The sequence below is a fragment of the Pieris napi genome, chromosome Z, assembly GCF_905475465.1.
Source record: "Pieris napi chromosome Z, ilPieNapi1.2, whole genome shotgun sequence".
Lineage (NCBI taxonomy): Eukaryota > Metazoa > Arthropoda > Insecta > Lepidoptera > Pieridae > Pieris > Pieris napi.
The window spans coordinates 2,961,848-3,474,808 of NC_062259.1; the positions used below are offsets into that span (position 1 = coordinate 2,961,848).

The window sequence follows — 512,961 nt, forward strand, 5'->3', positions numbered from 1 at the left end:
AGGTAACTTCAGGATGTTGGTTTTTTGTAACGGTGTGCGCGCGAATCGTAAAAATTTACTCTAATCATTTTTCCCTAACGCGCCAAAAGAAGTATAACTTGTACACATGTGTGCAAAACATTTAGAGAGAAACATTACAATGATAAAAGAGAAAAGAAATTATACAATTAAAAATGGATTAAGAAATATAAATGTGCAATTTAATTTAATTTATAAATTTACTATATTACAACTTTGCAATTTTTGTTATCGGTGTCGGATCAACAGTGGCTTTTTATATTAGGAAGATCAGTTTAAAATAAGTTTGATTAAAATATACGACACTTTACAAAGTGAAGCAAAGAGCTCGTATTACATGAGCCCACCTAGAGCGTATTACCCGCGACGATGATTGAAGACGTTGATTGCTAGCAGAGGCGTCCGTATATTACGTAATATATATGATCCGTTTGTTCTACGCCCCATTACACTTATTATAACTATACAATGTACTCGTACATAAATAATCTGGCCATAAATACTGTTACAATTTAAAATAAACAAAATATTCCATTTGAATTTGGAATCTGTCATTTTCATATGACTGTTCATTGTGCTAATTTTGGCGCCAATATATTATTTACAATATTTTGCTATATTTAAATGGAGTGGGGTGATAAAGAGAACCGAATCGCTGTGATTGCATTACACAAAGTAGGTATGGAGCCAAATGCAATTTTTAAAACTCTCCATACGCTTGGTATTAGTAAAATATTAGTGTTCCGGGCTATTAATAGGTATAATGATATCTCCTCTGTTTGTGACAGAAAATGATCTGGCCGTCCACGTAGTATTCGTACGAAAAAGGTGGTCAAAGCAGTAAGGGAAAGAATACGAAGAAATCCTGTCCGAAAGCAAAATATTTTATCTCGGGAGATAAAGATAGCACCGAGAACCATATCGCGTATTTTAAAAGATCACTTAAGACTTGTAGCCTATAAGAGACTTACTGGCCATTTCTTAACTGGTAATTTAAAAAAGAATAGGCTGGTAAAATCGGAACAACTACAGAAGCGGTACGCAAACGGAGGTCACAGAAAATTTTTCTTTATGGATGAGATTTTTTTTACAATTGAGCAACATTTTAACAAACAAAATGATATTTATGCTCAAAGCTTTAAAGAAAGCTTCCCAATTAGTTGAGAGAGTGCAATATGGTTTGGTGAGGTAGTAGCTATGAAGGAGTGACTGAGCCATACTTTTGTGAAAAAGGTATCAAAACATCGGAACAAGTGTATCAAGATACCATTCTTGAAAAAGTATTGAAGCCCCTTAACAACATCATGTTCATTAACCAATTATGGTCCTTAGAGCATATTCGACGCCGGGTCATAATGCTCGGTCTACGCAGTCTTGGTTGGAAAGGAACTCTTCGGACTTCATCAGATCTAAAGACTGGCAGTCGTCTAGTCACGATCTTAATCCGCTGGATTATGATTTATGGTCACTTTTAGAGAGTACGGCTTGCTCTAAACGCCATGATAATTTGGAGTCCCTAAAACAATCCGTACCATTGGCAGTGAAGAATTTACCCATGGAAAGGGTGCGTGCATAACTGGCCATATTTTCATAACTGGCCTGAACGTTTAAAGGACTGTATTGCAGTCAATGGAGACTACTTGGAATAAGCTTTTTACATTTTAAATTGTTATTAACTAACACACTGTAAAAGTAATAAATGTTATTTACAATAGATTTTTTTTTTCTTTTTTTCAGTATTTATCGTAAGACTAGGAACATATACTAATACACCGATGTTTGCCTAGGACAGGCCAAGCAGCCAACGGCTCCAGCTTTGAATTGGTGCTGCAGGTGTCAACTGGCAGCCGCAAACACTGGTAAGTCAGAGGTGTCAGGATTTAAGTTTTTATACCCGATATAACGTTTGTGTTTAATACTTATAATAAAATTTAATGTAATACGAGCATATTTTATTACGTCTGTTACGGATAAACTATTGTGTATAAATAAAAAACACTTAATAAAAACCATATAATAAAAACAAGTACCTCTTTACATACAATTATTGGAAGGACTGTATGATGCCTAATAAAGCAGAGTAAGTGCCAGAGACTAGGCCTATGATGCCGACCACAAACAGAAAAGTGTCCTTCAGGAACATAAGAATGCGGGCAGTTCCAGGTGGTCGCGGGTACCAGAGACATGACTCCATCAGGGCGGGAAAACAGAAGCCCAAAGCGGACAGGCAGAGCGCACCAAACAGGGAGATGAAGAGGCCAAGACGTGGAACCATGACTGCTACCACAACTAAAAATATACAGAAACGTGGTTCTTTTATTCAGTATTTATCTGATATGAATAAATGAAATCTCTTGCCGGTGATCTAGATCGAAAAAAAAGCGTGCGTTCAAAGTACATAAGTCAGAAGTGAAACTTCTTTGTAAATTAATTATTACTAAGGTAAAAGCCCCAATAGATGATCATGTACCAGTATATGATCACTCCACGTATTTGTATATCTACACTGTTTAGACACTGTACTAATGATAATATATACAGGTGGTTAAAAAGTCATGGATCAAACGCAAATAGGGGATAGATGAGGTCATCAGCTGCAAAAAATTGTTCTACGGGAGGTCTCTTTCAATTAATATAATTCTTATTAAAATTCATAAATCAGAGCGACTCATAGCCATGTGAAATACCTTTTCAGAATCCCTATTAAATGCGCCAAAACTTGTAATACAGGGTCACTTTTTGGTAAAGTAATTTTTTTTCATAGTGGGGTCCGAAGTAAACAAAAAGTTATAATTTGAAAAAAAAAAATATATATATCGTATAACTTAATATTATCTTCAATACAATAAACAAACAACTATAAATAGTATCTCTAACGCAAGAACTCATCAGTACCAATCTAGTGGATATTATGTATGAAAAAGATACAGGCTGTAGATTTTTTCGAATTTTAATAAGAATTAGTAAAAAAAGTCAATTTTATTATAAAAACGCAAAATAAATTATAACTCTGCAGGGGTTGAGCATAGAGACCTCCCGTAGAACATTTTTTTGCAGCTGATGACCTCATCTATCCCCTATGCGTTTGATCCATGTCTTTTTGGCCACCCTGTATAAATAAAAAAATCTGCATTTACTGCACAAGACGTTATACGACAGAATTGCCATGTAAAGTTCTAATATGTAACTACTAAACGAATACATCAACTAATAGCGTGTATTTTTTCTCGATCTCTCTTTCTCTCTCAATCTTTCTCACTATAGCTCTCACCCACCTCTCGTCACATGGCCCTGTGCGTGATGCCACGTTCGCTATATCTCACTCTCTCTCTCGATCTTTCTTAGTTGCTTGCTCCCTACTCTCGCTCCATAGCTATTTGCTTCATGCTACGTTCGCCCGTTCTCACTCTCTCTCAATCGGTCCCAATCACTCTCTCTTTTTTTCGACAAAAATGCTGCACATCATCGTGACGCTAATATTATCATTGTGTTTCATTCGTAAATTTGTTTATCCACATGCGCCTAAAGAAGTTTCACTTCAAAAAATTCAAATCGATCCTTTTTTTTTTTGTTACTTTTGTGTCCCCAGGAATCGAGATCCACGACTAGTTAGGGAAATCCATATAAATAACTATTTAATGGCTCTAACAGGTAAGTACGCCAAGTCCAACGCGTAGCGAAATTTCGCAGCATTTCAAACGCGCTTGGCTCGCTCCCTGCATTCGGGGCAATATGTAATCATTCCACAAAACGTCCACCGGCACGTAGCAGTGTAATCCGTAGCTAATGAATATCGCGAATACGTAAAGGATAATGGCGACGGTTGTAGCTCTGCAACAGACATTATTAACATAGATCTTAAGAAACTATTGTTACTAACTTACTAACCAATCAATGGACTGTATTTGTCTGATTAATAAAAAAAAATATTATTATTATTATTATTATTAGCATACAATTTACACCTACACGTAAAGATACTCTTGATACTGTTTAAAATATTTTACAAATATAATTCAGGTACCTACTTCTCAAACAAGAAATTTTAACTTTGTGATATAACTATATTCTAAAAACTGACATTGATTGCTTGTCACTATAAAGCATGATGAAGCATATAATGAAAATAACTGCAAACTCTAAGGCTGAATTTAGTCTCACGCTCACCGTCAGCGCTCATAGATCAGCGCGTAGTTCGTCAGCGCTGACGCTCAGCGTGGTTCGTTTTAGTATCGTAGTGACCGCCTTACTCGACCTGTATCCACTTCGCGATTTGCCATGACTGTACACGCTGACGACGTCCGTTCGACCCTACAACGCTCACTGAAAGCAGAGGCGCTCTAGCGATCGTCAGCGCTGTCAATACGCGGCGCCGACGCGCGACGCGTACGGCCGCGCAGCCATTGGCGCTGACCACCGTGCGCGCTGATAGCTACGCGTCATTCAAAAACGCTTCATAGAAGTTCATATATCTCGACCATCAGCGCTGACGGCGCGCGTGCGGTCAGCGTGACACTAACTTCAGCCTAAAACATACGTACGCCCCAGGCGGAAGATCTAAAGTGACTACGTCACGGCACTCAGAAACACAGAATATGTAGCCAATATAGCCAATCGCGATGAAAAGCGTGGTGACGACCGCCATGCCGACATGCAACACGCCGCACGGCCGACCAAACGATTTTGGCGTTTTCATATTATTTTCCACCGCCACCACCTACGGTATTATATTAAAACTATATTTATTTATAAGTTCTAAAACAATGTGTATGCATAAAATTATACAATATTAGAACATAAGCAAGATATCAAGGGAAAAAATTAAACAAGCAACCACAAAATAAAAAATAATAACTAAAAATAAACGAAAACTTAAACCTTATTCTTAATGATAGATATATGCATGAAAAACAAAGTTACGGTTAGTTGGAAGATTGTTATAAAATATATCAATATTTTCATCAAAATTAGTAATCAAGTTGTTAGAGCGAGATAGCCTATTCACTCGACCATTAAAAGCAGCAGATAAGCGAGCCTTTTATTTCTAGTAACTGTAGAATTACAAAGAAAAGAAAATTTTGTAAGAAGGTTATATGAGGAAATACATCCATTCGTTAATATTAATATTCAAAGATAAACAAGTTTACGACTAACTTTTCTACCTTATTAAGTATAATCTAATAATGCAGTAATATAACTGTGGTCATAGATCAGACAATGATAAGTACATTCATTCATATATCGAGTGGTTTATATTTTAATAGTGCCTTCAAGATTTCTTGATAATTTAATTGCTTGTCCTGTAAAGTAATGAAATTGCATTTATCATATTCTGACCAATGGCCACAGAACCATTATATTTAGTGTAGTCAATATTTGAGATGATTTGAATAGAGTAACAATATTAAAAATATTAAAAAAAATGTGGATAGAAGAAATAAAAGCGGTAGCAGGAAACGAATGGAGAAAGAGAGCCATAGACAGAGTCAGTTGGTAAAAGCTGGAGGTGGCCTTTAGCCGTGAAGGGGTTCCGATTGACGGTACTGAAGGAAGCTAGGATATAGGATAGCAAGCAAAAGAAAACAAAAATTAAAATAATCTAAGCTGTGTATTATAATTTGTTTTTGTCATGATTGGAAATAAAACGGGCTTTATTATTATTAACAACTAGCTAACTCGGCGAACTCCGTTTCGCCACCAGATGGCTTCGTTTTATGTAACATTTCGTTTGGTGATCCCGCTTTTCTGTTGAAATTTTTCCTGAATTTTCTTTGTTATAAACTTCACGGAGACCTTTCCAACGAATGCAAAACCGTGGAAATCGGTTCGTGCATTCTGGAGTTATAGCGTCAGGAAGGAAAACCCGACTTATTTTTATATAGTAGATAGATATTAAAGGTTTTACTTACAACACCGACAGCCGTGAGCGCAAACACGATGGTGCCAAAGAACAGTGGAAACGTTGATAGTGAGCCCCAAAGATCAAGGGGCTCGGTTGAACGCTCCATAGTCAGGAGAAAGTAGATCACAATAATAAGGCTGGTGAGTGTAGCGAGATTAGCAGCGCCAGAAAACGGCGCTAACACCTTCAGATTTGGGATCATGTTTAGCGCGATGAGCACCGGCAATTGAAACAGCATGTGCATCTCCACAGAGGCCACGTAATGCGGATCTAACAACTGCATATCATACATTTTATTAATATTATTTATTTATTATGAACTACCTGACCCGGCCAACTTCGTACCGTCTAAGAGTCGGTCCTTAATTTTTTTTTTTAATACTTATACTGCTATTCGGGACACCGGGTCAGCTAAAGTCAACAATTACACTATGTCAAAAAATAAAAATTATAAAACACTTCAAATTCTTGTTTAACCTTCCTGGTACTAACACTTTAATTTTATGGTGTGGTATTAAAGTTCAAATTGACTTAAATATTACGAATCTTTTGTATGGGAATATAGAAAAGTGTTGTTTTTAAACTGTTTCAGTCAATTTTTTAAAATTTTCTATCCGTAAAAACCACCCTCGTACTTCGAGGAATATTATAAAAAAATAATTAGCGAAATCGGTTCAGCTGCTATCGAGATTTGCGCTTACATTGAGCGATTCATTTTTATATTAAAGTAGAAATCAGTTTTGAACACCAAAAATATTTTTATATACCAAGAATATGTTCTCACCTTCTTAACGTTATCAGCAACGAAGACGATATAGACGCAACACACACCTAGTTGGTATGTTATTAGAAAGAAATCTATGGCGACTGCGGAGGGTGCTCCAAGTGGACGCAAGGCTTTCGGTCCAAGATTAAAAGTAACGCGCGCCGCTTCAGGATACGACATTAAAGGTACGCGCTTTGCCTTGCATGCACCATACTGCGCTCCGATTAGCACCTGAAGACAGTGGGTCACCAAAATCGCCACACATATTGTTGAGATAACGCCGGTGATCAGGCCAGCCTTGGCAAACGCTTGCGGCATCGCCAGGATACCTGTACCCAGACCCAGCCGCAGTAAATGAAACAGCGTCTCAAGGTCACTGTGGAAATAATAAAATATTATCGTCACTGTAGAATGATAACCTTGTATGTCAAAAAAAAATATTATTCTTAGACTTTTGTGATTTAACTAGTATAATCATGAAGTAGGAACTTATTTATGTTATTAAGAAATAAGTCGTTTTTACAATCCAAAACTATGGCTAAAAACGCATATTTCAAACACACAAACTCAAACATTGACGAAATGAAACATTTTTTTTCTTTTCCAGCCTTGCGATTCTGTAACTCACTTTTCGAACTCGCACAGCGGTTTTCGCAGCGGCGGTCGCGCTCAAATCAATCGTGAAGCAGTCATTTTATGATTTGGCATTCTGATAAACAATAAACTACAATCTCCCTTCTTATGAAAACCGCTGTGTGAGTTCGAAAAGTGAGTTATAGAATCGCAAGGCTGTAATGTTTGGTCTCTGGACATACGAGGTTATCATTCTACAGCGACGTTATGTTAGATAAATATGTGTTCAGCGAACGTAATTCATGTTTTTAATTTTACTTACGTGGTGGGGTTTGCTACTTGACGAAATTGATGAGGGTCGTAGTCATCTCCCAGGTCCACTCTAAAACATGTAGAAAAAATTAGCAGATCTTCGTGAAACCAGAGTTCCCCAAACTTTTTTGTGTCGTAGACCCCTTGCCATGTTTTTCCGTGTTCGGTAGACCCCCTACCTACCTGATATTGATTTCCTCTAAATTTCTAACTGTAGTGAAGTTTAGTGTTAAAAACTTAAAGTAAAAACACATGTTAATTTATACATTTATTAATTGAATTTAAATTAGAACTACTCAAAATAAAATTTTGTATCTGTTTGTTTGTAATGTATATCTTTTGATATTATAATATAGTATGATGTAAGTAAATAGGTGCTATCAGTGTATGTGTTGAGATCCACTATCGTGGACCCCCATTTTCATTTCGTGGACCCCCAAATTTTTTTTCGCTGACGTAGACCCCTTGCAGGTTGTCATACTTTGGGAATCACTGGTGTAAACGATTCCAATATTCGTTATCTAGGACAATCTAAGAACTAGTTTGATGACCTGCGCGATGAAGGAGATCCAGCTTCAGAACGATGAGGACGTCCACTGTCTGTCTCCCGTCGAAAACTTTTTAGGTCCTCGCCACTTTCCCTTTGCATTTTCAAAGTTTTTCCTGTCAAAGTATAAGTTATAATACTAGCTGACCCGGCAAACGTTTGTTTTGCCATGTATATTATTTATCGGAAACATTTTTTTAGTTCAATAAAAATAACGATCTACTATAAAGGGGTTGATCGTAGAGGGGTGACAATTAAGGGTTGAATGTATTTTTTTATTCTGTATCATAAAAAAGAAAAACAAAAAGTTTTATGTAAAAAATAAAAATTTTGGGGTGGGACCATCCTTAACATTTAGGGGGATGAAAAATAGATGTTGTCCGATTCTCAGACTTAATGAATATGCATAAAAAATTTCATAAGAATCGGTCAAGCCGCTTCAGAGGAGTATGGGAACGAACACTGTGAACTTGAGAATTTTATATATTAGATAATATATGTTAGGGAGTGTAAAGATAACAAATATTTTAATCCGCTCAGCTCTTATCAACTCACCAGTGTTATGAAATTATGCGTTATTTGCAGTTTTTCTCCTAACCAATCGCTGTTTACTGTAGTAAATGTTTCAAATTAAGTTAATAAACTATTCGATGTTTGAGCAATAAGACATTTAATTAAGAATTGAATTTAAAATGCCATTATAATAACCTTTTCTTCATAGGTTCATAACTAGATGATATTACTTAGCTTATTAAAAATTAATGTTGACACTCCAAAAATTAAAATTATTATTAAATTAATGTTAAATTTCTGATATTATATTATTTAATAAAAAAATGTTTAAATTTTGAAGTGATTATTATTTTCAATAAAGTGATGACAGATAATTTTCTGACAGAAAAATAATAAAGTAAATTAAGAAGAAAGCTTTCGCAATCTGTTGAAGTTGCTTTATTCTTTATTCTTCGTTTTTGATATTCAATTCTGCGAAGAAGTTACTGTGACAAAACTATGACAGCAGTTATTCCAGTGTAGTGGATCCTGTCAGTTCAGAATGCATTATTTAAAGATTATTCAACTCTTATGTGTTGGGATTTGATAATATCAAATAAATGTTATGATTAAACGGCTATTGTTCATTCAGAGCGTGAAAAAAGGCCCTCAAAATGTTCGTGTACGAATTTATGGCTGGAATAGTGGACACAATCACGGGAGGTGAGTAAGCAAAATAATTGCTTCTGATATCCTGAGTGGCTCTAATATGTGCGCGTTTTTAGCTGAGGAAGATGAAGAAACCTACGACCCGCACCAGCACCGGAAAGTGGAAAAACCAACATCGTGAGTAATGCCATTATTAAAACTACCAAATACATAACCAACGTTATATACGTTTTAAGATAGCAGTGTTAGCCTTGTCGCTTTAGCGTGCGACTCTCATACCTTCCCCGGCTGTGCACCTATGTTGTGCACCTATGTATAAGTGTTGTTTGATGATTTGCGATTTTAAAAGAGTACCGAGAGTTTTTTACGCCGGCTTTTTCTCTCGGCCTACACCCTCTGTCTTCTTTGCCGATGAGTAGGGATGCCTACAAATTCAAATTTAATGACGTGGAATAAGTGATACATGTATGTTATATTCCTTAATAAACATATTTTATTTTATTTTATTTTATTTTATTTTATTTTATTTTATTTTATTTTATTTTATTTTATTTTATTTTATTTTATTTTATTTTATTTTATTTTATTTTATTTTATTTTATTTTATTTTATTTTATTTTATTTTATTTTATTTTATTTTATTTTATTTTATGGACTTATTCGATGTGCGCATTTAACATTTCCTCAAACGGTGAAGGAACACATCGTGAGGAAACCGACATGTCTTAGACCTAAAAACTCGACGGCGTGCGAAGGCTGATCACCTACTTGCCTATTAGATTTAAAAATGATCATGAAACAGATTCAGAAATCTACGGCCAAGACCTAAAGAGGTTGTAGCGCCACTGATTTATTTTTTTATTATACGTTGTAAGAGTGGCGGAGAGTTTATTGCCAGTTCTTGTTCATCTACGCCCTTGATTTGAGAACTGGCAGTAAATGTAAAATTAGAAGCATTTTATTATTGACGTTCAGAAGTGTATATTGTGCTACCTATATGAATGATTTGTACTTTTGAAAAGAGAACATCTCTTGATGACTGAGTTTAACAGCCTATATCATACATGCAGGTACTCGGACACCATGATACATCTATTGAAGGGTAGCATAGGAGCTGGAGTGCTATGTATGCCAAGTGCCGTGGCGCGTATGGGTGTACCTGGCAGCATCATCTGTCTCACACTGATTGGCACCTTTGCGGCTTATTGTATGCATATGCTGATTGGTGCTCAGTATAAGATATGTAAACGCGCTCGCCGTGGCTATGTGGCATATCCGCGCTGCATGTTTTTAGCCGTTCAGGACGGTCCACCGGCCCTTCGTTGGGCTGCTTCACCTTTATACTACTTCGTTGATGGCGTACTCGTACTATGGCAACTCGGCATCTGTTGCATTTACTGTGTTTTCGTCTCAGAGAATGTTAAACAGGTGTGCTTTTCAATTTTTCACTCGTTATTATATAAATACCAATTTTCAATAATACCCATTAAGGCCTGTATTCACTTTGATTAGTGATTAGTTGTCTGCGTAGTAACGTGATTAGAAGCGTGTTCTATTTTTTTGCGAGTGAACTGCGAGTAACCACTTCACTCCCTTCCCCATCACTCGCAGCGTGCCTGCCAAATCACGTCTGGACATGCAGCAGTACTCTTCGGTCAACCTGGGAGCAAAGTAATATTCCGTCGTATCTTCAGCAGCTAATTCCTTAAAGAGTTCGTAGCTTGCGCCATGAATGGGTCTTCTATTAATCCATTTTCGAACCCATACTTATTTTGGTCTTGCAAGTTCAGTTTCTAAAACTTATTCGGTTTCAGATAGTACCGCGTTTAATACTTCTTTCAGTAATATTTCCAATTGCAAGCGCGCTTCTCGATGTTTCTCCATCCTTGCTGATCGACAACTGAATTTTCTTAACAGAGCCACTAAACAAGAATTGGTCACTACTTGCACTACACGCCTCCACTAATCATCCTCAATTACTAATCACTTGAACTCGCACTAATCAAAGTGAATACTGCCCTGCGATTCTGTAACTCACTTTTCGAACTCATACAGCGGTTTTCGCATCGGCGGTCGCTCTGAAATCAGTCGTGAAGCAGTCATTTTATGATTTGGCATTCTAATAAACAATAAACTACAAGCTCTCACCTTTTCAGAATGCCAAATCATAAAATGACTGCTTCACGACTGATTTCAGAGCGACCGCCGATGCGAAAACCGCTGAGTGAGTTCGAAAAGTGAGTTACAGAATCGCAGGGCAGTCCTTAAGAATATACTGAATACACGTTATTTTATAAACATTTTACATTCCTTTACTTATCAACGTGTTCAATTTTGCAGGTATTTGACTTCTACGGTGCTGAAATATCGTTACGAGCACACCTTTGCGTACTCCTGATTCCGCTTACACTATTAGGATTAATAAAGGATCTAAAGCTGATGACTCCATTGTCCACGGTTTCCAACGTTGTAACAATGCTCGGCTTTATTTTGGTCTTCTTTTACCTTATCGAAGATGACGTGGATTTAGATGATGATAAGCTTCGATTAAAAACTCTTTTAGACATACCTGTGTTCATTGGAACTGCTTTGTTTGCATTAGAAGCCGTCGGAGTGGTGAGTGCATTTCATTGTTAAAATGTTTTTGATCAAAATACGTAAAATAACGTTTAGTAATGGCAGGTCCTAGCATTGGAGTACAATATGGAGGAACCACGACAGTTTGTGGGATTATGTGGATTATTTAATATTGGCATGATAATAATCATTACGTTATATCTCACGATGGGAGTGTTCGGTTATCTTAAATATGGAGATGATATCAAGCCTTCCATTACTCTCAATCTGCCTCAAGAAGAGAAGTGAGTTTACCCTTTTATTTCGAGGTTACGACAGTTATACTATCTTGACTCTGACATACGTTGCAGAAAAGCGCAGGCTGCCAAATTAACCTTTGCGTTGGCAATATTCTTGTCCTTTCCTCTGCAAAATTTTGTTGCTTACTCCATCCTGTGGCGGAAGATTAAAAAGAAAGCAACGACATCAGCAAAGAGTACATTTGTCTTGGATTACACATTGCGATTGATATTAGTACTTGTTCCATGTAAGTATGATTAGATACTAAAGATATGAATATATAATATGCGGTAATCAGAAAATTAATTATTTCCTCAAAATAAGGCAGTAACATGCATTTTACTTTTGTCCGCTAAAGCGATTGACCGATCGATAGATACATTTTACCATCGGTTTGACAAAAATATTTCTAAATAATTTCTGGTATTTGATTCAGGGGCCATTGCGGTGGCAGTGCCTCGACTGGGACCGTTCATTTCGCTGTTTGGTGCATTCTGTCTTTCTCTACTGGCAGTGGTATTCCCTGGTCTCTTAGACGCCTGTCTGCGCTATCCGAGCGAGTATGGCCCGGCACACTTCCGTCTCGCAAAGGACATACTTATCGTTTTATTTGGCACCGCTTGTCTTGTCTCAGGGTGCTATACCAGCGTACTGGAGATCTTTGATGACCATCACTGATCTCAACATATCTTTCTCGAAGCCTATATGACCATTAAATTGTGGAATTAGTTGTTACCCTTATTTTCTTTGTATTTTGTTTAAGAGATTTGAAGCAAAATAAAATCACATTATATTTTAAAAGACGTATAATTTTAACAATATAGTTTTTTAAGAACTTATCGTCAAAGATGTTGAGCGCCGCCTTGGGCTGATAAATATTTTGCGACACAGTTAAGCGGTATTACCCAGCGCTTAAGATCTTTGTCGACAACTACAGCGAGGCGGTATGATTAAGTTTATCGTGCTGCCCGACGTAGAGCTCTGTGCAGCCGGTCGATATGTGCTAGCTGGCGGAGGTGCCGCAGCAACAGCCGCAATTGTGTGGCATTCAGCTCACCTGCACACCTACTGCATCGCGCGCAGACGTTCTCTGTAATTACAAATTATCCGTTAATTAGTTACATTATCATGCTACCAAGTGATGTGTAATTAGTAAATCTGTGTAAATTTAGCATGAAACAGTTCTTTATTCCGTGATTGGCTTTATCGTGCAACTGTCATAACTGAGGTCGTAGGTTCAATCCCCGGCTGTGCACCAATGGGTTTTCTATGTGCGCATTAAACATTTGCTCGAACGGTGAAGGAAAACATCGTGAGGAAACCGACATGTCTTAGACCCAAAAAGTCGACGGCCGGCATGTGTCAGGCACTGGAGGCTGATCACCTACTTGCCTATTAGATTTAAAAATGTTCATGAAACAGATTCAGAAATCTGAGGCCAAGACAGTAGCGCCACAAATATACTTTTACAAGATTTTCGTAAGTAATACAAATATATTAGAATTAAAAAAAAACTCACTTTCTTCTTTATCTGCCGACTGTTTTTTATTATCTACATCAGACCTGAAACCATACAGTTTATAAGCAAAGTAACGATTTAATTCATTAAAAATGTTCAATGATGAACTAACAATGCTTCTTCATCTTCAAGTTTTTGGCTCACTTCATTGTTTTGGCCTAGTGCGCTTTCTACACCAACATCAGCATCCGGAACGTCGTCTTTAAGTCTAAATCGTTAAATAAATAACATTAATTTATAAATAATAAACATCTGTTTATTCATTTTAAGTACATATGCATTACAATGTGTAAGATTTGGAAACCCTTTTAAGTAAGAAATACCTGTGTCAGGGTTCCCAGCTCTTGAAGCCAGGAGTGGTGGTTTTGACCCACCTCTGGAGGTAGTCAAGGTCTGGAAGGAGGAGTATCGCCGCCTAATTTTGCTAGAATGGAGGGATGAGTTAAGTGAATGTCGGTTTGGTTTACAAACCGTTGATCTTATTCGTCCCTTCTTGAAACACTGGGTGGACCGACGGTGGGGATCGCTTTCCTATCGGCTCGTTCAGGTTCTCTCTGGGCATGGATGCTTTGGGAGCTACCTGCATCGAATCGTTGGGAGAGAGGCGACACCTGCTTGTCATCATTGTGACTGTAGAGAGGATACGGTGAGGCACACTGTTGAGGAGTGTCCGGCTTGGGACGGCTTTCGCTCGGTCCTTGCTGATAGCATTGTTGGCAATCTGTCGCTTCCACTAATTATCCAAAGAATGGTGGAAGCTGACAATGACGGCCCATGGAATGCCTTCAAGGCTTTTTGTGAGGCCGTCATGACTGAGAAAGAGAATGCGGAGCGTCAGCGCGAAAACAATTCTGATGCTCCGCCGGTAAGAAAACGACGACTGGGGCAGCGACGCCGTGCTTTCGCACGTCTGCCCTAAGTTAAGATGCTGATGATTTGTTCGTGGGAGGAGTCACGTTGATATTGTGGCATTCGCGTTTGGCGGGGGTAAGGATAGGGCACAGCTGTTACCTGCCTCCGCCCTTTGGCGAGCCGAAGGTATCCGTCAGGTTTTAGTGGGTAGGTGTGTAAATATTATGTCTGAGTCCCACATAATCCCTGCTGGAGTAAAATTCAGCAGGGATATGCGTAAAAGCATTTCCTGACGTTAAAAAAAAAAAAAAAAAAAAAAGGGTTCCCAGCTCTTCCATAACAAACTTAAGTATAAATTCCTTAAAATATATTTATACGTAATTTAATTACATCTTTTATATTATTTAATTTTCAACTGTTATCAACACGCCTGAGTTTATGAGTGAGTGTGTGGGTGCAAATGTGTAAGTGAGTGAGTGAGTCAGTGAGAGAATGAAAAAAGTGTGTAAAAGCATCTCTAACACTGCTTATATATTTTTTATATTGAGATATTTATTTTGTTTTTAATGGGACAGGGAACAAATGAGCAGGCTGGTCATTTAGAAGATCTCAATCTGATTCGAATCAGCGCTAAGTACGAATCCCGCTAAAAACGGTTTGAGTTTGGCAAATGTAAGTTGTACTTAACTTACAGTAGTGGTAACGGCCATGGACCATTTCACGAGAGCAATGCTTATAATTCTTAATTAATTGGTATATTATTATTATGTCAAAAATATTTATTTATCTATGTCTTATAGTAGTTTTAGTAACAATTCTTACTCTTTTTTTTGTATATACTTTTACACACAAATCTTTCAAGACTTCTTTACTTACCTGTTAGCTATGTTATGTTGTTTTATGTTTTGTTTTTATGTATCAAAAAAATCCTCGATAATTAAATAAGAACCTGATATAAACGCATTGCGTCAATTATGAGTGAGACAATGTTAAAAATTTGTTTCGTTACTTGTCATGCGAAAGTGAGACGTGCGCTGAATGTAATGCTAGTGATTTCATTAACGTTCGCAACACGTATCTAGCTGCACGACGAGCAGAGCGCGAGCGCTTTTTCGTAGGGCGGGCGGAATGTTCCTTAGAGCGCGAGCGGCAGGCAACTTGACGAGTGGGTGGTAATGCAACCAGCGACACGGGCTGAGTCGGTGGGGCGGACGAGAAATAGGAAAGCGTAGTGCTGTAATGTAAGAGACCTCTACAGTTTTATTATCAGAGAAGTGAGGTTATCTGTTAACATAAAGATAAACAGAATACCTAAAACGATCAACCTATTTAAATATAATAAATGCCAGTTATTTTAGAATAAACCTTAATATATTATAACAACTTTACGATAAAGACGAAAATCTCTAAAAATTGATATGTCCACGAGAACAAACAGCTTATGTTTAGTAGATTTTTATGAAATATTTTAGCAAAAACCTTGAGAAATGACTTACGTGAATGCAAGACTGGGAGGTGGCATTACCAGTGGTGGTGGGGATGATAACGGACTCCAAAAGTCTTGCAGCGTAGCTTCCGCCCCCTGGTGAGTGGAAGGTGAGGCTGAGGGACTGCGCCTGCGTAACGGACTCTCGTCGCCAATTTTTTCTGCGTCCTTGTATGTTTTGCATCTGTAAAAATGCAAATACATATCAACCATTGTAGTCCTATTTTTTTATAACTGAATCGCTCACACAAGAATAATGTTATCTACTCTTATGTGGAAAGGTAGCGTTCAAGTAGGTATTACGTCACGCAATTTTTGGAGATTATTGACCCCCCCTCCCATGCAACGCGCCGTAACGTTTTTCGGTACCCAAGTATAGTAAAGGTTTTGTGACCACCTAGTGACTCATTATGCTTAAAAGTTACCATACCATTATGTGGTGTAAAGTACCTACTGGAAAGTCGAAAATAATATTAACAGTAACACGTAATGCAATCCCCGTCCCGCATCGTAATGTTTTACAAAAGGAAATAAATACGCAATAAATTACATTTGAATATTATTGTCATTCATTTCTCGCACCTTCTCAATGTGATAAAGACTCATTCAATCCCTTAATAAGTAAATTCGGACGTCACGTATTTATTTATAATCACTTCCTATGTGTCAGCTTGGGTACAACTTAAGAGCTTAGGGATCCATCGTGTTGTTAGATTCTAACCCTCTCATATATTTAGTAATTTAATGCACATGCTAAATTTACTAACTTCTGACACATCACAAATAGATTTAAATGCAGTTTTTACAGTCCACCGCAAGCTGAAGCAATTCAGCGCACTTCAAATATATGTGGATGATATTTTATTTTATTCGTATATCAAATAATGTAATGCTATCTTAGTCTTTATACTCACCGCAGCCGCACGGGAGATGAACGAGAGCGTCGACGAGAGCGCCGAACGCCTAACGAATCTGTGGTGCAAATTAAAAAAATACAAATTGTGGCTAAATCAATCGTGACCAAGATTTCTTCTGCTATTCTCCTTAGTAAAAAGTCAGTTTAATTAATTTTTTTTTTTAAGACAATTCACACCAGTTGACCTAGTCCCATGCTAAGCTGGCGAAGCTTGTGTTATGGGTACTAGGCAACGGATATACATACATATTATAGATAGATAGACATATAAATACATATTTAAACACCCAAGACCTAAGCACAACACCAAATGCTCGACCCATGGATTCGCAGTCAGGGGTACTAACCACTAGACCAATGAGTCGTCACAATTTAACATAAAAACTAATCCATTTCTAAAATTAACTTATAGAGGAGATGAGCCACCGTGTTTTCTAGAATTAAAGACACAGGAATTGACCTTGATTAAATATTTATATTAGATATTACCTTAGTACATTTTAGTATTTCATTCATAAATTAATGGTTTTGTAAAGATTACGAATGAAGCAGACGTACCAATATAAGAGCAATTGCGCTAGTAGCTGCAATTGTCATTATAATTGAATAACATCAAAGTCAAATTAGTTCAAAACCGTTATATAGTTTATTTTTTTTGCCAATATTAATTAGAGCCTACTTGGTAGTGTTTAGTAATAACATTATTAAAGTTGAAGCAATAGCAGCCATTACTACAGACTATCAAACTAGTCGTTAATTTGTAGACAAATAAGAACCATATACCTACCGGTTTATCCATATATCTTTGATGTTATTAAAGATAATGAAAATGGCAGCTGATACCAGCGCCATTGCTCCGATATATATATGTCAACGTAAAATTGTAAAAACCGTTAGATTGTAATCTATCTCGCGAGATTGTAAACTGTCGAAAAATTGTGAACTCAACGTACTGCTTACTATTTAACGTATTATTATTCGGTAGATTATAATCTATCGAAGTGAAATCGTCAAATTGTGAAACGGTACGCACCTCGCGCGCTGATTTATAATAATACATAACTTCAATCCGGTTAAACAGTTTTTTCTTTAATACGTTAAATTGTAAGCAGTACCTTGAGTTCACAATCTTTCGACAGTTTATAATCTCGCGAGATAGATTACAATCTAACGGTATTTACAATTTTACGTTAACATATACATATTATGACTGCTTCTCTATTTGAAGTGTCTTCGTGTCTCTATTTATCTTATTAGTCAACTTACGATGGTAACGTTTTAGTGGTTCTAAGGCAGTAGGCACGTTCTGTATACCTCCATATTGAACTTTGCCTTCCCCAGCTCCACCTCGTACAGCTCCACCAAGTTCCGAATCATGGCTAAAAATCCATATAAGCTAATGATTATGTACAGAATATCGCTCAAAATATAGATACATTATTAATTTAGCTTAGCCTATAAAGATAGTATGTATTTAAATATTATAAAACTGAAAACTGGTTGATACAGAACATTTATCGAGGAAGGCTATAGGCGACATTACAAACAAAGTAACAAAAGTGAAGTCACAGGGCACAACGAGTAACTCATAAATAACCATAAAAATAGGTTTGCATCAATAAATAAAAACATTTCACTTCTTAAAAACCTTGGTACTGGATGCTTCATCACATAAACCATTTTACCTACGTTAATGAAATAGGATACATTTATTCCACGATAATAATTTTAGTAGTCAAAAATATAGATGGTCCCAAATTTCAAGAAATAGTTGTGTCGCTTTGACATACCTTCTAGAGTTACAATAGACCCCTACTGGCTGGAAAACTTCTCAATCGTAAAAAGGTTTTACAAGATGGTTAAAAGTTTATTGTTTTAATACATATAAATGAAATGAATTATGAATAAGTGTGTTTTCCCTTGTTATGAGAGCTTCTCGTGATGGAGTTCTGAATGCGGATGAAAAGTAAATATTAGTAATCCAATATTCAAACGCAAAGGTAGAAAGAAGGAGAAGAGAAAGGGAGTGAGTCGGTAGATTCCAAGCAAATACGCGTGGTATTCTTGCTATGCAGCGAAGTTTATTTGTTTATTCATTTAAGTACATATGCATTACAATGTGTAAGATTTGGGAACCCTTTTATGTAAGAAATACCTGTGGCTCTCTTAAGTATAAATTCATTAAAATATATTTATATATAATTTAATTACATCTTTTATTTTATTTACTTTTCAACTGTTATCAACACGCCTGAGTTTATGAATGAGTGTGTGGGTGCAATCGCATGTGTAAGTGAGTGAGTGAGTCAGTGAGTGAATGAAAAAAGTGTGTAACTACATACTAGGCCTCAAAAGCTCTAACACTGCGTAAGGTATGCTCATAAGCCAGTCCTTTAGTTCGAATGTTAGCAGAAGATGTTAAGCAGCCTATTTATATATATAGTCTGCTTGCATATTGCGTCTGGCGAAGTCAGTCCTTACGGTCTGACCGACGACAACATCCCTATTTCATTTTAGGTACAGCCTATTATCAAACGGGAGCGCTCTGTGTGTTTTTAAAATTAGACTCTGGAACAAAACAGTATGAGCGTCCTGAAATTAGCTGAAATACTTACTTGTTATTCTATTTTAATTTATAATATTCATTATTTCATTTACTTGTCTTTATAAGTTTGATTTGATAAACATATAATTTAATCCAAACTTTGTGGATAACAATTGTACTAAAAATCAATTTTTACCCCTTCCTATCTTCATTTCCACATTATGAAGTTTCACTTCTTCCACGCGGTGGGATTCCACGCAATATTATTATGTAAAGGCACTAATAACTTTTTGCAAACTAGAGTATTGTGTGATTTGCTCCCAATCGACGTCTCCTCAATGTACTTTTTAACTGCCATAAACAAAAGAATCACGTCACAGACAGTTTCAGTATGTTGTTTATTATACAAGACTGGAACAAACCGACAAAGTCTGACAGACTAAATCGTGACCACTAAGATCTAAGACTAAGATCAATGAAACATTTCGTAAACCAAAATGGGAAAAAGTAAACAACAAAATGTATGCAATAATTTTAATAAAAACTAAACTTTATTGCTACCCGTTATTGTCTTTAAAAATTCCTTAATTTAAATAAAATCACAAGAGACTAACCGAGTATCTTACCGATAAATGTATACCGATATAGGTCTAATGTACATTGTACTGGAGTACTGAGATAATGACTAACTCTCAACAAATTTAAAAAAAACATGAATACTTTGTTGAATTGTTGGTACAATAGCTTGTATCTCTTATCTGAAATATCTATTCTTATTGAAATGAGAATAATAAAACTGTGAAGTAAATCCTGCTTTATACAGTACAGCCTTGCGATTCTGTAACTCACTTTTGTGATAAGCTTGTAGTTTATTGTTTATCAGAATGCCAAATCGTAAAATGACTGCTTTACGACTGATTTGAGCGCGACCGCCGCTGTGAAAACCGCTGTGAGTATTCGAAAAGTCAGTTACAGAATCGCAATGCAGTTGTTCAAATGTCTTTGCAGTAATACAGTGTACATATAAACAAGCAAACAAACAAAACATACCAGATGATGTCTTTTGGACTGTTACCAACAAAAACAAAAATTCATTAGACCAAATTACCTTAAGTCTTTATAATAACTAAAAATACTAGTTTTGGATAATTTTTATAAAATTATTATACCTAACTTTAAAATCGTTTATAAAATCGCAAGGGTATCCTATTATTAATACTGCTAATAAGTTTTAGCATCTTATTAACCTTTTCATTTAAATAAAGTAAATACTTATTTACTACGAAATACTTTAATCATACAAATATATTATTCATTAACATATTACTGCCATTGTACTATTCTTAAACACCTAAACAGCCTAGAGTCGACGCATTAACGAGTAAAGATTGTTGTATTTCTATAAATATAAAATGTGTTGTACACTCATTACATTACTTACGTTTCGTTAGCAATATGAACAGTATATACAGTTTATCTATGATTACGCCGAAACATTTTATCTTACAAATTAAAAACTTTTCTTCAAATAGCGAAACAATTATTCCTCTCCTTAAGCAGTGAGTGCGAGCGAGACAGACACATAAATATTATTTATGACCTTCGGGTCATAAATAATATTTATGTGTCTGTCATATTGAGCTCATATTGAGTCGACTTTAGTGCATCTTATGTACCATGATTCGTGTAATGCAACTATCTTATATGACTATATCCCGTAGAAAATTATCTTTAGATATATATAGATAGTACCACAAAAGTCACATTAATTATCTTAATAATAATTATCCCTTTCTAAAGAAGCTGATGATCGCCGTCAAACTCTCGTATGTGCCCGTGGTAAAGATGAAGATGCCCAAGAGGATGATGATACAGTTTTTGGTGATGAGAAAAGCGGAGAGCCGGTTCCTGTGTGCCTCGTGGACGAGTTGAATGAGAGGTGGAAACATCAACGCTAATGCTGTGCTGCTGATCGCTCCGACCAGAGAAATGAACAGACCCAACTCTGGTATCGATTCAGCGACGATAACTGAAAAAATTGTTGTATCAATAAATTAGTTCTATAAAGATTTCAATATTGACAGCTCAACTTAGTACAAAAATACATTACTCACAAGTGAGGACGACTATCAATGCTCTGTAGGCCAGTTCCTTAGCAACTAGACCGTTTGGACCCAAGCGCTTGCGCAGGCCTGGCCAGCTGATACAAATTGGTACATAGAATTGAAGAGGATAGGTGAGAAGCATTGCCAGCGCTATTAATCCTTGCACCACGGAACTAATTCTGTGAGATAAAACAGATACATATACTCGAAGTCATGAGGTAACGGCAAAACATTCCTTCGTACGTGATTGAACCCAGGAATGTTTGGTTAAAGAGCCAAAAGCGTTAACTACTAAAATAGAGGAGGTTCCAAGTGAACTATTGTAGTTTATTTATTTATTAATACTTCGATGCAATATCATAATTTTGTACGAGCAACGACTTATTTTATTACGAATAATCTTAATTTTATTACAAATAAAAATGTCATCAAACAATCGGTCTCATCTGGGACCTTTTGGTATTCGATAATAAATTAATTCAAAGCGGGAGAAATCCAGATAAGGGAGTGTTCAAGTATTACGTCACGCAATGTTTGAAGATTATTAACCCCCCCCCCCCATGTAATGTGCCGCAACGTTTTTCTGTACCCAATAGTAAAACGTTTCGTGACCACCAAAGTGATTCTTTATACCTAAAAGTTACCATTATATGGTATAAAGTACTGGAAAGTCGAAAAGAATATTAACAATAACCCGTAATTCAATCCCCGCCCCGCATCGTAACGTTTTACAAAATGCCCCCCCCCCCCTCTAGCCCCCAAAACTCGTTGCGTAATACTTGAACGCTCCCTAATTTAAATTAAAGGATAAGCGACTTACACTTTTCCCTGTGGTAAGTTGAGTGTAAGGCTACCGGCTACATCATCTCCCCATTTTAAGTATCCCAAGAATCCCATCGAGATGAACACGCATCCGACCACAGCCATACCCACGTTAAGAACCCCTAAGGGCTTCTGGAACTGCTCCGGTTTTCGCATTTCATTTTTCAAAGGTAAAACCTGAAATTGATAATTGATTATATATGACAAGTACCATTAGTCTGGTGTGACTCATTTCTCTGTACGTATTTGTAATCCTACTAATATTATAAACGCGAAACTTTGTAAGTATCGATGGATGTTTTTTAATATTTCACGTAAAAACCATTGTATGGGTTTTAGTGAAACTTTACAATAATTGCTTATACATCAGAATAACACATACCTAGGCTACAATTTATAAAGATATTGTGTGAATTGTCCAAAATATATAAGTAGGAAACAATCTACCATCTGTGAGCTATTCTGGCGTAGGTACGCTGCCAAAACCGCTAGAGTTGCACATATGTAATGTGATGGAAATGTTTATCTTAAATAGTCCTATAAAAAGCCGGCCATAGTATATATCTATATCTTATGTGTAAGCGATTATAGCCAAAATTAACCATAACTACTATAAAATTTGATAATTTATTTCAAATGCGCATTTAGTAGTAATAAATTGATTCCTAAATGATAATAGATACTTTTATCGCTTCTTGTATTTAAAGTAGATAAATATGTCTTTCTCGCTACATCATTTAGACAAATATTTTTTAATTCGCGCATCTAGTATCAAATAAAATCTTAGCAATTTACGTGTAACGACAACTTTGCTCTCGAGATTAAATGGATCTACTTTTACAATACTTAAAATGGCAAAAAAACGCTTCTTTCAGCGCGTAACAATTAATGTTCTTAAATTTTTGTGTTATAACCCCCTCTGATCGGTTCGTTTAATACTATAAATAAACTATTGCGACTTACCAAGCCTATACCCTCGAAGGCATAGATTGCAGTACCAAAATATAAGGGTAATTGTTGCCACTCCGCCAGGTAAGTCCTGGACTCCACAGATGGAAGGTCCTGTGCCGCTTCATACAACACAACTCCCACCCCCACTGCCATCAACACATTAGCAATCGTCGAGAACGGCGTCAGGTATTTAAGATTTCTCACCATACACGCAAGTAGTATAGGAAATATGACAAATATCATGTGAATCGATAGACTTATTTCCACTCCGTACTGGTCGCAAATCTGGAACCGATAATATCATTTCTTTTACTACGTTCACATCGTATCCCTAACTTTCCCACTACTAACTAACTACTAACTGACGTGAGACTGATCTTAAATTTAATTATTATGATTCATATGCGCTTTTTACTTTTCATTTTTCATGTATCCTTTATTAGTTTAGTTTGTTTTTTGTTCCTGTTTAGTTTTTTTTTCATCTTAAAAACGTTAGTAACGTATGTAAAATGTATTTTTGTACTTCTTGTCTACCTCATTTAATTTAATACATTTTTTCTTTTCTCACAGTGATTGCGAAGACATCGCTCGAAAGCGATAAGGCCGCCAGTTTAACATCTAATTATGTTAAATTTTAATATTGTAATGCAACGTAGTGTAAATAAATAAAATATTTGAAACATCCTAACACAATTCAGAAATAATATGTTTACTTACCATTTTAACGTTATTCCCTATGAAGACTATGTAGATGCAGCAGAAACCGAGTTGAGTGATGCATAGGAATGTATTGACCATGACGCGCATTGTAGACGCGAGTGGTCGTAGTCTGACGGGGCCATATTTAAATACCAACGACACTGTATCAGCGAAACCCGGTGGCTTCGGTCGTTTTGTTTCCCGATACATTTCTTCTGAACAATTCAGCTGAAATACATTTATCGTTTTATATCTTACTTAAGATTCAAAGTTTGAACTAATTCTGTCGTCTGGCCAGTGGCGTAACTATACCATTTGGGGCCCGTGGCAAATTCTTTTACCCTATCAGTAAAAATCATCACTTTGTACTCAGTTTTCGAGATTTACCACCCGACCCACTAATGGCCATAGGCCTCCTCTCTTAGGCGAGAGGGAATGGCCTGTAGTCCCCACGCTAGCCCAATACCTATTGGAGACTTCACATTCATCCATAGAACATAATATCTCTTGGGCAGGGGCCCTCATGGGTCGGGGGCCCGTGGAATTTTGCCAGCCCTGCCACCGTATTGTTACGGCACTGCGTCTGTCCATTGTCATACGTTTCCTATAAAGTTATACTTGGTTAACCTGTTTACCTACCTAGATCTTATACGAATTAATACAGGTATTTGTAACTTGCATATGTATGCATGAGAGTACGCAGTTTAATCTTACATGTAATTAAAAAATAATCTTCTTACACCGAGAGCAACACCTGATTACAAGGCCGAGTACGTGTATATCATGTTGAAATATGTTGAGATACTATTTTTTTCTGAAGTTAAAAGCCGTAAAGTACCAACCAATAAATGCTGTGCGTGCACGCAAATAATTCCAATGATAGCCGTCATGATAGGTGAAAAGATGATGCCGCCGTTTTTGAAGGCGTCACCCATGGCCAGCAGACCAGATCCGATGTTACCGCGGAAAAGATGCAGCATTGTATCCAAATAACTGAAATATTTTTTTTTACGATTACGTTTCTGTAGGTGCGACAAAAACCCTAACTTATTATGCATGGAAACATAATAATTTAAGTTTGTCCCGTCTCAACTTCTGCAAAAAAGCTGGGTCGGCCGTAGAGCAGGCAGAAAATAATAAACGGCACAAATATAAGAGTATTTCCTCCAACTTCGATTTTGTTCCCGTAGGTGGCCGTGGGGTTCAAGTGCACAGGCGCTTATTAAAGATTTAAGTTGGCCTAGTAGATAGTACCGGTGACCCCAGAGCTGGCACTTTCCTGGCTCAACGAATAAGTATCGAATAATAGCGAGGAAATGCTGCCAGCGTTAAAGGTACACTGCCACAGGGACCATACTTTTTAAATTTGTTTTGATTTTCTTTTTAATAATTTTTATTATTACTTTTTAGCTTAAGAAAATTTGTAAATACTGTATACTTGATTTTAAATAAAATAAAATATATATGCAATATAAATCGAGCCCACTGGCTATATACAAAAAAAAAATTAAGTTTAGAAAATTAAATAAATTTCGATAAATAATAATCGGTCTACTTTTTAGACCTTATGGGAAGTCAACACCTATCAATTTGCATATTTGATAAGAATTTTGTAAGAATTTCATTTATTTATGTACCTACTGTTGATACGAAGGGGTTTTATTATTGATTGACTTACGACGTCGGGTGCGATGCCTGATAGTGGCCATCGGTTTCGTCTTTATCCTTCCCACTTTCGAAATCTGACTGACTTTGTTCCTTCATATAAATAACTTCCCGGGATCGGAAGGCTCCAACACCATTACTGTAACAATACAAACAGGATTGTGTAACCTATCACACTACTTACATATTTCTACTATAATGCTCTACTCTACAAAGTACCTTAGGAAACAGACAAATAATTTAGATTTTTAAATACTAATAATGATTTCCATAAATACAGACGCAGTATTAGTGTAGTTATAGTCGTTGTCCTCACCAATGCCTTCGCATAGAAACGTAAAACGTATGTTACAATTGGCTGAATCACTCAGGATTAATATATCTTTATAATTTATTTATAAGTTCTAAAATAACGTGTATGTATAAAATTATTTAAGCTATGACATCACAAAATTTAGGCTCATATACATATCAATTATATTATAACATAAGCAAGCTATCAAGGGAAAAGAACTAAACAAGCAACCACAAAATAAAAACAATAATAAATAAAAGAAAATAATAATAACTAAAACTAAATGGAATCTTTACCCTCATTAAGAGCATAATAAACAGTGTTGTAAAATATATCAGAATTTTCATCAATGTTAGTAATGAAGTTGTTAGAGCGAGATAGCCTATTCACTGGACCATTAATTATCAATTTACCATTAAACCATTAACCACCAGATAAGCGAGCCGTAGGTACATATAGAAGACTTTTAGTTCTAATAACTCTAGGATTACAAAGAAAGGAAAATTTTGCAAGAAGGTAAGTATGAGTATTAAAGTTAAATAATTACTACAAATAAACTAAATCAATGAAGTCACGTCGGAGTTTTAGAGTATCTAACTTGAAATGGATTCATTCTTAAAAGGCCGGCAACGCACTCGAGAGTGTCTGTGGGCGGCGGTATAAATTAACATCAGATGAACCTCCTGCCCAATTGCCCCCTGTTCTATAAAAAAACGTGTCTGTGTATGTACACGCGTTAGAAGTTATACATCTTTGGCGTAACAAGATAAAAATCTTTTCAATATTTTTATTCTACGTTTGTAGAAAAAACAATAGAAAAAGGTATTTAATACATTGAAAGTTTTATTATAACGCATTATCTAGTTAAATAAAGTTTATTTAAATATCACAAAACAAATATTTCTGCATACCTAATTAAAGAAATGATTTTTTTTTACTTTAGCATGCAACTTATGCATATTGATGTTTACTATTTAAATCACGTCCATTGGTTGGAGTTCAGTAGTCTCGTGAGTTACAAGAGGCTTATGATAGCTAAAGTATTTTACAAATATACTTTTAGAAACATTGTCTAAATATCGTACAGCATCAATCCATATATATAAATGAAAGTCGTGTTTGTTACAACACTTATAACTCGAGAACGGCTGGACCGATTGCCATGGTTTTTGATTTGTTGGATTTGTTTCCGTCCCGAATAGCAGAATAAGCAATAAAATATCGGATAAGTTATCGAATAACAATAAATTAATTAATTAATTTTACGAATGCAAAAACCATATGGTGCCATCTGTTGACAAAACTACGCATCATTTTACGTCGAATTCGTGTCAGTTCAAGAAATTCCGATCTTGAGGTGAATGAGGAGATGCATAACCATGCTTTGATCCTGATCAAAAGATGTTGGATATCAGAAAGTGCTTAACATGCAGTATCGCCATATTGACGCTAGAGAGAAGATGCCTAATGTGTAAAACTGCCATTCTTCTTTCGCAATGGCAAGCAATAAAACATTTCTGTATTTGCAAAAAAGTTGTATTAATGTAATACTTAACATTAATGAAATCCTAAAATAAGTTAAATTAAAGTAACAACGATATTATAAGGTTGTAGGGCGGAACGAAGTTAGCCAGGTCAGCTAGTAGTTGTATAAAAAAAACTAAAATGTTGACTTTAGCTAACTTCATGGTGTCGTTTTTTTGTGACGGTGTTCACGCGCATCGTAAAAATTTACACTCATTTCCAAAGAAGTATAGCTTAAAAAAATCGTTCCATAGAATATTCTTTAAACTTCACCTCTTTTAAAATAAGATTTCATTAAAATTTGTAAAATCTCACACTAATCCAAACATTAAAAGCGATTTTATATTATTATGTTAATGTTATTTCACTTTGAATAACAACTAGAATCGTTGGAAAAAATTTAAAGGCCATGAAATGTGATTAAAAAACGAATATAAAATTACAATATCTTTTCCTCTTTTTCAAAGAAGTATTGTTCTATCAAAAAAATTATTTGATAAGGTTCGTGAGTAATTGTAATCCATTAAGGTCTACTGACCTTAATGGATGACTATTGCAGTAATAATTACGTAACATTTAAAATATAGAATGTTGTTATGGTCGACTCGTTGTTAAAGTATTTCAATATAAATAAAATGAATGCGGTTTCTATGTAACATAATTTTAATTCACTAGAACCAAAACAGATCTAACTTTTCTATCAAAAAGACTTAATACTAGAACCAATTTAGTAATACATAAATTTCGCAGATGACTGCGTCGACAATTTAAAGACTTTGCATAATCTGAGTTATGCAACAGTATTATCTAACATATTTGCATTTCATCACTTTATAATTAAAATTATTATAATTAAGACTAATACCTAATAATACTAAAAATGCAATGAAAATAACGAAATATTTAAATTTAGATGTCCAGCGATCAACATACGTTTATTATAAAAATTTTAATTAACCAAAGCACGAGAATGTAAGTGCGTGCTCCTATTTCACCATGCTTCCTGCTGATAGAGAACAAATCTTTGTTTTTTAATTTATTTTATTATTATTCATTACTACAGATGTCACGTGGAACATGGTGTAATGGTTGCAGCTCCTTACAAACGTTGTGTAAAACAAAAAACTTGGCGATTAAAAAGAGTGACGGAGAGTTTATTGCCAGTTCTTGTTTTCCATTCTACGCCCTTGATTTGAGAACTGGCGGTAAATTTAAAATTATAATTTAATGTATATTCCTTTTTTGACGTGTATTTGTACATTGTGTTACCTACATGAATAAACGTTTTTTGACTTTGACTTTGACTTTTGCATGCCAACAATTACTTCGCAAATTAAGCAACACGTGTATAAAACAATGCCGAGCGATTGTTACAATATATTTTCCTTAAAAATTGTAACATTACCTAAAGACAAAAGACTGGCAATTTATAACTACTAATTAATATTCAACTGCTTATACAAAAAAATCTGTAGCAAGCCTATAAGAATAAAAAAGGCATCTTTCTATATAATTAGCAATTTACATGCTATTACCACAAATCGCAAAAACGCTTAAACACCATCAATATAAATATAATAACTGTTTAAATAATTAGCACTTTACACAAATGACTGTCTTGTTGCACTAAAACAAATGATTTATGAATCTATTGATTTGTTTGTATGTCTTCCTGGGTCTTGAAAAGTAGCTGGAGACAACGTTTCCCAGTCCAGCAGCAGCTGATGAGACTACATTTTGAAACGGTCTATTTTGAACTTGAAAACCTGGATTGAACTGCTGATATTGTTGCTGATTACCATAATTCTGGGGAATGTATCCTGGTGCGTATCCCCCTTGAAAGTTTCCACCGTGACCCCCATGACTTTGACCTCCGTGGCCATGACCCCCGTGACTTTGACCTCCCTGACCATGGCCTCCGTGGCCATGACCCCCATGACTTTGACCTCCGTGGCCATGACCCCCGTGACTTTGACCTCCGTGACCATGGCCTCCGTGTCCTTGGTTTCCATACTGGGGATAGACAGGCGCAACAGGTGCGGGAAATCCTCCGCAACCAAAGAAATAATTCGTGACCGGAGCTGATATGTACGTGCTAGTGTAATCTTGGGAGCCAAACTTTTCACCCAGAGTCCGTCCAAAACATGGGTTATTCTGTTGCTTTTTTTTCTTTCTATGTTTTCTGCCAATATCGTCATAGTCATCGAGTCCTATATCTTTAGAAGCCGGACTGTCGTCCGAGAAAACCACGACACAGCATTGCAGCAGAAGAAATATAATCGTCGATTTCTAAAAACATAAAAATAAGTTAAATCCCAAACGTATCACTTAAACATACATTCAAATGTTTATTTTAAATGGTGAAGCACGAAAATAACACATTTAAATGAGACATGCAAATATTTGTGAGAATTCCGACGAAAAGACGTGTCCTATTGTCGTTTCAACGATTATCTGTTGACGAACATTTGTCATATTTTGAATCACGTCTTAATTGCCGGATTCTCAAGTGTCCTATGTAAAAATTTATTACGTCGTAATGAAACGTAAAAAGATAGACTCACCATTTTGCCGGCTGCCGCTAGTTGTGGTCACAAAGACACTAGTGTATCATATTGGGGGGTTTGGACCAAAAGTGAAAGTGTTGATCCTACGCAGAAGTAACGCAACACAATATTACAATATGGGGAATTTTATTAAGCAACGTAACCTCAAGGCCGAGACGTAGGTTCGTTGAAATAATAAACTTACGTTTTATTTAACAGCCTTAACTCTGATTCTATTTACTCGATGGAATATTCCCTTTGTGTATCGAAGCGTAAATACATAAATAGAACCTTCTATCAAATAATAAGTGAAATACAATTAATTCATTCAATTATTTATACCTACATTTGTTTTATATAAACTGCTGCTAAAATTAAACGTTGATCTATTGTAGTTAAGCTCGTGTAAGTACGATATAATAGCAAATTATTTCTTCCCGTGCTTTCTTAATGATCAGTTTAATCCCAAGTAGAATAAAATCCCAAGTAGAAGACGTAATAAATTTAAACGGACTTAACATGACTTTATGAATTATATAAAAAATCAATAATTAAAAAGTCCATTAATCTATTGTTGCGGAGCAGTAGCGTCGAATATAATTAATTAAATATGTTTCGCGCCATTCAATTTATTTGTCTTTGAGGAAATCCCCCAATTTCACGTGTCGTAAAACGGAAATTTGCTAGTGAAATACATGTTGCAATTAAAAACCTTGCACCGATAGGAATATGTTAGTCTAACCCGTGTTTAGTAGTGTGTTTGTGTGTGTCAATGAACTCTTCCAATGTTGGGTCTGTTTCCACAAAATGTTTTAGTTCGCTTAGATTGTGGTACGAGATATCCAAAGTATTTATTTATTCCGAAACAATTCGACTTAAGGTCCTTCAAAAAATGAGCGTACTTCTTAAAAGGCCGGCAATGCACACGCGAGCCCTGTGGCATGGAGAGTATCCATGGGCAGTGGTATCACTTAACAAAGGATGAGCCTCTTGCCCGCTTGCCCCCTGTTCTATTAAAAAATAATGCATTAGTAGGTAGCCCTATCGCGACAACTATTTCTATGAAATATATTCCACTGTCAACTGTCAAAAGTTCTACTATTTGTTAGTGCCAATAGTAGTTAGTAGTACCTGTATTTTTTATTATGTAATTTTGTTTTTCCTAATTAATTTCGTATGTTTTCTTTTATTTACTTATTGTGCACTCTTTTCAATTTAGGGTCGCCTGTTAGGGCAGGAGTGTTTTTATAAATAAAAAAAATAAAAATGTGCCCATGACCGCAGTGTCAAACGTAAAGACCCGTACGGTTTCATTACTATGATAGTTTTCATGATACTCACTTCAACCTCGTGAATGCTATGAATAACATCGCGCAGTTTTTTATATAAACATATTTTTATATATAGAATAATAATAATAAATATAAACAGATGACAATTTATACTTCTAGTATTACATCATAAGTAAAGTAGACGTATTACAGAAATGTCTTGATAAATATCAAACCACCAGAATTTCTTTACCTACATAAATACAATTATATATTATTTATAAATATTTCGGTTTTTGGTGCGAAATTATATACAGGAAATGTGATACATAAAAATCTTTTACTCATAGGAACCTTTTTAAATCAACAAATTTTTGTTAAATGACTTTGGTCCAATCAAAAAGATTTTTTATAAGTAACATTATATTAATGTACAGCTATGTTAGACACTATAATCTATTCTGTATTACTAATTAAAATTCTTCTAATTCATATAAGTAACTTGATAGAAAATGAGAGAACGGGTGATCCCCTATATTTTTATTAAGAACGTAAGCAAATATATTTCGTTATGTATAGGTAAAAAACATTTACGAATGGTATATGAACCTTAACTCGGAATATGTAGTGAACAGAATGTGTAATTGCTGAACACTCGTTATTCAAGAAGAATTGTATTTGAAATTGTAAAATGGCCAGCCACCACTATGTAGAAAAGCAGCAGAGCGCTCTTAATATATAACTGACTTAGCATACAATACGTACCATCCGCCGAGCGATGTTGTACTGCCACTGATGTGGCTTACTCCCACTTGCTCCTTTTTCATCTGTTAACGAAAGTTCAAAAATTAGCACTTTTTACTTCTGCGCCACCTGTCAGGTTCAAGTGTGTTTACTATCTCAATTTCAATTCATTTATTCATCTAGGTAACACATATTAACGTCAATAAAGAAATACATATTAAATTCTTCTAATTTTACATTTACTGCCAGTTCTCAAATCAAGGGCGTAGAACGGACGAGAAGAAATGACAATAAACTCTCCGCCACTCTTTTTAATCGCCAAGTTTTTTGTTTTACACAATGTTTGTAAGGAGCAAACATGGATATCACTTTTTTATTAATTTACAGTAAAGTACATTTCACGCAAATAAGCCACCAGTAGTTTTAGAATATTTCGTAAAAAAACTGAAGTTTTTCTTACAACAAAAGAAGATCTCGGATGATAAGTAAAGCTTTTAAATTAAATAAATATCCCCCAAATTCATATAAAAACTAATCATAAAACTACTAATGAAGGTTTTATTTGAATCAAAGAACGTCGCTTCAACTCACTGTTGACCAATAGATTGGACGAAGGAAATTACATAAATATTAATAACTAGTCTGGCCATTAGTTCTGTTAGAAATGAAAATGCATTTTTTTCAATGTCTTATCAAGGTGTCACAAAACTTCATTTTTGTGATAAAGGAGTGAAAACTTCAGCCAATGTGTGTCAAGATATAGTCTTGGATTGTGTTGTTAATAATCTCATCACTTTTTAAAAATATACCGTAGACATGGACATGGCCTGCTCTAAAAGACACGGCGACATTAAGTCTCTCAAAAAATCTATAGAGCAAGCAGTGGCGAAATTTCCCTTGGAAACAGTACGTAAATCCATAGATTCGTGGCCAAACAGATTAAAGGCCAAAGGTGGCCTATAATAAACATTTTAATAATATATCATTACTTCATTAAAACTTAAATGCATTTTCGTTTGTATCAGAACTTATGGCTGGACCAGGTACAAACACCCACTATTGTTATTTCTAAAGAAATTTTCAGAACAGAAAATACAATGTGAAGGTAGCAACCTGCTTGTTTAGAAATATAGGATTTAAGTATATCTGTGTTTTTTGTGCAGAAAATGTTTTTTTTTTAATTGCAGATAACGATTTAATTCGAAGCTCGGTGACGTAATGTAATGTTCGTAGACGCAAAATTGACTACATTAACTTAATCTTCTCGGGTGTATGGCATTGTTGAGTGGACATTTCCTTTATTTAAGCGAATTATTGCGTACTCGACGTAACTGGAATAGGGGGCGACACGCGAATATACAGCGTACACGTGGGAAAATATCACGTGTTTATTTCGCTTCGTTTGAAATAATTATTGGCTAAAGCGGTGATAGCTGACAATTATTTGTCAGTTAGTCAGTGAATTACATTAAAACACGAATCGGTTAAAAAATATAATATGCACCGGTAAAAATGTTACTTTATTGATTATATAATATTGGAACGAAGTTCCTTATCGCGCGTTGTGAAAGGGGGCTAGACGGAAAAAATTCTTACGAAAAGTTGTCACGACACTTTTGTGCTATTTGCTATTGGTTCTCGTCTGATCACCGAAGTTAAGCAACGTCGGGCGAGGTCAGTACTTGGATGGGTGACCGCCTGGGAACACCTCGTGATGTTGGCTTTTTTTTTCGTCGTACGATTGGTGTCGAGAAAATCTATCATACTGTTATGATTACAATTAACATATAAATTAATCGAAAGGAATTCCGTTCCATCCGGGTGTCCCTTGACACCCCTAAAGTTTTTTTTTTATTTTATTTATATTTGTTACATACAAATATTGAACTGGATACAATTACTGGACTTAAATAAAATGCTAAACAACTAAATATAAAAGTTTTAACTTCTGCTCAAAATATAAGTCTCATTTAAAAATTCCTAAGAAATCAGAAAACTATTTTACGATTCAGTGCCTTCGCTCGCAGTTTAATCAATTTTATCCGTGTACGCTGTAATAGCTTCGGCAACTATTCTAGTAAATATTATATTATATTCTAAATATCTTTGAATGAATTGAAATTGAATTTACATAAACAAATTAAACATCTATTTTGTTTGTCAAATTAACTACGTAGATATTATTTGTGTGTAATTTACACTTCAATGTTTTTCAAAGAAAAATAAAAATAGAACGTTTTAAAACATTGACCATTTAGCGCGATTTTGTCTCTATCTTGCAATTTTTCATTAGAAAGCGTTGGAATGAATAAGTATTTTACAAATTGTATAATCTCTATGTTACTAGCATTATCAAGACACCTGTTTTCCACAAAACCTTTATTGTGTTTAGTTAATAAGTATCATCCAGTAAGCAATGCCGTAAGTGATTTTTTATAATTACAGATCACGGCTTTGATATTTATGATCCATTGTTAGTGATGCATCACTGTTAATATGTGCACAATAACTTTAAATTGGTTTGTAAAGAATTTTAGGAAGCTGCTATCCAAAACTTGATATTTAATAAGCTATTATAAACACATCCAACAATGTCAAACAAATCGTCATGATCGTAGAACAATGTCGGATTTGAAAAAAATCCAAAATCCACTTTTTATCAAATTTGAATACTACATTGACAAAATATTACGGCTACATTAAAAAAAAGATTCCATGTGTTTTAAATTTCAAATTAATCAGACGGTACAGTGACGGATTTAAAAGAAACATGTGGTTTTTTTTTTAAACTGTGTAATTTAATGTTATTCTTTTTATTTTGTTTCAAAACAAACCCTTTTGTTTGCTTGTATGCCAACTTTCATAATAACAGAATATGAATTAAAATAGTTATCACAAAAACTAACATGATTATATTATTTTGAAATAGCTCCCCTGTAAAGTTGACTATTTGTCAGATCCGTCACTATTCTACCACTATGATGAAACAGACGTGGAGATTAAACCAGCCCTGCGATTCTGTAACTCACTTCACGAACCCACACAGCGGTTTTCGCATCGGCGGTCTCTCTCAACTGACTGCTTCACGACTGATTTGAGAGAGACCGCCGATGCGAAAACCGCTGTGTGAGTTGTGAAGTGAGTTACAGAATCGCAGGGCAGGGATCGTTACTCTTCATGTCGCTCTTACATGCTGTTTTAAAGTGACAAGCCTATATATTTTAAACCTAATTAAAAAAACATGCAATATATAATTCCTTTGTTCGGTGCGGTCACCACGCCTACTGCTGATAGAGGGAAAATTTTGTTTTAAATTTATTTTTATTATTAATTAACTATATATATATATTTCTTCTGTGAGTGTGTGACTGAACTTCTCTCAAACGACTGGACCGATTTTGATGAAATTTTTTGTGTGTGTTCAAGGGGATCTGGGAATGGTTTAGATTCACAAATCAGCCCGCCAGATGGCACTGCAGTCGGTACTTTCATACTTTGCTTTACTAATTGCTTGAAATTTCATGCAGGACAACGTCCGTCGGGTCCAGTATTGTGTAAAACAACAAACTTGGCCATTCAAAGGAGTGAAGGAGAGTTTATTGCCAGCTTTTCTCTATCGTTCTACGCCCTTGATTTGATAACTGGCAGTAAATGTAAAATTAGAAGCATTTAATATGTGTTTTTGACGTTCATAAATGTACATGGTGTTACCTAAATGAATAAATGATTTTGATTTATAACACAATTACTGTATTCATTAATACATTTAACTAATTCATTTCTAAAGGCAAGTGTTTGTAGTAATTTGTTTCAAATGAGGTTTTATTTGATTAATAAATTGAATCATGATAGCGTGTGTTTTGGCTGGTTTAATCGAATAATTAAAACTAAGTGGGAAAAAAATAAAAAATAAAATAATGTTTCCTTTTGCATCACTATTTTCATGTATTTGTAAGATTAGCTTTTAAGTTTTTAGTCAGTTATTAATAAATTTTTTGTATAACTTTAGATTAAGGTTCTTTATATATATATAAGAATTCATTTCTTTCTAAGTTTCTACATACCTGCATACAAGTTTGTTTGAGATCCCTTATATTAAAAATTATTAATATTTCATGAATTACTTATCGCGAATCTCGCTTATTAATTTGACGTATAATATTTGTATATACAAGATAAGTAAAGAGAACATTTTCTAGAGATCATTAAGATAAGATAAATCATTTGGTCAATTGTGTACGATAATGTGAAATGCATAATCGCAATTCTCAGAATTTTTTTTATCAGTGTTTCGCGCACTTCAATGCTGTCACGTCTTTCACGAATCATATTGGCAGAGGACACGCATGCACTCTCTGTGTTTGTCATTTGAGCTATTTACAAGATAAAGCATGACCTTCGTCGGTATCCTCTTCGTGAAATGAAACGTCTAGCTCTTGAAACCGTTCCAAATAGTGTTGCCAGATCAGAGGATTTCTCCTAGATTTAGGTTTAACCGAATTAGGGCCGAATAGGGGGTAAAATTTTTGATTTAGGGGTTTAACCGAGTTAGGGCCGAATAGGGTTTTTTTAGAGGAAATTTCAAAACATGCCAAATAGTTTTTTTGCTATTTTATATAACGTTCCTGATTTTAAAACTAAATTTAATTACGAACACATCGTGAGAATAGGATCCGTGTGGTTAACCTTACTAATTGTATATTCGTTTGAGCTGTCTTAGAACGATGTGATTTTAATTAAATACAATTCTAAAATTACATGACAATTCAGTAATAACACCACACAAGAATATTTTTTTTTATTTGAAGGCATCCTAGGGGACTTCTGGGGGGGAAATCGCCGAGACCATCTGGCAACACTGGTTCCAAACATGCATTGGATGCAGACTCGCTGTTTAAGTAAGATTATCGTCGTCGACAAGAAAAATTACAACAAAAAAATCAGTTCCTCGTCACCATTTTCTCGTAAATCTATTTTTATATAAATGGCCTCGTTCATTAATTTAATTTCAGAATTTTTGTATAATTTTTAAGTAGATTAATATATACATTTTTATATTTATCAGTCGCAGAACCTTAAATAGCCCTTTAGGATTTTTTGTTAATCGTATCTAAATTTTGTAATATGTTTCATAAGTAACTTAATCAGTAACAAAATTTATTTAATGAACATATTTTCTGTCAATTACAAGTTTTATTTTATCGGTCTGAAGTGGACTGTGGAATTCTACTTTGAAATACTCATCTTGAGATATTTATCTAAAGATTAACCTATTTTTAACAATTTATTATCATTGCCTTGATAACATAAGCTTTGTACGAAATACGTAACAAGTTTTTCTAATTAAAGACAAATACTGATTTAATAACCAGATCCTTAGACCCATTTCAAGCGGTAAAATTCAACACAGGAGCTTTTTTCTCGAGATCCTCGAAACAGAAGAGAGTGGAAGCCAAGAATTTGTCTCAATTTGAAAACGTAGAATGCAACTAGATTAGTTTAGTGACGGCACCTGGCACAAACGTGACTCTGGCGCGCTCTGACCTTGGTGCCTCAATAAACACACGTGCCACTCAATAGTTATAATGTGCAGGTAAATCCTTAATTGAGATTCTGACAGCACGGTCAATGATTCAAAATATGAACTTCCTGCCGTCTATGAATAGGAAATCCAAAAGAAGAGGGTAGGAAAATTATAAGGAAAAAGACACGACACGATCAGAGATTCTCAGTTTATCGAAACGATATCGAAGGTTGCTTTTCATACGATTGAGGCGTATGTCACCGACCTTAGAGAAATCTAGATACACTGAGTCGGCGATAGGCTTGTATCGGCTTATATAATGATAATAATTGCTATTGTGTCCTTTAGAAAAGACAATAGCTGCGTTAGAAGTTTAATCGCCTCTTTAATGGCTAACAAATTTGAATGTTTATAATACAAAAACAGTTTTACGAATAAAAATTCTACGTAGAAGGTATTGGGCGACAATAAAAAAAATCTCCCTTTTAATAATGCAATAATATAACATGTTTGAATCGAAACAGTCCTTAGGAATACATTGCAAAAATTTTGTAAATAATGTTAAAAAGTGGGATCTGTAGCTATCATTCTTCAAAAACCTATGAAGACTTTCGACTTTCATTGTGTGCGTTTTAAAGCAGAATGTAAAAAGACAGGTATTAATCCAATATATTTATAAATTTTCATTGAAAGTTTAACAAAATTATTTCAGTTCTGTTACTATCACTAATTTTACACTAACTTTTCTAGTTAATTTAAAGAATTTTATTGGAAACCCGTTTTATTTACTTCAAAGTTTAGTGAAACCAAATGAATGGAAATTTTATAGCTTTATTTTGCTATTTACTTCATATATTTACCTGTTTATGATAGGTACACAGAACAGATACCGCCAATGCGATTTCAATTATAAACTACAAAAGGGCTAATCTTACAATTTACATTTGTTCTGTTATACAAAGATTACTACTAAGTAGGTGAGTTTTCTGATTATTTTAAGGAGACAAAATTAAATTAAAAAAATCAGTCGCGCTACAACCTCTTTAGGTCTGGGCCTCAGATTTTTTAATCTATTTCATGATCGTTCTTCAATTTAATAAGCAAGTAGGTGACCAGCCTCCAGTGCCTGACACGTGCCGTCGACTTTTTGAGTGTAAGACATGTCGGTTTCCTCACGATGTTTTCCTTCACCGTTCGAGCGAATTTTAAGTGCGCACATAGAAAGTCCATTGGTGCACAGCCGAGGCTCGAACCTACGACCTCAGGGATGAGAGTCGCATGCTGAAGCCACTGGGCCAACACTGCTCTAAGCAGATATTGAGCTAGGACAAAACCTAGGCTACCATTATACATATATACGTATATATATTTTTACCTTTTTAGTTTGATTTGATAGCTATTATATATAGGAAAATAGAAACCTTCCTGTATAAAACAACAGGTTTTATGGTATAACATAATATATATAATGTACATTCCTTATGTATCGCATACGTTAAGTACTTATAATAACCTATAATAGAGGATTGCCTTCAAACAACATGCCTTTACTTTGACGCAGTCAAATACAAGTAACAATCGTTAACTCTTATAGTTTTGTAAATACAGACTCACAAATACAAACCGTATGCATAAACTTATATTAAAAGTGTATTTAGGAATCAGGAAGTATTTGATTTTTTTGTAATATAAATAAAAATATAAAAAATATCATTAAATCATGGCGATATGTGATTGGTGGTGAGGTTAGGTGAGGTGGGTCTGTCGTACAAAACTGGACCAAATTCTAGGACCTAATAGAGAAGGTACAGAGTATGCATAGCCGATTAGCAGGCTTGGTGAATGCCATGAAAGGGAATGCAACGCCTCTGCCTTCGGTAAAAAGGCGTGAATGTACATAAATTAATTAATTAAATCACGCTTTTTTTGTTGTTAATGGGATTTTTATGCAATAAATTAGCAACACTTATACTCTTTAATCTATGGTCAGATAAGTGCTGCTATGTGGGTGTGAAACATAAACGCATCGAGTCTTTGCTAAATTCTGGGTATCTAACAGTGTCGGATCTACATATTTTCAAGGTAGAAAAAGTGAAGTTTTAGCCGCCTTTTCCTTCACAACCTTTGTTTTACAATCCAACAATTCCGTTGGAATTGCACGAAAAATAATTTTTGGATTTGATTTTCGAGCTCAAAATTTTAACAACCATCCAGTTCGCAGCGTCCAACCAGTAGTATGAATTATATGTATCGGTTGATGGAGGAAGAGGGAAATACACCTTCTGCAATTTCGTTCTTTTCACTCGCACAAAGTGAGTGCGTAGAGGTCGATTACTGGTAATATTAAAGTCTGCTACACCGAATGTACAATCACAAGTTAGAGGGGAAAGTAATCGGCAAAATTTGTTGCAGACATATGTAATCAGAAAACCGTTATGCAGAAATCTTTTTGATTTCTATGAGGCAGCAAAAAAGTTCGGTTCCAAATTTACCGCTCCAAAAATCCTGCTGGTAAATCCGCCACTAGTCTACTGGGCAGACATTATCTCTAACGAGCGACTAAGCAACTTCGTTCGCTGCTACAAACCCCGAATCACGTCAAGTGAGCCAGTAGAGCTGCATAGGCTATACACTGCGAAGAGTTCCAATCATAAGTCCAAGCAGTCACGTACGAAAAAGAAAACCGAAATGTAGCTGGACCCTAAAAAATCTCTTCATCATAAGAAAATCGTTCAGGCAGCTGAGGCAAAGACTTGGGGGCAATAAGACACGACGAGAGCGCGATGATGGATCAGCGTCTGAACATCTAGGGGCACAGAGATACATAGGAATGAAGGCTATATATTTTTCCTTTAGTCTGTCTTTTTTATCTTTACGGAAAACTATTTGAAAAACTTATTTACAAAGGCATATAATATATGGTACATAAAGGAAGGTTGTAAAATGAATTTACATAAAAAATAATAAAGTTATTAAGGTAACTCTTGTTTTTTCCTAACATTTTCCCGTCCCTTGTTTCCGATTAGGAGCGGAAGGCTTAAATGCAAATTGACCAAACCGGAAACTGACTTGGCGAAACTATTTAAACACGAGCTTTGAGGATTTTAAAATAAATCAAATATTAGTTTTCCTTAATTCATAATCATTAATAAAAAATATACAGGGTGTCCCAAAAGTCGACGTCAAGTCGAAATTTTCTCATAGGTGCCACACCAGTTATCAGAAAAATTAAAAAAAAAATTAAGTCATGTATTTTTGAAGTTATGGAAATTTTCCTCTTATTCCAGAAAATGTACACCATGTGACAGTTTTTTCATTCCTGTTGTTACAAATATTTACTTTTTGCCAATTTTTTTTCTCTTACGTCATCCCGAATAGTGCTTTATGTAACCTATGATCCTAAACCCTGTGCCGATCACTCCAACTTGTAGGAAAATGTCATTTTATACCGTACCAAGTTTTCAAAATTAATTTTTTGCACTAGTTCAACTGATCGTCCTGAAAAAAAAATGTACTACTCCAGTTTGGCAAGCAGCTTTAAAAGTTTGCGCATTTAATAAGGATTCTAACGTGGTATAACACTTACTTCATTATTTATTAGATCGGCCATAAAAAAATATGTATATTCTTATTCTTGTACATTCCTTTTATTCGTATGTGGTGAAGCTTAATCAAAAACTATTGATGAGAAAAATATAGTATCTATAAAATCTAACTACTAAAAGGAGTAGTGGAATATTGCATCATGGTATTTTTTTACAGCGCAGATATAGTTTTCATAAGTAAAATCGCGATTGAGTAATAAAATTGATATTGATATTTACGTTTTAGTAAATTTCAATTGCATCGCACTTACAACAGTACCAAAAGAAACATCGTACGTTAATACTGATGATTAGTCACAATGATTCCTTTTTTCACACATTTCATACAAACAGACTAAACAATTGCCAACATTTGATTTTGAATTGACGCTCAGACACTTTGATTATTCAATTAACCTTTTTAATTCCTTTAATTAAAATAAAAAAATTGATTGCTTACACGTTTTCTTTCATAATAATTAGTTTAATCGGAAGTCGCATTGTAAAAAATTAATTAATTCACAAAATACATTAAAAAACTTTTAACAGTACTGATAAAAGGTATTAACCTATGTAAGGTGTACGGAGATAGCTTCTTAATGGTCCAATGTCCAAATCGCATTGACAAAAGAGAGTATGACAGGTTCAAACTAAGTTTACTGTCTGTTTTTGGCTATTAAACTATGGTTCAGAATGTGTCTTTGACTCTCATTTCTGGGTTCATAGACCCGAACCCCGGCTGCACAAATACTTTCTGTCTATGTGTGCCTTTAACACTCACTCGTGAGATGAAGGAAAACATCATCAACGAAATCAAAAACAATTGTCAACAGCGTGTGGGCACTGATGGTTGATCACCTCAAACTCAAACTCACACCAACACCAACTTTTTTACATTTTAGGTAACAATCATTTTTGCACCATCATTTACTCACCGTAAAATAGATTTAAGTCTATTTCTTATTTAGCAGAAACATCAATATTTCCAACTTTCACATAATATATGTAATAATAATAATATCTAAATCAAATCAAAATCAATTTATTCATATAGGTGACACAATGTACTCTTATGAACGTCAAAAAAAGAAATAAACATATTAAATGCTTCTAATTTTATATTTACTGCCAGTTCTCAAGGGCGTAGAACGGAAGAGAAGAACTGGCAATTAACTCTCCGCCGCTCTTTTTAAAAGCCAAGTTTTGTTGTTTTACACAATGCTTGTAAGGAGCCGCAAGGAGATAAATAAATGTGAAGTGCGTATTTAGACATATTTTTTAATAAAACATTTAAACCTGTATGAAGAAAAATAAGACGCGGAAGGTCGTTTTGAAGTAATAATATAATCATATGTTGTTTAAACCCAACACGACAATGTTAACTGTTTGGAGAGATACATTAAGATTATTTTTCCAGCAATTACTAGAGCCAGTTGCGTGGAAATTTTATATATTTTTCCTATACCTTTGACAATGTTTTTTATAGTTAGGACCAAATAGACCGGTGAGTAATAATTATATACACGTGTGACGTACAAAACACGCACAAGTGTTCGACACTTGGTATTATACGTTTTTCATATTAATATTTTTAAGAACAATACATTCCTTTTGTTTAACTAGCCGAGTTTCGAGATTCCGGTAAATAATAATGTGATCTCAAGTTACGTCATACTGTTTGAACTCGGTAACTTATTTCGATAAACGAAGATCTATTTTTTTCACCTATATGTTAGCTGGCAAATCACAAATTAAAAACGGATTTAATCTTTACCGAAATCAAATTATTTTATGTCTGAAGCCATCCATTTTAATAAACTGTACCCAGTAGATCTAGCCCTTTAGAAGTTACTGCATAACTGAACTAATCATAAATTAATTAGAACGTTGTGTGTACGGATAGGATTGGTTTCAGATTTTCAGACAAAGCGTCGACAAATGATATACCTAACATAATTTAATCATTGTTAAATAAACTGACAGACTTACTAATTGTTATTATTTGAACCGATATGTACTTTAAATATATAATATCCATGAATTATTACTCTCAATAGAATGACTAATGCAAAATTGTTGTAATGACATTTTCAATTTTTCCTTTTAGATGTGGCAGTTTTGAATGTGTTAACATTACTAACTAATCTAAAATACATATTTGAACATCGTTTCCACTTAGGTATTAAGAAAAATGTCAGTTTAATATAAATATTTACCAGCATTAATGATAATATATCAAGATACCCCAAGGCGAAAACTCGGCTCACTAAGAAGGTATTCTTTCAAAACGTTCAGGTAGTGTTGATAGAAATGATATACATAATGTGATGTATAAAATACAGTTTCAATTGATATTTAGTTACGAAGCAATAAAATAATAAAATCATTAGCCACAGTTATAATATTGCTGAAGCGAGAAAAATATTGTTTTGTTTTAAAAATTAATTCGGCATGCATTGGAAAATTAAACAGTTTTAAAAAAAGTTTAATTATTTGAAGCGGTGTGAAATAATAAACAATACAAGCCATTACTTTGATTAATTTAATTTAAAATAAATACAATCAAAAATTCTAATACAGAAATAAATTCGCATAGCTAATGAAACAAAATTAATACTTACATTGTACTTCGAGCGAGAGAGCCTCTGACAATACAACTGCGTTAACTGGCGCAACGTCTGCCGTGGACCGATTGATACTGAACTAACTTGTTACTATACCAATAAGCAGTTGATATATTTCCGCGCTGCATACGAAACATCAGGCTCAGGCTCCGGTATAATTGTGTCCTTGATATTGATCTCTACATGGTGTAGTGCAGTTCGGGACCGTAACAACTCACAGTGCTATTAATTGTGTGATTTTATTAATATAAAATATATAGAAAATGTGAAAAATATTTTTTATCATCAAACATTTTTCTTTCTTTTTTTTGTGTAAATATGTAACTGGAGGTATACTGGCTGGAGGCTCGATTGATTAAGTGATACCGCCGCCCATGGACACTCACATTGCCAGAAGGCTCGCAAGTCCGTTGCCGGTCTTTTAGACATAGACATAACATTTATTACTAAAAAAACACACACAAAATAACAATAATCAAAGAAAAATTTAAAAATAAAAAAGCATGAGAGATAACAATTTTTTTTTGAAGAAGAAGAAAGTACGTTTTAATTGTGTAATGCGAGTGTGCTGTGGTTGTAATTGGCCCTGACTCAGCATTATGCTGAGGAGCAGACTGTTCCACAGCGCTGGTCATTCTGCCAGAGACCACAGCAGCTAGTTTGCGCCTCAGTCGCAAAACAAGAACAATAATGTAAAAATACTAATACTCTAAGTAGTAAAAAAAATATAATATTAGTAAAAATTAGTAGTGTAAGTAATGAAGTCTTGTGTAAAAGTATGTAGTAAATAAAATTCAAAATAAGAATAATTGTTAATACATAGATAAATAAAGATTTAATTTATCGGCGGATTAAAAACTAGATTTCGTGAGATTATTGTTGAGTAACTACTTACTACATCTACATGTTTCTTATAACTGCAAAGAAAATTTGATATAATAGATAATTTTTAAGAATTGGTACACTTTTTTTAGGGTATAATAAACTTCGTCTTCAACATAATTAATAACGACACGGTAAGCGCAAACTTTCTGGGAGCGATTATGTTCCGGACAATTATCACCGCTACTGGAAACCTTTTTGCTGTGTATTCGACTCGCGTTGTCCAGCGTTAACAAGCTCTCATTCCCAGGTTACTCTACCAGCTTAATATTTTTCTCGGACCTATTTGTAAAGCTATATTATGATTTTAGGGTATACTTAGAGAGGATTAATGGATAGCAAAAGGTTTTCTATGGATTTTGTTAAGGTTCAATTATATAACATTTTCATAATATGTTTGTTGAAATTTGGCCATGGCTGTAAATAAATAAATCAATCAATCTCAACAGCAGTGAAATAGTCTCCACGTAGGTAGGGTATCATCAGAGATGAAATAGTTAAATAAACTCTAAAAGTGTAAAGCCAACTACAAAAAACGGGAGCATAATAGCAATTCAAAGAGGGGTTACACAAGGTGACCCACTTTCTCCTACCATGTATAACAGTACTTCTAAGCATAATGGAAAACTGAAATGGCCTAAATGTATAAAAATTGTAATTACTTAACAAACTTAAGATTTGCTGATAACATCGTTTTATTCTCAGACTCAGTTCTGTTAGCCAAGAAATATGATTGGAATTGAACACAAAAAAAAATCACGACGAACCACCTACAAAATTCTGTCCTATTATTAATGGGTACCACATAATATATGTGAAACGATACATCTACATCTACTGAAGGCTGAATTACCAATATACTTAAAGAAGAAAGTCCTAGACACGTGTGTTAGCTTTTAATATTTATTTAATTAAATCCTTGATAGGAGACTCGTATGGATAAAACATACAGAAGAAGAGAGAAGAAATCAACCTGAAATACAGGACTCTACTGGCTGCTTGGCAGAAATTCCAAGCTGTCAGTAGATAATAAGCTACTCATCTACGAAATGTAAAGTGCTGCTTGTGGTGACTGGTCGTACTTGAATTCGTGTATGCGATGATGTTGCTTATTTCGACTATGTGTTTGCGTGTTGTTCCCACGAGAATGAGTGCGTGCTCCTATTTCACCGTGCCTCCTGCTGATAGAGGACAAGTCTTTGTTTTTAATTTATTTTATTATTATTTATTACTTGATATGTCATGTGGAACATGGTGTAATAGTTGCAGCTCCTTTCAAACGTTGTGTAAAAAAAATGGCGATTAAAAAGAGTGGCGGAGAGTTTATTGCCAGTTCTTCTCTTCCGTTCTATGCCCTTGATTTGAGAACTGGCAATAAATGTAAAATTAGAAGCATTAATATGTATTTCTTTACTGACAAGTCGTAAGTGTACATTATGTTACCTACATGATTAAATGATTTTTTATTTTACTTTACTTTACTTTAAATGCTCTTGAAACCAATTTGGACATACGGGATTCAACTATGAAGTTCTGGAGTATAAAATACAGAAAATGATAGAAATGCATCCTAATTGCTAAAGCTTGCCCGCAACCATACCAGACCTAATAAATAGGCTTAAAAGGCGACAAATCCTAAATCTTGATAGACACGGTTGACAAAGTGAAGCAGTCTCGATGGAGATTTTGCTCTGAACGCCTAACAGCTCTCAACACATCTGGTCATATTCTAGCTGACTGATTGCAAGATAAAGACTTATAAAAAAAAATTAACTAAATCCTAAACATTTTTTTATGAAACACTAGCTGGCCTGGCGAACATCGTACCGCCTAACAGTCGATTCTTTACTTTTTTTAATACTTATTCTGCTATTCGGGACACCGGTCTAGCTAGTAAGATAAAAAAAAAGTTGATAATACAACAAATACATTACGTCCAAAAATAAAAATTTACCTTCCCGGAACCCCTCCACTAACACTTGAACTTTATGATATGGTATTAAAGTTCAAATTGCCTTTAAATATTATTACGAATATTTTGTATGGGAATATAGAAAAATGTTGTTTTTAGACTTTTTAACTCAATTTTTTTAATTTTTCTCTCCGTAAGAACCATCCTACTACTTCAAGGAATATTATAAAAAAGAATCAGACAAATCGGTCAAGCCGTTTTCATGTTATGTCGTGACAACGGAAAACGGGTTTCATTTTTATATATATATAGATATTCTTAAGAATCTTGCTACAAGTGCGCATGTGCAATAGTCACTCATTTGACTCGTTGGGTTGTTTACGAATTCTCGAACAACTGCCCGAAGTGGGATGGTCGGGTCGGAGTAGGGAATAGATTATAAAAGAGGTTGTAACAGAGAGTTGGAGTTGGAGTGCGCATGGCACTGGCAATTCCTTTGTTCAAGTTTGAAGTTATAGAGTTTACCTAAAATCAGTGAAGTTAACTATAGTGAATCAAGTCATCTTTGGAGTGTTTAATTTCCTACCCTAAGAAATAGATCAACTAGCCCTTACACGTGTATATTGCCATATCCATGCCATGTCATGTAATAACATGTCTATGGAAAGTAGTGTACTTAATTTTTAATTTACAATTTAATGTAATAAGATTTTTTTTTCTTTTTTCTATTTTTTTTCTTTTCTTCTCTTTATAGCTCTGGCACGGTTTGTGCATTAGCCAGCTTAAAGTATAGAGGAAAGTGACCAAATATGGGATAGTATCCCTAATATGGAATACCCCTATTTCTCTTAAATGCAAACTCACATACGCAATAAACAATTATTTTCTGTCTGTTGCTGCTCCCGTTTACGCGTACAAGTTGTAGCATGTCAGTCAAGCAAGTGCTTTCGTCTTTGTGACAGTTTTTTGTTTTGTCGCTACAGCATAACTTTCTAAGGTATGTAAAAAATACGTATTTTTCGTAAATAAAGTGCAAGCAGTATTGATTTTACAGCTTTTAGAGACCGTTTAGACGTTCATTAGTATGTTTTAGCGATATTAGATGGTATTGCTTTCTTAAATATAAAAATCTGAATGTCAGTTTGAAATCGTTGAAAAATCCAAATATGGACAGATCACAGTACCCAATTATGGACTATTCCATAATTGGTTCTCTAAAGTATCAGCTGACATGATGATTTTGTTAATTATATATTTTTTTTCATGTTTTACCAGAATGGCGGGCGTCAACTCGAAAACAAAACGAAAAGATTGGATTCAGACCATATGGAGTTAACAATAAAATTAGTAAGAGAGAAAAAAATTGGTTATTTAAGAGCTGTAAAATACTTTGATGTGCCCAGATCTACTTTGTTTCGATTATGTCAGAAAAACGATTTATGAAGAAGCCGCAGCCGAAAGAAAACTGTCGTGCTGGCAAAAAACAAGAATTAAAACAGAATTAGAAAATATCAAAAGGAAAAAAACCAAAAGAGAAGACTAAGGCTAATTCAGATGATGAGGAGGTGATGCTATTTGATACAGACAGTAAACCCGATGCCTTGATAGGATATACAGCTCCAGACTCTGAAGATTCGGAGTGTATATTCTGTGGTGGGCTGTTTTCGAATGATACTCATGGTGAAACATGGATCAATCTTATGTGTGGACTCTGGGCATGTAATGATTGCGCTGGGTCAGAGTTTGATACCTGGATTTGTGATTTTTGTCAATAATTTGTGTACATTTCTATATTATACCAAGTTTCCAAAGAGTCTCTTGTAAGTTAAGGTTAATTTTTGATAGTGTTTATAGTATTCCATATTTGGGGTACCTATTCCATATATAGGTACCTAAATCGTTATTTAGTTTCTTAATTTTTTTCTTACCTTAAACTAATCAATAAAACCTAAACTTATTACAAACTTAAGTGTAAATATATGATTGTTAATAATTACCACAAAAAGTTTTTTATTTATAATACATGTGGAAATTATGCCTAAAAATCAAAATGGTATTCCATATTTGGTCACTTTCCTCTAAGATTTTTATAATTCGCTGTTTTAATTATTTACAGTTTATGAATAATAAAAACGAAGGAAACTAATCGCGACATAACATAAATGATTGAAAACGCATAAAATTTACAAAAAAATCAGAATAATTACATAAGGGAAAAATAAATCGAAATTATCGTTTAATGTTATTTTTTACAATAAAAATACTTATAATACTATATACAAGGGGATTTAAATCTCGAAGAAGTAAAGAAATATAGGTAGGAAGGGGAACAGAGAGAGATAGTAAAGAAGTGTATAAGGAAGAATGGTCATATTTAGGACAAGAAAAACTCAAAAATTATTGATGCTATATTATCTATTTGCAAAAAACTTAGGTGGAAATGGGCGGGCCACAACGATCGCGTGAAGTATGAAAGGTAGACAAGTGGTAAAAAGTGAGTAAAGAAGTTCGTGGAACACAGACAAAAAGCAAAAGCTATTATCATTATCAAGCGATATTGATGAATTCTAAATAGTTTAATTTATAAAAACTTGTAGATTTTTAATAAGAATGTTGTTAGCTTAAAATATTAATTTACTTATTTTAATTTTGCTACTGAATTTAAACATCTTAAAGCGTGATAACTTTGAAATGAAAACCTATTTCTTAATCATTATATGTTAAATTAAATAAAAACTGTAATTAACATTCATAACGCTTAATTGATGTAGTTAGTGGTTAGTTATATTTGAGGGCAAGACTTTTATTAAAATAAAAAAATAAATCAGAGGCGCTACAACCTCTTTATGTCTGGGCCTTAGATTTCTGAATCTGTTTCATGATCGTTTGTCAATCTAATAGGGAAGTAGGTGATCAGCCTCCTGTGCCTGACACACCGTCTACTTTTTGGGTTTAGGACATGTCGGTTTCCTCAAGATGTTTTCCTTCACCGTTCGAGCGAATGTTAAATGCGCACATAGAAAGAAAGTCCATTGGTGCACAGCCGGGGATCGAACCTACGAACTCAGGGATGTGAGTCGTACGTTGAAGGCACTGGGCCAACACTGCTCAAGACAACAGTTTGCCTAATACTTTTCATTTACTAATTTACTATGATAAATTTTAAGAGTAGCCCATGGCGTGTTTATGCCTTCCTTTACCTCGGATGAGCACATAAGCCGTCTGTAGGGGACTCGCTTTCTTGATGTTTCAGACATTCGTTCCATGAGTCATATGGAATAGAGTGCGGATATGCGTATAGGATTGGATACAACCCTACAGTCTAAATTAAACCAAACTTACAAATGCGTCTACCTGCTATATTATGTTATATATATCAGCAGGCAAGGCACTATATTTTTCTGCATAATGTTGATGGGGCTTCTCAGGGCTATAGGGTCGGGGTTCGATGACTAATGAATGAAATTAATAATTTACGATTATTGTACGAAACAGACTATCCTACTAATATTATAAACGCTAAAGTTTGTAAGTACACATAGGTGTTTGTTACTCTTAAAAACTACTAAATGGATTTTAATGAAACTTTACAATAATATAGCTTATACATCAGAATAACATATAGGCTATAATTTGTAATGATATTGTGTGAATTGTCCAAAATATGCGAGCTATTCTAGCGTGCGCTGGCAAAACTGCTAGAGTCACACATGTATGATGGCAATTATAATCTTAAATAGTCCTACATAAAGGAAATTTAATTTGAATTATGATGATTAAATGTAATTTGAAGATGCGTAAGTATAGACTGATCAGATCCCTACTTAGCACGCATTTCTCACTTAAAGGTAGTTGTATAATAACCCAATATAAAGTATTTAGTCAAATAAAACACAGATTTTATATAACACGTTTCTCTTAATTTATTCGACATAATGATTTTAAATACAGATTAATCTAAAGTTATGAATAATAATAAAGTATGAAATAGACTTTTATTAATTTAAGCGACGCTCTGGAATGAAAATTCACATTCGGAATGAGTTACTTTTATTGCTTCAACATTTAGACATGGATTTATCACTTTTGTAATTCAATATCTATCAACAACATGTATAAAGTACAAAATAGATAAACGACCAACGACTGCGCACAATATGTCCAATGTATAATTTGAGCTATTAAATTTTTTTGGATATACGTATTTAAAATATTATCGTTAATACTATGATATCTTATATAATAATAATCAGCACTTTAGGAAATGCACATGCGCAAAAGTATGGTATAAAACTATTCCCTTATACTATTCTATTCCGTCAAACAGGTCGTCCGCGTCATCCAGAAGGTCCTGAAACGGCAAAGTCAGTTAAGTTCAGTTCGGCAAATAACACTATCTGCATATTTAAACGAAAAACTTGGCGATAAAAAGAGTGGCAGGGAGTTTATTGCCAGTTGTTCTGTTCCGTTCTACGCCCATGATTTGAGAACTGGCAGTAAATGTAAAATTAGAAGCATTTCGTATATTTCAGTTTTGACGTTCATAAGTGTACATTATATCGACACCTCCTACGCATAAAGTCGGAACACATTTTTTGAGTAAAATTGGTTTTTTGGGCCATTAGAATACTATTGAACAGCAATACACAATCCTGAAACCCAAATTTTAATATTTTCTATAAATAATGAGTTTTTGAATTGATAATAGTCGTAACATTTGAACGCTCCAGCGCAAATCGTCGCGCTTATAGTTCCGACGATGCGCTCCGATCTATTGGACCTCAGCCGGCCTTTCAGAGCGCAGTACCGACGTCGTATGACACGAATTAGCATGCACAAAGTCTCTCTAATTTAAATGTTGAAAATAATATTGATGTTGTGTTGTTTTTGTTTACTTTTGTTCGTTAGGACGTGTGCAATTATAAATTAGTGAAATGAGCAACCTACGTTCGTCTAAGATTTTGAAATTAGTGTTAGATAAACCCAATCCAAACAGCGAAGTAATGACGGCCGACGAAAATTTTGGAAATGGTAAGTTTTACTCTATTTTCTTACATTATTATATAATTCACTTGTTTATATGTGAGATACCATCACACGAATAAATTATATTAATAAGTGTCAGTGTTTAATAGACCTCGACAAAAAAAATGTAGTCCCGGTGCATAACGACGTAAAGTCTATGTTACGACTATATGCGTCGGATTCAATCGCTAGCAGTGGTCAGTTAAGACTTTATACTACGCAAAAATATTATTACCTATATGAATAAATGATTTTTGACTTTTCGCAATTTCACAGAGCAATCTACTGCTGGTTTTTATTTTGTATTCCTTTGAATTTCGCAGTTACACACAATTAATTTCAATACTGACGGACTCTTTTTACCATGCCATAATATGTAATTTAATTATCAAGTGATTCCTTGAACTTTTCATTGAAAAATACTCAAGTAAATCAAATCATCCTCTGAACATTCTTGAAATTTATCGAAATGCTTGAAGAGAAACATTAAGATAAGATTAAAAACACTTGTACACAATCTTAATTTGATTTTAAATGGAAAAATTATAGATCTTGTGACAGGCACCTCTAGTGAGACTAACTATCAACAGAATTCAGATTCTCACTCTGGGATTCGATTCAAAAACCTTAATACTACAAAAAATATTTTTTAAACAAACTTATGTGCTTTTTACTTCAACACACATAAATCTGTATTTTCGTGTGTGTATGCTAATCTTCGTGTTTATATTATGACCAGTTTTGATAACTGTTATTATCGATCACGATGCTCGGCGTGATTTATAAAACAAATAAAATAACGTCGTTGAGGTACATCATACAATAGTCTAAGAGAGCGTTCAAGTATTACGTCACGCAATTATTGACCCCCCCCCCCATGTATCGCGCCGTAATGTTTTTCTTTACCCATTACTAATACCTAAAAGATACCGTAACGTTTACAAAAGGATAACCCCCGCCCTCCCGAAATTCGTTACGTAATACTTGAACGTTCCATTAAACCTTCTTTAATTCTTCCCACTATCAAAGCCCTGATTAGAGAATGATACCAAAGAGAAGAAATTTGACAACTATCGTCAATGTAACTGTGTCAAGGTGAAATACAAAATCTTACCGGGCTTAAACGTGTGTCTTCCAACAAAACATCGACCTCTCTCACAATATCTTCGATGTCGAGAGAATCTTTGCGTTTCGCGATCTTATCCATTTGGTCCGGCGATCCTTCGGCCGATTCAGCGTCAAAGTACAATGGTGAACTATTAAAAAACATTACTCTTTCATTATCCATCCAAAACCGTAAAGTTTGTGTTACGTATTGAATGATGCCATAGTCGTAATTTGTTTCCTATATATATACAGTTGAAAAAATGAGAAACCAACTTTTATATACTCTGATTTTTAGTTCCGTAGAATTCTGACAGCTATCATTTTTTGACATGTCAGAGATGGTAAACCTTTTTGGCCGGGCACATTTTCCAATTTCAATACGGGTCTGAACATCTGAGTCTATACATACATTTTATTAAGTGCAGTGCTCCACATTAGTAGTGGTTTAACGGCGAGTGATAATTACGTCCCTTTTCATCACAAACATTAAAAAACGCACAAGTAAAGATAACATTTTATTTTTTTTAAAAGGTTTACTAAACTGGAATTAGTAGGCAGTGATGCCAGCTAAAGAGTAAAATAAAGTAACTAAAGTTATTTCGATATATTGTTCGTGATATTGAAATATTTGTTATTTTTGTATTACGTCACTTGACTAAGTAAATATTTCACCTTTTTGTAGGTAAAACATAAAAAATACGAAGGATTTTTTTATTTCCCTCAAATAAATCAAATTTGCCTTTTTTTGGTGGAAAACTTTTTTAGTATCAACACTTATGAAATGTCAGAATTCTACGGAATAAAATTACCGTATAGTTATACAGTTAGGAATGTTTACGCACGCTTTTGTGTAACATTGCCAGCAATTAAAAGGTCATTTCCAAGTAGTATTTACTACATTAATTACTATCGTAATTATTTAAAAAGTATTAATGTTTAATGCCCATTTTTATAAACATATGTGGAGTTGTACCTTCCTTTATTTACCTATTCCGTAGTGAGACCGTGTAAGAAAATATTTCATACAAAATAGACTCGAGTGATTTTTTATTACTGTCATTAAATTGTAAATGTATAAATAATCGTACTATTAATTACTATAACTGTAGTTTCCGATATTTAATTAATCGAGATATAATTCATCATTTTCTACAATCTTTGAATTATTTATTATTATTTTGTAAGATTTTTCTATTGTATTTCTTTATAAGTTATTAAGTATTAAATCGTTAAAATTGTTGAATAACTCCTAAGGAAGCGTCATTAAAAATTAACTATCGAATTAGTAATTACTGTAAAGATAGAATAATGATATGGAATAAATAAATAAATCAATAAACTTTGTTGTAATAGTCAACAATTCTGGTAATTTATTTATTTATTGGAAACTATATAGACATTATATAGAAAAAATATACACTATATAGAAAACATAAAAATAAATGTAAACATAAAATAAATAGACACATTCGACATATCCTCAAAAAAAGTTTCACTAATAAAAAATACAATACAAAGTAAGACAAAACTATATAAGGGGTTTCAATTCTGGTAAGATATAACTATATAAGATACACTAGATAAGGTGATATAACTAAAAAATAATTTAAATAATCAAAACTTACTTAATTACAGAGTCAGGGGCAGGCCCCAGTCGTTTCGTAATCTCTGCCATTTCAGCTGAAATTTCTCGATCTACGTTGCTTGCTGCCTGTCGACTCGTTGAATTAATCGTATTTGACAGATCATTGTACTGAGAATAGCCCTTTTCCCGTTGAAATGTTTCCAGGACCAAGGACTCCTGAAAGAGCAATGCTAATTAGGGAGCTTTCAAGTATTACGTAACGAATTTTGGGGGGGGGGGTTCTTTTCTAAAACGTTACGACGCGGGGCGGGGATTGAATTACGCGTTATTGTTAATATTATTTTCGAGTTTCCAGTACTGTACACCACATAATGGTAACTTTTAGCTATAAAGAGTCACTGGATGGTCACGAAATGTTTCACTATTGGGTACAGAACAACGTTACGGCGCATTACATGGGAGGGGGGTCAATAATCTCCAAAAATTGCGTGACGTAATAAAAAAATAAATAATTAATAAAACTTCCTTCATTTTTAGACAGTTCGAGCGTATCAACTGTATCGTATGGATATATCGCTAATGATTTTACGTAAGTTGGTTAAGGCAAAAGTGATTTCAACAAAACAAGGTACATACGACATAACCTACATAATATTATTATTTTAACCCTTTTTATTAATAGGCGCCGAGTTAAGCATAAATCTAATCTAATGTGGGTAGAATTTGATAAGACATTTCTTGTTAGAAATTGTATTTCAAAGTTTTTGATATCAAATTATGTCACAAATAATTGTTTTACAATGTATAGTAATAAAAAATGAATAATTAAAATATTATAATTATACAATAAAAGGGACGCGAGTATTTTCTACAATAGGATAGTTTTACATGTGTAGAGCAACTTTAATTTTGAAATTAATCGAATAAATTTTATTTGACTAAACAAGATTTTTAGAAGTTCTCTAGATAAATGTTTACTATGATGAAAACATAAAATAATCTAATATATAAAATTCTCGTGTCACTGTATTTGTAATTAAACTCCGAAATGGCTTGACAGATTGTCGTGAACTTTTGTATGCATATCAGTTAGGTCTGGGAATCGGACAACATCTATTTTTCATCCCCCTAAATATTGGGTGGCCCTAAATTATTTTTTTAGACAAATTTCTTTGTTTTTATTGTTTTATGATACAGCATACAAAAATACATAAAACCCTTAATTTCAATCTCTCTACAATCTACCCCTATTTTTTATAATAGATAGTTATTTTGATTATACTAAGGGTCTGTTTCACAATGTATGGATAAAGTACCAAATATCTATGCAACACATAAACTATTTGGAAGATAAATTGTGCTATTTGACATTCATCGGACTCAACTTATGATGGACTTTATGTGACCAACAGCGCTATCTGACAATAGTGTTTATCCTACCAATAAGTAATAAATAGCTAATTTGGAACTTATGTAGAACGTTTCCTAGAAATAATATACTAATAATATAATCAGCTAGTATTTTTATATTGGCAACACGTTCGATACCTATACCATAATTGAATATCTTAAATGACTTACTTCGTACTCGGGGAAAAGATTTTCATATTTTAAAGGATCGGCGAGGGATTGTCCGGACTTTTTGTTCGTGGAGCCGACCACGTCTCGCCACAATGACACAACTTCGTTGACTTGTGAAGGGATATATGATCTGAAAAATTCAAAACACTCAATACATTTTCAATTTATTGAGTGAGTTTTTTGACGACTCATTGGTCTAGTGGTTAGTACCCCTGGCTGCGAATCCATGGGTCCCGGGTTCCATCCCCGGCTGAGACGACCATCGATGTGATGAGCATTTGGTGTTGTGCTTAGGTCTTGGGTGTTTAAATATGTATTTATATGTCTATCTATAATATATATCCGTTGCCTAGTACCCATAACACAAGCTTCACCAGCTTAGCATGGGACTAGGTCAATTGGTGTGAATTGTCTTTAAAAAAAAATTCTTTTGAAGTTTCTCTTGTGACGTAAATTGGCCTATAACTGAAATATTGCACTTTAAAAAATAAATTCTAAATATACAGTGTAAACTCCATGTAACTTCGCTCGATTTAAGGACAAATCTCTTAAAGCGTCCAAATCACTCGGTTTTGATTGGTTTAGCTTGTCTCCCATACAATGATACACTTTACATAGCATCACCCTCAATAACGACAACAATTAAACACTAAAAAGTACTTTTTAAGTTGCCAAAATTTGTTAAAACCGCGGAGCTGTGTACGTGGTTTTGTCGCTTTTGTCGAGAAATAATCTCGACTGTCAGTACTCGTCATATGTAGTGAACTTTTCTAGAAATCCGTTGCGCATGCTTGCATGTATCATTTATCACGAAGATGCCTCAATATCGCAAGATAAATAAATAAGTAAAAATATACAACCTAACCACTGGTACACTACCAAAATAACAGACAACGCAATAGCGTTCAAATACGAATTGTTTTTATGTAATTACTAACACTAGTCTGAAATAAACTTTCTTTTTCTAATACAGATTTTCCTTTCCATTTAACGGCAACTCTTTGTAACGTCAAAACAGGCACAGTTCCTGACTGTCGTTATATAGAGTTTACACTGCATATAAATTAATATACCTGGCAAAAAATGCGGCTTCGGGCAGTTTGTTCGCTTTAATTAGTAGTTCAAGGCACTTGTCAAGGTTATTCAACATAAAATGAGTTACGAAGGCAATGTTGTCGTCGCCTTCTTCAGCAGAGCGGTTTGCTACTTCCTCCAATAGTTCTCCATCACCTGCCCGACAAATCAGATTTATCACCGATAATAAATACGTAACAATTAAAATTAAAACTTTACACATAGCACTTGACACACATACACATACACGTGCAACATACCTGTACTGCTGGCAAAGAGAAGTAAGGCACTAAAATCTTTAGCATTCTGATAGCAATCCTTCGTTAGTTCAGTATCAGCTGCCGCAGCCGCCGCCGCACCGAGCCTCGACCATCTGTATTAAATAAAGTTTACTTATATTTATTTATATTGCATTCAGACGCTGTCTTTTCCTTATTGGGTGTATGTTTTTGGGTTTTCCAAAGTTACTTTTTATTAATCTATCTCCCAAAAGATTTGTACAACAAATAGCTGCTAGTAAGAATATAGTCCCAGGAAATTAAAGTACATACATGTCTAACAAATTCTCTTCCGTTAGGGAATAATTGAATTAAAAAAATTAATAGCTGCTGTTAAAACTGAAAATTAAATTTAAGTCCGTAGGTTTATAGTTTCCGTTTTTAACGTTTCTTTAGAGAGAATAATATCTCATGTTAAATCATATCACATTTTTTAAATAACTGGTTCTCAGATTTGAGTAATGGAACCATTGTTGTATGCGCAGAGGCAAAGAGTACTCGGAGACCAGATCGACCGATCAAGTGAAAGACTCATCGTCCTCAAAACTGTACTGTCATAAGAGAGGCGCTGACCAGAAACCGGTGGAAACAGATAGTCAGCTCCAGACGCTTTCTTGGTGACCACGACACTCACACATGAGCCGATTAAAATTGTAAACACACAGATTCATTTTACTTCCCAACAATTTCATATAACTAATTCTAAAGCTGTGAGTTACTTTCAACACGACATCAATTTACATTCATCAAAACAATCAATTTACATTCGACAACAAACGAATTAACAAACAAATATGGTGGCGCGGGGCATATTCCGTTCAACCAATCAGCGCGCGAGGTGCGATCCGATTCACAATTTGACGGTTTCACTTCGATAGATTACAATCTACCGAATAATAATACGTTAAATTGTAAGCAGTACGTTGAGGTTCACAATCTTTCGAAAGTTCATAATCTCGCGAGATAGATTACAATCTAACGGTGTTTACAACTTTACAGTGACTCTTTTGTATATATTTATTGTTAATGACAAAAGCATATAATACCTGGCAGCAGACGTTTCGGAAGGCAGACCCTCAGCAATGGTGGCTTCCTCGGCCAACTGTTTGGCCTTTTCCAGTTCACCTAACGATAAGGCCAGCTCAAACTTGTGTTCTGGCTCTGTCGACACCGCTAATGCTTGCTGTTTGAAGCCCTAAAAATAAAATATAATTTTAGTATTGTTTTAATTCCAGTAATTTACAGGCACTTTCGTATAATATTTACCTGCTTCTCAAGGAAATGTGCGACTCTAGTGCGATGCTCATGAGGAATGGTGGGTAGGATCTGATCAGCAGTTTCAAAGTCACGTCGCATTACTGCTGTCTGGTAATTAAGAACTGGGAGAAGAACTGAATACGACACTACGTTCAACTCCTTATCATTTAAGTACAACCTGAAAATATATACACATTTTAACTAAACGTTCTCGTACGATAACATGTCGAATATTCAGAGGAATTATCCAGTTCTCGTTAGAACAATAGGGCTGGGTTAGTAGGTAAAGTACACCTACTTCAAGAAGGTCGCTGCTAAGGTCACAAGTCATAACATAATGGCAACCTAATGTCTGTTTCTACAAGTGATCGAACAATCGTCATGGGTGATCCAGGTTGAATTTATATCACCGGACTTTTTTTTTTGTAAACAACAATTTTATAGAAGATAGTTCATTCTTTATATTTATGTTACAAAGTACAATGTCATAATGGCCATCATATTAAATGCATCAAAATTTTACACACTAACTTTGAAGCTATTCAGACGACATAGTATATGTCGTCTAAAACGGCAAGACCATCAACTAATGAAGCAAAAGCCATATGCCACTGTAGAAAACGTTTAACAAGTTGGATTATGGAATAGATTAAGAAAGTTGATAAACTATAGAAAATGGAAAAAAATGTAAATTCCTTAAAGAACTGTCTTTTGGACAAGAACGCAGTAACCGAAACCTACTTTTACCGGTTCTGTCGATTATGGATGCTACTGTATGAACTTCACCATCAACAATGGCTGTACAGCTTCTTATAGGCCTAGCCAAATAAAAAGCAATAACTAAAGCAGAGTTACAGATGACAGTATACAACTGCAGCAAGATTTTGATCCAATAGTTAGTTAGACCATATGAAATAGATTGGAGTTAATTTGTAAAAATACAAAGTAATATCTTTTATTCTTTATATAGTAATTAATAAGAGTTTCAGAGTTTCAGAGGGTCTTACTTCTAAGAATATGTATAATAAATAATACAAGATGCTTACAAAAATCTATATTATATATTACGGATATCTGAAACGAAGCAATGGTGTGGGCCACATATGAAGCTTAACAGTCTCACATTATAGGGTACAAAATAAATTCACCCATACACAACACTGTATAGAGTGTACCATTTGTATCCGCTTTTTAACCAACCCTATTTTTTTTGTTTTATATCAATATACCTATTTAGGATACTTAGGCGATGGCTGCGAAATGTATGTAGAGAGACTGGATGGGTAGGTGTTAACCGAAAATCTGTTGGATGTACGCGCTTACACCAACTTAGCGAGGTTTATATCGAGGTAGACCTATTTGTTTGTATTCTATTATAATTTTATTATTATGTATAAGATGTAGGTATTATTGTGTAGCATAGCATTAGTAAATAATAAAAAGATATAATAATTATGAGGAAACAAATAAACAAAAAGTGGTCTGAGTAAATGTGTAACGAACAACTATTGAGACACTGCCACGAAACCTCAATTGACCAGCAAATCAAGCCTTGAAAGTGGACAGAAACAGAATAGGCCTCACATTTCAATGAAATTCCAATGTCAAACCTGGTGACATACACATCCAGATGAGGCAAGGAAAGACTTGAAGCGTGATAAAGGGCGAGGCTCAAGACAGAGCGCGAAGGATGACAGTAGTCGCTCTCTGTCCAACGTTTAAAAAATCGTCCAAGACATCTAAGAGCCAATATCCAATAACGGAAACTAAAATTAAATATAACTTACCGATTCTCCTTCGCAACGTATCCCAAAATGTACATAGTGTGATCGAGGTGTGATATTGTAACTATCTCTCCACCAACATAATAGTTAATTCTGTTCAATGAATTTGTGTAGATGAAGCAGTCGCCGACCCACAGACCAGTTTTCACAACTTCATTCACTTCTCCAACAAGCTGAAATCATAATATTATCTAATATATAAAATTTCGTGTCACAATCTTCGTTGCCATACTCCTCCGAAACGGCACGACCGATTCTTATGAAATATTTTAAGCATATTCAGAATAGCCTGCTATCTTTCAAACCCCAAAGTGATAAGGGGTGTCCAACCCAATTTTTTTTTTTTTATGATACATCATACATACAACCTTTAATTTTAAACCCTTATTTGTTAATCAAATACTTATGACTTAACTCTGAGGTTTATATAGAGAAAAATTCACAGAAAAACCTAAAAAGTTTTCATTCCAGAAAACCAAACAGTCGCTGGGGTAGCATAGCGAAATGTTCCATGATGGTATGTACTAAAAAGGTAGGCTAAGTTAAATCACATTAAGGAGAAATGAAGTTCGCACTCAGCTAGTGGTATATAAACGCCTCCAGCACTACCCGTCTCTATTAGATCTTCCCATCACTATGTTTTATCTCTCTCGTGTAAATTGGGTCACAGAGCCAGCAGAGATACGAAAATTTATTTCCGAGATCAATAACACTTGTTTAGATATATAACTTGTAACGCACTTTTAGACATTTCTTCTATTTTTTGACCAGCCTATTCACTATAGGTGCAATCAAATATATATTATAGGGTACTTAGCGCCTTGTATACAACATTTTTATACTTACATCGAAGGAATCTTCTATACCGTCTTCAGTAATATTGGTGTTTGTCTCCCGTGACAGGTTAACAACACTGGCATTATAACTCAAGAGGAAATAAGACTCATCTGTGGCGAGACACACCAAATTTCCAGGCTCCGACCAGTAGACATAGCGAGGTTGAATTTCTATCCTGTTGACAAATACATTGTTTTTCTCTTATTAAGGAATCAAAGGATCTTTAATATCTGTTATTGGAATTGAAACTATATATTCACAAACGGTATAAATCATGAAATGATATATAAATAATGTATGTTTAAAAAGCACTGCACACATTTTTATATAAATTTTTTGCAAGTTGCACACAGAATTTACAAATAAAATTATTATTACTATTGTGCGGAGCATGTTATTAAAGTTATTAAATTCATAAAATTCGCTAAAGCATAAATGTCTAATTTTTTGTTTCAGTCAGGGTGACTATCCACATTACATAACAAACTCAAGAACCAACTAGGTACTATAATTTATTTCTTGACATTTAACCAAAAACACATCTTTAAGTATTCATACAATACTAGTTTTAATTACCATAATTCTTTAGAAATATCTATTACATATATTTTTTATCTGTGGCATTATAGATTTTCAGTTTGATTGCCTATTATATTTCAACAGTTTATAAATAACTAGAAGCATACACAATTGCAAATTCGCAACAGCCATTCATGTTTTTTTACTATAGAGTATTAGAAAACATCAAACATTGCATTAAATTACCACGTCGCAAACTACAAATAAAATAATAATCCATACTTATTACTCATTTTGAATTTTTTATCTATCTTTATGACATTTGCTTAACCCATTTGGACAAATTTTAGTACGAGCTTATGGTGAATACTATTTTTCATAACATCAAAAATATAAAATATTGATGTCTTTACATTGGTACACAAAATTAAATTAATTTTTTTAGCATGTCAATTCTGTTAATATTTTAAACAATGACCTTATATTTTTTATTCGATAACTAAATTAGGTAGATTTTCTCTTGCCTTCAAATACTAAAAAAATAAGCTTGGAATTCAGTGTTTTTTTTTCTTCGCACAGCACAACATAACATATAATATGTATTTAATTTTTTCAAAGTGTATTATATATTATTTTTACAGTAATTAGTTAATAAATTTTAGAAACAATGTTGTTTATAGCTTACCTTCTTATCAGTTCTAGTCGTTCCCAGTCATAAAACGAGAAGGCCATACCGCTTATCGACTTCACACCTAACATGCAGCCACCAAAGATCCCTTAAAAATAAATGATAATTTTAGCAAATGGAACACTACTGAGGAAAAGCAAAACTTTCACATTAACAAAGAAAGTACCTTGAGCTCCATATTCTGGCTTGAAACTCTTTATTTCTTTAAAATTTTTAAAGACACGGATAGTGCTTGAATTTTCTAATGTAGCGTATTTCGAGCTGTCCTGTGCCCAGACAAATTCTTGGGCGGACCCAAAAGCTTTGTTGCGTAAGGCCATGGCAGTGTAAATTATATATTCTCCATCACCACATACCACCACAAAACGTCCATTGGGATTGTGCTGAATTGTCTGTGGATATATCTCACATGCGCCCATATCCTTTGCAACAACAGGCACACGTTCTCCATCCTTAATATCAATATCTGCATTAAAAAATTTTGTTTAATAAGTATGTACATCAAAGGACTATATTTGTACATTATAATAATTTACTTTGAATACCTTCAGGAAGTGCTTTTAAGTTAACCTGCTGCATTTCAGAATGTTTGGCCCATATGATTTTGCCTCCACTCACATCCATTGATATAGCTGGTTCTTCCCTTCCAATTTTTATCATTATAGTGCCCTCGTCATACCTGAAATTGAATAAATGATAAAATAAATAAAAAACAAAAAAAAACATGAATATCTAAAAAAGATAGAGAGTACACTAACCCAATTGCTACATTGTTAGAGCCATGTAGAGATGAAATTGTCCACACACGCTCAAACCCATAGTTAAGAGAAAACTCCAGGCGATATGTTCCTGCATGCCAGAGCCTAACAGTGCCATCTTCTGATCCAGTCAAAAGGATTGGCAGCTCTGGGTGGAATGAAACTGCTGATACATTCTGTGTATGACCTGAAAACAATTTCTTGTAAAATTTATAAAATACTTTTCAAATAGAAACAAAATTTTGCATCTTTCTATGTAACTTACTAACTTCTATGTAATTTTCATTTTTTTTATTACCTTCTAATGTTTGAACACAAGTTTTATTTTGATAGTCCCATATCTTTACAAGGCGGTCATCAGCACCACTAATAAGGTAAGGCTTATCTCCACCATGATAATAGTCCACACAATTAACTCCTTTTTCATGTCCCTCCAATGTAAAGTTTGATATAGACGCACCCAGTTGCCAAACCTTAATGAGGTAATATAAAACAATAAGGTTATCACAAAAAAAAAAAAAATTTATAGTAGTACAAATGTATATATTATACCTTTACTGTTGTATCTAAACTGGCACTAGCAAACATGTTGTTGTCTTTGGGATTAATAACAATTTGCATTACATAATGAGTGTGTCCTTCAAAAACTTGCTGACATGCCCAGTTGCGTTCCCAATTCCATAATTTTATCAACAAATCATCTATATAAAGAAAGGATCATTAATTACAAAGATAAAAATTAACTGTATAAATTTCAATGAGTGCATAATATCAATGGAGTTTAAATTAATAACTTACCACTGCTAGTAAGAATAAAGGGTTGTGTGGGATGTACAACAATACATCTGACATAATCAGAATGTGCCTCAAACGAATGTACACACTCAAGAGTATTATAATTAAAAACTCTTATCTGCATATCATCAGAGCCTGTGACCACCCAATTCTTTCTAGGCACAAACTTTGCAGACCTAACAGGTAGTTGATCACAAACCTAATAAAAAAATAGTATCATTATTTACTTGTTAAGTTGCTTTCATTCAGTATTTAATTTTTAGTTTTAACATAACGATCAGACACATATATACTGTTTGGAGCTATGCTTACCTCAAATCTTTTGATCTGCGTGTGTGTTTCATAATTCCAAATGTTGACGTCGCCATCATAAAGCGCACATAGAAGCCAGGGTTCTGTAGGATGCTGATCTACACATTTGACGCGATCAGACCTCGCAGTCAACTTCCTCTTTATATCAAGTCTTAGCGGCTGTACGAGCATAATAATGTCAGATTATAATATCGCTTATTGTACCCTTAATAACCAATTTTAAAATCTTAATACCAATAAAAAAATTTAGCTACAATCGGAAGCCGACATGTAAGTGATGACATACTCCAACTAAGTAGTAAATACGTGGCTGACATATCATCAGAACGTAGGGCATAAATATAAGTATGTATTTGGAACTTTCCCTTAAGGTAAAAGGCTAACTTACCATTATCAGAACTTAATACATGAAATTTTCTTAAATTCGTTACAAATTAATATAAGAGTTACAACCATGAACGTTTGACAGGGTGGGTGGACGTGTCACTTTTTTTTTCTTAATACAAATAAAATCTGATACACACACTAAAGTTGCCACTTTTCTCCCACGATATAATAATTATTATATTACATTGTAGCGATTTGTTCGACCAATAGGTATCTATTATCGGGGCTAATTATTAATAATAATTATGATTTATTATTCCTTTTTTTCATTAAAAGTGGCCGCGTTGGCACCGTTTTTAATAAATAAAATATAATATAAAAAAAATACCGGAAATCTATCCATAGATTAGGTAGATAAAATCATCTCATCAAATTAAAAATAAAATTTGTAATGTTAATTATATAAGAATAGCAAAAAAAACTGCGCATCTCAACTCGAATTAAGTGTTCCCCTGCTACCAAAACTAAAACTTAACTTTTAATATACGACACTCACAACTACTTTATTAATATTTACTAAACGAAAAAATTTATATCTTGTGAGGCTTCATTCATTTTCTCCTTATCTTATAAGAAAGGTGAAATACTTAAATAATTTAACTATATACAAGTATTTAAAACATATTAAGCCTTCAAGTGTATAGTTTGCTAACCAGTTATACGCTACGCTAAAATGAATTTGATATTATTGTCTCGTATGTCAATATCAAATTAATTTTTACTCTTAATGTATAGGTGCATTTAAATTTTGGCAGATAATCTTTGCATGGTCGTTGCGAGCTTGTAGAACGATTGGCCTACGCGGTCAATGCTGGACGAAAGCCCTTTATACACCGAGAGGGAACTCAGTGGGTCTCGTAATGTCTCAGCGAGTATATTTACACAGCACATAATCAAAACCTATGTTACAATCATTGGACTACCACGCAGTGCGGCTAATTAAAGTATAATTGGCTCACTTCACATGAACCACAACAAGAAAGTAAATATTTATTTCAATGATGGGTCTATGATCAATTCTAATGCCGTTGCAGTCTGTAGTCTGTACTCGAAATATATATATCTAAAATGACAGTTTGTGTCGACAACTTTTCATCCAATGTTACAAATTTAGTTTTCGTCTTTCTATAATATGTACAGTGTACTACAGTTATTAAGGCATCTTGACTAAGCCCCCTGTCCAAGTTATAAAATATAAATGTCAAATGTCAATTGTCTTGGCTGTTGGCAACACCAGTTTCATTTTCATAACAAGTTTTATTTTAGGAACAGTACCTAGTACCTACTAAAATTTCACGTTTAAAACTACGTGTTACTTTAATAAGTTGTTTTTTTAGTGTTATCCTATTAGGTAGTTAGACTATAAAATGTACACCTTTATTTAGGTAAGTAAATTATTACTTATAAGTTTGATGCTTCGTTAGTTTGTTTAAGAAACGTACAATTACTTTCCATACTAGGGTTAATAATGATTCTGTAACATTGAAAGCGTTTAACTTAGTTACTATCAAAATTTATTGTTATAAGTAGGCGCTTGGAGTAATATTTTATATTAAGGCAATCAATATTGTGAAATATTACGATCACGGTAGTTCATTGGGGGCGTAGTGAGACGTTAAAGTTGGCACAAATCTCGACAAAGCTAAAATTATGGACATTAACTATATTTGGGTTTTAATAAGTTCTCCTTTCAATATTGTTTTGGAAAATATTATAATTCATTACAATTATAGCATTTTAATTATTAACAAGTCATTAAGACTAAACCAAGATAATATAACAAACTCTTAGATTTTCTTGGTATATTACAGTATATTATGAAATATCAATATGTTTCTAAGAGTACTTGCCATAGTTTTACATTAATGTTTTGGTTATTGGTCCTATGTAATAAATATATACAACTCAATCATTTGTTATGTCAATATCAGCCCTAAGAAGCAGCCTATCTTATATTATTGTTATAAAGTTTAAATACAAAATTAAACCTTTATTGTGATACAATAAAATATGAATATATTATACACTTATACACTAACATACTTTACTGTTACTAACATTGCTTTTATATATTTTTTAAGATTCTGGCAATGGAGCGTTTCCCTCTAAAAGCAACTAAAATGGCAGCTACATATCAATCTGTCTATAAAAAGGTAAGATCAGGATTACTGCACTTATTTTAATTCATATATGTACTTACATACTTTGTTTTAAATTATTCTTCCTTCTTTACTACTTTAACTGTGTTTAGAAAAGATCAAATTATATAAATAATGTGTGTAGTGTATGGGGAAACCCATTTCAATCATTTATATTCAAAGGAGATTTAATAAATCATGGAACATGCACATACAATAATTCAATAATACATAGTTTCTGACCTCACTACTATATGCCTGGAACACATCGTCACATATTTCGGTCATATGATTTGAGAAACTGTTTGTGTTTGATTACACTTGACAGCAAAATATCGCACGGCTGTTCACAAACCAGGTACACCAATCAAAACTATGCTCCAATAAGATAGGTGCTGGACAGTAACTGATAGACAGATAATCCTTTCAAGCTGCTAACCTTGATGTTTAGACATGAGCTACCGACCTGACACAGAGAGAAACTCCATATAATGCCACTCAATTTAACATTCAACTCAATGTTGACCAATATTAGTTTGCCCTAACCACCCAGTGTAATGTATTTTTCCTTATAATGACAACTCTTTATAAATGCAACATTCCTTTAGTAATGATATAGAGTGTAGTCTTCTTTATTTTACTGATCATGTTGATCATCAAGTTGCAACAAATTTTTTTATATGCATAACCAAAGTAGGGATGTGACATTCTGCATAAAAAAAACGATTTTTTATTAATCGATTGGTTATTTTACCATAAAAAATCGATTAATAAATAATCGATTTTTTTATTAATCGATTATTTCCTAATTTTTGAACTAATTTCAAAATAGACACCTTAAATATTTTATTTATCATGGTTTTATTACTTAAAAATAAGCAATAGAAATTATAAAGAAATTAAAGTTTTAGAATAATCAAAATCGCAATTAACATAATCTCGTATTGATAGATTTTAGGTGAAATTAAATAGATGCTGAGCCTTTTCTGAAGCAGATTGCAGTATTTTTGCTGTCTTTCTTACTGTATGTAACCTTGTACTGCTGAATAAATTTATTTTACTTTTAAATTATAGTGGTAAATTTAAACTTGAGTTTTTGTGGAATTAACTGGTTTTATTATACTTTCGATGTTTTGTAAAAAACATCAATGCATCGAGTATTTCAATGTATCTACAAAGCATCGGATCTATTCAATGTATCGAATTGTAAACGTGTGTACCAAATGTCCCTAATAGTTCGAGTCGATTGATTTCCAATTATAAAAAGAATCGATTATTTTTAATATTAAAATCGCGTACAAAAATCGATTTTCATCGATTATTTTCCATAATGAGATTATTTTTCACATCCCTAAGATGAAAATAAATTGAATTGGCTAAGGTTTTAGAAAAATGCGTGATTTACTAAGATTCAAATTCAGATCAATTAGAGAAAAACAGAAATCACACTCGGACGCATCTTTTGACCTTCGTGTTAAATCAATTACGACATAACCGCGATACAATAACTCTTATCGTATCTACGATGATTCTGGTTCTTTTTACGGTGAGCAACGAAGTATGTTTATGCCCTTATTACCTTTTTTCTTATTTTCTCTTATCTTAAAGTACTGTAGTCTTATAAGCTCGAATCCCTTTATTGAGATTGGTTTCAGAGAAGCTTTATTCCCATACTAGGTATAGCGCGTCAGTTACAAATATGAGTTCGTGCCTTCGAACTCCGACAATAGAATGATTACTTTATCATTGTGCGAAATTCGTTCTTCATTATATTATACTGCAACTTACCTCGCCTTGAGGTAATCGCCATGTGTGTCAGAAAATATGATCTTGATCACACTATTAAGATACATAGATCTGTGGCTAAGGTTGTAGCGCCACTAGTTTTTTGACGGCGAAATAAGTTGAAAAGGTTTTTTTTTTAAATAGACGTAGAAAATAAAGTACATATATTTGTTCTGCGTCTATTTTCAATTGAAAAATAAACAAATAATTACTGATGACTGAAGTTGTCTACTGTTATTTTATTAATCACAGCATTTATGCAAGATAGTCTAGAACGCTACTGCGCACGGGCCGTAAAATTTCAAATGCGACTGAGTAAAAAACGCTATATTCTCTCAAGTTTGTGTAACAATATTTCAAAACAAGCCCCTTTACTACGATGTTACGAATGATAAACTTTTAAATCAGTTTTAATAAACATGAATGCGTCACTGTGGATTGTTCGTTGTCGTTCCTCATGATTTGGCGCTGCGCCGTAGGCTGTTGTGCTCTGTGGCAAGAATATCGATTTTGTAAACTCGGCAATACGTAGTCACCGCTTCGCTCGCCCTGAGGGCTCAAAATCGGGCTTCGATACTAATACGCTTGTATTCGGAGTTAATCAACTTTTCTCTTCCTCTATACTGCTTATTGGTTCTTTACTGTGAGATGAGTGAGTATTTGTATAGTTTCAGTATAGTCGCAGTTGTTTTTTGCTATGAATTTTGATATTATGAAACTGTAACTAATATGTATATATTTACTGACGATCTTAATCAAATGTAATATTATACACCCTGTAAGTTAAATTTCTGGCTAAGTAAATACCGCTATATTTTCGTTGTATATTCATATTTCTAGAAGGAAGGATTTTGTTGTATAGCAATGATGTAAATTTTATTCTTGTTGCATATCAGACTAATTTTATTGCGAATTACGGCGCTGAAACAACATGGCGCAATATTGAAAAAACATCTGTTAATATTTGTAATAACATTTATTTTATTAATTAACACGTAAATAGTTGAGAATTTGCAAATTTAGCGTCAATATATACATAGTAAAGTCGAACGGATTGCCTTACGGTAACGTAACACATTGCAATTTGCATTCATATAAGCCGCGCGGTAATTAAAAACCTATAATTGTATTTAATGGACAACACAGGTCAACGATAACAGGTACCTGGGTACAATACGTTACATCTAAATGCATTCACGTAAATCGTTGAAAGTTTATTTTCACAGTAATTTAAAATGTTATTGTTCTGTATAATCAGGTCTTTCCACAACAGTTTTTTCTGTAAGTTTGATGTTTTTGTAGGTAATTCATAGCCATTCGAATCACATTGAGAGCCTCTTAAGTATCAGGAAGTCTTGCTTATCGTTATTATATTTTACACCTCACACTCAAAGATCAATTGCACCGCTAAAATCTCACGCTTATCAATCTATGTCGCGACCATACGTTGTTAATGCATCCTCTATGTTATTAAAATCGTATTATCAGTAGATAGATGCACTTAATATTAATTAGTTCGTTGCCCATACTAATTCAATTTACAGTAATTAGTTTACGTGGAGTGACGATGTGTCGTATATCTAAATATATATAAATGTTATGTTGGTTTGTGTACGCTTCAATAACTCAAAAAGGTCTGCACCGATCGAGCTGAAATTTTAGCATGATATATAATCCGCATCAAGGATTGTTTTTATCTTTTTTGTTTTTTTGTTTCATTTTTTTCCACAAGTATTGCTAAATTAAACTTATATGAAATGTTTTGTTTCTCATTTCTCACTCGTGACACTAAAATGAATGTTACCGTCAATATCGTTCACTCAGAAAGGAACTATATATGATTGAAGCTTCACTTATGAGACTATCATAGTTATACCTTTTACCAATTATTATGGTTTATTATTCAGGGTACTAGTCAGGGAAACGGCCACGGGGATCCAAGCGGAGAAGATGACATGGTGAACATTAATACAGGGTCGCAGCGCGCGGCCGATACTCCCACTACGCCCACTAGCCACGGTACCTTCCAGTTATATGAACATGGCACGAGGTACAGCGACGCGAGTGCTACATGTGAGTTAAAAAACTTTAGATTCTGGTTTTTCCCTAACCCGTCAAAAGAAGTATAACTTCAAAAAAATAAATTGTTGACTATAGCAAACTTCAGGGTGTCGATTTTTTGTGACGGTGTGCGCGCGCATCGTAAAAATTTACTCTTATAATGTTTCCCTAACGGGCCAAAAGAAGTATAACTTATAACTTTGTTTACCATTACCGATTTAGATTTTATAAATATATAGATAGAATAAATAGGTAGATAGGTATCAATTTAGAGAGATTGCACTTAGTTGAATGCACCTCGATATCGAGAAAGCACTTAAGGAAATCCATGGTGGCTTCCATTTAGTTTAATGGCCTAATCGACGACAAATTGATTCTGTTATAAATGGAAGTAAAAAAAAATGAATTTTATCAAATCGCCTCAACTATTTATTAATTGAATAGAGTTATTTTTTATTGATACTCAATATTGTCAGTATTCGTAGAATATTGTTTATATATGTCGCAGCCAACTGGCTTAATTAGCCGTTTAATTAACAGCCTAGCCGTTTAACTAGCGGCCTGAAAGATGTTCAGCCAGTTGATCAAACAGCTAGGCAAATGGCTTGGATAGATGGCCTTTGTATTTGCCTAGCCTGTTGACTGTTAATTTAAATTTCACTTTCTGCCACTTTCAAACTCGAAACGAAACTCTTCAATCTGCCGATATGGCATCGTAAAACCACAACTTTGATGGTGTTTTTCAAAGTTTCATGAAAAACAACAAGTACAATGGAAGATTGTAGGGACAATAATATTGTAAATTTGACTCAAGCAATTTAATTTTAAAAGAAATATTTTTTATGCAGATGATTCATCTTTTCTGGCAAATAATGACTATCGTACGAATGGCATAAGCATTAGCCAGCCAGATTAAATGTTGTAACAAACGCTACGGCTGAATATCTTTCAGGCCGTTAGTTAAAAGGCTAGGCTGTTAACTGAACGGCTAATTAATCTAGTTGGCTGCGACATATACATGGTGTAAATAGATAGTATATTTAAAAAAATATGTGCCGTATTGTATAGTTATTTGGTTGGTTGGGTTAAATTATGTACTATAAGTTTTATATGCTGAATAATTTTTCTTTCAAGCATACATCGCTCAATACTTCAGTTCGTCGTCCGGTAAGATTAAACAAATGGCGCAGTAATGTTGTTGTATACGTTGTTATGCTATTTGCATTTTTGTGGTTTTAGCTCTCATTAATTAAACAATCATAACTAGCGCACATATTTTATATAAACATTCACCTCGTACGTTGATAGCGTTTATCATTTCACAATTTTCTACAAAATGCATCAACTACCCTTAGAAACCTTCTTTCTCACTCTCGTTTCAATTATTTATTTGCCAAAATGCCAATATTGCAATAAAAATAATCAGGTTCGAAAGAGATAAGATTTGGTTGTTCATCCGCGAAGTTTATCAGTATTAAAAGTACATTCAGTAAGAGAAGTCATCTATTTGTTTTATTAATAAATAATAATAATGATGGAAGAGTCAATCCTTGATCCCGGAGAGTCGGCGCCCCTAGTTGGTGATGATGTAGGTAAACTAAATGTGTAATTTTTCTATTAATTATTATTATTACGGTATATTGATCACCAGTAACATACCAATGTATGTAGTTAAAATTATTTGTACTTAAGCCATTTCTCTTCATTTCACAAAGAGTTTTAGATTACTTTAAATATTTTTGTATGCTGATAGCACGTGACTTATACTATGATTAACTATTCATTAAATACCTACTAACGAATCTTTGCGTAATTTTATTTAAAAGGCAAAATATTGCGTGTGCGTGATCGTGCATAATAAATACATATACAATTATTATTATTTTAAAGATTAATACAGTGTAAAAAACCAGTCTAGCGCGATAACAAAACGGAAAAAACAATGACTGATATTTTAAAGTTTACGGAAAAAGTATACGTAGCGAGTAGTCTCCTGACTAAAGGTAATTTGTCAATGTCAATGTCAAATTTGAGATTTGGAGACATTGACAGTGAATAATCAGCTGTTACCAGAACGACGAAAGTTAATGTTTAGTTCATAGTTGCACTTTACACTTGTTCTTCGAGAATTTCTTTTGTTTTTGTAATCAAACTTTTTCCGGTCATCTAACTGTACCTTATTTAGCACTGCTGTAGCTTGTTGAATTCAGCACGCGTATTCGTAGCAATAATGGCGTAAAAGTGTCTAGATTTAGGCGTTAAATTAGCAAAAAACCTTTTCAGGGGACGCCGTGATGTTCTCTGGGCTGCCAGGTGAGACACTTTGCCTCCTTTTGCTTAGTAATTGTATGCTAATAGCTTAAATTGTTGATAGACATAATAGTTGTTGGCTTGCATGAGTAACTAATTTGTAATGTAAAGATATGTTATTTGGTTTATACAATGAACTGATGTTAGATATAATAATAAAGCCTAATGTTTGTTATTGGCCTTGAAAGAAAGAGCCGTCATATCACATGTAGTTGTGTAGCAATAATGTCTTCAACATCACGTGATTGTGAGTCTGAACGGGCGGGCGCGTCTGTGTGCGTACAAATTGCAATAGTTGTATTAAAATTGAATAATAGTCTTGGTAGCAGCTTTATTGTTACAATTTTGCTGTGGATTAAGGTTTAACCTGTGTTATAAAGGGTTTAAATAATGACTACAGCACGAAGAGGTATTTAATAATTAGCTAAGGTAAGCTGTGAATGCTAAAGAAACGTGTTGTTATGTTTATTCAGGTGAAGCCGATGATATTCCTGGTATCGGTCAGTATGAAGATTTTCATACGATTGACTGGCAAAGAGACATTGCCAGGGATCGTATGCGTCATAGGTACATAGTCAAAAAGAGGCAGGACTCTATATGGGATCTTATAAAAGTGAGTAGAGTCAGTTTTCATTATATGGAACAATTATTCTATTCAGTCATAGCTTTAAATAATTAATCAGATAAGCCTAAAAAGGATTTTACTTTATTTGTTTTGTGTTTAACATGGTATTTTTTTTTGCTTTTTGTTTCTTCAAAAGGTTTTCAATTTATATTCTATTTTGCTTTTATTTTTTTACATTAATTTTAAATATAAAATTTAGTTTAATAAGTATATCTGAAATTTTATTGTTTATATTCTACTAATCATGTGTAAATGTGTTTTTGTTATAAATTTCTTGTTAAATGCTATGAGTAAGATACTTGCATTGAATAAAAATAGTAATGATAGCCAAGAAAAGTTTGTGCAATAGGAATTATATAAATATGGTGTATATTGATTTGATTTTTTGTTATTTAGGGAGCTCACGATGCTTGGTCAGGATGGGTGTGCGTTCTTCTAGTGGGTATTTGCACTGGCGTGGTAGCCGGTGTGATAGACATTGGCGCATCATGGATGACAGACCTCAAGTTTGGCATCTGTCCACAAGCCTTCTGGTTCAACAGGGAACAATGCTGTTGGTCCAATGATGAAATCACTTTTGATCGTGAGAATTGTTCAGAGGTACGATGTTATTTGGTTTATTACAAATCCATAGACAACTCTATCTTTTATCTAGAGTTACTCGTCATGTATATAATATTAACATTTTCATTTCCTATATAAATAAAACTATATGACGATTTAAGCATTTATTAGCGATATAGCTATAACATGTCACCCACTTCACAAAATGTTGGCTCGTCTTGATATACTAAATTAACTCTAAACAATGATTTATGTTTATTTTGGATAAGTAAATACTACTACCTATCAAATGTCTAAATAGACTATTAAAATTCCATGACGGTTTCAAAATACTTTTTCTTTTTGTTTGTTCACATACAGTGGTTGACGTGGCCGCAAGTATTTGGTGAATCAAGGGATGGTCCCGGCGCTTATATTATCAGCTATTTATTCTACATTGTGTGGGCGTTGACTTTTGCGGCTTTGTCGGCTTCACTTGTGCGAATGTTTGCGCCCTACGCTTGTGGATCTGGTGAGTTATACATGGTCTATTCCAGCCTTTTTTTATGATGGTGGTGGGGATGCTCGCCCCAACCAATTTCTGAATTAGGGAATAAAGTTCCCCGTGTGTAGACGCTTTTAAGTGTAGATTAGATTGATACTACTCAAAGTAGATGAGTATGAGTATTTAAAACTCTAGAACTTACAGTGAAGTTTTTCTCGAGCTGATCGTCTATACACCTATGCGTAGAAACGGCAAACCAGAAATATTAACCACAATTTTATATTCAAGAAGCCTACGTTCTTCTTTTGCTGGTGAAAGAACCTATTCCTAATATTGTTTTGATTCATATACAATAACTACTGTGGCGTGGGGCAATATTAAATAAAGAGTTGATGAAGTCAAGTCACAATCATTTATTCATTTAGGTAACACAATGACATTTATGAACGTCAGAAGAAAATACATATTGAATGCTAAATGCTTCTAATTTTTCATTTACTGCCAGTTCTCAAATCAAGGTCGTAGAACGGAAGAGAGGAACTGGCAATAAACCTTAACTCTTTTTAATTTAAGTTTTTTGTTTTACACAATGTAAGGAGCTGCAACCATTACACCATGTTTCACATGACATCTTAAGTAATAAATAATAATAAAATAAATTAAAAACAAATATTTGTCCTCTATCAGCAGGAGGCATGGTGAAATAGGAGCACGCACTTACATTCTCGTGGGAGTATCACGTTATCAACACCAGTTCAACTCGACAATAATTTCTATATTTCTTAAACAGGTATACCTGAGATCAAAACAATCTTGAGCGGTTTCATCATTCGTGGATACTTGGGAAAGTGGACATTGATCATAAAGTCAGTTGGTTTGATCCTCTCCGTGTCTGCGGGCTTATCTCTTGGCAAAGAAGGACCAATGGTTCATATTGCTTGTTGTTTGGGTGAGTTTATCACCTTATTCATTGAATAATTGGTTTGACAATTTTTTTTATTTTTTTTTTTATGGCTCTGGCACGATTTGTGCATTAGCCAGCGTCAAGTATAGGATTTTTATAATTCGTGCTTGTCTTTAGAAATTCGACCGTGTCCTCCATGTACGGTTTACGGCACTCGTCCGGTAACGCACAACCCTCCCAAAGGCCGAGAACAAATTTAAATTAAATTAAAACTTGCCCTCGAACCGGGAATCGAACCCGGTACCCCTCACCTAGCTGCCACTTGTTAAGACCGCTAGGCTATGAGGCCCCCTTGACAAATATATATTCATGAATATTTCAGGTAATATATTGTCGTACTTGTTCCCAAAGTACGGACGCAATGAAGCCAAGAAGCGTGAGATTTTATCAGCGGCTGCGGCGGCTGGAGTCTCTGTCGCTTTTGGAGCTCCCATTGGTGGTGTGCTTTTCAGTCTTGAAGAGGTGAATAGTTAATACGACAATACATAGACATAACATTTTTTAAACACACACACAGAAACACTCAAAATAATAATGTTTTATAATTATACTGGCTTTATGTTTAAATGTTCTGTTGAATTCTAGGTGTCGTACTACTTCCCATTGAAGACCCTTTGGCGGTCCTTCTTCTGTGCGTTGATAGCGGCATTTATTCTTCGTTCTATAAATCCATTTGGCAATGAGCACTTGGTACTTTTCTACGTGGAGTACAATAAACCTTGGAAATTCTTTGAGCTGATTCCTTTTGTCGGTCTTGGTATAATTGGGGTAAGTATTAACTAATCGTTGCCATTCACGATGAATTATGAATGGGGTTCTTTTGAAGTGAAACTTCTTTAGGCGCATGAGGGTAAAATTTAAACGCAATTATAATATTATCGTCACGAAGATGTGCAACGTTTTTGTCGAAGAGTAAGCTATTAAAACCGATTGAGAGAGAGAGAAAGGGAGATCGTGAAAAAATACACGCTAGTGTTTGATGTATTCGTTTAGTTACATATTAGAACTTTAGATGGCAATTCAGTCGCATAAAGTCTTGTGCAATAAACGCAGATTTTTATTTATTTATATTATCATTGTTAAGATTAAGTAATCTGCAATGTATCTACATTTATAACGTTAGTTCTAAGTTTGATTTGTTATGTTGGCAACACCGCTTTTGTCATTGACTATTGAGTATTGAGTAATGAGTCCGGTAAAATAAACATCTTGTTTAAGAAATATATCTTTTATTATTAAATCACTTCAGGTTATGGGCCCAGGTGCGCCTAGACACGAAACCGTAACTGTGATTTAATAATATGCGCCAAATGTTAATATCGGCGTTAAAATATCGGCGTGAAGAAAAGTAAGGTTAAGTGTACCTAACAACGCGACACGCGTGCCCGTCGAGAAGGAAGAATACTTGCCCTAGCAGGTCAAGGCAGGAAGGCAAGATGGAGGGAAGCAACAACAGCAGTGTTATTAAGCTGGAAGGCTCCAGAAACTGGAATATCTGGAAATTTCAAACAACCGTACTCTTGCGAGGTTATGGTTGGCTAGACATAGTCGAAGGAACAACTTTAAAACCAGAGGAAGCTGGTCAAAAAGCTGCCTGGGAAGCAAAGGATGCTAAAGCTCAAACATTGTTGGTGACAAGGATGAGCGAAGATGTTATGTTACACATCATTTCTTGTACAACCTCGGCTGACATGTGGACAAAACTACAAAGTGTATTCGAGCAAAAGTCAGAGACCAGTATTCATATTGTACAGCAAAGATTTTTTCAATATAAATATGAAGCGGGGACTGAGATGTCAGTATTTTTGTCAAGGATTCAAGAAATGCAAAACAAGTTAAAGCAATTGGGTGAAGAGATCTCCGACAAGCTTGTTATAACAAAAATATTAATGTCTCTGCCGGACCAATACAAACATTTTGTCTCAGCGTGGGAGTCTGCACCTGACCATAAGCAAACATTTGACAATTTAGTGGCCAGGTTGTTAGTTGAAGAAGAAAGGGTGAAGGAGAAGAATTATGATCCAGAGCAGGCATCATCATCTGCATTTGTTGCCCGGAACAGGAGTGGTGTAAAATGTTTCAACTGTGGGAGACTTGGACATGTTCAAAGTGAGTGTAGAAGTAAGAACAATAAAAATAACAGTGAAGAAAAAATGAACAATAATAACTGTTTTTATTGTGGCAAAGCTGGACATAGTAAGGCGCAGTGCTGGTTCAGGAAGAATAAAATGATGACAAAAGACAATAAGAAGAGTAAAAAGAGTAAAGAAAGTAATGCATTTGTTGTGTCGAGTGGACAAAATCTAGAATCCAAGTGGCTGGTGGACTCTGGGGCAAGTGAACATATGTGTTACGACCGTGCTTTATTTATGTCTTATTCAAGTTTTTCAAGTGATTCTCAAAGATCCGTTATCGTGGGTAATGGAGCGGCGATAAGTGTGTTGGGCTGCGGACAGATGGCGGTGCAAGTGCATAATGGCACTGAATGGATTGACACTACGTTAGATGGCGTTTTGTTCGTTCCGGAATTGAAAACCAATTTGTTCTCTGTGAATCGTGCCATAGACAAAGGATACGTTATGATGACAGATGACGGTTCGTGCAAGTTCTACAAAAACGATAGTGTTTGTGCGATTGCAAAACGTGTTGGGAACTCTTATTACATGGTTTTACGCTATAAATTCGAGGTGGCGAGCGTCGCTAAAACAGTAAACAATGATTTAAATGAGTGGCATGAAAAATTATCACATCAGAACTTCGATCATGTGAGAAAAGTATTGCAGCAAAAGAACATAAACACAGAACTAACCTCTTCTGTATGTGAGAGCTGCTTGAAGGGTAAAATACACCGGTTGCCGTTTGGTAAAAGCGATCATGTCAGCACAAAAACCTGCGAGCTCATTCATGCTGACACCTGCGGTCCAATGGAGGAGGTGTCTGTTGGTGGCTCCAGATATTTCGTTATACTGAAGGATGACTACTCAAACTACCGTTGTGTCTATTTCGTCAAGACAAAAGACCAGATAAAGAATTGTGTTGAAGATTTCATTAATAAGGCAGAAAATGTAACTGGGAATAAGATAAAAATGTTTAGAACTGACAACGGTCTCGAGTTCGTCAACAAGCAGTTAAAAGAAGTGTTTTCAAAACGTGGAATTATACACCAAACAACAGTACCATATACACCTGAACAAAATGGGAAGGCTGAGAGAGAAAATAGAACCTTGGTGGAAGCAGCAAGAACAATGTTGTATGCAAAGAACTTACCAAAGAAATTATGGGCAGAAGCAGTAAATACAGCAGCATTTGTGCTAAATAGGACGGGGAAGAGTAAACAAAATGAGAAGACACCATTTGAAGTATGGACTAATCAAAGTTTCGACATTAATGAATTGAAAATATTTGGTACACCAGTGTATGCACATATACCAAAAGAAAGAAGAAAGAAATGGGATAAGAAAGCAGAAAAAGGATTGATGGTTGGATACGGGGAAGACATCAAGGGTTATAGAATATATTTCTCGGAGAAGAATACTGTTGATACAAAGAGAGATGTGGTTTTCTTGGAACAAGAAAAGAATAAAAAGGGAGAACCAATAATAATGTTTGACTCCAAGGAAGAAAATAATGGAAGTGAAGAATCTCAAACAACCTCAGAAGTTACCCCTACAAACTTTGATGAAGATAGCTGTGAAATCACTATGTGTGATAGTGTGTCTGTAAGTGAATATCAACCTTGTAGTGATGAAGAAACTTCATCAGAAGAGACAACAGCAGTCCTAAATGAAAGAAGCAAACGTGTGAGAAAACAAACCTCATTCTACAAGTGTAATAATGTATACAGTGAAGAAAGTGAGCCAGTGACATACAAGGATGCTATGAGTAGAAAAGACGCTAGCAAATGGAGTGAAGCTATAGACAAAGAGTTGCAAACCTTAAAAGCGAACAATACTTGGGACTATTGTGATGCACCAGTGAACACGAAGGTGGTGAGTAGCAAATGGGTTTTTAAACTGAAAGGTGTAAATAGTGTTAAACAATATAAGGCTAGATTAGTGGCTAGAGGGTTTGAACAAGAAGATGTGTTTGATTATTATGATATTTATGCACCAGTAGCAAGATTATCAACCTTTAGAGTGTTTGTTGTAATAGCAACTAAATTAAACAAGCCTATATACCAAATGGATGTAATTGGGGCATTTTTGTATGGGGAAATAACTGAAGATGTTTACATTAGGTTACCAGAAGGAGCCTATTCTGGTGACAATAATATAGTTAAGCTAAACAAATCCTTATATGGGCTTAAAAATTCGCCAAAATGTTGGAATGTTAAATTTAATTTTGTAGTAACAAGGGAAGGTTTTGTAAAGTCTAACTGTGATTCATGTTTATATAAAAGGTGTAACGGGGATGATAAAACTTTTATATTATTGTATGTTGATGATTTATTAATTTTTGGAACAAATGTAAAGGAAATTATACAGCTCAAAAGTGTACTAAATAAGGAATTTGACATGAAAGATTTGGGTTTGGTTTCTGATTTTCTCGGAATAAATGTAAATCAAAATTTGGAAACTGGTATTACCGAACTAACTCAAAGAGATTATTTGAAAAATGTTCTTAAAAGATTTAACATGTTGAATTGTAAACCCATGATGACCCCTATGGACCCCAATTTTAATGCAAAAATATTACATAGTAGCAGTGATATTATAGATAAAAATACTGAGAAGTTATGTAGACAGATGATAGGTTGCTTGATGTATGCTGTGTCGGGCACTAGGCCTGATTTGTGTTTTCCAGTGTCTATGTTGAGTAGATTCCAGAAATGTGCAAATGATGCATTACTAGCTGCATTAAAGAGAGTGTTTCGTTATGTCAAATGTACTCTAGACTATAAATTAACTTATAACTGTAAAGATATAGTTCTGGAGGGCTATTGCGATGCTGATTGGGGCGGTGACCTCCAGGACAGAAAGTCCACCTCGGGCTATATGTTTATGCTCTCAAACTGTATGGTAGTGTGGTCCTCAAAGAAACAAGCATCTGTTAGTTTGTCTTCAACAGAGTCGGAATACATTGCATTGAGTATGGCTGCTAGTGAAGCTTGTTGGCTAATAAATTTATTAAATGATTTTAATTTCCAAAATATTTGCCCAGTAAATATTTCCTGTGACAATCAGTCAGCCATAATAAATGCAAGAACCGAGTCTGTTAAGCGTTTAAAACATATAGATATTCGTTATCATTTTGTTAGAGAAATGATAAAAGATAATAAAATATGTGTTAAGTATGTTCAAACTAGCGAACAACCTGCAGACATGTTCACAAAAGCCTTGGGTAGAGAGATTATCTTAAGGCATCTTTTTAAATGTCATGTTGGATAATGGTATCATAAACTGAATTTCTTGTCTTGATACAAATAGAGAGGCTATTAAGTTGTATTAAGTTTTTTATTTTTTGTAGAGATAAATGTAGACATTGAGAGGGGGTGTTAAGATTAAGTAATCTGCAATGTATCTACATTTATAACGTTAGTTCTAAGTTTGATTTGTTATGTTGGCAACACCGCTTTTGTCATTGACTATTGAGTATTGAGTAATGAGTCCGGTAAAATAAACATCTTGTTTAAGAAATATATCTTTTATTATTAAATCACTTCAATCATTAGCACGTATACAGTGTGTAAACTGTGAATATAGATATACAAATACAATACAAACAATCTATTGGACTTATACCTTAGTAATAATTGTACTTTGTATGTACGCACTTTTTTTATATATAATGTGGTATGTTTTGTAGTTTCATAGGCTTGTTTCGACATTTCAGGGTTGCATAGCAACGATATTTATCAAAGCGAATATCTATTGGTGTCGTTACCGTAAATACTCGAAGTTGGGCCAGTACCCGGTCATGGAGGTTTTGGTTGTCACCTTAGTCACAGCTATAATAGCCTACCCCAACCCTTACACTCGTATGAACACCAGCCAATTGATTTACCTGCTCTTCAACCAATGCGGTATCTCCAATTCTCCACTATGGTAAGAGAGATTGAGTCTAAATTGAGAGAAGCGTTGAACTGAAAAAATCTGATCTCAAATTGTTTTTATAGCGACTACAAGCGCAACTTTACCGACCTGAACACAATAGAGAATGCGGTGGCAGGTGACGGGGTATATCGGGCCATGTGGCTCCTCACTCTGGCGCTGATCCTCAAACTGGTGATGACAGTCTTCACCTTCGGCATCAAGGTGCCTTGCGGACTCTTCATTCCGAGTCTCGCACTCGGTGCTATTCCCGGAAGGATCGTTGGAATCGGTGTGTATTCGTGTAGTACACGCAGTGAGGTCGTGGCATGATTACTAATGTTATGTTATCCAGGTGTGGAACAGCTCGCAAATAAGTACCCGAAGAGTTGGTTGTTTTCTGGGGAGTGTTCGAGTGACGACGACTGCATCACGCCGGGGCTTTACGCCATGGTGGGGGCTGCGGCTGTACTCGGCGGTGTGACGAGGATGACAGGTAGCAATCGTTCTTATTGTGTGGAATCAAAAGTCAAAAATCATTTATTCATATAGGTAAGGGAGCGTTCAAGTACGTAACGCAATTTTTGGACATTATTGCCCCCCCCCCCCCATCTAACGTAACGTAACTCGCCGTAACATTTTTCAGTACAGTACTGTACCCAAGTATAGTAAAACGTTTCGTGACCACCTAGTGACCTCGTTACTATTATATTACTGTGGTATAAGTCGAAAATAATATTAAAAATAACGCGTAATTTAATCCCCGCAACGCCTCGTAACGTTTTACAAAAGGCCCCCCCCCCCCCCAAAATTTGTTACGGAATACTTGAACGCTCCCTAACATAATGTACACTTATGAACGTCAATAAAGAAATTTACATTAAATGTTTCTAATTTTACATTTACCGCTAGTTCTCAAATCATGGGCGTAGAACGGAAGACAAAATAAACTCTCAATAAACTCTCCGCCACTCTTATGAATGATAGCCGGGTAGGGTAAATTTTTTGTCTAAATTAAATATATCTTTGTAAAATAATTGTGTGTTTTAGTTTCGTTGGTGGTGATAATGTTCGAACTGACGGGTGGCGTTCGGTATATCGTGCCCCTGATGGCTGCCGCTATGGCCTCGAAGTGGGTAGGAGATGCCCTGGGCAAACAAGGGATATACGACGCCCACATAGCCCTTAATGGGTATCCCTTCCTCGATAGCAAAGATGAGTTCCAGCATACCTCGCTCGCCGCTGATGTCATGCAACCAAAGTACGTATATGTATAAGGGATTGTAAAATATTAATTTGAAATGATATCAAACAGAAGTTTTAACATATTTACGATGAACTGAACTGATTAACTTTGTCTAATTTCTGGCGACTATTTTTTTTTGAAGTTATACTTCTTTGGGCGCGCTATGAAAAATTGATGAGAGTGAAATTTTACGATGACACAAAATTAACAGAAAGAAGTTAGTGGCGCATGTTGGCACGCACGCCGCCTCTCATTTAAAACACGTGTTTCCATTTTGTTTTCATTATACAAGTGCGAATTTTATATGTGCGTCTGAATTTAATCAGAAGTGATTTAAATTGAATATTTAAATCAATACTAATTAATATTAGAAAATAATAATATTAATAAATATTTATTTATTTAATTTTTCAAATGTAAACTGAACTTTATTGACTATAATGACTCCTTTTCCAGTCTTTGATTATTTAATTGTTATTAATTATTTGCATGCAATCAAAAACTATTTTTAATAATGCCAAAGAAGTATAACTTAACGCGCGTACATAAGGTACAGGCAACCTTTTTTTTTTGCGAAATATTATTGTTGAATGTGAAGAGTGCCTGTGTACTTTGCTAATGTTTTTATTCAACATTTATTTATTCAGATGTAGCGATATACTGTTGATATGTAAATTATAAAAAAAAATCTGGCTTAGCACTTTGCGATTTTTGTATATGTGGTACATAATCGACGACGTCTAGTGGTCAGTACCCCTGACTGCGAAACCATGAGTCCCGGGTTCGATCCCCGGCTGAGACGAGGTTGTGCGTGGTTGACGACGTGATGAGCATTTGGTGTTGTGCTTAGGTCTTGGGTGTTTAAATATGTATTTATATGTCTATCTATCTATAATATGTATGTATATCCGTTGCCTAGTACCCATAACACAAGCTTCACCAACTTAGCATGAGACTAGGTCAATTAGTGTGAATTGTCTTTAAAAAAAAATGCATTTTCTAGTAAATATGTAAATGTAAATTTGTTTTGCAGACGAAACGAAACGCTGTCCGTAATCACGCAGGATTCGATGACAGTGGATGATGTGGAAACTCTCTTAAAAGAAACAGAGCATAACGGATATCCGGTTGTGGTGTCTAAGGAATCTCAATATCTTGTCGGATTCGTTCTTAGGAGAGATCTTAATCTAGCCATTGGTGAGTGCTATCAGCTTATTAACTGGTGTTAACTTAACTGAAAAGTTTTACTGTGAACTGTCGCCACGGTTAATTCAGCAAGTAAAGTTACTAATACTATATTCTTTGCCATCAGTTATTATTTTTGGTGATGAATCTTCCAAGACTTCTTTACTTACACTATAAATTTATGCTACTATTTTTTTCCATTCTTTTTCTTTTTTTGCGTCTGAGGCGCAAACTAACTTTTGTGGTTTTTTTTTTTTTGAGCAGTCTGCTCCTCAGCATAATGCTGAGCCAGGGCCAGTTACTACCACAGCACACACACATTACACACTTAAAACGTACCTTATTCCTTTTTTTCTTACATATAATTTTTATTTTTTTAATTATTAATAGTATTATTTTGTGTCTTTCTGTGTGTGTGTTTCGTTAGTAGTAAATTGTTGAGAGGCAACCTTTTACATAGATTAAATGAAATTTGTTCGCTAAAAGTGCCATCGAATATTACATAATTTAATTCACTTAATGTATTATTATATTCAGCGAACGCACGTCGCACCATAGAAGGTATAACGGGTCAATCCGTGGTGATATTTGCTGTGGGGGGCGGCCCCACGCTTGCGAACCCCATCGGGCCGCCGCCTTTGCCCCTTGCCCGTATTCTCGATCTGGCCCCGATCACGGTCACTGATCAAACACCAATGGAGACCGTGGTGGATATGTTCCGTAAACTCGGCCTCAGGCAGACGCTTGTCACGCACAACGGGTGAGGATAGCATTTATATTTATATATAGCATAGCGTCGTTACCAAAATAATTACGATTTCATACTGTATACATTGATATACAAAAAACCCAAGATGCACAGTCTCGAATAAAAGTAACTCTCGAAAGTGTCCCGAAACACTATTTCTGTCCCTTTCTATAACAGTATATGTTACAAGCATATATTATTGCAAAATCAACCTTACGCGAATTGCTTAAAGTTGTTATTACAACGCAATGTATACGTACATAAAGCAATAAATTTTTACGACCGACCGTGGTCGGTAGGACAAGGTATTGAGTGGAGTCGAACATTACTTTTTTATTTACAACTATTTAACATAATTTTAAATTTATCCGACTTTTCGGGTACTTTACAGCGTGCGTGGTCACGGTGACTGAAGACAAAAGGTGTTGGATGTTAAATAGTTGTAAATTTATAATAATACATAACTTTAATCCGGTTAAAAAAAAAATGTTAAATTGGCTACCTCCTGACCTACACTTTATATAGCGTAAATATATTTGTCAAAAACTACACCCAAAAAATTAAAAAGTACATAAATTTATTTATAAAAAAAACACAAATAAATAACATCGACTCCACTTATTAGACGCGAGACTATTTGAAATGAGCGCACAATTTAGAATGTTGCGCTCATTTTTTGAGGACGTTTTTTAGACGTTGATTGTGCATCTTGGGTTTTTTGTATATCAATGACTGTATAGCTAAACTTCCAAAATTTTCGACTTTTTTGTCATAAAAAATGTTTTTTTTAGGCGTTTACTCGGTGTCATCACGAAAAAGGACGTTTTAAGGCACGTGAAGCAAATGGACAATGAAGATCCCAACTCTGTTCTTTTCAATTAGAAGAGTTCTCTTCGAGGCACGCGTGCTTTCTCTGTCTGTCTTCTGAATAGAAACTAAAGTCCGTAAAATTATAATCAAATTAGTAGATGTATATATTACCAACATCAATTAGGTAGCGATATATGCTGATATATGTTTTATCATTAGTATATAAGGATAAAATTGATATTAAAATTTGAATTTAATCATCCGTGTTTTGAGAAAGTACGGAGGTGTCGTGCGTAGAGCAATTACTTTGTGTCTGTGTTAAAGGAGAATGACACAGATTTAGTGAGTTTTTAATTTATACGTTAATTGTGTCGTTGTCCTTTCGTACGAACGCCTATAAGATCTATTTAAACTGTATAAGTTTGTATGTGTATAATGATTTTCATAATTTTTATATCTAATGTTGAAGGATGTGTGCATGAGTCTTGTGCTATTAGTTTTCTTTGAAGCGTTGACGTGTAATGAAAGCAGGGTTTGAAGAATTTGATCGGAATGTGTATATTGTGGTTTTTAAACATATTTGAATATACTAAGGCACTGGCAGCTGGCTGGGGCGTAGGAAAATTATATATTATTATTTAATACTAAAACTTAAATTACTAATATGTTGGCCCCTATATATACTATATATTATATATACTATATACTATATAATATACTAAATATTTAATTTCTGCTTAGCTTCATTCATTTCACAAACTACAATTCAAGAGATCAGTTTCAGTGTTAATATTATTTATTTTTTGACACCGGCTTTAAATCGTAAGGAATATTGAAATCAATCACTATGTATGTTCCAGTATTTATTTTTTTGTATAAATTGGACCTATTGTATTATGAATAAATAATTATGAAATAAAAACCTATTTGTTATTAGTGTTGTTATTGGCTAATAAAATAAAAATTTGTACATAAAATAAACTCAGTTTGATCTTTTATCATTTTGATATCCCTTTAGATATATTTATGGAAATTAAACGTTAAGGGAACATTTGTTCAAGACTAAATACATGTAATGATTTAAGCATTGTATAAGAATTAATAGAATAGTCAAGGTTTTTATGTATTTTATAATTGACCTATTATTTTATTGATAATTATATTTTAATTATATATAATTATAATTGACCTATTCTTTTATTGATATTTGTATTTTAATTTATTATAACTGACAGCGAAAATAAAATGGCAGAGTGACAGCACACTTGTTCTTTATTTTACGTCTTCCAAAAAGTAAGTTTTAATATGGCTGGCTTTGGCTTATATAGACTCATCCCCTCCAAGTGGCTGGCATTTGCGGTTGGCAGGCATGGCGGTTGGCTGGAGGGTTGGTCAACATGGCATGGCTTGGCTTTGGCATTGGCTATGGCATTGGCTTTGGCTTGGCTTGGCAGGATGTGACTGGCGACGTCACGTCCGTTACACTCGGCCATCCTGAAACAGTTGTTCCCGTGGGAACAACAACTACAATTAGCTCTCTAATAAATCAATCAGATCTTCGGTTTCAAGTTGCTCATCTGAACTGCTGGCACTATCAGATACAGTATTAATGCTTTTATAGGGTCTTAACGAATCGGCAGATAGTAATCCAGTAAAACTCTTATATCCACGTAAACCCTTGTACTTCTCATTTGGCTTTGGCTTGGCTTTAGCTTGGCTTTGGCTTGGCTTTGGCTTGGCTTTGGCTTGGCTTTAGCTTGGCTTTAGCTTGGCTTTGGCTTGGCTTTGGCTTGGCTTTGGCTTGGCTTTAGCTTGGCTTTAGCTTGGCTTTGGCTTGGCTTTAGCTTGGCTTTAGCTTGGCTTTAGCTTGGCTTTGGCTTGGCTTTGGCTTGGCTTTGGCTTGGCTTTAGCTTGGCTTTAGCTTGGCTTTGGCTTGGCTTTGGCTTGGCTTTGGCTTGGCTTTGGCTTGGCTTTAGCTTGGCTTTAGCTTGGCTTTGGCTTGGCTTTAGCTTGGCTTTGGCTTGGCTTTGGCTTGGCTTTGGCTTGGCTTTGGCTTGGCTTTGGCTTGGCTTTAGCTTGGCTTTAGCTTGGCTTTAGCTTGGCTTTGGCTTGGCTTTGGCTTGGCTTTAGCTTGGCTTTAGCTTGGCTTTGGCTTGGCTTTAGCTTGGCTTTGGCTTGGCTTTAGCTTGGCTTTGGCTTGGCTTTGGCTTGGCTTTAGCTTGGCTTTAGCTTGGCTTTGGCTTGGCTTTGGCTTGGCTTTAGCTTGGCTTTGGCTTGGCTTTAGCTTGGCTTTAGCTTGGCTTTGGCTTGGCTTGGCAGGATGTGACTGGCGACGTCACGTCCGTTACACTCGGCCATCCGTAAGTTGGTATCTATCATTGCCCACTACCTTAGTTACGACATAAGGACCGGAATACATGTCGTCAAGTTTAGTGTTAACTTTGGATGCGCTACAAGTCGGTGTTTGTCGCCATAGGACCCTATCCTAGAAATCACCCTGCTTATAGATGTGAGCAGATTCTCGTTTTTTTGTCAAGTAACGTTTCATTGTAGTACTCGCTTTTAGTATCCTATCAGATGCTTTCTTTCGACGCGACTCTACTGGTTCAGAAACACGACCGGGAACCGCAACATCACATACTGATCTACCGGCCCGAGCAAACATCAAATCGTAAGGTTTGTAAATGGTGGTGTTATCAATTGTGTTTTTAATTCCCCAAATTATGTCGGGGAAAGAGTTAGCCCAATTGCTAGAGGCTTCACTAGGGTCTGTGGCTCGTAATGCATCCAATATTGTCTTATTTGTACGTTCCACTTGACCGATAGAACGCGGACAAGCGAGAGTATGTCTTAATTGTTTATCGTTCGAAAACTTCTTAAAGTTACTCGTGAACGCCTTTCCGTGATCGGTGACTATGTGATCAGAGAAGGAAAATAAACGAAATATCCTTTGTAGTACTCGAATAGTTTAACCTATTGTCGTTCAAGGTTTTACGATAGAGCCTATCATCAATAATTTCGAAATTATTTTATATCCGCCGGTATTATCTTTTAATTGACTAACGATTGCGATCAACTATCGTCCTGACATTGCACCGTATAAAATTAATCCGCCACTTCTAGACGATTCATGTTCATAGCATCAACCGGATGTCTACTAAGCGCATCTACATGTTTCATATGTTCTCCCGGCCTATACTCGACACTTATATCGTAATCTTGTTTAGAAAGCCACCACCTTCGCGATATGTGGTATAATGTCGCGTTTAGTAAGCGTAGCGCGGACTGCTGCACAATCTTAACCTTTTTCCCGACAATGTATACGCGAAAACGACGCAAAGATTCCACCGACTGCCAGAGTCTCAAACTCATAACTATGATACATGCTCTAGTAAAATATATAACGGGGCGCAACGTACCGTCAGTCTGCTTTTATAGAAGTATACCGGCTATTCCCAATTTACACGCGTCAGTCATAAATCAGTAGTTACGGGTTCACCTATATTATTGGCATTATAATTGGCAAAAGTATGGCAAGCAGCAAAGGAAATTACCTGACTAGTGACTATACGGCTGTAACGGAGATTCCTGGCAGCTTTCAGCCCATGTTAGGACCTCTTCCGGCGACCACACGATAACCTCGCACCCGGTGTTGACGACTTTGATGTAACCATCTTCGCCACGGAGCAGGGTAGAGGGATAAGAGTAGACCACCAAACTCGTAGTGTCGAGGTGGCGTTACCACATCGTTGCCGACCTTATTCTCCAGAACGCGCACTTGATGGAAAGAAGAGCCAGATGGAAGTTTGTCTTTGTTGACTTCGCTGTTGATAGGTTATCTATCTATCTCTTCGCTATGGATAGGACATCGGTCAGATGAAAAGATTAACGTCGGCCATCTTGATGCTAGAGATGCTTTTTCCATTGCTCCCACGTATAATCGTAGTCCTACAGGCGCTTGTACCTCTTCTTCGCTTGACCTCGTAGTTTATCGTAAATTCCTCAATGTCAAGGTCGAATTCCGGAGTCAAAAATGCAGCACGATGTACTTGTGACTTATTTGGAGCTTCATCAACACAGTCATATTGAAGATCGCGTGGAGCCTTTATTACTTCTTTTTATTAGCAGATTCTTGAGCAGCTTCAGTGCCGGCGGTGAAGGAGTATCCTCATCTTCCTCCGACATTGATTCGTCAGAAGGTCGAAAAACTTGTGGCGAGGTCGTTTTATCCCACTTCTGAGTATAATTGACCTATTCTTTTATTGATATTTGTATTTTAATTTATTATAACTGACAGCGAAAATAAAATGGCAGAGTGACAGCACACTTGTTCTTTATTTTACGTCTTCCAAAAAGTAAGTTTTAATATGGCTGGCTTTGGCTTATATAGACTCATCCCCTCCAAGTGGCTGGCATTTGCGGTTGGCAGGCATGGCGGTTGGCTGGAGGGTTGGTCAACATGGCATGGCTTGGCTTTGGCATTGGCTATGGCATTGGCTTTGGCTTGGCTTGGCAGGATGTGACTGGCGACGTCACGTCCGTTACATAATTGACAGTGAAAATAAAATGGCAGAGTGACAGCACACTTGTCCTTTATTTGTTACGTCTTCCAAAAAGTAAGTTTCAATATGGCTGGCTTTGGCTTATATAGACTCATGCCCTCCAAGTGGCTGGCATTTGCGGTTGGCAGACATGGCGGTTGGTTGGAGGGTTGGTCAACATGGCATGGCTTGGCTTTGGCTTGGCAGGATGTGACGTCACGTCCGTTACAATTTAAATGAAAGCTGCTCTGTAGAGATTTACATCAAAATTTTTAGGTACATAGAAGGTTATTGAAATGAAACGAAATGTAATATTGTATTTATTTATTGAATTAAATTAGTATTTTTACTCACAGCTTCACTACTTACAAATTATTCTAAACAAATACGCTTGTGAAATTGTGTATAGATAAAAAGCGAGGTCATAATGACCAAATACATTTATGAGAGGAAAATATTTGGTTAAAGACACGCGGTTATATTTCACAACATTTATCTTTCTGTTTCAGTAACTTATATTAAATCTCATTTTGAATTATTAATAATATTAGAACCAAAGTCGATAAAAGCTTACATGCTGCCTTCTAGTAATAAACTTGCTTTGTCGAACCGCGTGCAAACATTATTCTAACTGAGATCTCACTTGTCTAACATAGTCCACTGTTAAAATTACCAATTAAATAATACATATAGTTTGTCAGACGCATTCATAGATGGCGCTATTATTGTTCGTACTAATGCACACAACTAATTTTGGCATTAAAACATAGAGATCTTAGCTCTAAATAGACAAGACTATACGTATTTTGGTAATGGCTGAGTATTAAAAGGACAAATTTCATTTCTAAATTGAAAACAGATACTAGAGATATCTGAATAATGAGAATTTCATTAAATACATTTGATAAAGCTTAATAATTTAAAAGCCAAGTACACATGTACAGTATAAAGCTATATACAGGTTGATGCAAAGCGAGTATTGAAATAGAGACCCTAAACCTCGTACATTACATTGAGGTGTGTTTATAAGCGATTCAAAGCACTTAGGAGTAATCAAGCGTGCGATTTAATCCTGATGTCGTGCATTCGAATCGTTGAATATACTTCCTATGTGCGTAATTAGCACTTGTTTATATGGATAAAACCCAATGACATGTATAGGCGCAGAAGGCACCACCAACTTGCAAGATCAATAAGATAGACCAGCGGTAAAATTCCGTATCTATCGTAATTTAGAAAATATATTCAATACATTTGTAAAGAAAGAAAATAGTTTTCGTAAATTTGGCAATACTTGGGCCATCGCAAGATGCTATTGGTGCCCTCTAAGCTCTACGTAAACCTAACAAGATCATTATACATCGAATGGTTAATGGCTAATAAATTGTCTAATGGGCGTGGTAATCTCACACGAACTCTTGCCTTTGGAGAGCTACAGACACCTTGTAGAGGCTCTCCATCATGAAGGATAGGTTTTGAGATAGTTCTTTGACGGGGCGTGTGATCGCCACCATGTCTGTTGAAAAGTCAGTAATTTGTTAATAGGAGTGGCCCCTTTACAGATTTGCTAGAAGCATTAACTTGTATAGTTATCTCACCTGGGTGCGCCTGCCAAAGCCCCTTGCAGTAGACATGCAAAAGGCTAGTTACTTCATCTTCAGGCAATTCACCAAGCTCTAAGATCCGCTCCGCGTTACGTTCACGCACCAAGGATAGTGCCGCACCCCATCTAAAAACGAATTAAGGAAACCATTATTCTCTTTTGACATTTATACAAATATGTAAAACATATCTTTAGGCATCAGATAAAGATGGCGTTTACATATGCTACAAAATCTCAACATAATTTAAGCTTCGCACTCATGGTACACATTTGTATAGCAGCAATGTTGAATCAACGTATTGAAGAGTTGCTGGCAACACCGAGTGTTGCAGATTTGACAACGACATGTTCTAGTTCTCGCCCGAAGAGCAGAAACATCTGTTTATCAACAATTATTGACGTGGCATTAATGCAATTAAAATAACTAATAGTTTCAAATCAAAAGCACCCTATATATCAGATACGGAGAACACAACAACACTACTTCCTCGGGCAATTAAACGCAGACTGGCGTTTGGACAAACCTATACTGATTTAAATTTATTCCAGCAACATTTGTCGCTCATCAACAATATTTATCAACTGTTGCTAAACAAATATTTAAAATGAATACGAGGCATACTTAAGTAAAAAAGCGCGCAGAAATAATTTAAAAATCTAAATGCTATCAAAAATAATATCTAATATATCTGAATATTTTTGAAGTTATACTTCTTTAGGCGCGTTAAGAAAAATTGATGAGAGTGAAATTTTACGATGCGCGCGCACCGTGACACAAAAATAACAGAATGAAGTTGCCCACGGAATATGCTACGGCATTGGACATAATTTAAAAACAACATTCGAATAATAATAGAATTTATGTTTTTCAAATGTAAACTGAACTTTAATGACTCCTTTTCCAGTCTTTGATTATTTAATTGTAATTAATTATTTGCATGCAATCAAAAACTATTTTTAATAATGCCAAAGAAGTATAACTTCTTACCCGCGTACATAAGTACACGCACCCTTTTTTTTAAATTAATAACATTTTAATAACCTTTGCCGCTGTATGAGTTGCAAAAGTCGGGCATCATCATGGGGCGAAGGAGAAGGAGAGCTCTCCCAGGAGTCAGCGACGTGCGACACCAGAGCTGCCCGAACGCTGCTCACTGCCGCACTCATCTCTACGCCCTGTTAATCATACAATTAACGCCTGAACCCAATAATCAATCCACAATCCCAGATTGTTTTCAATCTGAGATCAGACCGTGGCAGTCGGTCGATCAACTGTCTCCATCCCAATAACTACGAAGACAATCCAATTTTGGCGACGGATAAAATGCTCTTTGTCGTTCTATTTTACCGAGTTTTCACTCATATTTGATAGTCAATTCCGTACAAATAACATTAAAATATACATGTGTATGTTTAAAACATATAACATAACAAAGAGTTTTAGTTTTTAAGTTAAAATCTGTTACAATAATTAACTGTTGAAATCGAGCTTTCGTCAACTATCATTTTCATACAAAGGTCTGTCTATCCACAGACACCGATACGACCTCCCATGGATAGCTTGTATCGGCAGATGCCTATTACAATCCGTCGATTGGTTATTGGCACACTTATTACAACATTAAGATTACTATCACAGATGGTGGATTACGGATTGAGTTCGGGCGTAAAACCAAAACTATCTCCAAGGTTTTTCTCAACTCATAAATAATTATGAAACATAGTGAAATAGATCCATACCCGGTTATCAAGGGCCGCGTGGTACACCGCTACGACCATTTTGTTGTTGGTCTCGAGTAGTAGCAAAAGCTGGAATATCAGCTTGTAAAGACAGCGACCAGTTTCCTCTGCGCTTCGTGACACTTCCAAAGTCTGCAATCAAAGTACACATGTCAGAAGTGAATTTTCTTTGGCAAATTAATTTCTAAGTCTGTTAATCTATATATATATATAATGAAAATGGTCTTCGTTTGAGGCTCAATCACGCCTAAACCACTGATCGTATCGACATGAAACTACCACCATTCGATGCGAAATTTTTCCTAGATGGTATGGCTATTTATTTATTAAATTCCAACGTTCCTTCATTTTTTTATTGCTGTTTTACTTTTATGAAAATTTATCCATACGGACTTCACCGCGGAAACATTCGGGGAGGCTTCCTAGAACCTCTAAACGTCAACATCTGTTAAAAACTCGATTTTCGAAATATTTCAATTTTCTTAGCGGGAAGTTAAAAAGAAGAATAATAAAAATATGAAAAAAAATAAAATAATGAAACATAAAATTTATTTTAATTCGTCCCGCAAAGCGGGCGCGAAACGGCTAGTATTAATATAAATCTAAAAATTTCCGAGACTTATAAAGGGAGGGAATTTTTTTTTATTTCAAAATAATTTATAAATTTAATTCTTCGATTATAAAAACACGTGGCATTTTAATTTACAATTCGTCATTTGAGATTTCAATAAACGATTTTGCATAAAATATAAAATATTAACATTTCATAAATTCTCCCTTTTCTTTGACAAAAACGCTGCACATCTCCGTGACGTATCCGTAAAAATTTTACCCTCAAAAGAAGTTTCACTACAAAAAAATTTATTACAATACGAAAAATCTCACCTCAAGTCTATCGAAGTAGGTCTCCAAATGCTCATTAATCTCCAAGGCCGCGTACCGCACCGCGTCCCTGACTCTTGCGCATTCGGCAACGGGCGGTGCGCACCAGACCAAGGGCGGTTCCTCAGTCCCCAAGCGCTCTAAAACAGCACTCAACTCCCCACCCCCCAACCCTACTCCTCCTGTCAATCCCACACAACCGGCCAGCGCCCCTTCGCCGCACACCGATATAGTTTTTGCTGTCACTTCCTGCAAAAAAATAAATAATAATAATATACTAGCTGCCCTGGCGAACATCGTACCGCCTAACAGTCGATACTTTATTTTTTTTTTAATACTTATTCTGCTATTCGGGACACCGGTCTAGCTAGTAAGATAAAGAAAGAAAGTTCATAATACAACAAATACATTATGTCAAAAAATAAAAATTTACCTTCCCGGAACCCCTCCACTAACACTTGAACTTTATGATATAGTATTAAAGTTCAAATTGCCTTTTAATATTATTACGAATATTTTGTATGGGAATATAGACATTTTCACTCAATTTTTCTAATTTTTCTCTCCGTAAGAACCATCCTCGTACTTCAAGGAATATTATAAAAAAAGAATCAGACAAATCGGTCAAGCCGTTTTCATGTTATGTCGTGACAACGGAAAACGGGTTTCATTTTTATATATATAGATTATATGGCCGTGGTAAAGAGGACATTCCAATTTATAAACAAGATAAAAACGTGTTACTACCAGTTAATTGGCTATATCGGGAAGAGAAATAAAGTGGCGCCATTTTAACATATTTCAAGCGAATAATACCTTGAGTACTGTATGAAGCCTGTGAACCAGAGTCATGGGTGGCAGTTGACTCGCGTGTCGCAGCAGGACAGCTATGGAACAACGCCACGCGTCACGCATAGCTCCAGCAACTGGGGTGAGGTCGCCGCGCTCACCTTGAATAACATGACATGAGTTATATATAAGGAAAACATAATATTTAATATTTTCCTATACAAACTCTTTTTATATTTCATTTTTCTTCTTTGCCGTCTAATCGACGATGTTTTATTTGTCACTTGACATAATAGATGTAAGATGTTTTAATTTACTCTTTATATTATTTTATTTTATAAAACCTAGAATATAGGCTTTAAATGTTGTTTCTTTTGTATTCACAGGTGAGTGTATAATTTGTAAATATATATTTTTTATTAAATGTAAATTTATAGATATTTCTTTTGTAAATAAATCTTTTGTATTCACAGAGAAACGCAGTTGCGCCTTATTTATCCCCAGTACTCATATAAGCGATTGATACCATTATATATATTTTAAAGGAACGTTGATGAAGAGAAGCGTTTCTCACCATCCTGAAGAGCCTCGCCGCTTGAAGCGCTGGAAAGCGACAACGCCCTCGGGCGAAGCATTAAGTCATGAGCCCCGTCGCCCTCTCCACGGCCGCCGCTCTCCTCCCAAGCGCCTTCTTCATCAGACGAATCTTCGTGTCCAACCTAATATTGTGTAAATCCATTAATATTTTTATTCAAATATTTGGATCGACGTAATACGTCGTCTATAATCTGATTTTTAATTCCTTAGAATTCTGACAGCTATCATTTTTTGACATGTCAGAGATGGCAAACCTTTTTGGTCGGGCACATTTTTCAATTTCAATACGAGTCTGAACATCTGAGTCTATACATACATTTTATTTGTTAGTGAATAACTCTATTTTATTAAGTGCGAATGATTATTACGTCCCTTTTTTCACAAACAGTATACAAACGCAAAAGTAAAGACAACATTTTTATTTAAAGTTTACTAAACCTGGAATTAGTAGGCAGTTATGCCAGCTAAAGAATAAAATAAAGTAATTAAAGTTAATTCGATATATTGTTCATGATATTGAAATACTTGTTATTTTTGCATTAGGTCACCTGAGTAGGTAAATATATTGATTTACCTATTTGTAGGTAAAACATAAAAATACGTAGCATTTTTTTATTGCCCTCAGATAAGTCAAATTTGTCTCTTTTTCGGTGGAGAACTTATGAAACACTTATGAAATGTCAGAATTCTACGGAATTAAAAATCAGAGTATAAGCTGGAAGACAGTCTTAGCAAGTAAACAAAAAGATACCGCGGTGTGGTGATGCCTATCAGGGAAGTCCGGAGCGAGCATGGGTCGTTCCCGCATCATCCCATCATCTCGTTCTTCGCGCTCCTCACTCGGGAGGCGTCGACGCACGCCCCAGTTAAAATTGTCGGAGCTTTCACCCTGTTCAACATAAATGGGTTAATAAAATGAATTGTTAAATAAAGTACGAGACTTATAAATAATAAAATAAAATATGTTTATTATGGAACATAAGATACAGGTATCACTTATTCCACGTAATTAAATTATTAATCCCTACTCATCGGCAAAGATAGAGGGTGTAGGCCGAGAGAAAAAGCCGGAGTAAAAAACTCTCGGTATTCTTTTAAAGTAGCAAATCATCAAACAACATTTATTTTAAAACAAATATCGCATATTTCCTCTCACCTCGATACTCTCGCTCTCATACTCCAAGAAGTCAAAGTCCTTAAATACTCCGAAATGGTCTGGTGGTGCTCCACCAGAGGGGTCGTTTCCAGGCGTTCCAGACACTTCCTCCAAAGAAGACGCCATTGATGACTCTCGCTCCAGAAGCTCAGAGCTTTGACTAAAGATCACCTGTACACAATATTTTTATATACACCTTTGATAACTTTACTTCTCTTAAGTTCTTGACTCCTGTCATTTAAATACAGCTTTCATCGTATAGACATTTAGCCTAAACTTAATAAAAAAATATTTAAATTACATTAATATCAAGATTTTTATAAAAAAAAATATTTTTTATTTTTATCATCAACAAAAACTGTATTTATTCTCAAATAGCTTTAAGTGTTCAGTGTTTGTTTTCAAAGCATATAAACTCTAGTGATATTTGTTTCGTGCAATAAACACACCTTTTAATTGGTACTTTGTGAAACGTGTGCACAGCTTATAAAGTGCACATGGGCATCAGACCTCGTGTAATAAATCGTATGTTTTCCTCTCGTATTAAAAAAATCAAAGCTAAGTGAATCAATATATCAATAGTAAATTATTATTAATTCGCGGCAATATTTCAGTCATGAATGAAGATAGCTACAATAATGTTAGATCATAGCGGTTAAATGAGTTGAAATCAGTCTCCTAGCGTCAGCGAAGCAGTGCAAGCGCATTGGCCACGCGACAGCTGTGACCGAGCAACATACAACACTGTTACCTTAGAGCAGAGAGTTGTTAACAAATCGTCCTAAACGCAGCGATGGATAGAAATACACACGTTATTCAACTAATCGCAGGAGTCGCTGACGTCACGCATCCATGTCACTTAGGTTAAAGGTCTCTACCCATTACACCGAATCGTAACATGACGTGAACATACGGAACGGAAAATCATACGACACGGTCTACCTTGCCCACTGAATGGATCGACGGCGTCCTGTACCCGTATATAACGTAGTTGAGTCGGAATCCGTCATTCTCACGTGAATATCAGACTCGTGCGGACGTCTTTCATGTAACAAAATAAGTACCTATGGCAATAGAAAAACCGCTAGTGAACTGGCAATGATCGCCATAATATTGGATGAAGAAGAAGAACGACCGAACCGACTCGCTGCCAGCGCACAGCGGTTTGGCAATGTTACGTATCACGCTCGCACCTGCAAAATATTCCCGACTAATGTCGACGCTCCGTGACTGACACACGTGTTGATCGGTGACGAAACGGTCTAGTGGACATGGTCTCATACAAATACTAATAATATTAGTTAATCCGGCACGTTCCTAGCACGGTCATGGTACGATACGGTGTAATAGGTAGACTTTAAATCGTGTCGTCAGCGGGACCTGTAGAGGCTATATTCAATAACTTACGGATGGACTCTTCGGCAAGCCAACACGCTGACCGCACGTCGTCAGCAAGTTCACCAGACATTCACGGACACGGCTCTGAAAGGTTATAAATGGTTATATAAAATACTAGCTGACTACTCTGTAAACGTCGCTTTACCATGTATATTATTTCTAGGAAACATTGTTTTAGTTGAATAAAAATATCTAACATAATAAAAAATAGGGGTTGTTCGAATAGATGACAATTAAGGATTATATGTATTTTTGTATGCTGTATCATAAAAAAATTAAAAAAAAGTTTTGTCTAAAAAATAAAAATTTAGGGGACCCTTAACATTTAGGAAGATGTTGTCCGATTCTCAGACTTACTGAATATACATAAAAAATTTCATAAGAATCGCTCGAGCCGTTTCCGAAGAGTATGTGAACATTGTGACACGAGAATTTTATATATTAGAAGATTAGATGTTAGCTCTGGCGAAGGAAATTTGTGCCTTCTCAAAATCATTATCAGTTTTTCAGGAATTGAATCATCAAAAGAAGGTTAAACGTAAGATCTCTTATAACCTGGGACATCCAAGGTCTTCGCCAGCCACTCGCCATTGCGTCTGCGGGCGACAAAGAGAGCGACCGTCGCGGTGACGCGGCGTAGTGTGGCGGGGCACTGGCTGCGTTACTCCCTTCTACCCCCACCACAGTGGAAGCTGAACCCGTTGACGATCCCGACCCTGCATTCAGACTCAAACAAATTTAGTCCTGTTACAATTTTTTTGTAGAATTCTGACGTTTCATAAGTGTTGCTACGTTCTCCGCCGAAAAAGGAACCAATTTGACTTATTAGAGGGCAATAAAAAAATATGCTACATATTTTTTATGGTTTACCTACAAAAAGGTAAAATATTTACTTACTCAAGTGACCTATTACAAAAATAACAAATACTTTCAATATCACGAACAATATATCGAAGTAACTTTATTTTATTTAGCTGGCATCACTGCCTACTAATTCCAGGTTTAGTAAACCTTTAAAAAAAATGTTATCTTTACTTGTGCGTTTTTTACTGTTTGTGATGAAAAGGAACGTAATTACCATTCGCCGTTAAATAACTTTTAATGTTGAGCACCGCACTTAATAAAATTGATGCATTAACTAATAATAAAATGTATAGACTCAGATGTTCAGACTCGTATTGAAATTGAAAAATGTGCCTGGCCAAAAAGGTATTCTACGGAATTAAAAATCAGAGTATAATATTTTTTTTTTCTACTAAGTTATTTTTGTTATTTTGTGTGTTTCTGTGTGTGTTTAGTTAGTATTAAATGCTATGTCTATGTCAATGAAAATAATTTCCCACCAACTCAAGAAACACTCTTGGACTCATATATGTATATGGCATAGTACGTAAAAAATTTAACCTTTATCAGGTGTGATCGATGAGGCATTTGAGAGCGAATTAGGCCCCGTGGGGGGCTGACTGCCCCCTTTGGGGAGATATTTGCGACCGATCACTGGTGTTTGGGACAAATCGAACGTGAAATCCATCGTACGACCGGGTAGTTCCTGAAACAATTGCAACCGTATTATACGTTTGATAGACTCTGGTATTTTTTTTTCTGGTGGTAAATAAATTAAAGAATACCTTTTTATGAATGAGTGGGTCAAGGGCGTGTTCCCAATGGGGCGGGACGACGAGAGTTGAGCATCGTGTCACCACCAGTTTGAGAATCTTCATCGCCTCCTTGTAGTTGTTTCCTTCTTGCTGAAATCGAAAACATTAATTCAAACAAGTTTTTGTTTGAATTTTTAGGTCTGGGCCTCAGATTTCTGAATCTGTGTGATGATCATTTTTAAATCTAATAGACAAGTAGGTGATCAGCCTTATATGACTGACACACGCCGTCGACTTTTTGAGTCTAAGACATGTCGGTTTCCTCACGATGTATTCCTTCACCGTTCGAGTGAATGTTAAATGCGCAAATAGAAAGTCCATTCATGCACAGCCGGGGATCGAACCTAGGACCTCAAGGATGAGAGTCGCACGCTAAAGCCACTATTCCCCATAATAAATAGAACATGGCAGGTTCGAAAACATTGTTTTTTTTTAAATACCATAATAGACGCCAATAAAAGTTCAGTATTCTGACAAAATTAACGATGTTTTTAAGCAATTTAAAATAAGATATGATTATTGCAATATAGTAAATATACAAACATCTATAAACTTGGCGACGGCTCGGAGAAGATCAGCATTAACAGGCTGCGCAGCCGCAGTGTTTAGCTCAACGTAGTAAAGCATACAGTGCAGGATGGACAGCACTGGCAGTTGGAGGTTTATGGCACCCTGAAAATGGAGACATGTATAGGAGGCTTTTTAATCACGAGATTGACCTTTTTATCCAATAGGTTTAATATTTATGGTTACTGAGGGCAGATATACTTAATAAAAAGGGTGCGTGTACTTATGTACGCGCGTAAGAAGTTATACTTCTCTGGCATTATTAAAAATAGTTTTTGATTGCATGCAAATAATTAATTACAATTAAATAATCAAAGACCGGAAAAGGAGTCATTATAGTCAACAAAGTTCAGGTTACATTTGAAAAATTAAATAAATAAATATGTATTTATTATTATTTTCTAAATATTCAATTTAAATCACTTCTGATTATAATTCAGACGCACATATAAAATTCGCTCTATACATAATGAAAAAAAAAATGAAAACAGGTGTTTTAAATGTAGAAACTTTAAGCATGTGAACAAATATTATAAATATAAATACACAGTGAACAGAGGCGGCGTGCGTGCCAACATGCAGAACTAACTTCATTCTGTTAATTTTGTGTCACGGTGCGCGCGCATCGTAAAATTTCACTCTCATCAATTTTTATAACGCGCCTAAAGAAGTATAACTTCAAAAAGAGTATTAGTCTGTACATTGCCATGTCTTTCTTACGGATGTCAATCATGTATATATGACTCGAACACAAACAACAAACACAGAATAAGATACACAGATAAGAAATACAGAAACAGGAAAGAAAACAAAATTTAGTGATGCACTATGCCGATGAAATGGGGGGGGGGGCACACCGTTCTCGTGAACACCATGGCAAGTGGACGAACAGGGTAGCAAGGTGGAAAGGCCCACCACGGAAAAAAAGAGAGGTCACCCTCTTGCATGGTGGGCTGACGAGCTTTAAGAAGTTTATGAAGAAGATTGGGAGAAGAATGCTCAAGATAGATAGAGATGAAGCTACTGTCTTTAGTAAAGATGGATGAATGTTTCAAGGAATAAATGATAAACACTTAATATTTTAATTAATAATAATATAAACGTAGAGACATCATTATCTTGTTTAGATTACCTTCTCAAGAACCTCGACGAGAAAGGCAAGCATTTGCAGCGACATGTGCGAATACGTATCCCACAGATACTTCACGACGCACTTGGTCCATTGGAAGCTTTCCTTGCTGAAGGTCCGACGCGAATACAACGTCATCACAGTTCCGAGATTCTCTAGTTTCTTGCTTTTCTCTGCCGTAAACTGGTTACCAAATATTAATTTATTTAAAAAAAAATAAGCTACCATTAGAGTATTACAATTATTTAAATATATTTCAAATACAAAACATTTACATTTATTTACACAGAAAAATAGATTAATATATCTACAAAAATACTATTTCTTTGTTTAGGAATTGACATAAGAAAACCTTTTGTCAGTTCACTCAACGCACGGTTAAGAACGTATGCAGTTTATTATTTTCAAACATTTTGTCAGGTGTGCCCTATTCGAGAGGTTATATTTTACTATTCCTAACCTCTACGATTGGTTAATAGTAGAATTAAACAAATTGAAATCCACCCGTCCAATAAAATGTCCAGTTAAGATGTACCATGTCGTTGATTCATGAACGATCGAAATAACTTTAATTACTTTATTTTATTCTTTAGCTGGCATCACTGCCTACTTATTCCAGGTTTAGTAAACCTTTTTAAAAAATAAAATGTTATCTTTACTTGTGCGTTATTTACGGTTTGTGATGAAAAGGTACGTAATTTATAACTCGCCATAAAACCACTTTTAATGTGGAGCACCGCACTTAATAAAATGGATACAATCACTAACAAATAAAATGTATGTATTGATTCAAATGTTCAGACTCGTATTGAAATTGAAAAATGTGCCCAGCTTAAAAGGTTTGTAATCTCTGACATGTCTAAAAATGATAGCTGTCAGAATTCTATGGAATTAAAAATCAGAGTATAGTTTATGTGGGAGGAGTTTAACTTGTACGTACCTGTGCGATGTGGCACGCGGCTCGTACGCAGAGTTCGTTGGCGTCCTCGTAATGCAACAGCATGTAAGGCAGCAACGCCACCACCGTCATAGGGAATGCCAGGGACTGGGTGGGATCAATGACCGGTAACTCCAATAGTGGGATCATGTCCACTAGTACGCCGACTACGGGCTCGTACGTGTTCGGATGCGTGCACCCCTATGGAATTATAATAATCATTTTCAATCTATTGCTATTTAAAAATTGCAAACGAGGCACGGACTATCTATGCCCGGGGAATCCCTGCGTATTGTTTGTTGTCTCTCTCAACCGCTTTGTCCCCGCGTATTCCATTTCACTAGACACTTAAGTTGGCTTTTAACGGCTCATGCTAGGTTTTTTTTAACACCAAATTAAATTAAATAAAGAATTACAAAAATCTTATCAATGTTAATTTATTAACAGTTATTTATTTTAATATAATCATTACTCTTAGTTCTTAATTTTAATAGATGAACCTTTAATCTTATTCAAAGTTTGTGACAGTTTATATTTTTTAATAAATATTAAATTTTTAACCAATAAGAGTTGGTATCGGTATTGGTTTCGACGATTTTTCTATAATAGTATCGGCATCGGTATCGTATCGGCAAAAAGGCGTATCGATGCATCCCTACTATCAATCAAACTTTGTCCTAGTTCTAGATATCTTGACAAAGATAAAAATAAATTGTTGTACCTTCAGCAGCAACGAATGAAGTGAAGTAGTCGAATGTGGAGCATGGACTTGTGTCCTGTCGAGGCGATCTCTGGCGTCAGGCCGGTCGAGGGGCAACCTCGCCATGACACGAGCGAGAAGTCGCACGCCGAGTAAAAACTCGTGTTCGTAATCTGACTCGAGAACTGACGCTCCCACCCAGAATACCGTTGCGAGGATCGTCAGCTTGTCATCCTTACATTAAAAAAAAAAGATTAAGTCGGATAGCTAGAAAGCGTTCAAATATTACGTAACACAATTTTTGGAGATTCATGACCCCCTCCCCCCATGTACGCCGTAACTTTTTTCTGTACCTAAAAGTTACCATTTTGTGCTGTTAAGTCGAAAATAATATTAACCCCCAAACCCCCGTAATTCAATCCCCATAATAATAATGTTTTATAAGAGAAACCCCCTTCCCAACTTCGTTACATAATACTTGAACGCAGGGACGTACTCGTATTAATTTTTAAACATACTTTTCCTTGTTTCTATAATACAAACTATTAGACAACACATTCACAGTACATAGCCTACTACGTTATATAAAATATGCTAATCAACTACACATATATATTTCTATATATTTGTAATAAAGTTGAGCGGAGTTAAAAAAATAATGAAATACTTCAATATTTACCGGCAGACGTTTGAAGGAATGTGCATTAAAAAGCGGCTAAAAATAATAAATTTCTTACTTTATACACATAAATAGAGAATTTCTTTAAAAAAATAAGTTTTAAGTCTTAAAGTGAAAAATAGGAATTTTCAAGTACAAACCTGTGTAGCAGAGTCACCGAGAAGTTTAAGCGATTGTGCCGACCGTGAACGACAAAGATTCGAACATGCACCCTTTACGGCCTCACTACACGGACGCGTTCGACTCTCTGTACAAAATACATATATAAAATTGGTAAAACATATATATATATATATATAAATACTAGCTGACCCGGCAAACGTTGTTTTGCGATGTATGTATATTATTTCTAGGAAACATTTTTTAGTTCAATAAAAGTAACTATCTACTATAATAAAAAATAGGGGTTAAGCGTAGAGGGGTGAAAATTAAGGGTTGTATGTATTTTTAATGCCACATAATAATAATAAAAAATATCCAAAAAATAAAAATATTTTTTTTGGGTGGACACCCCTTATCACTTAGGGGTTTGATAGATAGATAGCAGCCGATTCTCAGACTTACTGAATATGTATAAAAAATTTCATAAGAATCGTTCGAGCCGTTTCGGAGGAGTATGGGAACGAACATTGTGACACGAAAATTATATAAATGTATATATAGATTTAAAAAATCTTAATTAAAATCGAGGCGAATTAAAGTATAGTATTGTCTTTTATTGACATAACTTTTACACATAAAAAACACTTTTTTACCGGATTGAAGTTATGTATTTTTTTTTATAAATTTACAATTATTTATTTTGTCTTCAGTCACCGTGACCACGCACGCTGTAAAGCACGCGAAACGTCGGTTAAATTTAAAATTATGTAAAATAATTGTGAATTAAAAAAAAATACAAATAAACTTCAATCCGGTAAAAAAGTGTTTTTTTCACATTAAAGTAATTATCGTGACATAATTTTCTTATTAATAAGTTAAACTAGGAAATTATAACATTTATAAACAATGGAAGTTAGTGAGTCTATATAGAAAAGTATTTTTAGTGATTTGGGCCCACATACCATGCGACTGTTTGTCGGAATGCGGCGAGTTTGGTGAGTGAGTGGAGTGTGTCGAGTGTGGCGAGTGGGTCGTAGCCGCGTTCGCTTTACGCACGCAGTACGACACAGAGTAACTCGTGCTGCGTGTGTGATTATTCACACAGCCCACGCAGACGCCCGGAGATCGTTTGCCTTTGAATATTTAAGGTACGTTAGAACATATATTTTGATGTCTATAAAAAAACATAATTGCACGTTTTTACATCAATAAGAAATAATCTGTCCCCAGATTTGTATAGGATGTTATTTGGTCGGTATGAACTTTCCTCATACAAACCAATGCACGTGGTTTGATCAGCAAATCATCTTAATATAACTTTTGGTTTCTGATAAATTATTAGACAGAGATATGTAGGAAATTTAGAACACGCGCTTGGAAGCCTTAATATATAAATAAAAAATAAATCAGTGGCACTGCAACCTCTTTAGGTCTTGGCCTCAGATTTCTGAATCTGTTTCATGGTCATTTTTTAAATGTAATAGGCAAGTAGGTCAGCCTCCAGTGCCTGACACACGCCGTCGACTTTTTGGGTCTAAGACATGTCGGTTTCCTCAGGATGTATTCCTTCACCGTTCGAGCAAATGTTAAATGCGCGCATAGAAAGTCCATTGGTGCACAGCCGGGGATCGAACCTACGACCTCAGGTATGAGAGTCGCACGCTGAAGCCACTAGACCAACACTGCTCCTAGCCTAAATATATCAATATACTAAACAATATGGATTTCCAACAATATCACATTTGGAAAAAACACAATTAAAATTCGTAGTTGGAATTCTTACCAGCATTATACATATTTCCGTTTGGTTGCGGCACCTCCTTGTTGTTTAAATTTGGGGTGCTCTTAAAAATGTCTCGCATGTAATCCAGGGGCCGGAAGTTCGATTCCAGGGAGTCAACAGCCGCCTCGAGGGTGAGCAGAAGTTCTGTTACATAGCCCTGCATGTCTTCTCCCTGTTCAGCCACTGTCTCCACTAATCGGGATAAAATGTCTGAGACCATACGACCCGTCATTGCTACACCAATGAATCGGAACACCTAAAATAAATAGCCAATTCAGATATTTATTAATAGAAATGTCTTAAAATTCACATTATATCGTCACTGTAGAATGATAACCTCGTGTGTCAAAAAACCATTTAATTCTTTTTCTTAGACTCTTATGTCATTTAACTGGTATAATCATGAAGTAAGGACATATTTATGTTATTAATAAACTCAAACTTATCTTTATTCATATAGGTACACTTATGAATTGTCAGAAAGAAGTTAAATTAATTGTAAATTTACATTAAAAGTCCCTTTTACACCATCTAAAACTATGAAAACACATAATAATATTTCAACGAACATTTGACGAAATGAAACATTTTTAATTTCCTGTAATGTTTGGTTCTCTGGACATACGAGGTTATCATTCTACAGACACGATATGTTATATGGTTTTGAGTTAGTTATCCTTTAAAACTAACCTGTAGCGACCTCCCAGCGTAATGTCGGGAGGGACACGAGAGACCCAGCTGCAAAGCTGTTTGCGCCCAACGCTCGGAGATCAGGGCGTGTGGTAGCGATTCCCGGAATATTCGTAACACATGATTCAGTAAAGTCGCCATCTGTTGGCAGCTGCGGAGAGACCAAACTGAAACCAAACACATTTTATAACCAATTAAGAAGACTGCGTACCTATTTATAAAAAAACGAATGAGGTCGGCAAAAAATTATAGATGCGTTTAAAGCGTTCTTTTGTTTGTATGGAGAAATTTATAATATACAATCTAAACTCCATGTAACGTCTCTCGATTTAACGACAAGCCTCGTAAAGCCTCGATATCATTCCGCTTTGAGTGGTTTAGCTTGTCTCTCACACAATGATACACTCTACATATCATTACTTCACTCTCTATAACGACAATTAAATACTAAAAAGTATTTAAGTTGCCGAAATTAGTTAAAACTGTGTACGTTGTTTTGTCGCTTTGATGTCCTAACCTGTAAACTATTGTGTACAAATTGTGTAAAAATACAACATAATTGTTGCAAAAGACAACTGCAGAAACACAAGCCTGAAATAAACTTTTTCTAATACAGATTTATATTCTTTCCATTTAACTAAAAGTCTTTGTTACCTCAAAACAAGCACAGTCCCTTGAGAGTCGATATATAGAGTTTATACTGTATCGATTTATTTAGGTAACTTTTGTCCACTTAAACTTACACTGACTGTTTTGCAATTACGTCTAAATATACATTTACTGCCTATTCTCAAATCGATAGCACAGAACGGATGACAAGAACTGGAAAGAAACCACACGTCGGTTTTTCATATCACTGCAAGCACTTTATTTAAAAGAAATGGATATTGCGAAATAGGTGTACGCACTTAAGTAATAGAACAAAACGCAAACACATAGGGAGCGTTCATGTATTACGTAACGCAATTTTTGGAGATTATTGATTTTCCCCCCCCCCCCCCTCATGTAACGCGCCGTAACGTTATTCTGTACCCAAGTATAGGAAAACGTTTCGTGACCACCCAGTGACTCTCTGCACCTAAAAGTTACTATTATGTGGCGTAAAGTACTGTCCGCCCGTCATCGTAACGTTTGACAAATTCGTTACGTAATACCTAAACGCTTCCATACAGGGAAATCTTCAAAAGTAAAAATTCTTTTCACGGATTTTACAAATAGATAGAGTATGAAAAAAAGGATTTTCGTTTTCCAAAGATGCTAAAAGTTATCGGCATGTAACAATAACTTAATACGTATAAACTTAATCAGCTAAACGAATTACACGTTAAAAAAGAGAGCCTATGGCTCATATGTACGCTTTTTCTCTCAGTCATAAGTATAAAACTCATTAGTTCTCAGGCTTAAAACTATCAAAAATATTCTCATAAATGGAATAAATTAAAATGTCTTCCTAGAATAAACAGTAATTGAAATTGACATTTCTGTCATTAGTATGACCTAAATCGAATGCAAATATACAACGCCGCTAATGCATTTGCTTAATTTAATTCTATTTTATAACCTATATATAAATTGGGTCATTCAAACAAAGACCAGCTAAATTTAATCCTAATAAGATTAACCTTTCGCTGTGATATCTTCATACTGCCACAGTGGCATATGTGTTGGTCTGCTCGCTAGGAAATGCACTAAGCTCTTGATGACGTCAGCGACAGGCAATTCTGTAATCTCCTGCCCCTCCCCCTCACCCTCACCACCTCCACCTGGAGGAGGAGCCTCGGTTTCGTTCGTCACTATCACAGGGAGGGACGGGTAGTTTTCGCCTTCAGCTAAGAGTCAAAAATACATTTTAATCAATATCATAGCAGAGTATATATATCTGTTTTAATTGCAATATGCGCCATGTTACTTTTATACATTATTATTATTCTTTTTTTATGTAATAGGAAGCAAACGGGAGGAGGCCTGATGGTAAGTGATACCGCCCATGGGCACTCACATTGCCTGAAGGCTCGCAAGTGCGTTGCCGGTTCATGAATTCGTACGCTTTTTTTGTGACGTCGAATTGGTTCGGAAATACTTCAGTGGGCAGCTGGTTCCACATAGCGGTGGTGCGCGGCAAACTGCCTTAGATAACGCTCAAAGAATAGTAATTAATTATAGGCATAATAGTAATTACCTATTTTTCTATCACTGATATTATCCTTTATATTATTGGTATAGAAGATCATTAAAAAACCATGAACTAGCTCTTACATACCTTCGGGTGTGACCTGTGGGTCTGACGGGGGGCAGCGTGCGTGCGCTCGCGGTGAATGTGTGCATTGGGCGTGTCCATCGAACATCGCGTCAGGCTCTACAACACACATAGCAATACGGAGCTAGGAATCAGTGTGTACATATACAAGCATGCTTTTGATTCAGCTAGATTAATCAAATTAGCAAACTTTACTTACACTAACTTAATTTTGCATAAACATATAGAACTTTGCGTACTTCAAACTATTTTATTATTTTATTTTTATTTTTAAATACATTCTAGCTATTGGCCAACAGAATCTTTCATACACGATAAAGGTATAGCGATACAATAGTGTTAATAGAAATAGTACTTTTCGGATTAAGTATTGAATAAAAAATTACGGCGAAACATTTTAATTTAAAAATTATAGTCAAACCAATGCGACCACTGGCCAACGGGTCTCACCAGTAAAGTTGTGTGTGGTAAGTGGCAATGCCGGCGGCGGTAGAGGAAGTCCAAGGTGTGCCGATCTTGCTGCTAGCAACACCCGAGCAACCGTTAAGTGGTCGTGGTGGGCAGCAACAGCTACCAAAAGATTCAACAGCAACTGACGGCAATGTTGGTGCACCAGCCATCTAACGAAATGCACAACCCTTTAAATATATTTAACGGCACGACATCATTCGCATACAACTTAAATAAATATGCCCTATATTCACTTCACTCATAAGAAATATGAAAAAATATAAGAACATACTTTTTGTTGCACCGATTTTTATGGGTTGTATAACTGACGTGAGAAAGGCCGGCTATCTTGTTGACTGTTATATTAAATCATAATTTTAATAAATGTCTTTAAATCGCTGGTAAAAGAAATAGTGCGGAGTCCCTCCGCGCGTAAGTGAAAATTCGTAATGTGGATATGAAAATGGGAAGGGTTAGACATTGATTTATAGTGACATCATATTGTTTCTTTAAGACAAACTTTATTAACATTGCTTACAATTCACAATTGATCGCATTTTATAATTATCATTTACGAGTCGAGAAATATCCAAATCAATAACATTTACCATTGGATTATGACAAAAGTAAGATACGAAATGTTTGAGTTCTATTTCGTTAGTATTTCTCGCAAAACCTGCATCAAAGGTATCCCCCTAATGATAATCCCCCTTTGGTTGAATTTGTCTTTAAGGAAGGTGAATAATGTTTCAGCTTCAGGTAACGAGAAATTCACATTAAAATCTCCAGTACTTTCATACCGTTAAACGTTAAGTCGCATTAGAAATATATAATATAGACTATAAACAGCTGTTTATGAATAGTTCCCGATAAGGTAGTGTATTAGGGATGATGTAATGGATTGGGTTCGCTCATTCGTGGGGTCTATTGTCTTTGGAGCGTGTCCATTAGAGCGTGGAATGCAAATTTCTGTACGGCTCGATGAGGCACGGTCCTAAAACAGCCCTAGCATATACAAAGAACATATACACAAAAATAGGCAAGGACCATTATTCGATGACTATAGCTTATATCAATATGGCAATTATAAGGCATGAACATCGATTGCATTATTGTATACTTTCCGTTCTATAATTGGTTTAAATACATTTCATAGAAATAACTGATAAACAATAGTTCACATAGCCATACTTAGCCGTATCCATCAAATGCACTATCTTTAGAAGCATAAATAACGAAATAGGCTGCTACGTCTACAAATTAGCTGTCAGACATGAATTTAAGCTTATTTCGAATCGCCGTTATAAATAATCTATTCTCGCGAAGTGCTTTCGAGAAACTTTAGAAAATCACATTGGACACAGAAATAGTCTACACTTATTTTAAAACTCAGAAAGGAATATCACATGTCCATTTAAGTGGAACATTTAATTAGAAGCGACGTAAGAAGGCTTCTTATTCTCTTCGGATATTCTCTGTAATGTAGAGTTCACGTTTATTTAAAAATGGTTATTTCTCAAGTATGGAATTATTATCACAGAATGGTACCCTTTAGACGGAAAGAGACAAAGAGGAAGACAGGCTAAAAGATGGGAGGATGACGTTAAGAAAATAGCGGGTTCAACATGGACTCGCACTGCAAAAATGAGAAAAGACTGGAGAGCTTTAGAGGAGGCCTTTGTCAGAAGAGATAAGATATTAAAATTGTTAGTATATTAGTTAAACTCTAGTTAATAGTCAAAATGTGTTTTTTTGTCATAAGTAAATTAATTTTAGGCACACGAAACTACTCTGTGTAAAACTTGTTAACAAAAATAAAGGCTTTTTATTTATTTTTATTATTTCTCAAGTTAGGCACAGTAGGTATGACTTGGTGTATAAAATATCAGTTAATTACAAATTAGTTCTCCATTGATATAATTAAAGCTGAAATATGATATTGGTATATTTTTTTGTGCGTCTTTTATATAGAGGACCCTTTGCGGAAACATAACCCAAAAGGCTCCGACACACCTGTAGTAAGAATACCGACGGGAGTAAAACGGGACGCTCTTTTAACTCTTTGTCTCTCTATGTTTTAATTCGCAGACAAATATTCTACCAGCACCTCGATTTCTTACCCGAGTACGACATATTTCCAATTTTCCTATACACAACTTCCTAAATACACAGAACAAACAACCAATGTGTACCTTCCTGACATAATCGACGCCATCAAGATTTTACAAGACAAAGCTTACAGGACCGTTAACACAATTCTGAACAGCGCATAGCCCTTTGGATTAATACACACATTGCGGATTCGATAAGGGGCGGAATCTGCACTACACCTAGTAATTAATTGTCCGAGAAAACATGGTTATAGCTGAGAAAAATCTCAGCTCACTCTTAGCAAAGGGTCCCGATCGCATCTGCTGGAGTTTAGTTGTACGCAACATTCAAAAGAAGCCGAAATGGTGTAAAATTAATCAATGTTTTCTTAAATAAAGTCATAATATATATATATATAGTCAGTGTAGCAGAAGTGATTATTTATGTATTTATTATTTATTATCACTTCGTTGCATTACAATATAAAAAATTACCATAATTAAATGAAATGGAAGGCAACTGGCGGCCTTATCAAGCGATCTCTTCCAAGCATCAAAAGAGAAAAGAAAAAATGTATTAAACTAGATAAGGTAGGCAAGAAGTGCAAAAATACATATCACATATAGTTATTATGAAAAAGAAACTAAACAGGAACAACTAAGAAACTAAACTAAGAAAGTATACATGAAAAATAAAAAGTAAAAAGTGCACATGAATCATGATAATTTAATTTAAGATCAGTCTCACGTCAGTTAGTAGTTAGTACGAAAGTTAATTAGTGATCAAAAGCTACGAACCTCGAACCTTGTAAAAAGATGGACTTCCTAGGAAAAAACGTAATCGCTTTCTATTTTAAAGAACATAATATTTGCTATTCACAATGTATAAATAAAATACAGACCTGGTATGATCCATGCCCAAGAAGACGATATGCAGCATAAGAGGTACGTGAATTGACCAATCCAGTTCGACGCCGTCCAGTACCACATCACAGAGCAACATAACGGCTACGTTGCACCTGCAAATCAAATTATCTTCTAAACATTTGTGTGTGAATAAAATAAAGGAGTTTTTAGTTTTTGTTTTTTTTTACTTTTTTTTTATTTGTAGAATGTGTTCAAATCAAAATTGAAACTAATTAAAACATTTTATCAAAAATCCTATACATTATACCCTGATACACGATAAATTTAGCGGATTAGAGGATTACCTAAACTCTTGTAAAACGTAATGATATGCATAAGAAATCTTTTGTACGTTCCATTCATTCGAGCTATGCCAATCAATATCGAAGTTTCAAAGTGGATAGCTATCACGATAATTGTGAGTTTGTATCAAGGGGGTTGTGATGCGTCGACTGATATAATAGACAGCTTGATATGTATTTCGCCAATTAGAATATGCTCTATACTCTCTAAATGGATTTCCAAGAGTTGGCTGTAAGTTCCTAACACCGAGTTATTGATTTGCCACTTTGCGTTTCTATTTCTATCAACTGAATTGTTGAATTTATTATACGTAATATATTGTGGTTTTCAATTACATAGAAAGTAGTTGTTACTGAAGTAAGCTCGACACTTTTCAATTAAAATCACCAGGGACGTGCTTTGATTAGGTGCAGCGGACATTTGCTATAAACGTTAAAAGAACTTTAATCTCAGTAACAAAACGAAGGTTCTATTTTCAGGAGCATTTAATTATTATGCCCATTGCACGGCGCCGTCGGACAGTAGGTTTAATTTTGTAATTAAGTATTCTGGAACCTTAATGTGTTATTTAAGACTTTTTATATTGATTAAATTACTGTATTTAATCAATATAAAAAGTCTTAGTTACGATTTTTTAAAAAATGTTATAACTTTATATTATTCGGAGAAAATCAATAATATTGGCGTTAATAGTCGTTTCAAAAGACTCTTCTGTAGAGGCGTGATGTAAAAGATTCGAACTCGTAAATCGCTTGTCAAGATTCAATGAAATGGAAATTACACGTGGGAGGTGGCGAGAAAAAATATCTATACGATTTACTCGTGTGGCAGACTATTTAAATAGCGAAATAATTATACAATACGGAATATTAAGGACACCGTCTGCCACCATGGTAACGCTGCTTTGTCATTTGACACCCCCTTACCATACCATTTGCTAGTGTCTGCTTTTCAGACGGATTTTTTGATACATTGTCAAAATGATAAAAGAAAAAAGGCTCTTATACGCTAATCTTCATCTAGGACTTTAAATTAACAAAATATGCAAGCTTGGCAGACCTGCAGTGTTCGTTTAAAAAGTCTGCGAACAACCGCAAATAGTCTGCATCCATTTTAGCATTAAGAACGCTTCAAAAGTGTCAACAGAAAAAGTGTGCTATATTTTCTCGTGTCTGCCTCTTGGACTGTTGTTTATATTGCTTATAAAAAACATAATTGAGACATACACCCAGGCTGATATTCCGAAAGCAGACAATTTTAATTTCTGGAATGTCATTTTATAATTGCTTTACTTTTTGTGTTTTTTTCGATAGGCATATTATGTTCGCAGGTCAATAAAAATTTCAAAACAAAAAAAATTGTCATACTTAGAATAATTGCATTAATTTTTACAGCTACCTCCTGTGATAATGCAAATCTGGTCTGTCTTATAGTATTCACACAGTGGACAGACACAAAGTCAATGTCCAAAGGTAAATTTGAAATACCCATGGTGCATAATTATTATGGAGATAGAACGTTGAAGTAACGGGTTCCATACTTGCTTAATAGTTTACCCGAAGACAAGACGTGAGCCTTCTCTTGATTAATTTAAAGGTTTATAAAAAAACCATTTGTTAAATATGTTGTAGCCATACGTAAATTAATTGTATTAGTGTGACCTAATTAAGTGATTTAGAAGTTATGTTTATATAAGGCGACTTACCAGAAGTCAAATTGCGTAAGCAGTTTTGCGGGGCATGGTTTGAATGAAGGTGTAACTTTTTTGTGAATAAATATATTACATACATACATGTAACTAGCATTACAAGGGTTCTTAATATTATATTTCATAAAATATTGTGTAAAGTAAACGTTCGAGTAATAAAGATATATTCTCGCTTGTCAGTTGCAGAGGAGCGAATCATCATAGTAATCACAATATTTTTACACACAAATCAATCACTATTGTTAGCAACACTAACAATCATATTATGGGTCCATTTTGATTCAGTTTTTGCCTAACAATCACGGTTATTGGTATAGCTCATAATGTAAGTATTACGTTCAAGTATTACGTAAGCAATATAGAAGTCAACAGTAATTATTTACTTCTTTACACATATTACCCACACATTGTCTATGCTTGAAAACGAAATGCATTTTCGAGGATTCCTACAAAAAATTAATTCGTATGTACTCTTATTTTTGAGAAACTCTTTTGCTGACAAGAGGAAGGGGGAGGGGGTTATAAATTGCAGTAAATCTGCTTACGTAACACTTGAACGGCTTCATATGAGTAACAAGAATTCAGATACAATATTAATTCCTTATTCCTTTACATTTTACAATAACTTACCTATGAGGGGCCTCATAGCCTAGCGGTCTTATTAAGTGGCAGCTAGGTGAGGGGTACTGGGTTCGATTCCCGGTTGAGGGAAAATTTTAATTTAATTTAAAAATTTGTTCTCGGCCTTTGGGAGGGTTGTGCGGTACCGGGCGAGTGCCTAAACCGTACATGGAGGACACGGTCGAATTTCTAAAGACAAGCACGAATTATAAAAAAATCCTATACATGACGCTGGCTAATGCACAAATCGTGCCAGAGCCATAAAAAAAAAGTGTGTGTGTACAAAGTACACATGTCAGAAGTGAAACTTCAGTGGCAAACTAATCTTGAAGTGTTGTTCATATTTATACAAATCTAAAAGTTTAGATTTCCGATACTTAGAGGGACGGAAATAGGAAGATATGTTAGGAATTTAATGAATTTAATTGTCATTAAAATATTAAGTGTCGAATAATAAATAATAAATAATGTGACGGTAAATTTTTTCCAACGCCGATAAAGAAGTTTGACTTCAAAAAGGAACATGGCGCGTAACCGAAAAACGTGACGCGTAACGAAAAAATGTTACACTAAATTTTTTTCCAACCCCGATAAAGAAGTTTCACTTTAAAAAAAGAAAAGAAAAAAACTTACCTATGAAAGCCTGACACCGGTTGATTAGTATCTGGAAGATACTCGGTGAGTAGAGCGAAGAAGCCTCCATATTCAGGCATCGGTAACGGACGCGGTTGCGATACGTCCATGCGCGCATCCTGTGGGGTCGATGGCAAACTGGCGCATATACCCTCGGGGCAAATGCCCGTCTACGAATTATATTTGAAAATTTATATGTGTTGTGTGAATTAAATTACAATCGATTCTACATTATTTTTTATGTATGAGGATGGACATATACTATTAACGACTCATTGGTCTAGTGGTTAGCGACTGACTGCGAATCCATGGGTTCCGGGTTCGATCCCCGGCTGAGACGAACATCGATGTGATGAGCATTTGGTGTTGTGCTTAGGTGCTATCTATAATATGTATGTATATCCGTTGCCTAGTACCCATAACACAAGCTTCACCAGCTTAGCATGGGACTAGGTCAATTGGTGAGAATTGTCTTAAAAAAAAAACTACTAGTTTGCATAGATTAAAACTGTGTCAGCAAAGATAGGATATAAAAAATATAACAGGTCATCAAAATGTCTTTACCGGAGTGGCATCTCCTTCAGAAGGTGGACACGGATCTTCATCAGCCGGTGGAGTGATACAAGGCGGTGCAGAAGCACGTTTGTCCTGACTACGACCAGGTGTCTCCGACTTGACGCTTCTGCAGTTAAATATTTAAGTTATCTTCTAGTAATACACACTCGACGTGTTATGGGCATAATTTTTGTTGCAGCTACAAATTAATATATTATAATACAAATAAAATGTCTATGTAATTAACGTATTAACGGCGAGTAAGCCGCAGCTACAGTTCGTAAAAAAACCATTGAGTATAGACTGGGTGGCTTTCTAGAAAAAACGAATAAAAAAAATCCTTGGTGATTGACACTTTTATAGACATTGTTTCGAATGATCAATGATGTTATTAAGATCTGTATTTACAGTATGTTATTAAAGAATCACTTAAACGTTCATAATTGGTTATTACTTTACAAGAGTCGATAAGCTACTAATAGTCAACCCAATTCTACCGCCGTGACATTTTATATTATGAATGATAAAAGTTGTTTTGTTGTAACCCTAGTGTTAGCTTTTTTCTAAGCACGGTGGAAATACGTTTACTGATCTCCCGCACCTAAAGGGACAGGGGAATTTATTTGACTAAGAGAACCGGGTGGAATATACCCACTAAAACCACCTCGGGTAGGCCCAAAACCACCGCATCAAAGCGGCCGTCGGTTGCTTTCACATTCTCTCAGGATCTCACCGGTAAAGCCATATAGTGTCGACAAATTGTGGATAGTAGGTGGCAGGAAACGGGCGAACCTTCTCCTTCTCTTCTCATCCTTCTTATAGTGCCATCTCCTTGCGAAGGTTGACGATCATCATGGCTAGTTTAATTTTGGATGCCGCGCTTCTAAACAATGACTTGGTCCTTTGACCAAACCATTGTCTTAAGTTTTTCAACCAAGGCGTGCGTCTGCGGTCTCCTTCTACCTGCCACTTTGCCTTGTATGATTAGTTGAAAGAGCTCGTATTTTTTGGAGTTGCGTAAGACGTGTTCAAAAACTCAAGTTTCCTATTCTTAACCGTCATAAGCACTTCTTTGTTCTCCTGCATTCTGTCCAGGACTGTTGTATTTCGTATGCGGTCTATTCAAGATATTTTAAACATACGTCGATAACCAGATCTCAAACGTTTCCAGTTTTTTGGTCATAAACTCTGTCAGCGTCCAAGGTTCTACACCGTAGAGCAACACACAGAAGACGTAACATCGCGCAAACGAGTGCCTAATCCCATCTATTATTCAAAAAGGTTCTTATACTGCGCTGTATCTCTTTCTGAAGACATCTTTAGTATTATCTGATCGCATAAGGAAGCCTTCGCATTCCACGCCTCGCTACTAGCAGTAATTAAATACTCGCTCACAAATTATACGACCATCTCAGCAATACATCAAGCTCAATCTTGTCCCACGAATGAAAGAAACATTTCGTCAAACAAAATATAATGATGGCCTAGGGCAAGAAAAGTTCGAGGTTCAGGTTATGTAATTCCGGTATTTTGAAGGGTTGTTATTACGTACAGCAATCACTTAGGGCGGGCGCACCCAGAGATCCATCGATCATACGCAATGTCTACCAGGCCAATGTTGCTTAAATAGCCTATGAAAATAGCCAGCGAATCAAATATTCAAACCTCCTATAGTACTAATTCTTTCTAATGCGTAGTTACCTGTCATGTATTATAGAAACAGCTTTAATTAGAGGAGTACTGTATTTGTATTTGATTAATATACAATTAAAGAATAATAATACAAAAAAAAAACATTAATGTGTAATGTGTAATGCCCTAATAATTTATATAGCACATTCTTTGATTCATTTATTGGTGAATTCAAAAATGTGTTCACTCCAAAGACTTTTTTGGTCTCGGAGAAACCTACCTTTTGTGACTGGGCAACTCCGGAGCTACACAAAAAAAGGCTAAAATTGTATGAGTTGTATGATGAAAAACAGTATAATGACAGTGAAGAATTTAAAACTTATGTTAGGATATTCTCAAAAAGTTTTAGGCAAGAGTGTAGAATCGCTAAGGCGAAACACTTAAGTCTTAGAATAAACAACAGCTCTGATAAGATAAAGGCTACTTGGAAAATTATAAACGAGGAGACTGGAAGAACCTCCAGAAAGGATACTGAATTCAAAGTGAACATAAACGGCAAAGTAATTAGTTCCGACCTCGAAGTAGCCTCTGCATTTGAAGAGTTTTTTACTAACATTCCTTTAAATACAACCAGCGTTTTGAATTCTTCACCATCAGCCGCCCTTTTATTATTGAAAAAGAATGTTCCTGTATGCAATCATAAGTTTGTATTTAGCCGCATTAGCTGCAATGACATTATAAAAACATTTAAACAGCTAAAAATAAAAAAAACTAAAGATCTTTGGGGTGTATCTGTTTTCATTTTACAATCAGTAATCAATACTATCAGTTCAGAGTTGGCTATAATATTTAATGAATGTATAGATTGTGGAGTCTTTCCAGACCAGATGAAGATAAGTAAAATCACACCGTTATTCAAAACGGGCAGCACTTCGGACCCCACAAATTTTAGACCCATATCTGTGCTGCCGGCTTTGAGTAAAATCTTTGAAAAAATCATTCTTGAACAATTATTGATACATTTTAATAATAATAAAATTATGCATAGCCAGCAGTATGGTTTTACAAGAGGTCGCTCCACAGCAGATGCTGGCATTCAATTAATTTCCGAGATTTTAAATGCTTGGGAAAATTCTCATGATGCCATTGGAGTTTTTTGCGACTTATCAAAGGCTTTTGACTGTGTCCATCACGAAATCCTAATCAAGAAACTTCAACACTATGGCATTGGCGAAAAAGCGCTAAATCTTGTGGAATCATACCTGAGCGATAGAATTCAAAAGGTAAATGTAAATGGAGCTATATCACAGGGATCCTCTGTTACTATGGGAGTACCGCAAGGCTCCATACTTGGTCCCTTCTTATTCCTCGTCTATATAAATGACCTGCCATTTCTTGTAAAGGAGCTTCACGAGATAGTACTGTTTGCTGATGACACTTCGCTTTTATTTAAAGTGAAACGACAAAATCCATCACTTGATAACGTAAACAGTGCCATCTCCAGTGTAGTTCACTGGTTTAATACAAATAATCTTAAGTTAAACGAAAAGAAGACAAAATGTGTTAAATTTGTAACTACAAATGTAAAAAGTAGTCATTCTCAAATAATAATTAAAGACGAGGAAATAGACTTTGTTGATAATGCGGTGTTCTTGGGAATTACTTTAGATAGTAAACTCCAGTGGGGCCGACACATAGAAGGTCTTTCGAATAGGCTAAGTTCCGCAGCGTTCGCAGTAAAAAAGATACGTGATCTTACGGATGAGAACACAGCAAAGCTTGTTTATTTCAGCTATTTTCATAGTATTATGTCATATGGTGTTATTTTGTGGGGTAATGCAGCTGACATTAAATCGATATTTGTGGTGCAAAAGCGGGCTATAAGAGCGATCTGTGGGTTGTCCCCACGGGAGTCGGTCCGAAGCAAATTTAAGGAATTACATATTTTGACTCTGGCAAGTCAATACATTTATGAGAATATTTTGTATGTGCGGAAAAATATAGATATCTTTAAAAAGAATAGTAGCTTCCATAATTATAGTACTCGTAATAAAGACAAAATTAGCGCACCAACCAGAAGGCTGCATAAAACGAGTAATTCTTTCCAAGGCAATTGTATACGTTTTTTCAACAAAATCCCTAGTGAGATACAAGCGTTGTCAATAAATAAATTTAAATCGTACATTAAAGTAAAACTGCTTGCTAAGGCTTATTATAATATAAATGAATATTTAAACGATCCTAGTGCTTGGATATGAGTTGCTCCAGTATGTATTATAGGTAACACGACTGAATCTCTCGGCTGCATTTCCAGACTCCGGGGCGATCGTCAACATCCACGACTGTTTTAATGTAAAGTGGGAACAAACCGTGATCCATGTGGTATCCAATTATTTCAGTATTATTATTATTTTCTTATGTAGCCAAGTCCACATTTCAAGGATCGTCATGCTCGCTTAAATGTCATTGCTTGTGGCGGCGTCCATGCGTCGGGTTGTCTCTCTCCCTAAAATATGGCGAGGGGGCCGATGGCTGGCCATGCGTCATACTCGTGAACGGGTGCTACTTGTGGTGACTGGTCGTACTTGAATTCGTGTATGCGGTGATGTTAATTATTTCGACTATGTGTTTGCGTGTTGTTCCCACGAGAATGTAAGTGCGTGCTCCTATTTCACCATGCCTCCTGCTGATAGGGGACAAGTCTTTGTTTTTATTTATGTTATTATTATGAATTACTTAAAATGTCATGTGGAACATGGTGTAATGGTTGCAGCTCCTTACAAACGTTGTGTAAAAAAAAAAAAAAAACATGGCGATTAAAAAGAGTGGCGGAGAGTTTATTGCCAGTTCTTCTCTTCCGTTCTACGCCCTTGATTTGAGAACTGGCAGTAAATGTAAAATTAGAAGCATTAATATTTATTTCTTTAATGACGAATCACAAGTGTACATTGTGTTACCTACGTGAATAAATGATTTTTGAATTTGAATTTGAATGGTTAGAACAATGCCTGGTAGTTTTGCGAACGGATGGCGTAGCTCTTTCGCGAAATTTGTAACGTTTTTAACATTCATAAGCATCCGCTAAGACGCATCTAAACTGAATAAACGTATTTTGATTTACCATTTTCGAAAATTTTATGGTATAATAAAACAAGTATCTATCTAATAATACTTAAAATATTTACTGCCCAAGTAGGCGAACTTGAAAGCACAACATCAATATCCTAATGAATGCGTGATTACTGAAACTAGAGACTGGCCACCTAAATCCGATGTTAAACAAAAAACATAGCCCTGTGTTCATCCAGACAGATTAAAAAAGGGCTTCAAGGCAAAGTGTATGAATATCACAAAAACCACGAAGCATAATAATTAAAATTATAAAACTTTCGTAGGTATAATATGCAATAGAATTACGTGTATAAAAGTAAATTTTGAAAGATGACTTAGAGCATTTAAAGGGTACTCACGCAGCCTTGGCAGGGTCCTCTCCGCTGTGTCGTTTGGTGTGTATCGTGCCTTTTTCGACTGGTGCCAAGTCGCAAGTACGCCCGGTGGCATCCTACACAACATTTGTAGTTTTAGTACATTCATCTAAAGCTTCCTGCTAGTTTCCAATGATTTACAAAAATTACCTGTGATCCGGCACCTGGTCCATCGCTGTGTCCCGAAGTGGCCTTTCTCATAGAGGTGAGACGGTAGAAGGGGGGAGTCTCTGTTCTCTCTATCAGACAGTTGAGGGTCTCGACTGTCTGCAGTTCAGTCATCATTTCATCCAAGAGGCGCTCGGGACGTGACCGCGCCAGGTACAACACCACACGTTTCGCCTAATTACAAAAATCAGCCTTTATTATAGGTAGGTTTCGCCTAATTACAAAAATCAGCCTTTATTATAGGTAGGTTTCGCCCAATTACAAAAATCAGCCTTTATCATAGGTAGGTTTCGCCTAATTACAAAAATCAGCCTTTATTATAGGTAGGATCAAATTTAAACAAATTTTGTTTGCTTCTTTATTGCAGACTTCAGTATGATTCGAGTTTGTAATATTCTTGTAACAAAACGCATGGCTGAACCTTAGTTATAGAATACGGAACAAACGAATTGTTACGTAATATTCTTCATGCTCGGTGCTCACAAGAGGGTTGCAACAATATCCTTGTTAGGAGCAACAGGTATTCAATATCATAGATTACGTATGCTCTACAAAGCTTTGCTTATGCTTTCATATTTATATAATCCTAAGATGCAGCCTTATTATTCTTTGTACTTTAACGAAATGATATTATGTAATCTCAATATTCTGCTGGATATAATTACCGATGGAAATATAGGTACGCAAAATTACGATATGAAAGCGAACGGGTTAACCGCAAATTACGTAAAATATAACAAGATGCCGTAACAAGAATAATTTTTTGTGAAATATTCGCCAAACAAAACTGCGGTTTCAATTTTCCACAACACAACAACAATCACTTGTCATGTAATTACACTGGCATTTCGAATACAATATTCCTCATATTTAACGAGATAATACCTAATGTATTTATTTTAGTTAACGCTTTAAGGATAGGCTTTAGATTTTGGCCAAATGAAATGCTACTTGTATCACTATCGTTGATTAGAAGAAAATTTAATTTTTATAACTCTGATTTTTCATTCCTTGGAATTCTAACATTACAAAAGTGTTGCTACTAAAAAAGTTCTCCACGGAAAAAGGGACAAATTTGACCCATTTGAGGGTAATAAAAAATAAAAATGTTATGTTCTACCTACAAACAGGTAAATCTAAATATTTACTTACTCAAGCGACCTAAAGCTTAGGTTTCCTAGAAAAGCGGTGCCGTTATCTAACGGCCGTAATGTAACGTTGGGTGACGTCACCCATACGTTGTCTTTAAATAACATCGGTGTAGGTTTTCTAGAGAACGTTGAGTGTCACCGTAATGTCAAATAGTGGTGCTGTCATTTGCATGACGGCCGTCATAGCGGTGATAAACATTAGTTCAACGTTTTTCGCGTGTATCAGTGCCCATATTTAATTAATACAATGAGTGGAAACGTGTCTTGGACGAGCGAAAATGATTGTTTTTTTGCATTATGTTAAGAAGTAAAGACGGCCTTTATTTACAACCGTAAAATGATGGCCGTTAGTTAACGGCACCGCTTTTCTAGGAAACCTAAGGTTAATACAAAAGTAACAAATATTTCAATATCACGAACAATATATCGAATTATCTTTAATTTATTTATTTTATTATTTAGCTGGCATCACTGCCTACTAATTCCAAGTAAAGCTTTCAAAAAATGTTATCTATGCTTGGGCGTTTTTTCTACCTAGTGGGTATGTGATGAAAAGAAACGTGATTATCACTCGCCGTAAAACCACTTTCAATGTAGAGCACTGCACTTAATAAAATGGATACATTCACTAACTAGACTCAGATGTTCCGACCCGTATTGAAATTGAAAAATGTGCCCAGCCTAAAAGGTTTGCAATCTCTGACATGTCAAAAAGTGATAGCTATCAGAATTCTATAAAAAAAAACACAGTATAATTTATCGATAATACGCAGATTGAACTAAGCTAGTGACTTTAAATAATTGCGTAACAGTACAAAATAACAAATGGACTTACATAGGGCAGAAGTTCGTTGGGCGCCATGCCAGACACGATAATGAGGTATCGAATTATGACTTTCAGGTTGTTCGGCCAACAAGCACATAGAGTTGACCACAGTTCCTCTATCTCCTTCGGGTGTTGATCCGAGAACTGTAAAACAAATTAAATTGTAAAAGGATTCCTATTTCTATTTGATTCTAAACCATCCACCTAAATTCGTCTAGGATTAGATCCATAAATTTAACTTTAAATGGATGGATGGACTCGCCAAACTTTGACCTAATTTACATAGTTACAAATACTAGAATCAATAGTTCTGCATAGTATGTTTTACTAAAAGGGTTCTTAAATAACCAGCTTATTCAGTTGTCTAAGCCACATTAGTAATAATTAATGTATATAGTATAATAGACTAGATAATATACCTAAGAATTGACTTTGACTAATAATGTAAAATTCCTTAAGACAAATTTGCGCGCCATCGTGTGTGGCAGAATATGCGAACGATTTACGATTGTATCACCTTAACATTTTGTACCATATTGTTGCAATAAATAAATTATTATTATTATTATTAATAAATTTCAATATTAGAAGCGTTGTTTGTAAAATTAAAGACTTCTTTTTTTAGCAGGGAAAACTCTAATATTGTAGCCTTTTACCCAACGCAATATTCACGAATGCCAATTAACACAGTTCAATTGTTTACAATTTCCAGGCTATGAAATATGTAACTACCGTTTCACGAATGTGGCTTCAGGTTACAGTTTGCCTCATTAAATAGTATTTAAATTAATATTTGCGTATCGGCTGGGGCGATCAATAATGTAGTATTTACCGTGGTTAACTTTTCAAGACAAATGTCAGGTTAAAGGGTAGGTATACTTTATAGGTTTACGAAATGATAGCCAAGATATGATTCCTAATTAAGGGGTACAACAAATTCGTACACAACGTTAAAGAGTTTTATCTTACATTTTTTTAGGTCTGGGCCTCAGATTTCTGAATATATTTCATAAGCATTTGTCAATCTAATAGGCAAGTAGGTGATCGGCCTCCTGTGCCTAACACACGCCGTCAACAAGGCAAGCCTTCCTCACGATGTTTTCCTTCACCGTACAAGCTAATGTTAAATGCCCACAAAGAAAGAAAGTCCATTGGCATAGCCGGGGATCGAACCTACGACCTCAGGAATGAGAGTCGCACGCTAAAGCCAAGTCACTAGGCCAACACTGCTCTGCTTTCTTTTACATTATCAAAACAAATATACAGGTACAAGTTCTAATTTCGTAACTGATACTTAGCTGATACTTAACTCAGATATAAACAACAAAAATCGAGAGAGGAACTCTATTGCACAAAACCAAACAATGTAATGTTTTTTTTATATTGGTTGGGTTATCCGTAACAATTAATATTACTCATACAGCAAATGCAAATGTTACGTGGATTTTTATTAAATAGACAAGTAGGTCAGTATTAGTCTTCTGTCTGACACGCGTCATCGATTTTAAGATGTGAGCCATGCCGGTTCGCTCACAAAGGTTGCGCACACTGAGAGAAAATCCATTGTTGCACAGCCGATCCTACGACCTCAGGGATAAGAGTCGCACGCTAAGCCTCTGTACCAACACTGTTTATAACTTCTGACACCATGGTTATGTAATTATTTATGTTTGAGATGGTTAATATTTAGCTATCTTTGGGAGCGTTCAAGTATTACGTAACGAATTTTGGGAGGGGGGGGTGTCCTTTAGTAAAAACGTTACGATGCGGGGCGGGGATTAAATTACGCGTTATCGTTAATATTTTTTTCGACTTACACCACATAATAGTAACTAAAGAGTTCCGAAACGTTTTACTATACTTAGGTACAGTACTGTACTTGGGTACTGAAAAACGTAACGGCGAGTTACATGGGGGGGGGGGGTTTCAATAGTCTCCAAAAATCGCGTTACGTAATACTTGAACGCTCCCTTTTACAATAGTCGAAATTGTATAATCCAATTTTTAACATTGCTGTCATGTTCTTCAAGTACATAATGTAAGCTTGCAAAGTTACGTTCAAACATGTTCTCTTCTCAAAAAATATATAACCGACCGTGTATATGTATAAAATATAAATACCGAGTATTAACAATAAAATTTATCTGATAGGAAAGGCAGTCAGGCGCAAAAAAATGTAGTGTGGATTAAGTTAAGCATAGAAAATCCTAGTAAATAAGAAAAGCTATTTATTACCTATTTGAATTTGGAATAAGGTTTTTTTGAAAGGATTTATATTAATCGTTTGAATGGACCGAGTGATATAATCTGAAATCTTAACATCCGTCGCCTCCACCCGCCCACACACACACGCCCACATATCTCATTTCTAAAGGCATACTATACTACAAGGTTGTATGTCGTCGACAAATATCTTTGCACTGGATAAAGATTTTTTTTGAGATTGGGAAGAGCTTTTATTTATAATTTCGTGTAGTTCGGAAGTTAAAAAAGTCTTTAATACATTACTGTTAAACTAACATGCTCACAGAATATTTAAATAAAAGTACTTATGAATAAAAATATTACAAAGACAAGATCGAAAACATTTTTTGTTAGATTCATATAGGTATAAACCACGGCTAATAAACGCGGCGCGTCGGCACACTATAGAACCTTCAAGAGACATTAAAATATACTGAAAACCACAATTTAACCAACCTCTTTGTATTCCTTGTTTGCATTCCCTTAAAAAGATATATAATCTGAAACAACGATCCATCGGCGATCGTAAACGGTGCTAGAGTACCGGTGGAAGAGTATTGAAAACTTTTACGAAACGGACATGAATAGATAACAATAGGCAGTAGGACAAGTCAATCCGACAGCCCATCGGAATTTGCGACGCGCCTTGTAATTTCTAGGGGGAGTGAAGCGTATTGCGAAATGCACTTTAAAAAATGAACTTTGAACTTTGAAAAACTTTGAGCTTTCTCGTCGACCTGTTTTATGGTTCTATTCATTACCTGTCGCATCTATCACAACATACTAAAAGATTGATACGAGATAGGTATTTAATTTTGAAATTAAACATATATATCGCGTCGCTTCACAGCACACATTGGTTATAGACGGGTTTCATTTAAGTCTAAGATCTAAACATCGAAATTGTAAGTCGTAGGTATTCTTTTAATATAGTAATATCTATATATATATATATATATATAAATCTCCCATACGAGGAGTATACGAAACGGCTCGACCGATTCTTATGATTTTTTAATGCATATTCAGTAAGTCTGAGAATCGGCTCCTATCTATCTTTCAAACCCTTAAGTGATAGTGCTCCAAATTTTTAGACAATTTTTTTTTGTTTTATTTTTTTATGATACAAAATACATACAACCCTTAATTTTCACCCCTCTTCGATCAACCCCTATTTTTTATTATATTTATTTTTATTGAACTAAAACAATGTTTACACAACAAATAATATACATGGCAAAACAACGTTTGCCGGGTCAGCTAGTAATAATGTAAATATAATAATGTAAATAACAAGCCGATCTGTTATTTACGATGATAACGTATGCAATTTCATTAACAAATAAACAATTATTTGTTAATGAAATTGCAAAGGTAGACTAATTTTACCTCTATTTGTTTGTATGGAAAAATAAAGTATTGGTTATACCTACCCCTGAATTATAAAAAAAATTGCATAACGTGTATAAGAAATCCAGATCGAACTACACCTCCTTCAGATTTTTAAAGTTGGTTAATAAATTAATTTGGCTGTTATCTGTTGCATTTTCACTTCCGAAGAATTTTCAACGGAGAGGGTTTAATTACGAAGTAAATGTCCAGCGATTACAACTGTTCTACATAATGGTGACGGACTCATTGTTAACACATTTAAATGATGACGTCACTGACGGCTAGTCCGCTAATATGGTAATTTACCAGAATATTCAAACATTAATAGACACTTGTGTGCTGTGGAAGATATGTTCAGTATGTACGTATAATGTTACAACCTAATATTCTTTATCATGTGATACAAAAATTTACTAATTTTCCAAAACTAACTCGGCAACTATGGGAGCGTTCAAGTATTACGCCACGCCAAAAATTTGGAGATTATTGACCCTTCCCCCCCCCCCCTCCATGTAACGCGCCGTAACGTTTTTCTGTACCCAAGTATAGTAAAACGTTTCGTGACCACCTAGTGACTCTTTCTACCTAAAAATTACCATTATGTGGTGTAAAGTACTGGAAAGTCGAAAATAATATTAAAAATAACGCGTAATTTAATCCCCGCCCCGCATCGTAACGTTTTACAAAACGACCTTCTCCCCCCCAAAATTCGTTACGTAATACTTGAACGCTCCCCATTCAAAGTTGTTGTGGAATCTCTATATTTCCAACCTCGTGGAAATCCTCAGTAAGTCGAAAAAAAATTGCCATTCCCTTCCGCTGAACTCTTAAAGACGCGGTATCTCGAATTATTTAAACTTTGTACCTCGAACAAAATGTTATTTCCCTACGAAGTATTGATAATACATATTTATACTTTATAACTCGAATTTCATAATGGAAACCTGTAAGTCGGAGTTAGTAAAATATAATGTCGTCTTATTTGGAATACCCCGAAATAATAGCAATAAAATCTAAAATGAATTTTCGGGTTCGGGAGCTTCTAATCTATTGTTTTTGTGTTGTACACGTACAATGAATGAATACATTTATACATTTTTTTTACTTCATTAATATGTCATTCGTTTTAATATTTAAAAAATATATACTACAAAACTTAAGTTGAATTGTTACTCAAATTCTACTCTACAAATCGTAAAATACACACCTAGATATCGCGCCATTGTAAGTCTAAATTTCAACAGTTAAATCATATGTATCTCGAAGTTCTTATTAAGTAGAAAACTCGTTAACTCGATTTTATAACATTTCCCTCGACATTCGAGTTATAGAGATTCCACTGTAATTATATTTGCATACAAACTCACTCATGCATTTCTCAAAACTCCGTAAACAAAATGAAATAAATTCGCTCACAAAATTTGTTAACTAACCTTAACAGTAATGTAGAATAGGTTGTTTAGAACCATTTCAGTCGCTTCCACGGACCCTAGACCTTCCCTCCTTCCACTGCGTCCACCCTCTGCGCCATAGTACTGAAAAGTCATCTATATTAAAGCTAATCCTTTGAGACTCGATACTCCAGCCCACTGTTACCTATCAGAGGCAGGATAGAGACGGCTTAACATATCACAAAGGCTCTCGTTATAAACCAATTTCATGTTTAATTCAGTAAGTACTTTATTGTTTGGTACTATAAAGCATCGCATTCAATTTATTTCACAGACAAAAACAAAAGTAAAAAACAATAGACAACTCTATAATACAATGGAATTAAAATACGAATTGAATTTGAAATCGTAGTGATATCGTCAACTGCATATTTCATTTTGACATAAATTTCTATCATCTATATTTTAATAAATAATTCATTCAAATAACGACGATGGACGATAGGGAACTGTAAGCGCAGTGATGGGCAATGTAAAACGACACTAACGTGATTGAGCTAATATTATTTCATATATAAAATATTCAATCAATATCCGATAAGCTTTTATTTTTACACCACGTTGAGAAATACTTGTCTTGTTATCTTGCAAAATGGACCCGATGAAAAATGTAAAGTTTCACTCGGTGTTCGTTTCAATTGATAGATATTTATTAGGCTAAACATAAAAAAGGGTGCGTGTACTTATGTACGCGCGTAAGAAGTTATACTTCTTTGGCATTATTAAAAATAGTTTTTGATTGCATGCTAATTTATAACAATTAAATAATCAAAGACTGGAAAAGGAGTCATTATAGTCAAGTCAAGTTCAGTTTACATTTGAAAAATTAAATAAATAAATATTTATTATTATTCTCTTACATTAAGTGTAACATAAATTCTATTATTATTCGAATGTTGTTTTTAAATTATATTCAATGTCGTAGCATCTTCCGTGGGCAACTTCATTCTGTTAATTTTGTGTCACGGTGCGCGCAACGTAAAATTTCACTCTCATAAATTTTTTATAACGCGCCTAAAGAAGTATACCTTCAAAAACTAGTTCGTGCATAGTGTACCTAAAACCTCATCAGTATCAAAATCAACACAAAGCTCGATTAGCCTCACGTCAGCACTTTAAGCCGAACAGAGACTGGTCAATATTAATTGCATTTCAATACGTATTTGCGAATGGGCTGTTTGATGCAGGTGTGTCAGCAACAAACATGTTACAGGGGTACTATCATATACAGATTACATACGTTCTATAGAGGAATAGTTTAAAAAAGTTTGATAGTGTTTTAGCAAAAACTATATACATAACGCTTCCAAAATAATTGGGTGGGATCAAAGTTATAGCAATATAAACAGCGCCTTTGAGGTGTATGTAATAGATGCAACAACGAAACGCGGGGATATCCAACATGATCCGAACAAATATTGCTTCAAATTGTTTATCGTAAATTCGTATCACAATCTGCACCAGTAAAATTTTTAGTCTTTTTTGACGATGCACAAAACTGTATTGATTTAGTAGATACAGTCGTAGATACGACATCGAAGGGACTACTCATATACAATAGAATTCAGCCAGGACTTTTGATTTTGGTCAATATAACCGGTACGTTGTTCTAAACGATGTCGTTGTAAGCGGTTTTGACTGTAGTTACTAAAGATTTTAGTTCTTTATAACGACTTTGTACTAAAATTATTAAAAGAACTTTAAATTTAAAAAGTTACAGCATTTTCATTGATATACAAAAAACCCAAGATGCACAGTCTCGAATAAAAGTAACGCTCGAAAGTGTCCCAAAACACTATTTCTGTCCCTTTCTATAACAGTATGTCTATAACAGTATATGTTACAAGCATATATTATTGCAAAATCAACCTTACGCGAATTGCTTAAAGTTGTTATGTATAGACAAGGTATTGAGTGGAGTCGAACATGACTTTTTATTTACAACTATTTAACATAATTTTAAATTTATCCGACTTTTCGGGTGCTTTACAGCGTGCGTGGTCACGGTGACTGAAGACAACAGGTGTTGAACTCAAACTCAAACTCAAACTCAAAATATCTTTATTCAAGTAGGTAACCAAGTACACTTTTGAATAGTCAAGTTAAATTAATCGTAAATTTACATTTACTACCAGTTCGCAAGTCAAGGGCGTAGAGCGGGTAAGAAGAACTGGCAAGAAACTTTCCGCCACTCTTTTTAATCGCCAAGTATTGTCATACAAATTGTTTGAACTGGAGCAATTCAATCCCAAGGATTAGGATCATTTAAGTAGTCCTCAAATTTATAAAAAGCTTTGTTGATTAATTTTCGTTTAACGAGGACTTTGAATTTATTTAGTGATAATTCTCTAATTGCGCTTGGGAGTTTGTTGTAAAAACGAATACAATTTCCATATAAGGAGTGGTTTATCTTTTGGAGCCTGGTTGGTCGTACACTCAAATTAGTTCTATTTCGCGTATTATACTGGTGAAAGTCACCATTTGTTTTAAAATCGTTTATATTTTTTTGGACATACAACAAGGCTTCAAGAATATATTGACCAGATAGTGTCATAATATTTAATTCCTTAAACTTATTCCGTACCGACTCCCTCGGAGAAACACAACAAATACCCCGAACAGCCCGCTTCTGCAGCACAAATATGGATTGAACCTCTGCAGCAGCACCCCACAATAAAATGCCGTACGACATAACGCTATGAAAGTAGCTATGATACACAATTTTAGCCGTGTCCTCATCAGTAAACTGTCGGATTTTCTTTACTGCATATGCTGCAGAGCTCAGCCTATTCGAAAGAGTCTCTATGTGTGGGCCCCATTGGAGTTTACTATCTATTGTTATGCCTAGAAAAACAGTTTTGTCAACAAAGTTTAGTTCACTGTCCTTAATTTTCAGGTTACCAATATCTCGCTTTACGCTAGTAGTTGTAAATCTAATACATTTTGTTTTATTCTCATTAAGCAATAAGTTATTTACATTAAACCAGTTAACTATACGAGAGATAGAATTGTTTACATCGTCCAATAATACGTTATTCCTATTCACTTTAAATAGAAGTGAAGTGTCATCAGCAAACAATACCATCTCATGAACTTCGTTGACAAAGAATGGGAGGTCATTTATGTAAATCAGAAATAAGAAAGGCCCGAGAATCGATCCTTGGGGGACGCCCATTGATACCTGCGAACCCGGAGAGGTGACTCCATTGACATGAACTCTTTGGATCCTTCCCTTTAAATATGAATTCATCTGGCTGGTAGCTTTGCCATCAACGCCATAGTGTTGAAGCTTTCCAACGAGTATATCAGGATGAACACAGTCAAAGGCCTTTGACAGGTCACAAAAGACGCCGACTCCATCATATGATTCTTCCCAGGCGTTAAATATGTCCGAAATCAACTTCACACCGGCATCGATTGTGGAGCGACCCTTAGTGAAACCATACTGTTTATTATGTAAGAGTTTATTTTTATTAAAATGTAAAGAAAGCTGGTCTAGCATTATCTTTTCAAAAACTTTGCTCAACGCAGGGAGCACGGAAACAGGTCTGAAGTTTGACGGATCAGACTCACTACCTGCCTTGAACAACGGTGTAATCTTACTTAATTTCATTTCGTCCGGAAAGACTCCACAATCGATACAGCTGTTAAAAATTATAGACAATTCAGAGCTTATTACATTAATAACGGAATTTAAAATGACTGTTGACATACCCCATATATCTTTACTTTTTGGATGATGTTGGATGTTAAATAGTTGTAAATTTATAATAATACATAACTTTAATCCGGTTCAAAAGTGTTTTCTTTAAATTAAAAAATCATTTGTTAGTAAATATACTTGTCAAAAACTACACACAAAATAGTTCAAAAGTACATAAATTTATTTATAAAAAAAACACAAATAAATAACATCGACTCCACTTATTAGACCAGTGCCGATAATTTTTGAAACCAAAAAAAATTACAGTAGGATGAAACCCATTAGAAAAGCAGGGGAATATGATCAAAATGAAAGGAAAAATAAATTACGGTCGATCTGAGGTCGGGAAGGGTAGGGGGGGGAGTTTTAAGGGTAAAAAACGGTTTACCTCGATTTCCGGCAAAACTAAAAGTCCTATCGAAGAAAGTTAAATGGCAAAGTTGTAGGTAATAAAAAGATCTAAAACTTTTGTATTCACACATTTTTCACATAACCTCAAAATTGGTGTGAAAAATTCAAAAAACCAAGTTTTTTGTTTTTTATTTTTATCTTTAACAAAAATATTTTTTTTTTAGATGAAATTTGGTGAAAACTTACCTTATTATGTCCCAAATATACTGTAATTTATTTGATTAAAAATATTTATTTTTTCACCTTATTTTGAATTAATATCGAAAAAACACCCTAATTTTCAATCGAAAATTCTGACGTCAAAATTTCAGCTTTTTTAATAAAGTTGGTGTGCTTTCAGTTCGTTGAAATCTATACTTTCCTATGGTAAAAAAATATATATATATTACCATAGAAAATCTTCTCAGAAAATGCAAAACATCGTATGCAGTAACGCCCAGACCCGTCATACCCTTCCCTACTTCTCTATGAATCTTCTTTAAATTATAATCAGATGCCTATTTATTACTATTTTAAGATAACTTATATATACCTGAGTGACCTAAAAAAAAAAGTTTAGCCTTTAGATGTGCTAAAATTTTCGTATTTCATAGAGAAGTAAGGAAGGGGATGACAGGTCTGGGCGTTACTGCATACGATTTTTTGCGTTTTCTGAGAAGATTTACTATGGTAATATATATATTTTTTTTACCATAGGAAAGTAGAGATTTCAACGAACTGAAAGCACACCAATTTTTTGAAAAAAGCTGAAATTTTGACGTCAGAATTTTCGATTGAAAATTAGGGTGTTTTTTCGATATTAATTCAAAATAAGGCGAACAAATAAATATTTTTAATCAAATAAATTACAGTGTATTTGGGACATAGAAAGGTAAGTTTTCACCAAATTTCGTTAAAAAAATAATATTTTTGTTAAAGATAAAAATAAAAAACCAAAAACTTGGTTTTTTGAATTTTTCACATAAATTTTGAGGTTATGTGAAAAATGTGTAAATACAAAAGTTTTAGATCTTTTTATTACCTCCAACTTTGCCATTTAACTTTCTTCGATAGGACTTGTAGTTTTGCCGGAAATCGAGATAAACCGTTTTTTACCCTTAAAACTCCCCCCCCACCCCTTCCCGACCTCAGATCGACCGTAATTTATTTTTCCTTTCATTTTGATCATATTCCCCTGCCTTTCTAATGGGTTTCATCCTACTGTAATTTTTTTCACTTTTTATTTATTTTGAAGGCTATCTGCACTGGTCTATATTAGACGCGAGACTATTTGAAATGAACGCACAATTTAGAATGTTGCGCTCATTTTTTGAGGACGTTTTTTAGACGTTGATTGTGCATCTTGGGGTTTTTTGTATATCAATGAGCATTTTCTATTAATTACAGAATCACAGAACAATAAATAGATTTTCTCTTGAAATTTACCTGAATATATGAGAGAGGATTCGGAGGCGGTACGTTCGGGTCCAAAAGTTCAATATTAACGAGCCATGGCAGTAAATACTGTAGCAACAACTGCCGAACCTCCGTGCGAGCCGTCTGGAACCGCGCTGTTATTTCTGTTGAAAAATTAAAATGAATAAAATAAAATAATAATCATATAGAATAAACAACATATATCCAATAGAAATAACAGTTGTGCCAAAAACCTCTAATGAGCATGAAGTGTATGTGTGTCAATGATTCCTAATTAAACTCCATATATTGTTTAACGTTTTTGTTTTGTTTATAAAGAATAATAATTTATTGAGTACTCTAACTAAAAAAAAAGTGCGTACAAAGTACACATGTCACAAGTGAAACTTCTTTGGCAAACTAATTTTTAACTATTCTTCATATTTATACATATCTAAAACTTTACGTTTCCGAGAGGGAGGGAAAATGGAAAATATGTTAGGAATTTAATGAATTTAATACTCATTAAAATATTAAGTGTCGAAAATTATTATTACTTTTTTTTATTTACTTCTTCGACATTAAAAACACGTGGCATTTTAATTTACAATTCGTCATTTGAGATTTCAATAAATTATTTTGCATAAAATATAAAATACTAATATTTCATAAATTCTCTTTACGAAATTTTTATTTAAAAAATAGAATTTATATAAGGTTATTCACCCTTCTCACTCTCTCTCAATCGGTTTCAATCGCTCCCTTTCGACAAAAACTGCACATCTTCGTGACGTTCCGTATAAATTTTACCCTCATGCGCCTAATGTTTCACTTCAAAAACACATAAATGGCTCCTATTTGTAACTTACCAGAAAACATAGGCATGGTGAGTTCAGGGTGGAGTTGAGAGAGCTGGCGAGACAGGTATAATTGTGAGCGACAGTAGGTAGTGCACAGTAATACGTCTAATGTGCCGCGGCCCTTTTCTGATGCTGAAACAAGGTCCATCATTATAAATGTGAAATTAAAAATTATTACAGTTTATGGCCACTAAAACAATTTGAACAAAATTTGCTATAGCGACCGTTTCGTGGCCCGAAGATGGAGGACGATAATTAAAACGAGGTAGAGGATGGATGTAAGACGTTCCCGGAAGTTAATGTACCAAATAGGAATTCTTAACGTATAAAGTATTTTAAGAAACTTTAGAATTCCTCTATAAACTCGGTTGCACTGTCAAAAAGACGTCAGAGCTCATGTTCTCTGAACTCAGAACCGAATTCCTAATAAAGTTTGGTCAATTCACATAAGGTATTTATGCACTTGTAATCATTGATGTGTGATGTAATTGACTAGAGACCAGCGACATAACTTTACGAGAGTTTTCCTCCTTTGTCTCGTAATCGATTTTGATACTATACACTATACTATACTAACACATTTTTCTTTATACTATTTCGATTGGGTCAGATTTTAACCAATTTTGTTCTTTTCTTTATGTTACAGGAGGCAAACGGGCAGGAGGCTCATCTGATGTTAAGTGAGATACCGCCGCCCATGGACACTCGCACTGCTAGAAGGCTCGCAAGCGCTCTGTCAGCCTTTTAAGAATTGCTACGTTTTTTTTTTGAAGGACCCAAAGTCGAATTGGTTCGGAAATACTAGTGGGTAGCCGGTTCCACATAGTGGTGGTGCGCGGAAATTGCCTTAAGAAACGCACAGTTGTGGAACGACGGACGTCAAGGTGATACACGGATGGTATTTCGTATTCTGCCTTGACGTCCGATGATGAAACTCAGCTGCAGGTATTAGTCTGAACAACCCCTCTAAACACTCTCCATAGTAAACGGTATTTAGAAGATGCAGATAATTGGAAATAATTGACGTAATTTTCACTAAAAGACACCTTACGTATTAAAATTTATGAATACAGTGTTTTTTTTTTACATTTTTAATATTAATATATAGAAAAACTTTCTTCAGGGCAAATTGTTGACTTTTTTGTTAAAGTCAACTCTATATGTTTAAATGCAGTCCTAACAAGCCTACAATATTACTTAATTATAGATTAAAACAAAGTAATACGTGGCGCAAACTAAGCTAATAAATAGTAGCATACCTTACATACAAGTAGCTAAAGCCTCAGTTCATTAGCAAATATTTGCCAAAGCAACAAGTGAGGGTACGTCGAAGGCTTATTACAATGGACTACTCGCCTCTAGGTTAATTTCGATATGTTTGATTTATGTATTCCTTTGCACGTGTATAAAACCCGAATATATAGTAAAAACAGCGTCGTGTAAATTTACATAAATTTATATTACTATTAAATTTCTAGTTTAAGTTGTACCTTGTTAGTTTAAAGTTTTAATTAATTAACCTAGTTAGTGGTATAACGAGCCGTAGAAGTCTTTAGTATGTGTTTGAAACGATACGAGGAAATGTAAACCAAAATCCGTGAATCTATAGCAAACAAAGCGATTCCTGCTAAAAGCAAACTGAAACCGTTGGAATAAAGCTCGTAGCTACCAAATGTTGATGCACCATAGCAGACTAGAGCTCAGTTATGGAGTCTATGTCACGCTTCGCATAACAAACACGGCGGGATTTTCAGCGAAAAGCATTTCAACTAGCCCTATTGCATTCAAACACTTATGTTCACACGTTCTTGTGTGATGGTTACTTTTTAGGTATTAAAAAGTAACCATCACACAAGATATATTATTATACAGATATAATTATTATTTATCTGTTTCATGATCATTTGTCGAATAGGCGATCAGCCTCCTGTGCCTGACACTCGCCGTCGACATTTTGGTCTAAGGCAAGCCGGTTTCCTCACGAGGTTTTCCTTCGCCGTTCGAGAGAATGTTAAATGTGCATATAGGTAGTCCATTGGTGCACAGCCTGGAATCGAACCCACGACCTCAGGGATGAGAGTCGCAAGCTGAAGCCACTAGGCCAACACTGCTCCTAGGTAGGTATTGCTATATTAAATTTAGACATATATGTCATATCGAGTTACTCCGTTTCTTCGAAGCGGAAGATCACTTGCATGAAACTTTTCTAATAGTTTTTCAATCCAGGCCACTGTTTCAACTTTGATGATTTAAGTTTTTTGACTTTATCTTTTCTGTCCTTTAGCTGTGATTAGATCACTGGATTGGACAGTGGATATAATAAGAAGTTATTTTAAGAAAATAATCGGGATTCTCTACATTGTAAGCGTTCTAACACATTCTTTTCCTAGATAACAAGACAGAAGCATTGTATGGTTTTTTGACGTTAATCGGCGGTTTATTCACTCAAAATGAGATATATATTTTTGCTTGAAAAATGTATAAATAACGAAATAAATATATATTGAATAAATGTAGAAATGTTAAATGTATGATCTATAAACCTATGAATAAACAGTCAGTCTTATCTAAAATCTCCAATTATGATATTAATTATATATAAATAAAAATATATAGATAAGTCTCCAATAAAATAAAGTCGTCATTTAGGTTACTGTACCGCTAAGTATAGTTAAAAGTTATCTAAAAGCATTTTGAAAATTGAATAATTATGTGAGTGGGACATAATAAATTGTACTTCAATCAAAAAGATCTTTGTTTTTCATAGTGTAAAGCACAACGTTGTATTTTAAAAATATATAGCACACTACATCTCAAAAAACTGCTGGCTATTAAATAAAATAAAATAAATAATATATGTTTATTATGGATACTAAGGTACAGGTACCACTTATCACGTCATTAAATTTGAATAGGTAGACCTCCCTACTCTTCAGCAAAGAAGACAGATGTAGGCCTAGAAAAAAAGCCGGCGTAAAAAACTCTTGGTACTCTTTTAAAAAAATCTTTTTCATGCTTTTGTAGTCACTAAGCGAAAATCTACAAACTTAGCTGCACTTTTTACAGATTCTTCACTTACTATTTTCAATATTACAGAGAGGGGAGACAATTTACTAATTTAGAAGAATAGAAGATATAGAAGCGTTAGCAGGAAGCTGAGGAAGAAAGAAACCCATTTATAGAGATATTTGGAAAACTTTGGTTCTGAGGAGGAAAGTAACTTTTCGAGCACCAAGAAAAAAATAACAAATATAAACTATTAAACATTTTTCAGTAAAGATTGTAAATAAACAAGATGTATTGTTGATTTGTTTACCATTACTAATATTATAAGATACTTTGAGAAAACATGGTTTCTGTATAATATTGGTTTTTTTAATTCATTTTGTATTAATATCGCAAGTTTGACTATCAAGTTTTAACTGTGTAGTTAAATAATTTGAGTGTGTATTTCCACGAACGATTTTGAAGTTGTCCTGTGTACGGACCACGAATGAATTTATTATTCCTGTTAATAAGTACTCGTACGTATGGTTAAAAAACAACATCGAAGGAAACTTGTCATCAGTCTAGATAACCAACTCTAACTCATGTCTGAAATAGTCATGAAATAGAAACAAAAATTTAGATTTATATGAAATCCGGGTCAGAGAACCTTAAGGGTTGTAACGCCTTTCGATTATGATAATTTATTATAACATACATTTAGTTATAATAACAGTAAGGATCGGTTAAAAAGCTATGATATTTTGCTAACATTATTTATCTTTATTACTTTTTAATACTATAATTAAGCTTAATCAAACTTTATTGAAATAAACAACACTGTCACCGTCATTTCAATCAATTCCTGTAAATTGTTCAGTTGTTTTATATCTAATTCCGACAAGAAAAGTAAATTCAGAGAACAAATAAAATCATATGATCTAAACCAGGTTCAAAATAATTACTAACTGAAACAATTTTAAATATAAAACGTCTCGAACGGTAAAAGTGGTGATAATATGTGATGTCGAACCATCTTGTTAATTAATGTTCACATAATTTATAGCTCACGTAAATTTGAAAAAAATGTATTTGTCGCATATAATTTAGTATTGATTTGGACTTGATTTTAAAACGCAACTTTCGCGAAATAATCTTATTTTTATTATTTTAAAACTATTATGCATATACAACCATTTATATGATGTAAAAATACTAAAAATGAGCGGTGGGCGGCGCAAATAAGCCCTACCCCGCCCCTCCTTTGCACTCAACTAAATGTCCCTACCGACTAAATTTTATGAAAAAAAAATATTTTTCATAGACTATATCTTGTACGTTTATGAAAGTTTCAGCTGGTCGTTATCCGACCTCATACACAAAATCTGACCCCGTTTATTGTTCAGTGATTTATTCACCTATTTCTGCAATACAAAAATATGTAATACGTCTACTTCGAATTGAATTAAATATGTTTATTGATCTAAGATACATAATTAAACATTAAAAACTGCCGCCAACTGAAACCATCACTTGCATCGAGTACTTCGTTGTTTGTTCGTCCATTTGTTTTTTACAGTGGCGAGGGTCCGTTATCCGTTAGAACATTCGAGTAGTTATGATCGAGGGATGTAGGCGTGAGGGTGGGTCCGGGGCAGTGGGTCGGGCGTTATAGGCAACAGGCAGCAGTCGTCTCTGCAGAGAGCGCTCTGCTCGGTAGTTTACCTCGCGGAGGCGCGGCGCAAGCACGCCGCGCCATGTCCGATCTTCCCTCAGACAACCTCACTCAATACGACACTTTTGAAAACCAAACTGATTTTGACGAAGCCGCGACACAATTCGTCAACAACCTGTATCTTTATTACACTCCCATCCTTACTATTCTCGGTTCCATTGGCAACTTGCTTTCCGTGTACGTTTTCTTCATCAGCAAACTGAGACTTCAATCCACCAGCCAGTATCTTTCCGCTTTGGCAGTTTCTGACACCGTATTTCTTTTGCAACTTTTGGCGCCTTGGCTGAGCGCGATGCGGGTGACTTCGATATTCTTCACGGGCGGGTTTTGTCAGGTATTCGTCTACTTGTCCTACGTGTCTTGTTGTCTGAGTGCCTGGCTCGTCATGGCGTTCACTATCGAGCGTTTCGTAGCCGTACTCTACCCTTTGCATCGAAATGCGTGGTGTACTGTCCGTCGGGCCCGCAACGTCATTGTCCTCTTGACAGCCGGAGCCGCAATGGTCAACTTGCCCGTGCTTAGATTCGCCATCCCTTCTCGAAACGACTGTAACATCGACAAGCGGTACTTGGTGTACGCGGCGAGATTTAACCTGGTGGACACCATGTTATCCTTCACTGTCCCGTTGAGCATGATCGTGCTGATGAACGTATGGATTATCGTGGGAGTGTACCGCATAGAGAAGACTAGGCAACAAATGATGAGGTCCCAATCAGCAGGTCAGCAGCGCATGAGACCCACTGGAGTTCTGGCTAGTCCTGGTTCGCAGCAGCACGTTACCCGCATGTTGCTTATCGTCTCTTCAGTGTTCGTCTTCTTCAATTTGCCCGCCTACGTTTTTCGAATGATCGCGTACGCCTACAATCTGGTAAGTACAGCCTATAATTAAGTAATAAACGAATACGCTTTGGCGAATGGTCTTTTTCGTAGCACAAACGTAACGAGTACAGCTAACGCGTAGCACTTGCGTTGCTTCTATGCGATATATATATAAATCATACTGCAAGTAGTTTTGTTTGTATTATATCCAAAATTATTTTGGAAATAAAATTTTATTTTATTTATTCAGCACAAGCTTAGCCACTTGTACCGCATTAGTTACTTTGACCTTTTAATTTATTCAAGCAAAACCCTGTAATGTCTTTAATGCGTATTTTATTATTCAGTTAAATAAAATTATTAATTATTATTAATTAATATTAATAAAATAGACACTAACTTCAAAATATTATAATAAATGCTAAAAAAAATGTATGAAACATTATCTTAAAAATAGAGAAATTCATACAAGGTCCGTTGTTAGAGCGGCTTCCTTTACTGTGTTAATCAAACACTTGTTGTGTTTACTGTGTATAGTAACATGGCTAACGAAATAAGAACACTTACATTGTACCAATCAGAGATTTTTCGTGACTTAATTCATATGGTTATGTAATAATGATATAAAGATAAATGCTAAAGAATTTAATATCTTTGTTTAAAAATACACGTCCTCGCACCGTCGCTATTAGAAATTCATAAGACAAACTTAGCTGCTTAAGCGATTTAGATTATAACATTCTCACGAGCTGAAAATTTCAAGAGAATTTCATCTTAAAGTCCAAAAAGTGCATGTATGACTCGCAAGCGAATATTGTCTGTACGGCACTCCAAAATGTATGTAATGTATAGGGATCAAAATGATCCAATTTTGCTTCAGGCGGCCTTAAGCTATGCTTAGACAGTGTCCAGTCTCTCATTCACTCATTAAATCCGCTTTAATATGCTTTTTTTTTGTAAAGGAGGGCTTCAATTACTCGCATTAGAAGTTTGCACGTGGAATCTTCGTTTAAAAGAAAATCTTTTAGCAAACTTAAGGAATCTCTGTTTGAAGTTGTATACAGTTTATGTGTGTGTGAAGGAATGTTATCAAAGTTGAGCCTAGACGCGGTGCGAGACGCGGTAATTAATTTGTGGCAATGCCAACCCTTGTCCGGAATACAGTATAAATTTTATACTCGCTGTATTGTTAAGTGATATCAAATCGTTCAACTACATGAAAGCAACTGATATTATTGGCATACAATTCACATTCAATCGTTGTTAGGTTTAGAATATCTAAGACATTGAATTCAAAATAATATAGGAAAAAATAACAATGAAACTATAAAAATGGATACACGCGAAACGTGATTATACGCGCTAGAACGTTTGTTTTAAAGTTTATAAAAATTTATAGTATTTTGTCAAATATACTAAATTCAATGTTCTTTAAATTACGAAAGAGGTTTTCTTTAATTAATCTGCTACTTCCATGTGAAAAAATAACCTTTACTGTTATAACAAATCTTTGAGATTCCTATGTATTGATATCAGCACTAAAACTAATAAAGTTAGTGTACGGTTGCTGGGTAATCGGGGTGCTTTAAATAATAAAGGATTTTAGTTTTACTTTACATTAACCACGCACATACAACAATAGAATAATAAATAGAAGTATCGTTCAGTTAGTATTTCAGCCTGAAATAATTAATACCGTGAAAAAAAAATTGATTATTACGCAAATTATCGTACGTATGGGCTAATTCCATAACGATGTATAATGATGATGTATCGCAATAATTTTGATCCGTTATAATCAATACGATTAATTACGTCCCTGGTACATAAGGTTAAAAAATAATTTCAAATCACAAACGTTGTTATAAATAAATTATAACATTTACTACTTTTGAATTATTTTCCTAAATTTTAGACCGTTTTATGTAAAATAGACGAGATCGCGACGATAGTCAGAATTTAATGAAGTAACATCGCAGACGATAAACATCTGTGATATGGCTAAACATACGCAGAAGCAACATACAAAAAAATTATTTAGTTATTAAATAAATTTGTTGCGTAATCGGAATTATTGCATTTGTGTGCCTAAAGACCACATACTAAGGTAATAAAAGAAGCCAAAAGAAAAAACGTGAAATCCACTAATTGTTTCAATTAACTTGTTTACGCGTTGATCAAAATTTATTGTGATGCTTCTAGTTGAATGTTTTCCTTCATAGAATTTTTTCGTCGTTTCGTCACCAACAATATAATAATCATGCATATTCAACAACTTACATATAAGTAAATTTCTAAATAAATATGTTAAAAAATTCAAAAGTTGCCGAGCTGTGGTCGGGCTAATAATGTAATAAAAAGAGCTTCATTTGTAATTAAGACTGCATATGCGATGAATGAAGTTATTACACAAAATGCAGCAATGAATTTTAATATACGACTTAGATCTGCACGAGCTTGCATGAAATTTAAACTAATTTAAAGCTCTTTTTTTCGCGACTTAAAGTGTAGAATGCAAGCACCCTAGCATATCAGATTTTGTATTATTTTTTTATCCATGTACAATAATTGAATATATCTTCAAAATGATATGAAGATTATCATAACACTTTGCTTTCGCTGACAAATTATTGCAATTGAGCTTTTGAGATACGACTTCGCATGGACATAGCCTATAAGCCGCCTCTATTAAAATATTGAACAAGCTTTCTTCCACTATTAGGCGTAGTTAGAAATTGTTTATCATATTAAAGTAAAAGAAACCTAGTAACATTGTTGTTACAGATGGGCGTTGGTGTTCAACATCCAATTTTAATTTTAAAAATAAAGATTATCTGTCACTAAAAAGTTACTACGAAGAGGCTGAAAGGACTGTGACGGGATTTAAGACAGGTGATGAATAGAACTGTAAAATAGACTGAACTCACAAAAATACGCTTTTAAATTTATTGACTATCATTAAAGTAATTAATGTGTAATCCGAATAATTAAATGTCAATGCCACTCATGCATAAAATAATTGTCAATTAAATTAATTTCACGTATGAAAAATCAACATACATAGCATAAACAGATTTCAATATATCATGTAGAATACTAAATGATTTGATATAAAGCATTTGAAAACTAAAGCGTAATTGAAACTAGAACAATCCCGTTGGACCGTCCAAATATTTCGCGACGACAAATAACATAATAAAAAGCAACAGTAACGTTGGCAGTGGCGAGACACTTGTTGCTTTACAATCCAAATACACGATCAATTCAACGATCCCAAACATTAGACTGGAATAACGCTTCACTTCTTTATCAAGTTTTATTAGATTGATGTATCAATCACTACTGAGTTTTATATATATTAATACAGTATAACGAATTTCGTTAAAGTAATTTATAATAAAAAAAATATCTCGTATATGCTATGCATATGCTTTATAGACACGAGACAATCTGTTTTTAAAACAATATATGTACATTTGTCGCTTTGGTTACACGCATTGCGATTGCACAAATAAATTTTATGAATTATCTTCGAAAGTGTGTACATATTATACGTAACGTGCAGGTACAAAGAAGTTAATTGGAGGGATTACGTGTCAAGCTATTAAATTAATCATTTGATGTTTTGTCAGGAGGGTTCGGCGCATTTAGTAGGACGGTGGTCGGCGTTGCAGCAACTGGCTGTCATGTTCTTCCACAGCAATTTCGGTATCAACTTCATGCTCTACTGCCTAACGGGGCAGAACTTTCGAAGAGCAGTGAGGCAGAGCATCCCTTGCCTTCGTCAAAAACCCCGACGACAGGACGCCGTAAGGAGGGCCACTCGGCCCGCCCGTACCAGCAGCATCTCAAGTAAGTTAGACTAATTGACGCGCCAACCACATCACACAATCATCATAACCGAGGAATACGCTTGTGATGTGATTTGTTTTTTTTTCCTATTTAAAAATATATATACAATAATATTCTCAGATACAATTTTACTTGAATTCATATAATAAATCGCGATCTGTTACTAACGTCTTTCGTTATCTTTGTCTTAATCTTTTGCCTCTCGAAAAAAGTAGAATATTAATATTGTACAAAAGTTATATTTTTTGAATAAGCGTACAGGAAAGAGATTTTCATGTCATTCCACAGGTTTCCCTACATAAAGGTCTTGTTCGAAGCAAAAATTTTAATTAGCGTAATCCTTCTGTTGCAAAGTAGGAAGTAGGTAGAAGGCTAGTGGAGCAGTAGAACAGAGATTAAAATCATGCTTTATTAGGGAAAGATTCTTCAACATTATTTTAAAGTATAAAAAAATTACGCTGTCTAATGTAAAGTATAATAACTTTTGAAGTTTCAGGGTTTTGCATAAACCATTCTCTACGAATATACTAACAACTTTTAGTTCTTGAAGCTTCTATAATGATGAGAACTAAATGATATTTAATACAGTTTTAAGTTTGTTTAATTACAGTTAAAGTTACTAAGCAAATGACACGAGATCCCGTTGAAAAGCGATATCACACTTAAATCCTGCAATATTAATTACCATTATTTTAATGGTCTACATTAATTTTAATATCGATAACGAATAATTAATAGTTATGAGAAATTATATTGTTTAAATCGCAAGCAAGACAGTGATGGGCTAATAATAATTAAACAACAGGTCTGTCTGCGGCTTCATATGTAAGCACCTGTACGGAGGCCATTACCAACTTTCCCAGTACGAGCACACCGAGTTCCCGAAGTCAGCGTTCTGAAGCATACATCCGCAAGTGGAAGTTTGACAACAGCCGGACCCAACGCCACAGTCCTAACTATTCACAGAACCCACATTCGATCAAGCAAAGGGATAATATAGAAATGCACAACATCAAGGCGATTGCGACCGATATGTAACACAAGGTGTAGCGGTTACGCGAGTCAGCTCTTAAGGGATACGACAGTCACTTAAGTCCTACATGTCGCGTTTACTACATCTCTAAAGCATGTTAAAGTTTTCGAAGTTGACATTGCACACGATAAGTCCATTACAAACTTGTTCATTCAAATGAAATCCTTTAAAACGCATAAGTCGCCGCAGTCGTCTTTCGTGCCGCAATCGTAGTTCATAGAGTTCCGTTTAATCAAATGAAGAGTATAGATGAAGCGGGTGCACGCCACCCACTCGGGAGGCACAATCAATCTACACCATCTTAATGTTTGTTTATACTCGGAAAGCGAACTAATCAACCCTTTCAGTCTCTTTATAATGAAAACATCTTCTCAATAATTATTATATTAGTATATTATAGTCATGTTGGACTAGGTCCGTTGTAGTGGGTAGAAGTAGTATGTTCAAAAATGTTGCAGTAGTTATTAGAGGGTTTCAAACAACGAAAAATATAATCATTCAATTGTTGTTAATCGTAGATTAAGCGTCGTTGGAAAATGCATTTGAAAATGGAAAAGTGTTGAGGTTTCCGGTTATTCAAAGACCAATCTTTGAAACCTGAAGTTTTAACAAAGGCTTTACGATCAGGATGCAATAATGGTATTCATGGTAGGAAAGTGTTGACAATGCTTAAGATTAAAGATAGAAGAAAACCGCGCATTCAATGGATGGATTAATCCAAACCTATGAATCATGGTGCAATAACGATTGGATTTTTATGCTCAGGTGTTCGGTACAGCTGTCTCATTAATACTACAATTTTCTTCAATTTTTCATGAATTACCACGGAAACAACCATTTTCTTTACTTCGTTTAATTCCATACAAATATTTTTTTCGCGATATAAATCAAAATATACTTTTATTAAATTATTTTGGAACCGTTAAATCTTTCGAAATATTACAAAATCTATTTGAATTCTTTTATATTGCAATTCTGACTCTTCAACATGGCAACACCAATCGCTATAGCACCGAGATCTAGGTATTAAGGTTGTAGTCTAGTCTTGTAATGTTCTAGGTATCGAGAATTAAATTATAGTTGCTGATATCCGCATCAAAAATGCATCTAGCGAGCCCAATGGATTAATTATTGATGAATCAACGGATTAACACAGCATACTATATTATTAATACTTAGATATCGTAGTAATCATTACGTAGAGATGCTTAAGGGTAACATTCAGCTACAGTCGAGCCACAGCGTGAAGGCACTTTGGCTCGGCTCTGAATCTTACCCTGAGCACATAATTATATTGACTTGAGATGAAACAACTATTAAAGTAGTTAGTTTGTTATTCAACGTTTCTCGACTGCTTAACCGCTTTTGACTTATTAACCGCGTTTGCTATTTATTATAATATAAGAAATTATCTCTCTCTTAAAAGTTTAATAGTGTTATCAATATTAATATATGTTTGTGTATTTACATTAATGAACTGACGAAGCGAACGCCGAATGGCATAAATTTAATGTTAGTATTATAAAATACAGAGTATAAACTCAATAGAATATAATATAATGAGTATATATTTTCATATCGCCATTGTCATGAAATCTATACACAAAATTAAATTTTTATCTAATTAAAAAGCTTACTTTTCATATATATTTAACAAGATTTGCGTTACGCGAACTTTGCAACTTGCGGTTCCCCAGTATGAATAAATCTTGTTATTTAATTACGAAAATTAAGTTAGTACAGTACAAATGTGTCCACATACTTCTATATAACATTCTTAAAGCGGTCCGTATTTTTAACTTATGAAAAGTTCCAGATAAGATCCAGTTTCTCTTTGTAAATTCGCACTGATAACAAAGATTTATAAGTTGAAAATGGGGATCACAATACTTATTAATTTTGAGGCGGACGACACTGTGCCACAATTTCAGTTTGCACGTGTCTGTGTGATAAATGTGTGATATGGATATGATCTCGATGGAATAATTACAGGAACAGACACGAAGGTGCTGGAATTACGCCCGTAGGGATTGTATACTTATTTTGTTAATGATGTTCAACCATATTTACCGATATTTTTGTAACATTTTTCAAATAACATTATTTTATCAACGCTTGTAATATGTTTAAAATATTCTTTATATTTTACAATATTATATTTCTATAACCAAACAGTCGCGAGTAATAGACCCGAACTATATTTTTAGAAAATCATCTTCACAAATCATCAAATATATACTTATTGTATAACAAGATAGTATATCACGTATAATAATGTTCCAATCTAATCTAATGTTCTAAGTAGTGGCTGATTCAATTCAACCGTAGGAAGTTTACTGTTAAACGTTGCATAATCAAAGATCATTATAAAAGATCTATTAGAAATATATTCCATATTTAAACTATCTTTAAACTTATAGCTTATAATGAATATGCAGTTGAATAATAGTCATTATTAATCATGTTGAATGTAGAGAGTAGAATGTTGAATGTAGAGAGTAGTATGTTGAATGTAGAGAGTAGAATGTTGATTAAATGTAGAGAACAAAAAAATGGTGTTTTATTTAAAATCCTAAATTCTTTTTTTAACAAAACAAATAAGCAATAATTATAATTGTCATTAGGGATTATTGAGTCATGTATGCCATTAAGTGCTTGTCACATTAAAATTTGTATTTTGTGTTTTTTTTTACCAATGGATCAGTATGCCGAGAGCTGGCAAGCTTTTATCAATATAAAAAGAAACAAATTTAGCAGTAAAAGCCTTTAATACTTTATTTGAAGGAAATTCCATAATATTTAAGGTATTAAGGTCATCATTATGATTATCATTTAACCAAGCTATTTCCTAAAGAATATTAAGGCAACTCAAAATCAGAGATACATTAAATTCGGGTGGAGTTTTAATAAGTCTTACAACAATAAAATTACATTCTACTAGGGTTTTATTTATTTTAATATGCTAACAACAACACACAAGGACGCCTTACAGTTAGAAGAACAAATAACTACATAAAAATGGTATACAGCCTCAGAATAGAAAATATTAATGTTAATATTTGGGAGCGTTCAAGTATTACGTAACGAATTTGGGGGGGGGGGTCCTTTTGTAAAACGTTACGATGCGGAGCGGGGATTGAATTACGCCTTATTGTTCATTTTGTTTTCGACTTTCCAGTACTTTACACCACATAATGGCAACTTATAGGTATAAAGAGTCACTAGGTGGTCACGAAACGTTTTACTACATTCACTGTACTGTACTGTTACAGTACTGTACTTGGGTACAGAAAAACGTTACGGCGCGTTACATGGGGGGGGGGGGGCGTAATAATCTCCAAAAATTGCGTGACGTAATACTTCAACGCTCCCTTTCACGCTATTCACTTTGATTGTAAGCAGCTTTTAAAAAAAAAAAGGGATGTTGTCGTCGGTCACACAGTGAGGATTGACGAGAAGCTGCTGAGAGTTGAGACCTAACATGTAGTTGATCCATACACATTACATCACTCACATGCACCCATACACTCATGCACTCACGTCGCGTATGCTGTTATAAATTGAGTGAAGAATTTTTTAACTTTCTTATGAAACAGCTGGGAACTGACACTGGTATTTTTTACTTAAAAGGGTTCTCAAATCTTACACATTGTAATTCATATCTTCTTATAATTAATCACATTTTTCAATTATAATTATCGAGTCAATGTTTACAAAATATTGTAAAAACTATTGTAAAATGGAATTTTTTTTTTTTTTTTTTTTATATAACGGGGGGCAAACGGCCAGGAGGCTCACCTGATGTTAAGTGATACCGCCGCCCATGGACACTCTCAATGCCAGAGGGCTCGCGAGTGCGTTGCCGGCCTTTTAAGAATTGGTACGCTCTTTTCTTGAAGGACCCTAAGTCGAATTGGTTCGGAAATACTTCAGTGGGCAGCTGGTTCCACATAGTGGTGGTGCGCGGCAAAAACTGCCTAGAAAAACGCTCAGTTGTGGAACGGCGGACGTCGAGGTGATACGGGTGGAATTTCGTATTCTGTCTCGACGTCCGATGATGAAATTCAGCTGCAGGTATTAATCCGAACAACTCCTCTGAACACTCCCCATGGTAAATGCGATAGAAGATGCAGAGTGACCCCACATCTCTACGCAACGCCAAAGGATCAAGCCGCTCGGAGAGGGATTGGTCGTCGACGATTCGAACCGCTCTGCGTTGTATACGGTCAAGTGGAAGGAGCTGGTACTGGGGAGCCCCCGCCCAGAGGTGAGAGCAGTACTCCATGTGGGGCCGAATTTGCGCTTTATATAGTTGCATGCGGTGGCCCGGAGTAAAGTACCGCATCGCCTTGCTGAGCACACCAAGCTTTTTGGAGGCTAATTTAGCCTTTCCCTCCAAGTGACCGCGAAACTGAATGTCGTTCGATATGTCAACGCCAAGTATTCCAATGCTGGCTGTGGCTTTAAGATTAATTTAATTTCTTGCCTATTCTTTTCCATATTAAACTACCATATTAAACTACCATATTAAAAAACCAAAAAAAATTACAGTAGGATGAAACCCATGAGAAAAGCAGGGGAATATGATCAAAATGAAAGGAAAAATAAATTACGGTCGATCTGAGGTCGGGAAGGGGTAGGGGGGGGAGTTTTAATGGTAAAAAACGGTTTATCTCGATTTCCGGCAAAACTAAAAGTCCTATCGAAGAAAACTAAATGGCAAAGTTGTAGGTCATAAAAAGATCTACAACTTTTGTATTCACACATTTTTCACATAACCTCAAAATTTATGTGAAAAATTCAAAAAACCAACTTTTTGGTTTTTTATTTCTATCTTTTACAAAAATTTATTTTTTTAAACGAAATTTGGTGAAAACTTACCTTATTATGTCCCAAATATACTGTAATTTATTTAATTAAAAATATTTATTTTTTCACCTTATTTTGAATTAATATCGAAAAAACACCCTAATTTTCAATCGAAAATTCTGACGTCAAAATTTCAGCTTTTTTTAAAAAGTTGATGTGCTTTCAGTGCGTTGAAATCTCTACTTTCCTATGGTAAAAAAATATATATATATTACCATAGTAAATCTTCTCGGAAAATGCAAAAAATCGCATGCAGTAACGCCCAGACCCGTCCCTTCCCGACCTCAGATCGACCGTAATTTATTTTTCCTTTCATTTTGATCATATTCCCCTCCTTTTCTAATGGGTTTCATCCTACTGTAATTTTTTTCACTTTTTATTTATTTTAAAGGCTATCTGCACTGGTCTATAAATGGGACTCATGCATAGTCATCTTTGAAAGCACACTATTCGTTCTAAAATCAATAAAGGCTTTGTTAGTGCAACGATAGATTTTATACGGAATACCTAAAAAATACATCAATGTCAAATCAGATCAGTTTAGTTATTTTTACTACGCATTATAGGAATTATTAACTCACACCGAGTTAATAATAGCACCAATTTTTAAATAAAGTTCGCATCTCTCTCTTTCTGTCACAATGTGTTTGCTGAGATGAAGTCAATTGCAGAGACCTCATCTATCGCGGTGTTAAATCAATTTAAATACTCTTAATTACCCTATATGAAAGGAGTACGTGAAAATAATGTGCTCGATTTATCCTAAACTATGATCCAGCCTTTAGTCTCGCGAGATGAATTGCAGTCTAGCGGTGTTAAGTTTTACGTTAACATATACATTTATATTTTGTTCTCTTGGATTAGTTGAAATAAAGGCTTTGAATCTTTGAATCTTGAATGATCCAGCCTGATTTAGTTCGCGAGCTAAAATATTATATTCATAGTCGTTCACTATAGTCGTATTTTTAATTAGACAAAGCCAACTGACTGTAGCTAATGTCACTTTGTAAAACAATGTTGCCATATTTAAAGTAATAGTGAATAGTGATGCGTTCAGTTCTTGTTCAATCAGATGAATGAACAATGAGTGTGAATAGTCAATCATTTCAAACAATAAAATAATATTATTTCTATTTCAAAATTGTATAAAAGTGCTCTGATATAAGTTAGGTACTAGTACTATGTAACTACAATCAGTTTTTTGACGTCTTATTACAAAGCGCGGCGCGGCGACTAGTGCCATCACCGATCATTAATTCACGGGTTTTTACTTAGTCACAACACTATTTTTATTTCATTAAAAAATGACAACACCGTAAACGTCAGTTGACTTCGTCTAATTAAAAATTCGACTATAGGTACTTTTCCGTCGCCACACGCAGCCAAACAGTTAAATTATGCATTTAGCACATTAGTATTTCATTAGTATACGAGATTCGATTGTCAAAAGGCGTATTAATATTTCTGTTCTTTAAATTTTTCTAGCGAAACAGAACTAGCGAATCCTACTTAACCTAGATTCAATACAATATCACCGTAGAATATTGCTCCAAGTTGAATAAAGCCACCACAGTGCATGTAACGAACAGATGTGCAGTTCACATATATTTCAAACATCACTACATTTGAAGGCTGTTTTATAATTAATATTAATATTTTTGTAAAGGTAAAAAGAAATATGTTTTCTCACACACAAAAAAGCTTAACAAATGTACTGTTCATGGCAAAAGGATTATCAAAATATTGGATCGAAACGAGATTAAATTTTTTTAGAATTATTTATATTTATTCAGAACAATAAAAACAAAATTGTGGTTCGCTGATGCGTTTATCGCAATTTTCTTTACATTTTTGTCTTCGGAATGAGATCATTTTTTTATCATTATTAACTGAAAGCTCAAGAAGTATACATTGTAATATGATATGACTTGAAAGTATATGAGACATAAATATTCCGTAAACACATATCGAAACACGACAATAAATAGTCATTATACATATCTACTAAGTAGGACCTATAACATAAGCTGTATTAATATTTTTGATAAAACAATAAGATGCGTAACTATTGCTTTACCAATAAATATTGTGCATTTAATGAAGATCTAGTACTTAAATTAATTAGAATTAATATATCAAAATGATTTAAAATGCTGGAACAGACCGATAGGCCCTAGTCGACTTTTATATATATTACTAGCGGACCCGACAGACGTTGTCCTGTCTTAACTATGAATATTGATTTCAAATTGGTATAATTAATTAAAAAATATTTCAGAAACAAAGTGTTTATTATTCTAATGCTTTATGTTATACAACATTCTTTGTTTGTTTTTCTGGCCCGCATATTATTATATTATCAATATAATAACTCCGATCGAAGCATTTATTTTAAACGATATTCATTTTTCTTACATCCTCTTTGACGATATATGCAGCACGCATTCTGTCAATGTTATGTCAAACGCCATAAGGTTATATCAAAAAGTTCGAATTGTATGGTGGTTAAGTATTCTTAAGTTTTCTAATTTTCCGCGCAATTTTTTTATTTTTTTCTTTTATAAGAACCTTCTCCTGACAATTACAAACACAACAAAAAAAATCAGACAAATCGGTCAAGCCGTTTTCATGTTATGTCGTGACAACGGAAAACGGGTTTCATTTTTATATATAAATGTTAAATTAAATGTTAAATAAAAATGAATTTCTTTAAATGTTACTTATAAGTAACAACCCCAGCAATCTCAAGTGTTTGTCTATGTTATAATTTCTTTATTAGTTTTTATTTTTATTCTACGCAGACAGGGAACTGATCGCTGACAAGGAACGTTATAAAGTACATAATATAATACAGAAGACAAAATGCTAAATAATATTATATGTTTTATAACTGCAACGCCGACATTATATTATATATTGAATAATCACTTATTATTTACTACTAGCGGACCCGACAGACGTTGACTTGCATTTTATTTCACGCAATTAGAATATTAAACAAAGTATGAAAGCACCGACTGCAACGCCATCTGCCGGGCTCCATCCAAACACATACAAAAAAATCATTCAAATCGGTCCAGCCGTGTAAGAGGAGTTCAGTGACATACATACTGTACATCCTATCTTTTAAGTTAGATCAAACTACACACGGTATGCAAATTTGAGTGAAATCGGTTAAGTAGTTTAGGAGTCCATAGCGGACAAATAACGTAACGCTTAATTTATATATATTAAGATTATATAATATTAAGATTATATAATAATATAAGATTATATACTATTAAGGTTATCTTTATTTACCCTTTGTCCAAAGATCGTCAGGATATTAGTTTAAAATCAATACGGCCAGTGCAGGCGTAATTACAGTCCTATTATGTACCTTGATTAATATCCGCCTGTGTATATCTAGAATATACAACATAGGCGGATATTAATGTTGACTATTGATCACAAAATTATATGTCAAGTCAATATCGTATTGGAAATTATAAAGCAAGTTGGACCGGCAATCTATGCACCAAATCATGGCGACTGAATACAGCTAAATGATGAGGCGATTATACTTTATAGAATTCGACTCGACTCTACCACTCGACTTAATAAACGCCTATTCTTATTTATCTATGTTTAAGCGCAAATTATATGTTAGTAGTTACTTATATAATATAATAAAGTTTTGACATTTATAACCGTTATATCGTCGCTGTAGTAATGATAACCTCGTATGTCCAGAGAACCAAACATTACCGGAACGAAAAAAAAGTTTAATTTCGTCAATGTTCGTTGAAATATTTTTGTGTTTCGTCCATAGTTTTGGATGGTAAAAAAGACTTATTTAATAAGCAGTAACACTCTAGTTTTTTTTTTGAATCGTTTATCGTTTGCTTAATGTTAAATTTCAATTTTATTTAATATATTGTACTTATGTTTTCTGTTTCATATATATATTGTTTATCTATGTAATCTGTTTTGGCTTTCTACATTGTCTAAGTGTTTTGTTTTATAATATGTATGTTAGCTGTACGATTACTACTAAATAAATAAGTCATTACTTCATGATTATACCAGTTAATTGACATAAAGAGTCTATGAATAAAAAATAAATGGTTTTTTGACATACGAGGTTATCATGCTACAGTGACGATATATAGTACATAAGCACTTCAAACATACGCTAAACAACTATTTTTTTTTTACTATACTAACTACTTACTTCTTTCATTTTCGTCCATCAGTAAATTAAAAATTAAATAAACCTCCATAACGAATAAAATACATATAATTGATATAATACGATTAATACGAGACAAAAATCCTCTCCTGCTAAGGGTATCAGGGTGCGAGTAGTATTTTTGCGAGTAGTAACAATTTAAGCGTTCTCCCGGCTGCAACAAATTTATGAGAATTATAAAAAAAAAAACTCACCACTATCATCTTCGACGGGCAGTGGTCCAACAGTGCCGAAGAACCGCTTGTCTAGTAGTTGTAGAAGTTGCAAGGCACTCTCGTGGACCGGGGCTCGTGGACAGCCGGTACACATAAGTGTCACATTAATGATAGCTGTGTAATGATCGCAGGGGTACTCCCTACAACAAAACAAGAAAAACAATGTCTTTAAAAATATTTGCGTGTTGTTCCCACGAGAATGTAAGTGCGTGCTCCTATTTCACCATGCCTCCTGCTGGTAGAGGACAAATCTTTGTTTTTAATTTATTTTATTATTATTAATTACTTAAGAAGTCATGTGGAACATGGTGTAATGGTTGCAGCTCCTTGCAGACGTTGTGTAAAACAAAAAGCCTTGGCGATTAAAAATAGTGGCGGAGAGTTTATTGCCAGTTCTTCTCTTCCGTTCTACGCGGTAAATGTAAAATTAGAAGCATTTCATATATTTGGCGTTCATAAGTGTCCATTGTTACCTACGTAATGATTTTGAATTTTAATTTAATCAACCAGTTAATGTCAACCCACACTGTGTTCCGTCACTCGTTTAAACTCGTCAGACTTTTCCTAGAGCCTTTTTCTTCAATGTACATGTTCCACTTCCGTGGCTATATAGTTACGTTTACGGTGTATAAATATTATAAAGAGGAAAAATTTGTATGTAATGTTTGTAACGAAATTACTCAAAAAGTACTGGACCGATTTTAAAAATGCTTTCACTATTTAAATGCTACATTATCACTGATTAATACAGGCTATATAATTTAATTTAATTGCAAGAAAAAAATAATGTACCCTACTAAAATTACAATAATGTTACCCAAGGTGTAAAAAAAATGCCTATAAAATATCTTTCATCGCATGCGCTGCGAAAACTATTGATGATAGAACAAAAAAATGTTCCACAATATTAAAGAACATATAAATATTGTAGATATTTAAAAAATAAATGTCCACCCGTGCAAAGCCCGGACGGGCTGCTAGTGGTGTATAACTTAGAGGACCTGATTTACCTTCACAGAAATAAAATATCATGTTTAGATATAATAAAAAAGCTATCCATGAAACATAGGAAGTATGTCTGACTCACTGGATAACGGGAATTCAAACTATGTTTAATCTATCCTACGAAAATGTCAAAGTAAGGAGAGCTATATCGAGGCATCACATAATAGAGATAATAACGAGAGATCCGTTTGTGTAAAGGTATTCGTGTTTTCGAAATTCTTTATTCCGTCTTGTTATTGCATTCGAATTGCACCTTTGATATAGATCCCTAACATTTTCTTGAGTTCGTTAAACGAGGGGTATTCAATATAAAGTAATAACGACATACTCGCAATTATCTTTTATTACATATTTTATTTTAAGCCGTAAACACCACTTAAGTGTTTTTTTCAAAGTAGATTTTTTTTATAATCTTCCTGATCCCTTCAAAATCGTGTACCACGGCGACTACTGTGTCATCAGCTTTTAAATATTGCACCTAAGATGTTAATTAAGGCGCCGAAATATATAGTAATCACTAGGAGCTAGGTCCGGTGAATACGGAGTGGAAAATACTAATGATGAAACAAAATAACTTTAAGCTAACTTAAATTTCTTCGGACAGTCTATTTGAAGTCTGTTTGCATGGCATAATGATGAAGTCATCTTCCATAGTAATCTGTCAAGATCTTGTTGTCTAGTCTTTTTCTTACCTAAATGGTTGTGTATATAAATGATCATGAAACAGATTAAGAAATCTGAGGCCAAGACTTAAAGAGGTTGTAGCGCGACTGATTTATTTTTATTTTTGAAGTTATACTTCTTTAGGCGCGTTATGATAAATTTATGAGAGTGAAATTTTACGATCGCGCATCGTGACACAAAATTATCAGTATGGGCGCCGAGCGTGCGCGAGCGAGATGGGAATAAGACAATCTACAAGTAAAAAGAAATAGAATATGCGTGAAGTTAGCAGCTATGCCAAGAATTTTGAATGACCATAATGACATTTGTAGTACCTTTTAAACAAATAAAGGAGTTTTAATTATTTTTTTAAATAAATTTAGCAATGCTTTTACACAAAGACCTATTGTTACTTAGTTAAAAGGTTATAAAACATACCTAGTTATTAAATTGAATTAATAATATAATAAAATAATAAATAATTATTATTATTAATATTAATTAATAATTGAATAATATACTAAATATTAAATATTATTAAATTATTAACACTAAATATATATTATTAATTATTTAATATTTAAAAAAAGCCAAAGAAGTATAACTTCTTACGCGCGTACATAAGTACACGCACCATTTTTTTTTAAATGGTTGTGTATAATAACAGGTATTTCAAAAGAAAGTTTACGCGCGCTAGTGCTTTAAATGTGCATAGATTTTCATTACACCGAATTTTACGCAAAGACCAAAAGCTGCACCTCTTCAAAATTCAATTCCAGTCAGAGGCTTGACTTCGTAAGTAACTGAGCGCTTTTCAACGTTTACCAACATCTTGAATTCGGACGAAGCTCATTTTCATCTTAATGGACACGTAAATAAGCTAAATTGCCGTTGCTGGAGTGCAACGAATCTGAAACGCAAGCATCAGAGACCTCTTCATTCGCCTAAAGTCCCAGGGCTCTTTGCACCCCCTTTTAGATCAAGAGCCCAGGACTGCCAGACCTTCGTCATTTTATAAAAGCTGAAAGTTCTTCTGTGCGTGTCCCCTATACAGGTAAGAACGACCAGAGACTATAGAGTTTGGGTAGTGGTTACTTTGGCAGATAACAGGTAGTAAAGGTGTATAAAATAGTACCTTAAATCCCTTAAAGTATAAAGCTCAATTTTTTTATATTTTATTAGGGATAACTTTATAAATATCGTCATACATTGCCGGACACTTATGACAGTTGCTTCCCCCTGCCAGACACCCCTAAACATTAATTAATTATAATTATACTTTCGTTAGAGCATAAAAGCTAAATTTTATATATGTTACTTGGGGACCTATGAAAATATGATACCTCAATAGCCGGACAGTTTCAATGGTTTTTACACCCTGCCAGACACATTGAAAGTCCGCTGTAGGTCCCAGCGCGAGCGCTTAGTCTTTACTACCTGTTATCTGCCAAAGTAACCACTACCCAAACTCTATAGTCTCTGGTCGTTCTTACCTGTATAGGGGACACGCACAGAAGAACTTTCAGCTTTTATAAAATGACGAAGGTCTGGCAGTCCTGGGCTCTTGATCTAAAAGGGGGTGCACAGTTACAGTCAATTTATTCACTTGGGATAACGTGGGAGCTTGTAGTTTATTGTTTATCAGAATGCCAAATTATGACTGCTTCACGACTGATTTGAGAGCGACCGCCGATGCGAAAACCGCTGTGAGAGTTCGAAAAGTGAGTTACGGAATCGCAAGGCAGAGCGTTATGTGAAAATGTTAGACGACTTCTTCGTGCCTGAACTTCAAAACTTTCCTGTATATAACCGAAGAACATGTCACGTCACGACGACGGCAACACACACGTCCAATACCACGAGTTCGTGAAATTTTCTCAGGCAAATTGATCTCCAGGAGAGGTGACATACATTGGCCTCCACGCAGTCCTGATTTAACCCCTATGGATTTTTTCTTATGCGGTTATCTTAAATCTAAAGTCTACGCCAATAAGCCGACTTCTCTGGCGCAATTGAAAGAAAATATCCGTCACGAAATGGCAGCCATCACTGAGTCCAGCTGCCGAGCCGTCAAAGTAATTTTATTGTTAGATTAAATGAGTGCCGCGAACGCGAGGTCTACATTTGGACGGTATTATTTTTAAGAAATAAATTCCCAAAATGTGTACGTTAATAATAAATAAACACTTTTTTTCGATACACCTTGTATAATAGACAATTCCTATAGAAATCGTAATTTCTTTAACTATAAAACAAACTACAACACGACGTTCTGCCAAGACAATGTTTTCAACTTTTTTAATCATTTGTGCAGTCACTACCGATGTAAGTCGACCCGTGCGCGGGTCTTCGTTAATGGAATTTCTGCCTCGCTTGAACCGACAGACCAACAAGAAACCGTAGAATATGGAGGAGCATGAACTCTTAATTTTGTTATGACAGGTAAAAAAATTTAAGCAGGGAGGCATAAAATATGATTAAGTACGCCAACTTTAATTTTATCCAAACAAATTACTAATTTTATATATAAAATTCTCGTGTCACAATATTAGTTACTATACTCCTCCGAAACGGCTTAACCGATTTTTATCAAATTTTATATGCATATTCAGTAGGTCTGAGAATCGGCTACTATCTATTTTTCATACCCCTCAATGATAAGGGTTGTCCACCCCTAACATTTTATTTTTTATATAAAATGTTTTGTTTTTATTTCTTTATGATACAGCATACAAAAATACATACAACCCTTAATTTTCACCTCTCTACGATCAACCTCTATTTTTTATTTGTTAATTAAAATCTTATGACTTGAACTCTGAGGTTTATAAGGAGAAAAGTTCACAGAAAACCCTAAAAATTTTCAAAAAACCGAACAGTCTCTAGGGTAGAATAGCAAAATGTTCCATGTTGGCAGATATGTACTTAAAAGGTAAGCTAAGTAAAATCACATTAAGGAGAAACGAAGTTCACGGGGGCAGCTAGTATTATTATAAAATTGAATTGATTGTATTATATCTTTTCTTTTTTCATACATCTAATGTCTGAGCTATGCATGACAGTGTTTTATTCCATGGTGAAGGTGTAGCTTTATCACTATTTATTGAACTCTCAGGTAATTTATGCCTGTGTATATCGTAATTGTAAATATTGCCCATAATTGACCAGAACAAACATTAAAAAAGACGAAATTCCAATTGTGTATTGTGTTATTGTTATTATAAATATTTTCGACGTGTTAAAAGACACAATAATCTTGCTTTTACTTTGAGTGCAATATGCGACGAAGTGGAATATTTTATGACACAGGTTAAAATTTAAAATACGGTCGCGAAAGAAGGAACAACTAGACTTTTAAAAAGAGACTCTTCGGCAGCTTTATGTCGTTCGTAAAATGAACCATTAACTAACTTACCGACTGAAAGCTCTAGACTAACAAATGACGTCAGCCATCGTTAGTAACTCAATCGGTCTTAGTAACGACGATAGTTATTAATAACTGACATAACGCCGCAGGTACGATAATTTAAACACGACATTACGCTAAGTGAAATGCGAAGCTACACTTGTAAAAGTTTAATATGAATTAATGGAATAATTAATGTATTTACAAAACATCAAAAAGGCTATTCTAGCATTTACTTATGTCTGCGAACGAGCGTCTTAAGGTGCGCTTACACGGGCAATTAAAATTGCTCAATTCCAGTCAATACTCGTCAATTATGACGTCACGACTACATCAAGCAATTTACGGCAACGGCAACAAGCATCAATACTGCGCAATACAATATTGAGCGATATGGCACAACTTCATCAACTAGGCAATACTGTCATACACGAGCATTTCAGTATTCGCTCGCTATGGACGACATTCTTCTTGCTGCGGCGGCTTGTAGCGCTTTTTTTATTATTAATCAAAAACAAAAAAGAAAGAAAAGGAAAAGGCGTCTGGTGCGTCAAATCTGGGTGCGATCGTTTTTGGCAAAGAGGCCGCAATTTTCATTGTGAAAATAAAATTAAACAATTAAAGAAGAAAATAATTAATTTATTATTTTTTTAATTTTTCTTTAATTCTTTAATTTAATTGTTTTTTTTTTCAAGAATTAGATAATATATTATTCAAAAACTTTACTAGAATGTCACGAACATACTTTGAATTACTTTTGAATAAAGTAATTAGAAATTATTATTATTTAGACCTCTCGCTGTCCCCGCGGAAGAAAGACGGCAAGCCGCAAAACAAACAAGTGCGAATGAGACATATACAAAAATTGCTAGGAATTTCCAAGTCCATTGGATATTCGTCAATTCGTATCTGCGACATTGAGCGATATGAAATATCTGGAGCAATTAGAAGCAATATCGCCGAAATAGTTTATTGACATTTATTGAATTTATTGAAATCGCTCCATTAATTGCTCCAGATCGGTCCATTCGTATCGCCGAGCAATTATTGCCCTCGTGTAAGCGCACCATTAGAAATTATTACTATTCATTGTCACATAATGCCTGTTGTAACATCGATGCGACCTACCTGCACTTTAGTAACAAATATGGTACATATTGTTAGAAACTAATATTTTTATTTTATATAGTGTATTTTCTAATAATTTCATAACGCAATGTACATAACTAACTTACTCTAAATTTTCTCGCTCAGTGAATGTAATTCTTTGAGCAATAAAGTATCTTTGAACCTAAGCTAACGTGGTATGAAAGAGACAATTTTTTTTATATATGTCGCAGCCAACTAGCTTAAAGGCGGAAACATACTACCAAAACGCCACGCTACACCACGCCATCCGATGCATGTCAGTACTTATCAATCACATATATTTAATATGGTCAGATGCACATAGACAACACGCCATGTGATCACACGCGGTAACATCCAATCGATTTGGATCGGCGTGTTGTGGATGTTGTGATGATGACGTCATGCGTCAATGCTCGAGTTTTTGACACGAATGTCAATTTATATACTTAGATATTTTTGGATTTATTTGGCGAAATGAACGACGAACAATTAATTGAGTTGGTAAAACAATATTCTGTTTTATATGACATAAGATTACCAAAAAAAACTAAATACAATACACATACAATTTTTTATTTCAAGTAAAATAGACATCTGGGAAATTTATTTCTTAAAAATAACATCATCCAGGTGTGCACCATTGCGCTGCAAACATTCCTTGAATCTGAACCTCAAATTGGTAAAAACTTGCTGGCACATTGCGCGGGGAATAAATCAGCTAAATGACTTCTGAATTTGCAAGCGTGTCGTGGTGTCGCGTGTTGGTAATGTGCACGATGGACATCGGGTGTCGACACGACACGTCGCGTCGCGTTTTAGTAGTATGTTTCCGCCTTAATAAGCCGGTCAATTGACAGGCTAGCATTTTAACCAAACAACGCCGTTCAACTAGCGGCCTGAAAGATATTCATTATATGCGTTTGTAACAAAATTTAATAAACTGGCTGGCTAATGCTTAGGCGATTCGTGCGATAGAGTTACCGTGAGGCAGAAAAAAAAAAGTGTGCGTGTACTTATGTACGCGCGTAAGAAGTTATACTTCTTTGGCAATATTAAAAATAGTTTTTGATTGCATGGAAATAATTAATTACAATTAAATAATCAAAGACTGGAAAAGGAGTCATTATAGTCAAGTCAAGTTCAGTTTACATTTGAAAAATTAAATAAATAAATATTTATTATTATTCTCTTACATTAAGTGTAACATACATTTTATTATTATTCGAATGTTGTTTTTAAATTATGTCCAATGCCGTAGCATCTTCCGTGGACAACTTCATTCTGTTAATTTTGTGTCACGGTGCGCGCGCATCGTAAAATTTCACTCTCATCAATTTTTCATAACGCGCCTAAAGAAGTATAACTTCAAAAAATTAAACATCTGACATAAAAAAATATCAAAATAATAAATCAAAGCTAAATTAACATTATTATTGTCACTACACTCTTCCCTTGTACTTGTTGTTTTTCAACTTTGGAAAACACCATCAAAGTTGTGCTTTGCCGACGCCTCATTGATAGTTTGAAGAGTTTTGTTCAGTCAACAGGCTAGGCAAGTAATAAAACGTCATCGATCCATGGCAATTGCCTAGCTGTTTGATCAAGTGACTCAATATCTTTCAGGCCGCTAGTTAACCGGCGATGTTTAGTTAAAAGGCTAGGCTGTTAATTGAACGGCTTATTAAGCTAGTTGGCTGCGACATATGCAAGATGGAGGCCGTAGATCTGTGCACGATATTACACAGTTATTTTGCGAGTTTTTGTCTTTTTTGTGTTCATTTGCCCCTAAACACTCAAAAATTAAAGAAATCAAATACATATAACCATTATTATACTATCAATAAATTGATAATAATGCCTCATTATTGCAGGAAAACGATTAAGTGATATTGTGTCTGCCATGAGCACAAGTTTATTTTATCGATGAAACATTGATAATAATTTTCTTTAGTGACTTTTGTTTATGCGTAGAATGAAGATGATACCTATTAAGAGGCAAAAATAAAATTGCTTTCTTTCAGGGCATTTAATAATACAACTGAAAGAGCTGTAAAGCAAAATTTTCATGGTCTAATCACCGAAAAGTAATAACCGCTGTGTTCAGCAGCGTATAAATCTGTATGCAAACTGTAAAAAAGGTTTTCTCCTTTTCTATAATTTTATACTTTTTAATAATTTATGTTTTAAATTTTAAATTTGGCTACATATCTGAAAGGGTTAAAAAGAGCAATATCGAAACCAGTACGTAAGCCTAAAATGCAATCAATAATTTCTTAGAACAGTAATCGATGTAATCGGCTACAATTTTCTTATAAATATATAATATAACAAAGGATCCTCTTGCCGAGATTCTCGGTAAAACAATATTAGCCCTCGCAAGGATGCTGGCCAAGATAGAATAAACAAGCTCTAATTCTTGTTTATACAAATTGAGCAGCATCGTTCAAAATTCAAAGAGATTATGTAACACCTAGCGCCCACGCCGCTTTTGTGACGTCTAAGTTGTATTCTTCCTACGTATTTACAAATTAATGGAAGTAATAATACATAATTAATAGTTAGGGAGCTGGCGAGCAAAATTTATATATGATCAGCACACATGGCAGACGTTATTAATAATGATAATTATACCCTCAGAAACATGAAGGACCTCGTCTGCCACCAATGACATTCTTGAACAACAAGTTTCAATTATGGGGACTATTAAACAAAAATCTGTAATCTCCGGTTTCTCAGGCGACGACGATATTAACCTAAATATTATAGAATCCGTGTCACAACTGTCTTTTGAGTTTATTGCCAGTTCTTCTCTTCCGTTCTACGCCCTTTGAGATTAAAATTAGAAGCGTTCATAAGTGTACATTGTGTTACCTACGTAATGAATAAATGATTTTGACTTTAAATTTGTTTTTGATGATGTCCGGTCTCGCTATATGAAGATAACAGAGCTGTGAAAAGCTAAATAAATGTATGATTAGAAAGAAATTACCTTGCACTGAAGATGGTAGCGAGTGCCATGAAGCATCCGTCAGCCACTCTAGGAGCTCCGGTGAAGCATTTGTCTACAGTCCAGTCCAATAAGGGCCCAATGTCAGGGTTACATTCCAATAGAAGGACTATTGTTTCACGCGCCAGTTCATATATCTAATAAAAAAAGCATACATCGAAATATTGTATTTTCTAATCTCTACTGGTTTTTTTTGCAAATCATATTGTTTCATATTATTATATCAACAAACTACAATGTTAACTCTTTATAACGAGTTTCAAGAGACCGAGCATTTTTGTTTGTTATAATATATATAATACTATCAATAGGCAAATTATTTTGTTTACTGGCCATCTTGACAGTTTCAAAGTTTGTTTACGACTGATAATACACGATAGGTGACGATGGTGCGTTTAGTAAATGAGACCAAAATTTCCTACATGCAATGTAATTAACAATAACAAAGGCGAGACGGCTGTTGATGACCTCGGGTGTCATTCTTAGAAATTTCGGCACCTCAAAAGTTAGTTTGTAAGCTGATTATAAAAAAAATACACTTAAGTACGTTGTTGATGTCTAATTAATATGAAAACATTTCGTCGTTATAGAGAATGGCTTTTGCGTTATATTATATGAATACATGAGTATGGGTTTTGTGTTAAACCAAACAAATGTAACATTTTACGTTGTAGAGAGTTAATACTGTATTGAAAAAAAATTAACTTCTCAAACAGTATTGTTATTAACAGAAATCATTAAATAGACGTGCTACGTTGTGAGCACGTTTTATCCTAGCGTTACAACGCTTAAAGAACAGGGTAAAACATAATGCAACTCATCGGTTTAATATTTGTAAATTTGTGAGGAACATGTATACTAACTTTTTTAGTATAGTAGTTTATTCTAAGAGTACATTGTCTTCACATATAATTATTTAACAAATGTAACAAAATATTGTAAACCTATTTTAAAAGAGTAAGTGTGGAGTTTCTTGCCCATTCTTCTCCACACGAAACTAACTTTTGGAAGGGGCAACTAGAATCTTCTTTATATATTTTTTTTGACGTTCAAAAGTGCCATTTTAGATGGTCTAATTGAAATAAATGATTTGACTTTGACTTTGAATAAATGCCTCAAAAATTTTTTTTTATAGAATAAACTTACCTTATCATTAGTTGACGAAAGCATTTCACTGAGCCACGGATATAAAGTCCCATCTTCAGCCAGTGCAGTCGGAGCGAAGCAAGGGCCGCAACACACTAGTGCACTCATTGCCTACAATGAGGAAACTTTTTAATAACTAACAGTTGTGTTAACTTCCTGTTTAATTAAATTACGAAATTTTTATGAGAAGGGTTTCTTAAATTTAGAAAAACCATAGTTCAAAACTGTTTACGTACACATTTTACAAATTTACTTCTCCTTTACAAGCAATGATAAGTTTCAGTTATTGAATATAAGGATGCATTTCGGACTGTTTATTCACTCAAGACGTCTGTGCCATCGATAATGAAATCTATTCCCCTGGACTGGACACGAATTTATTAGATATTCACTATTTCCCCGGATTGGACAGGAATTTATTAGATATTAAATAACTCAATTGTTCAACTGGGTAATATCAACAGACGAAGTATCATCACAATGAGCGAAATCAAATAGAGAAAATTACATTACTCTTTGACAATTCACAACCTAGAGAACTAGCAGTGTTTTGATCAAGATTTAGTACAGTTAATTTAATCAGCCACTCTATATAGCGTTCACAGATTACAGCAAAGCGTTCCATACTGTTAACCATCAGGCTATCTAGAACGCTCCTAATTTACCGGGAATAGACCTAAAATCTATACCAATCCTGGTTAAGAACTTTCTACCTCTTTCATACCGGGTAATGTTACGACAACTAGAAGCTAAACCATTAGACATCAATATTTTTCTGCTAATGCATAAGTATATGGCCCGACAGAAGAAAAAGTACATTGTTTCTATCCATGTTTCGTCATCGTTTCTTGTAGGGCGAATGGAAAAAATATATGGTGGCGTTGAGTAGTTTAAGTATCCATTTTGAAAGATCGATAAAAGCTCGAACTGCAGTAAATCCTAAGATATTCCAGTAAAACCTACGATCTACCAATTCCTTATGATAAATGTCCCAAAAGGTTTGCGATTCGAACTCTTACCACCATTGGTATTCCGTTGGTAAATCTTAGGATTTACAAAATGTTGAAAAACAAAACATGTCATAACGTGCTCAGCGCATCGATTTCGACAGCGATAGAAGAAGTTGTTACGGATAAAGAAGTGAGTCTTAGAATTCTAAATGCCTAAATTTTCACCCCTCTATCACCAACCCTTATTTTTTATTTTTGTTAATTAAAATCTTATGACTTGAACTCTGAGGTTTATATAGAGAAAAAGGTAGGCTAAGTAAATCACAATAAGGAGAAACGAAGTTCGCGGGGGCAGCTAGTTTTATTATAAATATTATAATTATTACGGAATTATAGTGGCTTATGGGATTATAACTTTAATCTTTTTTTTTTTTTTTCTTCTGCGTTTATTTGCAATCAGCCCCAAGGCTATGAGCAAATTTTTTCTGTGGTGATGTCATGTGGAGTGACTTCCCATTGGAAGCATCTACTCATCTTCTGTCTAGAGCTACTGCCGGTCTTCTAGCTCTAGAACATGGTGACGTTTTAATAACTTTAATCTAAATATTAAAAAATACGTACTTTAAGTGCAGCTCGATTTAATCTCTCATCGACTTCAGGCGTGGCCGGTTGCGGCACCAACGTCCCAAGATGCTTCACGAGTGGTCCACACCAACCAGCAAACAGCGAAAAGAGTGACTTGCATAACTCGCGTTTCACCAACGTACTATACATCTCCACTGAACCAAACATTTCGAATATCAGTACACGTTTTAGGTCGCAAATCCTATTTGATCTTCAGAGAGATTAGATATTCGGAGCTCTAGGCAACCTATATAGCCAACCAACTGAGACTAACCTAACAAAGGGCATACACCTGAAGTTAAGTGATAAACTCCCGCCGATTATAGACAATAACAACGACAGAATAGAATCAGTTTTTTTAATCCTTTGTTAATACATTATATAATATTGTAAAAAGTAATTCATAGGATTTAAGATACACGTATAAACAAATCTTAATATATATAAATTACGTGTCACGTTGTTTGTCCGCTATGGACTACTAAACCGATTTCAATCAAATTTGCATACCGTGTGCAGTTTGAACTAACTTAAAAGATAGGATAGCTTACATCTTCATTTATACCCGTAATATTATTTTATTGCAAATTATTTGACACAATTCTAACAGATGGTGCTGTGTTGAATGTACCAACGTTTCACATAAGTTCTCCTACCGTTTCCCTTGAATAGATTACTACTATGTAATATAACAAAAACTTTAGCCACAGCTAAGCTTGGCCAAGTCTGCTAGTTTAACTATATGTTGTTTTGAAGTTATTATGGGGGTAATATAGATTTCCATATTAATTTAGAAGTGCTTTAGTTATTAGATATAGAACAGTTGTACTGGATAACTTACGTGGAAAGCTCTTGATAAGTTCAGTGACGAATTCAGCGAAGGTCAGCCTCTGTTCTCTCGCAGCTGGTGCATCTTTTTCGGCCTCCACTTCGAGGCTCTGACGCACTCCTTCTAAATATTCGGTTAGGGCGGGGTGTAGACCTCCGCCTTCTAGCGCGAAAGGGCTACAAAATTAAAGAATAGATGATTCTACTCTGCACGTCATACGTACTGTGTCGTTGTCGGGGGAAATCTTTATATATACAGTAGAACCTCGATAAGATAAAGTCCAAGGGAAACACAAAATATTTTATGTTATAGAGGTTTTAAGTTATCAAGGTTCTATGTCAGGTAAAGGTTAATATAGAGGTATGTACATGTTTCTATGTACCCTTCCTCCCATTTTTACTTGAATGCATCAGAAGGATGGAAAATTAAATATGTAATCATATTTATTCACATTACTTACATTACATAAAAATAAAACAACAACTAAAGGTTTAGTCTACTTAAAAAAATCTGTGATTTTCTTTTGTTTTAAAAAATTCACTGTTTCTAAATCGATTTGATTTTCAATGACAAATAGAGAGGAGAATACATTAACACATTAACTTATGATGCAAGTAAGTCGTTGTCACAAAGCTAACCGCCGCAAAGCTTTGAAGAATTTAGATAAAGCAAACAATAGGTAATGTATTGTTTACGTTAACAATACATTAGTAAACACGTGCAAGCAATAAATACCGAAACCATTTGTTTTGACACTCTTATAAAATGACTCATTCACAAACAATTTTATGTTATAGAGGTTGTGGAAACATTTCTTTTAGTTACTGAGGGCCTATACAGAGATTATTTATTTACGTTATAGAGGTTGCGTATTTTAAGTTATAGAGGTTTTGGGCTCTGATGGGAAGGGAACATAGTATTTTTTGAAGTAACAGAGGTTTTTATGTTATCGAGGTTTACGTTATCGAGGTTCTACTGTATAATTCTTCTGTGAGTGTGTATGTCACTGAACTTCTCTCAAACGACTGGACCGATTTTGATGAAATTTTTTGTGTGTGTTCAAGGGGATCTGGGAATGGTTTAGATTCACAAATCAGCCCGCCAGATGGCGCTGCAGTCGGTACTTTCATACTTTGCTTTACTAATCGCTTGAAATATCATGCAGGACAACGTCTGTCGGGTCCACTAGTATTATATATTATTTAAATAAACTGCCCGACTGTTTGTGGACCATTTTATGTTATGTTTTCTTTTAAATTTGATCTAAGTCCACTTATATAATAACAACAATAACAATTATTTATTTTCTCTCATATAACATTTGAAACAACAGTACGATTACAATTAAGGTATTGGGAGACTGGTTTCCAAGCTAGGTAAGAACCTGTGATATGGATAACCAGACAAAATTGAAAGTTTCTAAAAAAGAAAAAAAACAGTCAAGAATATCATGACGCAATACAAATTTTACCACTACGACCGTGCGTGTATGCTTGGGCTGGTATAACATAGCAATGAAGAATTTAATAAGATTTACCTGATCGCAAATGTTTTCCTCTGGGCAATGATGAGTAGCATCTTGTTGAGATGAAGTCTCAAAGCGTCGCGTCTTCTGCGCCGACGCATATTTTCTTGCTTACGGTCGACTGCCTCGCGTAGCAACGGTACGAGTTCCTCAAAGAGATCCCTAAAACAATGAAAAAAAGTGATATCTCGTAATCAACGCAATAAAATAATTTCTAAAAGGGATATAAGTAAAATGTATCGTATATTTAGTGAATGTTCTATTAACGGGATTGAAAAGTGACAATAAATTTGTATTGCATAACCTTATCTACTATATAAAAATAAGTCGGGTTTTCCTTCCTGACGCTATAACTTCAGAACGCACGAACCGATTTCCACGGTTTTGCATTCGTTGGAAAGGTCTCGGGCTCCGTGAGGTTTATAGCAAAGAAAATTCAGGAAAAAATTCAACAGAAAAGCGGGATCACCAAACGAAATGTTACATAAAACGAAGTCATCTGGTGGCGAAACGGAGTTCGCCGAGTTTGCTAGTGTCTTATGAAAATGTGAAATTCTACTCACTTCAGTGCATCAGGATTGATGTGTCCACAAGCATCGACAGCCGCGTCTCTGACTTCAGCCACCTCGCAGCGTGCGAGCGGCACGGCCAATTTGTGAAGTGAGCTCGGAACCGCCGCTGCACGTGTCTCAGCACCACTCCGCTCGCTCAGGGAATCCGGAGACGAACTGTCATACGTCACAACATTATTGCAAAAACACTTCTACACCTGGACCTTATCTTGGTTATTACATTAAACATTTTACAAATAAATTCTAGTTGCGTAACTTGTATCGACATCGCTACTATTAGTGGTTATTCATTTGTCAAGCACATGTTTATTGATGAGGAAAACCGTCCCGCTTTTGCGGAACAAAAGATAAGCTGCATTATGTCACCAATATTGGACGCTTATAGTAACGGTATCTTTTTAGTTCAGTTAGCAGAAACAACCGAAACACCAAACAAAACATAAAACAACCAACTAACTATAGAACATCGGCGCCAATGTATGATTTTATGAAGGTGGTGTAAAACATCTACCACTACCTTTCCAACAAGCAACAAATTGTTAAACAAACAAAGCCTGAAAACAACTTTTTCATGTTATTAATATCATGGGTATCCTAATATACGAGCCCCGATGCAAAATAATTCGTCTAGTGTGCAATTTTCTCTGTGAGATTTTTCCTAACTTCATTATTTTTGTTTATCTATATAAAATATTAAGCTGTTCTACTATGACATGTCGCGTTACTTATGCCATTTTTTAATTATGAACCAATAATTTTTTAGCTTTTTAAATTTATACATATCCTGTTTTAAATTCGAAGAAGTTATAAGCAAAATAGTTCGTGTAATTGTTAATCGCAAAAGCAAAAGAGTTCGTCGATCGGTGAGTTTAAATAAGATTATTCCTTCTTTGAACAATTATGTTGCATAATTTAAATTTGTAAAAGTAATTCTGTGTCATTTGAGACAGTATAAATTCTGAAAATTTCAGTTTTTTTAATTAGTTTTCAAATAACAATGAGTCGTGGCAAACCCGTGCGGAAGAGCTTCGAAAGCGAATGGTTTGTGGGGTCGATATTGTCAAATCATGTTACCAAATATCTAAAGACTTGATACTTTCCAGGTCTACAGTCCAATCTATCATTCAGCACTATAAAAAGAATAGAACGACTTCTTGTTTGGAGAAAACTGGTCGACCACGCATCACAAGTGCAGTAGAAAACAGAATCCTGAAGAAAATTATCAAAAATAATCGTCGTGCTCGAGCTGGAGAACTCACGGTGCAATGGAAGGACATGATTCACAAAGACATCTCAGTTGATACTTGCAGAAGAGTCCTAAAAATAATGGGTTACGGATTTTACACCGCTAAGGAGAAACCACTGTTGACTGCTATACAGAAGAAAAAGAGGTTGAAGTGTGCTGGTGATCATTTAAATTGGGCTTTCGATCAGTGGAATAGAATAATTTGGATTACGAGTCTAAATTTTAAGTGATAGTCGGCGATGAAAGGAAAAAAGTGATTCGGAACAAAAATAAGGTATTTCATACTGATTGTCTCAAACTCAAAGTGAAGTTTCCGGCGTCTCTTATGATATGGGGCTGCATGTCTGCTCAAGGTGTTGGTGGTATGCATTTTGTCGATGGTTCTATCAATGCTGAAAGATATCAAAACCTTTTGGAACAGAATTTACTGTCCTCTATTCAGTCACTTAAGCATCAATATTCCTTCATTATTCAAAAGCATGGTGCTTTCTGCCATATTGCAAGGACAACAAAGACGCGGCTACTGGCGAAAAGCATCCCTACAATCGAATGGCCCGGACTTGTCACCGATCGAAACCCTATGGTGGAAAATGAAAGTTCTCCCTAAAAATCCATCAAGATAGAAGAGCAACTTAAACTCTTGGCTGTCTGGAAGTCAATTGCAGCTGAGGAGTGTGCAGCGTTTGATGCAACCATGCCTCTTCGCATTAAAGGTGTCATCGAGAGCAAAGGCGACACAACTAAGTGGTAGACGAACTATTTTGCGTGAGTGACAATACTTTTGCGTTGCTTTTTAGAATATTTTTTTATTTTTAATGTTATGTAAAGTCATGAAAGAATTTCAGTTATGTTAAAATAAACTTTAAAATGTACCTCAAATTGTGGTTTACTTTTTATTAAACGCTCTTAATTATTTTACCAATATCTACTTTCCATACTAGACGAACTATTTTGCATCAGGGCTCGTAGAATCGATCAAATAATCACAATTATGATAGATTCGTATCATAGCCGCATGCATTTAGAAAAACTGAGTCTACCATCAGACGAAACCGATGACCTTGGACACCAAAGAGACTCACTTCCCGCTTAAACATTACACACTCACTAGAACGTATGACTTAAGAGAAATTTGACGGTAATGTAAATTATTATTCCAATTCACCTGTATGGGTTTTATTAGCCGAGCTATACAAGAAGCGAAGACATTCTAAGTCCATTTACTACTACTACATTTGTTCAGGTGTTTCAAGATTGTATGTTAAAATGTGAAGACATCGAGAAGTTACGGTATGAATGTTAGGCTTGAATCCAACCTTTATGGTCTCTTATATTGTTTGATGTTAGCTTTGTGTGTGTGTGTTCTATATTTCGCTACTCTCAATTTAGTAATCAATTTCTGCAGTCTCTAAGGGGCCGTTCAAGTATCACGTGAGCAGATTTACTGCAATTCATCCCCCCACCCTTCCTTTTGTCAGCAATGTACATAAACGTACTGTTGATGTAATCACTAAATAAGAGTATCAAAGACCAAACCCCCTCCCCCTAAAGTGCTTACGTAATACTTGAACGGCCCTAAGAAGTGTAACATATAATCACTTTCTTATTGCTTGACCCTGACGTCATTAAGTAACGCATTACCAACGTTTATAAAATACGTAATCACACAGAATTAGTGATAAGTATTGTAAGTATATAATTTAAACAAAATAAATCGTAGTGTTTTTTTGTTTCGTACTAATCTACGCTAAAATTAACTACATGTATAGAAATGTGTGCGTGCTTAAAACATTCACAAACAGGCTTAGATAAATCAGACAAAACCATGTTTTAAAATCGAAAGATCTCATTACGGCAATAGTTCATCGAACTATAGTTAACATCTCTTTCAATTAATAAATCTTTCGATTCAAAAATCAGAAGATAGGGTTCACATAATTCCATTTCCAAACATATAACACGTAATAGGTTTTTTGAAAGTATAGAAGTCAGAAGGCCATTGATGACATAGCTGTGCACCGTCTATATGTGAATGGATAACAATGACTTCACATTTGAATGACACGCGATTCCATCCCACTTTGTTAGAAGAAATATATCGTACCGCGTCATTTAATGGTCAAAACTATATCTTGTATGCGGAGTAACAGTTTAAAAAGATGGAATCGCAAGAATGAATAATGCCGTGCACGATATCGTTTGGCCACCTCGTTCGCTTGTGGTGCCTGTGCGCGCGCGCATAGCTCAACGGCAGCGTGAAGAAACCGACTGGCGCGTTGAGGCTCTCGTTCGATGAGGTCAGGTGAGGGCCGAGCCATGGTTCACCCTCCGTGCTACAAGGGTTACACACATCACGACCAGTATCTAATATGCCGTCTTCATCTTGGCCATCTTGTTCTTTATCCATATCAAATCGGTTATATATTAAATATGACATGTTCTCCGTGATACAAAAAATACTTTATAAACGGATGACGAAAACGTCCTGTCCGTACGATTTGAAGATTGTTTAAAAATAAGGATTAAATAAGTAATGAGGTTGTTAACATTTAAGATTGTGTACTCTTGCAAACAGTGTTCTTATACAGTGTATAAGGAAACATGCTAGGTGTTATTGTTTATTGGATTAGATTTCAAAAATTGTATTAATAGATATATTAAGTGAAAGTAGATCTAAGGATTTACTACTAAACATTCCCGATACACCTAGGTAATAAATTATTAAATGGCAAAAACTATTCCGCTACTCAAAATACTGCCAAATATACTTAGTGCTAATAAAAAAATTATTTGCCTATTTCGTAACGCTATCCCATCGTCACAAAAACTGTTCAAGGTTTTTTAATTAGGTAATTAAATATGTATTTTAGAGAGTGAATAAAAAATATAATACATCACACTTGGGACACGTACCTGAGGCTTAGATCTGGACTTGCGCAGCGGACGACCGGACTCGGGACTGCCGGTACCACGAGGTACGCCATAGTGAGGTAATACTTCCATACTTGCATATAGCCGTCTCTTTCTTTCTCAGGCTTCCGCGGCAAAGCCGGCGAACGAGACAAGAGCGACGCCCGGTTGTCGTTGACAGGTCTATGACAAATTTAATTTTCTTTTAGATTCATAAAACGCATATCTGTTGAAATACAGTGTAAACTCAATATAACGACACTCAAGGGACTATGCCTATTTTGACGTTACAAAGAGTTGCCGTTAAATGGAAAGAAAAATCTGTATGAGAAAAATAGAGTTTATTTCAGACTAGTGTTAGTAATTACATAAAAACAATTTGTATTAGAAAGCCATTGCGTTGTCTGTTATTTTTGTAGTGTACCAGTAGTTATACTAAGATTTTTAATTCCGTAGAATTCTGACATTTCATAAGTGGTGCACCGAAAAAGGGACAAATTTGACTTATTTGAGGGCAATAAAAAAATGCTACGTATTTTTTATGTTTTACCTACAAAAAGGTAAATCTATATATTTACTTACTCAAATGACCTAATAAAAATATTTCAATGTCACGAATAAAATATCGAATTAACTTTAATTACTTTATTTTATTCTTTAGCTGGCATCACTGCCTACTAATTCCAAGTTTAGTAAACCTTTGAAAAAATGTAATCTTTACTTCTGCGTTTTTTACTGTTTGTGATGAAAAGGAACGTAATTACCACTCGCCGTTAAAACACTTTCAAAGTGTAGCAACGCACTTGATAAAATGGGTACATTAACTAACAATAAAATCTATGTATAGACTCAGATGTTCAGACTCGTATTGAAATTGAAAAATGTGCCCGGCCAAAAAGGTATGCCATCCCTGACATGTCGAAAATGATACCTGTCAGAATTCTACGGAATTAAAAATCAGAGTATAGGTTGTATTTTTTACTTATTTAACTATCTTGCGATATAGAGGCATCTTCGTGATAAATCACATGCAAGACTGCGCAATTTGTAAAAACAACGGATTTTTTTTTTATTTAATAGGAGGCAAACGGGCAAGAGGCTCACCTGATGTTAAGTGATACCGCCACTCATGGACACTCACAATGCCAGAAGGCTTGCAAGTGCGTTACCGGAAAATTTCTAGGAAAGTTCGCTACATATGACGAGTAGCGACAGTCGAGATTATTTCTCGACAAAAGCGACAAAACAACCCACACAGCTCCGCGGTTTTAACTAATTTTGGCAACTTAAAAAGTACTTTTTAGTGTTTAATTGTTGTCGTTATTCAGGGTGATGCTATGTAAAGTGTATCATTGTATGGAAGACAACCTAAACCAATCAAAACCGAGTGATTTCGACGCTTTAGGGGGTTCTCGTTAAATACATAGAGGAGTGGAGGTGGAGGAGTTTACACTGTAATATAGTCAGATGGAAAACACTTACGCCGGCTCGATAATCGTATAGAGCGCATGAATCCTGGCATGAAGAATGGGCCAAGCTTGAAGGACGGTCGTAGGGCATTTGGCTGGAACTCGGTTCTTTTCCAGCAGTCCGTACAGCACTACCTGCGCACAATATGTGTCCAATCAATTGAATTGCTAGTTATCGTACAGTACTATCACCAAGGTTAAATTTCTGGAAAATGACTTGTTAATGAAGCGTATGGGCTAACGTATATATTTTTTTAGTGTATACAGTGGACTCTCTATAGAGAGTTATAACTCGGATGTTAAGGGAAATTAAATTAAATTCGAGTTAACGAGTTAACGAGTTTTCGACTTAACAAGAACTTCGAGATACGTATGATTTAACTGATGAAGTTTCGACTTACAGAGACGCGATTTCTAAGTGTATTTTTATGTATTTATATATTTTCGATTGAACTCGAACATTAATTTTGAATTTTATTGCTATTATTTCGGGATATTGCAAAATAATAGCAATAAAATATATAAGTAAAACGTCATTATATTTTACTAACTACGACTTATGGAGTCTCCTTTTTTAAATTCGAGATAAATATGTACTGAATACTTCGTAGGGAAACAACATTTTGTTCGAGTTACAAAGTCTAAATAATTCGAAATACCGTGTATTAGTTCAGTGGAAGGGAATGGGAATGTTTTTCGACTTACTGAGGATTGCGATTTAACCAGGTTTAAATTATGATGTAAATAAACAAATATGTTACCGGTTTTAAATCACAGACTGGTTAAAAGTACATTAGTTATTAGTTTACAATTAATAATTAATAAATTACCTCCCAAGGATCAGCTCCATTGGTAGAACTGCCGCTCCAACTGTTCTTTGATGATGTCTCATCATGCTGAAGACCTGTCACATACACATAATCAAAAACTCTTGGAAAATTTAAATAACTTCAACATCACGCATTAGGGAGTGTTCAAGTATTACGTTTAACGCGCCGTAACGTTTTACTGTACCCAAGTATAGGTCGGTTATCGAAAGCTGGCGGGTTCACAGTACTCTCACTAATGCAATTTCACATACAGTATGTTTCAAAATATGATTTTTTTTGCCATGCTATACATTTTAGTCCACTCTGGTTTTAGTAAGGTTGGGTGGGTTGTAAATAAATAAAAATGTGTCAAATACATATAAATATTAGGTGCATACGAGGGTGGATCCAAAAGTTCTAAGCCAGACCAAGAACGTGAAAGAGTAGTTCGTGTAAATAATTTTTCATTTTTCGACATAAGCTCCATCTAGCTCAACACACTTCACTTTTACTTCACTAACTATTCTTTCAATACTCCTCTTAGAAACCCCAGTCGCATCTGATGTCAAATTAAATATAACATTTTTTCATTAAACTGTTTTTATTAAGATGCTTAAAATAATTAAAAACATTGGGCACCATTTCACGAGATTGCCCTGGTAATGTTTGAAAAAAGATCAACATGTACAGTAAAGATCAACATAAACAGTAGCAAAAGAAAAACAATAACTGTCTCTTTTATACTCATAAGCTTGACCGAGCGCGAGAGAGACAATAACTGTCTCTTTTATACACATAAGCTTGACCGAGCGAGAGAGAGACGGACAGTCTTTTCATGATGTATTTGTGATTGTATTTCATTTTGGCATCACGTCTCGCGCTTATTCACAGACACTTCACAAGCACAAAGTGTAAATGTGTTGAAGCCGCCAGCTTTAGATAACATACCTATATTAGTTTTAACCCATTAATTAACAGAACAGACAGAACGAACTTTAAAATGTTCAAAAATCTTCACAGTAAAATAAAACATCAATTATTAAATGAGAGTTGGGAGCCCTGACACAGGTATTTTTAACTTAAAAGTGTTCCCAAATCTAATACATTATATTATTGTTGTCAAATGAATAACCACATTTTTTTTATTAATTTATCAAAAATCGTAAGACATCATAAGTACTGATGCGTACTGACGTTCTTAAAATTATGAAAGTTTAATTTGAACTTTTAAACAGTCACTAATGACTAAACTGAAATGGTGTTAAATAACCATTATTCTGCTATTTCATCGTAATATTACATTCAACTTAATGTCAACGTGCAACATCAGTGTTGGCCAAGTGGCGTGAGCGTGCTACTCCCGTCCTTGCGGTCGTACGTTCGAGACCCGGCTGTGCACCAATGGACTATCTTTCTATGTGCGCATTTAACATTTGCTCGAACGGTGAAGGAAAACATCGTGAGGAAACCGACATGTCCTAGACCCAAAAAGTCGATGACGTGTGTCACCGGAGGCTGATCACCTACTTGCCTATTATTATCTTTACAATCATGAAACAGATACAGAAAACTGAGGCCCAGACCTAAAATATTGTAGCGTCACTTGTTTTTGAAGTTATACTTCTTTAGGCGCGTTATGAAAAATTGATGAGAGTGAAATTTAACGATGCGCGCGCACCGTGACACAAAATTAACAGAATGAAGTTGCCCACGGAAGATGCTACGGCATTGGACATATAATAATAGAATTTATGTTACACTTAATGTAAGAGAATAATAATAAATATTTATTTATTTAATTTTTCAAACGTAAACTGAACTTTATAGACTATAATGACTCCTTTTCCAGTCTTTGATTATTTAATTGTAATTAATTATTTGCATGCAATCAAAAACTATTTTTAATAATGCCAAAGAAGTATAACTTCTTACGCGCGTACATAAGTACACGCACCCTTTTTGTTCAATGTATCATCAACCTAATATATTATATCATGATTTGTACTTTGAATATATTAAAAAAAAAATCCTCATTTACAAGACCGATACACACCACATGTCCACACGGGGTGCGTCCTCTCCACGAGCCACACGAGGTCCGGTTGGGCGGCGGCCAACGCGGCCTGCTTCTCGGCCGGTGGCAGAGCCCCCAAACACTTGTCCGTGAAGTGCGGGACGTGGGCGTCTGCGGCGTCGATGAGGGCCGGCTCATCGCGAGTCAACTGAAGTCGCTCCAAGAGGCTCTTGCATTCCCTGAACGGAAAGATTTCATTTCAGAAGAGATTCTTTTTGAAGTGAAACTTCTTTATCGGGGTTGGAAAAAAATTTAGTGTAACATTTTTTCGTTACGCGTCACATTTTTCCGTTACGCGCCATCTTTTGAAGTGAAACTTCTTTATCGACGTATGGGAGAAATTTTGTAACAGGTTACGCGCCATGTTGCTTTTTGAAGTCAACCTTCTTTATAGGCGTTGGAAAAAAAATTTACACACATTTGTCACATTTTTCGGTTACGCGCCATCTTTTTCTTGTCCCTACCACGGTTGATCCGAAGAGATTCGAAGCCATTAGAAACAAAAATATATAATAACGATAACAATGATAGTAATACTAATAATTCTATTACATTTAATGAAATTCTGTAATAATCTTAGTAGTAATAAGGTAAAATGAATTAATTGTATTTGTGTTCATGTCTATGATAATAAAAGCCTTTTGTTACACTTTATCTAATTTAACTTTATTTAACGAATTTCTGTAAAGTTGCATATAGTAGATCATTTTTCGAAAAATAAGGTCATAAAGAAGTTTCACTTCTTACGTGTGTACACCTAGTACACGCACACATTTTTTTTTTTGGGATTCCTTGTATAATAAGGTCAACACTTTGACGACGGTAGATGGTTGCACTGTGGCTACTGGACCTCAACTATGAGGAAACAGAAAAAATGCTAACCATAATCAAATAGTTGAGTACAAAGTTGATACTAATTTATGTTAATAATAGGGAATAAATTTATAGTATAATAGTTTTAGTTTTATTAGATTAACAATTAAGTAATAAAACATACACATACACACACCCACACACATATGCATAATTTACGCACACACACCCATGTGGTTTTACTAATATGTGTATCTCTATAAATATTGCAGCCTATGTAATAATGATTGTTTATTCTCAATAGATTTTTCTCTACTTTATAAAACCTTCTGTCGATCCGAAGTGGTGGAGGCCTGATGACCTGTAACACAGGTACTCTTACCTTTAGCAGGCATCAGTCTCACACAAACTAGCATTTTCCCTTATCTAATATACGTAGTCGGTCCCAAAGTTCTGTCATAAATGGAAATAATGATAAAAACAAAAGTACTTATCAGTTTTTAATGAGTGATATATCAATTTATAGTTCATTAATTAAGGAATAGAAATAGCATAAAATTATTAGAAATGACCTCCCTTATTTTTAATACTGGCCCTTAAGCCCTGCGGCCAGTCGTCTATCGCAGCACGCACCATATTCATGTCGATTTCAGTGACTGTGACTATTTAAATATAACGTCAGACTCTCCAAATTTTTATGTGGTATAGCACAGACCTTCCTCTCTAAGGCCTGCCAAATTTTATAGTCCAAAGGATTAAGATCCGGACTGGAGGAAGGCCAATCCACATGTCTAATTAAGTCGATGTTTTGACGCTCAAAACAGGCTTGAGTGGTCTTGACTGTGTGTGAAGGCGCAGAGTCCTGCTGGAACACGAAGTGATGTCCCGCAAATAGCGTGCTGGGCAGGTCTTTAACAAGCCGATCTAAAACCGTCTCTTGGTACACTTTTGCACTGGTTTTGACCACCTTTTCGCAAAAATGAACGTCATTTGGCCCGTAATAGGACACTCCTAATCAGACTATTACTGATGATGGATGATGTCCATGTTGCATCCCTGGAACTTTATTTACAGCTTCTTCAGAACTCCTGGCGTACACTCTATCATTCTGTTTATTGTACTTCTCTTCAAAATCGAAAATTTTTTCGTCCGTAAAGAAGATATCACGGTGTCGGTTTTTCGCGTACCACTTCAACAACATCCGCGATCTCTTAAGCCTTATTGCTTTTAGACGAGCATTAAGTAAGTGCCCACTTTTTTTTTTGTATGCTCGTAGACCAAGATCTTCATTTAAAACCTTTTTTACTATTTTCCTATTGACACCCTTCTGCATCAACTTCTGTTTTCGGACAGGATTTCTTGCTATCCGCGCCTTGATAGCTTTGATTACTGCTGGTGTTCTTGCGGAGCGTGGCCGGCCAGATTTTTTCTTGGCCCCAACACGGGAGACTTCATTGTACCTATCAATAGTACGACACACAAACAATTCAAACTTTTGAGCAACTTGAAAATGGTACTCGGCGAGTGCCCACAGCGGTGCAACGCAATAACAGCTATTCCGTTTTCTTTCAATGTCCACTCCATCGTGAAAAATTACGGAAAGTAATTTTTTTTTCTTTTAAAACAATAGTCAGACATTCAAAAATATAATGCAATATTTTTTTTATTAAATCATGTTCGAAATTTAAAAATAATGTGATAGTGACAGAACTTTGGGACCAACTACGTATAAAATTCTAGTGTCGCGGTGTTTGTAGTTAAACTCCTCCGAAACGGCTTGACCGATTCTCATAAAATTTGTGTGCATATTGGGTATGTCTGAGAATCGGACATCTATTTTTCATCCCCCTAAAATTTAAAGTACCCTAATATTTTTTTTCAATTTTTAGATAAATTTTTATTTTTTAAGGTACAGCATTAAAAATACACACAACCCCTAATTTTCACCCCTCTATGATCAACCTCTATTTTTTATTATAAATGATATACATGGCAAAACGACGTCAGCTATAGTCGTATTTTTAATTAGACGAAGCCAACTGACAGTAGCTAATGTCACTTTGTAATTAAAGTATAAAGTAATAGTGATGCGTTCAGTTCTTGTTCAATCAGATGAATGAACAATGAGTGTGAATAGTTAATCATTTCAAACAATAAAAGAATATTATTTCTATTTCAAAATTGTAAAAAAGTGCTCTGATATAAGTTAGGTACTACTACTCAGTAACAACAATCAGTTTTTTGACGTCTTATTACAAAGCGCGGCGGGGCGACTAGTGCCATCACCGATCATTAATTCAGGGGTTTTTACTTTGTCACAACACTATTTTTATTTAATTAAATGAATAAAGATTATTATTATTCACTTCTGATGCATTCTAATCACTTGTCAACCGTTATACCTCAGAATGTGCACGGCCAGCCTCCTCGGATAAGCTTTGCACTGACAGAGCATCACCAGTCCTAGAGCTTCGACGGCTCGAATGACAGAGGCGAGCGACTCGGTCTTCGCGGGAACGGTAGTCGGCGGTTCGCCGTTCTTCCAGCTCGTTATCAATTGCAAAAGCATCCTTAGACCGTTCTCGACCAGCTGGGGTGTGGTGTCCTAATGTGGAACATATGTGTGAGGTTACTCAACTATCTATTTGTATCTGAACTAGCTATAGGTTAATTCGAATGTCAAAATCTATACTAATATTATAAAGAGGAAAGATTTGATTTTTTGTTTGTTTGAAATGAATAGGCTCCGAAACTACTGGACCGATTTCAAAAATTCTTTCACCGTTGGCAAGCTACACTATTCCCGAGTGACATAGGCTATGTTTCATTTTCAAAAACATTAGGGATGCTTACTAAAACTTGAATAATCTAACCCAAGGTGTAAAAAAATAAACAATAAACTTCCTTCAATCGCGTGCGCTGCGAAAACTATTAATGATAGAACAAAATGATGTATTACAATTTTTCAGGACACATCACTATCTATAAAAAATGTCTTGACAGCATGTCTCTATCTTTTATAGTTACGTCACAATAAGCGTCCTTTTATTAATTTTTTTTTATTAGAATACCACCGCTAGAAAAGGCTCTTTATTCGTACCTAGGTATTGATCCTTATCAAAATAATTACCGTTTTACCGTTTACCGTTTCTCTTGAATAGTTTACTACTATGTAATATAACAAAAATCTCAGCCACAGCAACGCTTGGCCGAGTCTACTAGTCATAACTAAAATAAAACACAAATTATCGGTAAAATTACCTGTACTTCTTTAGCAAGAAACTGAGTGAAACCGGCCAGTACGTCTTGCCGCCATTCGGGGAAGTCCACGATGAGAGTCTGAAGACTCTGGAACGAGAGTCCCCTGAGCTCTTCGTCCATGTGAACCGTCAATCTGCAGAGGAGGTCCACCAGCTCATTGGGGCTCATGCCCTCGGGTATCAGCCTGTAAATATATTAACACGGTTCCATGTCGTTCTAATGGATACAACTAGTAAACAGTTTAAAATATTTACCGAGGAATGGCTGCCACACAGGTCCTGAACAGATCGATTCTCGGCTTCCTCTCTCCCGTATTGATCTCTTGCTCCTTTGTCACGTTCTGTGTGTTCGTCAGCATGAGGGGTCTGCCGTAGTGGGCGTCCAACGCCCGCAATATCTCGACGAGCACGCGCCTCACGTACGGAAAATACGCGCTCATCCCGATCGACTGAGCCGTTTCGTCCGTCAACATTTTGTTCAAGAAGGTCTTCTTCACTCTCAAGGTGTTTCCCGAGGGAAGGGTCCCCGAAGTCCTGGGCATCGGCGGTTCGCCCTCCTTTTGCTGCAAGCTATCCGCCACCACGAGAAACGCCCGCAGGCCGATAGACATTCTCTCAGGAGTGAGGATTATTTTAATCGGACGTCCGACCATGAGCAGGTCGAAGACTATCTCCCGCATCGCAAAGTCCAGCCTCTCTTGAGCGATGAACTGGATAATTTTCACGAATATGTTGAGTGGGGTGTCGCGCGGAACCACGCCTTTGGAACCTTTCGGGAACAGCGAGTTTACGATACTTTGAAGCCGGGATTGGGTCGCGGAATTGCTTTCGCACTTTATACGGATCATGTATACCCAGAGGAGACGATACAGCGACTCTGAAAAATATTCATGAATTACATGACAAGAAACGATAACCTAAGTAATCGCGTATCTGATTCCCTTTAATCTATGTTTATTAAGAAGACATTTAAAAATAAGGCTAAGGCACGTAGGTATATATCGACAAAAACAGTTTATTTTTTACTCTTAAACTCTGATTTTTAGTTCTGTAGAATTCTTACAGCTATAATTTTTTGACATGTAAGAGATTACAAACCTTTTTGGCCGGGCACATTTTTCAATTTCATTAACATTTAACATTTTATTTGTTAGTGAATGTATTAATTTTATTAACATTAAAAATGGTTTTACGGCGACTGATAATTACGTCCCTTGTCATCACAAACAGTAAAAAACTCACAAGATAACATTTTTTTTAAAGGTTTACTAAACCTGGAATTAGTAGGCAGTGATGCCAGCTAAAGAATAAAATAAAGTTAATTCGATATATTGTTCGTGATATTGAAAGTATTTGTTATTTTTGTATTAGGTCACTTGAGTTAGTAAATATTAAGATTTAACTTTTTGTAGGTAAAACATAAACAATACGTAACATTTTACTTTATTGCTCTAAAATGGGTCAAATTTGTCTCTTTTTTGGCGGAGAACTTTTTAAGTAGCAACATTTATGAAATGTCAGAATTCTACGGAATTAAAAATCAGAGTATAGGTATATATCGTCGCTGTAGAATGATAACCTTGTATGTCACAGTTAATTTTTTTATTCTTAGACTCATGTCATTTAACTGGTATAATCATATAGTATAGTATTTATGTTATTAATAAATAAGTCCCTTTTTAGCATCTAAAACTATGGACAAAAGCACATAATAATATTTTAACAAACATTGACGAAATGAAACATTTTTTTCTTTTCCTGTAATGTTTCGTTCTCTGGACATACGAGGTTATCATTCTACAGCGACGATATATATTACTAAGGGATGGATAAAGTACCAAATAGCTATGCAACACATACATTATTTGGAAGATAAATTGTGCTATTTGACATTCATCGGACTCATAACTTATGATGGACTTTATGTGACGAATAGCGCTATCTGACAGTCGTGAAACGCAACAATAGTGTTTATCCTACCAATAAGTAATAAATAGCTAATTTGGAACTTATATAGAACTTATCCGTACATTGTGAAACAGACCCTAAACCTTTTGAAATCGGTCATGCTTTCGAAACCCAGAAAAAAACTAAACTTTTACAATTCAGCGTGACGAATAAATGAAAATTTTACCTAACGCGACTCGGCACATCTTTGGGTCTCTATTCTTGAGGTGCGAGAGACACATGGCAAGGAAGCAATGCCAGTTCGCGAGGAAGAATTGCTTCTGGGAAACGCAGAGCAGGCAAGTGACCAGGGGAAATAACGCCAGCCGATGTTTCGACTTGGTGCTCGCGTCCAAGGTGTGACTGTAGAGCATCTCCACGAAATTCTTGAGACAGGGGACGTTGACTTCGTTCTTAACGGTCTGTTAAATACAATAATTGTTTCAAATCGGTATACTCACACTAGACCAGGGTTTACTTTTTTTAAGATAACTTGTATACCTGAGTGGCCTTCGAAACATTTTAGCCCATCAAAAGGTATTTCATAGAGAAGTAGGGAGTAGAGACTTCAACGAACAGAAAGCACGCCAACTTTTGGAAAAAAGCTTTTTGATGGGTGAATTTTCGATTGAAAATTAGGATGTTTTTTCGATATTAATTCAAAATAAGGTGAAAAAATAAATATTTCAAATCAAATAAATTACAGCGTATTTAGGACATAAAAAGGTAAGTTTCACCAAATATCGTGTTTTTTTTTTGTAAAAGATAAAAATAAAAAACCAAAAACATGTTTTATTAAATTTTTCACATAAATTTTGAGGTTATGTGAAAAAAGTGTAAATACAAGTTTTAGATCTTTTTATAGTCTACAACTTTTTCATTTGACTTTTTTCCATAGGACTTTAGTTTTGTTGAATATCGAGATAAACCGTTTTTTACACTTAAAAACCCCTTCCCCTTCCCGACCTCAGATGGCCCGTAAATTTTCCTTTCATTTTTATAATATTCTCCTCCTTTTCCAATGGTTTTCATCCAACTATTATTTTAACGTTACTTTACGTTTTAGGTTTATTATATCGATCTTCATGTGGATCCCTAACTTTTTTGAAAATACTCTATATTGTATACAGTCTATGTTTATTAGTGATAATCTAGCATTTTAATCTAATATATAAAATTCTCGTGTCGCGGTGTTTGTAGTAAAACTCCTCCGAAACGGCTTGACCGATTCTCATGAAATTTTGTGTGCATATTGGGTATGTCTGAGAATCGGACATCTATTTTTATCCCCCTATATGTTAAGGGTAGTCCACCCCTAAATTTTTATTTTTTTTATGATACAGCATTAAAAACTACATACAACCCCATATTTCACCCCTCTACGATCAACCCCTATTTTTTATAATAAATGATATTCATGGCAAAACGACGTTTGCCAGGTCAGCTAGTAGTGATATAACTTTTCAAATCAATCCAGTAATTTTAGAGCCCATTTGATGCAAACAAGAAACAATCAAATATTACAGATAATTGATACGTTGGTTCTAAATATGTTGATGATATAAATGAACTGGTTTTGGCAGTTTAGACAGACTAAAGCTACATTGTTCGAGATTAAAAAGCAATGATTTATTTAGCAAATTATCAATACATTAAGGAATAAAATTGGAGGCTTAATTTGAAAACCACTGATTCGGGACACAAATCAAGAAGAGACACAATTTTTCAATAAATACTAACCGCTGCGACCGGTACAAGAATTTCAACGAATAGGCCGGCTAGGGCATGCCTTATATCTTTATCCTTGACTTCGAGGAAGTACTGGGCACATTCAGTGAGGAACTGGAAGGAGGCCTCGAACTCTTCTATCGGAACCATCTTCACTCGGAAGAACTTCATACCCATCAGCAAGGATATTATGCTCTGCGTCGTCTGCGACGATTGTTCACGGCTTTTCAGTTCCTGAAAATATTTCCATGGTTATAATTTAACTACGCGACCAGTTTTAATTCAAAGCTTTTGAAGTCAAAGTCATCAATTATAAACACCTTGAGATCCGCCGTAAATCGCTTGCGCACTGAAGCGAAACGAGATTGGGCCAACACACCTATTACTTCTGCGTAAAGATCTGCTATTATGTGGACATTGGCCGCGTTTGGGTTGGACTGAAGCCTGAAAAGAAATTATTAATAATAAAAATAAAGTGCGTGCCAAAGTACACATGTCAGAAGTGAAACTTCTTTGTAAATTAATTATTACTAAGGTAAAGGCCCCAATAGATGATCATGTACCAGAATATGATCACTCCATGTATTTGTGCACGGTAAAATTGTTGTTTCCATTGCTAATAAATAGTGTGGTGCAACTGCGGGCGGCGTGGGCCGGGCGAGCGTGTGATGTGCTAACGTCTCGTTCATTCGCCTTAGGTCACTGACCACACCACACGCCGCACGACACTGCTTCCGCAGCTGCACACTTTTACGAAAATATACTTTTATTTCTTCGCTTCACCATCAACATATTTGTATACCTATATTCACACTGTATAGTGTATACGTTCTAATGATAATATAAATAAATAAAAAATCTGCGTTTACTGCACAAGACGTTATGCGACAGAATTGCCATGTAAAGTTCTAATATGTAACTACTAAACGAATACATCAACCAATAGCGTGTATTTTTTCACGGCTCTTTCTCACTCTATCTCAATCGCTCTCTCCCTTTTCTTCGACAAAAACTTCACATCATCGTGACGTTTCATCCATCAAATGTTACCTTCATGCGCCTAAACAAGTTTTACTTTATAAATACGACGTTTAATTTTTCTTAAATCAAAATAAAAAAATGAATTACCCTTCCTTGTAGTTGAACCGTTTGAAGGCAACATTCTCTATATAGTTGACGAGGTCCTCGTGGCCCGGATGAAACGGCAGCTGCTTCAGCACCTCGATAAGAGCTAGGCAGAAGAGGAATTCCACGGCGAGATCTCTCCTCTCGGCGTGAAGCTCCTCGCAACTCCTCTCCACTTGTTCGGTGCCAGCGCCGCTTCCCGACACTATGTAGATGATGCTGGGGAGAATTTATTTTCGGTTTTTCACCTATGCTAAACATTTGTTCACTCAATACAATAGTCGTAAGGAATATTAATTTGTCATCCGTGTTCTGCTCTTCCTGACTGAATGGATGCAAAGTTTAATTAAAGTAATGAGTTCATCAGTTTTCAAATGGACCCGTTATTGTTAAGTTAGAGTATGAAGTAATAGGCTGATGGCCCGAGGTTCTTACCGATTATTGTCAACCATGATTGAACCACATTCATGGAAATAACACCAAGAAGCAACACCCACATGAATTGACTACTATTACAAATTGCAACAGACTATATTAACAATAGAGCAAATATATAGCTTAAATTTAAGCCATTCATAACAAATATTTATTCATAACTTCGCATTTAATCATTCGCATATTTTTGTTTTTACAACCACAGAAATCACAGTAGTAAGTTACGATAATACACAAAAAATAAACAAAGAAAAGTTTCGATTAAGAATTGTCATTTGAAGTCGGTTAAAAATACGAAACTTTATTTAAAGGTAAAAAATATCCTGAAATTCAGACATAGGCACCATCTGTCCACTAACGGTTTTCATATAAAAAATACCAATCGTGATTGCTACGGACCGTCGATTCGTAATTTAGATATCCTAATAAACGTGCTAGCATTATTAAAACGCAATCCCGAAAAAATTCCAACTTTTGTCTGGATTCCACAGCATTAAAAATATTTTGCAGACAATCATGCGCACCAGGTGACGAAAGTATCGCTTAGAAATACAATAGCATACAGCATAAGGACCATAGTGAAATGTAATTTTAGTAAGTTTGATTAAGGACCTATCCGGTCGCCAAACTCCAAAAAAGTACATTGTCACTTTCCATTATCCGTCATCGTTTCTGGAAGTAGGGCGAATGGAAAAATATATTGTGGAGTCGAGTAGTTTATGTATCCATTTTGAAAGATTGATACACTATTTAAATAACTTCGCTCGATAGAAAAAGGAGTCTAAACATAGCCAATTTTTGACATTGAATTCATTTTATGACGAAAATCTATATAGAACATGATTTTGAAATTTACACGATATATTTTATCGCAAGCCAAGTAATCCATTTCCGAAAAAATTAATAAAACATTAATTTAATGTTTTACATAACTAATTGTTATTACAGGCCGGCGCGCCTCAGAGCTCCAGCTCTCCACTGCGCCCCGCATTCCACCCCGAGACACTGACACAGCAATTCGTGCTGGGAGGGCCTTAAGTCATTACTCAAACGTCAGACCACGCCAGCTTTACATTTTGATTTTATCCTAAATCAACATTTATTTAATTCGCATCTTTAATTATTTTATATTCGCAATATATTCATACAGTTTCACTGACACTGATAATTCGCAAACAAGCTCGTATGGTATATATACGCTTCAGCAGTACAAAAATGACAATATTAGTTCTATCGAGTAGGAGTTGCAGTAGAGACGAGAAAATCTTACCTCTTGTTTCTGAGATCTTGAGGTTTCTTCGTTTGTTCAGTGAGCTGGGGAGAGTCGGCCATTTGCCTTTCGAGCCAGCCGAAGAGCGCTCGCAGCAACGAGGGCAGACAATGCTCGGCTACCGTACCGAACGCCGACAGAATCTGATCGAGTTGGGGATCTTCGCCCCGTTGTAATGTTTTGTTTAGAGGCTTTTCCTGCAACAAATGAGGCATTATAATAAATACAAGAGAAGGTCTTCCAAAAACTTAGAGGACCATATGTTTATAATAATAGTTCGGTTCCCGAAGTTTTTGTGTGTAGTATAAACAAATAATTTCTTTGTTGTTGATCAGGATCATAATGTCCTGATGCCGTTGAAATTCGAGTTTCAGCAGATTCACTTTGGCAAGGTTTATATGTATATATTATTTATATTGTTCTGCTGAGAAACCCCAATCAGCCAGCAGATCGAGTGACGCAGATGGAAATGGATAGGCTCCGAAGGGATCCCAATCATATTCCCAAGCAGGCGCTTTATTGGAACCCGCAAGGAAAGCGGAACCGTGGCCGTCCCAGGCAAACTTGGCGCCGTACAGTTGCAGATGAGGCAGAGAGCTGGAAGGAGCTAGGTGAAATACGAGGCTCAAGACCGAAGGAGACTCACAGTGGACACCCTCTGCCCCATGGGTTATACATTAAGGATATATATTGTTTTCATCAGCATTTGCTGATCCAAAGCTTTTACAATCTTTCTTAATGTTCTGACGTTCAGCTCAGAGTTATCTTTGGATATGTAGTAAGGATTTTGGATATGCTCATCAATGAGGATGACTTAAAAATTATAATTAAACTAGCAGACTCGACTAAGCTTTGCTGTGGCTAAAGTTTTTGTTATATTACATAGTAGTAAACTATTCCAGGGAAACGGTAGGAGAACACCAGTTATAGGTATCCATGGGGACTATGCTTTGGTGGTTATGCCATTAAATTGTAGCTTATGTGAAACGTTGGTACTTTCAACATAGCGCCATCTGTTAGAATTGTGACTATCAGATAGTAAACAAATATTTTGCAATTAAATAATATTGCGGGTATAAATTGAGATGTTAGCTATCCTATCTTTTAAGTTGGATCAAACTACACACGGTGTGCAAATTTGATTGATATCGGTTCGGTAGTTTAGGAGTCCATAGCGGACAAACAACGTGACACGTAATTTATATATATTAAGATAAAAGCAAAAGACAACCTTTTAGCTGTCCTATGTGGGGGAAAATGAAGGAACCTGAAAATTGATGGACTCATTCATGTTTATATGTGCCTGAATGCAAGTATCAGAACACAATATAATTACTACATATAAACAGAGTTTTTTCAAAAACAATGTCTCACCAGTGGCTCCGCCATGACAGCTTCCATTTTCCTTTCGGCTTGTACTGTGAATTCTGTGAATAGTAATCTCATCACAAACTCTCCCGGTCTCATATCGGAGTCCGCCGACGTCGACGGCCCCTTCGATGGGCCCCATGGCAACATTGAGGCTGTAACCGACAAGTTAGCTCAATTAATAATAATCATACGTATATAGTAACAAAAAAAAATTATTAGACACAGTGAATTGTGAGTTCTCTTCCCTATCCTTTAAAAGATTTGTAGGTTCATAATTGACAAATATATATCAACAATCACTAGATAATAACAAAATGAAAATTAATATTTAACATCTATAATACATATATATCTTCATTACAAATGTGTAGCTTAAATACAAACCAAGCTTACCTCTGCCAGTAACAGATGAAGTTACAGTGCTGCGTAGATCAACAGGTGATGTTACGTCTTGCAGATTTGCTGAGACCATGTCTATTCTGTGCTGAATATCAGCCTGCTCATGGCGCTGTGGCTCTGATAGTACACTGCTCTCTGATTCTGCTTCACTTGACACCATAGAGGAAGGTGCCTCTTCTGTACCTGAAGCTTTAATTTTAAACAAATTGGTGGCAATTGAGAATGACCGTACCAAACAATATAAACTGGAACAGCAATATTATCTAACACAGCATAGAAAGTAATAGTGCTTTACACAAATATACAAAACTATGAGATCTTAAACATAATATGAGGTCTACTGTTTAAACTAATAGAAATATTAATACATATACAATGAGTACATAGCAATGGAGAATTAAATAAAAGAAAAGAAAAATGAAACCTGAAAACTAACCTGATGTGTCTTCGGGATGGCCATCAGATGGAATAGTACTTAATGAATCTGATTCCTCCGAGGTCATCATAGTGAATGATTAAATATGTTGAAACTATTTAAAATTTATATTAATAATGCTGCAACGAAAAAACAATGTGTCAAATGTAGCAAGGTAGCCTCAGACCATAACTACATAGAGGCTTATTATTATGTTAAATATCAATTGTAGCATAGATGATGCTATGGTCTGAATTTGGAAACTTAAATAAATGATGTTGATTGGGATTGATGATACTAAAGCGTAATGAGTAAACAAGCCAGTGAGCATATTGGTGTTAACATCATTGCATTTAACCAAAAAGTGCATAATATTATCAAAACCCATAATACCTTTGTTAGCATTACTTGATGCAGACCAGTTATGCATTGCCACATCTGTGAACATACAAAAATTTAATTAAAAGCATGCAAGAAATTTGCTTACTTTACTAGTAAAGATGGCATAATTTAGAATTTGATATTCCTTAGCCCACTCACCCTTGGGGTTAATATGCAAATAAAGTATTTTTTTATGTATGACTGTTACTTTCTTGAATCACAACTCTTTGTTGTGCTATTAAGTACTGTCTTTTTATTATGATGTTAAGCAATTCTACATATGAACATACAAATAACACCCATTTACTCAAATAAAATTTTCTTTCCTTAAAATCCTGACCACTCACAACTATGATAATGAAATTCGTGCCTAAGCAGCCTATGACTCATGAACCTATCGTTCAGTGGCGTATTGTAAACATTTGAAGAGAATTAAAGTCCTTGTGAGTCAAGAGCATACATTTATAGAGATATTCTATACAGATGTATACATAGCAGCAAAATATTGTTTTATTCTTTCTACCTAAACAATACGTCTTAAACACGTAAAAAATGCTGGTTTCTAGCGTAAAGAACGCTGAATTGTTGTCACACAACTTATAGGTACTGTCCGATAGACAATATATATTCCTGATTCCTCGGTCAGTTTTATTTAAGTGATAAGTAAAGAATTATGCGCGACTTACTTTTTGCCAAAAACTGCAAGATGTAATCGCTAGCGGACATTTTTAAGATTTCATGGAAAGCTAACAAAAAATACCTACACTTTCACACAAGAAGCATACGCCATTTGCACATCCAATTTCAGCATTTTACTAGTATAAACTAAAATATTGAACTAGAAAATTGTATTACACATGATATATAAAATTATTAGAAGCAAAATCGACCACCTACTAGGAATGGGCCACAAAAATCGTATTTAGATATTGAAATTTGAAACTATTATTTATTGACGAGTATAAATCGTACCGTATCATGAATCCGATATACGCTTTAAGTGAAACTAGGTATTGGTAAGTTATCTAAAGCTGGCGGCTTCAACACATTTACACTTTGTACTTGTGTAGTGTCTGTGAATAAGCGCGATGCGTTACGTCAAACTTAATATGCATCATGCAAAGACTGTCCGTCTCTCTCGCGCTCGGTCAAGCTTATGAGTATAAAAGAGACAGTTATTGTTTTGCTTTTGCTACTGTTGATCTTTACTGTACATGTTGATCTTTTTTCTCATTATTATTTTGTCTGTGATTGTTTACTTATTTGGTTGGAGGTTAGAATACTTTGAAAAAATGTCTTATGAAATATATTCCGTCTAAACATTACCAGGACAATCTCGTGAAATGGTGCACAATGTTTTTAATTATTTTAAGCATCTTAATAAAAACAGTTTAATGAAAAAATGTTATTTTTAATTTGACATCAGATGCGACTGGGGTTTCTAAGAGGAGTACCTATTGAAAGAATTGTTAGTGAAGTAAAAGTAAAGTGTGTAAAGCTAGATTAGAGCATATGTCGAAAAATGAAAAATTATTTACAGAAACTACTCTTTTACGTTCTTGGTCGGGCTTAGAACTTTTGGATCCACCCTCGTATGCACATAATATTTATATGTATTTGACACATTTTTATTTATTTACAACCCAACAAACCTTACTAAAACCAGAGTAGACTAAAATATATAGCTTGGCAAAAAAGTCATATTTTTAAACATACTGTATAGTGAAATTGCATTAGTGTGAGTACTGTGAACGCGCCAGCTTTCGATAACCGACCTATAAATGATATTTAAACAAACTTTATATTAATTATTAGAGCCTGAAACTCTTGTCTCGATGGCGATATCGTGCCAACCGAATGTTTGAGTATAGACGAATACTTACGTTTGCTACTTTGCTCAGATGGAGTAAAACGAACATATTTATATTAAATGTATTTAGATTTAAGATCTATAGGCCTCTTGGATATCGTGGCAAAGCTACGGCAACGCCATCGGTCGGTTGACGGCAGCAACTCGAGGTCGTTTTTCTCATAGCAGTGAACATAATATTATAATTCGCATAAAAGTCACCTTTTTGATAATTGTTCATTTTAACACAATTAAAAAAGTATTCAGTCAATATAATGAGCCAAACTATTATTTTATGTTTATTTCAGAATATTTACGGAGAATCTGTGTCGATGAAATATTCTAAATATTCTTTTAAATTCATTGTATGTCATTTTTACTGCGTATTTTTTATTTGTAAGATCATCGTATTACTAATAACACGATGTTCAATTAAACTAATAGGGCACAAACTATTCCAAAGCCATCTTGTTCTAGAGGTCAATTCCGTCTAGGAAACGAATAAAAAGTCAATCCACGATTCCGAGATTGGGAATTTTTACACCCCACAACAAAACAGTACGTCGTACCACCCATTTTTTAACGTTTTCAACTGATTGAATAACATAAACAATTCAGCCCGAGAGATGCCTGAATCTGCCACAACGCCGCGCCATTAATTAGCGATATCCAAGAGGCCTATACAGTGCAATAAAAATTCCATATCTGTTCTATAGCTGTTTACCTCTAATTTATGTTTTATTTAAGTATATTTAGAGCAGTGTGTCCCAACCTTTTGTTTGCCATGCCCCACCTCAGCCTTTCTCAAATACTTACAAATATTAGACTAAACAAATTATTCTGTTTATCACAGTCTAATTCTAATTAAATATATATTAATATACTTACAACAATTTGTTAATAACCATGAGTAAAAATTTATTCACCTAACTGGTTAAACTAGTTTTACAGCCATGAATATACCTAACCAGTAAAATCTCGTTATGCGTGTGAAATAACAAAAAAAAATTGTTAGTTATATACTCATGTTATATATGTAGAGTAAAAAAAATATGGTTGTCTGTAAAGACGGTTTACGGACGTTAATTTTACTTGATAACGTCATAAGAAAACATTGATGAAAATTTGCATACTTTCATGAATTAAATTAAATTATTATCACTATATTATCATTATTTTGTATAGTACAAAGAAGAAGTTACTTAAAAATTACAATATTTTCTCTCAAAACTCTCTATCGCTTAGTTATTAATAAGAAATTAAAAAAAAAACACTAGCACTCCGGGAGTGCCGGCAGAAGTGAAAACTTCAATATTAACGTTGTGTTTAATTATAAGTATAAAAGTACTATCATTTATGAGGTAGAATACAAAGTTTATTTATTGCGCTATCGTACACAAATATGACAATTTATATGTTGTTATTTATAATATTATATCGTTATTTATATATTACATTAAATTTCGATAGTTAAGTCAGAGCAAAGTCTAAGTGCGCACTATAGATCTCACCCTCAGGCACGGTAGAAAGAGTGGGAGATACTAGTTCCTCTCCCTTCCCCTCGATCTTACGCTTTTTCGATCAGCATCACGTGACCCTAGCGCGTTTGAAAGTTTTTACCCATACAAAAAAGTGCTCAGCGCCGCTAAAGAAGTTTTCACTTCAAAAAACTGAAAGTGTAAAATAAGTTTGTAAAATATTTACGTTAATTAGATTCGGGTGTAAACAAAACTACGCCGGATAATTTCACGTAATTTTGATATGTCGTTAGGTATATAAGAGTTAAGACCGTGTTTCGCGCATTTCCACCAATACTTCATAATCCGATATCGAAGATATTGTTTCGATTTGATACTGATATAAAGGTTTTAAGTTACTCATGAGTAATGAGTTTAACTCTGAAAAACCAGCTAATTTAAATATTTAATTTACCTGGATATATGTAATATTAAAAATATGTTTTCGTTGAGTTTCAAGTTATTCAAAGTTCTATATTTTATAGTTCTATTATCTATATTTTTATATGTAATAAAGTTACAATTTCTTGAATACAATAGTAAATTAATCATTAAAAAAAAAATTAATTCAAGATGGAGTTTAAATATTTTTCAGAAATGAGTACAATTCATCAGACCTAGAAGTAATAGTGGTCTGAGAATGCTGAATGAGTAAATGGAAAAAGATTCTATGTTAATTGCACAAAACAGAACACGATTTTTAAATAAGACATCAGATTCAGACAATTGACATTCGCATTTTGAACGTACAAATTGAAAATCATTTTAAATTTTTATTTAAAATTAAAACCCCAATTCTTTTATAAATTTATACATTATATAGACATTAGACATAGTACTAATCCAATTTAAAAAAACGGTTAAGTGGAAGGTGTTGGAGTTTGAATATGTAAATAATGGCCGGCAACACTTGTCACATGTGAAGAAAAAGTTTTAGTTTAGAATAATGGATTGCCTGTCTAAATTTTATATCAAAAGATTGTTTTCTGTTATAAAAAGTGTACTTCTCTATAACACGCGGACAGTGCAACATCTTAGTAATATATAAAGATAAAATTATTGTAATAAATGTGTAGTATTGTAAGTGCTTGGAAAATATATATTAAAAATGAAGTTAGTGTTTTAAAATAGCCCCTCGCCTCCAAAGCTCAGTCCCCTACAAATTGAAATGTCCCACAGGTTATAGGCCCAGCAAAATTGTTACTGATTAAAAGCCTACAATCTAACAATTATGGACACTAGCAAGGTAATAAGAATAGAAGGAAAGGCTACAATCAACTAATATCAAAGTGCTATTCAAGATTGTGTTGTCATTTGCAAGATGCAGCTTTTAATTTAATTTTAATGTATGAAAACCATGTTAAGGAAATTTGCTTAAATGCAAAAATAATTTTCAGCAGGTAGTATAATAGATCCTACAAAATCTAATAGAATGTTACTTTTCCCAAATGTCTTTATATTTTTAGTACATTCAATTTTTCAATATAACTGAAAACTTTCAGTTATATTAGTTTTAGTTCTAAGTTACCGACTAAGCTGTCACATTTATGATGAAATGCAAATATTTGATATTTATTTCCTATGGATATTATACCTTAAACACAATAAACCATAAATAATTTCCATTTTGCCTGTTATTTATTTATTTATTAGGAATCTTAAAGCTAACACACATATTATAAAACAAAACACTTAGACAATATATATATGAAACAGAAAACATAAGTACAATATATAATTTTTTTTTAAAGAAGATTGAAATTTAACTAGTGTTAGAAGAAAAAACTAGTGTTACTGCTTAAACAAAATCAAAGTCTTCCCGCCTATTCAAATGTTTTCTCACATCCTCTTTGGTGAGGTAGTTATTAAAGATAAAACCTGAAACATTGGCGAATTATGCAGGTAATTCGAGTTCATACAAGGCACTTGGAACAATTGTGTGTATCTTGTCGCATATGGTTATAATAACTATTGTTTTTATTTTTAGGGAATATTTAAAATGGAAGATACAAATGACTTTGACCTTGCAGTCTCTCTGCTACAATGCTTATATACTTGAATCAATATTCGAATATATATAATATATGAATAAAATTTATAATTTATTTTAGGTCATAAGGTGGGCCATGTTGTTTGAATGTTACTTTACTTGGTATGACAATCCTTGTAAAAAAAAAATAATAGAATTATTATTCTTTTTTTAAATTAATGTCTTGTAAATTTTAGGTGTTTGTATTTCGTGTGACATTTCAGTTGTTAGTATTCCTAGTATTTCTAGTATTATTTGGAAATTGGCTGTTATAGAATATAGTTTTGCACTACATATTATGTGGGAGTGATTACACCTCCAGGCGATCCTCCTCATGTAAGTTTGTTTTTAAAAGTAGGAGCAAAATTTTAAAAATAGTTCACTCAAATTGGATTTTAAAGTGAATAAATAAATAAATAATATAATAATAATAATATTTAGTTTGTTCAAACAATTATTTGAAGTTTAACACCAGCTGCAACTGTAAGTTGTAACCCACTTGCAGTAGTCATGTTACTGTGCTTGTGTACATAATTTCTTATTGGCAAGGTGGTGGAAACTCTTGTGTTAACCAAAGTTGTATATTCTTAAGCAGGACACAAAAACATACCTTGACAATTTATTAATAAGAATAATATTATGGTATATCTCCTCCTATATTTATAGCAGAAGGATGCTTAAATTGCTTTTGATTGTCCATTGTGTACTTAGGTAGCAATAAGAGTAGTATATTATCATCAATAATACAAGTGTTTTTTTAACCCTTTAAAATAAACACATATTATAACCTTTCAATATAAATATGATATTAAAGAGCATTTATTTTTAGGGTGCTATACTGATTGAGGCTGCAAGTATATGTAAGAAGTGTATATCACCGAAATCACCACTGACACACTACTGCTCAGTTTGCGATAGATGTATGCTAGACTTGCTATGGATCATCATTGGCCATGGTTTAATAACTGTGTTGGATATTATAATGCCAGTTATTGAATTTGTTTTCAAATTATATTTGGGATAGACATTGGCTATCAACTGCTTTGGGTGTATGATGGAAGTGAATATAGTAAAAAAAATAATTTGAATAGTATTAGGAAAAAGCAACAAAAAGATTAAAAATCTGAGTTGCAGTTGTTATTATTATTCTTCATTTATGGTGACTTTGTATAAGCTAAGCATAGCTTAACCAAATATTATCAAAAATGGGTGATTTCTTGGCTTGTCAGAACAGTATGCATTTGTGTGAACATTCCGCTACACTTACTATATTTGACAAAATACTTAATATTATAACATCAATAGCTCATATATATTCTAACATACTTATATAGATTTCTGTGACTTTCTATAAATGTATATATTATAGAAAGTATATAAAGAAATCTTTATAAATGTATTTAGCCGTCACAGTTAGTATAAAAATATCTAAGGAAATGTAAGTGAAGGCCTGTTAACAATTAGACAGATGCATCTTGTCCATCAGTCTTCGAAGTTTCAAAATTTATTTCAGATGCTACACCAACCAATCAAAACGATAAGCCTGATTTAATTGGACATCCATTAAAATTAAATAAAAGTGGAGTTCTCGTTCCTGTGAAAGATATACCTAATATGATTCCATCAACTTTCCTAACTAACAGTCTGCGGAGACCTATACAAATAGATGGGCACCAGATCCAATATGTAAAGGAATATGTCTATCTAGGGAAACAAATTTCCTTCAACAGCAACAGCAATGAACAAGAAATTGAAAGAATTAGAAGCTCATGGAACAAGTTTTGGTCACACAAAGAAATTTTAAAAGGATCTTATAATTTAGAGCTTTTTAGCTCGGTATTAGACGGTAATGGATGTCTGCATTTTGTCTTGCCTCACCTATGGTAACCAAACATGGGTGTACACTAATAAGGCCAAAAACAGATTGCTTACTATACAACACGCCATGGAAAGGAGTATGCTAAGCCTAAGGAGGTTACATAAAGTTAGTAACAAAACCATTAGGGAAAGGACGAATGTTACAGACGTTCTCAAACATGCTCTAAAAATGAAATGGCGATGGGCAGTACATGTAGCCAGGGCCCCAGACCCTCAAATTTACATGGATGGACTCTCAAAATTACAAAATGGAGTGGTCCCCCAGGGAACAGACATCGGGGCAGACCAAAAATGAGGTGGATGAACGACATTGCCAAAGTGGCAGGCACAAACTGGCTAGAGAAAGCAAGGGATAGACGGGTTTGGAATGAGATGGAGGAGGCATATACCCGGATGGGGTCAAGGCTTCAATAACTTATACTAACATAGTTTAAGAAATATACTAACTCAAAATAGGTTGTAAACAAAACAAATTGTAAGTCTTGAATAAATATGCTTTATTATTTATTTATTTATTTATAACTTTCCTCATGAACACATTCTACCCACACCAGAGATAACACAGTTAGACCTCATATCAGCTGATCTCTGGAAGAGAAAAGCTGTAATATTTATGGCTATCACCTGTCTTTCTGTATTTTTTGTACTCGGAATTCTGGTTATTATGCATGGCAAGAACACAAGTGGTGAAACTAGTGTGGAGTCAAGTATAAATGCAGCAGTGAAGATAAAGTCCTCTTCATTTAGGAATCCATGCAACTTTGGTAGAATAAAAAACTGGATGGTATTCCTTGTTTTAATGCAAGGACGTTTTTACATGTGTTATTGCCATCAAGGCACACGTCAACAGGCAATGGCCTTACATGGCATATAGTTAATGTTGACTTAGAAGACTGGCCCAAATAAGATTAAATTATTTAAACTTAGTTTGACTTCACTTAAAGTTAAAATGACAACCTTTGTCATCAAGCCAATTTATTTTATAATTCTTAATGATTATTATTACAATCAAACCTAGAAATTATTCTTATCAATTGTGTATCAGCTAAATTAAGTCATGACCTTAACTGCAAAAAATATTTAGGTACATATTTGAGTTTTATTATAACTTATGTACCTACCTATTTCTTTCTTAAATTCAAGGAGCATTACATTATATTAATTTCTCCACAAATAAAATTGTCAATCTAAATTCAAGATTATCATAGTAACATTTGAAGAAGAATTTTGGGGAATTTTATTTAAAAGCCTATTTCAGTATGCAATAAACTTAAATATTGGTTATTGCTTAAATGTCGGAAATTACTTGTTAATTTAAATTTTATTTTTGAAATATGGCGACCCACAGCTAAACGCTCTTCGTTCCACTACTCTTCAAATTACATTGTTTATATCAAATTGAACTCTTTGTTGATTTCAGAATTTCACGTAGTTATGTTCAGCTATCATCTTCTTAATTCATCAATCTTATTAATTTACCAAACTTTTATAAATAAATATTAAAATTTCTATCAACTTTCTTATTAAGTAAATATTGTAAAATATTTAAGAGATCAAAAATGGATGGTCCGTACTTTTCAAAGGAGATTTGTAAACAAAAAATACCAGCTTTTTAAAATAACTTTATTATATATCCACTTAAATTAGAGACATAATTTCAAAAGTCTGTACTCTAACAAATCTTTACACAAACATAGATAAGAGAAAAATAACAGACACAATTATTTTCCAGTATTAGGGAAATACAAACTTGTAAATTACAATTTAGACCTTAAAGCTATAATTCTTAACTATAAGTTTTAACAAGGAAATGTATGAGATCATATTGGCCATAGCATGACCCTTTCTATTTAGATATAATTTCAAACTCCTCCAGCCTGAGCAGCCATCCTCCTTTATATAATAAAATAAAATAAATAATTACAGATAAAATGGCACATAAAATTTCAAAATGAGCTATAACTTGATAAACTCTAACACTGTAAAAAGTGCCAAAAAATAATATAACAAAACCGTTTTCTACACAGCCAGAAAATAAAAATATACTTTTATGTATTCTACAATTACTGTTTTCTTCCTCTTTGGCCATGACGACCTCGTTTATTCTCCATTTTGGACATGTCATACCAATCAGCCATGTTTTGGAGTTCACCAGGAACCTCTTGCTTTACTTCTTTCAAAATATTGATCAAATCGCTGGCATTTGCTGAATCATTTTTTGTCATTAAAGATATAACAATGCCTTTTCTCCCAGATTTGCCCATCAGCCCAATTCTATGAACATACTCCTCCATTTTCAGAGGAAAATCAAAGTTTATAACATGGGTTAAATCTTTCATGTCAATGTCCTGTGCAGCAATATCTGCGGCTACTAATATACTGACTGTATCATCCGTTGTATCTTGTGAAGCTGCTTCAAACTCACTTTGATCTTGATCCTCAAGCAATGACTTGCAGTCAAATCCATTGTAAGCTAAGTCTTCTGTAACATTGGAGGCTATAGTTTGGGTGGCACAGAAAATTAAAACTTTGTTATTAGAACCCATATTACATATAAAGTGACGGAGTAAACTAAATTTGTCGTTTTGCTCAACAATTCTTACTTTTTGAGTGATGGTATGCACTGCTTTATTGCAGTGGCTGGAACCAACATTTACATAAACAGGATTGTGCATGTAAGCATCAGCTAGGTGCCGTACAGTTGCAGGCAAGGTGACAGATGTCATAACAAATTGATGTTCAGATCTCAGGTTTGTCAAAGATAAGTTAATCTGAGGCCCAAAACCCATATCTAGCATTTGGTCAACCTCATCCAGTACAATATAAGAGAAGTAGCGAACATTTACATGTTTTGCTATGATCAAATCAAACAATCTTCCAGGAGTTGTAATAACAATATCCACTCCCTTTAAAATAATATCAATTTGTTCCTGCCGATCTGCTCTCCCATGTATACAACATACACTTGTAATGCCTTTGTAGTGATATTTATTAAACTCTTTTTGAATTTGTATAGCTAATTGCTTTGTAGGCGCTACAATAAGTGCAGTTGGCCCAAGTCTCTGTTCTCTAGGTGTAGGCTGCCCTCCAACATGAATTAAAGCAGGCAACAAGAAGGCTAAAGTTTTTCCAGCTCCTTTTTGTGCAATACAAATCACGTCTTCTCCTTTAAGTAAAATAGGCCAAGCTTGGCTCTGTATTGGTAAAGGTTTTGTTAATCCTTGCTCATGTATTTTATCAAGTATTTCTGGATAATCTTTAAATGCTTGCTCAAATGTTAACAATAGATTTGGTATCTCTTTGACTCCCAATTTTTTTCCTCTTCGTTTCACAGTTATGCCATAGATATACTCGCGCCAATAAGTAACCATATCTTGAGACATTAAAGCCATTACTGGATCCTCTTTATAAAAGTTTTTAACAATATGTGGTAATTTAACCCAAGTTACATTTTTTGCCTGGTCACAATGGGTTGATGCTATTGCAATAGCTTCCTTTCCTTCACTATTCACAACTGTATTTGGACTTGACCAACCAGCCTGAGCAGCAGTGTCTGAAGATGAGTTACCTGCTGGTTTTTTAGATGACTTTTTTCGATCAATAGTAAGATCCTTAATCATTTTTTCCACTTTTGCTATGGCAAAATCAGTTCCAAATAGCGTGATGTCTGTGTTATCTCCAGAGGAATCGCCAATTTTTATTTTAACATTACCACCAGATTCTAAATCACGTAGTTTAAATCCACGTCTACCTACCACTCGCCCAACTGTAGCTGTAGGAATTGATATGACTTTGTCAGTAACACGATGTTCATCGCTGGTACATGCTCCAATGGATTGGTTAGATTGAGAACCCATTATCTGGCCTTGGGCAGAATAATTTGCTCCAGATTGGCAACTTCGTTGAGGCGGCGCTATTTGTCCAACTGGAGTAACAGTTTCTGGTATATAATTATTATCAGAAGCCGAGTCAGACATGATTTTTATTTGAATCTGAAACCAATTAAATTAAATATCTATCAACAAGTAAATAACACTTTAAATAAATAATCTTCAAAGAACTTTTAAATTGCGACTTACAATACCGGATCAATAAAATCAGACTAACATTCGTCAAGCTGCGTAGTGCAAAGGTAGCAAAGCCAGGGTTGTTATTTTTATAAAGGAATTTAACTGTTTTCGGTGAGCGTAGCTCTACCGGATTAATTAACAGTTTAAATAAGTAATTTCTAAAGAATTTTTAAATTGCGACTTACAATACCCGATCAATAAAAAATACTAACATTCATCAAACTGCGCAAGTACCTAGCATAGTGACAGAAGCAACGGGTGGTTTTCTTTATAATGGAATACACTGTTGTCGGCGAGCGTAGCTCTGCCGAACTAATTAACACTTTAAATAAGTAATTTCCAAATAATGTTTAAATAGCGACTTACTTACAATACCGGGTCAATCCGCGCCGCGCCCAAGTCGCAAAGTGAAAGATGCATCGATTGCTTTTTTTTTAAATGGAATCTCACTGGTTTCGGCGAGCGCAGTTTTGCAGGATATAGCTCATTTCCGATTTTCTCAAAGTTAGCACAAGACTAGCATATCCTCTGAGATTCCGACCCCGACATAAGCCGTCATTAGGTGGTCAATAGGGCCTGTAGGGCAGAACGAAATCTCACTGAAGTGAGCGAAGAACGGACCTCGAATTATCCGGTGAAGGCGGTTTTTAACACAAGTCTGAATTGGCTTTGATGCTTTGTCATTAGCTAATGTGATGGGATAATCCGTATCCGTTAAAATGTCGGGGTCTCCTACGGGGCCTTTTTGTCGGGAAGGGTAGTTAATAAATCTAGGTCAATAAAACAAAAATTTGCTGGTTTTCCGCTCATAAAACACATTTTGTCGCTACTTCTTTATTCGAGAACAGACTTTTAAAGCCAAGACGAGATGTTACTCCACTCCGGACCACCGCTAACTACCTAACCTCGACCTCTCTTGATGCTATCCATCGGTTCTTATCGTCAACTACTAATTACTTTCACTTCATCTTTGGCACTTAATGTCGGGTTTCTGGATCTTTTGTGTTGGGGTGGGGAGGGGTGATTAGGATTAATACCTGCTTTGTTTCATCTTCGGATGTCGAAACAGAATACCTACGAAATTTTACCCGTATCACCCTGACGTCCAGTTTTCCACGTTCACTACTAGGTACGTAGCACCACCGTTATATGAAATCTGCTACCCATTAAAGTATTTCAAAACCAATTTCTATTAGGTTTCATAAAAATTGGCGTATCATCTGTGATAAGCCCATTTCTATAGGTATACTTATATATATTAATTTATAGTGTCCATGGCATAGTAGTAGTAGGAGTCTCCCGCCCATTTGCCATCTGACCTATAAAAAAAGAGATGGGCTGATTTTCTATAAAATAAGAGTCGGTATTGTTTTATAGTAGAATTCTTCAAGACAAGTCAAAAATCATTTAATCATATAGGTAACACAATGTACACTTATGAACGTCAAAAAAGAAATGTATATGAAATGCTTCTATCTTTACATTTAGTTAAGGACATGTCATTTTAGTTTAGTTTAGTTTTATTAAAAATCATAGTCACTCTAAGATCTATATGAGATATTAAAATAGTAAGTTTCCGGGCGGAATTTAGACTCCGAATTTGTCTGAGATATTATGAAACCAAATTTAGGAGGTAGTACTGCGCAATGTACCTACCTATATTGCTGTTAGTGACTAGAGTCTGGCTAACGAAAGTAGATTTTAGATTTTTTTGCAAACTTTTTATATGACAACACTAAAGTTAGTACGGACAAAATGTCTTGATATTTTTTTATTTTAAATAAGTACATATTAGTTTTAGTTACTTTAGATAATGTTATTGTTCTTTTACAGATAGTCTTGAGATTATTAGCCAACGGATATGAATTTAAGAAAAAAAAATGAACGTTCATTATTCATTGAACGATATGATATAGCTGCATGGAGACATCGCTTTTTGCGTACCATTGCATCGAAACGTGCAGAAGGCAAGCCAATAATCTACTTAGATGAAACTTATGTCCACAAAACCTATAAGCCTAAAAATTGCAAGCATCCACTAGTAAAATAAAAATGAATGTCAAAGTATCAAATTGAGTTGCTCCAACTTTCCTTTTTAATTTAGGGCTGCCATGCTGATATTTTTTAAATTTGCCGCGCTTTTTCAGTATCAACTTCCATTAGCCAGACTCTACCGCAATTATCTATATTATATTGACTAAATTCGGGAAAATGTTTTGTGCCTTTCGTTTCGTTCGCTTTGTCACTTTGTTATTCAACTTCAACAACAACAACTTGCGTGTAACAAGTAATTTCAAAGCCATCATTTCTGTAAAAAAAATATGTGAAGCATTGTCGTGAAGAATGTGAAAAAATACCAGCATTTAAAAGTAAGTTCAAGAACTAATATTTTTTACTGTTTAAGAGGGCCCTGTTCTCCAGTCAGGCAAGCAGGAAATCTTTAGGAACTCTTTCGGTGGCGGTAGCGGTTGCGGGTTTGTTGCGGTTCCCGCCTCGTAACAAAATATGTTTGTACGATCTACAGATATTTGTTCCGGGTGTTCTGGATTAAGTATAAATAAAGTTAAAATTAAATATACACTACAATTTTATTTTAATTTTTATATTTCGGCTCCTTTTTACGCTACACTATCCTGAAATTCGGCTACATTAGGCTATTTATGCTGTGAAAAATGGCGATATCAGTTCCGGTGTCGTTGGCAACACTGGTATTTTTCGTATAAGTGGGCCGTAGGTCTCCCGTCTCACATGTATTTAATTTAAGTGCTGTTTTACCAATTCAGCTGGTGAGAACCCCGAAATTGTCGGTTTTGGTAAGTATTATATTTTTTAAATAATAATAGTAGATTTTTAACTTCATAATAATACAAACACATACAATTAGTATACTATTGTTTACCACTGGTAAAAGATTATTCTAAATATGGTATTCCAAGATTTTCTATGTTTTGATTTCTCATACTAGCAGTTATTACAAATTACCTTCCTATTTTGTATCTTGTACCTTGTGGGCCCTGTCTATTTAACAACTTTGTGTCCATCTGTTATTAAATATAATAATGTGTAGGGCACTTGGACATGTGTTCACCTTTTCATACACCTTTTGTACAACTTTTCATTATATTTGAAAGGTTAATAAAATATAATAGCAAGGAATACTTTTTTTCCACTTTAGATATCTGTTTTTGCTTTTTTAAACTGAATTGACTGAAAAAAACCTGAAGGAGGGTATCAATATTTTTTTATGAATTTTTTGCTGTTATAACAACTCTCCATTTTCTTTGTTGTCTGGCCTTTGATTTTAGTTATTAAACCTAATATTTTAAAAAGTAAAACTTGACAAAATTTTACAGACATACACAGGTGTCTTGCTAGGTAGCTGAACTTTAAAAACTTCATAGTGTGCCGAGTAATTTGTCTAAATTATTACTATTCTTCTAATTATTCAGTCTTTGTTGTAAGAGATTTGTTCGCAGGCATATTTTGCGGCCTACATGAACAAGGGTATATTTTCCCATTTTTGTGGTAGCTGGGTTAGTCATGACTCTTGTTATTTGTCTATTTCTGATCTCTCTCTTATAAAGTCATGTTGGATTAATAATATTAACACTGTGTCACAGTTATTCTTTAGATCTGTATGTTTATCATTCCTTTATTGTTTTAAGTGTCAATTTCAGTTCAACATGCTATTATCTTTTGTAAGATATTGAATCCTCTTAAATATATGTTACAGGTGAGACATTTAGCTTGGTAATTTTTTTTGTCCAGTACTACCATGGCTGATCAGGCAGCTTTATTAGCACTGGTAATATTATTTGGAGGTATCAGCATACATTTTTCCTTGCATAAGGTAGAAGAAGGACACTTAGCAGTATATTATCGCGTGAGTATGTTTTCAATATTTTGCTTTTATGTATTAAAATACTATATCAATCTCTCTTGTCTTTAACATTTTCTTGGCTGAGTAAAACCAGGTGACTTGTTTTGATTTATTATCAGTGAAAGATAGAATTGTTTTGTTAGTATGTATAGTTTATTATAGCACATACAGAAATAATTCTGTTTGCATTATGCTTAGCCAGAAATCCTTTTTATGTTATTAAATTATGTTAATTTTTGATGATTAATAAAAATATTAGGAAATCAACTAAACAGCTATTATATTATTAATTAAATTATAAATATCTAATTAAATTTATTTAATCCTTATAGGGTGGAGCACTTCTTCCTATAACCAGCGAACCTGGATTCCACATGATGTTTCCTCTTCTTACAACATTTAAATCAATTCAGGTATTAAGTGGTTTATAAAGTCTATTTGGCTGTATTAACAATTTCCTGCACCTAAGTTCTCAATGCTATGTTTACAGACTACATTACAAACAGATGAGGTTACAAATGTTCCTTGTGGTACTAGTGGGGGAGTTCTAATCTATTTTGAAAGGATTGAAATAGTCAATAAGCTGAATCCTTCTAGTGGTTGGTAATGAGTTTAAAAAAGTCTTCATCATCTGACATATCTTCTGTTGCTAATAAATTTCTTTAGTTTTAGATATTGTTCGCAACTATACTGCAGATTATGATAAGACACTAATTTTTAATAAAATTCATCATGAGTTAAATCAGTTCTGCAGCTCACATACATTGCATGAGGTTTATATTGATCTGTTTGATCAGATAGATGAAAATTTAAGAACGGTGAGTTTTTTAAACATAATTTTTGTGTTGAACAGTATTTTGATTTAATTAGATGTTAAATTTTTTACTGTTCTGCCTTCGGAGGATTCTTTTTTTTTCACAATTATGAAATAAATTAATCTTAATCCTATTATTACAGGCTCTACAAAAAGATCTGATTGAAATGGCCCCTGGATTAACAGTACAAGCTGTAAGAGTTACAAAGCCAAAGATACCGGATGTTATCCGCTTTAATTATGAGCTTGTAGAGGCAGAGAAATCTAAACTTCTTATTGCAGAGCAACACCAAAAGGTAAAATCTGTTATTAATTTAACTTCTAGGAAACTGTTATGTACCTACATAACGGTTAGTTTTTAGTATATAGTATGCATCGCTTCCTCTCTAAACTGTTAGATAATTATGGTCAATCCCAAGGATTAGGATCATTTTAATATTTGTTAAATTTAAAAAAAGCTTCATTGATTAATCGTTACTGTAACTGTTTTGAGTATTACACCGGTGAAAGTTACCATTTGTTTTAAAATCGTTTATATGTTTTGTACATACAACACGGCTTCAAGAATATATTAACCAGATAGTGTCATATTTAATTCTTCTAAACTTATTCCGTACCGACTCCCTTGGGGAAACAACAGCCCACTTCTGCAGCACAAATATGGATGCAACAGCATCCCACAGTAGTGGCAAGTAATAACACGTCATCGATCCATGTAATTTGCCTAGCTGTTTGATCAACTGGCTCAATATCTTTCAAGCCGCTTAAACGGCGCTGTTTAGTTAAGGGCCTAGACTGTTAATTGAACGGCTTTTTAAGCTAGTTGGCTGCGACATATGCATTGCTCCCAAGCTCATTAAACTATTGTATAATTATGAAATTGACTTTTTCATAAAGATTAAATATAAGCGCATAAGCGTGTCTATACACACGCTTCACTCTACTTCTTGTTTAGTCTATAGGGAACCAAAGACATGCTTCAAGAAGAGAATACATCTTCTTCATTCTTCTATCTGCATTTTAACTGAAACAGATTGACTCTAATGTCAAGCAGGAGTCTGAATTGCAGAACACTTGAACAATCATTCTAAAAACTAACTTATTTTTGACCATTGGTAGATTTTTATTACCCAATTTCATTAATTATTAATTAGTTAATGACTATATTAATTATTTCAGGTTGTCGAGAAAGAAGCCGAAACAGCCCGTCGTAAAGCCGTAATTGAAGCAGAGAAAGGTGCTCAGGTTTCTAAAATTCAGTATGAGCAGAAGATTCTGGAAAAGGAATCACGTCGAACAATGGAGCTAATAGAAAATAGTATTCATAAAGATAAGGAACAAATCAAGGCCGACGCGGAATACTATACTGTGAAAAAGCAAGCTGAAGCAAATCAGCTCCTTTTGACCAAAGAGTACTTGGAACTGAAGAAATTGGAAGCAGTAGCTTTGAATACAAAAGTATACTTTGGTGCGGATATACCTAGTATGTTCATGCAAACTAATAGTGAACCTAAAGCCGCTATGCCATAAGTTCAGTGTCATTCAAGTATTTTAATTAAGAAAAGTTTCTAAATAAGACTGTTTGTTATTAAGAGACCTGATTCTTGTCTCTGGACTCACAATAGCACTCAACTGGTTCCATGACAGTAAAGACTGCCTAACAGTGTGATGTTAATTATTAAATAATTGTTTAAATGTGTAATTTTTCCGCATTGCTTTTACATAAATTCTTCGAACACTGTACATATTATTCTGTTTAACATAAAGATAGAGTTAGATTTTAAGTTATGTTTTTACACAATTTACTCTCTCTGTGTAAGCAATGCTATTTATTATCTGTATTGTATTGTACTATAATAGCTTTTTTGTATAATTTTGCACATAATATTAATTCAAATATTTTATTACAATTGACTGAATTCTAGTCGCAACGTTAATGTTTAAAATAATTTTTGGAATAAATTTTTGAGTAAATTTGTCTACTAATTATTTGTGCCTGAATAAAATAACAAAACATTAAGATATATTTCGGCATGTAGAAATAGAGTTAGGTTGAGTATGAAAAATGTCACATTGTGAAAAAAAGTAAAAGTACCTAAACCAAAATATACCTAACTGCCAAACTTCCATGAAATCGACATGAAGTAACAACACAATGAACAACACATAAAAAAAAGTGTGTGTACTAATGTACACGCGTTAGAAACGCGGAAAAAAATAACTAAAATGCAGTAGTGATTAACGATAAATATTAAAATCAATCAATAAAATTATTATTAGTAAATGCTATCACCGTCGTATATGAAATTGATTTAATAAAAACACCAAAATAATATTTATTTATTCACACTGTTTAATTGTACCTACTGTTACGAAACACGTATTCTAAATATAAAAATACTAGAATATACAACTTGAATATAGTTATTATCGATTTTCATGCCACCTAGAACTTCATTCTGTTAATTTTGTGTAACGGTGCGCGCGCATCGTAAAATGTTACTCTCATCAATTTATCATAACGCGCCTAAAGAAGTATAACTTCAATAAAAACCAAGTTATATAAAGCATACATCTTTTACTTTGTTTTGGCATTAGATCATTTTAAGGCCCTATCCCAGCACGAATTGCTGTGTCAGTGTCTCGGGGTGGTCTGCGGGGCGCAGTGGAGAGCTGGAGCACTGAGGAGCGCCGGCTCGTAATAACAATTAGTTATGTAAAACATTAAATTAATGTAATTTCATCAATTTTTTTTTCTCTGTATTTTATGCACTGTATAAACTGCATTTATATTTGCATTAGAAGCCTACAACTGATACGCAGTGACGTGAATTTTTGATCTAGAACTAAAAGTTTCTTCTATTTGTGAAAACTATGGTCCGAATATACATGAACAATATATATTTTTAAATAAATATCGTTATTAAACGAATATAAATACATGATGAACTTACATTCAAAGTATAGCTCCAATCTTCTTCATTATTGTTCTAAGATCGAGAAGTAAACACCGGAATAACTCACTATAACAGTGGACTGCAGATGTCGCTAGAAAAAAATATTAGCGTTTATTTGGCGTATAAAAATTAAGGTTTAATATACCATATGGGTCCATAAAGATAGCTAGCTAGCTGTTGATCCTAGCTGTTGCTGTACCTAATCCGCGCGATGGCTCTGTGGTCTCAGCCGCACAGGCCCGCGAGATGGCGGTGTTTAGGGTTAAGGGTAAAAAAATCGGCTTTCATAAACGAAGAAGTGAATTCCACAATGGCAATACTTGTGAAGTGAGTGACTGATTTCAAATACTTAGTACAAAACTTTCCGATGTAGATTTCGCGGTGCGCTGGATCGCATGAAGTCTTTTTTAGGCCTATAATATAAATATATTAATTAAAAATAAATATAATACAATACCTGCGAAATAATACAATGCTTTCAATATTTACAACGCACTCACTATGGCTAACATATGATATTCCTTAAAAAATACCTAATTCCGTAATAGCAATAACTGTAAAGGGGTAAATTACATTATGCGGAATGCCCTGAGCAGCACGCAACCTGCGAGTTCGGGGGCTGGAGACAGTTCTCATTAACATTCTCTGTAGCTTTAGTTAAGACATCCCAATAAGATCTCTCTCTTTGGCGAGGCCGTTAACGTCTCTCTAAGTCCCTTGTCCGATTATAAAAAGCAGGCAATTATTAATTATATGAAAGAAGGCATATATCAGTACTGAAGGGGTGGTTACGCATATACATTATGTGATTAATTTATAAAAAACACAATGGGTAAATTGACGGCTCCGGTCCGTCGCATTTTCTTTTGCAATATCTGATTAAACGTGTTTACTAATAAATTTGAACGCATATTATATGTTAACATAAACATTCCTCCTCGAATCATCCTCGTACAACACACAGACTTGTGCCTCTCCAACCCTAAAACAGCGCTGCAACGATTGGGCCTGGCAACTGGGAGAGCATTTATTGATAATTGAAAAATTTCTATGCCTATAGCTTTAGTCAACAGTGCGTCAACAGTCGACAGTACATTTCTCTCCCGCCTAAACTTATTTTCCCGAATAATACTACGAAATTATATTTTTTCATCAAATTATTTTTAAATTACAAACAATTGTTGGACTAATAAATTAAGTATCGTATATTTCATAAGTGTACATTTTGTTATCTATATGACATACATACATAATTTTTTACTTTGACTTAGAGTAACCAAGCTTTTTAATTGGTCTGCCCTTATTATAATAAAAAAAGTTTGCCAATGTCCCGATGTGTTCGACCGGTATCGGAAATGTAAGACAACCGATAAAATTCCATTTATTTTATGTTAAAATAACTAGGCGTGGTTTTAAAAATTAAGAGCTCTAGTGTTTGCTGAAAACTGAGTACTGCATTAGTGCAAGAAAAAGCCTGGCTGCAGCTGAGTTTCATCATCGGACGTCGAGGCAGAATACGAAATTTCACCAGTATCACCTCGACGTCCGCCGTTCCACAACTGAGCATTTTTCAAGGCAGTTTTTGCCGCGCACCATCACTATGTGGAACCAGCTGCCCACTGAAGTATTTCCGAACCAATTCGACTTAGGGTTCTTCAAGAAAAGCGGCTGGCAACGCACTTGCGAGTCCTCTGACATCGAGAGTGCCCATGGGCGGCGGTATCACTAAACAATAAACATCAGATATCCTGCCCGCTTGCCGCCTGTTCTATAAAACAAAAATCCACTAGTACTTTACAGTTTACATGAACCACTTCAGTCTAGAAAATTATTAAAAGACGCTCATATTTTCCTAAGGCTACAGATTATAAAATACATTATGACTCGGAATCGTATTCCTACCGGAGTAAATGATGGCAGATATATGAAAAGAAGGGAACGGCAGACATTGAAACACATTGACCTAGTCAGGTAAGGGCTGCCCGTGAACCGGGAAGTGATTCTCAAGGTTAAGTTAGCACATGCGCAGTCCACACTCTTCAGAGTAGATAACATTGTTACGACGCCTTCGTTTTAGTTTTTAATCATTTTCATCTGCTCTTCTACAATACTATTCTACTACTCAGGAAATTTGTCATTGCCTAATTCTGCTACGTAAATGTATGCTATAGGGAACGTTCAAACGTACGCGTTTGATATCAAAAACCCGTCTAAAAAAAATTAACCATAATATAATCGTTCTAAAAATATCAAATTACAAATATAGGAATTATTATTTTTACGTACAGCGTCGATTAATAAGTCCTAATGTAAGTTATAATAGTGTTCTATTTTTATTGCCTCTTATACATATGCCTCTTATGTTATGTGACGTCGTTTCAAAGTCATTCTTCCGACATCCGCCTATTCACCACAGATTTCAATACAAAATGCTGTAACGAAATCCGAAGTTCCATTCTGCTTATAAGTTTAACTATAAGGATCTTTATTTGTGTTTAACTATGTTGTAATCATTAACATAATCAGTGATGAGTGGGTCGATGGTTGTCGAGGCTACTTCCACGATAGAGGAGGACCTATATGCGTGAGTTATTATTCTTGTTCAATCCATACATGCATATATAAGAATCAGCGACCAAATCAATACATAACGCAGTCAGCTGGCCACAAGGTCTTTCTGTCCTTGGTTTGGTTGCTGTTTGCATTGCAAGGCCGAAGAAGAAATTGTCTAATTCATTTATGCTTATTAAGCAATGCAAAGCATAAATTGGGTAAAATAAAAACAAGAGATTTAATTTTTAAATGCCATATTAAAGAAAAATCAAGCATATGTTGGAAAAGAATTTTCTAGTCCATCGTTTAAAATAGATATGTAATTGTATTATGTTGACAGAGGTTGTGTTCTTTGTTTGTTTTTCTTTCTTTTTATATATATATCGTGTAGCCTACACGCAGTTGTTATATATACATTTGAAAATACAATGTCATTTATGGCTGTCAATTAATAAGTTAAAAAAACAAAGATAGGTTAAATCGTTTCTTAAGCGATAATAATATTGAAATATAATTTAGTGTTTGAACTTTATAATAAACTAGTTGTGTAATATTTCCAATGCCTTCCCTCAATGAACAGACTATCAAAGGAATTTTCTTAATTCTATTGAAAAATTAATTAGCGCATCGTATACCAAATGCACTTGCTTTATAATATTCAGTATTATGTTTATGGTAATAACTTTTGTGTAGCGAAATTTAAGACAAATTAAACAAAACATTAACATCACATAGTGCAAGTGAACAGAATATATTTAAAAATAATTATTACATGTTGGGTAATAGGAGTACCCCAGGATATTCGATAGCGTTGAAAGTTTTTGTAGTGTTTATCCATTCATTCATTCATAATCCATAATTCATTTATATTATTCAGATTTTAAAGATGGCTACTGGTTATACAGCCGGTGTTTCATTTAAAAAAAACCGTCTCGTTTCAATAACAACTGGTATTTTATTTGTTTCATAAAAATATCTATTTAAAAAGTCTGCTCTTACTTGCCGCTCCCTCGTTCATTTCAGAGTCAATATTTTGTAGTCCTTCCTTTTAACACTTGTTACCCTAGGAATAGAACTCACGACCTTCAATTCACGTATCGCGATTCCGTGAGCACTTACGCTGCTTCAATTCCCAAAACTTTTTCCTATATAGACATCGACGAATTTGTGAATATAATTCGACCGGATTCGAGGTATTGACAGTATGCATATATGATTTTTGTCAATTTACAATTTAAATTACACAGTTGCTCTGCGGCTTGAAGACAGGAATCGTGATAGCTCCCAATAACCCAGTGGCCAGGTTTGGCTGCTCCCAATCCTATGATAATATTATAAATACAAGGACGTGAAAAAGTAGCTTAACTAATAATTTATTTATAGGTAGTTGTCATAGTAACGCATGGCATACAAATTACGTCGGCTAACTATTTTATTATTATCATTATAAAGGGTTTTTCAACAAGAACTTTGTTTTCTAAAACAAAATAAAACAAAGAATTTAGAGGAAAATGAATAAAATTTTTATTGTATTACAAAGAGAAAAGTTTGGCAATTATGAATGAAAAATGATATCTGGCAAATGTCCACCACGACCACGCTGACAGATGTTGATTCTTTCATCAAAATTTTTAATCACTTTTTGGCAAAATGGAGGGTCTATTTCGTTAATGACATCACGGATTTTGAGTTTTAAGGCTGCAATCGATTCGATTGGCTCCGTATAGACTCTGTCTTTAACATAGCCCCACAAAAAATAATCCAGTGGTGTTAAATCATACGATCTGGCTGGCCACTTAACAGCTGAATTTCGCGAAATTATGCGCTCGGGAAATTTGGTTTGCAATAAATTGATCGTTTCATTGGCTGTGTGACATGTGGCACCGTCCTGTTGAAACCACATTTCAGTGATATCCATGTCATCAATAATAGGCCAAAATTTAGTGGTTAACATCTCGCGATACCGTGATCCATTGACTGTTACCGCATTTCCAGCCTCATCTTCGAAAAAAAACGGCCCAATCACGCCTCCAGACCACGTAGTGCACCACACAGTAACACGTTGAGTATGCAAAGCCTTCTCATTAATTGCTTTAGGATTTTCAGAAGCCCAAATGCGACAATTTTGCTTGTTGACGTACCCTGACAAATGAAAATGGGCTTCGTCTGAAAAAATGATTTTTTCAGAAAAACCAGCAGGTTGTTCCTGAATGAACTGAGCGAATCTGCGGCGATTTGAATGGTCGATCAGCTTTAATTCCTGCACCAGTTGAATCTTGTAAGGCTTCAAAGCCAAATCCTTTCGCAAAATTCGCCATGTTGTGCTTTTGGATAACCCCAATTGTTGAGAACGTCGTGAAATTGACAAATTTTGATCTTCTTCAACACTGTGGCTCACGGCGGCGATGTTTTCTGTTGAACGACCCGGTCGAACACGTGTTGGTGTTGGCACATTTTGTACCGAGCCTGTCGACTCAAATTTCGCGACCAAATTCTTAACAGCGGTCTCAGAAGGACGATTATGCTGGCCGAAAATATCACGAATTTTACGAAATGTAACTTTAACAGAACCACCATTTTTATAGTGGATTTGAATTATTTTAATGCGATTTTCGAGCGAAATTGAATTCATTGTAATAATTGCCAAAGCACCTGCTACGAATACCGCCAAAAACTAAATGTCAAAACTATCACGTTCTCGGTGTTGCCACAATTGAAAAACAAACTTCTTGTTGAAATACCCTTTATATGCACATATATAATGATAATAACATGTAATTCGTAAATGCACTCTAGCTCCATACTTTCTTGCCACTTTTGTAATAAATATGATTTAACATGCACTAATTGAGACCTGAAAAACGTGTATGATAACATCGTTACAAAACAATTGGTAAGGATAATCCTGGTATTGGGTTATTTTACTTCTGAAATTTGTTGCTGATATATAGGTTGGAATGTTCACCACCTGACGGCGAAATCTCCTATATATTGCAAAGTAAACCTGCATCTGTACTTTAAGATGTAATTGTTTAACAAACATTTTGTGAAACAAAAACTTGACGTTTTATAAGAGTGGCAGAGAGTTGGCAGTTCTCTTCTCGTCCGTTCTATGGCTTTGATTTGAGAATTGGTACATACCCTCGTATGTTGAGAAGCAGTTTGGTTCTTTTTTTTTTAATGTAATGTACATATATAAATAAATGACAGTTTGGTTCTTTATATATTATTTCGTTGAGTAAGTTTTGAAAATACGCTTGTTACACGAGAATCGAACCAGTTATGCCCAAAAAATAAAACTGCTATGACTGATATGTGCACGTCCTCAGAAAATAACCAATTACTGTTTAAACATGTGATTTTCTGAGGAAGTCTTCTTTAATTAATTTAATTACACTTTAGTATCCAGGTCGTGATAAAAAATTCCGATTTAAGTTCAAGTAATAGGAAGAATATTACTTGCTCATTTAAATTCACTATTTTCCGATAAATATACTTTAGCACGAATTACTTTAACTAGTTTTTAATCCGTCCAAAAATATTTATTTATCCACTTGACAATAATTATTCTTATTTTTAACTTTTAATTTTTTTTTTATTACTATACACAAGACTATTATTATTACATTCTTTTCCTTTTTTTTGCGACTGAAACTAGCTGCTGTGGTCTCTGGCAGAACGACCAGCGCTGTGGAAGTCTGCTCCGCAGTATAATGCTGAGCCAGGGCCAATTACAGCCACAGCACACACGCATTACACACTTGAAACCAATCGAAAGGGAATTGATTTTTTTTATCTCTTATTTTTTTCTTTGATTATGTATGTTTTTGTTAGTAAAAAATGTTAAAGTCAAAGTCAAATCATTTATTTCAATTAGACCATCTAAAATGGCACTTTTGAACGTCAAAAAAAAATACAAAGAAGATTCTAGTTGCCCCTTCCAAAAGGTAGTTAAGTGGGGAGAAGAATGGGCAAGAAACTCCACACTTACTCTTTTAAAATAGGTTTACAATATTTTGTTGCATTTGTTAAATAATTATATGTGAAGACAATGTACTCTTAGAATAAACTACTATACTAAAAAAGTTAGTATACATGTTCCTCACATATTTACAAATATCGAAACCGTAGAATATTAACATTAAAGAGTAATAAAAATATTAAAAAAACACAACAAAACAGTGTGTGAGATACAAAAAAAATTATTACATTTGTAGCATTATAAAAAAAAAATGTTTATGTTATGTCTATGTCTAATCTCAGAATTACCGAACTTTGAATTAGCTTATGTATTATATAGATAATGATTCAATATTATTTATAGGTTTAAGGAGGAGCCGGACTCGTCCATAAGCTTGGGTAAGTAGCACTTTGTGAATACAACTTTATGCACATATAAAACATTGAAATTTAGCCTTGGATCTTTCCCAGGTACACTGTTTTTTTTCTGAAAGTTTACCGGAAACATCACGGTATGTTTTATTGAAAGACAATATACAATCTTATTGAATATGTTTCTTTCAATAAATTACTTTCATTCCGAAGTAGGTTTTTCAAAATGCGTCGTGGTATTACCTAAGAATTAGGGAGAAAAGATAGAAATAATAATGCAACGAAAAAACCTATTAGTTATTGAAATGCTTCAAGATTCAAAGCCTTTATTTCAACTAATACAAGAGAAAGTTTACAAAATATAAATGTATCTAAAAAAAGTTCTTTAAAAAGGTTTTGTTGCATAGCTGTCCTCTTGTACAGCTTGCCTTTGTGGCACAAAGGCCTCCTCCAGCTGTTTCCAGTGCTTCCTATCCCTGGCAAGTCTTTGCCACAGAGGACCAGTGGCTTTTTTAAAGTCGTCAGCCCACCGCGCACATGGTCTTCCTCTCTTTCGCTTGGTGTTGTTAAATTGATATTGAAATGCTTACGAACATTTAATTAATCGATATTCGCACCCATTCACTTATGTATACTTTCCTCGGTGCACTGGGCCGCACTTAGGCCTGCGATTTGGGGGGCTTTGATGCCATACACTATCAGTGAGAGAAATCATATCCTCAAAAAAGGAGGGCAATGCGTGATGGCAATATTTGTTAAAAGTCTAAAATCTTTTCAAATATTCAGACTTAAATACTATACGAAAACGTCACAAAAACATCCCTAATCCTCTCTCCCTTGAAATAAAAGTTGAAGAATGAATGTATGAGTCAAACGTGATATAAAAAACTGAAATAATTTTCCCAGAAATGATTTCAAGTTCTCTTTTAAACATATGAGACAGAGCTCAGGCTATTACTTGATTTTACTACTGTTTGGGTACACTTAGAGTTTTGCAAGAGTTAAGTGGTCATCGTACTAGCCGTTCAGTTTTTATCCTAATATAAACTACGAGGATCCGGAACAAAAAACCTCGTATCACTACTTATGGAAGACTCACGCCTAAGACTTGTATTATATAATGCTATAACTAGGAAAGTTATAATTTTTATAACAGTAATCTTATGATCGAGATAACTAAAATTCGCTACTGAATATTTCTATTTAGAAAGATTTTCTTTAATTCAAAATTCAAAAGCCTTTTATTGCCAACCTTAAATAACATTACTTTAGCTGTGTTAGTATTTAGTTTTCTTAATTTATTGTTAGTATTATATTTAATAGTATTTTAAATAAATAATTGTTTCTTTAGTTGGGTACCCGGTTATGGGTACAGGCCGGATTTTCTTTAAGGTAATGTTTAATTGTTCAACAATCTTGAGAGATTCTACATTCGACTGATATAGCTGACTTTCTGACATTGCCATAAACAGTAGAGATTTCCGGATCTCAGTAGTAAATAAATTTGATTACCGTTTTATAATTAGTCATGTTAATAAACTCGGCTGCATTCAAGATTCACACTTAAAAATATCGTTGATCTGATAGAAATAGCGTATGTTATGGCGAATTGATATGGCCAAGGCTTATGAGTGCGATGCACCAAGCTATAGGCTAGCCATAGAACTACGTGATTAGCTTTGGCGTCTGCTTTAAAAATACATTTTTATTGAAACAACTACTTCTAAGCAACATTTGTTGTAAAGCGAGATCCAGAGCAGGTTCTAATGTAAATAGTGCCTTGTTTATTGCTAGAGTGGAGAAAGGAAGAATAACTAACATCACAAAACATCTTTTATTGTATTTCACTGCAAAGCGACATGTCTTTGCCAGTATTACAACTTAGATGTTTGTAACGACAATAAAATAGGATTGATCAGAGACTCCTGTCTGATACGCTTGTATTTAAGCGCGAGTGATGTGGTTTTTTTAGACTTTAAGTATGAGGTTGTAATAAAATTTCCGTTAGTTTGTATTCTATGACAGTAGTTGTGTATCAAATATTCAGAAATTTTAGTCTGTACTAAAGGTATTTGAAACTTTGCTAATTTACGAAACAAAGGTGAATTTTAATATCCAAGTATAGACTTGAAAAAGCTTTGTTCAAGATTGCAACATGTTTGATTAGATGCTAATACTCGGACAGGTTTTGATTGAGTGATTTTGAATTTTATAGAAATGTAATAAAATCGATATTACCTCGACATTCAACTTCTAACAGCTATGCTTAGTTCAATAACCCCTCGGTTTCCTGCGCGAGCGCCATAGAAGCTGCGCTTTTTACACCAGACTACAAGAATATCGCATAATTTTATAGTATTGTTTACTTTTTTTATATTTATAAAGCTATACTTCAGTAATTCGTGATTAGAAAAATTCTTGAAAACAGGTTATTTCGAAATAATTTTGTGTGTCCATATTTGATCAGCGATTTATCCGATATCAACAAAAAGGGATATTAGTTTAACAGAATTTGTGTTATTTCTGTCTTTAAAACATTAACCGATAATATTAAGCCAATAAATACGTGAAGATAATCAATAATCATAAATTAAGCAAAGAACACATAATAATCGATACCGTTGTCGCTGACTTTAAAAAGACACTTTACTTAGTTATAAAAAGGTAATAATAATATAAAAGAAAAAATATTTTGACTATTAATTGTTTAAGTTACTAATAATTAAAAACTTTGACTTTATTTCCCGTATTGTCTTATTAATCACACGTTGTGCATATTATTGTATGTGAATAGGCTTTATTTAAATGGTATAGAAGCTCCAAAAATATTATCAATAATTGGCATTCTCTTTGAATTATTTTTTTATATATATTTACAGTAATTATATTATTCTCTGTTTTCTAATTATTCGTTTTGGCCAATTTAAGGGATATATACAAATTAAAATTGAGAATATATATATCATAATATAATGATATATTTATTATTTACATAAGGTAATATTTTAATTTTGTAGTGTAGTAATATATTTTTGAGATATTGAAGCAAAACCAAAAACATTTGAATATCCCAAAATAAATATATTGCATAGTTACCGATATTGATAAAAATTTGTATATTTGGTCTTCGCGCGTCACGGCCACTGAGAATAAGAATTGTAAATTCCCTCTTGAAATTCAATAAGTGTTTTGAAGGTTTCACCCCACAGACGATTTATTATACCGCTTTTAGTATAAGTATAGTACAAAACTTCGTAAATAACAATTGAAAAACACCCCTTCTATACCTATCGATCACTTTTTCCACTCATGGCGCACTTCTTTTTTTTATCATCATACATGGTCTTGAAATGGCTTCTTTGTTTTTTGCTAATAAACATAATACAGTATAGGTACATCATTTATATATTTGATTTTTGTTAGTTCGAGTATGTGTTAAGAATCTACCAAAAGATTTTTTTTTATTTTGTCGTTTGTTGCAGAATTAGATACAAACAATTGAATATTTTGGAATGCTTTGGAGGATGCTTTTACCCGTGGTGCATATAAATATAAATACAACATTTTTATTTTTATTCGGCTAAACCAAACTTTTTAAATTTGTTTTGATTTTCTTTTTAATCATTTTTATTATTACTTTGTAGGTTATAAATACTGTATATCTACCTACATATATTAAATTCCATAAATTCATTTTTTGCTTATCTTCTCCATACAATGTTTACATGAATTTTATTTTTATTACTTACTGTTTATGTCTTGTGTCGTATATGTGTTTGTATTTTTATGGAATAAAATAAATATTTATTATTATTAAAGGGCTATTTATAAAGAAGCCAAAATATTTTTGGCTTTGTTAATTGTCATATTAAATAACCGAACTGCAGTACTAAATAAGTTATGGAAAATTAAGCTTTTCTTGATACATGTAGAACCAACTTAGATTTTTCTATATTTCAAATGAATCACTTTTCGAATGGGTCTGAAACATTTCTGTTTTTCTGCATAATACCAACGCCCGCGCTCAAAGTTGTTGTTCCTAATATAAGACTTCAACGACATGCCAGCATAAAGCTCGCTAATTGTACACTGTTAAGTTTGTTTATCCGCTTCTGGAGGCTAAATTTTAATGTGTATATAATTGTAACCGCACAACGTAACAAAAATTAAGGTATATTTTGATTTATAAAACTAGCTTATATAAACTTTAAGTATTTAAAAAAAACTTTGCACGATTTTATCATCTGTTTCATTCCATTTTCTACTACTTATATTGGGCGTCTGTCCTCTGAATAGTGAAGAATGATATAGTGAGAGAGCAAAGCCAGCTCAGAGGCTTCGGAGGGAAGCTCTCAGTAAGCTCAGTATTCGGTTGGCCACCGAGCACTAGAGTCGTGAACGGAATGAACGTAATATGGACGTGTGGGGCGGAATTACCGCTTCATGCGTTCGCGCAAGTTTGAACGTCGATAGAACAGATTTCGGCCTTTCCTTTTACGATACCAAATCCACGCAAACTCAGCAAAACCAAGGTGTGTTGTGTTTTCATTTTTATTTATAGTTTTGGTAAGTTTAATTCAGTTTTCAGGTTATCGAAGCTGATATAACATTATCGAAATGAGCATTTGCAACATTAACACTTTAGATTAAGTATGTTGTTTACATGTACGTTCTAGGTTCTAATACTTGTTCTAAGTTAACTATTAAATGATTAGAGCACTTGCGTGTTTGTGTAAAAGAAGGGAATGGACTCAAAAGTTATGGAATAATTTACACTCTTTTTATAAGTTTTTGTTATAACATTATGAAAGATATAAAATCGCTCAAAAAGCTTCGTTTCATCTCAGTGGCGATCAAATTGATTGTTCATAACCTACTTACCGGTAAAATGTCACTTACAACAATTAAGGTTACATTAAATTTGTAAAGCAGTTTCTGGTTTAAATTACCGTCTGATTTAAATTGTATTTTGATAGTTTCTTAAGTATAAACATATGATTGTTTTTATCTAACATTCAAATCAGTGTAATGGCGATAGCGCGTAATTAACTCATGCGAACCATTAACCATAAAAATGAATAAATCTAATTGAAACAGTGTTGGCCTAGTGGTTTGAGAAGGCGACTCTCATACCTGAGGTCGTAGGTTCGATCCCCGGCTGTGCACCAAAGGACTTTCTTTCTATGTGCGCATTTGCTCGAACGGTGAAGGAAAACATCGTGAGGAAACCGACATGTCTTAGACGCAAAAAGTCGACGGCGTGTGTCAGGCACTGGAGACTGATCACCTACTTGCTTATTAGATTTAAAAATGATCATGAAACAGATTCAGAAATCTGAGGCCAAGACCTAAAGAGGTTGTAGCGCCACTGATTTATTTAATTTTTTAATTGAACCGTTTAAAACAAAAGAACTCATCTGACTTTAACCATCATATAAACAGAAATTGACAAAAGACAGCTTAATTTAAATGAGAGTGCAGTCTGTAGTCTGTGTAAGAATCAAGATTTTTTTACCTTTCATTACATTTTTTGTTATCCTCGTGGTAAGCGTTTTCTTTATGTGTTGATAGCCTTAAATTAGGAAATTGACTTACTTACAAGCTACTCGTGCATTTCTCGGGCCCTATGAGATTTTCCTTCTCACGAGAGACTAAAAGTTATGGAGTAGAGTGCGCAGAAAAGAGTGCACGTTTCTGCGCACACTTTTGCGCATCAAATATATCCAGTGCGGATGGCCAGTCTTATTGGCGGCTGATTCAGGGAAAGAACATTAGTATACGTATATCAAACAGTAATTGCTATGGCTTAGTGGGCACAGAAAGCGGAAAATTACTCAACCGATTCAATTCTGACGTTAATAAATTATCAAGGAGACACACATTTATAAAAACAGTTTATTATTATATAGTTTCTTAGCATTTGAATACACATTGTTTAAATTACCGGAACAAATAAAAATCAAGACGTAAAGACAGATTACTTGCGTTTAAGAACTTGGCAAAGTACTAACTGTTCGTGAAAATTAGCTTCTTTCTATAAGGTATTTTGTATGGGGGGCTTCACATAAAGAAAGTGATGATGACTATTTTTTATTAGCATTCGATATTAGAAATGAAAAACTAGCATCTACACCGGTATGATCGGGAAATTTAAAGCCAAAATCATTAATTATTGAAACTACTACTACTTACAATATAAAATACTAAAATTATGTTTTAAATTATTAAATTAAATACAAAAGATAGGTTGGAAATATATCTTACATGATTATTTATGATATTAAACTAAGATACAATAATTTAAATTTTCCTTGGAGGTCCCCATTTAAATTAAGACTGTGAACCTAAGTAAGTGTAAAAAATTAAATAATAATAAATATAAAATTACAGATTTAAATAAATCGAATAGTGTATTGCGATGAGATCTACGCTAGGCCGAACGAGGAAAGCACCTTGTTGTACAATAACAATGCCATGCTCATTTTCATATTCTACACTTTGTACTCAACTGCATTTGTAATAGAACTTGTCACTTTGACAGGTGTCATCACATAGCGTGAACGTGAAAAAATAATTTACATTGAATGTAATTGTATCGGTTTTTTTATGTAGTCGATTACCATATTAAACACGAACAACAAGAGATTGAAAGACGCAATACCTTTTGCGTTGTCGCAAAATAAACTGGGTTAAAATTTAAAAAAATATATCAAATATTGTTTACGTAAAGAATCTTTCAAAATGGATGGACAATGGTTATGGTGACGTCGTTTACAAATGTTCAGTTTCACTCTCTTTCATAGATGAAAATCCTTCTACGCCCACAAATTTTAATATGCCTGTGTCATTCTTATATAAAGTTCAGGACAAGTAGCTGTCCCACTATATACGAAACTAATGAAATACATATTTGCCACCCACTTATTTCTTAATTCTTTTGTCTCGTTACAATTTGACAATTCTTTTGACAACTGTGATCCCATTCTCGTTTTGATACGACTAATAAATAATATTTATGTAAGCGAAAGTGATTTAAACTGAATTCAGACAGTCTGCTTATACTTGTCCGATTGTTTACCAGAGGGCTAAATACAATATTCATGATCACAAAATGTTTATGTAATTGTCTGCACCGAGAAAAATAACACATTTTTTATGTGAGAAGGGAAATGTCAATTCACTTGTACTTTGACAAAGGACAGTTAAAGGGCATATGGGCAAATATTTCTGAAGCTTTCATTAAAATAAAATAAAAATACTGTTTAATATCTAAAATAAAACATTACTTTTAAATTACAATAGTAAAAATATTAAATTAACAAAAAAAATATTGTTTAATAGAAAATTCATGTTAAGTGGATAGTACTGAAAAATTTTGTTATAATATTTTAGGCTGCCCTAAACGAATGATTTCACTTAATTTCATAATGTTAATAATATAAGAGTGATCTCGGAAGCAAGCGGGTTACGGGTGGAGGGGTGTGGAGGCTGAAGGGGTCAATGACCTCTCGTTATGCAAGCGTTGTGATCGTTGCTATTGCAGAGTCGCTTTCACGTTGGGCTAGGTTAGGGTCCGATTTGGATACCTTACTTCCTATATCCAAAAGCACCGATACTAGAAAAGTTAATATATTTAGCATACTTCTCGAGTTGTGTATATTATAATGATTTTTACCATTCCACCCGAAATAAGAAAATTTATACTTTAATTTTTGGTTTCATACGAATCTGTGGTGTTTTTGCAAGTACGCTTATATTTAAATTGTACATATTGCAATACACATATCTAAAAATATTGCCTGAATTCGCCCACATATATTTGCCGCTACATTAAGTTTATTGTGCTTTATACGCTAAATATAGGTTTCGATCAAAAGAAAATAGTAAAAGTATTATTGACTCATTCAATAAATAGACGCAAATAGTAAATAATAACAACGTCCTGACTTCTAAAAGCAGTAAGCAGTCATGGCCCAGTGCGTCGAATCTCAGCTCTGCAATAATATATTTTTATTTGACATTCCCTCGTACGCTGAAGGGAAACATCGTGATTTTAGACCGCAAAATCGACGGCTTATATCAGGCACAGCCTTGCGATTCTTTAACTCACTTTTCGATCTCACACAGCGGTTTTCACAGCGACAGTCGCGCTCAAATCAGTCGTGAATCGCAAGGCAGATCACAGGCTAACCACCTACTTGCTTTTTAAGAACAAAAAATGATCGCGAATAATAAATTTTAGGAGCCGAGGCTCTTAATAGGCGCCTCCCTTTTTTTTACTACAAAAATGTAACTTTTTTTATGTATTAGGCTCACCTGTTAAGTGATACCGCCACCGACGCCGCTCACATTGTCAGAAGGCTCGCAAGTGCGTTGCCGGCCTTTTATGAATTGGTACGCTCTTTTCTTGAAGGACCCTAAGTCGAATTGGTTCGGAAATACTTCAGTGGGCGCCTAATTTAAAGATCAGACCGTATTAATTTAATCTGCTACGGTATATGTATAAAATTTTAGCTATATCATTGTGAACAGTTATTAATTAATCAGGAAATTAGTAACGTATCACGTGTGGTTTGTTATGGTTTAGGTTAGGCATTAATCATTACTAATTTGTGGTTCAGACAATACAACTTAATTATGAATTTATAACAACCATAGTATAGTATAAGCCACAGATCTTTACTACCGCTGCAATAAGACGTCAATTTCATTGTAATAGTGGCTTCGAAGTAACATGCCAGGTTAGTTAACTACTGATTCAGGAATTTGTAAGGCAGTGACAGTTCTTTTTAGTTTCCGATTGAATCATCTCATCACGAGCTAATCAGACTTGTATCGCAATTTGCCCTCAATCTGGCTACCTGAAGATCGCTAAGTGTATTGCATTTTCTTTTTATTTATAAAATAAGGTATGCAATAGCGACATAAGTTTTAAAGAAAAAGTAAAAATTTTATGAGGTGAGCGATTTTTACAAACGTAAATATATTTTTAGGGCAATACCCGATTTAACCAAAAAGTGAGGATGTTTTTGAATTCTCTTAGCTGGCTTGCCCACGGCGCTTTACAAAAATTGGGCGTTTCCTCTTTTTTGGAGAGCGTCGTGTGCACTTTCGTGAATTTGGGTGGATTCAGTTGAAATTTTAATTGTGCATTTTGTAATGTTATATAAATTTACGAAAAATTAGGGCACCGCCGAATTAAAATATATAATGGAGTTTTACATTATAAGTATCACTGAGTCGTTCGCCATAATCTTAGCAAATATTTTAAATAATAATCTTATATAAATAATTATTCTTTATGGAAACTAAGTACGGCTAAAAAAAGTTGTTCTCATGTGTAAACTATTCTTATTTACACAAAATATCCCACTGTTCAGAAGTTCTGACAAGAACATAATAAATATTATTATAATAATAAACATTATGTTCTGTATTTATGTTAATTTATGTTTTTAATTTCGTATCAATGATTATTATATTTTGTTGCTTTTAGTGGTACTCTTCCTCTTGTGAAAAAATTGATAAGCACTTCTATAATTACAAGAAGTATCTCTTTTTTATATATTATATTCGTGATGGCACAACATCATGTCATATCTATTTTATTTTATCTTTGGTAGATATTATGTTTATATAATAAATAAATATAATATCTACCAAAGTCTAAGAAAATGAACGAAAACGATAAAAATCTAAGAACAAAATATATTTGTGTACAAATAATAGGTACGGAATGTTGTTCAAATATTAAACTTATCTTCATTGCCAAAAAAATAAAAAAAAATATGTACATACACCTCCGAAACGGCTCGACCGATTCTTATGAAATGTTTTATGCATATTCAGTAAGTCTGAAAATTGGCTACTATATATATTTCAAACCCCTAAGTGATAAGGGGTGTCCACCCCAAATTTTTTAATTTTTTTTTTTGGTAAAAAAATGTTTATTTTATTTTTTTATGATACAGAATACAAACATTAAACCCTTAATTTTCACCCCTCTACGATTAACCCCTATTTTTATTTGTTAATTAAAAACTTATGACATGAACTCTGAGGTTTATATAGAGAAAAATTCACAGAATAACCTAAAAAGCTTGTTGGTATGTACTAAAGAGGTAGGCTAAGTAAAATCACATTAAGGAGAAACGAAGTTCGCGGGTGCAGCTAGTATATATGTATATATTATATATATGTATATATTATATATATATAAAGATGTGTGTTGGCATACGGATGCCAGACTTGGGCTCTTACCAAGGCAAATATTCAAAACCTAAACTGCCAAAGGGCCTTGGAAAGAGGGATTAAAAATTATAGTGGAGCCATACCATAAGTAATAGCTTTTACTAAGTATTCATAGTAGGATAGATCTTTTTAAAATAATTATGGCAGAATACATAGATTGCTTAGTTTGTTAGAACAAAGATCTCGCAAAGTTTTGCGTTGCGATCGTCGGAAGAGCGAAGAGCGAAGAGTTACTCAATTAATTAAAATGATAGGCAATTATTATAAGTCTATAAAAATACGATATTTATTTTAACTATGTATTGATAAAAACAGTTTCCAGTCAGAACTGTCTTTTGAATCAAAATTAAATTCCTTGTTTTTTAAAATTTTAGTTTACAACCAATAAATGTTTTCGAGATACGATTCTAAAAAAGATTAATTTTAATGGAAATTATGAGAGGAGGTATTAGGGGCTAGAAAGAGACACACATAAACTTATCATGGCGCTAGAATGAGATAGAGTAACGGTTAGTGCAGGTTCAATGTTCGACTCTTACGCAGTTTGTTGAACTGTTCTCAGTACTCAGGAAAATCATTAGGGTTGTCTCTCATGATTATGTAATAGCCTCAAAAGCAATGATCATAATTTTATAATCTTTTGTAAAATGACCATTTTACAAAACCCTTAGCCAAACAACTTTTTCATTTACTGTAATTTTAAGACTAATAATAATAATGCTGTAACTTAGCAGTTAATTTTTAACAAGAAAAACATGCGTTTAATGGTGCTTCTGATCGATTAATGACCATATTTTGTAATATTTTGATCTATCTCAGAATGATCGATCTATTGACAGAGTCGAAAGAAAGTTAATCCTATAATTAGGATTATTAAACAAAAAGGAACTTCCTATACACTAAAAACATTGCATGGGTTAGATGCATGCTTGACGATTATGATGCTTACTTGCAAATGAAATTTAGTATTAAAATTATTTAGTACATTTTTATCATCCAATAAATTTGACAACCCTATTTAAGTATGAGTGAGAGGTCTAGAGCGAGATCAGTTCGCGGAAGAAAGTCAGTTACGTAACTTGTAGCTTTATCGATCGACTGCGCAGGCTCAAAGTCGTGGTTCGCCCACGTGACTTTGAAGCCTTAACATGAGCCTTGTAACATAAAAACTCTTATAAAACTTTTATACACGTTGAAGAGAGAAAATTTAATTGTTTCTAGGAAAGTTATCGATAACTCAAGATGAAAAAGCCATAATGTGTCCCTTGCCATTTTATTTTTACAGGCGCTATTTGAATAGTAAAATATGCGCCTGGTTGAAAATACCGGCGTCCCCTATACGAAAGTCTGCCAGATTTAAAATAAGTCAGATTCATTACAAAAAAGATAAAGGGAGCAATAATATCAACGATGATGACACTGACAAGTAATATCAGTTTATACTTTTACACATCATAGGTCTGTTTAATTTAAAACGAAGATGTAAAAAAGAGTTCATGAGATGTTGCACATTATATGGTAGGCGTCATGAATTTATGCTTCACGACGTAGCCACTATTTGCCGTGTTTATTTAATAGGGGTTTCAAAAGGCTTTTATTAATATTTCAGTCAATTCTCAAAGAAATGTGGCTAATTCTATTTTGAAGTGAAACTTCTTTATCGGGGTTGGAAAAAAATTTAGTGTAACATTTTTTCGTTACGAGTCACATTTTTCCGTTACGCGCCATCTTTTGAAGTGAAACTTCTTTATCGACGTATGGGAGAAATTTTGTAGCAGGTTACGCGCCATGTTGCTTTTTGAAGTCAAACTTCTTTATCGGCGTTGGAAAAAAATGTACACACGAATTTAATGAAAGGATATTATCAAAGATATAAATGTAGAACATTATGCAATTTGTAAATGCTGAAATACCGAATACCTGAGACGTGTTTTAATTATAAAAATTAAAATTGAAGAACAATGAAAAACGTCGACCTTTGTATGGTTTTCCAAGAGAATGTACTCACATTACAAATGGGTGTCAGTTAGCAAAGTGTTAACTCCTTGCTCTTTGAGATGTAATGCGCTGTAAATAACTCTTCAGAGTTGAAAGCAAGTTAATATTGAACCCTTTGTCATGGTTACGGTCGCACGTAATTTTCTATTGTTTTTCCCAAATATAAAATAAACTTGTTATTTTTCGTTGCACAATAATAGACGGACGGATTAAGCTTATTAATCTTTCCAGTATCAAATTCAGGCAACGCAGACTTTATTTGGAAATACTATAAGCAAGAAATGTCACGTCCGCCTATGACCAGATAAGTCTATTATTGTATGGATGCTAGAATAGCTTAGTACCTAGTCCTAAGAATATAAGGTAAAAAGCTATGAAGCAACTCTAATATTCGTTTTTCACGTTACGAAAGGTGTTCAAGTCAATTCTTTAAAGATTATAAATATTACTAAAGTGAATTCTTATTTTGAAATTTCATAATTTACTTTGTTAGCGATGCCTCTTTAATTAGATCCTCTTAACTGACTTAAAATGGATTTGTTATTCCTTGAAACAAACTTGTTGAACTTTGCATTATTTTACAAGCTTCTCTTTGAAGTATCACTTGGTGTATAATTAAATGAAGTGTTTTTATAGTGTGTATTTTTAATAGAAATTATATTAATCCGCTTTATTTGAATTAATTATATTTTTAATTCGATTTTTAATTCAAGCAGGAAGCACTTAAAATTAATACAAATGTACAGTCCATCATCTAAATTGAAACTTGCTAAAATGTAGTAATAATAAAAAATAAATTTTCTTTTTTTGGTAAATAATAAAAACACGAAATTCTCCTTAAAATATGGTTTTTCTTTCGATTAGATAGACATCAAGCATAAAATGTTTTTCCGATAAAGAAATGATAATAATAGTAAATATTATTTAATTCGTTTAGGACCGGTACATCACCAGTAATGTGGACTATTGGATTTAGGTTAAGGAGCGAGAAAGCGTCGGATGTTGAGGCTAAACTAATTTTTGCGAGATTGAGCATAATCCAGTAACAGGTGGCCTAGTTTCATACAATTTTTTCAGTTCTTTGTTTGACAGTGACTTAACATCTGTCGGTATTTTTCCAATGTTTCGTGAAACCATTTTTTAAGGCTCATATCTTAATACATATAAACTAGCTGACCCGCAATCGTTGATTTGCCATGTATATTATTTCTAGAAAACATTCTTTAGTTCAATAAAAATATTACTAACTAGCTGACCTGGCTAACTTCGTTCCGCCCTACAACCTTATAATATCGTTGTTACTTTAATTTAACTTATTTTAGGATTTCATTAATGTTAAGTATTACATTAATACAACTTTTTTGCAAGTACAGAAATGTTTTATTGCTTGCCATTGCGAAAGAAGAATGGCAGTTTTACACATTAGGCATCTTCTCTCTAGCGTCAATATGGCGATACTGCATGTTAAGCGCTTTCTGATATCCAACATCTTTTGATCAGGATCAAAGCATGGTTAAGCATCTCGTCATTCACCTCAAGATCGGAATTTCTTTAACTGACACGAATTCGACGTAAAATGATGCGTAGTTTTGTCAACAGATGGCACCATATGGTTTTTGCATTCGTAAAATTAATTAATTTATTTATTGTTATTCGATAACTTATCCGATATTTTATTTGCTTATTCTGCTATTCGGGACGGAAACAAATCCAACAAATCAAAAACCATGGCAATCGGTCTAGCCGTTCTCGAGTTATAAGTGTTGTAACAAACACGACTTTCTTTTATATATATAGATATATATATAAATATATAGATATAGATATAGATATAGATATAGATATAGATATAGATAGATATAGATAACTATCTACTATAATAAAAATAGGGGTTGATCATAGAGGAGTGAAAATTAGGGGTTGTTTGTATTTTTGTATGCTGTATTTAAAAAAAAACTAAACGTTCTCTAAAAAATAAAAAAGTTATTTGGGGTGCCGATTCTCAGACTTACTGAATATGCATAAAAAATCGAGCCGTTTCGGAGGAGGAACCAACATTGTGACACGAGAATTTTATATATTAGAAGATAACGCGTCACGTTGCTTGTCCGCTATGGACTGCTAAACTACTTAACCGATTTCAATAAAATTGCACACCGTGTGCAGTGTGCAACTTAAAAGATAGGATAGCTAACATATATGTATATATAATTCTACTGTACGTGTGTATATCAATGAACTATTGCTGCTTGCTGCAAGCTGATTTGTGAATAGATAATTTAGGTACTTTCTTACTTTGTTTAATATTTTAATCGCTTGTAATATCATGCAGGACAACGCCTGTCGGATCCTTTTATATGATCCTGCTAATATAAAAGTAATCAGGAGCTTACTAGTGGTTTCATTGGCTAAGATAATTTAAACACTTCAATGATAGGTTAACGCCTTTTTAATAATATTTGTAGATAAATAGTACTTTATCTACCATATTTACGTGAAGTTGTCTATTTCGTAAAACAACATCATTTATAAATACTTTTATTAATTTTTCTCGGAAATATCACGAGGAATTCAATAAACGTACCAGAAATAAATTGTTTCCATTTTAAATGAATATTATATTCTAATCCTCACCACTTCAACCTTACCACTGTCAACAGCAAGAATTGTTTCACATACAACATGCTTGTAGTTGACAGTTTAATTCACTATAAATAAGCCCTTAACTTATTTATTTATTAAATAAAGTACACAAAATCATATCAAAATCATTTTCTACTAAGTTACAATAGTCTTGCTTACCGAACTGTGGACGACTCCCGGTGTATACTCCTCCCTCATAGGCCGGCAACGCACCCACTATAAATGGGTAGGCCATGGGGTCCATAGGCTGACTGCCCTTTTTGTGCGTCCCATAGGCTCGTTTGCGCCCAATAAAAAAAAGGGTGCGTGTACTTATGTATGCGCGTAAGAAATTATACTTATTTGGCATTAAAAATAGTTTTAGATTGCATGCAAATAATTAATTACAATTAAATAATCAAAGACTGGAAAAGGAGTCATTATAGTCAATAAAGTTCAGTTTACACTTGAAAAATTAAATAAATAAATATTTATTATTATTCTCTTACATTTAGTGTAACATAAATTCTATTACTATTCGAATGTTGTTTTTAAATTATGTCCAATGCCGTAGCATCTTCCATGGGCAACTTAATTCTGTTAATTTTGTGTCACGGTGCGCGCGCATCGTAAAATTTCACTCTCATCAATTTTTCATAACGCGCCTAAAGAAGTATAACTACAATAATACAGTTTTACTCAAAATAATAAAATTATTCATACTACAAATTTTAGTTTTTACTACTATTTATAATTAGGCTCGATTTTGTTTTAACATAGCATAATGTCATGGCACAGATCAGAGTTTCGGAATAAAAAGGCTATATTATTAATGTTATGCAATTATTCGTGTATACCAATTAAAACCACATTTTCATAAAAAATAATCTGATGATTTTCATCACACCAGCAAAATATTTGTGGTATTTCTAGTTGGATGCTTTATAGAAATTTCCAGGGTAGATATTTCAGCGATTGTGAACAAAACAATCATAATAATAATGAATCAAATGTCACACACAATGCTTTGGGAAATATGTACGGCGTTCATACAAATAACGCACTCCCAGCAAATGGAATCCGAATTATGTAGGCCTATATAATACCCAAACATGGTTTATTAATTTTCAGATGAAAAGCGTTCCTAATGGTTAATCTATTTTGGATATCAAGTGAGGCGTTCAGATACATGCATTAATAAGCAACTAGCATGCCAATAACACACCTTAATAACAGAATAGCTTAAGAGAGAATGCGAATTTTATTCCAAATTCGTAAATATAACATTCTAAAAGATATTAAAATATAAAAATAAAATAATATACATTGAAATAAATAACTAAACTTAACATAAACTAAAATATATTATTAAAAGGTGTCCCTTTAGGCAAGGTTCCGAAGATACTGGCAGCGTTCCCCCTTTGAATCGCTAGACTAATTCTTTGTCCGAGGTAGCTGCCAGATCTTCGGTATCCTGTGATGTCGACTAACCTTTTTGAAATTTCTTTAAAAAGCCTTAAAGCGCTAGGACCCCACGGACCAAGGGTCTCGACACCGAATGGGACAAAATCATATTCTGAGCCCAGACCCCTGTATTTGCATGCTTTATTTTTTTCAGCCGCTTCACAAGCCGCACCAGCTCTGTAGTTGGTTCCATGTAGATGGGAAGGGGCCAGCGTGTCTGAACAGGTTACATCCCATACCAGTACCCGACCCATCTTCCATGGAATCAAACTCATACCGTCCGGTCTTTTGCCATCGTCTCTTGCTATACCACTCGGCTCAAGTAGACTTGGCACGTTGACGGTGGCAAGGGAACGGCGTATGATATCGTTAAGTGCGGCATGTCTCGAGAAGCGGCTGCACTTTTTTGGCATGACAGGCCGTGATGTCCTAACTTGTCGACATCACTGCCACAGGGACATATATGAGGAGCGTAGACCGGAACCCCAAGCCGTAGACAGGTTGCGATTCGAAGCGTGTCAGGCTCAAGAAAAGTTCCTGTATTTGACGAAGGGTAAGCGTGAAGCTAGTAACCGGCCTCATGCGTACCCACGGCCAAAAGCCTAGCACGCGCCGAACCTGTACTACAACTCAAAAGATCGTCAAAAGTCAATTTGCAATGTGTGTCATCCCAGCTCCTCTGTGAATTTAGAGATAATGGAATGTTTTGACCTGGGCATGAAATTAAAAAAGCGTTACTAGCTTCTTCCAAGCCAGCAATCTCAAAGTTTGAAAGGGATGCGCTTAAAATTTTACTTATGAGATTTGCTGAACTATGGACAGAAAATAGAAAGGCTGGTAAAGCGACACTGGAAATTTTGCGAAAAATTAATATTTCATTCTAAATATTAAACGACAAGAAATAAATGTATAATACTAGTGGACCCGACAGGCGTTGTCCTGCGTGATATTTCAAGCTATTAGGATATTAAACAAAGTATGAAAGTTCCAACTGCAGCGCCATCTACCGGGCTGATTTGTGAATCTAAACCCGAATGCATACAAAAAAAATCAATCAAATCGGTCCATCCGTTTAAGAGGAGTTCAGAGTACACACGTACAGTAGAATTATATATATAAAGACTAGATGATCCGACAAACGTCGTTTTGCCATGTATATCATTTATAATAAAAAATAGAGATTGATCTTTAAAAAAGAAAAACATTTTTACTATCTAAAAATTAAAGAAAAAAAATTGGGGTGGACTACCCTTAACATTTAGGGGGATAAAAAAATAGATGTTGTCCGATTCTCAGAAATACCCAATATGCACACAAAATTTCATGAGAATCGGTCAAGACGTTTCGGAGGAGTTTAACTACAAACACCGCGACACGAGAATTTTATATTAGACTAGCTGACCGGGCAAACGTCCATGTATATCATTTATAATAATAAAATAGGGGTTGATCGTAGAGGGGTGAAAATTAGGGGTTGTATGTCTTTTTTCATGTTGTATCATAAAAAAGTAGAAATTAAAAATTTTGTCTAAAAAATAAAAATAAAAAATTAGGGGTGGAGTACCCCTAACATTTAGGGGGATAAAAAATAGATGTTGGCAGATTCTCATAGATACCGGATAAGCACAAAAAATTTCATCAAAATTCGGAGGAGTATGGCAACGAAAACTGTGACACGAGAATTTTATATATGTATTAGATATATAATATACAACATCAAAACGTCTATGTATCGTAAAACGTTACAAATAATTTACTGATCGTGGCTTTAATTCATAACAAATTTTTTTTGATGTTAAGTGATACCGCCCGCCGCCCATGGACACTCTCAATGCCAGAGGGCTCGCGAGTGCGTTGCCGGCCTTTCAAGAATTGGTACGCTCTTTTCTTGAAGGACCCTAAGTATCTAGATTATTTTAATGAGTTATTGAATGAAGCAATTCTGGGGCTTGAGAATTTTCGTTAAAGGAAATAAATTGACACATCATCTCTTGGACCATTGATAATTGGCAATCTGTTGCAGAGGCCCAAGCGGAGGGCGCAGGTGCAGGGAGTGGGAAGGCGGCGTGCAAGGTGTGCGGGGATAAAGCTTCAGGATACCACTACGGCGTCACTTCGTGCGAGGGCTGCAAGGTAAGTGCAACTGCTACGAGTTACGGGCGGCTACGAATAACGGCGGTGCGTATAACTTTAAATAATATTACTGTTTTAATTCAATAGTATTTTGAGAAAAAAAAAGGAAATAATTTAATTTGAAATTTTGTTTCTTAGCTTTGATAGTAATATTAAGCTTAAAATCTTTTGGTTTTTGATGAAATATCACTAAAAATATTTGATTCTAAACGTTGTTTTAATAAATTAAATATTTCAACATCTTCACCTAATTAACTTTTAAATGATATTGGACTTTAACTTATTTTTTATAATTACAATCACTATAACACAGATGTCCTTTGTTAATTTTTATTTTTGTATTTTAATAATAATAATTGCAATAAGGCACTTGACCGTTAGGAATGAGGCTTGCAGGACTTGTATTCATTAATAATTAGTAGCCTTCAGCCATAAAATTAAATTATTATAAAAATTATTTAAAATCTTTTGGAGTAGGTAATCACCTACTCCAGTAATCACTGGTGCTGGTAGATACTAAATATCTTAATGTAAAGTGACATGAGTAACTCGGTACTATGAGCGTGGTATTTAGTCGAGGAACCCGAAATGTAGGCCAATTCCTATATACGCCAGATGTACATATTCCTTGACGCAGTGCATTTTGACATTAATTTCACTTAGCGTTAATTGTAATGTACGTGGGTCGTTGACACTAGTGTAACTAAATTTACGTATTTTAAAAATTTTTTTGTGTACTAAGAGTTAGACACAGAGTGAAATTTATTACAAATTTAAGTGACCATAGAACAAAATAACCACAACCAATTAGAGTAGAGCAAATTATGATCTGACCTGATTAAAAAAAAAGTATTAAATTAATTTGTAACAAGAACATTGACGATAATTAATGCAAAATATCAAACGAATGAACACTTCACGGTAATTTACATGTGATATAAATACTCATTTGAAACAGCAAACTGTTTGTCTTCCAATAATGTTAATTAAACGTTTTAAATCAAATATAAATGAACCAGCATTGTGACTATTAAATTTCGTGTAATTACTATATTCGGCACTCAGAATTTTAGGTCGGTACATCAATATCGTTGACAGATAACATGAAACTGCACTGTGTCGATATTGTGTGAAGCGACGTGTTAATGCACACACGAGGCATTCGGAAGGCTATATTAAAATCGCCTGTAAATAAACTAGCTTAGTTCAGAGTGAATACAAATTTGCTGATGAAAATACAGGGGTAATATATGACATTCAGTTCACTTTACTTAAACAGTTCTGTAAGCTTTTGATATATTGTAAAATTAATAGTTGAATTCTGTTAACTAACAGTGATAAACTTATAGGTTTCGTTGCTTGTTATTTTTTTATAATGTGTAAATTACGGTAGAATTATAACAAAATACGGGAATTATATAAATTTATTTAACTTTGTAGCTAGATAAATTTATATAGTTATAGTTTTTTAATGCTACTAGAATTAGTATAAATAAAACAACATAATTGAAAAGGAAATGTTATTAAATTATTGAATTAATAATTAAAACGGCAACAATATATATTTATTATCTATTTAGCTAGAATTATTTTAATGCTACTAGAATTAGATTAAATAAAAACACATAATTGAAAAGGAAATTTTTGAATTAAAAAATAAAACGGAAATAATATAAATTTATTTTACTTTGTAGCTAGCAATTTTTTTAATGCTACTAGAATTAGATTAAATAAAGAAACATAATAGAAATGGGAATCTTATTAGAATTTTTCAATAACTCCAATCAAATAAGCTAAGCAAATTACTTTCAGAGAACAAAGCTCCTCAGTGAATTTTATTATTTGAAATTATTTATGTAAGAATATTTCTAATAAATTCACATTTGTTGCATAGCGTTCACTTACAAATTCCCTCTCTTAGCCATAAGACTTAAGCCACTCTTTATATTCGAATTTTTTAAAATGTCGGTAAATTGATCAATTGTATCTTTTCTTCGAGTTCCTTATAATAATTGGCTTATTACTGCATGATTTTATTAGTATCTTATACGTAAGTTACAGAGTACGTAATTTTTCCAACACTATAGCATGAGTTCTATCGAGCGGTTTGTTAATAAATTAAACTTGAATCGAATATCAAGTTAACCATGAAACTAACCTACTTGTGTGGGTGTTATTGATTTGCAAAATTTAATAATAGCTTCATAAGTGTAATATAACAGCCGAGTTCTATGAAACAATTTTTGAATTATTGATTTTGTTCAGCTTTATAAATACTTACTGGATTTTTTGTATTCACATTATTTTTTGTGATTGGCATAACAATACGGCTTAGGAGTATTCTTGATATTAAAATTTACAAAAACGTATGTATGTCCTATACATAGTGCGTTTACCAAATACGAGTACAACACTCGATTTTCTATACTCGAGAGAGATAGATATCTCCAAAAAATAATTAAAATAAAAACATATACATTATACAGTGTTAACTGTTGCACAAAGATTTCACACTTTGAAGGTCAATTTTCCAAATGCAAAGTTTGTGTTTAAGTTTGAGTCTGAGCAATCCGACAAGCTATTTGCAAACAATGTAGATATTGCCAGAGGATTGTTTACATAAATTATAGAAAACATAACTGGGCTAAATAAAGCCATTCTCAAACCGACGAGACCAAGTGTTGCCATATGTCATGAGTGAACGTAATGGACCAGAGATGCTATTGATCAATCACAATCAAACCTTAATAAAATTACCTTCTCACCCCCTGAGTACGCTCTTATACATACCTTTAATAATTGACGACTACAAAGGGTATTTAATATTAAATACCCTAAAATTGTGAAATAAATGGAGTTAGTGAAGCCTACGAAACTCTGAAAACGTGATTCCCGAATCGGAAAATATAACCCTGATACTAAAAATATCAATAAACATCACGTCAAAGGATAAATTCCAACTTTGTACAAAAATGAACAAATTAAAGTCTTGATAGCGTGATTGACCATCTGTTAAATTATGCTCCGCTAACACAAAGCGAATGCATTCCCGGCTTTTAATCAAAAGCTCTTTACAAAATCGTTGAACGACATCCGTATATAGTTTCAGAATTATTACACTTTTATTCCGAGACCTACTGGGACTTCACTATTATTAGAATACAATTTGCCTAACGCTTTGGTATAAAATTGTATTGTTAAAATAACTTTATAGTTTCCTTCAGTCTGACGATTGAAATAGCTTCGTGTTGCATTTTTTACAGTGTGCTACATTTGTTTTAAAAATAAGTTGCTTTGACGTGAGAGGGGGTGAGTTTTTGATAATAGTGGTGGCGGTGGGGTTGTGCTACTCGTGAAATATTTTTCGATTGACAAAATTCAATATGGTATATCGTATTGTAACTTTTGTATAAATTCAGTGGGTCCTTACGTAAAAACAAATTATTTATGTAGGGGTCTTCCGTAACTTATATGGTATAAATAAATACGTGTATATTTCGAATGGTAGACTATGTGTTTGGCAGTGTGCCATTAAATCCTCCACTTTTTTATAACACAAATTTTTAAGCCAAAGCTAGCAACAATTATATCGTTGCCAATTTGAGCTGCACATTTGTCTATGCTTCTCTAAATATTTGATTGTCAAATATTATATAAATCTATACTATTTACCGTGATAAGTTAAAATTTATTTCCTTCCTAACATTTATGGGAAATGTGAAATAGGCCCCTTGTCTATTTAATCCTTAATATATATCCCAATAACTGATAAATCTACTCTGTAATTATTGTTTTATTGCCAGGCAATGAGACACGTGTCAAATGGTAATAGCAGATCTTAATTAAAAATCTTTATATATATATATAAAATTCTCGTGTCACAATGTTCGCTCCCTTTCTCCTTCGAAACGCCTCGACCGATTCTTATGAACATTTTTATGCATATTCAGTAAGTCTGAGAATCGGGTACTATCTTTCAAACCCATAAGTGATGAGTCCACCCGAAACAAAATTCTTTATTTTTTCGACAATTTTTTTTTGTTTTTAATTTTTTATGATCCATCATACACAAATACATACAACCTTTAATTTTCACCTCACTGCGATCAACCCCTATTATTTATTATTTTAGATAGTTATTTTTATTGAACTAAAAAAATGTTTCCTAGAAATAATATACATGGCAAAACAAACGTAATCAGCTTTTAATTTTATAAAAATAAGAATAATAAGCTACCCTTCTTAATATTGAGAAAAAACAATATCATATAATATATGTATGAAATGGTTAAAACTAATTTACCAAGTTTCCAACGTCGACCGTTGACTAAAAATATAAATGACGTATAGATTTTGGAGTTTTAATAGCCCCCGTAGTTACACCGTAACAAAGTTAATTAACGTCCAGCTCGAAACCCTCGATGCAACCAAAGCGACGAGACACGGTCAATTATAATTATATTATGCACATGTGATCGATATAACAGATGAGAATAAATTTTTATTACATAAAAGCTAAAAGCCATTACAATAATGTTCGACACTTGTTAATATCATTACTAACACTTTACAACATTTAAAAGTTAGGTTTAAAGACATTTATTTATTCTCATAACAGACAATAGTCACTTACATGAGACTTATATACTAAAAATACAATTTATCACGTCGTGCTTAAGCTTCAAGGATCAATTATCGAAGTATAACTTGGGTGGACTTTCATTACCGCAGGTAACTGGGATCACTTAGAAGATGGTCTCTTAGTCTAAATTTAAATATTGCCAGGCTGTCTGCACTTTTTATATTTTGTGGAAGTCTATTGTACCGCAGCACTCCCCCAACGCTCAATGTTTTTTTACCGTTATTGGTTCTAAACTTCGGTACAATAAGATTGTGAGGGCGTCGTGAAGTGCGTTTCTGAATTTGGCTTATTTTAGTAAAAGTAATGTTAGTGTGTATATGGTCATTTAGAATTTTGTTTTTGAAGTTTAAAGTTTTATTACACAGATTTAAAAGTTCGATACCTGTGACACATAATAGAATAGATATATTTAATGGAGGATGAAATCGTAGCGCAGTGGTTTCACGCTATTTAAAGTATTTCGATATTATCAAAATCAATTTTACTTTTACCTTAGGCGTACCGTACCTTTATGCATGGTTTATTTTTTAACCTGACCTGCGGAAAATCGACCCCAAACATGGCATTCAATTTTCGCATAAACCATGTTAACTCCGTGGTTATTGGTTTAACACCGATGAACCGACGTTAATTATCTCGAATTTAGGTTGCTGACGCTAACTTGATGACCCTACATACAATTACGCCCTCGGGCCGTAACTCTATCCAAAAATCATTTACGTCGAATCATTTTTCGTCGGACTTGAATTCGTGTTATTATTTTAAACCTTAATTAGAATCCATTTGCGATGTATTTGGTTTTACTGTAATGTTAGTGCGTGCTCCTATTTCACCTGATGCCTACTGCTGTTGGAAGCTAATAATCAGTATTTTATTTTTATTATATACATATATAATATCATGTCATGGTGTAATGATAAGTTATGCAGCTTAATCATTGATTTATATTCACCTTTATTACTACACTTTTAAATTTGATTTATTTCGTCGTAATATTATAATTCATTACTTTTAAATTTAAAATATTTCGTCGTAATATTATAATTAAAGCGTAATGTGATCAGAAATTATTAAAGATTAAAAAGCATCGAAATCTGTTATCGATAACGCTATATTCTATTATACAATCATGTTGTGTCTATATTTTGAGAATTCAATTCACAACAATATGTCTTTTGTATTGGAATTTAAAATTAGATTACAGCCTAACAAACAAATTTTTGCATTCGTTTACATTTAACAATCATACAGTATAAAAGTCCACACATTTCCTTTGTTTCTAGGTACTAACAGAAAAAAGAGCCCTTAAAAAAATGGGAAATGTTTTTGGAATGCATTTTGCCTTTTTCAGTCTGGGGACGGCACTGCTTTGTTGACTGTAGCAGTTTAGTTTAATTTTAACGGAAGTAGCCTCTGGCATTGTAACTGTGCTAACGTTGAACGTTTTTATTTAACCCTTTGATGAAAAAGCTTACAGTTAAAAGTTTATTATTAACTTATTTTGTTGCCCTGACATTGTATTCAATTTACTGTTGACTACAAACTTAGAACAATTTTTTGGTAAATATTTGACGTATATTTGGTGCAAAATGTTAACTTGATTGGTGATTGCAATTTGCATTGAGATACAAATAATTAGAATACATTGGATTGACAACGAAGTAGACAGTCATATGTTGCATAACTAGACATTAAAAACTTAATACAAGTTGACACTATCAAATTTTTAACGAAAATTTAGTTAAGTATTAAAACGACTATAATATTGTCAGATAAATACCATTTACGAAAAAGTTATTTTAATATTATTCATACAACCGACAAATTCAATTTCAAATCAAGTTATTTAGTACAATGTCGTTGTAATTAGCACCTTAGGTGCCAATTATTACAGTCCTATTGCCTTTGCTGGCTTCTTTGAAAAAGCACTATCGCGAACATGGCTTTCAGGAAACAGCTTTTTACCCTCAACGAGCTCACAAACCGGGGGCTTTTCGGTTAAACTAAATTCGTTTAACTTTATAAAGCTTTCATATTCAACCAGTAACATTGAAACTAATCGGAGTGCAGTTTTATTTTAGACACGAAACCTGTGTGAAACTTTGAGTACATACTCTGATACTCTGCTGTTTGAATTTTATAACATTTGATAATATAATAATAATAATTAAGCCTCATTCATTCCTTGAAAAACTTACAAAATAAAATTTACAAAAAGTTACAAAATATATACACACACAATATATTATATATATATATATTTTATAAAAATTTCAAAGTATTGTAGAATGTAAATGTTTTTATTACCAATGAAAGGCATCATACTGCAATACTTTTCATGACTTTTTCATTTTAATTCAAGACTTAACAATCGAATTAATGTCTGGCAAATTCATTTTTAGTTTTTCTTATATTTAAATAACATAATATTAAAATTACAGACATTCTAAAATACTTTGAAATTTTTATAAAAAAAAAACTTAAAATCGCGTCTGGCACATAGCAATGTGAAAAATGTCTGGCAATAAAAAAAGTATGTCAGGTAGACTTATTTAAAAACGAAAAATTAAAAATTACGCTTCTTAAAATGCTTTTAAAATCCAGGATTATTACCTGGACAGATAGGATGCGCACTAATGAACGCAACCGCTACCGCCAGCCAGATTGCCCAGACTCTAACCGGAAGTGCAAGAAGGAAGACATATCACAAAATCAGCTGACCTGAAATTCTTTCTCGAAAACGTTGCTACCTCCCGTACTATATAGGAAGTGTATAACATTATACACAGCTATTAGGGTATGAAAAAAGTGTCATGGCGCCTGAGTGCCCAGAATGTTTTCTGACGCGCAGAAACAAATGAGACTGATAATTTCATAAAACTGTTTTGGTTTTTTGCAATAAAATGTTGACTAACTTTTAGTTCGATTGATAGACGAAATATGACTTCAAGACCATGAGTTGAACTAGAAGAGATTCGAATTAAAGCGATTCCTTCCGTCATGGCCAGATTTTTCTGGGGTTGTACCGGAAAAATCGAATGATCGATTACGTTAATTATGGAGCTTCTATTATAGGAACTTTATACGCCAGACAAATAACAAAGTTGCATGATTGTTTTGTTCCACCAAGATAACGCCCCCTCACACACGTCAGAGTAGCAATGGCTGTCATTCAAGATGGCTTCGAATTGTGGAAAATTCCTCCACATTTACTGGACCTAGTTTTCAGTCATTTCTATTTATAACGGATAAAGGGGCCTTTATTTTAAAGATGATGACGCAGAATAGGGTTAGTTTAGGTGACTAGTCTACGATACTATCCTGTCTTTCATGAACAGTTTACTCGACGCGACGATATGGGATCTGTAAGCACTATCGTAAAGGTCGATTCGTATCTGGTTTTTCATTTGTACCACGGACACAAAGAGTATGTAAATTAGTGAATAATTGTGAATCGTAAGTAAGCGACAAGATCCTTTAACTTAAATCATTGAATATTAAACAATTATTCAATTTAATTATACTGTTTGAAAGTTGCGAAATATATTTTTAGACATCGTAAATATTTATTTGTAACTTTAACTTTGCTAATCTGATAAATGCTTTATTTGATGCTGCTATATGTGGAGTTTCAACTTCGTCAATTCGTAGTGATATATATCTATAAACCATTATATATATATTGTGCATTATATTATATAATATATATTCCTCGATGAGTGGACTATACAACACAAATAATTTTTCAATTCGAACCAGTAGTGATTTGAGATGAGTTGATTTGTTGATGAATTGCGTTCATCCGAACAGCATGAGGTTTTATAATATTATTTACTATTTAATTTCTTAAACTCATTTCAACTTCACGAACATAGGTGTATAAAGAGAAGTTGGTTCCCGTCTATAAAATCTAGTGTCAGGATGTCAGATTACCGGTCTGGGCTGGGCAATGGGCACCTAAACCTCACACGTGGATCAGACCTTCCCTGTGTTCAGAGAGACGAACATTTTAATATGGCGTCTTTAATTTGGACTTCTATGCTTCTGTTACTGTAATAAATACACCCTACATAATAATTTTTTCACATATATGTTATGATAAAAATAACCAAAGCGGGAGTGCTGTGGAAATATGATTTTTCACATTCTAGGAATTTGATCGTAACTGATTCGACATTTTTTATAAAATAAACAAAATTACAAACGAACTTGTGTAACAGTTTTAATATTTTACGAATGTCAAGTAATTATAACTGTTTTTTTTTACGTAGGTACCATGTATTATCATTTATGGCTTTTAACTTATTCATAGCTTTGTTAGTCAGACACTATTCCATTGGGTACACCTCACTCAAGGCTCTGGTGTTATGATGATGTGAGACATGAAATCTCAGGGAAACTTATTTCTGCATTCTAATTAACAAAATAAAAAAAAATGTTTATTATGGAATATAAGATACAGGTATCACTTATTCCACGTCATTAAGTTTGAATCGGTAAACATCCCTTCTCATCGGCAAAGAAGACAGAGGGTGTAGGCCGAGAGAAAAAGCCGGCGTTAAAAACTCTCGGTACTCTTTTAAAATAGCAAATCAAACAACAATTTTGTTGTAAAGTAACAAATAGCCCGCTGTGCCAATTCGAATAAGTATCTTAACGGGGTTCGAACCAGGGAACTTCCTGTATTCAATCATTCAGATAAATCTACGGACGAAGGAACTGCTTGAACAACGCACAAAAAACTTAAGTGTCAAATCGTATAAATTTTCGGTTTTTTAAAGTCGGTTAAAAACACGCGGTAATTTTTGCTGTAACATCAAATTCCTTCACCGTTGAAAATGACAGACATTCAATTTAATTAGGTTCATGTACGACATACGTAGTATTAACTTAATTCATGAGTTGGCTACTTATACTTAACATGTCATTATTCGCACTGCACCGACCGCAATAACAGCGTTATAAGGCACTGTTAAATGTTTTATTTATTTAAATTCAGATCAATATACATTTTTTATACTTTATATACGTATACGAAGAGAAGTTTCAAATTGTTTTTTTGTTGCAGGGTTTCTTTCGTAGAAGTATTCAGAAGCAGATCGAGTACCGTTGCCTTCGCGACGGAAAGTGCCTGGTCATCCGCCTTAATAGAAACCGGTGCCAGTACTGCCGGTTCAAAAAGTGTCTCGCGGTTGGCATGAGCCGTGACTGTAAGTCTTTTTTTTATGGGTACATCTTGGCGTATCAGGGTATAGCTTGGCGAATCGATTTTTACCACTCTTACTGACTCATATTATTTACATAGAAATCGTTTTCGAATATAAACAGCAAAGTAATGTTAAGATTCGGCTCCGCGATATAATACTGATATCTCATTTTCGCTCTGTCTCTGTAAAATATTTTTAATATATACTTTCCATATTTCATACTGATACCGAAATCAATTCGCAAATCGGATATGCTGCAAACGTGTCCGTTCTCACTGCATCAAACGCCGCCGACGTTTAACAAGATATAGAGCACAGATCAACGCACTGCGCTTACATCTATTTACCAATTGACGAGTCAATCACCCACGGAATAGATGTAGTGCATGAGCTGCATCGTCTGCGGCCGATTGTGCAACGACATTCTTTTATCAGCTGTAAGGTACGGCAGAATCCCGAAGCGACGTGACGTGACTACACCAGAGAGTATGGCCGATCTTGCAAAGAACCTGTCGAACACCGAGCCCGCGCCACCCGCCGCTGCGCAGCCCGTGCAAGAGCAAGACGCTGACGCGATGGAGGAGTCTAAGGACGTCGCAAAAATGGTCATCCTGGCTCACCGCAATTTGAATTCGTACACCGAGGACTTCCGCAGGTCACTACAGTTGCAGACGTTCATCGTGAAAGTTGATGATAATCGTGAAGGTACTAATATCACATAGATCAAATTTAGATTTAACGCATAGGGACTTAGGTACACTGAAATCAGTGGCGTAGAAATGGGGTGGCAGGGCTGGCAAAATGCCACGTGCCCCCGAAGCAAGAGGTCCTCTGCCCAAGAGATATTATGTTCTATGGATGAATGTGAAGTCTCCAATAGGCATTGGGCTAGCGTGGGGACTACAGACCATTACCTCTCGCCTAAGAGAGGAGGCCTAAGGCTAAGGTCGGACATATACAACGTGTAATTGAGTACGCTGAAAATCTATTATTGAAAAAGCCCCATCAAAAGAATTTCCACGAAAGAAGATTTGCCACGGGCCCCAGTTGGTATAGTTACGCCACTGACTGAAATATTATTAAAGTGTGTAAAAAAACATGTATTAATTAATAAATGTAGTCTAATAATTAAGGGCCCTGTCTAACGTAGAAAATGAAATGCCTTTGTAAGGAAATAAAACACTTTCATATTTATCCTGTATTTTCATAATTTATTTGAATTATTTAGGAAGCAGACTGTAATTAGACAACAAATATAATATTAATCTCGTAACGTCTTTATAATATAAATATTGTATATCTTAGGGCAAGCTGGAAGTAGTGGCAGCAATGCCAGTACCAGCAACGCCAGCGCTGCTAACACCGCCAACGCTGCTAACGCCGCCAACGCCGAAAACGCCGCAAACGCTGGAAACGCCGCAGTTGCTTCAAGCAGCGTGGAGCCAACTGCCAAATTGGAAGCTGCAGCTGACGACGGCAGCGCCGCCGCCGCCAGTCGCCTCGAAACCCTTACAGTCCTCTGGTCCAACGTCGCCTACCGCATGACCCCTGCTGTCCAACAAGTTGTCGAATTCGCAAAACGCTTACCAGGCTTTCATATCCTGCCGCAAGATGACCAGCTTATTCTGATCAAGGTAAACCCTCTTTTGTGGACGTCCACCCTTGCGTTGCGGCTTTGCGACTGATTTTGCGAATGTTATTTGCTTTAACATATGTATTTGGAGAACAAGAGGATAGTGGGAGTTTGTTTTGTTCCCAGCTTGGATTCTTCGAGGTATGGCTGACCCGTGCCACTCGCATCTCTAATCCGACGGCGATTGTCTTCGATGACGGTACTTCGCTGAACCATCGCCAACTCGAATCAATGTATGATGTAAGTAATGTTTCCATACTTTCCTTTAAGTTTTGAATTGGAAGGAATTAAGAAAAGTTATACGCACACTTTGGGTTTATGAACGTTGAAGAAGTTTTATAAAAACGCTACAGTTTTGTTGTCACGTAAATGGGTATTATAAAACTTTACATATATAAGCTCTCTAATTATTAAACATGGGTTCACCAAGGAACGAAGAGACAAAACTGCGAAGGTAATTCAATGCGATTGCGTATATTTTAATCTTATATAAGTTATATTTAACGAATCTAATTTTCTGTAAAATGTAATACATAGATAGAATACGTTTAGCTATTGATGGCTACCAGGAAATAAACCCTACATGTAGTTACAGCCGTCAATTTTATTCGCAATAACTAGGCAATAACGAAGTAACTGCGTTGATCTACTTCACGCCAATCGAATTAATGAATGCACTTTGAAGGAGGGTGTCAACTGTCCCATCAATTGCGCGATTAGATTAGGAACTTGAGAGAAAATGTTACAACCGTATTTTTTAAATAATTGAGTAAAAATTTATCCGAAAGTCCATAATGTTATATTGTGAGAAGTATACTAGGCCTCTTAATGTTTCAAAATGTATCAGAAATGTATACATAAATCTTGTTTTTTTTTAAGTTTTAGATAAATGGATTTAATATTCATATATTTAATCAGTATAAATTAGAAAGCTCAGCTCAAATTTGTATTAAAACTGTGTTATATCTATCCTCATAGGTAAGCTAAGCGTCGAATTTCAGACTAGATTCATATTTCAGTAAAATGCCTAAGTCTAAAGAAATTACTATAATGCGCCGCTTTTATCTACTGGACACTTTTATGGAAAACATTTTATGCGTATATAACTTAAATATAAAATCGTTTGGCTAATAAATGTAGTAATAATACAAAAATAAAAGACATTAAATAGCGCCTGTAAGTCTGTTGCTTCGAAACATAATTTCATTTTACTTTTTGTAGACTTCCTTCGCGACCGGAATACTGTCGTATGTTCGAGCAGTGATCAATTTGGAGATGACAGACGACGAGGCTGCAATCTTTACTGCCTGTCTGCTCGTCTCACCAGAACGCAATGGTCTCAGCGACCGCGAACTAGTCGAATCACTTTTGCGCAGCGTTAATGAAGCCTTCATGTATGTGGTAAGTAAATGAAATATTTTTATTGTATTTTTATTCAGTTATTGTATCATTAAAAATATCCTAGTATAGTAATGTAAGTGGTATATAGGACACCAACAGGATCGGTACAAAGGGTATTTAAAAATATACAATATATACAACGTTTTTTTTTGGCAAACTCTCACAGATGACTGAGAATGGAACAGCTAACGCCGCCAGTCGTCTGGAGTCATTCAATGCACTCGCACAAGAAGTACGCGTGCTTGGTGATCGCCACCACAATCTACTCGGTTGGTGCCGTGGCAACTGGCGTCGACTTGATCTGCCTGCTCTCTTTTCGGAAATCTTCGACATACCGAAGAACGAAGAGGAGTACGTACCGGACCATGCTGGCCCCGCTTAAGCGGTCAAAAATGCTACAAGTTTGTCGTACAAGTGCTTGCCAACAACAACACATCAATTGGAAAACCTTAAAACCTGTTACAGAAAATACCTGGTACAGAAATACTTTGGATTTTTGTGTATAAAATACATCAAAGGTCACTTTATATCACGAAAATAAATTGCAAAATAATTGTACGAAAATCTTGGGCATACATTTTAAAGTAACGCTTCTTACGCACGATTTTAAGGTTTTGTGTCTATTAGTTGCTATAATTGATTTATATAGTAGTTACACTACGAGTTTTTTTTTTTTTTTAAACAATTGTCTATTAGAGGGGCACTGTTTTTACTATTAAGTAGTGATATCATACATAATATTCGTGTATTGGTATATCTGTATACGTAAAGCATGTAATCATAGTATAAGTGTAACTGAAAACATATACCTGACTCGATTTTTCAAACGGTGAATTCCTAACATTCGTTTCACTCTGGATAATCTCAATAATAATCGGGCCATCTTGATTAAAATATCTTCTAAGTTATAACGAGTCAGGTAAATGTATTCTGTATTTTAATTATATCCGTATAATAATTCGTGTTGTTGCTAAACTGTTTCCTATTCGCGAATTATTGTATTGTAACTTTTACTTAAGACACTATTGTAACATTTAAGTTCAAGGAATGTGATATGGTGAAGGCCATCTTATACTTCTGGTCCACTATTATTCGTTATAGAATTATATTCAAAATTAACGTAAATGGTACAAATATTTATTCAACAATTTCAGAAAAATAATCAGTGCAGTGGAACTGACGTAGTAATAAGTAAAGTTCTATCCTATTGTTTACTGAAAGAGGGTTAAAGAAAATTGTTAAAAGAAGTATTATCGGGATGAAAAGAATGATAGTGGGCCCAGTATAAAAACAAGAAAAAACAACTTTATGGCATACGACTGATAACTAGTGTTTATTGGATTATATAACTGAAGGTCTATCATTTGTTATATTACATATATGATTTCAGTTAATATTTAATTTTAAGAAATAAAAACACCTTTCTTTGCTCAACTTCGATTAGTTTAAAAGCGCATTTCGCGTTTATTATTAAATTACTTATGTTTCTACTAAATTTAAGCAAATTCCCTTCTGAAAGTGATATGATTTTTTTGAGTTTAGGACTTTAATTTTTGAGCGTAATATTTGTGAATTGTAGATGACAGCTTAACGTAAAAATTATCTCAACGCATAGTGCGAACCTAGAAAAATATTGATATGGTGATACTATTTTAGTCATAACGCTTTTCTCTCATTTAGAGAACAGCAACTATCTGTTTTATAATTAATCTGAATCTGAAACGTATAATTCCATAATATTGAAGAAATACAAATTAGTTATTTTGTAAAACCTACAGCCATCTTTCTCCGTATTTAATGTTGCAACAGATAAACTTATTCCAATCATTTACTTCATGTTTGAAGCAACTTATCCGCTACCATTGAAAAAAATTTAAGCAACTTGCAACAAACAAAATAGTTTAACATATATTTTAAGTATAACCCAAGTGGTCGCAATAAGCAATTTCTAATATAAATTTTTAACTTACGATTTCATATATGTCGAATGCACTGAGATACTTTTGCGGTGAGCTTTCTAGAAAGTGTTGTGTATGGTAATGATTTAAATGCATTTATTATCTATTTAGTCAGTTTATGTCTGTTGTCTGAACTTTAACTGGTGGATCCTTATGGATTGTACAAATAGTTGGATTATTGTTATTTACGAAATCTGTGAAGCGTATCTAGTTTCGTTAATTGTCTTAGAATTATTTCTTGTTATTTTAATTTGCTAAATTTTAAATAAATTGGTTTTCCGTATTTAACATGTATTTTAATCCAAACCCAGATATTCATTGGTAAGTTTGTGATAAACGGTGCCACTCAGCTCTGAGGACCTCCTTTCAGACCCCTGAATTTTCTTTTATAGTCGCAATTACGGTGATTGTATGGTGAATTAACATTATAAAGATGCCGCCAAGTCTTCGTACATTAAATTGAAGTTGCAGGCACAGAAATTGACCGATCGACAACTTCGCTGTGAAGATTATTAAATAAGGGTTTATGGGGCTTCTGAAAAGTTCGACATTCATGTGATGCATTTGCTAGTTTCCCTATTAGGAAAATAAGCAACAAAAACAAAAGTTGCCTATGTGTTAGTTAGTATTCTGTACATTTTAAGATATTAGATTATAGGTAGAAAGATGTAAACGGGGAACAAATAAACGCCATACTATTATTTTATATCTCTTTAATACCGTTTCGTATTGCCACTTTCTTAAACCACATGGAAGAAACAAGTCGTTAAATAAAATATATTTTAAGACTTACTCTAAACAAATTAAATAATACAATCCACATACTACTTTAACAATAACAAAGCGAATAGCGAAGACTTTGAAAATGCAGGCTTGAGGCAGAAAAGCATTTGATACTATAGATGGCGCCATACAAAATCACCACTGTGAAGTTCGCAATATATTAATATTAGCAATATTTTATAGTTGCTACATTCACAGTGGTCAAGTCGTTTGACATGAGTGTCGTGAGTCTACTATCTGTACTCTCAATTAAATAGTTTTCATTGATGTCTATGAAGACGCATTTAACGCACACGTACATGACGGATGTTTGTATTACTTACAGGGATAAATACATACAATAAAACAAATATCATATTTAGTCAATACTGATTTCTCATACAATATTCAAAATGTAATAATTTAAAAAATTGTGGCGGTCAAATATAAAATTTCCACAACTCAAACGTCAATAATAGACATATTGCTTTCTCATAAATCTGGGCTCTGACAGGGTTAGAATAAAGCAAAAGTCTTGAATTTTATTGACATTTGAGTAATGGGTAAATGTAAAATACATCAAACATATAATAAATAAGTTAAATGACGGATTATTTTAGTGAACACAGTTGAAGAGAGCTAAGTTACTATTGAACATGGTACAGACGCCGACAAAAGCATTCACTTACAATTAATCAAATAATTTAACTAATAATAGATAAGTCACATTAAAATTATACAATTATAAATATAATTTAACAGAATGCCGATTTAACAGAGGCTTGAATGTAACCTATTTGTGAAATATACATGACGAGTTTAAATTTGTTTATCCAAATGCAGTTTCGTTCACCATCCGGCATATTCGGCAATTACTTATAAAAATTAGGAGCCACGCTTAAAGGCAGCAGCAATTCAAAGGATATGATTTATATAATCTGCCAGATATTAAACTAAGTTAAACTATACTAAACGGAAATTTTAAAATTAAATTACAACTTACAAAATTTATATTAAAAATAATAATGTAAGTTCTGGGCGTTCACCGTAACATTGAATGTTGTAGTCAATATTAATAACATTTGTTACTTGATCACAAAAATTGTTAAGCTCACAGTAGATGAATGAACTCGTTGAAAAAAAACTTTTCATCTATTTAAGTTGTTAATTAATTGGACATTTATCAGAAATAAGTTTTGTTCAAACGTCTAATTATAATGTACAATTTATATGAGAATTAATATTTGACTTTAAGAATAAATTTAATAGTAACTAAATTTTTGGACGGAATACTATTGCAATGAATTGAACTCTGAACCCCGAATCGATATTTACATAAATATAAAAATATTCTAAGAATTATAATGTGTATAGTTATAGATAGGATTATGTCTGATAAACATCCAAGTTAACAACCTAAACCGTTTTGATATAATTAAATTTCCTTTCATATTTCAATCATAATAATGGATCATTAATAAAATAAGTTAGTAAAGTTATCACATTTTAGTATTGTTGTAAATTGTCCACAATTCTGTATTGAGTTTCTATAATTATTGTTCAATAGACACACACGTAAGCCAACAGGCTTACGTCTTTAGCGTATACCATTCTGTATGTGTGTTTGTTCGCCTTTTAATCTATCAACAGAAACTAGGGTGCAATAATACGACCGACATTCAAATACTGTAAATACTTAACTGCGTGGTAAAATATTACTTGTCATAAAAACGCAATCGACGCGAGCACATTGGCAAGATAATGTTGGTCCATAGGAATTCATGTGAAATATTCAGTGCCGTTAAGCACTTTTTAGTAAATAGAGTTAAAGTTAGTTTATCATTCGGGTTTGTTTCACTCTACCACAATCACATATAACATACAACATTCTACGAAGCAAGAACGGCTGTTGAAATAAAGGGTTCCAGTAGACGTAATTTAACTATTCTTTGATAAAATCAAGTATATTATATTGTACAGTAAAACGTAGGTCGTTCCCCGTTAAGTGGAACTGTCAGATGATTAAAAACTGCTTCCATCACTCATATTCTTAGGAACGCTCATAAGCGACTAAAGTATGTACTTAATTCGTATCATAGTTACGTATAACTATAAATTATCGGATAAATAACAAAAAATAAAATTTCGGGCGCAATCAAAATTCAAATACTTAAAAGAAATCTAATATAGACAGTGTTAGTACATTTATACCTCGCCAGAGAAATAAAAATCATAAAACTCGACACGGCCCAGCCGTTCCCGAGAAAATATTAGGAACACAGCGATAGGACAATTGTAAAAAAATCGTGAAAAATTAAATTGTTAATAATACATGAAAAAAAAAAGTTATCTATGAAAAAGTGACTCAAGGGACAGAGAACAGAAGAAGTGGAAGCTTACAGCTATGTACAAGTATTTCATCTAATAATAAATCATATCACAAACTCATCTATGCCTTGAGTAGACATCAGGTAAGTTTATGGTAATGGCTTTTCAATACTTAACTCACTGTGATTTTTAGTTATCTGGCGCGGTGAAGTGAATAAGCTCAAGTGTCGTTAGGGCAGTGGGTTCACTTCTTTGTGGGTGTACCCCTTTGAGTGAGTCCTTCGAACCTCTTAAACGTGTAGTTAATGAACACCCAATCTTTATACGCTACTTCGCCGTCCTGAGTGATCGGCGCTGAGGCTGAAAACGAAAAACATTTTCATTTAGATTAAGCTTGGGAATGTGTACATGCGTAAAGCGGTTGATGTTTTTGCTTGTGTAACATTTTACCGTCTAAAATTATTGGTATTTTCGAGAAAAATCCGTTACAATGAAGTTACGCTAAAGTCCATAAAAATTGTATTTTCTCGATTATTATTTTTTTGAAGAATACTACATTTTCAATATTTTTGAAAAAATGTTAAATATGAAATGTTACATAATTTTTTTAATTGTTTATTACAATATACGTGATATGAGGACTACACCGGTCTCGACAGGTAACAATAGCAACTTTATGGTTAGAGGAGCGAACAGATTTAATGAGTTAACTATTGACATTGATATGTTTCGCCACGAGTGTGGTGACAGCAAGGAGAGCTCTGACACAAAATTATTTCGATTATAATGAATGTACAACCAAATTATTTAGCATGGTTCCTTTCTTATGTAAAAAAAAACTATATGTGAAGATCTTTAATTGGCTCACAATCTTATACATATACAAATTTAATGACGTGGAATAAGTGATACCTGTATCTTATATTCCATAATAACCATATTTATTTTTTTATTTTAAACATATATTTCTGTATTATGTTGTAAATCTTGTAAATAAATAAACAAATAAATATTTAATATCAAACCGAGAGCGTTTATTTTAATTAAAATTTCAGTTCCAATAAATAAAGCATGTAAAAACTTACGAATTTCGAGCTTCACATCTGGGAAGTCGTCGAAGTTCGAGGTGTCGTCGATGGAGCGCACGTCGACGGTGATAGCGGCGGGGCGCTCGCGTACATGGTTCCAGTCCACGCCTCGGAAGAAAGACACGGATTTCACGTCTTCAATGCCCCGTTGGGAACCCAGTCTTTAAATATACAAATAAACACAATAACACACCGAAATATAATCAAGTTTTTTTATTTTTTATTTTATTTACACTTCGTTGCAAATAGAAACACAATACATAAAAATTATAAGGGATGGAACGGGCGGCCTTATCGCTAATAAGCGATCTCTTCCAGGCAACCCTAGTTAAGAGAAAAACTAAAAAAAAGAAACATGATGCGTGCGAGAAGTGCAAAATCCTTAATCTAAAGTAATAAAAAAAAATATTAATCACAAACTAACAACTTAAAAGCTAATCTTACAAATACATGAACAGCGAATAGTGATGTAAAAGGAAACATAAGAATTATACAAGTCACGATTGATGAGGGTAGGATAAGGTTAAGAAATGATTATACAGAAGAGTTTTAAAAGATGACAGAGAGGTAGCCAATCAATTTATGTTTTTTTATTGGAACCTATACAAATTTTTATTGTATATTTTCAAATATACATTTTTTTGAAGAAAAAAATTGATTACAAGTTATTTTACTCTGTAACGTTTTTTAAACCCATGTTTAATGTAGTTTTCTCTGAATAACATTGAATTTTTCGTTCTGTCAAATAGCCTGTTGTTACTTCAATTTTTTTGAATGTCAAGTGGAATAGGACATTCATACTCTGTTTGGACTCTATTGTTACAACACAACTCTATCTGTTGCATATTAAAAATCATTTTCGAAATTGGACTGGCCAAAACATTTGTCACATTTTTTAAATATACTTTGCATTCAAATTAACTTCATATATGTATTTAAGATTTACTAAAACGGTTTCTGTTGTTTTAGAAGGTATCGGAACCTAAATCATTACTTTAATCTCACAATAAATGCCCAGTGCCCCACTGACTTACCTGCGATCAGGTTCAGAACAGAAGCGAAGAATAGTCTCTCTGGCTTCCTCGCTGATAGGTATCTCTGGTGGGAACGTGAGAGATTCGCGCCAAGACATCACTTTACGATACGTTTCTTGCGGCGATTCCGAACAAAATGGCGGATATCCGATCAACATCTCATACCTGGAAATACAGTTTTTTGGTTTATTATATATTATATACATATTATATTATGTCACGCAATCACATACATGTGCATAGCATTCGCAATAATATGACAATGCGCTCATATTAAATAAATCGCATTCGTAATATTCATTATTAGGTTGACACGATATTCTCAGTACGCTCGCGAGCGAAAGTGCATAATTCTGTATTACCAGAAACATACGGATAAAAAAAAATCCTTTACGTGTCAGACAAATCACAAGGCACAAGTAGAATTATGAAAATTGTTACCAAATTTTAGACCAGAATTTTGTCATGGGAATTGATGCAATTTTTTACACCAAAATAATTAGGAGATTCGCATAATATACTAATTTATTAATCTACTAGCGGACCCGGCTTACTGCGTTCCGCCTAACAGTCTAATAATATGGTGTTAGCTTTAGTTAAACTAAATTTAGGATTTCATTAAGGTAATAACATAAATACAACTTTTCTTGCAAATACAGAAATGTTTTATTGCTTGCCATTCCGAAAGAAGAATGGCAGTTTTACAATTAGGCCTCTTCTCTCTAGCGCCAATATTGCGATACTGCATGTTAAAGCACTTTCTGATGTACAACATTTTTTGATGAGGTAACATATTTATTTTTTTGTTATTCGATAACTTATCCGATATTTTATTACTTATTCTATTCGGAGCGGAGAAGAATTTACCAAAAAAGGAATAACTAACATCGGTCCAGCCGATCTTGAGTTATAAGTGGTGTAACTAACACGACTTTGTTTTATATACATATTTAGATTTCGCTAGGCACCTTGAGAACCTATCAAATAACAATATTCAGACACAGAAAGACTTCGAGTGATTTCGCATGGTATTTATAAATTTAAAAATGGCTGAAGTTCAATCGAACTCATTACATAATCACGACATAATGACGCCGTAATGTACCAAGACAGATAGGATAAACGCTACTTTAATATTTATAAACTGGCACATGTTATTTTCGCATCGCCAATTTAAATAAAAACCAAATGGAAGAAATCGCAAGATAGATAGGTAGTTTAAGCTGTGTAATAATTAAAAGCGAATAACTTGGAGGATGGAATCGCCCGTTCAAGAGACGCAAAAGCTGTTTAAAATTTTTAAAAATTGTCTACTGGAAAGATTAGATTGGGACTGAAGTTGAGTGTATGCATTGCTAAATAGTTATGGTATAAAGGAAATAAGTCAAAGTCATATAGGTAACTTGTACACTTATGAACGTCAATAAAAAAACATATTAAATGCTTCTAATTTTACATTTACTACCAGTTCTCAAATCAAGAGCGTAGAACTGACGAGAAGAACTGGCAATACACTCTCCGCCACTTATTTTAATCGCCAAGTTTTAAAGGTAAGTGAAAATTATAGTTTTCCATATAGCGTACTCTTCATAGTTTGCCGATCGCTCACGCATATCAAAGTTTGATAAGTTCATCAGTCAAGTTCATATAATATGTGTCACAAAACACTCACATAATGACTCCCAAGCTCCACCAATCAGCCTGTGGACCATATCCAGTTTGCAAAAAGACCTCGGGTGCGATGTAATCAGGTGTCCCCACGGTAGAGTAGGCGAGGGCGCGCCGATTTCTCTTCCAAGACTCGGCTCGTCGCTTCGAATCCATTGCCGACGATGAAGTCGTTACTGGGAAATAGACTACTCGTAATGTAGATAAATCTTTTAACTACTAAATTAAAACGGCTCGAAGATCTCATAGCGATCCAATAAATCTATGGATAAATCCTGACAAAGTAGGTTTATAAGCACATTTTAACAGATCTACGGTTATATTTAATTAAAATTGTAACAATAATTTAAACCACATAAAATTAATTTAAGTTTTTTTTAAAGATTCAAATACTTTCGGTTAAAAACGTGATTAATGAGTTAGATGGGATATAAAACTACTAATTTTGATTTATTATTAAAATTTATTCTTGACTTACACCATAACATTTTATATTGTATTAAGTCAAGCATTAATAATAAAAATATAAAATACAGTCAATAGAAAAAGCAAATAAATCAATTGTTCAAGGTAACGAAGTGCAAATAAATAAATAAATTGTACTAATAACATGTAACCATAGAGAAAAAGAGCATAGACGAAATGAGAATGTTTTATTAGCTAATCCACAACCTATAATGTAAATATTATACTTACTGAAATCAGAAGGTGTCGCTCTACTAAGGTCCCGGTAGAAATCGGTACGGTGACTCTTCTTGAGGCCGGTACAGAGGCCAAAGTCACTGAGTTTGATGTGCCCACGCGCGTCCAGTAGCAGATTATCGGGTTTTATGTCTCTGAAAAAATTACCAACCACAATTAAAGCTATGTATATGATAGGCATGACATGAGGGTAACAAAGAGGAAAGGGCCACCAGAAAAAGAGAGGTCGCCCTCATCCACGGAGAGCTGACGAGCTTAAGGAAGTTGGTTGGATTTGGTGAAAAATGCTCAAAACAGAGAGATTACGCCAATCGGAGGAGGCCTATACTTAAGATGAGGTCCTTGAAATTTTTTTTTTAATTTTTCAGGAATAAATGAGGATTAATCATTATTATTATCATGTACATCCAGTACTGGTCAAGTGTTGTAATATTTAAATTTCGCGCCTTTTGCTCCATAGACTTGAGTTGTCTTTTATTTCAAGTCTGTTTCTCGTTTGTCTTTGTCCTCACCTTGAACATTACTAGCCGATGTATTATTATTTAAACTAAATTAAGAATAAGTTATTTTCACATATAAAACAACTTTTTTCCATTAAATATTAACAAATAGGAATTTATAAAAGGTTAGTCTGTGATAATATCTGCACATAAAAGTTACCAAATGTTTCCCGAACAATTTCCAAGAGAATTGTTATTTTACCATTTAGTTAGTAACTCCCTAGTTTTGAGCACAAATTATATAGTCAAAGCAAATATGTTTATCTTAAGTTAAGTGTGTACATATTAAACATGCCATATATGCCTCACCTATGGATAAATCCAAGTTTATGTATACTATCGATAGCGAGCGCAGTCTCCGCTACATAGAATTGGGCGCATTCTTCACTGAGGGTGTCTTTCTTCATCAGAAGCGTCATCATATCACCACCTGGCAGGAACTCCATGATGAGATAAAGGTTCATGGGATCTTGGAAACTGTAGTACATCTTTACCACCCACTGGTGGTCTGCTTCCACTAGAATATCCCTTTCCGCTCGTACGTGGGCAACCTATAAATGAACAGTACTATATTTACGCAAACAGACTAGATTAACATATTTTCTCAGATTATATATTTACAAAAATACCACGAACAAGATGAATACATTCGAATTATTAACAGATTTTCAAATATTTTGTAATACAGTACAAGTTTGTCCAGCTTTCAAGAACTGACCAAAACAAAAAACGTGTGTGTACTTATGTACACACGTTAAGTTATACTTCTTTGGCGTAACAAGACAAAATCTCTCAAAAATTTTCCCCAACACGCTAAAAGAAGTATAACTTCAAAAAAACTTAAATGTTGACTATAGCTAACTTCTGGGTGTCGGTTTTTTGTGTCAGTGTGTGCGCGCATCGTAAAAATTTACTCTCATCATTTTTCGCTACGCGCCAAAAGAAGTATAACTTCAAAAAAAATATCGTAACGTTATGATTAAAAGGCTACACTAGACGGTAAGTTTATGACACTGCTCTTAGGACACCAACATAATATTATATATAAACAATGTATTATGCTCACTTGTTCTTTCTCAAGCATGTCTGCCTTTCTGAGTATTTTCATAGCATATATGTGGCCCGTATCTTTCTTCTGAACTAAACGCACTTCACCAAACGCACCTCTGCCGATCACCTGAAATAAAAAAAAATCAATAGATGTATGAAAGTATACAAAACAAAACAAAATTACTTTCAGTGTTCGAATTTCGAAATACATATTTTTTAAAATTTTAACTCGGCCGATCATCACATTTAATTCCCTTCGTTTTTGTTTCGCCTGGGCACTAGACACACTTGAGAGACAACTGCGTGCCTTTCTTCGTGTGAAGGATATATCGAGGCAAGGACTCAGGGCTTATTATTTTTAATTAAATTGTGTAACGTCGGCCACCGAAGCGTTCTTTGTCGAACAATTACAATGGACTGAAAATTACCCGAACTTTTTGGAAACATAATGATTTTTAAACTAAACTCTACTGAAAATCCAAAAATAGACATCTTAAATATTGTGTAATTTAATATTTATACATAAGATTAATGGGAAGAGAACTTCTGTAGAGGGAGGATGCATTACATTTTACTATTTCCATCTCATCATCTCACTATTTGCCTATTTTTCAAGCGACTGAGTAATGTAAGGTTAACTTCAACTGCTTATTATTATTTACCTTCAATGGCTCAAAATCTTCGACACCAAGCCGCGACCGTTTGAGCCTAAGAAACTCGGTTTCCTTTTGAGCATGTTGTTGACGCTTCTCCTGTTTCTGACTCTCTGTGAGGCTTTCATCTTTGAGCGATTCCTCCAGTTTCTCCAGCCTATCAAAAACAAGGTAATTTGTAAAGTAACGTCTAAGGCACCTTGATTTGAAAATGCCATGAAATCCAGTGTTTTGCCCATGCTTAGCCAAGTAAGACACGACACGTGAAAACCACAATGTTGTGCATATAGGTCTCTACCGTTAACGCTCTATTCATATTGAGAACTCGATGGTAATCATCGAAATCAATTAAAGTAACAAAAACTTCTGTTTAAGTAATAGAATAAGGAACTTATTTTCATGTTCATAGTATTGTCTTTTATTAACATAACCTTTACACATTTAAAGAAAAAACTTTTTAACCGGATGAAAGTTATGTATTTTTAAACGGTTTTATTTAGCTCACCCCGTTTGTTTTATTTATTCTTGGGTAATATTTAGTAATTCAAATTTCACCCTCTTCCTGTCAACCGATTAATCTGAAATTTTGTATACACTTTGGATTTTGGTGACAATACAATAAACTAAATAAATAAAATAAAAATAAATAAATGAATAAATATTATATAAATATATATTATATATATATATATAACATTATATTAAAAACTGTATCTATTATATTTATATTATAGAATTGATTTATTTATATAAACTAACGGGCAAGGAACCTTGCAATAATGAAGCACTAAATGAATTAAACAGAATGCGAAATAAAAACTAAAAACTAGAAAATAAAAATAGGTAAAAAAACTTTTTAAGTTAAACGGTTTTATGTTAAACATACATTGCAATGTTTAAGATACGATTGTAGACAATTGACGTGCCCCACGGTTTTATTTTAGTCTAGTCTATGCATATGTTTATAATTCCCACGACTGTATCTATTTTATTATTTTTTGGTTTTTAGTACATTTATCTTAAACATTGCAATGTATGTTTAACATAAAACCGTTTAACTTAAAAAGTTTTTTTACCTATTTTTATTTTATTATAAATTTACAATTATTTAACATAATTTTAAATTTAACCGACGTTTTGCGTGCTTTACAGCGTGCGTGGTCACGGTGACTTAAATAATTGTAAATGTTATGTTAATAAAAGACAATACTATGAACATGAAAATAAGTTCCTTATTCTATTACTTAAACAGAAGTTTTTTCTTTAGTTTCATGTTGTTTGATAAGAGAGATTAAATTATTCTACTGGAACCCAAGTAAGTATAATCATTAAACAATCTGATTGACCTTAGCAAAAAGTTATTAAAACAACCCCAGATACTAATAACAAAGTTATTACGTAACCGAGATTTGAACAAGTCTATGTCTAGAAAAAGCGAAAATTGGCGTATATCCAAAGACGACGAGTGCCAAAACGATATTATGCGCTACACTAAACGCAGCAAGAGCGGCTTCTTTTAAGCAATTTTCATTTCACTCAAACATTTCTAGCATAGCGTACCAACTATTTCATTCATAATAAAACTATTTGCAACTCGTAAAATACATTTGATAATAATCTATATATAATTGACATTAATTTAGCAAATAATATAATCTAATAATATATAAAGTTCTCGTGGCACAATGTTCGTTCCCATACTCCTCCGAAACGGCTTGACCGATTTTTATGAAATTTTTTATACATATTCAGTAAGTCTGAGAATCGGACATCTATATTTCATTCCCCTAAATTTTTAATTTCTAGACCAAACTTTTTGTTTTTATATTTTTATGATACAACATACAAAAATACATACAACCTTTAATTGTCACCCCTCTCCAATCAACCCTATTTTTTACTATTGTAGATAGTTATTTTTAATGAAAAAAAAAAATGTTTCCTAGATATAATTTACCTACATGGCAAAACAAGTGTTTGCCGGGTCATCTAATCTATGTATATAATTAAGATAGGCCAATCTTCAATATTTGGGCGTAATACTTGTCATCATTCCAATTTACACTCAAATATTTCATAGTGAAGTTATCGTATATGATTCATTAAATTTACCGCCCAACACTGACATGACATGCCCAATGCTGAGCACTTGCTCAGTAATATGTGTACATCGAAGCATACGGGAATAAGTTGTAGATATTGTTTTAGTTTATTTTGTAAAAGAGTAAGATGCGACTGAGACAAGGGCACTATCACCTTTATGAAACAATTCAAAAGATACATTGTGATAGTTGAAAACTACATATTTTGGTACAGTCGGTGACATTCTACGCGAAATAAATAAACCGGAACAAAATAACTGATATTTTTTCTTTAATTATGAGAACATACCCTATTTGATTTAGCATGGCGTCCTTGGCCATGATTTGTAAATCAAATTAATCAATCGTAATAATTAGATGGCTACAAAACAGTCTTCAAGTAATTGTTTCAAGGCCATAATCACATTAATGCAATAATGAAATCGACTTTCCGACATCTACGGAAATGTTCTATAATAATATATTTCTAGAAAAACGAAGTAAAGTCATGTTGCGTTTAGTATAAAATTATTACGTCTATTGCTTTTTTCTTGTCAAAAAAATACAATAAATTAGGATAACATTTTTTCTAACAGAGTTAGGGAACATATGACAGTATATAGATTTACTAGCTAGTAGCTAGTAGAAAAAGTTACCTTTGCTTTCTCTCATAGTGCTGTGTTATGAGATTCGTATAGAAGTTCTCAAGGGTGACTTTGGCTTTAGTAGCCTTGTCTATGGTGTGCCCGCTAAAGCGGATATTGTCTGTGCCCGTCATCTCCAACGCCCCTGCAACAGCATCTACAATAAATAAAAATATCGTTTAGCCTTTGATACATTTCAAATTACAGTTTCTAGCAAAAATAGCGTAATATAACTAAAATGATTAATGAGTTGAGAGAACAAGGAAGTGTTCGTAAATACAATCTAAAATCTTCAGGCGTGTATATGGAAGGCAAAATCGTACCGTTCCGATACGAGCTGGGTTTGCACTTAAAGCAATATGTGAGACAAGAATAAAAAAACGTCATTGAGCCTGATGGGGTTCAGGATCAAGCAGGCCAAATACGCGGGACCTCTTGAACGACCGTTTTGAGACTGGTGCACACTCTTTAAATTGATATCGTCATCAATAATCGACGTCACAGAGCAGCGTGGTACTTTAATTCTCGACAATTATCATCATGGTGGTTCTACCCCAAAACACACCGAAGTGAAATATTTTATAAAATAAAACAAGATATACAATAACTATTATTTACACGCGATTCACTGCAAGTAATAGCACTTCATGGTTCGTGCATATTTTTTTATATGAGCTGTGATGCGAAAAAACTACAACATAAAATCAAAAGGTTAGCCGCGATCTACTATATTCATACCTAGTATCATTAAAGTACCTTCCAAGTGGAGCTCTTTAAATATATAATTTTTTTTTCTTTTTTTTTACAATTCACACCAGTTGACCTAGTCCCATGCTAAGCTGGTGAAGCTTGTGTTATGGGTACTAGGCAACGGATATACATACATATTACAGATAGATAGACATATAAATACATAATTAAACACCCAAGACCTAAGCACAACACCAAATGCTCATCACATCGATGTTTGTCTCAGCCGGGGATCGAACCCGGGACCCATGGTTTCGCAGTCAGAGGTACTAACCACTAGACCAATTTCTAAACAGGATCGAAAAAATTCAACCCAATTCAAATCAATTGGTCAATTCACTTGTCAGATGTATAAATAATATTCAAAGACAATCGATTGTGGAATCTAAAATTGGGCGCAGACAAATCGGAACCACCAGCCTCCGAAGAACCTGCCTGCAGTCAGCGCACAATGGTGGCGAAAATAGGATTAGATAAATAGTTATATAAACAAAGGGCACTTTTAGCTGTTTAAGAACTTCTCATAACAACTGACATCTGATATTTTTAGTAAATTTTCTGAAATACTTACTTGATTGTGCCACACCCCTTTTTGGATTGAGAATTAAAATAACGAATGCCGTTATAATTGTATGTACTGTGTAATAGTTTACCTAATGTTACATAGTTACTTTCGCCTACGCCTATAAGAACTGCTTTGGTGGTCTCTTTTATCCACATGCTGACGATATCGCTTTGGGGAGTTATGACATTCAATATAATATTGTCTGATAAATACCAAGAATGCAAAACAATGAAACAAACGTTACATTGTTTTAAGAAAATTAAAAATAAACAGAAGCTATTCGTGAAATGATAGCATTTAGCAACCGACAGATTATTAGCATGCTGCAATCTATTATTAGATTGAATTTTAGGAAATATTTTGTAGGATTTCTTCCCTTCTTTCTTTTCTTGTAAAAATTTAAAAATGGTGATGGGTTGTTACTTGTTAGACTTGAAATAGAATCAACTTGTGTGATAACTTTTGGCTTCCAAAGTGTAGTTTTCCAAGTAGGAAATCATTTGTTGATAAGATAACGGCAAGACCAAAATTCTCATACATGAAATCAATTTCTGGTTAATATACAAAAAGGCATGATAATTACAGTTTATATTTAAAATATTTATGACACATATTCTCTGGTAATACTTCATATTTCTAGCATGAAGTACAGTTTAAACTTGAATATTAGAAATGATAATAAATCAATACTATGACGCACTTTTAAACCACATCCACTCACAAAGCGACTACAAGTTGGGCGCTTTCTACGAAATAGCAAACTTTTTATTTCTACTATAAATGACAAACCTCTGCAGGAACGAGCGAACTTCTTCAGGAACCTAAAAACTAAATAACTATATATTATAGTTTCAATCTCAGTTAAATACTATGTACTATGTACAGTATTTAACTGTATTTAACAGTATTTAGTATTGTTATGAAATTTCATAATTTTGTTTATAAATAGGTAAAATCGAAACTAAGTTCAGGAATAATGTGAAGTCTAAATAGCAATTATAGATATTATTATTAAATAGTAATCATTGGTTATGGTAAAAGTGTTACTGGCTTACATTTTCGTGTTGATGTATTGATGAATACAAAGTCATAATGCCACAATTATTATTTTTGATACTCATAATACCTACGCATATATAAAATTTCTGCAAAGTTTGCGAGCCGAGGACGACAGCTAATGAAAAATATACTAGCTAGGAAATCCCAAGTAAGGGCCATGGAAATCAATACACCCATTCGAAGACGTCATTTAATCCTGCGACTCGATTCTATTCACGGCATTATATTAAGTTTATAATCAATTCAGTTGCCGAGCGTGATTGATTTTTTCACAAGAGTTAGATAACTGTTATTACATCAGCTCTTACACAAATGACTCATTGAGATTTTCTGCCTATTGTCTAAGTGGAATATTAAAAATGATACTCCGTAAAAAAATAAATGTACAATAGAGAATAAAAGTCTATAATTACTGTTTAATTTATTTTTTATTTAAGTTTTAACACTTGCCTATATGAAAAGGCCTTGATATCCTGAATATACTGCCGTATCAAAAAGAACTAATTATTTTCTACAAAAAATACTCTCCTTGGATTTAATATGACTAAAGCTATATATTATTTCTACACTTTTACTATTCGAATTGTTTACTTTTGTAAATTGAAGTGTTCATATTTTCCACGGTCTAAATGGATATACTTTGCCATGTGTGAAAATTATCAGTTGTCTAATAATATTTACACATGAGGATTGTATGTTTTTATCTTGATATTTTAAAATTCAATCAAAACTCACGAACATTTTATCTTTTAGAAAAATATCAGGCGATCAGAATATAATGTCGTAACGACCTTCAATTTTAACATGTGTCTGTTTGTTTATTATTTAGTGATCGTTAAACAAACAACTTGACGGGTCCATCTTACGAAATTACACGCCTTAGCTAAACTGTAAAGATTACCACACAAAATGAGATGTCTTAGTTAGCATCAACAAAACAACCAGAAGGTCATTTGAGATGTGCAGTTTTCAAATTCTTAATTATTCATAGTTTATGTCACTAAAGTTACATTAAGTTTTATTGCTGATAATAAAAACAAATCTAGTAGTTTATCTTAACAAAGATTTTAAAGTTCACACAGAAAAGAATAGGTTTTGTTTCTTAAAAAAAACAAGGTCTATATAATGCAAAAAACAGTAATATCTTTAAAGTAAAAACAATTACAGTACTTATATGAAATATTATTAGTTTTTGTTTTGCCAAGTTGGCATTGTTTCAGCAGCTTTCAGTTATTTAGAATATTGATTTTTGATATACCCAGATGTATTTTAGAGCAGGGTTGGTCTTAAGCATGCAACTCTGCATTCAAATCAACACAACAATAGATTTTTCCTATGGTGAAGGCAAACATTGTAACAAAACTTACATGTCTCAAACCTAAAATCTACATGTGTCAGACACAGAAAGCTAATCACCTACTTGTCTATAGAAAAAAAAGAGATAAATGAAACAAGAATAATCTGTGGCACAGACCTATGAAGGGCGCTACTGGATTATTATTATTAATATAACATGGTTATTTACCATGTTTTTGCCATTGCAAACATATTATTTCCTTTTTTAAATTGATGTACAATGCACCATTGTCATTCGGTAAAAACATTAAAATAATTTACCTGGCGGTTGGGGAGCTGGAGGGGGTGTTTCTGGGGCCACCGTAGTGCCCGGGTTGATTTTTCCCCAAGACACGGCTCAGTCTGAAAACAGTATCGCTTTATTATAAACACAATACCGTGAGTAGTTTTAAGACTTAACAGTAACTTTTTTTTGTATCTAATTGAAGAACTCAAGTTGAATTTAAACTGACAAAACATATATATGAAGACTAACCTACTCAGCGTACCGTAGACTGATTTTAGTATGAACCTAAAATTATTTAATAGTTATTTGCATAGAAAATTTAAGACATAAAAATACACACAATTGCCAATTTTGATTAACATATTATATCAAACTACATCAGCAATAGAGTTCTGTGAAAAATGCTTAATATATCTTATTAACAAAATAATTATCTTATATCAAAGACAAATGTTTTAGTAACATTGTATATTTTTATTACACAGGAAGAAATAAAGCTAGGTAATCTGAACACAGATAATTTAGAATGAAGAAGTGAAATGAGAAGCATTAAAATAATTGAGAATGAGAAGTATCTCATTATGGTCTGAGTTACATAAAAGCATACTAAGTATATTAACATTGAATAAATTTACACTTGTAGCTAATGATGGCCATGGCCACAGAACAATTGTGTCAATGAATCTGATCGGTACCCTATTCCTCAATTGTTAAATTGCAGTATTATACAAGCATTCCTGTCACAACACGTTCACACACATGTCAACTCATTTTAGTATACACTTAAGTAGTGTATACTTAAAATGAAGAAATATATTCACAACATGCCCTAGTTTGTAAGGTATTTTTAGTATTTTGAACTGAAACTGTGCATTATTTTCACAATACTGGTCAATATTCCACGATAATGATAAGAGTCATCTTCAACCATCATGCCTAGTAGAGCATCAATCCGATTACGAAATGCCAAACTCAATAACTGTGCACCGCAAAATTATGTAGAGATTGAATAATCGTGTTGACCTGAGATAAAAGAGCGATTCTTATATGGATCATTAACATCTTCGTGATATTTTTAGATTAAGTCAATATTAATTAACGTAGTATAGAGTGAGAAAGAAAGATAACAGTCACCGTCTACAAACCTTGAGATGCACTTCCTCACAAAAATCCTGCTGATGGTTCCTAAGTCACCACACAGCACTAATAAATAAACAGCATTAAAAACAATATGTTGAAGAAGGTTAATCGATAAATTACTATAACAATACTTTATTATAGCACGGAGTTATGGGCATACACAGAGGCCAGCGTCCTGTGTCACGTAGCTCATAAATCACTTCACCGTCACGAATTGTTAAAGCCTTTGTTAAAACAAATTACGAAAGCAAATTAACGGGATTTTACACAAGCAAGAGCGACTTTAAGAAGTTGCACAAAGAAAGATGTCAGCGATCAGCGATGTCAGACGAACAGCGAACTTGAAACAACCATAGGTTAGTAATGTTATAGTAGACAGATGTCGATAGAGATAAGTAGTCTGTGCCTTTACCGAGAGACAAAAGACAGCAGACATTGCCAACTGTCAAGTAACGAAAGGTTCACAGACTATAGGCCATTTCTTTATTACAGTGGGCGGATCGTAGAATTATGGTTAATTACATGAAATGGTGGACATCATTGAATTCTCAAACATGTTTTATTTTTATTTAGATAACCTATCAAGAGGTCAATGTAGAGTTCAATTTGAGATAGATGTAACTGGCTGTCGTTATGAAATAACGACTAACCTAATTTTTTTTAATAATTATTTTATTTGTTGACTGATTCGGTTGTTACATAAAAAAAAAATAACCAGTTTAGTCGAAAACAATTTTTTAAGCTATCTGTCTTACATTTGGTCTGTACCAAATCTAGTACCGACCTGATGCGATAAATAATGTTACTTTTGTACGATACGATCACTTTATAAATTTATATCATAGCTTAATGATATACCATTAAGAGCTTGACGGTCAACCAATCCATGAAATGACAATTTCTGCGAGCGACGACATGATATAAATAATTACTTTTTGATAAGTAGATTTGTCATGAAGAGTAGTAGCAGTAGAGCTACAGTACGCCTAAAAAACTCTATAGAAATTTAAGAGGATGGTGGTATTGTATACAAAATATTTTTTTTATTACAACTAGTTTTGAGTAACAAAGCCCGCCGTAAGTTTTTCTTTCCGATGGAATCTAGGTATACACAAATAATATTTATGCTCGACTAGCAATGGCCGCTAAGTCTTCAATAGCTCTATTTAGGGCTTGCTTCTCAAAATCTGGTGTAATGGACTTCCTGACATTGTTTAGAATCCAATCTATCATCCACTTTTGATGTATTCTATTCTCAACTCTGGTACGCTTTGCATGATATTCCATCCGACCTTTTACTGCATTGAATACTAGCCTTAACCGCTCGCGATACGCTGCTTCAAGCTGCATAGCAACATTTTCTTTTTTAGCATCGAATAACATTTTTTGTCCAACAGCGCGCATTTGCATATCTTTTGAATCCTTTATTATTGTTTCGTAAAAGTTCATTTGATTTTTTCGGTCCTGTTCGAGCTCTTTCTCTATGGCATCTACTTGAGAGTCAAGAAATATGGCAAGATCGCGACCGAGTAACTTCGCACCTCCTGCTACCATTACGAATATGGAAAGCCCAGCATAATATTCGTGTTCCATTATAAAAATTTCTTTACTTACAAAATAATTTGTTACAAGAAAACCAAATAAGTAGGGCCCAGATACCCCTGTTTTACTGTGGAAAAACGTAAACCATTCTTCAGGAAACATAGCCATACGGACTTTTCCAGGCTCCCCTCGTTTTAATGCCGTACCACCTGAGGACCCCGATGCTTGAGATCCAGCCGAGGAGGCACTTACAGGTTTCTTACTTCCCGGACATGTTTTTGTGCGGGAAAATAACATTCGTGATTCTACTACTGCAGGCCCTAATTTGAGTATTTTATTTAAGAGCATACTCATGTAATAACTAAGTTACCACTGAATAGTAATAATAACTTTTTTACCTTTGATTTTACTATTTAATATGAATTTGACAGCGATGTTGGTTCAAACTTAGCCATAGATATCTATGCCTATAGATAAAGTAGAATTTCTACTAAGTTCTGTATACAACCGTATAGAACATTAATGGCTTAAGTCATGTGGTGCTAACGTACGTTTTTGCTTAAATTAGATGCTTGAACTCTGCTTTTGATTTTGACTGAAATTTAATATCATTTAAATGATTTAAGGTAATTTGAAAGTAGGGAACAATTCTTTCCCGTTTCAGCCTCCGGATTTTGTGAATGTTTCTTGAATAGCGAACTCACGTACTCTTGAGTACTTTAGTGAAGTAAAACCTTTAATAAGTTAGATATCGAATTGTTATTAGTAAATGTCGTATAATTAAGATATTTTGATTAGTATTGCTTAAACCAAATCAGTTTTGATTTTTCATAAAATGATTCAAAATAGGCCAATAATTTAATACCTACATTTAACCTAAAACATAACACAATGTGCTATTATTTTATTTCATGTCATCTATGTATTGATTACGAAAGTGCGGTCTGTTGTAGCGCAACTCGCCAGGCTTTAACGCGTTAGAATTTTCCTTTGGAAGATGGCGCGCAACGCATTTTTACTTTTTGCTTTATATCAAAAAGCTAAAAGGCTTGAGTTTGGCTTACCTTTATAAGTTTTTAATTTTAAACTGTAACCAATGAGGGGCTTTAGCATGCGACTCTGTTCCCTGAGGTTTGAATGGTGGTTGTACACCAATGGACTTTCTGTCTATGTGCGAATTTAACATTTGCTTGTAAAATGAAGACATCATAAGGAAACCGGCATACCTTAGACCAAAAAAGTCGTCGGCGAGTGTGAAGAACAGGATCACTTACTTGCCCATTAAGAAAAAATCAATGATAACGGTACTATCTGTATCCTAATAAAGAGTAGAAAGGTCGTAGAGCCACAGGTTTTTTTTAGTAACCAATTGTATTTCCATTTACGAATTGTTAGAATTTTTATATATTGCCGTGCCTGATATACGCATGTTTTGACATGCTTATATCAGGCACGGTCACTCACTGATAAACAAGAAAACAGACTGAGAGTATGTCAGAATAGTATCGAAAGGAGTGGAAAGATAGAGTAAAACTAGAAGAAATAAACGACATGACAAAGTTTAGAAATGCTGTTACTTCTAGTAAAAGATTGAAATGGAAATGTACACTATGAGAGAAGATAAAGATAAATGGAGGGAAAAGGCGACGGAATGGTTTCCTCGCGACAAAAGAAAACGAGGAAGACAAATAAAGAGATGGGAAGATGATGTGCGAAGAGCAGCTGGCCCTACGTGGCTACGTAAAGCTAGAAACAGAGAAGAGTGGAAGTTCTTAGAGAAGGCCTACTCGTATGTCCAAGGACAAGCTGTACCTATAACAGAAATTATACGACTTGCCGGTTAATTATTAGTGTTTATATTTTTTATTATTTTTTGTGTTAATTAGTACTTCACATTTGTATGTGCTAGTATAAGTACAGCAATAAAACCGACCGGAGTAGATGGAGAGGTTATTATATGTTAGCATCAGCAGTTTTGAGATTAGCGCCTGGTATAATATTAGGTATAAATGAAAAAAAAAATTAAATCTTCAGAATATTTTTTTCCAAGTGACCAACATTGGACCGAGACAGTCGGCATGCGAATGGAACAGCGAACAAAGTTCTTCTCTTTATTGCATGAATAAACAATTTTGATTCAGCGACGCAATCGGAATCGTAGATTTGTAATTCAATTTGTAATCTATTCAAGTGATGTTGGGCGTGAATTATAATATTGATATTGTTTCACACATTTGATTATATAGAGAATATCAAGAAAATGTTACATTCTTTTGTTTATGGTGTCTGGCCCATTCGATATTAAGTTTATGAAACAACATTTTATGAAATAAGTAATAGATGATGAATGAACGTTTAGCATTTTTCGTTGCTTAAGGATGTTTCTGTTGCCAATTCCTCATTAATAGATTACATTATAAATAAATAATATTAAAATTAATTACCTACTTATTGTAAAGTCATGTCCTAAAGTGATCATCATTGATGGACCATTTTTAAAAATGCGGTAAAGTACTAGGGGCGACTGGCTATTTTATATTATAACAATAACCATTTCATGAAATTAAATACCCTAACTTTTCATTTCCACCGCATTAGAAACCTGTGAACTGTAGTCGAATATGGTGCTAATAAGCCAATCAGCAATTTCAAATTAATAATGGACACAATAATCAAGTTTATATTAAGTACGACAAATTAAAACGAAACAAAAAATTACGAGTATTTTCCCCTGAACCTGTAGCTAACTTTGAAAGTTGTCGTCTGAATATTCTGGGTGAAGTCAAAGCAAAGTTTTCCTAAGTTTATCACTTATTAATTCCCTTTCACCACTATTCAATGTTAAAAGCGGTAATTTTTGTATTCAGGTTTCTTTAGTTACTTTTAGGTTCTTCGATATATTTTTTTTTCTGTACATGCACCTCCTGTAATGATTACACTGAAAACATTTAAGAAAATTTTATTTTACCTTGTTTTATCTTTTTTATATTTTTTTATGTTTAGGACTCTCGTGAAGTCTCTAGATACATTTTTAATCAAACATTTTAAAAACAGGTTTAATGCGTAAAAGTATTGCGTAACCTAAGTAAGGCGTAACTAAGCCAGGTACGACGTTGGCGTAATATAATGGGATTTAGGTTTTTCCTCAATGTAGACTTAAGTTAGACAGGCCCCACAAAAATATCAAAGGATAGCCAACAAAACAGATCTTGATAATATTATCGGAGATCAAAGATTGTGTATTATACGAAAGAAATCCCAAGACCGGCGAGGCGGTAATTTGGATATTTGCCAGCAGAGATGCGGAGCGGAGGATGGTTCTATCGACTTTCGTCATTAATATTTTGAGTGTTATACCTATATAACGAAAAAATGAGTTAAGTTTGTTTGGTTCACGCTTTATAACGCAACAGCCATTCTCTATTACGAAGAAATATTTTCATATTTGGACACCAACAACATACTTAAGTGTTATTGTTTTTATAATCAGCTTACAAAACTAACATTTTGAGGTATCGAAATTACTAAGAAAGACACCTGAGGTCATAAACAGCCGTCTCGCCTTTGTTATTGTTAATTGGATTAACACGTGCGCCATTATTCCTAGTTTACATTGCCTGTCGCAGATTTTGGTCTCGGTTACTAAACGCACTATTGTCACTTACCGTGTAATCGTAAACAAACTTTGAAACTGACAAGATGGCCAGTAAAAGAAAAGCGTTATGTGTTAACGTAATTGGTTCAATTTGTTTTTTTCTCTCTCCCCTCCATATAACAAAAAGTCTCGATAACGAAAAAGTAATTCGGTCCCTTGAAATTCGTTATAAAGATTTTTCAGTGTATTTCTTAATTTTTTGATTCGTTTTAGTACCCATGTTTGACTGTCGATCGATTTTGCCCTTTCCCTCTCGATAGGTCGTGTCGGACAGAGTCCCATCAGGTATCGAGAGTTCTATACTTTTATGTCCCATCAGTAACAGAGATTGAGGTCACTGTGGCCGTCAGCCATAATTTATTGAAAAAAAATACTAATTAATTAGTTTTAAATGACCTTGTGTGTTTTTCGATAGTAGATTAATTGCCAAGTAGGCCAAATAGAATTTATAACAAGAACAATATTTTGATAAATTCGGAAATTACTAATGTTAAAAAAAGCAAGAGGAAAAGGTCATAAATGGGTGTGTGATAAAGTTGTTATTAAGACGCCCACGAACTATCATTGGAGAGAACTTTAACGAAACAACTGACAGCTGACATCAAGTTAATTGCCTTTAAAGTGTCAAGACGTGTTCTGGGAGTTGATATTGTTAGGCACTTTGATACTAACAATCTTAACTTCTACAATTTTGAGGCACGTAAAGACTTTGATCACGTAACATTTATTACAACTTACCTGACATTAACGTTGATTATGAAATCATATGTTGATGCTGCAATCTAAGTATACTTCTAAGATATACGCCATTGTGTATGTTAGAGTTCCATTACTTTAACTGTAGTAGTAGATTTTTTTATCACCGTGTTAAATCAATTTATTTATCTTGAAAGAATGAAACTCACTGAAGTTTTAAGAGTTAGGTAATAAGTAATTATAGATAATATGTAATTTAGGCATTGAAGTGTCGTATGGTAGAACCATATGTATATTATTTTACACCTTCTAAACGGACTTTACAAACCCAAAGGAGCACTTATAAATTCGAGTTGTATTTTTCTTTTCGTATTCAAATAGAGCGCCTCCGTCCGTGAACCAAACTGTATGATCGAGGTGTCAAATGACACAGTACCTAATACTCACGCATTTAAAAACATGCATCATAGTACTAATTAAGAATTATGATGCAATCTAAAACCGTTGATGAAAAGTTTTAAATTAAACATTTAACGATATAGAAAATTATGTCACAAAACTATGTCGTTATAGATCGCTGCCATGTAATGTTTTCAAGGGGAAGGTGATTAGGTTTTTAAAGTTAAGGTGCTTTTATAGCGTGAGCGAGTATTTACTATTTAGACCATAAGTTTAACAATTATAAATGACTTAACTTCTTATTATATATCTTAATTAAAGGATGTATTATTTATTATAATAAAAGAGTAAAAAGATTGATAAGATCTTTATTAAATATTGTTATATTATACTGGGACAATTTGTCTTTACATATTATATCGAAACTACTTTCGCTGTAACAATATTGTCTAAATATGCAAACATTTAGTTTACATGCCGAAGCGCATGTTACGTTTGGTGCTATGATATTTCGTTGTTATCCATAGATATGCTGTAGTGTAATCCACCCAAAACCCTGAGATCTGGTTCGAACCTCGGCCCTTTTTTTCTTTCTTCGCAATTACCAAAAAATGTACGACGTATCACAGGATGTTCATCACCTAAACGAATAATCAATAAAACAGAGTTTGCAGATGTCGCCCTTTTTATCCTTAATAGTTGAGTTATAAGGTTTTGTAACAAGAGAAAACGTACGATAGCTGTTTTAGGCTAAATTAGGTTTCCACTATTTGTTTATCTGTTATTTTAACAGCATTAATCAATAAAAATGACAAAGTACGTCGTATTCGTTACGCGAATTGACGACTTTTATCGTCACTGCCAGTTAATTTTTGTTGCTACAATAACGTTTTCATGCTGAAAGTTTACGTTTATTGGACTGTTATAATGATGTTACATTATACAAAATTTTGGAGGCTGAAATAAAAATAACTATATATTACAATCTAAAAACATAATAATAAAATAATATACATTGAAATAAATAACTAACCTTAACATAAACTAAAATATATTATTAAAAGGAGTCCCTTCATATTTAAAATAACTTGTATAAGGGATAATAAAATAAGGTTTTAGGTAAGTTTTAGTTTTGAATAGCTAGTGACAAAGCCCAAAATCACTAGCCACTGCCCACGACTTTCCTTTCCCTTGCTCCAAGGACTTCTTTTATATAATACACTAGCTAATCCGGTAAACGTCGTTTTGCCATGTTTATCATTTATAATAAAAAATAGGGGTTGATCATAGAGGGGTGAAAATAAGGGGTTGTATGAATTTTTTAATGCTGTATCATTAAAAAAAATTTAGGGGGATAAAAAATAGATGTTGTCCGATTTTCAGTTATACCCAATATGCACACAAAATTTCATGAGCATCGGTCAAGCCGTTTCGGAGGAGTTTAAGCACAAACACCGCGACACGAGAATTTTATATATTAGATATTGCTGTATGTCTAAGCATATTTTACACTTAAAAGCAGGTTGGAAAGTGTCTTACTAGTTCTTCTCCTTAATTTTAATACTTGCAGTGAAATAATAATTAATATTTTTATATTAATAAGTGTGCAATATGAATAAATATATTTGACAACATTCTATTGTGGCATATTTTAATCAGACAATAATATGCCACCTTTATATGATCATAGTTTTAAATTTTCATATATATTTTAAAGTTCGGTTCGTTCATTTCCACAAACGTAATATCAAGATGGCTTGGTAAAAATAAAACAATAAAGTGGTATACATCAATCGTGTTTATTAGTTATATTTGTGGGATAATAAAACAGTTTAGAAAAATATTGTATGGAGCGTACAGGAATCAACACTAGGCCTCATACACGCCATACAAATTTTAACACAAACGCATATAATAAAGCTCATAGTCGGAAAATTTTATAAGAATCAATTTGTGTTCGCGTAAATTCCAACTGTACATTGTTCTTTCTAAATACCCAATTAGCTCTGTGTCTTATTTATTCCATTGTTGTTTTACACTGCTTAGACCAATTATAATAAGCTTTTGTCCAATAAGTTAAGGGCCTTTGAGAATATTGTAATATTTAAAATTATGTGCGAGCATAAAACCAGTTTAACAATTCTTTTTTGCATAATAATAGCATAATTATATAAATAAACGCTGTTAGTTTTTCAAATATACTACGCACGGTATGAAACTTTAAATAGTGTTTTGAAATTAAAAGGTATTGCATATAGTTTCTTTTGTTTTTTTATTGATAAAAGCTAGTCTAATTTTTAATGAGACAAACACTTGTACGCAAACATGATGTACTCGAAGAGTAAATACAAATATTAAACAAAACAATTAAAATTACAAAAACTAAACGAAAACCGATTTTAAAGTGCCAGGGGAGCAACTATCAAGACGTTAATCAGAATGTTCAATCTGGACATCGGTGAGCTTTGACCAAAACTCGTCTTCGGAAAGACAAATGGCATGATGGAATAGAATGGATGGCCTGGCGTATTTAGAGGGTATACGAAATTTAAATTTTGATAAAAAATCCAGGCTTTGTTAAATTTAGAACGCGATTATATTATTAGATTTTTTAATCGAAAGCTGTCTCTAAAATGCAAACTATAAACTAATTAATATACACTGAATGACATCATCATTTTAGTTAGATTTAGCGCAAGTAAAAAAGGGGAATTTTATTTATGATGTAATTTTAAGTCAAGCTCAGTAATTTTGACCCAGAAAAGATAATTTTAATTGGATGTAATCAACGTTAACAATTTATCAATAAACCAGGCCTGGATATTGATAAATTTAACACAATACTTGTCGTTCGGTTATTGCTTTTATCCAAAAAAATCATCTGGATTCTAGATTACGAGTGGGACGTTCAATTAAATGCCATAATCTACTAACGGTACAGTCGAAGTTCCAAATGGACTGCCACAAAAGTAAAAAACATACTGGATCCAACAATTTAGTTAGTTATCTTATGATTTATACGAAATACTGTCCCATTAATTCGAGTACTATCATCCTTTTAAGGATTATTAATATATATACATATGTTAAAGATTATATGCGTTTGTGTGATACAGTTTTACAAGAATAAATTAATAACAAAATAACAGCTACATTTGAGGTAATAAAATATCTAAAAGTTCAGTCGACAGAAATTTTATCAGATTTCTTGTTATATAATTGAAAAAAGAGTTACAAATCTATATCCATGAATATGAAACTCCAGGTTAAAAAAGTCTGTTTTAATGTTCGAAGTTTGGATATAATGATTATTATGTTTTTCTTATTAAATTAAGTTAATAATGACGATTTTCGTTGAAGAAAATGTAATCTATGCTCTTGGCACGAACAATAGACAAAAAGGAGTTCTTAATTTAATATGATTATTGATTAGTAATTGGAATTAAACGCTTCTCACGTCGAACTGAAACGTTCATGATAAATGCTGTGCTGAGAAAAACCTACGCGAGATGTGTGAAATTGAGGTTAAAGATTCATACATACATAAGATCTATATCTCTCTACTACATATATTAACCAGTGGCGTGATCCATGGAATTTGCTATATTTTAGTGTAATAAATGTTTCAGCTATATGGTGGAATTTCATATTAGTGAATATAGAAACATTTTGTCGACGATATTGATATTGAAAGTGGAATCTAAAAATAGATGAGAATTCCCATGGATAAGTCCAAACTAAATCAAAAAATATCAAACGGTTAGAGTACGACACTTACTACTATGTTATAATATATGTTTTACCACGAAGAGTATAAAGGATCACATTTATAGCGTCCGAAATGGCATTCTCTCAAATTTTATTTTTATTTACATATTATGAATTCATAAAACGTTTTTATAAAAGTATAAAAATTAAACAATTGCATTCTTAACATTGTTTAAAAATTGTTCGCTATCTAATCTCACCGATATAATAAATATATGCAAGGAGAGAGTTTCGTAATTAACAGAAGAAACTTAAGAGTATTTGCAATTAAATAGCTGTTCGCTTTTAACAAGAGAGAACTAAAGTAAACTATATTTACTTAACGAAGAAGGGCTTTTACTTACATTAGCAATTGCTTTGTATTCATTCAAGTTTTTGTAATTAACAAGTAGAATTTTCAAGGGTCCTCGGAACGCAAAATAATTCATTTTCAATCGGTATTATTCAAATTCAAATTTAACTTCATTATTAGGTGATTTCCCTTCTTCCGACGTTTTCACATGATTTTCACGTTACAATTTTAAAATACATTTGTTTGTGAAAAGCGAAAATTGCTTCGGAAAATTGTTGATACACCCTAGGGGAGATGTCATATTATTCGATATCCCATTTTCAGTTTCAACCTGTCTAATTGTAAATTTCACTCATCGATGAATCCATGATCTGTTTGTTCCGAGCTTTCAGTGTGATTATTGTATGTCCCAGGACGCATACATTTGACTATAGAGTCAAATTACCCTTCAATCGAGAAATAGATATTAATTATTCACAGAATATAAAACTAAAGAATTATTATTATTATAGATAATATTTTTAAAAATTTACTAAACTCTCTCTTATGCATATTAAAACCCTCCTTTAAACTCCTAGTAAAAAGTTACTTTGATTTCGAAAAGTCAAAAGTATTAATTTTTTTATATAATTCCTTATTTAAAAATATATTATTCTTACAACATTAGAGCTTGTTTCATGCATTTTGATCAATTATTTCGAAGCCATTTCCGGACATAAGATAGTGGGACACCACGGATATAATAGATCATTATCAACATATTAACCGGTTTAATAACATATAAGTTAATTAACACTTTAGTTGTATTTCTCATAAACAATCAATTGCCAATTTATTATTAATACAATTATAATAGAATGGCTTGTTTATGCATGTTGCATTCACAAACGTAAATCCCTCAAAATCATTATCGAATGTTCGTTTATTTCGCTGTCGGAACAAAACATTCTTTAACTACTTATAACATTGATATTTAGAACACCACTGTTCGGGTGAATACAATTTGAGAGAAAGAGACGAAACATTATTCCAGTTAAAATGGAGTAATATAACTGTTTTAAAAATAAAGAGGCATATCAATCACTAGCTTAGTATGTCAAGTCTAGGTCCTTCAAAACATTGTCGTGATCTTTTTAAGGCCATATTTTTATTATAATGAAATTATATTTTTTTGTATGAAGTATTATATCCATGTTAGAGGGGTATGTTATAGACTTCAGAAAGGATAGGAAGTAAGTCACAGCGAGGTTCTATCATGCACTACTACATCGATTACATCTATTAATTATAGTTTAATTACTAGTTAAAACTTATCAAAATTATATTTCAAGTGGCTCCAAAGATATTTAAAATTAAATAGCCACGAATAAGTAGCAGCGTTGTCAATTAATCGCACCTATATTGTATGATGAAATTTAAGAATAGGTGTACAATCATACTGAGCAAATACTTTAATTAAAAAGTATAATAATTAGTTGTTTAATTAGGCGGTCCTCGCTTTATTCAGCGATTGCGAAAACGCTGCTTGACAATAATACCAAGTCATTATTCTATGACCCAAATAATCTATAAGTACTAAATATTTTTAAAGACAAATTCAGTGTAAATAGAAATAATACAAAAACGAAAACCGTTTTATCTAGGTTCCGTGATTTTTACAAATCTATCTCTATCTGGGCGATACTGTCCGTTGGTATGCGTAAAGTTGTTGTACAAAGCAACCATATCTGAATGATTTTATTCAAACATGACAGTTAAGGATGAAAATTAAACATGTTTTTTATTTCTTAAATTTAATTTTACAGAATTTCTTAATAAGCTGTGGTACTGTATATAATTCTGATGGATGCTCAGTCGTGTGGTTGACAGTAGTTCTTACTTGTACAATACAATTAATATTGCTTTTATGGTATATCGGCTGAAGTTAAATAATTTATCTGGAATATGATATATATTCATATGAAGATCATTGCTGTACCATTCTTTATTGGTTTAATGACAAAAAATATTTTAGATTTAAATCCATTTATTTACTGTCTGTGACTATAGTTATTTTATGAGTTCACTGAGTGCCATTCACGTTCGAAAATCGCAATCTTGTAGGATATGGTAGTGCGATCGGCTTATGCCTTGTAAAACCAGAGAAATATCTCTCAAAAATCATATAAACTACGGACAAATACCCACAGCTTTATATGTTGATGTAATTCTCCGGTCCTATAAACCTGTAATTGTCGAAATGCCGCTACGTTTTCGCTGAACGCTTAACAATATAATACGCGAGTGCCCAACTTGCTCTGCCAATGTTAGGTTGAATTTAATATTAAACCCAACGTAAGTAATTGGATGTAACTCAAACTTTGTGGAGCTTTAACGTAATTTAACAAAAGAAATCAAAAAATTTAAACGAAACTTCACTGCTACCGGGCTAATATTTTAATACGAAGGTTTAAAATATGAAGGGAACCTTTGTGTATGCATATATTGTGTGTTAATATCGAGGTGTATACAGTATAAACGTAGGCCGTTTAAACGAAGTCCTGGAAGAAAGCGTTGCTGGTACAATTTCCGTTGTCGGTGGGTGAATCTGGATGTTCCTCGGGTTCTACGCCGCTAGTTCGCATGTCATCTCGTACCTAAAAAAATCAATAACTGTTGTTAAATGTATTTTTAAAATAATTGTAGTCTGTGTAATCCAATTAGCCGCATACGGAAGGTTCCCAGGATCCACTATAGATATCCCTAATGGCTAGGTTCGGTCGGCTCCTACACCCGCCTTTTACAATCATTAGTAATAAAGAAAGTTCTCTTATTATGTATATTGTTGAATGTTTTTGTTGTTTTCAATACGTGTGAGTATTGAATATAGTCAAGTAGTGGGTCCGCGAAAAAAGGGTTTTTAAAAACTTAAAGTTAAAATGAATACAACCGGTCCGATTTGAGGTCCGTTTAATACTGTATATTACAAGCGTTCTATTATATTTATATCCTATTCTTACAGGCCTACGTGACCGTTCTGCTGATACATTGTTCTCACGCTCTACTAGGAAACGTTACTTAGTAAGAACTTAAGAGTGGTTCGTAGAATCATGTAACAGCATTTCGGCTAATGAAATATAAAGGATCTTTGTACTACTATGTTGCAATGGTTTTGTTTATATAAAATAGAATTATGGTGATGACACACGGGGTTATATAACTATATTTTTTAACTCTGGCCTTGCTGATAACAATAATAGGTAAAAGTTTAATAATAAATATATTCGTATATTTTTGTCATGATAACCTATTGAAGCGTCAACTGATTGGAAAATGGAGAATTTAATTGGAATTTTGGTGATCGTGCTTTAATGGGCCTTAATTTGCATGATTTTCGTATTTTCAATATTGCTTACAACGTCGAAAAATTTACATGATACTTTGGTGTAAGTTATAATTGAAATTTAACTACATGAAATACTAGCGGACCCGACAGACGTCCTGTAAACTCATCTTAAATACAAAGTTTTAAACTTTAACAAAAACAAACAAGAAATATCTAATTGTAAATAATCTCATCAAAATCGGTCCACCCATTTAATGCATTACGGCTTTGTCGGGAAGATTCGATCGTCTTGTTCCCGGCATTGTTAATGATAATATCGGCACGATAAGCTAATAGAAACTCGAAACACACCAACATCAAAACTTCTAATTTTCAAATTGTAATCATATTTCACCATAAATAACATTACTGTCAGTTGACTGATACATTTTAAGATTTTCTGTTTGTTGCGTTTTGTTAGACCACGTTTTATGACCAAGTCATGTCCCACGTAAACAGGATATATATATATCTCCGTCTCGTGGTTCTAAGCTACCTTCCTACCAATTTTCAGCCAAATAGGTTTAGTCGTTCTCGAGTTGTAAATAGTGTAACTAACAGGACTTTTTTTTTTCATATAGATATAAATGTAATGTAATGTAATCCAATGTCAAAAAAGGCTTAAACGGTCAGTAAATTATAAAATGGGACAGGAATGTTCAAACGAAAGTTCCATATCGATACCATATATTAGCCATATATCACAAGTTAGATATTGATGGCTGACATTTCGCAAATTGGGCTATAATTGACAGCGTGCTAAAGGGATCATGCGAGTTGTCCAAATACTAGTGACTATTGAGTGAGAGATCGTTAAATTAACAACGTGGAAGCTTTAATTAAGCACCAACGACTAGTCGGAAATATCCCTAAAAGTTATGACCGCTTATTTTAAGTGGCTTTCAACACAAGAGTTTTACTAGATTACACGTTAACATTTTTGGTTAAAAGTTTCATTAACAACAAAATAGTGACACTAACATAGTTTTTTTTTTTTAGTGGAAAACCAAATCTTGTTTAACCATCTACCATATTGTGGACCTACATTATTCGTAAACGTTAAAAAAATTCAATGCAATTTCATTGTCTGACGTAGTCTGAATGCTTATAATCGTTTCAATGAGTACATGTGAAGTGTTGGCAATTTAAAAAAAAAAATGATGAATTATTTAAAATCGATTTACACCAAACAATTTTTTTTTATTAAATTTAAAAATGTAAAAACCTAATAACGAGTTCTGTTCTCGCTAAAATTCACTAAACAAGGGCTATAATTTGATGAAAACTTAATGTCTCGGCGGCTTATTGAGTCGTCAACTCAAATTCAAACTCAAAATAACTTTATTCATATAGATAAACAAGTACTCTCATGAACGTCACAAAAGAAGTTAAATTAATTGTAAATTTACATTTACTGCCAGTTCGCAAGTTTAGGTCGTAGAGCGGGCAAGAAGAACTGGCAAGAAGAGCGGGCAACAAGAAACTGTCCGGAGGACTTGGCATCTGTATCCAGAGACCATGTTCGGGAATAAAAGGAAATACAACACCAAGACATGACCGCTAAGGAATAAAGTATTTCTTTCTGATGAAGCTAGAATCTCTTTGTGTAGGACTGACGCCGGCGAGTGCTGTAAAGATCATGGGTACGTTTTGCAGAAGTGTGTTTCAGAAAAATCACTTCTTACGGCGGCTAATTCGCCGTAGCGTACGGAGTTAGTTTTCGTAGAAAATGGAACATTAAATGCCGGTACCTACCGGAAGTCCTAATTCCACATGCACCACCCGCATTGACGGCTCTAAAAGAACATTTCATTTTTATGGACTACAATTTTCGCCCCCACTGTTTTGGCGACGTGGAATATGCATGATTGCATGCATTGAGATCCGTCATTTACATTGGCCAGCTCAAAATCCTGACCTTAATCCATGTGAGCATGTCTAGGATGTTCTAAAGAGACGAGCGAGCAAAGTGACAGGGAGTCATTGCAGAAGAGCGGAAATGTATTCTCAAAACGTTATTAAAAACATCGTGGAAATGATATTCTGGTTTCAGTGATTTTGGCAAAAGCACACTCATTTTTAGGTTTTTACATAACTTTGTAATTTAAAAAAAAATTACAAAAATCCTCTTGTCTTTATTGCCGACCACTTTTATTATTTGGCCGTGTATGTTTTAAAAAATTCATCTAACATTAATGAAAAATTGCCAGAATTCACTTCACGTATTAATTGATGCATACAGACTACGTCGAACAATCAACTGAAATCGACATTACAAAGTATATTTCCTTAGGTGCCCGTTTTTTTGTAAGAGTTTATATAAAATATGGAAAGTATACATTTTTGGTAAAGGGTATTGACAATTTAAACAAATATGACAAAGGGTGTCAGTGATAATAGAGTCAGTAATTGTCCTACAACCTACACTATATTGGCGGTTAAAAAGAGTGGTGAAGAGTTTATTGCCAGGTCTTTTCGTCCGTTCTACGCCCTTGATTTGAGAACTGGCAGTTAATGTAACCAATTATTATTAGTATTAGAAGCATTTAATATGTTTATTGACGTTTATAAGTGTACATTGTGTAACCTAAATGAATAAATGATTTTGAATTTGAATTTGTCATAACTTATTTCTTAAAAGTGCATTTTACCATTTGTACGAGTATAAACTTATTTTTGACAATACACTCATTTAATCATAATATATTTGAAAGCGAATAAAAATAAACGCTTCAGTTTCCAGCTGCTATTAAAGAAACACCTGCGTTCAGTTTACTTCATCGACCAACTTTTCCGTAAATTTTCCAAGAATTTCCCTTTCTGTTCGGTTGCGAGAAAGCAATTTGTTTTAAACTGTTTGAACATTCATTGGCTTTTAATTATTCGATTTTTCACTCGATTTACGGTTTACAAAACACTACTAGTTATTGCTACGAATGTAGCGACCCTTGTTTATTGTAAAAACGTCTCGTAGCCAGTAGTTGTAGCGTATATTAATCCAGGATTCTATAATCCAAAATTCATTAGATAAAAGTTTTACATAACATTTACAACGCGTGTTAGAAATAAATATAAAAAGGTAAATGTAATCTTTAAAGGGTTTTTTTTGAAGTTATACTTCTTTAGGCGCGTTATGAAAAATTTATGAGTGTGAAATTTTACGATGCGCGCGCACCGTGACATAAAATTAACAGAATGAAGTTGCCCACGGAAGATGCTACGGCATTGGACATAATTTAAAACAACATTCGAATAATAATAGAATTTATGTTACACTTAATGTAAGAGAATAATAATGAATATTTATTTATTTAATTTTTCAAATGTAAACTGAACTTTATTGACTATAATGACTCCTTTTCCAGTCATTGATTATTTAATTGTAATTAATTATTAGCATGCAATCAAAAACTATTTTTAATAATGCCAAAGAAGTATAACTTCTTACGCGCGTACATAAGTACACGCACCCTTTTTTATTTTACCTTTTCAACTTGACGCATAACGCGTAGCATGTTTAAGCCTGCCAAGTTCTTCAACTCTTGCACAGTCCACTGTCCACTGCGTAGTAGTTCAGCAAATAGTTGAGGATATCTGGACACATCTTCCAAACCACGTGGTACCCTGTTTTAAGCAATAAATAGAAATGTATTTAATATCAGTTCATGGTTAATGTCCATATCGCAAATCTGTATTAATATTATAAAAGCGTTGTTTCGTTTCATTACGTGAACACACTTATCTTTAACGATCATTTCAAATTGAATACAACGTAACTATCGGGACTGAAACAGTGGATCATTATTAATAATTGGCATTTAAACTGAAGTATTTATTTTATAAATATATTTATTTTATAAAGCCCTGTTAACAAAATTACAGGCGTATTATCGACTTTATTGAAATCAATCAACCTTTTTGTTGACCCAGCAGGTCCTTAAATTACATTTAGGAATTTTTACCTGGATTTTGTAGGTTATAGAGATCACATTATTTTATCGCATTTATAGTATACTAGCTGACCTGGCTAACTTTGTTCCGCCCTACAACCTTATAATATCGTTGTTACTTTAATTTAACTTATTTTAGGATTTTATTAATGTTAAGTATTACATTAATACAACTCTTTTGCAAGTACAGAAATGTTTTATTGCTTGCCATTGCGAAAGAAGAATGGCAGTTTTACACATTAGGCATCTTCTCTCTAGCGTCAATATGGCGATACTGCATGTTAAGCACTTTCTGATATCCAACATCTTTTGATCAGGATTAAAGCATGGTTATGCATCTCCTCATTCACATCAAGATCGGAATTTCTTGAACTGACACGAATTCGACGTAAAATGATGCGTAGTTTTGTCAACAGATGGCACCATATGGTTTTTGCATTCGTAAAATTAATTAATTAATTTATTGTTATTCGATAACTTATCCGATATTTTATTTGCTTATTCTGCTATTCGGGACGGAAACAAATCCAACAAATCAAAAACCATGGCAATCGGTCCAGCCGTTCTCGAGTTATAAGTGTTGTAACAAACACGACTTTCTTTTATATATATTATATAATATATATATATATATATATATACTAGTTGATCCGGCAAACGTCATTTCGCCATGTATATCATTTATAATAAAAAAATAGGGGTTGATCGTAGAGGGGTGAAAGTTAGGGGTTGTATGTATTTTTTAATGCTGTATCATAAAAAAATAGAAATTAAAAATTTTGTCTAAAAAATAAAAATAAAAATTTAGGGGTGGACTACCCTTAACATCTGGCGGGCTGATTTGTGAATCTAAACCATTCCCAGATCCCCTTGAAGACACACAAAAAATTTCATCAAAATTGGTCCTGTCGTTTAGGAGGAGTTCAGTCACATACACACGCACACAAGAAATATATATATTAAGATAGTAAAGTATATTATGTGTATAAAGCAGCTGAAGTGACACAATTTCAAAAATAGAATTCAAGGCTATGACCCTTTTAAAGGATAAGTCCTCTAAATGTGAATATAGTCTGAAAAGAACTGGCCATAGACTAAAGAAACTGGCCTCAGGGCTTTGGCCCAGTTTATCAGAGAGTGGTTCTAGACTAGACCAATGAAAAACTTGCAAGATTATTCTTGGTTTTGCGGCAGCCTGTTGTGTTTGTATTTGTTTTTGCTATTCTATACGGAAAAATGATTTTTTCACAAAATGTTGCCTCAAACGAAACTTCATAAAGTAATTTGAGTTTTTGAAATAAAACTTGCTCGTACAGGGAATAAAACAGGAAAATAAGGTAACCCAAAAGGGCTGTTCGCCTACTTCCCATAAAAACCATGAATGCATGCAGAAATGTGATCCCTAGTAAGGTGGATTTGATTTAATAAATCCAGGAACAAACTAATGCGAAGGTAGAAAGAAACTTAAAAGATAAAAATAAACTGATAACGACCTCAGAAGCATTAATTATAAAACTTTACCGATTTATATTCTCAAAGTATTCGAACTTCAAAGTGTCTGGAGTTTTACCATCGATAGGATTTCAAAAGCTCATGAAACTTTTTAAAACAACAAGATACTCTTTCAACTGCGTAATTTAAATACTAGCTTTAATTCCGGATACTGCCTGTTCCATTAACCTGCGTGAATTTCATGAATTTGCCTAAAATCAATAATAACATATTTAGAGTTAGCCAGATAAATCTCAATTAATTCAGTAATTTGATAAAAAAATTAAATTTGTTGTGATTTACGCGTTTACTATCGACTCATTTGTATTGTTTATGATAAGATAGTGGAGAATGCGCAAAGTAATGTAGAACCATATTAGAAAGAATATTCTACCTGTTAACTCCATCAAAGTCACCACCAATGCCCACGTAATCAGCTCCGATCATTGTTTTAATGTAGTGGAAATGTTCTGTAAAGAAAATTCAAATGTAAAACACCCATAAATGTACAAAAAGATCTAAACAGTAGAAAATATGTTTAGCTTTTAAAAAGTTAACTAAAAAATACTGTAGCGGTTTAGAGTAGAATCATCATCACATCAATATTACCAAACTATAAGTAGCGTAGTAAGTTTAGTTTAAGGCGGGCCCATACATCTACAATAATTTTGCACAGTATTTTTATTGTGCAATAATAGTGAGGGCCAGCGGTGAATCCAAAAAAAACCATAATGTATTTAAATTACTTTAATAAATTACTTTTACAATAATGATACTAAATATAACTATTAAATCGGCCCGAAATTAGGTGCACGACAAATAATCTATATTATAAACTTATCTAGTTGAGAATTAACCGGTCTGATGTGAGGTATCCGATCAAAGCTTCTGATCTCTATTGTCCATTTCCTTTTATAACGGTGTTGCGTAAGAGGGGTACAGGTATTGGTTATGCGGGGCAAAGGGAGTGCAATGGATATGTAACAACCCTCTTTGAATCCAAACGTTCAATAATATTTAGCAATAAGATTGACAAACCATTCATGTGGATATTTTCATGAGATAAACATGTCTGACAACGAAGTTATGGCTGCAGCCGCAGCAGATTTTGTTGAGAAAAGGAAAAAAAATTACAATATTGCGCAATACTAACCCTACACAGTACAAAAAATACATATAGCGCAATAAAATTTAAGCTCGCTCAAACTTCTGTTCAATCATTGCGCAATTTTTCAATATTATCCCTACACTGCTGATAATATTGTACAATCAACTATATTGTGCAATATTATTGTAGATGTATGGGCCGCCTAACGCTACGTTTAGATTTGTTGTATTGAAATATTAGGTAATATTTCTTTATGTAACTTTGGGTTATTACTTATGAGATTGACTTAATTTATATAGCATAGAAACTACTGGATTGATGGATATCAATACAAAGTTCACTAAATTAACGCAAATTTTTATTTGTTTCTAAGTAATTTATCACAAGAGCAGTGTTGGCATAGTGGCTTCAACGTGCGACTCTCATCCCAGTGGTCGTAGGTTCAATCCCCAGGTGCGCATTTAACATTCGCTCGAACGGTGAAGGAATATATCGTGAGGAAACCGACATGTCGTAGACCCAAAAAGTCGAGGACGTGCGTTAGGCACAGAAGGCTGATCACCTACTTGCCTATTAGATTAATCTGAGGCCTAGACCTAAAAAGGTTGTAGGGTCATTGATTTTTTTAATATATTACAAGCCTCGACATTTAGACTGTTTTCCAGCAGTTGACCTAGAGACCACTTTATACAAGATAATGGATGCCTTTGATGGAGGTCAAGCTCATGACAAAAGATTCCTTTCGTTACACGAAGGCCGGAACATGATATTTTGTACTAAGTAACAGCTTCACTTTCAAAAGTATTATCTGTGGATTTATCCCGATTTTAATCTGTTCGATATAACGCGTCAGCAACATAGACCCTTATGCAAATTTAAAAGGCTGTCCCTTTTTTGCAAATAAACTAGTTTTTCATACCGCTACTTCCTTTTCCTCTTAACCTCTTTATTTTGAATACCTTTTATAATTATCATATTGCCAGCCCCTGCTGTCGCGACTCATGTGATAAGGTACCTGTCTAAGTTGTACTCTGGCTGAATTCGCCAGACTGGCAAGTTTATTATTATGTAGAATGTAGATATATTAAACGTAAGTAGCCTTCATTGCCAAAAGAGTGCAAGTCGTTTTTCTCCTCACGCAGCGCTCAACGTCATCATACGGCACTCTCTTGTCTCCGTTCAAGTTCCAGCTATTTTGGAGCCAATCTAGAGCAATTTGGAACATCGATAGAAACAATGGCAAGCGGCCGGATGGCATGTCATTGATCCCTTGGAATATAAGACGGGCTTTGTATTGGATGGTACTTGTGTTGAGACGTTAGTCCCGTCTCACCTTCCTCGGACAAGCAAAAAAGCTGGGGCGGCCGCAGAGCAGGCGGAAAATAATAAACAGCTCATATATAAGTGACTTTCCTCCAACTTCCATTTTGTTCCCTTTGGAGTAGAGACTCTTGGGGTGGGGTTCAAGTGCACTATCGTTGACCTCAGAGATATTAGAAAAACATCGATATTGACATTGAAGTCAAGTCAAGTCAAAGTCAAAAATCATTTAATCATATAGATAACACAATGTACACTTATGAACGTCAAAAAAGAAATGTATATGAAATGTTTCTAACTTTACATTTAGTGCCAGATCTCAAATCAAGGGCGTAGAATGGAAGAGAAGAACTGGCAATAAACTCTCCGCCACTCTTTTTAATCGCCATGTTTTTTTACACAACGTTTATAAGGAACTGCAACCATTACACCATGTTCTACATGACATCTTAAGTAATTCATAATAATAAAATAATTCATATATTTATATTAATAATCGTCATCGAAAGCCCATCATCGATGTTCGATATTTATCGTAAACCGATTATTGCACTAATAATTGGAAAAGTAATAAAATACAGTAAATTGGTTCGAAATCAAATAAAGAAACAAAACAAATTAGTATATATTACGATATTTTTTATCAACTGACTGAATGAAAAGTAATTTTGATGAAGAAGAATCTTTTAATCTATTTCTTTGTTCATAAAGAGTAGTGAGGAAGAGTGAGAAGGAAAGAGCGAGCGAGACTACGAAGAACGAACGAAGGGAACGATCTGGGTTCAAAGAATGCATACGCGTTCAAAATTTTAATAAACCTGATTTATGGATGCGTTCATAGAAGACATAATTTGTAGGTTGCGTAGGTTGCATTGGTCGTGCTATGAGTTAACATCGATGTTCGATTCCGTTAAACATCGATGTTACGATATTTACCTCAGAGCCAGTGCTTTCCTCGCTCAAAATTGAAAAAGAGGAACGAAAGGTTATTGGCCAAGAAAATTGAAGTTATAACGTGACAGTTACGACGCTGACGGACGGTTCGGTCAGTTTCTTCTTACGATATTCTGTAATATGATCCAATTTATAGATTCAATATATGAAGAGTATGTGCAATTTTTAAAAATAAATAAAATGGCATATTAATAATCAGCAATATAGCGCGTTGGCCTAGTTGTTGCAACCGAATCCCCGTTGTTGTAGGCTCTGCACCAAAGTTCGAACTCTGGCTGTGCACCAATGGATTTTCTGTCGCATTGTAGTACGGCTTGAACGGAGAAGGAAAATACCAAACATCAAATGATCATACTAAAAAAATATGTCAAGATTTTAGATAAATTTGTGTAAAATAAATATCATACCGGTGGAATAATAAAAGGCAAAAATATAAGAGTCTTTCCTCCAACTTCGATTTAGTTCGCTTTGTAGTAGAGAAAGTTTAGGTGCACACTGCACAGGCGCTAATTACAGATTTAAGTTGACGCCTGATAAATTGTACCGATGACCGCCATAACGATTTCGAAACTGGTATTATATGTAAATTTATATTATTTAACAGTTCGGTGAATTTATTGGATGGTATATAATTAAGTAGTAACTATAAGCCTAGTTAAGATTAAATACTTAATATAAGTGATGTAAGTATTAATTGTAATATTTCATTTAAATAAATCATATTTTATTTTTAAATAATTCGCTGAATTACTAAAAAAAAGTGCGAGCGTAAAAAGTACACATGTCAATGAAACTTTGTAAATTAATTATTGAGTAATTAAGCTGCCCAAATCCCATAATTTAATTTTGCCAGTCTTTCTATATTAATGAATGATACTAAGGTTAATTAAAAACCTGAACTAAAATGAGTTGTTGTTATGTACTTATATAGAAATACCACCATAAATATGGTAAGGATTACCAAATAATATAACAAATTCATTATTTAAAGAAAACACTTTTTACCGGAATAAAGTTATGTATTGTTAAAATTAGATGCATGACAGTAGATGGCACACTAAGTCACACAATATACAGAAAGGCAACCCATACAGATAGGTACCTCAATGGTGAATCCCACCACCAACCTTCACAACTGCTTTCTGTCGGTAAATGTTTGTTTCAGAGAACCCAACGTCTTTGTGATGCTGCCCACCTCAAGGAGGAACTACAGCATGTCAAACAGGTGCTACACCGAAACAAGCTGTGCATCCCCTGGCTGCATCACAGGAACAAAAACAAGACACAAACAGTTCCCCGCCAGCCAGCCTACCTGACATATGTAAAGGGAGTTACAGATAGAATTATTGCAAGATACAGGTATATACAAACTGGATTGCGACTGTGGCCTGTCTTACATTGGGAAAACTAAACGCAATATGTCCAGCAGACTCAAGATCAGTAGTCTGTGAACACACACTAGATAGGCCTAATCATTACATACACTTTGACCAACCGAAAGTACTTGCGAAAGAAAAAAGATTCTTCCCAAGATTGGTACGCGAAGCCATTGAAATCAAAAACCACCCCAATTTCAATAGAGAAGACGGCCTAAAATTGTCAAACACTTGGGATCCAATAATATCCAAATTAAAATCTCAAGATAAACAATCCGCGAAAATATAGGACACCGTGAATCTTTCTGCCAAAACCCTCCATCTTTTAGTCGATATTAACTCCGGGGAAATAAATACAGATAATACAACTACACCTTTTGTTTTCAGTCACCGTGACCACGCACGCTGTAAAGCACGCGAAACGTCGTATTTTTTTTTAATTATGTAAAATAATTATAATTTTATAATAATACATAGCTTTAATCCGGTAAAAAAGTGTTTTCTTTAAATGTGTAAATGTTATGTTAATAAAAGACAATACTAAATTCATTATTATCATAATTGCTAACTTGTATCCACATTTTCAAAAATAGCCAACTTGGTCTTAGCTTGGTCTTGGTCTTAGTTCTGTGCCCTTATAAAAATACAAAACCAACAAAAAATTGTAATTTACTTAATAAAATAATAATGATATTGATATGTATTAAAAATACCATCGGTGTTCAAGTCTTAATCGCTCTCTCCCTTTTCTTCGACAAAAACGCTGCACATCTTCATGACGTTCCGTAAAAATGTTACCCTCATGCGCTTAAAGAAGCTTCACTTCAAAATGTAGTTTTCGTTTGTTATAAAGTTCATATCTTTATGATTACGGCGAATACAAAAAAGTTGAATTCTAGTAATCTACAACGTAAATTTTCCTGTCGTCACAAGAAAAAAATATTCATTGTTTAGAATAAAATGGAGGCTTAAAACTCTTACAAACATATTTTTAACAAAACACTTACAACTTTTTAGTAATGAATCTTTAGAATTACAATGTAATAATTAAAACCCAAATTAAATATAACACCTGAACGTTTGTAATTAAATGTTCCAGCGGTGCATGGATCCAATACCGCAAATCATTCTTGCAACCGTATTCCTTGTTTGAGTTATGATCTTGTAATTTGTGCTGGTATTCCGGATACATTGAACACTCATGCATGCATTATATTGCTCTGACATTTACCTGAACAATTGAATTGAAATAATTTCGCAGTAAGATTGAACTATCCTATAGGAATTAGGGACTTTTAATGTCCTACATTTTACAAAATGTAAAAATAGATGCAAACTGCTTACGTGTGTTACCGTGTGTGTAGGTCGCTTTAAGTTTTCAATGACTAGAAAAGTGAAGAAACGATTGCATAATTATTTTAAAACCTTAAATAGGAGTTTGGGGTGAATTATTTTAATTTATTATATACCGTATAGGTACTATTTCGAACATTTGATGGTATTGCAACAATAATTAATAATTTTTACGCGGTTTTTTATGATAAGATAAGCAAATTCGTTCGACATGTTATGGTATGGGAATAAAGAAATATTTTATTGTTACCTTATATTTTACTTCTACTTTTTTAAATCATATCAGTATAAAGGTACCACCGGTAGCGTCAAGTAATATGATGAGTTCAGGTTAGTTAATAATTCTGGAATTCTATAATGTAGGGACAGCATATCACAACGGATGGAACGTGGACTTGAGTTGTCCTAAACACAAATAGAGCAGAATAGAACCAGACTTTCTGCCGATATTAGTTAATAAGTATTTAAAATAGTAGTAATCCAATTTAGCCATCTTTCGATGTAGGTTTCTCTTTTAATAAATAATAATAAAAAAATTAGCAATGACCTGTAAAGATTCAATTTGAATAATTTTTTGCGCTGTAACTCTCAAAAATATTCACGAAAAAATGTAAATCCATCCGCCTATAGATTTGCATGACGAAGCTTTTCGGGATGATTTTCTCTTTGACTTGTTAAAATAATGTATTATTCAAATTGCTATAAATGAAGTTATTCCAACCACTATTACAATAAGTGTTGTTATATACTAAAAGCCCGTTCATAGCAGGAAATCTCAACTTAGTACAAAAATTAAAAAAAAAATCATTATTATTGTATATAAATATTACCTTACTGTATATTATGAAATCGAACTAACACGCAATGTCCACTGTGTTCGCTATGCTACTGCGTTGCTGGAGCTGGTACTCCGGAGGTACTTTCTGTCTGCCCTTACATAAATCTTTAATTAAAACCTGTATAGTTGTAGCCCAAACCTTTCTAAGCGCTGAACTATAAAGACAGCGGGAATGTGATCTATTTATTTATTTATTTTTTATTGATTTTTTTTTATCTATTTTTTTTATTTTTATTTTTCTTCTCCAGTAGCACTAAACCCCATATGGGTCTTATATTATCAAATTGCATCTGTTTTTTTGGAGATATCACAAAAACAAACGTGAATTAATTAGCAGTTTTATCATTAACCTTCAAGTTGAAGAGCGAAGAATAGCGGGTGCACATCGAATGTTTTACAGACATCCAATAATGAATTATGTAAAATCTTTTACAAGTTGTATGCAATGTTATTTTATTTACTGCAAAGTAAACTTGCAAGTTTCTCGTGAGTTTGAGGAACTCAATTCAAGTTTTGTTGAATTATTGTTGTCATATGTGTATCCGTAGTGGTTTAAGTTAGTTTTGATACAAGCATATCGTTATTATATTCAGTATAAAAACGATATAACAGATAATAAGGTAACCAGCAAAGCCTGTGCTTTCCACGAGCGTATAAGCATGGAAATACAGTAAATACAGACCCAGGAATCCACATTGATACAAAAAGACGCTATATAGGATAGTCCATTTGTAAAGAAAAATAAATTGTATTCAAACAACATCATGCAACGACCATTAGAAGCGGATCATAAATGAAAAATGTTGCAAAACGGAAAAAAATATTCCATATTGAAAGATGCAGTTGCTGCACAAACCGATAAATCATATAAAAAGGGATTATTTCCCCTTTAAAAGCTATTTAAGCCTGTCATAAGGTTGTTATATTAAGGTTGAAGCACTAAAGCATATCTTAAGGTAATAAACAATTTGAAGAAAACTATCCTTTTCAATAATGAGTGGTGAGTGGTGGTGAGTGGTGGTGAGTGAGTGATGAGTGACGTTTTTTGAAGATCTAAAGACATGCATCGACTGTATGCTGTGTAGGTTTCAATCAAATATCATGCGAGCTTTTGTGTTCTGCAAGGCGAGTGCGAATGATTGCACCTGCAACCGCTGGGCTCGGCCAGTTTTCCATAATTACAGATCATATGTAAACGAAACTTTAAGCAAACTATCTCTAAAAGTAAAACTAGCTGAGATCAGCTATATATAGTTTATGGGTTTATTTAAGTACACTTGAGTTGAGTGGTAGTTTTTCTTTATTTGGATCTTAGGTGTAACCACCAAATAATCGCCTGGGATTAACGCCGCGCCGAAGCATTGACGACGCTTCAAAAAATGACATGAAATGAAACAATTCAAAAGTAAGTAGAAAACCTTACACTGACCTTTCAAATACATGAATAGGAATTTTTAATCTTTCCCTTTCTTTGAACATTCGTTTTCTATTCCATTCTTAGAATAGCGCATTAAAAATTTGCGGATATTAAATATTGAAAAGACCGCTCCAATATTATTAATTTAAAAGGCAATAACGAAATCTAGACTTAATCTATATAGATTAGAAGAGCGTCTCTTTATACTTGGTTGAACCTAGCTGCTCGATTGACACTATATTATAAAACGCCATATACTTCAGTACTTGAGATTATAAACGCTTTCTTTAACAGCAAAAGCCAATAACTACGAAATGCGGATAATTTTTTGTAAAAATATGTCCATAGTTTATTTCCCTAAAGGATTAATTTCCGTTACCAGATAGATCACCGTTTAATTAAAATAAAATACTCCAATGTATTGCTCCGCTTGGAATTTATAAAGTAAATATATTGACGATTTTCATCAAAATAAAGTGGATGGATTAATTCTATTTTACGCTTTTAAGGACCGACTATTAATGCGATTATGGTTGCAACGTCGAAAAATAAAGGATTAACTATGGTGTAAACGTGTACAAAGGTGTGAACTTAAAATGTGAATACATTATTTCGGCGATAATCGAATAAAGGACCTCCACGTCATTGATTATTATCAGAGATATCAATTCAAGAGAGAATATATATATATAATATATCAATTCTTCTCTCCCAACCAGGTGTCCAGATCATAGAGCGAATCTCCACAGCAGGCTATAAGAAAATCGCTGGAAAGAACACATTTAAGTTTATGTCCCATCCGAGAAGAAAACTCACTAAAAGAAAAGTCGGAAAAACGACAACAACTGCACAAACAACGTACATCAACAAAACCGAATAAAAACTCCCCCAAGCCAGCTGGTCCCCTTGGGGGAAAGAGACCATAACCCTCTATATAACATAAAAACGTAGCCGGTAAAGACTGAAGTAGAAAAGCAAAAAAAGAAAAGCATGGAGTGAACTAGATAAGAGGAGACCTTTACCCTACATGGGGTTCCAGTAACATATTTTTAGATGAATAGTTATAAGATAAATATATACCTATATATTATTTGCGTGAGACACTGTAGTTGATATAAATTTAATAAAGTATGATATGATATGTAGGTACGATACAAATAATATAAGACTTGACCAATTCATATGACTAATAATGTAAATTGTAGAATTCCTTTAAAGACAAATTTGCGCGCCATTGTCTGTGATATGCGAACTTACGATTGTGTACCATATTTTTGCAATAAATAAATTATTAAATATAAATGGGCTTTATTATTATTATTTATTATAGGTCAATTATCGTTGAGATCATTGGTTTCATTTAAATGAATTACAGTTTGAATAAAGAAATATTTTAAGATTCATTAACCGTACTTCAGCGCATGTGGATAATAATATCATATGAATTGATGGCATCATTTCGGTAGCAGAAACTGCGTGACCCACTCAATTATTCAGGACTGACCCGACCGTGCAAAGAGCACTCTTGTTTACCGTAATATTAATGTATTTTTCCTTTGGAAAATTGATTGATCTCGACTGTATTCATTTTTTAAACAACAGTGTATTTTAGTGCCAACATATAATAGTACCATTATTTTATAAGAGTGATTAGCACGGCCGGAGTTTCCTTTGAAGTGTAATAATGAACTTTGTAACTTCCGCATCTGCTTTCCGCTTAAAAAAATAGTAATTTGCCTTCTAATTTTTCAAAGGACACTTTTTATTGACAATTAGTTATATTGTTATCTTTCACCAAAGTAGAATAAATGTATACCTGCCCCGGTTATTTATTTTGTTTTTTAGGTTTATTTATATTTATTTTTGTATATAGGATGGTCAAAAAGGCGTGGATCAAACGCAAATAGGGGGTAGATGAGACCTGCAGAGTTATAATTTATTATGCGTTTTCATAAGAAAATTTACTTTTTTTACTAATTCTTATTAAAATTGAGCTTAGAGACCTCCCGTAGAACTATTTTTTGCAGGTGATGACCTCATCTATCTCCTATTTGCATTTGATCCACGACTTTTTGACCATCCTGTATAAATACAACGGCATGTCATAATATTTCTATGTATTTTTATATAAACGTTTATAAGCTTTACGTATATATTATATATTATAAGCTTAACAAATATTAAATTTTCATGGTAATTTATAAATTTAATATCCTTTGCACAATTTTATTATATAGATAATTGTTAATTGTGTAGTTAAATTTGTCTCACCGAATACCGTGTATATCAGATAGGATGGTATGTTTACCTGCAAATTTGCCGTTCTACGTAGATTCACATGTCAAATTCTGTAGATGCCAGTAACATTAGTCCCGCATGTATAACTCAAAGCTTTAGCATATGAATGTATGGATAGCATTCTAGCTAGTTATATAAATATCAAATGATTTATTTACTAATAATTTTGCAAATAACACATGGACACTTAATTGAAGATATATGCTTTCGCCTCTAGCATTACATAAATAGTCTTCGAGACTTCTTATATGACAATAATCTAATGAAATAAATCACAACTTATCTGTATTTCTTTGATCACTGAGTACTTATTTACAAATCCAGATAAGTCCAGGTGTGATGGACCAAACAACGACCAACTGAGCGTTTCAGAGGCAGTTAACTATATTAGTATAGAATATATTGGTAATTTTCAATTTGCCCTCAAATTGTAATATTTCAATGGACTATACGAGCTCCTATATTATGTGTATTAACAAAAACTAAAATTTGTATCACTATCAGGTTGCCCGATTATACGCTTGTTGAGAAATTTCTCGCAAACTTAAACTCATATCATAATGATCCAGGGATTTGTCAACTTGGGGATGAGTTTAAGTTTCATCGAATAGTTTTTAGATCTGGATAATGGATCTCTACGCATTTCTGGAGAGGATGGTTATAATTTATTGGTACTCGAGTGAATTTTTTTGTCAATCCCCGTTTTGATTTTAAAGGCTGATTTGCTGTAAGCCTATACAAAGTTTAAACATTACAAATGTTTTGAGGTCCACGATGTATTACTATTTCAATTTCACAAAAAAATTTCTTTGATATTTAAACTAAAGTAATAAGTAACTAAGACTCAGAAGATGTAATGAAATTCTGAATCTATCATTAATTTTCGCTTTTATTATCTAACAAATATGTACACTATATACACTATATTATTTTTATTGAAGGTAGGATTGTCTATTGATATAGGCCGATTTATTGTCCACGTTTTTAAAAGCAAAGTAATTAAATGAAATTTGTAGATATACTTACCAGCTACATCTGATATAGTAGCGTTGGGAGAGCACTTCACAAAGTCAGGAAAGAAATTCACCATGATCAAACCACCATTCTTTTTCTGTGAACAAATTACTCATGTTCATAAAAAATTATATCAAAATCATGCACTTAAATATAAAATAATTTGTATTAAAAATGTTGGCAAAACTCGAATAACTTCAAAACATTTTGGTTTACTTCACGAAGTAGGATTAATATAATGCCGCTTTATTAGCCTTGTCTCCAGAAATAGGACCGTTATGCATACATAAGGGAAGTATAGGAAATTCCAAAATGTAGAAGATGAAATATAAGTGCATTATTTAGATAAATGTGAACCAAAAGACTTTGGGAAATACCTAAACAATTCTAGAGAATCTCGTATATGGCCATATGCCCTCACATTTCTGATGGCATTTCATTTTATTTACACTAATTTAATTTAAAAAAAAAGCTTTGCCAAAGTTCTTAAATAATAATAATTGTTGTACCCGCGAGAATGTAAGCGTGCTCCTATTTCACCATGCCTACTGCTGATAGAGGACATCTTTGTTTTTTTTTATTATTAATTAACTATTAATTACTTAAGATGTCATGTGGAACATGGTGTAATGGTTGCAGTTCCTTAAAAACATTGTGTAAAACTTGGCGATTAAAAAGAATCGCGGAGAGTTTATTGCCAGTTCATCTGTTCCGTACCTCCTTGATTTAAGAACTGGCGGTAAATATAAAATTTTGAAGCATTTCTTTTTGACGTTTATAAGTGTACATTTTGTTACCTTAATGAATAAATAAATGGTTTAGATTTTTTTAAACTAATTGTACAGCCTTTAACAGACAAATACATCATGCGTTATACTTTACGTTACGTTATACTAACTAACATAATTTTTTTAAAGTATTAATATATGATAATATTAAAAATAAATGATGACTTATTGTACGGGATATTTACGTCTAAGATATCCTGATTATTTTATTTTTTTATTAGAACAATCTTTTTATGGTGAATAAAATTTGTAGTTATTTTATATTTGCATAAATACAACTAACTTTAAAATTAAACATTTTGGACAATGTATTTCAATATTTGTTTGATCATTTGAACATAGGTAATGTCGACTGTGATTCTATCGCTACATTGTTAATAATACATGGTTTGAACATACCACATATCAAATAATGAGCGTTACGTCCACATAACAGAATAGCATAACTAAATTACAATTTGTATGTACATATAACGGCTTGTATATGTACTGATGTTGTTGTTTGTCATGGCCATAGTAAATATATATGTATATGAACTATTAGTATATTTCATACATCGATAAAAATTCTATACATCGTTTGATCAGTTAGTAAATTTAATGACAAACTCTTGTATGGTCGGAAATAGAAAAACTTTATTAATTTTTTTGGCCGTCTTCAAACAACCAAACAGATTACAAAAAGATTATGATTCTTCGCTCCGAACAATATTAAGCGTTTTCAGTGAAATCTGATGTCAAGAAAAGTTATCGGGATTTGAAATAATTTATATTTAACATTTCACGAGGATAAACTTCGAAACTAACAATTGTAAAATGACCTCTTTTTGTTAGATATAATAAATAAAATGCTTTATATTTTGTATTGTCTTTGATTAACATAACTTATGTTCATTTGAATAAAACACTATTTTGACCGGATTGAAGTTATGTATTATTATAAATTTACAACTATTTAACATAATTTTAAATTTATCCGACGTTTCGCGTGCTTTACAGCGTGCGTGGTCACGGTGACTTCAGTCAAATTTATAATAATACATAACGGTCAAAATAGTGTTTTATTCAAATGCTTTATATTTATTAAATATTTAATAATTAGACTTTTTTGGCATGACAGTCCGTGATATCCTAGCTTGTCGACATCACTGCCACAGGGACATATATATGAGGAGCGCAGACCGGAACCCCAAGCCGCAGACAGGTTGCGATTCGGAGCGTGTCAGGCTCAAGAAATGTTCCTGTATTCGCAGATTGTTTGTACACAAGTTGAACAACTTGTTGCTTGATTCATGAACTACAAATTATCTGATCAATAATTTATGATCTATTGACTTAATTAACACATAGTTAAATATTTAATTATCTAACAATTAGTTATCGTGAATATCGATGACTAATTAATTGCATAGTATGAGCCAATAAAAGTAGTTTTACCAAAGATTGTATGATGTCATCGGGAACGTTTCTTTTGTGAGCACAGAGGCTGTACACAGACGAATGGCTGAAGATAACCGGGGCCTTTGATAGACGAATCGCGGCCCGGGTTGTGTTCTCACCGACATGGGACAGATCCACCAACATTCCCAGTCTATTCATCTCTTTCACCACTTTCTGTGAACATATAAACATTCATAGAAACGTTGAATTCACGCCGCTTTAGCAAACAATATTTGCTAAATTGCCATTTAAGCAAATCAGTTATTCCAATTGTTGGCAACGTGAATTCATCGAATTTACTTTATTTAATATACAAATTGAACAATACAACTGAAAAATTAGATTTTTGAACAATGGCACAAGACGGTTTTCCCTGATTTTATATTGTAATTATAACGATATTATTTCCTTCAGAGTGTTCAAAAGAAAACCCGACGCGCTTGATTTTAAGTTAGCAATGCAGAAGGTTAGCTTTGAAAGGACCGTAAATCACTTTATAGAAGCGTTAGACACTAAAACACATTAAAATAATATTACCATATCAAAGTGTAACGAGTCTTGTGTAGTAATGAATAAAATATAACTGGAATAAATATATTCGCATTGCAAATCAGAATAATACATTGAAGAACGCAATTAATGTATAACGACTTACTATAACTTCATACAATTCGCAAAAGCACATTAATAATTCGCTGTTGTTGTTTGTATATCTAAAGACTCACCTCTCCAAATTCTGTTAGACCATTAGCAGCTGCTGGTTCGTTGGACGAATCAGCCCTAAAAGAATATATAAAATTGTTATGTTATAAGTAATATGGTAATAATCATTTTTATAATCTACAACAATTATTATTTATTTTCATTTACCAGCTTTATTTCAGATATTCCTTACCAACAACAAATGATTACTTTGTTTTAACATAAATAAATAAATTATTGATGTTTGAGGGCTCGGTTTCACTTATCGGTTTAAGTAATTAACTAATTACTCAAGAACGAAGACCCGAGTGTAGAAATAGATTAATTAATTAACTTGTCTCTACTTCTGAAGTATGATTTATTACTAAGCAGTATTATGTATAAGAGATAAAACTCCAGGCACTCGTTATTATTGAATTGAATAAATATGAAAAATTTACTCAGAGAAGAGTGGAAGGGTGCCATGGCAATTAGCTCAGACTTATATTAACTCTTTATCTTATTTGAAATAATATGGCACATTGTTTTACTATGTATAGTTAAATTACACTGTGCAGTGAAATTTTCGGTTGTTGTTATAGCTTGCGTCATATGTTGATTATTTTTTTATTGCTGACAACTTTGTGGCTACCAGAATTGTTTCCCGATCGAACCCAGAATTCCGTGGTTAAATCATGAATGTTAACCACTAACAGAGACGGTAAATATTTGCTCTGAAAGTGATTTCCACTCAAAGTCAAGAGCAGTATTTATTAGCAACACCAGTACACTCGAAATTTCAATGTCGACCGTAATAGCGCTTCAAATATATAATTCCAAAACACCACTCAATTAACCTGAAATCCATTTGAAGTATTATATAAGTATAAATTGAGTATCGACATGCGATGGGTTAAAATTGTTTCACAAACATTGTTTGTGTTATTTCGCAGGAAGTCGATTTTTACATTCCAACAACGGCTCGCGTACAAATTGGTATTTGCTTCATTTTCGGCGGATTGAAGAACGTGATACTAATATGAATTTTTAAGTTGATCAAGAATAGACAAAGCAGGGTGAGCCGACGCGCAATGTTAATTAAGGACTTTAGTAAGGCGCTTACCGGTCAAATTAGACATAAAAATAGGGGTAAGGTTACAATAATTCGCACTTGGCTGAATATTGGTAGGATTGCTCAATACACTATTATAAAGGAAATGTGAAAAGTCCTCATCGATCCGGCACGTGCAAAAAAATTTACTCCGGGTCAAAGATCACAAAAATGGGTTTTTCGCGATTTTCAGCAAAATGGTAAGTTTTATCATAAAATTAGTTTAGACAAAAATTGTAGATCAGATAATTATCTATAAAAAATGTCTAAATACTTTTTTTCCTAAGAGCCACCGTTTTTGAGATATCACGATTCAAAAAGTTAAAAGAGTTGTAATCGTCATAATATGTATAAGTACACCACGTATATACATCACTGAAGCCGTAATACAAGCAAAAATATCATTCTATCGGTCAGTGTGACTTACACATATAAAATATGAAAATTTCGGGTAAAAAAAAACCCAGTCCTTTATTTTCTACGCCAGTGTAACTTTCAGCAACATCGCTCTGGAGTGAAAACACGTGTTTATTGTAACCTATTTTTTAGTTTTTAAAAAGAGTAATTCAACTCCACAAGAAGTTATCACCAACGGAATTCGCTTTCTTCTCGCTATGTATGGTGCTCCTAAAAAAATTACGTGCTTAGATAAATTCAGATATGCATGTTTCGTTAAAAATACTCGAAATAAAAAACAAGTGCAGTTAGCATGTCTTCCTCCAACCTCAGCGGCTGCTCATTAACATCTTTTTCGGGTATATTACCAAGTTCAAGTGTGGCTTGGTAATCAGTTAGACCCAAAAGACTGGGGTTGGAAGTTGGTCGACAATTCATTAGAGCCAGTTCAGACTTTACTTCCACCTGCACCAGAAAAACTACTATACACCATTTTTTGCAACTGTAAAAAGGGATGTAGTGCTAAATGTGGTTGCAAAAAAGTTGGACTGTTTTGTTCTGTAGCATGTACTAACTGTCAAGGCCGTTCATGCTCCAATGTTGAATTGCCAACAATTGAAGATTCATTTGATGTTGACGAAGAGACATGCGATGTGTCATTATTGGGACAATTTATTAACACCCAGAATGAAGAAGATAAAGAAGGAGAAGGAAGAGAAGAAGAACAAGAACAAGAGAAAGCAGAAGTTAATGATGATTTAGATTCAGACGGATAAATTTTCTTATTTTTTGTAATTTACACCCCTTTCATCATTTTCAACCCTTGTCAATATCTACAGTTATTCAATAGTTTCAAATTAAACAGAATCATAAAAGATCAGTGGAATAGGCCTACCGGGGAAACCACATTTAAAAAAACGCGCTAAGTACACTACCTCAAAGGTGGCTTGGAAACGTGTGCATATTATGACGATTACAACTCTTTCAACTTTTTGAATCGTTATATCTCAAAAACGGTGGCTCTTAGGAAAAAAAGTATGTAGACATTTTTTATAGATAATTATCTGATCTACAATTTTTGTCTAAACTAATTTTATGATAAAACTTACCATCTTGCTGAAAATCGCGAAAAACCCGTTTTTGTGATCTTGGACCCCGAGTAAATTTTTTTGCACGTGCCGGATCGATGAGGACTTTTCACATTTCCTTTATAATAGTGTATTGAGCAATCCTACCAATATTCAGCCAAGTGCGAATTATTGTAACCTTGGATGTCTAAATTGACCGGACTGGCTTGTCCAATTTTAGAGTTCTTATCATATAAAAAATAAATATGAAATAAATATTTTACAATTCCTACCCTACTTGATTGTCGAATCGATCACTTCATAAAATGTTAGTATTACATCCGTCTGTTGCTAGAACTGCGTAAACCCCATAGAGTGGTAGGACTATATTACAAGTACTCAATGTTAGTGTGTGTCAAGTACAGTCAAGAATCAAACGTTCGCATTCGCATTCCCTAGAGCCACTATCTCCTGTCGATAGATCTTAATTAAATTGGGCCTGAGTTCTTTGCTTAGCACTCGCTGCAGTTGCCTTTGAATTGGCAGTTTCTAAAAACCTTGTGTCAGCTGGATGGCAAAGAGTTTCATTTGCAAATTGTATTTATTTTGCTATGCTACCCATCGACTAAAATTTGTTTAAAAGGAGTGAAATTTAAAACCGGAGAAAAAGTATTTGTGTTTGATATATTGTACGTTTTAGAGTATATATTACTTTAGAGACATTATCTCTAAGTAACGTATAATTATAATAAATATCCAGTAAATTGGATTAATGAAATAATCCATTAACATTCACACTAAAGAAATCTCGCGTTACTTACTTTATTTTGTATTTTATCAAATATTTGAGTAATAGATGAGGAAAAACGGGGGCTCTTAAGGAAAAAGAAATTCCGAATATTTTGTTTTGGTTTTTTATGAAAAATATTGTTATCATATTTTGTATGTTGAGGCACACATTATATTTGTTATGAAAGCAATATATGTGTAATCATTCCAAACAGGGAAATGTTTATCGAAACATTGTAAGTGTGATTATTCCAATCTTTATCAAAAGTACTTCAGAAATTTTTGTGTGATGTGTCAAAGAGTATCTCGTCTTAAAGTATAATTGTATTTAGGGATTAAAAAAACATTTTGTTTCAGTTCCGATGAGTGATAATTATGCTTTTATGGATTTCAAAATACCTAAAAAAACCTTTAGTATTTATACTAAAATACCTAAAATAAGTCGCTTAAGTCGTTAACTTACCACGGAGTGTTACACGTATGTGTCAAAGTCATGTATCGGACGCCCAGTTGATAGTAGCTCCGAAGTATTCCAAGAGAGTTAGCTATAGAGTGACCTCCTTCGATGCCAATTAGAGAGGCGATCCTGCGAGGCCGAGCGTTGTGAGCTTCAAGGATGTCTGGGGATAAATTTTATTAAATTATTAATACAGCATACAATTTTTACGCTATTTTTATAGCCAGGCAAAATTGTAATTGATCTTGAACAAGATAATTTTTAGCTTTCCAGGTTGCTTAATCTTTTCTCATTTTTACGTTACAGGAGGCAGACGGGCAGGGGCATCTGATGTTAAGTGATACCGCCGCCCATGGATACTCGCACTGCCAGTAGGCTCGTAAGCGCGCTGCCGGCCTTTTAAGAATTGGTACGCTCTTATCTTGAAGGACCCTAAGTCGAATTGGTTCGTAAATACTTCAGTGGGCAGCTGGTTCCACATAGTGGTAGTGTGCGGCAGAAATTGCCTTAATAATCGCTTAGTTGTGGAATTACGGACGTCAAGGTGATACGGATGGTATATCGTATTCTGCCTTGACGAATTGAAGAAATTTGACGGAATTAAAACTGTTTACTCTAGTAGTACTGAGTACTGCAGAGAGCTAGAGTCTTATCAATATCGGGAGTTATTCTTATATAGAAAAACCAGGAAGATATAATGTACACGCAGACTGAGACTGGTTTAGGAAGACTGAACCAACTTTATTACTTGACTGGATATTCGGCGTACGTATATGAAAATCCCAGGAATTTATTATTGCAGGCATAATGAGGATGTGTATATGCAACCACAAAAAGGAGGTTGAATTTTATAGTTTGGCGTGTGTGAACTCGACATACACAAAAGTTATACGGTTTTTTACGCAAAAAAATGTTTTGTTTTTTTAAAAATTCATTAGGATTTGTAAATCTTATTCTCTGACATATACTGAATATGCTGACCTTTCCTTTTCTGGCGGGTCTTCTTTAATATTTCTGTATTAGTGTATGTATTTCTTTTTTTTTGCCGTTACGAGTAAATTGATCGCATTTCATTCAAAATCTATTTGATTTCACTTCCGCATATAAATTATAATGTTATTGATTTGTCATAAACTAAAAAAATAAATATAAAACACCTGTCAGCACAAATTATTATCTGTCACAAATAATAACAACATATTTAAATGCTATATACAGTATGAATATAATAAACCAGCAATTTATGATATTATCATTGAATATAAATTCGAATTTAAGTGTGACATATATACAAGCAAGCGAAGCCAAATCAAAGGTAAATTAATGAAAATGAATAATTAATGTAGAACTTAAAATAATAATTCGTAACTGTGAGGTTCGTTTCGACGCGACACTTTTTTATTTTTTACGTGTGAATTGTTATCTAGATTTAATAAATAAAGCTTACAGAACATAAAAAAATGTATTATTCTATGCTCTGTGGTCTGTTTTCTTTAGAAAATCTAGTAAATTTCACAATATAAATGACTGTTTTTTAAAAATCTTATTAAAAGCAATTATAAAAATTTAATGAAAAGGAACACTAAAAGTGTCTCTGTGGCAGATACCCTTTACGCTGGCAGCATTAAAATAAATTAATTCCACGGGATAACGAGATATATTTTTTAAATTATTTCACCTAAGTTATTTCTCTCATCTTTTTTAGTTTTTCTTTTGCATTTCGTATTGTTGTTATGACTTATTGAAATGCGTATACCACTTTACGAAGTTTGCAAACTGAAAATCCACGTTATTAAGTAAAAAGGTGCTGCAGGTCAGTCTAATTGTACCATTTAACTATAATACTATCCATTACACTTTTTGACATTCAACACTGTCTTCAGTCACCGTGACCACACACGCTGTAAAGCACGCAGTAAATTTATAATAATACATAACTTCAATCCGGTAAAAAAATTGTTTTCTTTAAATGTGTAAAAGTTATGTTGATAAAAGACAATATAAAAAAAAATATATTTTTGTGAACGAATAAGCACATTTCTAGAATATACACAAATATAATAAGAGGAAAGATATTCTTGTATCTTCATAATAATTACTAATAGTGTTGATATACTTGGAAATAGATAATGGGACTTCAATCCATGTTATTTCAATAAAAACAACTTTTCCTTCTTTGTAATTATCCTCTCATGAACAGTACAATAATGAGTTTTCCCGATATAGGCTGACCTTTATATTTGTTCTTTGTAACTGGGCGTATTACAAAAAGTACGTAACTAGGCAACCCGCTTCATTGTTATCTCAAGGAAAGCAATTAAAATTAGCCTGCGGACAATTCCCGCTCTATTCGAAAAATGTGGGAAAGATGTGTTTTGTTCAAAGGGCGCACCATTGTTTTAAATCTCGTTTTAGTCTGGTTAAAGTAACATGGCATTCGTAATTGTGAAAAGGCTAAGATACAGAATTGCAAATATTATATTTATATTATATTAGTTTATATGTTCTTATAAATGATGAGGAATTGAATCTGGATGATACAACTGTATTTCTTGGAATCACCATGGATTCAAAACTTCAGTGGTCCCCTCATATTAACGGATTGGCGAAGAGTCTTAGTTCTGCAGCTTACGCGGCTCATTAACTAATATCGATACAGCTAGACTTGTTTATTTTAGTTACTTTTACAGCTTAATGACTTATGGCTTATTATGGTCATGCTGCTGATGTCGAAACTATTTTCATCCTGCTATTTGTGCAATCTATAATTTTAAATGTTGGGAATCTCTGTGAGATAAATTCAAGGAAATTAATATACTTACCTTTCCCTCGCATTATATTTATGAAAATATTATGTATGTACTATGTATACAAAAATAGTGATAAGTTTACTAGAAAAGAACATACGCACAATGTTAATACTCGGAACAAACGCGGGCTGCAATTTCCCCGTACTAGACTATCCAAAGTTAGTAATTATTTTTGGGAAACGGGATACTCTTCTTTAATAAAATCCCAGAGGCTCTTTTATCTCTGCCTTTTAATAAATTTAAGAAATGTATTAAAGAAAAGAAAAGGCTTACTATAAAGTTAACCATTATCTAGTTGATAAAAGGGCCTGGGACTCGTGCTAGACAGGCTACTTATAATTAATTTGCGATATTTGTTTTAAAATAAGTGTTGTTTGATGATTTGCTATTTTAAAAGAGTTCCGAGAGTTTTTGCGCCGGCTTTTTCTCTCGGCCTACACCCTCTGTCTTCTTTGCCGATGAGTAGGGATGCCTACAAATTCAAATTTAATGACGTGGAATAAGTGATACCTGTATCTTATATACCATAATAAACACATTATTAATATATTATTAATTAAGGAGATGGTACGTACATGAAATTTATTAGTCAATGATACTGGCAGAAAAAACATCGTTGTTACCAATCATTATATCATTCTCCAATCGATTTTAATCTTAAACAAAAAAGATACCACGTGAGGTATATTTTAATAATAAATACATTTTTTCTTTATTAACTATATATTATTTTTATGTAAATTTCCAGAAAGGAGAAAAGCTTGCGATTTTAGCAGCTTATTCCAAATCCTATGCAAACATACTTTGACCTCGACCGATATTTGTCTATAGGCAAATTGCGTCCCCGGTTAAACCTTACTAAGCTTACGATATAAAAGTTTATATTAAATAAATAAATCAGTGGCGCTACAACCTCTTTAGGTCTTGGCCTCAGATTTCTGAATCTGTTTCATGATCATTTTTAAATCTAATAGGTAAGTAGGTGATCAGCCTCCAGTGCCTGACACACGACGTCGACTTTTTGAGTCTAAGACATGTCGGTTTTCTCACGATGTTTTCCTTCACCGTTCGAGCAAATGTTAAATGCGCACATAGAAAGAAAGTCCATTGGTGCACAGCCGGGGATCGAACCTACGACCTCAGGTATGAGTGTGGCACGCTGAAGCCACTAGGCCAACACTGCTCTTTAAAGTTTATACTACCCAGTTTTTTTAAATAAACCAGGGCATTAAATTTACTAGCTACAAATGAGTAGAAACATTTTAACGTCATGTAGTTCTTTGATAAACAAATAAACATTCAGTTGTATAATTTTGGTGGTTTGTTTGAGTAAGCTTAATGTTGAGATAAACTCTACTATTAGGTTCTAAAATTCTATACCATTCGGAGGTAATTAAGATAATTTGACTAAAATGGACTAGAGTTTGAAGTTCTGGTCGTGTTTTGCATTTCATTAGACGAATTAGACTACTTCCAGCCTTGCGATTCTGTAACTCACTTTTCGAGCTCACACAGCGGTTTTCGAGCTCACACAGCAGAAATAAATAAAAGATAATGTTATGTTGTATTATTATACTTTAGTTAAAGTTTAAACGGTATTTACCTTTTTTAATTAATCTAAAATTCAACAAAATCTGCAATTGCATAATGTCAACATTTCAAATTTCTCATAATGATTATCCGCTTGTAATAAGGAATTTTCAATATTCTCATTTTCCCGTATCGATATGTATTCAAAACACAAAACTTTTATATCATGAGAACAAATCACATTAGGCCTTACCTAAAGTAGGCTGAAAGCTTTTGATAATAAAGATTGATGTTCTTTTTCTGTCGACATTAATACTTTTACTCCGACGTTGCTATAGGAAAACTTAAGTGTCTTAAGTGACAGGACAAAGCACAGAAACAATACTTAAATTATGAGTCAAACACTATGCTTATAACTCACCTGTAACGGAGGTGGCCATTTGAAAGTATTGCGGATATTTCTCAACCAGTCTCTTAATGACGTCAATTTGTTCGAGTGTCAGCTGAACAGCGTCTTTATTTTGTGAGCTGCAGGGAACGAACGCTGACCAAAACTGTAACAAAATTCGCCTTTTCATTATATAGAATATACCAAATCCAGTGAATGCCAACCTTTAAGTTGGATTTATTATATAACTAGCAGACTCGGCCTAGCGTTGCTGTGGCTAAGGTTTTTGTTATATTACATAGTAGTAAACTATTCAAGGGAAACGGTAGGAGAACCAGTCATGGGGACCACCATGCTTTTTTGGTGGTTATACCATTAAATTGTAGCTTATGAGAAACGTTTACTTTCAACACAGCGCCATCTGTTAGAATTGTGACTGTCAAATAATAAACAATTTGCAATAAAATAATATTGGGGGTATAAATTAATATGTAAGCTATCCTATCTTTTAACTTAAAAGTTTTAAGTTAGATCAAACTGCATACGGTATGCAAGTTCGATTGAAATCGATTAAGTAGTTTAGGAGTCCATAGCAGACAAACAAAATGACGCGAATTTATATATGGCTTCTATTAGGCTTCTTCAGTAAATAAATCAAACACAAAAATATTTATTTTTAACCAGTAGTTCCTGCGATTATTGTTTGATAATTAAAAAAAGTGTTTCTTACTATGATTACATGGCGCGAGTCACGTAACAGTAAACAGTTTTGAATATTATATACTCAGAGCCGAATAATGTAACCTAACATTAGTCAAGTTACACATATATATATTTATATATATATATATATGTATATATATATATATATATGTATATATATATATATATGTATATATATATATATATATATATATATTATTTTTAATTAGAAGTGCTACCCAAATCATCGCACACTTGAAGCCAAAACGAGCCCTAGGTATAGTTTTTCCCACACTCATAAATTGTAATACATATATGTATATTGTATATATTGTAATACATATAACACTCTCAAAATTTATATGTAGACTACACTTATATTATTTATAAGTAACATAAGTGTTACTTAGACTTAGATTTAACCCTTAAATAAGTCAAATTAGTTTTTTTATTAATCCAGCGTCGCAACCCCACTACTCCGAATTTTATTAGAACTATAAGCTCATGTTTTAAACCTACCTGTTGTCCCTCGAACAACCACCACCTAACTTATCTCCCTAAATATAAGTTTTTTTCCTGCGCCGCGTAGCATAATTGAATATTACTTTGTTATTCAACATTAATTTGATTAAATATAATGAAACCGTTCACAGTAGATGGGAAAAACATAAATTGGTTCGTGAATTATTTGCATATTTTAATATAAATTCTGTTATCCGGGATAATAAACAATTGGTTGAACCGTTTTTCCATTGTTGTCTGTAAATACACGCTAATTGTAATTATTTACTCTCCTTTGGACCCTCATAGGAATCCACAGGATCGCTGGTCGCCCAAGTTTTTTCAAAATTCAAGTCGAAATCGTTATTGGGAGTTACAGAGATGGAAGACAAGAAGAGAGAAGGTTAAAGAGAAGCGAGAGCTTATCTCTATCTTAGCTCCATATGCACATCTGCGCATGCCCGAGTATCTACTACCACCATTTTAATATTCTCATTTTAAAAATTACTTAATTATTAATTCATCATGGTCTCAGATGCTTTTGTAATCTAGTTGGCTACGGTGTGTATCATATAGTTTATAAAAATGTCTGATGAAGTAAGTGTAATAGTTGATGCAGGATCAAAAAGTATCAAAGTAGGATTTGCCGGAGAATCGTTCCCAAGAAACATAATACCCAGTGTAGTTGGAAGGTAAACAAGTAAGCTTTCAAAAGATGAATAGAAAATGTTTGTTTGATATTTTGTAGATTTATGGTACATGTATTAAAGTTATTAAGGGACACTTTAGTACGGACGATGCTAGTAAAATCTTACGTCCGGATTTCAAAATACTAGTCGTATATGAATCGCGTTATGTCTGTAGAAACAAGAGCAGTATATAAAAAAAACCCGCTATTCGGACTAACCTACTACTAAATTACTACAAGAACTTAGATATAGAAACAGATATAAATATATATAATATACAATTTCTGGTCAACTGTTTGCTTAAAAGATATAATATAAAGGTAACCGTATATATATTTCAGTAATCTTTTATGTAGTCGACAAAACAAGACCTTTGTTACATTAACAATACATTGTATACTGTGTATATTTATTTACAACCCCTCTGAGACCACGCGTTTTGAATAGCGAGATTATTTTGTAAGTTAATATTATAATTTCTACTTGCTTTTTATCTTGATAATTCATAAAAATAACTCATTCCGAGAGCAACGTAGTCGCCAGATGACTTCGAATCCTGAGGACGCGAGTTTGAATCCCAGGTGTGCACTAATAGATTTTACACAATTAATACTTGGTCATCGTGAAGAACGTTTGTCAACGTAGCAAGCCTAGCCCGCAATATGATACAAAAAATATTTAGCATTTAAATATGTTACTCCGAAATAATGTACGTTTTCTAATGGTGAAATAATATCGTATAGTTAAAAACATACAAATCTACAAGTCTTTCATTGAAAAATGAATTTATACAATTTGAACTATAGTTAAACAAATAAAATTAAATCAAAAAAATTAATATGTCATTAAAAATACACTGATACAGGGACCAAAAATTATAAATTTGTTTTTAGTTTTGTTTTTATCTATTTTAAATTTTATTATTTTAATATCCATATAACAATCGATTTGTATTCAGATTTCGCAGAGAAGGCCTAACTGATGGAGTGCCAGACATATATTTTGGTGGCGAAGCAATCAAAAAGAAAGGAATTTCAAATCTATCCTGGCCTATAGAAGGAGGGATGGTACAAGATTGGGATGAGATGGAGAAGCTATGGCACCATCTCTTCTACCGGGAACTGTTGGTGGCGCCAGAGATTTCTCCAACTCTCATAGCACTACATCCGTTGACTAAACTAAGAGATAAGTAGGTTGCAGCTTAAAACTTAAAGACTTACTTTGAAATGGAAAAATGGAAAAATATTTATATGAATTCAAAACTGGAAAACACTACATTATAAGGATTGAGTGTATCAATAATTTTTATATTGCCAACTTATTTATTAGCTATGTATATTTCAAAGCTTGTTTGTGTTGCAAAGGCTTTAGACAGAACTTTTGATGTAAGCTTAAGCTGTAGAATAATTCATACATGAAAATCTTTACCTCTATAATAAGGAAGAGACTGTTAATTATACTAAAGTAGCCAGTACGCTACAATATTATCTAAATGGTACCATATTAAGGTTTCACGATTGCCCGTTTTATTAAATTCTACGATATATATACGGCCTCCATCCGTAACGATGTGACGTGTCCATGACCTCCGTTTTATTTTTTTAATATAAATTAAAAGTTTATTTGAATTTGGAACAAAGACGTCTATGAAGAACGGCGTTTTAGCTCACTCTAATATTCGTTTTAAAAGTGGAAACTTCAATATTTATTTCCAAACTAGCTGTACCCAGCCACGCTTCGTTGTGGTTGTGCCAACAACAAAGAATACATTTCATATAAGTTTAATTTTGCAATAGGGAAAAAAATAAAAAAAGAATGATAAAAATAAATAAAAACAGTCCTTGATGCGGATTATATATCATGCTAAAATTTCAGCTCCATCAGTGCAGAACTTTTTGAGTTTTTGAAGCGTACACAAACCAACATAACATTTTTACATTTATAAATTATTATTTACTTAATAACCTTAACAACTTAGCAAAAGATAATTTAAATAAAAAACTTTTTTGACCGGATTGAAGTTATGTATTATTATAAATTTACAACTATTTAACATAATTTTAATTTAAAAAGATAATTTTCTATATATAGAGTTGCCGCCTGTTTCATTGGTAATTTTTCTTTATAAGCTACCACCTGATACTTGTCATCGATTTCGGTGACCTAACAAGTAAGTTTCCCGACTTTGACCAGAACCGTACGGCAGGTGTTAATTGTGAAAGTCCTCTAAGTGATGAACGGATCGCACCACTTTAGGGTTTAAGTATCGCACGCTCAGCTGTGATATTAATGTGTATTTTCAGAGAAAAATTGGCCGAGATACTATTTGAGTCATTTCTGATAAAAGATTTGTACTTAGCTATATCTCCCGCACTCGTCCTTCACGCTAGCGGCAGAACTACAGGCGTAGTGTGGGAGAATGGCTATTCTTGTAATTACACCGCTCCAGTATTTGAAGGATTTCCACTAAAGCACGCTACAATTTGCTCAGAGTTAAATGGAAAGCTACTAACAGAAAGACTCCAGTATTTACTTAAGCAAGTTGGGTATAGTTTCACTACGCCTTGTGAGATTGAATCTGTGGATAAACTTAAGGTATACAATGAGAATACTCAACAAATTTTAAGTACACGTTTCGGTGTTTACAATTAGCTCTGGCTCGGTTGGTTTTCTTTTCTTTGACTTTCTTATTTAAATCGTCTCAGTGGCTCGCAAACCTAGAACGCTGCCTCGTGCACTGGGGATTGTCGGAACTCCAAATATATACACAATACACATACTCGGAAGCTTTATCCACTAGCAATTGTGCATTTTTGCGTCTTTTTCTCGAAGCGATCAAACAAGAACATAGTTCTAATTGATTAGCTCGCGATTTCCAACCCTGAGATCGTGGGTTAAAATCACGGTTATTACTGGATTAACCTAACAGAACAAATAATTTCTAACACATCTATCCAATACCAGTTCGATGTAATAGAAACAAAAATATATTACTGAACGAAAAAAATAACTCAAATTAAAATATACACTTTTGTATGGATTTGATGTAGGATGTAGATCTCAATAGGTTTTTAATAATTAATATTCTTATGTTAACAACACCAAAAAACAAAACAAATATGTTGTTTACTGAATAAATTTCAAACAATTCAGTTGATCCATTCCTTGAGGGAAGTGACTCTTTTATCAAGCTTGCTGAGTTTATTTGAGGAAAAGGTCGTAGCAAGTTATACAAGCTTTAAGCCTACCTCGAAAATAGGACTAAATGCAAAAAGAAGAAATTTGTCTATATAAGTCATTGATATACAAAAAACCCAAGATGCACAGTCTCATATAAAAGTAACGCTCGAAAGTGTCCCGAAACACTATTTCTGTCCATAACAGTATATGTTACAAGCATATATTATTGCAAAATCAACCTTACGCGAATTGCTTAAAGTTGTTATTACAACGCAGTGTATACGTACTTAAAGCAATAAAATTTTACGACCGACCGTGGTCGGTAGGACAAGGTATTGAGTGGAGTCGAACATGACTTTTTTATTTACAACTATTTAACATAATTTTAAATTTATCCGACTTTTCGGGTGCTTTACAGCGTGAGTGGTCACGGTGACTGAAGACAAAAGGTGTTGGATGTTAAATAGTTGTAAATTTATAATAATACATAATTTTAATCCGGTTAAAAAGTTTTTTCTTTAAATTAAAAAAAAATGTTAAATTGGCTACCTCCTGACCCACACTTTATATAGCGTAAATATATTTGTCAAAAACTACACACAAGAGTACACACAAGTTCAAGAGTACATAAATTTATTTATAAAAAAAAACACAAATAAATAACATCGACTCCACTTGTAGACGCGAGACTATTTGAAATGAGCGCACAATTTTGAATGTTGCGCTCATTTTTTGAGGACGTTTTTTTGACGTTGAGTGTGCATCTTGGGTTTTTTGTATATGTATGGGTTTACGACCGACCGTGGTCGGTAGGACAAGGTATTGAGTGGAGTCGAACATGACTTTTTTATTTACAACTATTTAACATAATTTTAAATTTATCCGACTTTTCGGGTGCTTTACAGCGTGAGTGGTCACGGTGACTGAAGACAAAAGGTGTTGGATGTTAAATAGTTGTAAATTTATAATAATACATAATTTTAATCCGGTTAAAAAGTTTTTTCTTTAAATTAAAAAAAAATGTTAAATTGGCTACCTCCTGACCCACACTTTATATAGCGTAAATATATTTGTCAAAAACTACACACAAGAGTACACACAAGTTCAAGAGTACATAAATTTATTTATAAAAAAAAACACAAATAAATAACATCGACTCCACTTGTAGACGCGAGACTATTTGAAATGAGCGCACAATTTTGAATGTTGCGCTCATTTTTTGAGGACGTTTTTTTGACGTTGAGTGTGCATCTTGGGTTTTTTGTATATCAATGATATAAGTATATATTCTATTGTAAATTCAAAATCATACATCCTAAATTGCAAGGCTAAATGTAGCGTACTTAAGACAGGCAATACGTCTAAAACTGCTTTGCAACTCAAATTGCCTACTATCGCTGAAGGCGAAAGATTGCTAATTATATAACCTATGACACTGAAACTTCTACTTTGACACAGATCTATTCTTTGATGGGTTCTTATATTTATTAGAATCATTGCAGAACCTATCTACATTATATATATGAGATAATAAAACGTAATTATTTATTGGAGCTGGTGCTTTCTAAATGTATAAATATAGTGAGAAAATGCTAGCATTAAGGGTACTCTGTATTTACCATAATTTCTATACAGCTTAGATAAAATATTGTTATTAGAACTGACGATCAATCTAATATTAATTTAACAACACTTTTAGTTAGCAGAGGTTCGATAGCCTGTGCACCAATGGACTTTCTTTCTATGTGCGCAATTTACATTCGCTCAAACGGTGAAGGAAAACATCGTGAGGAAACCGGCTTGCCTTAGACCCAAAAAGTCGACGGCGTGTGTCAGTAGAAAGAAATTCCATTGGTGCACAGCCGGGGATCGAACCTACGACGTCAGGTATGAGAGTCGCACGCTGAAGCCACTAGGCCAACACTGCTCTTCACCAAGATTTATTTTTTATTTTACTTAACAATATCACTTAAACAATGAATAGTAAAATGCACAAAAAGTCAAAGCTATCTATGACAAGAAAAACCATTTCTAGAGGTTGAATTTAATTTAGCTGCTGGTGCTTATTGGATATAAAAGCTTTAGCTTCTTCATAAAACGCCTTTATTCTATAGACCGAAAAGAAAACTGGTTTCTACATTGTGTGGAAGTGCTAAGTTAATCTGTTAAAGAAGTTTAGCTCAACATAGGCTTTATTTCTGTTAAAATAATCAGGCGTATTATTAATATTTTAGGAACAGCTGTGTTTCACAACAACAGACTATGAATTGGAGTTAGCTAAAGCGTCGTCTAAGGAGAAAGTTCCATTTAAATTACCCGATGGTCAGCAAGTTTTAATTGGAGACGAGAGGTTTCTCTGTCCAGAGGTACTCTTACAACCTTCGCTTCATGGTTTGCGAATTCCTAGTGTGGTTGACAACATCAGGTCAAGTATTTCGAAATCTGATTTAGACTACAAAGGAGAGTTTTATAATAATATCGTCTTATCAGGCGGATCTACAATGTTCGAAGGTCTTCCAGATCGCCTCTTTATAGAATTGAGAAAGAGAGCAAGTGACTCATATGAAATGAGGGCAAAAATTGACGCAATGCCATCAAGACATTTAGCAGCGTGGATTGGTGGCTCGATTGTGGCATCTTTGTCTTCTTATGATAATTTTTGGATGTCAAGACAAGAGTATGAAGATGGGGGCGCTGATAAAGTGCGATACAAATTTTTTTAATGTCAAATAAACGAATGTTTCACTATTCATCTTTTTGTGAACAATAAAGAACAAAATAGAAAAGGACATTTAATAGCAATATAAAGCTTACAATATGTTTTGAATAGGTGAACCTTTAACTGCTGTGAAAGAGCAAGTTAATTAAAAACTTATAATTTTAATAAAACGTTTGCTTGTTCTGGCGTTCCTAAGGCTATATGGAAGTTTTAGAAGCCTTGTTAGTGGTGTTTTTTTTTGTATGTAGATTATAATTAAAGAACAATATTATTTAAGACACGTACATGACATACAGCCGCTTCTGTGGAGTCGCCGAGTTTTATGCAAATTGTAACATCATATTACCTACCTTTTAATATCTCAGATATTAATAACAAATACGTTTTTAAAATTAAAGTCACTCTTCAGTACTACAAGGGGGCAGTTAATTGGATTAATGGCGATATTCTTGTTCATTCGAGTAGAAACGAAAGCTTTACCATAAACAATCCGTACAAAATGGGGCATGAGAATATATTATTCGAATAGTATTCATGCTGAGATCTGTATAGATAATGTATTGGAGCTGTCAAAATCTGACATCTTGACGTCAATTAATTAGCGTATAAAATTATTTGATGAAAGTTTAATTGTAATAAATTTTAGCATAGCATAATTGCTAGCAATCAGATAAATCATATGACACAGATCTAAAACAACAATCATAGGTACTGATTTATTCTGATGAAATGAACATTGTGTCAAGTGTGTTGTGCTCATAAATCAATGTTTTTAACAAATTTATTGCGAACAAGCTGGAATTCTACAAAGGAATAATAAAAATACGAATGTTGCATTTGTTATTTTGACATACTAAATTGCCTAATAACGGTATAGAGTTTTACACGAATGATACAACGATAATACAGCGTTTTGTTCTTACTTTCGTGTCTAACTCTTCATTTGTTTGTAGTTACTCGTAATGTTCTTGGATTTCTTCAGCGGAATTCGATTTAGTTTTAGATTTAAAGATGAACTAAGGTTCGGTTCTAGAAAATCGATTTGAAAGTTATCTTGTTTTATGTTTTGTTGAGACTTCTAATTTACCGTTAACAAATTGTAGCATCGAAATGATTTGGAATGCATAAAAGCCCACCAACTTCTTAATAGACACTTATTAAACAGAAGTTTAATCAGAGATTCTATTAATCAAATATACATGAATGAAATTTGTGTAGAATTTGTTCTTTATCCGTTAAGATCGATTTCTATATAACCGAATCGAAGATTTTTATTAGAATTTAAATCCTATTGTTATTATATTATATTTAAGGGCATTTCATTAAAATCATGGTTTGTTTTACGTAGTTTGATTTTAGTTTTAGCCTGTGAGAACGTTTTGTTTTTGTGAAAGAACATTCGGTTATAATAGCGATATGAGTAGCGTTGATCGGATTAAGGTTAATGGACGGTAACAATGTCGATTTTATACTAATAATCAATAATAAATAAATATAACAATGTGTCAAAAACGAACCTAAACGAAAAAACTAAACTCTGTTTCACTGCTTTTGGCACCCAACTCTCTTTTTATCATAGCCTGAACAATTTAGTTATTTAAACATTAGTTTAAACTGTGTCGTAAGACTGATTTAGTTTTATATGGAACAATATACAATTTTATGTGAAAAACTAAGGGTGGATTTTCTTTTTACTTGCCATAGATACGTAGACAGACTATGGTATAGACCAAGCATCAGCGTACAGCGTGTGAGATAGCGAATGATTGACATATGTCGTATTTACAGTTTTATTACTTACAGTTTTTTTATTTTTTCATTGAAGATTGCTTATTATTGACCAAAATACACATTCGAATGAATAATTCTTGAACAAAGTTACTGAGTCGTGACAAAATAAGCTACTTACCGATGAAAGGTTATGTTTGGTTCTTTACGTTCACTATAGCTTTTACAGCCATTTATGCAACAATTCACCATGACTGACACTTTAAATACACCTCTTATAAGGATAAAGTCTTAAAATATGGGTTTGACTTGGGTTTCACAGATTTATCAGTAAGCGGTGAAAACTTGTTTAAACCAAACAACCACCAAGGGCTCGGTGGTAAACAAATAAAACCCGATACGCAAAAACAGACAGAAAAACTGATACTTTGTTTCGCTCGCACTTAAGTATTTCACGTTAATGCCTTCTCTCTTTAGTTATTATTGTCATTTTAGAAGCTCATCTAGTTCTATACTCTATCTACGTTTAAATATTATTTATGTATTTTACTTTTCAGGCTTTATGCCCTTTCAATATTTTTTAACATTAAACCTTTTTATTTCAATTCACAAGTCAGTCGCCATCACAAGATGACAACTATATTCAAACGCGTGCTATTTTTCTATGAATTGATTCGGAAAGGTTGTACGAACGAGTTTTGTGATAAATTTTCTACATCCTAAATCCCGGATGGCGTTCGAAAAGCCCGCTGTCGTATTAGATAACGGCAGTTACATTATGAAGGCAGGATTTGCATGCGATAACCACCCGGTATCGATGTTCCGAACGTTAGTAGGACGACCGAGCTATTTACATGGCAGCTACGGCCGGGAACCCTACGACGTCTTTATTGGCGATGATGCGATCGCCAAAATAGACGACCTGGAACTGAGCAGTCCCATAGTAAACGGAAAAATAATACACTGGGACAACATGGAGAGGATATGGCATCACGTTTTCTATAGGGAGCTGAAGGCAGCGCCTGAAGACAGGGCGGTCATGTTGGCTTGTTGCAATTCTTCAACCATAGACGAAAAGTAAGATACTATGCAGCACATGTAAAGGTAATAGTGTTGAATACCACCGCACTTTTTTGACGATACTAATTATTTCAGAGTCTCGGGGGACCTTCATTGGAACACCTCCAAGTGAGTTTTACTACGGAAACGCGTCTGTGTTCCAATGAAGGTCCTCCGAGACTCCTAAATAATTAGCATCGTCAAAAAGTGCGGTGGTATTGAACACCCAACCCCATGTATACAATATTTTATTATTATTTATCAGTATACCTCGAAGTTAAATAATTAGTTCATTATCCTGGGGTTAGGCAGACATTATTGCACGTATACCGCGGTATGATGAGTTTTTTACTTTTAATAGAGTCAAAGAGAAAGTTAAGAGCGCTTTAGCCATCTGCTCCCAAGTTTCAACCCCGGCTTTGCACCATAGGTTTTAGTCTCTATGCGTAATAAACTTCCACGTCCGGTGAAGTTAAACAATAAGACGTGTTTCCGCCCAACTAAAAAAAGACAGAAGGATTATCTAACTCACCTAAATAGGAAATTATCAAAGAAATAGCATCACTTAATAATCTACGATTTATGAAGGGTTTTAGGGCAATTAGATTCTTATTTTAAATCGAATCAATGAACCTGTAGTATACATGATATTAAACGTAATGTGGCTTTTTCAATTAAACAAGCACACACACAAAGACTAAAAGCATTTTTATGATTATTCTGTCGTTAGAAAGCAATTACAATAAGCCTCCATTATCGGAGATTTATTATAATCCTCGTGTTTCGATTAATACAAAGTTAAAAGATAATTTGAACATTGCGTCTGTATTTGTTATTATAATAATGTGGAGGAAGCATCAATCATCTTCCAACCTAAAAGGTTACCAGACTAACTACGACCAGGCTAACTACTGACTGGCCGGCCCGGAGTCTAAGTTCTAGAATTTGTATATAATATTTATATTCATTCATTATTATTTTTTTTTATATATATAATAAATTGTATATCCTTAGCGGTTGGAATAACTTCATTAACGCGTTTCCGGTTATGACGTCATCGTAGGGATTTGTAGGCACAGATTGTCCGTGTCGCTACACTATTATCTACATCTACAAAAGTCGTATAACTGGCAAGCCTCCAGCCGTTAGTTAGTGTCCTTATGAATTGCTGTAATGTTCAGAGTTAACTGTACAATACCTATTTTTCCAGAATAAAATGCTGCGAAGTATTTTTTGAAGTACTAAATTCCCCTGCGCTTTGCATTCAGTCACAGAGTGTTTTATCGATGTATGGTTCCGGTTTTACGACCGGTATTTGCGTTGACATCGGTTATGACACTACCGACATAAGTCCGGTGTTCGAGGGTGGTCAAATCAAATATGCTCACATCCAGACGGGCCTGGCAGGCGTTCAAATATCGAACTATATAAAACGAAGTTTGCTTGAACGTAATATAGCACACGCCATTAAGAGTCCGACCGATATCGATAATATATTAAGAGAATTGTACATAACCCGGGATGCAGCTATGCCAAGATGCTGTTACGAAAGACGTCTGAATAGTCCGTGTGGCGATATAGAGCTTCGCAATGAAGCGTTTATGGCTGGGGAAATGCTATTTCAACCAGATGTTATAATGGAAAAGAAAACGAATTATTTAGCCCTGCATGACGCGGTCGTGACGGCGTCTATGAAATGTGATTCGGAGATTAGTTCGGAATTATATGAGGCGATTGTCCCTTGTGGTGGATTAGCGATGATTCCAGGTGATAAGTCTTTAAATATATTCATAGTTTTGTTAGCGATCGATCTTTTTATTTTGACACTAATTGTTCAGTGAAACTTAGTAAAAGCACATTAACAAACAAAAGAATCGCTATTTATCAAATGTTTTCTGTGAAGGTCTTAATGCGAGATTACAAATAGAGCTCGAGGAGCAGCTTAACCGGCCTGTCAATATTTTATCATCTCCCGAGGCATACTCTATCTCCTGGTTAGGTGGCGCCACCTTCGCTGGACTCCCTGACGCTAAGAAAATGTGGGTGACTCAAAAACAGTATGAGGAACACGGTGTTAAAATAATAAAGAATAAATTTATGTGACATTTATAATTACGTACCATATTTATTAATAAATAAAATATAAAAAAAAACAATTCTTCACGTTTCTCTTTACCGAAAAAAGCTTGGATTGCAACTGTTATGATAATTTATTATACGCCAGTTGTAATATGACATTATAAAAATTAATATGACATTTGCATGCCTATTTATATATGATTGTGCGGATTTTTATAATTAATCTATCTGATTGTACCACTATCTTGGCAAATAAACGATTTATTATTATTATTCGTTAATCTGCTATTTGCATCTGATACATTGTTTTTTTTCTAAAACAATATCTTGTCCTGAAATGCCTCCATCGAAAAGATAAGTTTCACGTACATAAAGGTGGTGACTGACATTGAATATTCTCTCGATGTAAGCACGTTACAAGTCGAATATTCGGCATGTCAGTACATCCAGCCGAGCAGCTCGATACGAGCGCCGAGCGCGCTCCACTCGGCTGTCGGATTTTTGGCGAATCCCTTTGAATGTTACATTACAAGTCAGTCGCCACCACCTCTACGTCCGCCATTTTGACTGTAACTGTGGATGGGATGGAGCACAGGCGAATCGCCAATATTCAGGTGTTGTGAGCATTGTTGTGAGCATGCTCACAACGAACAAATATTCATGCGAATATTCACATCTAGCGAAAATTCGATGTCAGTCGCCACCTTAATAAATATCCACTGGTGCATACAGTTGATTTGATACCACGGTTTTGAGTCACCTGCTTTAACCGCTAGGTCATTAGTAAGTTTATGCATATGTATACAGTAAATTATTATTCCATTAAGCATGAAAGCGAAACATACAAGCTGTTATATTATTTAATTATGGCAAGGTACTTAGAAGAGTATACGTCATTAATTACCCACGGGAGAATGGCGTATTATCTTTCGAGCTTTGTCTACGATCAAGCTCCGTAACAGGCTCATAGAATTTTGCTAATTGGTCATGCTTGACGCTGTTTTAGAATTAAATTAATTTTTTTTCATAGTTTGTAGCGTGAGGCATTTATGGACAAAGCTTCGGTGGACAAGTTTTATGTATTAGACGCGATATAACGTCACAGGCAGGTATTATTTCGCAAATAGAAAAGATTTATTAGTGTTTAATGTCTTGTGCCTAGCCACTAAGCTAACACTCATTAACTTTCACCTCGTATATTAGTAAACATTTGTATTGTATCAGTTCAAAAAAAAATATTGGTTGTTTGTAAAGTAGGTTTACGATCGAGATGTTTACGTGATAACGTCTTATTGGTGATATAAGTTTTTGGGAAGTAAGGAATTAATGAAGATAACAATTTTTTCAAATTTTAAATTACATCTATCGTTTTATTCACGGAAGATCGGTCCACTCACTCGAACGCTATGCCAGCCTCCGCTCGTGAGGATTCCGCGTGACAAGTTTCACGGAATGACTGGCAGCGCTCGAGATGAGACGGGAGATCGGTCCGTCTCTCTCTCGTTATACCTGCGATCGCGCTCGTGAGGTTTTGGTGTGACACAAGTTTCTGAACATGTCACCCGACTAAAACGATTTTAAAGACGTTATCACGTCAAAAAAGGTCAACCTACAAGTGATAGTGAAATGCATTTATGCATATCATTACGTATAGAGTTAATAACATGTCAATTGAGGTGGCATTAAGTGGCACGTATATAAATTGTTCAAATTTCGGAACTAAGCTATTGAACGAAATGATTTTGAATTGACTCAATGATACAGGCTTTTATCTTTTGTAATACGATAGACAAGAAATAATAAAGGACAATGCCACTCTTATGAATTCAGCCAGTGTTTCATTGAATATTCTTTACCGCAACATAATTAAGCGATCACAACGCACCCGTAAGCAAATCTTTGAGCAAGAAGTGCGCGCCCGCAGCACAGTCAGCAATAGATTAGTCGTACGCTTTTGTTGCAGTGAGTGACGTATGACGTACAGAAATCTTCCAGTTGTGATCTGAAGCTGCTTAATATTTCGAGTAACCACTCGGCAGTTACCTTTATATAGCCTGGAGGCTCCAAATACTGGACATTATATAATGAGATCCATTGCTGTCTGACTTTTTTGTAGGTCGCACGTACATGCCAGATATTATTTCAGGCTTAATCTGTGCAGTTATTCAGCAATGCACCCCATGTCCCTTAATTATCATCATAATTTGTGGGCTAGGACATTGCTATGACATTGACATTGACGACTCATTGGTCTAGTGGTTAGTACCCCTGACTGCGAATCCATGGGTCCCGGGTTCGATCCCCGGCTGAGACGAACGTCGATGTGATGAGCATTTGGTGTTGTACTTAGGTCTTGGGTGTTGAAATATGTATTTATGTGTCTATCTATCTATAATATGTATGTATATCCATTGCCTAGTACACATAACACAAGCTTCACCAGCTTAGCATGGGACTAGGTGAATTGGTGTGAATTGTCTAAAAAAAAAAAAAAAACATGACATTGATTATAAAGAATTTCGTTGTTTTGGCGGTATGAGTTTCTATGTACCGTTTGTCCCACTCCGATAACGTATTCTGTTTAAGTTCTTTCCTGTGGAAGAAAGTGGTCTCTTTGCGTTTGATTGTCCCAAATAATTCCGCCACCTCCCTTGCGGCATGATTTTCAATGCGGCCGGTATACAATGGCGTGATAGCTTTTTTTCGGTTTTCCCATATTGACCAAGCCGCACCCACTCCTAGGTTAGTTTTGCTGCCATTGGTATACATTTTTAAGCTTTCGAGGTTATCAAGCATGTTAAAATGTAGGCCTGTTTGTTTTGCAGGGTGTGGTATATTCTTTAACGATGTCATCCGTTTGATCCCTCAATCATATTTAAAGACTCCGTATTTGTGATGAAAGAGCAGTGTTGGCCTAGTGGCATCAGCGAGGGACTATCAACCCTGAGGTCGCAGGTTCGGACAATGGACTTTATTTCTATGTGCGCATTTAACATTCGCTCGAACGGTTTTCCACTTGAGGAAACCGGCTTGTCTTGACTCAAAAAGTCGACGGCGTGTGCCTGGCACAGGAGGGTGATTACTTGCCTATTAGATTGACAAATGATTCTAGATCATAATCTCATAATGAAATAGATACAGATATCTGAGACTCAGACCTAAAAAGGTGGTAGTGTCGCTGACTTTTTTAAAATATTTGTGATGAAAATACTTAAATATAATTAAATCTTCTTTGTAAATATTACGAGGATTATTTGTCTGTACTGTCTGTGTAAGTGAGTTATGAAACATGCTATGCTAAATATTCTTATAAACAAATTCGGCTAGACATTAAGTACTTATAAATATTAAATTCGAAGTTGTCTCAGTCAACAATTATTCGACTTTGATTTGATTGCTTTATTAGTTGAGTTATAAATAAATAAGAATAGAAATAAGTTGTATAAGTTTAAATAATATGAAAATTGTAAATTCTATCTATCGGAATTTATTGATTTTTTTTAATGGGTGACTGATTCATTTAATTCATGAGTCACCCAAATGTCGAACGGAGAATTTACTATATATGTTCTGAAGTATATGTGATGCTCGATTTGTATAACGGCCGGTTTCTATATTCTATAATTATTTCCAATCCAGATTTTTTATCGATAGAGAATCTTCATTTCAATATGACAAATCGTATTTTTATTATTATTTTTTATTTTTTGTATTTTTCGTATTTGAAATCCTTGTAAGAAAAGGATTGGTCGGCCCTCTTGTGGTTTAGTTTTACGCGTTACTCAAATTTGTGAGGAACTATATTACTACTTGAAGACGTGATTATTTTTATAAAACGTATAGATATATTGTAAAATCAATATTTAAAAAAAAAATTAAAACCAATATACGATTTTCAGTTACCAATATATCAACTAACAAAAGCACAAGGTTTTATCGTTAAGTATCACAAAATAAGCGGGCGCTTTGTAGTTATCGAATTCGGTTACGTTTGTTTCGGCAGCTAATACGGCGATACTTCATGTACGCTAATATTATAAAGGAACTCCGAGTTTGGAAATCTAAATTACGCTTAGATATCAATATAAAGCTGCTGAGGGATTTTGCACAAATTAGTAGCCAATTATTTTAGTTTAGAACAATTTTGTAAATTGAAACCTGACGTAAAGTCAGCAAGCAGTGGTTGTTCTCGGGTTTCCGTAACTGTTACTTGTTTTTTTTTTAAAAGCCATAAGCCTTCTTTGCCTGACAGGAGTCATAGATTTTTGGGTCTTAGGATGAGGGTAGTATTCATTTCGTACTCGGCCCAGTAGTTTATTTCATACAAAAATAATTTGCAATAATATATAGAACTACCTCGGGGTTGAGTTTGTTATATTAATTATATTCAAAGTCAAAATCGTTTATTCATATAAGTAACACAATGTACACAAAAAAGAAATAAATATTAAATGCTTCTAATTTTACATTTACTGCCGGTTCTCAAATCAAGGGCGCAGAACGGAAGAGAAGAACTCTCTATTATAAATATTTTTTTTATGTTACAGTAGCAGACGGGCAGGAGGCTCACCTGATGTTAAGTGATACCGCCGCCCATGAACACTCGCACTGCCAGAAGGCTCGCAAGCGCGCTGCCGGCCATTTAAGAATTGGTACGCTCTTTTCTTGAAGGACCCTAAGTCAAATTGGTTCGGAAATATTTCAGTGGGCAGCTGGTGCCACATAGTGGTGGTGCGAGGCAGAAATTGCCTTAATATGACCAAGTTTATTATACCAATGGTTTTTAAAACCAGTAAAAATCATAAAAAGGATACATTTATCGCTTATATGGCAATATTTCACTGAATACAGAATCAAATAGCGACATACATCACGCTTTGACATGAATTATCAAATAACACGAAGGCCGAAAATCAACCAATCCGTCATTGATTGATGTGGTCGACCTCAGTCAATCGGCGACCAATCTAGTAAGTCTTACTATGAACTATAGTGCAATCAATTTTACTAACTTGAATAAACGATGCAAAATTTATCGAAAATTGTATGTAGTAAAGATAAAGATAATCATAATAACCTTATAGTAATTGAAATCACATTTTTTATCTAAACGTAAAATTCTGTCGAACATAGTTTTTGCGAAACTTACAACGGAAAAAGATCTTAAAAAGGTTTTTTCAATCGTTTATGGTTCGTTTCCATTAGTGCGATGTGATATAGCCATTAACAATTCTCAATAAACAAACAATTTCCACTTAACACAGAGTTTCTTAAATAGAACCGGTTGTTGGATAAATTATTCAACCAAAATCACAAAATCTTTAGCAGCAGGAAATTCACTCCTTTTTTGTATGTGGATATCCTGTGGTATTGGCATTACGCTCGTACAAAGGCGTGGTAGGCCGGGAGATAGTGACACGAAATAGTTAGTCATTTGTACCAGTATGGCGGTTCTACAGGGGTCTTAATACGAAATTAAAAAAAGAATTTTGATGGTCATAGCGTTGGTACCGGAGGCCCAAGCGCGTGGGCGTTAGTCCAACTCGTCAGATTATTTACGACTTTTAAACGATTCCACAAAAATTCTAGTATTTTCCGATAGTCCTTAAAAAATATAAGAGGCGGCAGTGTCATGCCATACTTCTCCGGTGTGACTTACAGCCCGCCATACCGACGCGAATGGGAATAAAAAAAAATACTGATTTTACGGCGGTATGGCGGCCATTTGGAATCGTCCAAAAAGTATGGGATGGTGATTTTCGTAAATGGCTGCTCGACGATGAATAACTGTGCAAAAATTATCCTGGTACAAATGGTTGATTTTTTTTGAATCATCGCATTCGCTTCGGTATGTAAGCTGTAAGTTACACCGGAGAAGTATGGCATGACACTGCCGCCTCTTATTTTTTATGAACAAATCTTTTAAAAGTCGTAAATAATCCGACGAGTTCGACTAACGCCAACGCGCTTGGGCCGCCTGTATCAGCGCTATGACCATTAAAATTATTTTTTTAATTTCGTAATAAGACTTGTAGAACCGCCATACTGGTACAAATGACTATTTTGTGTCACTATCTCCCGGCCTACAGAGGGCTTCTAGTCATCGCTTATAACAAGACAGGAAATGTTCTCACTATTGAAGTAACGGCGCTACAAAACCTTGATATGCCTGGACTGAGATTTCTGCACACATTTTCTGGATTGTTTTACTATGCAAGTAGGTAGTTGGTGCTTCAGTCTCCCTTATAGTACGCTCAAGTATGAATTGCGACATAGATGAATAATCCACTGGTCAATGCGCGCAACTCGCAACTATTTTATAAATCAATTTATCTTTTGGAAGCCTTCAGAAAAGAGCTACGTCCCTCATCCAAGTGACGGGTTCATGACAGCTTTGCTCTGGGTCAGATTACAGCATGGTAATTCTATACCGCGTCACATCATATGAATAATGCAAGGCGATAACGAACTCTCTCTGGGACACTGCGTTGGGTTATTGCATTTTTAATATCGCTTGTCGTCGTCGTTCGTCTAAAAGAGTGATAATTGAAGCTTTGAGTAGCTATTGCACATTGCGTTAGTCCATTGAAATGTTACATTTGCTGAACATTTGTTAGAGGATGCAATTTTATTTATAGGACATGTAGGGGGGTCGATACAAGCTTAAACTTAAGTTTGTGGGGTTGGCGTGCTTGTCCGCCGGCCGCCATCTTGGAAAAAGGGGTTCAAAAAACACGTTTTTGGCTATATCTGCTTAACTATGTTCTCTAACAAATGTTCAGTTTGGCCCTCAAATTGTAATATTTCAATGGACTATCTATCTGCCATATTTTCTTATTTTGAACAATAGTCAGTAGTGTTGCTGATTTCAATTATAAAGTCACGGTCCCGTTTTGCTTGTTTGCACTGACGTGATTGTGGCTCTCCAAATTTTATTAAAAGTAATATGATCAGTACATGATGCCAAGACAGGTGGTGTTAGTTTTCCACCAAATTGAGACCGGATCGATAACATTTCATACATATTATATTATATATTTATATGCAGTCACAGTGTATGTGAAACTATTTGACACGGATTGCGAATTTGATTTTTCCTCTGGTTGCCGTATTTTAGAAGGCTTGACACGAACTTTACGATAGTTTAGTTAAAAATTGAAGTAATAATTTGTACATGTAAATGGATTATCATATTCGTCAGTTTTTGAAAGTTTGACCGAAAATTTGTTTTTTTTCGAGCTTTGTAAGTTCGCGCTTTCGTTAGCCACCTAATACGCCCACTTTTTTTACGTTATTATATTTTATAATTTATTTTACGTTTTGCTAGTGGTTCTCTATTACAACCCACATTTAAATCAGGTAAAAATAATAAACAATTATTTTTCTAGACTATACACATACCCTATCAAAAGACCACTCGTAGCAATAAAGATTGGTATTTACTAAAGAACAATAAGTTCGTTCGTTAGTAGAAGTGCTTTACCTAATTAAAAACTGTCTAACTATAAAATGAAGCATCAACCAGTGTGGTTAGCGAAGTTCTAAACATAGTGATAAATTAAAGTTCCTTAAGCTTTAAAGTTAAGAAAACACAGTTTAAGTTACGTAATTAGCGCGCACCGAGCAGGTTGGGAGAATAATGAATAACAAAACAACTAACTTCATACAATGGGAAAACTGGGTAACGCTAAGCGTACTGGGATTTTAGTTCAAATTTTCTGATGTTATATCGAGCGTGTATAAAAATTTGCACACACATCGCTCTGGCATAACAAAGGCGTAAGCCCGTATCCGTTTTACATTAACCATGATAATGATTTTCTACTTTGAAGAAACAGGAAGAGTGTTGTCTTAGTGGCTTAAGGCACCTTCGAATCACGGCTGTGCACTACTTGAATTTTCTTTTTATGTTCGCAATCAACACTTGCTCCGTTGGTAAAGGCAATATCTACATGGGCACAGGCTGATTGCTTACTAGTCACAAAAATTTGAAAATGATCATATCAACATTTGCAACCTGCGGATATGGTTGTACTAAATTATTAGTAAGCTATTGCATAGATTTTATCGCGGGCTTTGAGGGCGGCGACCGAATCAAGAAATTCCGTAACGAAAATAAACCTAACGCGTTAGAGCAGGACAAAACGCATACTGCGTCTCACATCGGTCTGGCGTGATCGGTGACGTAGCGCAGGTGTGTTACAATGGGACAGAACGCATACTGCGTATTCACATCTCTCTGACGAGATCGGCGACGTAGCGAAAGCGCGGCCGGTGCAGCCGGTACGCGTTAGAGTAAGACAGATTATTTAGCCGTCTTAGTCTGAGTCTGGTAGAGTGGTAAAGTGGTAGATTGAATTAATATCGAAAAAAAATACTGCATAAATAATTGCAATAGCTTTACCGCGGCAGTCCCCGAGTGCCACACGTTTTTTATTTGTAGAAAAATCAATGGCCAGGGTGAAATCTTCCAGGTCATGTCGTTCGTTTGAATCCCGGATATGCTCCAACTTAAGTAGCACTTGTTATGAATAATGCCGTGAGTTACACAATGAAACAAAGGTATATGTGATTGCCCCATTCCAACATTCCATATTTCAAACAATGTTATATTAAATTCATCGTATGATCACGGATTGTTTTTGGGTATAATAAATATACCTATATACCGGTAATAATAGAATTTATAAGGGAACAAAAAGTCATTATTTTATTCGAATTGCAACACCACGCATTGTCGTAGACATTTTACAAGTTGTAATTAGTCAACGTGCCAATCTGTCAGTAGTGCGTAGGAACGTTTGATGACTTTGAACTGACTTATTTAACATCAAAATATCAAGTTTAATTTATTTCATATCCTTGATATATAACTAATATGTTTTCATAATTTTCTGGGCTAGCTAAAAGCTAACCTAAAATTAAAAAAATACCCTACATTTTTTCTTTAAATATAAATCACGATTTTAATATATTGTATCAAATCTTTATGAATGATACATTTATTGTATAAGTCATAATTTTTTATATTTTATTGGCCAAATATCATATTATTTATAGACTATACGTCGAAATGAAATAATAATTGTAACAAATATTATTAAAAAGTTATCACGTATTCAATTAAACTTAAAGTAATTCGGCGAATCCAAAAAAGAGGCACCGAAATTCATTGCGCAGTAGTAAATTCAGGAATCACAATAAACAAACACTATTTAGCAATTCTGAATAAAATTACGTCTGCCATTGATATGTAAATGTTTCACAAGTGCATTTAAGTCTCTAGAGACTTTATTTTGTATATAAAGTTTCATTCAAAAAGTGACCTGTTGAATATATTTTACATGTATCAAAGACTTGCTTTGAAATATAATCTTATGTATAAAGTGACTTGGAAAGGCGTGTTGAGCGTTTTCCTTCTCATACAGAGAATTTATTGAAGTTTTTATGAAGGGAAATGTCGTGCGGAGTTCACTTAGTCATCCGATGAGGCTTAGGCAATATTAGGTTAAGAAGAATTTTCGTTGTGTGAATTAATACTTGTAGCGACAACATGTTCTACTCGTAACTTATTGATTGTCAGATAATGGCTCAATCATCACCGTATCTATTACTTGCACCTTATATACTTTCTGATTATTTTCTTCATAATTACGTTAATTTTCTCGAAGCCTGAAATCGTATGATATATAGTGCCTATATTTATTGATAAATAGAAAAACCCTTAATTTCTGAGTTAATGTATCTGTTTACATATTAAAAACCTTTCATAGTATTCTGCCTTATTCACACTATTAAAATAAATAAAAAACTGTAAGATTTTCTTATAAAAATTTCTTACAGACTTTGTCTTGACAATAACAAACAGAAAAAAGAATTACCCAATTAAAGCACGTGCATTCATTTTGACGATTTATTATTATTTACTTACGTTAATAATCCGATTGTATACATTTGCAATTTATTGAAACACCTTATGCTATTCGAAAAATGTGCAATGTAAGCATGACAGAGAGAAATAATGAGTAGAAGGGGAAAAAGGTAAAACCTTACCTGTGCCCCAACCATTCCCTGCCTCAAACGAGGCAAGTCTGTGTGAGAATACTTGGAGATAGACCAAGGTTCCACTTGAGTCAGGTCAGTGTCCAATTCAAACTCGTTGATCTGATTTCGCAAGAACTTGCGAATGTTCCAGGGCAGGTCATTATGCCTGAAAAAATTACCTACATTAACACAAAAGTATGCACATACAAAAGATTTTTGCAAATCTAAACAAAACGCGTAAGTTCTGTGAAAACAATTTTCTGATTTACCTAGACTCAGCTTCAATGACTTCTTAGAACTTTCCTATTGAAATGTCTATCGATAGTATTGTCTTTTATTAACATTACTTTTACACATTTAAAGATACTTTTTTACCGGATTGAATTTATGTATTATTATAAACTTATAATTATTTTACATAATTAAAAAGGAATAGAATTTAGAATTTAGAGAGGAGAGGACGGCCTAAAATTGTCAAACACGTGGGATTCAATAGTATCCAAATTAAAATCTCAAGATAAACAATCCGCAAAAATAGAGGACACCGTGAATCATTTCTGCCAAAACCCTCCATCTTTTAGTCGATATCAACTCCGGGGAAATAAATACAGATAACACAACTTTATCTACAGCTGTGATAATTTTTGACATTCAACACCTTTGTCTTCAGTCACCGTGACCACGCACGCTGTATAGCACACGAAACGTCGGAATTTTTTTTAATTATGTAAAATAATTATAAGTTTATAATAATCCATAACTTCCGTCCGGTAAAAAAGTGTTTTCTTTAAATGTATATCGATATTTCAATAGGCAAGTATGAGTGAATTAAATAATATACTTGCCCATCAGTAAGCGGAACCTCTTCTAAAATCTGCTTGGCGATCTCAAGCCTCTCTCGGTCGTACGAGGCTGCGGCTACCACAGCCACAACAGCTAGAAGAACGCATGCTACCGCCCTTCTTTCGTTTCCACGTGTCACCCTCACTATAAAGAAAATATACATTATACAATTTCGAAAAAAAATAAATACGTTAGTAACAAGATAAATATTAAATTTCTTGTCCTTATTCTCGTTACGCTCAACGAAACAAGAAAAACTAATAGATATTACAGTAAATTTTTAATACTTCTCTTCAAAGTTCTACTGAAAGATCCAAAATAATATATTCAACGTAAAACGATTTTAATTATGTGATAATAGTTCTTTCTTGAAAAACTATTCATAGATAAAAAAACAAAGGGCATACATATAAATATAGGTTTGAAGAATCCACTTTTTTACACATTTTCGATATATTAATTCTATCAAAGAAATAATTATCATTGTTCTTAGTAAATAATTGTAATTAGTAAAACATTAGTAATTAAGTGTCATTATTTTTATACAGTCACTAGCTGACCCGGCAAATGTTTGTTTTGCCATGTATATTCTAGGAAACATTTTTTTAGTTCAATAAAATAACTATCATATAATTTTTATAATACAATAATAAAAATTAGGGGTTGTATGTATGTTTGTATGTTGTATCATAAAAAAATAAAAATTTAGGGGTGGGACCACCCTTAACATTTAGGGGGATAAAAAATAGATGTTGTCCGATTCTCAGACTTATACATACACAAAGGAATCAGTCAGGTAGGTGAAATAATCTGAGATCAGTACAGCGGAAAATACAACGAAACATTGTGTGAAATGAATCTGAAGCCAACTAAAAGCACGGGCCGGTATAAGCTGTTAGTGCAGCAAAGCTTTTAACTTTGAAAAATAAGAAGCTTGATTCCTGAAAACCCTATAATACTTTTTAACTACAAAATAGTTTCAAAAGCTGACAGAATCATTTTTATGTGGTGTTTTAATCAAAATTATATTTTTATGCATTTATGACGCGAGTTTTACTTCAATATTTTAATCGTTAATAATAAATATAATTAATAAGAAATATTTGTCTGACTTCAACTTTGACTGCCTCTTTTTATTGTAAAATAGTAAGGAATGACTAAATTATTTTATCTTTATTTTTTCATTTTAATGGAACGTCGAAAAGAAGTTAAATCTTTTTGACTGTCACCTCTGCCACTGAAAACGTTAATAATGGTAAAATATATGTTAGTTACATCCGAAACTGATTTAGCTTTTAATAAGTTATAGGATTAAACAAAATAAATAAATAGAAGCAGAGCTGAGTAAAAAGAAATTTGGCTGACTGTAGACCGTAACGGCCTACAGGACATGTTAATAAAGCACAGATCGTGCCTGGAACGGTTCTGCGAAAAAATTGTGGAATATATAAAGGCGGCAAACAAAACCCCAAGAACGGGTCTCGCGAGGAATTGCGTCCCGGCTCGCCCATGAATATTGTTAACAAAAATATTACAGATGTAGCCGGGGCGTCTTTCGCGAGACGTGTGATGTGCAAAGGTCCCTGGACACAATGGCAGGGGAGTAGAGAAGTGATATATTAAAAAAAAAAAAAAAAAAAAAGAAATTTGGCCCTAAACTATTAAAATATGCAAAAATAATTCTTTCGGGCTCTGATGATACAAATTTCGTGGAGTTGACCTTTGACCTGTACCATAGTTAAAGGTTTTATTATAGTATTTCCGAGATTTAAGACTATAATATTTATATGGGACATTATTAAGTTAATACGCTGACATATCTCGATAGTCAACGTTAGAGAATTCTAAATACGAATAAATTAGCAGGGAATCGTGAGTTAGAACTTCGCTTCAATTGATTTCACATCAAGCGTTCACAGAGAACTAATAGAGAAATTCAATCAAAATATCCGCAAATTCCTAACTCAATTTAAAATGTCCCTTCATTTCTAGGGATTCGCAGTATACAATTAATTGAATACTATTTCAAAATTAATTCCCACTTAAGCAATGAATATTACGATCTACCTGTAATTAAAGTAAGCCAAAAAAGTTATGGAGAAAAAAATATGATATTGTTATTGTTACGCCTCCGAAATCTAATATAATATATAAAATTCTCGTGTCACAGTTTTCGTTGCCATACTCCTCCGAAACGGCTGGACCGATTTTGATGAAATTTGTGCTTATCCGGTATCTATGAGAATCGGCCAACATCTATTTTTCATTCCCCTTAATGTTAGGGGTAGTCCACCCCTAAATTTTTTATTTTTATTTTTTAGACAAAATTTTTAATTTTTTTTTATGATACAGCATTAAAAAATACATACAACCCCTAATTTTCACCCCTCTACGATCAACCCCTATTTTTTATTATAAATGATAAACATGGCAAAACGACGTTTGCCGGATCAGCTAGTAAAATAATAAAAATAAAATGAAGAACGATTCAAATTTCACATTCCGAACAGAAGAAACCTCTTCTGTCAAATACTCATTAAACAACATTTATGCTTTCTTTGTTTTGTTTCTCATTTCTGAACCATTCAATCACAATTTCCATTCCACAGCGAAGCGTGTCAGGGAACAGCTAGTTGTATATAAAAAAATCTAAAAACCCAATGCGGTTTGGACACAAGTTTCGACTAATCAAACCCTTATAATAAAACTACGGCATAATTTTAAAGATGTTTAGACGAATAAAGAGTCCTTTAAAACAGCTTACTGGTGGCAAAAGCTAGACTTGGATTTTTAAACAATATAAATGGATAAAATAATGAGTTTGATTGTGATAATATAGCTATTCATGCCTAATATGCTACAATAGCGTAATACCACGCAATTAATTAGGGTTTTAAAGGGGTTGCGTAGCAAATCAGTGCATTTATAAGGCCTGCCTGTTTTAGTACACTATAGGCATGGAATTCTTAATAAGTAATAGGTTAAAAGAACTCAAATTTGCTGACGCCCACGTTTTAATATGTTATAGCAGTTTTTTTGCTTTTTTTTCAGGACCATGCCTGAAGGATTAACAATTAAAATCTTTGAATTTTTTGCGCTGGTTGAAATATTTCTATTAAAATTTGCCAGTCCCTTCCACCACGATGTTTGCCCTTCGTATTATTATAAGGTTTTATCTTGTAACTTATTCATTTAGGAACAATATATCCGTTAATAACGAACAATTCGAGAGCGTTTTGTTACAATTACTATCAATTAAAAAGATTCATTTGATGTAGATATTAATTATTATTCCATTTCACTGCGGTTAAGCATAATTAGGGTTGACGGGAGATGCACAAGCGTATTATTCGAGCTATTCTTTGTTCAATTTTAATTGAGCACGTACAATGAAAAGTTAATGTGCATTTAAATACGTAGCACACGGTATATGAGGCATATAATATTGAGTATATTGTGAATACAATTAGATAGATATTTTTTTTAGATAGTATTTAAAAAAATATATAACAACATGGCAAAAAGCTCACTTGATGTTAAGTGATACTGTCGTTCATAGGCACTCACGTTGCTGATGGCTGGCGAGTGAGTTGCCGGCTTTTTAAGAATTGGAACGTTCTTTTCTTGAAGAGCCCTAAGTCAAATTGATTCAGAAATACATGGGTGGGCAGCTGGTTTAACATAGTGGTGGTGCGCGGCAAAAATTGCCTTAGAAAACCCTCAGTTGTGACGGTGATTACGCTCTCCGTGGTAAATGCTGTAGAAGATGCAGAGAGACCCCACACCTCTACGCAACGCCAAGGGATCAAGCCGCTCGGAAAGTCTGGTTGTCGACGAATCGAATCGCTCTACGTTGAATATGTCAAGTGTAAAGCTAGTACTGGGTAGCTCCCGCCCAGAAGTAAGAACAGTACTTCATGTGGGGCCGAATTTGCGGTTTATACAGTTGCAAGCGGTGGCCCAGTGGAAATTTGGGTTGATTTTAAGATATTATGATTAAGAAGCGTCCCGCGGATTACATACTGACAATCTTTACTGTAAAATAAAATATGATTATTATGGAACATAAGATACAGCTATCACTTATTCCACGTCATTAAATTTGAATCTGTCGGCATCCCTACTCATCGGCAAAGAAAACAGAGGGTGTAGGCCGAGAGAAAAAGCCGGCGTAAAAAACTCACGGCACTCTTTTAAAATAGCAAATCATCAATCAACACTTATTTTAAAACAAATATCGTAAATTAACAATGTATTCAATGAATTTGGATTAAGATTTCTTATCATTTTGGATGTTAACGGTTAAGGCGGTGAATAGGACACAGTGCTGTATATATACTGGGTTCGATTCCTATGTAATCAAAGGATTTAGAATGTTAAGCTCGGTGCGAAACGAGGGACAGCATGGAGCAGCCTAAAAATTATCATAGAATTCGTACACATTTATTTGAATTTTAATAAACATAACGTTCAGCCTTGCGATTCTGTAACTCACTGTAAAATGAGTACTTCACGACTGATTTCAGCGCGACCGCCGCTGCGAAAACCGCTGTGAGAGTTCGAAAAGTGAGTTACACAATCGCAAGGCTGTCCTAGCGTAAGAGGTGCGTCACCTGAAGAGTTCTTGGACATTTCAGAATTTGCGCAGTATGTAAAGATTTTTATTATTATTTAATCTATTTGTTTGTCCTTCCACTACAGTGTGTCCTACATTCCCTCGGGTACACGTACTAATTTCATTAATAACAGTTCAGTAACTTTTTTATGAAAGCAAAGTGTAAATGCATTCACTTTACCGCTTAATGTACTGTGAAATAGTTTAAGCGTTATTTACTATACATAAATTTCAGGATAAGAAATATTTATTTATAATGATTTATAACTGCATACATAAATAAGGTTAATAAGATTCCATTATAAGTTATGTACATTTTTAATACAGATTTAAGCTAGAATCGCAGGTCCCAATAAAATAAATAAACAGCGAAAGTTATTTATAAACTATCCTTACGTATAATAAAAAGCCTGTTATGTTTAATTAATTAAATTGAAATGGCCATATTTAAACATATTAATTTTTTAAACATATTAATATTTTGAATATTAAAAAGTATGGATTTTGGCTATTTAATGAGATATCCAATTATTTCACGTTTAATTACTCGTGACTTTAATATTTATGTAGTCTGCTAGAGAGTCCAGTGAATTGATTCAAGTTTATGAAAACGCGTCAGGCTTAGTTGTTTCATCTTTCGTTTTATATTCTCCCTTGGAATAATAGTAGTGAATATTCAGGTAAAGTTTCGAAATAATACATTAATTTAAACTTTTTCTGCTTCTGTCGGGTTTCCTATAAGGCTTTTGATATTTCAACTTTAGATACCTCGAGCTGGCAATGTGTTGATGTATGCGTCAGAGGTTTTTATATGGTTTAACTTTAATTATGTAGTTTAACAATAAATGTGTTAGTTTTATGTTTAGTATAATCTACTCGTTGATTTTTTTAAAGATAGTTGAATTTTTGAAATGGATAAATAAAAGTATGTATGTTTGATAAACTTACTTCTTGATATGAATTTGGGGACTCTCGTTACCCTTCGTTGTGGTTGACCTGCAAAGAAGAGTATTTGAAATGAAAAAACGTAATACCATTAGAATGAAGAAACATAATTAAGAACATATAAAATGACGTATCTATAGAATGGCCAAGTGGCGGACGTAAAACTCAACCTTTAAATTAATCAGCCATATATTTCCCGCATCTCAGAATACATTTAAATAATGTTATCAAGTTAAGGGGAAACCGTCTGGATCGAGAAAAAATCCTTAATGAGACGAATAAAATTTTGTGAAGTCATTAATAAGTTATAAATTAATTAGTTTTTTTTTCCAACAATTCAGTATTGGTTTTCACGGCTTTAAATAAGTTATGAATTCGGTGCACTTAATGAAAACATATATTTTAATTTCCGTGCTATTTAGTTTTTGGGTCAATTTTTATATAATAATTTGCATTTCAATTAATCATTCGTTTGATAAAATATAGTCAACATATAAAAGTAGTAACCATTTAAATCATTTGACCTCATTTTTCTAGTGGTTACCATGTTTGATTGTAGTGTAAAAATGCTGATGTCCTTGTGCCTGGTCTCATAATATATATACAAATATTATTTTTTAATTTTTATATAATAGGGGGGCAAACGAGCCTGCAGGAAGCCCAAAAAGGGCAGTAATCACAGCCCATAGACACCCATTTTAGTGGATGCGTTGCCGTCCTTTGAGGGAGAAGTACACTCGAATTTTGAACAGTTGGAGGTCGTAACTCTCAGGGAAGACCCCTACCGGGAGTCGATTCCACAGTTCACTAGTTCGCAAAACAATATGAAATACGTGGCGAACATACTTATCGTTGTTTGAGAGTTTTGGAATATTGGCATCTTATATATATACAGCATATAAGCATAAAACAGCTAAAAATACTACTCAAATAACATTATAATTTCCGTGCGTCTGACATACACCGTCGATTTTAAATCTCCGGCTTATAAGCGAGTATTTATTGTGCACATTGCGAGTAATAAGTGCCTCCTGGAGTTGGATCATTAATCGGGAAATCAGTTCCTATATGAAATCGGATTGTTATTAGTTATCTTTGATTTAACAATTTCCCGTAACGTCAGATTACATTGAAACGAGGCTGTTCCTAAGAAAACTGTTTTAACAAAATTCCACTACAATATGACGTTCTTATAGTTATTGAAGCTGAAACCATAAAGGATTTAAATTTATGCATGAATAACCACACGTGGGAGTACCTACTATATGAGAGCTATCGACTCAATACGTTTTGACTTTGTGACATTTACATTTTATTAAGCTTCGTAACTATACACTAAATAGCGTCTTCTAGGAAGATATGCACTACAGTTAGTAGGCCGCAGATTCCTGTATCTGTCATCTTTCAGCCTACTTTCCCGGGCACACGCCAATGGTCTAAGATAGGCAGTTTTCTGATGATTTTTTTACCGCCTAATTCAAATTCAAATTCAAAAATCATTTAATCATATTGGTAACACTTTGTACATTTATGACATGTCTGTAAAGAAATACAAATAAATGCTTCTAATTTTACATTTAGTGCCAGTTCTCAAATCAAGGGCGTAGAACGGAAGAGAAGAACTGGCAATAAACTCTCCAATAAACTCTCCACTCTCCTAGCCACCACCACTTCTCTATGAATTACAATCTGATCCCTAAAATAATTATGTTTACTAACTATTATTTGCTTATTTTGTTTTAAAAGTGAAACTTTTATTACATCGTCTCAAACTTTTTCGTCTGTGTGTTGCATGTCGCGTGACGGTCGGCCGCGGTGTAGGGATAAAGTGAAAGGCGCTCGTCATAGCAGCCAAGGCCAATATGGCGGCACCTATAGTTCGCAGCAGCTGATCGTGTAGTGTATAGACTATTATTTAATATGTGTATATAATCTAAATAATTGTTAAGTATTATGTATGTCGTACTCTCTAAGACACAGAGTTCAATAAAAATATTAGTTGGAGACTTAGTCTAGTTTTATTATTTCCCATTATCATTCCAATTTTCCAAGTTAAAATTAAGATTGATAAAGCGATTTTTATACCCTTAATGGAATATTATTTCAAAGATTTTTAGTTAAATGTCTATAATGTGAAAAAAAAATCACTTTTACCGTGGTTTCATAAAATCACACAATCCTTTTATTTAAATATTAAACGAATGTCAAATAGTTACCTAAAAGATATTCCTTGGAAAAGTGTCACCTAAATTTTCTCATATTTATAACTTTCCAAAGGGATAAAAAGCTTTGCCCCTAAGTTTTCGCTCAGAAGTAAGACGTAATCATTAAAGTGTGCCCCGGAGGAGTCATTTAGGAACGCTCTGCTTTAATTAACCCTTAGTACGGTGACAACCACAAGTTAAGATAATGAAATGGAGAAAAATCGTCTTGATCCTGAAGATTTACTTGATAAAGTAGGTCTTCAATCGCATATCTAATCTATTGAGTTCTATTACTCTTTAAAGATAATCGTTCAATTAGTTTATTATATATACTTATGATTTATTTATTTATTTTTATTTATTAACACTTCGTTGCATTACAATATAAAAATGGTACATAATTAAATGAAAAGGAGGGCAGGCCGGCCTTATCGCTTTCGAGCTATCTCTTCCAGGCAACCACTGTGAGAAAAGAAAAAGAAATGTGTTAAATTAGATAAGGTAGGCAAGAAGTGCAAAAATACGTATTACATATATACGTAGTTATTAAGAAAAAAAAATATTATTCAAAAATTAATTAAGAGAATATGTACATTCAATTCACATATAAAACGCACACGCAACACTATACAGTATATATTCGTACATATTTATTATTGCTAGATTCAAATAATAAAAATCTAGTGTTAACATAGTTTTTTGTTCAAATTGAACGATACACATTAATTTTTTACCTAACCTACAAATACTTTCCAGATATAGTACAATAACGTATTTCCTGCCTGGTCTGGTCCCACTCCAATAAGCAGCAAACTCCGAACCTAAATCAGTGGAAACAACGCCAGCGAATGTGGCTACAACAACCAGCAATTTAAAATATAAATTCCCGTCGTCATATGTAACAGATTTGCAAATTACGTTGTTAAATTTGGCCAGCAGCCAAATGGCCTGTTTGATCTGGCAACGACAACTAATAGGCGAGATTTCATGAATCTAATGCTACTAAACTTTCAAAGAGTTTAGACCCTATTCTAAAACGTGAAAATTCTCTATACTTAATATTACTCTCAGTGTCTAGGAACGTGTTGGAATACGGGTGTCATAATTCACAAGAAGTCTCAAGTCTCGTGGTAGCTACGATTCTCTGAAAACCTCTATTCTCTAATGGTTACCACAATAACGAACACGATATTAAATTCGTCTACATTTGATATTAAGACCAATAATAGAAAACAATTGGCATTATTAAATGTTATCTTTACAAAAATTTCTTATTATTCCGTACCTCATTAAACTGAAGAAGTTAATATTTAAAATGCACATAACTAACAGCGGTTAACCACCACTTGAACAAAGGCCTATTAAGTCATCAGCTATGTACATTTCAAAATTCGAAATCGATTTTCCGGAATGCCTAAACAATTCACAATGTTTAACATTTAAATTTTATAATTAAAAGCAATTAGTCTGTCAAATGTATCACCTTTATCAGTTAACTGAGAGCCTACCATGAGCTCTTGTTGCGAGCTTATTGAAGTTGTACTTCTTTAGGCGCGTTATGAAAAATTTATGAGAGTGAAATTTTACGATGCGCGCGCACCGTGACACAAAATTATCAGTATGAAGTTGCCCACGGAAGATACTACGGCATTGGACATAATTTAAAAACAACATTCGAATAATAATAGTATTTATGTTACACTTAATGTAAGAGAATAATAATAAATATTTATTTATTTAATTTTTCAAATGTAAACTGAACTTTATTGACTATAATGACTCCTTTTCCAGTCTTTGATTATTTAATTGTAATTAATTATTTGCATGCAATCAAAAATATTTTTAATAATGCCAAAGAAGTATAACTTCTTACGCGCGTACATAAGTACACGCACCCTTTTTTTTATAGAATGGGCATGACCTGATGTTAAGTAATAAAGGACCCTAAGTTGAATTGGTTCGGAAATACTTCAGTGGGCAGCTGATACCACGTAATGATGGCGCGCGGCAAATACTGCCTTAAAAACGCTCATTTCAACAACGAGATGCATCGCTTATTCCTACGGTAAAAAAATCTGCCCGTTTATTTTTCGTCGTGACCTTAGCGGTAATCAGATTTCGTTCATTCAATTTGTATGATAATTCGTGCCATGACCTCACGTCGGAACCAAAATTTTACTGTTTCGCCTTCAAACTTTGACAGAATAAACGTACCTAAAAAAGTAACTTTTTGTTCAACTTTTTTGTCAAATAATAGTTTAGAACAAATAAAATTCTATCGTTTACTTAAAACTTGTTCATTCAGTAAGAAGAATAATATTATCTAATATAATAAATACTTTATATTTTGAGTTTAGGTAGTAAGTGTGATTAATAATAATTATTAAATCGTCAGTGATAAGAAACAGGACGACAATCCCCTTTTACGGATTTAGATGATGTCGAGTTTATAACAATATACATCATTTAAATTACTTATGTATGTAGAAAGTATAATAAAAACAATAAACATTTACCATATATTATTTTAAAGCAGCTTCCGCCCGCGTTGATTCGTGAATTTTAACAAAGTCTCTTGCGACTTTTTTAACGATAATAATGTATGTTAAGATATAGCATAATGAATTACACACCTAAACCTTCTTAAGGAGTCAGTATAGTATAGGGAAAGCTACAAAAATAGACGCCGCATAGTTCTTCATATTACAATAAATAAGATGGCTATATCACTAGTATTTATTATGATTAATATCTTCATTATTATTTGTAAAAAAATAAAAATATATTTATTTTAAATTTTTGTATGTATTTGTTTGGTCAAATGGAAGCATTTTCACCCACTTAGTACAACAACAACAATGTTTTCCACGTCTATATAAAGACTGCCTATTCATATCTAAAATAGGTTATTTGCAAAAATCCTTTTCTCATAATACAGTGATATATTACTGAACAGTGTACAAAGATACGCCAGAGTTGAGCAATAAAAATGTCCGCACACATAAATAGTCATGAAACAAAGTATATTCTACTAATATATTGTGTTCCCCCGAGACACAGAAAGTACTTACTTAGTAGCTCTATAAAAAGCCGCGATGAAAGAAAAACGCTAGATAAGATGTCTAAGAAGCTTTTTGCAAAGCTTTTGTGTCGCGTTATTAAATGCATAATCTACAATCGTAATGATGACACTTTATTTCAAGCAAACTTCATAAATTAACCAAATAGAAAAAAAAAATTATATTAGACTTTAGAAAACAAGTTTCAATCAGATGCAACCTTACAATAAACGTTAAAGAAGTTTGCCAAAGTAGATACAATACAAATAGGTAACTACGAAAAACACGGTCTTGATCTACTGAAAAATAACTCTTCTTAAAAAGTGCTATAAAAATCATTTTGGCACTCATCGCTATTAGGTTATATCGCTTTGATATCCGATGAAATTCAAAGACAACAGAGCGATGCATCTACATACCCTCGGCTGAACATTGACATATGTAATCAGATTGACAGAGAAACTTATTGTTCGGATGTGAACTGCATTGTGTTTCCACAAAGTGCCGTTCCAAAGTACTTGTTAATTTATTCTGTGCCTCCATTCATTCTTGAGAAATGGTCTCGTCTGGTAAGACTGCGTAGAATGTGGTCTGCGATACAATAAATTGTTACAATTAATGTGTATATGTGTGTATCATGAACTAGCATTCCACTGAAATCTGTGTAATTATAATAACTTTTAGGCTGTCAACAATTGAAAAAGATTATAATGTCGTTGATAAATAATAATTATCACAAATTTAATTTTGCAAGATATAATATTTTTTCACTCGAATAGTTGTTGAATCTAGAAACTAAGTTCATTAAGGGACTTCTTGTAAATCTTGTGTGTGTAGTCAGATAAATATTATTTAGAGAGTGTAAAGTATTTTTTAGTTAAATTAACGACTGACGAACATAGTTGCGCGTCTTAAACTGCTACGAAAGATTACAAGTAGCTACGAGACTTGTGTAGACGGTCTACAGGGACACGCTACGCTTATAACACCTCTATCATGTTCTACGAAAACAAAACACTAGCCTTAGAACATTGATGCAATTTAGAAAGCGTACTAAAGGATATTACTTAGTGATGCAGGCTGTTGAAATAAATAATAGTTTACGTTATACTTTTAAAGACTGAAACATATGACACATAATGTGCAACGTATTTAAATTAAATATACAAAATGAGAGGTATTTTTAATAAATGAGGAATCATTTCACGGTTTGTATATCCATTAATAATGTTGAGCATCAACCCGCAGACTATTTTCCAGTAGTAATATCTTATTTAGCACCCTATGGTTGTTGAATTTAAGTATATAATACAATTACTTATCAATTCTTAAATAAAAAAATTCAGACAGCAAAGGGCTTAAGTGAAAAGTAATATATAAGGTAACACGCCCTGATTAAAAAAAAGCTTTTCTAATAACCATAAACATACTGAAAATTGTATATATCGTACAGTAACCAAACAGCTAAAGAAATAAGAACCTTGTACGGTAATCTTCCCTGAGACTTTCAAATATTGTTCAACCTTAATATAATACGAGGCTGGAGCTCGTTGCAAATTTAAATTAAAAAAATACGTTTAAAGTAACTTTGTCTCGTAATAGAATGGTTGTTGTTTGCAGTTATTTAAAACAAATCTTTTTAAATAAACTTTGAGTAAGAGAACTAAATTTTAGCTGAAAGGAAATTGAAAAGCAGCACCTACCACGGTGGAGCTAGCAACTTCGTGAACTTGTCTAATATTTGTGTGTGTCTTTTGTTAACTGAAACGCGAAGTACAATTCTCTAGATAATCTCTCTGATACGGCGGGTTAATCTATCAGATTTATGAACTGTGAAATGTTGTGTTTTTTTCTTATTCTTGCTTTTCAGTGATTTTATTTCCAGCCAGCGGACCAATGGATTTTTATTTAATATATTACCAGCAATTCTAGTCGAGCTATGGGTACTTTTAGCTTCAGTTTCAAAGTGATGAAACTTATGTTTGTTAGTTAGTTAGTCTGCGTATATTTTTTTTAGAACGGAGAGCAAACGCGCAGAAGGTCCCTCTGATGTTTAGTGATACCTCCGCCCGTGGACACTCTCAATGCGTAATACTTTATTTAGTTTGATACATAAAAACCCAACTCAGATGATAAGATGTTGGTTTTCACCACCATAGAACGACAATGAAATTTAACGAAATAAAAGTCCACTCATCAGATACTTTACGCTTGCGAGAAGCGGGTATTTCAGACATTCCCCCAATAAATTGTCCTGGTTCTGAGCTCGGATGAAAATAAAAGCGCTATAATTCTAAAGTTACTGCCCTCTGGCCTAGACCAGCTCCTCAGTAAACTTTTATTTCTTATATTGTTTTATCTAGAGCTACTTAATACTTATATAAATAACTAAATAGGGGAGAGCGGTTACTACTTTAATTAATGACAAGCTTACGATTAATTGCATAATTACTTAGAAGGGAAATCGTTTAAATTAACTGATTAACTGAAGTAAGAAAGATTAACTGAAGTAAACTGCCGATTTGTTTTTTTTTAATTTATTGATAAAAAGCTTGCCAACGCTCGGCACACTGATACATTGGTAAAAACAAACACACAATACAATTTTTAATGTGACAAGCACTTAAAAAAATACTTTTCAAATACAATAAAAATAACTAATGGTCTAAAATAGTACTATTATAGATTATAGATGATACTTTGCACAACCGAAAATTTCTTTGAATTTTTCTTTTTCTATAAATATATGTATATATATATGTGTCGTCTTGACTTATATATATCTATATATTTATAGAAAAAGAAACATATATGTATATTATTATCGAAAATCAATTATACAAAGCCTGTTACTTAAACGTCTGTAGAATGAATCTATTAATTGTATGAACCAAATTATTAAATTTTTCTCATTATTCAGTTTCTTGGTGTAAAACATTTAAATTATACTCTATTATTTTGTATAGAATTAAAAAATATGATATTTAACCTACTGCTAGTGTTAAATTAGTGTTTTCTACACTTGAAAGAAGATGCAAGATAGCACTATGTATGACTAGGATAATAATAAGATTGTATATAAATCGAAAAATACACGATAGCAGAATATTCAAAGTTCAAACAGTACATACAGTACGTAGCACTTCGTGAGTGTACCTTAAAATCTGTGGTTTCTCGGTCGACGGAAGTAAGCCCCCGATTTAACTGTTACAAGTGCGCTAGAGGCTCTTTTGAGGCGCTATTACGGTAGGATCGTGGTTTAGTGTCATTCAATAAACGTTCAACATGTAAATTTTTGTGGGTCAGATAACTGCACTGTTTTACGATTCAAGTAGTTTTTAAAGGTCTTGTCTCTTTTTGACGTTTAGTGTTCGCACCGTTATGAAAAAGGATAAATAATAAGGAATCTCGATAACTCGAATGTCATGGAAACGGCAAAGATAATGAGTTTTCGACTTAACAAGAACTTCGAGATACATATGATTTAACTGCTGAAATTTCGATTTACAGAGGCGCGATTTCTAAGTGTATTTTTCGATTTGTAGATTCGAATTTGAATAACAATTCAACTTAAGTTTTGTAGTATATATTTTTATACGAATGTATTCATTCATTGCACGTGTACAAACAATATATTAGAACCCGAACAGTAATTTTGGATTTTGTTGCTATTATTTCGGGGAATTCCAAGCAAGACGTCATTATAGTTTACTAACTACGACTTACAGGGACTCCATTTTGAAATTCGAGCTATGGAGTATAAATATGTATTATTAACAATACTTCGTAGGAAATAACATTTTGTTCGAGTTACAAAGTCTAAATAAATCGAGATACCGCGTATTTTGGGGTTCAGCGGAAGGGAATGGCAATTTTTTGCCACTTACTGAGGGTTTCGACTTAACGAGGTTCGAGTTATCGAGATTCCACTGAACTTAAGTTAAAACGGTGCAATAAGACTGGTTTTTTAACAAATAAGGGGGTTAGATGGCATACGACTAGTATGGTTGTATTTTTTGTGTTATTAATATCAATTCTACTACTGTGAAGTGTCGATATTTCGAGACATTTCTAATAATAACCACCATTAAGGTAACTAAAAACGACTCTTTCAATTTAATATGAGCCTTGCGCTGTAAATCAAAAGGTTTGGGGTTGAAATAGCATAGAGCTTTTCTAATAAATTGGTTGTAACATGAACAAAGCTTTGAGAAACGTGCCTTTGTTTTTACAGAAGACAAAAGAAAATTAAATTTCTAAACAATGGAGTTGACATACCTTAATATTCTTTAATAAATTCAGTTATAAATAGGACTTGTACTGACTTACTGTTGGACAAGACAAATTAATATCGTGAAGACTAATAAGAAATTTAAGGAAGTTATACTCAATAATAATTGCCTTGTTTCCAGAAGCTTCTTTCACTTAGACGGCTTTACCTTAGCTAATGACTTAGAAGTAACTTAGGAGCTCTGGTTTTACATATCCCTAACTTTTAAACGTGTATAAATTACAAAACTCGTAAATTAGGAGGGGCCAATAGATGCTTAAATCGTATCACACTTCGTAAGCTATCAATTTAATCTACAAATATTTTGTTCAAAACATATTAAAATCGTCCTTTTTGACGGATTACATTGTATTTTACCTTATCTCTATACCGTATTAATGTTACGTAATGCCACACCATGACCAAATTCTTTTTTAAAATTGCGCAACTTTTGAATGACCGCCACAGCCCACTTGTGGAAATTCCACACAACGAATTCCGGAAATCTTGGCTCATTTAAATTCAGTATCGAATCACGTTTTTGGAATCCAATCGTTTATCGGAGTGTACCCAAAACACTTTCATTTCAAGATAGGATCCGTAAAACGTGTGCGATGTGAGAATAATAAGTGTTTCTGAGAGATTTCAATAGGTGATGGATTGTCCATATATTTTATTAAATTTTTATTTGTATATGTAACTATGTAATTTAAAAATCCTAAGTGCATTTTTTTGTTATCTTCATAAAGTAGGTGGTGTAAATAAGTTTCATTACAAATATCATAATATTGTTTTTATAGAACAGGGGGGTAAACGTGCTGGCGGCTCACCTGATGTTAAGTGGTACCGCCGCCGATGGACGCCCTTAATGCTAGAGGGCTCGGGTTGCCAGTCTTTTATTGGATTGGTAAGCTCCTTTCTAAGGGTTAGAAACCCTTTATTGAATTGATAAAACTGCAGCCTTGCGATTCTGTAACTCACTTTTCGAACTCGCACAGCGGTTTTCGCAGCGGCGGTCGCGCTCAATGATAAACAATAAACTACAAGCTTCCTCCTTATGAGAATGCCAATTCGTAAAATGACTGCTTCACGACTGATTTGAGCGCGACCGCCGCTGCGAAAACCGCTGTGCGAGTTACAGAATCGCAAGGCTGGACATCTTAAACAATTAATGTGTTGCTTGTAATAATGCATGTTTTCTGTTAATTAGGTTAAGCGTAATAATTATTAAAATGCAATCACATAACCATGTAAATCCCTGCACGTATTTGCGTATTCTGCTTGTAGAGTTTAGTTTCAAAATCCGAAATCGCCTCCCGGCTAGTAGATAAACTGGGATAAACGTTATTTTGCTAAAGTTTCCAGTGAATTAAACATGTTTACTGTGAGTAAGCCGCACGGCTATTCTACTCTAAATAAAGTTTAATCGCCTGTCAATTGTTTATTATTTATTGTTTAACTATTTTTTAGAACATAGACCTGTTACAATATAATTTGTACACGCGGTTAATTTGAATTACTGTATTTATAGTCTAATTAGCCCATGGATGCATCGCATCGCATGGGCGCAATCACTGGTTTTTTTAAACAATTCGAACCAAACAGAACAGTAGGTATCCGGTGTGAAAATTATACAGTGAAAAGCTTTTCTCGCTTCTAAATTAGATAAGTTTCTAATTAATGCAAGCTACTCTTTGAGAATAAATCGAACTCGGATTCGTATAATTGGACACCTTCACTACCTACAGAGATTAGTCCTATTTTGTACGACGCTAAATTTTGTTTTCTATTTTGAAATGCTTTAAAATCATAGCGGCGGTATAGCCATTTATCTTTTTTTTTAATTGTAGAAAATCCTAAGCTTTTAAGGTTTGCAAAAACGTTTTCTCCATAGTTTTAATGAAGTTGTAAGTTGTAACAATTACATATGTGCGCTTAATTTTTTTTAACTTTTAATTAAAGTTCAACTAAATAAATATTAAAGGCCGGCAACGCAATAAAAATAATTTAGTGTCATGACTCATAAATCTTATTTAAAGTATTATTTTCTTCGACTGAATCGATTTAACGTGTTGATTTTTTACTATCAATAAAACATTAAGATTATTTCCTTAGTAAAATTTGTAGAGATCAATAATAATAATAAGTATTATTATTACTTGTAACTTATTATACTAAGCCTATTCAACGTTAATGTGTTTACCGTCAATTGTCAACATTACTAAATTCCTTTACATATTATTTATTCGTATAAGAATTCCTTGAGCAGGATTTAAGACGCTCATTTGTTATTCTGGGAAATCATTCCCAATGTGTAAATTTGCAAATTGTAATTGTACTTTCAGTATTTTGTATAAATATTTCCTTTAGAACTGAAATTATTTGTGGAGCTGTAAAAATAAATAACACTTTTTTATCAGTAACATAACTACTAATTGGACATTTCAGTATGTTGTTACATACGTTCAATTTATGCATTTGTAATGGCATAATAATGATTGACAGATAGATAGTTGAAGTGAATTCATGGTTCGAATGCTTAATGCTTAGCTTTCAGATTAACTGAATGTACTAAGCTGCTTATCAAGCTATTGACGACTTAATCTTGAATACGGGACACTCGTGTTGAATGTTAATTTAATTAATGTTAACGCCCCATTACCAATTACAGCGTTGTGTAACCAATGGGCTGAGAAAAGATAAACTATAGTTGTTTATAGGACAAATAAATTCAATTAGAAAAAACTTCAGTACTACAACTTTTGGTTCGTTTCGTATGCTTTAAATTTGAAGTATTTTTACGTTTTTTTTATAGAACAGTTGGCAAACGGTTGCAGCAGTATCGGTAGAAGTAGGGTCATCTGATGTTACGTAACACCGCCGCCCATGGATTCTCTCAATGCTAGAGAGCTCGCGCTATGTTCTTGAAAGACTATAAGTCGAATTGGTATGGAAGTACTTCAGTGGGCAGCCGGTTCCACATGGTGGTATGCGGCAGAATGTGCCTTATCTTAATATATATAAATTACGCGTCACATTGCTTGTCCGCTATGGACTCCTAAACTACTTAACCGATTTCAATCAAATTTGCACACCGTGTGCAGTTTGATCTAACTTAAAAGATAGGATAGCTTACATATATATATAATTCTACTGTACGTGTGTTTGTCACTGAAATCCTCGTAAACGGCTTGAATTTTTGTATGCGATTGGTGGAGCCCTGGATGGTTTAGATACACAAATCAGCCCGGCAGATGGCACTACAGTCGGTACTTTCATACTTTGTTTAATATTCTAATCGCTTGAAATATCATGCAGGACAACGTCTGTGGGGTCCGCTAGTATATTATATATATATACTCAGTTTTGGAATGACGGCGCTTATGAGTCAATCAATCGAGTCAATCAGAACAAACAGTTATATATCTTGAAAGATATATAGATCGATTAAACGATTATTGGTAGTCGGTAACGAATTTTTTTACATAGCTGTCTTTTATAAAGTAGAGATTGGTTGTGTGAATTTATATATATTTTTATGTTCTATGTTCTACTACGCAGGCCGTCCGCAACACACGTAAAATTTTGTTTGACTGCATATTTATTATTGTCTTTGATTAACATAACTTATATTCATTTGAATAAAACACTATTTTGACCGGATTGAAGTTATGTATTATTATAAATTTACAACTATTTAACATAATTTTAAATTTATCCGACGTTTCGCGTGCTTTACAGCGTGCGTGGTCACGGTGACTGAAGACAAAAGATGTTGAATGTCAAAAAGTATCACAGCTGCAGAGAAAGTTGCATTATCTGTATTTATTTCCCCGGAGTTGGTATCGACTAAAAGATGGAGGGTTTTGGCAAAAATGGCTCACGGTGTCCTCTATTCGCAATCTGTCAATAACACAATCCGCGAAAATATGTCCTCTATTTACTTTTTGACATTCAACATCTTTTGTCTTCAGTCACCGTGACCACGCACGCTGTAAAGCACGCGAAACGTCGGATAAATTTAAAATTATGTTAAATAGTTGTAAATTTATAATAATACATAACTTCAATCCGGTCAAAATAGTGTTTTATTCAAATGACTGCATATTTGTTGATTGTGTCCTTTTTCATAATTGTCGACTTGCTGACGAGCTTATTTTTTCACTATATTTTAGTTTTAGTGTTTTAGTGTTGCTCAATGTTGGAAAAATTGCGAAAACGTTTTTGGTATTACCTGTAAAATAAAAGCTTTTTCATTTAAGCTATTTTAAATGCGTCCATCAAAAATATTTACCGATTTCTACATGAAATATTAAAATCAACAATTACTTCAACCGCTATAGATATTTTCAATCAAAGGCTTAATTACACAAACTGCAAAATGAAACGACCCTAATAACATAAATATGAGCATAAAATCATGAAAAACATTTTTTGTGGGCGTTGCGGGCGACGTCGTATATATTCATTAAGCCGTAATTAAGAGAAAATGAAAATATGGAGGGTAATATATTTACGAAGCACAGAACGTACAAGATAACGAGACCAGCGTTATTTTAAACCGCGACAATTTCTTTGCTTGTTAAATATATGACTGATTAATATATACGACCATTAATAGTATATATCATTTATTAGGTGTTTGATACTTTGAAATGTAGTAAATAAATATTCAAGACTAAGGTCAAATATAAAAGAGTTATTAAATTTATTGTTATTTTAATGTGTTGTAGCTTCAAAAACAGTTCATTTTGAAAAAATAAATGTAATTAAATAAGCCACTTCCGAAATATTTGAATTAAAAAACCAACCACGTTAGAAGACATGAATTAAAACTACGAAAAGCAATTTAACCATGTTTAATGAAAGAACAATGTTTTTTCTGTCCATTCCATTTGGACGAGCAAGTTCAGAAGACATCAGCCCTCCTGAAGAAAAACAATAGAAAAAGGGACAAAGCAATTGTAAATTTCAAATATTGTCTCGTATTTTTTTAAATAAAATAATAATATTATAAGGTTCTCAATAAATATAGTACTATATATAATGCATAGTTTTATTAAAGTATATTCCTTAAAGTTAAATAATATTTAATTTTATTTAACATGCGCTGTATGTACATACAGTGACAGAATCTACGTATGTTGGGATGTTTTATACATTCATTTATTAATGAATTATATATTTTAATACAACATGTCTTTTGTTAAATATAAAGTGTACTAAAATGACGTTTCTTGTTGTGGACGTTTTTATTTTTTTTTCTTTGTTTAATCTTGACATACTGCTAGTAATTTACAATGATTATTTACGAAGTTAGAAGTGAAGGTCTCCGCCTTCTAAGGATTAGTCCTATTTTGCGCCCACTCGGTGATAATTGTTCGGTCTAATAAACAAAAGATTTCGTCTGCCTGTAATTTCCTAGCCCTTAAGACCTTTCCAACAACAACTCCAATAACAAGATTCAAGAATCTTTTTAATGTACGTTTCACGCCTTTTCATTGATCGGTAACAGTACCTTATCATGGTTTCATTATTAATGATTTATTTCCAGGCCTGGCGCGCGTATGTTATAGAATTGTCTTTAAATTAGGCGGAACTTGACAGATATAACTAAAAATTAAATTGCTGTCGTACCGACTTGTATACTCCGATTTCTCATCAATTGAATTTTGATTCTTAGCATCTATCCAGTATAATCCGTTTATTATGACTCCGCCTATATTGGCCAACCGATTATTATGACGTAATTACACTTGAGCAGTGTTGGCCTAGTGGCTTCAGCGTGCGACTCTCATCCCTGAGGTCGTAGGTTCGATCCCCGACTGTGCACCAATGGACTTTCTTTCTATGTGCGCATCTAACATTCGCTCGAACGGTGAAGGAAACCGACATGTCTTAGACCCAAAAAGTCGACGGCGTGTGCCAGGTTCTGGAGGCTGATCACCTACTTGCGTATTAGATTGAAAAATTATCATGAAACAGATTTAGAAATCTGAGAACCAGACCTAAAGAGGTTTTTAGATTTCATATATATATTTCTTATACATTCTTTAAGATAAATTACGGTAAACATCGGTGTTGGAAATTCTTATAGTTTGCTAATAGCGAGTTTAGTTGAGTACCAGTTAGTGATACCAGTTTTAGTTGATATTTGATGTTTGCATTTTATATTACCCTTCAGGCTTTTATCACATAATATTACACGATGTGGAACCAGCTGCCCACTGAAGTATTTCCATACCAATTCGACTTAGAGTTCTTCAAGAAAAGAGCGTACCAATTCCTAAAAGGCACACTTGAAGCCAAAATGAGCCCTTTAGTGTTTCCCACACTCATAACTGTCCAGCTTCAAACAAAGAGTTTCATTGAACATATATTTGAACAGCCCTACAACAACCGCCGTCGAGCTTAACTGGCGCTGACGGTAGGAGTAAAATCAGGACAGTGAAATAATATCGAAATATTGGTGACCTGTTTCTAAAATCGAATGGGAATACCGTAACGCGATCAAAGAGCGGTGTAAGGTGACGGACGGAGCTTTGTTTTCACATATAATCTGTGAAAGTGGGTGCAACTCGGTTACGATATTGGGACAGTGCAAATGATTCCTCAAATCGGATCATACATCTATGGAGCATACAATCTGTTACTTTCAAACCCTGTCCTACGCGTATCCTTCGTTTGCGAACTATGATTAATTACTTATGCAAACAGCGTAAGATTGATATACGAAGAACGCTAGCGTTGAACAGCCCCTCTTTGAGTCCTCGATTAAAACGTGTTTAACGGTAAACGAATAAGCAACTCAGCTAGGTAATTTAATACCCGATTCATTGATTTATAGGAGAATAGTGAAAGACTTGTTTTAGCTTCAGACTAAATGACTATATGGGGGACTGCTTTAAACCTTAATGGTAATGAAGATTAAATTAACGACTAGATCTGGTGCAGATATCATCAACGCAAATTTACTAAACACGATAACAAATAAGCCCTGACTTATTAAATGACAATATTTTTTTTTTTATGTACTAGGAGGCAAACGGGCAGGAGGCTCACCTGATGTTAAGTGATACCGCCGCCCATGGACACTCACAATGCCAGAAGGCTCGCAAGTGCGTTGCCGGCCTTTCAAGAATTTGTACGCTCTTTTCTTGAAGGACTCTAAGTCGAATTGGTTCGGAAATACTTCTGTGGGCAGCTGGTTCCACATAGTGGTGGTGCGCGGCAAAAACTGCATTAGAAAGCGCTCTGTTGTGGAACGACGGACGTCGAGGTGATACGGATGGTATTTTGTATTTTGCCTTGACGTCCGATAGATCATCTGCTTTGATATGAAGATTTATTAAGTACTAATGTTTCTATTAAAACCCTCAAAAACGGATCCTATATTCACAGCGTTGTAGAAAAATATGAATAAATAACGCCCCAACGATAAAATTATATATCCTTCGCGTATTCCTAATCGGATCTTAAGAAAATCAATAGATTTTCCGAAGCAAGCTTACAATAGAAATGAAACGGAAATGTGGTCGAAAGGTTAATTCAGCAGACGAACCGCAAACACGACGTAACAACGAAATACTTCGCCTAAAACTTTGCTCGTTCCTTTATTATTAATTTTTGATAAATTGACTCCGGTGAAAATATATAAGGTATAAAAGAACTCGGATTCATAAAACTCACACGGTTCTCTTTATATATTAATTATTGAGCCATAGATTACTACACGGCTCTTTGAGTTGGTTAGGTTAAGTCAGTAAACAAGACAGGAAGGAAGATGCGCCGTCGTATCTAAAGCCGCTGTTTGTATTCACTATTAATTTCCGCAAAACGTATTTTCAATAGAAATAGGTGTATTATATTGTTAAGTTTTAAAGTTAGCGTGGATGCCTGTGTGACGTCAATGGCTTCATGAACAATAGAACCGAAACTGATATGCAAAGTTTTTAATAGATACAACTTAAACTATGGAAATGTACACCTAGTTAGTACTTTAGTTAACAAGCGGACATTTGAACTAAATATCAATGTTTTGTTCATTATGCTCAGTGTGATAATAATCCCAGCCGAGAGATCAGTAGACGAGTCGCTGCTACTTTGGCCTTTGTAGATATTTCCGAACATGACTTCTCAGAAAGAATACCAAGCTTGTTCTGTACAAAACACTGTTGCGACCAGACCAGTGCTCTCTTATGTTTCTGAAATCTGGCCCCTTAGCAAGAGAGAAGAGATATAAGGAGAGAATATTTTCGTGCGGAAGATTCTTCGAAGAATCTCTGGTCCTGTTTGCGACGACCGTGTTTGGCGTATTCGCTACAATGAAGAACTTTATAACATCCTAGAAGCCAACATCGTCCAATTCATAAAGTGCAAGAGGCTCAAGTAGCTGGGACATGTGCACCGAATGGCGAACAACAGAACCCCAATGTCCTTACTGAACTCACAACTCGGTGGCAAGAGAAAACCCGGTAGTTCGAGACTGCGTTGGTGGGATGGAGTTGTCCACAAGGAGGAGGCTCAAGCCCACAAGAAGCTGTATAACCATTGATGATGAAAGTCAAAAGTCAAAAATCATTTATTCATATAGGTAACACAATTTACAAAAAATGATGATGATATACTTAATACAGGAAATATATTTAAAATATAGCCGTTTTTGTGTTGTAATTATTAATTTGTTAAATACAATGTGATAAATTGAAAAATGATTACTAATCGTTACCATTAACTATTGTAAAAGGTCAAACAGATTATGCTAGGTCACGCCACATAATGTAATATAATTGTTTGTTTAAAATTAAATTGCAATTTCATTAATAATTTTATTTAAAATGAGAATAACAACTAGTTTTTTATACATGATTTCCTTAACCATATTATATAATTTAGAGAGCAGAACATATAAGATTTATTGAAGACTTTACGGCCTATAGTGGCAGCGACACTTTGTAGATCTAAGAGTGAGATGCAGAGTCGAGACTAAGTAAGGCTCCCGTATCAAGTGTTCTTTGGATTTTTACGATTTTTCATAATATTCATCATCCACAAGTAAAGAAAAATGAAATAGAACGAGCAATACCAACCAGATTGATTATTTTATGAGTACTCATTGTGCCGACGAAGAAACAGAGTAAAAAATAAATATTTAACAGTAAATTAAAGTTTCGAATTTATTTGACTTTTTACTATATTCAAGGTACACGATTTCGGAACATGATACTATGTAAATATTGAATCACGATCCAGGACGGCTGTGGCACGTAAAAACAGTCGGGAAGCACTCAACAATTCGCTTTTGTTTTCGACGCTTTTTATACCCACTATAAATTGGATGAGCTTTTTTATTACTACTGTTTTTATTTAAATTCTAAAAAAATACAGTTATAAAAGCTGCGCTCGTGGTAGGTTTTACGTGCTTCATATTTTTGTTATTGGGTTTAATCAATTTACACGAATCGAATGTAAAGAGTAGAAAATAACAAAGAAAAACATTATTGCGAAAAAGTAAATTTTATAGAAAAACTCTTTAGCACTTAAGAGGTTCTTTTATACAGTTAAGTGCCTTAGTATCGGGAATATATAGAACGTTACATTTCATTTTAATAAGAATGTCTTTGCTGGATAGGCCTCTTGCGAATTACAGCTAGATACCAATTAAACTATTCCTTGTATGTCCGCCATTTAACACTCACATTCTCTGTGAAGGTAACTTGTGTCAGGTACAAAGCATCTACTTGCCTATGCGGAATCAAAAAACAAAGAAATAAGATCATTAATAATTTATACCACTAATATGTACCTAACACCTGAAATACAGGGCCGTCTTAAACTAGGCTAAGGCCATTGGGCACATAAGAATTTGGGCCCTTTTGGAGAGTAAAAAAACCTAACAATAATAATACATTTTTTTTACTAAGTATGACCATTTATTATATAGGTCATGATGTATGATATATTATGTCATTAATGATATTAGAATTCTGCTGGTTTTTTGGTTACGATTACGATAACGATTTCTTTCGAGACTTCTGTTGAGTCTTCTATAATATCCTTATTAATAAAATTAGTACAGTAGGAATAGGCGCAGTTATCGATATAATGGCGTAGTAATGCCTTGTAAAAATACCTTCTGATAAGATTACTGATTTGTGAAAAAAGTGTAATGCGCCCGTCAAAAATGTTTTGAGAATAAATGTTTGAGAGAAATTGTCGGTGCTTCGGGGCCCGCTGAGCATGGTGGCCCTGGGCATGGGCCCTGTGTGCCCTTATGGTGAAGACGGTAATGCTGAAATACAATATTACCGGAACCAAATTCATACATTTGCCTTTGTATCTATAAACAACGTTTCTTTTGTTATTAAAACAACCCCTCAAGATACTGTTTTATAAATAGAGCTGACACCGACTTCCTTTGTCTGATAGGTTGTTGTAGTAATAACTTATCTTGCTCATGTACTAACAAACACTAATCGTTTATCGAGAAACGACAGAAATGTTATTAGATTTTTAAGTTTTATGATGTTCCTTTGGCTACGGATTTTACCTGCTTATATATTTAATTAAACTGATACATTTTCCTCTGACTTTTTTATACACTTACTATATAAACTTCCTGAATCGTTATCTTTGTCGTGTTAATGCCGTCTGACCAATATTTCATAAAACTTAATTTTAATAAAATATTTTTTTAAAAACATTCCACTCACTGATCTTTAATTATCTTATATTTCATGGCATAGCTAACAGAACTTCAATTCAGGGGCCAAACATAAACAAGCAATGTTCTAAAGCAAATTAAATACACGGGTACTAACACATACTCAGCAACTTGCACGCAAAGTAAACTACTAAATGTCAACATCCTGAGTAAAATGTAAGCAAATCATTAGCTTATCGAGTTTCTGCATTTGTCGGACATATAATTTGATCTAATAACTTTAAATGGACCAGTTGTATGAAAGATGAAATAATCGTTAATAAAATGTAAATAAAAATAAGAGTGCAATTAATTCATCTAATCTATTCGTGGAAACCTTTTAGGCCCGTAGTAACGTCAATCAAACTTAAATATAGTTGAAGCCAAGAGCTGTCAAACCATTTGTCTATTTGATAGCGGCAGCGAATGAAATTTGACGGCGCTCAAAACGAGATTGTGACTTACTTATACTTATTTTGACCTGATACGTATTATACTATGGACCATAACATTTGTTTAAATAAATAAAACAATTGTTTAGACAATTTTTATATAATTAGGCAATTGGAATTAATGAACCAGATTACCGTTATCAAAACTAAGAAAAACCTTGAACATTTAAATTTTTATAGTTAAAATAGAAAAAGGCGTTGAAATGTATTACCAAGTTTTAAATTTGCATATTTCAATATTGTTTGAAAAATTTAATTTTTCTAAATCCACGAAACACTTTCATAATTCCTCCGTGAAGGCTTTGATACTTGAAGCGTAAAACAGACGCACAGAAGCGTTCAAGCTATCTTTTTGTACGAGCTATTCAGGAAAACTAGCATGGTATAGCTGATAATTTGTTTCTAAATACAGAGGTGAAATGCTAATAGGCTAATGGAAATGCATTAAATATGGCTTCATCTGAGTCGTTTAATTTATTCCACATCCAAAAATATGAAATCGTGACTAGCAATAAATATATTCCATTGACTGATTGATTTATTGATTATATTATATAACACGCAACATCTTATTGAATCAAACAACAAGTTTAGACTTAGATAATATATAAATCAGTTTCATAGTATTTTGATAAAAAATTGTTTTTTATTTTAATATTCAAATTTTTTATTTTATTATTTTGCCAATAGTAGACTACTTTTTCTGTTTTAAGTATCCATATATAAGTATGTTTTTAAAAAAAACAATGCCGCTACAACCTTTTTAGTTCTGGGCCTCAGATTTCTGTATCTGTTTCATGATAATTTGTTAATCTAATAGGCAAGTAGGTGATCAGCCTTATGTGCCTGACGCACGCCGTCGACTTTTTGGGTCTAATGCAAGCCGGCTTCCTCACGATGTGTTCCCTCACCGTTCAAGCGAATGTTAAATGCGCACATAGAAAGAAAGTCCATTGGTGCACAGCCGGGGATCGAATCTTCGACCTCAGGGTTGAGAGTCGCACGCTGAAGCCACTAGGCCAACACTTACTCTAACGAAAAATATTATCACAAAGTCAACGTATATACATAAATGTTATTTTCTCGGTTGGCGGATAGAAAATCACTTTCTGAAAATTTTCCCCGCAAAATACCTGTGGAATCAAGTATATCTATCCCGAACCCCGAGGCCCGTCCTTCATACAAAGCGAACCCCTGACGACCTTGGTTACGCTTGTTTTCGGCTTTACGATTTCCGCACGAATTTTCAATTAAAACGTTTTCGTTTTGATCTTAAAAAGCAATTAAAAACGAGCAAAGTTCAAGAGTCATTTCATTTACGTAAGTAGGCTACACATTTTTATAACTGAATGTTAAAAATGTTATTAACAAAAATAAAGTGCGTGCGTACAAAGTACACAATATGTCAGAAGTGCAACTTCTTTGGCAAACGAATTTTTAACTCTTGTTCATATTTGTCCATATCTAAAAGCTTTAGATTTCCGAGACTTAGTGGGAGGGAAAAAGGAAGATATGTTAGGAATTTAATTGACATTAAAATTTTAAAAGTGTCGTATATTAGTACAAATTATAATTTTGATTTATTTCTTCTATAATAAAACACGTGGCATTTTAATTTACAATTCGTCATTTGAGATTTCAATAAATTATTTTGCTTAAAATATAAAATACTAATATATCAAAAATTCTCTTTACGAAATTTAATTTTAAAAATAGAATTTCTATAAGGTAATTCACCCTTCTCACTGTCACAAAACACTTCCTTAGTTATCTATACTAATATTTGTAAAGAGGAAAGATTTGTATGTAAGTATACAGTATTTGATTTAAAAGACAGCATCAAAGAAACTGAGCAAAGTATTAAAGATTACAAAGAAATTATGCAAAACAGTTAATGATTCATTGTTATTTGTGTTTGATTAAAATATTTTCTAATTTTATTTATTTTTATGTTTGTAACGAATTGGCTCAAAAAGTACTGGACCGATTTTAAAAAGTCTTTGACAATTTAAAAGCTACATTATCACTGATTAATATAGACTATTTTAATTGCAAGAAAAAAAGTTAGTATCCCTACTAAAACTACAATAATGTTTAATGAAAACACTTGTTTACCGGATTGAAGTTATGTATTATTATAAACTTATAATTATTTTACATAATTAAAAAAAAATTCCGACGTTTCCCGTGCCTTACAGTCACTGTGACCACGGACGCTGTGTTTTTAATTATGTAAAATAATTATAAGTTTCTAATAATACGTAACTTCAATCCGGTAAAAAAGTGTTTTCTTTAAATGTGTAAAAGTTATGTCTATAAAAGACAATACAATAGTGTTACACAAGGTGTAAAATATATAATATCCTCGCATGCGCTGCGAAAACCATTGATGATAGAACAAAAAATTGTTCCACCTTATTAAAAAACATATGTTAAAAAAAATACGGGCCGCTAGTCAGATATAAGCATACAGACTGCAAAAAGTACCTTGAACAACGTAAAGTACTTGAATTTACGTACGAAATTAATTTTATTTCTAAAATGTTTTATTTGTACGGTATTTTATCTTCCTTATTTTAACGGGTTTGACAGTCGTGGCACTTTTACAAGTAAGAAAAGTCTTCGGAGCGGAAATAGTCTTGACTCGTACAATCCCTCAAATTTATTTTCATCGGTGATTTGAGCCATTGTCATATTTATAAAAGAAAATCGTTTTCAGCTAGGAATGCCGTCATTGTTAGGGTACCTTCCCCAGAGACCGACTCTTTTTTAGATATTTTATACGTTCTTACTTAATTGTAGTTTTATGGTTGCAAATTTTGGTAATATTTGAAAAGAGTAATTTTATTGGTTACTAGTTGGTGCCCGCAACCTCGCGCAGGATTATAATAATATTTGGCCAAATGATGTGGCGTGAAAGACATATTTTATCTACTTTAAATACCAGAAGCTATAAAAGTATCTATTTTCATTTAGAAATCAATATATTACAACCAAATGTGAATTTCAAATAAATTATCAACTTTTATTATAGTTATGGTTCACTATTTTGGCTATATAATGGCTAACACATAAGATATAGATATATACTGTGGCGGGCTTTTTTGTAGGACTATTTAATATAAATATTTCCATCATACATTACATATGTGCAACGTTAGCGGTTTTGGCAGCGCACGCCAGAATAGCTTGCAGATGGTAGATTTTTTCCTACTACCTTATACTTTGACAATTTACACAATATCTTTTTATAAAGCTGTACTATTGTAAAATTTCATTAAAATCCATTCAGTAGTTTTCACGTGAAAGAGTAACAAACATCCATCCATACTTACAAACTTTCACATTTATAATATTAGTAGGATAAAACTTTTAAAAAATAATCCATAAAACCATTTCTATTACGATAGTGATCCCCATAAAATAAATTTATAAGCTACTAGCTGACCCGGCAAACGTTTGTTTTGCCATGTATATTATTTCTAGGAAACATTTTTTCAGTTCAATAAAAATAACTATCTACAATAATAAAAATATAGACGTTGATCGTTGAGGGGTGAAAATTAGGAGTTGTATGTATTTTTGCATGTTGTATTAAAAATAAATTTAAAAAAAAAAGTGGGTGGACACCCTTTATCACTTAGGGGTTTGAAAGATAGATAGTGGCCGATTCTCAGACTTACTGAATATGCATAAAAAATTTCATAAGAATCGGTCGAGCCGTTTCGGATGAATAGAACGAACATGGTGACACGAGAATTTTATATATGTACTATGTTAGAAACAGCAAGCTTAACCTGTACATTGAAATCGTGAACAGATAGAAATCACAATAATAAATACTGCCGTGTTAAGGTGAGCAAATAATACGATTTAGATTAACTGGCAATACTGTGAAGCCTCACATAACTTTGTAATGGCAGTATTTTCATTGCATAATACCTCAGTTGATTAATTAATGCGTTCACAGAAGTCCTAGTTTTACCGTAATGCTTTAAATATGTTTATATATTTTAAATTAATAATATTATTCTCTTAATACATAAAACAAAGTAGAGGTTATTCAATAACATAACTCGAGAACGGGTTTCATGGTTTTTGATTTGAAACAATCCGCGAAAAGACACCGTGAGCCATTTCTGCCAAAACCATCTTTTAGTCGATGCCAGATAATACAACTTTTTCTACAGCTGTGATACTTTTTGACATTCAACAAAACCTTTTGTCTTCACTCCGTTGACTGAAGACAAAAGGCCACGCACGCTGTAAAGCACGCGAAACGTCGGTTAAATTTAAAATTATGAAAAATAATTGTAAACACATAAAACTTCAATCCGGTTAAAAAATTGTTTTATTATTCAATTGTTGTATTTGTCTCCCTCCCGAATAGCAGAATAATTAAAGCATTGTAAATATGACGAAAATAAAATGTGTTTCGTAGTTGCCATGTTAGCCGTTTCAGTTAGTAATCGTATAAAATTTCTAAATATAGTTTTTAATACCTAAGCCCCTGTTTTATTTATTATAAAATAATAATAAATAAAACATCGCTGTACCCCTTAGTCAGTAATTTTCAAGGCTTTTAAAGAATACATTAATTCATCAATATCAAATGTTTTAAGATCTTTCTCACTGTTTCCTGGAAATTACAGTCAACTCAGCACTGTTCATTTTCAAATGCTGTCTTTGTATTCCCAACTTAAATTATGTACTTAGCTGTTGCCCTCTTTAGAATAGTTCAGTTCTATTACGTGTTTTCTATAATATATTGTTTAATATTTTTAATTTTATTTTTTAAATTTTAAATTTCTATTTTTTTTTGTGAAACTTATTTTTACGTTAATTGTCACACATTTTAGATGTAAGATTTTGTAAAATAATTAGTAGATTAAGTACTGTGTGTGATGTGATGTATTCTATTTTAAACGTTCGTTTTGAAGATGCCAAGCATCGCTCCCTATTCGTTTTGGCGGATTAAGAGTAAGATAACAAGTGTAGCTCTTCCAGTATTTCTCTCATCTGCACACAAATCTAGCAGTCTCGTCGGTGAAATCCTTAGATAATTCTACAAACTACGAGATTGCGGATTTAACAGATGCGAGAAATGCGTGGTAAATATCCGGACCAGGCTTGAGTTTGCCTTCTAACGTCAACTTTCAAAGGAACTGGGAAGATCCTCTTTGTAGATCTAAATTATAAAACTTATTAGGTCACCTCAATTACAGGCCGCACAAGGCTGGTGGCAGTGAGGTTTAAGAGATCATTAGCTGTAGTTAGTACCTACCGGAGACTTCAGGATTTGTGCTTTCCAAACTCAACGAACAAAGCTTAGTAAATTTATTTTAATTATCTATTTATCCATTTAAAAATATTATTATTATTACTATGTATATTTACTATAAGGATATTGTAAAAATAAATAATACAATTTATTATACTCTTATAATACTATTATTACAATATCACCCGTATATGTAAAAATTGCCATTATTAAATATGTCTTGTTATGCAAATCACGACCATTTTTTATCAAAGTATTAATAAAATTGTATATTATGAATATATTATAACTACATAATTTAATTTTAAATTAAATATTTTAATTTGAATTTGATATTATACAAATCACCAACATATAGTGCACAAACATCTGACGGTTAGTTATAGTTTGGTCGATGTAAAAAAATTATATTATTTTTCAGCATTCAGGCGTAAGCTTGGAAATACTATATCAATACCAGTACGTGGAAAGCTAACAAGTCACTAGCTCCGATACAATCGAATGAATAGCACTTGTTAGTGAGTTTCTCTTCAGTTATCAGGTTACTGTACAATACATAAAAAGCACAGTATTCTCGTACTTTATGATCTATTATACCTAATAAACTTAGGAACTATAAAAATCTTGCGGTGCTACTATATATATATATATACATATAAGTCTTGGATTCAGAATGTTCCTACTTAATTGAGATTGAATAAAATGCTAAATTAGATTTCGTGTCTAAGACTGGGTTCCTTACAATGTTTGCTATTTTTTTTCAAAGTAAACACGTACAAAAGAAATTTTCAATGGTGTGCCAGGATTTGAATGCATTACTGAGTCGCAATCACAACCCACTGTTCAAGTTTGGATTACTTAGCCAAAGCAATATTTTAATTAAATTAAATAAACACTATGAACGGGTCTCTTAGTAAATCTCCAGTTTCTCTTGTGTTCCAAGAATCACGACTGTTCTAATTATGATAATCAGTTCTGTAGTAAATAGTCGTTTTGGAATTGGCTGTTCTATTTTTATTTTAAATGTTATTATTATGATTAAAGCTTTATTAATCCATACAACAATTGGTTAGTTTACATTCCTTAATATTAGTATTAGTTAAGTTAGTATGAGTTTTAAACAAAATTTAAGTTAGATTTATTTTTAATTTTTTAGTGGTCTAGTTTTTGTATGGCCCCTTTTAGGGTAAAATCCTCCTCCATATTTTTCCATTTCTCTTTGTCTTGAGCAACATTTATCCAGTTTTCCCCTGCTAGTTCTACAAAGTCATCTGTCCATCTTTTCCTTTGTCGTCCTATACATCTCTTTCCAGTAGGTCCAGTCCATTTCGTTATTTCTAGTGTCTATCTTTTATCCCGCGCTCTAGCAATATGACCTGCCCATTTCCATTTTAGCCTTAGAGCTTGTTCAAGTGCATCTGTAACTTTGTTTTTTTACGGATGTCAATTTTTTTTATTTTGTTTATTGTCCTCTACTTTAGGATGCTTCTTAATTGTTAGCTAACACTAAAATCGATAAAAAAGAAGTAGGTATATTTTTAATATCATATTGTCTACAAGATATATTTCAAAGAGACAGGAACTAATAAGAAACAATAGCAAGTCGATTTTATTCGCCTTTTTTCTTATACTTAATTACGTCCTGCTCAGTTCACATCCTCGGAGATATGAAAATAGTATTTCATGTATTTGTTATTCTTTTGTATTGCATTGTAATTCATGAACCGTGAGATTAACTTTTAGTTTTTAGTTTATTTTATAATGTATTATTTTAAATTAAGTTTGGTAATAAATTTTCAGTGTTTCTTGTAATTTTATTTTTGTTGATTTGGTTATGCACTTGCACTTTCCCTTAATATTTATTTTTGTTAGTTTTTTCCTTAATATGGTTGCCTGAAAGAGATTTTTATATTGTTGCGATATCTACATTCAAATTTGGCAAACTCTGTTTTAAACCCGTCTTGAAGATTAAGTTAAGCTTTACAAGTTAAGAACTGTAATCATAAGTATAAAGGCCACCTAGCTACCTTACCTAACTTTTATAGTAATATAACAAATATTAGAATCTTGCTTAAAATCGTAAAAAATAAAAACTCAAATAATTTTTCTACAAAAGAGATATGACCTTATTCGAGTAATTGTAATTTATAGATATTCCAGATACTTTCTCCCGAAACTTGCCCACTTTATCCCGACAACTTTCGGACTTTAAAAGACTTGGTTGTTACTGTTCACGCCAGAAACAAAATAAACTGTACGGAAACTTATAAAATTGTTTACTGATAAAGGGAGGAAATATATCATATAGATAAAGATATATATAGATCTCCCTCAATAGGTTTTAATTACTCTCTCCCTTTTCTTCGACAAAAATGTAAGGTAATGATCCCAATCGTGAACTTATCTACATAAATAACATTCCGTAGAACAAGGATCATATTACGAAAACATCGACTATTATGGACTCGGCACCCACTTCCACAAGACAGCCTAATATGATCTTCATACTTAAATCATTTATCGTTAAATACATTTTATTCTCTTTGTACAATACAAATGAATAGAAATAAGAAATATTATTTTTAATAATTTTAGTGAATTTTGGTGGTTCTATTTTATGAAAAAGAATCTCAAATTATATTCATTAATTCCTTTAACACCTTATACATGATTTCATTTAGTTTTTATTGTTTGATTTGAAGCATAGGATTTTGTTGCATCACGCAATATAGAAAGTCATAAATATTATGGCAAAACGTATAAATATATATACTTTGATAGCGTGAACTTAGGTAGTTTCACATACGTGAAACTTGTACATCAAAGCCATTACCTACAGAGGAACACAATTTTATAACTACCTTCAAATTAAATAAATAATAAAATGATAAATCTTTTTGATTACGTTTAAAAAAATAATGTTTTATTCATTATTTTTGTAGTATTTTTCTATATATGTTTAATTGGTACTTGTTATTATTTTGTTAATGCATACAAATATATTTTAGTTATCACTGCTCAATAGAAATGAATATTAAATAAATTCTTAAAGACTGTGTAAATAATACATACAAAGTGCAAGTCCTCAAATCGAGGAATCAGTGGGAAACGATTGTAAATGTCGTTGATCGCTTCTGCATTGTGCAGAGGAAAATATTTGTATCCGTATTTATTTATTTTCCTTTCAAATATTTAATAGACAGCTAGGTGAGGGGTACCGGGTTCGATTCCCGGTTCGAGGGCAAGTTTTAATTTAATTTAAATTTGTTCTCAGCCTTTGGAAGGGTTGTGCGGTACCGGGCGAGTGCTTAAACCGTACATGGAGGACACGGTCGAATTTCTAAGACAAGCACGAATTATAAAAATCTTATATACTTGACGCTGGCTAATGCACAAACCGTGCCAGAGCCATAAAAGGAAAAAAAAATATCTAATACTTTCTAAAATTCAAAGTGACTTCACTTTTATCAAGACTATTTAATACAAGGTTTTGGTCTGGAATTGGATATGTATGTATTGGAACTGTATTTGTAAAAACATAAGCCCCCATTATCCGTCAAAGATATATATCTGTGTGTGTGGTTAAATATAATGGAGAACAACATTTAAATATGAACAAAAACAAATTGATAAACTCACGTGACCTGTATCGTAATATTCATATATTTTATAGTAATGATTGTTTTTACTGCCCTGATACTTCCAATTTTGAATCGACAAACTTGGGAAAAGACTACTTAAAAATAGAACTATTGTTAAAATACTTCACAGAAATACAGAAAACAAAGAAGGTGCGAAAGGTCACATGAATGATCTAAATATTAAATCGATTTGATCGGCCTACTATGACTGTAATGTCTAATCTCTTTATTGCCAGTTCTTTCTCTTCCGTTCTACGCCCTTGATTTTAGGATCTGGCAGTAAATGTAAAATTAGAAGCATATAATGTATATTTCTTGTTTGACGTTCATAAGTTACCTATATGATAAAAGTAATAAAATTTATGAGAGCCTACTGGCAGTGCATTATTATTAACATATAAAACGTTATTTGTTTATATCTATTATTACCTTAAGATAAAACATAATAATATGCGGGCTATATCTCTCTAGCTATATTTATATTAATAAAATTCTCATGTCACAATGTTCGTTTCCATACTCCTCCGAAACGGCTCGACCGATTATTATGAATTGTTTTATGCATATTCAATAAGTCTAAAAATCAGCTAGGGGTTTGATATCCCTAAGTGATAAGGGGTGTCCACCCCAAAAACTTTTTTATTTTTAGACAATGTTTTTGTTTTTATTTTTTGTGATACAACATACACATACAACCTATAATTTTCACCCCTCTAAGATCAACCCCTATTTTTTATTATAGTAGATATTTATTTTCATTGAACTAAAAAAATGTTTCCTATAAATAATATACATGGCAAAACAACGTTTGCCGGGTCAGCTAGTATATATAGGTATAATAAATATTAGTAAAGAACCTTTTTGGAAATAGCGAGCTACACATATACTACTACCGAAATTGTCACAAACTATTAGTGTTTAAGGTAATTTTAATGCATCGAAGAATCGTTTCGCTTTAGTTAAAGTGGTTTCTGACTGTGTTTTGTCTGGAAATCGCAATCAAACGACGCGTGAGTCGCAACAGTGATATAATAATAAATAAAATTTTATTTTATTAGGCTCTCGTGGCTAAGCAGTTTCGTAACAAGTGTCGTGATAACTAAAATAATGTTTGTCTCTGGTGTGTTATGAAGACCAGGCCGAATAGTTAATCATCTCACAGGATTTATCTGTTGAGATTAAACCAGGAAAATGTCACCTGTCATTAATATTCCTGATCTGAAGTTTATAAACATTCCTTTTTACACAAGTGATAATGAAACATTAAAATTTACTTAAAATTTTGATCTTAGGCACTTTAGAATGAATGCTAAAAGGCTTTCGGGGAGGCTTAAACGGACTAAAACGTGTTCGTTTCTCTCGGTGTTAAAAAATTATTAATCAGAAAAACCAATTCTACATAATAAGAACCTTGATTTGCAAAATCTAACAAAGCTTCATTAAAGTTGAAACAATGAGAGTAATATAAATAAAAATTTCTCTCCAGTAACTGCCGGTTTTTATACATTTTAATGGAGTTAGTTGTATAAAAACCCCTCTGGCCCCTCTGGGGCAGGTAAACACATTTCCGTAACTGATATGTTGTGAGTATAACGCGAAAGAAATATCCTATCGGGATTCGAACTCAATGCGGAATATTTTTAAACTAAGAAAAATATTATTAATATTCCATGGGAAAATGCCAAAACCATTTGTTACAATGTGAACGATTTTAAGTAATATATGTAAAGAAATATTATCATATTACACATATTTTAATTTCTTTATGATCTTGGAGTTTTTAGCGACAGCATTTTTTCATTCAAAGCAATGTTAGTTATTCGCAATATATATAATTAATTAAATACGTGACGCGTTATTTCTAATATTTATAATACAAAATTATATTGGCAAAGTCACATTTTCGATATACTAAAAAATGAACACCAAGGTTTTTTCTGCGTTTATTAGAAATCAAAGTTGGTCGTTAACTAACTAGCAAAAGGTGACTTATTATCAGTAAAAGATAATAAAAAATACGAATCGTTACAGTATATTTAATAGCTAGTCATAAATCATATAAAAAATATGTCACAAGCAATAAATAAAAATCATCCTATTCGATGGTGTCTTATACAAGTACTCATTTGTAAGAAATAATGTTTTCCAAACAATCTCTAAAGACACGTGTATTGTTTCAGTATACAATCCTTCAAACATAAGATCGCGGGTGGTTTAATTATCGCAATAAGAATACGAACTCCTTGGTGTTAAAAAAATATTTTGTAACATATAAATCCTTTTTGGTTAAAAACATTTGCAATTTAAAATAGTTTGAAAATCGAATTCAGTTTAATACATACCGGGGTCGTGCTTACGAACGTAGTGTTCGGCGGAAGGCATGAGTAACGTGTTTCACCCACTGGTTGCGCGCGGAAACTGTCAAACGTTTCGGCGGGATCCAAAGACACCAGTGGCGTACGGCCAGTGATGTACCATGAAGATTAGTAACTTTTGACCTATCTTATCGATAACTGGACAGTATGACATTGTATTTCTATGATAAAAATGTTTTCCAATATATAAATTAAATGATATGTTACATTGTTATTTATTTTTTAAGTTGTATCTAATTACACTATTAAAAAAAACTCATATAATATCGTTTGAATAAAATATAGTTTTAGCTAAAATGAACAATTGCAATCCACGTATGGTACCTTGATTTCCTCAATCTATGTTCAGCTGCACTTATTCCTCTAAAAACATTTAATGGATGTTTCCATTCACTGTTAATTGGGTTAATCGAGCTAACGTGATTCGTGAGTAAATTTTCCAATTCCCGGGCGAGAAAAGTATCGTATCACCTCATCCCTAGTGCATTGCGCCTGCGTATAAGCGCGCTAAGCGATCGCTGGGTAGACTTAGTACGTTGATTGATTCACCAAGTTGTGCGCAGGTTAACTCTCGAGGCACGTGCCTTAACCAACCTCAAAGGACCCTCGCGCCCTTCCCTTCACATGGTAAAGTGGTCTTCTAAAAGGATTTGCCCCTAAAACAGAGATCTTTGTATTCTGGTTGACCTTCCCTGGGCACTTAGAAGCGTGTCATTTGTTTTGAAACAGGACACCGAGCGCACGTGCGTTGTTTACAGTTACTTCCAACAATAATGAAGTAATGTATGAAAAGATTTAGGTTTTTCTTCGAGAAATAGAAATCTTGGCTCAAATAATGACAAGGAAACTCGAAAATAGGATTGAATGATTCTTTTTATCATACAAATATCTGAGTTGTTTGACTACATACGAACTAAAGACTTGCTACAAGGTTTGGGGTCTACTTGGCGAATTCTAAATCGATATCGACGGCGATAACAAAACGTTACATTTGTAGCCATTATAGATAATGAAACCGTAGCTTTTACGACAATAATACAATGTTCTCGAATGTGCAAAGGGTACTCGTAACAGATCCCACTTTGACGCTAGTGTTACCATCAATAGTGCAATTTATCACATTTGGAAATATATCGTACTCATGTATTTCTCCAAGTCTTTAAGTTTTATGTTGCCCAAAACCGTACTCTAAAACATCTTATTAAATCTCCGACTAAATGCCGTAATACAAGCTTAGTCTTAGCTTCTTAAGCCTTATTTCTTTTTCGTTAAAAGATTTGTCAAAACAGAAAGAATCAGAAACAAACAAACGAATAAAAGCTGATAAAAGTCATATAAAAACTTAGGAAAACGACAGCTTACGCCAGTATTACGAGGTTGTAAAAGTTTTTAAATAATTACAATACTATCATACTAAAGATAGAATAAACCTTTATTACTCAAATTGTTTTTTTATTTAATTTCGTAATAAATATAATTATAATAAAGTCTATTATTATGATACAAATTCTTTACTCTAGTTTTTATAAACCCATGATTTATTTATTTACAATAGCTTACGCTTAATAAGAAAAATAAAATACAGAATTTAATTTGACATGCATTAATCGGTAAACAAATATGAAGAAAAAAAATCAATGCATCGATTCATAAACGATAAAAACTACAGGAAAATTGATTTCAAAGTGTGGGGGAGCAGCTATGGATATCCAGACCTATCTCGTTTATCAGAATGCTCATCATATCTGGATATCGGTAAGTTTTGGCCAAAACGCGTTCTTCTGAAAGGGACAAATGGGATGCGGGGGGTATCTGGGACTTAGTCCTCCTCCAACCCCTTTCAAAGTTCCCTTGCTTGGGAATTTTAACATATTAACAATATTTTCATTTAACAACTTCAAAAAAGTCAACATTAATAAATGAATTCGTGTAATTTTTTGCTATCGTCATGACTGTTTTATTATTGATAAAACTTACCTTAAAAATTCTAAAATTCTAGTAATAGGACAAGTCGAGAAGAGAAGAACGAGAATTTATTGTTTATTAATTTAAAAAAATTTAACAGTTTTATATTGCAACCAGGATTTTAAAAACATTTGTTAACTTCTATAGAACTGACAGCACGGCAGGAAATTCGATTTAATCCATTTTACGTGAACTTCAGTGCCAACGTAACGAAAAAAATGAATATGCATTCATATAAAAATTCGTTTTAAACGAAAGTGCTCTTGATAATTTGATTTAAGAGATTTTTTATTTTTATTTTTATTTAGTTATCAAGCTTACGACATCACACACAGTCCTAAATTTACTAATTATTTTACAAAATCTTACATCTAAAATGTGTGCCAATTAATGCAAGCATAAATTTCTCAAAAAAAAATCAAATAGAAATTTAAAAAAAATACAACTAAAACACACACGACAATACAAGCACATATTAAAATAAAATAAATTTTTTAACATAAACATAAAACAACATTTTCAAGCAGAAAAAAAGCACTAAGCAGAAAAAAAAGAAAAATCATCAGAAAAACAGCGAAATTAGGTTCGAGAAAGGCAGCCCACAATGCTTTCTCTAAAACCGATCAGCCCACTACCGAATATATTCAGCTCCGGATAAGCTGTGTTCAATTTGTTAAAAAGATTGTTAAAAGATATCGTAGTTTTAAATATCCAAAATGATGGTCACGTATTCACATTTATGATGTGTCTTTAACTCGGGTGAAACTAATATATCTGACTACAATTTAATATACGCGGAAGGGACCGTAAATTTCAACTTGTTAAGTTATAAAATGAAATATCCTGTAGTAGCAAAATCTAAGGAAGTTTGTGAATAGGTCTTGATGGAGCTGAATAAAAGATAATTCCACGGGTTCACATATCAAAGACGTAGAGAATTGTTCATTTAATTTTTCATATACTCTTTGTGAAAGCAAAATTGCTACTAAAAATTATCTTTGTATTATATTAAATCGGAAGCTTTGAAAAATTTCAATTCGTTTTTTAGTCAAGGTACTCCATAAAATATTGTTTATTCTGTTGTAAGAGTGGTCCCCGTAAGGGACATATTGCTCTAGCTTACGGGAAACTTGGGGTTTTTTTTAGATTATGTTAAACAGTTTCTCCTTACCAATTGGAAAATATTATTCCTTAACTACAAAAAAGAATCAGAGAAGACATGACTTTTTTTTTAGGGTGGACACCCTTTATCATTTAGGCGTTTGAAAGATAGATAATAGCCGATTCTCAGACTTACTGAACTCGGTCGAGCCGTTTCGAGTATAGGAACGAATATTGTGAAACGAGAATTTTATATATAAGATAAGGTTTAGTTGCCACTCTACCACACTTAGAAGAAGTGCGTTCAAATCCTGGCCGTGTATCAATGGGTTTTCTATCTATAATCGCACAAAACTCGTACGGTGATAGCAAACATGGTGAGGAAACTGGCATAGACCCTGAATTAGCTTGTGTCCATCACAGGGCTGTTCACCGACATGTATAAAATAATAAATAATTTATCAAAGAAACACATAAAACCATAGGCTAAAGCTAGCCCATAATTATTAATGCCAAAGAGAATTATAGCTAGAGAAAGCGGCCACAATCCACAACAGTAATGGGAAACCGGAATATTACCGTCGTGACGAAGATAAATAATGTTTCATGACAAGTATCTCATTTATAATTTCTACTACAGATATAAAATGTAGAATCTGTGTGTTTTTGAAATTTTACTCCAGAGATAGAACGATAGAATATAAAATGTCAAAATTAGTATCATTATTTGAATCACATAATGAATATTTGTTGGAGGTTATTATTTTATTTTCGTGACGAAATATTTCACGTTTATTGTGATATTACTAAATTTCGTTACAGTTTTGGTAATCTGCAATTACATTTTTTATTTTATTTATTAAGGTAGCTATAGGCATTTGTTTTATAAAAAACCTGTATGTTAAAGTAAGTCGTTGTATTGGCCACAAATTGGCTTTCCTCTTAAAAGGAAACTGCTTGTATAACGTGATTTAATTATTATAAATATTAAGATCATTTTCCGCGCCAATAACAGATGTACCTGATGATGATGTGTCTGATGATTACACAATCATATATTGAACACATTCAAGGTTATTCATATCTAGACGATGCCGACGGGTAGTTCGTACTTATAATTACAATACACAGAAGCAAACTACTACAATGACTTTGTAACTGAATGATATCTACTAGTTATAATGAAATAATATTTTACTCAAACGTGAAACCTATCATGTGCACATGTAGAGAACGAACAATAAGAGATATTGAACGCGTGTGCCATTGTTTAATGCGAACGCTAAGAGGTTTATTTAATAAAGGAAAATAATGTTTTGTGTTTTACGTTTAAGCTTCGATGCTATTGTACACTTGTGGTGAATTGTTTATAACTATATATTGTAAACATTAAGAGCAAGAAGCAGTGTCGGCCTAGTGGCCTGAGCGTGCAACTCTCATTCCTTGGTTGAAGTTTCGTAGGACGTTCTGTAGGAAAAAAGATGATCAAGGAATAGATACAGAAATGTGCGGCCCAGAGTTAAGAGGTTTTAGCGCCATTGGTATTGTAAACAATAGGGAAACTATAATATACACAGGCTGGCTCAATTATAAACGAAACAGCGTGTTATGTTGATTATATATTCAATGGGTAAAAAATTAGTTGTCTAAAATCGTAGTAGGTTCGATAGTTAAACAATAAAGTCTTAAAAACATTTATCATGAGTGTGTATAAGGTGCGGTCCACGAAAAATAATTTATAGTCACGCGAAACGATATGTCGTTTAGATTTTCAGATCAATAATTCCTGAATGACGAGAAATGAGTTAATTAAGATTACTTTTAATTACTTTCGTGCTCGGTACATAAAACAATATCACTATTAAATTATAACTATCATAAATAGAATAGGAAAATACTAAACTTAAGCCTCTGATACGCCGTTCTGCGACGCCTGCAAGCATTAAATTAAATTCATCGCATATATTCCACGTGAAAGAACACTCCGGAAATTAGCGTTTAATATGTAAAAGGAATCATTCAGGCATTATAAAATGAAGGTGTTCTGTGTTCCTCCACTTTTAATTTTAAGTTTTAAAGTCATACAAATAAATAATTTATGTTTGTAATAATTAAATCGGTACCTGTAGAAGTTCCAGTGCTTTTTAGAATCATAAAAAAAATGTTAGAACTTGCAAAACATTGTTTATATGTAACGGGTGTTACTTTGGGTTAGGTTTTATTAGATAAAACAAATTATGAATTGATTGTATTTATAAAAGGTTTTATTAGATGCTTAAGTCGCTGTCCTAATAATATATTACACAATTGCTTTGAAAACAAAATGGACGATTAACCGAAACTGCATATCTTAACATCAAGAAACAAACAAAACTAAAAACTAATTGAACATCATTTAAGAGGCAAATACAGCATGCTTTGTACTAACAAACAAATCATTATAAAGATCTGGTTATAAAGTGAGAAAAGTATAAATGAAAACGCATATTGCAAAAATTTAAAGATAGCTCTGAGAAACTGTGTGTAAGATAGGGAGAAGGGGTCAATTACTGGGGAAAATTTATTACATATACCACGAATAGCGGAGTTAGAACCAAAGACGGTTCTACGACGGTGCTTATAATATACATCTCACATTAATAACACTTTATTTTATACTAGATGACCCCGTGAACTTTGTTTCACCAACATATATTTGTGTCAAAACTTGTGAAACAGACCAAAGAAATCAGACCGCATACAGCATACTACATACTAATACTATGAAACAAATATTTCTGAAAGCATCTACAATAACATTTTTTATATAATAACAAATTTCCCAACTAAGAATAGTTTTTTTTGAAAATTCAATTGTCGTTTTTAGAATGTTTCTTTAATTGTTATTTACGTTTACCACCGTTTCAACCTTCCCTGATCTTCCACAAATATTTCAAGATCACAATTAGTCAAATCGGTCCAGCCGTTCTCGAGTTTTAGCGAGACTAACGAACATCAATTCATTTATATATATATATATAGATATTTATATATATATATATATATATATATAGATATTTTTATATATATGTATATATAGATATAGATTTTATTCAAATTTAAATTCAATACACAAGCTATTGAAGAAATCACATAAGTATTTTTAAATCTGCTTACTAATGTGAAATTTTCATTTGGATGTGATACTTTTCCTATATTTAATTTATTACCTCAAACCACAATACAAAAAAGGATTATCGGATGGATATGGACAGCGTAAAATTAAATTCCTGTCAGAGTTCGCATACGAATTGACGTATATCGTTTTGTGCAATAACCCTGCCATCGTCAAAGCAATATGAAAACTCTATTTCGGTTTACTTTATTTCTTTATTTCTCTTCACAATCGTTGTCACAAAGATTTTAATATTATTACATTTCAAATATTCAGAAAATTTATTTCCAACACACAATTTACAATATTCTTTAACAACATAGTAATAATAATAATTAAAAATTTAATAATAGAGGATTAAAACAAATTATAAAGTTTAGTCTACAGTGTACCTTTTACTGTGGCAGCATTTTCTCACTGTATTGCGATACTTATTCGTTGAGAAATGAAAGCACCACCTCTGAGGTCACCGGTACTATCTACTAAGTACCAATTTAAATATTTAATTACCGCCTGTACACTTGAACCCTACTCTGAAGACTCTTAAACTTTTACAATTTTATTTCCAAATTAAGCAAACCAATCTAATTATTATTAAACTGAAACGTAAAAAGAAATATAATCAAATAATTACATCTTAATATACCTTTGTGCAATAGGTAATGTACTTATTGTCTCTTAAAGTCTTAATATATCAATTCAGGCAAGCTACTATACAAGCAGTGTGCCCACAAACTTTTATCGCAGTTATCTAGACTTTGGCTAGCACAATGAAACTTGCCAAGTATCACTATGTATACATAGAATATCATAAAGTGGTCAGCATGTTCGACTCAGATAATGTCTAGGGGGTAAATCGTGAATAGTTTTGCCTGAATGTCTAGTCTCAATAGAGATTATTTAGCGGACCGTGATGACTGAACCAATCCGATGAACTTTGTTTAATAGGAAATGTTTCGGTTTGGCTTAGAATTCTATTACGTACTTACCAATAAGGAAAAATTTTAAGTGTGTTTATGTTAAACCTGCTTCTGCGTATATTAATCTAGAAGAACTTCTCTCGATTCATGGGGCACAGACGTTTGATTATATTTACAGTTTTATTTGTGTATGAGTTGTGCCTTGTCATATATTGTATATTTCCTACTTAGACATTAATTCAACACCGGATAAACAAAAGACTGCTCCACGCCCAATTAGATTGATAATCTATCTAACGAACTGACTATGCAATTGAAAGTAGAGACCAGTGTTGACTTAGTGGCTTCAGCGTGCGACTCTCATCTCAGAGGTCGTGGGTTTGTATGCCGGTGGTGCACCAATGGATTTACCGTTGATGCGCATTTAACACTCGTAATCATCTCATTTTCAATATTTTTATAATATACGCACGCAAGTTTCGCACGTTAACTCCATTTCAAACAGTTATCGACCAAATACTCGTAGACTTTTAGATATTAAAATACTGCGATCTACCTAGAGGAATGCAGATTATTTTTTATCTCTAGCGACGCGGGCCGAAGCTATTAAAGAAATACACTGTTGAGAAAACTTGGCAAGCATTCAGATAAAAAGCCTTATTAAGATACGATTTATTATTATGTTGTTTTTTAATAAGTATTGGAATAAAAATGCTAATTTATTTGGTAATTTGGCGAAATGTTCCGGTTTTAGCGTTTTATAATAATGTATAGCTATTAAAGTTGTATATATAATATAATTTAACCATTCTTAATTTCCACACTGCACTTTACACTTTTTAAAAACAATTAAATTATGTATAATGTCATATTAATCTATATCAATAATAATGAATCGCAAGATATTTTGCTAAGCGCAAAACTTAAAGATGGCTGGACCAATTCGAATATTTTTTTAGTATTTGGACGATGATGGAGGGTTTTATGAATATAAAAATTAGTTATTTTTTAGTTCCCAGGTTTTATTTCGAAATACAGTACAATACTATTAATAAAGGTAGGATAAGTAAATGAAATTTAAGGCGAAACGAAGTTCCGCTGGTTTAATATTAAATATATTAAAATGGTAATAATAGCATCAACTATATTTCCACGGTAAAATTAAGTGCATGAATTAAATTTAATATTAAACTGTGTTTATTTTAGGAGCACTGCATTTTAATGAGTTTTGTATGTTCAGTATTTGCCACATTTTACCGAATTAATTATTATTAAATTATTTTCCGTAATCTCACACACGTAAAAAACTTTTAAGATAAATAATAACATTTTCAGATAAAGATATAAGCGACTGTTTCTTGCCGATTGCAATGCACAAGAAATGCGTACCGTTCGCAAGCTCGACGACTATTTCCTTAAGTTTCGTCTTTCATTCGTTATTTCTTCTAACTAAAAGCACAATATTTATGTAAATTAATAGTTGCTGGATACAAAATAATTATTATATCTTTTCCTATTATAACATTAGTACTCACACGTATCAAACCACGTGTTTTGTTTATTTTTGTCACCGCGACGTGTTTTTCAGATTTTAAGATGCCCAAACTAAGTGGATATTAATTTACTCAACAGAATATCAAACAAATCAGGCGTCATTCGCAAAATACTCTTATACTCTTCTAAATCTTCAATGCAAAATTATTCCAATAGTAAAGCAGATCGACGATCATCTCTTCTTAAAATCCACGGTCTTGTCCACACCCGTGTTTGTAACTCTTCTTCTACTTCGTCTTGTGCGAATTGGCCCAGTTTTCGAACTCATTCAGTCGAATAGTGTTTTTTTCACATGCAGCTCATTTTGGCCTTGTGGTCACCTGTCACTGCAATAGTACGAGCTTAAAATAATCCTAGCCTCATGTAAACAGAACTAGCATTTGAGTCTGTAGTCGAATCAGGTTCGGTAGCGGAACGAGTACACGAAATGTCACCAAACTTATCACAAATTCGGGTCGCTATAGTTACAGGCCCCGTTTGGTACAGCCCTTTTCCGGCCGAGCTACGCTCACCAAAACAACCCCGGCTGACCTGTTAAGGGCCTTCAAGTCAACAGCGAGATTCCATTAACAAAAAAATACGGACCGTTCGATTGTGCGATTGAACCAAATGGAAGCCTTTACAAAGAATGTAATATCGAAATTAATCGGCTGGTGCCAACATAATAATTTTAGACGTTATTTATTTCGTAATATATCACCAGCCCTGCGATTCTGTAACTCACTTTTCGAACTCACACAGCGGTTTTCGCATCGGCGGTCACTCTGAAATCAGTCGTGAAGCAGTCATTTTATGACCGCCGATGCGAAAACCGCTGTATGAGTTCGAAAAGTGAGTTACAGAATCACAGGGCAGGTCCTATTCCTGTTAAAATTCAGGTCGTGCTTTCTATTCATTGTTCAGTTTCTAGTTTGCTGCTTTGTCAACGATCGGTGCCTGTCTCCGCCTTCCTGTCACTTGACGACAATATTCATAGCATTGTCAGTTACTGCCATTGATTTTCTACCTTTCTTCCTCAACGTGTAATAATTAAATGTACTTCATTATTTAGGCATTTTGAGCAGTGTTGGCCAAATGAGCGTGCGACTCTCATCTCTGAGGTCGTAGGTTCGATCCCCCTGTGCACCAATGGACTTTCTTTCTATGTGCGCATTTAACATTCGCTCGAACGGTGAAGGAAAACATCGTGAGGAAGCCGGCTTGTCTTAGACCCAAAAAGTTGACGGCGTGTGTCAGGCACAGAAGGCTGATCACCTACTTGTCTATTAGATTGGCCAATGATCATGGAACAGATACAGAAATCTGAGGCCCAGAGCTAAAAAGGTTGTAGCGCCACTGATTTTTTTCATTATTTAGATGCTGCCTGAAGGCAATGAATTCCCCGTTCCTGTCACTCCTTATTTCCCATTCCGTCATTCCGTCATACATATTAAATTTTCAATTATATAATGAAAATAACTTTGAACTTTTATGTCGACAGTATGTTTAAGAAACATTTTGAATTTAGAACGTGAGCGAGCTCTTAGGACGCTATGTGACAACGGATTTGTATACAAATGGTAGCACTACTTTCAGAGCATTGTTTTATGAGACAAATATAAAATCTCCAGCAAAGGAACGAACTACACTTATATGGAACGAGGCTTTTATTTCGTTTTAAATTCTATGAGAAATTAACACTTCTAAAATCTAGTGCTATTAGAGCTCTTGTTTACATTAAAAAACTACTGTACCAATTTTGATTCAACTAGATTGGTTTAGCTCTTACCCAAGGGTTACTAGAAACATCAATTGATCGTCTCGCATTTTTTAGCTTAGACCGCTAATTGTTGGTTTAATTTAATTCTTAAAGAAATTGATTCTGATTAATACTTATTTAAAAAAAATGATATTTTTTTTGTATTTCTACAAATGCTAAAGAAGAATGATATCTCAAAAATCGCTCACTTTTTCATAATGCATATGGGGATTGAAATTATCTCAAATACCCACCCCTATCACCTCCTAACGGGAATTTATCGAATTATCAATAACCCTGAAGCTATATGTCATAAAAAATCCCCAGTGAGATTTGTACCATTACATATTTTAGGCCGATTTAATAAGGCGCTTATTTATGATTTTTTAATTAAATTAATATTATGAATCTTAGAAGGGTTTTAGCTGACAGCTGAGCGCTGATAATCACCGATGCACCGATAGCTATTCGTTGATTGTCGCAGTTTATGAAGCAATTTGTAATACCCAATCCTGTGCTTTCAACATATAAATATAATCAAAAATTTAAAAAAATGGAGCGGAAGAAGTGACTTCATAATGTGGAAATGAAAATAGGAACCATTCACTCTCGCTCTGTCTCTTTTTCCTTTTCCTTTTTTTCCTTTCCTTTTTTTTTTTCTTGCAAGTAGGACTATATAAATCACTTTTACAATGTCATCCTAAACTAGATGAAGTCGACATTTCCTAACTGACTGCCCTGAGAAGAAATGTCGAAACAAACTCGGGGGTCTTAGTCTCTTTTATAGTCCAGATAACACAATAATAAATTAATAAATTGGTGTAAACAAATGCAGAGTATTTACTGGACTGGTCTTTGGAAGAAAGAACCAGATCGATCTGAGCAAGCCTGTGCCAGCAGACGGCTAGCATGCCCCGAATAGCTCATGCAGCTCAACCATTTTTAAGGGAGCTGCACAACCCGGTACACAACAATACCGCCAGTGGCACCATAAAAATATGTGGGGCAACAACTCACTCAGATCGCCAGCCCAAAATAACTATAGACTAAAATGTATCAAATTATAAATCAAGCAAAAGAGTTTATGATATACCCGCATAATGTTTACACTTACAATGGATACAAAATGTATTTTTAAGGTGTACCTTAAAGCAAGGAAAAAATAAAGAAATTGAAAAATATAATCGAAATATAAACATTATTCACTTGGCATGTCAAAGTGTAAAATATTGTATGCAAAAGCACAAAACATGTCAGTATTGTAGAAAAAGAAAAAATGAATATGCACTAAGCACAAAACATGTCAGTAATATAGAAAAAAAAAATGTAAAAAAATGAATATGCACTAAGCACAAACATGTCAATAGAATAAAATAAAATGCATATGCAAAAGCACAAGACTTTCTATTCCCCCTCCGCAGTAGCGTTAAACGTTTAACGCAACCATGTTGGAAGCCGCATTAGAAGTTTCACTTCAAAAAAAGAAATCTACACCACAGGAAGAATTAAAATAAATATTTTAAATAACTGAAACGTAGCTTGGTAGAAAATGATGATAATAGGCCAATTAGCTCAAAAGGCCATGAAGTGCCTTCACGTTTCAATGCGCCTTCCCCATTTGACATCTCGACCGTGTAAGCGTCACACCACCTTTCACTTTCACACATATAAACACTATATATGATATATATCCTATTTACACTGTAGTGCAACGTGATTTTTAACTTTAATGTAATACAAAAGTCATTAATAAATATAATAAAATACTAATCTAATCTAATTATTAGTGTCTAAATGTAACCTGTGTTGGCAGCAGAGCAGTGTTAGGCCTAGTGACTTCGGCGTGCGACTCTCATCCCCGAGGTCGTAGGGTCGATAATCGGCTGTGCACCTTTCTTTCTTTCTATTCTTTCTACATGCGCATTTAGCATTCGCTAATCGCGAAAACATCGTTAGGAAATTGGCTTGCCGTAGAACCAAAAAGTCGACGGCTTGTATCACAGGTGGCTGATCACCTACTTGCCTATTGATAGACGAATGATCATAAAACACATTCAGAAATCTGAGACGCAGACCTAAAATACCTGTGAATATATAATGATTATATAATTTAAAATGCTCCACTTTATTATATGAACCAAGTGTTTATATTCCAACAGCGTGTTGTTCCTATAGTTATTCAGGCATAGAAACCTAGGGAAACCAGATGAAAAGTTTAGAGATTTTTCAACTAATACTGAAACTCTGTACACAACGTATTGTAACCATAGCGTGTGGATGAAGTTTGAAACTTGCTGTTAGCATGTTATAATAGAATATTGAATCGCTATTGCTACAGGTTCGTGCCCTGCGATTTTTGTTTATTCTGATAAGAAGGGAGCTTGTAGTTTATTGTTTATCAGAATGCCAAATCGTAAAATGAGTGCTGTACGACTGATTTGAGCGCGACCGCCGCTGTGAAAACCGCTGTGTGAGTTCGAAAAGTGAGTTACAGAATCGCAAGGCTGTTCTAATTTGTGTTTTGTGAGAATGTATGTAATACGTTTATAGAGTTTAGAATATCTTACAGATATATCAAATGGAGACAAGTTTTAAATACGAACATAAATATATATAGGTAACCTTGGTACACAACCAGGATTTAAATTTGAAAGATTGGGAAACGCCAGTAAACCTGTAAATGTTTTAAACAGTATTATTTAAAGAATTATGCCGGCTGCCCACGTAGCCCTCATCTGCATTGCATATTTATTTATCACCCCTTGGTCCTAGCGTTGTAAAGCTTTTTAAGGAAATAGCAAAAAGGTTAGTCGACATCACAGGAGACCGAAGAGCTGGCAGCTACGTCGGCAAAGAATTAGTCTAGCTATTCAAAAGGAGAACCTTGCCTAAAGGGACTTATTAGGAAACCTTTTAACAATATATTTTAGTTATTATATTTTAAGGTTAGTTATTGTCTTTATTTGAGAAAATTGTTAATAATATAATTGTAAATATTGATTATAGGATATTTGAAATTAGTAGCTAATATAATTGATCATTATTTTAGTGTAGATGTTGATATCAGAGAACATGAGGTATGTTGGCGGAAGTAACCGTTAGATTTATCAAAGTACCCCAAATCATATATATTGCATTTTCTACAGTATATGTTACAAGCAAGTATGACAATTATGGTGAACAACTTTTAAAAATTAATATTAAAAATATTACACAATTTTACTTTTTACTGGTAACTTTTTGCTTAAAATGGATATTAGGCCTAACACTGCTTTTTTTAAATTGATCTAACATATTCCTATAATAGCCTTATTCTGCTAGTAAGCTCAATTTATGTTGGAAATAAAAAAATCTAACTGATATGATTTTTATGACACTAACAATGTGACTACGGGTCATAATCATGTAATGTATATTATGTTGTAACCCATATAGTAAAACAAAGATGAGAAATAGCGAAGCCCGCCAAGAATACCGTTCTGATTTCACAACGATAGAATGAATGTTGCTCAAGTAATCACTTATAGTCGAGTAAACTTTCATACTTATCTTAGACTAAAGATACGGGGGTAGAATAAATAGCGAGCACATTTCCTTCTATATGGAAATCAATTGTGTGGAGTCTTCAAGTTGGAAACGGCTCAAATTGCAAGGTTTTTCTAAGAAACACTAAAGACTCGCTGCAATATCGAACAAGAGTACTCCTATAACCGTTCAGTTTAGCGATTGAGGACCATTGAGACTCCGAGGGAAATGGTATACCAGCGGAAAGTACTAAGGGCTCTTATAAAGTCAGCGATGCGCGCTGTAAGCAGTGCAGGAGGAATGAAAGAATTTTTTATACGTAACAGTAAACGAATATGATTTTTCTAGCAATGATTTTTGTTTAATTAGTCTATGCAATTTTTATACACATATAGCGTGTAATGCAACGGGTAAGCTAATTAAGGTGATAATGGACACTGCCATGTACCCTTTCATTAGCGAGTGCTTTGCCGTCTTTTTCTAACTAATATAAAAATAAGCAATTTCTTGAACAGTATAAAAGTAATATAGATTATTAGCAAGACGAGTTAAGGAACTGTTTGTTGGTAAGAAATTTTAAAACTAAATTTAAAATAGAAGATATAAGGAAACGAAATGCGTTTAAATTTAATTAAAGACCCTACTTGTAAAGCTGCGAACGTATTATAATTTAATACAAATGTAAAAAGACGTTAAAAACATATTTGGTGCTGTTTGGTAGTACCGGGTAAAGTTAGCTTGTAGCACTTAGGAGAATATAATGACGAGTTTTGACGTGGCAAGGGTTAGGTTTAAATGTGGACCAGTCATTGACTCTAATGAGCCTGCCTAGGGGTAAACTTGACATATTCTAAAATAGGTAAAGTATGGGCTGAAGCTGTACGCTCTACTTAAAATAATGTTCCGCTAAATTTTTGCAATGTTTTAGAATTTGAAAAAATTACATGGAATTTAGGAATGAATTGTATGACCTGTTTACAAATTTACTTGTTTTTTTCTCTATGTTACTTATGTATACTCTAAAAATACAGAAAACACTCAACTAAGAGTACAAATTTTAAATTCCGAATAAACGAAAACATTACAATAAACAGAGAAAAAAAAATTTACATTTTTGTACCTTATATATAATATTGCACTATGCAATTTTAAAAATTTATTTAGATTTGCCATGAGTTGAATGAATTATGCGATCGGGCACTGGTTTGCTAAACTAAAGAAAATTAAAATATAATGATGCCAAAATATTTAAGTTATATTTATACATAAATTTATTTAAAAGCTATTCTAAGATAGCATATATAAAAATTGGGGCTTCAAAAACGGTCTAGTTTTAAAGGCACGTTTGTTCGTTGGTCATCCGGGGATGCTATCCAAACAAAGGTTATTTTTTTTACCATAAAGTTTGTAGTTGTTCTTTAGATACTCTATACACTCTCCTGACTCCTGCTATGAGTTGTTCCGGTTATATCCCGGTTTGCTATCTGGACTTGAACGTGTGTATGCACGGGTATATATTAATTATTTTCTGTCTTGATTCTTCTTGGTGGTGCGTTTGCGTGATTTGGGTACTATTTCTCCATGCCTATTGCTATAGTGATTTATGGCTTTCCGAAATTATTTTTTATTATAATAATGCCTATAAATGTAATGAGGAGCAAGTTGTTCTAATAAACATTTTGTTACGTAGAAATCTTGGCAAATTAGTAATGTGACAAAGAGTTACTAACAAATAACATTTTGAGCCTTAGCATTCAGAAGTGGTAGTAAATATAAATTCTGAAGCGTTAATTTTTTGTAAGTGTGCGTTATGTTACGTACAAATGATATATTGAGAACCTTAAAGGCGTGAACATTATTAAGAAATCCCTGTTTGGACGCCATTGTTTGATATCTTGTTACTATGACTATACTTTTTATTTTGTTTGATAGTTAAATCCTTTTTAAAGCCTAATTTCTTTAATAATCTGTGCTTATCATGACAGTTTTAGAACAATTGTGATATTAGGTTCGTCACTTTTGATAATCTATATTTACTACAAAAATAAGGAAAATTTGAAATAATTCAATACTCAAGCGATAATGTTTAAATGAAGTGAGTAGAAGACAAAAATGTGCTTGATGTCAATAAATGTTTTCTACTAAATACTATTTACTGAGTTACACAAAACGAAGAAACGAATCTTTTTTAAATCCCACTTCACTCAAAGGTACATTTGAAAATCTTGAAAAATACGGAACGAATTTATCTAATGATATACGAGCTTGAAGCCGGAACAAATTTATAAGCAGAAAATCCTTTTCCTCCCAAATTCAATTACGTTACTCGAAAAAATGCCTCTGTAAATGAACTTGACTATGTCGTACGAGTGTGAATTGTATGTGTCGTATTAAGTGATTTAAATAATACCCCCTTTTCGTTTTAACCCTTTAAGCGACATTCCTTAGAGAATTAAAAATAAATATATATCATCTTTTACGGTATTTAATAATAACTTTTTTATGTAATAGGAGGCAATCGAGCACGAGGCTTGCCTGATGTTAAGTGATACCCATGGACCCTCACATTGCCAGAAGGTTCGAATGTGCGTTGCCGGATCTTTAAGAATTGGTACGCTCTTTTCTTGAAGGACCCTAAGTCGAAATCGGTTCAGAAATACTTCAGTGGGCAACTGGTTTCACATAGTGGTGGTGCGCGGCACAAACTTCCTTCAGAAACGCTCAGTTGAGGAACGACGGACGTCGAGGTGATACGACACCTAACTAACCAATATATATATTATAATATGTATTTTAGTTATATTTTCAAATACTGAAACGTCTTAATATCCGATTGACGATAATCGGCCACTAAATGCAACTTAAAATTACTATAAACAAACGTTGTTTTATACGATCTTCTACGAAATATTAAACATAAAATAAAGAATGTATTCAAAACATGTAACATTTGTTTGAGTGCAGTGGGACTATACCTACATCTATTTGACATTAAACCCAACAGATTTTAGTCCAAGTCATCAAAACATTGTTTTAAAATCTAAGATGTTATTTGTAAAATCCAATATCTGAAACAGAGCCAAAACTCTGCAGTCACCGACTCCGGAAACTTGGAATTTTTATTGTATTACCGAACGCCAGTTAAATTGTTTAAATTTCATGCGACATAATTTCGTAACTTTTACGAAGTTTCGGTACATATTAATATTTCATAAAATTTATCAGAAAAACCTTGGGTTTCAAATTTACATAATTTATTCAAGACGTGTTTGTCATAATCAACCTAATGGTTAGTTTATATAAAAAAATCAGAATCGGCTAATAACTTATCTCAAAGCTAATTAGCCTTTAACAGGCCGAAAGTATGGGTTTACTAAGAACGAGTCCTCTAGTCAAAGCGTTCCCCCCTTATCACTTAAGTTATTTATATTGAAAAATAATTTAGTATATCACTTAATAATTCGTTCTTTGTTTAAAATAATTAGTTCTAAAATGTCTTGCCGGGTACAGTTGATCTCGTAATTTAGTAGGGAGCTCAGTTTCAAAGTTTTGTCTTGAATATACTTGAAATTAAATTTCTTCTGAATGAAAAAGACATTACAATATAACTTTTGCGATTGATTTGTAACATTTTTAAAACTACCTTTATTCTTTCACTTACACTGGAGTCTTATATATATATTGTACGGTTCCTGGGTCATCGGGTGTTTGAAATAATAGAAGATTTTTGACTTACTCTGTATTAATCACTCGCGTATAAGCGATATATTGAGCGAAATAATGGAATGTTAATTGCTATGTATAATGGAATGAGTGCAATTTAACAGTCAAAGAGAGTGCCTACGTCTGGCTATGCTCTCGGGGTGTAACTCCCATGATATAGTTAATTGTAATGAAACAAATGACTGCAAAATGAACAGCCTTGGCTCGTACATATATGTTAAAACATATTAAGTTAAATATATACATTGTTCTTTGCCGTACAATTTTTGTAAGAATATCCTTACAGAAATACTATAAAGCTGTTAGTTCGTACCTCACAGACTAAAATTCCGGCTAAATGAATTTTATCAGTTTGGTTCCAAACCCCTCTGAGAAGTCAATATCGATTTGAATAATTGACTCGATGTTTTGTTAATTATCGGCGGGCATTGGCAATTCCTAACAAAAACCCGGAATGGCTGGAATCCAAGGATGAAACCGTATATCTCTCTGTGTACGAAAGCTCTATAATAAAATCACTATTTGGGAGTTATTTAGCATCAACCTTGCTTTTATAGGAAAATTAATAGAAAACCTATAAATACCTCATAAACTGGACAAGAACAACTTCAGTTCTAATAATATTTACCAAAGATCGTAGCGTGTGTACTCTATGGACGAGTTCGTCTTGGATGACCCTAGATAGGCTAACTTTACCCAATATTACTCTAAGAAGGCTCTTGAGGTCATACTTCTGAAAGTTTTTATGTGACTGTTATAATACTTGGTTTAGTTACAATACAGAAACTAACTTCAGTACGTCTTGTAAAAAATAAATTATGGTTTATCATTTAGCAATGGTTTTGTTTCTCTTCATAATAGAATAGCATTTCTTATATTTAGGTTTTATTTTATAATCGTGACTTTGACTGTACCTATATAGAAATTATAAATTAAAAACTTCCTCGCCGTATTGTCACGCTTATAAATAATATTATTGATTTTCAATATTTTCTAATAATAATAACCAAATCTTTTTCACACACAGGTTCATGTTTCTGGGACAGTTAGTAGCAAAATTTTACTTTAGAGCTTGGTTAGAATTATTATTATTAAATATCCTAGGGAATGCCACACCCCGGCCCCATCTGCAAGTCTCTACTGATACTATTTGTTGATCAACATATATAAGACATAATGAAGGCTTCTCCAAAGTCATAAATAACATTTAACGTAAACACTGTTAATTATTTGAAAAATATGGCAGTTATCAATACATAATACATTATTAGAGTATGAGAGCAGTGTTGGCCTAGTGGCTTCAGCGTACGACTCTCATCTCTGAGGTACAGGAATCTGAGGTCCAGACCTGAAAAGGTTGTAGCGCCATTGATTTATTTTATTTTATTATTAGATTATATTAAGTAAGTATTTTGACTTACTTATCTTAATAATTAACAAAACAAAGTCAGGTTTCTTCAAACACTTATAACTAGAGAACGGCTGGACCGATTTTCATGTTTTTTTGTGGTAACTATTTATTTTTTGGAAAATTAAAAAAAAATCCAATACAAAATGTTCATGGCTTTCGTAACTAACAAATATTTATGTTCATCTGGTCTTTACAGTAAACTCTCATCTCAAATTAAAGAACGTATATTTTAAATAAAGTAATAATGGCGTATTTTAGCTTTAAAATATGTAGCATAATGTCAGTAATGAAAAATGCTTGTGATATTTTGTCGTCAGAAATGTATGCGTGCGATCCGACGCTTATTTCTTTTTGTGTTTATTTCTTAATAACCTTAATATTTGTTTTTTATTTTCATAAAATCATGAATTAAATTCAGCCTTGGCATTTTGGTAATCCGTGATTTCAACTCCCAACTCACTAACAGACCTCCCTTCGTCACTCACCTCATTGGATGGTGGTTTTGATCTCATGGTGGTCATTTTGATCTCATGGCATTTTATTAAGCAATTTCATTTTACATCTTGGTAAGTGGAGGGAGGTTGTAGGTGAATTACCAAGTGAGATGTTGTCTATGACTATCGTGACTATCCCGTTTTATTTATAAAAAGGGATGTCACATACAATTAAATATTAAATGTTGAATTCTGGCTTCAGTTTACCTCGTTGTTTATAGTTTAAACAGATAACCATTGTTATACAGCAATCAGTGGTAGTTGTCAAGAACAAGGAAGATAATGACCAGTCTCAATGCTTACCATCCAGTCAATTATACCAGTGTAACAGAATCATTGCCAAGAAGAGATAGCTGCGACCACAAATCTATTATGAATACAGTTGGACAACTATAATTTTATATGAAAATTTCATTACCATTTTTGTTACATTAAGTTTATTGTATAGTGTGATTTATTTATATATCTGAAATTATTATTATTATATTAATAATAAAATTATTATTTTGACATTTATCACTTAATTGGAAGTTAATACATATTTATATAATGACTTGCATGCTTAAAAACAATATACTGTTTAATGTTTAATTAAACTTGTCCGTAACGGCGTAAAATATATTTCTTAGCATTTTTAAAAATATATAAGCCATTTTATACAGTTTAATGATAGAACAATCTAATAAATTTCATGACAAAGTGAAACTTTCACAAATACACTATTTAAAAAACTTAAACAAAAATAGTAAACCTAAAAAGAGTGATGCAACTCAAATATAATAAAAACCAATTCAAACTCAGCCTCATGGAGAGCTAATAAAATTTTTCTATTTGTCGACATATATATTGCATTAGATTATAAAAAGTAATCGTTATGAAAGATAACAATAATGATATAGGGAGCTTAATAATGATGATATTTCATACATACAATAGTACTTGTGTAAAATAGTGGGATGGTTTAATCTAACACCTTACTGTTACCAATATTATAACAAATAATTTATTATTTAAGGATAGTTGATATTTAATCTTTTGAAAAATGTCTGCACTATTGTGTATTTCTTTTATCCGGGGTCCTTGTCATTGATACAAAAGTGATCGAGAAAAAGACTGATTCTTCTTTACAGGCAACACAACCAGGAATTTTAAACTTAGTACCTACTCTGAAATGATTACATAGACTTTTAGTTACCGGAATGGTTCGAGATAAAAATAATAATTTTATTGCTACAAATAATCTATTACCCTAGTTTATTTATTTATTAGATACTAGGTTCATTTATATAGCAGCAAAATTTTATGATTCCGTCAATACGAATTAATGTCTTTTAAAAGCTGTTTAAGCGGCTGTTTCGTGCTTAAATTTTTTTCGCCATCTTTATATCTTTTTTTAAGTGTTAACATCGTTTATTTCTTGAAATACAGTGTTCGGTAACAACAACAAGGTTCTATTATACTAAGCCGAATACTTATTGATAAAAAAATCTTATAAAATGCTGTATTTATTAATATTATTAAATATAAACTTACCCCAAAATACATAATATACATTATTATTTATTGATTATGAGAATGCCAATTCGTAAAATGTGAACGACACGAGTGATTTGAGAGCGGAATCCCCAGTGAGTTTGAAAAGTGAGTTATATAATCGTAAGGCAGCTAATTAACAACAACATTCATTGAATGTTAGGTGGTACAAAGTTTGCTGTGTGCTAGTATAACAATAAATAATAATACATCAATTACAAACAGAATCAAACCAATTCTAGCGATACCTACATTCTACTACAATTACTATCACGATGTTTAGCTCTAATACGCGCTGACGAAGTTATTCCGACTGTTAAGGATATATACAACTTCACGACAAAGGCAAATCGAGTCTTGGGGCCGGCCAGTCTATGGTTTCACTGATCCAGGTCCTCCCTTTAGGTTGGATGAATGGTACACCAGCCTGCCTTCAAATATTGAATGGTCTCAAAATAAACCTAATTTTTCAAATCATCAAGTAAAGACAAATCTTTTATAAACCTTATTTACATAAAATATCACGAGCTTACTCAAACAAGGGCTTTGACAAACGAAAAGTCTTGTCAGCTTATAATGTGTCTAATTATATTATTATTATATAATTTAATGACGCTATTTTTACCTGACATCATTCTTATAGGTTTTTTAAAGATTGTTATGCATGGCAGACAAAATTCCGAAAATCTTTATATTTTTGTATTTACGGTATTTTATTTGTGATACAAGGATATAGGTATAATAGAAATATTATCGAAAAATAAAAATAAATATTAATTAACAAAAAATCCCGTTTTCGCATACAAATAAATTTAAATAAAATTTGTTTATAAATTTTATATTGTAATGTTGTACAAATTCAGTCGCATCAAACCCAACAGTCAAAAATGGCAACATCGCGCTTTCGCGTAGCTCCTACCTATATACCTACTTAAATAAATGTGTACTACTACCAATGTGTGCCGTGTAGTACACCTACTATGACCTAACAAACCAAATTTTATTACTGTCTAATTTAGAACTTCAAACCTCAACAAAACTTATTACGCACTCTTTATAAATTATGTTGTAACTATAATTAATTTAAAATAAATTACTTTATCGTGCAATGTTAGGACAGGTGTTACACGTGAATGAAACTGTTACAGTGCCTCCCGTCCATAGCGAGCAGATGGGGCTGTTGAGTTTTAGTAGTGGGAGTCCATTGCACCTCACGAACAGAAGCCCACACTCCCCGCGTCACTTTTAAAAGTTACCCCGGTGCGGTGGTCTGTTAATTGATTTTCAACAATAAAAAAAGGTGTTAAACGTGAATAATGGTGGTTCGTCTCTTTATTTGTATTATTTAGTTAAAAATGAAGAAGTCTATTAAGTATGAGGGTGTGCAATTAATAAATCAATTACCGTCAAAAATTTGTGATATAATCGCGTTTAACCAATTAAAAAGGGCATTAAAGATCATATCAGAATGAGCCTAGTAGACTGAAATTGGGCCGGCTGATAGCGACGTGTATCTCGTTCGTACCATATACATATTAAGTTTCGCATGTAAATAAAATACATTCTTTTTGTAATGAGAAATTAAGTTCTTTAAACATAAATACATATTCATAATATTCCACGAATGAGTATCACAATACAGCGAGGGAATGCTGCGTACACTGTCACAGGGACCAAACTTTTTAAATTTGTTTTATTTTATTTATATCAATTTTTAATTATATTTATTATTACTATGTAGGTAAAGAAAATAGTAAATACTGTATATTTGATTATTATGTTTAGGTTTTTAATAAACATTTATTTTCACAAATATAGTTTTAAACTAGAAACAATTTTCATATCTTGAAACTATTTAATATTTAAAACATTGCTCGGTCGTCAGTACCACAAACAACGCGTTATATTCAAATAAATGTCATGTACAAAATATACAATATATTAAAAATATTCAATGTAAATCGCTAAAAGCTTTTTAGTAAATTGTTTCAGTGTTGTAATAAATGTAGCGAATCGTTGCAAAATAGATTCTGCACTTACCTACAAGGTGGGCAATGGAGCTTGAGTCTCGCCTTTGTTTTATTGATGTCGCTTCTGGCTTTGGCTTCAGAGATTTTATTGCATTCGCAGTTCTCGCTCAGACCGCTTTCGGTTTTGTCATGTGTGGGCGGAATGTAATTGGATTTTTATTATAACTGCTTTTGTGATTTTTCACAGTTAACAGGGCACAAAGTTATATAGGGTAATGGTTTTCGAGTCTTTTTTGGCACGCCGCTCAGCCTTAATGATTTGATGGATGGGCCGTGTGTCGTTAGCGCTCTACGTGTGTTTGAGAAATGAAGATCGCGGCCACTAAATGACACAGAAATGTGACAGGTCACTATTGAAACTCAGTGATCAACTAACAAACGAATTCAGACTGTATTGTTATTCTGACATTGATACTGTACAATTCAGTAGCCAAATAAAATATTGTCCGTTAGGTTTATTTTAGATGTGAACACTTCTTTAGTATCGTTGATTTGAAAGTCAATGAAACGAAAAAACCACACTAAAGAGAGACAGACACATCAATTCATAAGAATTAACGTGGGATAAAATGAGATAGGAAGCATTATACAGTGTCTAAACTTTAAATTAGTGATGATGATATTAGTATATTAGTATTAGTATACCCATATCATAGGTTCTTGCCTAGTTTGGAAACCAGTCTCCCAATTCTTTTTCAACTGTTATCTTATTGTTGTTGTAAATGTTATATGGGAGAAAATAAAAAATATTCTTATTCTTATTATATTGTGTATAATGCTTCCTATCTCATTTTCTCCCACATTAAATCTTATGAATTGATGTGTCTAACTAGTTTTACTGTCGCTTTTTCGTTTCATCGACTTTCAAACTTTAATCATTTTAGTTTTTATCAATAATTAAGATTGATATTAAACTTAAAAATAAAAATTTATAATAATTTTAAAGAAAAGTCTTATCCTACCTTTAGATAGTGAAAAATGGTCTAATTTACATTTTGTTTTTTATGTTATAGGAGGCAAACTTGCAGCAGGCTCACCTGATGTTAGTGTTAGTAGAGTCCGCCGTCCAACGACTCCAGCACTGTCCGGAAGGCTCGCAAGCGCTCTGCCGTCCTTTAAAGAATTGGTACGCTCTTTTCTTGAAGGACCCTAAGTCGAATTCATTTGGAAATACTACCACTGCAGCTGGTTCTCGTGGTGCGTGGCAGAAATTGCCTTAAGTAACGCTCAGCCTTGCGATTCTGATAAGGCTTATACTTTATTGTTTATCAGAATGCCAAATCGTAAAATGACTGCTTTACGACTGAATTGAGCGCGACCGCCGCGCGAAAACCGCTGTGTGAGTTCGAAAAGTGAGTTACAGAATCGCAAGGCAGTTGTGGAATATACATATTATTAATTATAAAAACTTTTTAAATTATTGTAGTTTTTTTCAAAATTATTAATTGATATTTAACTTAAAAATTAAAATTACATTCGTCTCATTATCTTGAAACTAAAGCTTTGAAGGTTTCACTTTAACCACGTGTGAATTGCACACATGTATTTTTTCCTTTGTAATCCATAGACAAGTGCTCAGCCTTCTGTGCTAAGCCGATACTTCACAATATTTTCCTTCACAAGAAGTTATCTTACGTGTACAACATAGTCGTCTCAACATAGATAAGTCTATACGGTTTTCAGCTTGAGCAGGCTTGAGATTTGTAACTTGTTTGAAATACTATTTATTTGCTTACGTTACTCACAACTAATTTGGTCAATCAATTTAATGGTCGCGAAAAAATAATGTAACCCTTGGACAACAAATAACTTTATATTTATTCATTTAGATTTTTTTTATATAATAGGGGGGCAAACGAGCTTGCGGGACGACCAAAAAGGGCAGTCTACGCAGCCCATAGACACCCATTTTTAGTGGGTGCGTTGCCGGGCTTTGAGGGAGGAGTAGACAAAATATTATTGCACACTTAACATCAAAAGAAAATACATTACACTTTTAGAAACCCTTCAATCATATAATAAGCGAGCTTATTGTTTATTCTCGTACAAGTCGTACAATATTTATAGAATGCTTAAGGGCGAGTTTAATCCGACGCTGTATTTCGAAGCTCAGCGCACCCGTTTCACACTCAATTACTAACTATTACACGGACAAAGCAGGTTTTCGCTGGTTACGTGAATTAAAACCTTTTGTCAACGTTATTATATTCAAAGTGAATTAAAGTAGGTTGTTATTTTACACTAACAACTTGTACGGTGAGCAAAAATAGTGTATAATATATAAAATTTTTGCTCACCGTATTTTTTAATAGACAGGAACAGAAAGCGATCCCTTACTTGCTCATTAGAAAAGCTAATGATCACAAAATAGATATAGAAATCTAAAGCCCGGACCAAAAAGGTTGTCGCACCACTAAATTTTATTTACCAATGTAGTAAATAAGTAAGTGTAGTAAGGTAGAGTAAAGTATATAAGCAGCCCTGCGATTCTGTAACTCACTTTTCGAACTCACACAGCGGTTTTCGCATCGGCGGTCGCTCTCAAATCAGTCGTGAAGCAGTCTGATTAACAATATACTACAACCTCCCACCTTTACAGAATGCCAAATCATAAAATGACTGCTTCACGACTGATTTGAGAGCGACCGCCGCGCCTATGCGAAAACCGCTGTGTGAGTTCGAAAAGTGAGTTACAGAATCGCAGGGCAGGTCTAGAATTTAAGTAAGCGTGAAGCGAGACATGAAGTTATTATAAAAACTTTTAAAGGTTATCGTCATTTAGAATACTACCAGATAATAGAATAAATGATTCTACGATCAAATTCATATTATACTAGTAGTTTAAAAATATCAAAAAATTCTCAGCTCTTGATTGACCCAAAAGAGTTAATAACGATGACAATCGTGATGTCAAGTACAGGTCAGGAGAAAAGGAAATTGATGCCAACGACCAGAAAAGATAGTATTTGTAAGAAACCTATTTACCTTATATACGTATCATTGATATTACTGTAGACTAGATTACAACCAAACACAAACTTCCTGCATTTAGTTATATTAAAAATTATTGACAGTTACCGCAGAGCTGGTGTTTTGGCTTAGCGTATGAGCGTCGTAATACTGCAGAGAAGGTTGTTATTATTGTTTTATATACAGCATTTTAGAATAATAAATTATTCTAGCTATAAATTTTTATAGCTAGAACAATAAAGCTTTTTATAAATTTGACGTATATTTAAATAATCCTAATCCTTGCTATTGATTTGCTCCAGTTCAAACAATTTTTATGACTCAAAACTTAGGGATTAAAAATAGTGGCGGAAACTTTCTTGCCAGTTCTTCTTGCCCGCTCTACGCCCTTGACTTGCGAGCTGGTAGTAAATGTATATTTTTTATTAACTTAACTTTTTTTTGACATTCATAAGTGTACTTGTTTACCTATATGTATAAAGATATTTTGAGTTTGAGTATATATAAATAAATAATTATCTAAATTATAATAATAATACTAATGATAAAAGCCCTTTCAAGTCAAGTCAAATCATTTATTTCAATTAGACCATCTAAAATGGCACTTTTGAACGTCAAAAAAAATATATAAATAAGATCCTAGTTGCCCCTTCCAAAAGGTAGTTTCGTGTGGAGAAGAATGGGTAAGAAACTCCACACTTACTCTTTTAAAATAGGTTTACAATATTTTGTTACATTTGTTAAATAATTATATGTGATTATTCACTGACCTTTTAAACTTACATGCTACTCTTATTTAACAGTAGTATCTTAAATTTAATTTACATAGCGAAAATAATAATTTATTAGCAACCACTTTGGTCAGGTTGTCTGTCGACATAGGCCTCCCCCAATTGTTTCCACGTCTCTCTATCCTTGTCAGACATTCTCCATCCTTTTGGTAGTTATTTAAATTTGGTAAAAATAAAAAGCAACAAAATGGTTGTATTTGATTGTCTTAGTAGGAAATTAAATGCTTTTTTATTTTTATCAACTAGATGTTAAACACGATATATTTGTATCGTCGTCCTACACTGATCTATAGGACTATAGAAACAGTTCGCTTGAGTGAGTATGTGAGTTCCGTTCGCTCACGTTTACACTTTAAAAGCATTGCTAATGAGATTCCGTGCAACCCAGAACGGTGACTGTACTGCGACTGAACTTTGTTAAAACAATTATTTATTGAATTTGGCTTTAACTTGTCTACGTACGATCACAATGTTTCAATTTCAGCGTATGTTTCATTCATTTCGGATTGCTGCTTTTTAATAATTAATTTATATAGAACAGCCTTGTGATTCTGTAACTCACTTTCGACCTCTCACAACGGTTTTCCCAGCGGCGGTCGCGCTCAAATCAGTCGTGAACCAGTCATTTTACGATTTGGCATTCTGATAAACAATAAACTACAAGCTCCCTCCGCTTGTCAAGACGTAATGTGAAATTGCTTAACAGAATACCATGAGATTCCAAAAATGGAAGGGAGCGTTGTTAGTGCGAGGTGAACTTACGGATTAACAGAATCGCACGGCAGATAACCACTAATCGAACAATAATAACTATAACATCTATATCTAGTGCAGCCGCCGAAGAAGTAAGAGCGTCCAACTTTTTTTGTTGTTGGAATCCTACAGGCCTTTTTTGTCGGGAATGCTTTTACACACCAACGGGTTGGGATGATGTTTAGCCTTGTCGAAGTGGCGTGTGGACGTCAACTTCATTTATTGGGCAATGGGAGCTCCAGGTCGTAGATGAACGAAGTTCCTCATGTAGAAGGGCGCAACTGTCGCAATTCTCATGCTTGATGGATATGGGAGTAGGCACAGTGCGCGAAGACGACCCTATGGTCATGCACGGTCGAATACAGATATTGTACAGTGTCACCTTATGTCTAAGGGACATGTGACTCCTTTTATTTAGGAGGAAATAGAGGCGAGAGAGGACAAAAGATGCCTTCTTGCGAACGGCGGCTATAGCTAGAGCACTGGGGTCCCCCTGGCAAAGAGAACTGCAACGCCCTTCTCGGGATTTATTTTGAAACCGAAGTTTTGACCTCGGACCGCGAGCCGGGTTTTATAGCTTGAAAAGCAGTTCAGTTCAGTATACGCATACCTTGAGATTTTTTAGCTCAGAAGAGTATATAATTTATGAGTTAAACTCCAGTCACCAATTACTATTGGGACAATAGTTGTTCATGTATTCCACAGACAGCTTCCATATTATGCGTTAATTCATTATTATTTTATATTATAAAATACCTTATTCTGTGCGTCAAACTTAATTTATTACACATAGACGGCGAACGTCCCGCAGTCTGAGAGAGAAAGTTATTAGCAGAACGTATATTGCGAGTCTACAAAGAGAGTATAAAGTCATGTTAGTAGATGTTATGCTAATTAAGTTAATAGCGTCTCTCCTTTCGTAATTGAATCAAAAGCACTCAACACAGAGAAACCTCACGATATTTATGAAGTTCTTAATTGCTTCAATAATGCATCGTTATTATTTAAGAACATTTTTACGTTTTTGACATGGCACATAAAAGTGCACAAATCAAATCAAAATACGTTTATTCAATTTAGATGCGTCTTAGGGCATGCTTATGAATGTCAAAAACGTTTACAAAATTCGCGAAAGAGCAAGACTACGCCATCCGTTCGCAAAACTACCAGGAGGCCTTGTTCTGAGAGGAACGGGCAAGAAACTCGGCAACCTCTACATTACAATTATTCAAAGGAAAATGTCATAAACCACAACGTCATTTAAGTTACATAAGTAAAAAAAAAATCTGTTCTGTGATTTACCACATTCTGCATTACACACAAATTAAATTATAAGAATATAATTAGAACTATTGCCAAGCGTTTTTATCTTCCAGGTAGTCTGTGTAGTAACCTTTACACATTAATGTTTTTTTGCTACGTGTTTTGAATCTGTTTAAAGGCAGTTCCAATATTTCACTATGAATCATGTTATAGCAGCGTATACTTAGGCACAATGTTAGGTAATATTTTCCTCCGAGATTGCTCTCACACAAAAATGTATACGTAAAAAAATTATAACACAGAGCTTCAAATTATAAAGCTGTAAAACATTATCTAAAAAGTAAACCACACATGAAATTACCTACTTAGTTGAGTCGTTGCAACGATAACTCAGAGTACTTGGCGCTCCCTCGACTAAACTTTAAGGACCTCAGGGGTGCATCGCCTTAAAATTCAGTATCCCAGATCCCCGGGAGACCACCAACGAAAGACATTTAATCTTGATATATCCATTAACCACGCAGTGTAATTTCGGAAATTTAGAAATTAATGTGAAATTGTTTTAAGGATGTGTAGTGAAAAAGATTCATGTGTGTGTACTTATGTACACGCGTTAGTTTAGGTAACAAGATGGTTACGCCAAAGAAGGATAAAAATCTTTTTAATAATTTTATCTTTTGCCTTATTCTAAGTTTGTAGAAAAAACGACACTAACAATAAAAAAAAGGTATTTAATACATTGAAAGTTTTATCATAACGCATTATCTAATTAAATAAAGTTTATTTGAATAACACAAAAAAATATTTCTACATAGTTCAAGAGGTTTTTTGTAACGGTGTGCGCTCGCATCGTGAAAAATTTACTCTGATAATTTTTCCGCGTTAGGGAAAATTTCAAAAATAGTTTTTAAATTCTTTTGACAGTATTTCAAAGAACTATTGAGTGCAATTTGAATAATGTATGACATTAGAGTATGCGTTGCATAGAGCTGTTCATTAGACTAAAAAGAATTTATTAACTATAGTTTTAATTAATTTAATCGCATTTCTAAATATTACATACATATACATCTATATGTGTTAGTTGTTGGCTATAAGCAGTTTTTAAACCTGCCGCCGCACGTTTGATTTTCTTTTTCCTGCACAATTATCGTTGCTCATAGGATTAAAAGGAGGATCATATAAAGGAGAAGAAGGAGAGATCAGGAGAAGGATCACAAGGAGACGGGCAATCACCAATTATCAAACAACATTTATACATTTATATTTAACTGGTAACCCTATTAAATACAGCAAAGTGATCATAAAGTATACTTTATGTTGCATATTATAATTATTATGTATGCATTCTCTCGCCCAAGTACGAAGTTCCAAACAATTATTCATGATTGCAGTATAAAATATGAGGACTTTCAACGGTATTTAAAAATTCCTTGTTAAGCACTGACGATCGTTAGTAAAATACAAATACAGTGGAATTTCTATACCTCGAACCTCGTTAAGGCGCAATCTTCAGTAAATCGAAAAAATTGCCGTTCCCTTCCGCTTAACACCTAAATACGCGGTATCTCGAATAAAGATTTTGTAACTTGAACAACATATTATTTCCCTACGAAGTATTAATAATACATATTTATACTCCATAACTCGGATTTAAAAAAGGAGATACCATAAGTCGTAGTTAGTATAATAAAACCCAAAATGAATGTTTGGGTTTTGGACTCCTAAATTGTTTTTGTCTTGTAACGTCATTCCGGATCCAATGAGCTATCGCACATAATTTTAAGAGCAGTATCTCTATTTTATTCCATTTTCAACTTATCGACTAGACTATTGTACACGTCATGTCATTCATTGCATACAATCGAAAGATACACATGAAAATCGCGCCTCTGTATGTCGAAATTTCAGCAGTTAAATCATATGTATCTCGAAGTTCTTGTTAAGTCGAAAACTCGTTATCGAGATTCCACTGTATGTAGTAGTATTTTCCTTTAGTTTCTCTTTTTGTACATTAATTTACTCCTCACTCGGCTTTACTGTATGTCCTGCTTTTGTGGAGAAAACATAAACCTTAATTATAATTACAATAACGTGGAGTGTCGACCCTTTTTCGACGAAACGCCCTTTCTCACTCTAACTGGTCGTTAGAACAAGTCGGTGGTGAGTGGTCTATCGTAGCTTTATATGGTTTCGTGGGTGAAAGTGTCTATGGCGTAATAGCGGGAATCCCGGCTCCAGTCTTCTTTCTCTAAGGCCGCCTTTTTTATTTGGTGTGTAAGTAAATAAACGTAACTTCTTAAAAGGCCGGCAACGCACTGGCGAGCCCTCTGGCATTGAGAGTGTCCATGGGCTGCGGTATCACTTAGCATCAGGTGAGCCTCCTGCCCGTTTGCCCCCTGTTCTATAAAAAAAAACGTCATTCGAAAATGCGAAATGAAAAGATACGTTATACATAACAAAGTATGTATGTATGTATTTATATATATAATTCTACTGTGTGTATGTCACTGAACTCCTCTTAAACGGCTGGACCGATTTGAATGATTTTTTTGTATGCATTTGGGTGGAGCCCTGGATGGTTTAGATTCACAAATCAGTCCGACAGATGTCATTGCAGTCGGTACTTTCATGCTTTAATATCCTAATCGCTTGAAATATCATGCAGGACACCGTCTGTCGGGTCCGCTAGTTAAACATATATTTGTTACGTATTCAATATTGAACTGATTACATTTATAATAACAAAGGTATCAATTATTGAAACCCATTAAAATTATTAAAGGAACGCATATGCTATACGCGTAACGTGAACCATACAATCACAAACCAGTGCTTTATTCAAACAAATGACACTGGGGGATTTTCCAGGTAATGGTAAATCCATTACCTGGAAAATCTGGCCATATTTCATTTATGCTAACCACAGGTGTTATGATTATTCTCATTATAGAGTAATCATTTTATTCGCACGCGTTGGACGCAAAATCCCAATAATTTGAGTATGCAAATTGAACAATGGCGTTTAGATTAGGACAGACACACAGCGGGATAGTGGGACCTTTAATAACAAGTACATATTAATTCCTTTTGGTCATTGTTTTTTGAGGATTCGAAAAATTACCACGACTACATGAAACCAATAGAAGTATTTTTGACTGAATTCTACGAGGGTGTTTCTACATCTTGTCGTATTCTCAAGAATATAGTGTATAATATATCATACCTGCCACGCAATGGCGAGCATTTTGGCATATTAGTTTCCATGGGCACTTACTATGTATTTTGTTGAAAATAAATTGGTCACATTAATAAAGTTTTACTATACATTATGAAGTAATAACAGCAATGGTAAAAATAATTATAAAACCTTTTCAATCGGTTTCATCTCGTGATAGTGTTTTTATTTCAAATCGAAATTCATTCATTCGTGTACGCTATGAACACTAACACTTGTGAACGTCAATATGTAAATTGAGGGTGCTAGATTTACATTGTCTACCAGTTCCCAAGTTTTTGGTTTCAAAGGACATGATCAGGAACTGCCAACGATACACCATGCTTATCTTGACACTGAAACAATAAGGCAGAATAATAAAATAAAAAATAGTTTAAAAAAACTAAAAGTGTGGGTTGCTCGATAGACGAAAAATATGGCACAGAGCGCCCCACGCTTTTTCACAATAATAGATACCAGTATTTTTTGTTCATTACCATTTTCAGCCTAAATTAGGAATTATTTTTCACTTTTTAGTTTGATGTGCTTTAAAAGCGTGTTTTTTAGTTTTTTTAAACTATTATTTATTTTTTAGTTAAATTTTTTTTATTTTTTTCCTTATTTTTTTTGGATTATTTCATTGTCATCATCTTTGACAGGTGCGCAAAGTTTGAATTAAATCTGTCCGTTAAAAGTTAGTCAAAATCAAGTCCGAAGGAGTCGGTTACATACATACAGGTGAAGCTAATATAAAGCGTGTAATAACAAACCCTAGCATCAGCAGACATGGCGAAATAGGAGCACGTACTTAAAGTGGCCCCAGAATCATTATCTATTAAGAAACCGAACTATGTGTTTAGCTACTTGTAGTGTTACGAGAATAGAACGATTGAAACAATATATTCAGACTTGGATTTGTGAATAGTAATCTCTTTTCTTGGGGAAGCTAAAATCCTGATTTTCTAAAGACATTGTTTGTGAAAAATACACAGAATTTTCTTTCCAGCCCTGCGATTCTGTAACTCACTTTTCGAACTCACACAGCGGTTTTCACAGTGGCGGTCGCGCTCAAATCAGTCGTGAAGCAGTCATTTTATGATTTGGCATTCTGAAAAGGTGGGAGCTTGTAGTTTATTGTTTATCAGAATGCCAAATCATAAAATGACTGCTTCACGACTGATTTGAGAGCGACCGCCGATGCGAAAACCGCTGTGTGAGTTCGAAAAGTGAGTTACAGAATCGCAGGGCAGACCTTAAAACATTCACAATATTATATGAATGTATTTTAAAATACGAACTATTTTTAGACATAAATCTCGTTTTTTATTCGCTATGGGGCATAAAAGCGCTCGAAAATTGGCAGTGTATTTATGACTATTGTCCGAGGAATAACAAATATTACTATATATCGTTACTTCTAAGTATTTACGATTTATTTTAATAAACAGAAAGAATATTATCACTTAAAGTAATGAATACATGAAAATGTTGATACGGTACGCTTTTGATTCATTATTAATATTGGCTTTTATTTATATTAAATTTTGAAATTCATTAATTTCCATCACGAACGGAACAATGAGATTGAACCATTCATGAAAACTATTTTAAACCATTCTTGATTACCACTTTCTCTAAAGCGGTTTTTTAAATTGCTACATTAAGAAGTTTGAAAAGTTATTCCAGTGAGGGAAGAAAAATCTTCGTAGAATGAGAAAATTTTGCATTATATGAAATGATAAACGCTTATAACTTAAACAGGTAAATACTTAACGCCTAGTTACCGACTAAGTTAAAAAATTGGTTTAAATGATTGTAGTGATGATGATGATTCATATCTGATAACTGGCATCGCAACTGTTAATAGCGCGTGTTGACTATAACCATTGTTGGGTTTCAGACCCAGCAAAACAAATAAATGTTTCATATTTAAATACACCCAATGCCGATCACCAATCGCTTTAAGGTAAAGCAGTTAGTATAAAAAGCTTAAAAGTCCACCTTCAGTTCTTTGACTAAGAGCATGAAAGTTTTCGATTTATAATGGTTGAAGAACTTACAATGATTGATAAAAATATTACGAGCTTAACATGAATAAAGCTTGAAAATAAGATCTACTATCATTAACTGTCTCGTTATCATAAGTGTTTAACTACGTTCTGTAGTTCGACTGTCTGTCAATCGGAGCCAATCAAAGCTGCACGTGACGCAATAATGCACTCCGTTTCATCCATCAACTAAAACGCCTTCATTTTCAATTCGATTCGATTGATCTAATTTACTTATTAATATTCCGATCAAACGGTCGTTTTAATCAAATTTATTTAGATATTGCAACACAAAACACTATTACAGTTGTAACAGGTGTCTCAAAAGATAGTTTACATTTATTTATTTAGCGTTATGTGAAAATGTTAGACGACTTATTGCTGCCTGAACTTCAAAACTTTCCTGGCTATAACCAAAGAACATGGTTCCTGCAGGACGGAGCAACATCACACACTTCCAATACGTCTCTACCACGAGTTCATGAAATTTTCTCAGGCAAATTGATCTCCAGGAGAGGTGACATAAATTGACCTCCACGCAGTCCTGATTTAACCCTTTGGATTTTTTCTTATGGGGTTATCTTAAATCTAAAGTCTACGCCAATAAGCCGACTTCTCTGGTGCAATTGAAAGAAAATATCCGTCACGAAATAGCAGCCTTCACTGAGTCCACCTGCATAAGTAATTTTATTGTTCGAATAAATGAGTGCCGCGAACGCGAGGTCTACACTTGGACGGTATTATTTTTAAGAAATAAATTCCCAAAATGTGTACTTTAATAATAAATAAACACTATTTTGATATACTTAATCGATCAACTAAATATGAACTTCCTTTTGAGACACCGGTGAATGTGGTAAATCACAGAACAGATTTTTATATTTTTTTTTACTTATGTAACCTTAATGACGTTGTGGTTTATGACATTTTCCTTTGAATAATTGTAACGTAGAGGGAGGGTAAAACTTGCTGAGTTTCTTCCCCGTTCTTCTCAGAACAAGGCCTCCTGGTAGTTTTGCGAACGGATGGCGTAGTCTTGCTCTTTCGCGAATTTTGTAAACGTTTTTGACATTCATAAGCATGCGCTAAGACGCATCTAAATTGAATAAACGTATTTTGATTTTGATTTTGATTGACACCGTTTGTTACACTAATAGTGCTCCAGCAACGTACATGACATGACTAGTGTTGCAGGTATCAAAAGAAAGGAAAGGAAGAAGGTATCGAAGGAAAGGTAGTACTTGTACTATGACTCGACTATTGGTTTGCCCCTTGTTCTATAAAAACAAAAATTGCCATTCATTTTACTTGCCTTAATTCAGCCGTAGCCTATATAGCTTTACTCGTGACGTCCGCTACGATATGACGAAGGCTTTTCTCGATAAATCGGAATGTCGATTAGGGATAAATGGTCTATCCAACACAAAAGGAATTTTTCAATTTAGATTAGAACGTTCATCCAAATTAAAAAAACAATATTTTAGTATATTATTAGATTACATAAATGCTTATTACTAAAATATATTATCTAGAGAGCGATCTATGACATATTTTAATATATAATATATATATCTACCTATATTAATTTAATAACGCTGAGGATTTTTGGAAAATAATCAAAAGACAAAACATTATTTAGCTAACTGACGCATAATCTGCGATAAATTCGTTTGGAAAATGTTAATTTTTAATTGAATTTTTAGTGATTTTAAAAAAATAATAGCAACCTGCGAATAAAAAAAAAATAACATCTACATTAAAATTACAGTTGAGCAATTTTTTTTTATATCGCTGGCTGTTAAATAATTTATGAGATATTCTATAAAAAGAGACACATAAATTTCTCTTAATGTGTCTTAAACATCTTTTTAAACAACATAACCCATGGCTACTACATAATACTTGGTAATTTAACAGAATAATACGTATTATTAGTTTTAGTACTTGATGGCGAAGATAAAATTGTTAGTCAAAGCAAATCAAATTAACGTTTCGATTTTTTGGTTTTCTGGCCCTGAAAGTTGGTTCCACGGAAAGCTGTGAAGGAGAAAAACATAATTATTTTATAATTATTTAAAAGTGAAATATTACAATTGTAAAAATATTGTTTCAGAACCATGATTTTCATTCGTTTTCATTCATGCAGTAATACTTTTCCAGTATAATAACTCGCTGTTAAATTTCTAATACATTTGAAAAACAAGTATCCATAAATAGTTGAAAAAGAAATTACCTCCGAAGCTCCGATGGTAATTGAACGTTTTTCAGCATCGTAATAGAATTTTATTAACGTTGGAAGTCAACTACTCTATTATCACACCAATCGAGTTGCCTTAAGGTTCATTTCCCAAACTATGTACACGTCAGGGATTATCAGGATGTGTTAATCATTGAAATTCCTTCTATTACTTTTAAGGATCCTAATTTATGTATTATGTTTCATAGTTTGGAATGATTAAATTTTGTTGTGGTCGCAACAAGACATCAGATAGATAACATAAGAGCAGAGCAAATGCCTCTAGTGGGGTCGAGACGCCATCTTGACATTGGGCAGTGCGTTCAGGGAACGCATGGCACTACTGATATAGTATTCATTGGAGCATTGTAGTGTTCAAAGGTTGGACCGAGTCGGGTCTAGTAGTGAGATCGGTGCCCTGAACCCTGCTTGTTAAAATTTAAGCTAAATTGTTGTTTGTGGTAGAGCGAATCGATCTAAATAAAAAATTTTACGATAATTATTTTGTGTCTTTTGTGCTCGCACTTTGCCCACATGACACCCACTAAACGCCACTAAATGTCAATATCGATGGAGTGACGATATTTTGCCGACATAATGTTATTACTACGATACAAGTACTCATGTGTATAATGGATTTTCAAATGAAAATATGTTCGTGTCCATAACTTTTTTTGCCTTATGCCATCAAATATATGACATCCCTCTATGGGGTAAACATGTCAATCTGTTTCATTTTTCTTTACGCACGTAGGCAATCAGCCCTATGCCTGACACACACCTTTTATTTTAAGGTCCAAGGCAAGGTTACCTCACAACTTTATCCTTGATCATCATCATTCATTCCGTAAATATAAAAATTCAAAAGCCGGAGGTTGAACGCACGGCTTAAGGTTGAGATTGCAGCACGGCATGCTTAACCACTAAGCTAATATTATTTGCAGTCATCATCTTATCTATATGCAACTAGATATTTCATAAAAAAAACTAAGCCATTTTTTATTTCAAAAAATTGCAATATATTCCTAGTTTAACGCCATCTGTTGTATCCAGTTGGCATTGTTATAATAGAATAATTAACAAGGTTGTACAACAAATTTAGGCTGACTGACAAATACTAAAACACATATTTTTGATATTGCATTGTAATGTAATTATCAGAGGTGGAATGTAACCAGCGACAAATTTCTTATTGACATACTTTATTTACACAAACTATTGTAATATTTATGATAGTATTTGATTTAATAATAAAAAGTAATGCTCATTTATGCATCAGCCTGACACCTATTGTTTCTTTGTAATACTTTTGATCCATTACATATTCGGTTGGTCAAACTCCTTTACGGTCGACATCAAAGTTCTCTGATGAAAGAGCGTTTGGCTGAACGAAATAGATGCTCGCTAAGTCCAAAGTTCGTCATTGTATGTTTTAAACGTTGAAATAAGTTTCATACAAATTACAAAGCTAAAACTTTAATAAAGCAACAACGTACTTAAAGACGCAACCAATACTGTCCAGCCTGCAATCTGTTATAGTCGGGCAGTTCTTCAGTAGGTCCGACTGCAGCAGTGACGAGTGGTTTATTATAAATGCTTGCTTCAGCAACCGCCTTGATTGTTTTTGGGTCTATGCGCGAAAGATCTTGATACATATTCGTCAATGGAGTTCTTTCGTTCTTCAACATAATCTGTATGCCTATATCAAAAGCGGAGTTTACAACACCTTCGATACGTCGCGCTAATTCCAACTTAGTTATATTGACGGCTCGCTCTACGTCATTTTTAGTAATCGTAAAACATAAATGCATCCACATATTCTGTATGATGTAAATGACATTCTCAATATTCATGTTGGGCACGACAAAGTATACACCCCAGAGACCAACATCACTATGAGCTATATAAAATGATTCTAGAAGTTCACATAAATTACATGTTGCAACTGCTCGGACTGCATCGGAGGCGTGCCTGTGACTTCCTCCTTGACTTTTGTGCCAAGACCCGATGTGGTTTTTCGCAACTAAAAGCGGTAAATAGTCCAAACTTTTATAGCCTGGTGCTTCAAAAGCGAGAGAAATATGTGCAAATGGCATTGAATCGTCGCGGAAACGCACTTGAGAGCTCGTGAAACGGCAAGGGCCGTCCTCCGCCTTTGCCTCATATTCGCTACTACCAATGTGTCGACTTGCAGCATCTACTATTGTATCTGAAGAGACATCACCGGCTGCTGTGAAAAGCAACCGAGTTGGTTTATAGTGATTTTTCATGAAGTATAAGGCGCAATCCCGATTAAATTTATTCACGTTTCTTGAGGGTCCGACAACTCTATTCGCTAAGGGCGTTCCCTGAAAAGCTGTTTCATGTAAATAATCAAACATAACTTCTCTAGGATTCATGTCGAGATTTTGCATTTCATGCTGTATAACATTCCTTTCACAATCCATCTCTTGGTCCGATAATCCTAATTCGGTAACTATTTTTGTTAGTAAACTCACGATATCACCAGCAGATCTGCTCGGACAGACTGCACTGAAAACTTGAAATTCTCGCGTTGTCATGGATGTTATTTTGGCCTCTAAATCATTTAACTGACAAGCTACTGCTTCGCTATTCATGGAAGTGAATCCCTTGAATGCCATGTGTTCAATAAAATGAGAAAGACCATTTGTATCATAATTTTCGAACCTGGATCCGACTCTGGCAAAAAGATTGACGCAAGCCAAAGGGCTTTCAATTCTCTCAGTGACTACTCGTAGTCCATTGGATAGTTCTAAAGTCTTAACATTTTCTGGTCCTTTACATATTTTCCTTGTATGGTGACGTAAAAAAGTAGAACGCTGATATATTTTCCGAAACATTTTCGTCATTAAAAACCGTATTTGCATTATTTTTATAACTGTCAAGCTTTATGTCAGATTCAAAATGAGTACAATACAGGTGCTATAACTATATAAGACCACACACGATTATATATACTTAAATAACAATAAATAATTTTAATACTTTTCGTTAATTTTATAGGACATTAAGTACACTTTACATTCGGTATAATCCATATACAGAGTTAATTAAAACACTTTGCCAAGACATATTATTACTAAAACACCTTTTTTGAAAACCCTGACTAAAAAGTAATCACAGTTATGTCATGACAACATTACATGACATCTTGTTTGTGAATCTGAATCATTGTTAATTAAAAATTAACTTATTTGCGTGATTATTGCAGAGAAACCTAAACAGGTAAACAGGTAAAGTTCTAACGACCTGAAAGCTAGAGTAAAATGTTGAGATTACTTTTTATAAGTGGCGTTCGGAAACATGTACTAAATACGCCACGCAACTATTGCAGATGTATCACGCCTGCATTGACACATGTTTATGAATCGGAGCCTATTAATAGTAGCTTATATCCATCTGGATTCATTCTCGTACATGAAGAAAGACATTGCCCCAATGCATGCGTTTCTCTTACATTTGACGCTGGGTCGAGATATGAATTAGCAAAGGAAAATGGCGTCACACACTTTTTCGAGCATTTGTGTTTTAAAGGAACCAAGAAGAGATCAAAAAGCAAAATTGAAAATGAGGTGAATGAAATTGGCGGAAAATTTAAATGTTACACAACACGTGAAATGATTGGTTTTAGCGCCGAGTGCTTGTACGAAAATATTCCTCAAGCTTTAGATCTGTTGACCGACTGCATATTTAACAATTCCTTGTCCAATACTGAGATAGAAATTCAAAAATGTACTATCTACCAAGAAATGCTACAACACGACACTGATCCTTTATCTGTTCTGTTTGATTATATACATACCGCCGCGTTTCAGGGTACGCCGCTAAGTCAATCAGTGATGGGCCCAAGTCATAATCTTTACAATTTCAATTCTAGCTCCATAGCAATGTATATAGAAAAAATGTTTGTGCCCCCACGAATGATTTTTTCATGTGTGGGTCCTATGAAGCAAGAACAGGCATGTAACCTCGCAAATACATACTTAAACAGAAATGTGCCCGATCCTACTATTCCAAGGCGATACAGATTTACTGCAGGTGATATTCGTTACCGGGACGATTCCATGCACGTAGCGCATATTGCACTAACTTTAGAAGCTCCACCGTTCCCACACGCCGACTATTGGCCCATGTTATTGGCAGCGATGGCGATCGGAGGTTGGGATAGGTCACAGCCCAGCGGCCTTAACCACTCATGCACACTAGCCCAAGCTGGTGGAGCGGGCATATTTAATTCATATGAGGCATTTTACTTAGCATATAGAGATGCCGGTCTGTGGGGAGTACATTTCGTTTCACCGCGAATGGAAGTAGACAGCGCTGTCTCATTAATGCAAGGTGAGTTGATGAAATTATGCACAATAATTACCGACTCGGAATTAATTAAAACAAAACAACAATTGAAGTGGAAAATTCTGAAAGAAAATGAATCTATAGAGAGTGCTTGTCTTAATCACGCGAAATGGGTATTCTATACTAAATTCGCGCCAACGATAAAAGAGAAATTCGCTTCAATAGACAAGTTGGTCGCAGACGATGTAAGACGTGTGTGCTACGAGTATGTCTATAGCAAATGTCCCGTTGTCACTGCCATAGGCGCAACGGAAGCTTTACTGCCAAATAGCAGATTGACAGGTGGTATGTACTGGTTGAGATTTTGAAAGTATTAAACAATCTCAGATTTTATTCACGTATCTCATTAAGTTAACATTAGACATAATATTATGTAGACACGCAAAACAGACGTTTAAAGGCAGATACTAAATATGTACTATCTCTTATAATAGCCCAATATTCTTAACTCCTTACAGTAAAATATAAACAGTTTTGTTTTGCCATATAATTTGCTAAAATTTGTTCAGGCGTTTTACGAAAAGGCATATGCTTCTTTTTCTTATTTAATGTATTGAATGGGGTTAAAAATATATATAGTAACGCAATTATAGATTATATTTATAGTATGAACTAAAGTACATAGGAAAATAAAACAACATTTATAAATTTATAATTTATTGTTTTAAGTAAAGCTAATGTAAATATTAAACACCGATTTCTGAGTATAATCAAGAGTATATTAGACACATATTACACGAAAATATCGTTATAGACACACATTAAATATTAAATGTAATTATAGCTACCCTGGAGTGGAGGATTCTTTTTTAAATATAAATCACAAAATAGAGAGCACAATTAAAAAATTCGTTGATACAAAATGTTAAAACATACTTCAACCTTCAATTAGGATTTAAAAATTCAAAATGTTTATCGGCTTACTGTGTGTAAATTTTACAGTATTACATGACAAGTAAAATGTTATACCAGCCTGTAAACGTTTGGGGAAAATAACATTGCCAATGTTGCGTAATTAATAATTATTGTTCGTTCGATTTACACCCTATGTTATGCATTTCATTTTGACAACTAATGTTACCACCTTTTATATACTGGTTGGATTTACATAACACCTTAGATTAGACATACAATTTATTATTAGAGAAATTACAGTACATTAAACAATGTAATTTCACTACAGAAATGTTTCATCAATTGTAGTTGAAAGTAATCGTTATGTCATAAGTTATTTAAATTGGTATAATTGAAATGAGCGTTCGATCTTGTTTTGGTGGATAACGTATTACTCTCCTTCAAATTATAATTCAATTAATTCCATTCCACCGAAGCACTAGCACAGGCCAAAAACACTTACCTAGTACATTACACATCACAATCTTAACACCTTGGGTGTATTTTCTAGCCGATAACAACCATCTATATCGAGATAGGTAACTCGGATGACTCTACTGCGCCGCACATCGCGCCATTAAACGCCACTTTTCTTCACTAAATTTGACATACATACAGGTGCACTGATATTCGTTAGCATCTTTGAATGAAACATTGTCAAACAAAAGACATTCGTATAAGAAATTTTTGAAGTGAAGTGAGTGGGCGCCATTGTGTCGCTCCTTGTTACCCATCTACATCTCTACCTTAATTACTGTGGACCCACGAATTTACCCTACTCGTACGTTTAATATGAGTTTAAAAGCATTTTTGTATATTCCAGAAATTTTATTTGTAAGACAAACATTTAAATGGAATTTCAAATTTCTTGGTGATCATTCTGTCTGACACACTTTTTTTTAAAAGTTCGTATGTCAAAGGAAAATGCTCATAAACTCATATTACTTGTATCATATACCGCTCCTAACATTGACACAACAGCAGCCTTTAATTTAAAGAGATTCGATCTCCTCGGACGTAATCACTATAAAGCTCATTTTCGCACAACTTCGGAGAATACTGGCCAATGACATGTGCGTTCTACACGTTAATTCACTCAAATACCGATTTTATCAACATCAAAGGTCTAATCTTATGCACTCAGCAGTTGCCATTTATTAAGCTGTTTAAAAAATCTTGCATAATTGTAAAAAAATAATTCTACCCCCAATATAAATGCGATAAAAATTGGGCCTGAATAATTGTATGATTGATGAAATTAATGTTACAGCATGTCCTAAACGATACATAAAGACTATAAAAATATAAAACTTAAGAAATATAATTATGGCGACAGGTAAATTGATAGATATAAAGGTCTTGACGAAAATATGTTTCGCGAGTCCATTAGAAAACTATACATTGTATTGTAAAAAGCATTGAATCCAAACACACATCATAATCATGATATGTTAATTTCAAAAATTAAAATAATACAATTTGTGCAACTCCCATTTTTCCCAGCGTCTCGTGACACGATTTGACATAGAATTATTTACGTAATATGGACTCTCTCGCAAACAAATTTTCGTCAAAATCGAACGAGTTACTTCGTAACCAAGACAGCAAGACACACTAGAAAGTACTTACACACTAATACGATTAAAATTATATGTCATGGTTAAAGACCAGTTACATTACGAGTAATATTTGAGCACTATATTATATTCCGTTTAATATTAATATTAATTCTACCAAGTAATGTCAAAAGTGTGACCCATTTCTAAGTTAAACAATCGTGGAACTTCAATAATAGAATTTATTTTGTTATTACTTAAGTAATCTTTGTAATAACAAACTAGCCTTAAAAAAAATGCTCTATGAAAAGTTAAATTTAGAGTTTTGAGTGGGAAAAAAAGAAAAGAATTTAAAAAAATCCCTACTGATCTTGATAATAAGATTAATATCTTGCAGGCAACCTTGATGTCATAAATCAAAAAAATATTATGTTGATTTTGGCAGCATAATTTAAATAACATAGAAAATAATAATAGTATCAAATTAATCATTCACGATTGCTTAAAATGCGTCTCACTTCTGAAGAAAGATTAAGTGACTTATTAACGGTCCGTTTTCTTCCAATATAATGAAGAGAAACGATCCGTTATACAGTAAACATTTATATTTGGTTAAATATGCTGACTCCAGCTTTTCATTTCACCTCTAATATTTTGTGATGATATTTTAATTAATAAAACAAAAGTATATAATTGGCTTTAGTTGGCACACTATTTTGTACTTTGTGGAGGCTAGAGACAGCAAAACAAAATCTGTTGTGAATTTAATTCAGTTGATTGAGTATTCTCGAAATATGCTGAAATATTTTTTTTAAGAATTTCTTTAAAACTACCAACATTTTCCTCAGTTAATAAATTGAGACAATACTGAATTTAAAATTCTTAATATTTAGATTATATATTAAAGAAAATATATGGTTATTGCAATATATCTATGAAACACACTTCAATTTAAATTTATCTGCAGATTAGATAAAATTACAAGAATGCATTTTTTTAAACATGACACTACATATGTATGAGAAATCGCCTTTAATTGATGTATTGTTTTAAGTACTTAAAATGTGCTTCATAAATTTATTTCACAATCATGTATGTATTGTATTGGTCAAGGTAATTTTAGCCGACGTCAACTTAACACGAAACATCTTAATGTATTCTTAACTTGCCAAATTACCGAACTTTTTCAGCACATTATTTCGACAAAAAAGTCGAGTGTGGTTCGATCTTTGTGTATGAAGTCTACATTACAAAATAAAAAGCATTGGTATATAAACAATTTGGTAAAAAAACAATGTATAAATGCTAAATCAACACAGCTAACAAATCATGGAATGTTGGTTTCTTAATCTCAATCAATTACAATACGACGGCTTACTCTAAGAGTACTTAATATAAATATTATAAATGTTAATCTTACTCTAAGTCAGGTTGATTACATATCTTAAACCTAATGGAATGTATATAATTTTTTTCCTTGATCAATATGTTAGTATACCCCTTACAATTAATGGTTAGCAATACCCAAACCTTTAAAATATATAAAATTTTGAAAAATAAATCCATTTGTGTCAAGTACAAATTTAAAACTAACCTTTAATCTTAATCGTCCGTTAAAATAAATTGTTTCGCCTTCCGTTTTTAAAACAGTCACAACGTCGTTGAGCTCCGGTGCCGTTCGAGGGCAAAATTCGTAAAATTAAAATTATTTGAGGTGAGAAAGGGACGGCATGACAAAAATCCACATCGCATAGCTACCGCTTTCTAACTGGCGACCTCTATTCGATCTTAGTCTAAATTTCACATTTTCGACTTGATTACGATGGGATGAGTCTTTTAGAAATTAAAGCTAAATGCGGTAAAGTAGACAGAAATCTATTGACAACTTTACCTGTGTCACAACTCAACTAAAATGGCAATTTTCGAATGTCATATGGAATGTATAAATTGCAGTAATCCACTGTTATAACATGCATGGGTGTTTTAAAACCGATAAATTTATATAAAATCGATATTTTTATTCGACGAGTTTCATATTCATAGAACACAACCATCATTTTAGCTCGAATGTTTTATGTACCTCTTAATACAAGTTCTAAACAAGAAATCAACAAAACACACAGCAACCAAAACGACGCCGTAAATCTCAAAAAATATTGTGCATCACCCATGCTTCATGTAAAATTACTCTTAGAATTAAACTTAGATGGTAAACAGCAAAATATACAAGATAAAAGATGAGGTACAAAAGATTGTTATATTAAAGTGAAATTTCGAATCTTGTACTAAAATAATTTCAGTAAAACTCCGTTCCGAGATTATTGTGAACTTAAATCTATAGAACTTAAACTAAGTAAAGCATTAAAAATGAATATTTTACACATTTTGTACTGTGAGGTTATGTTCATTGTGGTCTTACCTATTATTTTGAAATTCCAATAATAAAAATTTTGTACACTGTATTAATGGCAATTATTATTAACCTAATTCGGATTGGAGCTGCCCTGTTCCCATTGTACTTAGAATTGTACAGCCGCTTAGCATTACAAAAGAACCAATTGATTCTTATATATTTAAATGAAAAAAATATTAAATTATAATTTGTCGTACAGGAGTTAACTTATGACAATAATTGGTACTTCAAAACGTTTTAAAACTAAGTAAGTCACTAACAAATATATCCTGCGTTAAAATAAAACCGATGTAAATTATAAAATCTATAAAATTATTTTTGTTCAATCAGTCTTTGGAATGTATATGGTGGAATGTATATTGGAAATAATATATACATACTCAACAGTACCTTTGGTAAGGTCTAAATGAAGCTGTTGTTACTTCCGATCTAAACGCCACAAGTCTAATATAATTTTAAATGATTTGTGGCCGTCGAAAAAATTATAAGTAACCAAAATTTGCAAATAAATAGAAACAAGTTTAAAATAAAAGCATTCTAGTCCGGTTTGAAACAGAAGACCATATTCTTCCACCAGCATTGTTGAGTAAATCGGCGTGCCAGTTCGATCGGGTCAATTAGGTCATCATCCGGTCTCACCCTTAATCATGCTGTCTCTAGTTTTGGTTCTGTCTTCATTAGCGGCTCAACTTGTTGCGGGCCTTCTGCAGCTTGCGGAAACTGGTTGGCCTCGGGCGCCGTAGCAGTTGCCGTAAATCTGAAACGTTTTATTACTAATAAGGTCCGGGAGTACGGTAATAGACGCTTGTTAACACTTCAATAATATTTAAAGTAATAGTTCTTGTATTCATAGCGCATGATACAAGAATATATTTATATGTAGTGGTGATGTCGCCAAAAGATCAATGGTGAAATATCCAAGACCAATTCCAATACAAAAATTTCTGTTATACAGTAATGCTAAAATGGGCCATATACGGACCGCATGTTGCAGTCAAGACGGACTGCAATATGCGGTCGCCGCACGGCGATCTGCAGTTTCCATACTAAATACATATTCGCAATACACGGACCGCTCGAGCAGTTCCTGAGCAAACCGCATATTGCAGTCGGTCTTGACTGTAACATGCGGTCCGTCTATGGCCCGCTTTAGTAGACGCAATGTTGACAAAATACAATAATACGGGGATACAGGCTACTATAAATTTTACAGGTTTGAAATTTAAGTAACACTTTTCATAGACTACTGAATCTGACGCAAAGCTACAATTTACTATTATAATTTTTAAACACACAGCACTAAAAAAAACAAATATCGCTAAAGCAAAAAAACTCTATACAACAACACTCATAATATGAAAAAATACATACGCATACAGCATTTTCACGTCGGTAATGTCAAACAGCATTGTAATTAGATGCGAAAGATGAAAACTAATTAAAACACAAACGTTACAAGCACAGCAAGCCTTATACTGAGGACCGCGTTTATCTGCGCGGATCAATATTGCATCCCAAACCACTTGTCTAGACTGTAACGTTTGTCCAAAGTGATTTATACCTTATCTAAACAAATTACGGCTCAAAATTGTTTGCGTGAATGATACAAACATATTTTGGGGGTCTAGTTGACGCAAAAGCGATGCGCAGATCGATCGGTGATATTATTAGCTGAACCCCAGACAGTTATTATTGATATACATTTGAATATTTCAGACGCACATTTTTTGGGGGTCTAGTTGACGCAACAGCGATGCGCAGATCGATCGGTGATATAATTAGCTGAACCCCAGACAGATATTATTGTTATACATATGTATATTCCAGACGCCAAGCGTTTATACATACATACAATACTGTTGCACGCTTGTCAATTACCGTGTAATGTTATTAGATTATTAGTTGCTTGGTTTATTTCAAGACTTAACACTAAAGTTCCGGAACCTCAAAAAAACAAAAGCAAAAATACTTAAATAAAAAACTTAAAAAACTTGTTTAAAATAAAAAAGTTGAGACCCAGACGAAGCATCTATTCGGTGCCTCAGCGGCTTTTATAGAACTCTTTTTAACTCCTTTTTTCGATTTACTATAGTATTGATAAAACCAACATATTTTTTTCGCACATTTAGTTATTAGTTAAAAACGCAGAGCACGCACAGCATTAGATTAACAATTTAGTAAAGTAATAGGGCTAAAGTGTCCAACTTCTATTTGTAGATTTTCTGCGCCCAAACCGAGACATATAATGCCTCGAATCCAATATTAATAGGGGTTAATTCTTTTAATAAAAAAAAAGGTTTTGTTCTTATTAGACGCATAGCATCACCCAAGTTTTATTTTCGCTATTAGCTTAAAAGTGGATATTTTTCGCATATGCAAAGAATTACTAATGTGTTTTTGTTTGTTCAAAAAACGAATAATATTCATTATATACGTGTGTAGTAGTTAGATATATTAATCATCGTAAATTACACAGGCTAAGACCAAAATTTAATTTACTAAGTTTTTTGTATTAGCAATTTTTTTATTTAGATACTAAATAATACTCACTTTTCCATTTCCCGATAATCATTCAAATTTTCAGGACGCCACTTATTCTCAACCATGTTATGGACGCTTTAAGAAAAACAAAAGAAAATAAATAAATAAATTTAAAAATCTATGATTTTTTTATACATACAAGGTGTTTTTTATTAACAAAAAAAACATATTACGCAGATATGTAATATTGGGAATTCGTAGATTAAATGTTATTCATTATATTATAACCCTTTACCCCCAAAAAATGCCACTACTACTTTAACACACAAAAGACTATATTTATGGTTATTATCCACAGTTAAAAAAAAGCTACTTACTCAATACATATTAGAAAATAAAATACATTAATATTTTAGTAAAAACACATACAAAATAAAAAAAACTATAAAGTAAAATTAGCAAACCAACTTAGCATTTTATCTATGAAGTCCTTGATGTTGCATAAGAAAAGACTAATCAATTTTGTTATTTATTAAAATTACCTTTCATGACGCGTCGTCGTCTACGCCTACGAAGTGGCATACCCAAGCTTTCCATAAAACTAATGTTATACTAACCATAGCAGGGCGAGCGTTATTCTGTATTTTCTCTAAGTATCGTCGAAAATACACGGATTAAGTGTATTTTCTTTTAAATATTAATTATGCCGTATCAACCTGTCTCGACGTTTACAAGCAAAGCAAACATCGCAACGGTCAATAATTGTGATTTAATTGAGTAAAGTATATTTTTATTGAAATGTTATTGTTAATGTCACGAATTAAATTACTCTCACCCCATTTGATCTCCCTGAGCGCTAAGTTGCGCAAGATACGCGGCCTGCTTGCGGTGATGATACATATGCACGCGTAAACATGACGGATTACGCATACGTTTCTGGCAAATTTCACATTGCAATGTCCCTTCTCTAGTGTCATGTTTGTCTCGTATGTGAACTTTAAGGTTGTAACGATTGGCAAAGAACCGATGACACGACGGACATTTAACACCGCCCGTTTTGCAGTTCCAACCTATGAGGAAATATAACTCTTGATTTAGCATTGTTTGCATATTTTGACAGCCAATTATCTTTCTTTGTTTGATGCTGCTACACGCGTTTGGTTGTAATAAATTTAATTTTCAAACACTTAAACTGTTGCTGAAATCTTTTTTTTTTCTATAAGTGACTAGTATTATTTGCCCCTTTTCGGCCTTTAATATTCGTTCTTTAAAATATGTTTACATCAGCTATCAAAATTCAAGTTTGTAATCTGTTTGGTTTAAAGCTCATCTTTAATTTTAGAGAGTTTATTTTTTTAAATATCGAACAATACATATCTATGTTTGAGTTCAGTTGTAGGTTTGGGTTTTCCTTGACATTAAACAAAAAATAACACAACTTTAAAAAAAATAAATTTTTTACAACAATAAGTAAATTTTTTGTTTAAATAAACAGAAGTTACATAATAACTTATCTCACTTCTAAACTAAATTTATTATTTTGCTTTATAATAATTGCGTAATATACGGCTTTTCAAAAGTTTGTAATCAGTTATTTTTTGAAGCGTTTCAATCGTAAAAGTGATAATTAAGGGTTGAAAATCGCTTAAATGTCAATTATCTAGTTAAATCCCGGTTTAATATTGTGTTGATGAATCAGTCAGGACAAACAGTTTTATATGAAGATGGTACATACCTGTTTCTTTAGCAGAGTCTGGTACAACCAAGATATTATGAAACATATCGCTGTCGAAGTCGATCAAGGGTTCACTGAAATGTCGTGTAATGAAATAAAAACAAAAATAAAACAACTATAAAGGCGAATGTGTGAGCAACTTAGTTACACTAAATAATCAATGGAATAAAGTGGCCTTTGACTCGTGTATAAATATTAATTGCAAGTCAAATTTTCATGTTTTTTTTTCCTTCAGTACCCGTGGTTAAATCAAAGACCACTTATAATGAAATAAATCAACGAAATGAACATCTAAATAATTACTGAACAAAAGTAGGTGCTTTTAAAGTGCATGTTTACATATATGGGTAGAAGAGATTTACTATTTACCCAGATACATCACTGTAGGCTCCTTCAGGAACAAACTCGCTGTTTTCGGGATGAGAGGGACTGTTGTTGGCTGAAGGCCTGGGTTTCTTTTTGTTGTTGTTGCTTGTTCTGTTTTGTGTATTTTTCATTAATCTATAAAAAAAAAATATTCATATGTTTCAAATTCCTGTAATTGTACACGGGGCAGACACATTTGTGTGTTTTATTAATCTTTTAGACATTATTATAGGACAATATTCTGATTAATTATTATTAGTCTGACAACCCCAAACAAATGTTTCGTTGTTCATTGAAGCCAAGACTTCCGGGTTTTACATCAAGTCCTTTAACCAATAAAGAGGTAGTAATATATTATGAATAAGTAATACGCAATAAATCTAAAATAACTCTGGAATCAGTCAGTAATTGAATTGTTAAGTACTTGACTCCTTGAAATTTTCCTTAAATTAGCATTTAAAGCTTCATTAAAAATTATCCTTTACACCAAGAGTTAACCCACAAATAAATAATAAAATAAACTGTTAATCTGAAATATTTTTCCCAGGCCTAAATTTGTAACAACCAGCCACCAAAACCCTAATATTATACACATAAATGATTTGGTCTATTCCAATACTCAAATAGGTATGTCTAGTAATGTACAAACCGTTTTAGAGGGCTTCTTGCAGCTTCTTCCTTTGGAATCAATGCTGGTATTTCCGGGGGTATTTCCATACTTGATGTTTCTTCTGGTTGAACCCACTCAGGCAAGCTGTCGCTAGTTGCTTCATTGATCTGTGATCTTGGTGTGCAGGAATCATCAGAGGCTGGCGGTGGTGACTCGCTTTTCTATTAACAAATTATTATTATTATAGAAAAATACCTATGAAATAAAAATAAGTTAATGGAAATACATGAAATGCAAAACCACTGACTGCAACTAGACTAACTAAATAAACAATATAGCAAATTATCATAAAATATTCATTATGGATCAGACTACAGATTTTATTAAAATTTCTTATATAAAATATATATATATATCTTATATTAAAATAAAACTTTGATGGATAATTGCCAATATTAGAAAGAGAGCACTTGCTAACCTGAATTATAAAATGAAAATCTATTAGAAAAATACACAAAATACATTTATATACTATAAATATAACACACCTCTCTGCCACTTGTGAGGCCCTTAATTTGCAAGAGTTCAGCTGTATGAAGGAAAGCAGACAACTCTTGCTGACGAACATGCACCTCTCCTTTGTACATAAACTGGAGAAGCTGCTTCAATTCATGATAAGAGACATCCTTAAGAATGACTATAGGATGTTCACATGGATTCATCTATAGACAAATTATATATATTTAACAAAAGAACAACTCCAATCAATAAAAAGGTGTAAGAATATAACGAAGATGTGTTGTATTAACAAATTATTTGTATATAAAATAATAATATAAGAATTTTATGTGTGATTATTAAAATTTGATTAAATTTTTTACCAAAAACCTGCTTTTTTTTAATGCTAAAAAAGGGAATAATAATGTTTAATACCCATTCATAACTTTTATATCCAGATATCTACTTGATATTGTGATATTGTAGCATACAAATATAAATAAATATTAATGAATCTTGGCATATATATATATATTAAGTACTTTGCCAAGGTGATATAATAAATTAACATTTGGAATTCTTTTACAACAGTTAATTGTAAAATACATTTATAATGTCTTGATATTTACAACATTTTTAATATAAAGTAAAGACATATTCTTATTATTTAAATAATATAGTATGTCAACTTTGCATTAAACAACTTAATGGTAGTCTAAACAGGACTTGGAGCTAAATAATATTTAGGACAACTTGATTGTATATTATTAGTAATATTGTCATAAATACTGAAAATGTAACAATGAATGATTAATAGCTATATGTAGGTACATAAAGATAAGACTTAAGTAAATAACAAGAATCAACACATAACTGCATTAAATTTACATTAGAACATGACACATAGTATTTAAATATATGAAAAATTTTATATACATAAAGAATAAGATATTTTCTTTGAGGAAAAAATTTAATTAACAAAGGCAATTCATTATGACTCATACCTTAAACAATTCCTTGAAGTAAGGACTGCAGACTGATAAAATTAACTTGTGTGCATGAACATACTGGCCATCAGCCGCCAACGTCACATCAACTAGATCCTCACCATCCAGCAACGCTTGGAACGACAGTGCGAGATTTGCGTGGAAGTCATTCCACCGAAGTGAAAACTGGTCGGGCACTGCCATCGCCTGAAAAACAGCATCCACAGCGTAAAATCAAGTTGCCTCCTATCGGAGAGTAACTGTACAATCCATTACGCGTCCACACAATGAAACTAACACTTACTGAAAACCAATGATAAACACAATAAACTGCTCACGTTCACGCCTTCTAATTAAAGAGTTGGTAAACAGTCTTATTAAACATAATCACAAAGGTAAATATGAAACCAATAATCTATTCTGTATTAAAATTAAATCTAACTGGCACTTCAATCAATACACGAAATATTACAAAATGTCGCTAACTCGCTTGTTGATTTAGACACTAGACACATCGATACTAGACAAATAGGAAATTCCAAATTGTAAATGGCAATACTGACAACACGTAAACACGCCTAGATTTAAGATGAAATGAATTTTCATACGTTTAATTGCTTTTATTGATTAATTCAACATTAGTTGCTTTTTATAAATAACAGGAATTGACAAAACTTGTTAATGTGTAAAAAACGCAAAACTCCTAATTCTACTTGCATAATTGTGATATTTTAAAGTTTTCCTTGCTTTTGAAATTAATTGATAAATGGTAACATTGATGTTCTATGCCTTATAACTCATAAGAATTTTTGCTATAACATTATTACTTATGGTATACACGGTAGTCTATGATTAAAGCTCCTGTACACTTGTAATGGGAATAATATGGAATTATCAAAAGGTGTCTTTCCTTTGTCTCTCTCAAACATCCAATAAAACATTATACCGGCAATATCAGTTTCACAAAAACTTAAGTAACCTTTATGCTATTAGTCTGCATCGTTAAATGAATGACATTCCGTTTCGCGGTGATTTGGAAGGGAATTCTAATTAGCCTCTATTGACGTTTGATGTGCTCAGCAAGGTGAAACGGTACTTTACTCCGGGCCACCTTTTGCAACGGAGTGTTCAAAAGAGTTGTCTGTGTTGTTTGGTCGACGTCCGTCGTTCCACTACAGGGCGTTTTTAAGGCAGTTTTTACCATGGTGCGTGGTATGCTATGTTAAACCATGTACACACTGAAGTATTTCCGAACCAATTCTACTCAGGCAAGGTCCTTCAAGAAAACAGCGTACCAATTCTTAAAAGCAACGCACTTGCACGCTTTCTGGCAGTATGAGTGTCCATGGGCGGCGGTGCCACTTAACATCAGGTAAGCGTCCTGCCCGGTTGTCCACCGTTATACATAGATGAAACCGACTTTAAACAGTTTATTACAGTGCACCAGCACTTGTGTGTATTATTTTTAAGTCTTAAAGGCCCTGTAGGCGTGAAGAAACCAATAGTTTACAAAATAAATATTCTAAATCATATTTTTCATCGTGTGTGATTTTTGATAGCAAAATAAATGAATCATAAAAAAATGTATTAGCTAGTTTGGTGCAGTATAAGTGTACCTTTATAGAAACTTCTGCTTTCTAGAGACCCAGGATAAAGAAATTTATTACATTACTTAACACTATGACTGGCATTTATGTATTGTATTTCCACTCTTTTTCTTTGAATTTAATTTACCTTTTTTGTTAATTTCTACAGCAATAGGAGAAATAGTTAATTAGAAAACGAAATCAAGTATATAAGGGGGCATTAATAAAATGTCAAATAAAGATCAATGTCAAAACTGAAAACTGACTGCGTCAGCGAGTGACAAGATCATGTTGTAAATGCAAGTGGCAAATGGCAATAAACAAGTACATTAAATTCGTCTTGAAGGCTAAACTCTGAAGTGGTACGTTGGCATATGAACTATCAATTTCTTGTTTTATTTTGTATTTACGTGTAAATTATGATATAAGAATTGACCATGAGGTTATTCTGTTCGTGACTCTAACGGCCCCTCTTGTATGAGGAGTGTCGGTGAGCTAAAAGGCTGTACTCACTTCAACTAATTATTTAAATGTCAGAGAAGTCATCGAATTATTCACAATGCTTGGATTCACATTCAAAGAAGATACAGATGCTGACAGAGTGCTATTAGTTATGAAGGTGGTTAGTGCCGCTTTTTACGCCGTGTCTTCATTTATGATAACGGTGGTTAATAAAACTGTGCTGACCTCATACGCGTTTCCTTCTTATCAAGTATTAGGCATTGGACAAATGTTAGCGATAATTATAGTTTTATGGGTAAGCCGTGCCATAAAAATTGTTGAATTTCCTACGCTGGATCGTGGAGTTGCACAGCGGATATGGCCCTTGCCAGTGATTTATTTGGGCAATATGGCAACCGGTCTTGGAGGAACAAAAGAGCTTAGTCTTCCAATGTTTACGGCTTTACGCCGCTTCAGTATTCTAATGACGATGATCTTAGAGCGATTTGTGCTAGGAATCAAAGCCTCATGGCCAGTTAAAGCAAGTGTGATGGCCATGGTTGGAGGAGCATTACTAGCCGCTGCTGATGATGTCACATTCTCATGGCCTGGATACACTCTTGTTCTTCTGAATGATGGATTTACTGCAGCAAATGGTGTATACATGAAGAAAAAATTGGATTCAAAGGAATTAGGTAAATATGGATTGATGTTCTACAATGCACTCTTTATGATAGTTCCAGCTGCAATAGTAGCATGGTGCACCGGTGATTTAAGACGCTCTTTAGATTATCCTCATTGGTCTGACTCACTGTTTGTGCTACAGTTTCTTATGTCCTGTGTGATGGGTTTTGTCCTCTCATACAGTGTTATGTTATGTACACAATATAATAGTGCATTGACAACAACAATAATTGGGTGCTTAAAGAATATTTTGGTAACTTATTTAGGTATGATCATTGGAGGTGACTATGTTTATTCGTGGCTGAACTTTGTTGGATTAAACATAAGTGTTCTTGCGAGTTTATGGTACACCTATGTTACTTTTAAACGTAAACCAACTTCATATGCTTTACTAAATGAAGCAAATAGCAAAGTTGATACAGTTTAAAGATAATAAACAACTTACTTGTACAGTAAGAATGGTTGACACCAAAGAATTGTGGTCAAGAGTAATTAAAATCTATAAATGTTCTTTTCTTTGTGGCCATGTAGAATTAGATAAGTTATTTTATGTAAATATATATTGTAGATAAAATCACATAAAAATTATGCATTTATTTATTGTTGAATTTTCACTTGACATTAAAATATGACTTGTTACATTAGATGTATTTCAGTAACGCAGCTTTCTTAGTTTTTAAAGGAGCTTTGAGTACAGTTTTAGTACAAAGAGGAAACTTTAAGAGAACTTTTCTTTCTTTAAATAGAAGGTTTTTGTGAATGGGCATCCTTTATATTTTTACTCTATTGTGTATCATTATGAGATGAAGTCATTTTACCCAGTTACTGATTAATTGGCCACTGTAAAATTATATACAGTCATTGCATAGCTATGTAAGATATTTGCCATTAATCATAAATATTACTTTTGAATATTATTGTGATTGTTATAGTGTTAAATATTTAAACATAAGTAAAATATATATAAAATATTTTGTAAAGTATATTTTTTCTAAAGAAGGTTAACTAGGAAACAGTAGCATCACAAGAAGAAATATAAGTTGTATAAATGAATCCTAGAAAATGGTTCACACCTAAAATCAAAGCAATAAATTAAATACACAATAAAAATGGTATTTACATTCATTATCTATATTACATAATAATTTTATTAGAGTAAATAAAAAATATATGATAAAATAATTTGACACCATTTGATAATCTTGAAGAGAAATAATTTTAGATTATGAAGCACATAATATGGTTTCAGATTATAAGTAGATTTAAAAGTAATGAACAATTCAAATTATCAGATATATTTTGTATTAATAACGTAACTATGTACTTCTAATATCAGTAATTTAGTAAAGATAGTGTATTATTACAGGAAACGTTTTTCGCAAGATTGAAGGACAAAAATTTATTTTACATGTTAAAAATTACGAACAAGTTGTTACTATAATGTTTTGTAATTTATTATTGTATAGTGTATAATAGGATAAAAGTTTTGCAACTTATCAGGTTGCTAATGCACAAATAAAGTTCTACGTGTTTCAAAAATGATTCGTTGAGTTATTTTATGAAATGCGAGTAGTACTGCCTTAACTCATTGTACACTGCACTATTCATTCATTGTTAAAAAGATGCTTTATAAAGCATATGAATATTATTTTGCAATAAAAATAGTATAGGAGTTACGTCAGTTATTTTTAACACCGAAAATGTGGCTGTAATAAAGTTCCAAGAACATCTACTTCTACTATTGACTACATCTCAGTCAGTTAGAAACAGAAAAGTATTAGATTTCTATTACTATATTACGACTGTAGACTATAAAGGTACAGAAGATTTATATACAGAGGGTAGTTAATGCGTAGTGATTACTACGCATAGTTGATGTTGATCAACCACTTTAAAACTAACTGTATATAATTATTTAAACTTATTCATTATGACGCTACTTTAACTTAAAAAACTAGTCATATTCTACTCCTTTTTCTCTACAAGTGCATAATATGTGGGTCTCAATCACTAATTGAGATTAGCCAAGTTTGTTAAGTAGGGTGTCCCAGTTTTAACAAAGAATCTTCAACCAAGAGGCCCGATAAACGAGCTTTTGGGTTATCTTTGAATTACAACCCAGATAATAATTGTCTACCGCCTGGTGCACCGAACTTTATGAAATATGTAACATTGTAATATTACTATTATTTTAATTTTAATTATTCTCGTGATTTATATTGGTGGCGGATATTATTGTAAAGTAGGTAATATTTCATCAATGTCCTCCTTGAATATATTGGTGAGATATTACTGTTTTTAAATTTGCTATAATGTTAAAAAATTATATATGCAATAAATATTGTGGCATTTTATTGTGTTTTCTTTCTTGTTTGTATGATGCTGATGCTAATCAACGACTTAAGTAATGGAATAAACCTGATCCACGTAAATCTTTACACCATAATAATTATTAATGTCGATATTTCTTAAATATTCATAGATGCTGTGTTAGTAGTCCAATAACACTGCAATGTAGCAAGGACAGTTTTGCGTCTGTTCTATTGATAATTTTTACTGATATGCAAGTCTTAGCCCTTCGTGTCTGACACACGTCATTTGATTTGGCATGCCGTTTTCTACATTAAGAATAACCCCGAGTCACAAGGCTAACAGTAATCAGTGATAATATATAATATGAATTTTAAATAAACATATAAAGCCAATAATACAAAAACGCAACAAAGTTTATTTCAAATCTTCGGTACTTATAATTTAAAATTTTATAGACATTTACGACTAAAGTAGTTTTAAGGTGATTCAATATTTAGCTGAAACTAATGAAATCTTGTTAAATAAATCTTAAGTGCCATATCCCTGATGTATTTTATTTAAGTTTCCTAATAATATAATTACTTTAAAAAGCTTATCGTGACTCTGCGAATCATAAATTAGCGCTGCAATTAATTATACTCTTTCTGGTATACGATCATTCTAATAATATTAAAGAAGGAATTCTTTGCTATAATCAGGCATATTACTATATAATAATTATATGCATCGTTCCAAATCTTAGGACATTATAATTATGAAATACAAAACTCCATAGAGATGTAGGTCTATGATTGTTCCATGTTGTCATCAGTTCAGGTAATGGTGTTGTAGCCTAGGACGCCTGCCCGTCCCCGTGTTATACAGACACATACGTCTTTTCCGTTGATTGTTATTATGTATATATATTACCCGAAACTATTATTGCTTTGTCAGCGATATCAACTAAGCTAGATGCAGGAAGTAGTATTTTTAAAATATAATTATTTAATAAAAAAAAATAATCAATGGCACTACAACCTTTTTGGGTCTGGGTTTCAGATTTCTTCTTTCTTCTCTGTTTCATGATCATTTGGTAATCTAATAGGCAAGTATGTGATCAGCCTTCTGTGCCTGACGGACGCCATTTTTCTACGCACTTTTTCGGTCTAAGGCAAGCCGGTTTCCTCACGATGTTTTCCTTCACCGTTCGAGCGAATGTTAAATGCGCACATAGAAAGAAAGTCCATTGTCAGGTGCACAGCCGGGGATCGAACCTACGACCTTAGGGATGAGAGTCGCACGCTGAAGCCACTAGGCCAACAACAATAATTCTTTAATATTTAAGAATATTCATTGGATACACCTAAGTTTTAGTGAATCTATATAAAGTATTCGACAACTTACTAAAGAGTAATAATAATATTTTCGAAAATAAACAATTTAAAATCGAGCAAGTTAGCGAGTAATACTCATATCGATTATTTTAAAAGAAATGAATAGAAGTTAACTAAGTAAAGTTCTCGACTGTCTTCATGCATAATTAAAATAAAAAGTACCTGCTCTCCCGAGGGTGTAATGACCGTGATCCCTCTATTCAATAATTCGGTTGTTCTTTAGGGTTGGGACAAATATTTTAAAATATTAGATCCAGGAACGATATATGTAGCAACTAAAATTTGGGTACCAACGTTGACGTGGTTTGCACCTTATATATTACTGTGGATGTGTTATGTCACGTGAATTCAAATCAAAAAGATGCAACGTGTAAATGCATGATTAAACAAGCGTACATTTGATTCACATAAACGAATTAAAAATAACATTTATAAAATAGACCAGAATAAATTAAACGTAGAATTCTTCATAATTACATTTTTAATGAGTATGTGGTTTGCATAAAACATGCTGTAGGTGTGCTTACATAGTTACCTACGGCGAATAGCGTCTGCCTATCCTTTTTTGTTTTTCACTGCAAACGAGTGTCGTGTGCTCCATTTTCGTGAGCGCGTTCACAGACACGTGAAAGCGTATAATTTTATACTTTACGTGTTAGAACATAAAGCATACCCGAAAATTTTATGTACAAGAGAAAAGCTACAGCACTTCAGATCTAAGCCTGCAACCTTTTCTTTTTTTTGTTAAGAGTACATGTTGAAGGAATACCAAAATCAGATATATCACGACATTCACTTTGCAATATTACCTAAATAAAAAATATTTTATTAAATGCCTCGGAGTTTAGTCGATTAAAGTTTAAGATTTCATATAGAGATATCGATTAAAACAAGAAATTTATTATCAATAGTTTATTACATAAATTATAGCCAAGCTTTCATTGTTCGTATCTAATCCAATTTAAAAAAAAATTAACTGCCTAATTTTATACTTTAATTAAATTATTTCTGTATACTATGTAAACAGGGCATATTCATCGTCTATTTTACTTTAAAACGAAAAATGATTTTAATAGAAACATAGAGATTATTTATCCTCAAAAATATGTAACAACTTTTTGTTAAATTTTCAATATTTAGACGATGTACCTACCCCGTATTCTAGACATAAAAAATCTTACAAATAAATCTAAAGATCACGCTATGAATTACAATTAATTAGGCTATGATTGGTGTTCTACTGTTAAACTATACCATCGTCGTCGTAAATGATAATGATATTACATTAAGTTCTACGTCAACGCGCACAAGCAATGTTATAACTAAGTCCTCATTAAGGTACGAGTATGGCTTCCAACCTTACAACACATGTAAAGTTTAGGACATGAAATACATATACTATCTTATATCAATAACCGGTACAAATGCGTCACCAATGGTCTCCCTCCATTCAATTGATTCTACGTAAAAATAATGTAAGGGCAAAGACCTGAAAATATAATTGAACACCTGATATATGAATGACGGAATAGGGTCTACACCAAGTACGTCAGTTTAGAATATAAATAAATTTATGAATGGACTGTTCGTCTAATTATCTTACGAATAGTAGTAGGTGTAATTAAAGTGGACAATACGTTGACCAAAGTTACAGTATTCGTAAGATGCAAATATGATTTAATATTATGATAAATATTCTTGGGTGTGGTGATTTCTATAATAAATCACGTGTTTTCATATAGGTATTTAAACAATATCTATATACAAACATATAAAAAATAAGGTTTGTTTTGAAACGCTTGAGTTCACAAAGACGGTCACTGTATCCCAAACCTGACTAACAGAATTTACATAGGATATTTCGGACATACATATGTATTTACATTTTCGGGCAAAAATTGTTTGTAACAAATTATATTAATTGCCATTGTTTTAGAACCTCGTTTATTGCTTTCCAATATATAGATGTAAAATATTTTATATATTCGCCAATCCGTTATTAAAACAAAAACCTTCAAATAATATCACTTTAACAGAACGGCTTGTCAGAAAATATTGAATAAGTAGAAGAATGGCGTAATGCATATTTTTTTCTTTGATAATACCGAATATTAACCTTTGATATTTTCACTAAACTATAAAAAACAATAAAGATTGTAAATACATTCTTATCATATACTATTAATACGTATTTTTATTATTGCTATATGAATCATTTGTAAAAGATACTGATTTGGTGTTATCGTTAAAGGTATGTTTGCCATGTGTATTATATTTGAACAATGTGCATTAAAATAAACGTGTTAAGTCATAAAACTGTTCTATATCATACATATATGGAGACGTATTGCACTATATTTAAAGGCATCTAGTCGTAACAATATTACAAGGATGTTATTAGTAAATAAAAACGTTTAAAACTGTAGTTTGAAAACAACAGCAATAATATTGACCTATGCAAAGACGAACACAATTTGTATCTATTACACCTGAGTTACTAAACCAAAGCCAATGGAAGACCTCAACGTGTTTTACGCATGATAAATTATTTAACAAAGGTCATAATACTACTTGCGCTATTCGTTATAAAATTGAGCGTCCAAAATGACAATATAACGTTTTTTAGTTAAGCTTTGACTGTGTTGTGTTTGTTTTTAACAAAGCAGTTATTTTATTTCTGTTCCAATAATTGGCAACAACTTTTTATAAAATATGAATACGAACACGTGTTGTGTGGCGAATCTCTAACAGTCAATGCAACTTTTAGACTCTACATAGATAGAGAGAAGAGACAACCCTGTCTTCCCTTTTCCTAAGACACGAGTTGTTAACAAAAACTGAGCCTACCTTTTTGCCTCAGACTTAAAAGCCTTTCCTGCAACTTTTAAGAAACGTGGATGAACCTACTATATTTACCCAAACATACAAAGTTTTGCATACAGAGTGCAATTCTCTAATCTGATTAATAGTTTTGCGTATTATATCAACCTGCACAAAATAATAGGCAAAGAATTATAGCAACATTACATCTGATAATAAATAGTATTTTAAGAAATTATTAACAAATGTATTGTATTTTACCTAAACAGACTCAAATATCGAAATACCACCCATCCATTTTGTGACGTCTTCAAAATAATTTCATATGATATATAAAGATAAAAAAGAATATACAACGTCATACATATCATTTAAATATATCTGTTGGACACTGATTATAGAAACGTTACATTGAAACAGCTGAAAGCTAAATAAATCAATAAGCATTTGATTGACCTTACAAAATTTACGTAGATAGCTGTCATTTAAAACTTATATTAAAAAAACGACCATCACAAGCGTTAGGCGAAGCTCTTACAACTATATTGGCAGTATAATGTTTTTAATCCATTTCTAATCATCTTGTAAAAATTATTACAAATATATTGAAAACTTTAGTACCTAATATTTAGAACTATCATAATATAGAGTTATCAAATTAAAAGATATCAATTACATTAAAAATTTACACTTGAAATACATAATAATCAATGATTGAGTGGTGATTGAACAAAGTGTTTCTTTGTAGAACATTTGCAAATGAAAATCAAACCTGTTAGATTTTATTTTACACAGCCATTAGCATGTACTCCTTAAGAGCGAAAATATAACCATTACACTTAAGTTCCAGCCATATATACAAGCGAATAAAATAGGGGCAATAAAAATACAACAAAATAAATGTATTGTTGTGGCAAGTTTATATGTTAATTAAGTACATCATTATAATCACAAGTTGAAATATAAAAGGCAAGTTTATCTAATTATAAAGGAGATTTTCACAAGAACAAATTTTTATTATATTTAGACACTTATGGCATTTTATATTTTCTTAAAAAAGAATAATATAATAAAATACTTTCACAAGTTCCACTTATACAAAATGCACACCAGGACAGTGAATTTAGCTACCTACAATTAATATATAATTTCTTATATATGTCATCGGAATGTCGATAAATTGATACAATTCTATTTAAATCTTTCTAAACTAAATAAGTTTATATGTAAAAAAATGTTTCTTTGTCAAAATTTTACTGACAAAGATAAAAACTTAAAACTAAAATTTATATAAATAAGATCACAAATTATATTTCAGTCACAAAATAGCTACCACAATTGCTTATATATCTGTTGTTTAAATTTTATAACAGAATTATTGAATTAGGTAAACATGGCAATGCTTTCGTTGTATTTTAAGACGGCAGCTTAATAAAGCTTTGTTTTAGATAAAATAATATAAATTAGGCCCCAGATACGAAACTGATGCAGTTGGAGTAATGGTATCTTTAAAAACACTGAATTAACTTTCCACCCATCCGAAGGTCCATAATACTATTACCCTACTTCTAGGACAGTTTTTTTTAGAAAAATATACAAAATGCATTACATTTCTTAATTTTAATCACTGTGAAAATCACTTTTTGACAGATGGAGATTGAGTATTATTATCAAAGACATCATTCTTGTTATTACACAAGAAACCCATATGGCCCACTTACACGGATCTGTGCCCGCATGCTTTGAACACTATTCATTATTTTTTTCTGATGACCAACCAAGGTAACTCCCAAAGAGGTCAGCTGGTGAACAGTGAGATCTACAACAGCATTCATATCTGTTATTCCAGCAGCCCTGAATTTCTCAATGTATCTTGACATTTTAATACATTCCAACCATTCTTCAACAGATGAGAATTGGATTAAGTCTGGTGTGTCTCCAGCTAATGGATCAGTTGATCGATTTTGAGCTATCTTTCTCAATGTGTCTGGGCAACGTATGAGTTTATCTAAAGTTTTAACAATGCTTACAAAGGTGGGCCGATGAGTACGTTCTTTCTGCCAACAGTCCAACATCAGTTGATAAACAGCTTCAGGGCAGTCCATTGGAGCTGGTAGGCGATAACCTTTCTCTATTGATTTTATGACATCCTGATTACTCCAATTCCAGTAGGGCCTTTCCCCAAAACTCATTACTTCCCAACAAACAATCCCCATTGACCAAACATCACTGGCAGATGTAAATTTCCTAAATGCTATTGCCTCAGGGGCTGTCCATCGTACTGGAATTTTCCCACCTCGAGTTGTATATGCTCCATCTGCGGTTGATTCAATTTCTCGTGATAAACCAAAATCAGCTATTTTACATACTAATTGGGAATTAACTAATACATTCCGAGCAGCAAGATCACGATGAATATAATTCATTTCTGATAGATATTGCATTCCAGTTGCTATTCCACGAAGCATGCCAACCAGTTGAAGCACACGAAATTTACCGTCGTTTGCTCGTAAGAATGTGTCCAATGACCCATTCTCCATAAATTCTGTAATAATCATTATTGGATTACATTTTGTAACAACCCCTTGTAAGAAGATAACATTAGGGTGCTCAAATTGCCCCATAATTGATGCTTCAGCAAGAAAATCTCGGCGGGCTCTTTCAGTTGAGCCAGGCTTTAGTGTTTTTATTGCCACATCTATTTCTTGACCACATGCGGGTAATTTTAATTTTCCTCGACACACATCACCAAATTCACCTCCACCAATTATGGCTTCTATAGTAATACAAGAGGCATCTATTTCACGAGCAAATTCTCTAACAGCTTGGTTTGGGTCTTCATAAGTATGTGGATCAATGTATGTCCTTGATCCCGTACCAGCAAAGAGTGGTGTTGTTGCATTACTACTTGTTTTTGTAGGTCTGTCTGGTCCCGTATATACTTCTCCATTTCTATAGTTAAGTGCATTACAGTCACTCGGCTGTTTCTTGTCACATTCATCGTCAGTACGAGACCTCAAAAATAATACTGTGGCAATAATGGCCACAACAGATAGAACAACCACAGCAACCATAACACCAGCAAATAATCTTACTCGGGCCCCTTCTTCTTCACTAACAACTAATGTTGGTTCCAATCCTGCACCTGTTCTCGCATACATAATTCCACTTAGTTCTCCCCACCCTCGCTTCATTTTAGCTCTGACTCTCACTCCATATTCAGTGTCCCTTTTCAAGCCAGTAATAACTGCATGAGGTTCTTTTGTTATTTTAACAGTCACATTTGCACTTCTTTCATTGTTATCTTTAGGGAAGCATTTTACTTCATAGCTTTCAATTGTATCATCAGGATCAGTTACATCAACAGGAGGAGGAGTCCATACTAATGAAAGTTTGTCATTTTCTACACTAACTATTCTTAACTTGGAGACCACACTCACTACAGATGCCTCTGTTATAGCAGTTATTTCAACTTTCTTTGGAGAATCACCAGTTAAGTCTGATACACCATTAACAGCAAAAACTTGAAATTTGTATTCAGTAACTGGGTCTAAACCCATCACAGTGACTCGAGTGTGATTAAGACCATTTGAAGATGGTCTATACTCTACATGGGGCCCACAATTTGTACATCGAACTTCATATGTAACATCATCTCGTCCACCTGTTTTATGTGGTGGATGCCAAGCTAGAGATATTGAAAACTGATCAGCAAATGTTACAGTCAGGTTGTCAGGTACACCTGGTGGTTGAGTACATGGAACATTCTTAGGGTCTTTCTTGGCTCGGAAAAAACCTGGTATACATTTACATTCAACAGAGGCATGGGCTGTAGTCTCTGAATTATCAGGGCATGACATACAAGCTTCGTCACCAGTATGTGATTTGAACTTCCCAGGGGCACATTCATTACAAACTTGGTTGCTGTGATCTGGTTCATAGCCTCCTTTGCATTTGCATGATCCACTAGGTAAAGTCCATTTTCCATCTCCTTTGCATAAATAAACCGGAGGAGACTCACCTTGAGCCGTTTCAGCGTTCTCAACACAGGTGCCATTGGCCTGTTCAATGACAGTTACTTCACGGCCTGTAGGGGTTGCTGGGAACTTTGCAAAGTTTATTGTTACTTCTGGGCATGTAATGTAATAAACTTTTACTGCTAAAATAGAAATGCAGGCACCTTGATCTCTGAATGCTATGTATACTCCTCGTTTTGTTACAGCTATGCTCTTTACCTCTGTATTTATGTCAACTTCTGAGTTCGTATTGAACCTGCCTTCACCAGCTGCTATTCTGCCCACTAGTTTATAACTTTCAGGCTCCCATGGTGGTTGTTCGCGTGTTGCGACGTCAAACTCATAATATAACAGACTGAAGGTTTCCTTGCAACTCAGTGCGTTTCCCGGAAATAAAGAGCAATCTCGTATAGTGAAATTAATCTCGATGTATATACGATTAGCGTTTCGTCTTTCAATGAATGGTGTCCAAAGCCAATTGTTTACATTATGGTGGGCAACATCACAAACGACATACGATCGCCAGTTAATATGCTTTTCAAAATTGGTGTAAGATTCTTCTACCCATCCGGGGGTACTCGCCTGTGCCCCGTAGGGGTAACGTGTCCAACCAAGAGTATTTTCAGTCGTGGTATCAAGAAGCATCACTTGATCGCCCTGAACGCTAATAGTAGCGATAACTGCGGCCGCCACCGCTACGTGAAACCACATCATCTCGGCGACATAACAATAAAAACACCAAAAAAATACTTAACTGGTTTAAACAATCGAATGCACGAAAATCCAGCTTTTCAACTACATAATCTTTAACAGTTCACTGTTTTAAGGAATGTACAGTATTTTGGGGTAGCACTTCACTTTGTCGGGGATAAAAGACGAGACCACTCCGTCATTTTCCTACAACGTTGTATTGTGTGGAATAGCGATTTAGAGCTATCGCCCTGATTAAATGTTTTTAAATTTACACTTCTATACATTAAGTTCTGTTCGAAGCTAACGCTTATCAAAAACGGCACTCTTTTAAGTGAAAATTCGTGATTATAATTTCTATTGATCCCGTGCTACACATACGAAATCTTACTTTCTTGACATGGACGCGCAGGAATGTCAAATGTTGCTAGATTGAATAAGCAAAAACACATTCTATTATGGTCTAAAATAATATGTTTGATAATATTACTTGAGACTAAATATGTACGTAATCATTTTTGGATGTGGAGTAAATTTTATTTGTGATTATGTTTAGTAATGTTATGATTTTTGAAAAAATGCAGAGTATAAATTTAATTTTTTAACTGTAAAACAAATACTAAATAATTTTGCCTTTTAGTATTGTTTATGGCATATATAGCGGGAACTTTAAAAATACTTTACATATAGAATCGAGCCATTAGTGATGGCAAAAGTTTTGGTTTAAAAGTAAACTAAGAGATAAAAACCAATTTAAAATAAGTTTTAAAACTTTTATTACAATAAATAATAATTACTAAATATTGTTTGCTATAAGCTTAAATAATAAAAATACAAATCCTATATTTTATACAAATAGTTTTGATAACAAAACAATATTGCACTTATTGATAGTCTAAACTTGTACAATTAACTAAATTTGTTCTGAAATTCTATTGCCGTTTTCAATTCATGTAAATTTTTGAAATAGTGCAACGGGTTTATATCACCTAGGCCACTAATGTTGTTTGTAACAAGGATAGCTTGCCATCCAGCTTTTTTAGCCCCAAGATAATCTTTCTTGTAATCATCTCCAATATGTAAGCATTCATCTGTAAATAGATTTAATTTACTATGTTCAATAGCTGATTCAAAAATTTTTTTATCAGGCTTGCTATAACCAATTTCGTATGAGGTCAGAATAAACTTGAAATATGAACTCAAATTCAAATTCTCTAATATCTCATGTAGACGTGGGTCAAAATTAGACACAATCCCTATATCACATTGTGACTTTACATGTTCTAAAATATCAACGGCACCATCTGCAGGACACCAGCATTTTGGTGACTTATAGTCTTGTATAAGTTTATTACCAATACATTTAATATGCTCATTATCCTTTATCTTCTCTGCAAAAGTTCCTTGAACAATTTCACTCCACCAATTTTCCCATAATATAGATTCTTTTCCAAAATTAGGGTGCCTTATCGTCAACATTTTATAAGTGTATAGGAACTGTTTCTTAATTTCATCTTCATGTATTTGATAGCCATATTTTTCTGCTACATTTGCATAGTATTTCCATGGTGATACACATAATTTTAGTAAAGTATTTGTAGCATCAAAAGTTATCAGTTTTACTTTACTTTTCATGATAGTTTTATTGATTATTACAGTTGTATAAACGTGGTTGTTTACCAAGCCTTATTGAAGGTTTCAGGGCTTTACCAATAAAAAAATAGACTACGACGTTATTATATTTCAATGAGAAAAAGAAATTGCGCAGTTGATAAATATAAATGACATTTGTTAAAATAGTTATATAAGATATATATTACTTATTGATGAAACTTATATTTAGTAATTAAACAAAAAATTAATGTATATATAGCAATATAAATATAATATATGTTCCCACTTCCCAGTTCCAGTCTTTGGTAAACTTTAAAATCAATTGCTGTTGTCATTTATATTTGTAATCTGTAGTACAAAAATCACAGTTAAATAAATAGATCAATATCTACAAGGGCGGATCCAGGGGCAAGGTGTCGCCATATTTTTTTTTTTATTGTTACAATATAGCTTTTCTTACTCTGACTCTCTAACTTCCAAGTTCCAATAGCGATACCGACAGCAATCCCGATCACAATAATGGGTTTATGCACAATCCCAAGCCGTATACCTTAATCGTATCCTTAGCGTTACGGATATTGAGAGAACTTCATCTAACTTCATACTAAAATCGGGATCAGTATCGCTATCGGTATAGGAACTTACAAAGTACGGGCACTTATGGCCACATATTCTTCTGTACAATTCTAGTGCACAGTGAATTAGGAACTTATCAGGTGATATAAAGATTGGATGATGAGGCCCTTCTTTTGGTGTAACACTATCTTTTCTACTTATTGTTGAAAAGATCCATAGAGAAAAATTCAATTTTTATTGGTCTTGGCAATCACGATATTCACTTCTACTTGTTCTGTGATCACTAATTGACTATAATATTATATTGTTGTATTGCTTTTGCCATATTTTATTTGTATCATAATTGGACAATACCTACTTGAAACAAAGTAATTTTAGACTATTCATTCAAAACTTTGTTTACTAATCGCGTTGCTAATTATTGATTTATTGCTGTCCCAATTTTCAAAATGGTTTACGTAAATTCAGGTAAATATACAATATGTTTTATTTGGGTTTTAATATGAGATTTATGCAATAGATTGATCATTGAGGCCACGTCATTCTTTTAATTATATATTTGAAAATAATAAAGGCATTCGTTATGTTATCCTCCCACGTATTTTTAAAGATAATGTCCACCCAGTTTTTTATCAACGTTACTTTCCGAATCATAAATATATCATAATGTTGTTGTGATTTTTATTTGACTTTGTAAAATTCTGTTTCCTGTCTTTGTGCAATTTAAAATGCTGTTTTATGCTTAGGAATCACATTAAAAGCTTTTTTGATAACTCGCAATAACCAATTCTGGTTAAATTGTGAGTGTGCAAACCTGAATTATGAATCAATCTAAACTAAATTTGATTCTTTTTACTTAGGTCAGTGTAATAATTGAATTATTGATTGTTGACTTGTTTTAATATTTCTTACGAGTTTTACATATTTGTTTTCAGATGGTAGTATTGTAGACAAAGCTCCTTTTACTTCATTTAAATGGTTCTGGGGCTTACTAAACTTCTTCTATTACCTGTAAGTAATTGTTTTAAATGAATTATGATTATGGTAACTAAAAATCTATACATTGTCATTCTACATTACACAATATATTCCATTACCAAAAGATATAAAATGAAATAAATACGAGATGGAGGTGAAAATGAAGTGGCGTCCAATGGCGTTGACGATGTCAGGGTTAAGAGTTCTAAACCTTAGGAGCGTCATCTTCGGACTCATATTTGTAATTATTACAAATAAATAATTCTTAATTTGTTTAATAATCTAGATAGGATGAATATAAATCTAATTTTTCACTATGTCAAAATATTGCAAAGGTTATCAAGTGAGCCTCCTGTTTGTAGAATTAAATTATAGCGTATGTTTAAACTCTTATTTTTTTGTTATAGGTTTCAGACATTAGTCAATCCCAACTTTAATAAACATGGAAATAAATATGTTACTGATTTTCGTCCACCTGGCAGTGGGTATGTATTTTATTTGATTGGTTTTTATAAAACACAAAATTTTGAAGATTTACTCTAATTACTAAAGTCCTACTTTATATTATAAATGCGAAAGTTTGTAAGTAGGGATGGATGTTGGTTACTCTTTCATGTAAAAACCTACTGAATGGATTTTAATGAAACTTTACAATAATATAGCTTATATATCAGAATAAAATAGGCTACAATTTATAAAGATATTGTGTGAATTGTCCAAAATATCAAGTAAGTAGGAAAAAATCTACCACCTGTGAGATATTCTGGTGTGCGCTGCCAAAACCGCTAGAGTTAGACATATGTAATGTATGTTGGAAAAGTTTATCTTAAATAGTCCCTCAAAAAGCCCGGCACAGTATATATCTATATCTTATGTGAAAGCTATTATATTATTATAGTGAACCATAACTACAATAAAAATTAATAATTGTTTTAAAATGGATATTTGGTATTAATAAATTGGTTCATAAATGAAAATAGATACTTTTATCGCTTCCGGTATTTAAAGTTAAATCTGTCTTTCACGCTACATCATTTGGACAAATTATTATTATAATCCTGAGCAGACGAAGTAGCGGGCATCAGCTAGTAAAACGTTATATACCTAATGACATTCCTAAACTACAAAAAAGTTTGCTGACACTGTTGACCTTAGATCCATTGGTTTTTTTATGATGTTTTCTTTCATCAGTGCTCAGCCAGAGTTTGAACACATGAGAGTACTTAGGTTGAGACACACATTATAAGGCTAAGTCATCACTGTTGTATCGATATTCCATTATTTAATATAGCTGATACCTTTTTCAGGCCACCGAAGCCACCAACTAGAAAGTATGGAGGTTTTGGTCCGTCATCATCAGGGCCTTCGCCGCCGCCAACTGGAGGATGTGGCTGTGGTTAACGTCATATGTTTCTAATTCAATTAATGTTAAATTTTACGTGATAATGATAATGACCGTAAATTTAGGCCCAGGCAAACCAAGATTCTGAGTGGTAACTTGGAGTAATAAGATTTTAAATTCTGAGAAGTGGGAGTCAGTTCTTTCTAACTTCTCTCGACTCTGAATCTCCTGAATTCCGACTCGGAAATTTATATCTGGATTAGGGTACTAATCCAGATATAAATTTCCGTGTATTTTCACAAAAGGAAATTTGCTAAATTTAAATTACCAAATTACTGTATAAAAGCCTGTTGATGTAGCGGTGTTCGTTCTAAATTAATTTACTTTTTAACATCATAGAGCCATTTAATCTGAAATAAATAAATTGTATTCCCAAACAGTTTATTTATATAAATCTTAACTAATATTTTTAAATCTATAACTAATTTAATTTTGTATGTGTCAAAACATGCTTTATCTAATTGGGGCTTATTGTTTATGTTAACTTGCTTATTAGTTTGGTTATATGTAATAATTAAAATGGTATAGATCTGTATGTTATTTGTAATATAGTTTAATTAAAAAGAAATTGTAGTTTTAATTCCTTGCTACTTTTAATATTAGCTCTACTTTGATGTTGAAAACTATATCTTGATCATATGAAGAATTTATACTAATTGTCTTTTCTTTAGTAGTGTATACTCAGTTAATAGTTTGAAATGCTGATTGATGAAAAATTTGTTAATAATTCCTAAATATTCAGCTCATTTGATTTTTAAGTTATGTATTTAATTTGGACGTAAATAATTTATATAAGTGATAAAGTACAGTCCCTTAATTATAATGTCCAAATATAACAATATAATCCGGAGAAAGGAGAAAATGATATGTATTTAAAGGATAGGATATAATGCTATCGTCGCCACGCGATGCTTGAAGGCAAGGACCTATGGACCTATCAAATCAATGGCTGCGCGTAGACAACGATGATCATCAGCGTTATTACGCTTATTTGTATATAGCGATAATATCGAAATTAATCAGCTCATAGATCACATTCAAACGACTGCAAACTTCTTGCTTCAAAATGATTCTACCGCTGAAATCGTAGTACTTGGCGATTTTACGTCTATCCCACCGAATGGGTCGGTTCGTATACCGACGTAAACGTAGGTACTATGTGGGAAGAACATTTCACGACTTTCCCTTATAATAGAATCCCCTTTTGCCGACGGTCTTAAAAATTCACTGTAAGACCTACTGCTGACTACTCATTCAAAAGGCTACCAGATAACAGGTACATTTTGATGACGTTGAACTATTAAAAACTCACACGAAATATGAAAGTGGTTAGTAAATTGCCAAAACATAATAAAAAAAGAAAATATGATAATACCATACATAGAGAAATTAATAACGGAAAGGACTAGGTTGAAAAATAGAACAAGATCAGAAAATAATAAACTTAAAAGTGTTAAAACTATGTAATTAGAAAATAAATTAAACGAAACTGAAAAGCCTGCCGGTACAAGGTTATTGAAGATGAATTGGAGAAGCCACCATTAACCTGGAGAAAACAGGTGAACCATTTAAAATAATGAAAGGGGTTATGCAAGGTGACCCTATCTCCTCGAACCTATTTATTTAATTGTTGGAATCTGTTTCAGGAAACTAAACTGGGAAAATATAGGATTAAACATAAACGGCGAATATCTTGACACTTCGCGACATTTCGTTCTAAAGGCTTCTGTTTGCGTGCCAAAATTAGACGTTGAACAGAGACATTATCAAAATAAATGTTTTCCAAAAAGCTACAGAAAGAAGTATGCGGTATCGAGCGTTATTAGAAAAATAATTAATGTGGTCAATGCTTGTGAATTAGCATGTATCTTTAAATGGTGGGCCGGATATGTCGCAAGAGATAAGGACGATCGGTGTCGGGGCCGAGTTCTATATCGGCATCCACGCGACAGGACGAGAGCACGAGGACGCCCGCAGCAGCATTGGTCACCTGGCTGGTACATGGGGTCCATGGGGGCTAGGCCAAAAAAGGGAACTTTTGTAGGAGTTGGAGGAAGCCTGTGCCCTATCATGGGGTTCCTATATTTAAAAACTGAAGTTAAGAAATTGTATAAACATTATTTAATTGTAACATTTTACGGAATAAAATGTTTATTATTATCTTAATTATATATTTAGAAATTACTATTTATTTAATTATATTATTATACGAGTAGGTACTTTAAGCCTCAAATAGCTGTTAAATGTATGTATGTGACACAAGACGTATTGGTAGGGGAGCCCAAGAGGGGATTTCGGGATTTACTAAAGCGCGGCAGATTAATATATAGGGGGATACCTTGTACCCGGTTAAGTACCTCCACAAAATATGAGGCCCATATATAAAGCCGCACGTGAAGGAGACAGGATCAGTTTAGTAAAAAAAAATTGACCATCAGAAATTCCCGAGCGCGTCAGATTAAGGTAGGGTGAGTTAATTACATCCTAAAAAGTGTATATTCCACTAATCTGACAATTTGAGAGTGACGGAAAAAAAGGGGAGGGCAACAAAGTTGTAAAAAAAAAACGTCATCTCGACATTCTCGAGCGTAGCTAATTTTTTTTTATTTTGAAGGAAATAATTCAAGAATAATGAAAAATATATAATCTGACGATTTCCGCAAGCCGAAATAACAAAAATTCGTCGATAAAGTTAAATGCGTGCAGCTGCGTGATGCCTACATTTCCTTAAACCGATCAGAATCTACTAAACGGCGTTCTAAATATTTCCCTCAAAATTACATTTCCTGTGAATTTGAACCGATTCGGACCGATAGATTTTGAGAAATTCTGAAAAATCTTAAAAAAATAAGAAATATTTTTTTTAAAGTGGTTTCTTTATCGATCAACTTCAAAAACTAATCCGCCTTTGAGCTTGAAAAACCACGTCGATCGCCACCAAGCTGGTCAAAAGCGGTTGATTCGTTCGAGAGATATCGTACACGAAAGAAACCCGAAAAAGTGTTTTTTCGGGATTACTCCGAAATTTGTGGTTCGATCAATTAAAATTGCTTTAAAAATGCAAATTATTTATGAGGATGATAAAACTGCGTCGAATGCCGCCAACCGCGTGAAAATTGCTTGATCCATTCAAAAGTTATTGCGGTTTGAAAATTCCAAAAATAGTGTTCTATGAAACTTCTATCAGACTTTCGAGCTGGGAGAGCTCAAATGCATAGAAATGTTATTTCTTTGAACTCAGCGAGCTCAAAATATCAATTTTAAGCGCCCAGGAATGGAATTAGCGGGAAGTTGCAGGGATGGCCCTTTAGGTGAACCGTTTTTCTATTTTTTTTTTGTCAGATCAGGCGAATCCCTCTAGATAATCGTCAGATTATGAGACAGTACGTTTAGAACATAAAGATGAACCACATATATCTTAATCTGACGCGCTTGAGTATTTCAAAATTGCGATTTTTTTTTGCAAATTAAGAAAATGGCTGTGGGTTTGCGTCCCATCGAAATCGTCAGATTAGTGAATGAGAGCTTTTTTTTTGGTGCACTTAACACTCCCTTAGAAAATCTGACGCGCTCGATAATTTTTATTTTTTTTAAATTTTCAACCCTTAAATACAACCACCCGCATCATGCAAACGATCAGATTAACATACGTACATTATTAAAAATACGTAGGGCATAGATGCTATCAATATCTGACGCGCTCGAGGATGTCCATGCAACAGTTTTTTTTTACATATTTAACTATCTATAGCCGCTTCCCCCACCGATGAAAAGGAATTTATCATATAACATTTTTTTCTTCTTTTTATCTAAGCTTTGCATCCCAATAGGTCTCTACGACGCTCGAGTAAATCCCCATTTAGCATCGTGGGCTCCCCTACCATATATAAACTTTAGTAATTGAAAGATATTAAAACAATAATTTGATTTCTTACTATAATATTCACTGTTTCTATACAATTTCCCTGCTGCATATTTTGTTTAAATATGTTAAGTGAAAAATTACAGTTTGAAACAATTTAGTTGTTATTCAAAAACTTGGCGATTAAAAACGGCGGAGAGTTTCTTGCCAGTTATGCTCGCCTGTTTTCTGCCCTTGATTTGAAGAAAAGTAGTAAATAGACGTAGAACTTCTAAGTTGTTTAAATATTGACATTCATAAGTGAAGAAATTCACGAATTTGAAAAAAAATTAGATTGAAAAAATGATTAATTTTTTACAGAAACTCTTTAAGTGAATTGTGGTGCGGTATCATATATATTTTTGATATTGGGATCTAAAGTCAATTTGCAATTATTTAACGAAACATATCATTAAGAACAGCGCCACATGTCGAGTTACCTCGGCATTTAGGTTGATTCTGATTTTTGATATAACCGCCCTCTATAATTTAAGTACAAAACTATAATGATGTAGTATGAATCACTTATTAGCAGCTTGTAATATTTTACATATGGACTAGATGACGTTGTATGGTTTCTGAAGATGGCGTTATTATTAAAATGACTCCTTCAAAGTGATGAAAAATACCATTATATTATTATTGAAATTGAAAATTAAAAAATAGAAAACTATAATAAATTAAAAAGGATGGTCCCAGAGGCACCTTGTGTACCTTTGATGCTGACAGAAGTTCCTCGTTACTTGCGATACTTATTCGTAAATACATTTAAATGCAATTGCTTGTCTTTAATGTAGGTACTAATTTGGGCTGCGACCCTTTTTGGGCATTCCGTATGCTCCTTTTCCCCCCTATGTTGTTCCGTATTTGAAACTACAATGCTCCTGAAACCCCCTAGCTCTTCAACTTTAAAATATTAGTATAGATATTATTAAGGAATTTTCTAATTGCCGTGACATAGGTCAGACGCCGTCTTCGCCAAACCAACTAACTAACGTCACCAACTTTAATTGCCAAATTTGTTTGAATAACGTAAGACTACAAGAATAATAGATTAGCAAAAATTAAAAACAGCATTTTAGTTTCGTTTATTTTTAATCAATACACATTTCTCTTAAGCATGTTAATAAGGTGACTCTAACAAGGAATTACAAACATAAGCAAGAACACATGAGCAAGACGTATAATGTTGTTTAGTTAAATTAACCATAAAATTACAAACACAAATATTTAAAGTATTAACTAAATACTTTTATTAAATAAATAAATTTATCTATACGATTATATAAAAAGATTGTATAACAACGCATCTCGTCTGGCAAATTCTCATATCTGGAATGCTTTGGGAACTCATTATAATGCAGTAAAGGAATAGGTGAGTGGACATTGTATGTAGAACATGTGAAACCCTACTATTCCCGATGCTTACTAGCATCATACATAGAATATCACACTGTTAATAATTTTACTATTGCGGCCTTAGCATGAGCAATACGGAAAATGAAATAATCATCGTAATAGAAAAGGAGGGTTTTATTTTTGTGTATGGAAACTTACCGTTCTTGCTTGAGCGCGCCTAAACGTACAACTTTCGTAGAGAATAAGTAGAAGGTTTAAAGAAGTTTACGACTGGCGTAGCCCACACAGCATTGATTAATATGTTTTATTTATTCAAATTATGTACATATTTTATCCTTTTGAGTTGGGTTAGTAGTACTTGGATAAAGAAACACAAGCTGTATTCTAAGAACCAATAATTTACAATAAATTTCAACATTTACCATGCGTATTTTATATATTATATAATATTAAAGCACTCTGCTAGCGATTCTACTATTGAATTAACTAGTATTTTTATTTTCCTAAATTGGTGAATATAATTGGTAAAATGGCAACAGGCTCGGATGCGTTTGGTTTATTGATGTAAATATTCCAAGTCTTTTCTCCCAAATCAAATATACCTGAAAAATAAATATAAGAAAATAAAATACAAATTGAATGGTAATTTGTACTCGTACTTATAAAGTTGATGGGTTTTGTTTGGTTTATTACGAAAATCTCAATACTTTTTTTGAAGGAAACATAAAGGTACAAAAATTTACAAAACGAGACAAACAATAAAAATCAGTCAATATATGTAACTAAGTGGTAATTTGGCTGTGTTATGTGATGGTAATCACGTGAAGGTGTGTTTGTGGGGTATGCTCATGATGCATCATGCAGGTGATTTTGCGCTATGGATATTCTTAATACTCCTTTTAAAATTCCGCGATAGCCTTAACAAATCGAGGCTTAAATATTGGTCGTTGTATGTCCGGGCTGCGCGATACAAAACTGAGTTTTTTGCATAGTTAGTGTTTTTTGTATATCTAAAGAAATAACTACCGTAATACCTATTATTTTGTTTTATTAAATCCATGAATTATAGTTAAGCCAAAAAATGTTATATATCCATTTATAATACCTGTTAGGAATACGAGGATCATACTGAAAATCCTCATAATCTTCTGTGGTTTTTTTACTTATAAAGGTAATAAGATCCTAAAAATTCGCTCACCAGCTGCGATAGTCTTGATAACGGATTCCTCCTGTTCCGCGAACACTTGGAAGTCCTGTCTCGAAGTGTCTGACAAAATGTTCTGGAGGTCTTCCCGTGTTTTGGGCTTCGGATGTTTGTAGATTGCATCCAACCGAGCGTTGCTACTGTCTATGATGGGGCCATCCACTTCCTTCAACTGTATACGAAGGTACCTGTGGGTAAGTATAAATTTAATTTACTCGTATGTTTTATATGATCAATAGATAGCTCATAAAGATGTTAGGTTAGCTGTTTCTATGACAGACAGCCGCTTTAACTTTCACCTTCCACTTGACCGTATACACGAAGAGCGGTTCGAATTGTTGCGAGAGTGTTCAGAGGAGTTGTTCGGATTAAATAATGCAGCTGAGTTTCATTAGCAACGCAGAATTCTACCTGTATAACCTCGATGTCCGCCGTTCCACAACTGAGCCTTTTTTAAGGCAGTATGCCGCGCGTTATTCACTATGTGGAACCAGCTGCCCACTAAATTGATTTCAGAACCAATTCGATGTAGGTTCCTTCAAGAAAAGAGCGTACAAATTCTAAAAAAGTGCACGTGCAAGTGAAATGCACTTCTGGTATTGACAGTGTCCATGAGTGGCGGTTTCACTTAACATCAGGTTCGCCTCCTCCACCGAAAAAACTTCCTACTTCCGACAGCAAATTGTATGTTTATGTTTGCAATTTCGATGTGGTTCTCTCAATAACCGTTGAACTGATGGTGCAACATCGTTTTGTTGAGTATTTGTGCTGGTGGATTATCGTCTTCCCTCACGTTTTACACTACCGGTGTTACACTACTTACTTGTTTGTATGTATTGTGACATCATTTTCGAACTTTTTAACATTCAACAGTGACTTATCCCCAGTTAGGTCTGGGGCCATCTCGACGTTGTAGAGGCTTCGTGTACCGTCTGCCTCAGTCCATATCATGTTCACGGAGCATCCATTGGCTGCTCCTAGACCCTGGTCGAGCAGAATTCTTTCCGCATCTTCTAAATTCTTTGCGGTCAAAAGAGCTCGGGTGATAAATGTTCGCGCTAGAAGAGATATATTTAGTAATATAGTCACTATTAGTTTCTAATTAGCATAGCTCAAAGTTGATAACAATTGTTGAATAATATCACTCTCATTGGTATTGTAAAATCACCTAGTTATCAGCCCGTAAGAACTAATTAGATTTATGTACGCAAAGCAGTTCTCTACTTAGGCAAGCCAATTAATAAGGTAAGTAATTAATTAGTACGTGATCTCTGTTTTAATAAATATTAATTAGTTCACCTGCATCACGTATGATGGACCTTAAGATATATGCTCAGATAGTTCGCCTGCTTAATTGATATCTATTTGCTATCTTCTTAAAGAACGCCATGGTATAAAAAGAAAACTCTAGTGTACAATAATCTATCTGTCAGATTAGATCTGAGATTTTCCATATAATTAAATAGCTTATAATTATATTTGAATGACGGATGTTCACTCTTCCGTTCTCAGTGCACCCAGTCTAGCTTAAATTTTGCATACAAAATCTTATAATATACTAGCTCCCCCGCGAACTTCGTTTCTGCTTAATGTGATTTTACTTAGCCTACCTTTTTAGTTACCAATATGGAACATTGTGTTATGCTACCCCAGAGACTGTTCGGTTTTCAGAAATAATTTTTTTTTAGGTTGTTCAGTGAATTTGTCTCTATATAAACCTCAGAGTTCAAGTCAATAGTTTTTAATATACAAATAAAAATAGGGGCTGATCGTAGGGAGGTGAAAATTAAGGCATAAAAAAATGAAAACAAAAGTTTTTGTTTAAAAAATTAATATTTTTTTTGGAGTGGACACCCCTTAAAGGGGTTTGAAAGATAGATAGTAGCCGATTCTCAGACTTACTGAATATGTATAAAACATTTCATAAGAATCGGTCGAGCTGTTTGGGAGGAGTATGGGAACGAACATTGTAACAAGAATTTTATATATGTATTAGATATCGTACAACATTTTTTATATTTGTTATTTTATAAATACTTACGAGTGTTCCCTGGCTTCAGTATCATAGGGCTAAGTGTGTTTATGGAGAAAACTAGTCCATTTCCATTGTATCCCATCGTGTATCCGGGCATGTGTCCCGCGTAGCATAACGACGCGAATCTTTCCTCAACGGCCTAAATAATAAATATCTCACGTTTACACAAACAGCGACTTCTTTTACTTTGAAAGTCGCAAACCAAAGACCATTTTAATAACCTAAAAATAAAGCGGGCCATAGACCGACCGCATGTTGCAGTCAAGACCAACTGCAATATGCAGTCGCCGCACGGCGATCTGCAGTTTCCATACTAAATTCATATTCGCAATACACGGACCGCTCGAGCAGTTCCTGAGCAAACCGCATATTCCAGTCGGTCTTGACTGCAACATGAAGTCCGTCTATGGCCCGCTTTAGTTTAGGTTTTAGGTTATTAAAATGGTCTTTGGTTTGCGACTTTCAAAGTAAAAATAGATCGATAAAAAGTATAGTATAGTAATTTCATAGATCGATTTAAAAATTTTACCATTCAAACCCTACATCCATCATATTATTCATAATGAAACCAAATATCAATCTCCGCTTCGCAAAGGTTATTACTAAGTATTATAGTCTTACCCCAAGATCTTTGTCCTCTTGAGTTGGTATTATATGAGCTGACATGATATAAAAGTGATTTAGCGTCTCACTGAATGCGTCCTCAGTATGAGCCAAGATTGCCTGAAAAATATTAAATAAATGTCTCAAATTTCACGTCTTCATGTCAACAGATTTAAATGAATATTAGTCCCTTATATGCATATAAAACGAAATAAATATCTTTTTTATCTCTTGATCTTGCCTTTGCCATATTTCTTTATTACGCAATCGCATTAGAACACAACTAAAAAACAGTAGTGGACCTGACACACACACAAACTCTCTCGAGTCGCTAGCTAATTGATACTAATTTTGTTTGCTATTCCTGTTTTACCCAAAAAAAAGTTCATTAAAACAAGTGATTGCAAAAACTTGCTTCGTTAATATCATTCGATTTTACTTGCATATTTTAGGCGAAATATTTATCGCAACAAAACAAGCGAGAGTTAATCCACGGGGAAGATCTTGTTAAACGCGTGCTTACATCGCTCGGCGTGTTTATTCCAATTGAGCTGCATCCACCAGTATCGTTCCTCGGAATGTGGTTATCGTTGATGGTGCCAATAATGTCGTCCATTTGCAACAGGAACAACTGCAATTAATAACATAAAATCAGATAAGGGTTAAACTTTAGGGATCACAATTATAATGAGTGTTCAGAACGTACGTACGTAGTACTGTACGGCATATTGGGTCTTGTATGAGTATAGAATAACGAACCTTTTGTATTGTCTATCAACATTACTATTTGTCATTATAACTTTTGAATTAACTACTATATGAGGAATGCATGCAAACGTTTATTGAATGCATTCCTCATATAGTAGGGGAGCCCACGATGCTAAATGGGGATTTACTCGAGCGTCGTAGAGACCTATTGGGATGCAAAGCTTAGATGATAAGAAGAAAAAAATGTTATATGATATATACCTTTACATCGGTGGGGGAAGCGGCTATAGATTTTTAAATATGTAAAAAAAACTGTCCAATCCTCGAAATAAACAGTTAAACAATAGTTGGATTTAACTGTTGTTTCTTTCTTGTATAGTGCACGTCAGGTTCTATGTTTTACAACTTCTGCATATCTCCCAGTAAAAACAGAATATTTTTCACGTAATAAATGATTTTAAAGAAACTACACCGACTTTGTCGAGTTTTCTTAATGATTGGAATGAGAGTGTCAATTCCTTGCAATTATTGAGTGTAACATTAGACATTATTATCGGTATTTCCACCTATCCAGGCTTTGATCCAGAGGCCTTCAAAAGCGTACCACATCATTAAAGGCAGCGCCCTTGCGTGGGCGGCGGATATCGATGCGGAGCCTGTGCGTTCACATGTCCCTTAAGCAAAAACTATGTGGGCTTCAACCATATTTATCACAAGGTTATAGAAAGGATTTTTTTTAATTGGTAAAGTATTCATACAAAATAATCTTATTACTATTTAATTGCCTATAAGATTGCGTTCAAGATTTATAAAATACTTAGTCTATATAGCTTTGATGGAAAAGAATTTCGAATGTATCTACTCGTATCTATATATCTTTACTAGCTGACCGGGCAAACGTCGTTTTGCCATATCATTTATAATAAAAAAATAGGAGTTGATCGTAGAGGGGTGAAAGTTAGGGGTTGTATGTATTTTTGTATGTTGTATCATAAAAAAAAAGAAATTAAAAATTTTGTCTAAAAAATAAAATAAAAAATTTAGGGGTGGACTACCCCTAACATTTAGGGGGATGAAAAATAGATGTTGGCCGATTCTCATAGATACCGGATAAGCACAAAAAATTTCATCAAAATCGGTCAAGCCGTTTCGGAGGAGTATGGCAACGAAAACTGTGACACGAGAATTTTATATATTAGATTTATATTTTAATAATAATACATTCATTAAATCAATTTCATCATAGCTATAACTCGTCCAAAACCCTTCAAAATCCATATTTTTTATTTAAATAAAAATATGGAATAAGTCATGTATAAAAAGCTTAAAAATATATGAATTATAGGTATGGTATAGTTATAGTAGTTAGGTATAGTTTTGCAAACAATTGTTAGTAAAAAAGTTAAAACAACGATAGTATAAAATTAAATTTTTCCATTCACCTACGAAAATGTTCGCGCTTCATTCGTAAAGGAGCTACCGCGCCACAGACAGAACTATCAAACTTATGTAAGTACCTTTTTTTGCGTTAAAACACATAAAAGTTATTTATTTTCAACACTTTCTAACTATTCTAAAAAGATAATACTTTTAAACCATCAATACCACGCAATTTCGAGAAGAAAGATGACATCATAGCATTATTAGATCAAAGACCCGACTATTCATTGTGTTGAAACTTTGAAACACGAGTTTCTAATTTACTCCTTTTATATAACTTAATTACTGAAATTGCTAAACATTGTCTCTATAGATACGGCCAAAAATCTATGACAATTTTATTATGGCGAACATCGTACCGCCTAACAGTCGATTCTTTATTTTTTTTAATACTTATTCTGCTATTCGGGACACTGGTCTAGCTAGTAAGATAAAAAAAAGAAAGTTGATAATACAGAAATTCATTATGTCAAAAAATAAAAATTTACCTTCCCGGAACCCCTCCACTAACACTTGAACTTTATGGTATGGTTTTTAAGTTCAAATTGCCTTTTAATATTATTACGAATATTTTGTATGGGAATATAGAAGTGTTGTTATTAGACTTTTTCACTCAATTTTTTTAAATTTTTCTCTCCGTAAGAACCATCCTCGTACTTCAAGGAATATTATAAAAAAAGAATCAGACAAATCGGTCAAGCCGTTTTCATGTTATGTCGTGACAACGGAAAACGGGTTTCATTTTTATATATATAGATTTGCTAAATTTGCACTTCACTTTGCAAATTGTTTTTTTTGATAATTTACGGAATCTGTTTTAATGGTATATAAATTAATATATGAACTATTTCTTGACTGTTATTATATAGTATAAAGTTGGATTTAGTTGAAAATAACTTATGTAACCAAACCTTGATATTATCGCGATTTATGCACTTTCATTTGGTAAACGCCTTTGCACTTTTGCTGTATCTTTTATTTTTATTAAGTTGCATGCAAGAGCTTGTAAGAACCACCTAATTATTCCTGTTATTTCAACGTAACGAAGTACTAAATTTTTTTGATATGAAAATAAGTATTATCATCTTAACCATGCCAATTCTAAATAGTACAAACCTTAACCCCGTCGTTTTTGCAGTTATAATTGCAAATTAGTAGGAAGTAGTAGGTTGAATTCCTAGTGAAACAAGGATCGTTTCGGAATAGTATTTGTATTTTTTTGTCTCAGCCACAGCTGCTGGGAATACATATATCCCACTGAAAGAACACTGTGACATGGATGACGTAAGTTGGAGACATAAGACCAGATTGCGCGTATTAGTTTCCTTAAGCAACCCCGAAAAAACTGATTTGGTAGGCAAGCACTATTTTCTAGTCGACTGATATTATTGAAGTGAAACTTCTTTAGGCGCATGAGGATAAAATTATTACGGAACGTCACGAAGATGTGCAGCGTTTTTGTCGAAGAAAAGGGACGAACGAACAAAACGATTGAGACCAATTGTGAGAGAGTGTGAAGGGGGTGAACTTATAGAATTCTAATTCTAGAATTCGAATCTATTTTTAAAATTAAAGTTTTATAAAAATAATTTATGAAATATTAGTGTTTTATATTTTTGCAAAATAATTTATTGAAAGCTCAAGTGACGACTTGTAAATTAAAATACCACGTGTTTTTATTATCGAAGAAAAAAATTAAAACAATTAAATTTATTATTTGTATTAATTTTCGACACTTTCAATATTTTAATGACAATTAAATTCATTAAATTCCTGACATATCTTCCTTTTTCCCTCCCTCTAAGTCTCGGAAATCTAAAGTTTTAGTTTGTATAAATATGAACAAGAGTTAAAAATAAGTTTGCCTAAGAAGTAAACTTCTTTGATATGTGTACTTTGTACGCACGCACTTTTTTTCTATTAAAAAACAATCAAACAACCGAAAAATACTTCATTATTACAAATGCTTCGGTACGCTTACGTGATACATCAGGTTTCATATTATTTAAAAATATCATACAACGCTCATACAACGGAGCATCGTTAAAATTTTAATGAATGAGTTCTTGGCCTTTTCGCTTTTAAAATCACATATTTATAATCGAAAATTGTTCTTTGTATATGATACCGGTTTTGCCTTAAAAACCTGCATATGATGCTAAATTGAAAATTATTAAACGTTTACGATTATTATTTAGTTTGTATATAAAATATATATTGTTCTAATGTAAGAATAAAAGGCTTATGAATTTAGCACAAAATTTTCTTGGATGGCAATTCGTAAATTTTTAGATTTTTGAGGTTGGGAAAGTGTATTAAAAAGAGGAAGAAGAGAAGCACAGAAAAATGTACTTTTTCAATTTTAACATGTAATTTTACGCTCATGTATAGATTTATTTTTGCAAGCACGTAAGATAAACGAACACGGGCACACAATAGCGTGAAAGCGACGAGTTTTATTAAAACTTTATTTTAATTAAACTGCATTGACATGATGCAAACAGAGTTGACAGGTGGTTTAAATAGATAAAACCTTACGATACATATTATATTTGTATTTAAACATTATTGACTCAGACAAACCTGATAGAACGGAACATCAGCTCCATCAGCGACGCCTTGCATCTCTTTCAAGTACCATGGGTAACGCTGTTTCATATTGGCTAAGGTTTTCTCGTACGCCTGCTTCCCAGTATCAGTTTTATATTCCTTCTCGAAGTCCCGCAGATTAGCGTAGGTTGCGATAAAATCTTTGATGACTGATGAAAACGTGCGACCCTGGAAATTTCGTTAAGTCTTGTCATTTTCTGGAACTGCATATTTATATTAAACATTAATTAATAACAGAAAAACAATTACTAACCTTAAAATATAATAACTAAAATATATTATTAATGGCAGTGTTCCCTTTGAATAGCTAGACTAAATCTTTGTCCGAGGTAGCTGCCAGCTCTTCGGACAAAGATTACATTTATATTTATATCAAAGCATATTTATTTTAAGTATTATCAGAGACAATTTATATCAATCTTTATATGTATGCAATATTTGGTATTATCGAGCTCAGGACTCACGGTTAAACATTAAATGAAAGCGCTTAACCTTAACCTGTTAATAGCAGCTCCTACAAATTAAAGCAATAAAATTTTCTTAGTATTTTGATTTATTTATTTATTTTTTATTTTTTATTTTTTATCGGACAATTCACACCAATTGAACTAGTCCCATGCTAAGCTGGTGAAGCTTGTGTTATTAGTAACGCAACATATGTTTGTCATATACATACAAATATGTATGTATATGACATACATATTATAGATAGATAGACATATAAATACATATTTAAACACCCAAGACCTAAGTACAACACCAAATTCTCATCACATCGATGTTTGTCTCAGCCGGGGATCGAACCCGGGAACCATGGATTCGCAGTCAGGGGTACTAACCACTATTATGGTTATCTAGAATTTTTAGGTGAAACGAAAATATAACTTAGTGCAAAGGGGGCCTTATTAAGCCTGTGGTAGATAATAATAAGTCAATACCAATTCAATATCGCTCTATACAAATAAAAACACACTAAAATGGCGTAAAAAGAAAAATATGTATAAAAAGAAAAACTATAAGCACACAGTTTGTATCGATAGTTTTCCAGCGCACGCCACGTAATGGGTTTAGGAGTTTAAATATTGTCGTCACACCCTGATTTAAAAACATAATAAATTTTAACTAAACCCAAGGTAAAACTAAGACCTAAATTCATTGAATAACATTGAATATAACTCGATATTCCATTGAAATTTCCTTCATCTACAAACAATAGGATTGAGGAAAAAAGTTTTATTTCTAATCAAGGAAAGCATTAGCAGTCTTCGCTCCGATAAGGTACGTTGGTATTGATTAACGCAGATTTAGTATCTATCCAAGACAAGGAAAACGTATTGTCTTCGCAATTTTGCCACTAATTCGGCGTTTATTCAAGGTTTGCCGTCATTATGTGGCGACGAATACAAGTTATTTACGTTCACAATACCACTGCCACAGTTTTTCTGACAAGGTCGTCTATGGGAACGTGATTACAGAAAATAGAGGAAAATTTACGGCCATTACAGGTAATAAGAATATTGACATATCCTACTAATATTATAAACGCGAAAGTTTGTAAGTATGGATGTTTGTTACTCTTTCATGTAAAAACTATTGAATGGATTTTAATGAAACTTTACAATAATATAGCTTATACATCAGAATAACACATAGGCTACAATTTATAAAGATATTGTGTGAATTTTTCAAAATATCAAGTAAGTAGGAAAAAATCTACCATCTGCTAGCTATTCTGGCGTGCGCTGTCAAAACCGCTAGAGTTACACATATGTAATGTATGATTGAAATGTTTATCTTAAATAGTCAGTTTCTTTTCTACGCCACAGTAATATAAGCTACTCGAAATACTAATACTGCGCAGACGAAGTCGCGGGCAACAGCTAGTTTTCTTAATAATAACAGATAGCGTTAGAAGTTTAGAAGCACAACTTGTCTGAAAACATTTTTTTTAAATCCGTAGAATAGATGGAAAAACCATTCGTTTAAAAAAAATTATCTATATCAAGAAAACCTTTATGCATATCTGTGTCTCAATACCTAAAATGTATCTATTAACGCTAGTTTCAGCGCATGCTAATTGGGCACATAGAAGGAAATATTGGGAATACTGTATTAGTGCATAGCCGGGGCTAGAAAGACTTGCCTCGGGAATTATGTTTATGTGAATTTCTAAACTTTAAGACAAAAAACTTACCACATCGTGACCGACTTCATAATGAGAACCTCTTACATATATGACGGGTACAGCCCGACGTCTTGATGTATGCTCACACGTGCCTGTAAAAATCCATATTGTGAACAATAAAAGATCGAATATAAAATAGGCTAATTTTAAAATGTCCTTCGATCGGTCAATTTAACAAACTTCTTTTGCCGAAAGTCTTTTATGCCAATGATATTTCCTGATTAGTCAATCACGAATACACATATCGTTTATTAAAACATATACATAACAATCATATAAACAGTATTTACAATTTTCGTAAGCTAGTAATTTAAAATTAATAAATAGAAAGATAAAACAAGTTTTTAAAGTTTGGTCCCTGTGGCAGTGTACTTTTAACACTGGCAGCATTTCCTGCCTGTATTGCGAAACTTATTCGTTGAGCGAGGAAAGTACGAGCTCTGGGGTCACCGATACTACCTACCAGGCGCCAACTTAAATCTTTAATTAGCGCCTGTACACTTGAATCCCACGGCCCAAGAAAAGACTCTTGAGCTCTCATCATAAATTATGTGGAATATGAATTTAAAAGGTATATAATTGCTTGCATATATATTTGTCGCAGCCAACTAGCTTAATAAGCCGTTCAATTAACAGCCTAGCCTATTAACTAAATAGAGCTGTTTAACTAGCGGCCTCAAAGATATTCATTGCGTTTGTAACAACATATAATAAACTGGCTAATGCTTAGGCCATTCATACGATAGTGATCAAGTGGCAGAAAAAAAATTAAACATCTGAGATAAAAAAATTAATTTAAAAATTAATTGAGTCAGTAACAACTAAATTCACATTATTATTGTCACTACACTCTTACAATGTACTTATAGTTTTTCATTAAACTTTGGTTTAAAGAGTTTCGTTACGAGCTTGAGAGTGGCAGAAAGTGGAACTAAATATACATTAACAGTCAACAGGCTAAGCAAGTAATCAATATCTTTCAGGCCGCTAGTTAAATGCCGTTGTTTAGTTAAGAGTTAAGGCTGTTAATTGAACGGCCTATTAAGCTAGTTGGCTGCTACATATTCATTAAAACATTCAGGTTCTCTACATCTTTCATCTTCATCTGGGTCTAATGTAAATTTCTGTATCTCTTTCATGATATTTTTATCTTAATAAGTTTATACAGATTTTATTTTATATTTGAAGGAATTGATAGACTATAATACAACGAAACAACAATTCTTAAAATAACACTGCAACTTTGGATTATATATAAAATAGTTATAATAACTATTTTTACATGTCCTTTAAGTTATCTTTAATATACGGAAATGGCTATAAATAGATAAGTGCGGATAATTGCGGTGATTTTTAAGCTTTAACTTTCGAGTAATAAAAGCGAGGCAAAACTTTATTTTACCGTATAAGTTTTTTAGTAATAATAAATGTTTTATGACGCTTAAAAGGTCAATCGGTTATATTTAGGTCAATAGACCTTTATTACGATTTCGTTAGACCTAAAAAGCCTCTTTCTAGGGTTTGCAAGCAATATAATTTGTCCAGTCATATGACTGACAAGTGAACCTTTGAGCTAACAGTGAATATTCGGTATACGATTTGACAAATTACACTAGTCCATTTTCTTGGCCCATTTTGATAATCCCATATGATAAAAAATTTGAGACTTTCTTGCGTATAGGTATTACATTTACTTGAAGTTTACCTTATTCTGAATAGCCTCATTCTTAACCCGCGACATTTATTATTTCAAAGGGAAATGAACCCAGAGCTTGTTAAAACAATGCACGAAATTAATACATAAAGGTGCTTTTGTTCGAATTCCGTACTGGTGAACTTTCAATTCTACCATTTCATTTCTCTCGCAAAAGTATAATTGTTTTATCACTTTCATCATTATTTACGTAGTGCATGGAATAATTCAAGCACTTGAATAATTGATTCACATTGTATAATGTATATGTATTATATTGTTCCTATCATAGTAAAATTAAATCTTTAAATAGAACAATGATAATGTATCATATTACACGTATCAAACTTATTACATTTCATTAAGAAATTGTCAGATGTTACACGAGTAATAAATATATTTTTTTTATAACTCCGTGGCTCGGGTCACACATGTTTATTGCAGGTAAAATTGTGATAATTTAAACGCGATTTTTTTTAATTAAAAATTGCCGTTTTGCTAAGTAAACCGTAATATGGAGTATTATTATTAGGCTTATCATATATTGAAGTGTGTTTGTGTGTATAAACCAGTTGAGCTGACACATGATGTATGCTCCGTTGATATTTTTGTAAAAGACTAACACAACTACTTTCTGTTAATGTATATTTCTATTAATTATTGATTTCTACTTTAGGAAACGGTATTCAAACAACAAAAACTATTTTACAAGAAATTAGATGCATACAAAACAATGTTAAATGCTTAGACCTTGACTAAAGTAATAAATTAAATATAAAAAAAACTGGTTAGTATATATTCAAAGATACGATATAATTGAAACTACATCGTAATATTTTACAATTATACTATCTGATTGTAATGAACAACATTGCATTGCGAGCTACGTACCATTATTCTTGGTTTTAAAAATAATAATGTTTCCTGAGACGTCTGGGAACTCTCCGATTATTTTGATATATTCTAATGCCAAAATACATTTAATAAATGACCTTCGCTTCGCATATCAAACTGATTACCATATCGCAAGTATTATTAATAACAAAATAATAATTATTACCTTCGGATAGTGGATTCTACCTAGGCAAGCATGAATCTCGATAAATAACTGCATTGATAATAAACTAATACAATTAAAAAAAAAATCTTGAACTTCTGCTGAAGATGCGTGGTTCAAGCAATAACGTTCAAGAGATTTCGAATTTATAAACTGTCTAAAAAAACACTATAATATACTTGCCTAAAATAATACAAAAACACAATTAATTAAATTTATATTATGATATAGTTTTCATATCATTATAAGTCTACTATTACTCTTAGATAATTATTGCATTAGCATTGTTTGAAATTACCATTTCGTCCTCTCATAGCAACGTCAAGGCCAGAAATAAACACTCGTGGTTATATTATTCACAATCACTATGAAAACATATATTTCTTTTTTAATTGTCAGTTTGTGACAAAAGCGCGAACGTTACTGACTAAACTAAAAATGATCACTGCATAATATACCACGGCCGAAGGTACAATTTTTACATTCAAAGATACGTTTTTAATATTATATTTACGTTAATTTTTGACACTCATCAACATTTTAAATAATTATCACTCATTTAAATAAATAATTTAATGTTTCAACGGTATGATGAACAGATATTTTTTTTTTTAATTACTACGGCAACGATTTTCTGTATCAGTTGACCATTCGCGTCCTTCATAAAGATTACGAGCAAAATCAACACGTATATATTTAAAATCGTTTTTGCTTACATTTTATTAACATAAGGCTATTTTTAGTTTTTGCGATCATTTTGAAAGGCAGATCAAATGAAAAGATATAAATGTCTAATTAAGTTGTATTATCAATACCATATTTCCTACAATTTCGAATGTCTCCTAGACTTAACCGGATGTACAGCCTTCAAAATTCTACTTTCATATTGGTTCGTTAGATATTTTCCATGCCTTGTCGCCCTACTATTTTTTTTTAAATTTATCTTATCCTTTCAGTAACTCTTTTTCAAGTGGAAGAGGCATGCTTTGTCTTTGGGCTGTATATGCCGGCTGTTGAATTTATGCAACTGGCTTAATGTGTTGTACTGATCTATTGTATTGAGTGAGTTCGTAGCCCATCAAAAAAAAAAAAGGTGAAAAATTAAAGATTTCCGGCATCGTTCTTAAAGTTCTATTTTCCACATAGTCGAGCTGTCACAAGCTATTTTCCACATAGCATCCCCCCTATTGTGCTATGTATATGGGCAGCATAGCGGGTAAGGAGATAGAGGGTAAGCGTTGTGACCCGAGCTAACTTAGTAACTAAGAATCAATTTATGTAAATGTTTAGCTTGGAAGGACTTGACAATTTCTTTAATGTTGATTTATGATCTCTAAATGTCCTGACTCCTGAGTCCTTCTAGGCTCTTTATGCTAAGGACATAAACAAAGAAATGTTAAGTCTTCATTGACATCTTTCGGAGATGAAGAGCAAATTACAAATTAAACTACGTTTTTACGTTATTATTGGACAATTTAATGGACATTAAGAAAACAGAGCCTCAAATTGAATTTAGTACTAGTATTATCCAAGAGATCAAAATTACTAGGATTTGTTACGTAAAAAAAAACGTGGTGACATTTAAATGTTTTTGTTAATAACCCTGAGCCAAACTTAATTAAGATAATAATACCCATATTGAAATGATACCAATTTTCGTCACAAAAGCATTTATAAATTATTATTATTAGTGTTTTAAAGTTCATTTTGCTACTTAAGTAGTTATTACTAATCTATTACGCTAAAATTTGCATGTTAATTTTTCTACAAAATATTCTTATTAATCCTACAAATATTATAAACGCGAGTGTTTGTAAGTTGGAAGGATGTTAGTTACTCTTTAACATAAAAACTACTGAGTGAATTTCAATGAAACTTTACAAAAATATAGGTTGTAAGTCAGAATAACACTTAGGCTACAATTTATAAAGATATTGTGTGAATTGTCCAAAATATCACGTAAGTAGATCTACCATCTGCTATTCTGGCGTGCACTGCCAAAACGGCTGATCGAGGAAAATCCCTTTGTGTCGAAGAAAGAGCAGCTCTTTACTTCCTCCACTACTGGCTATATAGCTAAATGTCATGAAGAACTGCCCATGTAGCAATTACGCCCGCCCGTATTGAGATCAAATTTTTCAGTTTGTGACAAATACGCGGTATGGAATGCCAATTTAGAGGTGTTTAGAAGAATTAAAGCAATGGAAAGAAGCGTACTAAAAATAAGAAAAATACATAAAATTAAAAGCGAAAAAATAAGATGAAAAACAGAAGTGATAGGCTTACATTATGCCCTGAAACAGAAGTGGCAATGGGCGGGACATACAGCAAGATACACAGATAAAAGGTGGACTTTAAAAGCAACTGTATGGAAAGGACCAAGGGGAAGAAGGAGAAGAGGGCGCTCCAAAAAAGGTGGAAAGAAGAAATAGAAGCGGTAGCAGGAAGCAAATGGAGAAAGAAAGCCATAGACAGAGTCAGTAGTAAAAAGCTGGAGGAGGCCTTTACCTGTAAAGAGGTTCCGATCGACGGTACTGACTACTGAAGGTAGTTAGGATATAGGATAACAAGATAACAATAATGTATAAAATGTAAAAAGTCTAAGCATTTTTGTTGTCATGATTGTAAATTAAACGGGCTTTATTATTATTATTTTAATCCGAAAAGAATGGAAGCAGCTGGAAGAGGCCTATGTGTCACAGGACACGCTGATTACCAAAATCGGGTCATATGATGTATTAGATTAAGTTAGGTTATGTAACTTAAATAAGTGTTAATATATTACTCTGGGTGTCAGAAATAAAGGCTTAATAATAATAATAAAATAAGAAAACTACAAAATACCTATATCTATAAATTTAGTTTTTCACTATTACATACAGATCTTAATTATATTTATTTAATACAATTGACATAATTAAATAAAAAGGAGGGCAACTGGCGGCCTTATTTCAAGCGATCTATTCCACGCAACCACTGTGAGAAAAATAAAATTTAATTAGATAAGGTAAGCGCAAGAAGTGCGGAAATACATAAGACATAGTTATTTAGACAAAAATTATACATTTCATTATTTATTTTCAAGGGCGTTAAGTTTATAATGTAAATGATTTGTATAATTACCAACTGAGATAATTCGAAGGCAAAGCTAGATAATGTATCTATTACTAAGTTCCTGTGACTTCGTTTGGAAAAATAGTCAAGATTTAGCGTAGAGGCTGATTTACACAGGGTAAGTAGACAAGTCAGTCGCAGCGCCAATGTCGGCGCCGCGACTGACTTTAACTGTTTAAGGCTGATTTACACAGGGTAAGTAGACAAGTCAGTCGCAGCGCCAATGTCGGCGCCGCGACTGACTTTAACTGTTAACATGAAGTAAGTAGTAGTGGTGCGTTTCTTACGATGAGCACACGTGTGTGAAGTCAGTGGGAAAAATGAATTCGTGAAAACAACTGAAACGATGATTTAATTATTTGTTGAAAAATTTATCAATTTTGCTGTTGAATGAGTTAATAGAAATGGTAGAAAATGAGATAACTAAAAATAAACGACGATGGGTAAGAAAATGGATTGACGATAGAAACGAAACTGGTGGCTCTGCTTTGTTGCTGAAGCAATTGCGATTTGAAGATCCTGCGGAGTACAAACTGGCCATATAATTGCACCAATTTTAAGGTTTCGTCTTCGCTAAGCTTCATTTTTATCGCCAGCGAAAAAAACGTAGTCACTCTACAACGCAGCGGCAGTGACTAACCACGCACTGACTTGTCTGTTTACACGGGGTTTATTTGGCTGGCGCGGGGGTGCGCGGGTGGCGGGGGGCGCCAACTGACTTTAAAATATTCGTGTCCGAATATTCAAGTCAGCGCTGACTTCAAGCCACTGTACTGACTTCAAATCAGTTTACACAGGGTTTTTTTCGGGTCAGCACTGACTTGCCTCGAATTTGTAGTCAGTTACTGACCCTGTGTAAATCAGCTCTAAGAGAGGAATTTAGTTTGGCATCGGTAAGACCAGAAAGAAACAACTGAACATGTCATTGGAATATCTAGAGACATTAGCATACAATCCTCCTTTTGTAATATCAACTACAAATATTTAGCTGATGCGCTTGACAAAGAATAAGAAGGAGTATGATGAGCTGGTCAACTGGCGGTCGCCAAGCTCCAGTAGTGGAGAGGCACTACAAGAAGAAGAAGAAGAAGAAATATTTTAGTAAACCTCCATGCTTTATAGTTCAGAGCCGACATAGCAGTGACAATCAATGAACTAGCGTAATTTAAGGAAGTTTTTGCCGCGTACCACCGCTATGAGGAACCAGCTGCAGTGGAAGTATTTCCGAACCAATTCGTCTTAGGGTCATTAATAAAAAGAGCCTACCAATTATTTATAAGTCCGAAAATCTCAAGTAAGCCCTGTGGCATAAAGAGTGTCTATCAGCGGCTGCATCACATAACATCAGTTGAGCCGCCTGTCCGTTTGCCACGTTTTATATAAAAAACAACTAAACGGAGGGGCGAACATACATCGTTCGAATGAAATTCGTGTACTGTATAAAGGTCGATTTACATCAAACGAGCGAATGCTCATTCTATCCCCACTACATCAAATTCTTCTAGTGTAAACAGGCGTAGAGCATTCTTTCGTTGTTCTTAGTGCGTTCGCAAAGATTCTATAGAATATTCTAAGAATGCTCGTTCGCTTGATGTAAACGGCGCAAGAGCGCGCGAACAGTTGCTTAGAGCGTTCTAGCGTGTTCGGACGTGCTCGCGCCACTGAGCGGTCTTTTCAAAGCGTTCTTGTGTTCTAGCGATTGTTTACGTATCTTATCGATTAAATTATTATTATTTTTTTTTATATTGATTATTATTATTTTAATTATTCGATTTGTATTATTCATTTATTGCAGCACATACTTCAGATATAGCATTACATATTGTCGATTTAGACATTTTAGTAAAATACATCAGGCTTCCATAGGAATCTCCAGTTGCCAAAAATCGCAAAGTCACTGCTAGTTTGTCATATGCAGGAATCGAGTCTCTAAAATTCGTACTTGATTTTCGAATTTTTTCTATGGTCAGAGATAGTAAATGATCATAATCCTCCGGCGCCATTCTACAAAAGTTTTGGAATTGTCCACTTTCTTCTTGTTTTCGCATATCCGTCATTGTTTCACCTACATTATCCAGTGTCCTTCGATGCATTAAATTTGTAACCCACCAACGTTTCTTCCTTCTTTTATTTTTGAGTTTTCGCGACAAAATAATAAATGCAGCACTTGCAATAATGATATCGCTGTCAGAGTCAGACATAACGAAGCACTACCAATACTAACCACAGAATTGACACGAATGAGCAAAAAACATTCGATCTAGCTTTTGTTTACACTAAAAGATTACGAAAGAATGCTCTTGTTCTAGCTCTAGCTCTATGTTCGTTTGATGTAAATCGATACCTCTAGCTTTCGTTTACACTAAAAGATTACGAAAGAATGCTCTTGTTCTAGCTCTAGCTCTATGTTCGTTTGATGTAAATCGACCTTTATACGTATACAAATTAGATGCGCTGCAACTGTTGAAATTAACGTATTTTCATATAACTCATAATTATGGATTTTTTTTGTTTATAAACGCGTTCTGTTGTAGGTAAGCAAGTCCGTAGAAATGAAAACAGTATGTGGCTAATTCTTAAACACAGTTTATAATTAATATTTAGTTTAGTATCGGATGGCTGCCAAGGTTAGTTTTGTTTTGTCAGGCTTGTGGTTAAAGTATGCAATGACAAGTCGGCACAGAGGTTCTACATAGCGTTTGTTTTTGTTCAGCCTTGCGATTCTGTAACTCACTTTTCGAACTCACACAGCGGTTTCCGCAGCGCCGGTCGCGCTCAAATCAGTCGTAAAGCAGTCATTTTACGATTTGGCATACTGATAAGGAGGGAGCTTGTAGTTTAAAAGTGAGTTACAGAATCGCAAGGCTGGCCTGACAACCAAAAGTAGCTTGGTGAGAGAATTCAAATTGATAAATTTGAATCCAAAGAGAAAACTAGTTTAATTTTCTATTACTAATTTTCTAAAATTTTAAAGCATGTGAATGCATTGTTGGCTTGAGCGTGTGACTTCAACATTGAAGTTGTGTGATCGAATCAAGGCTATGCTATTCTTTGTGCGAATTTAACACTGCATCTCGTGGTAATGGAAAACATCGCGAGGAAACTGAGATCCTTATATCCAAAAGTGGACGTCGTGGGCTTATCATCTGCTTGGCAAACAATAGATCCAGAAATCTGAGACCAAGACCGATGGTTGCGGTACCACTGGTATTCTACATGTGAATATCGATCGTTATTAACTTTGTGGAATATTTTCGACACGCTCAAAAATGAACGTTAATTTTTATGGCATTTTCGAGTTCGGTGTATGGGCGTGGTACGACCCAATTAAATTATTTACCGTCGTTGTTCATTATCAATTAAAACAGTAAGTTCGAGCTTTTTGCTATGAAATTAAAAAATCCTTAATGTCACAATAAAAATACATTGTTGTATGTTGGCATTGTGGTTTAATCTGATATAAATACTTATATAACAATCATTATATATATGTTCTATATATATATATATTTTTTTTAATGTAACATTTGGTTCTGCACTTCTCGCACGCATCATGTTTCTTTTTTTTTGTTTAGTTTTTCTCTTTAACTAGGATTGCCTGGAAGAGATCGCTTATTAGCGATAAGGCCGCCCGTTGCATCCCTTATAATTTTTATGTAGGTATTGTGTTTCTTTTATTTGCAACGAAGTGTAAATAAATAAATAAATAAATATACAGTATTTACAACTTTCTTAACCTACATAGTAATAATAGTAATAAATAGAAAATTAAAACCAATTTTAAAAGTTTGGTCCCTGTCTGTGGCAACCTTTAATGCTGGCAGAATTTCCTCGCTGTATTGCGATACTTATTCGTTGAGCGATGAAAGCACCACCTCTGGGGTCACCGGGACTATCTACCAGACGCCAAATTAAATCTTTAATTAGCGCCTGTGCACTTGAACCCCACGACTCAAGAGTCTATACTCGAAATTCGAATTTGGAGGAAAGACTTAATTTGAGCCGTAATAATACTTATATACAATTGTTATTTACTTTATAATATCTGGGGTTGATAAAAAGTTGAGTTAACAAAAACTCTCTCGTTTATAGTAAAGCCAGGTTATTTGGAATACGTGTTCCATGAACATAATCGTATTTTAAATGGGAGCGTTCATTAAACAATACAATTATTAGCTTCACCTATTTATTCAAGGTTCTAGTATTCGGAATACGTTTTTGTTCGAAAACCCTTCAAACTAAAACAGATAATCGGGTCGAAATTTCAATGCGTGCGTGCTCCTATTTCACCATACCTCCTGCTGATAGAAGACAAGTCTTTGTTTTTAATTTATGTTATTATTATTTATTACTTAAGATGTCATGTGGAACATGCTGTAATGGTTGCAGCTTAGGAGCCTTACAAACGTTGTGTAAAAAAAAACAGTGCGATTAAAAAGTGTGGCGGAGAGTTTATTGTCAGTTCTGTTGATAATAAAACAATTTTACTTTTTTATTTTTTTGTCAGTTCTTCTCTTCCGCTCTACGCCCTTTGGGAACTGGCACTAAATGTAAAGTTAGAAGCATTTCATATACATTTCTTTTTTTGACGTTCATAAGTGTACATTGTGTTACCTATATGATTAAATGATTTTTTTACTTTACTTTTAATAGATGTCGAACCTTCTAGCAAAATTTTAGAGTAAAATTCAGACTTTAAGCTGGGTGTGACACCCGTTGTCATAAACGTATTACAAAGCATGTACGTCAATGCGAACTTAACCTTTAATAGCCTCGACTTGGACTTTTATCCTAAGTTGAATCAAAAAATGTTTTCATTACCATCATGTTCCTATTTTTTTTGTCTTCTCTCTTTTATTATAAACTGCATCTATATACTCGTCGCTAAATTCTATCCACCATTAGGCCAAAAACTCTGCGTGGTATTAAAAAATACACCACAAATTGATGGTAATTTTGTTTTAAAATTAGTCCTGTGTTTTCTTTGCCGATGAGTGGGGATGTCTACCGTAGCAATTTAATCACGTGGAATAAGTGATACCTGTATCTTATATACCATAATAAACATATTTGATTTTATAGCCTTTCAGCCTTCTTCTTTTTTAACGCGGTAAAAAAGTAAGTAGTCTTTCCGAAATAGTTCTTGTGTATCAAACCCATTTAGTTGGTGACATTACTAACAGTTGAAACTATTTTTATTTTTCATTTTAAAAGACACACTAACGAAACATATACAAACACTTACAGAGAACACATAACATAGAAAACAAGATATTCAGCGCATACAATGAAACACTATATTGTTCAAGGTTCATATCAATACTAATTATTCGAATACAATGTCGTTTATAATTGATTTAGATCCTGACAGTATATTGAATTTCTATTAGAACTGCGTTCTCGCGGCCTTTCATTTCCGCTTATTAAAACTGGTTTATGTGTTTATTGCATTCTAATTATTGTTTCTATGCAATGATCTTTTTTCATGTATATTCTAGAATTGGCTTTTACAAGGTTCTTTAGTGGATACAGCATTACGCTGCATTCGAAAACCCGCTTATGGCCGTTGGTAATAATTAACGACATATGTCAGTTTCAACGATGGTAAATAATACTACGTTGCAATTGAAATGAATAATAAAAAAAATCCAATGATCCGTTTTTTTATGTAATAGCAGGCAAACGGGCAGGAGGCTCATCTGATGTTAAGTGATACTGCCGCCCATGGACACTCACGTTGCAATAAAGCTCGCAAGTGTTGTACCGGCCTTTTAATCCATTCCGTCGGAAATCTTAAAGAATGACTACAAATTAGCTCCATCAAGCTGGAACCCGCTTTAGAAAAAACTTGATTTTTCTAAATGTACTTTTATCTACAAACGATGCTAGTGAATGCAGTAAACTTTATTTTTTTGTAGTATCATTAATTGCGCCGAAAAAATAATTAATACCGCGCAAAGCAGGAAATATTACAAATAATTCAATAAAAAACTTTGAAACGGGTGCTAAATTGTTTGTAGTTTATTGTAGTGACAAAAAAAATTTTTTTTTACCCCACTTTATTAAAAACTACGGAATAAATGCTAAAATAACGGAACTATGCAAAAAAACAAGACACCGACTCAAAAACTATAAACGATGCTCATAAATGTAGTATACTTTATTTTTTTGTAGTATCATTAATTGCGCCGAAAAAATAATTAATACCGCGCAAAGCAGGAAATATTACAAATAATTCAATAAAAAACTTTGAAACGGGTGCTAAATTGTTTGTAGTTTATTGTAGTGACAAAAAAAAAATTTTTACCCCACTTTATTAAAAACTACGGAATAAATGCTAAAATAACGGAACTATGCAAAAAAAACGACACCGACTCAAAAACTATAAACGATGCTCATAAATGTAGTATACTTTATTTTTTTGTAGTATCATTAATTGCGCCGAAAAAATAATTAATACCGCGCAAAGCAGGAAATATTACAAATAATTCAATAAAAAACTTTGAAACGGGTGCTAAATTGTTTGTAGTTTATTGTAGTGACAAAAAAAAAATTTATTTACCCCACTTTATTAAAAACTACGGAATAAATGCTAAAATAACGGAACTATGCAAAAAAAAGACACCGACTCAAAAACTATAAACCATGCTCATAAATGTAGTATACTTTATTTTTTTGTAGTATCATTAATTGCGCCGAAAAAATAATTAATACCGCGCAAAGCAGGAAATATTACAAATAATTCAATAAAAAACTTTGAAACGGGTGCTAAATTGTTTGTAGTTTATTGTAGTGACAAAAAAAAATTTATTTACCCCACTTTATTAAAAACTACGGAATAAATGCTAAAATAACGGAACTATGCAAAAAAAACGACACCGACTCAAAAACTATAAACGATGCTCATAAATGTAGTATACTTTATTTTTTTGTAGTATCATTAATTGCGCCGAAAAAATAATTAATACCGCGCAAAGCAGGAAATATTACAAATAATTCGATAAAAAACATCGAAACAGGTGCTAAATTGATTGTAGTGACCAAAAAATGTGGTGTAGCATTTATTCCGTAGTTTTTAATAAAGTGGGGTAAAAAAATTTTTTTTTTGTCACTACAATAAACTACAAACAATTTAGCACCCGTTTCAAAGTTTTTTATTGAATTATTTGTAATATTTCCTGCTTTGCGCGGTATTAATTATTTTTTCGGCGCAATTAATGATACTACAAAAAAATTAAGTATACTACATTTATGAGCATCGTTTATAGTTTTTGAGTCGGTGTCTTTTTTTTTGCATAGTTCCGTTATTTTAGCATTTATTCCGTAGTTTTTAATAAAGTGGGGTAAAAAAAATTTTTTTTTGTCACTACAATAAACTACAAACAATTTAGCACCCGTTTCAAAGTTTTTTATTGAATTATTTGTAATATTTCCTGCTTTGCACGGTATTAATTATTTTTTCGGCGCAATTAATGATACTACAAAAAAATAAAGTATACTACATTTATGAGCATCGTTTATAGTTTTTGAGTCGGTGTCGTTTTTTTTGCATAGTTCCATTATTTTAGCATTCATTCCGTAGTTTTTAATAAAGTGGGGTAAAAAAAATTTTTTTTTTGTCACTACAATAAACTACAAACAATTTAGCACCCGTTTCAAAGTTTTTTATTGAATTATTTGTAATATTTCCTGCTTTGCGCGGTATTAATTATTTTTTCGGCGCAATTAATGATACTACAAAAAAATAAAGTATACTACATTTATGAGCATCGTTTATAGTTTTTGAGTCGGTGTCTTTTTTTCATAGTTCCGTTATTTTAGCATTTATTCCGTAGTTTTTAATAAAGTGGGGTAAAAAAATTTTTTTTTTGTCACTACAATAAACTACAAACAATTTAGCACCCGTTTCAAAGTTTTTTATTGAATTATTTGTAATATTTCCTGCTTTGCGCGGTATTAATTATTTTTTCGGCGCAATTAATGATACTACAAAAAAATAAAGTATACTACATTTATGAGCATCGTTTATAGTTTTTGAGTCGGTGTCTTTTTTTTTGCATAGTTCCGTTATTTTAGCATTCATTCCGTAGTTTTTAATCAAGTGGGGTAAAAAAAAATTTTTTTTGTCACTACAATAAACTACAAACAATTTAGCACCCGTTTCAAAGTTTTTTATTGAATTATTTGTAATATTTCCTGCTTTGCGCGGTATTAATTATTTTTTCGGCGCAATTAATGATACTACAAAAAAATAAAGTTTACTACATTCACTAGCATCGTTTGTAGATAAAAGTAAATTTAGAAAAATCAAGTTTTTTCTAAAGCGGGTTCCAGCTTGATGGAGCTCTACAAATCGTCTCATAACCTTCAAGCTGGATAAAATTTTAATGCCTTATAAAATTATAAAGCTAACAGGCAAATTCACCTTTTTGCTAATATTCATAAATTAGCGTTTATTACTGTATCACTTAGGGTACTCACAAACGAGACTTAGTGCGAACTACGAGTAACTTCCGTATGTTGATGTATATTGCCTTTTCAGGCGCCATAAAAACAATGATTTTGTAACTCCTAAATGTTTCACCGAGGTGTTCAACCGGAAAATTGTCTTTTCGAAACCTACAAAGTTAAAAAAGCCAATGTAAATAGCGATGCATTTTCTATTTATTTAATGATCTAAATTATGTTTTGGGTACATTTAAGCTATTAGCGTATCCGTGTTAATAGCACTAATGAGTGAGATGAATTTTGATTATAGAGATTACTAATGCTCATAAATATTTATCAATATTGGCTTTCTTGTTGGTCTATAATTTATTAGAATTTATGCTTAAATGCAGTTTAACGAGGTCATTAGGCGATAAAAATACCGACCAACTTGTGTGATATGAAAGCAATTAAAAAGTAAGGTCGACAAGGACTTGAACAAATTTTTACGTCGATATTTTCTAATCAAAATACTAATAAATTATATGTAATCAATCAAATATAGGTAAGCTAATCCATCGATATGCTTGGAGTAAACCTTACACCCAGCAACTAGTAGTTAGTAGTTAAGCGCGAGTAGTAATAAGGCTGGAAACTTACTAACAAAGTTCAATACTGCTACACGTCTTCGTGTGTGTCTCACATGACACTAACTTAAGGGATTTAACCATGTGTAACTTAAATCGGTAATTCGGTGACAGTTTAGTCACGTGATTTTTTTACTCTAGCCTACTTGATTAGTAATTACATACCAACATATGGATCTCTTTGCTATGCTACATAGAGACAGTTAGCTTTTTCGGAATAAAAACCTAAACAATTTTTCCCTCCCTAAAAACCTTTCTCAGAGTACAAGGAATAAATAAAAAAAATACTCTAACTACACCAGCCGTCGTCGAGTTTTGCGCTTACAACAATTTTATTTGTATAGACTATTTTAATTATTGCTGCCAATGTGCGCATGTCATTGCGCCGGTGCCTTTCATAACTATTTATATTACGGCGGTAGCGATTGGAATATGTAGTTCCTTATCACGAGAGAAAGGAAGGCATACAACGAAGTTACTACATGATTGTTAAGCCGTTTTAAAACAGCTTTAATCTAGAAATTACTAGTTCTTTAAGCTTACTTGTAACCACATAAAATTGTTTTGTTAATCTCCATAAATCCCCACAAAAATCGTGAGTAAAGTGATTTAATCCAGTGTATTCTATAGTAAAATATAATACACAAATGTTTCATCACAGAGAAATTTGTTAGATTTTCGCACGAAATTTTCCTTACAATTTTTCGTTTTCCCTCGCGGCAATATTGTGATTAAAAAACATACAATGTGTGTGACATACGTGAAGAGATTGGGGTTATGTGTGATATATTATATTTTTCTTCGATAATTGTTGAGTTTTGATGAAACGAATGCGAACTAGCTATATTCAAAAGTATATCATAGCTAATAGACCAGGGTAGATAACTTTTGAAACCAAAAGAAATAATTGTAGGAAAAAAACCATTGGAAAAGGAGGAGAATATTATAAAAATTAAAGGAAAAATAATTTACGGGCGTTCTGAGGTCGGGAAGGGGAAGGGGGTGAGTTTCTAAGGGTAAAAAAACGATCTAAAATAAATCCTTTATCTCTAGAATTGGATGCATATCGCGGCAGAAAACTCTTTATTATTGTTGAACTTGCTATTGGAAATATGAGGAATAAAATAGTCGTCTTGCATTTGCATCATCATATTAACAACATTTATAAAATTAAATGAGCCTCATAAAACTCTTCTGGTCTCTTTTTGTTACAGTATAAACACCGTGATAGAAAGAGAGTAAAGTTTTATGCAAAACAAGAAGAGCGATTTCGTTTTGAATATTATAAAAATTAAAGGAAAAATAATTTACGGGCGATCTCAGATCGGGAAGGGGAAGGGGGTGAGTTTTTAAGGGTAAAAAACGGTTTATTTCAATTTCCGGCAAAACTAAAAGTCCTATGGAAAAAAGGCAAACGGCAAAGTTGTAGATAATAAAAAGATATAAAACTTGTGTATTTACACTTTTTTCCTCCTTTTCCAATGGTTTTCATCCTACTATTTTTTTTTTTCACTTTCTATATAGTAAAATATTGAAAAAATCACTTAATTTTAAATTGTCGAGAGAAGCGAGCGCGTTCAGTTTTTAAAAAATGAAATCAATTTTAAGCATGATGAAGTTTTTAATCATAAATAAAGTTGTTTACTAAGCTTTTGTGGGGTTTGAACACAAAAACAAAAAACAAACTTTGATGCCCACGTATAGAGAGTCTCATTACTAGGTTTGCAATACGTTGACGCTCAATGGGGATATTTCTAAAATATCAACATTGGATATTTCATAGATAATTTTCCTGTAGCGCATAGACGTCATAATTGTTATAACGTAAACAATTGGCCTATTAGCCTAATAATGATAGCGATTAAGAACCCGTTTACTTGTTGAACCGGTTTTGAGTAACTAATCCGTGAAACGAGGCAGGTCAAGTAAAGTTCAATATTAAGGACAAGATTTACATTATACTAGCTGTATCATCTGGTTTAAACTTCTTTACAAAAAACTAAATCAAATATCACATGCCTTTCTTGATAAATGAACCATCCTACACAATTTTTTAAAACTCAAACCAGTAACTCCTAATATTAAGTCTTCGGTTTTATTTAGTTAATAATTTATGATATGAACGCTAATGTATTATATTATTTGCAAAAGTTGAGTACCCACTCTTGTTATAATTCAATGCATCCATTTCTAAAGATCCCACATCTTTAGAATTTGATGCATAGCGCAGCAGAAAACTCTATATTTATGTTGAAATTGCTATTGCTATTGGAAATATGAGGAATAAAATAGTCGTCTTGCATTTGCGTCATCATATTAACAACATTTATAAGATTAAATCAGCCGCATAAAACTCTTCTGGTCTCTTTTTTATTATAGTATAAACACCGTGATAGAAAGAGAGTAAAGCTTGATGCAAAACAAGAGCGATGCTGTTAATACGTACACTTTTATGTCGAGATATAAACAGTACGGTATCTTAACCTAATATCTCTGAATATTGCGTGCACAAAAACAAATGTAAAATATACCAAGGTTCAAAGTCCCTTAATTATAAGAAAAACAAAGAGATTTAATGCGGACATGCAACATACAGGTAATATTACAAATAATTCTTTTATTCTAGTTATAACGTTTTCTATAGTTTATATAGGTATACATAAAAAGTCCGCATCTGTTCTCTCATTAATTTAATTTGAAACAGATTAGGTTACGTTAAGAACACGTAGAACATTTGCTTTTGTATGGTTATCACTCGCATGTCGATTTGAATGAAGACACAAAACATCCAACTAAGAGTATGTGAGTAATTAAACCACTTCCTTCGTAGCAAACGTGGTAAACAAAGAATTGCTATTATTATTGGAACGTGTAATCGAATACATAATGGTTATAAGGAATTTACCGCGATTTAATAACTGGTATTAGAGGACTAGTTTTTCTTGTCTTTTTATCTGCACCTTAAAAATACAGGTGTGGTTTCAAAATTAAATGCCTCTATAGAATAAATAAACAATTAAACATTCAAACAATTCGCATTTGCGCGTCCTTTTTCCCGGAAACGGAAACAGGACTAAAATCTCAGCAAAGAAGCCAAGATACCGTCAGCAACAAAATCAAGGAGGTTACCCAAAAATGTAAAATAAAAATATAACTAATATGCCGAATAATTAAAGCAATGTTATTAATAAATCCTTACCGTACGCGAATAAAACGAAAATTAAAATCACACGATACATTGCACAGGTAAACACTAGTGTGATGCGCACGATGAACTGAGAATCATTATTAGTTTCATTCGTGAAAATTGTATTGTCAAGGTTGCGTTACAAAGATTCTGTGTAGTAGGAAAAACTACTTAAATGAATATTTAAAATAATCTTTATTGTTAGAAATAATGGAAACCATAAAATGTATAGGAAGCATAGAGGTTATAATTATTAGAAATTTTGTGCGTCGGTAATATTTATTGGAAATAGATAATGGTTTTAAATTATACGCCCGCAATATTAACAAAGTGTACTGCAGTTTTTTGTCAAGTCACGGAATCAGACAAAAAGTTTAAATTTTCGATATCCTTAAGACATATGATTCGCTAAAGAGTTAAAATACCAAGTTTGCGGTTACCGAATACGTAAAAAACAATAAATGGTGAATAAATCCTTTTCTATATAATACAAAAATAGTTTTGGTTTTAAAAACAAAAATAACTTTTTTTTTAAATAAACGTTTATTCAATTTATTTATTTTATCATTCTAATCATGTTTATTTCTACGGTGTTCCTATGTTGTATGTAAAGCATGTTATACAGGGTGAATGATGATTATAACACCTAGGAAGAAAGTAGTGAAAAATGAAGAATGCTTAACGCATACAATGGTTTCAGTATGATTATTATTTTTCGCTTCAAAACAGTGGTATATTGTACGCCGCCATAAATAATTCTTGATGCAATATTGTCATAGTCCGAGTGACCAAACCCCCTCGCTTCCCACCTCCCTGGCCGAGAAGGTTGAGTGTAAATGTGGCAATATGTTTCTTAGTAAGATGGGATTGATGTCATAAAAGTACATGGAATTATTTGAGAACTTAACCGGTCCGAGAACCGGCTGCAGTTTTGTTTCTTTTCAAAAATTAAGTGAAGTTTTGCTTGAATCAGACTTTTTACATGGTGTAATGATTGCAATTCCCACTAAAGCCAGGCATATTTAAAAAATACTTGCGCGTAAAAGGGGTGGCCAAGAATTCTTTGCCAGTAGTGAATGTAGTAATATTTTAATGGGCGTTCATAATTTATTATCGGTTTGGATATTGATTATTTTTCAACACTTACTTAAGCTATAAAATATGTTTTAAAGATTAGACTTTATGCTGATTAAAATTTATATATGAAAGTCCCGTCCATGATGATACCAAGATGTTTACAGAAAGATCTTTATAGAAGTTACGATGGATAAAACTCAAAACTTACTAATATTTGAATATAAGCAAGATAGATGGAATTATAATATTCAGAGTCGAGACTAAACGCTAAGTATGACTTTCCGTATTGGATTTAACATACAAAAGTCATTCTTAAAGTTCAAAAGAAGGAATGTTACAACTTACACGGGCCCGATCTTCAGCAGCTCTCTTTACCAATCAGACAGCCCGGTCCGGGAAGGATACTTACTTTGTAAAGCATCATCCAAAACTAATACTGGGCTTGGAGAGGCAGATGTAACAGTCGTATAGCATTTCGAGAAACGGATAATGCAAAGCAGCTATTGAATTCCATCTAGGGTCATTGTTGGCGGAGCCTTGGGGTTTGAGTGGGTTAATACGGTCATAGAGTAGCGAACCCAACATGACCCATTGCATTTCCTCAAACGCTAGTCTGAGGGTAAGTATATTATATATTTATTGTATTACTTATTTAGTTTTGGAAATATTACTGAATTAACCAAGACAATTAAATGTGGTGTAAAAATATTTTGTTTCGTTCTAGTTGCATGATAAATCAGAAAATTAATTTATGTCCGAGCTACCTCCGCGATTCCCCTTAATATAATTTTTTAATTTTCGTGCCTACATATCACTAGGATTTGGGATAGGTTAGCTTTTCTGGGTTTAAAACCAAAATACTAAATAAAACGAAATTTCCAAAAATTTTCTCTCCAAAAAACTTCCTGAGTTCAAGGAATGAATAAAAAAAATACTCGACCTGGTCCAGCCGTCTTCGAGTTTTTTATATAGATTTAAATGATCTATTTTTCTTTTTCTTATAACAGACGTGGTACAGTTATGTTTTGTCAAAATATTTCATATTGAAATGTGAAATTCCTAAAGATACTCGATATTCAAAAAAATCCACCAACTTTTCTCAGTATATTTACAAAACTCGATGTTTCGAAACGAGAGCAGCCCTTTTTTATATTTGAGATAGTTTTATTTAAATGTCTAATGTTTAGTTTTGTGTTCCTCCCAAACGCCTGTACCGAAGTGAGAATAAATCGTAAAGTATATTTCTGTTATTATTTATTAGAGTATTAACTAATAAAACAATTTTCAACCGTATTGAAGTTATGTATTTAAAATTATTTTTCATAATTTTAAATTTAACCGACGTTTCGTGTGCTTTACAGCGTGCGTGGTCACGGTGACTGAAGACAAAAGGTGTTGAATGTCAAAATGTATCACAGCTGTAGAAAAAGTTGTATTATCTGTATTTTTTTCCCCGGAGTTGGTATCGACTAAAAGATGGAGGGGTTTGGCAGAAATGGCTCAGTATTTGCGCCGTCTTCTCTATTGAAATTGGGGTGTTTTTTGATTTCAATGGCTTCGCGTACCAATCTTGGGAAGAATCTTTTTTCTTTCGCAAGTTATTTCGGTTGGTTAAAGCGTATGTAGTGATTACAACGCACGCTGTAAAGCACGCGAAACGTATTAAAATTATGAAAAATAATTGTAAATACATAACTTCAATCCGGTCGAAAATTGTTTTATTAAATGTGTAAAAGTTATATCAATAAAAGACAAAACTAGAGTATTAACTATTTATAACATCATAGTTCAATTAACTTTTTTATTATAACATTTTACATTTATGACTATGTTTTGAGTTCGACACTATGTATTATATGCCACATAAAAGATAATTATTCCCAAGATCTGTTTACCGAATAATTTATGTTAATAATGTGTAAAGATGTATAAGTATATATAAGTTTCAACGTAAGCCTCCGATGGCCTTCAGGATGTTTATCTTGTGGTTTTCATTCAGCCATGAAATAAATAATGTCGACGTGCGGGTGCGATGGGTAATATCCCAGTGACATTGTAATGTGTCGTAAAAATAACCTTACACAATACAGCTCTCTCTCACCTCTATCTGCTATCGAATTTATTGCCCTCAACACTAACGTTTTTTATCTCTTTTTACAATTCCGCTGGCACATATATCGCGCTCCTAATGAGCAGACAAATTTCACCTTTAATGGTTTTTCTCATCAAGTAAATTATGTTTCTAGTCCGAAACAATAGTTTCTCTAAAACCAGGTTCTCCGAGTAAGACAACATTGGGATCGCTCGTAGTAATAGTAATGTATTATTAATATTGTTAACCGGGCTAGAGGGGGCGACCGTTATCCCTGAGATCGTAAGTTCGAACTAGCTGCCTTGCGATTCTGTAACTCACTTTTCAAACTTACACAGCGGTTTTCGCATCGGCGGTCGCTCTCAAATCAGTCGTGAAGTAGTCATTTTATGATTTGGCATTTTAATAAACAATAAACTACAAGCTCCCACCTTTTCAGAATGCCAAATCATAAAATGACTGCTTCACGACTGATTTGAGAGCGACCGCCGATGCGAAAACCGCTGTGTGAGTTCGAAAAGTGAGTTACAGAATCGCAGGGCTGTTCAACAATTGACGTTACTGTCTATGAGGGCATTTAATACTCGCTTGTAAATGAACGATAAGCTTGTGAAAAAATTAGCATGACTTACAGCCAAAAAGACGACAACGTGCGTCCGACACTGAAGTCTGAAAAAACAAATGATTACGAGACATCTGAGACCAAGGGTTGTAGTACCATTGATTTCTTATTATTATATATTATTATATAGTTTATCACAAAGTATGGAGACGGCGTTATATGAATTCCAATTGGATTGGATTTTTGCTGGAATCTATTATTTATTACTTCTATTCAATAACTTTAATTTACGTTTTTACTGAATTCGATTTTTAATCCTGTCTACCGTTAGTCATTGTTGTTGCAAGCTTTTAATTACACATAATAATGGATTACACTACGTCACTGTACGAGGTACGGGAGTGTTGATTTGTCACAGTAGGCACAAAAAGAGATATCAGCCTTGCGATTCTCGAACTCACTTTTCGAACTCACACAGCGGTGGTCGCGCTCAAATCAGTCGTAAAGCAGTCATTTTACTATTTGGCATTGACAAGGAGGGAGCTTGTAGTTTATTGTTTATCAGAATGCCAAATCGTAAAATAACTGCTTTACGACTGATTTGAGCGCGACCACCGCTGTGAAAACCGCTGTGTGAGTTCGAAAAGTGAGTTACAGAATCGCAAGGCTGATGGAGATTGAACCTAATAAAAATAAGCGTGTGTTCAAGGCGAGGCACGTGAACGTGGAAGATACTCGTATTGGCATCCATTTCATTGATCAGCGCGTTGATAAGGTAGCAGAAGGCCATGCAACATACTGACTGACTGTGACGACGTGAAACCGCGTAGCACCCACCCGGATTTGAATACTAGGAAGTATTGGCTTCTAGAGTCAGCAACCATATCTAATCTGACATCGTAGCCTAATGAACCAAGAGTAATGAAACTTAAATAACGTCATACAGTCTCTACGAAAACAAAAACGTTATCGGGACCACGCAAGCAGTATACGTGTGCCACGACAAAGTACACTATCATTTCCGCAGTACTGTTTAATTATTACTACAATTAGATACGTTATCACTTACCTTGTGCCATATTCGTCTTGGAACCAGAACGGACGAACGACAACTGCGCTCGAAGCCAGAGAAGCCTCACAGACACATCTAATTGAGTTATAGCTTATCTACTTAACTGTAGAGAAAGATTAACTACAATGTGACAAAAGAAGTATTATATATTATAAAGTGCTATAAATAAATTATTGTGCAGTGTTGGCCTAGTGGCTTCAGCGTGCGACTCTCATTACTGAGGGCGTAGGCTCGATTCCCGACATTTAACATTCGATCGAACGGTGAAGAAAAACCTGAGGAAACCAGCTTGCCTTAAACCCAAAAAGTCGACGGCGTGTGTCAAGCACAGGAGGCCGATCACCTACTTGCTAATAGATTGACAAATGATTATGAAACAGTTAGATAAATCTGAGGCCAAGACCTAAAAAAGTTGTAGCGCCAGTGACTTTTTTTATTATAAATGAATTGTTAAGTTATGCCTTCATTACATATATCAATAAAATCTAAATATATCGATAAACGATCACGACTTTTTGTAATTCTTGTTCTAGCATCATAATCGTTTATTTGTTAGTAATACTTACTATAAATATAAAAACTATCTTGTCAACAAGTCACTAACGCCTTGAGCGGCGTGCATAGCAATATTCGCCGGCTAGCCTAAAATTTCAACTATGCGGATAGATTTAATAAAATCAACAATTTAGAAGTTTATTCCATTGGATAACTATTGCAAGCTCGATAATATAAGAGGCTTCTTGTTAAGGTAATAGGAGTCAAACAGGCAGGAGCCTCACCTGATGTTAAGTGATACCGCCCATGGACACTCACACTGCCAGAAGGCTCCAAGTGCGTTGCCATTTGAAGAATTGGTACGCTCTTTTCTTGAAGGACCCTTAGTGGAATTGGTTCGGAAACACTTCAGTGGTTAGCTGTTGGTTGGTTGGTTGGTTGTCAGTGGTAGTTATTGGCAGCCATATAAACTACTGATATAGAGAAAGGACGTTTTTTTAAATATCTTACCTCAAAAGATCTTGTTCATCACAGTCTAGTTTAAGTAATAGTGATTAATTTACAAATGTTTTTTATTATATAGGAATTAGCTCGGATCCTGTAAGTAATTGTTATCCTGTAGGCTAAGAAGCTTGAGTAATGTAATAAGCCGTTATATTTCAAATTATACTTAATTATGACTGATTAAATTTTATTTATTTATTTCGTAATCATACAGCTAACATAAATGATATATTATAACAAACAGTTACACTGAAAATATAGCCAGAGATGGAATACATAACTTCGTCAAGTTCGTCAATTATGTTCACAAAGAAAGAATTTCAAAATATGAATGAAACTTTTAATTAAATAAAATTTACATAAGTTCAGTGAAGTCAAATGAAAACCGTTTTATATATATAATAATAAAATATATAGTTTTATAAACTTTCTATACGTAACTATATAGGAATGCTGTAACGAAATCAACTGCTAAATATTGTAAAAATGTCAGCAATCGAAAAATATTAATTTAAAGGACTCTAAGAGATAACTTAGAGAACCATATCTTTTTCTAAGAAATATTCGTTATAGAGGAAGGTATTGCTCTACCTCCCACATAAATGGAGGATTGTCGAACAGTCTAACCGCTAGTCCAGAAATAGTCAGCGGTCGGAATAACTTTGTTCGAATCGCAGTGATTGTAAGTGTCGCTACACTTTTGCAGTCACATAGTCTCAACTAAAGCAACGTTACGGTGAATAATTAATAATTTTATCCGTAATCACACCCAGCCTATATCAATAACGTAGCACAGGCAAATACAACTTCCACAGTGGAAAAATTATATCTACAAGAGTTTTATAATATGTTATATAATAATGATTAATATATTCTTTTTTTTTATATTGTACAACTCACATCAATTAACCAAGTCCCATGCTAAGCTGGTGAAGCTTGTGTTATAGGTACTAGGCAACGGATATACATACATATTATAGATAGATAGACATATAAATACATATTTAAACACTAAAGACCTAAGCACAACACCAAGTGCTCATCACATCGATGTATGTCTCAGCCGGGGATCGAACCCGGGACCCATGGATTCGCAGTCAGGGGTACTAACCACTAGACCAATGAGCCGTCAAAGCCGCTGTTTTTATAGATATATGTATTATGTATAATATATCAGTTTTATGCACTTTAACTGGAGGATATACTAAGTCCGAAGAAAAATAAATCTCAAACAACATTAATAAATAAATAAATTAATTAATTAATCTGCTCCGTTATAAATATCTGCAAGTATATCATGGAAAGTCGGTGCATGATATTTAGATGTATCGAATAATATTATATTTAATTCTGTTAAGATTTCTAAATACATACTTTTACAGTACGTATCAGACGTTCGGTACGTCTGCATTGTCTCTTTGGCTCCCATCTATCAAGTAGTGATGTTAGCTGTTTATTAGTAAAAAGAGTATAAATATCGCACAGATATAATTCATTGCCATGACTTATTGTCACTTTTACAATTCACAGCAACTCTTCACACAAAATATGGCAACCAACTACATATTTTGAATTCTCCGGTCAATACAAACTATTTACGTCTAACCTATCCATGTATTGTATTGTATATATAACGACAATACCTAGCACATAGATTTTTTTAATTTGAGAAGAAGATGCCTAAAAAATCGCATCAAAAAATCTGGTTCTCTTGGTAACTCTCATTTATAGTATAGTCATTTATAATGAGCAATGCATCTTATAAATAGTATTTTTTTTCTTGTATTCTGTTTTCGGTTTTTATGTATTGTTTAAATTATTACATATATCAAATAAATAAATTAAAGATTACTCTATCTACGACAGAAATCGTTATACAAATTTGTGAGATACATATATTTACCATTAGGTGTGTCAACTAAAACATGTTTGTCTCTATCGTCAATTGCAATTGTACTGTAGAAAGAAAGAAACAAATATTGACCCAAAACTGCCTAACTTCTGGATTTCCTTTCTCTATGGATATATATAAAAATATATATAAAGCAAAGTGTCAAAGTCATGTTGAAGATTGAAATTTTTACAATTTATTTTTATTCGATTTTGCCTATCTCTCATTGCTGATTAAAACATGAAGGTAATTTAATGTCATTTGATATTATTTTATTAGACATTTATTGTATTTCCAAAGTTCAACCACATTTACTATTAATAGAAAAAGCTACCTACCAACTTGGCTCATTCCTTATCTAGTTCATTTGTATACAAATCTTCAAATTGAAAAAAAAACCAGGGGAAACAGCATACAATATAACGGTGTGAATCATACCGTGATTAATTAATTGTTTTATCACTGTTATTTATTTGCTATGTGATTCGTTAGTTCTTTATTGATTCATGAGACTGGTCAGATTATCGAAAACCCAGGAAGCTATCAATAAATTGCTAATACAATATAACTATTCAAAATATGTTTAATTGTTGCTAGCATATAAATACTACCGTGTTTATTGTCGGCACTTCGTAAAACCCACTATTTAAAACAGGCATAAATAAATATATATTAATTTAATATTATAACAGCTGTTATCAGAATTACAAAACCATATATAGTACTTATAAATATAGGTGTGTTAGTGCGTACGTGTTTGTGTGTGCGTATTAGTGACTATTTACTTAATAAATAGTTCTAGACTTGTAGAAGAAATAAATAATAAAAGATAGAACAATAATTCTTCGACAGAATGTATTATGAAATAAAGTTAAAAAATTCAGCGATGATATTCTCGCTTATTAGGGAATTATAACCATCAGTTTAGTAGCTTTAGTTTACAACAGTAGTAAGAAAACGTGAGCCGTGTTTATTTACACGACACATTATCGACCGATAATGGCTGGTAAATATTCTTCAAGTCTCGTAAGTCATGTTTATCGTCTGGTAGTACGTAATTCGCAATGGAAATTTCATTTGACCAACGTAAGGGCACGTCACAATCACGTCTTCAAATATATGATATTGTATTAATCCTTCCGTAAAAGAACATACGAATTGTGTGTCTATTAATATATTCAATGATTCAAAATTTCATTCCAAACCAAAATCTGGTTGGCTCAATCCAAATTACCAGTGCAAATTATTTACATACAAATCGGTACAAATTAACTCTGAATAATATATTATTTTGAATTTATACGTCAAATTGTTGCAGAGCTCAAAGGAGAAAGTTCGAAAAGATCGTGTAGAATGGTCTACCAGTGATCCAGAGTTAAAATTGCCCATAAGAAATTTTAAGAAAAAAGTGCCTGTCATCAAAAAATCACCCAAGGACGGTGTTTCGTCTTCAGAAACTAACTTGGTAAATACTAGTTGTCTGTAATCTATGTTTCGGGTATCGAAATAGAAAATGTTAACCATAAATAATGAACCCTATGAAAATACCAATGATAATGTTATAAAAAGCTCGCTGACTCGGAGGTTTGATCAAAATCCTTTGACATTTTTAATGAGTGTAATAAACTCTGAAATTGTGTTTAAAATAAAAAAGTGTTTCAGTTTAAATTATAATACACAACCAAAGACGTAGTGATGTTCTATTCTATTTAATTTGCTAATTTTTCCTCAGTAATATCCTGTGCATAATTATAATGAACCAAAAGATAAATTTATAATTGTTCCCTTTTCATTTCACATATAACTTTGATAGTATGGAAGATCTAAGGATTTTATTAAACGATGTGACAGAATTGGTGTCCTCCAGAATTAACGAGTTTCAGCAGCAGAGAAGACGACTCCAACTCCACTGGCTAGGGACTTTGAGACATTTAATAGTTGCTCTTTTCTATCTTGAGAATTTTCAGGCTCAAAATAGAAATCCTTTTTAGTATAGAATGAGCAACAAATATGGTGTCAATGAGATATAGGATCGGAGTCCTGGCTCAATAGGAAATGTGATCGGTCCATGGACATACACATAAAAAATTACAAACCAAATTGATAAAGATTCTTTTAGGCAGTTAAAAATAATGTATAAGCTAATACGTCGACAGCTTCTTTATGAATAGTGGTGAGTTTGTTGAAACTTGTTAACAAGGGATTGGAAAACTTGGCACTTTGATGAATAAGATATAAAAGTGAAACTTCTCGTAGAGCAAATTCCTTTGTTGTTTGGGACTCTTGGCTTTCACATTAAAATACGAAGATTACAGTACATAACTTTATTCACTATACAAACATAGGCATGTGAGGTGTCGATGTTTTTAAACCACAAAAAAAATATTGGTTGTTTGTAAAGTAGGTTTACGATCGAGATGTTTACGTGATAACGTCTTATTGGTGATATAAGTTTTTGGGAAGTAAGGAATTAATGAAGATAACAATTTTTTCAAATTTTAAATTACATCTATCGTTTTATTCACACTTTTGATGATAAATTTCGGGTGTAAAATGACAAGTTTACTTATTCGACTATGATATACATTTTTCTTCATACATTCACGGAATGACTGGCAGCGCTCGAGATGAGACGGGAGATCGGTCCGTCCCTCTCTCGTTATACCTGCGATCGCGCTCGTGAGGTTTTGGTGTGACACAAGTTTCTGAACATGTCACCCGACTAAAACGATTTTAAAGACGTTATCACGTCAAAATATTAATTTTACAAAACACTATTTCATTTCGTTATTTATGTTCGCTATGGTTTCCGGACATGACGTGTTTGTATTATTTATGGTATTTTTGCACCGCGCTATTAGAAAAAACAAGGATAGCTTATACATTTCACTGACTAGTTCGATGTATTATTGTTCTGGACTATTCGTTTATAAGTTTATGACTTCCAGACGAACTGTGGGAGTATAGTAGTTCTTCAAGAAAAAGTTGGTCGTGGTGACGATCGGGCTACTGGCAATACTGATAGCAAAAGGACGACCAAGTTTGCAAAAATAGCGAGTATGAAGCCGCAAATACAACGCACTAAGAAATCGGGACAAGCATGTTCCGGGAGTGGAATACCGGTATGTATAATCCAAATTATACCTTATTGCTAATAAAAAATAAAATATATCTGTGGCGCTACAACTTCTTTAGGTCTTGGCTTCCGATTGCTGAATCTGTTTCATGATCATTTGTCAATCTAATAGACAAGTAGGTAGGTGATCAGCCTTCTGTTCCTGATACATGCCGTCAACTTTTTGAGTCTTAGGCGGTTTCCTTACGATGTTTTCCTTCACCGTTCGAGCGAATGTTAAATGCGCACATAGAAAGAAAGTCCATTGGTGCATAGCTGGGGATCGAACCTACGACCTCAGGCATGAGAGTCACACGCTGAAGCCACTAGGCCAACACTGCTCAGTAAACCAAAAGAGGTGCTACGAAAATGGTTCAAGTCGGCGTGGTAGTGAAAGGTCCGTCGCTTAAATTTAAATGGTCTAACTATAAGAGAACAACTCTGGGTAAGGTCGTTCGGCGATGTTTCTATAACAACCACAATGCAACTATATATTAAAACCAAATGTAATATTTTTACCATGCCAAAAAAGAAGAAATTTATCATGCATTCTGATAATTTAGAAAAATCTAAAGTTTTATACCTTTTTGCTTTTTTAAAGTACAACAATATTGTAAGTAATTTATGATTTTTTTCTTTGCAGAGGTTACGGTCATGTAAGTATGTTAGAAATCTTAAGTTAAAGTCAAAAACTAACGACTTTTCGATACAATTTATCATTAATGCATAGACGTATATATGTCGCAGCCAACTAGCTTAATTAGCCGTTCAATTAACAGTCTAGCCGTTTAACTAAACGGCGCCGTTTAACTAGCGGCTTGAAAGGTGTTTCATGATATGATTTTCGTACCTACCCATTAATGTGTTCCTCACAATAGTGATTGTTATAATTAAAGCCTTTTCGTCATCGGATTCCGATGATTCTTTAAGAAGAGAGCTAAGTGCTATAAATGATGACACGCGTCGAAGTGCAAGAGTAATATTCGACTCACGCCAGAAGCTCCTTAACATGGTACAGGTGAGAATTGCATTTTTAAATTATACAATACGTAAATCCTTCCAAATATAATAAGTATTATAAACTTAAATTAAGCAGGCATTTTATTCTAAGTAGCTTAGTGCTGCAGATGCCATAATGATATTTAATACGGAAAACGATGTTTTAATAATTCGATATATTGTCAGAGATACGCCTTTTCGGTATATAGCTAATTGTTTCAATTCATACTGGTCGTAATTGCTAAGAGGTGTTTCTATGGACCAATTTTGATCTATTGAAGATTTTGTTAATCGTTTCCGAATCAAATTTATTTTGAAGTTTGTAAAATATGTTCGCGTTTTCATATGTGATGTAATAATAACAGTTTCTGACGTAGAAAAAGTATTTTAGTTTGAGTAAAGAGGTTTAATAGTTAAAAGCCCATAATGAATTTAGAAAAAAGAAGCACAGCCAGTTGACCTTGAGGAGTTGTGTGAGCGCAAAGACATTCTGCTCCAGGAGTTGGATCACATGGATGCCATAACGAAAAATATGTGGAAACTTTTTCGAAATAGGCTTCCTACGACGACCAAGAAAAATACTAATTCAATTCACGAAACGCCTCCAAGTAGTAAGGGTTTTGCATTTTAATCAATATCATATTATTCATACAGAATCTACAAAAATGTAAATAAAAAGTTCTTAAGGGAAACATAATTTATATTTAAATAAATCTTTAATATATATAAATTTATTAGTCTCTCGCATTGACTGATCACAAGCACTCGAACTGTCGTTGTGTAGTAAAATAAATTTGGGTTTATATATAAAGATGTTTCAAATAAATGTATGTTCCGCGTAAACCATATTACTATATATATACACTTATATTAATATATATATATTAAATTATTCACATTATACAATAAACATTTTAACACCACCTGAATGTCAAGTAACGTTAGAAAATCTATACAAACAACATATTGTACATGTAATATTATTAACAGAATACCTATTGTATGTTTAAAATGCGCCTAAATATTGCATACATTTAAATTAACTGGAGCGGCAACTCATGTTCAGCAGAGATGCATAAAGATACATAAAGATGTTTTAAATAAATTTATGTTCGCCGTAAACCAAAACTTATATTAATTTATATATATATTAAATTATTCACATTATACAATAAACATTTTAACACCACCTGAATGGCAACTGAAACTTAAGGAAATTATTAGCAGATAATACCTATTGTATGTTTAAAATGCGCCTAAAAATTGCATGCATTTATTTTAACTGAAGCGGCAACTCATGTTCAGCAGAGATGCATAAAGATACATAAAGATGTTTTAAATAAATTTATGTTCGGCGTAAACCAAAACTTATATTTATATATATATTAAATTATTCACATTATACAATAAACATTTTAACACCACCTAAATGGCAACTGAAACTTAAGGAAATTATTAGCAGATAATACCTATTGTATGTTTAAAATGCGCCTAAAAATTGCATGCATTTATTTTAACTGAAGCGGCAATTTGTGTTCAGCCGGCTACATTTTTAATCTTGCCACCGCTGCCCTCTGTTTGTATGTCAAAATAAAATCCAATATTTTTGTAAGCGAGGCTTAACTGGCCGTTTGTACCGACTCGATAATACTGCACTCGGCAATTCTGGCTGCTTTGTGCAATGTGTTGGAGTTAAAAGATCACTTGGCATTTTAACATTATACAGCCTGTACAGCAAATTAAATTGTACAAAAGTGTTAGAGAAATGAGTATTATACATATTCTTAGTTAAAATTTTCTTGAAAGTAATCATTTCTTATATATATTCGAAAAAAGGGTGCGTGAACTTATGTACGCGCGTAAGAAGTTCTACTTCTTTGGAATTATTAAAAATAGTTTTTGATTGCAGGCAAATAATTAATTACAATTAAATAATCAAAGACTGGAAAAGGAGTCATTATAATCAATAAAGTTCAGTTTACATTAAATTAAATAAATAAATATTTATTATTATTCCCTTATATTAAGTGTAACATAAATTCTATTATTATTCGAATGTTGTTTTTAAATTATGTCCAATGCCGTAGCATCTTCTGTGGGCAACTTCTTTCTGTTAATTTTGTGTCACGGTGCGCGCGCATCGTAAAATTTCACTCTCATCAATTTTTCATAACGCGCCTAAAGAAGTATACCTTCAATAACTTTACCGTAGATTTGGTGATGCACTGCATTTAATTTTATTTAACACAACGATTTGGAGTACACCAAATATAATATATAACAGTCAAACAAGCATTACTCTCAATTAGTACCAGCATTTAGTTTATCGAAAATTTAATTTTATAGGACCACCTATCAGCCACGAGAAGAAAATTAATCAGCCTGTACATTCAGGCACCGAAATCCCGTCAGCACACGAGCCACCTACTAGAAGTAAATCTGTATGTCGTTCAATTTGTATGAATAAATAAAATATAATACGTCTTTCTAATAGTGTGTCATCTTTTAATATAAGAATGTTGAATTTAGGACATCGGTACACCAAGTTGTGGATCCGCGATATTTTTATTCAATAAATAAAGGGAAGTATAATAAACATAGTAAGTGTTTAACTAGAAATTCGATTCAAGTCGAGTCTGGAAGCTGTGTCGCTACATAAGCCTCTTAAAAGACTTATCAGTTCTGATATTGAAACGGAGGAACTATATAAATAACAGTCGGCCTATAGTATGACCCCGTAGGCGTGTCTAGCCATTTGCTGTTGTTTTTATTTTTTAGTTGTTACAAACATTATAAATACTAAAGATTTATTTTTGTTTCTTTTTTTTAACTAAAGAATGTTTTAATAAAGATAGCACGAACTTTGGATTATTTATTCTTTACGGTGTGTGCCTAATATATAAAAGTTGAAACGATCGAAGTGCTTTGTATAAATAAAAAGATATTTTGTTTTGTTTTTGTAGGAAATCGATCTCGGTCGAAAATTATATGAAAGTTACGACATGCAAGAGAAACTCGTAGCGGACAATGCCAACCTCGAAGTCAAGAGGTTATTTTTTATATATTATTCCGTAGTTTATTATATTTGTTGTTTGAAATCCTCTACATCCCAATTCACGCGTGTTGCTCACATATTCCAGCATCTATTTCATTTAGAGCTTTTTAGAGAAGTGCCTTCGGCCAACGCTGAGTAGTTTTCAACGCCTTTTGCTCTTGGCATTTTTTATATTCTATTATCGTAGTAGAATTACGTTGCATTGTTCAATGAAAAATATATAAAGCTTTTGTGTGTTAAAAACTGTTTCGTGAAAAAGAAAACTATTTGAAAAATGAAACGTTCCATTGACTGAGATGTCACCTATGACACATCACAGCCAATTTAAAAATGTGTTTTTATTTGTAAATATTTATGGAAAGAAATGAAAATGGATAAAATTCGGTAAGTTTTTTCTTTAGGCACATTTTGTACAAGGAACTTATGACGAAGGACCAAAATTTGGAAATTTGTCGCGGTCAAATAAAAAGACTTCAGGGGGAGTTAAAATTATTACATAAAGAAAATACGACGCTGCACGAAAAGCTTAGTAAAAATAATCCTCAGGTATCTGTAGTTGTGTTTTTAATGTATTTTGTACATTCAATACAAATCTAGTAAGCTGCGAGTGGAATATTAGATGGTTAGTAGAAGTTGAAATAAAATATCGAAAAAAATGTTGCTGGAGACATCTTTAAGAACTTATCATGCTCTATTTCACCAAATTTTATTATAATTCAAAAATACTTGGGACACTTTATAGAATTGAATCTATAAAGTATTATCAGGCCGCATTCAGCACGATGTCTGAATTATACTTCCATACGTGTATTAGTAAGTAATCGTAGAGGAGTTGGTGAAAATGATTTTCCGGTACCTACTTAGTATTAACGCCACCGCAGCAAAAATTCTGGTAAGGTTTGGTTAGGTTAGGTTAAAATATTAATATTTTGTTTAAATAACTGTTTGAATAATAACCTTTAACCATTTTCACGCGCCGGAAACAGTTATTTAAATAACCAAACCAGAATTTTTGCCGCGGTGGCGTTAATGCGTAAGTACCATCCCACTATGGTATACTAAGATCGCGTTAATCATTCTCATGTTAATCCTTTTTATAGGGCGATGCGACTCCAAACAATCAAGACAACACTTTTCAACAGGATATAGATAATTGCTCACTGGTAAGGTTGTAATGTAGAAAATTTACATTCCCGTTATGGTTACCACTCTGTTGCCTCTAGAAGTATTTTAGAACATATTTGACTGAGGATCCTTCATGAAAAGAGTGTGCCAATTCTTTAAAGACCGGCAACGCAGAGTGCGGAACCTTCTCGCATAGTGGTATTGTGAGTGTCCATAGGCTTAACATTTGGAGCCTATTGACAATGTACATCACTTCATACTATGACATCGAATAAACCAGCCAGTTGAGGTTTCCACTTGATCTCAGCGGTAAACAGATTTCGTTCATTCAATTTGTGTAAAGTTTCGTACCATGACCTCGTGATAGACTTTAAGTTGAATCGATTAGCCGTAAAACTATGATAAAATAGGTGATTCTGAACTTTTTGACGTGATAACGTCTTTAAAATCGTTTTAGTCGGGTGACATGTTCAGAAACTTGTGTCACACCAAAACCTCACGAGCGCGATCGCAGGTATAACGAGAGAGAGAGACGGACCGATCTCCCGTCTCATCTCGAGCGCTGCCAGTCATTCCGTGAATGTATGAAGAAAAATGTATATCATAGTCGAATAAGTAAACTTGTCATTTTACACCCGAAATTTATCATCAAAAGTGTGAATAAAACGATAGATGTAATTTAAAATTTGAAAAAATTGTTATCTTCATTAATTCCTTACTTCCCAAAAACTTATATCACCAATAAGACGTTATCACGTAAACATCTCGATCGTAAACCTACTTTACAAACAACCAATATTTTTTTTGTATCGAAAGAGTCCAAATATTAGTCTAAAACATTTAAAACTCAATATTTTAATTAAATGGTAAAATTTATACAATTAAAATAAATTTATTTTTAAGTTAAAGTTACTTCTACTTACGTTTAGTACGATTATGTATATTAAAAACACAATCGTGCGTTGTAAATGATGAATTATTTAAAATAATAATATTAAATTTATTATCATAGAATTTTCTGTCAAACCAAGTTTGACAGTTAAATTTCTGAACTCAAACAGAAACCTAGGAAAAAACACAGGAAGTGTTTCAAAATTATCGTTTTTTCGTTAAGTCTTGCAATTTCAACGTGTTTCAGTAAGAAGGCCATGATACGAAAAATTGCGTATTTAATTTAGGAGCCAAAAATATGTATCTCGACTGGATCAAGGGGAAAGTTCTCGCATGTGATTAATAGTGAAAAACCTAAAAAACTGCTGCAGCAAATTTTTGGCTTCTCATAACTGTGGCAAGACCTGAGTATGATTTGTTTATTTTACAGAACAAAGAAACTGAATGTGTGAAAAATCCAGTCCCAGATAACCAACAAGAACTTGAAGAAATTGTAAGTATTTTTTTAATATGATGGAACTTTTCTTGTCTTTCTTAATAATTTACACGAACGGTAAATACGTTTTTAAGTCGGGTTGAGTTTGGTATCATCTCACGTCAATGGGACAAATTTTATAATTTTATTTAATTTGTATTTGTTTCTAATTGAATATTTAATGTAAAAGACTTAATTGCAATTCGCTAAAGTAGGAAAATATGTATGCTAATTAAATGTTACCGTTATGTGATATCTGATAACATTTCTCGTTCTGTTTGAATAACACATTTCATATCTACTGCGTTTATTTATCCACGGTAATAAGACTAATTGGTTATTGTAATTTTCCAAGCATAACGGAGAGGTATTTTTATACTACCACATGGTTTTAATTTTAAATACCAGTCGTTACGAAAACGAGTCGCATTATTCTATAGAGAATTTTTTTTTGTTTAGAAAAATACGTAATTAACCCGGTGGACTGGGGCTTCTAAAACGACTCTTCACTTGCAACTGAGAAATCTTTTTTATTAAAATCTTTTTTGAATTCTATTATTTATGAACAAACGTAATTTTCTTCTCATCTTTTACTGAAAATTTGAACATTGATGGACAAGATCAAGAACAGTAAAGAGAACAATTTTTTTGGTTAAACGCTGCCTCATGACCGATAATCAAGTGACACGACAATATTATTGTAATAAAAAGCAAATAGAAGTGTAATACTACTATATTCAAACAGTAAAACTACAAATAGGCGATAATACAATATGTATTAGTGTAACTTAGTGCTAACAAGCGAAAAGCTCAGTACCAAATCAATCAAGTGTTTCGATTAATTACGTACCTTTGAAACGGAACGGTTTTGTGATATCTGATTTAGGAGGATATTACCTGAGTGCCTAAGAGCCCTTCATCGTGAAAGGGGTTATTCTCGGAATAGACTAGGGGTGTCCATTGACAAATTTGTGTCTTTGGAAGCCGAACATATTTGCAATTACTTCTCGTTACTGTATCTCAGATTACACAGTGCTCCTGCATCGATGTTCAACTATACAAAATACATCTTTTAAAGACTGCTAAATGTTGATAAATAACATGTACTTTGTCATTTTAACGCCATCTACGGCAGCGGATTTGGTATTGGCAAAATTTCCCTGGATTTTACGTATTACGTCATGTCTTTATATGGTGATTTTAATTTATTTATAACCGACGTTGCTAATCTGTAACTCTAAATAGAAGTGAAAGATTTATTTTAATAAAAAAAAGGGTGCGTGTACTTATGTACGCGCGTAAGAAGTTATACTTTGTCATTATTAAAAATAGTTTTTGATTGCAAGCAAATAATTAATTACAATTAAATAATTAAAGACTGGAAAAGGAGTCATTATAGTCAATAAAGTTCATTTTACATTCGAAAAATTAAATAAATAAATATTTATTATTATTCTCTTAAATTAAGTGTAACATAAATTCTATTATTATTCAAATGTTGTTTTTAAATTATGTCCAATGCCGTAGCATCTTCGGTGGGCAACTTCATTCTGTTAATTTTGTGTAACGGTGCGCTCGCATCGTAAAGTTTCACTCTCATCAATTTTTCATAACGCGCCTAAAGAACGAAGTATAACTTCAACAAGTTTCTTTGTGTTTAAACAAGTGTATGACTATTTCTTATATTCCATTAAAATAATTTTATATTTAATTCGTTTCCGGGTTTTATCCAAAACCATGTTTTTTATAACAATTTGCTTTAATAAGTGATTCTGTCGGTTGAATGTTTCTTTTAGAATTTATACAGTTTTGGTTTTTTATGTTTGTTTAAAAACCAGTACTTAAACCTAAACCTAAAGGTACCTCAACATATTAGGTTCTAGATTCTAGGTTTTAGATTAGATTTAAACTCGAATACTTATTTATAGTGCGTGGGTCGGTTAACAACAAATTATTTTATTTCAGGAAAAAGAAATTGTACAATTGAAGAACGAGCTAGATTGTTTTCGGTTCGACATGGATAGTGCTAAGGCAGGTAGCGCTTGTAAAGGCGGAGGCGGTCTTAATACGTGCTTTCAACAACCTGTGAGTTACTTAATTATATATATCTATACTAATATTATAAAGAGGAAAGGTTTGATTTTTTGTTTGTTTGAAATGAATAGGCTCCGAAACTACTAGACCGATTTCAAAAATTCTTTCACCGTTGGCAAGCTACACTATTCCCGAGTGACATAGGCTATGTTTCATTTTCAAAAAAATTAGTGATGCTTACTAAAACTTGAATAATCTATCCCAAGGTGTAAAAAAATTAACAAAAAACTTCCTTTAATCGTGTGCGCTGCAAAAACTATTAATGATAGAACAAAATGATGTATCACAATTTTTTAGGACACATCACTATCTATAAAAAAATTCCACAGCATGTCTCTATCTTTTATAGTTACGTCACAATAACCGTCAATTAAAATACCACCGCTAGAAAAGGCTCTTTATTCGTACCTAGGTATTGATCCTTATCAAAATAATTACCAACGTTTCACATAAGCTACAATTTAATGGCATAACCACCAAAAAAGCATGGTGGATTGGTGTTCTCCTGCCTTTTCTCTTGAATGGTTTACTACTATGTAATATAACAAAAATATTAGCCACAGCAACGCTTGGCCGAGTCTACTAGTATTCCTATAAAGTTATTTATTATTACAGCATATACCGAAAAAGATTACAATTTCACTCAAGTACAGTTTTCTTAACTAGCAACAACTGTTTATATTCTTCAACTAGCATTAAGCCTGTCACACATGTTACATTTTGGTGCAAAGTTAGGAGAAGCGTTTTGTAGCAAGGTTCACTCTAGCGTGAGGCATATGGCAGACAGATTTCTGCGATATGTAGACCAGTGCAGATAGCCTTTAAAATAAATAAAAAGTGAAAAAAATTACAGTAGGATGAAACCTATAAGAAAAGGAGGGGAATATGATCAAAATGAAAGGAAAAATAAATTACGGTCGATCTGAGGTCGGGAAGGGGTAGGGGGGGGAGTTTTAAGGGTAAAAAACGGTTTATCTCGATTTCCGGCAAAACTAAAAGTGCTATCGAAGAAAGTTAAATGGCAAAGTTGTAGGCAATAAAAAGATCTACAACTTTTGTATTCACACATTTTTCACATAACCTCAAAATTTATGTGAAAAATTCAAAAAACCAACTTTTTGGTTTTTTATTTCTATCTTTTACAAAAATTTATTTTTTTAAACGAAATTTGGTGAAAACTTACCTTATTATGTCCCAACTATATTGTAATTTATTTGATTAAAAATACTTATTTTTTCACCTTATTTTGAATTAATATCGAAAAAACATCCTAATTTTCAAACGAAAATTCTGACGTCAAAATTTCAGCTTTTTTCAAAAAATTGATGTGCTTTCAGTGCATTGAAATCTCTACTTTCCTATGGTAAAAAAATATATATATATTACCATAGTAAATCTTCTCAGAAAATGCAAAAAATCGTATGCAGTAACGCCCAGACCCGTCATCCCCTTCCCTACTTCTCTATGAAATACGAAAATTTTAGCCCATCTAAAGGCTAAAAATTTTTTTTAGGTCACTCAGGTATATATAAGTTATCTTAAAATAGTAATAAATAGGCATCTAATTATAATTTAAAGAAGATTCATAGAGAAGTAGGGAAGGGGATGACGGGTCTGGGCGTTACTGCATACGATTTTTTGCATTTTCCGAGAAGATTTACTATGGTAATATATATATATTTTTTTACCATAGGAAAGTAAAGATTTCAACGCACTGAAAGCACATCAACTTTTTGAAAAAAGCTGAAATTTTGACGTCAGAATTTTCGATTGAAAATTAGGATGTTTTTTCGATATTAATTCAAAATAAGGTGAAAAAATAAGTATTTTTAATCAAATAAATTACAGTATATTTGGGACATAATAAGGTAAGTTTTCACCAAATTTCGTTTAAAAAAATAAATTTTTGTAAAAGATAGAAATAAAAAACCAAAAAGTTGGTTTTTTGAATTTTTCACATAAATTTTGAGGTTATGTGAGAAATGTGTGAATACAAAAGTTTTAGATCTTTTTATTACCTACAACTTTGCCATTTAGTTTTCTTCGATAGGACTTTTAGTTTTGCCGGAAATCGAGATAAACCGTTTTTACCATTAAAACTCCCCCCCCAACCCCTTCCCGACCTCAGATCGACCGTAATTTATTTTTCCTTTCATTTTGATCATATTCCCCTGCTTTTCTAATGGGTTTCATCCTACTGTAATTTTTTTTGGTTTCAAAAATTATCGGCACTGGTCTAATGATAGAATTCGGGATTTAATGTGAACTATAAATAATATTTTACCCAGTGATTCTGTGACTTACAAACATATTTCATTGATCATATTTTTAATAGGTCATAGCCGTCTGTGCCTGAAACATGTTTCAACATGAATATCAAAAAACAATAAATATTTGCGCAGGGTTTAGCATTAGACGCACAAACTTTGCGCTTCGAAGTTATCCTGATTATACTTTTGCTTTAGATTTAGTATTGAAAGGCTATAAGATTAGATATTATGAAATGTGTCTTGATGTCGATCCGTAGTTAAGTCATAAACATTATGATGGCTTATTGGTCTAGTGTTTAGTACCCCTGACTGCGAATCCATGGGTCCCAGGTTCGATCCCGGCTGAGACAAACATCGATGTGATGAGCATTTGGTGTTGTGCTTAGGTGTTTAAATATGTATTTATATATCTATCTATCTATAATATGTATGTATATCCGTTGCCTAGTGGCTAGTACCCATAACACAAGCTTCACCAGCTTAGCATGGGACTAGGTCAATCGGTGTGAATTGTCCAATCATATTATTATTATGTATATCGAAATAAAATGTAAAACTTTAACATTCCACGCTCCATTTCATATCCGAAATATTAATGTTTTTGGTCCAATTTGTTTAAGTACCATAACTTACGTTTGATTCACTCGTAATTTTAAAAATAGAATTTCTATAAGGTAATTCGCCCTTCCCACTCTCTCTCAATCGGTCTCAATTGCTCTCTCCCTTTTCTTCGACAAAAACGCTGCACATCTTCGTGATGTTTCATCAAAAAATTACTCTCATGCGCCTAACACAGCTGCATACATAACATTTAGCTGGTAATGTATTCGACAGAGTAAAATGTTTAAGATCTTTCTTAATATATTGCGTCATGAATTAAATGCTATTTGAAACACAATCCTATGACTATTAATCACCAGCTTAAAATGCGTAAGTCTCAAAGGGTTTTTGGTTATTCGATATACCTTACTTTAGTAGTCATATAAAATCTAAAGCTTATTGAAATAACAGGGTAATGTGATATTTTAATACCCTGTTACATGGAGCTGATGTGAGAGGTTTGCTTTAGCAAATTTGACGCCATACTTGTTTGTTAGCGCACAAAAGAAGTGACAGTTGACTAGTACTAATGAGAGAGCCACTCACGATAGAAATCTTATAGAATTGGAATAAGAGCAAATTTTTATGACATGTTAATGGAAACCATTATCAACGGCCCTGGGGTATCATATTGTCAATAGGGTTTATCCGTGGTCGCTCAGCTGGTGACCTTCTTGTGCACTTTACACATAGATGGGCAAGACAATTGAGTCCAAGAGGAAGGCGCTAGCGGTTTCTTTGGATATTGCGAAAGCGCTTCTCTCGAAGTTTCCAGCCTATGGGCTCTCCGAAAATAATGCAACTGGATCTCCCGTTTTACGGCTGATCAGAGCATCAAAGTCGTCATTGACGGAGCATGTTTCGACTTCAAATTCGAGAACCCCGTGAATACCTCGAACCTGTTTCTTCTGCATATCAATGACACGTTGCAACTAAGCAACATTGGCTGCTATGCAGGCCCTGCACAAGTTTGCACTTTTTCCGCTAACAAACATCCTTTAGGGCTACTCCTCTCTTCGAATACACTCCCCTTACAGCCACAGCCAGCATGGGATTGCAGGGCATTGACATATCGAACGACGTTCAGTTTCGCGGTCAATTGGAAGGAAAGGCTAAATAAGCCTCCAAGTAGCTTCGTGTGCTCAGCAATTCGAGACTGTACTTCACTCCGGGCCATCACTTGTAACTATTAAGTTTGACCCTACGTTGCCCCACTGAGCTCATCTCTGGGCGGAAGCTCCCTAGAACCGGCTCCTTCCACATGACCGTATCCAATATAACAAAGACATTCCTTCCGTTGACGACCGGTCAATTTCCGAGCGGCTTTGTCCCTTGGCGTTGCGTAGGGATGTGGGGTCTCTTTGTATCTCTATGTAGTTGTTCGGATGAATATATTTAGCTGAGTTTCATCATCGGATGTAGAGGCAAAATACGAAATTTCACTTTGAAGTTTTTTTGAGATTTGTATTTTTAAATATAAACCTCAAATAAATGTTTAATAAATCGATTAGCGGAATATTCGTAGCAATAGTTTGATTGTGTTGTAAAAACGTTTGGAGCATGGCAAGGTTGATTTTTCTAATTTTAACTTACCACATTAGCTCCTTGTTTATTTAAATAGAACGTACTTTACTTTACTACAATATCAGTTGAATGTACGTATGAAAATCGTTATTTTACTTATTAAGTAAAGTTTGTGTTTTTTTTTAAGTTTTCTAGATAATTCCCCGACTATGTAGTCGTCGGAGGTAATTAATAGCTTACGTAAATGGTATTGGTAACCCGAATGATTAAACACTACTACCTCTCTTTTGACAACTTTTTGTATGACCCTTATAGCAAATCCTAAAAAGAGGCCTCTTAACCTAATATTGAACATAATTTCCTTTAAATTCGTCTCTCTTACTTCAGCTCATAGCTTGCTCAGTGTTATACCTGTCGTATCCATACATTGGACAATGGACAGCCGGTCAGAACATGCAACACAAGGACGGGCAGCAGTAGTTTGTGTATTAACTACTATACTAAAATATAATAGGTGCATGGTGTTATAAAAAGCAATGCAGTAGATAACTAAATTATTATGTCGATATGGTGCTCACATATTCACAAATATTGCAACTATGAGCTATCACAAATGAGCTCTAGTTAAACGACTTCAAAATAAAGTTATAAATTCGACCTTTAATTTCTTGTGTATGTTCTAGCCTATGCTTAGGAACCTATAATTGGAAACTAGCCGATCTGGATAGGTTCCAATTATAGGTATTATGTTACATACTCATCATTTGGCACCAATAATAATCTTCATACCCCTGTTTAATTTTCGTTTAATCCAACAAATTATAAGAAATAAAAACAATTGTTATTAAAGATTTCGAAGACGTTCCTTTTTTTTAATGGAGTTTGTTTCAAGGCGTATCGTGCAATTTCGTTGTTATTTCTTTAACCTTCAAATAACAATAAAAGTTTTCGTTTAATGGAATAATATACTTTCAATATTATTACAGGCTGGTGGTCCTCCGGTGCCTCCTATGACAAAAGCTGTGAGTATTAAATGTATCTTGACTCTATAGGAAAATCAGTCAAGAAAAAGTGGCACTCGTGTGCGTTTGATGCATGATATACAATAATATATATTGGAAATGGATTGTTATTAGAAAGTAAGAAAAACTTTATTGTAAACAATATACAGGGTATTTGCTTTAAGTAGTGTGCACTGGCCCCCACACTAGGATTCCCTGTGTTGTGGGCAGCCAGTCTCTTTCCTTATGACATGTAAACAGAATTTTATAAATTATAATGATTTCTACACGTTTATATTTTGACTATTTTTGCACAATCGGATTATTTTCAGTATCAGCATATGACAGATTAACAAAATATTGTTTGAGTTGTTTAGTAAATGTATGTAAAGTGATTTTTGAAATGTTAGTGATAATTTTGTTTTTAAGGAAGTGGTTAAAGATGAAAGGGCCTCGGAAGGAGAAAAGGCGTTGGGCGAAGAATGTGCGATTTTTGGGTTGCTTATTGTTTGCGTTTTGTTTGCTGCGGTGCGGCGGGTGTTTGTTTCCAAAAAAGTCTAATTGTCTCACAGTTAAAAGTTTTGTTTCATTGTACAATTTTTAAGTTGAGTAGCGGTAAGGTATCCTATAGGATATCTTAAGAATGGCACGTTGGGTGCGCTCAATTTTCAGCATTGAAGACAATGCCGCTCCACCCCAAACCGATATGTAGTAAGACAATATTAACAAGTCAATATTTTGTTTTAAACAAATAGTTTACTCAATACACGATACATATTTGATAAAATTATTGAAAAATTTACGCTTTAGAAATACACGGTAAATTCTACTCATATTCTGATATAATAACTTGGACAATACATAACGCTGGTTCGTACGTAATTTAAATACGCAATTTATATCAACGTTAACCTTTTGTGAGGAAAATTCCTACCGATGGAAGTGAAGTCTAATTTTCATTTGAAGATTTGATGGAACAAAGAGACAAAGATGTCAGTAACATGCTTGTCAGTGAATGTGGGCAATCGTTTATGCCTCGTGAATGTTATGAATAGTTATTATATAAACCTTAAACAATGGGATTTGCGATTTGCACTACGTTATTAGTAACATTAACGGATATTAAAACAGCTTTGGTGAAAGTTTATAATTACTGGATTCGACAATTTTAGAGTGTCAATCGGTATCAGTTTTGCATGGAGCGCTGTGGTTTCATGCTAACAGCCCTGCGATTCTGTAACTCACTTTTCGAACTCACACAGCGGTTTTCGCATGCCAAATCATAAAATGACTGCTTTACGACTGATTTGAGAGCGACCGCCGATGCGAAAACCGCTGTGTGAGTTCGAAAAGTGAGTTACAGAATCGCAGGGCTGTACTATGATCAATCAATACGCCTGGATAAATTTAATAAAATTCCTTGTCAAGGTTATCAGTATTCCATTTAAAACTAATTTGGAGGTAGGACTTGTACATAGTGCCTACATTTTGTATGTGGAGTTTTTAACATTGATGAAATTTTCTTCATGTTGCACTTTTAGTTTGTACGATGTAGGAATTTAAAGTAAGTTTTTATCAGTCTTCCTCTGGGACAGCCTTGCAATTCATCCACGGAACTCGGAGCTTCCATACATGCAATGCATTTAGTTTTATTAGTAGGTCAAATCCCAGAGAAACTGACTCAACTTTTATACGCCTTGTTCATTTGTTTTTGATAAGTTACTTTGGTTCTACTTTTATCAATACTAATGACAAATAATTTATATTTGAAAGATGTTTTGTTAATATCTTTTTTGTTCTCGCCTAGTAAACCAATTTTACACATTTTATGAAATATACACTAAATATAAGACAATAAACAAGTACAATATATACAATAACAAAGTATTATATCTGTAGTTTATGTCTTCGATACTATATCCGAGTGTTAGCATGATTGTACGTTTTTGTAATGGCAACTTTAGCACAAATCAAAAAAAAAATATTGAAATAGTTTTGCTAGTAGTTGTTTTAATATTATTTTATATTTTTAGTGTGGTGTGTGTCCTCCTTGTCCAGCGCCATGCAATCCCAATTCTCCTCCGGTAAGCAATGTTAAAACAATTATTAATTGATTTTTTTTAAATAGAACTTCGACGTGGATGAGCAGTTATCACTGCAAAGTTCACACTTTCAACCCTAAGATCGTGCTCGAATCACGATTTTGTAGTGGGGAAACCGACATGTCTGACAACCATAAAAACGGACGATATTACGTGTCAGACACTGAGAGCTAATCACTTAGTTGATTATTTTTAAATGACCATAAAAAAAAATCCGACCCATATCCTTTATGGAATGTATCGCCGCTGAATTATTATTTTGTCAGCGTGGATATGTAACAATATGATAAAAGCATTTATTGGCTAGAATTGGTAGCATTTCTTTTAATGGTATTGCACGAAAGCAAGATTTTGCGCCCCTTCGAGTTATTGCTGAGATTGATTCCCTTATATCAAAACGTATTGGCAGACAGTTCGTGCTAAAAAATCCCACCCTTAGTCCCGACGAAACTAAAAACAAGTTCTGCGCATCTTTGTCACTGACCAACATGTTTTTACATTTGACTAAGTAAATTAAAAATTGATGTTATTGGGTCTTCGCAGACACCCGCCGAAAAAGAAGTTCAGAAACTGACGATCCAACTCCGGCAAACCGAGGAAAACTTTAAGACTAAAGTGACAGAGGTGAGTATGTTAATTTATCAAAGGGATTACAACTTTTCACTTCTAACCATGTTTGGGTGTATGAATAAATAACTTTGTGTTAGGTTTTTATACTTTGTTGTTAAAATATTTAGCCATTTTTAATTATTCTAGTTCTATGCTACATTCGCCCTTAGGGTTCTACTTTTCTAGATAAAGCAACACAACGCCATTTGTTATTATTAAAAACTAAATTTAATGTTAACAAATTACTTTTAACTCGTATTGATTAACTACATTAATAATTTAATTTAAACCCAGTAAAAGGATTTGTTGTAATTCACGTGTATCACCAGACCCTACAAATAACTAATGTAAAATCAAAAGCAAATTAGGGAATGAGTAGAACTTTAATGACAGATTTAAATTGAGGGAAATGACAATACCACCTCATGTTTTAAATACAACGTTTTATTATGCAATTCTCTAGTGCGCTATGCTTCGCGCTGAGGTTCTAAGGAAAAAGGAAGAACTAGAAAAGGAAAGATGTCAGCACCGTGAAGTTCAGAACAAATTGCGTGAGCTCGAAATGAAGTTTGAAGGTTTGGCGATGACGACCAATATGAACCTGGGTAGTAAGGAGCAGGCCTTTGAGCAGGAAGTAAACGTGCGAGGTTTGAAGTTGTGCTACAGAGAGGCGCGAGAGGAAATTGATGAACTGAGGATGCTTATGAAGGAGCAGAATGATCAGCTGCAGGACTATAGAGTGAAGGTATTAATATAAACTGTATAGATATGGAAAGTAAAAAGTAAAGTAAAAAATCATTTATTCATGTAACACAATGTACACTTATGAACGACAAAAAAGAAATATACAGTAAATGCTTCTAATTTTAAATTAACTGCCAGTCCATCAAGGGCGTAGAACGGAAGAGAAGAACTGGCAATGAACTCTCCGCCACTCTTTTTAATCGCCAAGTTTTTTTGTTTTACATAATATTTGTAAGGAGCTGCAACTATTACACCGTGTTCCACATGACATCCTAAGTAATAAATAATAATAAAATTAATTGAAAACAAAGATTTCTAATCTATCAGCAGGAGGCATGGTGAAATGGGAGCACGCACTTACATTCTCGTGGGAACAACATGTAAATACATAGTCGAAATAACTAACATCACTGCATACACGAATACAAGTACGACTAGTTACCACAAGTAGCACCCGTTCACGAGTATGACGCATGGCCCCCATCGGCCCCCTCGGAAAGAATAGGAATAGATATTCAGTATTAAAAAACACTTCTACTACATTTCTACTAAAGAAATAGGAAATGATTCGTTAATTTTCTTTGTAGAATGTATTCTTAGTATATTTTTAATCAAATAGGAAACAAGATAGTGCTATCGTATTAGGTACTGATCAAAATGTCAAAATCTGACTCAATAAAATTTCCTTTAGTACCTTCAAACGCAACAACTCGTGGAGGAGCAGCGTCGTCAAATGGACATGATGGACATGGATAACACGAGAATCAGCGAACAGATTAATCTAGAAATTCAGAAAGTGAAGGTACTTAATAATCTAATATATAAAATTCTCGTGTCACAATGTTCGTTCCCATACTCCTCCGAAACTGCTCGCCCGTTTTCCAGACAGAAGTCTGAGAATCGGACAACATCTTTTCATCCCCTACATGTTCTAAATTTTTATTTTTTAGACAAATCTGTCAATTGTCACCCCTCTACGGTCAACCCCTATTTTTTATTATAGTAGATAGTTTTTTTATTGAACTATAAAAATGTTTCCTAGAAATTATATACATGGCAAAACGACGTTTGCCGGGTCAGCTAGCATAAATATATATATATATATATAATATTATAATATTGATAATATATATTATTCATAATATTGCAACTCTGTGTCACTTACTGAATTTTTTTAAATACGTCTAAACTAAAACGGGTTCGAAATTAAAAATATTGTGTGCCTAAAGTCAATAATTGACTTATTAAGAATTATTCTTGGGTTCGATTCCCAAAGCGATTGTTTTGGGATTGGTAGGTTTTTAAATATAGATTTGATAAGATTTGAAGAAGAGTTAAACATTGTTTTGATAAGATTATGTGCCACACGAGTCAAGATAATCTTATCAAAACAATTAACTAATGAAGGAAGACGATTCTTTTTAACTTAAATAAGTCAATATTGTGTATTAATGAACCCGTATCTCCTATAGTTAAAATTCCAAGAGAAGCTGCAGGAGTTAGCCCCGATTCCAGATCTGCTAAAAGCAGCTCAGCTTAAACTAAAAGATGCACAGCAGTCACAGGCGATTGCCGAACACAACGCTGAACAGTTGGCAAGGGAACTCAATTCTGCTAGGGAAAAGGCAAGATTTTCAAGTTTTAGCTTATAAAGGGTTTTTCAACAAGAACTTTGTTTTCTAAAACAAAATAAAACAAAGAATTTAGAGGAAAATGAATAAAATTTTTATTGTATTACAAAGAGAAAAGTTTGGCAATTATGAATGAAAAATAATATCTGGCAAATGTCCACCACGACCACGCTGACAGATGTTGATTCTTTCATCAAAATTTTTAATCACTTTTTGGCAAAATGGAGGGTCTATTTCGTTAATGACATCACGGATTTTGAGTTTTAAGGCTGCAATCGATTCGATTGGCTCCGTATAGACTCTGTCTTTAACATAGCCCCACAAAAAATAATCCAGTGGTGTTAAATCACACGATCTGGCTGGCCACTTAACAGCTGAATTTCGCGAAATTATGCGCTCGGGAAATTTGGTTTGCAATAAATTGATCGTTTCATTGGCTGTGTGACATGTGGCACCGTCCTGTTGAAACCACATTTCAGTGATATCCATGTCATCAATAATAGGCCAAAATTTAGTGGTTAACATCTCGCGATACCGTGATCCATTGACTGTTACCGCATTTCCAGCCTCATCTTCGAAAAAAAACGGCCCAATCACGCCTCCAGACCACATAGTGCACCACACAGTAACACGTTGAGTATGCAAAGCCTTCTCAATAATTGCTTTAGGATTTTCAGAAGCCCAAATGCGACAATTTTGCTTGTTGACGTACCCTGACAAATGAAAATGGGCTTCGTCTGAAAAAATGATTTTTTCAGAAAAACCAGCAGGTTGTTCCTGAATGAACTGAGCGAATCTGCGGCGATTTGAATGGTCGATCAGCTTTAATTCCTGCACCAGTTGAATCTTGTAAGGCTTCAAAGCCAAATCCTTTCGCAAAATTCGCCATGTTGTGCTTTTGGATAACCCCAATTGTTGAGAACGTCGTGAAATTGACAAATTTTGATCTTCTTCAACACTGTGGCTCACGGCGGCGATGTTTTCTGTTGAACGACCCGGTCGAACACGTGTTGGTGTTGGCACATTTTGTACCGAGCCTGTCGACTCAAATTTCGCGACCAAATTCTTAACAGCGGTCTCAGAAGGACGATTATGCTGGCCGAAAATATCACGAATTTTACGAAATGTAACTTTAACAGAACCACCATTTTTATAGTGGATTTCAATTATTTTAATGCGATTTTCGAGCGAAATTGAATTCATTGTAATAATTGCCAAAGCACCTGCTACGAATACCGCCAAAAACTAAATGTCAAAACTATCACGTTCTCGGTGTGGCCACAATTGAAAAACAAAGTTCTTGTTGAAATACCCTATATTTTGTCGTATAAATAAGAATTTTAAAATTATATTTTGTAACACGAGCTCGTGTAGGGAATAGTGTTCACAACCTTAATCGAGGCAGCAATAGCTGTACCAGGGCCGTGGAATCTACTATATAAAATTCTCTGTTTGTAATTAAACTCTTCCGAAATGGCTCGACCGATTTTCGTGAAATTTTGTGTGCATATCGGTTAGGTCTGCGAATCGGACGATATATTTTTCATCCCCCTAAATATTAAGGGTGGTTCACCGCTAAATTGATTTTTTATTTTTTTGTTTCTATTTTGTTACAGTATACAAAAATACATACAACTCTTAATTGTCACCCCTCTACGATCAACCTCTATTTTTTATTATAGTTCATAGTTATTTTTGGTGAACTAAAATTTTTTTTCCTAAAACATACATGCAATAATAAACATACGCGGCAAGTAACGTTTGCCGGGGCAGCTAGTTATCGTATAGTTATAATGGATAAAAATATGGAATCCAACAGAATTATAAACAGTTTTTATATACCCATACATAGTTTACAATTGTACATCATTATGAAACTATCGCAAGTGTAGATAATTATTGTACGGTTGAGAACCCTGATTGAATATGCACGGCTTGTAATTACATAGTTATACAACTGCATAGATTTAGCTTGTATTTTTGTAATAGAAGTAAAACCGTGGTTCGGAATTAAATATTCAATTTAATACTTCATATGTGACATATATAACACTGGCTCTGGGACAAAATGCGAAAAACATTTTTAAAATTTTACTTTAATCAGACGTTTCAACGCTTTGTTCGCATGGCACTAAAACATTAAGGACATCAAGCTTTCGTCACAGGAAAGTTCTTTGGCCGAAGTCGTTTAAAATATTTATCGTTTGACGAACTTTAGTTTCTCAACTAGGAATTCCTTAGTGGGACTTATACGGGCTCAAATAGTCTGGATAAGTTTTCTATTCTTGCCCTTAATATTTAATATGTAAATGCGGTTAATTTTTGGTCATCACGATTCCATAGAAATTAACTAATCTTATGTATTTTGATATTTTTCTGAGTGGATTTTTTTATAAGGCTAGCAGAAGCACAATTGTGCTTTCCACCTTCAAAATCTAGCCTAGACTATGGAATCAACATTTAAACATATATGTGTTCCAGCCTTGCGATTCTGTAACTCACTTTTCGAACTTGATAAGGAGGGAGCTTGTAGTTTATTGTTTATCAAAATGCCGAATCGTAAAATGACTGCTTTACGACTGATTTGAGCGCGACCGCGGCTGTGAAAACCGCTGTGTGAGTTCGTAAAGTGAGTTACAGAATCGCAAGGCTGAATAACGAAGCGAATTCATAACTATATATAATTATAATTGTATATTAATTAAATAAATTTGTTCAAAAGGTCCATATGCTCCTGCATAGCAGCCTTAAGCCACCAGAAAAAGCCACAGAAAGGGGTGGTGATGAGAAACAAATAGCCCTTCTTCAACAAAGAGTTACGCAATTGACAGAATCTAACATGACGTTGAAGAGTGAGATTGAAAGACTCAAGTGAGTGACTTTTTTGTTCATTAGCTCGCTCTTGCATACTTTCAATAAATCAGTCAGCTTGTAATGTAAATATTGATTTTATTTTGTGAAACGATGGAAGTTAAACAAAAAAATCCAACTACAACCCAATAATAGGCTTTACTAGGCCAGGCCTACTAGCTTTTACAACAAAGGACTTTAAAACATTTCGGAAAAAATTTGCACAATATTTTTAATTAAATGTTTTCATATATCTAAAATGGTTGACTTTTAAGCTATTTAGTATATTCAGAGTTATTAATAGTTTTTAATACTTGCAAATACCTTTCATTTTGAACTTTTCCAGGGCGAATATAATTCGTATGGAGGAGTCTGTCCTTGCGAATGAAAAGCGTTTGCAAGAGAAGATGCACGAATGCGCTCAATTGGGCGGAGAACTTGATAGGGCCAGGGACGAGGCAGCTAGAGCCTTGCAGAGAGCCAACGAACGCACTGACACTATTCGCAAGTAAGTATTTCCCGGCAAACAAGTTGGCCGAAGTACATATAAAACCTTCCCACATCACGCAAAATATGTGAATATGTGTAAAACTTTATCCTTTTAACTCTTTCAATCCATAATCCACCATCTGAGATAGTAATCCATATGTTGTAACAAGTTTGCCAGTAACCAATCGACGGATTGTAATAGCCATCTGTCGATACAAGCTATCCATGGGAGGTCGTATCGGTGTCTATGGATAGACCTTTGTATGAAAATGACAGTTGACGAAAGCTCGATTTCAACAGTTAATTATTTTAACAGATTCTAACTTACACCAGTTTTTTTAATGATTAAAAAAAACTGTTGGTTATGTTTTAAACATACACATTTTAATGTTATTTGTACTTTATTTGGTTTACATTGGTTATCAAATATGAGTGAAAACTCGGTGAAATGGAACGACAAAGAGCATTTTATCCGTCGCCAAAAATGGATTGTCTTCGAAGGGTTTGGTTATTGGGATGCAGATAGGAGATCGATCGACTGTCACGGTCTGATCTCAGATATTTTTCAATCTGAGATTGTGGATTGATTATTGGGTTCGGACGTTAATTGGGATATACCAGCTAACATGATTTAAACAATCCATAATTTCTTAGGATTATGGATGGCTAAAATTCAGTGAAGTGCTAAGTACGAACGAAGTCCAATAATATGCATGTGCATGTGTGTGTGGCTTTGATAGATGTGAGTTTTAGTTCGCACTTTCACGTGTCCCGTGATTTTCTATCACGATATTTTAAAGCGTGTTGCAAGTTTTTTTTAATACTTAATTGTGATATCAGTTCCAAGTCAACATATGAAGAGTGTTGTTGGCGAAATTTATTTAGAAAATGTTTACATTTCCCTATGAATAATTTGTTTTATTGTTTTTTGTATTGAAAACATAAAATTGATTATTGGGTTCGGACGTTAATTGGGATATACCAGCTAACATGATTTAAACAAGCCATAATTTCTTAGGAAATAGGTTCTGCACTGGCGAAATCTAAAAGTATTTTCAGTATTATTTAGTAGTTTTCTTTATAATTCTGCAGACCTTAAAACTTTTGCTTTGAATTATTCCATAGGCTTTACTGACAACTTATACTTAAATATAATAAGTTGTCCGAGGTATACACCTATCCAAAGGCGCGAGCGATAGCTTTATATTTGAATGTTTCCAGGTGTATGCAAACTACAGTAGCTGAATTGGAAAGGCAGTTGGCATCGACTCGAGCTCAAGTCAAAAATGCAGAGAAAGATAGAGAAGAGGTAAGTTAAGATGAAATGGCTGAATATATTACCAATATTTTAACCGACTTTAAAGTAGACTTTCGTAATCCTACAGATAACATATATTATATTTAATTAAAAACAATTTTACTAAAAATATAGGCAAACATGGAATACATAATAAACAAAAAGCTATTTAAAAAATGAAATTTATTCAATGCAATTAAACTAAGTAATACTTAATTTGACTGTGTTGTGTGACCAGATTATCAGTTAGACCAGCACGAACATGCTATAATTGGATCATTTGAGTATTATGATTGTCTTTAGGCAATTTAGTATATGTATTATGTATATGTCACCGTAAAATTGTAAAAACCGTTAGATTGTAATCTATCTCGCGAGATTGTAAACTGTCGAAAGATTGTCAACTCAACATACTGCTTGCAATTTAACGTATTAGTTTGTTGTTGGGAAGTAAAATTAATCTGTAATTGACCAAAGAAGTTTGAATGATAACTATGTTAGTGTAGTACAATCTACCGAATACCGATAACCGATAACCGATAGATTACAATCTAACGGTTTTTACAATTTTACGTTAACATATATATATTTTTTAATTGTCCTCGAGATCCTTTTAATTTAAATCAGTTATGTTTCATCTTATGAAACAGTCATACTTTTATCAATATTCGTATCGCAGTATTTTTTCCTTCCTCACTTTACCGTTAAAATTCACAGGACGGAAAAATTTACCGCTAATATTTAGAGAGGTTTAATCGATACGCGCTCGTACAAAAATATTTTACGTTACTTCAATTACTAACAATTTAATAAACAGACTGTTATCCAAACACCATCACCACTTGTAGTATGAAAACTAGGGATCATATTTTTAAAGGTGTTGTTTTTTTGTTTGTTCGACTTTTGAATAGGAAGATATTTTATTAACTGAAATAACTTTTTGGCGATATTTATGTTGATATTATTTAACTGGCTTGCTTATATGTTGGGATTGTACTCAAGTAGTTGTTACATGTTCTTTTGTCAAGCATATTTTATATTATATAAATATATATATATGCTTGACGTGTAAAAGTGTTTGTACAAACCTCCTTACAGAAAATATATCATTAATCATTTATTTATTGTCTTCTATGATTGACGAAGTCTGGTTTCTTCAGGTACAAAGTCGTATGCACTGTCAAATCAAGCGCTTGAATGAGAACTTCGAGCAGGCACAACTACGTATATTTGGACTGCAGTCCCAGGTTCAGGCCCTGAGAAGAACAGCGTCCAGCACTGGCGAAGGAGATGCGGAGCAGCAGGAGTGCGCCTGCAAAACTTTCTTTGACAACCCTTAATTCACAATGCTTTGTGTCAAAATATACTTAGTAATACTCAGGCTAAAATTCAGTGAAGTGCTAAGTACGAACGAAGTCCAATAATATGCATGTGCATGTGTGTGTGGCTTTGATAGATGTGTGTCTTAGTTCGCACTTTCACGTGTGCCGTGATTTTCTATCACGATATTTTAAAGCGTGTTGCAAGTTTTTTTTAATACTTAATTGTGATATCAGTTTCTAAGTCAACATATGAAGAGTGTTGTTGGCGAAATTTATTTAGAAAATGTTTACATTTCCTTATGAATAATTTGTTTTATTGTTTTTGTATTGAAAACATACAAGTAAACAGTTCACTTAACAAGTCAATTGGATTGTTTTTACATCATTTTCCTATGCAATGTTTTGGTTATATGAAATTTAAGATTTTTCTTGTTTTAAATGGCCGTTTAAAATAAGATTGAGCTCAGCGCTCTAGACTTTGTCAAGTTATCTCTCAATTTTGCATAGAAAAATCTTATTTTATATTTTTAAAGTTGTATTCAATTACGTTTGTATTCTTCATATATGTTACATCGCCCATAAAAATATTATTTGTTGATAAATAAAAAATGAAAAATATTGCTTATTATTCACTTTGATGTTGTGTAACATGGCATACGAGGAAAAAGGGTGGGAAAGCCATGGATCTTCGCTAATGATAAAAAAATTAAAAAGTCTCAATATTTATTTGGCACTTAATTGAAAATCAGTACAATTACATACATATAGTATACATAACGGCCGGCTTGAACGTTTTCGAATCAATGAAGAAATAAAAAATAAAACGAGCGCAAGAAGTGCAATACTGCATAAGATATACAATAAATTACGCTTAATATAACGAAACAAACAAATCGAGAATATAGACAATGATGATCAATG

General features: G+C 33.7%; 25 protein-coding genes, 1 long non-coding RNA gene and 1 pseudogene across 49 annotated transcripts; 12 read left to right on the top strand and 15 right to left on the bottom strand.

The window, feature by feature from the left end:
• Window positions 1-2,035: 2,035 nt before the first annotated feature.
• Window positions 2,036-8,229, bottom strand: LOC125062554 (proton-coupled amino acid transporter-like protein CG1139). Its single transcript, XM_047668555.1, has 7 exons — window positions 8,123-8,229; window positions 7,582-7,641; window positions 6,705-7,062; window positions 5,928-6,197; window positions 4,560-4,735; window positions 3,668-3,849; window positions 2,036-2,307 (listed from the first exon to the last, which is right to left on the bottom strand). The coding sequence occupies exons 1-7, from the start codon at window positions 8,218-8,220 to the stop codon at window positions 2,063-2,065; spliced, it is 1,389 nt and encodes a 462-aa protein (XP_047524511.1). The 5' UTR covers window positions 8,221-8,229; the 3' UTR covers window positions 2,036-2,062.
• Window positions 8,230-9,141: 912 nt separating this feature from the next.
• Window positions 9,142-13,030, top strand: LOC125062557 (proton-coupled amino acid transporter-like protein CG1139). Its single transcript, XM_047668561.1, has 7 exons — window positions 9,142-9,333; window positions 9,396-9,456; window positions 10,350-10,707; window positions 11,620-11,895; window positions 11,962-12,140; window positions 12,207-12,382; window positions 12,572-13,030. The coding sequence occupies exons 1-7, from the start codon at window positions 9,285-9,287 to the stop codon at window positions 12,811-12,813; spliced, it is 1,341 nt and encodes a 446-aa protein (XP_047524517.1). The 5' UTR covers window positions 9,142-9,284; the 3' UTR covers window positions 12,814-13,030.
• On the bottom strand, window positions 12,953-18,671 carry LOC125062555. Its single transcript, XM_047668556.1, has 7 exons — window positions 18,557-18,671; window positions 18,175-18,287; window positions 16,907-16,964; window positions 16,003-16,176; window positions 15,516-15,740; window positions 13,655-13,862; window positions 12,953-13,225 (listed from the first exon to the last, which is right to left on the bottom strand). The coding sequence occupies exons 1-6, from the start codon at window positions 18,586-18,588 to the stop codon at window positions 13,751-13,753; spliced, it is 714 nt and encodes a 237-aa protein (XP_047524512.1). The 5' UTR covers window positions 18,589-18,671; the 3' UTR covers window positions 12,953-13,225; window positions 13,655-13,750.
• Window positions 18,672-21,098: 2,427 nt separating this feature from the next.
• On the bottom strand, window positions 21,099-43,934 carry LOC125062553 (proton-coupled amino acid transporter-like protein CG1139). Its single transcript, XM_047668554.1, has 9 exons — window positions 43,805-43,934; window positions 32,097-32,158; window positions 25,709-25,834; window positions 24,873-25,023; window positions 24,049-24,258; window positions 23,344-23,616; window positions 22,379-22,557; window positions 21,568-21,737; window positions 21,099-21,482 (listed from the first exon to the last, which is right to left on the bottom strand). The coding sequence occupies exons 2-9, from the start codon at window positions 32,156-32,158 to the stop codon at window positions 21,238-21,240; spliced, it is 1,416 nt and encodes a 471-aa protein (XP_047524510.1). The 5' UTR covers window positions 43,805-43,934; the 3' UTR covers window positions 21,099-21,237.
• On the bottom strand, window positions 28,792-30,330 carry LOC125062556 (prismalin-14-like). 4 transcript variants are annotated; one of them, XM_047668560.1, is made up of 3 exons: window positions 30,079-30,330; window positions 29,461-29,803; window positions 28,792-29,415 (listed from the first exon to the last, which is right to left on the bottom strand). In XM_047668560.1, the coding sequence occupies exons 1-3, from the start codon at window positions 30,079-30,081 to the stop codon at window positions 29,141-29,143; spliced, it is 621 nt and encodes a 206-aa protein (XP_047524516.1). In that variant the 5' UTR covers window positions 30,082-30,330; the 3' UTR covers window positions 28,792-29,140. The 4 variants fall into 4 exon arrangements, with proteins under 4 accessions (XP_047524516.1, XP_047524514.1, XP_047524515.1 ...); XM_047668558.1 differs by having other exon boundaries at window positions 28,792-29,430; XM_047668559.1 differs by having other exon boundaries at window positions 28,792-29,385; window positions 29,431-29,803.
• Window positions 43,935-50,499: 6,565 nt separating the features above from the next.
• Window positions 50,500-64,719, bottom strand: LOC125062385 (coatomer subunit beta'). 2 transcript variants are annotated; one of them, XM_047668272.1, is made up of 19 exons: window positions 64,590-64,719; window positions 64,202-64,360; window positions 63,893-64,088; window positions 63,647-63,795; window positions 63,393-63,567; window positions 63,095-63,281; window positions 62,882-63,015; window positions 62,503-62,802; window positions 62,334-62,424; window positions 61,139-61,304; window positions 60,296-60,465; window positions 58,518-58,686; window positions 58,298-58,446; window positions 57,234-57,346; window positions 56,973-57,129; window positions 55,900-56,029; window positions 54,359-54,534; window positions 52,741-52,882; window positions 50,500-50,952 (listed from the first exon to the last, which is right to left on the bottom strand). In XM_047668272.1, exons 1-19 carry the CDS (start codon window positions 64,590-64,592, stop codon window positions 50,908-50,910), a joined length of 2,811 nt encoding a protein of 936 aa, XP_047524228.1. In that variant the 5' UTR covers window positions 64,593-64,719; the 3' UTR covers window positions 50,500-50,907. The 2 variants fall into 2 exon arrangements, with proteins under 2 accessions (XP_047524228.1, XP_047524227.1); XM_047668271.1 differs by lacking the exon at window positions 64,590-64,719 and having other exon boundaries at window positions 64,202-64,387.
• Window positions 64,720-65,848: 1,129 nt separating this feature from the next.
• LOC125062154 (H(+)/Cl(-) exchange transporter 3) lies at window positions 65,849-85,662 on the top strand. Of its 8 annotated transcripts, none has more exons than XM_047667807.1 (18): window positions 65,849-65,973; window positions 66,670-66,741; window positions 70,419-70,584; window positions 71,707-71,739; window positions 72,856-72,885; window positions 73,356-73,495; window positions 73,904-74,107; window positions 74,432-74,582; window positions 75,346-75,504; window positions 75,842-75,981; window positions 76,105-76,287; window positions 81,352-81,563; window positions 81,635-81,840; window positions 81,904-82,044; window positions 82,599-82,809; window positions 83,828-83,991; window positions 84,517-84,739; window positions 85,519-85,662. In XM_047667807.1, exons 2-18 carry the CDS (start codon window positions 66,679-66,681, stop codon window positions 85,607-85,609), a joined length of 2,517 nt encoding a protein of 838 aa, XP_047523763.1. In that variant the 5' UTR covers window positions 65,849-65,973; window positions 66,670-66,678; the 3' UTR covers window positions 85,610-85,662. The 8 variants fall into 8 exon arrangements, with proteins under 8 accessions (XP_047523763.1, XP_047523765.1, XP_047523766.1 ...); XM_047667811.1 differs by lacking the exons at window positions 65,849-65,973; window positions 66,670-66,741 and adding exons at window positions 69,055-69,163; window positions 69,770-69,792; XM_047667809.1 differs by lacking the exon at window positions 72,856-72,885.
• Window positions 85,663-86,791: 1,129 nt separating this feature from the next.
• On the bottom strand, window positions 86,792-90,086 carry LOC125062685. The gene is made up of 2 exons (XR_007119305.1): window positions 89,092-90,086; window positions 86,792-87,031 (listed from the first exon to the last, which is right to left on the bottom strand). It is a non-coding gene; the product is annotated as an uncharacterized LOC125062685 (long non-coding RNA).
• A 301-nt stretch (window positions 90,087-90,387) lies between these two features.
• LOC125062682 (protein furry) lies at window positions 90,388-191,881 on the bottom strand. 6 transcript variants are annotated; one of them, XM_047668753.1, is made up of 58 exons: window positions 191,743-191,881; window positions 190,991-191,035; window positions 190,619-190,737; window positions 190,177-190,371; window positions 189,787-189,935; window positions 188,413-188,609; window positions 186,711-186,926; window positions 185,903-186,026; window positions 185,595-185,816; window positions 184,042-184,276; window positions 182,163-182,784; window positions 181,909-182,092; window positions 181,050-181,252; window positions 177,814-178,013; window positions 175,782-175,855; window positions 174,965-175,086; window positions 173,486-173,665; window positions 172,780-172,905; window positions 169,318-169,482; window positions 168,767-168,916; window positions 167,242-167,405; window positions 166,398-166,555; window positions 164,827-164,937; window positions 163,663-163,817; window positions 154,448-154,608; window positions 134,739-134,861; window positions 133,900-134,033; window positions 128,343-128,444; window positions 123,283-123,417; window positions 121,279-121,470; window positions 121,114-121,205; window positions 116,021-116,138; window positions 115,457-115,626; window positions 112,188-112,304; window positions 109,196-109,365; window positions 108,749-108,844; window positions 108,111-108,317; window positions 106,489-106,655; window positions 105,799-106,054; window positions 104,978-105,148; window positions 104,054-104,160; window positions 103,256-103,468; window positions 102,538-102,735; window positions 101,601-101,780; window positions 100,445-100,573; window positions 99,872-99,991; window positions 99,648-99,792; window positions 98,799-98,959; window positions 98,253-98,327; window positions 96,846-97,016; window positions 96,441-96,578; window positions 95,667-95,811; window positions 95,120-95,253; window positions 94,307-94,552; window positions 93,422-93,553; window positions 92,724-92,857; window positions 91,677-91,807; window positions 90,388-91,594 (listed from the first exon to the last, which is right to left on the bottom strand). In XM_047668753.1, exons 3-58 carry the CDS (start codon window positions 190,686-190,688, stop codon window positions 91,485-91,487), a joined length of 9,102 nt encoding a protein of 3,033 aa, XP_047524709.1. In that variant the 5' UTR covers window positions 190,689-190,737; window positions 190,991-191,035; window positions 191,743-191,881; the 3' UTR covers window positions 90,388-91,484. The 6 variants fall into 6 exon arrangements, with proteins under 6 accessions (XP_047524709.1, XP_047524710.1, XP_047524711.1 ...); XM_047668754.1 differs by having other exon boundaries at window positions 191,665-191,881; XM_047668755.1 differs by lacking the exon at window positions 190,619-190,737.
• On the top strand, window positions 139,409-147,700 carry LOC125062684 (FMRFamide peptide receptor frpr-18). Of its 2 annotated transcripts, none has more exons than XM_047668759.1 (3): window positions 139,409-140,317; window positions 143,904-144,120; window positions 144,926-147,700. In XM_047668759.1, exons 1-3 carry the CDS (start codon window positions 139,472-139,474, stop codon window positions 145,156-145,158), a joined length of 1,296 nt encoding a protein of 431 aa, XP_047524715.1. In that variant the 5' UTR covers window positions 139,409-139,471; the 3' UTR covers window positions 145,159-147,700. The 2 variants fall into 2 exon arrangements, with proteins under 2 accessions (XP_047524715.1, XP_047524714.1); XM_047668758.1 differs by lacking the exon at window positions 144,926-147,700 and adding an exon at window positions 143,053-143,160 and having other exon boundaries at window positions 143,901-144,012.
• Window positions 191,882-196,240: 4,359 nt separating the features above from the next.
• Window positions 196,241-199,157, top strand: LOC125062528 (annotated as a pseudogene).
• Window positions 199,158-199,859: 702 nt separating this feature from the next.
• Window positions 199,860-202,552, bottom strand: LOC125062297 (probable ATP-dependent RNA helicase DDX53). The gene is made up of 2 exons (XM_047668110.1): window positions 202,534-202,552; window positions 199,860-202,243 (listed from the first exon to the last, which is right to left on the bottom strand). Exons 1-2 carry the CDS (start codon window positions 202,537-202,539, stop codon window positions 200,315-200,317), a joined length of 1,935 nt encoding a protein of 644 aa, XP_047524066.1. The 5' UTR covers window positions 202,540-202,552; the 3' UTR covers window positions 199,860-200,314.
• A 2,451-nt stretch (window positions 202,553-205,003) lies between these two features.
• Window positions 205,004-208,989, top strand: LOC125062298 (erlin-1-like). 2 transcript variants are annotated; one of them, XM_047668111.1, is made up of 7 exons: window positions 205,004-205,134; window positions 206,055-206,204; window positions 206,534-206,614; window positions 206,692-206,800; window positions 206,868-207,019; window positions 207,159-207,311; window positions 208,195-208,989. In XM_047668111.1, exons 2-7 carry the CDS (start codon window positions 206,097-206,099, stop codon window positions 208,543-208,545), a joined length of 954 nt encoding a protein of 317 aa, XP_047524067.1. In that variant the 5' UTR covers window positions 205,004-205,134; window positions 206,055-206,096; the 3' UTR covers window positions 208,546-208,989. The 2 variants fall into 2 exon arrangements, with proteins under 2 accessions (XP_047524067.1, XP_047524068.1); XM_047668112.1 differs by having other exon boundaries at window positions 205,024-205,134; window positions 206,090-206,204.
• A 3,396-nt stretch (window positions 208,990-212,385) lies between these two features.
• Window positions 212,386-250,454, top strand: LOC125062664 (ecdysone-induced protein 78C). Of its 3 annotated transcripts, XM_047668718.1 has the most exons (9): window positions 212,386-212,556; window positions 216,850-216,884; window positions 235,216-235,370; window positions 245,036-245,177; window positions 245,610-245,879; window positions 246,480-246,808; window positions 246,934-247,047; window positions 248,029-248,208; window positions 248,375-250,454. In XM_047668718.1, exons 1-9 carry the CDS (start codon window positions 212,501-212,503, stop codon window positions 248,588-248,590), a joined length of 1,497 nt encoding a protein of 498 aa, XP_047524674.1. In that variant the 5' UTR covers window positions 212,386-212,500; the 3' UTR covers window positions 248,591-250,454. The 3 variants fall into 3 exon arrangements, with proteins under 3 accessions (XP_047524674.1, XP_047524673.1, XP_047524675.1); XM_047668717.1 differs by lacking the exons at window positions 212,386-212,556; window positions 216,850-216,884 and adding an exon at window positions 221,215-221,389; XM_047668719.1 differs by lacking the exons at window positions 212,386-212,556; window positions 216,850-216,884 and adding an exon at window positions 221,215-221,389 and having other exon boundaries at window positions 235,216-235,325.
• A 408-nt stretch (window positions 250,455-250,862) lies between these two features.
• LOC125062395 (serine/threonine-protein kinase tricornered) lies at window positions 250,863-268,100 on the bottom strand. 2 transcript variants are annotated; one of them, XM_047668295.1, is made up of 11 exons: window positions 267,778-268,100; window positions 266,668-266,748; window positions 262,689-262,833; window positions 259,961-260,108; window positions 259,315-259,425; window positions 258,558-258,799; window positions 257,743-257,882; window positions 257,051-257,222; window positions 255,379-255,543; window positions 254,342-254,505; window positions 250,863-253,616 (listed from the first exon to the last, which is right to left on the bottom strand). In XM_047668295.1, exons 3-11 carry the CDS (start codon window positions 262,808-262,810, stop codon window positions 253,501-253,503), a joined length of 1,380 nt encoding a protein of 459 aa, XP_047524251.1. In that variant the 5' UTR covers window positions 262,811-262,833; window positions 266,668-266,748; window positions 267,778-268,100; the 3' UTR covers window positions 250,863-253,500. The 2 variants fall into 2 exon arrangements, with proteins under 2 accessions (XP_047524251.1, XP_047524250.1); XM_047668294.1 differs by having other exon boundaries at window positions 257,051-257,234; window positions 267,778-268,099.
• Window positions 268,101-277,393: 9,293 nt separating this feature from the next.
• LOC125062312 (dipeptidase 1-like) lies at window positions 277,394-371,239 on the bottom strand. The gene is made up of 12 exons (XM_047668138.1): window positions 371,120-371,239; window positions 339,172-339,219; window positions 333,611-333,752; window positions 332,775-332,931; window positions 310,098-310,230; window positions 305,343-305,499; window positions 301,561-301,615; window positions 300,833-301,009; window positions 298,620-298,704; window positions 287,324-287,399; window positions 284,974-285,112; window positions 277,394-280,760 (listed from the first exon to the last, which is right to left on the bottom strand). The coding sequence occupies exons 1-12, from the start codon at window positions 371,157-371,159 to the stop codon at window positions 280,653-280,655; spliced, it is 1,317 nt and encodes a 438-aa protein (XP_047524094.1). The 5' UTR covers window positions 371,160-371,239; the 3' UTR covers window positions 277,394-280,652.
• Window positions 311,821-317,884, top strand: LOC125062313 (actin-104-like). Its single transcript, XM_047668139.1, has 4 exons — window positions 311,821-311,959; window positions 312,915-313,145; window positions 314,260-314,551; window positions 317,371-317,884. Exons 1-4 carry the CDS (start codon window positions 311,853-311,855, stop codon window positions 317,857-317,859), a joined length of 1,119 nt encoding a protein of 372 aa, XP_047524095.1. The 5' UTR covers window positions 311,821-311,852; the 3' UTR covers window positions 317,860-317,884.
• LOC125062314 (actin-85C-like) lies at window positions 320,209-322,783 on the top strand. Its single transcript, XM_047668140.1, has 3 exons — window positions 320,209-320,660; window positions 321,853-322,409; window positions 322,546-322,783. The coding sequence occupies exons 1-3, from the start codon at window positions 320,314-320,316 to the stop codon at window positions 322,743-322,745; spliced, it is 1,104 nt and encodes a 367-aa protein (XP_047524096.1). The 5' UTR covers window positions 320,209-320,313; the 3' UTR covers window positions 322,746-322,783.
• Window positions 371,240-409,038: 37,799 nt separating the features above from the next.
• On the bottom strand, window positions 409,039-410,479 carry LOC125062647 (cytochrome b-c1 complex subunit 1, mitochondrial-like). Its single transcript, XM_047668697.1, has one exon. The coding sequence runs from the start codon at window positions 410,464-410,466 to the stop codon at window positions 409,075-409,077; it is 1,392 nt and encodes a 463-aa protein (XP_047524653.1). The 5' UTR covers window positions 410,467-410,479; the 3' UTR covers window positions 409,039-409,074.
• Window positions 410,480-410,738: 259 nt separating this feature from the next.
• On the top strand, window positions 410,739-412,338 carry LOC125062654 (cytochrome b-c1 complex subunit 1, mitochondrial-like). Its single transcript, XM_047668704.1, has one exon. The coding sequence runs from the start codon at window positions 410,866-410,868 to the stop codon at window positions 412,258-412,260; it is 1,395 nt and encodes a 464-aa protein (XP_047524660.1). The 5' UTR covers window positions 410,739-410,865; the 3' UTR covers window positions 412,261-412,338.
• Window positions 412,339-412,592: 254 nt separating this feature from the next.
• On the bottom strand, window positions 412,593-424,129 carry LOC125062326 (protein tramtrack, beta isoform-like). The gene is made up of 9 exons (XM_047668160.1): window positions 423,796-424,129; window positions 423,510-423,698; window positions 422,556-422,729; window positions 422,047-422,228; window positions 421,401-421,532; window positions 421,032-421,105; window positions 420,132-420,366; window positions 419,366-419,431; window positions 412,593-417,572 (listed from the first exon to the last, which is right to left on the bottom strand). Exons 2-9 carry the CDS (start codon window positions 423,693-423,695, stop codon window positions 417,461-417,463), a joined length of 1,161 nt encoding a protein of 386 aa, XP_047524116.1. The 5' UTR covers window positions 423,696-423,698; window positions 423,796-424,129; the 3' UTR covers window positions 412,593-417,460.
• A 1,265-nt stretch (window positions 424,130-425,394) lies between these two features.
• LOC125062547 (UDP-sugar transporter UST74c) lies at window positions 425,395-428,556 on the top strand. Its single transcript, XM_047668550.1, has one exon. It carries the CDS (start codon window positions 425,637-425,639, stop codon window positions 426,627-426,629), a length of 993 nt encoding a protein of 330 aa, XP_047524506.1. The 5' UTR covers window positions 425,395-425,636; the 3' UTR covers window positions 426,630-428,556.
• A 5,049-nt stretch (window positions 428,557-433,605) lies between these two features.
• LOC125062349 (ephrin type-B receptor 1-B) lies at window positions 433,606-437,837 on the bottom strand. Its single transcript, XM_047668197.1, has one exon. The coding sequence runs from the start codon at window positions 437,436-437,438 to the stop codon at window positions 434,400-434,402; it is 3,039 nt and encodes a 1,012-aa protein (XP_047524153.1). The 5' UTR covers window positions 437,439-437,837; the 3' UTR covers window positions 433,606-434,399.
• Window positions 437,838-438,173: 336 nt separating this feature from the next.
• LOC125062792 (rhythmically expressed gene 2 protein-like) lies at window positions 438,174-439,234 on the bottom strand. Its single transcript, XM_047668952.1, has one exon. It carries the CDS (start codon window positions 439,047-439,049, stop codon window positions 438,324-438,326), a length of 726 nt encoding a protein of 241 aa, XP_047524908.1. The 5' UTR covers window positions 439,050-439,234; the 3' UTR covers window positions 438,174-438,323.
• Window positions 439,235-439,911: 677 nt separating this feature from the next.
• On the top strand, window positions 439,912-442,145 carry LOC125062420 (selenoprotein K-like). Its single transcript, XM_047668338.1, has 4 exons — window positions 439,912-440,072; window positions 440,540-440,615; window positions 440,990-441,067; window positions 441,890-442,145. The coding sequence occupies exons 1-4, from the start codon at window positions 440,054-440,056 to the stop codon at window positions 441,981-441,983; spliced, it is 267 nt and encodes an 88-aa protein (XP_047524294.1). The 5' UTR covers window positions 439,912-440,053; the 3' UTR covers window positions 441,984-442,145.
• A 4,814-nt stretch (window positions 442,146-446,959) lies between these two features.
• On the bottom strand, window positions 446,960-481,046 carry LOC125062419. Of its 3 annotated transcripts, none has more exons than XM_047668337.1 (9): window positions 480,955-481,046; window positions 458,039-458,121; window positions 455,818-456,012; window positions 451,610-451,717; window positions 451,105-451,206; window positions 450,490-450,622; window positions 449,272-449,506; window positions 448,443-448,636; window positions 446,960-447,846 (listed from the first exon to the last, which is right to left on the bottom strand). In XM_047668337.1, the coding sequence occupies exons 1-9, from the start codon at window positions 480,962-480,964 to the stop codon at window positions 447,740-447,742; spliced, it is 1,167 nt and encodes a 388-aa protein (XP_047524293.1). In that variant the 5' UTR covers window positions 480,965-481,046; the 3' UTR covers window positions 446,960-447,739. The 3 variants fall into 3 exon arrangements, with proteins under 3 accessions (XP_047524293.1, XP_047524291.1, XP_047524292.1); XM_047668335.1 differs by lacking the exon at window positions 480,955-481,046 and adding an exon at window positions 476,167-476,241; XM_047668336.1 differs by lacking the exon at window positions 480,955-481,046 and adding an exon at window positions 461,078-461,200.
• Window positions 481,047-483,995: 2,949 nt separating this feature from the next.
• On the top strand, window positions 483,996-512,658 carry LOC125062444 (GRIP and coiled-coil domain-containing protein 2-like). The gene is made up of 22 exons (XM_047668380.1): window positions 483,996-484,093; window positions 485,166-485,312; window positions 486,796-486,969; window positions 487,606-487,618; window positions 487,859-487,980; window positions 488,398-488,572; window positions 490,308-490,402; window positions 490,925-491,010; window positions 491,418-491,562; window positions 492,117-492,179; window positions 493,463-493,525; window positions 495,473-495,592; window positions 500,982-501,017; window positions 503,030-503,080; window positions 503,642-503,722; window positions 504,171-504,452; window positions 505,143-505,253; window positions 505,924-506,076; window positions 508,805-508,953; window positions 509,279-509,440; window positions 510,643-510,730; window positions 511,879-512,658. Exons 1-22 carry the CDS (start codon window positions 484,088-484,090, stop codon window positions 512,056-512,058), a joined length of 2,502 nt encoding a protein of 833 aa, XP_047524336.1. The 5' UTR covers window positions 483,996-484,087; the 3' UTR covers window positions 512,059-512,658.
• Window positions 512,659-512,961: the final 303 nt, after the last annotated feature.

What these genes read in the sequence shown, in the direction of transcription:
- LOC125062298 (XM_047668111.1), top strand. Translation starts at nt 206,097, where the DNA reads ATGGCTGATCAGGCAGCTTTATTAGCACTGGTAATATTATTTGGAGGT. An exon ending in TAAGCTGAATCCTTCTAGTG is followed by an intron (nt 206,801 to 206,867) that starts GTTGGTAATGAG and finishes AAATTTCTTTAG; the next exon opens with TTTTAGATATTGTTCGCAAC. An exon ending in TAGATGAAAATTTAAGAACG is followed by an intron (nt 207,020 to 207,158) that starts GTGAGTTTTTTA and finishes CTATTATTACAG; the next exon opens with GCTCTACAAAAAGATCTGAT.
- LOC125062312 (XM_047668138.1), bottom strand. Translation starts at nt 371,159, where the DNA reads ATGCCTTCCGCCGAACACTACGTTCGTAAGCACGACCCCG. An exon ending in GTCTAACAGAATTTGGAGAG is followed by an intron (nt 301,010 to 301,560) that starts GTGAGTCTTTAG and finishes ATATGTTCACAG; the next exon opens with AAAGTGGTGAAAGAGATGAA. An exon ending in TACTATATCAGATGTAGCTG is followed by an intron (nt 287,400 to 298,619) that starts GTAAGTATATCT and finishes TTTTCTTTACAG; the next exon opens with AACATTTCCACTACATTAAA.
- LOC125062419 (XM_047668335.1), bottom strand. Translation starts at nt 476,206, where the DNA reads ATGTATCGTGTGATTTTAATTTTCGTTTTATTCGCGTACG. An exon ending in AAGAGGACAAAGATCTTGGG is followed by an intron (nt 450,623 to 451,104) that starts GTAAGACTATAA and finishes TTTATTATTTAG; the next exon opens with GCCGTTGAGGAAAGATTCGC. An exon ending in GTCACAATACATACAAACAA is followed by an intron (nt 448,637 to 449,271) that starts GTAAGTAGTGTA and finishes ACTTACCCACAG; the next exon opens with GTACCTTCGTATACAGTTGA.
- LOC125062420 (XM_047668338.1), top strand. An exon ending in CTAAACTTCTTCTATTACCT is followed by an intron (nt 440,616 to 440,989) that starts GTAAGTAATTGT and finishes TTTTTGTTATAG; the next exon opens with GTTTCAGACATTAGTCAATC. An exon ending in TTTCGTCCACCTGGCAGTGG is followed by an intron (nt 441,068 to 441,889) that starts GTATGTATTTTA and finishes TACCTTTTTCAG; the next exon opens with GCCACCGAAGCCACCAACTA.
- LOC125062154 (XM_047667807.1), top strand. Translation starts at nt 66,679, where the DNA reads ATGGAGCGTTTCCCTCTAAAAGCAACTAAAATGGCAGCTACATATCAA. An exon ending in TCGGTCTTGGTATAATTGGG is followed by an intron (nt 76,288 to 81,351) that starts GTAAGTATTAAC and finishes TCGACATTTCAG; the next exon opens with GGTTGCATAGCAACGATATT. An exon ending in CGGTGTGACGAGGATGACAG is followed by an intron (nt 82,045 to 82,598) that starts GTAGCAATCGTT and finishes TGTGTGTTTTAG; the next exon opens with TTTCGTTGGTGGTGATAATG.
- LOC125062555 (XM_047668556.1), bottom strand. Translation starts at nt 18,588, where the DNA reads ATGGTTTATGTGATGAAGCATCCAGTACCAAG. An exon ending in ATGAAGCATCCAGTACCAAG is followed by an intron (nt 18,288 to 18,556) that starts GTTTTTAAGAAG and finishes ATGGATTTTTAG; the next exon opens with CCATGATTCGGAACTTGGTG. An exon ending in CCTCCCAGTCTTGCATTCAC is followed by an intron (nt 15,741 to 16,002) that starts GTAAGTCATTTC and finishes CTTACATTACAG; the next exon opens with CACTACGCTTTCCTATTTCT.
- LOC125062557 (XM_047668561.1), top strand. Translation starts at nt 9,285, where the DNA reads ATGTTCGTGTACGAATTTATGGCTGGAATAGTGGACACAATCACGGGA. An exon ending in CATTAGAAGCCGTCGGAGTG is followed by an intron (nt 11,896 to 11,961) that starts GTGAGTGCATTT and finishes TAGTAATGGCAG; the next exon opens with GTCCTAGCATTGGAGTACAA. An exon ending in GATATTAGTACTTGTTCCAT is followed by an intron (nt 12,383 to 12,571) that starts GTAAGTATGATT and finishes TATTTGATTCAG; the next exon opens with GGGCCATTGCGGTGGCAGTG.
- LOC125062314 (XM_047668140.1), top strand. Translation starts at nt 320,314, where the DNA reads ATGGCGTTCGAAAAGCCCGCTGTCGTATTAGATAACGGCAGTTACATT. An exon ending in TCTTCAACCATAGACGAAAA is followed by an intron (nt 320,661 to 321,852) that starts GTAAGATACTAT and finishes CTATTTTTCCAG; the next exon opens with AATAAAATGCTGCGAAGTAT. An exon ending in TGGATTAGCGATGATTCCAG is followed by an intron (nt 322,410 to 322,545) that starts GTGATAAGTCTT and finishes TTTTCTGTGAAG; the next exon opens with GTCTTAATGCGAGATTACAA.
- LOC125062554 (XM_047668555.1), bottom strand. Translation starts at nt 8,220, where the DNA reads ATGCAAAGGGAAAGTGGCGAGGACCTAAAAAGTTTTCGACGGGAGACA. An exon ending in CGCTCACGGCTGTCGGTGTT is followed by an intron (nt 4,736 to 5,927) that starts GTAAGTAAAACC and finishes ATAATACCGTAG; the next exon opens with GTGGTGGCGGTGGAAAATAA. An exon ending in TTAGATCTTCCGCCTGGGGC is followed by an intron (nt 3,850 to 4,559) that starts GTACGTATGTTT and finishes TGTCTGTTGCAG; the next exon opens with AGCTACAACCGTCGCCATTA.
- LOC125062444 (XM_047668380.1), top strand. An exon ending in TTAGTAAAAATAATCCTCAG is followed by an intron (nt 491,563 to 492,116) that starts GTATCTGTAGTT and finishes TCCTTTTTATAG; the next exon opens with GGCGATGCGACTCCAAACAA. An exon ending in TCAATTCTGCTAGGGAAAAG is followed by an intron (nt 506,077 to 508,804) that starts GCAAGATTTTCA and finishes TTTGTTCAAAAG; the next exon opens with GTCCATATGCTCCTGCATAG.
- LOC125062349 (XM_047668197.1), bottom strand. Translation starts at nt 437,438, where the DNA reads ATGATGTGGTTTCACGTAGCGGTGGCGGCCGCAGTTATCGCTACTATT.
- LOC125062326 (XM_047668160.1), bottom strand. Translation starts at nt 423,695, where the DNA reads ATGGCAGTGCCCGACCAGTTTTCACTTCGGTGGAATGACTTCCACGCA. An exon ending in ACTTCAAGGAATTGTTTAAG is followed by an intron (nt 422,730 to 423,509) that starts GTATGAGTCATA and finishes ATTTGTCTATAG; the next exon opens with ATGAATCCATGTGAACATCC. An exon ending in GCTCAGGGAGATCAAATGGG is followed by an intron (nt 419,432 to 420,131) that starts GTGAGAGTAATT and finishes TTTTTCTTAAAG; the next exon opens with CGTCCATAACATGGTTGAGA.
- LOC125062395 (XM_047668294.1), bottom strand. Translation starts at nt 262,810, where the DNA reads ATGACGGGCACAGACAATATCCGCTTTAGCGGGCACACCATAGACAAG. An exon ending in ACATGCTTGAGAAAGAACAA is followed by an intron (nt 258,800 to 259,314) that starts GTGAGCATAATA and finishes GTTCATTTATAG; the next exon opens with GTTGCCCACGTACGAGCGGA. An exon ending in AAACTTGGATTTATCCATAG is followed by an intron (nt 257,883 to 258,557) that starts GTGAGGCATATA and finishes TAATTTTTTCAG; the next exon opens with AGACATAAAACCCGATAATC.
- LOC125062313 (XM_047668139.1), top strand. Translation starts at nt 311,853, where the DNA reads ATGTCTGATGAAGTAAGTGTAATAGTTGATGCAGGATCAAAAAGTATC. An exon ending in ATACCCAGTGTAGTTGGAAG is followed by an intron (nt 311,960 to 312,914) that starts GTAAACAAGTAA and finishes ATTTGTATTCAG; the next exon opens with ATTTCGCAGAGAAGGCCTAA. An exon ending in TTGACTAAACTAAGAGATAA is followed by an intron (nt 313,146 to 314,259) that starts GTAGGTTGCAGC and finishes GTGTATTTTCAG; the next exon opens with AGAAAAATTGGCCGAGATAC.
- LOC125062664 (XM_047668717.1), top strand. Translation starts at nt 221,272, where the DNA reads ATGGACGTGTGGGGCGGAATTACCGCTTCATGCGTTCGCGCAAGTTTG. An exon ending in GCAAACTCAGCAAAACCAAG is followed by an intron (nt 221,390 to 235,215) that starts GTGTGTTGTGTT and finishes AATCTGTTGCAG; the next exon opens with AGGCCCAAGCGGAGGGCGCA. An exon ending in AGTTGATGATAATCGTGAAG is followed by an intron (nt 245,880 to 246,479) that starts GTACTAATATCA and finishes TGTATATCTTAG; the next exon opens with GGCAAGCTGGAAGTAGTGGC.
- LOC125062553 (XM_047668554.1), bottom strand. Translation starts at nt 32,158, where the DNA reads ATGAAAAAGGAGCAAGTGGGAGTAAGCCACATCAGTGGCAGTACAACA. An exon ending in TAGGGAATAACGTTAAAATG is followed by an intron (nt 23,617 to 24,048) that starts GTAAGTAAACAT and finishes TATCGGTTCCAG; the next exon opens with ATTTGCGACCAGTACGGAGT. An exon ending in AACTTACCACAGGGAAAAGT is followed by an intron (nt 21,738 to 22,378) that starts GTAAGTCGCTTA and finishes TTTATCTCACAG; the next exon opens with AATTAGTTCCGTGGTGCAAG.
- LOC125062684 (XM_047668759.1), top strand. Translation starts at nt 139,472, where the DNA reads ATGTCCGATCTTCCCTCAGACAACCTCACTCAATACGACACTTTTGAA. An exon ending in TCGCGTACGCCTACAATCTG is followed by an intron (nt 140,318 to 143,903) that starts GTAAGTACAGCC and finishes TTTTGTCAGGAG; the next exon opens with GGTTCGGCGCATTTAGTAGG. An exon ending in CCGTACCAGCAGCATCTCAA is followed by an intron (nt 144,121 to 144,925) that starts GTAAGTTAGACT and finishes ATTAAACAACAG; the next exon opens with GTCTGTCTGCGGCTTCATAT.
- LOC125062792 (XM_047668952.1), bottom strand. Translation starts at nt 439,049, where the DNA reads ATGAAAAGTAAAGTAAAACTGATAACTTTTGATGCTACAAATACTTTA.
- LOC125062682 (XM_047668752.1), bottom strand. Translation starts at nt 191,704, where the DNA reads ATGTCCGCTAGCGATTACATCTTGCAGTTTTTGGCAAAAA. An exon ending in CTTGCAGTTTTTGGCAAAAA is followed by an intron (nt 191,036 to 191,664) that starts GTAAGTCGCGCA and finishes GTATGTTCACAG; the next exon opens with ATGTGGCAATGCATAACTGG. An exon ending in TGTGTGGCAGCCATTCCTCG is followed by an intron (nt 182,093 to 182,162) that starts GTAAATATTTTA and finishes ATATATTTACAG; the next exon opens with GCTGATACCCGAGGGCATGA.
- LOC125062547 (XM_047668550.1), top strand. Translation starts at nt 425,637, where the DNA reads ATGCTTGGATTCACATTCAAAGAAGATACAGATGCTGACAGAGTGCTA.
- LOC125062647 (XM_047668697.1), bottom strand. Translation starts at nt 410,466, where the DNA reads ATGCAAATACGGTTTTTAATGACGAAAATGTTTCGGAAAATATATCAG.
- LOC125062654 (XM_047668704.1), top strand. Translation starts at nt 410,866, where the DNA reads ATGTTGAGATTACTTTTTATAAGTGGCGTTCGGAAACATGTACTAAAT.
- LOC125062385 (XM_047668271.1), bottom strand. Translation starts at nt 64,372, where the DNA reads ATGCTCGTACAGCCGCTAAGACTTGATATAAAGAGGAAGTTGACTGCG. An exon ending in CTTAAAAGCACTTCCTGAAG is followed by an intron (nt 62,803 to 62,881) that starts GTATTCAAAGTA and finishes TTTTTAATGCAG; the next exon opens with ATATTGATATTAAGGATGGA. An exon ending in TACGTTGCGAAGGAGAATCG is followed by an intron (nt 58,687 to 60,295) that starts GTAAGTTATATT and finishes ATATATTTTCAG; the next exon opens with GTTGTACTTAAATGATAAGG.